At 43.4% G+C, this 496,759-nt stretch overlaps 2 protein-coding genes, 1 long non-coding RNA gene and 1 pseudogene across 13 annotated transcripts; 1 reads left to right on the forward strand and 3 right to left on the reverse strand.

Annotated features, from left to right (window-relative positions):
- Positions 1-65,182: 65,182 nt before the first annotated feature.
- On the reverse strand, positions 65,183-77,006 carry LOC311595786 (large ribosomal subunit protein eL24-like; annotated as a pseudogene). The gene is made up of 2 exons: positions 76,876-77,006; positions 65,183-65,641 (listed from the first exon to the last, which is right to left on the reverse strand). The product of its transcript is annotated as a large ribosomal subunit protein eL24-like (transcript).
- SLC14A2 (solute carrier family 14 member 2) lies at positions 71,412-485,356 on the forward strand. Of its 3 annotated transcripts, XM_084778783.1 has the most exons (22): positions 71,412-71,624; positions 79,405-79,535; positions 317,549-317,602; positions 424,052-424,234; positions 426,105-426,285; positions 427,282-427,471; positions 433,599-433,727; positions 440,359-440,551; positions 447,151-447,298; positions 448,422-448,556; positions 448,909-448,958; positions 449,677-449,851; positions 465,976-466,101; positions 471,924-472,006; positions 472,655-472,814; positions 473,507-473,696; positions 473,984-474,112; positions 475,257-475,449; positions 477,071-477,218; positions 477,806-477,940; positions 481,045-481,094; positions 484,375-485,356. In XM_084778783.1, the coding sequence occupies exons 4-22, from the start codon at positions 424,061-424,063 to the stop codon at positions 484,573-484,575; spliced, it is 2,790 nt and encodes a 929-aa protein (XP_084634909.1). In that variant the 5' UTR covers positions 71,412-71,624; positions 79,405-79,535; positions 317,549-317,602; positions 424,052-424,060; the 3' UTR covers positions 484,576-485,356. The 3 variants fall into 3 exon arrangements, with proteins under 3 accessions (XP_084634909.1, XP_084634910.1, XP_084634911.1); XM_084778784.1 differs by lacking the exon at positions 317,549-317,602; XM_084778785.1 differs by lacking the exons at positions 71,412-71,624; positions 79,405-79,535; positions 317,549-317,602; ... (7 more) ...; positions 448,909-448,958; positions 449,677-449,851 and adding exons at positions 453,287-454,002; positions 454,568-454,682.
- Positions 121,375-171,991, reverse strand: LOC311595831 (uncharacterized protein). 2 transcript variants are annotated; one of them, XM_084778790.1, is made up of 12 exons: positions 171,857-171,991; positions 169,888-169,960; positions 168,967-169,179; positions 165,660-165,805; positions 158,620-158,758; positions 140,493-140,616; positions 139,305-139,459; positions 138,086-138,300; positions 135,882-136,004; positions 130,940-131,009; positions 130,425-130,471; positions 121,375-121,444 (listed from the first exon to the last, which is right to left on the reverse strand). In XM_084778790.1, the coding sequence occupies exons 4-8, from the start codon at positions 165,750-165,752 to the stop codon at positions 138,161-138,163; spliced, it is 651 nt and encodes a 216-aa protein (XP_084634916.1). In that variant the 5' UTR covers positions 165,753-165,805; positions 168,967-169,179; positions 169,888-169,960; positions 171,857-171,991; the 3' UTR covers positions 121,375-121,444; positions 130,425-130,471; positions 130,940-131,009; positions 135,882-136,004; positions 138,086-138,160. The 2 variants fall into 2 exon arrangements, 1 of the variants encoding a protein (XP_084634916.1); XR_014778581.1 differs by lacking the exons at positions 121,375-121,444; positions 130,425-130,471; positions 130,940-131,009; ... (2 more) ...; positions 139,305-139,459; positions 140,493-140,616 and adding an exon at positions 157,227-157,592.
- On the reverse strand, positions 213,485-329,651 carry LOC311595832. 7 transcript variants are annotated; one of them, XR_014778584.1, is made up of 13 exons: positions 329,461-329,651; positions 299,157-299,529; positions 298,766-298,893; positions 291,023-291,100; positions 278,502-278,625; positions 274,783-274,847; positions 265,716-265,832; positions 265,177-265,256; positions 264,880-265,034; positions 256,198-256,300; positions 255,814-256,029; positions 254,715-254,748; positions 252,617-254,321 (listed from the first exon to the last, which is right to left on the reverse strand). It is a non-coding gene; the product is annotated as an uncharacterized lncRNA (long non-coding RNA). The 7 variants fall into 7 exon arrangements; XR_014778583.1 differs by lacking the exons at positions 252,617-254,321; positions 254,715-254,748 and adding an exon at positions 213,485-215,309; XR_014778582.1 differs by lacking the exons at positions 252,617-254,321; positions 254,715-254,748; positions 255,814-256,029; positions 256,198-256,300 and adding an exon at positions 213,485-215,309.
- Positions 485,357-496,759: the final 11,403 nt, after the last annotated feature.

The raw sequence follows: 496,759 nt of genomic DNA on the forward strand, positions 1-496,759 counted from the left end.
TGGTGTCAGGAAGCACGGATTTATATAATATCTTCCTCGTGATGGGGATTCCTGTGTCATTTGCAAACATGGGGCCCTTTAATCTATGCCAAGTGAAAGATTAATAATAATGACGACAACAACAATATATCATCTTCCTCCTTGTTTAGAAAAGCGAGGCGGAAGTGTATACCATTACTTCAAGTGCTCGTGTGTGGGAAACACAAAACCCTTGAGCAATTGTAACTAGGAAACAAGGTTTACCGCCTGCTGCAAACCTCAGGACTGGGCTGCTCCAGTGTACTACTGATGATATAAACCCCAGAGGACTAGTAAAGTCAATTCAGTAATGCTGATAAGATGTGGGGAGTGACCAAGCCAGGCTATCATGGTTAGGAGGCCTGCTCCCCCCAAGGGTCTCAGGCAACAGAACGTGCTAATAGGACATCAGGAAGTGATTCCTAAGAGTGATATGAAGGGCCAGGAAGGGCATTAGTGCCAGGTGCAGCCCCAGTGCCTTCATTTGAACCCGCATTTCCCTCATAGCTAAGGATGTTTCACACCTCCTCAAGTGCTCACTGGCCATTTGTGTTTCTTCTTCTGAGATTGTTTTGCTCACTAACAGCCTACTTTTTTCCATTTTGCTTTCTTAATGTTGAGTACTTTTAGTCATTTTTTAAAATATTCTAGAAACGAATTTTCTGTCAAATGCATACTGGTAAAGGTTTCTCCCATTCTGTTGGCGGCCTCCTCAATGGGCAGTTTCCTTACTGTGTTAACTAATGGCTTTCTTCACTGTACTTGAGCCCTGCTCCACAGAAGGGAAAACAGATGGTACTATAAAGAAGGCGAAAACCCCATGGCTAGGAAGCCACAGGTACTGTGGGAAAGCCTCTTGGTTCTGTTTTGCTAAGTGGTCAAGTTGTCAGGCTCCCCTTTAAATATTTGTGCTTATATCCATAGACCTATACTGTTCTCAGCCTTGGTCAGAGGAGTTTCTTACTGCAGCCAGTAGGGTAGGGGTTAATAAAGAGATTCATAGCTGCTCAAAGTGCTAAGAATAAGCAACTGTGAGAGCTGTGGCTTGGATAGATAGAACATCTATATTATCCTCAATCCCCTGGACTCAGGGGTCATCAGGGCAGGGGTGTGTGCAGGAGCCAGAGCGTGGGAGGGGGTGCTGTGAAAAGCCTGCCTCTGGACATGGCTTGGTCATTACACACATGGAGTCACAGCAGCCATGGTTATACACACATAAAATCTCCACAAGACCAAGAGATGAAAAGCTCCAGGGTGGGGTGTGAATCCTGCTGCCTCTCCCCGAAGCTGAGGAACTGATGGCAGCTAATGGCTGCTGTGGGCGGGAAGGGGGAAGTCATCATTGGTAAGTTGTCCCTGCTCCAGGAGATGACATCATACACACACACACACACACACACACACACACACACACACACACACACACACACAGATAGCACTAGATAGAGTCAGTGGGTTTTTTTTTTCTGAGACATGAAATTGGGAGGGAGCTGGGAGAACCTGGAGGATGGGAGTAGAGGATGTAAATGACCAAGGTACGTTATATACATACATGTGTGAAACTGAAAAAGCCAAGAATTCTAAACCTACACTCATATGAAAGATACCGTGTGAATTGTTGCACATGTTTCAGAACATATGTTATTTTATGAGTTACCATGTTTTGCTAAATTGATAAAAATGAATACACTTTAAAATATTCAAAATATACTTATGGTTTGTATTGCAGGAGATAATGCTTATGATTATATTAATGTCAACAGAATAGTATAGAATAATCAGCAGGGGCTGAGAAAAACTGCTTCTAAACAGTAAACTATTAATAAGCATTTGATGAGCTGAAAATTTTGTTTTTGCTATCCTACCAACGGCAGGTCTAATATCATGCTTGAAGTGTACGATCTAGAATTGGGTGGTGATAGTCCAATTTGATATCTCAAAGCTATCATTCTACATACAACATAGTTATTGGCTGTACAGTATATTAGTTGATATGCCATGGCTCCACTGTCCAGCACTCTGGCTGCCGCTGGAACCATAGACCGTAGATAGTGATTGCTTTGCAGAGTTCATGCTTTCAGATTTGTCTGCTTCCCCTTTGCGGTCACAGTGCTTCTCCTCACACACTCCTTCTGTGAGATACGCTTTTCCCTCAGCTCAGATGCAGTGCGTCCCCCGGATGCTTCTCTTAAGAAAACAATACAAGCAATAAACATCAAACCCCTACTCTGATTAGCCAATGGACAGGACATTCTCCACAGTTATGTGGAGAGTGGGGATTGACTCTGACATGAACTCTGGTGCCCCATATTTGACCACTTCCCCTTGGTAGGGAAGCCTGGTGGCACTCAAAGAAAGAATAAGCAGGCTACCAAGATGAGACTTGATAGCCTTTGACCACATAGTGGGGGAGGAGGTCCCCCTCGGTCATAGACCTAGGGGAGGGGAATAGGGTGAAAACGGGAGGGAGGAGGGACAAGAGGATACAAGTTACAGGATAACAATTGAATTGTAATCTGAATAAATTAATTAAATAAAAGATAAAAATAATTTTAAAAAGTGAAAAGAAAACCTTTCAGTAGACAGATGTGGCCCAGAGATTCCTGTATTTTCAAGTTTTTCATTACAAGTTCAATTTTTAAATAGATCACAGCTATATTGTTGGATGTGTAATCTCTTGGTGTCAAGTAAGTTGAGTTGGTTAATTCTGTTCCTCTGGTCCTCTGCGCCCTTGTTGTTTTCTGTCGGCCTCTGTTGACAGCCGAGTGTGGAGTGGCAAACTCTCCGACTGTAATTGTAGGTTTGCCCATTTCCTTTTAAGCTTTATTGGTGTTTGGTTTTATATATTTGAAGTTGTTTTTAGCTGCGCTTGCCATTAAGATTGTTAAATACTGCTGGTGAATTGGTCCCCTATAATTATGCAATGTTCCTCTTTATCTTTAGTAATGCACTACTCTTCTTAATATTAAAATAGCCTCTTCAGCTGAGAGCTTTTATTTGTATATTATCCGTCGTTCTTTAATACTGCTTTTATTTTTTTGTTTTGGGGATGGATCCCAAGGCCTCGTGCCTGTAAGACAATCTCTACCTGAGCTACGTCTGTAGGCCCTGTCTCCCCAACCCCCATCTCTGCGTCTGTAGTTAAAATGTTTCTCATAGACTGCATGTAGTTGAATATCTAATCTTTGCCTACTGTGTAGGCCATTTGTAGTCAATGCCATTGTTGATATGTTCGATTTTTGACAAATACCTAATTGTTTTCAATTTGTCACATCTGCCTTTGTTAACTTTTTTGCTCTTTTGGGATTAACTGACTCTATGTTACCTATGTTATTGGCTTGCTATTTATTGCTCTTTCTAGATTTACTTCTCAGTAGTTTCTCAGGGATTTGCATTGTACATATTCAACTAATCGAGCCTACGTTCAAATTACCCCACACCACTTCACGTGCAGCACAAGCTCATCACACTTTTACACTCCTGCTCTTCCCCCTCATCATTTGTGCTTTAATTATAATGTTGTGCTATTACTATTTGTCATAAACACAAATGATAACTTTTCCTTTCACAAAAAACTTCAGAGTAGTAAAAATAACAATTAATTTAATATTACATTTATCCGGTTGAATCAATTGATAGCGTTTCCATTTTCCTTTGCTTTTCACTTCTCCCTGAAGATCCATATCATTCTTTGCCATTATTTTCCTTTGGCTAAATTACTATTTTTAGTTACTGTGTAGAACTATTGGTACTGAATTTCCAGGTTTTATTTCTTTGGAAAATGCTTCATTTCAGCTTTTATTGTACAATAAATATGTGTGCATATGCATGTGGAAGACAGAAGATGATAGTGTAAATTCTCCTTAATCACTTCTCCTCTTTATTTTCAGACACAGAACCTCTCACTTACCCTGGAATGCACAGAATTAGGAAGGCTGACTGGCCAGCAAGGTGCAGGGATCCTCTTCACTTTGTCTTTTCAGTCCCAGGATTATAGCTGATTATTATTATGCCTGTATTTTTTTATGAATTCTGGGCATCTTCAGATGGTGATAAGTTAGCTCTCCAGCCCCTATTTCAATTCTATTTTTTAGCCATTTATGATTCCACAAACACACATCTTTAATAGAGCTCTCATTATCCTCTCTTACCTTTTTCCATTATTGCCAACCCCCTTTTGCCCAACAAGTCCTCCTCGTCCTTTCATGTATTCTCTGTTTCTATGTTTGTGCATACATATGTATGTGTCTGTGTGTGCATGTGTGTGTACACATGTGTCCCAATGCATGCTTGCATATATATGTGTGTGTGTATGCACACATATGTTTTGTATTCATGTGTGTGTTTGTATTTGTGCCAATGCATATATATGTGTGTATGTGTATACATGTGTGCATCTGTGCCCCACTGCATGGAAGCATATGTGTGTGCATGCATGAGTGCATGTAGGTGCATTGTGTGTCCTACTGCATGCATGAGCATGGGTTAAGAGCAATTTAGTTAGCCAAGGGCATCATTTTAGTTGCTATACCACGAAGAATTTGTTTCTCACTACCCAAACTACCTAAATCTTCCCAGGATGGGATGGGACATTGTGATTACTCACTCACTACTCATGATAGACTGTTAATGGGTCCAATCTTGTGAGGGTAGGTCCTATGCAGCAAAGAAAAACAACTCCAATTTGTGTTGCCCATATTATCACTGGAGCATGGTTAGTTTTCTTAACTAGTGATTGCTGTGAGAGGGCTCAGCCCATTGTAGGTGAGACCACCCCTGGAGAAGTGGTCCTGGGTTCTATAAGAAAGCAGGGTGAGCAAGCCATGATAATCAAGCCAGTAAGCAGCATCCTCTGGCCTCTGCATCAGCTCCTGCCTCCAGGTTCCTGTTCCTGACCTGTTCCTGTCCTCACTGCTCTTGAAGATGGACAGTTCTATGGAACTGTGCGTTAAATAAACCCTCCCCAGGTTGCTTTTCATCATGGTATTTTGTCACAGGAATAATCAAGACAGGAGTGTTTGGAAATTGTTCTCCAGTGTTGTATGGCTCATATAATTGATAATGCATGGTCCTCTGTCTATCTGTCTTACCTTCCTCCCTCTGTACATAATATCAAAGTGCCGTACTTCCTTTGGGATTTTCTAGTTCAAATTTGATTCTCAACAGTTCAAATATGAATTGTGTAGGATCAGGTAGGTAATTATCATGACTGGAATTATCTGACGACTTTTTGAATTATGACTGTCGTTTTTACTAAGTTTAGAAATCCTGTTATATCATTTACACTGCCTCAAATCTTATTTTGTGTATATATATATATATATACTATTTGATATTGTCCAACAGTTTTGGAGTACACGTCTTCTGATTTTTCCTTTCCAGTTCTTTCTTTCAGTTTGTTTACTTTCTGTTGACATCTATGAGAGTCCTTTTATTTCTCTCCTGGTACTAATTCTTTGTATGTTTCCAATGAAGAATTTTCCCAATTTATTTCATTTTTAGTTCTTTTCAAAATTTTATTTGACCTTACTGTTTCCATTCTTGCATCAGTTCTCCAAAAGATGCTATACATAGTCTACATGGTCTCCACCTCTTCTCCTAAATCCTGTAGCATATCAATCACAGCTGTTTGAATTCCTCCTCTGGGCGTTGAAACATCTAGGTAACATCTGCACCTGGTTTTACTCTCCTGGAAGTGTCATGGTCATTTCTGCTTCATAAGTTATGTTCAAAGATGAGTATCACATGTAAGACAATGGAGACTAAGATAATTAGTATTAAAAAATAGAAAGTAGGGTTGTTGTTTTTCTAATAATGATCTTATCAGTAATGATAGAGGTTTTCCATCAGCTAGTTTGGAGTTATGCTGTGCTTGGCTTCTGTTGTTTTAAAATTTACTCTTGGCTTCAATTCCTCTAGCAATACATAGTACATGACAGGGAAGTGATTTTGTCAAATTAATTATCTTAGCATCTATTTCACCATTAAAATAGGTGTTTTTCTTTGTCCCCTGAACTCAGGAGTCTTTCTCTGAGTGCTTTGCCCTCCTCTACCCATAAACTGGTGTTATTCTAATACATCACTTGGTAGTCTGCATAGACAGGGAAAGTAAGCATTCCTTGTGGTCCTCACTTGGCATGGGCCCTGGTCACACTCACAGCATAGTCTCTGTGAGCCTGCTTCTTTTTGTGGTCAAGGCTATTTACTGTCCTGGGTTTCATAGCCCCTTCTCTTACACAAGGATGATTGTATTTTTCTGTTTTCACCCTCCCACAAGCTGGATTTATGTCTCTACCTGTGCCTAAAATTCAAAGGACAGCATGAATTTCCCCTAACTGTTTAAGCCTCTCATTCTATAGGGCTAAGACAGACAGGCACAGAATCCAGCTAGAACAGTGTACCTTTCCTGTAGACTCTGCTGTTTTCCTCCTCGGGGCCTGAACTCATGGCGGCTCCTTCTATTCTCTCTCTCTTACTTTGTTCCTAGCTTTCTGGTGAATGTACCGCATGAGTCCTATAAAGGGTTGAAAAGCTTTGTGTCTATGGCCCCCTTTATTTCTATCCTCTCATACTACTTTTTAGAAATGATTGTTTTTAAAACCTTTTATAACTACATAGTTTAGTTATGTTCTACCAACGTTTGCTCCAGATGAGCATGCACTTGTATCTCGTCTCCCGTTTCTGCATGCACAGGCTAGTTAGGTATCTCTCCAACCTCAGTTCTCCTTCAGCCTTAATAAAAAATTATGTTTTCAGTACTGTGCACCTCCCTGTGCTCTACAAAGACAATGAATTTGAGTTTCTTGCATTCTAAAAAGAATTCAGATAACTGTTATTATTGCTTAATTTCCCCCAAAGGTTTTTTTTTTTTCATTTCTGTTCCTTGGAGATATTTTCTAGAGCTACCAATATTTATAGACTTGGATGTAGTAAATAGAGTCATTTTATAGTATTTGTGTGGTGTTTATACAACATGAAATCTTTGTGAGGAGAGTTTGCAGTCTGATGTTTACGCTTGTGTGTGGATATATTTGCCTATTTATGCCATGTTTATATTAAGTGTGAGCTAATCACTTCCCTTGAAAATTTATATCAGTTTCCCAAGTTTTAGAGTAAATATATTTACCTCAAATAGTTTACAAGGGTTGGAGAGACATATCAGTAATAAACTGCAATTACTACATACTCATGAGGAGCAGCGCTCAGATCTCTTCATTGCGTGTGCCACGTCAGACTCCCACCCCTGCCTTTAGCCTCAGTTCTAACAAAAGCAGAGAGATGAGAATCACTGTGATTATCAGATTTCTAGCCCTGCGGAGAAAACACAAGTCCCAGCTTCCATGAGGAGAGACCCTGTCTCAAAGAACTTGGTGGAGAATAATAGAGGAAGACACCTGCTTCTCTGGCCCCAGCATGTACATAGTTGAGTATACTTTCCTTACCTACATGTGACTATATACATACACAGAAATAGATGATAGATAGATAGATAGATAGATAGATAGATAGATAGATAGATAAATAGATAAATAGGTAAAGATAGATAGATATAGATAGACAGACAGCTCTTAAAGACAACTAAGTTACATTTCTTTTATTGGGTTCTTCAGAATATTGCTAACAAAATTAACTTTACATCAGTTCTTGTATGGTTTGAGGTTTACTTGATCATTCTGGGAATTAATAGGTGTGGCAAACATATACATCTATGCCCACCCTGCTCCCTCCCTCCCTCCCTCTCTCTCTCTCTCTCTCTCTTTCTCTCTCTCTCTCTCTCTCTCTCTCTCTCATTATTTTCCCTTTATTCTAACTTTTTAAATGAGAAACAATGTTTCTTTTATCTTTTAAATTTTCAATACTGTGGTAACATGAACTCTTGCTGGAACTGCTGAATGGAGTCTGGGGAGCCTCCTCTCTGCTTATCCCAGCACTCTCCCTTTGCTAGCACTCCGTGTCAGGTCATAGCTCAGGTAAACCCAAATTCTTTTCTTTTTTTCTCTTAGGAGAGAAACTGGTATTAGGAACAAGACTCCACAGAGAGACACACACCAATTCATAAAGACATAAAAAGACAGAAACTCTTTAAACCAAAGAATGAATACTCTGTGATTGAAAAAAAAATAATCTCTATATAGGAGATGAGTAAAGAAGAAACCTGTAGTAAGAAAGGGAGACAAGGAAAGAGTCTTCTAGAGTCTCTGTTACTGTCACCCACAAACAGGTAATGGCTGATCTAGAAGGAAATCATTCTTTGGGTAGGCTATCGGTACAAAGCAGTTGAGGATCAGATACAAAAGCTTAATAGGTGGCCTAAGAAACAAAGAGTAGGAGCCTGGGTAGGAGCATCACAATCATGATAAGGACTTTCTGGGAGCTGTAACTGGATGACATGCATCCTACAGAGAAGGCAGCTGTGAATTGGCTGCCTGCAGCCATCCAGTAGTCCTCTGGGCTCCTCGGCAGGCTGGCCACTGACACCTCTGATTCAATAAGCCCAATCCTCATATCCTTCACAGGCCTTCAACAGACAGTACGTGTTGTTCTTATAAAGTTTTGTTTTAAACATCAGAATCTTTCTGTATGTTTCTCCCTAAAGCATGTTAGAGTTCACAGTACATGGAAATCAATAGTTAAGGAAATGAATATCATTATAACATTGAAAATAAGAGACATAAAGAGGGTATATATTCCCCACGGGAAGTCTAATGGTGGAAAGTTTTGCTCCACAGATTCCAGGATTATAAGATTGGCCTTTGAAAAATCATACCATCACTATGTTTCAATTTGTACTGATTCTGATACAAAAGGAGAAATATGTGTCTGAGGACTGTTTACATTTCTTTAAATTGGTAGAATAGTGAGATAGCCCACTCTTTCCCAGAAAAATCCAACCCTAAAGCTCCAGTGAGAACTTAGATTCATGTTGTCCTAGTGTGTGGGTTTGGGAAGTTGAAGATCAGTGGGAATGTCACCTTGTCTATTTAAAAGATTTTTTTCAATCTATAAAGGACTTAAGGAAATAAAAAACCTTTAAAATGATAAATAAAGAAGAAGAAGAATGAGAAAATGGACAAACATCTCCAGTGAGTGGGTTGTAAATTTGGTTATAAAATATAATTTACTCTCCTTTTGAGGGAAAGTCTTATGCATGTCTGTGTATCTTTATTACCTATGGAGAAAGCCTATAAAAACAGCATCGTGGCTATGGCTATGGTTATGGCTAAGGCTATGGCTATGGCTATGCCTATGCCTATGGCTATGCCTATGCCTATTGCTATGGCTATGCCTATGCCTATGCCTATGGCTATGGCTATGGCTATGGCTATGGCTATGCCTATGCCTATGCCTATGCCTATTGCTATGGCTATGGCTATGGCTATGGCTATGGCTATGCCTATGCCTATTGCTATGGCTATGGCTATGGCTATGGCTATGGCTATGCCTATGCCTATGCCTATGCCTATGCCTATTGCTATGGCTATGGCTATGGCTATGCCTATGCCTATTGCTATGGCTATGGCTATGGCTATGGCTATGCCTATGCCTATGCCTATGCCTATGCCTATGCCTATGGCTATGGCTATGGCTATGCCTATGCCTATGCCTATGCCTATGCCTATGCCTATGCCTATTGCTATGGCTATGGCTATGGCTATGGCTATGCCTATGCCTATGCCTATGCCTATGGCCGTGATGCTGGACTGCTTGAAGGGAGTGAGGAGACAGAGCACATCTCAGGGGCTCAGGGAGCTTCCTGTTGTCAGAAAGTCACTCCAACTTTCTGCTGTCCTTATCTATCAAAAGATAGATAGCAATGCTTTCATGCCCCAGTCAGAGAACCTTGCTGGACAGCCTGATAAATTAGCTCAGAGTAATAGTAGGAGATAAATAAATAGTCATCCAAAAGATGGATAAGTGAGGTACCGAATCGTTAATGTAGCAAGTCTACAGACATCTGGAATTAACATTAGTATAAAAAATACTTCATATCTGTGCCATTTCATTTTGAAGCCATAACCACCAATAGAGGCAATGGTGGCTTATGTCCCAGGGCTTGCTAGATTGTAGTTAGGTCTAAGACATGGACAGAAGATACCTTGAAAGAAGAAATGGTGAGAACATTACTTGTTCCTTCTTTTGTACTTGGGATGATGTCATTTCTGTAAAAGGATCTATTCCAGACTGGATATATCAATATCCAAAGTTGATGTGTATCTAATTTTAACTCCAATGGGACAGACATGCATTTTGGGAAGGCAAGACCTTTTGAGGGTTTTCTGTGGGTTAGATCAGAACTGTGTTTCCTGATAATTTTCCTTAGCTAATATGGATGATTTTATTGAATTTTTGCCTGTGGAGAATATAACCTTTCCTTCTCTCCTTCTAAAGGACAAATAGAAAATTTCACTTAAAACTCACTAAGATAACTTACTTGTGAAGACTTTCTGAAGCCATTGTCTGGCTTAGCATCATGTGTGGCTGAAAGGATGTTGAAACACTATTCTTTAATGGCAACTTAGGGGTCCTCAGACCCTTCACACTCCAGGGCACAGTGTTTGAAGGGAGGAGGAAGTACTGGACTCAGCGGTGGGCCAGGAATCCAATCTCAGGCTCCTACTTATTACCCCCACCATCTCAGGCACCTCAGGCATGTGACATGCCAGAAACCTACATTTATTCTTACTTAAAATATAAATCTGTACATGTAGATATATGAAACAATGTTGCTTTTCTTGACTCCATAAACATGCCTGGAGCTTATGTTATTTATCACAGACCTTAACCTTTCAAGACAAGTTATTATTCTTGGAATCTCTGAGGCATGATTCCATGATAATTCTTCATACCTTTTTATACTGCTCTAAAAAAGGGAAGTAGTCATGGGGCAGAAAGAAAAGAATAAAGGGACTTTCCCAAGAAAATCCTCAATACAGGGATGTTACTGTTTGAAAGCTAGTAAAAAGAGCAGGGACCATAGGGAGCCTAGATTTACTCCTGGCAGGGAGCTGCTGCCATTTAATTCCCAGAGTGGTGAGAAGAGGCTGGTAGATTCTCGACGTATTATGGACATGTACATTGCTCAAGACCATCGCAGTTGCAAAGGTCTTTGCAAGGGCATGCAGGAACTTTATTCTGAGAAACACTCTATTACGCCAAGAGGCATCTACGAGACATGAGACTTTTCTGAGCTTAGTATAGGGCACGTGAAGCCGGAGTAGTAAAGGGTAATACAGTCTTACCCCTGGAGCGCACAGTTTACTGGGACTGTGAAATGGAGGTGAAATAATCTTGGAGCCATGATCAGAATGAGAAACAATCCAAGTAGAACAAAGAGTAAAAAGGGTTGGAAAAGCAAGAGCAGCTCCCCCTACTTTTATAAATTTCAGGAAACCATTGAATTTCCTTTAGAATGATTACTTCATCTTTCACACAAAGGTTGCAATATCAAGGTTAAGTGTGGAGTTTGGACTTAGACAAACAGGTCCCTCAGTATGCCTTTCGCAGGTTCGGATGTGCATTTGACTATTTAGAAAAAAGGCATCCATGCCATGCATCCTTGCCGAGCATGTTGCTGGCTTTTGAACAGAGAGATTGGATTGGATAAGAAATCTTAGTGGGCTCCTCTGTACAGAGCCTAACTACAATCTTGTACTGCTCTCACTGATCTGTCCCAGCTTTGACAGTTTTTTGCGTCGCAGTCTTTACAGAGTTACAGAGTTACTTAGTTAGTGCCCTTAACTTCAGCTTTCTTACTCATTAACTGGGACTTTTTATGGTGCTGTTTATTGTGTGGGCAAAGTTCAGTGGCAGACATAAAGTAATAGGCATAGGCTAAGCATTTAATATGATCAGGAACGTTGTCAGGATGATTGAGAAAATGCCCAGATATACTAAATACACAGCATTTTAAGAGAACAAAGGATAAAGCATGATCTTTACAGGCTTGGTATGACTTGGTTAAAAATACTTGTCTCAAGGTGGCCCTTTAGTGTTAAAGGATGGGTGGGTACCTCTCTAGAACAGAGAATTTTGTCTAGAGATCTGCATTAAGATTATCACAATGAGTGAAAGAACAAAAAAAAAATCTTTTGGTTGGAATAGAAACGTTACATTAGAAGAGCCAAGAGGAAAACATGTGTGTTTAGAAGGCTTCAGAAGTTAATATAAATGGAAATAAATAAAAAAAGAGGAATGCCCTGTTAAAAAATTCTTCAGGTGGTAGACTCTGCCATTTAGATTGCACATTCCTAGGCAGGAATACCACCCGATTCCCTTTGAAGCTAGGCTGCCCTCTGCCTTTGAAGATAGCAAATGTTACAGGAAGACACGGCATTCATCTCATCAAGGTGATGCCTCCGAATGGAGCGAAGAGTGGAGAAATCTCTGAGTACTATGCAAGAACCTAATCTATTACTTCTTCAGCATTTTCTGAATCCAAGCGCAGATGGAATGAAACAAAATCTTCCACCTATCCTATAATTTCAACTCGTGGCTCCTTGGTTAAACTTTTTTTCTTTTGTAAGGGCAAAGAAACACAAACACACACACACACACACACACACACACACACACACACACACAGAGCGAGAGAGAGAGAGAGAGAGAGAGAGAGAGAGAGAGAGAGAGAGAGAGAGAGAGAGAAATATGAATGAAGATAATATTTTGAACACCTAAACATTTATAAATTTCTCAGATGAATAGGTGCTTGATATATTTCAATCAAATAAGTCACTGATTTCTAATTTCATATTAATAAATTGTATGTATGATATTAACATATATAGGAAGAACACACATTCTCTAATTAAGCACAGAACCAAATGGCAATGATTTGGTGGAGTAGGGAAAAGAACACTAGACCGTGAGCCAGCATCTGGATTCAGTTACAAGTTCTTCTGGTAACTGTGTATGCTGTTCTGAAGGTGTTGGACTCACAAAGCTGAGACTCTCGGCCACAAAGGAAACATTCCACCTCAGCCAGATGAGATGGCTGCTGTGGCCCTGTTCTCCTTGCTCTGAGTTAGTCTGCCTTTCCTCTCTGGCAGCTTATAAATGTCTGTGTCCCTGGTGTTCTGATGCTATACATCCAAGTGTCTAAGAACATGGTACTTGGTGATCTTCTTTAGGTTCTCAACCCTAGGAACTCATATTCTGGTGATTTTAGTTTGAGGATGTTTTTTCAGGCACAATTTTTTATAAATATTGTCTCTTTCCTTTTTTATTTTTGGCGACTTCTATGTGTGAAATACTAATATTAGATTTAGACTTTCCAGATTTCTTTTTTAATAATTGGCTTATTTGTGTGTGTGTGTGTGTGTGTGTGTGTGTGTGTGTGTGTGTGTGTGTGTGTTTTAACTTCTCTAGATATTCAAAGTAACATGTAGCTTACTAGTTTGCTTTTTAGCTATTCTTAAAAATCATTTTATTTTCTACTTTACCACATGGGATCTTTAAAATATCTGCCGACTCTTGTTTCATAATCTCCTGTTTTCGCTTCATAGCTTCTTGTCAGAAATATGATTTTTCTCAGTTATCTCCTTGAGAATATTTTAGTATATTATCTTGAAAGCTTTTCAAATTACACTCTCATCTCTGCTTACTTTCATGCTGTTAGATTTTCTTAGCTTATTGGTGTTCCTGGTTGAATGTTTATTTTCAGGAGCATTTTTTTTTATATCATATCCCCTTATTCTTTTCTGTTATCTGTGAGAGTATCCCTGTGAGCGTCAAAACTCTGGATGTCTGTCCTCGTTGACAGGGCCCATGTCTCTGTGAATAAAGTGGATTTTACTATCAACTTTGATGAAATCAGGAACTTAAAAACACCCATTTCTAAGACTTGCAGGTTTGAAAATCTGTAAAAATAAAGTCTTTGTTTCTTTAGGTCCGGGAATACATTTTAAGAAAAATTGCTATGTCTAAAATATTCTCTTTGCTCCTTTCTTTAAAAAAAATCAAATTAGTATTTTTGGATAAGATCAGGCACATTCAGGGTGCTATGGCTGTAGACAATGTTCTTAAAGCAACATGTAATATATTATAATAGGTTGCAGGATACTAATCAAGGCAGCTTCTGCTGGTGATTCATGGCAAGGTTTGCTTGAGTCCTTCCCAACAAAGCCAAAGCAGTACTTAATATTTCCATGTGACTAGGAACCACGCTTTCTAAAATGTTTTAATAAGATTTCTATTACTGTGATAAAATGCCATACCTAAAAGCAGCTTGGGGAGGAAACGGTTTACTTGGCCTATGCTTTCACACTGCAGGCATTTTCTTGATTAATGGATGATGTGGGGCAGCACATCCCACTGTGGGTGGTGCCACCCTTGGGCAGTTGGTCCTGGAGTATGTAAAAGCAAACAAGCAAGGCAGAAGAAGCAGGATAGCAAGCAGCACTCCCCCATAGCTTCTGCCTCCAGGTTTCTGCCTTGAGTTCCTGCTTGGCATCCTAGAGTAATAGAATGTGATGTGGAAACACGAGTCGAATAAACCCTTTCCTCGTCAAGTTGCTTTCGTTTATGTTGTTTATTGCAGCAATAGAGACCCAACTAAGGCATACGACAAGTTTATCAAAACGAAACAAAATTACCTCTCTCAGCATCTGTAGCCATATTCCAAATGCTGAACTGTTTGTTATATGTGAGTATTACCACACATTATCATAATTTATGCCACAGGTGCATTATCTAGCTTGGTTGCTTTTGTCATTGATATGATGAATCATCTGACCAAGCAAGTTAAGAAATAAAGAGTTTATTTTTGCTCAGGGTTTGCGATGACACAGTCAGTCACAGCATAGAAGTCTTAGTGAAAGAATTATGACCTCGCTAGTCACACTGAGTCTGAATTCATGCCATTTTATTCAGCAGGAGCCCATAGCCCATGCAATGATGCCACACTCCTTCAGAGAGCTCGTTCTCATTTACTTTGTCTAGAAATGTCCTCATACGCTTTCAGAAGGTTTGTCTCCTAAGTGACTCTAAATCAAATCAAGTTGCCAATGAGAATTAACCATCACAACATTTTCATCATAGCAGAAATTTCTATTGGGTATGACAGAGAGAATATTTCCACATACATACATGAATTTATCTTTATGTGTATATGTAATTACATATAAATTCTGTTTGTTTAATGAGTAATATTGACAAGGATTGCCAATCCAACAATGATTTAGTTCTTGAATATAGTTAGGTTATGTGTGAATACTCAGGTTCCTTAGAAATATTTTTAAATTTCTGGATAGACTATGGGTACTTCATTACTAGAATTCTACTCCTGGTATTCCCAGTGTGGCAGCTGTTTATGCCCCACATCTTCCTGTTCTAATAGAACAGAAAATTAGATTGATAACAGTAATGTAAAAGATTTGTATATTCCATCCCTTGGGAATATTATCAACAATTACTTCTCCTGTTGGTTCTTATCTGAACAAGGAAACATCTCTACAAAGGTGATACATCGTTTTATTGTGGTCATGTTAGCAGAACACAATGTATGCTGTGGCTTAAACAACTTCTAACTTCTGGGTAAAAGTGTAAGAACAAGGTAATCAGTATATCCGCAGGGCTGGCTTTCCCTGAAGCCTCTGTCTTTGCCTTGCAGATGTTCATTTGCGTTCCTCATCTCACATGGGGTTTTCCCAGATAGGTACATCGCTAGTGTTTACTCTGTGTGTTCAAAGCTCTTAGACAGGCAGCATCTAGATGGACAAGACACCATCACAATACTCTCATTTTTATTCAATCACCTCTTTAAATATTATATCTTTAAATTCAGTGTCATCTGGAAGTATTAGAGGCCAGGACTTCCACAAATATGAGGACAACACAGTTGATCCTATAATAAATAATACTTACATGACCAGGCAAAAGTTGACTAAACTATAATATACTGGAATGCTAGTTCTCCTTAGTGAATGTGCCAACCAGTGTTGGTTGTCAACTTGATTACACCTTTAATAAACTAAAAGCCCAAGCAGATGGGCACACCTGTGAAATATTTCCCTGGCTGGATAATTTGAGGCAAGAAAAGCTAACTTCAATCGGAGTCACACCTTCTGTGGTAGTGTACATTAAAGAACATGGGAGAAGGGAGCATTTGCTTGTGCCTGTTTGCCCTCATTCTTGCTGGTAAGTTCATCTGTCCTGCTGCTGAGGCATTTACTTGCATTTAAGCCTCCTTCTACAGGACTGTTATGTAAACTCAAGAGCCACAGCTCTATAGGAACACCCCAAGACTCCAGCACCAGATTGGGGTTAATGAGATACTCAGTCTTTTGGACTGAACAAGTATTAGATCCTTGGTCTTTGCGTTGGGAAACACCCATTGCTAGAGTACCTGGACCACAGCCTCATAGCCTCTTTTATAATTACCCTTTTAATGAATATATTCATTATATAAGCTCTGTTCCTTAGAGACCCTGACAAATACAGTGAACTTAATATTCATTTTAATGAACATAATAATGAACACAATAATGTTTTTCATAAGTACCTGCAAAGTATCTTTAACAAACCCTGTTTCAATGCCATTGCTTTACCAATGCCTACTAAAAGGGTGTGATGTCACTCCTGAACTGACTCTTGAAACAAAACAGTGGGCCTGTGTGTGTGTGTGTGTGTGTGTGTGTGTGTGTGTGTGTGTGTGTGTGTGTGTGTAATGTATACATAGGTATTTCCCTTCATTGCTTTTGCTATTTTTCTCTTTCCTTGAAGAAATTATCTGTTTTCTGCTTTCATATCACAGATGTATAATAGAGAGATGATAGATAAAAAATCAAGATTCTGCATCTGCTAGAAAATATGCAATATTTGTCTCTCTTGCCCCATCTCCTGTTTCCCTCTGTTTTTTCCCATAGACCCTTTATATTTGTAAGCAGTACCCTTCTCTCTCTCTCTCTCTCTCTCTCTCTCTCTCTCTCTCTCTCTCTCTCTCTCTCTCTCACATACACACACACACACACTTATTAATAATTCTTTATCTAAAATGGTTTTCTGTCCAGGGTAAGCAAGTCCTCAATATTTCCTGCCTCACAAATATGTCTGTCAGATACATTGGGCCAGAAGGCTGAAGATGATGCTCCAGTGTTATAGAGAGTGTTGGGCAACTGCTCAGATAGCAAACTGTCTCTGTCACCTTCTCATTTGGGAAGCTGCTAGCCTACACTTCCTGTATACTCAAGTAATTAATTTTATTCCTTCCAAGTCTATGATGGGACTGAAGACCAGATAGTTTAGTTTTATCATTAAGCTTAGCTATTTAAGGGTTAAGATATTTTTAGATATAGAAAGATGTTTTAAGTTGATAATGACAAGATATGATAGCTATTGATTTACACTTAGAATTTTAGACCCACTATGATAGGAAAGATACTTTGTTCAGGGCTGTCAAATACAAATTGCCAAAACACTAAGAATACAACATTTATATAATTTCTAATTGTGTCATTGTTCTTCTTGCTATAGGTAGTTTATTATATATGTGTGTAACAATATGAATGTGTATGTAAAAATAAATATTTAATAAAAACAAAAATAAATAAATAAAATATTTTTCTACTTTCTGCTAAAATTCAAAGCCTCAATCAGTGTAGTAAGACCCACATGATTAACCATGCTGGTTAGATAAACTGTAGCTTACTAAAATTTAACAACAAACTCCTGTAGTTAGGATGAAGTAATAAAAGATGTCATTCTTTTCATTTGAAGCTTGGCGGTGACATTTTAGTACAAAATGTCATAGGCTAGCTGAGTAAGAGAGTGAGGGATCATTCAATTTGAAATGACTTCTTTTTCTCAAGGGAGAAAACTTGGTGTGTTTTTTAATCCACCTGAACTCCCTAGTGTAGTGATTCTCACCTTTCCTAATGCTGCAACCCTTTAATACAGTTCCTCATGTGTGGTGACCTCCAACCATAAAATTATTTTCGTTGCTACTTTATAGTTGTAATTTTCTACTATTATGAATCATACTGTATATATTCTTGGAGATAAAGGTTTGTCAAAGGAGTCATAACCCACAGGTTGAGAAACACTGCCCTGGAGACATTTGTCTGGCTTTATTAATTACATGACCTCAGGAAATAACTGAGAAAAGAACACAAATACCTCTGAATTTCAAGGATTTAATCCCACCCTTTGCTCATGGTAGGTATCCTCCCATGTCTTTACCTTCACTCAACCACTCAGTCTACCAAAATTGGTTCAGTTAGTGAAAGTTCTTACCATATGTTGAAATAAGAAACAAACAAGCAAACAGATGAATGACCACCCTGGCATCACTGCTAAGCCTGGAGGCAGTGGTAACATCTCACAGTACATCTGTACGAATATTCTGGTAAGACATTTGTGTGACTGAGGATAAAACAGACTCATTGGTTTAAGGGCAGCATTTACATTCCACTGATACCAGCATTACAATGCTGTCCTGGGGGCCATTCTGAAGTTCAAGTTTGCTGGTCATGAGTTGAGTCGTTACAGATGTGCAGCTGAGTGGATGGTGCCAACCTCATGGGGAGGTGACTGGAGGATTAGCGATCTTGGATTCTGATTTTAGATGTCCCCATTAATCACAGATGATGGAGCGTTTTACATGAGGATCCTGATACAGCTTCCACTGACACCTCCTTACTTTCTTTAAAAACTTTTTAATTTGAGAGTGTAGAAACAATTTTTTTCTTCCTTTTTTCCCCAGGAGAAAGTGCAAATGTAGTCACCTACTATCACAAATTATGCAGTTGAGTTTCTTGCTTTTGAGGAATTTTCAGTGGTCAGCACATACCGAGTGCAATGGACAAGACTTGCCATAGGAGAACCATCTCCAATATCATGGTATCTTCCCTGCCAGGTAAGAATGTACCTTCTTACATGTCTTTTATGAGTGCTAGGCATGAGCCATTCTGTGCAAAATTGAGGTCATCTCTTCAAATAAACTTTAAAGTCAACTACAAGTTGAGCCATGAAATTTGAAAGTAGTGAGTTAAGGTAAAAAGAATTTGCAGCCAGAAATTCTTGGGCTCAAAATATTACCTTATTTACCCATTTAATCTTATTCAAACCATTTTTACCAGTTTGTTCATCAAAACACTCCCACAGACACGCAGACATACATGGGCATACATACACACACACACACACACACACACACACACACACACACACACACACACACACTTATACAATGTATAGCCCCCGCTAGGTACATTATATACTATGTGTATATAATCACCTCTCCTTTTACTCATCCTTTTCTTTCTTTTTTTCTATAAAAAACATTTAATTATAGAATGGAACATGTAATAGAAGGCAGAGGGCTAAGATAGCAGTAGATTCAGCCAGCAAAAGTTAGAAAATTGGTAGGGTAAAAAAACAGTCTATGATGATCTAAGGATACAAAGTGTGTGTGGGAAATGTTGGTTGCTTCTGGCGTTACTGGATAGCCCTTGAGTGTGATGCTAAAATAACAAACTCCCTTCCTTAGCTAGGTTCCCTCCCAGGTGAGATGTCTTGGTACCTTACCTTTCCATCAGTGACCTTTTCCACACCTCTAACCTTACCTGGAGTTCTTCCTCCATCCCCTCACTTCCCATAAGATCATTAAGCATTGTGTTCCCCTTTTATGATGGGACTGTATGCCTACATGTAAATGAAGTATCCCTGGCACTCCTAGCCCCAGTGAATCAAACACATTCGCCCCAAAACCCCTCCCACTCCCCAAGGTTTATAATGTCCCTGATTCACAAAATAAACTCTCACCCTCTCACTCCATTCCTCCACCATGACCACCTGAGACTTGTCTTTTATTTTGTGGAAGGAAGGGCTCCCCTTCTCTCTGAAAAATTCACTGTGGGACCAGCCAGGCAGCCATAGTTGTCTCAGTTGCCCTAAATCCTGCCCAATCACCCCAAGCTCTGTGCCCTACTGCAGGAGTGCAAAACAGCCATCAGATCTGTGTTTAAGCTGTGACCCAACCAGGCATGGGCCTCAGGCTACATCCCCTGCTATCAGCACTGTGGCTTAATAAACGGCTGTAACACTAAGGTATCATGGAAGGCTTTGGGATTCCTGAGTTTCCACTGCCTTCTGGTACAGGCAATCTTATTACAAAAAAGAACTAAAGTTCTTTTCCACACCCCCAGTGAGTAGTCTTCCCCCACAGACCTTACTTTGGGAGCTCAAGCTGTTCCTGAGGGAAACAGAACTTGAGACTCTAAGGCTCAGACCTCTCTACGAGAGAAGCTTACACTTGTGGTTTGGTGCTCAACAGGGCCCAAGCTTCCCAGGAGAGTACCCCACAAGGCCCAGGCTCCCTGTCCCACATGCAGAATGACAGGGAAGTTTATCTCTCAGTTGGTGCCCAGTCCTCAAAGGGAATTGCAATATCATGGAGGGTGGAAGAAACCAAAAGCAAGGACTCCTGAACTTAAAACTTAAGGTATCTCACTTATCTGAAAACAAAGAACTAAGTTCTCCAAGATCCTTGAAACAATAGAATTTACATTTTTCTAGTAAGCTTTTTGTTGTGGTTGTTGTTGTTGTTGTTGTTGTTGTTAAGGTGACACAAACTAGGGTCATCTGGGGAAGAAGGAGCCTCAGTTGAGAAACTGACGCCATCAGATTGGCCTGTAGGCAAGTCTAGGAGTCCTCTTGATTACTGATTGATACTGGAGACCACCAAGAGCAATGTCATCCTTGACAGAAGGTCCTGGGAGGTATAAGCAAGGTAGCTAAACTTGACCCTGAAGAACAAGCCAGTCAGCAAGTTTCCTCCAGTTGCTCCCTGAATCTGCTACAGCTTAAGTTCCTGCCCTGGCCTCCCTCAAAGACAGTTCATGAGTGGAATGAATACCTCACATGGCAGTGGGGCCAAGCACATCTTCTACTGAGGCCAGACAAGGCAGCCTAGTTAGGAGAAAGGGATCCAAACCTTCTCCAGTTGTTAGGTGACCCACATGAAGACCAAGCCACACATCTGTAACATATGTGTAGGGAACCTCTGCCCCTCCCATACATGCTTTTTGGTTGGTGGTTTAGTCTCTTTGAGGCCCTATGGGCCCAGTTTCATTGATTCTTCCACAATTTGCTAGGCCAAGGTAGGTTGAGATCCACGGGAGGTCTCCACTTCTCTGAGGAGAAAAGAAGGGGGAATGGGAGAAGGGGAAATGTGAGGAAGGGACTAGGAGGAGAGGACAGAGAGAAAGCTGCTATTGGGATGGAAAGTAGTAAGTAAAAAAGTAATTAATGTAAGACAAAAGAATAAGTTAAGTCAAATAAACTCTTCTTCAAGTTGCTTGTGGTCATGGTGTTTAGCATATCAATAGAAAAAAAAACCAGAACATCCAGCGAATAGAACTTGAGATGTTATTCATGTATAATTGTATCAAGGGCCTCTTTTTTTTTTTTTTCTCAAGGTGACTCTATTTGGAGTCTTTCCCTATAACCGTTCTTTACTCAAGCTCATCCCTGCTGATCTTATAAACCAAGCTGAAGTGGATGGCTGCTAACCTCAGGTCCAGATGAATGGGCTTGGAGAGGTTCTCCTTAGGGACAACCCAGAGGACTGAGGTCAGTCTGGAGGGAGCCCAACATAAATGCGAAGACTTCTCCTCACAGATGTGATGCCAGTCCTGACGCCAACATGTCTTCTCTGGGAATCCAGGCAAGTCTTTTGAGCTTTTAAGGCCTTGGATCTCATTCTTGAAACGAGGATAATGAGCATTCTACTCCTGCCTCACAATGATGAGGATTAACAGAGATTACGGGTGATTATAGCTCTGAAAGTGTTGTGTAAAAACAAACACTATTATTATCTCTAGTAATAGTCTCCTCAAGTTCTGCCATAACTGTCCTGGGCTCTTATCCATGGGACACTTCATAATGAGATTTGAGATTTCACTAACCAAATTTCCTTGGATGGCATTCAAATTGGTCCAGAATCATGCATTAGAGAGTGCTAGGATCTGCAATTGCACGTCTTGTTCAACTATCTCTTTTTAGTTTTATTTGTTGTTCTTTTAGGCTTCTAACTTTGTTTCATTTTGTTTTGAGACAGTCTCTAGTAGTCGAGGCTGGCCTTAAACTTGACATATAACTAAGGATGACCTTGACGTTTTGATCTTTTTGTTTTCCTACCAGTCAAAGGCTAGGATTCCAGGATTGTGCTAATGTCTCCAGCCTTGTCTTTTTATATGGGAAGAAAGGAGCTCTACACAAAACAAAACAGTAACACAACACAAACCACCCTAGGCCACTCCTCTGCAAAGTAGAAAAGTTGGTGTATGAGTGAGCCAATTGCCTGTGCACTGTAAATACAAACTCCTACTTCATTTTAAAACTGGTTGTGTGTGTGTGTGTGTGTGTGTGTGTGTGTGTGTCTGTGTGTGTGCATGTGAAGTAGCAGTGCAGGTGTGCACTGTGAGAGTCCTAAGGCCCCTGGAGCTGAAGTTATAGGCAGTTGTGAACCATACAAGTGGAGTGCTGGGAACTGAACTTAAATTCTCTACAAGAGCAGTATATGTTCCTAATCACTGAGGAACTCTCCAGCCCCCTGAATCCTACTTACATTCAGAGGGAGCATGAACTAAACTTACCTCTCTAGTTTATTGTGGCCACAGCTACTGACTGACAATTGCTCCTTTGGAGTTTCAAAATTATTCCCCCTGCCCCCGTAGTATTCAATTGGCTAGCACAATCTTTGTTCACTTAATGGCCACAGTGAGCCTTTTGAAGACCATATCACTCATGCATACACACACACACACACACACACACACACTTACTTAAAGACTTTCATGCTTCTCCATTGCCCTCAATATAAAAGCATTTTTCTTTATATTTATTTATTTATTTATTTTATTACTATTATTCTTTGTTTTTCAAGACAGGGTTCCTCTGTGTAGCCTCGGCTGTCCTGAACTCACTTTGTAGACCAGGTTGGCCTTGAACTACGGAGATCTGCCTGCCTCTGTCTGTCTCCCAGACTGCTGAGATTGCAGGTATGCACCACCACGCCCAGCTAAAAGCAAAATTTCTAAAAGTAGGGAAAGTTCTTCTCCCTTCCTTCCAAGTTTCTTTGTATGGACTCCACCCTGCAGACTTCCAGATCTGCTTATCCGCTGGCCAGCGGCTTTCTGCCTTCACTTTGAGGGTGTTAGTCTCCTTCTGCAGGCCCTCTTCCTCTATTTCTTTACATGGCAAATCCCTTGCAGCCACCCAGCACACAGCTTACCCTCCCTGTTCCTATACCCCTGGTATAGATGCTGCTTCTTTCCAGAAACTTCTTTATTATTATATCATAGGATGCAAGTTGGAAGAGAAATTGGCTTTGGCAAAACTGACCTTTATTTCCAGTCTGTACCAATCTCAGGCATCTACTGTTTAGTGTAATCAGGGGCCGCAGTGCTCCAGGGATGATTTGATGAAGCGGTTGGATTGGAAGAGATAGAAAAAGATATTTAGTTTTTGCCTGTTTGCATGTTGTTTTACAAGACATTTAAATCAGTCAGCTAACTTATGTCATAATTTCCTCCCAATTCCTGGTCACTGCCACCCCTGAGAGTCTCTTGTCTGGTCCTTGACTCTTAATCTCTAAAGTGCCTGCACCATGCATCAGACAGCACTTTGTGCATGGAGGTGTGGGGACATAGGTGACATGCTTGGCTTAGAACATCATAAAGAGAAGCAGATGCTCTGTAGCTTCTATTGTATTCACATGACTCCACTGTCCTCTCACACACTCCTCGATGTCATGGGGCAGTGTGTAGCGTGGTATAGGAACAAGGCTCCAGGTAACTTGGCTCTTTCCAGAAGCATTATTTACGTTTCAGCAAGGGACAACAGCTGTCCTGAGAACAGAATTCACTAACGTTGCCCAGCCCTGAAGGTCTTCCATGTCTATGACATTTAAGCCTACAATATGATATAAATGCCTCAGAAGCAGGTGGATATCAATGCATACATAGTTACTCAGGGCCTCAAAGGCCAACATTCTACTGTGGGTGAAGAGATAACTGATTGCCTTCTGTCACCTCTGTGGTAAAGGAGTCCCATACTGTGGAATACTCCATAGCATTTTGACACTGTACAATTGAGAGGCACATCATTCATTAGTCACATGAGCCCACAGTCCATGACTTGGGAGGAGGGTGCTACATACTGCATAGGTAGCTCCTGCTCCTGGATCTCAGGGGCTGTAGAGACAGGGCTCATACTGAAAGATGAAGAGAGACCCCTGGTTCCCACAGAAGGATGGGTTGGCTTGTGTGTATAAAACAGCGACAGTCTGGAGTGGACATGAAGATCAGACTAAGTACCAGAGGACAGGAAGCCATGCATCTATACCAGTTAACAATAGAGCTACAAAGTAGGTCAGGAGGTAGATTTAGGAAGTTCAGTGAGACTCACAATTAGGTGGGTTTGGCCCTATGAAACTGAAAGATATTCAGACAGCACAGAAAGGCTGGGTTTTTACTATATACACCCATCTCTACTGTGCACACTGCACTGCTTAGTAGAAAATTCTTTAATTCATTAGACCATCCCTCTGGGCTTTCACTAAGATTTTTTTCTCTCTCACACAAATAGCTGGTCATAAAAGAATGCTGTCAAGGAGCCGGTCTGTCCCTTGATGTCCCAGTAGATAAGGGTACCTGACATTAATTTATTTGCCTAATGAATAACATTCGAACGTCTTGGTTTGATAAGTGTGTCACTTACACATTCAGCTCCATAAGACGGGCATCCCTGTAGAAACCGATTGACTCTTGTTGGAATCTAGGATCATGAGCAGTCAGCACTTCAGGGATTAAGGAGCCACACCAATGGGAAGTGGCAACGTCAGAGGTCAGCCTCGCTTACTGAGAAAGGCAAACACTATCACCGGGGCCCCATGCTGAGACTGTGCTTCCCACCATAGTTAATACCACCTTCCAGCTCTTCTAAGTCTCTATCTAGAAATTTCAAGATTTCGCTGGCTTCCAAGAACGCTTGTGTTAAATGTCCTTCCCAACTGCTCGTAAGACTGAAGCGGTTAGCTGGTTTCCCAAACACAATTTATGTTCCGGAGTAGCCTTTTGACCTCTCCCCCAAAATTTCTAACTTAATTAGTGGAACAGGTAGAAATGTGAGAGTCTGTACACTGTCCCCTCAGAGATGTTGCCTCTGCACTAAAATGTGCAAAGGGGGGAGCGGATTTTGTAGCACGGTGCCTGGGAGATACACAGCCTTCCTGCCTTTCATTCTGCCACACTGTGAGGGGAAAGTATGGTTTGTGACTTGTGCATCAAGAGGAAATATCCAGCCAAAATAAACCAGCCTGGATGCCCAGGGAAATTGTCTTTTGCCTCTTCTTGCTTTAGTTCTCATTTGCACAGTAGCTGTGCTCCTATTTTTGTGGAATCATTGTTTCCCCAGGGTGACAACATGCAGCTGACTTCATGTGTGATTCTCTCGCACAGCCAGGGTTGCAAATCCCTGATACCTTTTCCTTATTAAGGGTTGTGCCATATATGCACATCCAAAAAGAAAAAAGGAAAAAATCCCTGTAAGTTTATACCAAGATCTATTTAATACAGAGAAGGGCAAATGAACCCAGAAGGGAGAAAACAAAGGTTACTTAGGGAGCAGGCACAAGAAAACACCAAGCAATGAAGACGCTGCTAGAATATGGAAGTCTAGAGTAAGCCAGTGAGACATTTATTCCAGGTAAACCCTGTTTTCCCTTAGCCCTGTTTCTATGTCCGCGTTCACAGTCATGTATGAGTGAGTGCCTGCCAAAAGCAGTTAGGACTCATGGCTGCGGCGTGGGAAGACTTAGTCCAGGAAGGGTCTAGGGTTGGAGTGGTGCTAAGTAGGGTTTGGCACAGTAAATTCTCTGGTGTAATACAGACTCTAAGAAAAGCACATTAAAATGTATATATATGTATGCACGTGCAAGTCCATCCACCCCACAGAGGTCACTGAGAATCAGATGATTCCATTGGTAAAGGTACATTGCCAGCTGCTGCACCATTGTCACTGAGTTAAAGGTTTGGTTCTGGGAACAAGACTCATGGCACTAGTGCCAACTACGTGATTCAGACATATGTCAAAATGAGAAATTGGGAGAGGCCGAATCGCTCCGTTACCATGCGTGAACACATTCTTATACTCAGGGATGCCAAATGACGGCCATTTTACTTGCATACGAAGCAGTTCCATGTCTTTTTGCTTTTATTGATGGTGCTACCTTGACCACCAGTTCCAGGCTCTGAAGCTGTCCCGCTGCACCTGCTTCACTCACCATCCATCTCGGTAGCATTTCCTGTTCAGTCCTTGGCCCCAGTGTTGTCTTTACTCAGAGGCCTAAAGCCTTTATCTGCAAATCTTTCTTCTTTCTTGAATGAACCCTTCCTTTTCTGTTCAGAATGGTTAAACTATCGGATTGGACCAAGACTTTTTCTTATTGAAGGGGGGTGTGTAGTGCTTTGGTTGATAAATGTCCCCCATAGTCTCTGGGATTTAGATACTTGGTCACAAGTTGTTGCAGTTTGGTGAGGTTTAGGAGGCATGGCCTTGCTGGAGGAAGTACGTCATTGAGGGTGAGCTTTCACAGTGTGAAGATTCCAGGCATTTCCGTTTTGATCTGCTTCTTCCAGTCTGTAGGTTAAGCTGCAAGCTCTCTGGGAGGTGCTGTTTCTTTGGAGTCAACCTCCACTTCTGCATCTTAGGCTCTTTCTACCTCTTCTTCTGCATAGATCCTTGAGCCTTGAGAGAAGGGGTTTGATGAAAATACCCCATTTAGGGGAGAGCTCCAAAGCCTCTCACTCTCTGTCCAGTTGTGGCTCTCTGTACTAATTACCATCCTACTGCAGGAAGAAACAGCTCTGGCGAGAACAGGGCTGATACACACATGATCTCACAGACTGTGACAATCACACAAAACCGGCAAAGTTCATCCCAGACAAAACCCCAGCATGAATTAGGAGAAGTAGACATAAAGTCCCACCCCTAGCCAAGAAACTACTTGTCAATGATAAATTTTGAGAAAGGGAAAATCATTTTCTACAATGCAGTGACACTGGGTATATTAACCACAACCGACCACAGGGTTCATGCCAGGAGTAGCTAGCTAACACAAAACAGACTCCATGGTTTTCATATACTGGTTTTTGTTTGCTTCTGGTCTTGTTTTTTGTTTGTTTTTATTTTTGTTTTGGCTTTTTTTCACAGAGAGAGAGAGAAAGACAGACAGACCGACAGACAGACAGACAGAGACAGAGAGAAAATACGAAGTTGCATGAGTATGGAGGTGGCAAGATCTCGGAGGGTTTGAGGGTGGGAACTAATATTATCAAAATATATTGTGTGAGAAAAAATTTATTTTTTATAAATTTTTGGCTTTTTAAATATTTTATTTTAATTTTATTAATTTATTCAGATTACAAGTCAATTGTTATCCCATCACTTGTATCCTCCCATTCCTCCCTCCATCCCACTTTCACTCTACTTCCCTCCCCTAGGTATAAGACCGAGGGGGACCTCCTCCCCTACTATATGGTCATAGGCTATCAAGTCTCATCTTGGTAGCCTGCTTATTCTTTCTTTGAGTGCCACCAGGCCTCCCCACCAAGGGGACATGGTCAAATATGGAGTACCAGAGTTCATGTCAGAGTCAGTCCCTGCTCTCCACATAACTGTGGAGAATATCCTGTCCATTGGGTAGATCAGAATAGGGGTTCAATGTTTACTACTTGTATTGTCCTTGGCTAGTGCAATAGTTTGAGCAGACACCCTTGGGCCCTGATCCACCCATCACAATGTTCTTCTTGGAGGGTTCTAGGACTCTCTGGATCCTTCTATTTCCCCATTTCCTATATTTCTCTTACCTAGAGTCTCAGTAGGATGTCCTCACATCTATCCCAATCTCCTGGTAACTGAAGACTTTCACGGGACATGCATTTTGGGCTAGTGCCCAATTATAAGTGAGTATATACCATGTGAGTCTTTCTGCTTCTGGGTTAACTCATTCAGTATGATCATTTCCAGTTCCATCCATTTGTTCACAAATTTTAGGATTTTCCTGTTTTTAATAGCTGAGTAGTATCCCATAGTGTAATTGTACCACAGCTTCTTTATCTATTCTTCAACTGAGGGACATCTAGGGTGTTTCCAGGTTCTGGCTATTATGAATAAGGCTGCTATGAACATGGTTGAGCATATGTCCTTGTTGTGTGGTGGAGCATTTTCTGGGTATATTCCAAGGAGTGGAATAGCTGGGTCTTGAGGAAGCAGTATTCCCAGTTTTCTGAGAAAGTGCCAGATAGATTTCCAAAGTAGTTGTACTAGTTTGCATTCCCACCAGCAATGAAGGAGTGTTCCTCCTTTTCCACATCCTCGCCAGAATGGCTAAGATAAAAAATTCGAGTGAGAAAAAATTTAAATGAGAGCTCTCAGTTTGCTGGCATGCTCTGGACCATGATGGTGATAGACTCTTATCCCTCTGGAATCATTCCCAAATAAACGTATACCTCTTTGAGTTTCCTTAGCCATAGGATATTATCACAGCAAAGGAAAATTAGCTAATGCAGATGTCTCCATGTTTTGGTTCATGGAGTCCAATTTTATGGTAGGTGTGTACTATACAAGACTCACAGACATACTGAGAAGGCATTTCCCAGTCAAGGCTTAAAAACTATCAGAAATGGAATGAATGAATGAGTAATTCAGTAAGGATGTTGACTATGCTAGCATTTGACTCTTTTAACTGCTCTACCTCCATGGAAGCCAAAATATCTATGTGAGTATTTTTTTATTTTAATAATGCATGAAATATTGGTTTTAATTAATATACTGAGTGCTCATATTCTGTGACAGGAAGTGTTAAGGGCATCTGTGTCTACCAAGCCATGCTGTCTACAGAATGTAACTATGACTTAGGTCCTTCTGCCTGTATAGGAACAGAATTTAAACAAAAAATGAGTAAAAGTAGGGTTTGAACTTAGGTTTTCTGGTCCAGTAACCCTTGTGTACACATTGCAAGTATGCTATGCTTAGGGTGAGCCGCTGCTCTGGTTTCCTCAGAGCTGATTTATGGTCACTCAGCTGTGTTCTGACATCAGAATGACTGCAACGTGGTTTTGAAGGATATATCTTCTGTCTAGGACTCTCATAAACAACAGAAAATTGTTGGTCCATAGTCCTCAAGTCTACAAGTTTGAGATCAAACATTAAGAAAATATAGTTATCTCTGAGGGATATGAGGGAAACAAAATGATGGATTGTAGAGGGTCATCTGTGATGTGACATTCTCCATCACCCCCTCTCATGAGTGTGTGTGTGTGTGTGTGTGTGTGTGTGTGTGTGTGTGTGTGTGTGACCAAATATCTCCCTTTCATCAGGATACATTTTGTATTGAATTAGTATTTATCTGTGTTAATAAGCTGTCACTATAACAAAACACCTTAGACTATCAACTGAAGAAAGATCTGTTACAGAGGTTTAAAGGGTTGAATTCATAGTAAGTTGACCCAGTGGGTTTTGGCAGCAACGTTATAGTGAGAGAATGGCAGAGAAAGCCTATTTACCTTGTGACTCAGAATAAATACAATAGAACAAGAGGAGAGCCCGGAATCCCAGCATTCCCTTTGAGTGTACAACCCAGTGACCAGAACACCTTCCATGAAGCCACATCTCTTAAGTTTCCATTGCTTCTCAATACTGTCAAATGGAGGGCCAAGCCTTCAACTCGTTATTTGTTGGATCACTTTTAAGTTCAAAATGCAGCAAGCCCAATGGCTTAAACTTAATTTCCCAATCTTCTAAAGTCCTCATTACCAAATTGAGGCATATTATGAAGAGCTAGGAATTTTAACATGAAATCTGAGAGACACAATTCAATTCAAGGGACGCTTTACTACAAAGGGTAACAGCCAATGTCAGGCTATCAGATGAGTCACAGACTCTCCAATTTATTCAGTGTTAGTAACATCCAAATAGCTCGTGAATAAAAAAGTAAACAAAACAATAAATCCCATCATATTTACACTATACAACAGATCAATTGAAATCAGAATGTAAATGATGGGGTCCAAGAACTGGAACATTTATTATGACTTCCTGTGCATCCTGACTTGAATCTGAGATGTCCTCACAAGCTCTTGTTTTCAGTGCTTGGCCCTGAGTTTGTGGCACCATGTGGAAGCCTGTGGAGCCTTCAGGAGATGAGGGCTGGGGAGACAATGATGCAGAAGTAGGTCAAATATGGGAGGCCCTTGAAGGTTGTACCCTTCCTTTGTTCTCACTTTCTCTACTTCCTCTCTGGAGTCACATGAACAAGCCCAAGATGCCAGTACCTGCTTCACAGGTTCCACGGCCGGAGCCACACTGTGGTGCATCTCTGCTTGTGAGGTGCCACAATCCTCATGAAACCATGAACCAACAGAAACCTTCCCTCTTCTCCCTTGTCCTGTTAAGCATCCTGTTCCAGCGAAGAGAAAGGTAACCCAGAGACCAAGTTATTTTAGTAAAGACCTGGAGCTGATAACTCTCTGTCTCATCAGTCTGAGTTAAGAAGGGATAAAACTTCAGTGGAAGGTACAACGGAAGAAGGAGGGAAGGTATTTCAAAATAATCATGGTGGGTTGGGAGTATATCCCCAAGAGGGCAGGGGAAAACTGGTGAGTCATGGTCAAACAGCAAAACAGTTAGTTAAAAAGGAAAAGGCTTGCTAGGAACATCAGCACCTTTTCTAGTCCTGGAAGGAGGGTCTCCGTGACAACAGGAAGCAGGTGACCGATGCTAGAAACAGAGATTTTATGCAGTCAAGTGTTTGTTGGTGGACATCCTACCTTTTTTCTGTTGTCTTTTATATACATAGAGACTCAGCCAGCTTCCATACTAAAATCAGGGAGACAAAAGATGATTGTGTAGGCAAAATGTGAATGTTCCTGCTACCATTATCACCAGATATGTGTTGCTTGAAGTTTCAGATTTTTAAAATAGATACATTAGAGAAAATTTACTTCACAAAATAGTTTTCAGTGGGATCTTCTAAATAGCCCATTTCCCCTGGGCTGCCTGGTTTTATTTGCCAGTGATCGTTTCACACAATTGTTTTCTATAAGCACATCTGGCAAGAATCGTGAACTAAGTCTTAGGAAACAATAGCTCTCTTTTTTTGAGACAACATTTTTTGAGCTTAAACACAATACAATACTGTACCTTTTTATACTTGGTTGTTTCATGTAAAGAAAAGAATCATGCCACAATTTCTACATAGTTAACAAATACATAACATGTGTGATAGTAATTAGAAAATGCTAAGGCTTTTTAACAAGATATATTTAAAGGAAACATTCATTATAGTAAGTTGATTTGAGGTGTCATGATGCCATTGACATTTAGCTTATGGTATTAGATAGAATGGGATAGAAATCCTCTTTTCAATTAATCATTTCAGGTAGGATGCTTAGCTACACGTGTTTTCTCCATCTTAGGAAGGAGAGTCTCTGCCTTCACTCCAGGAGAAAAGAAACAAAGGTCTAAACAGAGAACACCTGCACACAGAGAAGAGTCGGGAAACTAGAGTAGGAACTACAGACGCATCAAAGACCTAGCTACAATATCAAGTAATACCAGCAGCTGGCTTCTTGCACTATGTAGAAGGCAAGTCAGGGCTTTCTTCAGAAGCCCGGTTCACATGGGCACTTGGGCATTTACAAATGGAAAACATAAATCATTCATCAGAGTCTTGGAATCGTAAACAATCAGCAGAATGAAATGAGCTACCACGACTGTACAGAGGTGGGATGCGGACAAAACTGCAGTGCTCTCTGTTTCAGAGGACAGGGCAGTGATGTTGGTGTCCTTAGCAAAAGGTTACCCCTACATCGTATAAGAAGCAGGACTAAGACGTGGTCCATGAATCTCTCCAGAACAGAATTATAGCTAAATACTTGTGTTTAATCTACTTTGTAACAAAATACATAACTTACTAAGAATTAATTTTTAACCATTCAGTCTTGGCTAAATCATTAAGTGTTGTGAACAAACTCTCCCCAATCTGGTCTACATGGAATAGTGGTCCCTAGCTGTCCCAGGCAAGGTGCTATTGAACACACCAGTGAGCGCTAGCATTTCTTAGGAAATGGAGTTGAATGCAGACTCATTTGGGCCTAGCCAATCTGTGGTTTTCACACACAAGACACCCCCCTTCCTGTACCATACAAACACCTCATCACTTCTTTTGGAAATTGTAAACTGAGAGCCAAATAGATATCTGCCGTTCTGCCTTCATCCTTTCTTGCTGCTTGGCAATAGCACGGAGGTGCAGTAGATTCCGGAGCCAGAAGAGATCGTGCGAAAGTGAAGTAGGAACGAAGCAAGGCAGGCCAGCACATACCAGAAGAAGAAAGGGGAAAAAACAAGAGAAATAAGAAAAATGTGTTTGAAAGACAAAGCTGAAAATCCTAAGGTATGTTTGTTAGCAGGTGTGTTCATATACTGACTCATCACTCTTGTTTGAACTTAGCTGGTTTCACCTCATATTTGATGTGTTTCAACAGACATTCCAGAGTTATAGTGGGACTGAGCAACAGCTGAGAATTCCGGTAGCAAACCTGTTGATTTTATGCTTGTCTAGAAATCCTCTAAAACAGAATCTTGAAAGTCAAGGAAAACAAACTGTCAAACTAACTTCCGTTTCTCCAAGCAGGAGGCAATATATGATTTGGAAAGCCTTCTGTGGGTCTGCCCAAGGGTTTCAGAATGTCATACAAACTTATAGAAGGGAATTTGTTATGGCATCTCTGCTTGTATCCATTCTTCTAAGCAGCACCGGATCACATGCTATAATGGTAATGTTTGAAAGTATTACCCTCAAATGAAGATGATAGGACTGAAGACATGCCTCATGGCATTTGACTAGGGGGTTTGTGATTGTCCTCTGTCTCATTTTGAAAACTGCATTTTAAGGTGTTATGCTGAGCCTGTGTGATGGTACGGTGGATAAAAGCACTTGCCACATGAGCCTGGTGATGAGACTTGGATCCCTACAACTGAGGTAAAGGTAGGAGGAGAGAATCGACTCCACAAAGTTCCATGTGTCATGGAACAGGTATACACACAACAATTAATAATAATGGTACAAAATGTGATATGTTACTACATATAGGCACACTGTTCTCAATGTCTTCATAGCCCAGCTCTGATTTGATACTTAAATTTAGTTGGTTTGACCCATTTAGATGTTGATTTCATCTTTCATCCATAGATTGACTTCAAAGTCCAGTCTCACGGCTTGCCACATGTGTTAGATCCTTTTCTGTTGCTACGACACTCTACCCTACCCCCAAAGCAACTTAGAGGAGAAAGGGTTCATATTAGCTTACAGTTCGCAGCAGCAGGAAGTGAAAGTTAGATGATCACGTTTTCACCCCCACCGAGGTAACAGAGGGAGGGAGCCAGGCTATCCAACCCACAGTAAGAAAGGTAAAGCTGGGCAAGGCTGAGATGCCCATGAAACAACTGAGTACAAAGGTGAAGTAGGCAGCGTTAACATGAAGTTGCAGGTCCACAGCAACCTCAGGAAGGCTCCACGCTGGGAAGGTTCCATAACCTTCACAAGCAGTGACATCCGCTGGGGTTCAAGGGTTCTAGTTCATGAGCCTATGAGAACACTTCACACTTAAGCCACAATAGCATGTTCACAGCACAGGCTAGTTCATATATGCTCACAGTCCTGTTCACTCTGTGAGTCTCAAACATCACAGTGGAAACATCTCATAATCGCTGGGAAGAATAAATGAATACAGGATGCCAGCTACAGACTCATCCAAAACACAGTCATTAAATGACACGCTACATCTTCTACACTAGTCGTGACTTCTTTTCCTTCTTTCCAAGGCCTCAAGCCTTGCTACTTTCCTGAGATGATTTGGCTAGAGTCCCAAAAAGGGAAGCATCATCCTGTTGTACTCCGAATTCTTGTTTGGCTTTACAACTCCTCACTTGATGAATTTGGCCAGTACTGGGATCTCAGAGTTTTCTATTAGGGCTCCTAGGAAGATTTTAGGGTCAGTGAAGGAAAACGCAGCTGTCCACATCTGGCCCTTGCCACATTGTGGCCATTACCCAGAGAACACCAACATTTCTTCTTCCTCTTGCTCAACAAAGAGGTTATTGTCTCAACCAGAAGCTTGATGTACTTTATGCTGACAGCATGGGATGTAATGACTTTCAAACATATGGGCAGTTTTGTTTTTACTATAGTTCACATAATTCTGGATGATGTCACAATTCTTGTTACCGTTTATATGCAATCGGCTTAGCATCAAGCCTCAGGGCAGCTCTCAGTGTCAGAGCGTCACCACCAAGCCCACTGAGCAGGCATTCTCTTGACAGCCACTCAGCATAGGCAGGAAGAAGACAAGTCAAGCAGTTGGGACCAACGTTTCATTTTAATAAATGCACACAGCGGGGCACAAGTAAAACATAAGTGACAAACATTTATTGTACTCACATTATGACAAACATCTGGCTACAAACTGGCTTCGTTTTGTGTGATTGCTCTTATCGCTGATTTCATGGATGTGTGGTAGTAATCGTCAAAGAGTGGTTCTTGCCTTGAGAACTCTCCACTGAAAGTTAGAAGGAATCTCTTCTGCCTCAGTTTTCATTCAAGGGTATCCTCGACAACCCAGATACCCACTACAGGCAATCACCTCAGATGCCCTTGTATGTTATCTAGCTTTCCACCGGACATGATGGCATTCGAGAACTCTGACTGGGGAACCATCCTGAAGACATGCATGTGTCATGTTTCGTTTGAACCCTGTTGCTAGGTCATGACTAGCTTGAGCTACTGTGGTCTGTGCTGGCCTCCTTAAGGTGTTCTGCATTATGGTACTAAGTGTGAGCCTAGTTGGTGCATCATTACAGATTCCCCTGCCCTCTCACACCTATCTGAAAGAGCAACCAGTGTATGAACAACTTGATGAAAAGTACACCCATCTTGATGTTCCTGTGGACCTACAATGTCATATTAATACTGAGTACTTCACTTTGTTTGTTGTTTGTTTGTTTGTTTGTTTGTTTGTTTTGAGACAGTTTCTCTGTGTAACATCGCTGGCTGTCCCGGAACTCGCTTTGTAGACTCACAGAGATCTATCTGCTTCTGTCTCCTGAGTGCAGGGATTAAAGGCATGCACCACCACGCCTAGCTGAATACTTCACTTTCATACTCAGATGGTTCATGAGAATGTCAGCCTTCCCCAGCTTCATGTTTCAGTTTCGTACAGCTCTATTTTAAGATACTGTAAAGTGGCAAAAGAAAGTTGCTTTAATCACCACTTTTAAGTTTTGATTTTCTTAATTCCTCCAGAGGAGGAACAGCTAGTACGATTTATAGTAAGAAATGTATATTTAAATACATTAAGAGCTCCTACAGACAGTAGCATTCGAGATTCAGAGTCAAAATATTTGGATTTGAATTTTGACTAGCCACATTCCAGCCTTCTAGTCATGGCCTAGTTGTTTAGCCTTCTGTGCCTCAGTTTCCTCATATATGTGGGATTGACAAGAGGCATGTCTGTCTAGCTATTATAAAGTTTTATGTAGATTAAAGGGAACTCATATTATAAAAGTTTTGCAGTCTGGGGATGTAAGCATCCTGTACGTGACAGCTTTTAATAATAACGTTTGGATGTGCAACATAGTATTTATTTGCATGATTTTGATAAAAGCTATTCACTTTTTGAAATTTTGCCATATTGTGACCTAAGTGCTTGGAATAGAGCCGATCATTTAAAAAAATATGCCCTTTTTTTGATGGAGCCTTCAATCAAGGCATTGCTTGGGAAGGAAGGAGCTCCATTTGTTGGTGCTGCCAATGTCTTATGCATGATGTTGAAATAGCACAAAATTGATAAAATAGCATGCTGCCTCAACGTTAATAATATTTATTGGACATTTTAATTTCTGTATTATATGTGCACAAAGACTGTTTATGGTCTTGGATCATGAAAACAAGTATAATAAAGACACAGGTCATTCCTAGTTCATTTATTGCCGTGCCTGGAGCTACTTAGCATCTGGCATATGGTAGAAGCCATGAGAATGTACACTTCCTAGATACATAATCACTGAAGATAATAGTTTACTCTACTTGTACAAATCCTTGTTGACAGTATTTGGTGGGCCAAGTAATTCTGACACCGAGAACTGTGGATGTCCCATGTCCCCTAGCATGCTTCCTCATCACTGACTGCCCTAACTACTAATGCTGTCAAAGCTGGCCCTCCTCAGACAATGCCTGTGTCCATCTGATTTCCCTAATAGATTTTCAATTCCTCCTCACTGCCTCGTATCTGTTCTAAGGTTAGCCTTCAACGAACCCCTAATCACCTACTCACCTCTGCCTTTTCTACGGGCTAAACCTAGCATGGTGATACTTGCTTCCTGGATCTCTCCTTATCAGCATAGGGCAGATCTCCTTAGGTTTAGTAGCACACATGATTCAGTCCTACTCAAGGCCATATTTTCACCACTATATGTAACCTGTATCCCTGGGTAAATCCATGTATGTGTGCTCCCATTCCCAAAGATACATCTCCACCTGAGCAGTATCCAGAGGGTCAAGGGTAGGCTTGTCTTTTTTACTTATGAAAAGTTCAAACATGGGTTCTGCCTTTTGAGCAACACACCCAACTTATTCTTCCAAACAGAACCATCAGACTATTAGAAGCACTGCTCCAGAGGCTACCCGGTCTTTCTCCCCATAGTCCAGGGAACAGCTAGTTGTCTCTTGGAAGCTTGCCATCAACAACAACACAGTGTAAAAAGGGCTAACAGCAGCTAAAAGCAGCAACCCAAATACTGCCTGGCTTAAAGGAGACAAAAACCCTTCTGTCTATGATGTTGGGAAGGTCCTCATAAAAGAGCACAGCTGAAGGAATATGAAACCGAACAAAGAAACAACTTTAGGGACATGGTGAGCCATGGGTCTGCCACTATGCTGCAGAATTTTTTGAATAGTTCTGGGATCCATCATTTCTTCTCATTTAACGTCAGTCTGTCAGACTAGATTATAATGGTATATTTCACTCTGTAGTGTCACAAACCAGTGACCCTGTGACTAGCTGAGATTTGGAAAGGGGGCGTTAAGTAACTCTGGGGGAAGGCAGAAGAGTAATGTTCAGAGTATGTTCCAGAAACAGTGAGTAACCTATAGACAGAGTTCAACTAAGCAGGAAAAAGAGACTTGCTGTGGGAAGGAGGCTAGAGTAATAGACTTTATTTTTGAGAAAGAATGTGGCTGCTGTCCATGGCCCCCTAGAGGCAGGTTTGCATACCACTGAATATTTATACATGACTAGGGATGAATCACTACTTGGTAAGACTTCAACTATCCTCAGAGCTTGGCTCAATGCCCTTCAATATGGAGATTGTAGATTAAAAGGTGGCTAGCACAAAATTGAAAAGATGAAGAGTCAGCCTTCCTAATGACCTCATAGAACATTTTGATTATCTAAGAATAACTAGATTAACTTATAATTTTCATCATCATTGCTACACTGGTCAGTTACACTGGACTTCAGTGTTCATTTTCATGTTTTCTTCCTCTTTTATGGTGGGTGGAGACAAATATGAAGGGATTATGTTATTTTAGTCACAGCAAAGGCAGATTATACTTTAATTATTGGCATGAAAACACATGGGTTGTAAAAAGAAGCCTAAAAGGAAGCAAGTGACGAAAAGCAACATAGGTCAAGGAAGATGTAAGATGAGTAACATCCCGGCATTCTTCATGGAATTGAAAATCTATTAGGGAAATCAGATGGACACAGGCATTGACAGTCAACAGTAATAATGGAAGAACAAAATAATGGAACAATGACTCAAAGAGAGACTGAGCGATCTGAAGAGTAGAAGGGAAACTATGATGAGAGGTACGGATTTTAGAGTTAAAGATCAAGATATAGCGTCCCCAGTTATATTTGAATTTTAACGAAGTAATAAACATTTTTAGCATAAGTTGTTCTAACTGTTACATAAAAAGATACTTATACTTAAACATTTTTACTTATTTGAAATTAAAATGTAAGTTGATGTCTTGCAACTTATTTGGCAACTCTCATCAGGGGAACTTGACAAAAACATTTTGTCTTTCTCATAAAAAAAATCTTTAGAAAAATATATATCTGTCAATGAGGGTGCGTGATGTTAGAAAGAATGCTGTCGTTTTCAAAGCTAGTAAAGTGGGTAGGCTGTGCTAGAGACATGTGGAAGAGAAAGGTGGTTATGGGGAATTTGCCATTTAATTACACGGAAATTTAAAACCAATGGGTCCAGTGAGCTGTGGGTTGAAGATATGAAAGCTAGGTAGATATGATCTTTATAAAAGTTCATGGGCAATTAATGCTAAAAGAAATATTAACAGTAATCTTGCTCCTCATTTACTGATGAAGAAAGGCAGCTAAAGTCACAGAGGACTTTGATCTGCCAATGCTTGAGCCAGTGTTCTTTCCGCTTCGTTATGCTAGTTAGATTTTTCTAATTTCTCAAACTGGTAATCTCAGACCAGCAATAGCCCAAACCCACAATCTGCTGGGCCCTAGCAGTGAAGGCTACATAGTGAAGTTTTTTTCCAAGTTCTACCACATGTCACTCAAATCGCCTTAAACAACCCTGGAAACCTTCCTCAGTTGTTCAGCTCTCCCTACAACCCAACTTCTTTCATTAGCCCTTGGTGGGGCCAATTGCCACTCATGTCCTAAGGAGTCTAGGGAGGCAGCATTGCTCCTGAGTCTGGTAGTTGTTTTTTTCCACGGACATCAAATCCTCCACATGTAGATTTGTGCCAGAAGATAATCTTCCATGTGTATCAATGCCGTAAGCAGTGACTGGGCTAAGCACGTAAATGGTCTATGATTTCAAAGAGTTATCGTGTTGGTCACTTCACCGCCTCTTAACCTCTGCCTTGTGTTGCTGTCAGAGACTCCCAGTAACCTGGAACTGGGAGTTGGGCTCATGTGACCTCTGGAGGACAGGGCACTCCCACCCAGAGTCAACCGAAACATTCAACCACCATGAGAATAATTTACTGAAAGAACACAGTTATTTGTAAGGGTAATTCAGTGTTTCCCTCTCGTGAGAATGACGCTTCCTAGGTGCAGCATCATTAATGCAGTGAAGTAATGAAGGATATAAAGAGACATACACACACTCAGAAGTCATCAGAAGTGGCTTTTGTTTGAATGTTCATGAATATTGATGGTAAATAGACCTTTTCTGTGGCTATTTCTTATGGATTGTTATTTTCCTTGTCTATGTGTTTGCTGGCTTCCCCTAAAGTCAACACTTACCAGAAGGTTGTGACAAAATCCTTGTTCTCCAACCTTCCAGTCCTAATTCTTCTACAGATTGTCTCAATTTTGATGGAAATTGCTTGATAAAATGTAATAATTCGAATTGTATCATCAACACACACACACACACACACACACACACACACACACACACATACTTACTAAAGATTAATGCTTGTATTTGTTATGCTTACTATTAAGTTGGCTTGGGTCTGCCAATGGCAAATGCTGTTTGCTAATTTAGGATAACAGAGCAAGACAAAGTAATGGATCAATGTCACATTTCTTCTCAGATGGCAAAAGCAAAAGCACTGTATCGCCATCCATAAGGTATTATTGCAGTTAGCTGCCTCTGAGGCCATATGCAACTTGTCTAGAGAGTGTTAAACCCCCAAATTGTGTGCTGACCCAGATATCGCAAGAGGAACATTGAAGCAGTTGACAGTCGAAGCTGGATGACATTTTGAATCTCTCCTCATCTCTGAGGTTTTTCTAACCAGACTAGAGAACCAAAGGAAAACCGAAATCTGGTTACCCAGAAGCAATGAAAACAATGTCAGCAAGGAGGCATTGTACAGGATGTTCAACTACAGTACTTGATTAAATACGGGAGTTGAATGGCAAACCTAGCTTCCAGTTTCCTTTGATCAATATGAAATACCAAGAGCAAAGGATACATCTGAGGGACAGCTGATAAAAAGGAAAAGCAACGCAAGTAGTTGAGGGCCAGTAGGAAAGAGCGGTGAGAAGAGGGAGAGAGAGGGCAAGAAAGTACAGGGAGCTGGATCATCTGTTGTGTGCGCAGGTTTGTAGGGCTGATGGGCTGGAAAAGTGGCCAATGCCTTGCTTCAGTGTCAGGCCTGAAGGTTTGGATCCCACCTGGAGCTCGAAGCTTGACTAGAGGAGCACAAATAACTTTCAGCTCTGTTCTTTTTTTAAAAAAATATATTTTATTAATTTATTCATATTACATCTAAATTGTAATCCCATCCCTTGTATCCTCATGGGCTGGAGAGATGGCTCAGCTGTTAAAGGTGAGGCTCACAACCAGCTCTTTTCTATTAGCCAAGGGCTCCTCCATCTTATGGCAAATGAAACCAAGCCCAAAGTACCTCAACCACTTGTGTCAGGACCCGTCATAGTCAATAAATGGCACAGATGAGACTGGCATCAAGGTCTGCCGGGGTTGTTTTGATTGGACTGTTGCTCCAGTTAATAATAACATTCTGTATCTCATCTTTAAAGCCAGTGTGGTGTGAGTCATTGCCCCATACGAGCATAAGTTAACAGGTCGGGTTTTGCAGGTGAATGTGCTTCTTTCCCACCTCTGAGCAGCCCCAGAACTAGGCTTGTCATTTCTATTTTTAAAGCGCAACGTGGATCAGATGTGTGCACCTAGGGAGTGAGACACTTCCCCGACGTGTCACAGTGGATCTCCTCCACCGTGTCAATGTCTCTATTGAGAGTGACATTCGCTCTACCTTCCCCCTAGCGATGACAGAGTCCTGACTGTTTTCTTTGTCTGCCACCAGGTTTCCAGATGACTGGCAGGTGGTTGTAAGGGCAAATTCCTTCTTGACAATTTTCCCCTGAAATCCTCTTCTTTGCTTTACCATTTTCCTAACTACTATCTTGGGAGTAATTGTTCTGGGGACCACTATAAAAAGGTTGCACGTATTCTCTAATTTGCACATTTCTTTCAGAACTGGGAAAAATGAGGCTCTACATACGTAGAGAGCCTCCCAGAATCACAAGGATTTTTGAAGGCAGAGTTTGAATGTCAGCCATAAATTACATCTTTCCTCTGTTTCTTTCCCTTCTAATAATAGCCCCCTGCACCCTTCTCTACACAGACATGCTACATGAATATTATTAGAAAATTAAGAGAAGAAAACATCCTGACCAAAACAATAAGAACTGACTCCTAAGACAGGGTGTAAAAATTATAGACGTGTGTGTCGGGGGGTGGTATTCATATTTAAAACACCTGAGAAGTTACCCCATATATGAACAGTTAACAGAAAGACAGAAACCGCAAGACCCTTACATGAAAAGATATCTGTGTCCATATATAATAAAAAATAGAAATAAAAATTACATTGCAAAGCCATTTTTTTTAAACATAAGATTGGCAAAATTCCACAAGATCAAAGCATGCCCCGTCGTTAAGGCTGTGGGAAGCAGGCTCTTTTTATACATTACTGGTGGAAATTTAAATGAGTTAAATCCCCATAGAGGGCAATTTATTGGTATCTGTCAAAATTACAAATGCAAATACCCTTTGGCCCAAGAATACCACGTTTAGGAATTTATATCACAGATATATTTGCCCTTGTACAGAGAGGCATACTTATAATGTTGTTTCTTGTTTATAACAGAATGTTGGAATGAAACGAAAAGTCTGTGGGTTAGGGACTGCAAACACATCATTGTGTTTCCATCCAATGAAACTAAATACAGTATTTTTAAAGGGGGGGAGGGCTGTCTGTACATTGATGTTGAAATACTCCTATGATACACTAAGACTTTTTAGAGGAAGGCAGAAAATAGTGCCATAGCAAACTATAATAAACTATTTTTAAAATGTGGGGCAGAGAACAATTTAAAAAATAAAATAGCTCTGAGAGATGCAGGGCAGGCGAATAGAATAGACTATGTTGTGTCATGCTGGTGCTGAGGCCTTGTGGGCTAACTAACAGGTGGGTGGGCGGCGAGTGTGCCTCTTCACTATGCACTGTTTAGCTTTTGTGACTTATGAAAGAGTCATGGTCTACTGAAGAGAAGATCACAGAGGTGAGTCTTTGAATCAACCCCATGGTCACGTGACAGGCCAGTAGGAAACAGACTTGGCCTCAGCAAGTCAAGCCCTAGCTTTTCATAGTGATGGACTACAACAGTGCAGACTATTCCACAGGGTGGACTCATGACTGTGCCATGGGGTTAGTGCCTGGGAAGAGCTGCTGCGAAGTGTTCTGGCAGCAAACTTTAAACAGGGTTCCTGTTTGTTCAGGGACATAAACCATGAGGATGTCTTCTATTTTCTGAGACCTTAGTTGGCAAATGAGCTTTGGTGTCAATAGAACACAATGGCAATAACTTTGGTACCTCTAAGTAAATTTTATTCAAAACAGGAGAAAAGGTAATATAGTTTTGCGTCAGCGAGCAGACCAACGGGGAGCCTGGAGCGATGCTCACACTAGCCATCCGCTTCTCACTGAGTATTCTTCAGCACCAGGTACTGTAAAGGACACTTGTGAAATGAAAATTCATTGAACCTACTACTTGCAATGTGGTAAGCCCAATTTTTAAATCCCAATTTCATAAGGAAAGAAGACATTCACAGAAAATAGGTTCAAATTGCTTTATCTAGTGAAGAGGAAGAGCAGTGATTTGAACCTGAGAGTCCAACTCTAGAACTCACAGAATTCTCTTGGGCACTCTCCCTCCCTCACAAGGATTGCGTCATATAGGGAAACTTCCACAAAGATGGTGTGACTTGTCCAGCCTGCTTCCTCCTTTATCTCCTCCCTATCCCAACTACCACTTCTGTCTGCATCTTTTCACACAAGAAGCCTTCAATAGCAAGCAGCTTGGCAATTCTGGGTCCCAGGATTTCTCTGACAGCGGTGACTGTTGGCAGGCTCATCGCCCTCTTAATTTTCTCTCTATACTGTGAAGCAGCAATGAGTTGCTGGCTGTTTTATCTTACTTACCCAATCAGTACAGGTTTCTTGGAGGTTCAGAACTAAGCCAATTCTCCCTGAAAGTTAACATTTCTAGTACACATATGAGTCTATTTACCAAAGAGCCACAAACTCACTAATTAATTTTGAACTCCGGACCTATCCTTTGGCAGTACCCCTCTGCCATATTACTTGGATATCCATTGCTTCTCTATCTGAAATAGTGACACCACCCCCCAAAATGACATTTTTTTTTCTTTACAAATTTAGTCTTTAAACTTATATCATTAAAAAGCTTCATTGTGCAGCTAGGCTGCATCTTTGGTCCCTCTGTTATGTCACATCATTGTTTTTTCTTGTGTCATAAATCAAATCTAGAGCTTTCTGTGTCTTAGGCAGGCATTCTGCCACTAAACTACATCATCAATCTAACTCTTGTTACTTTTACTTTTATTGTATCCCCATACTACCCAATTGCCTTCCAGTACTATACCAACTGTGCTGATAGGAGGGGCCATCTTCTTTAACACAGGCTACTAGCAGCCACATAATTTCCCTGTGCCCATGATTGACTCTCTAATCATGTTTGCCTCTGCACTCAGGGAGACTCTGACAGAATATGACACAGCTTAAAACTTAATTAGTTATATTTCATTGCTTTTAGAATAAATCCCAATGTGAGTAGTATTTTCTGCCTCCCTACCCCTGAGCTCTGCCCTGCCCCACCCCAGCCTTAGGATCCTTATTTAGAGTGTCACGTTCCGTACTTTCTCCCGCATTTGCCCCACTGGCACATATTTTCTTTTAGACCTAATTCAGCATATGTGCACGTACAGTTTCTCCCACTTCGAGTGTCCCCCACCCTGTTGACTAGCTCCCAGTTACCCTTCAATTATCAGCTTAAACGGCAGAGCCAGAGAAGTCTTCCTTAATCAGTCCTGAGATTGGACTTGTTTCCTTTCTGGAATATATTACCCACCCCATTACTCCTTCTCAAACAGTACCCTGAAATTGACAATTATGTATTTATAGCATTGCGTGCCTTTTACGGAATGAGATCAAATATATTTTGCGAGTGATCTGTCTTCAGTGCTTAGCATAGAGTAGGTATGAAGTTGATAGTTATTGAATGCCTGTCTGCATGAGTGGGTAAATGAAAGAGGATGACCAGAGAACTATTTGTAGATGGAGACAGAGCAAGAACACTGGTAACAAAATAGCTTCTGGTTTTCCATGTGTTTCATCTATTCATCTTTTCACTTTGGAAGCCGGTATACCATATGAAGAAGTACCATATTAGAGACCAAAATTCTTATCATCTGAGTGTGCCAGCCTAGTGTTTAAAACTAAGGGATAGACCCACTCCCAGTAGGACAAACAGAAGTTACAGGGAACAGTGTGGCCCAGCTGTAGGAGACTGGAGGAGTGGGCTCTACTTCTTCAGGAAGATGAGGTTATTTTTGGGATTCACAAACACTTCAACAAATCATTCAAAACAATGGGGAAAAATCACATACCAACTTAATAAAAGCAAGCAGCAATGAGAGACATAAAAACAGATTTGGACTCTTGGTACGAGGCGACAGCATTTCTTCTCTTTAAAAGAGTAGCTGACAGCTGTGTTAGGAAGGACAGTGCTGAGAAGACAGTGGGTGAGGAGAGAGACAGGTGAGACAGCAAACAATTGCAGAAAACACAGAGTCGGGAGCAAAGCACATGTTCCTGATTTCAAAGAACAACAAAGGCATCACACAAGATTAAAGGAGAGATGCAGAGGATGAGCAGGGGAAGTTTCGTCAGAACATGAAGTAAAAGCAAATGCAATTATGATAACAGAGGAAATACACATGCTTAAGAAGGGACCGTGGAACTGTTGGGACCCAAACATGTGCAAGAGCTCACATTCTTCAAAGCCGGTTTTGGTGAGGTGTGTGTTAACACATCTTTAGCGGCAGTGCTTCCTTACTGACAGAGCTTGGTGCAGCCAAGTGCAATGTTTATACCTACCGTACAAAGGAGGAAATCAAGGTACCGAGATGAGAAGTAATTTGCACAAGGCTCTGCAGTTCACACTTAGCCTTGATGTATGCCCTGGCCATTTGACTCCTGGGCTATGTTCCTAATTATGATTAATTTAAAAAAAATGTTTGAGTGGAAGAAAGTGTCTGATCATGTAGACAGAGGGAGTTAATCAGTTTCTTAGTAAAACTGATAATTAGAATAGCACAGATTTACCTCCAGAGAAATCTGCATAGTTGACAGTTGCTAAAGATGTCTGCTTTATCCTCTCAGCTTCTAGTGGATCCAGGGGAGCTGTCTTTTATCTCAACTTCTCTCACCTGAGAGTGATAGGAAGCCTTCTCCAGGATGCTTGAGAATTCCCAGGAAGCCCACTTCCTTCTGAGGCTGTTTGCTTGCCCTGCCTTCCTAGACACCGACTTTTCTACCTTTTGAATCCCTGTGATAAACTCCAGCCCACAGAACCACGGGTGACAATTCAGTGTAAAGCCCATTCCTCCGCATCTTAAGAGGCAGACAGTGAAGAGCTTGAGAGGTTATTATAGAGCCTGTGTGGGCCTGGTGTGACCTTGCTGACTTGTTTTCCCCGCCTCTAACCCAGTTTTTGCTATCTCCCTTCCACCCCTCCCTGACCTCATAGAGACCACGTGAAAAATTCCCCCTCCCCCCCCCGCCCCTGCCACCATAGTAACTTGCATCTGCATCTCATCTTATACTCCAGCAGTTTCCGAATGCATGGTTTTAAAGGGAAGAGCACAGGTTCTTCCTGTAGAAGTATTTTTCAAGAAGTAGTTCACTCTGTTCAATAATTTAGCATCATGTTATATATTATAAAAATAGTTATTTAATCAGGTCTTGCTTAGGCAGCCATATTGGTGCCTAAAGACTTCTTAGATGTGGCTTCTCTGACATTTCGATGAGACACAATCCCACAGCTGACTTACCAATTCCTCTGGTTCTTAAAAAGAGGCCATAGTTGCAGGCAAATGGGTGGAACTGGAAACGATCGTCCTGAATGAGGTAACCCAGACTCAGAAAGACACACATGGTATGTACTATTTATAAGTGGATATTAGCCCAACATAGATGCAGCGAACCTAGACCCTCCCCCTGTTCAGATATAGCCAGTGGACAGCTCATTCTCCACAATTGTGGGGGGAGTAGGGACTGCCTCTGACATGAACTCTGCTGTCCCTGATTTGATCACTTACCTTTGGTAGGGAGGCCCCCTGGGCACACAGAGGAAGGGGAAGCAGACTATTTAGAAGAGACCTAATCGGCTGTGGTCATATGGTCGGGACAGAGGTCCCCTTTTGTTGGAGGTCTAGGGGAGGGGAATAGGGAAGATGGAGGGAGGGTGGGAATGGGAAGATTCTAGAGAGGGGATAATAATCAGGATGTAATCTGAACAAATTATAATAAATTTAAAAATTTTTAAAAGAGCCCATGGATTTAAATGAGAGCAAGGGTGAAGGGAAGACCTGGGAAGGGTTGGAAGGAAGAAAAGGAAGAGGGAAATGAAATTATAATCTCAAAAAAAAATTAAAACCATATTATTTTAAAAACAAAAACATTATCTCATAACAAACTGCAAAGTCCTAAGTTTATGTTCTAAAAGAAACAGCAGTGGCAAAGAGGGCACTGAAGCCACACCAAATCCTGCCCTTAAGGGGATAGAATTAATTCCATTCTTGATTTTGGAAATACCAGTTTAGGCTATGGATAAGCCAACTAAAACGTAGTAAAAATGATTGATATTTCTTTAAAACCTGAAATCTATTCACAAACAAGGCTGAACAGCAACAGTGCCAATGCCAACAGACGGGCTAATACAGAAGTGGGGGGGACCACCCGGGCCCCACCCCTGCACAAAGAGCTCCCCTACTCGTGACTGCTGAGAGAAGGAGAGTTGGCCTCTGCCAGAGATGAGCTCTCTAACTGGTTATCCAATACAGAGTGATCAGTCCTGAAATCATGTACATGCAACAAAAACAGACCCAACCGATTGTATTTACATACAGATGCATACATGTACATATATGTGGCAATACTCCAGAAATGGAGGATGTTAATTTAAGAGTTGGGGGACATGATTGATGGAGAGAGGGTACTTGGGAAGGGCTGAAGGGAAGAAAAGAGGAAAAGTGGTGTAGTTTTATTTTAACAATAAAAGCATTTTAGAAAAAGAAAATAAAACAATATTGTGAAACAATTATACTTTCAAAGTAGTATGTTGTTACATAAAATCGTATGGTGATAAGCGAAGAAATGAGTAGTCTTGAAAAATATACCCAACACTGAAAAGAAAAATAATTTTTAACATCTTCTCTAAGACTCTAGCTGATTTGAAAATGTCACTTCAAATTTTGAAAAGATAAAAAAAAATCCTCATATTTTGTCACAGTATAGAAAAAGATTCTACTTACTAAGAAAATTAATTTAAAAATTACTAAAGGATATAAGAGCTTTTTATGATATGAAGAAACAGAAATCACATAATTTCTTATATTTAAAAAAAAGAATGCATAGCAAACACTGTCAAAGCCTGATTCCTTCTTAAAGACCCCATAAATTCAACGATATATAAAGCAACAACAGAAAACAGAAAACTGTAGCTGTGCATAAGACATGTGAGGACACACGGAGACAGGCACAATGGACTGAAAGCCTGTGATGTGGCTTCACAAAGGAGGAGCATGTCCTGTCTGCACACGTTATAAACGCGACAGCTCTCACCATTGTGATTCTAGAATTATCTGAAAGAATAAAGATATTAGATTGCCAAGAAATGATTTTTTTAAATAAAAATCATGAAAGAATAATTAAAACAGTAGGGTATTGGTGCTAGACTTGACAGATTGGTGACTTAGAACAGTATAAATGGCCAAAAACAGAGACTGGTATAGATTAGAATTATGAACAGTTAGAGTTGGAAATGTAGCTCCTAGGTCCATCTGTTCATAAGCACAGTGATTAGGAGGGACGGCGTTAGGCGGGCTTCCCTCCCATGCATTCACACTGCATTACACTTAGGTGATCACTGGTCTTACCCTTAGTTACACATCTCAGCGTCCACAGGTCCTCATGCAGTGAGGCTTGTGCCTTGTGAAACCATATGTGTTGCATGGAGCCTGTCACAGAAGGCGCCTTCCTCCTTAAAGATTTCTGTGTTAGCTCCAGAGACCTAAGCAGTCAAACTAAACAGCTTTAATCCCCTTGCTCATCCTAACTTACAGGTCGGATGCATCCTGAGCTTGGCTTCTGTGCAGCACAACTTTAACACATACAGCATGCGTGCCTTCAAACCTTCTCCTTAGGATAACTGACAAGGTAACAAATGAGCTTCTTCCGCTGATAATGCTTCTGAAACTCATTCCCTAAATACTTTCTATCGCCTTTCTTCAAAAGTGTGGACTATCATTTACTCAGAAGAATTTACTCAACACCTTCCTTGCATAAACAGCTTTTGTTTAGTAGAAAATATCTGCCTGAATAATTATCAATTTTATGCATATGAGCAAGATATACCATGCGATGAGTATTTCACTTGTCTGTGCTTTATTGTTTTACAATCATTTTAATGGCCTCTACTTTTGTTTCTGCAATTATTTTTACCATTATTGTCCAATTATCACACGCAGTGTTCATATTACTTTAGTAACTTGAATTTTGCAATGAAAATCCGAATCCACACAAAAAGTGAAATGAACTAAAACGATGACAGGTAATCATTAATGCCACCTCTTAATGACAGATAATTGATATATTCTTGTTCTGGAGAATATCTTATCCACAGTTAAGCTCATAAGCAGAAGAGATTATATTAAAATTAAAATCCTCTCAGATCATAGAAAAATAGAAGATGAAGGATTAGCTGGGTTGACTAGAGGACTTAGTTATTCAAAGTGAAGAAACAGTCAAGTCTTCACTGTACACCACACCTCAAAACAAGTCTATGTGTATGAAATATTTTCACTTAAAACACTGAAGCCAGAAAGGAAAAACAGGTATTTATATTTTTCAATTTTTCTTTTTAGATTTATTTTTATATGTACATTCTGCTCACATGCATATGTGTGCACCACATGTGTGTATGATGCACAAGGTCAGAGGTGGCTTCAAGTTGAAAATAAAATCTAACTCGGCATATGAATAATAGTTTGCTCACAAATAAAGAGAATGTCATATCTTCCTTTCAAATTGGGTGCATTTTTGTTGTCATATCCCACCAGCTAGAAGAGCTAGCAGTTTGAGAAATGGAAATGGGAAGAGAATAGACACCACTGTCTTGAGGAGATCAGCACCTTGTGTTTCATCATTGACTTTTTAGCTGTAGACTTACACATGCTCCTCATAAAAGTGAGGACATTTTCTTCCATTCCTCCTGATTCCAGGGCAATGGCCACTGACTTCCATACCAGGGACATTGGAAGTGGATCTATCTGAGGAGGCTCTGGAAACCTGCAGGGAACTACGCTCTGTCAGTGTTGCATGATGTAGTTTTTGCTTTATGGTACAGATCTTTCCTGTTTCAATTGAAGCATGTCACGGGACCAATTTAATGACACGTGTGTACCACCTGGGCGTTCATGACAACCATCCTCATGGGGGTCAGTTTTTGATTCACTATAGAAAGGTAAACAAGCTTTTCTCATTCCCCCCATAAGCAGCTCTTTCCTGAGATACAAACAAGTCTATAGCTACTTGGGGACCAAGGCTGAGATGAAGTCTGACAGGGATGCTTCTGTCAGGTGTGGATGTCTCTTTGTTTCTTTTTCAGTTTTATTTCTGCTTCTGTCAATGTTGCACTCACCCTGTCCTGGATGAATAAGCTGAAATAAACCTTTTCCTCCCCACATTGTTTGGTCGTAGTGCTCATCATAGTAACCAAAAGCAAGCACACGACATAAAAAGTCTGATGAAATCTACAAGAAGCTGCCAGAACTCATAAGAGAACTTCACAAGGTTTTATAATAAAACACTGGCGTAATAAAATCAACAGCATTTCCACATGTAAGCAGCAAATAATTATAACTTTAAAAATAATGCAAAAATAAATAAATAATGTCATTTTAATAGCACCAAAATACATTGTTTAAATCTGACCAAATGTTTGAAATGCACAAACACACACACACACACACACACACACACACACAAACACAAACACACACAACTGTGAGAATACATGCTCTACTAAATAAAGCCATGCATGATTTTCAAGGCAGGAATTTTAGTGTCCAATACAATCTCAATCAAAATGCCATGCTTGTATCTTGACAGGATGCCTCTAAGATCCTTATGGGAGTACAAAGTTTGTAGAATTGAAAAAAAAATGTCCAAGAGGGAAGCACATTCTATTGGGACTCTAGGTGAGAGAAGCATGGGAGAATGGGGAAATAGAAGGATCCAGAGGGTCCTAGAAACCTACAAGAAGAACATTGTGATGGGCAGATCTGAGCCCAGGGGTCCTGCTCAAACTATGGCACCAGCCAAGGACAATACGTGCAGTAAACTTCAAACTCCTACCCAGATCTAGCCAATGGACAGCACATTTTTCACAGTTGAGTGGAGAGTGGGGTCTGACTTTCACATAAACTCTGGTGCCCCATATTTGACCACGTCCCCTTGACAGGGATGTCTAGTGGCACTCAGAGGATGGATAGCAGGCTACCAAGAAGAGACTTGATATCCTATGAGCATATACAGGGGAGGAGGTCCCCCTCAGTCACAATCATAGGGGAGGGAATTAAGGGGGAAATGGGAGTGAGGGAGGAATGGGAGGATACAAGGGATGGGATAACAATTGAGATGTAATATGAGTAAATTAATAAAATATATTTTTAAATGTCCAAAAAACGGAGGACTAATGCCATAATATTTCAGTATTTATTACATATGTGCAGTAACAGGGACAATGTGGTGTTGGTTTGGAATAATCATAAGGTGAGTAGCCTAGGACAGAAGAGCATCTATGTATGGAAAACTGAAGGTGTAAAGATGACTAAATGAGCACAATATTTAAACAACTGCATTTCTGTACACAAGAAAATAAAAAATATCACACTGCCCATCTGTAACTCAGACCATCTATAAAATTTAACTGTAAGTAGACCACAGCTAAATGCAAACCCTAACACTATAAAACAGTCTGAAGAAGAAAACACAGAAGGAAAACTTCAAATACTTATAGCTGTCTAAAGGAGTCCTCTGTCCCTTCATTACAGGAAAATCTAAACAAGCAGAATATTAAAAATGTGTAGCAATGAAAGAACTAAAGTTGCAGGGCAAATTGATACCCACAACTATGAATAAACAGTAGGCAAAAAAAAAAAAAAAACCCACAGCCAAGACCTCTTAACTAAAGCAGACATGATGGTCATAAACTTGTGTGTCTGTTAAACAGTACTTAGGATGAATAGTTGGCCCATCCTTGAGTGTAAATTAGTGTAAGGGTCACAAACTCTTGGGCTGGAGAGATGGTTCAGTAGGTAAAGTGCTTGTGCAAGCATGAAAAGTGGAGTTTGGATCGCCTGCCCCCACACTGTGTTCTGAAACCACAGCATGGAGGATCCAGGTGGCTAGGCCAGGGATGGGAGTTAAAGACAACCAGACCTGGGAGCTTGCTGGTTTGGTAGCAGACTCTCCTTCTGAAAATATGCTGAAATGGTGCTAGTCAAACTAGATAGCTACATGTGAAAGAATAAAACTAGGTCCTTATCTTTTACCCCACACAAGACTCAACTTCAAATCCATCAATGACATCAAAACAAGACCTGATAACCTGGATCTGGCAGAGGAGAAAATAAGAAATACACTTCAACTTATAAGCACGGAGGGAGACTTTCTGAGTAGGGCTCCAGCAGCACAGGCATGAAGACCAATAATTGGAAAGTGGGATCTCATGAAACTGAGAGCTTCTTACAGCAAAGGCTACTATTAGGCTAGTGAAGGGGTCTACAGAAAGGAGAAAGGTATTTATATATGAGATGGGGATAGTGTCTACAGTATACAAAGAACAATGGAAAAAAAAACACTAAACACCAAGATTTTAATAAAAATTGAGGCATAGAATAAAACAGAGTTCTCAAAAGAAGAAATATAAATGACTTGGAAACATTTTTAATGTTCATCCTTACCCATCAGGGCATGCAAATTAAAACTACCTAAAGATTTCATTTTACTTCAGTTAAAATGGGTACATTTTTTTTAAATGACCATAAATGCTGGCCTTGATGTGGGGAGAAGAGAACATTTGTTAATTGTTGGCATGAGCACAAACTGGTGAAGTCACTGTGGAAATCAGTCTGTAGGCTGCCCGTTTATGTTCATTGCTGTTCTATTCACAATATCCAGTAAATGGAAGCAGCCTAGAGGTCCACCAATTGATGACTAGATAATGAAAACCTGGTACATTTACCTAATTGATTATTATTTACTGTTAAAATAGAAGAATAAAAAAATTCTCAGGCTAATGAATGGAGCTGGAAATGATCAGTCTGAGTGAGGTGACCCATGCCTAGAAGTCAAGTGCCACATGTTCTCTCTCGAATGCAGATGCTAGTTTTGAGTCTTAAGAAATATGTGTCTAAATTGGTGTACCCAATAAAGTGAAACATGAATGAGGAGTCATGAGGTTTGTGATTTCAAGGAAAAGGCGACTATAATACAGGAGGTTTGAAGCAGGGGAAAAGAAATAACAGAACAGGAAGGGTTAAATGTGGTGGGAGACAAGAAGACAGGATAGAGGAGGAAAGACAGGGAGGGATAACTAACACTAAAGATATTTTTTATAACCATATGAAAACTGACACCTATAGATGCCTCTATAAGTACACACACACACACACACACACACACACAGAGAGAGAGAGAGAGAGAGAGAGAGAGAGACAGACAGACAGACAGACAGACAGACAGACAGACAGACAGACAGACAGAGACAGACAGACAGAGAGACAGAGACAGAGAGACAGACAGACAGAGACAGAGAGGGACACAGAGAAAGAGAGACACACAGAGAGAGACAGTGTGTGTGTGTGTGTGTGTGTGTGTGTGTGTGTGTGTGTGTGTGTGTGTGTGTCTGGGTTGTTTTTGAGTTTTGTTTTTGAGTTGTTGATCCTCAAACAACGCAAGCTCTTGCCATGGTTCTTGGTTGCTCTCTAGAACTGGATGGTAAGACCTTATTGCTGAGGGCACAAATACTTGGATGATAGGATACAAAGAAATCAAGCTAGTACTGACATGCAAGCTTTATACATACGTGTTAGAGTCTATATGCACTACCGGTGAAGAAAAGTAATCGATATTTTTACCTAGTGATCAACCCTGCAGCCTACAATGGCAATTGACCTGATGCAACAGTGCCATGACTAGCATGGGAACAACTAACTGCTTTCTAATTGGATTAACTCATAAGACAGAACTCACACCTGATACTGTTAACTGGCTGGCTGACTTGGTCATGGGCTCTAGGGAGAAACTAATGTCCTATTAAATGGGCATAGTAGTAAGCTGCCTCCTAAGTTCTTACTTTTGTCCTGAAGATCAGTGCCTCTCTCAACCCTCATCAGAGAAGCTTTTCTGCAGTAGATGGTGATTAATACAGTCTCACAACTGGTCAAGGTGCAGAGAATCAGAGGCTGTGGGGCTCTCAGTTCTACAGGAAACAGAAACACTGCACCTCTTACACTGCATAGTTTTGTATCAACTTGAGCTATTCACATTGGAAGAGGGAATCTCTGCTGAGCTAGCCTGTGGACTGTCTGTAGGGTATTTTCTCAGTTGTCGATTGATGTGGGAGGGACCATTTCGCTGTGGATAGTGCCTTCCTTGGGTAAGTGGTCCTGAATGGTATAAAGAGAGTGGTATGGAAGAATGAGGGGATGGAAGGACCCAGAGGGTTCAGGAGCCCCACAAGGAGACCATCAGCGCCAGCGGATCTGGAGCCGGGAGGGGGGGGGGCGGGGTTGTACAAACTGGACAATGCATTCAGTGAACCTAGACCTCCTGTTCAGATCTAGCCAATCTAGACAACTCATTCTCCACAGTTGTGAGGGGAGCAGGGACTAACTCTGATGCCCCCGATTTGATCACTTCCCCTTGGTGGTGAGGCCTGGTGGGCACACAGAGGAAGGGGAAGCAGGCTATCCAGATGAGACCTGATAGGCTGTGGTTTTATGGTAGGGGAGGAGGTCGTCTTCTGTCAGAGGGAGGAGAATAAGGCAGGAGAGGGAGAGAGGGTGGGAGCAGGAAGGTACAAGTGAGGGGATAACAATCTGGATGTAATCTGAATAAATTATAATAAATTAAAATTAAAAAAAAGAAATCAGGCTAAGCAAGCTCTGGCGGACAATTGAATTAATAGCATTCATTGATGAATTCTGCATCAGCTCCTGCTTCCTAGTTTCTCCGTATTTGAGCTCCTGCCTCAACTGCCTCCAGCAGTAGAATATGTCCTTAGATATTTCACAGTCATGGTGCTTTGTATCAGCAGTAGTAACTCTAAGATAGCCCTGCGCCTAGGGCTCATTACAGAAGAAAAGACAGAAAAAGCCAGAGCCAGGAGGTGTCCTCCCTCTGTGGTTGTGGGGTCTAGAGGGAAACTGTTAGGGCCATCCTACGAAATGGGTGTGTATTGAACTGCCTCTAATGTTCTTAGTTTTATACCTGGAGATAAGTGTATCTCTCAAGCCTCATCAGACAAGAATCTTTATGCAGTAAATGGTGATTAATACAATTACAATATGTTCAGGACATGACAGTCATCATACACATGAATCCATGGTAGCTGCGGCTACATATTAAGACCTGTAAAAGAAAAATCCAGCCAAACTACCAGCACAGTGAGAGAGCAGTTCATATGGCTGCGCCCCTAATTGAGGAGCTTTTGGTGACTGATGCTAATAGAACAGGGAGAGGTCAGTTTTCGACATGGATGTGGGCCCTGAGAGGCTGCCCATGCCCCGGGATATGGCCCTTCACCAATGCACGTACAAGTAGCATTATGTGTATTCTGTGAACTGTAAAGAGGGACGAAAATTATAGGGGTGATATAGGAAGATTGCTTAGTAGGGAATAGGATGTGGATGTTATGAAAATACATTGTATGTATGTATGAAATTCTCAAACAAAAATATGTGAGAGAAGTAATTGAGTCATATTCTGATATCAAACTCTGGCTTCCACAATCATCACCTGTGGGAAAATGCACCTACACACACACACACACACACACACACACACACACACACACACACACACACACGTGTTGAGCAGAGACAGACACAGAAAGTTAGGCAAGAAATAGAAACCAAGAGACAGGCAGAGAGAAGAGAGAGAAATTCTGAGGGCTGACATATGAAAGAATTTTAACATATCTTCAAGGAGACAATTAGGGGCAATAAGTATCTTGAGGATAAATCAACACCACGAGCTAAAACATCATGCAGTATCAAGTCTAGCTCTGCTTTTGCCTGAGACCCCTTACCACGCACAGAATAATAAAATGGATAAAGTATCTGCCACCGACACCAACATAATGGCACTCATAACTAGCATCAAATTAAGCCATTCAACCAATAGAGGTTAACAATAATAGGAGGTTTCCAATAGATCCAAGGAAAAAGATGAATCCACCTGGTGATGCCCGTGCTTAAAATCATTTATGACCTGAAGTGAAGGAAGAATTTCCATATCACTCTCCACCTTCTAATAGCTGTCTTCTTTTCCAAGGTCTACTTATGATTTTTTTGAAAAGTTTTATTCATAACTGGAGGCTTCTATCCCTAAGTGATGTGAGAGTGTATTGTTTTGAGATGAGCTTTAGTTATTATAGTGAACATTACAGTCTGTAAATTATCCTAAAGAGTTGATGAGGCAGATATTATATTTGGCTTTGAGCACTTCTACATAATGACTTAGGAAGTGTGCTGATTGAAGGCATTGCCTCCTTCATCAAAGGAAGCAGGCAAATGCCACAGGCAGTCACATCACCCCAGTGTTCTTTCTCTCATGCATGTGAACCCGCAGAGCCATCTCTATGGATAAGGCAAGACTCTTATCAGCATTCATAGGATGCTTATATATTCTAGGAACATTGGTCTTCACTGCTGGGAAGATACACTATAGAGGATAATGTAAATTAAATAACTGAGTATGGCTCTAGACTAGGGTTCTTTACCAATCTGACATGAGATGTACAGTCAGTGTCCGTGCAGTGCATACAGTTAATGGAGACATAAGTGAGGTAAAATTTAGTAGCTAACTGAATATACTACCCTCTTGTTTTACACCAATTCCACACTCTGCTAGTGCCCACGGGCAAGAATGTATGGAATCTCTGGGTGCCTGTTCAAGGATGATTTCCACTGACTCATTCTGTATACTGATTATGATCAAGTTTATAGCCTGTCGGTTGCCACTGCATAATCTGTATAATTTCCTGTATAGGTAGCCTCTTTACAAACAAAGACCCTCTGGGGTGGAATCTAGCACACTTCTAGTCCTTCCTGCCCTTGATCCTTTATTCCAGATGCATATTTTCATTGGCTGTGAATATTGCCTAACTAGACTAGCATTTTTTCATAATAAGACCCCCTGTAGCCCAATTCCTACCTGACTGAACATCTTCCTTTTCATGCACTCCTAGATTTTACTGTGCCAAAGTTCTGCTACAAACCCAATGAAGTTTCACAGTTAATATCCAACTTATTCTGCCAGACATGCAAACTTCTTTCCTTCTTCAACCAGTCTTGCTTGGGGGAGAGTGTAGGGGTTGCCTACAAGACCTAGAACCAAACCATTTGGACAATTAAGAGTTAGGACACTCCATGGTATCAGAAGTCAAAACAATGTTAAGATTTCTATGATGACTAACACCATTGATCAGCTAGACAGAATCTAGAACCACCATGAGATACCTCTGGTCTCTGGTGAAGGATGCTATAGATTGGGTTACTTAAACTGAAAATACCTACCCTAAATATTGGTAGTAACAGCCCATGGGCTGGGGTACTGGACTGAATAAAAAGGAAGAAGTGAGCTGAGCATGAACATTGACCTTCCCTGCTTCCCTAATGTTGATGCCATCTGGTCAACTGCCTTATACTCCTGCTGCCACCACTTCCCTGTCACCATTACCTCCCTACCTTAGGGTGTTTGTATACAGCAATGAGCAATGTAATTAATACAGCTGAGGATGAGGAATAGGCTACTGACAGTGTGTGAAGAAGGAAATGAAAGTTAAAGAACGTCTGCCTCTTGCTAGATGACCTGTGGCTTAAAAACAAACAAACAAAAAACTCTGTCCTGTCCAAAGCAGTGCAATAGCTTTTCCATGGTCTCCTCTCCTTGGGGCTGAGATTCATGACTTGATTTCAAAGCCAAGCCAACCTACAACTCTGAGGTAGAAATAGTTAAGAATGTTAAATATAACATCCCATGCTTAGACTTCATAGTGAGAAGACTTGAGTTCCAATCTACACTCAAAAGCTATGAGATCTACAGCTTTGAGAGAAAATCTCCCTTACAGACAAGTTTTATTATTTGTTGTCATTGCTGCTGCTCTTGTGAGTTGAATGAGGATAATAAGACAATCTAGTTTATTTATGTCTGTACAGAATAGTGACGGAGACCAGGCACAGAAGTTTGCTGGCTGCATCCTTTTCACATTACCATGCATCGGTAGAGGTTGGCTTTCTTATTGATGGAAAACAAACTTGTCAGCCAAATAAATCAAAACAATCTGAAGAGGAAATTTCCATCAATACAATAAAATGGAGTTATTGTAGAGGCAGGAAGAATTTGGTGTACAGTGATAAAGAGCCTGGGCCTGGGACCACAGTTCCTTCACTGCTTCTATGACGTTGGCCATAGCAGTGGGACTGCTTGCTACATTTTCAGCACCATGTATGCTTCCCCCAGTTGTGTTAAAGATAAAGCAAGCATGTCATATGCTGTAAGTATGGGTGGCTCACTGCAAAGTAGTGGAAGCAGTAACCAATAGAACCACTGGGGCTAGTGAGGAAAGCTGCAGATATGCACTCGGGGTGGGGAAAAAATGAGATAAAGCAAAAACAGCAAAGGATAGGAGCCAAACATGTGTGCACATTTAATCAGACAACTTCACTCCCACTTAAATTGAGATGAGCCTCGTATACTCGAGTTTCCATGGGAGCATCAGTTCCTGGTCCTAGATTCATAAAACCACCAACGGAGTGGTTACCAGCTTGGTTTTTCCCTATGTATACCTGGTGTTTGGGTGCTGAGCTGTGATGTCGAGAATCTGCGTCTGAACACTCGAAGAGGCTTTGTAGGTGAGATAAGAACAATTTGTGATTAGCGCCTTCCCTGTTTCACAGCACTGTCTGCATACAAAGTGGCTTCTGCAATTACACGGGGACCGTGCTGTTGACCCTTCCTCTTTGGTAGGCTAAACATTTTGCTATTTATATGATATTTTCTCTGCAGACTCTCCCTTTTGATTTTGCTTGAAGGAGACAGAAATCAGACTACTGAAGTTTGCAAATCCCTTTTTTGAGGGCAGACAAGTAAATGAATGTTGGCACTTTAATCTGACAGGTCTCAAAGAGGAACATAGATCCAAAAGCTACTTAAGACTCCTGGAGTAGATATTAAAAATAGTTTCCCCGTTCCCAGCCTAGCTGAGTGCGGCAGAATCTCTGCGTGCACCTCACAGTCTGCATTCCTACCAGCTGCCCTGGGTTGTTCACGTATCAGCAATTTGGGTCATTTCTTTTGGATTTTTTGCCACTGATTCAGTGACCAGATTGGCCAGCCAGTACAACTCCTGATTTGTTTTAGAAATGGGTTATGACAATGGCACCAGTTTTACCAGCATCAACATCTCCTGTCCATAGGACAATACTTTTCCACCACCACAACTCAATAAGAATGGAATGCTTCCTTCCCACTTCTATGCTTCAAGGGAGTAAGCCTAGCACAGAGCACCCATAAGTCACATACTTTCTATAGCATATGTGATGTGAAAACACACAAAAAAGTGGGGAGTAATTCTTTCAAAGACTGAGAAATGCAGGACCAGGATTGGAAGGCAGATCTGAATTTTGCTGCTTTTACTATTCCCTGAAGGTTTTGGGGGGGGGGGAAACATTTCCCTTTCTCTAGGAGGGAGTGAGAAGCTCCAAATTGGTGTAAAAATACTAAAGTTTGACCCTTGACCTCCAGTGTCAGCCACTCTGTTGTCTCTGAGCTTTTGAGAGTGCCAAAGACCAGACGTAGATTCCTGAGAATCCAGCACAAGCTGCCTGTTTGTAATCCTGGAACACAGGAGACAGAGTTCAGGATCCTCGTGATCTAGCTACCCGTACTAGCTGAAATAGTGAGTTCCGGGTTCAGAAAGAGACCCTACCTCAATATATACTAGTTTATGGATTCTGGGGAATGGAGGAGAATTATCATTGCTCCATGTTAAGGATATTTTGTATACATATTTGTATGCATGTATGTGTATATGTATGCATGTATGTTCAGTATAGTATATCTATATAATTGAAATTACATCAAGCGTTATTTTTCCCTCCCCACATTCTCCCGCCGATTTCTCCTCTTATCCAATACTTTACTGATCACTCCACCCCTGTTTCCCCTTCCCCGCTTACACAGCATCTGTATTCTAGTGTTCTGCTTCTACCTTCTACCAGTCATCTCTTTCTACTTTGCTGGCTTCTTCAGTTACTCCAAGTTAAACATGCAAACGTTAAGATTCACAGTTAGCATCAACATGAAAAAGAAAGCTTGCAGTGTTTATCTTTTGAAGACTGGATTATCTCAGTGATATACTTTCTAGTTCCATCTTGTTAACTGCAACTTTCATGATTTAATTCTTTTTACGACTGGATAGTGCTTTATTGTGTATAGTTACCACATTCTTGCTCTCTATTTGTCAGTTGATAGAAATCTGGGGTGCTTTTACTTCCTGGCTATTGTGACTAGAGCAGCGATGAACATAGATGAGAAAATGTCTCTGTGGTAGTAAGTGTATAGAATATTGTGCTATAACTGGATCATTACAGTGGAAAATGTTGGTGTCTTAAAAAACCCAGTGATGTTATGTGACTATGATTTTGTTTTAATCCCAGGTGTGGGATGTGGAGTTGCTTCAGTTTGCCCACAGCAGTAGCTGACTATGAGTTTCTTGTGCTCTGAGAGGGTCAGGATCTTTGGCAGCTGCAGATAGTTTAATTCTGCGGACTCTAGAGAGAGAATAAGTGCCAGAGCCCATAGAGAAACAAGAGCATTCTAAAGAAGAAGAAGAGGAAGAGGAGAAGGAGGAGGAGGAGGAGGAGGAGGAGGAGGAGGGGGAGGAACCACCATTATTGCTGGTTTGTCAGTCTACTCAACTGCTGGATATTCTGATGAAGACTGGACTTTCCCCCAAGAAACCCAACCTCCCTACACAGCAGGAAGTAGCCCATAGAAGTCTGCATCCCTTTTCCCTTCTAACCTTCTTTCTCTCCTACCTAGTGTTGTGGGGTTGGAAGAGTTTCGAGTGATATAAGGGTTGTAAGAGAGGCAGAGTCTAAGAATCCAATAAAAATAGGTCAAATAAATACGTTAACAGGTCATATATTAAGTCTGCTCTTAGATTTCCGAGGAATATCCACATTAATTTCCACAGTGGATACAGTTTCCATTCCCATCAATACTATTGCCTTTCCCCCCACATCTTTACCAAAATGTGTTATAATTTTTCCCCGCAAAGTTACCCATTATGGCGGAGATAAGCTGATACCTAAATTATTAAATTTGCATTTTCTTGATCACTTGGGTTGTTGACACTTTTAAAGGTATTTCTCGACTACTTTTATTTCTCCTTTTGAGAACTCTGTTTCTACTAAGTTGTTTATTTTTCTTAATGCTTTGTTTTTAGGGCCTTATGGATATTAATTTTCTATTGGATGTGTATCTGGCAAGGATTTCTTCACAGTTTGTGGGTTTGTATCATTTTTACTCAATTGATTGTTTCCTTTGCTACACAGAAGGTTTTTAGTTTTATGAGGTCCCAGCTGTTGGCACTAATTCGTGAGCAAATGGAGTCGCATTCAGAAAGTCCTTCCTGTGCTTATATCTCATGTGATACTCCCAGGTATTCTCTTAGTAGTTTTGGAGTTTGGGGTTTCACTTTGAATCCTTTGATCGATTTGAAGTTGATTTTTGTACAAGGTGAGAGATAAGACTCTAATTTCATTTTTCTACTTAAGGACATTCAGTTTTCCCAGCACTGCTTATTGAAGATGTTGGCTTTTTTCCAGTATGTATTTTTTCGGCATCTCTGTTGACTATCGGGTGACTGTAATTGTGTGGGTTTAAGTATGGGTCCTTTGTTCTCCTCCATCGGCCTGCATTTCTGATTTTGTACCAGTACTGTGCTATTTTTGCTACTATAGCTCTGTGTATAACTTGAAACCTTGTTTGGTAATCCATCCAGCATTATTCTTTTTACTCAGGATTGCGTTGCCTATCCGGGGTCTGTTATGGTGTCACATGAATTTTGTTATTTGCTTTAATGTCTCTGTGGAGAATGTATAGGGACTTTATTTAGGACTGCTTTGAATCTGTAAGTAGCTTTTAGTAGTATAGTGATTCTCACACTATTAGTTCTTCCAACCCATGAGCACTGGGTTTTTTTTTTTACACATTTTAATATCTCCCCAATTTCTTCACGGATTTAAAGTTTTCACTGTTGCTTCCTTGGTTAGGTTTATTTGTGAGGATTTGAGCAGGTGTCACTGCTGTGTTTTGTTTGTTTTGTTTTGTTCTGTGGGTTTTTTTTTTTTTTTGCTATCATTTCTGTGTTTTCTTTCTTAGCACCTTTAATATATATGTGTGTATACACACACACACACACACACACACACACACACACACACACACACACACATATACAAAGGCTACTGATTTTTTTAAGTTAATTTTGGGTCCTGCCACTTTGCTGGAAGAGTTCATGAGTCTAAAAGTTTTCTGGTGAAATTTATGGGGTCTTCAATGTATAATATCATGTTATCTGATTTCTTCATCATTTGACTTCTGTTACTATTTGTATTCTTTCTATTTTTCTCTTTTTTATTGCTTTAGATAGTTCTTTGGACGCTATATTGAAAATGAGTGAGTATAGTGAACACCCTTGTGTCATTCCTGATTTCTTTTTTGGATTTTCATTTGCATTTATTCCAGAGGAGTTGATCTTCCATTTCCAGAGGCACTTGAATTTGGAAGGTGATGTATACATTATGCCCACCTCACCCACCAATGCCCCCACGCCTGTTCCCTGCTCATCTATTTCCCTCAGACCTTTTTTTCTTTTTCTGGTTTGCTCTCTGTCATTGAGTAGATGGTTTATGGAGTTGTCACCAAGAACATGTGAAATAAAGAATGTGGTTGTCTTGTTTGTAACCACTGACTTCTAGGGTTTGATGGGACCTACTCACAACATTTATACTCAGGAAAAATAATGCCAAAATTCATGTAGTGACTTGGCCAAGACAATCATTCCTGATTTTAATGAGATTACTTAACGTTTTTTCCATTTGAGATGATATTGGCTGTAGCTTTGTCATATATTACTTGTCATGATTATGTTGGGGTAATCTGCCTAGTGCAAATATGCCTAGGACTTTTATTATGAAAGCATGTCTGATTTGTCAAAGGGATTTTCTCCATATATTAGGATGGCCAAATGATGGTTGTGTTTAAGTCTATTTATGTTACTGATTCCATTTATTCACTTCTGTATGTTGAACCATTCCTTTATCTACATGATAATGCAACTTGATGATGGTGGATGTTCTTTGATGTAGATGTGCATTTGGTTTACAAGTTTTTTCCTTGTTTTTCTGCAGAATTTCAGTTGTTCAATCCTTTCTTCACATTTTTAAAATCATAATTTATTCAGATTACATCCCGATTGTTATCACCTCACTTGTATCTTCCCATTCCCACCCTCCCTCCCTCTTTGGCCCTATTCCCCTCCCCTCAACCTCTGACAAAAGGGGACCTCCTCTCCCACCATATGATCACATCCTATCAGGGTCCATCTGGATAGCCTGCTTCCCCTTCCTCTGTGTGCTGCTGGGCCTCCCCACCAAGGGGAAGTGTTTACAAGTATTTAATTGAGAACTTTTGTACCTGTTTTTACCAGTGGTATTGGCCTGTAGTTTTGTTGTTGCTGTGTGTTTATCTGGCTTTGGTATTAGTAATATTGGCTTCATAGAAGGAGTTTGTTACTTATATTTCTATTTTTGGAATAATTTGAGAAGTATTTGTTGTAGTCTGGGCTTGGGCTCTTTTTAATTGGGAGAATTTTTATTGTTTTTTCAGTGTCGTTGTATATTACAGGTATGTTTAATTTGTTGACTTCTTCTTCCCCTAACTTTGGTGGTTCAAATGTATTTAGAAATTCATTTAGGTTTTTCCAACTTAATTGAATATAGGGCTTTAAAGTATTCCCTTATGATTTTCTGAATTTATTTGGTTTCTGTTGCAATGTTTTCCCTGTTCAGCTCTAATTTTATTAATTCAGGCATTCTCTTTCTTTCTTTATTTTTGTTAATTTTGCTAATGTTTTTCAATCTTGTTTATCTTTTCAAAGAACCCACTCTTGTTTTATTGCTTTTTTGTATTATTTTTGGTTGATTATTTTTATTAATTTCTGACCACTTTCTTATTTCTTTCCATGTACTGTCTTATGGATTTTGTTTATTCTTGATTTTATAAACACTTGAGACACATTCTTTTTTTTCTTTTTCTTTTCTTTTCTTTCTTTCTTTCTTTCTTTTTTTTTTTTTTTTTGAGACACATCCTTAAGCTATGTATCTGTACTCTTTCTGATTTTTTAAAATTAGAAACATGGTACTCTAACTTTCCCTCTTCGCACTACTTTCAATTTGTTCAGAGGTGTGGTATGCTGTGTTTTATTGTCATTTGGTTTAGTGATTTTTTTTCCTTCTTGATTTTTTTCTTTGACCCATTCATCATTCAGTAGTATGGTGTTTAAAATCCCTATGTTTGATTCATTTTTAATGATTATTTTCCTACAGTGTGAACTTGATTGAATTGCAACTAGTTACTTAACTTTTCTGTATATTTTGAGATTTGCTTTGTGTCCCAATATGTGGTCTATTTTAGAAAAACTTCCATAGACTGTGAGAAGAATGTGTGTTCTGCGGTGTTTGTGTGAACTATTTTGTAGGTATCTGCTATGTTTCTCTTAATCTGTTTATTTTTTATTTAATGGTCTGGCCATTTGAAAAAGTCAGGTATTAGAATCACTTGTGTTGAGGTTAATCTATGTCTTGAAACCAAGGGTACATTATTTTTATGAAATTATCTGTGCCTAAGAATATATATATATATATATATATATATATATATATATATATATATATATATATAGAGGATTGCAGTGTTTTATTGGTTGATTGTGCCCATGATTAGAAGGGTCATTATTTATCTTTTCTGATTAATTTTTGAAGGTGAAAATATAAAATCTCTGAAGCAACCTAGCTAGCCTGACTAGTTTAAATGATGAGTTTCTAATTCAGCAAGAGACCCTTCCTTGATTATATGAGCTGGAAAGCAATCACTGAAGACGAACAGTGACATCAACCTCCACTTCCACAATACACATCTACACACACATATACTCACACGTATGCAAATAGACATATATACATTCACACATATATATGCAAAAAGACTATGCTGAGGCTGTGTGTATAAATATAATGTATATCATATGCATGTCCTAGGTTACAAGGTAAAATGTTTTCTTTTTGTGAATTACATTTGAAGACTTTTGAAAGTATTGAGATAAAGGTCTTTCACACTGTCAAGCTGTGAGTCTACAAAATGGCAGAAGCAATTATACACTAGTGTAAGGTTTACAGCTAGTGATGAGAGTCACTCAGTTTCTCTACTAAACCAAAATTGACTTTAAAGTTTGTTTGTTTTTGTTTAGGGTTTTTGTTTGTTTGTTTTTAGTTTTGTTTTTGTTTTTTGTGTGTGTTTGTTTTGTTTTGTTTGAGTTAGAAACAGATCTTTATTTTAAACTCTACCAAGTTAACATTTTCCACAAACTCATGGAGCAGCGACATTCACAGGTTTCACTATCTTTTGTTAAGTTGCTGCCTTGGTGGGGGCCTTGGCAGGAGCCATTGCTGTCTTCTTTGATGCCTGCTTAGCCTTTTTGCTTCCGGGGCAGCCCAGATAGCCTGCTTTCGCTGAGCTTTCCTAACTTCCGGCTTCTGATTCCTCTTTAGCCTTGTATTGACAAGAGATGCACCAGTGATGGCCTGCTGGAATTCGACTGCACGGTGGGTTCTTTTCTCTTGAATTTCTCCCGACTGTCCCTTCTTGTGTTTTCTTCTACAGAGGACAGTCCAATTTATCTGCCGAGGATTTCTTTTGGGAAGGAATGTGGACTCGCATTTTGCATTAAGAAACTGGAAAACCTCCCCGTCAATGCCGCCACTGTCAGGGTAGATCTTGTACCCGCCGAAACTGCACAACTCCACCTTCGTGGTGCTAGCTGTTGGCCTGTTGGAGGGAAGATGGCAAAGAGAGAGAAAGGATCTTATGACTTTAAGGTAATATTAAGAAACATTTTAAAGAACAAATTGCTTCAGTTCCTGAAAGGAATGCTGTTGTAAATAATCTGAGTTTACTCCATGATCTAACCCGATTAACCAACTCAGTATCTTTGAAATAGACCCAACCCAGAAGTGTATTCTGCTGTGTTGGCTTACAAAGAGGCAATCGATGCGGAGTTGATTCTCCTGTGCCCTGTATGCCGTCAGCTGCCTTCTCAAGCTGTGCCTCAGAGGAGGGCTGCTCTCCGGGAGCTCCACCGTTTGTGTGGCTGATAGAATGTCCTTGAAATAACTCATAAACCAAGAACCCATTTAAATCAGAGCCCAGTAAATACTACATGCTAGGAGTTCAGAGGCTGCAAAGGTAGGAGAAAGAATGCCTGTAAGATAGATTCGGGCTGGGCTTGGGGTAATCATGAACTGTGAACGGGTTTTTAGATATTGGCAGCAAATAGCACTCCATGCCCAAACAACCTACGTTCCCAGATGGGTATGTGGCATATACCTTTTATCCTCCATCATAAATATATTCTAAAAAACAAAACAAAAAAGGCAGACCGTGACACTGCCACCTGTTCCGTCCAGGCCTTTATTCTGGGAGTGAATCAGAGACGTGAAATTTTCACTGTACTTAAAAATGTGATTGAATCTTAGATTATTGGTTACCGTTCACATCCAGTTACTCTATTTCAGACCCCGTGGTGTGCATCAGTCAGATCAATAGATAGGGAGCTGCACGATCAATAAACCCTCCTCCCTACCCTAACGTTTTAGCCAGTTGCTGAGAACTGGCGTGACCCAGTAAGAGACGCCTATTGATGAAAACTGATAACAAGAAAGTTTCTTAAGCAGGAAAACAAACCGCCAACAAGGAACACATTCAAGGTCAAAATGGGGTCAGAATAAGACTCAGTCTCGCCAGAAGACGTGTTCTGGAATAGGTTGGTGGTTATGTTTGTGACGTTTTTTGCGAGTCCCATTGTGCTGCCTCTTCTTAGCCGTGACTCAGCAAATCCATTTCGGAGGCAGCCTCCAGGCACTTTTCCCTGCTAATGGGTTTCTGATGAAAATGCTGACGCACTCCTAAGTGGCTCTGAGCCTCTCCGCTGCTCTACAGAGATGAGTGCGTCATTTCCCTCCAGAACAATGCGTCTCATTCATTGCTTGAAGTGTGACCATTCATGTTGAAAATGAAATTCCGAAGAGCAGCCCGCTAAGGGAAATTACTCGGGGCTACTCATTTAAAGATCTTCCTATCTTTTGTGGTTCTCAATTAAGGCTCCAAAGAACCTCTCCAGGGTAAAGTGGTGCAACCTAAGCATTGAGAGCCACAGAGAAATGAAAACCAAGGGATTGTAGGAACTTTTCAAAGTCTTCTACCCTGGGGAATGGCTAGCATCGATTGTAACCAGTACACTAAATAGCCTGATGTAATGGAAAGACCCACAGGCTTCACCATCAGAAAGCCTTGGGGCTGATCCACGCCTGTCCTGCAGCGCTTAAGGCACTTTGGGGGGAGGCAGTTTAGACGTGTGTATTAGTAGACAAGGGAGAAATGACGCAGCCCAAACACATTTTGTTAAAGATATAAAGCCAGAAGATATCCAAAGGGAAATGCAACAACTGGCTCTCTGTCATTCTTCATTAATCAGCACGGATAGTTTGCTGTTTGACACCGTTTTAATAAATAATTCAGATGTCAAAAAGTTAAGTTTTTTTGGGACCTTTCGTCTAATGTTGAAACACAATCATGAAATTGGTAAATTTAACTTTCTTAAACTATGTAAAATACTCTACATAGTTGGTAATACATGATATATATATATATATATATATATATATCAGAATAACCTATTTTATATATTTTAAATATTTTATAAATATTTATAATATATTTTTGTAAGTATAAAATTATAATTATATTTTATATATTTAAAAAATTCAATATATATTTATCAAAGGTAGACATAAATTATTATCTTGAAAATTGTTTCCCTGTGTGTAGACTTTTTTCTAACTTTATTTTAGATTTCTCTTCCTGTAACTCAGTCTTACTCCATTAGTAGTCTTTATCTGATTAATATAATGTTCATTTGTCCCTTTCCCTCTTATGCTCATTCGTAAGTTATGCAATTCATTTCTGTCCTTTTAGGAGCTATCTCTGCCTTTTGATACTTCTAGTCATTATTAATTCTCAAACACGAATGCAAGGAAAGCCTTTACTCAGTGCGCTTCACTGCTCTGGAGATGCCCCAACCCTGGCTTTCGTGCTGTTGAGACTTCAAATTTCAATGCTGATGTGTTTTCAAGATAAAAGACAGTTCATTTATTTCCTGATTTATGTAAACACATGTATATTTTTATACACACAATATCTGGTTTCTTGTCAACTTTTTCAGATCCTACCCCTGAATTGTGAATTTTTCTTTATGAGCTATATCCTTTAGGAGTTCCTTTAGCAAAGATCTGAGTGCTAAACTCGATCCTTCAATGGCTAACGATGCTTCATTTTACATTTTCTAAAATGCACTGAAGTCTCTTTTGACAATTATTTTCCTACAGGGCTTTGGATAAGGTCTTTGATTGGTGAAAAGTGAGCTGCCACCATGATTACTGTCCTCTTTGAACAACTGTCTCATCTAGTGGGACTTACTGACTTTTTCTATTGTTGCATCCATGTGTGGACTTATTTTCTTTCTTCTATTGTCTGTGCACATGGTCTCTCATAGAAAACCCCCTGTTGCTTGAATTCTAGGAAATAACAGAATTACCTCTCTTAGCCCTTCTTTCTTATTATGTATGTTTTTTCTTATTATTAAACACATGTTGATTCCCACACATTCTTAACTCTTTTCTAAGTTTCCTATCACTGCATCACTGTTTAACCTGGGGAATTACCTCAGTTCTCTCTACCTTTTGTTTCTTAATGGCTTTGGTTATATCAGGCTAGTATTTAACTTCCTTTTGAATTTCCCACTTTCATCTTTGATATCTTGAAGAATCCAAAGATAAACGGAAAACAAAACAAACAAAAAGAACTTCTTTTCTATCTTCCCCATTATTTTGATTTCCTTCTGTAAGAATTCACTCATCTTTAAATTTTCATTTGTTTTCTATGGAGTTTCTCCTGTACTCCCCTCTTTAAGGACCACTTTGTGATCACTTCATTTTACATCTCCTGGTTGTCTGCATTGACAGAAAATCTTATCTTAGCAATTTAATGGATGTTTCCCTATCTCAGACGTGACAACACCATTTTCAATGTTTGTGCCTACTTACTGTATCCTGAGGTCCAGCTTCATGTGACAACCTTAACACTGATGCTGGACTTTGGCAGGCAAGGAGAATAGTCCTAGCACAGTGAGTAACTCAACTCTATCCATTTGAAAGCACAGCTCAGCCATTTCATTTAGTCTCATACAATTTCATCTCATTAGTACCATGGGGCTTCAGTCTTTGCCCATGCCTGTAGATTTCCTTTGTTTTATTTATATTAAATTTTAATTATTTATTTTAAAACATAAGGTTATTGTAATATTGTGTTTGATAGTGGAGAGTTATTCAATATGAACTCTTCCTCTACAGTGTTGTCTCTTCATTTATCAGACAAGAAAACTAAATCCCAGAAAATAGAACAGTTTGTTCAAAGCACAACCCAATTTATATTAGTGTACATATTATAAAGCAGTTCAGTATTTATTTAATCATTTCTTTATATCATGTGCAACCATGGATCTTCCCACTACTTCATTTTGCTTACCAAGTTGTTCCAACTCTGGCAATTGGGAGCTCTTGATATATCTTTGACATACTTATTTTATATTTATATGCAGGTGTGTGTGTGTGTGTGTGTGTGTGTGTGTGTGTGTGTTTAATTCACTTTTTCTTCCTCCCTTCCTCCCTCCCTTTCTCTCTTTCCCCTTCCCTTCTTTTTCCCCCCTTCCTTTTTGGCTGTGTGAAAGGTTCTTGGCACATTGTATACATTTTCTGTCCCAGACTACAAATCATTAATTTGTCTGAAGAGCCCAGATTTCTTTCAGTAAGTAGATCATTGACTAATAGGAAATGTTGAATTAAGTTCAACATAAGTAGATATTATTTTCCTGATTCTTCCTCATTTGGTGTTCTTCTTTAAATTTGACAAGAGTGCTAAGAATAGATAAAAGGCTTCATGAAATCATAGAATTTCTTTGAAAAGAGAGGTCTTCAAAAGGGCATGTTACCCTTGGAAAAAAAGTAGGAAATGCAGTGAAGGTAACACCATCTTTCTTTGCAGGTTGAGACCACATAATTGTTTTAAAGATGGGCTTACTATTGAACCATCACTTGGGAAATTCATAAGTACATGAGCAAATTAAATTGGAAATATACTAAATTTGTTTATTTTTCTTTTTTACCTCCTACGTATATACTAAATTTAAAGAAATAGACTTCTCTCTAATCAGAGCCAAGGGGAATACCACAGCAACTTTTAATAAGCTACTGTTGCTAGTTTAAACAAAGAACCTAAAATGTTTATTGTTGCAATGTATCTCTCATTATGCACCCAGTCTCCAAAGCCTTGCTTATTTACAAGTCTCCACAACAGATTGGTTGCTGTAGATATAGCAAAAGCCCGAAGGACAGCTTGCTGAACCATTGGGAAAACAATTCCATTTCCAAAGGTAAGGAATAGATATTAAAGTATAAAAGACACTCGATCTTAGGATAAAGTCATAACTGATATAAGGTCTTCAGAATAAAGTCCAAGTTTCAGGTAAATCTAGGGATCAATTATGCGATGTCCAAAGGGAGCAGTGAATACAAGTGGGTCTCAGTGCCTTGCCTGTGCTTACAGCAACTATGTGCATGTCAGTGTTGGGGAATAAAGACTTTTTTGAGATAATGATAATGAAGGTGACATGAAGGTGATGAAGGCAAATGATCATCTAGGCTCCTCAGTTTCAGTTGCTTCAATCCGAGAGTAGCTACAGTTGGCCATTTCACTCCAGGCCTCTCTCAAAGATAAAGGAGTCAGCCACCATCGGAAGGCTTTCTTTGGGCCTTTGAAGATCTATTTTTATTGTTTTTAAGTGTGTGTGTATATGTGTTGTGTGTGTGTGTATTGTGTTGTGTGTGTGTGTTGTATGTGTGCGATGTGAGAGGGGTACAGGTGGGGGGTGTGTGTGTGTCCGTGTGTCCATGTCTGTCTGTGTGTGTGTGTGTGTTGTAAGGTGTGTGTGTATGTGTTGTATGTGTGTGTTGTGTGTACAGGGTGTGTGTGTCTGTGTGTGTTCAGTTTCTTTCATCTTATTTTAATTTCCCACCTGAAACATACAATCAGGTACACTCATGTCCTGACATTCAAGATCTCCAGTGGAGTTTTCCACCCTGGGAGGCCAGGTTGTGAGCTTCCTTATCTCCTATCAATTTGAAGACAAAAAAATGTCTTATGAACATATGATTTGTAAAAATTTAACCTCTCAGTAATGTGTAAAAAGAAGGGTGGAAAGGAGGAAACAATGTGATGCGAAGGGAGGCCAAGCAGAACCAGAGTGGCCACAGGATGCCCAGTCCTCCAATGGCTCAAGCCCAAGGACGGAGATGGGTTGTCTTGCTACCTAATGAGAGGCAAATCCTCCAATGAGAACGCCCTCTGGTCCTCACATATCACTTGGCCACTGAAGGAGAACAAGATGTTGATGAGATTAGTACTTCAAAAGCAGGTCTTCCAGAATGACAAACTCTCTGTAGCACAGAGTGGCTGAAAACGAGAGGAAAGATACAGCTGACCAGGACAGCAGGCATTGGTCTCACTCACTTGCCTTCTAGGCTGGGCTCCTGTTTTGTGACTTGAATACTCAAGGAAGGCTGCAACATCGTATGTCAGGTGGTCTCTGTAATGGCATCAGCTATGCAAAGTCATCTGTGCAAAGCTCAGGGGATATGAGGTGAGGCTTCATTTCCTCTTGATAACGCTTGGAAATCCATCGGTTATGTCTGTTCATGGTGTGGTCATTCGCCTTTAAACTTTTTCGTTTTTTTGCTTTACCCACCGAAGGCAGAATGTGTCACAGTATGTATATTACATTTCTATATAATCATTTCCTTTAATGTAAAGTCTACGCATGCCTTTTGAGAGTGAGCCTTTATAGTATGAGATTATGCAGCTGTTATTTCATGTAGAGTGACTCCTTGGTTTGTCTTCAGGACCCTTTTATTCTCAGCCCAACCCTAATTTATAGAGTTAAAATGGTCATTTAAAATGTAGCCTTGTACAAGAAGATGATCTAATTACTCAGCCTTACCCTATCAACGTAATGAATTACAGAGCTTCCCCCAGAGTATTTCACCTGGGAGGATGCTCATGTCAAATGCTGTAGATGAATTTTCCAGCAGCTAGTGTAGACACCAGAATATTGAGTGTTTAGTGCCATGATCTAAGAGTTATTTTTACACAGCTCAAAGAGCAAGTGTTAATAATTCATATTTCTTTCTCTAGTGCTGGAAATATGCATTATATGGGAGAGGCTTTTATATACATAAACTGTACAATGTGTGATAATGTTATATTTAATATTCATACAAATAATAAGCAAATTGTCATCTAGTTGGGATTACTTCAGAAAAATAATTAACAAATCTAAAGCAAATCCTCAAAGGATTCAAATGAATTTCTGGAACAGGGAAATACCAACTTCTTTGTGTGTGTGTGTGTGTGTGTGTGTGTGTGAGAGAGAGAGAGAGAGAGAGAGAGAGAGAGAGAGAGAGAGAGAGAGGGAAGTCAGTATACCAGTGTGTACACGTACATAGGCAGACCAGAGGACTATGTCAAGTGTATACGCCAGTCATTGTCAACCTTATTGTTTTTGAGGCAGAATCTCACAATGAGCCTGGAGCTCCTGAGTTAGTCAGACGGGCTGGTCAAGTGAGCCCCATGTTCCTTCTGTGCCTACCTTCCCTGCTGTTGAAAATCACCTTTTGTGTGTGTGTGTGTGTGTGTGTGTGTGTGTGTGTGTGTGTGTGTCTGGTGATAAAACTGAAGTCCTCATTCTTGCGTGGTAAATACTTTGCCAGTTGAGGCAGAATCCTATCCTCAAATATCAACTTCTTGAGGCTCCTGTTAGTTAAACAAGGGGACATATTTAAACCTCAATCTGTACCCCTGCCTGGAAATCTATTCCATTTCTGAAGCCTAATTGGATGTCTGTGAGGTGAAAACATTCTTGAATATCTGATTGTATGCTCCGTCTTCACTGCAGTGTAGTTGTTAAGCGGCTGCATGCGGCTTTCTGTGTACTGTAAGCCATGCGACCAGTTTGATTAACAGTTGGACTTTGATCTTTATGGTATCATTGCATGCTGCTGTGTTTAGATTAAGTATAATTTTAGGCTTAAAGGTAAGCAGGGTGATCACGTATTCCTATTTTGGCCTTTTAATAACATTCCCAAGAGTAAAACAGGTCCTGTAAATGTATTATGGTTAAAAAGCTTGTTAAGTTTCATTAACAACCAAAGAAAGTTTATCAGTCATTGCCTTATATTTGGGCTAACTGACAAATGTCAAGGGAAATTTTATTTGGGAAGTAAGCATGATGTGATTTTATTAAAGTCAAGTTCAACCATCTCATTTTCATAAAATTATTGCAGCTTCCAAATTTTAACCTCTACTTGAGATTTAAAACTATAATTTCTAAGGAAGGTACCTACCCAAATGGCTTTCTAACAGTTTCCCTCGCTTTATGCCGCTGTCTATACTAACATTTCATGAAAAGACGTCATGGAACTGGGATGGAATTAGTCAGTGGGAGTGTCTGAGGAGACACAGGCCTTGTGCGGCTGCTTTCCTAGACTTACTCAAAAGCCTACACAGGAAATATATGCATTTAGTCACAGTCCTAGCCATGATTATGCTGGGAAACTAGGTCAGAGTATCCACTCGGTGCTGGGCAGGGAACACATGGAAAGGGCTCTGTCTGTATCCTAGCATCCCAGGTATAGTGATGGCCTGACTGTCCTGCAGCAGCAGCAGCTGTTGGATTGTAAAGAGGTTCAGAGATCAGCATCGGCGTCCCTCTGCTGATGGGTGGTATCCTTCCTCCAGCTGGTTAGAGGTGATTGAGGTATGGTTTGTACAAGTATCGGCATATGAACTTTGAGCCAGTGATCACTAAGATCAGGTTGCACTGTTCTTTTTATCAATTATCTGACAGAGAATCTTTAACGATTTCATGCTGTAAGTTGCAAAACATTTTATTAGAGTCAACTCTAAATTGTCTGGGGATGGAAGGAGGCGAAAGAGCTGGACATCCACATTTGTTGAACAGAGCAATATAATGAGGACTGCTGGGGGTTAAACACAGAAGTAGGGAAAAGGTCAGTGCTGTTGTGGTGCTGATGAGTCTTGATGAAAAAAGCAGATTGAGTAGGTGCAATTCAAAGACATACCGCTCAAGGCTTACACTGCTTGCACGGAGTCTAAAATTCCACCAGTACAGAACCCATTCAGGGGGGTTAGAAACCTCTTGAGCCTTTCTCCTGTTAGTATGGAACAATCCCACGGAAGATGGGATGTTTTAAAGGACACAGGCTTACAGGGAAGACGCATGGCTGGACTTGTTCCGGAATCTATTAGCTTTTATTCAGAAAATAGAGTGAGCATTTCACATGAGCGAATTCCCCTTATTTTTGCAAAGAAAGCTGCTACAGACACCTACACTCAGTACAAGAGAGAGTGCTCAGGCAGTTCTGAGGTACTGAAGGGTTCAGAGGAAGATTTGTGGGTCAGCTCACTGGTCTGAGTTACAGAGAAGGTTTCTCATTAGAGTATGAGTTGACAACATGACTTGGAGAGAATGTTGGGAGGGAGATAGAGGAGCAAAGCGCGTGGTTTCATCTGCACAGGTGACACTGAGGTCTTCAAACTGAAGTGGAGAAGACAGTTGTCCTAGTTGACGTGATGGGGGAGTAGAGTCAAATTCTGGGCCTTCTCTGGGTAGTTGTTGTCAGTGGCTGGAGCACTTGCTTTTCTGAAAACTGCAATCCTAACACACACACACACACACACACACACACACACACACACACACACCACACTCAGAGCCCACAACAGATTTCAAATGGACTTTTGATCTACCCAGGTTAGCCTTAACCTATAAGAGTTTATAAATTTTGTTATTGCCTTTTATTCCAGCTTTAGGGGAATCTATGGACATGTGTTTCTAATTAATATTCATAGAAGTTAATTTAGTATTTCCCTGGGGATATCCCTTTCTCAGAATTACTATCTTTCAAAGAAATATTACATATTAAATGAAAAAATAATTTGAACTGTTGGGATCCTGGCTGAGAGAGCGCTGGGTGAAGGTGTGTGCGTGAAAAAGAACCAAGGACATCTAGACAATATGATTTGTTATCAAGTCAATAAACTACAAACTGTGGGTGTTGGCAAAGCGGAATTATGCTATCCTTTGGAGCCGTTGTGTAATCAGGGTCCTTCTGTGAACTCTAGTGCATTCTGGTCCAGTCAGTCAACAATTCTCATCTCATAGGAAACTTATCATTCTCTAGGCTGTGGATGCCTGGAAAATGTGTTTCAGTCTAAGTGTGCGTAGTAGATACTGTGTTAACTTTATAGTTTATTTTTTGGACCTGGTTGGTAAATAACATGTAAGTAAGTATATTTTACCTACCAGTCTGTGTCTGGAAACAATGAAAAAGCTTTCCAGGCATTCAGCCTCAGTCAAGGAAGAAATGAAACATGCCACTAAGGATTCAGGCAACATTTCCTTATGGGAATATTATAAAACTTATGGAAGAAAAGATAGGAGAGTTGGTGGCAGGCAGAACAGAGAATGAAGGGGTGAGGGAAGGAGGGCAAAACAAGGGAAAATCATAAAAGGGTGAGAAGAAGGTGAAAGAAAAGGCAGGGAAATATGTACAAAAAGGTGTGCGTGTGTGTGTGTGTGTGTGTGTGTGTGTGTGTGTGTGTGTGTGTGTGTGTATGTGCCTGTGTGTATATGTATGTGTGTGTGTGTGTGTGTATTTAGTTGAAAGCCCAAGGTTAAAATCAGCAGCTGAATCTAATATTTTACCAGGTTGCTCCCAGTAACTCAAGAATCAGCCTTCAAACATTAAAAAGAACTCCTTTTCAGGGAAAATATGAGAGTTATAATAATAATAATAATAATAATAATAATAATAATAATAGTAATAATAATAATAATAATAATAGAAATAATAATAATATCATCTATGTATTAAAGTGCCATAAGATGAGTTACCTTATCCATTAATTGCCCACAAGATTCTTGAGGAGAACAAGAAGAAGAGGAGGAGGAGGAGCAGGGGGAGGAGGAGTGGGGGGAGGAGGGGAAGAGGGGGAGGAAGAGGAAGAGAGGAAGAGGCGGGGGGGGGGGAAGCACAGCTCTTTGTGATCTACTGGGCATTCATGGCAATGGCACCATTATTTCCCACACTAACCATATAGTTTACATATTAGACTTCCCATTTTCAGCAGAGGCAACTGTTGCTCAAATAGACTAAATGCCTTCCCTTAAGACCACTCAGATGGAAGCTGTAAAACAGCTATTCTGACTCTAGATTGTCCTTTTTTCTCTACTTCATCTTCATGGAGCCCTCTCAGCTACCTCCAAGGAACTTAACTACTCAGATGAGAAGCTATTTATCTGAAAAGCCAAAACAGAACGAAACAAAAACCCTTAGGCTTGAAGGTCTACATGTGCAATAAAAATCATCTTCAATTACTATGATAAAACGTACACTCCTTTTTCTCTCTAGCAAATGTAAATATTTTAAGTATTTTTGAGGCTGGAGTAGGAAGACAATGAGTTCAGTGATACCTCAGCATATGTAGTGAGATGCCAATCTAAGAAAAAAGACATCAGTGCCACTACTGCATTTTGGACATGAGCATGCCGTGCCAATCATTATCATAGTTGGCAGTGTTCACAGTTAGTTTGACTGTTGGTACCTTTCCTCCCCTGGCAGCTTGCATAGTAGTTTCTGACACCTTGAAAGCTAGCCGTTGGTGAGGAGGCTTCTGGGCCAGCCCTAGCTTGTTTTTTTTCTAACCAATGGGAAGGACTTTTTTTTTTTTTTGAAGAGGGAACTGTCAGCTTTCTGATTAGACTTAAAACCCACTTAATAAGAGGAGCTCATACCTGGTACTGTAAACCTCACCAAGAACCCGCAGCTGGAGAGGTCATATTTCCCTGAGGAGAGCCCCCTAGTACCATCTTGCTGACGTAATACAGTGGCCGGCTGCCTTCTGAATATCCATTCTTGTACCTGTAGATAAGTACAGCTCTCATGACTCATCACAGCTTCTTTTTGCATCAGATGGAGGCCATTACACAGAGCTGCAGCTGAGCAAGGTGCACAGAGCAGTGACTGCGGAGTATCTGTCCTCTAATGGGACACAACTACCGCTGTACGCAAGGCTCAGGGAACATCATGGGAGAGAGGGTGGAAAGACTGTAAGAGCAGGAGGACCATGAGAAATGGTGCAAAGTAGTGTCTTCTAGATATGCCAGAGATGTTATACCCACGAACTCTCAACACTATGGTTGCTTACTCAAGCCCTTCACAATACCACACCAGTCTTAAATCCCAACATGGAAGGAGGTGCGTGCTCTCTCTCTCTTTAGAAAACAAACAGACAAAAACATTTTTTGTGTGTGTGAACTGTCCATTTTTTTCCAAATGCATGATGGACTGTTCTGAAAACAACAGAGAATATTTTCACTTTTCCTCCTTTCCCTTGGTTGTGACCTGTGTGACTGTGGGCTCTCAGGGGAGCTCAGAGAGACACATGAAACAGGTCTTGTTTTGATCCTTCTGGGAAGGAACCTCCCCATCTTCCATTTGGTACTGGGGTACTAGAGTTCACCTTCCTTGCTTTTAAGAGAATCTGTCAACAGTTTAACCAAGATGCTCTCCAGTGGCCAAAGGACAACTAAATGCAGCATCGCTCACCCTCCTCTCCATTTTCAACCCCAAGGTCTCTGCCGGGCACTCAGCTCTCATCACTCTCTTCTCAACCTACAGAAATGCTAACCAACTCAGGTTAAAAAAGAAAACAAAAGAAGGAAAATGAAAGGAAACTTCACACCAAGCCTAAGATGAAGAATAGGGTGAGGTGCACAGTTCAGGGAAAGTTCCTACATTTTTATATGGTTTCAGACACTTCTGAAGCCTCAGACAAAACCTCTGCCACAAAGAAGGGAGCTACAAATTGTCACCATGAGCGTTTGCTCTTCCTACGATTCTCCCCGCATCCGCTTTGCCTCTCTGTCTCACTGCCTGCATCCTCTCCTCCTCCCTCAGTCCCCTCCTCCTCTTCTGCTTTTCCCCCCTTCCTACAGCAATCACAAATACCATTGCTGGCCTTTCATTCATCACTCTCCATTTACCACATATTATGCTAAATTCTCACAATATACATCATTATTTAACATGTCCAACAAAAATGCAATTTACAAAATAGTACACTTTCAGGACAAGAAAAATATTAAAAGGCTGCTGCTCAAAGATTACAGTGTCTTCAATGAGAATAGACCATAGTTGAGTGGGTATCAATTATCTCAATGGAAATGCTTTTTCTACAGTAAAAAGAGGCAACATAAATGGAATTTGTGTTACCTTAGTGCCATTGTAAGAGGAAAACAGTAAATGGCTTCAATTACTTATACATGTAGATTTGATATATAAAGTTTAAAATAAGCTTATTATTTGTTTAAATGACTTTTTGTTAAATTATATATGGAACTCTTGCTTTTTTATTTTTCTATTGTGTTTTTTAATAACTGTCTTGGAGTTCAATGAAGGAAGGTGGGATATTTTATTTACATAACTCATGTATATTTCAGCCCAACATAGAATAGACTTTTTCATATACATTATTTTTGTTTTTATGTAATACACATGCCATATTGTTTGTGTAAACATACTGTAGACCATATTGTCTGGAGTTAATTTGTACACCATAAGAAACTATAGTAAGCCTAAGTGATACATAACGGTGTTCTGGTTTTGAAGTGCAGCACAACTATACTTTGGTCCAGACCTTACAACTTCATAGCTGGGTGACCTTGGCACAGTTCTGTAACCTACATGAATTCCGTCAAGTTTCTTCTTCATTAAACGTGGAGTAATGATACCTGTTTTCCATGGTCATTTTGAAGATGGATTCAAGGAGTAAATGAAACACATAGCATACAATGCGTACTCCCCAGAGGCCGGTCCTCTCTCTCCACCATGCTTTCTATTTTTCATGGTAAAGTGCTCCAGTCTACACATCTGCACTGATACTGACCTGCATGATCTCACATCTGCATATGTGTGCATGCATTCGTATACACTCATATTCACATATGAAACTACACTCATAGAAACACACATTTATGGATTCCAGGTATATCTCCACCGCAGTATCAAGCTTCTCTTCTGCCCGTGTGGAACTTCATATACAGCATCATAAAAGCTAACTGGTTCTTTCTCTCTGCACTGCCTAGGTAACAATACCCTGGAAGCCACAGGTGTGTCCTAGCACCACCTAGTGGGAAATTCCACTTTCTACCCCTGATGCAGAGCGATGGTTCCATCCAATGCTCCTGCTCAGGATTTTTTTGAGCACAGGGTCGGGTGGGCTCCCTTCCATCACCCCAAAGAATGCCCATACTGAATAAGGTGATCTGTGTTTCTATCTAGATCTTTCCAGTTTTCGTACTGAGTGTTTCTGGGTGTGAACGGATCGCATCGAACTCTTCCTGCCTCTACTGACAGACGAGGACAAGGCTTGAAGCACCTCAGTCTACTTCCTCAACCGGACCTGAGTAACTGTGAGTACAAGCAATATTTTTAAGTCTGTGTCTTCAGCTCCCAGAAGGATAATAGTGTGTGTTATAAGAAGGATTTACTAAATCTAAACATAGGAACATTTTACATTTTTCTCTGGAAAATTTTTTTTAATTTTATTTATTTATTATTATGTATACAGTGTTGCGCCTGCCTGCACACCTGTAGGCCGGAAGAGGGGCATCAGATCACATTACAGATGGTTGTGAACCACCATGTGGTTGCTGGGAATTGAACTCAGGACCTTTGGAAGAGCAGACAGCGCTCTTAACCATTGAGCCATAAGAAGGATTTACTAAATCTAAACATAGAAACATTTTACATTTTTCTCTGGAAAAAAATTTTTAATCTTACTTTTAAGGAAAATTTTGACTCATACACAATTCCATAGGCCATTTGTTTCCAGGATATGGGATGACATTGGTGTTCTTTTGATCATGAAGAAAGCAAAATTGATTATAGAAACTGTTCCTATTCCCCTTTGATTAGCTCATGGGATATGATTATTTCCTTTAGAGCATGGTATTTTATGCACCAAAAGAGTAAATAATAGTGGAGGAAAACACAAGCCACTACAGTTATATCTATTTGGACCATTATTGTACAAGTAAGTGTGCTATCACATTCAAAACCAACCCAGAAGGTGACTAAGACATGCAGCCGTGTATGAGGTGAGAAGTGAGTATACTAACCAGTCATCTTGATGAGTTGACCAGAGAGCTAGAAAAAGCTATGCAGAATCACTCACACCGCTACCATTGTTCCAGTGAAATGATCAGACAAACCGATTATCACAGTTAGGCCACTCACGCAACAATGTGGCATAATCTATGTAGAGTAGAAAGTCAGCAGTCTTCATTCTCCTATTAACCTGTCCCAAATGTCCACCCAGGTCCAGAGACATTTGGATTGATCTGATAGATTACTCCACTGTGCCACACAAAACATTGTATATGTAGGCTAGCTCTGTTCCCAATACATGCAATGAAAATGGTAGAGATTTCTGCCTAAAAGCCCCCACAATCCAGGATAAAAGAAAGAGACTAGGTAGATAGCAGATAAATGAAAAATAAATATGAGGTTTATCACTAGAATATATCCATCATAATATTTCAACTACGTACAGAAGCCAAATCTTGTGGAAGAAGACAAAAATTTGGGCCAAACATCATGTCCTACCTTACTCCCTTGTGCACATAAATTAGAAGTATATAAATATACTCAACTCACATAGCAATAACATAACTCACCTGAAAGGGGTAGGTTTGTTTTGGCAAATGTTGAATGTCCAAAGTTTTCCTTCCTGTTTCTTTACTTATGGGGTAAGTCCTGGGCTCCCCGTATATCTTGAGGGACATGTCTGAATGTCAGTCTCTGGCTAGGAGGAACAGTGAAGGCAGAAGGCAAAGCACCATGCTTGAAGCAATTGGTTTACAGAGAGGCTCTTCACCAACGGTACGCATAGTATGTGTTTGTTTCTCTAGGACGGTCTTTCCATTCCTCTGCGTCTTTTGTGATGTTACAGTCTCGAACATTCCCTTCTCCAACTTGGAAATCACTGTGACTATGTCATGTGTCTGTATTGACAATTTCATGTCGTGTAACCCGTCACCGTGCTGGATGTTGGAGTACGGTTGGTTGGGGGCATTGCTGTGTCCTTCACTTGGTGCTCAGGCAGCACTCACATCGATTTCGTACCTTTCATGTTTGTCAGATGATCATTTGCACTTTTCCTGTATTGCATTTATCCAGACTGTATTTCAGATGAATATAGAATATCTTATGATTAACAGCAAACATTTATTGAACATTTCTGGGCTGTGGATCAGGCTTTAGGCTACAAACTAAGGATAATAAGAAGAGTTTAATGTACTTCTCTAACCGCGAGGATTTTATGTCTATTTGACCATGTTTCTTAAACAAACAAAGAACAGTAACAACAACAGATGTGTACCGGTTCCCACCCAGTGAACACCACAAGCAATAGTTTTGCTACTCAGAGAAGAGAGAAATTGGTGAGGTGTTAGGTATAAGAGAGAACTGCAATGGCTTCTTAAGAGAAGTAAAGGCTCTGATTATAGCATCCTGAGAATGAGATGTTTCTGAAGGTCTCATAAAAAGAAACAGCACAATACCTGGTTTAAGATGCAACTGCCTTATTATTTATGGAGTAAGACTAAGAATCAATGTTCAGCTGCTTTCTGTGTGCATCTTACAGTGTTTCACCATGAGCATCTTACACACTGAGGGAGAGCCAGTCTGATAACTATGGCATTAAGATCCTGGGATGCTTTTCAAACTGTATGTCTGTCTTACTTTAGCTAAAGGAAATAAATTTCCTTTATGCTCCCACTTTGAAGGCCCTCATCAGAAAAAATGGCCACTTGATGACTTGTTAAAGCAAGCTATGTTTTAATATATCAGAAGGAAAAGGGAGAACAGAGAGTGACTTTGCTGTGGATGCTGCTCCAGGAGGGGGTAAGAAGTATCCATGTCCAACTGTGGAGAAGATGTTAGTCTACCAAGAGAAATAGCAGTTTATAAGAAGTTCTGGATTTTTTTGTTTTGTTCTGTTTTGTTTGTTTTACTATAAAAGAGATATACCCAGACATTTTTTGAGGATTAAAAAGTTGCCAGTCATGTTGTAGCTCTTACTAGTCCAGACAGACATGTATTTGCCTCAGTTTGTTAGCTGAAAACACTGTAGAAAGACTGTGGAAGGATCATTAATTTTTACAGGACAAAGTCCGGTGGCTTTCCAGTACCAGCTCTGTTTCCTGAATGTCCCTGACTCCCCTTATTATTTTCTTTCTTCTTTTCTTTTGTCCTCTTTTTAGAATCTCTGTGTTATAATTCATTTTAGCTTTGGGGAAATGGAGTCAGGAAAGAAGTGAAACCCTCAGCTTCTTCCTTTCACTTCATATAGGAATTATCAATCATGAAAAGCACAAGATATGCCACAGATCAGTCTTAGTAAAGACAATTTCATCTTTTTTTCATTGTAGAGAAGCTTCTTAGACTTAATTTGGGCAAATATTTAGTGAATTTGAACTATAAAATGTTCTCTCAAGGATAGGCCCTCTTTCACAAGAGGTATCTCTAGGTATTAGAGATTAGACATTAGGGTGGCACTTCTTTTCTAAGAGATTGCTGTAAGGTTGTCATCTCGGGTTATTTCCTTTCCTGTGGTGAGAGATGCACAGGAGAAAATCTGTCCCTTTGGCACATTAAGCACAGAGTTAAATGGCATTCAGTATATTCACATTGCTGTGCCACAGCCACCGCCATCCACCCCTAGAGCTTTTTGGCATTATTAAGTTGCAACCATAACCATGAGAAAATAGTTCCCAGTCTCTACTTCTCTCAGGCTCTGGTAACCACCATTCCACTTTCCACCTCTAACAGGGTGGCTGCTCTAGGTAGTTATAAAGATGGACTCACGTGACAGATTTTATGTCTGGCCTCTTGTGTCCGGTTTAGTTCACTTTGCAAAATGTCTTCAAGTTTGATCCCTGTAGCATGAGTCAGCATTCCCTTCACCTTTGAGGGAATAATATTATTTGTAGCCACACATAACATTTAGCACATCAGGGCTTAGGGCAAGCAAAATGTTGATTACCATGCCATAACATCTATCTATATTCAAAGTTTTAGTATTTTTGGTAACAGGATTCTCTTTATATTGTAAAATATATGATTATTTGATTTAAGAGCTTAAATATTGATGGTGCTGAAAAGAATATGCCAAGCGATTCCAACCAGAAAAAGCATCGTTCAGAGACATTTATTAGTTCTGAGAACAAGTAAAAATAATAGCCTGCATTAAAAAAAAACATTTTTAATATATTTTAACTCTTCTTTTCTTCTAAGTCTTTGAAGTGACTTAGCAATGTCAATTCAATGTCACCAGATCACTAACCTTAAAAGAGGCTCTTCACAAAGGGGCATGGGAGGTCAAAGGAATCTGTGAGTGTTGCTTTCGGTGGCACCCGTCCCAAATTCTCTTAATACACAACCATTTAGAAGTCTCTGGGGAATCTCACTGCTTCAAAGAAGTCTTTATTTTCCAAGGACATCTGAATTCAGAATCATGTTTAGTTGTTATTTTTGTAATACTTTGAAATGTTCATGTTACAACAAGATAAAATGTTTAAGAAGGTGACAAAGATCAGAGCATCTGGGACTGTAAAATCTCAGTTCCCTTTGAGTTGAGCGAAGTGAATTGTGATCCACAGATAAATAAATTTGCCTCAATTTTCCCATTTTCCGGACAAAGGCATTTATACTCACAGTCAGAGAATTCATTTGCTATTTTCTTGAGAATTCTTTAGCTATGCTCAAGTGTTTGTCTACATAAAGAACTCTGAAAAATTGATGCAGTAAATAATTTCAGTATTTGTTGTCTGCTTTTTTTGTGGGAAGCACAGTTATGTTATTTACATAAATTTATTTAAATAAAATGCTGTTTAAATAAAGTTTCTCCTAATCTTTTGCTCTGTGAGGGAAGAAGTACAGGAACACAGTTAAGGCCTTTGTTAGACACATGTTCACTGCAGAATGCTGATTCTTAACTGTGGCTCGCAAGGTAGGAGAACACGAGAGAGATAGGAAGCAGGCAGAAACGTAAAAGAAAATCATCAATGTTAAGGGTAAAACACTCAGACCCAGGGCTGGAGAGATGGCTCAGAGGTTAAGAGCACTGACTGCTCTTCTAGAGGTCCTGAGTTCAATTCCCAGCAACTACATGGTGGCTCACAACCATCTATAATGTGATCTGATGTGCACTGTATACATAATAAGTAAACAAATCTTTTTTTTAAAAAACCACTCAGACCCTTGGAGAAAGATGCATTTCCAAAAGATCAAGGAGCCATAAAAACCAACAACAAGAAAGTGGTCTGTTTTCATATCTTTCTATTTTTCTCTTTGTTTTTAATCTTCATTTCTCCAAATTATCAGAATGTACATTAGTTCACTTTTATGTAAGCAGGTGGTTGTTTTCTACAAGAAAATAGGGTGTATCCAGCAACTAAGTTTTAGGAAGGAGAAAAAAAATTTAATGGAATATAGGGAATGAATAGTAGTGAGTGGATGAAGACCACAGAGGAGGAAAAGCTACCAACAAGTAAAATCAAATATAAGTAGACCTGAAGCCATCCAAGACTTAAGAATGACCTCCAAGGCCTGTGCCTGTAGACAGTGAACATTTGGAATCTTAGCGCAAGCAGCCAAGTTGAATGGTCAGGAAGCTGAGTTTTCTGATGGCCAGGGATTCTAAAAGGAGGGTATAACTCACAACTTAGATGATACTGTCATATGAATAATAGGTGATACTGGTATACTAGATGAAGTAGCTCACAGTAGAGCTAGAAAGAACTTGATCTTGGTAGTGAGTGAGAAGCTCATTTAGAGGTTGAAAAAAATGTCGTTTGGTCCTGTTGGAAGGCAAGTCACCTGTTCTAAGACCAGTGGCCACTTGTAGTGGGTTCGTCCGATAGAAAAATTTATATAAAGCTAACTTTGGGATTTTCTCTTTTTGTTGTTTGTTTGTTGCAATTATAGCTACCCAGACTGTTGTTTCTCAGAGACTGAGTTTCATCATTCCTCAGTCCTTGGTTCCTGGATTCTGTCAAGGGGAAATTTTGCTTAGCAAACAGAATGTTTCAGGTGGAAGTTTAAACTTATCTAATCCAGGTTTGATCTTCGCTCATAAATGAGTCTGTGAGGGAAGATGTTATATCCCTATTGTCACAGCTTTGAGCCTTGAGCATTGAGTTTGCAGACAGGGTGTGAAGCCATTTGGAATATACTCAGCCGCTAAACCTGCTTAGGACATTTGACAACATGTTATTGTGCCCTTTGATTACAATATTTAGAGACCAATATTAAACTAATTATATCAAATAGAATGGAATGTTGAGATCTATATGAATTCTGGGGCTGCATTCAAAGTATTACAGAGGAGCTGGTTTGAACAATAGAAATTTGTCTCCCAAGAATAGACTAGATATTCAGTCAGCTGTTTGCCAGTTTGGTTTTTTTCCTAGGCTTCATTGTTTTGTTTGCAGATGGTGACCTTTGCTCTGTGTCTTCAAATGGCCTTTATTTCTGTGTATATGCATCCTGGGTATCTCTTCTGTATGTAGAAAAATCTTTACTAAAATATCAAGCATATTAGATCAAGACCCACCCTATGGCCTTGTCTGAACTTAGTCACTCTTTTCAAGGTGTGCCTGCCTCAAGCACAGGAATTTTTCAGTAGGCTTGTCTGAGCAAAGTATTTAACTGGTAGAGGTGACACCAGACTGGAAATTTGATGACTCAAATATGGTGAAGATTTCCTTCCTCTAAATGTCAGCTTTGTTCCTTTCCTCATGTGTCCCTGTTTCACAACAACCACCCCTATAGGAGGGAGCCATAGTATTCCAGCAGTCTGACCCCAAATACTTAATACATGATTAAAGAGGATTGCCTAGCAGCCTGAGATGAAAGTTCCCAGAGCTAAGCCTCTGATTCTGCTACTTGGTACAGGTCATCTCCAATGGACCAGCCATCTCCAATGGACCAGCCATCATTTGTACTAGAGCTCTATGATCACAGTTCATTAACTGCTCCCTACCAGATCAGTTAGTTATTACAGCCAAGGGGTCAGGGTCTTATCAATATGTCAGCCCATTTCTAAAATGTGCATGAGGATGCTTGGGTTAGGAGTAAGAGTTTTCCTAAAGGAGCATGCATGCCACTTAAGGGTGATTCAGATATGCAATGTCTCATAAAGGACCAGAAGGAGTCAAGTGAGCAGAAAAGTTCCAGTGTGATGGAATAAATTTGGTGGACACATCAGAATCTTGGGGGATAAGCAAATGGTTCATATGGATAATGACCTTAAAGACAAATCCCAAGAAGGTGAAGGCTAGCCAAGAGAAGTGAAGCATGGGGGAGAAGCATACAATCTTTTATGGGAACTTTAGGAACTGCAGGAATTTTGGCACAGTGGAACAGAATATAAAATTGAGGCCAGAAAGCGTGGATCCTCAGAAAAGGCAGTTATGGAAGCTCGCAGTGGATCTAGAGTGGGCATGTAATTTTGGCTCTTTTCCCAATTAAACAACAAAGCTCAGAATTTCCATCAAGATGAAGATATGAAGGGGGAGAGATGGAAAGCATGATTTGGGTTTGGTTCTCTGAGAAATGTTACAGTTCCCCTGTGTGAAGGAGCCTGGCTGTGACACTGACTACAGTTCTGAGCTGGAAACATCTCCGCTTTGATTCTATTTAGCCACTTAGTTAAGATGAGTGGATTGACACTGGTGAACTTTTAGGACTCTGCCAGGTAGACTGGTTTCTATTTATCTTTCTGCTCAACAAGGATGCGTCCCTAGGACTATCAGCTCCATTAGCCTCTGTACTGACCTGAGATTTGAATCCAAATATTCTTGTTGGCACAGGCTTATGTATGAACAGTTGGATATCAATGTGATGTCACCACGTAGAGAACAACATGTGAGAGGCAGAGACAGTGCTGATGTAAGCCCTCCAAGAAAGGAGCATTGGCACTGTGAGCTTCCACTAGATTGAAAGGATGATTGTGTCTACCATAGGCAGAGACATGGAGGAAGAGTCACATGGAGAAGGAACTTGGGCTCCAACTGGAGGGAGCCTGAGCAAGAAAGCAAAGGTGGAGAGAAAGCCAATATTATCTATCCAAGGCAAAGGCACGAAGGCTTGCAAAGGCTAGCTTCACTTCTGAGACCACTACACACTGGCTTCTTTTAAATATTCTGCATTTTAACCTACTTTTGAGACTTGCTAAGCCTCTTGCTATCAATCAACCTTTTCAGAAAGCTCTAGCCCTGCATGGAAGGTCTCTCCCACTGCCAATGACTACATGTCCCAATGAAACTCCGCACGAGGAAACTGGGGGGGGGGGGGAACTACTGCTTTCTCAATGTTAGACAAAGCCTCTTCCAGGACTAACACTGTTTGGGAAAGCATGTGAGAAGACCATCTCCAGCACTCATCCTCACAGACCACTGTAGCCGGCAGGCCTGCATGCCAGGCACTCCACCCTAAGGCTTTGAATCCTCCCAGTCTCTCTAAGGGGCGAGGCCTGCATTATTATCCCCATTTCTCTAACAATGAGTTAAAATAGGGCTTATGAAGATGGAGTGGTCTACATTAGATCCAGAGATGGGTAGTGAAAGAGTTGGGAATCTGCAGACAATGCACATCCCTATGTGTGTGTGTGACATCACACTGGAGACTCAGGAAAGACAACAGCCCAAGCCGTAAATGTTATCTACAATTACAGTGATTATTCAAAACCTTGGCAAGGTGTGGGGGAGTCTTTCCAATGTTATTCTTACCATTTGTTTGGTAGGCATAGCCTAAATACTGGAAGGTTTTAGAGTAGGATTTTATTGTGGACAAACCACAGTTTCTGTGCTCCTCATCTCCCCATCTGTAAAATGATGCTGTTAAAGGGACTGAGATGAGCATTATACTTTAGAAACATACTAATTCTTAGCAGAGTGCCAGGCAGAGATTAGCCATTGAATGAAAGTTGCTATATTACTTACTTTTTGTTTCTGTCGTGAGCACCTCACCCCTGAGAAACTTCACCCATAAGACAATTTGTCCTGTGGATCTTTCTTCAATATGGTGCACATGTCTGTTTAAGGAACACACATGGAACCCCTTCTTTGATGGATTTGTACAATGTCTTGTCTCTTACCTAGAACAAAAGAAAAATGTTCCTTTTTCTTGTTCTGCATTTTAAATACATTTGGGAAAACTATAATAAGAAAGCCTTATTTCCAGTGATGAATTAAGGAACAGCTGAGGAAGAAATGGCTTCCACCCTCCACCCTTCGCATTGGTTTTCACTGGCAGTACGAGCAGGTATGTTTGTGCCTGTGTTGGTGGAAGCTATATCCCTTGATCCCTTGGCTGGGACTCCATGAGCAGCCTTCACCAGGACTTCTGAGATTGGGACAGAGCTACTCTCTTCCCACTGACAATGGAAGTGAGAGGTCTCCTTTCCCAGCTACCCTAAGAAGACAGCCACCCTTGAAGATCAGAGACCGCTACCTTGGACAGAGCCCTGAAGCCAAGAAGCCCCCTCAGCCCCCGACAAGGCTCAGAGTATTCGGCATTTCAGTTGGTCTCACGGGGGACATGGGACCTTGGTTAACCTCCTGTGGTGAGACGTGTAATGTGAATACAGACTGCTGTTCTGTCCACTTCAGGGAAGCCACTTCAGTCTACTCAGGCACCTTTGACTTTATTCTCACTAATTCCAATCCTTCTTTAAAAATTTCAATAAGAGCATGCTTTCATCTGGTCTCAAGAGACTAATTTGTTTATTTAAAGTAATAATAAAGTTTTAGTATAATCCCTTGTTCCCAAGAAGTAAGGAGACTCTTTGAACAATTTGTTTTTCCCATCCTTGAAGTGTGAGGGAGTCCAAGAGGCAACTGTGGGGGGTCTCGGAGCCCACTGTCATGGCAACAACTGGATTTTCTGGGCTGCCTGGCCAGCAGCCTCTGAAAGCAAAATATTAGAAAATAGACCCAGAGTTTTTGTCTTTCTCTCACTTGGCTACAAGTTTCCCCTTTTCAATAACCAATGGATAAGCTAGAATGAATATTCGCACCCCAGCTCAGAATTTAAAAAGACAGCTGTTGACTCAGCCCACTTAGGGCGTCAGAGTGAAGACTTGTAAGAGGTAGGGTAGACCAGATGGTGGGTAACTACTCTGCACTTTTTTTTCTTCATGGTATGGAGCCAAAGGGTGGCAGGGAGTCTGTAAGAGCTGGGAATGGGAGCATGCTCCAGGAAACAGGGAGTTCAGATATCAGTCTTCAATGGTTGTCAGGGGATAGAAGCACCTCCACTAGGGTAACCAGTTGGACAGGTAGCTGCTGGCCAGTGTCTTAAACAGTTTAAATGAATTATTGCATTTCACACTTATGTGAAGAACACACTCCTATTATTTCCAAATTTTAGATAGATAGGATGAAGTCTACATAAATTAGATAGACAACTTGCCTAGGATTATAGAGCTGGTAAGCAATCATTGGCTGCAGGACACATATGAATCCACTCTGACTCTCAGGCTGGTGTGGGATGATGGGAGTGGCGATATCAATTAAGAATAATTTGATTTCAATTAATTAAGTAGCTAACCCTACTTAAGCAAATGGGTGTTTTCTCTTCTCTCCTAAAAGAGTCCAGAGATGGGATGCACTATATATGCACTTGACAATTCAGTGAAGCAGGAGCAGGGCATCCCTTCACCCTCCCCCGCCCATGCCATCCATCTCCAGAGGGCACATCTGTTTTAAGGGCAGGAAGAAAAGGTTTGATGCCAGCATTTTATGTTGCCTTCTAGCAAGAGGTAAAATGTGTTTCAGAGCCAGCCTACAGATGCAGTTTCATTTGTTAAAAACAAACAAACAAACAAACAAACAAATAAACAAATAAAGGTCATTCACTCCTTCCTGCCACTAGCTGGAAGGGAGACTAAAAAGAGCAAGAATGTATCTCCACATGCTCTACAGTGAAAGGGCAGTTTTCCTCATAGCTAATGTGTGAGATAAGCATTACCTGGTCAGAGAGAAACGGATGAGCCGTATGAGACAAGTATAAAAAGGATATCTTATAATAGACCACCATGGACCAAATACCACATGAAGAAAAGATTATTTATTTCTTACGCTTGGGAAGTCCAAGATGAGAGTAGTAGCATTTGGTCCAATGAGAAGCTTCTTGCACCTTCATATAGCAACAGAAGCAAGGGCTGGAGTCCCATTAGTGAGACACAGCCCCCATGGCTTGATTGCCTCTTAGAGGCTCCACCTTTTTCTTTCTTTCTTCCTTCCTTCCTTCCTTCCTTCCTTCCTTCCTTTCCTTCTTTTTTTTTTTTTTTATCATCCTGAATTTCGGAGGCAACACATTCAAAGCCAACACACTGAATCTTGCCGAGGTCTGGATCCTAGGGCTGTTTGGAGTGGGGTAGGAGCTACAGTAGAAGCCACTTACGCTTGGATCGAACAGGATGTCAGTACCATGCAGAAAGGCACCCTTTCTCTGCACAGGAATCCAGTGCTGATTCCCCACTTCTGTCAGCCATACTTTCTGGCTCCTGTCTTTTAATGAGATGCATATTTTAGTTACTACAGTTTGTTAAATTTCAAAGAATTTTTTTCCATGCCTTAGGGCTGCATTCCATTGCAGGATAGGGGCTTCTAGGCTCATGTATGAGGAGTTTTGTGTTCCATTTAAAATAGATTGTGTCACTTTAAGTAGATAATAGAAAAATTCTTCATCTTCTATTTCCATTTTCTCAATAAGAATGTCTATTCTATAAGACAAAAGAGAATCTGTCATTGATTAAAGGGATTAAGACTAAGAACAATGAAAATGAGGATCATGTTAGTGGCAGAATATGGGGTGATTTATTATTATTACAACATTTTCTTTAAAGTTAAATTGTATTTTGGTCAACAAGAAAAAGGAAAAAATATTTCAGGCCATTGAAAAAGAATATATGACCCAATTACCATGACAGTAACAAGTTTTAATAAATGTAATTATCAGAAATTTTCTCGAGATAGAGCTATTTCCAATAGGCTAGGGATATCTCTATGTGTTGTTGGCTGGACCAAGATATAAGGACTCCCTCTTTTCATAGGCGGGACCCATTTTCTATCAGGTGAACCTTCTGGTTATTGGGTTCCTCTGAATTTTGGATGACATCTAGATCATATGCAGATCTTTTCTACTGAGTCAGGGCACAGGTCTTTAGTACCCTTCTTTAAGAGAGATTTCTTCATCAAGTTTTCTGGGTCTGGCCTCTCTGCCCTCAAAGTGACAGTGGGAAAGATGCATTTCTCTGTTTTGAAAACTAGCAAGAATCAAGTATATCTCTCTGAGAGTTTTCTCTGAAACTTGTTCCTCACATCAGATTGTCTACACTAAACCCTTTGACATAAGCCAATTGGTTACTCTGAGCATAATGGAAGTCCAGAAGTCTGCTGGTGCTGTCCCCCTGGGGAGCCACCCCAATGGATATAGCCTAAGTTCCTGCTCTTGGGGCTGAATGTGCCAAATCTTGGGCTCCACTGCTTTAAATCAAGCACTTCTGTCATGTAGCTCTCTTCGATCACAAAGACCTTTACAAGGCAGCCCAGTCCACCTTTCCAGGGGTCCCCAAGACCTTTTCAAGCACACATGCCCATTGCTGCCATTTGTCACTACCTCTTCTGTAGAAAGCCATTAGAAACTGCTGGCCTTGACTCTTTAGTTCTTTCAGAAGGAGTCGGTTTGATGTGGCTGATGTATCTCTCCTTACTTCTGCAGTATAACCCTGTAGTGTGTTCAGAAAGCAGACAGGGCACACAATTTCAGTGGAAAACATTGATGTGTGTGTGTGTGTGTGTGTGTGTGTGTGTGTGTGTGTGTGTGAGACCCACATGTTTGCTCACTTACTACTTCTAGTCTGCATGTGCAGCACTCTGGTGTGTATGCATAGAAGCCTGGTCCTGCCTTACAGAGAGACTGAAGTCAGAAATTAACAAAGAAACCGTTAACTGAATACTGAGAAAAGAATTAGAGTTGTGGGTGTGAGATTGGTCCCATAAATGAAGGATTTGTTTTATTTTTTTAAGACCTCTCTTTCTGCTTTCAACTTTTCCTTTCCTGATTTGTTGGGTAAGCTAAGTGAGTTTTTCCAGGTATACTTCTGTCTGCCAGGAAGTCTTCTGGCACTTGGAATGCCATTAACTCAAGTTCTGTCTCTCCCTAAGCACAGAGGTGTTCTTGGAACACTGTTCATTCAGCTTCTTCAAATGATCTCAGTCCATTCAATCAAAATCCTACTCAAAGATGAGATGTGCACATTGACTCATGACTTTATTCCAAGTGCTCAGGAAGCTGAAGCAAGGAGATTAGAAGTTCAAGGCCGACCTAGCTTGACCATTGAATTCCAGGCCAATGTAGACTACATGAGACCCTATCTCAAAAATAACCTCTTATCAGCTCAAGGTCAAGGTCAAGCTCTTTCCTAATCCAGGAAGTTGCTACTGAGTTGCTAGGTTGAACACTTCACTCTATGGAGTGAGCATGGTTGGCAGTGTAAGCCTATAACCACACCATTTGAGTTCCAATCATGGATACACATGGGCTTGCTCTGTGTCGTTGGATAAGTTAGTATTCTTGTGCCTGTTTCCTTATCTTTGGGGGTCAATAATAAACTATACCTCAAGCATTCAATGATTTAGTTCGTGTATAGCTTGGAATCAAGTGTAAGTTCTCTTCAAGGCCTTCATCACCAACATCTTTAATATTACATGTCAGCTGATTCTGCTCATAAAACATTAGTCACCAGATCCTCTTGCAGTTTTGTAGGTTTTTTTTTCTTGTTTCTCTTTCCTTGCTTCATGAGGTCTGTGTTAAGGTTCTTTGGCTGCCATAAAATTTATCACAAACTTAGTGGCTTGAACACAAAAAGGTTATTATCTTATAATTCAAACTCTACCATGGGCCTCTCCGTGACATATAGTCAGGGTTTTGGCAGAGTTGTGTCTCTTTCTAGAGACTCCTGGGAGAGTCTGTTATTGTGCTTTCTCTAGCTTCTAAAGGCTGCTTATGTTCCCAGAGATGCCAGCATTGTCCTAGCTAGTCATTCCTTGGCCCCATTCCATGGTCACATACAGGAAATGGTCTACAGCTTTAAGCATTTTGGTTCATTTGTGTCCACATCAATAATTTAATCCAAGAAAATCCTTATCACATGAGACTATGTTGAAGCGTGAGATCACGGTTTCCGAGGTGATCTCTCAGGGGTTCATTAGTCTACCTCTCTGTACAAGGCTCTTGAATGCAGATCTTTCTTCTGCTAACTTTTCTTTGTGAAGCCTAGCATGGAAAAATTTCCCAAAAGGTGTGGGTAAAAGACAAAAGGCTCAAGGAGAATTCCAAAAAAATAATTGTCTTCCCAAAGACGCTTTCTTAACATTATTTATACAAATATTACAATGAGCTGTTATACTTTTGAGTTACTATCACAGAAAGAAAAACAATATTTTTATTCCATTTCAATTATGTTAATTTTTAATAACAGTAACAAAAGAAATATTAACAAGGGTGCCAAGGCCCAGAGTATTTTACAGTATTAGTCTCCTTGAATACTGGTAAATGTAGTGGCAATACTATCCCAGGTCTGCCAAGTAAGGAATCAATGCCTGAGATAACTGAATCACTTCCATAAAGTCACAGTATAACCCAGAGCCAAAAGTTGAAATAATAAAACCCTACTGTCTTGACTCTAAGTATCATCCCATGTTTTCAGCTAGAAAACTCAGACTTTTTGTCTCTCTGTGTCAGCCACTCCTCAAATAATGCCCAAGCCACCGTCTCCCTTCTGTCATTGATATTTACTCTCAGTATGATCATAATACAACTCACATAAGCATATAATCTATACACTCATACTGTGAGAGAGTGGGATCATGTTTGGAGGATGGGATGCATGTTAATTATATAGATTGTAGGTATACATGAAGCACCAGGTAGTTTATCCGAGGCCATCTGTGATACAGGACTTCCCAGTTCCCTGGTCAGTTTTTGCAGGGGTAATGAGAACAATCCTTCAAATAAATAAGTACGTACTTAAAGAGTATTATCAAAGAAATGCAGATTTCTCTAGACAGAAGCAAATGATGAAGCTAGAAGCCTTTCCTATAATGCCTTTAAAACTTGCCCAAAGTATTTAAAATAAGATTTCATTGAGCATCAAAGAATCTCCTTATGGAGTTGGCTTCAAATGTGGCAAACAGGCCACTGGGCGAAATGTCCTCATTTCTGCCACAGACAAAATTCTGCCTAAAAATGGGCAAGTTTAGATATAGGCAGAGTCAACGGCCAAACTCTGCCAAGACAGGGTAAGCAAGTCCTCAATGTTTCCTGCCTTGCAAATATGTCTCTCAGATATACTGGGCCTGAAGGCTGAAGATGATGCTCCAACGTTACAGAGAATGTTGGGTGACTGTTCAGACAGTAAACTGTCTCAGTCGTTTTCCATTTTAGAAGCTGCTAACCTGCACTCTGGGTTCACTCAAGTATTTAAATTTTATCCCTTCTCAAGTCTCTGATGGGTTTGAAGACCAGATAGTTTAATCTTTCAATTAAGCTTAGTAGGTTAGGGGTTAAGATGTTTTTAGATCAAGATAGATGTTTTAAGTTTATAGAGGTGAGATATGATAGATATTAGTCTCCATTCAGAAATTTAGACCCAACAAGATAGGAAAGAGGTTTACTTCAAGTTTGCCAAATACAAATGGCCAAATCACTCTGAATGTAACATTTATGTAATTCCTGATTGTCTTATGGTTCTTCCTGCTGTATGTAATTTATTTTACTCATGTGTAATAATACAAATGTATATGTTAAAAAAGAAACATAATAACAAATTTTTAAAAAAGATTTCATTGAACAGTGAAAACACAAAAACTGATGAGAGTTTGAACAGGTATTGAAACTCAGAAGGGAGCATCACCTAGGTCATGGCTGTAACATGTCTCAACCCATTGTTCTAATTATCTGGTATTCCACAGACCATTGAGAAATGTGGAAAGATTAACCAATTTGGACTCCAGCTTTGAAGATTCATTTGGCAAAGCAGGATACCCCAGGCTAGCACCGTAGGCAACACCCTATGTGATAGAACACTGGAGACTACATTTAAATACATTTTAGATTGTTTCTTTAAGAACTCTGTTATAAGTACAACATAATTGGCTTAGTCACAAGGTTTTTGAAAAGCACCTCCTAGGTAGACTGCTCCAGGCTAGATGTTATGGGAGATGAAACTAAGCTACTTACAGGCCACTTGGGAGACATGCCCAGGAAAGCACAAAGGGCTGCCATGATTCATAGTATAATCAAGTGTCAGGCTATGTGATGAGGCTTCCAGTGCTGATCCAAAAGGAGCCATGAAAGACTGGGCAGCCTAACTTTGGATGCCCTAATTTTTCTTCTCATGAAATGCCTACATGAGATGTTTGCTTTGCTTCTGGTCAAATGTAACCAACAGGAAGCTTTGGCTATGCATAGACATTCATGTCTCAGCCAGTCTCAGAACTATTCCCATGTAGTGCGATTAGCAATATAAGTTAACTGCTTGTTCTGTAGTTTGAATTTATGTAAGAATAGACTGACTCAAGTCAGCAGTCTCTCACCCAGGTCTGTTTCATTTTGACCTCTTTCAAAGAGGAAATATAATATTACCATTACCAATGAACATACAATCATTATCATATTGAAATCAAAACAAGATTGTATAGTTCTAAATGTCCTTCTCTAGGTATCAAGTATTTGGGAATATGGATGGGAGGTAGCTTGATAGAAATTATTAGAAGCAGATGGTAATTTAGCCACAACAGTCAAACATTTTCTTCTTTTCGTACTGTGAGATTATGGGGAGTGTGAGACTTTGTGTTTCTACTCTAAAGAATTTTCTGTTACTTAGACTTATTCTACTGTAGACTTCTGGCATAACCTTGAAGTGAGTTCATGCTAGTAAAGGCACGTAAGCAAAATCTAAGGGCTCATCTTTGTTCAGGGATGCAAAGGGGAGTCCTATATTGTTAGGGATTCCACATGTCAGTCTCTTAAGACCAGAAGCCTCCTAATATAAGATCATATGACTAATGTGTCTTTGTAGAGGGTGGACCTCCCCCACAAATGAAGCCCTTGCTGCATGGATTATGTAATTCTTTGCTCTTGATGGATAAATTGACTTCTCTATTGTTTAGGAGCCAAACGTGGGAAGGGCGAAATGACCATATAGGAACATGGAGGAAAAAACAATCACCAACCCTGCCCTACTTCATAATCTCTTTAGGATTTGTATGAAGAGTGGACAGCCTTTGTTGCTCCAGAGACAAGTGAATCCAAGATGTGACCGGGCAATAAGCTTGACTGGACTCACGGGATGCATAGTGTCCTTTGACTTAAGGGGTTGAATTGCAAATGTCGCTTGGCCTTATTGTCCTCCAAGGGTGCCCATACTTCTTGATTCTTTCCTAAGTGTTCCCTTTCCCACCCAACCTTCCTCCAGAACCACACATGTCTGCCCATGGTCACAATACCTTCATGTAAGAAAACGCAACTGCTCTTAGTTTACAAATACTGGCTTCTTAATTTTCTGGTGCAAGGGGGAATTTTAAACCTACCCAATAGAAAAATGAGAAATTAGCTCATCAGAAGGATTATGATGTAATATTAGACCCTGGAAGCCCACTTGGACCATTCACAGTCTGGACTGACTATGGACCCTGTAAACTACTTCTAAACTTCAGAAGTCCTTTACTCACATGACGCTGTGGTCTGAGGAAATCATTCTGCTTCAAAATGGGAAAAATTAGGCATTTGTCATTCACTTTGGGCCTCTGCCTAGAACTATCAGTTCCTCAAAATCTTACAACTGAAGATACAGTCTAGAGCTGAGAATCTAGGACTTTAGCCACTAAGCGTTATCTCCTAAAATACCTTCAGAGTGCTCTCATTGGAGTGGCAAGGCAGGACAACACCTGCTACTTTAAAGGGTTTGAATAAACGAGGAAGAATGCCATTTATTTCTGACTATGTATAGTTTTTAAAAATTTCTTTTCATTAATTTATTTATTTAACTACTTTACAGCCTGATCGTAGACCCCTCCCTCCTCTCCTCCCAGCCCCCCCCTCCCACCCCTCCCATTCCCCTCCTCCTCAGAGAAGGGGATGGCCTTCCTTCCCACTGAGGCCAGACAAGGCAGCCCAGCTAGAGGAAAGGGAGCCAAAAGCTGGCAACAGAGTTAGAGACATCCCCCTGTTCCAATTATTAGGGTACCCAGATGAAGAACAAGCCATACATCTGATGCTTATATGTAGGGGATCTAGGTCCAGCCCTTGCTTGCTCGCTCTTTGGTTGATGGTTTAGTCTCTGGGTGCCCTCATGGACTCAGGTTAGTTTATTTTGTAGGTCTTGTGGTGTCCTTGACACCTTTAGCTCCCTCTAGCCTTCCTCCCACTCTTCTGCAAAAGTCCCCAGGCTCAGCCTATTGTTTGTCTTCATCTGTTTCTATCAGCTGCTGGATGAAGCATTTCAGAACACAGGCTCCTGTGTTCTGCTAGGCTCCTGTCTGCAAGCATGGCAGAGTATCATTAATAGTGCCAGGGGGTGGCTCTCTCCCATGGCGTGGGTCTCAAATTGAGGCAGTGATTGGTTGGCCATTCCCTCAGGCTCTGCTCTATCTTTATCCCTACACTTCTTTTAGGCAAGACAAATTTTGGGTTGAAGTTTTGGATTTTTTTTTTTAGTTCATGTCATTCTTACATATTTTTTGTTAATTCATTCATATTACATCTAATTGTTATCCCATCCCTTGTATTCTCCCATTCTTCCCTCTCTCCCACTTTTACCCTATTCCCCTCCCCTATGACTGTGACTGAGGGGAACCTCCTCCCCCTGTATATGCTCATAGGGTATCAAGTCTCTACTTGGTAGCCTGCTATCCTTCCTCTGAGTGCCACCGGGCCTCCTTATCCAGGGGACGTGGTCAAATATGAGACACCAGAGTTCATGTGAAAGTCAGTCCCCACTCTTCACTCAACTGTGGAGAATGCCCTCTCCATTGGCTAGATCTGGGTAGGGGTTCGATGTTGCTGCACGTATTATCCTTGCTTGGTGCCATGTTTGAGCAGAACCCCTGGGCCCACCAGGGGTTGAAGTTTTTATGCATGGGTTGGTGTTCCCCTCCCTCCACTGGAAGTCCTACCTGACTAAAGGAGGTGACAACGTCAGCCTCTATATCCCAGGCTGCTATGAGTCTCAGGCTAGGGTCACCTCCACAGACTCTCAGAAGAGGAGCCTCCCCCATCACAGAGATGCCCCCACCTCGATTTCCATTCTTTCTCGCTCAGTCCTTCTCCACCCTGCCTTCCCCACACCCTGATTCCTACCTTCATTCTCATCCCCACATCTTCTCTCACCCGGTTCCTTCTACCCATCTACTTCAGATGTCTACTTTATTTCCCCATGAGCCCTTCTTGTTATTTAGCTTCTTTGGGTCTGTATATTGTAGCATGGTTATCCTGTACTTTACAGCTAAATACATACCATGTGTGTCTTTCTGGGACTGGGTTGCCTAACTCAGGATGATCTTTTCTAGTTCTATCCATTTGCCTGCAAATTGCATGATGTCTTTGTTTTTTAATAGCTGAGTAGCATTCCATTGTGTGAATGTACCACATGTTCTTTATCTATTCTTTGATTGAGGGACATCTGTAGTCTAAAAGCACTCAGATACTTCATTTTGTTATGTTTGCTTACTGAGAAGCTGGTAAGTCTTGTGCAAAGCATTCTGACTTTTAAAAAAACACCGATTTTTGTCTACCTCTCTTGTTTCACATTCAGGAAAACAAATCTTATGAAAATCCATACAGAATTAGATAGACAAGCTAGTAAGAATACCAATTATTTAATTGGGAGAATGACTGGACTGACTATAACATAATGATATTGTCTGGTTTTCATTTTAGCCAATGTATCACTTTAGCATCCTGTCTGTATTTGGAATACAAATCAGAAGACTTCCACCCTGCATCTTCCTTGGGGAAACAATTTTGATCTCTACTGTCTATTGGGGAACTGTATGTGTGCAGAGGTTACTTGTATCTAGAAACTATTTTTTCTAGTAGACCAAATTATGTATGTAGAATTTTTCTATTATTTACCTTTATGTCTTGGTTTTCAAAATTCACATTTTTATCCAGTGCCTCATTTAATTCTCCTAACACCCAACGACATGTAAGAATCAAAGCTAAAGCACATTGCACTATAACAAAATAGATATAAAGTTGAATTTGAAAAACTCAATTATTGACTGATTAAATAGACAAATTAATGAGACTGTCAAGATTTTTATGCATGTATCTAATGTACATTGGGCATGTGTGGTTTTCACATTTTATTCACTGGTTTATTTAGACAGTTTTTCAATGTACCCAGCCTCACATTGGATGTAAGAGCTTTCTCCCTTAGCCTCACAGGAAGCTGGGATTATAGACATGGTCTCTCAGGCCGGGCTTCTCCTTGCAGCTTATTTTGTTTTTTAATTAAAATGTAACTATATTATTTCCTGCCTTCCTTTTTATCCCTCTAACCTCTCCCACATCATTTCCCTCCAATCTTTCTCTCTCAAATTGATGGTCTCTTCTTTGATCATTATTATTTATTTGACTATGTATATACACATGTACTGTGTATATGAGTCTGTATAAATATGCATATATATTAATTACCAAGGTGACTGCTTTGTATAGATAAACAATTTAGGGCACTTGTCACTAGAAGAGATTGATTTCCCTCTCTCATCATGCACTAGTTCCATGTGCTTCTTTGTCTAAGAGTGAGATTTCCCCCTTCTGTGCTAGTATGTCTACTGATGTTGTTATTCTTCATGTTTCGTTTAAGTCGCCATATTGTTGAGGTATCATGGGTGTAGTTTCCCTGATATTTCCATGAGACACAATTTCACAGCAGAGTTCCTGGTCCTCTGGCTCTTATAATCTTTCAGCCCCCTTTTCTAGAATATTCTCTGAGCCTTAGATGCAGCGGTTGCATTGTAGCTGTATCACTGGGGCTAGCCCCACTACAATCTATTAATCTCTGCATTATGGCCATATATGGCTTTCTGTAATGGTCTTTTGCTGCAGAGAGAAGGTTTTTGATGCAGGGTAAGAGCTAGAGTTACCTTTTGTTATAAGTAGTTTTAGAATACAGCTAGGAATTCAGCTAGTTAAGTAAAATGGCAGTAGTGGGTTCTCCTCTAAGATCTCTGACCCCACCTGCCCCAGGAAATTGGGTAAGTTTCTAGTACCAGGCACTATTTCCTTCCTGTTGAGAGGGCCTTAAGTTCAATTAGACAGCTCTTGGTTACTGCCAAGATACGAGTGTCCCTATTGCATCTTTGGGGATATCTTGCCGTGTTAATCATTGTTATGGTTCAGAGGCATTACAGATAGATATGACTATTGATTGTTTCCCTTCTTGTCACTTGTCATAGCATATTCTGGGTCTATTATAACTGGACTTCAGGAAGGAAATTTTAAGATTATAGCCAGTTTAAATTTTCTGTGTCCTGTATCCAAAATATGTGGTGCCTTCAGCGATAGGGACTTATCTTCACCTTCTGTGAGACAAACACAGGCAATGGCAATAGCCTATATTGTTTTGGGAGGGACTTGGACTAACAACTCAAATGAAGGATTCTTATGCCTCATACTGGGGGATTTATTAGAAGCTCATGGCTCTTGGGGGCATCACTGCCAACTTTTCTCCATTACTATTGCTGTGAAGAGACACTATGACCAAGGAAACATTTTTAAAGCACTTAATTGGGGTCTTATTTACAGTTTCTAAGAGTAAATCCATGACTATCATAGAGGGAGTGTCACAGCAGGTAGACAAGAAGAGTGCTGGATCAGTAGCTAAGAGCTTGTATCCTGAACTTCAGGCTGCAGGCTAGTATTTTGTGTCCCTTCACCTTCCCTTATAGCTGTTTTTTTTTTTTTAACTGAGAAATTTGGTCTACTATTTTATTGTGTGGGCAGTATTTTTTAGAACCCTTCAGAAAGGTTCCTAACCCATCAGGGAAGGTCACTTCTCCCAACTAAGCAAAAATAAAGCCTTTACATCCTTTCAACAACTTGAATGACTCCCAGCTGAACAATTGAAGAGTGAATTTCAACGCATGCCAGATTCCCATGGGAGTCAAAGGAACTCAGACTCCAAACACCCTCTTTTATAGGTAATAGCTGGTCTTACTGATGTCTTTTGGAGAAAAATGCTTTTTAAGCTCTGAAACAAATGGTCTGGTCTCAACACTAGGATCCAGGAGAAGTGAATGCAAACCTAAAAATTGTGTTGGTGTGTGTCTGAGTAAGACCACTTATTGCTGTGAGTAGGAAGACACAAGTGAGAAGATTCATGCATTAACTCAACCGGGGACCCCACAATTATGCACATTGGACTACCCTAATTTTCCTTCCTGGAATTTGGAGTGGCTATCAACCAAATGATAGGAGCTCTTGAACAATTAATGAGCCATCTTAAGAGGAAGACACTGGTCCTTCTGCTCATGGGAACACGTGAAGTCTGCAGGAGACTTCTCTGGTTACCCATGGACATGGGGCAATGAAGGTTCTAGAAGGAGAACTTGCAGACTTTTCCCAAGGTCACATGCCTAGATAGAGCCCAGAATACCTCACTTCCTTTCTCAGCATCTCATTCATTCAGGGTCACCACAGCCTGCCCTGTTCAACTCACTGCTAATGGCTCTGCCTTAACCACACTCCCCATTTCTCAAGCCTATGAGTAGAAATGTGACCTTGGAATGGTGGAACATAAATCCTCCTGAGCCTTTCTCTTGCCCGTGCCCTGTCTGTTTCCTACCCAGTTCTTCATATTTTTAGACACAGTTCTCAGAAGCCATTAGATATATCATCTCATGGCCCTTCAGCCAGCCCCACAATGCTGAGAATTCCTGACCTGCTTGTGAGAGTCTGGAGGTAGACAATTCCCCGTCTTGAGACCCGCACTAAGTGGTTGGCACAGAGGCCAGAGTCACCTTAAGTTTCAGCAGAGTGTTCTGAGCCCCTGGGAGACCACTGTCTGGGCTTCTGCAGACCTCCGTGTGGTTAGAAGTATGCATGATAATGGCTGCTTAGTTCTTTTTCTTTAAAGATAGCTTTTTAAATTTGTTCTCTTGGCCTCTCGATGAAATAGCTTCATGAATATTAATGACATCTTTTATTTACTGAGAGTTGCCATTAAGCACTTTGGAATACTAGATTCTACCCAGGGTCTCTGGGAGACAGGCCAATGTCTATAGACTTACTGGATAAATGGGAAACTGAGGAAACAAAAACAGCTCAGTAACTTCCTGAAAGCGACATGTGAAGCCCCTGAGCTACATGTGCTGTCTGACTAGCAGATGGGCCTGGCCTTGATTGGGTAGTACTATACGAGGCTCTGTGAATGTCCATTCATTCTTACAACAGACTTCCATTGAATACTCGCCATGGAAAGCACTGAGTATGGCAGAGAGCAGGGAGGAGGATGAATTCAAGACTCACGGGGCACAAAAGGCACATGGGAAAGAACAGTAAGATCCTGTTAGCCTAAGGGACAGTCACAGTAGAAGAAGCCAGATTTCTGCTGACGAGTCTGGGAGGGGGGTTGCCAGCCCCAAATGCTCGTGCTTTTTTACTTGGTAAGCACACTTCTAGGAGGGCAGCAAATCATTAAAAGTGAATTACAGGTGGGCAACTTGGAAAAATGACGGTTATATAGCATTTGATTGGGGGGAAACTTTTAGATCAGTGATTGTATTTTTTTTAACTATATGTGAGTATTCTTGTAGGTTTGCATATATACACTATGTGTATAGATAAAAAGATCAGAGTAGGTAGAGATAGGTGGATAGATAGATGATAGGTCGGTAGGCTCATATACTTGTATATTAGTCCACAGTTGGTACTTAAAATGATTAGAAGAAGTGGCCTTGTTGAAGGAGGTGTGCCAGCAGGCTGTGAGGTTTCAAGAGTCCATGTATGCTGTACCACCTCCTGCTGACCAGGTTATAGCTCCCAGCTACCTCTTGAGCACCAAACTTGGCATGGATACCTCCATACTCCCCGCCATAATGATAGTAAACTAATCCTCTGAAACTGTAAGCAGACCTCCAATTGAATGCTTTCTTTTATAAAGTTCCTTTGGTCACAGTGTCTCTTCACAGGAACAGAGCACTGACCAAGACAGAATGAGAGGTAAGAAATAGCTAAGGAAATAGAATTCCAGGTAGAATGGGCTTGAAATTGGCAATATGGAGAGAGACAGAAAGCATATTCTTGTTTTTAATTTCACACTGCATTTTAAGATCTTTTATTAACAGTGATTTTTTTTTATATTTTCATACTTTAAAAGTAATTGAAAATAAATACCTGAATTTGTTCCCATCTAAAGGACTTTATAGTCCAGGAGAAAAACAAAGGGACATAAACTATGTTGTCAGAAATAAGTAAATTTTTAAAAATACAAAATTAAATAAGGCCCACAAAGGGTATTTCTATTGAAAAGTTATGTAAAATAAAGAGGCCATGTGGTTAAAGAGGATTCATCAGAAATACAGTAAACATGCACCCATCAGAGATATGGCAAAAGTGTACCCATCAGAAGTATGGGCAAATATACCATCTATTTCTATGGATCCCCAATAGCTAGTGAAGTGTCTCTCTGAGTCCTGGACCTATGTCAGTTAAAAACTACAAACCACTCCTAGACTCCTTGGGTAGGAAAATGTCAAATCAACCCTTTATAGGTTCTAATCTTACTATGTACTACTTACTACTATGTAGCAGGTGTGTAAGAACTGATAAGAGAGCAAGATTTGTGTGACTTGCTTTTCTGAATTCTCACTGTAACATTGAACATTTCCTGGAATAAACCAAGATTTAGTTTGTACAGAACATAAGAGAAACTTACTTTGTACCTTCCGGTTTCTATGTAGACAGAACCTCTGTGGTTGCATACCAGTAGACAGGAGTGCAGACACGGCTGAAATCTGGCTCAAAGTGCTGGCTGGGTTTCTGATGTTGAATAAAAACACACCTATCTGTCTAGGAAAGTACAAGTTCTGAGGTGAGAATCATATCAAAGGAGGAATGGGCCAAGAAGAAGCCTTATGCTAGCTTGCAAGTAGATTGGCTTCAATGGGGGAGGAAATACTTTTGGTAAATATGAAAAGATTATATTTTGATCATTAAAAATGTGGGAAAGGTGTTCTTAGAAGAAAGGACACAGGACTGCTTTGCATCGCGTAGCAGCCTGCACTTCACTAGCGCTCATCTGCTGGGTATTGCTCTGAATACTTACAATCCAGTGACAGGTCTCACGCTTACCCACTTCACAATTGAGGAAACTGAGGCACCAAAAGGTTAGGTCATTGTCCTTTGGTCTCAAAGGAAATGGTAACAGCAGGATGCCAAGCTAGGGAGTCTAGCTCTGGACATGTGCTATTCCCTTCTCAGAACCTTTAGGAACGAGAGACTCAGTAGGCCACAGGTAATGGAGAGAGTGGAGTGCCAGTACTACAGAGCAGGGGAGCACGGGACAGAAATACCCTTGGAATGGCTGAAATCCACAGGAGAGATCCCTGGAAAGGAAGTGGTACAACTTTCTGACAGTGCTTGGGTATTGACTAAAAGCCCAGCCACTTAACCAGAAGGATATAGAAGCCATGAGGTATCCCAGCTTTGAAAGGTGGGGTGTGAATTAAAGCGGAATACAGAAGCAGAAATGGGAGCCTACTTACAGGCAGAAACCCGCCTCCCAGTTGTTTCCAGCTCACCTGTAGTCACGGCTCTAGAGGGCAATGCACAGGAAAGACACAAAAGAGCCATGTCAACAGGGGGGGTTTATCTTGGAACAGCCCCTAGCCACTTCTTGGTCCTACTGACTGACTCATCAGCTTTCAGAAATAGTATCACCCCATTACTCAAGTCAGGGCACCTGCTGCAGCACCCTCTTGCCCCCACCTTGGAAACTAGATACTTAATGGTTTGGCTGGTTTTAAGTGCCTAAGGCAGTGTTTTTTAGAACATTGCAAAACCAAAAGCAACAGGCCCATCACTGGCCTTTCCTCTTCCAGGTCCCAGTGGAGACCATTGAGACAACTTCTGGTCTGTTTGGAAGCTGATGTCACCCAGGAGCCAAGCCCCCATTTGCTATTCTCCTTTTGTAATTTCCCCAGACTTTAAATGGCAGACACTATAGCTAGGCCTCTCTTTGTGGCTTACTTTCATCTTGAAATATTCCTGTGCTACATTCTCTGGTAACGTATGCGCCTCAAACATTGTAAAAAAAATCTGCTGTAAAAGTCAATATAAATGCAATAATGTCACGTCAGTCAAAGGCAGTGGAGCAGCCCTTCTGAGCAAACAATTGGAAAACTAGAGGGAAAACTCAATTGCTTCATGTTGCAAATTGATTAAAGATATGAATCAGAAAATAAAGGGGCTTTTGGAGTTTAAGTTATTACTAACTGCTTTACTTTATGGGGCAATTACTTTGATTCTATCTCAAGTCCAGTCAAGTGACTGCCAGCACACGGTGAGATGGTGCCCTGTCTCTTTCTCATTAGTGTGAACTGCTAAGAGAGAGGCTGTCTGAAGACATGCGTGCATTTCAGCCATGCAGATTCAGTTCTGAAACACCCTACTTAGCAACTGTGAAGAAACAATTGATAGTGCTAACTTCACGTCTGGATCATCCTAAATCACCATCGTCCCACCAGACAAGAGAACCAGTCCTGTCGCCAAAGAACGGGCATGCTCTGTCAGGAATGTGGAGAAGCCTGGGGTGTTGTTCACGTTGGCTATTCACACTACAGCCAAGGTTGGCCTACTGAGCTGTACTCAGATGTCATCCTCGTCTGCTGTCTCAGCATCCAAAAACCCAAAATTAGGTAACGGTTCCTTAGAGCATAAACCTTCTTGTCCTTAACTCCCCGTGCATGTATCATAGGATCAAATGAACCTGAGCTCTGAAAAAGAAAAAAAAAACCTTGGCAGTAATTAATGTGGCCCTTTGGGCCTTGGCATCCAGGAAGCTGGGAGATAAATTTAATATTCAGTAGTAGTAATTACTATGTGCCGGGTTTCTGGCGCAGCATCAGGCCGGGCCCATTCAGTAGGTGCTCAGGGAAGGAGCACAGGCTAAAGAACTGAAGGGTGATGGATAATTGTCGCATGTATTGTTGCTTACTGTGAGTGAGGGCTGGCCAGGGTGCCAAGTGGTTCACAAACGTGGTCGTAATTAACGCTAACAAAGCTTTCTTAGCTATTTCAGAGCCATTTTCCAGATGAGGGCGCATGCTCAGGAAAGCGAGGTGCTTTGCCCGGATGGGAAGCTAGGTCTGTATGACCCCTCAGTGAGCTCGCTCAGCCTCCACCCAAAGAAGTGACCCCATAGACGGGAAGGGAGCAGTGATGTACCGAGATAGGGAAGATGCTTCCCTGTAGCCAAATGAATATAACAGTTATATAATTCCTGATTGTTCTGTGGTTCTTCTTGCTATATGTAGTGTATTTTAAATATGTGTGTAATAATATAAATGCATATGTAATAAAATAATTAATTTAAAACATTAAAAAAAGGGGATTCTCAAAACACTTGAAATTAGGGAGAAAGTTGGAATTCTCTGAAAGTCACTTTTCAAGTATGTGGTACATCAAAACCTTTGTGCAAAACAAAGTTTCCAAGAAAGTTCTTGGTTCTTAATGGATGAGAAGTTTTTGCATCATCTTTAGGGGAAAATGCCTCAGGGAGGAGTTTTGTTTGCAATAAATGCACAGAGCATGTGGGAGCCAATGATACAGTGAGGGCCACAGTATCCAAGAGACTGTGCTGGAGCAGGCACTTCAAGTCACCAGCCTCATGGCACCTGAATCTCATTCTTTAACAATTCTTCAACTCTGATTCCATGATCACCAAGAAGATTTCTTGCTTGGTGGAATTTTGCAGTCTGGGAACAGTCTGGCTGGCAGTTATTACAGCACTTGGGATAGTCTGGTTTCGACCATGTCTCAGAGATGAACTGAAGACCACTCCTGCAAAGTTAACTCATTCTTTGGTGTTAAATAAGACCGGTTCCCAGTTCTACAAGGAAGAAGCTAGATCTTGGACTGCCAGCACTCTCCCGGGTCAGACAGCAAAGCTCAGGGCCCCAGCAAGCCGACACATCCTCAACGCCTGCATTCACATCAACTCAAAAAATAGACAAAGTTCCTCTGTCCTCTCTTATACAAAGACTTCGAGACTTGTGATCACTGCTTGTTTGGCTTTAGATGTGCCTGACAAAAATCTCGGATGTTTTAAATATACAGATTTAGCTATACGAAAAGAAGCCCAAGTCAGAAAGACCATTGGTAGAGACAGAGGGTAAAAGACTCTAAAGCAATCTACTGCAGCCGGGAAAATGAAGGAATAAAGTACAGGCAACTTGTAGTGGAAAGGAACAGGAGCATCAGAAAACCAGCTCGAAATACTTCCTCTAGCATTTTTGCCAGGGGAAGAGTCACAATTACTCATTCATTCCAACCAAGCTAAGAATGAGTTCTATGTTAAACTCTGTTGAGTCTGGCAATGAAAACACAAAGTAGAGACAGCTCTCCTGGTGCCTTCCAGCTGGCTTCTTGCTACTGTTTGACATCTGTCTATTCTGCTTCAGTCGTGTGCATCACAGAATTACAGAAATGTTATTCGGGACAGCCTACACATCTCTATTCAATGCCAGTCTCAGACATCTAAGACTCCCTACCTTGGTCTTTGGATAGACCTTCTTTCTATGGAGAGACCAAGGCCATGGTGACAAGCTGAGGAGAACACATGCTGAGATTCGGGATCTAGAAACTCCTGCATCTCCACAATCACTTTATCTTTGTTCTTTGACAAAAATCATCTCTGTGGTTCTCATTTGTGTGGGTTTTTTTTTTAGACCATTATCTTCACACCTCTTGGCTTTTCCAGAACTCAGAATAGAATAATTTCATCAAGGATGGCCTTGCAGGAGCACAGCCTGTTGGCCATTTGAGACATAAGGATCTTGATGAGTATCTTGTCCTCATGTGTACCCTGACTTGGATTTCCCTTGGCGGCCATGACTGGCTGCCATCTGCCCAAGTAGATAACTGATGAAGGGTAGGTATTTCCAATAAACCTGCCAGTTTGCTCTGTGTGTTTTCAGTATGGAGAGCTGTCATTTGTACACAATTTATTTCATCATTGTTTGAGAAGCTACTCTTTAATTCATTATTTTGTTCACTAACAAACATTCCCACTTATGTATTCATTTCTTTAACCATTTACTGAGTTCTTATAACATTAGCTAAAAATTGGGTGACATTTTCAACCTTTTAGAATTAGTGTGCTTCTTTTAGTAGTGTTTCTTTTTTCTTTCTTTTTTTTTTTTGCCATTTTAGAAGATGCTTTGAAATCACAGTTGTGATCCTTCTAGAGAAGCATACAATTAATTATTAGATGGTGTGTCCTGAACCATGTTTTACGCACAAACTCATGTAAGGAAACAATACCTTCTAATATGACTGTATTCTGGAGCAGTTCTTTCTAGGAGTAGAGTCTTAGTTAAAAAAGATTTGTGACCTTGTAGAAAAAGGAAGAGAAACCAGGAGTGTGCCCATGCATAGAAGCAAAGCCATGTGGGGTTGTGGCATAAAGTCGACCTTCTGCAATCCAAGAAGAAAGGCCTCAGATCAAAACAAACCTGCCAACAACTTGATTTTGAACTTGCTTAAACCTCCAAACATCTGATGTTTTGCTAAAACAACTTAAATGGACTGATACAGATGAAGAGTGAGATCATATAAATGAGCTTAGGTAAGAAGAAGCATAGGGTATCTAAAAAAAAAAAAGTTAGGCAGCACATTGTAAGTATTAGTTTCTTACATCAATTGTCTTAGTCACTGTTCTATCACCGTGAGGAAACATCATGCTGAGGCAACTTCCAAAGAAAAGCGTGTGTTCAAGGGCTTGCTTACCGTTTCAGAGGGTTAGTGCTAGCATGCTGATTTCAGTCATGTTAGGGAGCATGGTGGTGGCAGGCAGGCAGGCATGGCATTGGACAGTAGTTGAGAGGCCACGTCTGATCCACAAGTTGCAGGCAGAGAGAGGTAGAGTAACTAGCATGGGCTTTTGAAACCTTCCGCAAAGGCCAAACCTATTCCATCAAGGCCATGCTCCGAAATCTCCCCAAATAGTTCTGGTAAATGTGGACCAACCATTCAAACATATGCGCCTGAAGGGTGCCACTCATGAAAACCACAATAGTAATATATAGTTTACCATTTTTTTCCATCAGTTTATCTCCTTTTGGATTTTATATTCCCAGTTTAAAGAAGTAATAGCCAAAGCTACAAACTTAATTTTCCAAAGGATAAATACGAGGCTTAGCAAGTTATATGCAGGTTACTCAAAGCTCACTGGAATTAGAGTCATCAAGACACTTCACCACTATTGTGTAATTCTGGCCTTAAAACAAGCAAGACTCTCCGATGATGGGATAGGAAGTCTGGAGTTGTGAGCAACTATATCTCCCATTGTGAAAGAAGCTAGCCCTCAGTGGAAGAGAGTGGATCTGACTCAGACAGAAGTGAAAATGAAAGAGGCAAAGAGGAGTGTGATGGAATTTCAGTTCCTGATTCCAAGTTTCTCTGAAGTGACAGGCCCAGCACCTATGTGCGTATGGTGTCTCTGTGCCTAGACTAGGTCAGGTAGTGTGGATACTTTGGTTTTTTATTTTTATTTCTTATATTCTTGTATCTCCATGAGGCCTTTGAAAGTCTTGAGTCCTTGCAGCAAGGTCCTGATCCATAGGAGAAATGGATGTGAATTTTATTATTTTTTCTCCTTGTGGGGAGTCAGATGACTTGTCCTGACTCACAAAGAGATCACAGCCTTCATAAGATCCCTGGTTGGCAGAAAGTGGGGCTTAAAAAATTGTTTGAACTTGTCCAAACAAAGTCTCAACTTCCCGACAAGCAGTTAGAACTTGGGGTTAGGGGCTGAGGTAGACTTCAGACTGTGTTAATGGCATTCAGAGACACAGGTCTCCAACCAATTGGCATTCAGGAAATGTTTATCAGTTCTGACAGCCACAAGTTCCACCCTGGCCAATTTTAGCTCCAATGACTGGAAATGACTTAGATATTTGAAATTCTGTAAAACACAAGCTAGTTTTGAAATGGAGCCACAGAATTACAATGGTATTCTAGCTTAGCGCTTAGGCAATTGAGGTCAAGATCCTTTGTGTTCTGAATAAGGAAAGCTTCCCTGAAAGGATGGGTGATAAATTTTCAATAAATCTACTAGGTGATGGGAAATGAGAGAATTTTTAAATGATTTATGAACCTGAGTGAAATGATATTTTCATTGCTGTCCACTTCCCATATTTTTCTCCCTTAAACTCCCCTTAGTGTCTTTTTAGGGAAATAAAAGAAGGTGCCTCTAAGTGAACACAGGACATACTATCTGTATATACCTCTCTATTCACATGTGTAAGCATGTGAATGTGCCTGCTTTAGCACCAACAGAGAAAATGCTATCTCACTGAGTATAATTTCTAATATGTTTCCTGTTTTAGAGTCCTTTATAAAATGTATATTTAAATAGATTTTAAATTAAGGAGGGGAAGACACTTTGATTCATCGATTCCTTTGTTTCCTCACTAATTCACAGTTGCATTGCATCCTTAGTTTTCATCTGGCTATGCAACAGGTGAGACATGCCCACATCTATGCTTAACATGGTTGAGCACCCACTTTGAGGTTCTTATATTTGCCTTCTCAGTATAAGAGTTTTTATGTTTTCTTCTCAAAGCTCCTTGAAGCAAATATTAAAATACTCCTTTGAAAGAGGATATAACTGGTCTCAGGTGGCATAACTAACTTGAGTCGCAATAAGTGTGCAGCCACTCAAAGACTAGCTAGCCTTTCTAATGTTTGCCTCTCGTTTTATCCAATGAAGAGTCTCTCTCCCTCCAATTGCAATACTCAGGAACAATGACTTTCATAAACAGCCTAGAAGATAATGGACTCATTCTGTGAATCTGAGTCATTGGTTAAAGAATAGCAGACCTAATAGACACTATGGAGAGAGAGAGAAAAAAAAAGACATCCTCATCAAAGCTAGATCACAAATTTACTTTAAAAGAAGATGAAATGTAAATGCATGTGAAAATTCATACAATATAATTAATCAGCACACACTAATGATATGAGTTGATTGTAGAAACTATAAGGAAACAAATGGCCACAAGAGAGTGAGCATTTAAAGAAGTACTGCATAGTATCCACTCAAAGTATCTGTCCCAGGTATCTGAGGCTTAGACTATGTTTCCTTGACCAATATTACATGATCACGTAGATGCCTGAGAGCATGTCTTTCATGAGTTATTTTATATTGTGACCTTGCATTTATCCCATGGACACTTAAATTCTTGATGTCTTTTTTTTTTCTTCAAAAGGAGCTCTGGCAAAGTTTTATTAAAGGAAAACTTTCCTGTTTACTTTTCACCAGTCTGTTCTGGCATGCTTCTAATAATATCAGAATCCCTTGGGTCAATGATAGCCAGTGTGCATGCTCTGTAGTATTTTCCACACCCTGTGCCCAATTCAATATTGTTTCCCCTATAGTGGGACACCAGTTTTAGCCAACATGGCGCAGTATTCTATTTCAGATTTCCTCAAAGCTAGGTAGTTGTTGGCAAGGATAACCAGTTTCACTTTGCTTTGTCTGACCATATTTCTCCCACTTTATAAACTTTCCCCATTCTTTTCTACTGTTCCTTCACTATTTCCTTCTGTCTAACTTTCCCTGGGACTCTTGGTTCTTCTCTTGCTCGAGTTTTCTCATTCTTGACTGTGCTCGTATCCTCTATTTTCTCTCTTCTAATATCTTTTTTTTAACAACAAATATAAATTTAACTCATATTGAAAACAAAAACGGCAAAATAGATTTATATTGTACTTGCAAATTCTGTTGTACCCCTGTGTGCAAAAAGGAGTAACATCTTATTCCTCATGCTTCCAAGAACACACTGGGACAAATAGAGCTATAATAGAGCCAGAATGGCGATCACCCCACATGGTGATGGCCTATGCTTGAGAAGAAGCCCAAGAAGTAAGATGTACTGACCCTTTCTTTGTCCATTTGCCACAGAGGAACCCTGATCTACAACTGAAAATTCTGGTTACTTGTGTTTATTTTGGCCCCAATAAATTTTGGATCAGGAAAAAAAAGTGTTCCCTGAATTGACTCAGGTCTACTTGCCTGAACTGAAAATCCGTTATGAATATAACTGGAAGCTTTGAAAATGAGATGCTTCAGTATAGTTAACTGGGGAGATCCATGGGACTCACAGAAATGTTATCCACAACTCTTCTAAAAGTGATGCTAGTAAGCTGCTGAGGTGGTTTCCTATGAATCCCCAGGAGAATCATTGTCATTTAGTTCAGATTTGTATTGCTTTTCTGTCCCTCTCTCTGTCTCCATGGATACCTTTCTTCTGACCCCCTTCACCTATGTAGCTCATTTTAAAAAGTCTCATTATAGGTTTCTGTGTTCACTCTGATTTAGAACCACCATCCTTAGTGTAAAAATTTTAATCATAGCACCTAGATCATAGAAGGGGTTTAATATGTTTATGGAAAATAAATAAATAAACAAAATCAAAGTTGGTTAATGTGATGAAAGCATCTAGAAGAGAAATAGAAATTTTAGATTAAGGTCTGGCCTTTCTGGAAACTAACCAGCAACTCAAATAAAAATGCTTAACCTTTTAGGACTTCAGGTTCTTGTCTATAAACAGATGATGAAGAAGGCAGGTAGACCAGATGACCTTTTTAACTGTCTTGGATTGCTACTACTAGGAAGAAGTGTTTCTGGATATAAAAAAAGAAACGTAAAACACTGGTCTGAAATGGCATGGAGAAAATTCATGATTCATAGGCAGTTACAGAGGAATCTTGTTTAAAGAGATTTTTCTACCATTCTGGAGGAAGCCAAGCTATATTCCTGGTCAGAAAGAACTATTCCCTTTAAAGTACATTCTGATTTGCTGGCTGGGTTGTTTATTCCTTCCATGGGGTCATTACAACAAAGCCCATATCCTGAGTGATTTAAACAATGTGTAGTCAAGCCTTCAATTTTGGAGGCTCTAAGTCTAAGGCTAAAATACAGGCAAAATTAGTTCATTTCAAAGCCTATATCCTTGCGTTTGTCTTCTTCTGGTATTTTCCAATGGTTTTTTTCTCAGTGTGTATGTTTTAATCATATCTACTTATAAGAACATAAGTCAGATCAGACAAGGCCCTACCTTAATGACTTTTAGTTGGCTTCCTTTTTTAAGACCTTGTCCCAAAATATGGTCACATTTGGAGGAAGTAGGGCCTCAGTGTATGAATTTTGGAGAGACACAATTTAGGCCACAACATATAGAGAACAGAGTCTAGTCTATGAAAAAAATAGCTCCGGTTAATGAATATGGCAATCTTTCCTGATCTGGAGGTATCAGAAACAGAGAGCCATTAGCTCATAGAACATTAAATTTATGATGCCAGACGTACATTATTTCTTCACCCCTATGTTTGAATAGACCAGTATGTCTTACGGGACTCCACTTCTGATAAACCTACTTTTATTAGAAAGGCCTTGGCACCTATTATGTTGAAGATGTGTTAAGTTCCATGCCAACTTTTACCTCATAACTTTTACGTCTGTGCCTCTACAACAGAATGACCAGCTTGTTTTATTCACAAAAATTCCCCAAACTATTGTTATCATATAACAATGTGGGATTTATTTTTACCTACGATTGGGAGTATAAAGATGAGAATGAAAACACAAAATTTTGAGGGGACACGCACCTTAGAAATTGACTATTTTTATGTTCTCCAGATTTTTCATTTCATCATCAATAATTTCTTATGAGATGTATTTTTCAAAACTTTCAACTTGGAATTTGCCAAATTTTGGCAATGAAAACATAAAAGGGCTGTGGAGATGACTCAGCAACTGGTTGTTGTATAAACATGAGGACTTGCATTCTGATTTCTAGCACCCATATTTTTTAAAAGTGGGTGTAGTGGCATATGCCTGTAACCTCAGATCTAAGAAACAGACAGGAATAGCCTGCAGGACGCTCTGTCAACCAGTGTATCCACTTGGTGAGCTCCAGGCTCAGTGAGAAACTGTGCACAACAATAGATGAAGACCCTTGAAATGGACCTCTGATTTCTACAAATACACACACAGAGAGAGAGAGAGAGAGAGAGAGAGAGAGAGAGAGAGAGAGAGAGAGAGAGAGGGAGAGAGGGAGGGAGGGAGGGAGGGAGGGAGGGAGGGAGGGGGAGAGGGACAGGGACAGGGACAGGGACAGGGAGAGAGGGGGGGCCATGAACCACACACACACACACATACACAGAAAATGCAAACAACAGAAATTTGGCAAGATAGAATCCAGATGAAAAAGAACCATTGAGTTTTTGGCTATGACAAACAAGAGTAAAGGGGGAAAACTTTCTTGCATATCTTGCCACATTCTGACAAGAAGTTCAGCATGGGCCAGGAGTATCACCAGAGACATGTTTATGACCCTTACTACTGTTCCAACATGAGAAATTTTAGGCTTTCCGTAAAGCTTGTTTGGGAACTACTGTAGTCAAGGTTAAATGTCATTACTTCAGGGTTTGTGTCAGTGCTAGCACATTTAAACACTACTGATGACATGGGGTTCTTTTAACAGATAAAAGATGTCAGTGAAGATGGGCCAAAGGACTTAGAAAGCATGATTAAGCTAAAATAAACAAAATTCATAAAACTGCATATACCCTCCATTATGCATTAAACTCTCCATTCAAAAGTCTCTACAGACATATGAACACAGTTACTCCAAAAGCACGTGCCTTGGGTAGTGAAGAATGAATCTGTTAAACCAAAGCAACAAAGGCTGAGTTCTTTCCCCTTACAGTTTTTTCTTTTTCTACTTCTAATTCTGTTTCATTTACATGTATAGACTCTATCCTGAACCTGGAATCTACTGAAAGATTTGTTGTTGAAAATGGATTGTTAAGCACTACATCCCAAGTGTTTGATTCCACAGGTCAGAGTGGAGCCTGTGACTGCAAAGTGCTTCGGTGTCCATAGGATAGACTGTTGTTGCTGCTGGTGGTGGTGGTGGTGGCAGTGACACATTTTGTAGACCTTTGCTCTGCTAGAGTCTGATCAACCCAATATCCCAGTTGAAAGGCATAAAAGAGTGAGTTTGTACAGAGAGGAGCAGCACAGTGGGCCTAAAGAGAAACTACACCACTTTTGCATAATAACTCTTAAAATGATTGCTTTTCTGCATTGTGCTGGCTGCTTTGAAAGCAGATACTCAACATAGCTTTAAAAGTCAAATGGAAGAAGAAGAAGAAGAAGAAGAAGAAGAAGAAGAAGAAGAAGAAGAAGAAGAAGAGGAGGAGGAGGAGGAGGAGGAGGAGGAGGAGGAGGAGGAGGAGGAGGAGGAAGGGGAAGAGGAAGAGGAGGAAGAAGAAGAAGAAGGAGAAGGAGGAGAAGGAGAAGAAGAAGGAGGAGAAGGGGAAGAAGAAGAAAGTTACTTTGAAAGCACACGGCCCAGGTACTTTACAGTTTGATGAGCATTCATGCTTTTCCTCCACCACAGCTGTTATGAGGATAATTAAGGATTAAATTTTTATTTAATCATTTTCAGATATGAATACACTTTCCTTTTCCCCCATCACCACCCTAAGCCATTTGAAGGCAGAATTGAATCTCAGGCTCTGAGCATTATCTTTTGAGAACAAATAGATTTATTTCAATTCTGTAAATTCATTAAAATGATTTAAGAAATATTTCATTTAATTCCTATTTCCTAAATTAAAATTTCATGGTGCATTAGGGTTTTTATATCATAAAGTTCTTTTCATGTACCTTAATAGCGAGGAAATTCTATTCCTTGACTGAAAACAAATCTGAAGAAAAAATGTGTCTTATTTGAATCTAAGACTTGTTGGAGATTTGTGCAAGTAGGTACTCTGGGAGAATCAAGAAGTCTGAAACTGTGTCAAAGAATGGTAGGAGGGGCTCTGGGGGTCATTTAGTCCCACAGCATTTAAAATGAGGAAACCCAAGGTCCTAAAAAGTAAAAATGGTTGGGTCTCAGATTACACAGCCAGACAATGTACTTCCTAGAAATACATCCCAGGCTGTCTCCTCTATAATCCAGACAATCTTTCCAGCTGGCCATGCTACCTCTTTAAAGAACCACCAGAGCACAGTGCTGTTAGCTGGGGACAATGGCACGCCCTTGTTCTGGTTTTGACTCAAAAATCTCAAGACCCTGGGGAGAGGTACAAGACCATAGAACCCGCTAAAAAGCATCCTGAAGACAGAACCTGGGCTCCTGTCACTCATATAACATCTCCTGCTCTGAGGCGTGGGTCTAACATGTTAGAGACCACATCATATTCTAATAAAATGAGCTGGGATACTTAACATGAAAGGGGAGAGGGGACAAAAGCAGAAATACAAACCATAGACCTAACTGCGTAACTTGGCAAAGGGCATCCTTCTTTGTACTGTGAAACAAGGACCTTAAATTTTGATGTTTTTAAGGCCTGAAGATAGCTGAATGAATTTTTGCCCTTTCTTCAGTAAGTAATCAAATTCCTTTTGGGAGTCATACCCCATTCCCAGAATTCCCCATGAAAAAAAGGGCAGGGAGTAACAGGGTCTCTAGAATGCTTCTTCCTTTCTATGGCTGCCCCCAAAGAGGCTGGCATTTCTGCCAGGCTTGAGCCTAGCCCTGCCAAACCAAAGGGAAGGGCTTCCAGTGCTTTCTGGAGTGGGCCTGGGCGGCTGCCCAGATTGATTCCAGCTGTTCTGTGGCTGTCTAGCCAAGCCTCCTGCATTTACAGTGTGCTCTGAAGGGCCTGAGGCACCTCATCTCTACTCTACTCTGTGTCTTGTGATAGCCATCTTGCCCATCTTCTTTTACCACTGTTTTTTTTTTTCACATACTCCATTTTTCCTCATTTTTCCACTCTAGTCTGTCCATGTCCTTCTACTCCCTCCCCTCTTCCTTCTTTCCTTCTTTCCTTCTTTCCTTCCTTCCTTTTTTGAGATAAAATCTCATGTAGCCCAAGCTGGCTTCTACCTTTCTAAATAGCCGAGGCTGGCCTCAAGCCAGTGATCCTTAGACGGACACCCAAGTGCTGGGACCAGGGATGTGAGCCACTCCATCCAGCACATTCTCCTCCACATTTTCAGTCGCCCCTGTGGACCCATCAAATGTTACTCCCACTCTAGCTAACAGTCCACTGGTTTCTCTACCCAGCCCTAGATCACACCAGAGTAAACTCTTCATCCTTGCTTCTCCATCTTGCACAGATGCAAGCCAGATTGAGCAAGCTTGTACTCAATAGCTTGGTCTTTTGTGGCCACAGAGGAAGAAGGCATCCGTGCGTATTTAGCAGTTCTGTCGGGGCTTCATTGTCCAGCCTTCAAGAGCAGCTCCTTAATTTGCTGGCGAATCGCAGACAAATAGTCAATTTGCTCTCGAAGTGTCCTGAGTTCAGCCTTCTGTGAGCTGCACCTCTGGCCACAGCTTTGGAAAGCAATCGCCTGTCATCTCGAATGTTAGAGTAAACAGTGGTCTGCTCAGCATCACATGTTTATTTTCCACACTGGCATTTGCTAGGTCACGTGGTGGCCATTTAATTTCCAGGACTGACATTCCACAGGTCTGGGATTTCATTCCTCCGGGAGTAGTTCAAATACTTGTGGTTTTAACTCAGAGGGAAAAATATATATGTATGTATTTTTAAAAGAAACGCGTACGCAAGCAGCCCAGCACAGCATCACTGGCAGGTCTCAGTGATTTGGTCCTCAGCTCTTTGCTTCCAAGTACCTGCTGACACAGGGTTTCGGGGAGTGGGGTAAGCCCAGACAAGCTTCCCTGGGGGCTTACCAGACTAGGTTCTTTGAATTGGCCTCACTGTTTTGTGCTTGGACAATCTTTTTACTTATCCATCACTGAAGAGCTAAAAGATGCTTCTGTCCTTGGGAACAAGGCACCCTGTGTTCAGGGAGTCTCTCTCTCTCTCAGAGCCCTGAACTTTTGTGTAAAGAAACCGATACTACCTTTTATCTAAGATTCCCAATTTTGATTTCAAAAAAATGGGTGAGAGGAAAGAAATTTCTTTTTGAAAAGATTGGATCATTCGTGCATCCCTGAGAATTGAAAAGAAAGAAAGGAATCATTAGATAAATGATGACTTCTAAGTACGAATGAGGCCAACCCGAAGCCAAATGATAAGGGAAAAATTAATATTACCCTGTATCACATCCATTCCAACTATCTCTCCCCTGCTACCTCTTTGAATTCCAGTGAAGCTTCTTATGATCCTCCAAATGCCTAGAGAATTTCCCATGTGGCCCATAGGTCCCAATAGTGTCTCTTTCCATCTTGCCGTGGCCTCTGAAGCCCTTATAAGTCTGATGTCACCTACCTCTTTGTTATCTCCTGAACGAGGTCAACTCAGTAACATAGAATCGTGTAGAAATTTCATTTTAACAAAGGCCAAGTTACCAATTATAGAACTATCATTAAGACCAACCCTGTTGAGTCCAACAGGAAACTTTCTATTGCCAGTTGATGACTGAAATAAGAACCTGCTGGCTAGGAGCCTCCCCTGAGATCCCGTTCCTCTGACTGTCTGGGGGCACAAGAGGAAAAAGGTTAAATTACAGGTCTATGGTGAATTGGGGTATTGCAATGTAGTCCTGGAAAGGCCCTGAAAGGTCAACTAAACATTGTATATACAACTGAGGTCTCTCAAAGCCCGAGGCCCAAAGAGATCACTTCAGTATGTCAGAGCCATAGGATGGCTATATAGAATCTTTCCCCTGCACTGGTTTTGTTGCTGTGCCCTGAACACATTCTAATGTGTTTTCAGTTACATTTGTTGGCATCCTTAGAGGATCAGGCACTTTTGCCTTGTTTCCGCACCCCTCCACCAGTGTCCCTCTGGAGGGCCCAACTTAGGAAGCAGTGACAGCATAGTCACAGCACATATTTACACTGGCTATTCATGGTGACATGTTCTCAGCAAGGTGGAAGATGGACAGAGATGACCACCACATATACCAACCCTAATTTATAAGGTAATAATTTATTATGAAATTAACTTTCCCAAAGATAACAGGGGCTAAGGAGTTTTAGAAAAATTTACACATTACATGACAAGTTATTTGGGAAATTATTCCTAACTTTTGCATTTGTTGGTGGGAGACACATTTTCTAATTCATTCCTTGTAATATTTGTGTCTTTATATGGACTTTATACTACAATCAATTCCCCCCCTGCCTCCCCTCCCCCCCCACCCCCCCACACCCCCCTGGTCTCTCTCTCTCAAATTGCAGATCAAATATCGGCTGGTGAAAAAGTCAATATTTCTGTCCATTTTAATCTATGGAATAAAGAAGTAATTATCAAATAAAATATGCAAATTGTTTGATAAGCATGACAAATCACTTGCAACATGGTTAATATCATTTGCAGTTGACTCTTTTATTATAATATAGCCAATGAGCTGAAAGTAATTATAACTTAGAGATTTTCTTTGCTCTTTTTATCTCACAGAACAAAATTTTCCAAATGTGCTCTGTGGAGGTCTATAGTCACTGACATTACTTAGGTACTAGATCCTACATTAGGTATATTTAAATAAACTAAGTTGATTAAATTCAAAGTGATCAAATTTTTCTCACATGTTTTAATACATGTTTCATTTAGGGTTTCTATTGCTATGATAAAAATAGCATAACCAAAAAGAAAAAAAGAAACTAGCACATCACAATCAGTCTATCACTGAAGAGAGTCAGGTCAGGGACTCAAGGCAGGAACCTGAGGGCAGAAGCTGAAGCAGAGGCCATGGACATCCCTGTTTATCAGCTTTCTCCTCAGAGTTTGTTAGCATGCTTTCTGTATACCGTCCAGAGCCACCAGCTCAGAGGGAGATCCACCACCAATGACCTGGGTCACCTCATATCAAGCCTCAGTCAGGAAAATGCCTTACAGACTTTCCTGCCTGCCAATCATGGGGAGGCATATTCTCAGATAAGATTCCTTCTTCCCAAATGACCTTATCTTGTGCCAAGTGGACAAACACTAGCCAGTGTAATACTCATTAAATTTTTACATGTCAAGTGTAGAAATCATCACCAAACCACAGGCTCTCCTCTAAGAGAACCACGTGGGCCTTGTGTGCTTGCAAAGGCCACTGTAACCACTACTCTTAGCACTTGGTTCCTACTGAGCACCCATTTCTTCCTCATCAGTATCCAGGGAGGCAGGTGCCAGGGCATGGAATAGCATCAATAACCTACTCAAGATCTCTACCCCTTCCAATAAGGAACTGTAATCTGAGCAGTGCCATCTGACCCTCCAGTTTGAGCCTGCCTCTCTTACAGTGTGCTCATCCGCGTGTCTCTGTTCTGTGGTAAGAGATTGACAGTGGTAGAGCACAGCATGAACGGCCTGAGTCTGCTAAACCAGGAGCACCTCAGGATACACTTTTTATAATCAGCCTCTGCCACGGTGTCACTGAGGGAGCATTAGGGCCTCGGTACTTGAGTCTGTGAAATCAAGCTCTCTGTCACAGCACCCAGTTTAGCTCCAGATCTCATCCACAGTCTCAGGGTTCAGCTGTATGTGTCCAGACAAGTTGTTTATACTTTGTCTTCTCAACTGCCTTTTAAGCTTTTTGTTGTTTAGGGGCCTTATCTTATGTTTTTCCATGACACCGTCAATGTAAATCATATTGACAACTGAATTAAATGCCCTTGTTAATAGCCATACTTGTATTGGTTACTATAGAATCCATTTTTGAGAAGTGTCATTGACTTCACCATCTGCAGGTCATAAATACTTCAGTAACTACTGAACCCTTTGACCCCCCCCTGACATACACAGAAGGGCACGGTCACCCTGATCATTCCCAAAGGTCATTAGTGATGTCACTTGATCAAGTTCAGAGTACTGGTGAAAACTGGAGGAGTTGAGACTTGACATGTGTTCTTCACAGCCAAACCTGTAGTTTCTCTCAGCTGGTTTGGTCTCACATCATCACAAAGAAGTGGGAGATCGCAGAAGCAGCTGCTGCTTTTGAGATGCGCTCCTTCCACACCCATGCTCTTGCGTTACATTTCTCAGTTGTAGAGGGCAGTGTAGAAGGCAGTGGTTTTGGTTTTGGTAGAAGCAAAGCAAAAAAAAAAAGAAAAAGAAAAAGAAAAAAAGAAAAAAAAAGAAAGAAAGAAAGAAAGAAGGAAAGAAATTAGAAGTTTGTAGGACTTCTACGTGGCCAATTTACCTTTTCTTCTGACCTCAGAGGGCAAAAAAGGACCTGTATCATTCTGGGACAAGTTTTAAGGCCAAAGCACTAAAGGTCCTTGGATTTCTGAGTTATTTGCAGTACTGCATTTTAGAAGCAATAGAGAAGGTTGTAATATGTTGGGGAAAACGACACTTTGGGCTGCAGGAACAGGCCTGGGATAATTTCCCACAATACAATCAGCTGCTGTTTGCAGAAGTGCACGTAGTTTTTGGTGTGACTCAAATCTATAGAGCTGCATTTTTATACAAATGGTATGAAAGGAATGGCCATAGAAAGAACGGGAGACTTGTGGTTCCAGTGTGACTGCCTTAGGTCTGGTCAGAAATAATTTACAAGTATGTAAGTAGAAGAAACACAATGGAAAGGAAAGGTGAAGAGTACAGATAAGAGTGATTCATAAATTGAAAGATGCTATTTTTTCTTCTTCTATGGACTAATGCGTTCAGCAAAGAAACAAATTCATCCTCAAGGGCACCAAAGGAGTACTGCGTTTTAGATACTGAAAATGGAAACACCAGGAACAATATGGCCAAAGTGCTAAGTAGAGAGCTTAATCTTTTATTCGTTTTAAAAATTTCCAAGCATTGAAGCTGGAGTTGGCTCTGAAAATGTTTTCTTAGAAGTATGAACTGGACAACATTAAGAAGTAATCGGGATAAGTGGGAAGCATGATTTTATGCCCCTTCCCCTCTCCCCCCTACCCCCTAACCCCCCCAACCCCCCAACCCCCGCAAGAGGAAAAAGAAGGGCAAAGTGCAAACACTGAGCGCAGACTCACTCCACATCCATATGCGATGTGGATAAAGCAGGCTTGGTGAGGGGTGATGGGAGGGCGGGGCCTGGTAAAGCTAATGATTTCTATAACAAACTGGTCGCATTTGGGAAGAACAGTTCTAGCATTAAGGACTCTTCTATTTTCTAAGTTTCTCTAAATATACATAGATGACAAGTTGCCCTGAAGCAAAATTGTGAAGTGGAAGAGCAATGGCTTTAGGGCCTTATGAACCTGTCAATCACCACACGCACAGAGTTTCTCGTTAAATGTAGCTTACTGGGGAAGGCGGGAACACAGGGCACGTGTTGCCTGCCCTCAAGCCGCCTACAGTTCAGTCAGAAAGGCTCAGGATGGTCTGCCCAGCAAGGTGAAATTGCATTCTAAATAGTGCTTTAAAACCACAAGAAAAGTTGTTAATGTCAACAGCAACTACTCGGCAACATTTAGCATGTTGCAAGGCAACTTTTAAAATCTTTGCCAATATTACTTTGTTTCACTCTTAAAAACAACCCTGTTAGATAGTCTTTGTAATTACCCTATTTTCTCATAACTTAAAAAAATTTCAACATAGCAAGTAAGTGGCTACTTCAGAGTGAGAAGCATAAAATATTAACACAGGGCCTGAGTTCTGAAACAGTGCGTGTGCTGGCTCTTGTCAAGCACTTCTGTGTGTAACAGAGGGTAAATGACTCAGACAATAAATGCCATGGGATTCCGACTCTCTGCTGTGGCCCGGGGTCTAAGGTCCTTTGAGCCTAACTGGAGCACTATGGAAATGAGGAAAGCAGGTCATTTTTTATGCCCATTTCTACAATAGTAATTGCTGCTCATCTTTCCACCAAATATAATCTAATGAAGTCTGATCTGAAATTAAGGTCTCTTTACTGCAAGTCAGAACTCCCAACGCTGGGAGTGTAGGGCATAAGAACGTGTCGTCCACAAGCACAGCCCTGCCTGAGTGTAGTCCCATCCACAGCATACCCAGGAGTGCATCGTCCACAAGCACAGCCCTGGCCTGAGTGTAGTCCCATCCACAGCATACCCAGGAGTGCATCGTCCACAAGCACAGCCCTGCCTGAGTGTAGTCCCATCCACAGCATACCCAGGAGTGCATCGTCCACAAACACAGCCTGGCCTGAGTGTAGTCCCATCCACAGCATACCCAGGACTGTGTCGTCCACAAGCACAGCCCTGGCCTGTGTGTAGTCCCATTCCACAGCATACCCAAGACATCTGTTACAAGATGAGCAGCAAAGGCAAGCCCAGGCTGAGCCAGCAAGTGACTGAAGAGTAACTGACCCTGGAGGCTGACGTGTGTATGTGTGTGTATGTGTGTTTGTGTGTCTGTGTGTGTGTATGTGTATGTGTGTGTGTGTGTCTGTGTATGTGTGTGTGTGTCTGTGTGTGTGTGTCTGTGTGTGTGTCTGTGTGTGTGTCTGTGTGTGTATGTGTGTGTCTGTGTGTCTGTGCGTGTACAATGTGTCTGTACAGTGTGTGCTAATTAAAAAAACAATTTTAATTCAATACAATATACTCCCCTTCCCCAAATCCTCCAGATCCTCCCCACTTGCCTACCCACCCAGCTGCATGTCCTTTCTTTCTCTCTTAAAAAAAAAAAAACAAACAGGCAAACTAAACCAAACAAACAAACCAGAATTTATTTTAAAAGAAAAAAAGAAAAAGAAACTCCACAAGAAACATGCACGCTTGTGTGCATGCGTGCACAACACACACACACACACACACACACACACACACCTTAAAAACACAAAACCAGAAACCCTAATAAATAAGCAAAAGACTAGAAAAACAAAAATGTCCCAAAAAAGCAATACAAGACAGAACATCTACAGAAAGACTGTTGAATTCATTTTGGGTTAACCGTTTCTTCATGGTGATTTTTAAACGTTTTGTTGTGAAATAATTTTAAACTTATTGATATATTGCAAATCAGCTGAGAAAAAAAATCCCAGATAAATTTCCCCACAGTTCCCTCCTGTTGCATAGTGTGCAATCATAGCACATATGTCAAAAATAGAGATGGACAATGGCACAGTGTTAGCCATTGTAACTTTATTTATACCTCACCAGGTTTTATCCATCAATAGCTCAATTTCTATTCTAGAGTTGAACCCAGGATCCTAAACTGTGCTGAGTTCCTGCTGCTGCTAGGTTTGCTCCAATCTGTGACAGCCCCCCACCCTTCGCTTGGCTTTCTTGACCTGAGCACTTCGGAAGAATATCGTACATTAATTTTGTATGATGTTGTACTAGTTTCTTAGCCACTGTTTGGTTTGGTGTTTTCTCATGTTGTGCATTTTTGGGAAGAGATTTACAGAGGAGGTCATGTTTTTCTCATTGAATCAGAACAGCAATTCAAGGTGCTGTCTGATGTTGCCAGTTTTAGGGACGTAACAATTATAAAAACAAATGGAAATCCTTGCAACTTTGGCTTATATGTGCTCCTTAGCAGAGACAGGTGATAAGTACAATACAAACACATAGTAGGCTAACGTGGATAGGTGAAATTGATCACACAAGAAAGTCAAAGAGCAGTTTCCTTCAGCAGGCCACTTCTACACACTTACAGAAGGGCTGGAGACCACCACCACAGCTGTCCACCCTGAAGAACATACTAGAACCTCTCTTCTAGACTCTTTCTGCTTTGGTGAGCTCATGAGACTTGTGCTGGGAACAAGCTTAGAGAAAGTAGCTAGATGCCGTACATACTGAAGCATGAAATACAGATTTTTAAATTTGTAACATTTCAAACATACTTGAGCAGAAGAATCTTTTACAGTTATGTTGGTCCTACTTTCTTTATATTGTTCTGTGCCCCTCAAATGGTGGAAAGCTTACTAAAATGTAGAAATCACCTTTGAGTAAGTGGTTTTCCATGTGTACCAAACACCCTTGATAGTCACACTGCATATCTATATGCACAAGATATGCACATACTAACGTTGTTACAATCTAGGATCCATAACTTTGAGGCTATGGCTATCAGGGTGAATTCTGAGCTAAGTAAGTTCCTGAATGTCAAAGAGGAGAAATATAGTCCATGATTTTAAAACAAAACATGCCACACTAACATGTAATTTCATAACCTGTGAGAACATTGCCTTTTGAATTAAGGAGAGACTGAAGTTGGGGCAATGGCCAGGACTCCACAATTGTGACACCAACTTGAAGAATAAGCAGGCCAATGTGTACACTGAATGTGAGCACTGTCACGGTCACTGAGAGATGTGTCAGTCCCATTAGTGACTGTGGTCTACTCATTGACAAGTATTTAGCGTTCTGCCAAAAATTCTCACTGTTCAGTTCACAAAATCCTAACAGCATGAAGTCAATCCTATCTTGTTAGGCGACTCGTCAGGCACGGAGTTGGTGTGTTATGGGTCTGCTCACATTGGATCTTGTTGTGTTCTGCTCTTCCCTAAGTCCAGACTCTTTTCTCTATACTCAGTCTCATTTCTTAACCCCATGGTGCTGAGCTCTCATTCTTCCCTTGGTAGCCTCACTACCCTCTTTCTGTCCCTGGAGACACGAAGATTCCAGTGTTCTGTTCCATTGGGCAGCCATCCCTTTCAGACATATGGTTTCCATCACTGGGAAGGGTGCAACGTGAGCTAGCCTATCATACTGTAATGTTGCGACCATTATTGTACACCTACTACGTGCCATTGTAGGCACAGTAACAGAACCATGAAATAAAAATTACAATGTCAAAAGGTATTAGATCTGCTGCTTCCAAGATTGGTTTGGTCTTGTGACTTTCTTCCCCATTGTTGACTTAATTTGGAGGGCGCTGGTGGATAGGAGGAGTGCATTCATGATTAGGGATGAGGATGAGAATTAGATAGATGGAGCTTGTGGGTCAACCACAGCGATAATGTAGAGAAGGAAGGGACTAGGAGTCACAACTTGAGAAATGTCGAAACGAAACTTTGGAAGGCATTTTGAACTACACCCATATAAGTCAAGCACTGGGGGATCCTCCTAAGACCAAAAAGACTTAGACTGTGAAGGTGTTTCTCAATATCTGTGTAGAAACCTGACCCTTCGCAGTGTTCAAAACCAGACTAAACACAACTCTCCAGAGATAAACTGTAGAGAACAATCTGGCACGAGCAAAGGAATGGGCCTGTTTTATGTCCTTCCAGAGCAAGTCATAAAAATGTACATAATCAGGGATTTTTGTTTTCCAAGTCCTTGTAGTCAAGTAGCACAGTGCCCACATGTGTCACGTGACTGTAGACATCTTGCACTCCTCTCTGTCAGCGTCATGTTTCTTGGTCCCAGCTAATCTCCACTTAAGTAGAATCTCCAGGGAAGGAGGCACTTTATAACATCACCTTCTATAAATGCCACAGTAGCTGGAACGAAGTTGAAATTTTCCAAGTGCTCAATAAGTATGTATTGGTAAACTCTGGGTTTGTTTATTACAAATGCCTGTCTAAGCAGTCTTCTAGATACTCCTTAGACTTGTATGTACACAAAATGGGTTGGTAGAAAACTTGAGATATCACTAGTGCTCACTGGCAGATAAAAAGAAGGTTTAAGTATATGAGACCTGCTTCCAGAAGAGTCTAAATAAGACCCTTTTTAAATGACAATCCTTAGTAAATTAGTGAGAATGAGTTTAACCCAGCTGCCAGGGTCGTGTATTTTCCACTACCAGGGCTCTCCTCTTCCAAAAGGATGAATCTCAGATGTATTGAAAAGGATCCTGTAACAGTTCCCAACTGATACCTGAATGTCACTCCTCTGTCGTGAGACTTTTTTTAAATACAGTAATATTTCACAATAAGCTTTTATCTGTCACTTATACATGAGTGAAGGTATTCCCTAAATCATTCCTTATATGGGAAGGAGTGGGAGACCGTGATTTGAAGATGGAAAGGGTGTGTCAGAATGGCAATGCACACATGGCCTAGCTTCGCTGTCCTTTTCACAAGCCAACATATTCTCATCACAACCTCCCAAGGCCACCGGAGCACTGTGTGTTAGCCCTTATGGAACCTGTCTTTGAGTGAAGATGAAGACACAAGGTGGTCAGGCCTGCCATCTTTTTATGGGATAACCTTGAAACATCCAGAATAGATAGATAAGGGAAACTCACAAGGCCTTCTCTGGGGAGCTATTGGCAGTTGATGGCTGTGTGGGAGGGAAAGTCAGTTTTCTTCAGGAGTGTGCCATCTGGTAGGTTGTCCACGCTCCAACAAATAGCCACATTTCCAGTCACATATGGGCAGTACTAAGTGGGCACGGTAAAGAGTAAAAGAAAGAAAGATGAGGGCATAAAGTTGCCAAGGAGATGTAAGGGCTCTGGAAGGAGTAAGAGGCAAGAACTGAGAGGTGGATATGATCAAAATGCATCATATACATATATAAAATCCTCAAACAATAAATAAGCTTAAAAATAGTTGTAGGATTATCACATTTTTAACCAATTGTGTAGTTAATGTATTTACAGTTTTCTGATAAAAAAAGAATGTGTCTTCTTTAAACTTACTTCAAAGTAAATGTGATAGATAAAAAACTTTAAACATAGATAAATACATAATATATAGGCCACTGATGAGCATTAAGAAGAAAATTAAAACAGGTTAAATCGGAGAGGCTAAAAATGATGTGTGCTGCTTTCTAGCAACATGGACAACACATAGCTCTTTGTACGGCCATTTTTTTTTTGAGCATATTATCATGTAGCTATCAAAAGGCAAGGCTTTCTAGACAAGTGTAGCAACAAGGTATGACCAGGCAGGTGGAGCAGATCATCTATAGAGTTTTAGGTCATATAAGGATGTGTCACAGTGGGCATTCTTCGTATGTTCCTCCCTTCAGCAAGTTCACTATGTAGATCAATTGTTATGGCAATAAAGTCTGGACATAAGCCCCAAGTGTTCCTTACAGCCAGGTGGCTCTCATAATAGATCCATGCACAGAGTGTAGAGGCCCCAAATAGGAAAGCATGTGACAGCTGAGAAATGATTGTTGATATTTCTAGGCAGGCAAAGAGATGGAGAGCAAGTATAGTGAAATAACCATGCAAGGAAAGATCAGTAAGGCAGAGTACAGTGTGTTCAAAACACAGGTGGTAACTGACAGAGAAAACTCATGGTTCCTTTTTAAGATGCTATGTTTAACAACTATGCATGAGACTTTTCCTAACTACGGTAACATTGAGTTATATTTTGCAATCCCATTTGTAACAAACTTAAAATGAATTCTATTCCTAGTATAAATTAGTGCCATCTGGGTATTATCATTAATGTCATTTTATTGATCTGCCGTTTTTTATGTTATACTGAAGCACAGGACTAGTGTGGGGGCAAACAACCACCCTAAGGCTTGATGTCTAGATGTGACTTCCCCATCCCTTATGGCTGCAGTGATTAATATAACTTTGCTCTTAATTGTTTGTCCAGTCTGGTATACTTGCATGCAGTTTCTCCTTGCTAACATCTGCATTCTCAGGACTTTCAGGCTTGTCTTCATCGTTCTCTCTCATTGGTTTAAAACTTCCCTAAAATGGGCTGATGAGATGGATCATCAGGTGAAAACACTTGCCCCGAGCTTGATGACCTGAGTTTGACCCCCAAGTCAAACCAGTGGAGAGAACTGACTCCTGAACGTTGTCCTCTGACCTCAACACATGCTCCCCAAATAAATAATGAATATAAAAATGTAATAAAAATTTAAAGCTTCCCTAAAAGGAGAGAGCAGCACGGACGCACCATTCTTCTTAGCCTCCCACTAGAGCCATCCAGTCATCTCAGGAAGAAAGGGCTCCCTGGCTCACTTTTCCAGAAGACTGATAGCTCCCACTTGCACTTGAATTTCCTTGCTGGATTAGAAATAAATAATATATATCATCTTATGACTTCCAGCACTTCCATTTATAACTCGTACAATCTTGGACAAATGACCATACTTTATGGACCTAAGAAACCAAGAATTTAACAATACATCCTAAATTCAGATATGTTAAGATATAAAAGAACAAAAAGCCAATATCAATTGTAAAATGCCATCAATTTTGAAACAGACACATCTGCTCTAGAATGTTGAAATATTAAAAGTATTTAGTTTGGAATCTATAAAACACATAGTTTCTCCCGCCCCAAGCCTTAGTTCCTACCTATTAGAGTGGTTTGATGGTAAATAGGAAAACATAAATAATACAAATATGATTTATACAAGACACCCAAAATATAAAGAAATAGAGACATTTCCATGTTTCATATTCTCTTTTCTTTAAAAAAAAAAAGTCTCTTTACGGCCTTCTATACATGTTTAAAATTTATTTCAACGGTTCTCAATCTTCCTAATGCTGTGACCCTTTTATAAAGTTTCTCATGTTGTAGTGACCCCAATCATAAAATTATTTCCATTGCTACTTTATAACTGTAGCTTTGCTACTGTTATGAATTGTAAGGTAAATATCAGATATGCAGAAGGATATCTTAAATGTGACCCTTCTGAAAAGGTCATTTGAACCCTCCATGGGGTCATGACCTGCAGGTTGAGAATCATTGTTTGTATGACCATTAACTGATCCATAATCTTCCAACAAATGCAATCCAGTCTCACCCAGCCTTTTGTCTCCAAGCCCACCGGGTCCCCATCCAGGAAGCCTCAATCTATAAGGTCACACATCTGGTCAGGGCGTTCCCTCGAACCCTTTAATTTTTAATAGCTATTGTGATTCTGTAGTTTAGTGAATAAATAGTAATTTACAAAGTACATTTTCCAGGAGTAGTCAGTGGATACCCAGGGCCATTGAGCAGAATTGATGAGCTCTTTGTTGAATGTGTAGAGCAATTGCTGGTATTTGTTCATTGTTTCGTTGTTGAGCTTGGTGGAAATGAAATGAGATGTGCTGTGCTCATTAAGTTTCACATTTATATCACCAGTGCATTTGAGGTCAGATAATCTTCCGTTGTGGACTTGCCTGTGCACTGCATGATACTCAGTGGCACTCTGTTTTCTGCCTACTTGGTGCTCACCTACCTATTCCGCATGTGTTAGTGCTTCTAATGTTGCCTTGGCAAAACACCCTGAAATAAAACATCGTATAAGAGAAAAGATTTATTTTGGGTCATAGTTCAAGGGTCCAGTTGTGGTTAGGAAGTCATGGTGGCAAAGATTTGACATGGCTTGTCACATTACATCCACATTAAGAAAGCAGACAGTGATAAATACTGATGCTCAGATCTCCTTCTCTTTTTATTCTGCCAAGGGTCCCAGTCTATGAGATAGACAAGACAATGCTATTCATAGGCACCACCATACCCTACCTAAATCATCCCTCCCAGGCATGCCCAAAGGCCTGTCCCCTAGGGGACTCTCAGTTTGACAATCAAAATAAGCCATCAGACTCCCCAAACACATCAAATGTCCCCAGGGTGGCCAAAGTTGCTAGAGTTGAAAACCCTCCATATACTGTCTGTACCTCAGGGGCAGGGACTCCAAGTATGATCCTTGTCAGGCACCTGACTTAGGCAAGAAATAACACATTGACTTACTTGCCTCCCAGGTTCACTGTGATCAGCAACAGGGTCAGAGATTACGAAGTAGAGTGCATCATTATCCTTCCTGTTAAGAGACAGTGAGATGCTCCATTTACCTTACTGCAGCAGGATTGCTGTGTGCCCTTTGCCATTGTGCACTCGCTATATGGGATGGAACCTTTTATTCTACATCATACTGCCATACATTTTTACATAGGTGCCCATTTTATAGACAGAAAAGAAATACAGAGGCTTATGCTAACTGATTCCACTAAGCCTAGGCTCCATTAGTATTTTGCCAAAGTAGGAGCCCCATATGCATTAAAGACATTTAACAGCAACTCTGGTCTCTATATCAAATTTTTTCCTGATTCCACATCCAAAAAAAAGGGTGGGGGCGGCTCCAGACATTGCTAAATGTAACCTGATTAAGAACCAAGGATGCTGATGTAACATGCTGCTTGCTTCCTGCTCACGCCAGGAAACATGTTCAGGAGCATGGGGCTCTTGAGAGCAGAGGAAAGAGGTAAAGGGGGATTTCCAGACAGCACTGCTGCTGTGGCTGTACTGGATCACTGCCTGGGGGGTCCCCAAATTCTGAATGACAGGAATCATAAGAGCAAGAACCAAAACTGCAGCCCCCCCAGAGAGGCTAGACATAGTGGGGTGAGGGGCCTTGGCACAGACAGTGGTGTCAAACAGATGAGTGGTCTTCCAATGTTCAGGAGCGTGTACATGTGCTAAGGAGCCACAGTTAGTGTGGGAGGGGAGCACCGATACACAGCATTGGGAATGGCATGTCCACTCCCACACTAGGGTCTCCGGCTGCAAAGGCTTCCGTTAATGGCATTTTTGTACCCCCATCCCAGACACCACTATCCTTTCTGGGTGACATTCTCCAATCTTGAAACACAAGCACCCCCTTTCTATATGATGGCTTTCAGTTGAGCTCTTCTGCCCCACAACCCTCCTGGGAGGTGTTTGTCCCCGGTTTTCCTCCCCAGAACACCCAGCCAGCCTGCTATGCCACAGACAGCAAAGAGAAGTCAAGCTCAGGGAAATAGTGCTTATCCTGCACGGCCTGGATGTTTGGCCTCTGCCTCTTCCCACTGTTTAACAGTTCCCCAGGAGGAGAACCTGGTAAATGCAGCTCTTCCCCCACACCTCACCCAGCCACAGCCAGCAAGCCAGCATCCCATACCACAGCGCCTACATCACTTCTGCCCCACCCCTCCACTCCGAGAAGAGTTCCTCTCAGGCTTGTCAGTCTTTCACAGTGCTCTCCAGACTCCTTGCATCCTGCTTCCTGCACTCTCAGTGGCAAGCCCACCATCTAGCATTGCCTCGGCTCTGCCTGAACATCAGTCTAAGCAGTCATTCTGTGTCTGTCAAAATACTGACAGCACTTCTCCCCGCTCCGAGAGCATCAGATCCCATCTGTATCACAAACAGTCTTCCAGGTTTATTTTGCCTATCACTTCTCAACACTTGCTATTTAAATTCCAAATCACTGTTCCGGGGTTTTTTTCCCCAGTGTCCCTGCTATTCTTGGAGTTTACTCGCTGCATCTTCCACTCAGACACCTTATTAGTATGCTGCTAGTATCATGTATGCACACACATGCATCCCATGCATACGTATGTACATGCATAAACATTAGTGTTTCAGGGCAAACCATCACTGTCATATATATCAGACAAAACTATCATTGGTCTGCAAGTTACAGAAACAATGATATACTTAAGCTCATTCGTGTTTTCCGAGACCGTTCAAGTAGCTAGAAGCAAAGAAGGAAAATAAGACACGGAATAAATTTAGACTTTTTTGTTTGTTTCTTCAAGCCTTTACAATCAAAATTTAATCGTGCAATTCTGTTAGTTGAAACAAGAGAAAGGATGTCCCTAATCTCTCTCTTCTCTTCGATGCTGGGGCGAGGACTTTAACACTATTTCTTGGAAAACAAAACATGCTTGTAACTTTATTAGTAGACACAGGGCCACTTGGTGCTTAGGAAGATGAAGCAATCCTTCCTGTGACAGGTGCAGGACTCCCTTACAGAAGGTGAAAACCATCTGCTAATGTTTGACTTCTAAGTCAAACAATGCTGACATGCAGCCGAGCATAAGTAAACCAAGAGGCAGAGATCAGAGGTCACGTGTTCATCGGAGCTACAAGGGCTTGGCTCTGGGTTGCCTCTCCTCCCCGCTTGATGGCTACTTCTTTTCCATGCAGCCAATGTCCAAACTTGTCTTAAATCTCCCTTCTCCCTAATCTGTTCCTGGAGCCCTGAATCTCTGTAATTTTCATGACATTGTAGCTCCTCTCCCTGTGTCAGGGAGGACCTTTGGGTCAAGAGGTCACCACCACTGGTCTAATGCAGACTGAATGACCTCCTTATGCTTGGATCCAGATTCAGCAGAAAAGCCACCTTAAAGCTTTCAGTTGGTGCTTTTTTTGGAATAGCATTTGAGGAATCCACTATGAGCACAGGAAGACTCAGCAGCTGGGGAGATTCTGTGTTCCAAGAGGTAGTTGGCCAATACGTTGTGTCTTTGAGTTGTTTTCTGCATCCAAAGTTATTCCAAGCTAGATCAAAGCTCTAATCTGTTCTGGACTCAGCTATTAGAGTACCACACCAACACTGGGACAATACTAACCAATCGATTAAATTCCTTTCTCTCTCATGAAGGTATACATGTGTGTGTGTGTGTGTGTGTGTGTGTGTGTGTGTGTGTGTGTGTGTGTGTGTACATATATGTATACACATATACATATATATCAGTACTTAGAAGGACATTTGACAACATATATCTTAGCAAAACAATATTAGTAGGATTCTTTTCTGAACGAAGGACATCCTCAGCCTTTCACCAGATTTAAAGAACTATATATGAGTTCTTTCCTGTGAATTGGGCCTCAGATATACTCAGAAAGCAGCCGGTTACCTTCATGACAGATATGCTATTATTACACCACAGCGTGTATATTTCCAAGCAGATTAATGTTCATCCTCCCAGTATTCACAACTAGGTAGATTGTTGATGGAATATTTTCCTACATAGAAACTTCTGGCTCAATAAGAACTACATAATAGGGAGAAAATTTGCACTTGGAGAACATTATGGAAGAGGGGATGAGAAGAAGGTGATACCAAGAGGATGAGGAGATGCACAAAAAAAATCTTCTGCACATGAGATGACCATTCCACTTATGACCTCAATACAGCTGTGCTTATGTACACACTGCCTGCACAAGACTGAGGCTGTCAATATTTTTTCATGGATAGGAGAGTAGATAATGGGTTTTATACCTGCTTTTGGGACATTTGGCAGTTAATGATTGCTAGGGTAGGGAGTGCTACTTTTTCAGTGATGTAGCCACTAAGAAGTTGTCCATGACCCAGTAAATAACTTCCCAACCATACTGACACAAGCACCTCTAGTTAAACTCAATGAATCCCATACAAAAAGAAGAGATGAATGTAGGAGTGCAGTTTGCCAAGAAGATAGATAGTTTCAGGTGGTCAGATGGTTCTGAGGGATGGGTAGTTTAAAAGGCTATAGTTTAAAATTGATTTTAAAAATTATAAAATAGATGTAGGGTTTAAAGATGAGCACTTATGGAAAATCACTAAATAAAAAACAAAAAGTATGGTTACATCTCAGAGCCCCTGCACCATTCTCCGTCCCACCATCTCAAGTAGCACTAATCGTTAGTGTGCTAGTTTGGATAGGAATAGCTCCCACAGGCTCAAAGATGCGGATGCTTGGCCACTAGGGAGTGGTGTTACTTGACAGGGATTAGGAGGTGTGGCCTTGTTGGAGGAAGTGTGTCACAGAGGGTAGGCTTACAGTTTTCAGAAGCTAAAGCCATGGCTAGAGGCACTCATTCTTCCTGCTACCTGCCAATCCAGATGTGGAAATCTCAGCTCTTTCTCCAGCACCATGTCTGCCTGCCTGCCACCATGCTTCCTGCCATGACTGTTACTGACTAAAGCTCTGAAGTAAAAGCTAGCCCAATTAAATGTTTTTCTTTATAAGAATTGCCATGGCTGTGGGTGGGGTCTCTTCACAGCAATAGGCACCCTAACTAAGACAATTGCGCACATTGTATAGATCTGGCTGGTGAACTTGATGGCCTATTGAAACTTGTATAAACCCAAACACTCAGACATTAGGTCTACCTGTGCTAAGGAAAATCTTCATCTAATTCTGAGATCACAGAAGGGAAGTTTCTGAACACTTCTGGTCTCATTCTCAATAATAAGGCTAGAAACTTTAAGTATTAATAAGTCATCATCCAACATCATACAAAAGAAACCAACGAATCATTACTATGTGTTCTGAATCTATGCTACTTCATCAAATATGTTCAATAGTTTCAAATGTTATTAACATTGCTGTATATAGTACTGTCTTTCCAATATTTTGATAATTTGTGCCTAGCAGATTTCAGTTGTATTTTTAAATTCATCTTTCAGTTATAAATTCAGCAAACATTTTTGGATACTTTCATTTTGTGAGGTCTCCTTTGTAGAGGTGTTCTCTCAGATGATTTCTTGTCTGACCTGAAGAATATTGTTTCCTCCTAAGGCCTAAGAAGCCACATGGAGCTTTTAAAGATGCACTGTCTACCCTAGAGGCACTAGGCCCCATAACTATCAAGTATTTAAGCCATCTAAGTCCTGGACTCACTTTGTAGAACAGGCTGACCTCAAACTCACAATATTCTACCTGCTACTGCCTCACCTCTGGCATATGTGACCATGCCTTTACTAACCTTTGTAAACATTAATGACACATCGAAATGATAATATTTTGGATATGATGGATGAAATAAATATATTATTACATTTGTCAAACTCTTCATGTTAAGTGCACTTATGATAACATTTAAAAGAGCAGATGTGCTCATATATCATAGCTTACATTATATTTGCCATTGGACAATGTATTACCAAATTTTCTGCTGCTGAAATGAAGTACTGAATACAGATGAATTCATCAAGAAATAGGTTTCCTTAGGTCACAGTTGTAGAGGTTCAGGGTAGGGCTATCAACAGCTCAGCTCTGATAAAGACCTAAATGGGGACAGAATCCAAGGATGTGACCAAACAGGAAAGCAGAGATCACGTTCAGGCTTTATAAAAACTTCCACTCAAGAACTAACTCATGAGACCATCAAAACTATCTCAGTCTTTTCTGAGGCGATGCCTCTAACGGTCTGAGGGCCACCAACTGTCCCCACCTTGTAGTATAGTCACACTGTGAGGAACAAACCTACAACACCTAAGCCCTTGGAGAAATGAACTCAAACCAAAGCACATAGCTTTGTATGAGAGGAGCAAAGGAAGCAGGTCACAATCTGGCATTATAGTGTCCTACATGCTGGAGTACAGTGCAGGTGTTTCAGCCTTCTCCAGGACCTGTTATCATCTTACGTCTTTGCTCTGTATCAGAATGGGGCTGACTCTTAAAAGATTATTTCCCAGGTTACCATGACACCTGGATTGGGCCACATTTGGCCAATAGGAGGTATCACTGGAAGATTAGAGGGCAGGAAGAAAAGGGAAGCCATTGTGCTGTTCCCTCTTAGCTCATTAGGAGGAGAAAAGCTGGTAACAGAGCTGAATGCTGCTTTTCCAATCAGGGGTTGTTTGCCAGCTGCTCTTCTGCTCTGTAGGCTGGACAGATCTCCCTGTTGACAATAGGGAACTGGGGCCAGAACTTTATGGATGACATTTCCCAGAGCCTAAGTCTGTCAAGATGTTTTTGTGGGAGGTGCGTGGGCTGCCGCATCCCTTGAAGTAGCAGTTATCTGCACTGGTTCCCCATTAGCGTCTTTAGGAGCCTTGAAAACTGTCAGTGTCTAAGACCAGCTCCCATCTAGTTGGTCTGACTTGGAACCTGGACAATGATATCTTTAAAAAGACCCCCTGCAAGTATAGCTCCACACATTGGCACCTTCTGTCTTAGTGATTCCCTAGTTATATCAAGGAGCTAGCTGCCAATCTGCACATAGATTTCCATGAATTTTTTAGCTGGCTAAGTGCTTGTCTAAGATTTATTTTTTTTTACCAAATTTTCTAGAAAAAATCCTCCAGTTCTCTCTTGGGGGCATCCGTGCGCCTCTGTTACCATAGTGCACAGTTAGCTGAGCCCTCCTCACCCATGGCTCAGCATCTGCATCTCTGCTCTACATGAACCTTAGTGGGCACTTAAGAGATGCTTGGATTTAGAAATATGTTGATTTTACATGTGACGGCTGCCTACTGAAGCCTCCTCATCTGTCTGTTCATTATGCCTACATGTGTCTAAAGCTCCAACTGCACCATAACCCTTCTGTTTACTAAAACAGCGTGTTTCAGGTCTTAGACTCAATAGGTTTTTTTTTTTTTTGGTGAGATTTAACAAATTATTGTGCTCTCATTTTATAGAAGACTGGGGGAGGAGGCTCTAGGTTCCGGCTCGTGCTTTCATTCACCTCACACCTAACTGCTTCCTCAAGGAAGCTAGAGACTGGAGGAATTTCCTTTAGGTTGTCATGGTTTTAATGCATCCATAACCCCTTTCGTGTGTGTGTGTGTGTGTGTGTGTGTGTGTGTGTGTGTGTGTGTGTGTTAGGGTCTACAATGTGAAAATGCTCACAGATATGGGAATCGTGAATGTTGCAGGCATTCTAGCACTATGACTTTTCAAATGGGAACTGGTAAAACCAGGTGACAGGTTTCTCTTCCTCTCTTACACGGGCCACCCAGCCCCAGTGTGAAAGCAGGATCACAACTTAATACATCATTCTTCCCAGCAGCTACCTGAGTATACTCACTTCCCGGTGGAAAAAAATGGACCAGGCTTGGTCATTAAATGTCACTTCTCCTATGGAAAGTCATTAGAACACTGTCTCATTTAAAATATGCCAACCCAACCTCACAGAGGCAAAAACAAAACAAGAAAACAAAAAACATCACCACTATCAACAAAATCTTTTCACCAATACCCACTGGAAAGTGGTGTGTGTGTTTCTACAGGTTGCCCATGTCTATGCTGTCAGGGTGAAGTCTAACTGCTCAGAAAAGGTCGCTGTTTTCTTGTAGGTGGAAGAATTACCTGCTAACATAAGTTAAAAGAGGGAGAGTATGGCAAATGTTTTAGGAGAACTTACAGCAACTTGCATAAACAACATATTGATTGTCACTGTGTCACTACAGACAAACCATTGGGCTGATTCTCTTTGGATTTAGTGTCTAGGCCCATGTGATGAGCAGTATGCCATCTTGCCATAGGAAGAGGGGCCATTAGAATAAGAGCATTCACAGTGACAGCAAAGGAGGTGGCCCGAGTCCTTGTTATCTGTGGCTGAACTCTCAAATTTTGACTCTAGGATTAAAGGAAGAAAGCTAGTGTTAGTAAGTGGCCATGGGGACCCAAGAGATTTGACTTAATTCTGCCTTGTGTAGTCTCTGTTCCATTCACTAGTCACAGAACTTCACGTTTCCTGGTTCTGTGGTCCTCTGGTTTCTCATCCATACTTCCTCCTTACCACCTGGGCATGACTGACTCTACTGAACCATTGGGTCATCCGCCTTCTCCTCCCCCAAGTGCTCTACTACTATGACACAAGACACTGCGGGTAAAACATTGTGTTTTCCACCTACCCCAGAGCTACACTAATACGGCTTGTCCTGGCCATTCTTGATTCCAGGAACTATTGAAAACCCCTCCGGGCTGTCTCCTGCCATCTTGGTTCTCAGGCTCACCCAGGCTCCAGAGCAAACTCTGTTTCCCCACTGTGCAATGGCTTTGACCCAGCCGTGCCATGTCTGTGTGCTTTTCCTTCCACTCTCTAGATAGCCTAAGAGAGTAGCCACCTGGCCTTCAGAAATATTTCCACTCATGGACAGAATTTTTGTCTCTCATAACTTTTCTCAGATTAAATCATTACTGTCAAAGTCAGAGGCAAGACCTGAAGAAGCTGAGCAGCTCACCACGGAGCCAGATGAGCTTACATACACTGAGGCATAGAAACACAAAACCCAAGGGTACTGCCTCCCTGGCTAACAAAATTGAAAGAACCAATGAGTTCGTGATAAATACTTTTGACAAGCTGCAGCTACCAAGAACTCATCTGCAGCTGATTGCCCCTCCTCCCAGCAACTTTTAGAAGTTTACTTTGCACTATTTTAAGCCCTCACTGTTAGGAGAAAGTCAAACTGAATTTCTCATGAGTTTTCTCAGAGGCTTTGTGTAACTGCGATGTCAGAGCACTAGCTGGAAGCCAGCTCACTGCTGAGGCTGGCTGAGGTACACTGTGAGAAACAGCAAGAGTTGGGGGTGGGGGTGGGGGTGCTACAGGTAATGCTGAGGAAATCCTTTGCTTTCACCTTGTGTAGTGAAAAGAATATCAGCTGAGATCTTAAGGGATGCAGGTTCTAGTCCCAGTCTGCTGCTGACTGGCAATGAGACGACCAACTCAGGTACATGGCTGTGAAGAGCTTGAAACGTGGCAGATTCCAAGTGAGGTGCAGATTTCAAAGGCCTGACATAAGAATTTAAAATATCACACTAGCAATGTCCATATTGACACGTGCTGCAATAATAGTATGCAATTGTTAATATATTGAGTTACATAAGATATTAGCCCAATTAGATATCTTTTTTATTTTTAAATGTTTTTATTTTATTAATTTATCCAGATTACAACTCAATTGTTATCCCATCACTTGTATCCTCCCATTCCTCCCTCCCTCCCACTTTCACTCTATTCCCCTCCCCTAGGTCTATGACCAAAGGGGACCTCCTCCCCCACTATATGGTCATAGGCTATCAAGTCTCATCTTGGTAGCCTGCTTATTATTTCTTTGAGAGCCATCAGGCCTCCCCACCAAGAGGAGGTGGTCAAATATGGGGGCACCAGAGTTCATATCTAAGTCAGTCCATGCTCTCCATATAATTGTGGAGAATGTCCTGTCTATTGGCTAGATCAGAGTAAGGGTTCAATGTTTACTACTTGTATTGTCCTTGGATAGTGCAGTAGTTTGAGCAGATGCCCCGGGACCCCGATCCATTCATCATGATGTTCTTGTAGGTTTCTAGAACCCTCTGGGTCCTTCTATTACCCATCTCCTATATTTGTCTTACTTAGAGTCCTAGTGGGATGTCCTCACATCTATCCCAATATCCTGGTAAGTGAAGACTTTCATGGGACATGCCTTTTGGGCTAGTGCCCAATTATAAGTGAATATATACCATGTGAGTCTTTCTGCTTCTGGGTTAACTCACTCAGTATGACCATTTCTAGTTCCATCTATTAGTATTCCATGATGTAAATGTACCACAGTTTCGTTATCCATTCTTCAACTGAGGGACATTTAGGTTGTTTCCAGGTTCTGGCTATTATGAATAAGGCTGCTATGAACATGGTTGAGCATATGTCCTTGTTGTGTGGAGGAGCATCATCTGGGTATATTCCAAGGAGTGGGATAGCTGGGTCTTGAGGAAGCCCTATTCCTAGTTTTCTGAGATAGCACCATATAGATTTTCAAAGTGGTTGTAATAGTTTGCATTCCCACCAGCAATAAAGGAGTGGTCCTCTTTCTCCACATCCTTGCCAGCATGTAGTGTCAGTTGAATTATTGATCTTAGCCATTCTGATGGGTATAAGATGGAATCTCAGAGTCACTTTGATTTGAATTTCTGTAAGGCAGGAGACACTGTCAACAGAACAAAGTGACAGCCTACAGACTGGGAAAAGATCTTCACCAACTCTACATCTGACAGAGGGCTAATATCCAAAATATATAAAGAACTCAAGAAATTAAACACCACCAAACCAAATAACCCAATTGAGAAATGGGGCTCAGAACTAAACAGAGAATTCTCAACAGAGGAATATCGAATGGCTGAGAAACACTTAAAGAAATACTCAATGTCTGTAGTCACCAATTAGATATCTTAAATTAATAAATCATTACTAGTTATTAGTATAATTAATTAATGATATTATATATTATGAATTTAATCTATGTGTTTTTCTTTGTTAATGTGTCCCTCTCAAAATTTAGAGCTTTGCATGTAATTTGCATTATATTTCTTTGGGACAGCACTGTCACTGGAAACTCACAGAGCCTCACGCACAGATCTGGAAAACTAGGTGCTTCAGACACCATCTCAGGAAGCAGTACTTTCCTACATGTGCGACCTATTCAGAAACTGACTTTACCCTTGGATATTTTTAAAGGGTTTCTGCTGCCATCAATGAATTTTAAAAACAAAAGTGAGAAAGAGGTGGGGCATGGTGGGCCTGGGGCCATGGCTCACCTGTCATCGGCTTGCTGTCTAAGCATGAAGACATGGTGTGATCCCAGTATCCGTGCAAAGAGCTGAGTATGGTGGTGTGAGCCACCTGCATGTATGAGTCCCAACTCCAACTGAGAGACCCGGTTTCAGAAACAGGAAGGATAGCTACATGTAGAACAACATCCAAGGTGGACATCTGGCCACTGTGTATATGCACACATGTACACACACACACACACACACACACACACACACACACACACACACACCTGTTACTATTGAGAAATGAAAGGAGATGAGGGTAAGATATGATAGTGTAATGAAGTAAACATGATCACATTATGTTATATGTATGTATGAAGATGTCATAATGAAACCCAATATTTTATACTACTAATTGTGCCAATGGAACATATGATTGTTAAACAGGAGAATACTGAGCCGGTGATATTTCTCGGTGGGATTTATAGCCTAGGCTGACTTAAAGCCTGACCCTCAGAACCCACATATTGGAAAGAGAGAACCAACTCTCTCATTCATGCCTTGGTGCTTAAGATGCACCCATACACACAAACAAACCAAAAAAAAAAAAATGTAATAAAAAAATAAAAAGGGAACTCAGAGCATCTGACATAAGGGTCCTGTGTTGGCATTCATATGTTACACAGACACAAGAAAGACAACTCCGTTAGTTCCTCAAGCAGCTAAGATGAAGGCATGCAACGTGAAGACACAAACCAATTACCAATCATATGAAATCGTGTGACATTAATTGCCAGGTTAATCTTCCTCACGTTTTAGCATGCACAAAGCATTACCAGAACATTCTTTGGGATGCTCTCCCAATTCATAAAAACAGAAACAAAGATGAAACTGCCCTTTTATTCCTCCCATAAATAATCACACAATTGTAGGCCTGACAGGTGAGCATGGATGAGGTAGCACCATTATTGGTGACACAGCATTCCTTCCGGGCCATTAGCTTTCCCTCTGAGCATAATTCCCTCTGCCTTGTCTCCAGCAATATTTGGAAACTTTAGCTGGTGATACACATTGCTCTTGTTAAGCCATTTTTTCCTAACCCTCAAATAGGAGCAGCTAGAGAACATGAGAGCAGCTCTGTAGGCAGTGGGGTATTGTGTTGGAAAATATTATCAGCCCAAGGCAGTAAAGGAAATAGGTGCCAGACTCTCCACAGAGAGAAGAAAAGGGTGCTCGAACCCCTGTGGACTCGGGGCTGTCTGGGCTGTCTTTACACACTTACTACCGCCCTGTCCCAGAACAAATGCTCTATAAGGCAATATGCTCATCACCTCTCCAGCTTACGTAGGAGCTGCAATGACAGAACAATTGAACTGCCATTGTGCTAGTCTCACTTCTTGAAAGAACAACAAAAACAAAAACAAAAAACCTTTTGGAGGAAAACCACAAACTGGCCCAAATTCCTTCTCTCCTTTGTAGCTCTCCTTCTCAATAATTCAGGAAATAACATCTCAGAGGCCCTCCTCTTGGCCTATGTGATGTTTTTAAATCCTTCTAAATGGCTAAGAAGGTAATGCTTTTCAGTCATTTTCTGCGCGCAGCCCTCCCTTTCCTGGCAGAGACAGTGTACGCAGTCTATTAGAGCATTTTTTCCTTCATATAATGGCACCAATTAAATTACCTTGCAGCCCGACCTTAATCTGGCAGGAATGATTATTCCATGAAACAGTTAGAGCTCTAATTGACATGAAGTGCCTGCAAAATATGTCTTTTGCAGCAACCCCTGTCAAAGTCACATTGATATGCTAATCCCTATAGCTGGCAGAATCACTTCATAAAGAGAGACATTGAAAATTGAATTATTTCAATTTCAGTACCTAGGAATCTAGTGATCTGTCTGTATATGTAACTAAGTAGGTGCAATACTTTATATGGGTAAACAGCTGTACTAAGGTGTTGCCATGGTAACTGCTTGACTCATGGCAGTTGTGTTAGTGATGAAGTCATTAGCAGTGTGAAATGTACTTTGAGGTTGTCAAGTGTAACACTCCAGGAATATTTCATCAGTATTAGTGGAGCCTTTTCATTTACATAATTTAGGCTTTCACACATGATCTCATTATGGTGCAAGAAAGGGGTGGATTGTGGGGCAATTGTACCTGGCCTGGATGAATCTCCATTATGTCATTCAATTATTATTCTTTCTCTTTAAATAGAGTTTCCCAAATAAGTCTTATGGGAAATTGATAACTTCACTGGAACAATGATGTTGAAACCCTGCTATTGTGGGACAGGCCAGACTGGCCATATGGTGCCCACAGTTAGAATCCCATGTAGATGAGAACCAGGGCTCTTTAGATGTACCAGGTGCCTCGTCAATCTTGTAAGTTAGGAAAAAGAACTCTGAGGTCAGACATTCACTCAAGGAAGTGCTACTTTTCTGTGCATCTCCACTGGGTCCACAGTGGTGATCTGCTGTCCATGACTTTCAGGACCAATGACAAGCTGTGTTGCTTTCCTGCCTCACCCACTTCAACATGATTCAACTTCCACTGTGCACTCAAGATTCAGTTCTGTTCATAGGGTATCAAGGCCTCCCCATCCAGGGGATGTGGTCAAATATGGGGCACCAGAGTTCGTGTGAAAGTCAGTCCCCACTCTCCACTTAACTGTGGAGAACGTCCTGTCCATTGGCTAGATCTGGGTAGAGGTTCAAAGTTTACTGCAGGTATTGTCCTTGGCTGGTGCCATAGTTTGAGCAGGGCCCATGGGTCCAGATCTGCCTGTCATAATGTTCTTCTTGTAGCTTTCTAAGACCCTCTGGATCCTTCTATTTCCCCATTCTCCCATACTTCTCTCACCTAGAGTCCCAATAGGAAGTCTTCCCCTCTGTCCTACTTTCCTGGTAAGTGAGGAGGTCACCCTCAGTCACAGTCATAGGGGAGGGGAGTAGGGGGAAAATGAGAGGGAGGGAGGAATGGGAGGATACAAGGGATGGGATAACAATTGAGATGTAATATGAATAAATTAATAAAAAATATTTTTAAAAAAAGAAAAAAAAAAGATTCAGTTCTGAGTGGTGCCTGGCTGTTTCACAAAACCAAAGCACCCTGAGCCAGAGCAGGAGGTGGAGATAGAAAATTGCTGGAGCAGGCTGGCTGGCCAGCTGAGCTGGAACCAACAGCTCTGTGAACCAAAGACCCTGTCAGAACACAGTGGGAGGACTCTGCTGACAACTTGGGCTCCTGCACACGTGTGCACCCATACATATGTGAACCCAAATTTGTACACATGAGCCACAACACACACACACACACACACACACACACACACACACACACACACACACACTCACACATATCAAAAGTAAATTAAAGGAGAATGCTAAAGCTGTTTAGGCAGCAAATGCTACAGAGGAAACTGACACTTTCCACATTTGACCTGCTGTGCACTTAAAGTGCACTCGGGTGAGTCACATCTCAGTGTTTATCTATTTTCTCTTCATTCGTTCATTCATTCATTCACGTGTTCACTTACATATGTGTACATATATCCTGCCTGTGACTCAGAGGAGGCAGGAAGATTAGAAGAGCCAGCAAGACAGTGGCTGTCTACCTCAAAACAGTATTTGTGGGACATGATGGCGTTGCATTATATACATGCATAAAGTTCTCAAACAAAAAAAAAATAATCAAACCAATTTGTTTAACTTTATGTTCCCAAGTTTGTTGGTCACAGCTCTCTCACTTCAACCACTATTGTTTTAACCAAACTTTTTTTTTAGCATGTATCAAATTTAGTTTAGGAGACTCAGTTCATTTTAAGGTTGATAATATTTGGTAACATACATGTTTGCTTTAAACATTTTGAAAGCATAGTATATTCTCTAGATAAGGTGAGTTCTAAATGAAGCATCATATTTATCACTTCATTCACGTATTTATTTGTAAACATATATTGGTTACTTGTAGAGGGCAGGTAGTATGTTGTGAGGCCAGAAGGAAAGTAACTAATAGGAAAACTCACTCTCACAGAGCAGTGTGGCGAGAAAAGATGGAATTGTGTCCCCAGGCTAGACAATACTTGTGACACAGTGAAATCCCCTTTCATGCTTCTATGGACCAATGGAAGACTGTATTATATGTACACATAATGTGTGTGCATCTGTGTGTATGTATGCGAATAATGGATTTTTTTAAAACTTGTTTTGCATTATCCATTCACTGTGTATCCCCTTAAAATGTAATCAACACACATTTTTTTGAAGTATACTTTGCAGCAACAGTGGAACATCTGTGAAAATGCAGCTGCTCACAGCCCTCCAAGTCCCATTGCTCTACACTTGCAGTCCTGGGGTGGCTGTACCACAGTGAACATTATTTGGGATGACCATACAGTGACCTAAGATTACTGGCTCTGGGCTCCCCATCCTCTGTAGCTTCCTGTGTCTGAAAGGGAGAACTAAGCATCTGTTACATTTTCCTAGATGTGTTTCCTTAGAAAAGGTCAGGGCATAGCCAGCTCAGGATAAAAATCAGCACATTTCTCGGAAGTAATCCCAATCCTCTCCATCAGTCCTTCCAGCGAGGCATGTCATGTTCTGACCATTTTTGCAGCCTTATCTATCCACAGCCTGCCTTTTCGCCTTGATAACTGATTTCTGCACCATTAATCGTGTTGGCTGTGGAAACTATCTGAGGGACCACAGAAGTAGGCAAAAAGACTAGACATACACTTTTCCACTTTGCTGTCTCTTATCCAAGAAACACTTTGTTGGATCCTGTTTCTCAGCTATTCAACCATGGGCTATTGAGTTAACTTCTAAATCAACTATCTGCAGAATGGAAGTAACAGCTATACTGGACTGCTATTATAAAACACAAATAAGACAATAGAAAACACTACACAGTGATCCAATGGGAAGGAGATACTCAGAATATTCTTAGTTATTGTTTCTCAACTGTTTTTGTCAGAATAGGTTTAGAATTACTTTGTTAAGACTTGTTTTCTATTTGGGCTAAACAAGGCTCAATGAATATCAGATATGTTGTTCAGTAAATGTCTGATAACTACCAGTGGGTTTCTGGGCTTTGTACACGGCTCTCAGAGGAAGGGAAGGTAAATAAACGAGCAGTGTCGCCTCTAAAAGGATGCACTATAGAATAAGGAACACCAGAGTTCAGCCCTGTGCTATTTCTCGGTGTGGGGGTAAGATGGACATAAACCTAGGGCAAAATGGTTTTTGCCTTCCAAGGGTCCTTTAATTTTGCTTTGCATCTGAATCGTCAACTAAGTAGTAAGATACATTGAGTTCTAACTGGATTCCAACTTGACAGTCTCATTTGAAGCTGACAGGGTTGCATCTGCTACTCTAGAGTAAGCTGGATGTTTCTGAACTAGGGTCTTGGGCCCCTGAAGATAATATAAACTGCATGTTGGATCAGGCAACCAATCTTTCTGGAATTTTCAGTGAGATCTGTCAATGATAGGAGTCCTTATATCATTCTTTTTGGCATATCAGAGCAGTTCCCTAGGCCCATTGACAACAGCGTAGTCCTCAGCCTTAGTTGACAACTGAAGCAGTGGGGTTGTTTTTGAGGTATCATGACATCCACTTCTCTATTTAGTGAGAACTATAAATCAACTAATTTTCTGATGTATTTCTCCCAGGACAGCAGTCATGAAAGTGCCAGTCTCTGCTGACTGAGATGTTGTTCTCCATTTCAAATATCCTATTGTGTTTTCATGTTCCCTGTTTACTTTGCGCCCCTTCGCCGGCTTCTTTTTGGGGTCTCGTCAGAGATTTTGTTGCTGAGTTAGGAAGCCAGATGTGAGGCCTTCTATTATTCTGCTTCTTATTTTAATTTAAAGTTTCATGCTCCCCTGCGGACGGAAGTAATAAAGACACAATGGTGGAAGAAGGAAGGAACATGAGAAGATGAAGAGGAATCTACTTCATCGGAGAATGGGAGACGGATGCGGCGTATAAACAATCAACAGCGGGATCACGCGTGGCATTTGATGGTCCATTAACACAGCGATGCCCTATTAGACAACTGTACTTCTTAAAGGTGCAACAAGCATCGGAGCACAGCATAAAACTGTGATTCCTTTCAATATGACGTCTGATTCAGTGCAATCATCATCTTTTATGTATTAATTACAGCTTGGTTTTGTAATTAGAATGAAAGGAAGAGCTGACATCCTATCAGGCCAGATTTGATTAGCAATTCTGAGGCAGGATTCTTATCTGGGCTGATGTTTTGAATGTCACATCCTCTAAGGACAAATGTAGATGAAAGTGATTTTCAGTTACTGTGAGCAGGCTGTACGGCAGGCCTAGCTGCTCCAGATGAGAAGTGTCCCATAGAGGTGGATGCAGCAGGAATCCAGAAAGGCCCATGTTCAACATCTACTCCACCCCCTGCTAATTGGGGAGCGAGGACAAGTCAAGGGACTTTCCTGGGCACCAATTACTTTATCTTTTAAAATTAATGTAAAAACGACCACTTGACATATAGGATTTTATGGAGACTCTCGTGGGATGATGTTCATAAAAGCACATGGTATAAACTTTGCCCAGCGAGTGTTACTGTCAGTCCCTAATGACCAGAGGCATTGTTCCCTGTTGGATTAATAGATCCACTCTGATTCTAGGCAGTGTCCAAATGAGGCGTTTGTAAGCATAGAAGGCACCCGACTCATAAGACAGGTCATGTGGCCTAGGTGCATCACTCTGAAGGGGAAACTTTACAGCCTCGATGAGGAGACAGGTTAAATGCGATGAGCCATTCATTCAGAAGGTCAAAAAAAAAAAAAGTTCACCACAGTGGCAAAGAAGATGCTTAAGCCCCCATGTCTATGTCTCCATTTTAAAAGTACAGGAAAAAGTCCCTCAGAGACAAATTTGCTTAGGGTATGAAAAGCTGTAATCACAATCCAGAACCTTCTGAAGATTCACTTTGAACAAGGCACCAGGCTCCTCTTCCTAACGTCATGCTATGGACAGCAGTGGAGGGGTAACCTAAGATTTAGGAAGGCGCGTTCCCACCTGTCCAACAGTGATAGATACATCCCTGTCCTTTGTAGAGTGATGTCGGGAAAGTGAGGCCTCCAGAGCATAGAGGGGAGGGGAAGGCAGTGTCTACTTCGTTAAAATGGTTTTCTTCTTCCATTTTTTTCCCAAGATGCAAACATAGCCAGGAAGCATGCAAAACACCAGGAACCTGGGCTTCCCTTATCAAAGGCCAATGCCAGTGTAAACAAACAAACAAACGAACAAACAAAAACTGATGGGCCTGTTTGCTCTGTCTTGATTTGATTATTTCAAAGTGGAATTTGTTTTTCCTGAGGCCCATTTAACCCACCTTCTGTTTCCCAGCTCCTGCTTATTTTGTCTTTCCCTTGTTTAAATTAGTAAACCTTATCAAAGACCATCTGTCTATTGGATTTCAGCAGAGGTTAAGTTACATTAGACTGTAATTAATGTTTGAGTACATATTGACACCAATTTAATTATGAAAACTGAAAGTTAAATAAAACTACTCAGTTTAATCTCTCCTGAAATCAGCCTCCTGTGTGGCATTCTGGTTGAGAAGGAATGGGGGGGGGCGGGGTTCTCTAACCTAATTCAGTGGTAGGAAGAAGAGATCTTAAGTCCCCCAAAGACCATGGTTCATTCCTCGCTTTTCAATATGATACTTTCTTATTCTCAAGGAAGAAACCACCATGAGTAGTTTTCTGTTTTCATAGCCATGAGATCAGAATACCTAACAAAGTCCAACCTGAGCCTTCTTTCTAGCCAAAAGGTAGCTTTCTTGTACACATTAGATTCCTTGACACATTAGGGATTTTCTCAAAAGAGATACAGCATTCAGCTGTAGTCTGGAATAGGGGATATTTACCAACTTAACCCCAAAATTTCTCAGTTCGTTATGCAGAGGATAATGAGGTTATATTTGAACACTGCAGTAGCTGTGGATAAGGCCACGCCACCACACCATGTAAGAACCTTCCCCCTTGTCCTTAGCAGGCACCAGCAACTGAACATGGGCAGGTTTCTGATGTTTCTCGTAAAGCAGGGAGCTAGGAAACAAGGTTCCGCATTCCAGGGTTGCTTTAGGCTTTGTTGGACCCAGGCTGTTGTTATTTGATTTAGATTAGATGGCAAGAAAAACCAAAGTTACAGCACACACATGCATTGCACAGAGGGGTAGGGAGAGAGGAGGGGGCAGTTCTTACCTTAACATGTAGCTATTAAAAACCCACAGACCTTTCCACACTCCCCTCCACACTCCCCTTTGTCTTCCGGTCTGGCCCACCAGAGCCAGTTGTGAATTGCTGCATCTTGATTTGTCTTGTAAAGTATGGCCCCAGGCAGAGCTGATGCCTGTGGCTGGAATGGAGATGGACAGAAAGATGGCTTCCTAGTTCTATATTCGTTTTACCTGCTTGGTCGGTACTAGATGCGTGGACTCACCTTATGCATTTTTGGCAACAAGAAAAGTCTCTTTGATATTCCTATGAGTGGTGTGTCTTTGAAGTCAGGCCAAGGTTTGGCCAAGGACCGTTTCATAAGAGAAGCCTAGGAAGTGAAAAAAAACGTTGCTGAGCCCCTCACCTCTGTTGTCTGCATACACACAGGATGGAGCCCTTTCTAAGGGACTGCAGTTTCCTGTGCACTGTGTGCATCTTATCTCCGTGCAGTGTTTTCCTAGGACCATCAAGCTAGGGCTTGTGGTGTCTGCTCAGTAGCTATGGGCAGTAAGGCTCAGTGGAGTTAAGCTGCGTTCCTACATTGTGACTTGTGCATCTGTGGGCTCTCTACCACTCTCATAGTATGCTAGGAGCAAGATCACATTTCATTATTGCTTTGATTTTCATTTCCCTCATTGCTAATGGTACTGAGGACTTTTTATTTATTGAAGGGCCATTTCTACTAGAAGTGTCTGTTCAGATCACTTGCCCAAGTTTTGGTTGGTTGCTCAGTAGGTTCACTGCCAGATTTGGAGCCCCACACATATTGCAAATATTCATTTTTTGCCACATGAAGATTCAGAAGCATTTCTCTTTTACTGTGTTGGCTGTCTCTTTGCTCTTTTGCTTATTTCTTCTGCTGTGATGAAAACTTTTAAATCTGATGTGGTCTCATTTGTTTATTCTTTACTCTGTTCCTTGTGCAAAAAAAAAATTCATTATCTATATAAATGCCCTGAAGTATTTCATTTGCATTTTCTCCTAGTAATTGAATAGTTTTAGGTCCATGGAGTCAAGTTTCAACCTTCTGCACATGGAAATTCAGCACAATTTGTAGAAGAGGTTCTCTTTTTCCCAACATTTGCTTTTGCCTTTTCGGTTGAAAACTCAGTTAGCTATAGATAAATGGTGTCTGTAGCGGTTTGAGTGAGAATCCCATGGGCTCATATATTTGAATACTTGGTTCACAGTTGGTGGAACTGTTTGGGAAGGATTAGAAAGGTGGCCTTGTTGGAGGAGCTGTGTCACTAGAAGTGGGCTATGAAGTTTCAAAAGCCTACACCATTCGCACTTAGCCCTCTTTCTCCGTGCCCCATGTTTGTGGGTCAGATGTAAGTGCTAAGCTACTGCTGCAGTGCAGCCTGGTCTGCCTGCTGCCAGGCTTCTCACCATAAGCACTTGAATTAAATGCTATATTTAATTAGTTACCTTGCTCATGGTGTCTCTTCACAGCAGTAGAACTGTAACTAAACAATTTCTTACTTGGATCTCTGGCCTGTCTTTTAGGTCTCTATGTCTGTGTTTTATACAAGTGTCATGCTAGTTTTTCACCACAACTCTGTCACATCTTGAAATTGCATATTGTGATGCTCCAGCTTTGTTCTTTTCCTTCAAAATCACTTTGATTATTTGGGTCTTTTGTGACTTCATATAAATTTTAGGTTAATTTTTCTTCAATTCTATAAAGAATGCATTGGCATAGTGATATGAATTTCATGGAATATGCAAACCAAGGAGCAGTATAGATGCACTAGCAATATTTTTATAACCAATTAACATGAATTTATTTCATGATTTTTCTCTCCTACTTCTTTGTTTGCTATCTTGTAAATTTTACTGTAGATATTTTTAAATGTTTTATTTGAAAGAGATGATTTGGAAGGCACAACCCACACATACTCATAATCACCCCACAGTGTTGCTGTCTAAATGCAAAATGAAAACTTCCATCTTGACCCATGACTTGGTTTGAAAAGAGGGTTGATCAAAATCTAGAGAGATAATGGTATACCAAGGTAGACATCAAAGAATTTTAGAAGTGCTGGGTAGGTTGAAGAATGAGAAGGCAGCGACCCTGGTTATTTGGGAGACAAGATGAAAGCTAAATAGAGTGTGCATTAAGAAGAGTCTAATGTCCACAGTTATCTCTTAAGTTCCCAGAGACTAATAAATTACTTAATATTGTCATTACTTTCAAGTTGGATTTGTCCATCAAAGGTGATAGAGGTTCTGGAGCTCAGCGCCTACCCTCGTAGGAATCTCTACCTGACTGTAGAATAGAATCTTCTACTTGATTTTCCTTTCAATGACCAAGCACACTGCTTCCTGTGGTTCATGCTTCTTTTGAATGGATTCCACCATTATGGGATGGACACACACACACACACACACACACACACACACACACACACACACACACACCTTCTCCTTCTCTCCATTCTCAAACTTCTCCTGGCAACTTAATATCTCTTTCGTGCCCTGCCTGGCCCATCACTTGTCACACAGCCACCAGACCTGCATTCTGCCTAAGCCACCAGCCTATGGCTTCTTATTATACTAATTGCTGTCTGTACCAAAGATTATTTTTTTCTCCCTGCCAGATTCTTCTCAGCCTTATTATTGTTCTGAAGCCATAAAACTGAAAACTGCATTTTTATGACTCCAAATGACCTTCAGAATTCCAGACTCCTACTTGACTATAATATTTTGGATCATTAATTTCAGAGAAGATATTCTGATGTATAATTTTATTAAGTTTCTGAGGATTTTAATACTGTGTTTCTAAATATGATGAACTTCCCTCCACCAAATTTTAATTAGGGAGCATATTAAATCCTCAATTAATGCTTGCAGTAATGCATTTTTAATATCCAATAACATTTGATCAGGATACTTCCAGAGGGAGGGGATGGCATTATAGCTTCTTGGTTCTCTCTCTGACCAATAGAATAGCCCTGTCTTCCCTTTGCCATTCTGAGCTATCGGTCAGGAAGACAGTTTCACTCTGATGATTAGCTTTCCTCTAGAGTGAGAGGCCATTGTTCTGCCTCTGAGTGGTGTATGGAAGAGGGAGAGAATGAATTTTCTGAGCAAACCAGGCCTGGGCACAAGAAAAACTTTAAAATATATATGCTTTGACAGTACCACTTCCCTTCTAGAATCCATTTCCCCATGCACAAGAGTAACACACACAGTGCAGACATATGCATACTTTTCCCCACAATACTCCAAGTACTATGTGCTTTAGTCTAAGGAAGCTATCAGCCTCTGTCACAGATTACGGACTCTGTCCTTGTAGTGAAAAAGCAACGGAGAGAGTAGTCAAATGAGCAATAGTGACTGTATTCCAATAAAACTTTATTCATGAATCCTGAAATTTTTAATTCATATATTTTTTAATGTTACAAAACACTACTCCTCATCATAAAATTCACTAGATATTGTAGTGCATGTCTAGGGTAATGCATCCCAACGTTTGGGAAGCAAAGGTAGGAAGATAACAAGTGCAAGGCTAGCTTCAGCTACGTAGTAAGGTCCTGTCTTTAAAAGTCAAGAGCTGTTGATGTAGCTCCATATTAGGGTATTTACCTAGCATGTGCTAGCACTATGGTCCATCTTCAGTGCTGAAAAACATGCAGATCCCCCAGGGCCAGATGGATTCAGGGAAGAATTTACTACATCATCAAAGCAGAACCTACGTTTACACTTCTTATTCAAGCATTCTTCTTTGACTTTTTATTTTTGAGATTATAATATTCTTTTTTAGTGTTTTTATTATTTTTTTATTTTTTACATATACATTTATATTATTACACTTATGTACAATGAACTACCTACATCAAGAAGAACCATTCTTAACTCATGATTTTAGAAAAGCACTAATCTTTCAGTCCCATGTATATTAGTCACTTTTATTTTCTGCTGTGATAAAACACTGTGACTCAGGCAACCTACAGAAGAAAAAGTTTATTTGTGTTTATGGAGAGAGAGGAGAGAAGAGGGAGAGGACGGGAGACAGAGAGAGAGAGAGGGGGGGGGGAGGGAGACAGAGAGAGACAGAGACAGAGACACACAGAGAGAGACACACAGAGAGAGACAGAGAGGGAGAGAGAAAGAGGGAGAGAGAGAGAATAACAAAAGTCTTGACCCTCACATTTTCCCTCCAGTGACATACTTCCTCCAACAATGACACACTCCTACACCTCTCCAAACAGCACCACCTGTTGGGCACCAATGGCTCAAATGCCTGAGAAACCTAGGCTCTCACTCCATCCCTTTCACTAGGTCGCCAAGCAGAAAGCCCGCATTGATTTGGAGAGCAGTTCCTTCTGTCGAAAAATGAAAGTTCAGTTGAATGACAGCTGAGTCCTTGTTCTAAGAATTTCATCCCCATTTGTAACTTAATCAAGAGTTTTGTTTTGTTTTCTGGAGTCCACAAGGACCATATGGTCCTGCTTCTCTCTTTCCTCTTAAAACAACACCTTTACTTCCCCCTTCAGATGAGTAATCAAAAGAAAAAGAACACACATCCAGACCACCTCAGGAGTGCTGGTGGACCATTCTCCATAGCATGGAAGATAAGGGCTCCATCCATTGTAAGCTTGGCTACAATAAGGAATAACTCTTTTCTCTTTGGAATATCTTAATCTTCGTGCAGAAAACTTAGCTCAGGAGAGCAGATCGCAGAAGCAAAGTGAATAGATTATGGAAACAAGTGATAAGTAATGGGACGCAGAGCATGTCTCTTTGTCCAAAGTAGATATTTGGGAATGGAGGAAAAGGAGAACGGAGAGCTGGCTTGTCAGAAAAGCAGAGCATGTGTATGCACACATGTGTGCACATGCTGTGTGTGTGTTTGTGTGTGTGTGTGTGTGTGTGTGTGTGTGTGTGTGTGTGTGTGTGTTAATGGTGGAATGCAGTAAGAATGTGATCCTCAGTCAACAATGTGTGCATGGTCACTGAAAGAAAATCAAATGGTACAAGTGTTTACCACCCTACCAAGGAGACAACGCTTGCTTTTCACCAAAGAGGAGGAAATCTGTCCAGCACCATTTGAGTTCTCTGCTTCTTTCATAAAGTGGTGTCCCTCTAGCACTCTTGGCAAAGACTTGCCCTTGCAATGGAGACAAAGTTGCCATATCCTGATAAGCTAAGAAGAGTTGTTGAAAACCTGTAACACTGTGGAAAACCTAGAGAAATTAAGCCTTGGTAAGGATGAGGCAACACTCATTAAGGACTTACTATATGCTATGTGTTGAGCTGTATGCTTCTTTGTATGTGTGTGTGTGTGTTTGCATTAGGTGCACATGTGTGTAATTACTCTTTTACACATAGAACCCTCATTTTGCAGATGAACAGGAAGTGACTTATAGACCCTAAGTAACCTGTCCAAGATTCCCACCTACTAATTGTCAGGACTGGGATTTGAACCCAAAACATCCGACTCTACAGCACTATCAGTTTTAGATCACCATACTTTGGATTAATAAACCCTGAAATCTGGAAGGAAACAAAATGTACTTGAGAGAGTGCCTGCACCACTGCATCATGGAGGCCATGGTACTGCCCCGCCCCGCCCCCTTTCTCTTTGCTCTGTGAGAAGCTGTTTCTCCAGTCATATGCTCTTCTCTCCTCATTCACAATTTCCTGGGAGGATGGCTCCCACATCCTGAAATCTAAGAGGTGGTTTTCCTAAGAGCTGTTGGCTCTGCCTCCCTTCAGTCTTCTCAGGTTGCCTCGCCATCCCGTGCAGTATGATTTCATCCAGATGGCCAAATAATAACTTCATTATAAAAATAATTGGTTAACTAAAGCTAATATTTATGGTTCCTAACTTGAGATTTTTCTTTCTCCCTGTTCTGAACAGAACAAAAAACACAACACTGAAATGCCGCTGCAGCCATCTGTGTCCCCTGTCTGTTCTTCGTGTCACTTGAGTGCCTTTGTTATTTTGGTATTTCCATAATGGAGACAGCACAAGGATTGTTCCAGAACGTGTCGAAACTCCTGAGCGGGAACTCGCTCTTCGGAAAGACCCACAGGCCATCACACCTCCCTCTCTTCTCTAGGGTCATATTTCCAAAAGTGCTGACCAGTGGGCTTGGCCTAAGGTCTAGAGCAGGGCTTCTCAACCTTCCTAGAGCTGTGACCCTTCAGTGCATTTCCTCATGTTGTAATAACCCCAATCATAAAGTTATTTCATTGTTTCTTTATAACTAAACTTTCCTTCTACTATGGATTGTAACGTAAATATCTGATATGCCAGACGTCTGATATGCAACCCGGAAAAGGACCATGACCCATGGGTTGAGAACAGAACAGCTGATTTAGAGATTCCGCACACTGGCTGGGAGGTTCATTTGTCACGAAGGTCTTAACCCCCTCCGGATGCTCCTGAGTTCTTTCCCATATTGTTCCTCTAGAACCACATTGTATAAGGTGCTTAGATGTTGCAAACTCTTAAGGTCATGTTTACAGAAGCTTCATTATTTCATAGTGAGCAGTTCTTTCAAAGGCTCCTTATATATGAGACTCTGTTTCCTATCTTTCACCTTCTCATTAACTCCTGGGTTCTCCTTTAAAGTGACAACCAGCAAGGTTATCAATCTTCTCAGCCATCCTAGGAGTCTATGAATGGCATGACTTTGCAATAATTGTCATTGTATACATGAGGACACTGATACTAAAGTGGAAGAAATAATTTGAAAGCAATCTTTGCCTCCTCATGCCCCGCCCTCTCATTACATCATCCTGGCTGGCCTGGAATTTTCTATATGGACCAAGTGCACCTGTGGATGTTAGAGAACAGCCTTTGGTTGTTGCACCTTGCCTTTGCACCGCTTTCTGAAATAGTCTCATTACAGTTGCGTATTCCAGCCAGCTGACCCACACGTTCCTGGAGCTTGTCTTGTCTCAACTTCCTATACGTGCATTGGTGATGTAAAATCCTGTGTGTGCTACTGCTGGCCCCAGCTTGGCTTTCACTTGGGAAACTGAAGCTCAGCTCATCAGGCTTACGCTATAGCGGAGTCCCAAACAGTACCCTATTTGACTTTAGATGAACATTTAGTCCCTTTCTCAAAACGGCCATTGCGATAATTCTTCTGCAAGATAATTCTTCTGCAAGCATTGCATTACTATCCTTGAGCTCCCAGTTCTCTGTGGTTTGCCCAGAAGTAGAACCTTTAGGTGGCAAAGCATGAGCATTTCCAGCTCTGAGGGAGTTTGCTGCATCCTTCTGCTCATGGTGATGATGCCTAATAGCAATGGATAAGGACTTGTAGACCTGCCTCGCCAGCTTGATAAGCATGGTCATTGTTGCCTTGAAGAAACAAGCCACAGCATAAACCAGAGTGCAGTTAGAGTCTTCCCCACTGCTGAAGGCCACATTCCCTGTCTCCTAAGCATTGACTTGTGAGAAATGCCGTCTTAGTTGCAGTGAGCTACTCACGGGAGATGCATCCGAGTTTGTTAATCCTAGAGGAGAGACAAGTGAAGAGGGTTTATAATTTAGATGTGGGCTTTTTTCGGGGCTGTAATTCATATGTGCACCATCTCTGTCTACATTACAATGAGACATGCTTCTGTTAGAGTGAGTGTATTCCATACCCTCAAGGTGCCTGCCATTGGATGGTAATGAGGAGGGCGTAGCATATGAGGACCACCCACAATAGCCCAGAAAGACACAGGATCTGGCTTGGGGGGATTTCAAGTAAAAAGTCAACCCAAGTTTTAAAATGTGTTCAGAGCTGTGTCTGACTAGCCTGGGAGTAAAAAGAAGACAGGTGACATGAGCAAGATTGTGAACACTTGCTTGCCAGGTAGGCTCAGATATATATTGAAAGCCAAAGTGTATCAGCTAGATGTTAATGCAGGGGGGAAAAAAACCACTAGAGGCTATTGGGAGTCAGCAGGCCAGATGACAACAGACCAAGAGGACATGAAGAAAGCATTGGCATTTCCTGTGGCATTTCTTGTTGACTTAAGGAGACCCAGAGCATTGGCAGCTAATCAGATCCAGAGGTGAAACCTGCAGGTGGGACCCGTGCATGCTCTGTTCTTTGTGTCCAGCTCCAGACAATGGAAAGTGCTGAAGTAGCAGAGCTAAGCCTCCTTCCCAGCTTCAGACTTGATACCTTTAGTGAAGAGATAGAAAAAGGCATTCCGGGCTTCATATAAACAAGACCTATATAACAAGATAGAGCAAGCATACGCTAGGGAGTCTGTGGTTGGGAGTATCAAGACCAAAAGCTAAGGAGTTTGGGATGCTGAGCCAGGTGGCTGCCTCTCTTCCAGTGACAGCAACAGCACACCTGGGCAGCACTACTATATCCTCTAAGCACTCTCAACCTCAGCTATGTGTCTTATTTAACCCTCTTGGTTGCCCTGGGAGATAGGTATATGTTTACCCTTACTCCACAGATAATTTAAGAGACAGCCACAATGATCCAGTGGCGAAGCCAAACTTTGGCCAGATGGTTTCCAAGTCTGGCCCCACAACCATCACATTCCACTTCCACTCTAGGATCTAGGGATTCCCAAGTAGAGGTGAGTTCTAAACTGACGGCTCTAAAAACTGCCAAAATGTTTGGTGATGTCACTGGTCATTCAGATCTGATGCATTAGAAATATTTAAAAAGTCTGAATATGTGCTGCATTGTGTTAGCTACTGAGAAGACTAAGGCTGGACAAAATAATGAGACCCTAGCTCAAAAAATGTAACTAAGACTGCCTTACAGAATTCTGACATTCATACCTACTCCTTGTTGTCAGCTCTTGAACTACTGATGAGCTATCTCCTAGGGAAGGACACAGCCAATGTAGTGTGTGTAGGGTGAATCTGGCACTTTTGTGACTTAGCAGGGCTGAAGAAAGCCAGGAACACTGGGGCGGGGGTGGGGGGAGGGGTAGAGAATGGCGGGTTCTACCTTAGGCAATAATGTAGGGCAATGGAAGGGGAGCTGAGTCTGAACAGAGGATAGGTGAAATTAGCCACGGATCCCGGGTCCATCCCAACAAAAGCAGGTGCCCACAAGTCACAAGGCTGAGCACGTGAGGGTCTTGTAACCCTCTCTTGCTCTCCATGAAGTGTGGAGTCAACAAGCCCAACTGAGATGATCTTTTGTAGGCAGGCGCAGATGAATATCCCAAGATGGTAGTTACCTGGCTCACTGGATAGACCTGTACGGAAGACCACCAGCATGCTCATGGTGGGGGCCTCCGGTTTGAATTCTTGTTTGGTCTCTGACAAGCTGTGTGGCTCTAGGCAAATTGCTTCACCTTTCTGTGTTTTGATTTGTTTCTAAAATGAAAAATAAGAATAGACTTTCTCTCATGGAATGATGAATTATATTTATAACAATCTCTTCTCCCTGATGAACAAGACATACTCCTCCTATTTTTATTGATAGGAAAGAAAAATTTGGTATGTGAGCATTATGAGACACAATAAGATTTTGAAAATTTTTTCATCTCACATAGAAAGCTAATATCTCTGATCCTCCTCCAGGCTACCTTCAGTATAGAAAAAACCAAAATGACAACAACAACAACAAAGAAAAACAGAATGAAAAAAAAAACCCCTCTGCTTTTTCCAAATGACAGCAGATTGATTTTCAATGAAGATGATGCTAATTGCTGGGTATTGACCCAAGATGAATTTCTCTTTGATGAACCACACGCTGCTTTTCTGAAAACCTAGCCAGATCATCTAAATTCCAGGAAGTGTGGGGTAATGCAGCAAATTGGGGGAAAATGTGTATCAGAAAAATTATTGCTACAAAAATATTTTCAGTAAGTTTGTTCCCTTCGTAAACAGCGCGAATGGAACGCCTGAGCAATCAGCAGAGAGCCCGATCTTCGCTGTGAGCTAATTGCCCGTCTGGTTAGTGCAGAATTTAATTTGTGCTATTGTGCAGGCAAGGCTGAGAGCGTGAAATAAACAATGTGTGTTAATTTCACGTTTTCCAATCTACTTAGCCAAAGAGAGAGCATGGGCTCCTCTCAGGCCTCAGCCCCGCCCCCTCCCCAAGTTTCTCCTCCTGGATCTAGCAGAGCAGGAGTTGAATGTGTGCTGATTCAGGTGTCTGTCGGCTAGTTGTTCTCAACCGACGGCTCAGCATAGCAAGTGGCCTGTACAGCAGTGCTGACTGCCCGGTGCCTGAGGCCATTCTCTCAACAGCAGACACCTGCTGGGGCCATGCTTTCCTCTCCCAAGTTCCATGACACTTTGGTTTCTTACGCAGTAGCTTTCCCTAGGGTAAATGGGGAACTAACTGGCTCTCATAGACATTGAAGGTGTTCTTTGTGTAAGGGGTGTGTGCGGAAGACAGAGACGCAACGCTCCCTTCTAGGAAGAACTTTGAGAAAGATTAGGTCGTCTCCTTTCTCTCCCCATGTTGGGAATCCAAGGAGCCAGAACGAGCAGAGGTTTTTATAGTCTTCCTTGGGCTGGATGGCCAGAAAACCCCAAGAGTCAACCACTTAGAGTCACAAAGGCGATCAGCAGTTTGACTAGGCCTTGACCTAAAGACCTCACTCCCCGGTGGCCCTAATGTCTTTTCAATAGCTAACTTGTCAGCAGAAACCCCGAATCAGACTGTCTGCATTCAAATACTGGGTTTAGGGAGGGAAGATTTTGCAAGCTACTCACTCTTCTCACTGCCTGCATCTGCACCTGTAAAACGGAATAAACGGCATAGCCCAAAGACTTCTGTGTTAACACAAATAAAGTACTCAGACTACACCTGGAATGTGTAACATTAGCTGCTATTAGCATCATTATTAGGGAAGTCTAAATTTCTAATTTATTCTTATCATATAAATGTGTGTGTGTGTGTGTGTGTGTGTGTGTGTGTGTGTGTGTTGGGGGAGGATTCCTGTTTCTCAATAAAGGGGATATTCACTTTTTTTTGACAGTCCTATATTATTGCAAAGCTGGAAAGAAAATTTCCTAAGGTTCTCTTTTACTTGAAGAAAAAAAAAAGCGTATCTAAAGTTGTTGATGCTTATCCTCGCAGTAACAGGTTTGCCAGTTTCCCCTGTGAGCAGCTCCTCGGACCTGACTCCTGGTGCATCTTGAAAGTATGCAGAGGAAGGGAGCAAGGTTGACTCAGACAGCACGGGGGTGGGGGGTGGGGGGGGGAAGCCAGGTAAAGAACCCAGTGAAAGAAAGCTTTCAGCCCTTTGAGCATGGGAATGAATGGAATTTGGTTTTCAGAGATCAGGTGTGTTCACTGTAGTGCAGTCTAAGACGGCATTTTGGCGGGGGTGGGGGGGGGGGAGACAAAATGGGTCATATTAAGATTGCATGCCTGTCATAATATTTTATGCTGACCCAGGGGAACTGTTCTGTGAGTACTTATGGGACATCGGTTGGTACTAGGTAGGCTCTGGGTAAGGTTCCAGAACAAATATGGAAAGATATTCCTGTCCCCAGAGAAGCCATAATCTCCCTAAGCAGAGACTGTACCCATTAACAATCAGCTTGTCATTGAAGTGTCATCCTGCAGTTTGGAATGCCTTGTGTTAGCATCCTTATGTTGCAGACCAGGATGCTCAAGGGTTAAGAAGGATTCAGGGATTTTCCCAAGACCACGTAGCTGGATGTGCTCTCATCTCCCGGTTTGGGAGTCTCTTCTCTCTACTATATGATCTACCCATGAAATAAGGGGTATCACTCCTGATAAGCTGAGCTCATCCACTCTTGGCAATGACACGGAAAAAGAAACATTTTCTGAGGTATTAACTAGGTGGGGACCTATACACTGTAGATGGAAGAACAAAAGAGCTTCTACACTATTGCAGTGTCTTTTTGAAGCTTGGAATCTAGGAAAAGTAATAGTTCTACCAACAAAGTACCTATCACATATAAAAGTTATCAAATGGAGTCCAGAGATGAGTGAGACTCATGCCTTCTGGTCCACCACAAGCTCAAGGAGAAACCGTATGAATGACCATGGGGGAGGTTGGGCTGGGGCTAAGCATGCAATAATAGAAGTGAGTAAAAGATGAGGCATAAACACATTCCTGACTTTTAACAGTGCCTTAGAACACAGGGCACATGTAGACACTGTATCATAAAATCAGCTGTTAACTACTGAGCATCTAGCATGTTTTAGGCATGTCACCAATACCGTAGACATCAATAAAGAGCTCAGTCTCTCTAGCTCATGAGGGACTTAGATCTTAAGCAAGTAAATTTACAATTGGCTGTATAATTTACAGTGTAAAACATTCAGGAGGAGAAAAAAAATTCCATATGCTACGAGAAGAGAATAACAGAGGTACCAAGCCCCTTCCAAAGTGTCATTACAACTGAGATTTGAGAGATGAGTAGGAGCTAGCAAAATGTTACAGAAAGAGGTAAGATTTCTGGTCAGGGCCCCCAAGCAGGAAGAAAATGGGGATTTAGAGAAAGACACACCTAGCCAAGGCAGCCAGCTGGATGCTTCCAACATTTCCTGTTAGGGGAGGTGGGGGGGTTCTGGAGCCCCTGTGACCCACCCTCTGAATGCCCTGGGCTGAGCAGATGGCTCCCCTTCTGCCTCCACCCCTGGTTTATTGTTAATGACGTTATTCTCAGCTGCAGTGTGAGCTCCGTCTCTTGCTTTGCCCATTTTCTCCCTTTGATCATGGTGGGGGCTCCTGGACCACAGGGGCCATACGGCTCTGGTTCATCTCCTTGTCTAAGCCCCAGGTCCACTGTGGCTTTCATTTGAATCTTCTCCTCCCCAGCCTCCAAGGGAGCTAGGACCTGGGAAAGACTCTAAATTGTATACATTATTTCCTTTTTGATTAGGTGAATAAGTAACTTGATTGAGAGGCATCTCTTTAGAGGGCGCTGCTGGCAGACTTCCAGGAATGGGAGGCAGCTGGTTCTGAACACAGGAGGGGACAGCAACAAAGGCCCCAGGGACAGACACGTGGCTGGGAGGCTTGGGATCCAGCCAGGCCGACTGTGGGGAACAGTGGCCAGAAGCACTGGGGGAAGGGTCTTTTCCCTTTTCCTGTGTGTGAGCAGGGAGGCTCTGGTCAGCGATGCTTTCTTAGCACTGCATCTGAAGGGGTCCGTCCCAGCTCTTGTCCTCCCAGCCAGACAAGCTTCCTCTGGAAGAAGAGGACCTGTGCTTAGGGAAACTGAGCAGTGTCGCAGGGCCATGTTAGGGTGTGTCAGGGATAGTTCCCCACATGCAGTAGCTGTCATTTTTAGGAAAGGCATTTGAAAATAGCTCCACCTGTCATGCATTTGTTGCTCTTTAATCCAGACTCCTCTTCCTCACCCCAGATGTAATATGTGAACCTTAGCATGCATTTTTGTTTTGCATTTTACTAACCAGGAGCTACACCTCTGACCAGTAGCACAGCTGGCCACAGTGGCTTCCGTCCCTTCTCAGGTAGACTCTGGCAATAATGACCCATGATCCTATCTAGCAGGGAACAGTCTCAGTGTCTGCAGAAATGACACCGAGGGATCGGAAATGATTCACATACAAGGACCACACCAAACCTCTAACACTGAGAATCTTTACTCTGAGGACAGATGGGGTAAGCTCTTTGCTGGCCCTTAGTGTAGAAGTCAAGATTTAAGGCATCGGAATAGGCCTTTCAGTAAACAGCCCTTTCGCTTTTTTTCTTGCTGGCTACTGATCTGCAACTAAAAAGCTATTCCTTTGAGTTAAATTATGATAAATGATTTTTAGGGTTACAACATCTCTAAGATGGGAATATTTTAATCCAACTTGTCATTAACCCTTTGTTTGAGTAGCAACTGGCTCATGACTACCCTTTGGGAATAGTCTGTCAGCGTCAAGGGAATGAAGACAAGATAGATTAAGACACGAAACAAACTGATGTCATTTATGTGGCACATTCTGATCCCAGGAGAGCCCCGAAGCTATCGCATATGGGCTTCCTATTATAGTTTCACTTCCTTGAAGTCCTGATCTAACAACTTCCTGTACCTCAACAGGAAGTTGGGGGACTGAAACTATGCTTGGGAAGTTCCACCATGAGAGCCTCTGAGAGAATTTCTTTTGAGTATCTGGACTTGCAGGGTAGAAGGAAGCTTAACTCAGTCCTTTAATAGCTCTGGTGAGCTGCGTTTGGATCTCCTATTCCCTAGGCAGCAGAAGGTGTGCCTTGGTCCTCCTTGGGTGTGGTCATCACTCAGCACTCAGCAGCTTGCTTGCTTCTAAGAAATCTTCACTGTATATTAGGAAAGGCAGAATGCAGAGGCAGATTCTCAGCCACACTGAGTTCAAAGAGATGAAGACAGAAGGAGCAAAGAGTCTAAGTTAAAAATGTATACAGAGGCTGCAGAGATATTCTTCATTTCTGTCAAAGCAGCTTCCATGCCAGAGAAGACTTCTCACACATCAGAGGACTGCCTACCTGAGACTCTGAGCACTAGTCTCTCCCTGTGTCCCAGCTCTTGTTTGTGAGCTCTACTGTAGTCCTCTCCTTGTGCATGGACCTCGTGCTTCAAGGTTCAACCCTAAGATGATCTCCTGTGATGAAATAAAATCTATGGCACCGAAAGAGCCAAGATCACGTCCCTCTTGTGTAGAGGAATTTTAATGCAGCAGCATGGCTGCTCTAGCAAGGGATCACATGCAAAGACCTTTTAGGTCTATGTGGTCTGGCTGGAATACAGACACACACCTTTAATCCCTCTAGCTAAAATACAGACTCACCCTTAGTATACACCTTTAATCCCAAACAATGACGTCTAACTGAAGGGCAGACAAAATGATGAATCAGAAAAAGATTTGACAGAATGAGTCAGAGATATTTTATGCCCAACTCTCATGAGAACAGACAGGAAGGAGGGGCTACTTAAGAGCAGTGCAGAGAGAGTTAAGTTCAGTTTGGTGAAGTTCAATTGAATGCAATTGAGTTCAGAGTTCATGCAGCTCCGTTGATTTCTGTTCATGCAGTCAGTGCGGTCAGTACAGCTCAGTTCAAGGAATTCAGAGGCAGATTTTACAGACAGTGAGAAGGTGAAAGAAGCCAATTTGAATTGGTCAGCTTGGAGAGGAGTTTGACCCAGAATAACTGAGTTGAACCAGCCACCCAGAGTTCAGAAAGAACTAGAAAGAGTGTTCTTATTCAGCAATAAGTCTCGGAGGCTGAAAACATCCTAGGCCTAGATTAGCAGACAGAGGCTGGAAGCTGAAGCCTTCAAGGTCCAGGGCTTGCAAAAGATTAGATTATACAGAGGCCAGAAGCTTTCAGTCCAAGGCCTAGGGATAGTTCTATAAGAACACTCTGGACTCAGCCTAAGCCATGGACTCATAAAGCTTGGGTTTGGCTCTCATCTCCTCTACTCATCTGAGGAAATAAAAACAACTGTTATACTCTTGTCCATCAACCTGATGCCTAGCATATAGCTGGCATCTAGGAAGTCCCCTGTAAGTACTCTTGAGGAAGTGAGCAAGTCATCTAGCTTCTGAAGACCAATCCTTGCCTGCATAGACTTTCCCTGCTCTCTCACTGTGGTACAGCAAACATCCTCAGTGCTGTCCCTCTCATACAACCCTTAATCTGCAGGTCCCATAGATCCTGGTGGCATTCATACTGTGCTCATGTCACGGTACTGGGGTAATCATTGCAGATCCATTATCAAGAAGTATAACTGGTTTTATAGCAGTATTCGGTTTTCTCCTTTGCTGTAGTACAAACCGTATCAGCAGTATCAGCAACTAACGAGGCTTTTCCTAGTAGGCATAGGGGTAAAATGCACACTGTACTGTAGGACACAGAGTCAGGTGGCCAAACTCTTCACTAAATGTGCATGACACCTCAGGCAGATTCACTGACGGTATCTTAGTGCTCTGGTTTTATAATTATGGCAAAAAATATTTAAATTGCTCTGACAAGTACAGACTTTTGAATGTTTGCAAAGCATCATATGTTTTATCTTGTTTCTTGGCACTGCAGCATAATTAGTGTAGTGAAATCACTCTCAAGGACTCTAAACTGGATGATGTGTGATCCTTGGCATTTCCAAGAGGCTCGAGTTCAAAGCTTTGTACCCTTTGACCTCTGTGCAGGATGGCTTCTTAAAGGTGGCTAAAGATGTTCATGTACCATAATCAGATGAATCATAAAACACAAAGTCATTCACATGGGATGATAGGAAAAGAGAATGCGAAGGGACTCACTCATGCTTTCAAAACATGACTGCCTGGGGGGACACTCACGGTGGTCCATGTTTGTGCTGTGTTGTGTTGACAGGAGTGACTTCTTTGTTCCCCCAAGTAACAGACCAGGGCTGCTGATTGCAGGCACTTCATCCGGCTGACTTTGCCATGTGAGCTGGAGTCTCTAGTACAAGGGCCTTTGCATTCTGGAAGGAATTACAGGAGGGTAAAGGCTGCACTTTTAGTTAAATCCTAATGAAGAAACGCAGCTCAAGGTCTTTTGGCTGCCATATTACATGGATTTTCATCATGAAATATGACATGAAGGCCTGTTTATTATACTACTTTTGAAATATGACACTCACAGAGTTATAGCAACTAGTCCAGGGAATCAAAAAAAAAAAATCATTAGCCAAGATACATGGCTACATCACTCACTCCATGCTGCCTCCCCATCGGAAAGAGCCTTTGAACTTTGATGATGACAGCATCTGCATACATGTTGCATCACCACTTTCGTGGGCTTGAATTGAGTGGAAAGCATATGATTTCATATGGAAAGAATTCTGGGCAAGAAGACAGTGAACCAAGGTTCTAATTGCAGCCCTTGTGAGAGAATTGCTTCCACATTCTGGCCTGCTTCCTAATGTTTACTTCAGAGATTTCATTGGGGAAAGCTCTATTTGGTCCAAGGACCAACTATATCTAAATCACCTGGGTCTATGCCTACATAGGCATATCCTTGGACTTCCTGAAGACGTTTTGAATGAGAGTATGAGGGCATGGGCCAAAGAAACCACCACAAGAAACAAACTTATCAGGTGACAGCTGTATGTATTAGAGTGCAACAGCTACAAATGCAGGACAAGGCCAACTGCTGACCTGCCACACAGAGATACTATCTACTGTCTTCCAATGTTATGAATATAATTACTGAGAAGCACACAAGGAGCAACAACTAGGAACAGAATCTCATCCCCTGTGTCTTTCCCAGTCTGTAAAGAAAGAGGACGTGTTTTAGTTTATTCTGTTGAGAACTGTAGTTGAAAACTCGTCCTGAAGTTCCCATGGGGCTGTTTTAGAACCAGAAGTCCCTGATGGTGGAGAGAGAAGAAAGAAAGCCTCTTAGCCTCTTGCTCCTAGAAGAGAGAGGGAAAGAACGAGGGAGGGAGGGAGGGAGGGAGGGGGGGGAGAGAGAGAGAGAGAGAGAGAGAGAGAGAGAGAGAGAGAGAGAGAGAGAGAGAGAGAGAGACTGACTATAAACAGCAGGCCTAGAATTATCCACCAGCATTGCTCTATTATAGAGAAGAGCTGACACAGCAGAATCAGGGGGGATGCTGTGTGTCTGCCGTGCGCTAATCACAGAGGCAGGCAGGCTAAATGCAAAGAGAACATTTGCACAAACAGCACCTGTACTGAGCAGTCATGTGCTATTTTTAGTGCTTCTGTAAAGAGCAAAGGGACGTTTAGAAAGTCTCCCAGGGGGTGAAGTTGGTAGGAAAATGGGGATGTGTGCATCCAGGCCATGGGTGTGGCTCTACTGCCCTATCCACGGAGCCCTTTATTTGGGATTTGGTTTGGGGTTGGTTGAAGATGGAGTGCTAACAAAGAGGTGCAGGAACTGGGCACTAAACAAAGTTGTTCTTATCAGTCAGTGATGTGTTTGATTCCAGGACACATATTTAAAAGTTTACAGGATTTTGATTGTAGAAAACAGAAGTACAGTTTGTTCTTCGGGGCTTATTCTTGAGGGCTTAAAGTAGAAACAAATGACAAATGTTTTTATTTTGTTTATTCTCCCCAGATGCTATGCATAATGTCCTAGTTGGGAATGTCACCATTACATTCATGGATACAGTAAATCATATAAGTTAGTGTTGGATTTACGTTGCTATGTTAGAATGGCTGGAGCCTAGGGTTTTGAGGCCTTGATGAGTTTGGAAATAATACTGACTGATGACATCAAACCTGAGTTTCAAGAAAAGAATAATAGTGAATAATATCTGAAGTCTTCAGGAAAATTCCTAATGTAGGTCCATAGACAAGCTGCTAAAGGCATTGTCTCTTCATGCATCCAGAAATGTGTGTGTGTGTGTGTCTGTGTGTGTGTGTGTGTGTGTGTGTGTGTGTGTGTGTGTTCTGCAGCATGCAGACACCTGGAGTTGCAACATAATCAATTTTATAAATGTTACAATTTGATCTTTCAGGTAGTTCATAACACATCAGGCCATTTTCTGATCTATGCACCCCTCTTTAACCACTAGTCTTCTTCTTCTCCTTCTTCTCCTTCTTCTCCTTCTCCTCCTCCTCCTCCTTCTTCTTCTTCCTCTTGCTCCTGCTCCTCCTCTTCATCCTCATCCTCATCTTCCTCCTCACAAGGAGTTTTGGGTTTGATTGTAATGGCATATCTAGACTACCCCACATAAGCAAAGGAGCACTCCCCAAGCCTACTGTTCACATTTCCACAGCTGTCTCCAGACAATTGGTGTAGAGCCTGCTCTTATGACTTCCAGGTTACCATACTGTATCAAAGAACCCATGGCTTTTAGAATCAGAAGAGTCTTAAGTTATCCAGTATTAACCTGTTACTCTCTCCATGCATGTGTTTTAAAGTAGAAATCACAAGAACCTTCTCTAAAGTTGTTTTGACACAAGAAATCAGGCCACATAGAGGAATGCCAAGATGAAATAATTTTCTTTGTGTCCAGCTTACAAACAAAACAAAACTAAATTTTAATTTTAAGTGGTTCTCAAGTGTGTGGTTCAAAATTTATGGCCATCACAAGGATATTTTCATAGTTAACAAAATGTGTTGCAACCTAGCTCAGAGTTTTGTTTCATAAATACTATATATGTTCATTAAGGCATTCCACACCACACAGACACCGTAAGACTCGTAGAACAATAACTCAGTTATTGTAAATAACTGAAATTATAGAATTTGTCTTCAAGGATGCCTACTTTCTCTCCCAGTGCCTTCTTCCATACCCGTTTGTTCACCAGATTTCTCCTCTGTGTCAAAAACCATCCCTTAGGGTCTTGATCTCAGCCAGCTGCCATTTTCTCTCTTAAAATGTTTGCCCATAACAATTTGGTAAGCTTGGTGAGGACAAGGAAAAGACCTGAGAGAATGGAGATTTAATCACTATGGCCTAAATCCAGCTACTTTGACCTCTCTCTGTCTGACCGTTGTGGCTCTCTCAATTTTGGCTTTCTATTGGCTTAACTCCTAGAAAAATTTCATTTATGTGGATCTAAGCAGTCAAATATTATTAACTTAAGAAGGGTTAACTTAGCAGCATCAAAACGATGTGCTGGGGCTGGACGATGCATTACGGCATCTAGTGCTTTCTACGCAGCTACCCACCTTAATTAAAGGTCTTGTCTCGAAGGGCTTGTTTGCCTAGGCAAGTTCCAAACACCAGGGTGTAGCTTGACCCTTCTTCTCTACTGCAGACAGCAAAATGCACCGTGCCGTTGAAGCCTTGGTACTAGTAGACACTGAGATGCAATGGCCATTTCTTTCTTTCCGTTGCTCCTTCAGAGATGGGTGTCCTCCTAAGCGCTCTGCGTTAAACTCCTTGCAAGGGAAATTCAAAGTTTAAAGGCAGTGGGTAAAGGGCAAGTGAGAAAATCTGAGCACAGTGCAATTTGAAAACACAAAAGATGTTATATTTAGCAGATTAGCTGGTGTGCTTCTGTTGCAAAGGGAGGCATCCTTCTGAAACTGGATGCCCCTACAAACATCTGAGCTGGCCAACAATACCCAGGGGATCCACATAGATCCACGTAGGACGTAGGATCCCAGCAGGGGAACCATTATGCTGGGCCCAGGGTGCTCCTTCTCTTTTAAAGCCACAGCTCAGGAAAAGATAGAGAGTCCTTGGTGCAAAGCCAGCTCTGACCTACGGCTTTCCAGTCCTTTCACTCGTCTCTGCCTGAGGTCTCCAGCAATTATTTGAAGCAACGACTGCATTTTGAATTTGATCATTCTTTATTCCTTCCCTAAGGACTCTGAAAGTGACCAAAATGAGAGGTTAGGAAACCTGGCACCTTTTTACTCCATCCTGGCCCCAGTTCATCATGGCACACCCTGCCAGCTTGTGAAGGGCACCAGTCAGCTCCCCTACCCTGAGGCCGTTATCCCAAGAAATTCCAGAAAATCCTGGAACAAAGACTGGCAGAAAACATAATTCCCTTTCTAGACTGAACATCATAGAGATTAGCCAGGAAAGGTTGTGGAATTTGTTTTTGAAATGCTGCTAATATGTTACCTCCTGACCCTCACCTCCATGACTTCCTTCTTCCATCCACTTCCACCAAACCGCTTCACACAGCATCTTTACAATCCGAAGTGTGACCTTTAGATTGAGACGTTCTCTGTTGCAATGTGTTGGAATATGTTTCAACATGGTAACTTGAGATCTATTTACTAAACTGTTTGGCACATTCAGCATGTCCCGGGGGAATTGTTGGCAGGACCTGCCGTGTGTTTTTCACTCCTCCCTGATGCATTACCAGACATAAGGTCATCTCAGTCTAGCAGAGATGGGTGCTGCACAGGCCTTATTACCTCGCAGCAAGGCAGCCAGATGAGGCCGTGGGATGTTTTTCTCTTCATCATTCAAGCTTGAAAAGAAAGTGTCAGCCTCCACTTGCTCTTGAAACAATGAAAATTTAGGTGACAGCACTCTCATTAGCTTGGTGGAAATGAAGGAGCCTAGGTAGGGATATCCTCCCACCCCGCCCCCGCCCCCGCCCCACGGTTCTTTGCAGCACACTAACAACTCTACCCCCATGTCAAGCTAGTAGCCATGGCACAGCATAGGTCTCAGCCTTCAGGAAGCGGGGGGGGGGGGGGGGGGGCAGCAGCGGGGGGGACATGCTTCTTTAGGAGGAGATTTCTGTAGCACAAAGATTCTGAGCTGAGAAAACGGGTACATTTGAGCTGTACCTTGGCTCCTCTCTGCTAGAAATGGGTACACAAATACAGTTCCTTTATGATCTAAAAGTGTTCATAAGATCAGCAAGCAAGGGTTTCATTAGACTAGTAAATACTCTCCCCAGGAGAAATCCATGCAAAAGCATGAAGTGTATGTCCTATGCCTTAGACTTGCATTGCATTTTCTAATCTAGAAAAGCTCACTAAATATTTGATGAGCCAAAATGGGTAACACACAGAGTTAAGGGAGACAAAATGATCGCTTACATTTGTATAACAATCTATTCTCTATGGTGTGCACATACATTGTTTTCTCATTCGATCCTGTAGCAACCATGTTTAACTATCAAGGTCAGTATCTAGTCTCTGAGGATTTTGGTGTTTTGTTTGTTTTGTTTTATTTTTTCACAAGGCAGTCAATATCAAATAATATTGACGGATTTATTAAATAATTACCTATAAACACCATGCCTTTTATTGAAAACACATCATTGCATGTTAAAATTTCAGAAAAATTAGTGATTCAAATGAGTGTTGTGGTCTCTACTTTTTTATAAGAGCTTACAAACAGTAGGGACGAAAAAGTCACCTAAGCTGCAATTCTGGTGAGCAGAGGCTGAGAGGGGCTGTGCAGCGCCTCATGAAGGGAGCTCATTTTGAAACTTAGGGGCCCAGCGACCCGCCAATTCCTTGCTACACTTTGTATCTTATCACATGTATACAATATTCGATTCAGCAATTAATGTTTTGAACGTGGCTCAAATACATTTGTAGAAAATGTTGAGGGTAATTTAGTATATATCTGCACTGTTCTAGGCTGAATCTGATATTTTAGCTGGGTGGGGCTGACCAGAGCCGCGTACAATGGCTGGGCCAATCGGGCCCCAAAGCCTCATGATATGTAGGGGTCTTCTTTCACACTTTCTAGCCATTTTTTTTCCTTAATAGAAGAAACTGTCAAGATTGTGCCATTGAATTTTAATCCATATTTTGTTTCCTTTTAGTCAGAAGCAAAGATAATGATTAAAGGTATTGTGTCCAAAACATGCCTAATGGGATGTGCTCTGGCTACTTCTACTCAAATATAGGCTTCTCCCAGTCTCAAGATTTGGCTCAGATGCTCAACAGTGACACCCTATTTCTTGTGTAAATGTCTTCTTCTCTGTTGTTTGTTCAGGGTACTGGGATTGAACCTATGGCCTTGAATATTGTGAACATATGCTCTGTTAAATCAGGGTTCTCTAGAGGAACAGACTGATAGGACACACACACATTATATATAATGTAACTACATATTATAATTAAATTGGCTTACATTGGAATAGTAGCAGCAGCTGTCTGCCTCACAGCAGAGAGGTTGAGAACCTCATAGTCACTCAGTCCATGAGGCTACAGGCGTTGGTAATCCCAATCTGCACTAAAAGCTCGCAGGTTCCCAGGGAGCCACTGGTCCTTAGTGATGCAAGCCTGGAAGCAATAGTTCTAATGTCAGGTGGCAATCAGCAGCAGCAACAAGAGGGCAAAAGCACTAACAAGAGATGGGGTGGGGTCAGGGAGTGAGACCTGAGCCAGCCTCCTTCTCTGCCCTCCTTACCTGTGATACTCCCAGAAGATGCCACAATGAGGACTGATCCTTAAGTGAGGCTCCTTTCTAAGGTGATTCTAATCTGTAGCAAGTTGACATTAAAGTTAACCGTTATATAAGCTAACACCACACTCTATCCCAAGCCCTCTACTTTTTATTTTGAGATATGGTTTCAACTATTTTCCTTGGCTAACCTGAAACTTTCTCTATAGCTACTGTTGGACTGAAACAGGTGACCCTTCTGCTTCACAAGCAACTAGAGCTACATACCTGGGCCATCAAGCCCAAAGAATACCCCTTTGATTCTTTTCCAAACTAAATAAGTATTTCACTACATTTGGACTCATATCAATGTCCTTATGTGTGGGCAGATTCTGTGAAAAAAAGACAGATCTCTGTCCCTTCAAGAACCAAACTCTTTCCTGTAATTTTTTTCTGACCCTTTCCTATTTACAGAAAAGGAGGGTCCATCTAATTATTCAGAGGCAATTTCCTTCATAGAGTCCGACTGCACCAATGAGAAGAGTCACTTGTGAGAAATAGAGCTCTTGTTTATGGATATCCTGTTCATTGGTGCCTAAAGCGCAAGCTCTATTAAGAAACAAAGGCAACTGCCAGGCATGGTGGTGCACACGCCTTTAATCTCAGCACTTGGGAGGCAGAGGCAGGAATATGTCTGTGAGTTCAAGGCCAGCCTGGTCTACAAAGCGAGTCCAGGACAGCCAAGATAACACAGAGAAACCCTGTCTCAACACCCCTCCCCCCAATATATATATGAAAGAAAAGCAGAGACCTTTCCCAGAAACTCCCAATCCTGAGTGTGCATTAGACCAGCAGACATGGGACTGGTTCCAGAAACTTCCTACTACCAGCTTCTGGCCAGGGCACAGGGAGCTTTATGAAAACCTCATATCTGAATGAACTTGCCAGTTTGGACTTCAGTGAAGAATCTTGCATGGGAATGAGAGTAGGAACAGAAACCTGGAACACGTAGCCAGCAAGTGCTTGAAATAGTGTGGCTTTTCCTTTCTCTTAGTATAGTCTGATCTTTTGATCCAGTGCCACCCGTGTTTAATGGACTTGGTAGACATTCAGTCTCTAAGAGATAGAATGTAGGGTTGCTCATTTCTCTTCTTAATAGAACAGATTCTATCTAACATGTCCTTGATTTGAGTATGGCTCAACACCACAGTTTTCTATTATAAGCTATTTGACCTACTTGGTGGCAGCCATAATGTGATTAATGCATTTCTCTACTTCCAAAGAATGTCCACTTGGCTTTACTTTTTAATTTTATTTTATCTAAAATCCAGCCCAGATTTTTCAATTGGGATAAAATATACATAGTAAAATTTGACTATTTTATGGCCATAAGTCAGTGACAATAAATTAATTCACTTGTTGTACAACCATTCCCAATTCCTGCTGCTAGAATTTTTGTTTTGTTTTACCAAACATTCCTTCTCTGCTGCCCACTGGCGAACTCTATTATAGTTTCTGCTTCCATGAATTGGACTCTTTTAGATGCACAAAGTAAGTAAAATTATACAACGTTTGTTTTTTTGTGTCTAGCATAAGGTTCATTGGCATTTGCCTGTTTATGTCATAGCCTAGGCATCTCTGTCATGTCACTGTTTGCATGGGACGTTGTGGTACAGAGTGATGGGAGGAAATGATGGGAATTTACAAGGAATATCTGCGTGTGGAAACTATGGGCTATTAGAAGGCCTACAGTTTTTCAGAACTACAGCCTGGACAAGACTACACATGTTTACATGCTGAGGACAGTGTTGAAGTCGGACAGCCGCGGCCACTGAAACTGTCTTGGCGATGAAAAACAAACAAAAAACAAAGAGGGAAAGGCAAAGGTGTAGCTCCACTAGATGCCCTCTTTTCTGATACAAAGGTCATCCAACTCTTTGTTTCCTACCCCTATTTTTCCCTTCTTCCCAGGAATGACAGGTTGGTCCTTTATCCCTGCTTTCTCTGTGGAAACATCCGCCTTTGCTTCCTGGTGGTGTCTGTCTCCCTAGCAGGAAGTCTGTGTGCCCATGGAGAACAGCCTAGGGGGAGCAGCTGGTGGCCTGTGTGAGATGTCTGTGTCATCTCCCAGCCTGTGTAAGTCTGCTGTCCTGCTATTGCTAAACATCAGCCACAGGGCCAGAGGCAAGAGTGATGGAGGAAGGCATGAAAAGGCAGCAGAGATGAAAGCAACACACTCAGCTTGAGCTGCCCCAAGGTTGTGGCCTGCTGCAGCTGCTTTTAGGCTAAGATGGGGAAACTGGGCACTGAAGTTTGCAAAAACCCCAGTGCCTCCTACAGGGACCAAGTCAAATTCCTGAGTAGGTATTTGGGCATCATGAAGTTGGAAGCATAACAAAAGCATTAAACCTGTGACAGGGCTGCTTTAAATCCCAAAAGAACTCCTAACTTGTGGATTTCATGTTACATAAGAACACTTAACACTATGGATGGGAGCTACTAAGAATTGGTGGAAAATTGGGGGAGGGGCCAAATGGTTTTTATGGAAAGCAAAGGAATTATGAAAAGCACATGGCAAGCCTTGTTATTTTTTCTTGTAATATGTTCCAAACCCAAACAAACTCAAAAAAGTACATGCGCAAACCTTAAACCATTTTGCAAATCCCACCCTAGATTTCACATTTCTCCAGTGAGGCTCACATTCCTTTATTCAGATTCCAAAAGTAGAGATAATTTGTTCCAGATGTTTCCGAAGTCGACCAGCAGAAGGACTTAATGATTTTTCCAGAGCTAGAGAAGCTGTGAAATCCTCCGCACTCTAATGGAGCATTCAGAGTGAAAGGAAAAGGAGCCGAGAGGCAGAGGCGAGAGGGAGAAAGGTTGATGATCTATTTGTTTATGTTGTTGCAGGGATGGCTCCTGGACAAGGTCTGGGAAGGCATGTGGATTGCCAATGCCTTGTTTCCTTTGGCAAGATGGCATTTATTTTGCTATGAAGCACGTTGCGATGAAAAAAAAATGGCCATACAATTACACATGTTGCAAGACTGTGAGGAAGCTTATTTCAAAGAGGCTTAACCTGGGCTCCCTAGGAAATGACGAGTGGTATGAGCAATCAGCTGATGCGCCCAAGCCTCTGTCATACGCCCCTCCTCCCTCACCAATTTTCATGTAGTCATCAATTTATGTATTAACATTCCCCCTGAAAGGATAGGCTTCTGCATCACAGTGATGTTTCCACTAAGAAGAATGTGTGGGCTCTGGGTGCCAGAGCTGAACAATGACAACATGGGTAGCTTCTAGCGATGGACAAATTTCACGGAACTGACTGGAAAGGGTCTTAAATTTTTTTTTCAAATTATTGTGTTTGACTCCTCCCAGACTGAGATGTTTGCCATATGTGGTGTGTGTGTGTGTGTGTGTGTGTGTGTGTGTGTGTGTGTGTGTGTGTGTGTGTTCACTCTGAGATATGACTGTAGCTCTAGAAGATCTTCTTCTTCTTCTTCTTCTTCTTCTTCTTCTTCTTCTTCTTCTTCTTCTTCTTCTTCTTCTTCTTCGTAACTCCCACAGTACTTGATCTACAATAAATGTTTATTTAGGAGGAAAAAACATAGAATGGGACATGCAATTTTCCTTAGCTTATTAAAATTTCATGCTGCTCTTTAAAAAAGCAAATTCAACTACAGAATAGTCCCTTAAAATCAAAATCACAAGACATATTGTTCCTGATTATTGTAACCTACAATACATGTTAGTAATGCCATTACTAACATTACAATGTTCATCATTAATTAAAGTTATACTATGAGTTGTATATAGTGCCAAGTGACAATTTGACGCAATCCTTGAGACACGTGAGAAGAGGGAATTTGGTGTGTGCCTATGCCTTAAGGCATTTTTAATTGCTAATTTTTAAGACGGGGCCTGTCCCACTATAGGCAGTGTCATCTCTAGGCAAGTAAGCCTTGGCTATATAAGAAAGATGGCAGAGCAACCCAGGGGAAGCAAGCCAACAAGCAGCATTCCTCTGTGGTCTCTACTTCCATTCCTCCCTTGGCTTCTTTGATGGTGGACAGTAGCCTGTGAGCCAAATAAACCTTTTTCCTCCCCCAACTTGCTTTGGGTCAGTATTTTTATCACAACGACAGGGAAAAAAGTAGATCAACCATATATAATGTTTCCTAATCTTGAAAGCAATTCTGCAAAGAGAAAAGTATGATTGCATTCTACAAATGAGGAAACTGAGGTTCAAAGAACTGTCACTTTGGATTTCAAGGACCAAATGTGAACCAGAGCAGCTCAGCTTATGGGTCCTGGTGTCTGAGCTGAGATTATTAATCATGTGGGCTGGCGCCATTTTGTTCAGCCATGCCAGGGAGACAAGTACAAGATACCGACTCTGCATCAAGACAGATTTTGGTTTTGGACTTAACTATATTGCTAAGCCTTATCCTCTGAACTTGGAATTAAGCAATTGGTCACAGGCAAAAGAGTACATGTAATACAATACTAGTTTGGGGGCTCAAAACATGTGGCCTCCTGACTAGAGGTTGGGAAAATGTGTCTGTGTATGTGTGAGAGAGGATGCTGCATGATTGCCAACATCTATGTAGGCATGTATATAGACGTTTTAGACATGATCTAAGCCATTGAATAGTGGGGAGTGATCTGCTATGAATAAGGTAGGATGCTCATCCTCCCTAAACAGGATGTAGAAACACAGTATAGTCCTCATGAATGAGCACACTTAAACCCTTTTCAACCCCTTCACACCAATAATCGAGTCTTTAACTATCCCAGCAATAACCCCAATTGTCACCCACCTTCCCATTCTGAAGGCCTTTCCCTTGCCAGCTTCTTGTGGTGAAAAAAGAGGGAACTGGCTTTGAAATGAGATCCTGGGCCAAGTCTGTCATTGCCCCTTAGTTGACAGAAAAGCTCTCCGCAATCCTCTCTTTCTGAAGATAAACACTTATCTCAATCTCTGCCTTGCTGACCTCCTGTCACTATCTTGAGGACACAATTACACACACCACAAACCCACAAACATAAAGTGTTCCATGCATTGCAAGAAGTATACGGTCAGAAGAAATTATGGCACATCATAAATCCCAGAGAGCATGAGGAAATGCATAATGTGCTGGCCAGTTTTATGTCAACTTGACACACACTAGAGTCATTTGAAAAGAGGAGCCTCAATTGAGGTTCAATTGAACCTCAATCCCTACCAAATTGGCCTGTAGGCAAGCCACTGGTGCATTTTCTTGATGGGTGATTGATGTGGAAGAGCCCAGATCACTGTGGGTGGTGTGCCACCCTGGGCTGGTGGTCCTAGATGGTATTTTAAAAAGCAGGCTGAGCATGGAGAGCAAGCCAGTAAGTAGCACTCCTTCATGGTCTGTCCATCAGTCCTTGTCATTCTTTAGTTCTTGCTGGATGAGGGGCTACAAGCTGTAAGATGAAATAAATCCTCTCTTCCAGCCACTGCATTTGGTCATGGTGTTTTATCACAGGAATTGGAAAGTAGTAAAGACATATAAGTAAAATTACTTGTAAATATTTCCATATCCAAAACGGCATTAAACCTGTATGATATAGCCTTATCAAACATAACTCATTAACTTAACAGCCAGACCAAATAAGATAAAAGAAAGAGCCAGATGAAGTTTCTTCTCCTCACTGGCCTTTCCCTTCTTTAGTGACATCAGAATTCATAGTTTTTCAGGTCACTTTTAGGTCTTTTTAAATTTTCATACAAGTACATATGGTGTACTTTAAGTACGTACTTAAAAGTGTGTTGGCCTTCCACCATCCTGCTCTCTCTTCTCACCATTCTCCATCCCTGTTTGTCCCTTGGTTCCCTGGACAGTTCCACATCTATTTTCCCATCATATATGTTTACATGACTTTATGCAGCTCTATAAAATCTAGGAGCAAGAAGCAAAAAACAAAACAAAACAAAACAGTATAGCGCTCTTTCTGAGGCTCACTTGACAGACTTCACCAAATTTTCTCCAGTTGCATCCTTTTCAAGCAAGCAACTTAATTTTTCTTTCATGTTGAAACAAATATGTTTTGTATATGCATCATATTTTTACATTCATTGCTCTGTTGTGAGGTGCTTCTGTTGGTTTAATACTTAGCTAGGATGAAGAGTCCTGCAATAAACATTGATGTAGAAGTATCTATACTTCTTAGAATACATTTGATAAATGCCCAGGAGTGCTATAGCTTGGTCATGTGGGAGATTTATTTATTTTTATTGTCTAAGAAACCTCCACATTGGCCTCCATATTAGCTGGACTAGTTTATATTTACACCAGTAGTGTACAGATTTCTCTTCTGTACACGTTAATGACAGAGGCTGCCCCCCTCTTTTTCTCCTCCCTTCTCATCTCCTCTTCTACTTCCTTTGTATACCCTCCTTCCTTTCCACAAATCTTTTTCACATTTCTATCTATTCATTCTGTTGTAGAATCCACTAACATGAGTCGGGCCATCTGTGTCACTGTAGATTTGGGGCTGATCATTGGAGCATCATAGGCTCAGCAGAGGGCACAGGACTAGACAGTAACAGCCCCTCTCTCGGAGTCTTCTAATAGCCAGTAGTTCAGCGGCAACAGTGGGAACCCAATGAGCTCATCCTCACCCCCTTGACTGTTGATAGGGCTGTTCTTGCTCTGCCTGCAGTGAAAAGAACTCTCTCAAAATGGTTTTAATTTGCATTTCTCTGGCAGATAGTATCATAGTTTCATTCTTGTTGATGTGATAAAAATATGCCAATCTAAGAAAGACTGTTTTTGTTTGGCTCGAATTCCAGGCTATAGTCCATCATTGTGGGCAAGTCTAGGCAGCAGAGACTTGAAGCCATTAGCCACATTACATCCATAACAAGAGCAGTAAACAGTGAACTAATGCATTCATGCTTGTGCTCAGCTGGTTCTCCCTTTCTCATTAGGTCCAAAGTCCATCCCATGTAATGGCGCCACCCACATTCACAGTGGGTCTTCCTACCTCAATCAAATCAAAGAAAAATTTTCACAATCAGGTAGACAGGCCAACCTGCTTCAAACAGTTCCTCGTTGATCCTACCTCCATTGCATCCAGCCAGTAGTCAAAACTCATCCTCACAACTAGTGAAAATGAAGTTTTTCATATCTTTATTGGTCATTTGCACTTAATATTCTGTGTACTGTCTGCTTAGTTCATTATCCCATTATTGGTTGAGTTGTTCTATTTGTTATTGTTTAGTTTTTTGAGTTCTTTGTGTATTCTAATATTAATCCTCTATCAGCTATGTAGCTAGCCAAAAGTCTGTCCCATTTTGTAGGCTTCCTTCACCCAGTTGACTGTTTCCTTTTCTGTGAAGAAGCTTTCTAATTGCATGAGGTCTCACTTGCAGTTATTGGCTTGTTGGCCTTGTCCTGAGACACTAGAGACCTATTCAGAAAGTCCTTGCTTAGGCTTAGATCTTGGAAAGGTGGGTTGTTTGTTTGCTTGTTTGTTTTTTATTTTATTTTTTCTTCTAACAGTTTCAGAGTTTTGTGGCTTACACTATGGTCTTTGATTGATTTTTTAGTTTGTTTTTGTGCAAGGTAGGAGATAAAGAGCTAACTTCAAAATGTAGATCTCCAGTTCTCCCAGCACATTTGCTAAAGTGGCTACCTTTCCTCCAGTATGTATTTTTGACACCTTTGTCACTAATCAAGCAGTTATAGCTACTTTAGTTTATACCAGGTCCTCTACTCTCATCCATTCATCTAATTTCTATTTTGTGCCTGTATCATGTTATCTTTGTTACAACAGCTCTGTAATATAATTTGGAATAAGGCAAGATGACACTTCAGCATTTCTCTTTTTGGTTAGGATAGCTTTAGCTTTTCAGAGCCTTTTGTTTTTCAGTATGAATCATAGGATTGTTTTCTCTAGCTCTGTGAAGAACATCATTGGAATTCAATGGGGATTGCATTGAATCTGTAGATCACTTTTGATAATATAGCATTAGTTCTGCCTACCCATGAGCATGGAAAATGTTCAGATGTCTTCTTCGGTTTGTTCAGCATCTTACAGTTTTCCCTGTAGGGGTTTTTCACTTCCTTAGGCTTATCGATTAACACTTTTTGAAACTATTGGGAATGTTACTTACAAAGTCATTTTAAAAGCTCAGAAAATTGTAACAAGTGAGGACATAACTTGGCGTCTTTTTAAACTTTTTCTCTCTAGAGTGTTTTATTCTTCAATATTTTACATATACAAAAACACTAGGTGAGATACCTCCACACCTTTCATCCTGAATGATCCTCAGCACACTTGCATTCATGTTTCATCTGTTTCCCTCCATCAGAACCATAAAATGTTTTTGTTATTGTGTTCTGCAATATTTTTAACATATCTGCAAATGTGAAGTGATGGTTTCCAGTAGTTAGGGCTCAGGCCAAGTTTGGACCCAAACTGCAGACAGTGAATGAGACTGTGAACAAGCATCACCTTTCACCGTAAGTGGTAACCTTGTGCCTGGGAAGGATTTCATCATCTGCAGGGATAGATTCTGGTACCTTTGATATCAATATGCTTTCTCCCCATCTGCCAGAAGTTAAGAGCTTCTGAAATGTTCAAATCAATTGATATGGTAGATGTGTCTCTTTTCATCTGATAGATTTCTCTTTGGCCATTAATTCTGTCTTTCAAATATAGAATACATGCTCAGTAATGACCAAGGACCTAGAAGAGTAAGTAGAACCTTCCTTAAACATCGAGCTCCTGCTCAGATCTCCCCATGGACAGGATATTCTCCACAGTTGTGTGGAGAGTGGAGACTGACTCTGACATGAACTCTGGTGCCCCATATTTGACCACCTCCCCTTGGTGGGTAAGGCCTGATGACACTCAAAGAAAGAATAAGCAGGCTACCAAGATGAGACCTGATAGCCTCTGACCATATAGTGGGGGAGGAGGTCCCCCTAGGTCATACACCTAGGGGTAGGGAAAATAGGATGAAAGCAGGAGGGATGGAGGAATGGGAGGATACAAGTGATGGGAAAACAATTGAGTTGTAATCTGGAATAAATTAATTTTCCCCTTTATTTGTTTATTTTACATCCCAATCACAACCCAACTCCCTCCTTTCCTTCCAGTCCCATCACCCTCCCATCCACTTCCTCTGTAACCCACCCTCCTGCTCCGATACCCTGGCACATCAAGTCCTAACAGTAATAGGTGCCTCCTCTTTCATGGAGGCAATACAAGGCAGACCTGCTAGGGTAATGGGATCCAGAGGGAGGCAAGAGAGTCCATCAGACACAACCCCAATCCAGTTGTTAGGGGACCCACTTGAGGACCAAGAAGCCCATCATATGTGCAGGAGGTCTATGACTAGTCCCTGCATGTTCTTTGGTTGGTAATCTCTATGAGTCCCCATGGGCCCAGGTTAGTTGGCTATGTAGTGTCCTTGACCACTCCCCATCCCCCTCAGACCTTCCCCTAACTCTTCCACAAGACTCCCTGAGTTCCATTTAATGTTTGGCTACGGGTCTCTGTATCTGTTTCCATTGTCTGCTGGATGAAGCCTCTCAGATGATATTTATGCTAGGTTCCTGTCTCTAAGGATATCAGAATACCATTAATAGCATCAGGAGTTGGGCCTTTCCCATGGAGTGGGTCTCAAGTTGGGCCAGTCATTGATTGGTCATTCCCTCAATCTCTGTTCCATTATTTTTATCCCTACACATATTGTAGGCAGGACAAATTTTGGGTCAAGAGTTTTGTGGTTGCGTTTGTGTGTTCCTCCCTCCACTGGAAGTCTTGCCTGCCTACAGGATGTAGCCATTTTAGCCTCAGTATTCCCCTGCTGCTAGGAGTTTCAGCTAGGGTCACCCCTATATCTTCCCAGAAACCTCCCCATCCCTGGTCTTCAGCTTGTCCTAGAGATGCCCCAACACCAATTTCCCTTCTCTTTCCCAGCTCCCTTACCCCAATCCATGCTATTCCCACACCTGATTCCTCCCCGGCCCCAACCCTGTTTTCCTCTCTCACCCAGTTCCCTCTATCCCTCCACTTCCAATATCTACTTTATTTCCCATTCTTAGTGGGATTAAAACATCCTCCCTTGCATACAAGATGTTGGAAAGGAGAAAATAAGAAAAATAACCCTAGAATCTAAACTTAAAGAAACAAGTAATTCAAAAGGATACAGAGGCTTGCAAGGTTGACTCAACACCTTCACTTGCACTCTGAATTGCCCTCTTTGTCAGAGGAAAAATTTCAAGCATCATGACTCTTAAACTAAATGCATAGCTTATGGCAGAACACAAGTATTGGCATGTCTTTGGATACCTCCATTTTGCATGAGGATATCAGCAGACCAACATAATGGCCCCAGGGCTGCACACTGCAACCTGCACACCACAAATTTCTCAGCTGTGATTCTTAAGACTCAAGCCACCATTGAGAGCCAATGCAGGCTGTCCAACCATGAGTCAGAGCCTTTCAGTTTCAAAATTCTTTCCTCAAGTATTCATAAAAATGCAGCTGGGGTGAATGGGCCGAAACCTCCTGAGCCTCAGAGGGTCTGGCAATTTATCATTCAACAAAGCTTTCCTCCAACTCAATTCAGCTGTTTTCTTTTTGGTCGTAATAGAGTGTTTAGGGCAGCTTGTGGTTTCAGGTTATCTCCTTCCTCTGCCAAATTATACTCCCAAATGCATCAATATCTTCCGGGGAATCATAGCCATTGACAGAAGAAATTATTGGCCTTTCAGAGAATCACACAGAGTGGGCTAAAATGGAGAGATATACAGGCAAAACCATTTATGGTTGGTGGCTACATAACGCAACAAAGTCCGTAATTGTCTCCAAGACTATGTCTGTTGGTCTCAAGGCAGTAGGAGGAAGCAGTACAGCAACAGGGCACACTGCAAGAAGGGAGGGAAATGTATTTATTTCTATAGACCATTCCTTGAAATGCAAAGATTACTGTAGTGCCAGTTATTTCATAATGACAATGTAACTTGTGTCTTATAGCACATATAAAAAGTAACAAAAAATATGATCTAGAATTTGTCTTGAGGGCAAGTATGGAGTCAGTAAATTACGTTCGCTTCATATGTGAATCTTCATTGAAGGTTCAAGGAATGTGATCCTGCACTAGATGTTTGAAGTTCTTGCCAGCAGGTAAAGGAGCTTATGCCGCCCACAACATACAAGCACTTAACATGCCTCATCAAAGGGGGATAGCAGAGGAGCACGTGACTGACTGTGCACAGTCTGGCCAAAAGGATCTGGTGTCTGTTCATTAATTCAATAAGTGTTCATTGGGTACCAGGCACAGAGCTACATCTTAAAACTACCCAACACCTACAGTTGTTAATGATCAGATTGTTTCTGGTATTGACTCGGCTTGATCATATACTAAGAAATGTATGCAGTTTACTGCACCTAGTGGTAGACACTGCAAAGATACTTAAGGGTTCTAACACTACTATCATTTTCATCATTACAAACACTCACAACTTAAGGTAAAGAGACTGTTTCTAGTTAACAAGATATCCTGTTTGTTAAGGTCTGCCTTGATTTTCTGTCTGAGGTCTGGTCCCCAGTGAGTTGTTTGTTCTGGGACTTGGATGTCTTCAGTGACACAGCACTAATATAAAAATGGAATCTCTGTTATTGCCTTTTATTGTCACTGTGAGTCTGAGTACTGGCAATCCTCGGGACCATTGCATTTTATTTTTCCTATTAAATGAGAATTTTTCATTCCTCTTCTGTCGAGGTCATTGAGGCTACAAGCTAATATTGCTGGTGGCAAAGGAGAGATCTGGAATGGTGGAAAGTGGTACTTAATGGTGCCTCGCTCTGCATATGTGAGCACTGCCCCACGGCTTACTCTTGTTTCCTTAACTTCTGGCAACCTCTGGAATGTTAGTACTGGCTTTCGTATTCCCATAATTCCATCTGAAGAATGAAAATAAGAAATAAAGTCTATGGAGTTTAGTCATCAGATCACTAAGTGTATTTCCTTCCTCGAATCTCTTCTGATCATCATCGCTTGCCTGTTTTAGATGACCCCTCACAATTAGAATACTTTGTCTTGATCTCTCTTTTCTTTTATACAGAAATGATTAAAGACAAATCCAAATCAACAAATGAAATGTAGTCAGCACCTCTACATGCTGGTGGCAGAGTTAGTTCTCAGTAACTATAGCTCACTTTGTCAACCTGGGCCTCTTCCCACCATAAAGCTGTGACCACACCCCTACCTGCTCACTGAAGGGTCTCGGAAGGGGCCTAGTCCTTACCAACCCTAGTCTACTTCTCTTCCCATTAGGTGCTCTCCTTCTGACCTTGTACATAAGGACTTCCACAAAACTCTAAGCCAGTTAATATAGTTTATAAAGAGTTGTAGGCATTTAAGTAGACTTCTAGAGGTATAATTAATATAAAATCAAGTTATTCAGGAAGCTGGGACAGAAGAATTGTAAGTTTAAGACCAGCCTGGGTAACTTAGTGAAACTTGGTTTCAAAATTGAAAAATGACAGTAGACACAGCATTGAGAAATTGCCAGGCATGTGTAAAGTTCTAGGTCCAACCCTCAGTGTGGCAAAAACAAATATTTTTAAGAGGGAACAAAAAACACTTATTTAAAATATGATGTGCACGTTTTGGCAAACACATCCATCCCTCTGACCCTCACTACATCAAAAACATTGAATATGTTTACCTGTTCCAAATGTTGCATGTGCCCCGTGGTGGTCCCCCTTTTCCCGTTCTCACTCTTGCCAGCCACGAACTGTGCCACATAATACCTGTCTACTCCCAGTCATGCAGACAGTTTTGAACTAGTAGAGTTCTATGCAAAAAGGATCACACAATATGGTTCCTCTTTCCTATATTTTCTTCTTTTCTTCCTAGTTTTTGTTTTTGTTTTTGTTTTATCTTAGCATCGTTATTTGGAGATTTTTTTTCTAAGTTATGTATATAAATAAAATGTCCTTCCGAGTGACACCACATTGGAGATAAAGTCACGACCACAAAAGGGACAGTAGACAAACTCTACCACCGTCAGAAAGAAGGATGCAAAGCGACTCCCCATTTCGCCTCCTGTCACTTATTTAAATCAGCAGAGTTGCTGTCAATAAAATAAAATTTTTAAAATGCCCCATAATCAAGAGAAGACCAACCTGTGAAGATTTCTCTCTCTCTCTCTCTCTCTCTCTCTCTCTCTCTCTCTCTCTCTCTCTCTCTCTCGGTTTGTTTGTTTGTTTGTTTGTTTGCTTAGTGGCTTTATTCACTCAGTTTCCACCTCCCAGGCAGGTGGCCTGGCAGCCACTCCATTATTGTTCTGCCAGGCTTTTTTCTCTTTTTAAGAGGACATGGAATGCAGACATTTCTTCCAAGCTAGCTAGAACTGACTTGGATTTGGAGCCCACAGAAGGTACCCTCAGCCCCCTGGAGAACTTGTCTGGGCCCATGATTCTCTCCCAAGAGTTCTGAGTACCTGAGGTTTTGCTATGCCATACATTTGGGATTGCCTGGCATGTCCAGGAGGGGAGGAGCCTTCCTGTCACTCCCTGGATAAACAGCTCCTCTCAGAGGAAGGTGCTAAAGTCTTGCCAGAACAGGTAGATGGAGCTCTGGGCTTTCATAGCATCTTTGCAAGCTTAACGGGCGATAATGAGGAGAAAACGGCTTAATCTGTGTTTTGGCTTCCTTCTTGCCAAACTGGTTGGAATGAGGGAGGCTGTAACTTTGGAAAATCTAGTCGTAAAATAGGTTTTTAACATGGCTGGGTTTTGGCAGAGGTAAAGAGACCCTAAAGGAGCAAGTGTCTGCCAGCATCCATTTTGAAAACACACCAACTAATTAGAAAAGCAGGGACAGCAACGGAGATAAACACACACCACCTGGACAGAACACTTTTGTATTACCTTTTGCTTAAGAAAAACAGATTTTAAAGAAGTGAATCCAAAGGAAACAAAAAGATATTTGAACTGGGAAAATATCCTCTGGGCAGCAGCCTAGGAGACTATAAAAGGTGAGGGAGCTAGCTGGAAGAAAGGAGTTTTCCAGGGCAAGCAGCAGGGACCCTTATTAACATCAGCCTGTCATGGTTAATAATCCTGTGCTGGGCAGGAGGCTGGGCCGCGTAATCTCCAAGGGCCCTTTCTCACTCTGAGATTCCAAGATGCTGATATTTATAGCTCAATATTCAGAACCTATAAATTGACTGCTCTCCAAAGGTGTGCCTTATAATGTCTCTTTTATTTTACCGGTTTTTCCCTCCGGATCTTGCCTCCTTCCCTCTCTTACCTCCTTGCCAACAGAGCGGGAAGAGTACATTCATGGACTGCCGAGTAACATCTGGAGGATGCGTGTTGGCCTCCAGCCCTAGACAGATGTTCTGGGACTGTTCCTTTGGCCCCATATTTCAGACGGAAATGTAACAATGAGTGTCTATGATGGCTCCCAGTATCCTCACCAGCACATGTAAATCCACTGCCTGGAATCCGGCATCCTTCATCGGCTGGCCTCTGCTTGCTATGTACACTCCAAATGTACAGATGCTCAAGGGTGAGGTCCCTAAGTCTGTGGACTGGCTGCCAAGCACTGACTGAGCCAGGTATAAAGGGGCTCCAAGGAAACTGGACGGCATCTCTACATCAAGAAATGTATGGCTCAGGTTTTTTTTTTAATTTATATTATGAAAGTATACTTTTAAGGAGGAAAACAACAAACCACCTTTAGAGGTGGAACTACATAATAGGATGCAGGCCAGTAGGAGTTCAGAGCTGTAATCCTAAAGAGCAAGAGGGATCAGGAGGACCGTCGGCTGTGGGCGGCACTTGAACCGGGCTGTGAAGGATGGCGCTGAACGGAGAAGAGTGACTCAGGAAGCAGTGTGGAAAAGGGGAGGAGACACGACAGGGGAGATGGAATTGTTTGCAAACTGACCCATGCCGATTATTTAGTTATTTTTGGTAGGTCCAAAGTCAGAGGAAGAGAAGTTGATGGATTTGGTTTCCAAATTATAACTTGCCACGTGGCCAGCCTTCCATCGCTTGGTGCACACACCCTTCGTTGTCAGGCAGGAATGAGGAAAACAGCAAAAAACGGGAGAAGTAACAAGAGTGCTGCCCCACAGCCTTGAAGGAAAATATGCAAATGCAAATGCAGCAGTGGTCTTGTGGCAAAATGTGAGAAATCATAGGGCAAGATGCTGGACCCTCTCAGGCTAACCCTAAGGACATCGCTCTGAGGCAAATAGAAAATTCATCTCATGAGATTCTTAAAGCTTGATTTCACCATCTGTACTGTACTGCAACCCAGTCCATACGTGATGTTAGAAAATAAAATTATTACCTTCATCACCACCGTACTATCTACTGCAGAATTTCCTCCCAAACATAGGCTCATAAGGATGAGTATAAAAGGGCCAGGTCATCCCTTAAACCGAGTAGACAGCATGATTGTTTTTTTTTTCAATATAGTGCTTCAGTGTCCCTCACATTATTGATTCACTGAACATACATGAATTAATTTTCTATAACTTTTCAGGCACTGTTGGGTACTGTGGGTCAACTGTAAAGGAAAAAAATAGTAGAAGATAAAATGCACTTGTTGCTGCTGATGTTTCCTTTTGTGAATTCTGTATCTGTGAACTTTTCTACCCGGTAGAATGCACTGGCAATCCATTTTCAGACAGTGAATTCCCGGATTTTCAGATTTCCAGGGGTGGCCTAACAAACGGGCACCAGCTAGTGTTGCCTATTGGAAACAAGAAGTTTCCACATGTTCTACTTGGTGATACATCTTTATTTTTACATGCATTTTGTTGATGAATTCGTTCTGTAAAATGACCTTATGTAGAAGTCAAACTGTTATCTAACACTTTTAAGGCATAAAAGCTATTTTTGTCTTCCAAAGAAAATAGCTATAATGTTGCCTTCATTCAGGCTGGAAATCTACTGCTTTTGCTATGAGTTCAAGGTTAATGAATTAACAGTATATACTCAATAATGTGTTTAAACTGAAACATACAGAAAGCAATGTTCTTTATCGATTAGTTAATGACAACATGACCAGAGGCTTAAAGAAAACCAACCATATATTTCTCTTGCAAGCAATGGCTCCTTGTTCACTGATTTAGACTCTGTGGCAGTGTTATGGAGCAAAGCTGCTATGAACAAGGAGACTCAACTATGCTAACTGAAGTAACTGTAAAAACCAAATGTAGCTGTGCAGTGTAGCTGCTGCTACGAGATTAGGGCAAGTGTATGTGCTTTTATTGAGCAAAGAAGACCTGGGAGTATTGTGGGAATAGAGGAAATGTTGTGGGTGCAGAAATAGCAGGAAGACTCCTCAGACATGAGAGATTAGTGTGCGCAGCTGTATGGACAGTGACAAGGATTACAGTCTTATGTCAGGGTCAGAGCTGCGAACAGGGACCGGTCTGTCCAAGACCTGCAGACTTGTAACTGTGATAGCGTGGACAGGTCAGAACTGAATTATGTCAAGTCATTTGGGCTGAAATGTAAAGAGTACACTTGAGAGAAGCAGAGTGGGTGCTGGGAGCCCTAGAAAAGGTGAGTGCTAGTGTTCTACAGAAAAAATGATGCATACTGACACCAGAATCTGCCTGGATAAAGGAGGGAGACACAATAACCAAAGAGCTACAAAGGAGGCAGACTGGCAGGGTTCCGTAGTGAGTGGTACTTGAGGAAGCAATCATGGACTGGACCTCATCCCAGTCACCCAGAACTCTTTGAAACCCAAGCTTTGTTTCTGGGGAGCAACTAAGACTTCTAAGTCATCTTCTGGATGTGAAATAGTTCCGGAGCGAGAAACTTCAGGCCTTCTGACTTATGATCTTTGAGCCAGGCTCTGTGTCAGTCTTTCCTTGTCACTTAAGTCACAAGCCTAGGGTCCTTGTCCTTCCTGTCCTCTAAAACCTGAGGAACTGCTGCATCAGGAAGAACTGGGCATGGTGTGGGGGAGGGTGAAGGTGTGGGGTGCACATAGAAAACAGAACCCAGATCCCAAGCCAGTCAGAGCCTCCAGTCAGAGCCTCCAGTCAGAGCCTGGCTTTACTCTTCCTTCCCAAGTTGATGCTCTTAGCTACTTACTTCAGGTGAAAACCTTTGGCTCACTGTGGTTTTCCTAAGTCCTGACCCAGCAGCTGCCTTCACCCTCCGGCTCACTTCATATCAGCCCCTCTCAGGCTCTGAGAATCCACATTTGAAATAAACTACAGAGGAGGTAAGGGCTTTTTGTTTGGGGCGCGTTTAATGTGTTGGCTTGGGTTGCCTACAGGTAATGATGCTAGGGATCACCATGCAGCTGGGATGGAGGTGGCCGCTGATTGGAAGGCTCTGGAATAAGACCCATTCCTCCTTGCCTTTTTAGCATACCTATCTCCTGTGACCCTGCAGCGATGCTGTGATGCCCAGAGAACAGAGCAGGCAATATGATTCAGCATCTCTGCCATCCAATTAAAATGTTTTACTATCTCTCCTTTTTATCTCACTTTTGTAATTGGATTCCTACTTTCTCAATTTTCATGGAGGAAAAGAGGAGGGGGGATGGTGGTGTGTATCTGATAAAATTTTAAATGGTATGATTTAATTTCTGCTAAAGGAATTCTCTCCTGCCTTTAGGAGGTCTTTGAAAGGGTCTTAAGTCCCTGACCCAGTCCTATTGTGTCCCTGTGGTTCTTTCTGAATAATCAAAGGGTCTTAGGAATAGCAGGCATAATTGGATCATAAAAACTGAAGTCCCCAAATGCATGAAGGATCCAGAAGGGACAATTTGCACGATAATGACAAGGCTAGGTTTTGTGTGACAGCAATATAATATCTGATTCTAAGAGACCTTAGGCACCTTAAAACTCTGTAGCCCCAGGGTGGGGCTACCCTTTCCCAAGTAAGCAAACTTTCATGGTGAAATTTGCATTGAGAAAAGCTATGGCTTACTGGCCCAGCATAAACTGTAATACTTGACTTTTTGTTTTACGATGAAAAGGGTCAAATATGTGAAAGTCCTTTGAAAAATTCTCTAGCCAAAATGTGTCACAAACATTGACATGACTATATTATCTTACTGTCTCCAGTCTCTAATATTTAATAGATCATTTGTTAAGTAAATGTATACATACATAACAATTCACTGGGAGATTATTCCTATACATTGCAACATCTATTGTCCAATTTTTTGCTTTAATTGAACACTAAATGTTCAATTAGTATTTCCTAGAGTTCAAAAGGACCCAGAAGCTATGGTCTCCATCTCACAAGACAACCTCATGACCTTAAGTCCCCACATACTTCTAGATAGTTGGCTGTTAATTCAAGACTATGTAAGGTAGTGAAATTCAATAGTTTACTAAAACCAATGAGCAGAACTCAGGAAAGAACTTTTCAAATAGAATTCATTGTAGAAAATACAGTGAACAACCATGCTGAGTGCATGCGATGAGGCCTACAGTAATCTGGGCAGTAGTTGTTTTTACATGCAAAGGAAAAAGACAAACTCCCAATATGTGTCAAAAGAAAAAAGCCAGCAAGTAATTTGCTGTGTGACAAACCAAGAATGAGAAATAGAGAAATTTGTGTGAGCAAAGCAAACAGATGCAATATAAATAGTTCCAAAAACCAGTCCATTCACAGTGGGTAGCATTGGTTCTTGGCATTACTCATTCATTTTAGAATATTGCTAAAAATTATAAAAATATATTCAACAAGTGTCAGGCAAACAGAGATTTTCCATAAGGTAGGGTCCTTTAAGGATGATGTGAGAGAGTCCATCAGACATGCTGTAGGGAAGTAAACCTGCTAGGCTCACAGTGTCCTATTAAAGCCACCCTGCAGAGCCTCAGCTCAGCCCAACTTCCTTGCTTACTGCCCTGTTGTTTACAGTTCTCATGCAAACCTTTCTTGGCTGCCATTTATTCTGGACCTAACTTATTAACTTGTACCATGTTACCAATTGGTTCGTTTACACTGCTCTGCAACTCTATTGTAGTTTGCCCAATTTCCTTTAATAGACCTGCGAACTATTTCCTTATATACAGTATGCTCTGAATAATATGCATGTTCTTTTGACCTTTCTGAGTGTTATTACGGGGAAAATATTTATAGGAAGAATTGCAGAATAGAGACTGTGCATCTTCAACTTTACTAGAAAGTGACAAGACTCTTCAAAGTGAGAGAAGGAACAATTTATATTCCCATTAATAGTAAATGAGAGTAGTGATCACTCTGTGCCCTTGCCGATGCTTGAAATTGCCAAAGTTTGCAACTTTACTAATATCATGGATCAAAAACTGTATCTAGCTATAATTTAATTTTCATTTTCCTGATAACACCCTTTGACTTCTAGTCACACCTTTATTTGTGATTTGTATTTCCTCTTCTGTGAATTCTCTATTCAAATAAATTTATCATTATTGAAAACTTCTATTTACCTTAATTCATGATACCATTTTCTTTGGGAAAATATTTTTTCTTTCCATGAAGGGTTCTTTAATCTATCCGACATTAATTCATGTCAATGGTATAATTTAGAGATTCAATATCTGCTGTTTTCTACTATCTCAACACCAAGAGTGAAATAATCCATTTTTCCCCTATAAATCTGTAAGGCCATTTTGTTAAGATTCCAGAACAGATAGGATTGACTTTGACTCCCTGTCATATTTTCTGTATATTTTTGCATCCTCTGCTAACTGTGGTTTTGTGATGGCTTTCAATAGAGAAGTTGTATCAATCAGGTTATGTTACTGCAACAAGACACCTGAGACAATTAGCTTATAAGGTTTATTTGGCTCATGCTTCTAGAGTTCCAAGAGCAAGTGGACATATTTCCAGAGTTTCTAATCAAAGTGCCAGGTAGCAGTGCTTGAGAGTGTATGGTAGAACAAACTGCTGTCCTCATCACGGAGGCACAAACAGCTGGAAGAGGTGGGATCCTACAATTCATTTTAAAGGCTCACTGTTGGGAATCTGCCATAGACTCTGTTTCCTAAGGATTCCACCGTTTCCCAATAGACTTTTCAAGACTTTATCACCTAGGTCTTATCACTTGGAGAATTTGCCAGTGATTGGCAAGGCTTTGATGTGCTTCAGGCTCCCCCTGACATCCTAGGCTAGTGATGAACCTATCATTGATGACTCAGGATGAAGAGTACAATCCAGAAGCTGACATCAGGAGTATTCCTCCATTGTTCTCCAGCTTACATATTGAGGCAAGGTCTCTCATTTAAACCCACGGCTCACGAGTACCAGTCATCTAATGAGCCAGACTGCTTAAAGCATCTGTTTTCTCTGATTTCTCAGGGCTGGAATTAAAGGCAGGGCACAGCACTGACCCATTATGTTCTCCCTAGAGAACCAGACCCAGGACATCATGTATAGCCCAGATTCTGTTGCTTAAGAAAGTCTACTGGTAGTTGTCTTTCTCCAGCTCCATGTTTGATTGGCTGGCCACATTCCACCCTCCTCCTGTGAAGCAAATAGATGTCAATGGGCCTCCTAGGCAGTGGACCAACACATCCACTCCAGAACACAGAAAGGTCAGGCAAACCCAGGCAGCAACAAGTGTCTACAGATTAGAGTGGGCATTTCAAGTCTGCCACATGGGGAAGTAAATCCAGTGACCATGGGAAACATGCAAAAATAAAATCCATGTTGGTCACAGAGCTCTTATCTCCTGGTTATTTCCCCAGATGGTTCTCTTTCAATTCCATGGTGTTGTAACCTCTAGATTATAAACACTTAAAAGGCAGAAAATAGAACAGTGAAGAAGATTAAGAGAAATAAGTGGACATGGCTTAGCTAAAGTAAATGCCAATGGAATTCAAAGCCAGTTCTAGGTAGGTTATGTGACCAGGTAACTAATAAAAGGCAACCTCTAAATCATTAATAGTGGGAAACAAAGACTACTTAAAATCATAGAAAATGTCATCAAATGAATTAATAGTAGCAAATTTTTACCGAGCAAACATTATGTGCCTAACCCAATTTACTTACAAATACACACAACGTTAAGACATAACAAATATGCTATTGTAGGTTATTACAGTGCTCCGCCTAAAACAAAACTACAGGGACAAAACAGAGTCTGGGGAGGAAGACTGACAAATATTAAGATTTTGGGAAAGGGAGAATTTCCTATGACCTAAGATGACCAAGGAGCCAAAGAAGTCTCTAAGACATTAATTTAGAGTATTTTCTCTGAAGAAATAAACGTCACCCTAAACCAAGCTGAATGAAGCCCCAGAAGTCACAGTAGGTCTCTGTGTCTCATCAAGCAGTTATTTCTGACTTCGCTGATCCCCGAGCACACTTGCATGACTTACATAGGCATGATTACCAAACAAACACACACTCAGCTCAAGGTCACAAGGACAAATGTTCATTTGGTGAAAAGATTCCTGGGAAGAGGACCATTCCATCTTTCCATGGGAGCACTAGGACAGCCCACATGCCTGAGTGTTAGGCGCCTCCACTCAGTACCCAGCATCTGTGCACCAATCAATACTGTAAGCACGAGGAGTGCGTGGCTGCAATGGCTTATGTGATGGATCACACATTAGGTACCTAATTGATGTGGCTTCTCGGGATGTGGTAATGTGGCTGACACACACCACTCTCTTATTACTAGGCTTAATGGTTCATCTTTTGATTTCTGCCTCACTCTCAGCACACTGTTATTTAAATAAGACCCTATTAGGAGATTTATTTATTACAAGAAAGAGATTTATCCTGGAAAAACACATCTACTGAAACACAGCAGCTCGCATTTCAGAGGCACCATAATAAAGAAGACAATGGCGATATTTTTACTGTTCCGATCAATACAATTATAGGATGGGAGAAAGCAAAAAGCAAAATATAAATTTCACACTCAGCGACCTAGTAATTTGTCAGTCATTTTCTGTATTAAACCTATTGTGTCCTCTGGGATCAGGGCAGAGGTACCAGAGAAATCTCCAGGCTCTCGGCCTGGTCATGCTCTTGAGTCCACACAGTATTCCCTGTCCTTCTCTCTGCCTCTTGATCTTTTCTGCTGTGTTTAATTGGCTGTGCTCCTGTGCTATTCTGATGATAAACTTCTTTGGTCATTTATTCTGATTCCAATTGTTCAAGCATGATCTTTTTTCCTCCTAGCTAAATGTGCATTAACTGGAAGAATGGGGCTACTATGGGAATATTGAAAGACTTGATGCTGGTCAGTTTAACTTTAACACCACTTAAGAAATAAAAAGAGGAAATCCCATCCTTCTTGTAGGCCAAACTGTTCCCTTTAACCCATGCTGGTCCTTTTATACCCCACTAATCCACCCTAAATTCTGCAGATACCTGCCATATTTTCAGGTAACTACTGAGTTTTACTACTACATAGAAAAGGAAAAAGAGAATTTTTCCACCCAGAAGTCTGGAATCTATAAAAAGGAAATGATACAGATGTGAAACAGAGAAGCAGGAATGACACTTGGGGTTAAAATGGCTAGAGGTGAGAAAGGAATGCAGTAGAGTGAGTGGACATACTGCCAGAATTTGGAGAACCTGAGTAGGAGCAAACATAGGAACACAAAAGAGAAGAAAGCAATCCAGTCTACCGAACACAGTCATCTGTCAACAAGGTGTTATCCACAAGGAATCTGTGGACATGCGTGGGCTATGTAGGGAAACTGCATCATTGAAGGGTACTGAGAGAGAGGGAAGGGGGGAGGGAGGGAGGGAGGGAGGGAGGGGGGAGAGAGAGAGAGAGAGAGAGAGAGAGAGAGAGAGAGAGAGAGAAAACCAGTGCTAAATTTTTAGAGACGACACAGGGAATGGGTTTTACAGAAAACCACACACAGGCAATGTGTCATATACTTCACCCTTTTCCTGGTAGAGAGAAAGCGGCTGACGGCTTGTTCATACATGCACACACCAAAGAGGAAGAAGAGTCACAAAGGAGCCTGTAGACCAAACCAGCGTCCATGCTTCTATTTTCTCATTTCCTCTCATTCTTTTCTTCTAACTTTCACTATGATTTATTGGGAGCACGGCCCTGGAAATAAGGAGCTGTGAAGACAGGCATGGTCTCTCTCTTACAAGATTTAGTCTCAGGCCGGGTGTGATGGCGCACGCCTTTAATCCCAGCACTCGGGAGGCAGAGGCAGGAGGATCACTGTGAGTTCAAGGCCAGCCTGGTCTACAGAGGGAGTCCAGGACAGGCAAGGCTACACAGAGAAACCCTGTCTCAAAAAAAAAAAAAAGATTTAGTCTCTATTGAAGAAGACGAACAATGGTCAACTAATTTATAAATACATATTTAGGAATAATATCAAAAGCAAAAAATAGAGTTAAAGAAATGTATTGGAACACCACCCAGATGGCTGTGTGAGCTGGCCAGCATGGGTTATAGACTGAGACTTTGTCTCAAACCACCACAAAGAATAACTCCTGATCCAGGTGGTAGAGAAAGAACAGGCTGCCACAAGCAAGTTGGTCTGAGATGTAAGGTTAGGAAATGATGACAAGGTGAACAGTGGCAATACAGAGTCAATAGAGGAGAGGGAAAGTATCGAGTAATATTTGAAGAAAAAGAAACCAATGTGCAAAAGCAGGAAGAATGCTGACAGAGGCAAGAAAATGAAGGGAAATTCTAGGACGTATGTCCCTGATGATGAAACAAGCTGAACCAAACACATGGCTATGATCAGTGATATGGGAAAAAAAAATAAGGATAAACTGACAAATTTGGGAGTCTGGGAGCTTGTGTATATTGGAATCCTAATTCTGTGCATTTCCTTTAAAAGATGGAAAGATTGATATTTGCCTTGTAGGTCAACTATATCACAGAAAATATGAATTACTTGTCCGTGTACGCTAGCATAGCACAGTTCTCCTGCAATCCCAGGCAGAGCTTCAACAGTAAGATTGCATCATCTCTTAATGATCAAGCAATGAATTATCCCTAGTGACTTACGCCATGTATGAGTTTCCTTTATTCCCCTTCCTTTTTTTGTCTCTATGTCTCTGTCTCTGCCCCCCTGTCTCTCTCTCTCTGTCTCTCTGTCTCTGTCTCTCTGTCTATCTGTCTGTCTGTCTGTCTGTCTCTCTCTCTCTCTCTCTCTCTCTCTCTCTCTCTCTCTCTGTGTGTGTGTGTGTGTGTGTGTGTGTGTGTGTGTGTGTGTGTGTGCTCGTATGTGTGTGGTTGTATGTAATCCACATCTTTGGAGAAAGGATATCTTACTAGCTAACAGCTTGCCAGGTGAGTTAGGCTGGCTTGCCAGCAAGCCCCAACAATCTCCTTATTCTTGCTTCCCCAGCTATGGAATTATAAGAGTACACCCCCATGCCTGGTGTATGTTTGACAAAGGGATGGGTCTTAGATGCCCATAATACAAGTCAAGCACTGTACCAATTGAGCCACCTTCCCAGCCCTCTAGAACAGTAAAGGATTGGATGAAGAGAATACACTTAGGTACAGAAGAATCGTGAGACTGAGGACCAATACAGTGAATGTATATGTGAAAACCTAGGTGTGCCAGGGGTGCGTAAAGGCTCTGACTAGGCGTTCTTTTAACCTTGCAATACTAAACATAGGTCTCTGGATTGTCCAGTTCTTTATGACTCATGACTCATGACTGCCTTAAGCTTGATTTACTCTGAAGTCTTACAGATTCTATTAAGTAGATAGACTAAATGAGTTACTAGTGGAGTCTTCATTTCTGAGATTAAAAGATTTTTTAAAGATGATCAAGGAAATGGCAGAGATGATAGGAAGTATTTGTGCCTTTTTCTATTATAAGAAGTAAAACTCTTAATTTCCTATATAAAATACTGAAGGTAGCTCAGACAACTTTAGAGAAGGGCTAAAGCTGAGGTAAGCTTTAAAACAAATGACTAATTGTTCTTGTTAGCATCAATACTGAATAAATATGAAGACAAATTATCCATGCTTTAGCCAATAGAAGTTGCTGGTTCAACCTTATCTAAACTATTGATGTTTCCTGAATAACCAGTACAACTTGTTTGCATTCTATTTACTGAATCAATAGGTTTCACGGGGCCTCTGTGAATCAATCACCAAAGCCTCTAAACATTGGGGGCAGGCTGATTTGTAAGGAACCTTGAAAACTGCTAGAGTCTGGATGCCTTGGCTTCTGGGTTATTGCTGGTACAAATCTGCGTGTGACTCATTCCTCACTCATCATTTCAAGCCATTTCGAATGGTATTGAGCATGAGACTGACACTATGTGGTAGGGGAAGTATGTCACGGATGGTCTGACTTACAGAGCCATATAATATAGATTATTAGCACAGACAAATACATAGGCACATTCTCGGATCTCAGCAGGGAGCTCTGAGCACTATCTGATGGAGCCAGTAGCTTTTCACATGGTTAAATGGTAAAGGTAAGATTGTCAATATTTTCACAAGCTCTCTGCTGTAGAAAGACCATTCCCATGGAAGTGGCCAAAGGGGTTAAGATAAAGAAGGCAGAAACATTGTTAGAACTTCGTGCCCCGACCCCACACTGTCCACATGCCCTACTAGATCCTTTTACTGCTCCACGGAGTCACTCAACCTCCAAATTATCCCTGGCTTCCCTCTGTTGGAATCCTGAAGGGCTCTCAGCTGTGTGCAATCAGAAAGACTGTGAGACTCTCATTGAGTGCATCAGTGATGGGCAAGTGAGTCCATGGTGCTTCTGAAGCATGATAGCACAAATAGAATGTGCCCTGGGGAAATTGAGGAATGATAACATCACGGAAGACACGCTGATTTCTGTGACGGAGTTCAGAAAGACACTCATGTATTTTCATTTTAATCTCTCTGAGCCTTGTTGGGTTTTGAATGACAATGGCTCCAGTAGTCCTGGGCATTTGAATACTTGATTCCCAGTTTGTGGTATTGTTTAAGCAGTATTAGAGGGTGTGGCCTCACCTGAGGAAGTATGTCACTGAGGTTTCAGATGCCATGCACCCTTCTCAGTTCATCCTTTCCCAGCTTCCTTCTTGTGCTTGAAACGTGAGTTCTCAACTTGCTACTCCCGATGACATGCTTGCCCGATGTCACAGTTCCCAGCCAGGATGATGAGGAACTGTTATTTCTCTGGACCCATAAGCCCAAATAAGCCTTTCCTTCTATAAGTTGCCTTGGTCATAGTATTTTATCACAGATAATAAAATCAACATTAATTAAAAGTAACTAAGTCCAAAGGTTCCAGTCTACAAAAGGAAGATAAGCATGCCAGACTCTCAAAGGAGGCAATGTGTGGTAGGCAGAAGGCTTGGTATGTAGTAGGTATTCAAAGGAGGACAACTTTTATGATGGTGATAATGACTCTAATTCTACACACATATAAGAGGCCACCTTTCCCTGGCTTCCAGAGGAGTTTGGAAAAGGAAGGAATTTGGGGTTAGAAACATGAAAAACGTAATCCACGCTTGTACATAAGGCACCAGACAGAATATCTGAGTAAACCATGAATGTTATTATGGAAGTTCTTCCACTCCAGCTCAGAGTACAGGGTAGGCTTACCAACAATCCTGATTATGTTCGGTTGTTGAAAAGCAATCATGGTAGGCTTACAACCCCAGGAACCAAGAGTCAAAAAGACTCAAAGGCGTCATTTCCAGCCAAACTGCAGAAGAGGAGCTCTTGGAGGAATCCAGGAAAACCAGAGGCAAAGAAAAGACCGGGAGGAGGAAGCCAAGAGAAACCTAGGATACAAGTTTAGTAGCGACCCAGGATTATTTCTGAACACATGAAGGGTTTGTGACAAATTTGATGGGGGTTTGATGAAGACTATGTGAACATGCCATATTCCAAGCACCGTACCCAGCCAAGTCTCCATTGAGTGTGCTGTGACCTTCGGTTCCACAAGCCCCAAGTATGGACACTAGGGAGTCCTAAACCCATCCTTACCGTTTTCTAAGTCTCAATTTCTAAGCCTGCACAGTAAGATTGATACTGGTGGATTTTCAGACTTGCATTGGCACTAAATGAGATCTAGAACTCCATGGGCACAGTGCATTTTCTATGGATGGTGCTTTAATCACTGAGGTTTTTATATTCTCAATGCTCATCAGTGGTTACAAAGCAAATCCCACTGAAAAGAACTTTGTATTAACAGAATTTCCTTAAGGTATGGTCCTAGTTAGAGACACCATGGAAGAAACCTGTCACATCAGCATGTACAATGACAAATTGAAATAAGAGGATGGAGGTCAGAAAGAGTAAACGTGTGTGAGTCCTCAAATCAGGGAACAGAAAGCTAGATCTCTGTAAGGTTTTACCAAAAGGAAATAAACTAGTAAAAATACAGCCCAAAGCCTAGGTAGGGGATGGTATAATGAGCTACGAACCCACTTAGCTGTTACTAGAATTAGCCATGGAACTTTCACAAAAGTATTGACCTACTGAGTGAAAACCAGTGGCTAGTGTCTGGAGAAAATGTCTTTGAAAGCTCTGCAGCTGTGTGTGGTGGTGCATGCTTCTTAGTATCAGCATGGAAGGGACAGAGGCTGGCAAATTATTATGCCTCCCAGGCCAGCCTAATCTACATACTGAGTTCCAAGCCAGCCAGGCTAATATAGAATGACCATTTCTCCATCCTTAGCAGAGTCCCTAACCATCTTGCTACTGTTGGCTTTTTGATTTTGGTTTTTTTGTCTTCTGTTTTTAATCTCAGAAAGGAGAAAATCTTTAGTAACTCGTTTAGTCTGTCCTATAATGAATCTTAGAACATTAGATGAAAAATGCCCACTCAGACGGAGCCTTCGTGTGTGCTAGCCACACTCAGGCCCATCCAGGACTATGCAGTTCTCTCAGTGGTTGACATATGGAGTGAGCAGCCAACCAGGTCTAGAGAACAGAAATCTATACCAGGTACAAGAAGACATCTGCCCTGTAGGATGAAGAGGTGGGGAGCGTGGGCAATTACCAGGACCATAGTGCGGACACAGAGAAGAGAGTGGAGATGGAGGAGCAGGCTGTGGATTCTGTGTCTTTTTTAATTAGGCTGAGAAGAATGAAGAGTACAAAGGCACATAGAAAGCCAAAAACACATGGCTGAGGAATGATGCTGAGACAAGCAGGTGGATCCTCTCACACTCCGCCCCGTGGCCTCCTAACACACCACTTGGGATGTATATGATTTTTTTTCTATGCTATCAGGAAAGGTTAAGGAAACAGAGGATGCAGGAAGATGTGTGATAGAATTCAAAGTAAGCTGAGAGGAAAGGAAGACTGTTCCAGAGAGTGTACACCTGGACCCTCTCTACAGCTATTGTGGAGGGTGAAGAAAAGCACACGGCCTCTATGAGGGGGCACTCTTCTTCTCAGACATGTCTAGAGAGAGTCACAGATGGGGCTGCCTTGGAGAAAATGCAGCTGTCGGGCACTGACGAGACGCGAGGGTCCTGCCACCAGTTAGGAAAGTCCGTAAAAAGCCCTCAACTCTTTGGTTTTTACTAACCATAAATGAAGAGAAAAAAAATCCTTGGAGACATAGCAAAATTCCTGAATCAACACAGATGAGCAGGTAGATGCCATGTAACTCCCCAGGCAAGGCAGTTGGCTATGCATGCCTTTCCTTTAAGGAAAAAAAAAATACATATTTAAAAGGAAGAGACAGAGAGGTAGAGGTTGTGCAGTCTGTCCTGTCTCTGTGGAAGTGCCAAAGGAGGGTTTCACTTGAAAAAGCTCTAAAAATTTGCTGGACGTTCTGAGTTGCAGGGAATGTTAGTGTTTGGCACAGAAGCAACAGTGCTTCCCTGCTCAGATCCTAACTGTCAAGTGTATCGATTCTTCTAGCATGTAAGCTCTCTAATGGGTTTATGTGGCCAGTGATTAATGTCACTTAGACATCAGCTTTGTCATCTTGTGACAGACAGTGTCTTACTACATGTATGCTATTGGGGCTTTCTATGAAGGGCTACACCCATTACCATTCCCTGGCCCTGTAGGCCAGAGTGATTGGCTGTTCTTTCTGGTAGCAGTTTCTTCATGGGCTCAGATAAAACTCGGCAGAGTGGGAAAAACCACAGATATCTCCAGAGCCCAACAGATCACCAGAGAAACATAATTAAACTCTGTGCCATAAAGTTGACTTGGATCATATCACACTCATAACTAAATGTATAATGTTTGACCAATATGGTACAGCACAGGGAAAAGAATGTGGGCGTCTAACATTTCTAAGTGCATGGCCGCAGACACGCTAATACATACCTGCACAATGAAAACAAAGGGTTCCACCTAGCACCTAGAGTTTGGGGAACAACTCTGAATGAAATCCTGTCACTTTTTCCTGTGTCTGGAATACACTGGGTGTCGGTTCTACCCTCATAACCGGGGTGGGGTTCACTGCTGCTTTCAGCCTCATTTCCAGGCAGCTGTTTGTGTGTCTCTAAAGCCTGGAAATCTTCTGCTTGTGTGTGGCTGACTCTGTAGAGCTATTTGAGCTGAAAGAAAGCGTCTGGCAGTTAAACAGGTCAGACACGGTGTTCCAGACACGCACTGAAGGAGAGTCATTTTGTAGAACTACCATGACAAGGAGCTGAGAAGACGAACTGAGAAGAAAATGCGAGTCAGATAGAAGGGATGAGACCAACTCACACTTCTAGCACTTTTTCCCAAAGTGGTTCCCAGACCTATAGTCTCCTCTCACCCCCTTCTCCTTTCCCCAGTCTTCTGAACATCCGTTAACATCCACCTCTTACAGGAGCAGGTACCTGTGGGGCAGGAGACCTCGGAGTCTGTCTTCCTTGGACGGGCTGCCGCAGCTCCCTCAGCGACCTGGGCTCTCCAGGGTGCACCTTTGATCAGGTGTTTTTCTCCAGGTGTGTGCCAAAGGAGAGATCATGAAAAATCAACACCAATCAGGGCAGTCTCCTTGGAAGCTGAAATTATCTCTCTGGCAGCTCAGAGCAGGTGCAAGGCTATTTTGGGCCAGCAATCACTGCGTGCAGGGGAGGATGCATCGCTTCTGCGTTGCCTCTGCTCTCCAGTGCGGCAGCAGCCTAGAAAGCATCAGTTACTGAGAGATGCCTCCAAATTGTGATAATCTTCTCCAGCATAACAGAGCTGTACCTGACAGGGTCTGTGCGGACCTGGCTGAGCGCTTCTTTCAAACTGGTAAAATGATAGGGACCCAGCTTCCTGATCCAAAGGAGAGCTTCTCTCACAGAGCAAGTTCATATTTCTTAGGCCCCTGTGATTCTAAACTCTGTGTAGCCTGGGTTCTCCAACCCAGACCCCGCAACCCCTCAAAGAGGTGGTTTGGTTCAATAAATGGAATTTGGCACTGGCCTTGGCCCAAACTCCTGTTCTTCTTTTAACAAGAAAAGTTCTTCCATGTGGCCTCTTTAGTTCTGAAAGTGAGGAACGCATCCTTACGTCATGACCTATGCATGTCTCTCTCTTTCTCAGCTCCCTGCCACTGTCACAGTCACAGAAACCAGCACAGTGATATCACTGTGGGGTCTTTGCTGTTGGCAATGACTATTCAATGTCCTGTGTATATCTCTCTGAAAACAATGATCTGTGCTTGACTTTTCACACCTCTCCTGTAACTAGGAATAGCCAAGGCACTTAAGTACCATTAATTTTGCCCTTCATCTTAGTTCTAAAGCTTTTACAAAGCCCAGTCTGTCTCTTTCCAACCTTAAAGCCTGCTCTAGCTGCCCAAACCAAATGCTAGTTACCTGTAGAGGTAGCAACACCCTGTTTGCTAAAGTCTCTGTAAACTCATCTTGTCCCTCCGCAGCCTGTTCCTGGAGATGAGCCATGCCCGATCCATGTGCCCCTCCTGGCTAATGGGAAAACTGGGATCTCAGTATGTGTTCTGTTTGCCTAAAGGCTCTTCAGCTGGTGGTCTGGTTTCCAAGGAAAGAAAATACTTGCATTGTAAATGGAGTTATTAAAATAGGTACCCACCATTCTTGCCTTTGAGAAACCAACAATCTAAAAATACATCACAGAGGGAAAGGACGTTTGAAAAGAACAGAGTTAGATGCTGTATAAAAATAGCACTCTAACCGGGAGAGGAGATTTTGTAGTGTCACATATTGACAGCTTATTGAAAGCAGTCTCTTCTCCTTTTTCCCCTCCTTCATATGCCTGATTCCTCCACTTCTTTGCCCTAATTACTCCTTCCTTTCCAAAACTTAAATCTGCAAAAAATTGAAATTGAAGATCAGCATTTATATCCAGTGCTCATTCCTGTCCCTGAAAGGACAGGGTAGCACATCGTGTCATTTCCATTAGACCACCCACCTGGAGGCTCTGTCTGCATCCTCTAAGACCTGAGCCTAGATAGTGATCTGGGTCTTTTGCCTAATGGAGTCGCCTGTATTGTGGTCATTGTGTGGTTTCCATCCCTTATTAAAGGATAAGCCCCTTAATAGTGGAGGCTGCATTGCATTTTCCTCCTGATGGCCAAAGGACACAGTGGCTATAAAAGAACAGACTTTTACTAACAAAGTGAGCAAACTGTTATTTTATCTCTAGGCTTGCCTGCCCATGGACACATTGATATTAATGACTGCTCAGAGTCCCTCTCTCTGAGAAAGGATTCTTAGAGAATTAGGAAGAAGGTGTGTGTGTGTGTGTGTGTGTGTGTGTGTGTGTAATTGAATAGGGTCTATGACAAAGCCCTAATTTAAAACACACACACACACACACACACACACACACACACACACACACACGCACACGCACACAGAGACATACATAGGTTTGGCAGGAATTGCTTTGCTACATGGAGAGGCCTCGGAGAAACACATAAGGTCCCCAGAGCCCCAGGCTCAGAGCCACAGGGAGCACATAGCCCCAGCAGCCCACTAAGCTATTTTGTACATTAGGATTCTATGTATGGTATTACTTGCAAAAAAGTCTTCTGAGAAATATATATATATATGAAACTATTGGATTATAACAAAATGTACTACATGCTAGTCCATGGAATAAAATGGTATCACCTTGTGTCACTTTTCCCCTGTAGATCTCCCCTTGAGATGTGCTTGATTATGCATCACTGGGGAAACCTGAGCTGAGCTATGGCGAGAGATGCCCTTTTCTACTGGGCCTCGGAAGGAAGCCCCCTGAGGCTTTAGTGCCTGAGGCACCACCCCGCTCCCTTTCAACCTTGTCAGTATCTTCATTACTACAACTAAACACCTGAATGGGATGGATGATCGGGTGATCAGAGGCCTTAGCATGGATACCAGCTCCCTGGTCCTGAAGGGCAAGAAATCAACTATGGATTACAAACAGACAAGGCAATGGCCCAAGTATGTGACATGAGTGTAGGGACTTGATCTCTATGAAGGCTTTTCAAATTGGGGGCATCAGACACTTCCAGGGGGGAACCAGGCTGTGTCCCCAGCAGAGAGAGCTTTCTTCTTCCTGGAGGGCAGGTTATCACCCCCTGCCTCCTCACTGTTCTGCTACAGTGCTTCTGGTGGCTTCAAAAGACAGTGGCCTTGAACGCCAATCCAAGTCACCAACCCCCTTCCTGCTCCAGAGCACCTGCCTTAGGTATAGGCTTGGTGGGGCTATTATGCCACGCTTGGAGCAGAGCTGCCATGGGGATGGGAGCAGACTGTGGGACACCAGCTTAATGGAGTCTATCCAGACAGGGTCTGTTCTGCCCGCTCACGTCCATCCCTGTCTGCCCTCGCCTGCCCTCCCCTGCCCTCCTACCCCCACCAAATCAAGAATGTTGTATTTCTCAAACCCCATTTCACAGCTATATTGTTTTATACATCCCCTCCAAAAATACCTTGAATAGTCTCTTTTTATCACTCCCATTTTTCTGAAAACTCCAGCTGCTCCTCTGAAACCATCCAAATCTAATTAACCGCAGAAGCTGGAGTTGGGGAGAGTGGCTCCCTTTCGGGCCCTTAGCATACCCATTCAGGCCTTCTTTCAATATGGGCACAAAACCAGGAATTTCTAATAATTGTATCTATGGGCCTGGAAGGGGGAGAGAAAGAAAAAGCAAAAGAAAGGAAGAAAGCTGCTAATAAGTGGGTCTGTGAAAGGAAGGGGGTCAGCCTCTCGCATGAACTTGGCAGCCTGGCCCCGAGGAACTTGGAGACAATGCCACGGGGATCTAAAAGCTTAGCCTCCTGACTCAAATCTGGTGAGAACGCACCCAGGCTGTGAATAGAGATCAGAGTCTCGGCTCTAAATTGTCCCAGCTCAGACCCATTGAAATGTCTTCTCACAGAATTGAAAGAAGAGAGGGCCGGGAAGTTTTGCTGAATAGCAATGAGACTGCGGCTGAAAGTGCAAGATGGAGAAACCCACATTTGATTCCTGAATGACATAGAGTAAAACAAAAGGAACAAGTTGGGCCTTTGCCAAGTGGCCCTGATGGGAAAGGGCTGTGCTCCTCTGCCACTCACCAGAGCACAATCTACCTGGATGAACACCACTGCCGGGAAACCACCTGCTCGGCCCTCTCAGATCTCCTTTAGCTGGTGTGGGGTGTGGCCAGGCCAGGGACCTCAAGATGCTCTCTCCTCTGTCTGATTTCATAGCCAGGGGGCGCCCTCCTTTCCCCAGAATTATCATCCAGTCTCCCCAAACATTCTGCCCAAAGAGGCCACGTACAAATAACTAAGCATGGCCGTGGCTTCATTGTCTTTGGCATCACTGTAGCAGCTTAGGCTTCCTTTTGACTCACACTTTCAGAGGCCACATCCATAGACCTTGGCTCCACCGATCCTGGGAACACTACCACCATGGCAGGGTAGAGAGCAGAAGAGTCCTGCGCAGTAGCAGACTGCGCAGCAGGGAGAAACAAGAACAGGAGGGCAAAATACTCGCCAAACCTGCCCCACGCCCAGTGGGGTGTGGAAGCTTGCTTCTCCATGAGATCACACTTCTTGAACTTTCTAGAATCTCCCACAGTAGCACCACCAGCTGGAGACAAACCATTTAACACACAAGCCTGTAGGGGGCATTTCATATCCACACTGGAAAGCCCATTTTTTTTTCCCAGACCTGTTTAAATGCAAGCAACCCTACTGAGCCCCTTGATCTGACTCCATGCTTCTGTGTCCCTGGAAACCACACTCTCAGGGATCAACTTCCATCTGCAAGAATGTCTGTGGTCTTCCCATAAAGAAAAACTCAGGGTTCTAATTACAACACAGATTAGGAAACACATTGTGTCTCAAATACTGCTGCACCCAGCCAGAATAGTGTGCTTCCTTGTTTTTGAATGGTGGGTTGTACTAAGCTGTCCTTGCAGGAAGCGGGAAAGGTTCCTTCTGTGAACAGGGATATAGTCACAAGGGCTCACAAGTAAGTTTTTTACTGCACAGCACCTAGCTAATAAACCTTTCATTCACTGGTCACCCCTTTTCTCTTAGTGGTGATACTCTACAATGAAGGCCGCCCCCACTCTCCCCCCCCCACCCCTGTGTATGCGGAGTAACAAATGGAAAGAGAGATTCACAAGCCCTTGGGGCCACATAACCTTCTTCAGATTATGTCACCAGAAAAACAAGTCAAACAAGCGACAGATACGGGGACCTCTCTCGCCGTTGCTTCCCCTGTTTTGTGTGGCCGCCACCATGGCAGAGTGGACTTCTTCAACCCTCTAGGTCTTAATCCACTCCCAGCTTTACGTAATTAGCATTGGCAATTTTGACTGCAGGCTCCACTTTTGCCTTCTTCCAGCTCAGTGACTTTGTCAGGCCATCGCATGATGTTCATCTTCTGGTCTTGCCTAGGAAATTCTTACTCTAGAGGAAGTTCTTTCTCTATATATCTTACAGAACATTATGAATCCAATGGGTCCTGCACGTTATCTTTGCGTGTAACACCACCACGCATTTAATAATTTGTTGAATGCTTACTGTTTTCTAGGAACTGTAATGGTCACTAGCAACATGAAAATAGACAAAACAGGCAGGCATGGGTCCCACTTTTATGGAGTTTGAAGGACACAAGAATAAGACAAAACAAAGCCCAATGTGACTTCTTCATCTTAGGATGTTTCTTTGCTTAGATTTTTTTTTTTTTTGCTTAGATATTAAGATGTGATTCAGTATCAGGCCTGAGCTTTGGTGTTCTTCCCCTATGCCATGTTAGTGACATTTTTTTGCGGAGGAAAACCTGTCTTGGTCAGTTATAACCACACACCGAAGCTACAAGGCCTGAGTTCAAATCACAGTTCTGTATTCCAGCCTATAACAAGCAGTGTATGTGTTAACTGTTACTGTTGGATGTTGTTGCTTGAAATTGCTGTTCCGGACATGAGGATGAACCCTCTTCTGCATGCTAAGCACACAAGTTTTTCAAGTTTCAAGTAGCCTGTTCAGAGTTGCAGCTGGGATGGATGATCCCAGAAGCAGAAAAGTCATATGCACCTAAGCAAGGCACCAGCATCACAAAGGGGAGACATGCTTGGTGGTAAGGAAAATAAATTCCACCAGCACTGACAGGATAAGCACCACCACAGCCCTTCTTTTCTAAAATCTGTACCATGAAGCCTCATGTATCCTTGAGCAGGAATAGTCGCCTGTTTTCAGGTGTCTGAACAAGTACCTTAGCTTCTTCGGCCAGGGTCCTTCAGCCTCCTCAGCTCACTAGACATGGCTGTGGAAAGACTAGTGACAACCTGAGACTCCTCCCTTTGTATCCAGACTCTATCAGGTAAAGAAGCTACATCGGGGTATTTATGGACCCATTGGCACTAAGGGAGCAATGCTGAGGACCTTCATGATGCTGCCTTCACCTGCATCAAACAGTTTGAAATAAGCAAGGCGGAGCCTCAGCAAACTGTGTTTAACAGCTCTCTGTCACTTTCTCCATCTCTTTTCTCAATCTTTCCTCTTCCTTCGGTGCCTTCTCCTAACCCACACTTCCCTCCGGATGATCAGGAAACCAGCCTGGCTAGTCTGGTAGGCAGCGCTGTCCTGAACCTTTCTCCTTCTTCACCTCTGCACTGTCTTGGTGCATGTCCCTCACTGCAGAGGGATTGGACTCTGCTGGCAGTGGTCTCATGCATATGGATGTGGAAGTCCTCAGGACCGCTAACAGAGTCAGTCTGCTTCATTAGAGTAGCCTGTGCCCTTCAAAACAAGATGAAGTTTCTACATAAAGGCAGCATCTCAGGACAAGAGGCAAACCTGTGGGAGAGCAATTTAAGGAAAAGGCCTAGTATGGCTTGGTACTTTTTCAAATCACACCCCATTATAGACCCAGCACAAATGCATGTTCCATGTAGTATGTGATACAAATAGCCAATTGTCCAGCTATGTGTTAACAAAGGTATAGAGTAGACTGGAAACTTTTTGCGTTTTGTATTTTGGATCAATAGTTCTCATGCATTAAATTTTGTAAGTTATCCTCTCCATTTTACAGTCATGAAAACAGCAAGCCAGAAAGGGCAAATAATTTGACCAAAGACTCACAGAAAAATGAAAATATGTGTTTGTCAAAGAAATATAGCAACCTGTGAGTTTGGGGAAACCACCACAATTACATGTATATAAGACACAACAAATTTTTCTCATAGATAACAGGAACAATGGATTCCGTTTCTGGATTCTCAGGCACTAGCTGAGAATCTTTTGCGAATGCAAAGAATTATCATTTTCTCATTTGAAGTAACACGTTGACCAAATCAATGAGCAAGTGTGCTGGAATGCCATCAATCTGTGACTTCAGTGTTGTAGTGACACTCTGCCATTGTAAAGACCACTTTCTCCCAGTGGTATGTTGGATTTGGCTCACACCAAGTTCAGTATCTACCTGCATCTTTCTTCAGTTCCAACTTGAGTTACCAGAAGTTCAGACCTCAAAATCAGCTACAAGGCAAATTTTTTTGCGCAATGGAAATGAGCAAATGTTATAGATTGTTGTCATTGAGCCAACTTGCCAGCATCCTTCCTTCCTTACAGGGGCTCCCTTTAGCCTGCTATCAGAGGCTACCTGGCTCAACTTACTTTGAGTTTCCAAGTTCAGGGGTTGTAATCAGAACAAACTTCCAGCTCTTTATCCACAGAGAGAGACACTGAAGGCTTACAGCTCTTTTTGATGAATCAAACACACATCTTGAGCTTCTGGGCACCACCCGAGAAACAAAGCATCCTGGTGGCTGTGATCTTTTCTGTCCCTTCACTGCTCTGTACATGGCTGTCCCTCATTCCTACTGTGGGGGTTCAGGAGATGACAGAGCCTGTGAGCAGATGTGAGTCGGGAGACAGGGAGAGACTCATTCCGATGTTCTTTTTTTTTTTCCTTTACCTAGAGACATTTTGCAGGTCTTAAAATCAGTGCTCCCGGACAGCACTAAGGGAATGCATTTCCTTTGAAGGCACATTCTGCCCTGTTGTTGAGTTCTATGGTATTAGCATATATGGAAGCAGGAGTTGAGGAGGAAATGTGGGAGAGAAAACAGACACTTAAAATAACTGCTGTGTCCTTATATACCTGCAGTAAGAGAGCTTGTTCCTTGGATCCGTCTTTGGCCTTTTACTGGGTACAAAGAGTGGGAGCTGAGATGTGGGCAGTTGATGTTTCTTTTATGACTGGACGTAAGGAGCGAACCCTAGACTATTTTGTGCCGCATTAGGCATGTGACTTTTCATTGTCATTTCCCTTGTTAAGTGTTTGGGAAGTCAGATTTATTATCTCGGCTTAAGAATCCCGAAACCTCACAAGCATCAAACTTAGAAGAAGGGTTTCGTCTGACGGCTTAGTGCAGGAAAAGGCAGGCAGCTCAGGCTCAGATGAAGACTACTCAGTTTCCAGCTTTCTCTTTACTGTCTACCTAACCACACTCCTTTGGGGGACTAGCAATAAGGGTCTCTTCTGTCCTTCTTGGGAAAGTCATTGCCAAACTAATTCGCATATGTGATTTAATATGCTGCCCAACTGAGACACATTGACATTTTAAAAAATGTTGTTAGAAAAATTTATGTCTGAATCCAAAGGGGGAAAATGGCCTATTTACTGTTTCAATCGCAAAGACCCAGCACGAGGACGCTATCTAAGGGTGGGTTGACTGAAAGGTAAAATTCAAAGAGTATAAGGAAAATAAGCTTTATATGTAAATGTTTTATGCTAGGGACATTTTCCTATAGTGTTATTTAAACCTTTATAGTAGTAGAAAGGCAAAAAGGTGAGAAAGGAATATCTGTATATAATATATATAATATATGATATACACATAAATAATATGAGTATATATATGAATATGTATATGTGTGTGTGTGTGTGTGTGTGTGTGTGTGTGTGTGTACTCAACCCAGATTGTACTTTACATAGCAACAGTGGGAAGCCAAGCAGACTTAAAGTCTTGTGAAGCTCACAGGCCAGTGCATAGCCTCTAAAATGTCTGCAGTCAAAACTTCACAGCGATTCCACAGTCCTCTCTACTATGTTGTAACTATTTCCCAGAGAGATAAGAAATGGAGAAAATATGATTAAAAGATTTTCTCTCCTGAAAGTGCTCCCAGATCGGACCAAAAGTCATGATGAAACTCCATACAGAGAGAGGCTGCACTATTTCAGCTCAAGGCAAAACCCCAAGAGATAGACCTGGCACACCTGCACCACTTTCCCTGCCCCTCCCGAGTTTTCTTTCACCATATCACACGTGGCCTTACTATGCCCTACAAGAAGGAAAAGCAGTTTTCTTAAGGAGACTGAGTATGTAAGCTAACCAACCTTGCAGGGAAGCTAGGGCCTGCTGTGTTTACCGCCTTCAGAAGCCTCTTCCCAAAGCCCCCGTCATCAGTCTCAGGATCCCCGGAAACCCCAGAGAGAGTCTGTAGCAGGAAAGACTGAGGCAGGCCTTGGAAAGCAGGGCTGGCAAGGCAGCAAAGGCAGCTAAGGCAGGCAACTCTATCATCTGCTCCGTGGGAGACGAGGCTGGTGAGCTCAGCGTCCTGTTTTCGCCTAACAGATGCAAGAAAAGGAGCCAGAGAAGGTCAGCGATAAATGCAGCCCCCGCTCTGTTCTGCATATGCAAATGGACCTGGATAAAGAAAGACTCAAAATGTGCCCGCGTTCACTCAACCTTTTCGAGTCAGACTCAGGTCCCAGATACGGCCATGAGACTAGACACGGAGGGAAAGGTTTGTGAACAGTAGGGCTTATGATCAGGGGCATCCCCAAAAAGTGTACATCAAGATCGACTTATCAGTCAGTGGAAGGAAAGAAAGCAGTATAATGAGAAATCACTCAGAGAACGGAGGGAAGAAGGTCAGAAGGCAAATACCGGGGAGGGAGGAGAGAAAGGAAGGCCAGCACACGGACATCAGAGACTACTGCAATTGGAAACAATCCAAGGCCTCATCATGGCTGACATCACTGCACATAATCACAAATTCCTTTCAGTTATGTGGGAAAAGTCTCTGCATTGTCAGTCCAGATGCCCCCGTGAAGAAATAGCATGAATTGAATCTCAGGGAAACGTCAGCGTGGGAGCGGGTCTGATACCCAGTACTTGGTGAGGGAAGATAGGCCAGAGAGATAGGAAGGGTAAGAGACACCCCGGAAGTACGCTCTGCCCCCTGCTTTGTGGATGCAGACACATTCAATATTAGTCAAAATGCTGAAATTCTGTAACAATAAAATGCCTCTTGTATCTGTCTCCACAGAAGAATTCAAGTCACCATTCACACACAATTCCTATAGCGCTCTCCTTCCCACCCAAGGGCACTGCCTTCCACCCCCCAAATCTCATGACATTTCATATCCTGCCTCCCCCACAGGGTACCAGCTACAATTAGTAGACCATGAAGACTCATTTCACCCAGAGAATACATAGCCATGTATACATTAAAGTAATTCACAACAATAACTCAAACTGCTAATATTTTTTAAGCATTGAGCCCTAACACTCAGCTAAACTCACATGGTTCTTGTACTGTATCTTGGGTGAAAACACAGTGACATTGTTTAATCTTCTGCCACAGGAAATGAATTGGTGTTCAGCTGCTTAAAAAAAATGCACCTAAAACCATGAAAAAGTACAAAAAAATTTAAAAGACAGAAAAATAATTTTAAGTGTTCGACCCCACCCTGCCCCTAGTGTCTGAGCACTTTCTTTCTAAAATTAAATATTTTTTTATTTTTAATCCATCGTTTTGAGCCCTTGCCTGCATGTATGTATGGACACCATGTGTGCGCCTGGTTCCTATGGAGGTAGGAAGAGAATATATCCCTTGGAACCAAGGTTATGGAGAGTAGTGCGCTGCCATGCAAGCGCTGGGGAGCCAAACCCAGGTCTTCTGCAAGAGTAGCAAATGCTCTTAACCAGTACACTATTTTGCCAGCCTCATCCCCATTATTTTTTCCTCTTTTAATTTTTATTTAAAGCATTTTATTAATTATGTGAGAATCTTATATGGTATTTTTTTTTATCATATTCATCCCCAGTTCCCTCCTAAGGCTTCCAAGCCCCGCCCTCCTACTCTTCTCCACATCTAAACTTGTTCTAGTAACTTACTGAGTCCAAAGTGTGGTCACCATATATTCATGGATATGGGCCATCCACTGGAGTGTGGTAGACCTACTCAGGTCACACCCTTAAAAACTGTCTCTCTATCCCCAAGATCTGATCAGTAGTTATCAATAGTCTCTCAGCTAGACACACACACACACACACACACACACACACACACACACACACACACACGCACACACGCACACACAGAGGCAACAATAGCTACTGTGTTTTCTTAATGAGAGCCATTATCTCTGGGACGATATGCAATCGCAAAATAGTTTTGATTTTTTTATTCTTTTAAGAACCATACATACATTTTATTAGTCTATTTTTATTGAACTGTTTGTTTTCCTAATGTTTAAATTTTTGAACTCATTGTATATTCTAGGAATTATTTATCTGTTAGATGAATAGCTAGCAAAGGTTTTTTCCATTTCTGTAGATTTTTCTTTTCAGGCGATCAACCATTTCCCGTGCTGTACCGAAGCTTTTAAATTTCATGATGTTTTATTTGTTAATTGTTCTCCTTGTTTCCTAAGTGACTAAAGACCTATTCAGAAAGTCTTCCGTACTGAGGCTATATCTTAAGGTGTTTTGCCTAATTTTCTTTTAATAGTTTCAGAGTTTCAGGACGTACATTAAGTCTCTGATACACTTCAAGTTGAGTTCTGTGTTGGATAAAAGTCTAGTTTCCTTCTTTTACATATAGAGACTCAATGTTCCCAGCAGCCTGAAACTGGTACACACACACACACACACACACACACACACACACACACACACACACAGATTGACAAGACAGAATTGGGGAGTCAGGTATGAACCCATGCACTTCTGTTACCTGACTTTTGACAAAGACACCAAAAAATAGACATTGGAGTGTGTCTTCTTTATTTTACTCTTTTACACTAAATATTTGGCAACTAGTATTTAGTTGAAATGTTCTAGCCACATCTGAAATGTTTAATAGTCTCATGTAACAAGATCGGCAGAAGACCTCTAGAGCAAATTTCTGAAACCGGTACATTATCTTCTAAACCCTGCTTTATTCAAATATTAACTAACTAGATAACTCCTGCCGAAGAACGTCTTCGTAATGCTTGCTCCCATGGCATGGTGCCCAGCTCTGATCATACAGGAAGCATGCAGTCATCCACGAAGACTGTTTGATTGACAACTTCTTGCCCATCCTAAAAGGGAAGGTATTCTTCCCCTCATCTCTTCCCACGTCCATCTTCTTAAGCCCAGGGTCTCAGTGTTGGATGTGACATCATATTGGGAGTTGCCAAGTTTTTGTCTCCTTCAAGAACCTATGATTTTATCCATTTTATATCAGCTGCAGTTTGCACCCAGAAACTCTGTCGTCTTCCTCTCCTTCTTCACAACAAGCAGTTCCTACAACCATGCCTCATTTCCCCTCTTAAAGACTCACTAATCACCTCCATGCTCCCTCTGGAGCCAACTTCAGACTCTTCTCAGATTTAAAGGCTTAAGTGGAACACCAGTGCCTGATAGAGAACACTGGGGACACTGTGTCAGACGCTCCCATTTCAACATGCCTCTAGAACTCGGACTTGTGTTTATAAATGGCCCTGAGAAAAATGGCCTTCGGTCAAAGTATGAAGTGTCTAAGGAGGAGTACAGTGGAGTGGGTAAAGTGCTCAGGCTCTGGGACCTGACAGCCATGATGGAACACCAGATCAGTAAGGGAATGCTGTGTAAATTCTCAGTGCTTCTGTAGTTGTGAGGGGAAATGAGACAAATCCAAGTAAATGTCTTTTAAAAAGTGCTTCTGCGTAGAGCCAGTGAGTGGCAGGACGGCACTGAAGCTGGGGTGTTTGAATTGTGATCTTCACTATAAGTTAGAACCAGAGAAAATACTGAGGCTAAAAAGCTGCAGACTCACGGTAGTTTTTACCTTACAACAAGATGATTTCTTTTTCTTGCGTGAGGCATCTGATCATGCCAACCTCAAAACTTTTTGATTGCTGTTCTCCTGTCATCGTAACCCTGGCATCCTCCTCCTCCTCCACGTTCCCATAATCTCAGCTGACCTTCCCCTGCCTCCTGAAGAACCTGAGTTCAGGCCTTTGCAGAGAACTCCATCAAGATGGCCTGAATGAGGGTCTTGTCTGCGTGTTGCCCAAAGTCACACTCGTGCAGTCTGCAAATAAACAATCTCTCTCCCGGGAGAAAGAACAAATAATTCATAATTGGCAATCTGCATAATGAGTAACACATCTATGCAAATATAACATTTGCAATAATCTGTTAATATCTCAGCCATGGTGCCTGTGGTCCACCACTTCCCATGCTGAGGGGCCAGAGCCAAACATTTTTTTTATTCCTCTTGAGGTGAGAAGAGAGAATGAAGAGCTGCAGTTTTCTTGGGGCTTTAATTAGCAATCTGGAGACCACTAGAGTTGGAAGGGCTTTCAAGGGCTCTTAAAACCTTCCTCCCATCCCCCAAAGTCTTCCCTGAGGAAGGAAGGAGTCAGAAATGCAGGGAGGACCCCTGAGATTATTCACTGTGAGAGGCAAACCCAAGGTCAAACATCAGCAACAAACTCTGAGCCCCGACTCCTCTCCGAGGTGGCAGAATTGTCTCTCCTGCTTCTGGAGCTGCTGCTGCTGCTGCGGTAAAGCATCCTTTCAAGTGGAATCGTCTCTGGTGGCCTCTCCCTTGCATCCATGTTCTGATCTGGACCTCTGATACTGAGAACCAAATCCTAGGACAAAAGGGAAAGCAGATTCAAGCCCAAAGCATCTGGTTCCAAACAGCATGGTCATGCTAATCTAAAGCTGCAAGGTTGTGAGATCTCTCCTCTGAAAGCATTACACACACACACACACACACACACACACACACACACACACACACACACACAGACACCCAAATTAAGAGATTCAGACTTACCAAGCAACCACTGTTACTGCTGAACTGTCAGCACCAAGGGAGTCTAGGACAGGATCTATACTAGCCCGTAGGTGCACTTCGCCCTCATTCCTTTCTCTCAGGCAGAGCCTAAGCAACCTTTCCGCTTCCATCATGCTATTCCCTTTCTCTAAAAGGCAAAAAAAGTAGCCTCATCATCACCCAAACATCTAGCGAGCATCAGCTCTTGTCCGTGTATTTGTAAACCAGGAGAGAGTAGGAAACTATTGCTAAAACAGAGCACACAGTTTTTCAGTCGAGTAGTTAACCATTGCACAAGCTTGAAAAGCAGGAGGATGGACTTGGATGGTTGGGGCCATACTCTGAAGTGGACGTTTATAAGGCACACATATGTCTTCGATCTTTAAGGGCAAAGAGACCTTCCTCACTGACATTTTTCTGGATATGAGCTGGCATCTGAGTCATGTGAGCTTCTGCCTTAATGGAGCATCTGCTTCCGCCCCACCCTGCACACACCACCATTTGCAGTGTGCTGGTTGCTCCCACCCCACCCTGTACACACCACCATTTGCATTGTGCTGTTTGCATTTTGTCAAGCTGTTTACATCTCTCTTGAAGTTTAGGTTGTGAATATTTCTGTCTTTTTGAGGTCCTGAGATCCTTGTAGTGTCTGCCCCCCCCCCCCCCGATAAATGCTTTTCAAGTGTTTGGCAAAAGACAGAATTAGCAAATTAAGTCTCAAATCTCTCGTGACTTCAATTTCTGTACTCAAACTTTCTCAAATTAATACTCTGACTCTGATAGACTACTAACGATTGTCTATGTGCTCAGGTTCAACTACAGCTTGCTGAGAGTTAAAGAACATAACGGGTCTAGGGAGCCCTGGTTGTTAGAGGCAGAGGAGGTCAGAAGGAGAGGGAGCACGGCTAGCTGGGGCATTGTAAGAGTGCTCTCGAGGTAGAACGCTGACATGGACTCTGGTGCCCACTCACTCATCCCTTTCCCCTGGAGGGACAGCCAGGCCAGGCCACAGAGGAAGAGGATGCAGGCAGTCCAGATGAGACCTGATAGGCTGAGGTCAGATGATAGGGGAGGAGGGCTCCCCCTTTTTTGAAGACTAGGGGAAAGGGGGGAGGGGTGATGCGACCAGAAGGAGACAAAGGAAGGAGCTATAATCAGGATGAAAAGTGACTAAATTAATTCTTTTTAATTTTAAAAAAGAAATAATAAAAAAAGCGAAGCAAAAAAAAATGCTCTCAATGGTGATGGGATAAGAGGGTGACTAGGGGTCTCGGGGTGACTGTGTACCAAAGCACAACTTCAGGCCTAGAGCAATAATAACCTGCTCAAGGTGGACGGGGACACATAAGCTCTGGCTTCTTCATTTCTGAGTGTTGATAAAAGACAAGACAACAAGATTTGCTTCTTTGCTCTAGTTCACACTTTCAGCCTCCTCCCACTTCCAAACCCAGATTCCTGTCTCTCCTGCCTTCGTGAAGTGTGGTGTCAGCCTCCTCTCCTCTCAAATATGCCTAGCTTGCTTTAAGGACATGGGGTTCTAGGATCAAACTCTTGTTTTACCAAACTGATGCATCCCTGTTCTCATATAACGTTGACTTCTACCCACATGACTTGTAAATCCCCGGTTACAAGTTCATCTCTAACCTTAAGTTTGATGTACTAGTTTTCAGCTGCAACTACATAGTCTCTCAGCCTGGAATCCTAGCGGCACCTAAGAACCAGTATCTAAACAGCAGCCCTTCCGATTTCCTCTCCTCCTGGCTTGCTCCCATCCCCTTCACATTTACTTGTCCCTAGCTGTCCTCTACCACATTTAGTCCAAAGCTTAAGCCTCATGGATTCTCCTCCCTCACATAACATCAAAGCCATCCATGCCACTTGGCTACCCTGTCATAGTCTCTACTTCCTGGGCACCTGGCTTGTTGCTGTCATTCCCACTAGTCTGCAAAAAACACCTTTTTATGTGATGGCTGAGAATATTCATCTTCTCTGGTGAAACCTTTCATCAGTTCCAATTCCCTCTCAATTTCCCACCATTTCTTGTAACTGCTTACTCGGCCTCCCAATTGCAGGCATCTCTGCTATGTCTTGAAGGCACCTTACATACGCTAGTTTCTGTGGCCTGCTTATGTGTCCTCCTAGAAGACCCCACACCTCACATTCGCTATAAAACGGTACACAGCCTCCAAAATGTCCATGAAATTGCATTTTCATCTTGAGTTCTGAAGCAAGCACAATCTCCATCTCCATATTTGTCCCCTAAGGCACTTGGAGATTTTACTTTGAATGTGGTTATTTATCTGTAAGTTCCAAAGTAGACTTTAGGTTCCTAAGGCTGGGGGCTAGGTCTCATCCATGTCTGAATTCTCTGGAGTATTTAGTATAGTGCCTTAAAAGTTCCTATTAAGAAATGAACTGAATTGAGCTGAATTGAATTACTGGAAAGTGATCTGAATACAGCTTCTTTTATTCCCGGTCTCTAGAGTAAAATGCTTAGAGAGCCACTTCTTGAGAAGAACCTATGCCCTATTATAGAACTGTTAACACTTCAAATTGGACTTGAATGGTCACCTTCTACCTCTTGTGAAAACTGACTTCAAAGTCTTCTAGAAATAATTTGTGCAACTCTAAGATAACATGCTAAAAGGCAAGTAATCCTGCAGACAGTATTGCTACTGGCTATAAATTGTCCTGAATTCTAAATTATTTATTTCTCTATATGCCATAGTATTAGTGAACTGGTGTGTTAATGATGCTTGTGACAAGTTTAAAAATAGATTATAATACAGCGCCTACTGTCAGCTTTAAGACACTGCTGGAATTCTATGAGGAGACAGTCTATATCTGCTTTATTCCCCAATTTTTTCACAGAGCCTCAAACACATACACTGTGTGTTTCATATACACATTCATCAAATGGATCTGGGAAGATATGCTACCTGTTTGGAATGGTGATTAAAATAAAACTCAAAAAAGCTAATCATCGATTAAAAAAAAAAACTGAAAAATGGCCATACCTTACACCTCCTTGAATTGTTCACACTATGGTTTCCTTGACCCAGAGCCTAACTCAGCACCTGAAAGAGCCGAGGTGAGCACGTTAGAGACAAAGCTTCCTCCGGTGTCAAGAGGCATGGGTTTCCACCTGGATCTATTCTCCAGTGTTTTCCTTAAAATGTCCTCCTCCAGGTTATACGTAAGTTCTCTTGGGAATGGAAGCTTTCTGCCGTCTACGCAGTTGGGCAGTTCTCCACGTTAAAAAGACAGTTCCTATATTGAGCCAAAAGTTGGCTCCTTATAAATTCCACCCACTGGTCTTAATTCTCTCTCCAAAGCAGAGTAGTGAGCGTCTATTTTCTCTGCTGTGTGATGGCCTTTCCTATGTCTGAAAGCAGCTCTCACAGTTCCAACATGTGGGGTTAGTCTCCAAGCCAGCTGCCCACACACCGATGCTGTGGAGAGGTTCTCAGATCCAGGTACACACCGATGCTCTGATGGTGCCTACCACCTTACGCTCCAGCCCTGTCTTTTGTGGAGATAGGAGGTTAGTCTTGATTCCTCAAGCATGAGTAGCCTGGAGAGAGAAAGGCCAACTCGTTGCTAATGACATGACTGTGGAAATCTCATTTAACCTGTTCAGAGCTGCTCATGATTTCAAACCAAAGACGAGGTAGAACACAACAATAGTTTACCTACTTGTGTTTTACCACCTATCCTAGTTTGATTCCTCTTGCTGTGATAAAACATTTAACCAAAAGCAACTTAGGGAAGCAAGGAGCTTGTTTTTGTTTTTGTTTTTGTCTCACAAGTCACAGTCCACCATGAGGGGAAACTAAGGCAGGAGCCTGGAGACAGGACCTGAGGCAGAGACCACATAGTAACACCAATTACTGGCTTGCTCCCAGACTTACTTTTCACTACCTTTCTTATACAGCAAAGGCCCACTTGCCTAGGAGTGGCACCACCCACACACAGTAGGTTTGGCCCTTCTAAATCAATTAACAATCAAGAACATGCTCCTACAGACATTCCCACAAGCCAATTCTATTGAATAAATTCTTCAATAAAGTCCCTCTTTTCAGCTACGACAAGTTGAAAACAAAACTAGGGCAATACCCTTTGTAGCGAAGGATACACACATCACAGGAGCCATAAGGCATCTCAGTGTGAAGATGTTAGAGAAAAATTACACCATATGGGTCCTACCACCACCCCAAAATAATTGGCTATTATTTTAAAAGTAGATACAAATATATGATGAGTTCAAAAACACCATATTTATAGTGAAAATAAAGTATACCTGTAAATATGTATGGTAAAGACATAGAAGTCAATTTTATTCAAAAGAGAGAAAGATTTTGATATGTTGTGGGTGATGCATTGACCTTGTTGCCTAAGTTTAGATGAATAATAGCAAAGTAAACTTGCTGTCTCACTTTGTCATGCTCTTAGAATAATCTTAGCTGAGGTTGCAATTCTTTAAAAAAAAAAAAAAAGGAAGTGCACAAAGCAACGGGTCTCACACACATGATGCGTATGCTTTGCTGTAATTGGCACCAGCCCCTTCGTGAACTCGGCCTCTTCTGGCTTGTTACCTATCTTCCAATAAATAACCTCTTCTGCTTTCACATCTACTCTCTTACCCTCTCTTTTTGTACCTTCCTTTAAAAATCTCTTCCCTCTTGGGTTTTCTTTCTAGTTTGGACACACACACACACACACACACACACACACACACACACACACATCTGGAATCTGAAGATGAAAGAAACCTGGAAACACTTGTTTTGCTAAGTCTGGGTTGTTTCTCTTAGCGCAATGACTAACAGTTCCATCAATTTTCTCAGTTGTCATGACTTCACTTTTTCTTTATGGCTGCATAGCATCTTGATGTGTACCTGTACTGTGTTTTCATTATCTGTTCATCTGTTGACAGGTCTAGACTGACTGAGTCCCCTCGCTATGGAGATAGTGTAACAGTGAACATGGATTCACCAGTATCTCCATTGTATGTTGATGAGAGTCATTTGGGTGCATATCCAACAGTTGCATAGTTGGCTCATGTGCTAGTTCCATTTTCAGTTTTTTAAAGGAACCTCTGTGCTAATTTCTATAGTAGCCATGTGCACCTGTTTCTCCACATCCTTATTAGTGTTTGCTCTTCTATGTTGTTGCCTTGTTTGTTTCTGATGATAGTCATTCTCACTGGAAAGAGATGGGATCTCTTTGTATTTCTCTGCTGACTAAGATTGTTGAGTACTTTTTCAGTAGCTGTTGGCCATTGTTGGTCTTCTTAGCAAATTGCCTATTCAGTTCATTAGCACATTTATTGATTGCATATTCCGATTTGGGGTTTGTTTTTTTTGTTTGTTTGTTTTGTTTGTTGTTGTCATTTTTCATGCTTGGTTTTGCAGGTCTTTCCAAATTTTAATCCCCTATCTCTTGGCAAGCTGTAAACTGTCCCTTCTCTCTGGTCATTTCCTTCCTCATGCGGAATCTTTTCATTTTACATAATCCCTTTGAACTTTAGTTGTACACTAGGGCTTTTGTCAATTTTGTTTTGTTTTCAAATAGCCAACTCTTTTGATTGATTCTATGTATTGTTCTGGTTTCAGTTTCATTAATTTCAGCCCACTGCTTTGAAATTTGGCTTGTTTGCATTTTTCTAAGACCTTCAAGCATATCATGAGGTTATTTATTTGGAGTATTTTCAAATTTTAAAATTATTAATTTGTATTTGCTATTATAGTATGTGTGTATGTATATAATGAGGGTTTATATGCATTATGTTCAAGTGAAGGTCAGAGGACAGTTTTGAATAGTTGAGTCACTCCTACCTTTATGTGAGTCCTGGGAAGCAAGCCAATTGAGGTTTTTAACCCGGAAATCTAGTCTGTACCTCTTTTTTGGTAAGTTGTGGGCATCTATATTTAGGGTTATTGTTGAGGCATAGTTACTAATTCATATCATTTTGTTGGCTTCTTTTGGGGGATGGGTTAGTTTGATTGTTCTTTGTTCCTTTCTTTCTCACTTATTAGTAGTAAAAGATTGGTGATGTGCTGTGATAGTCAGGCTGCATCATCACACCCCCTGGCTCATCTCGTCCTCTCATGAATCTATTCTTTCCTCTGTCCTCACAATTGATTATTGTCTTTCTTCCTCCTCTGTATATCTTTAAATATCTTCTGCAGTAACAGCATGATGGTCATGAACCTTTTTACATTGAGTTTGTCTTGAAATTTCCTTATTTCTATGTCAATTAAAGAATGTGATTTTTCTGGTGCAGCAATCATGTTTGAATGTTTCGTGGTTTCGTTAGGTCTGGGCATTCTCATCTATTGACTAGAGTCTTTGTGCCACTAGATCTGTCTCAGCTTTTTTTCTATCCTATGGGTCTTCTTGGGTCTGACTTCTGGATGGTATCCCATAATTCATGGATGATATGCTTGTGCTCATATTTTTTCCCAGTTTGTTGGTGTTTGGGATGTGGTACTTCATTGCCCCTTTCCTACACTGCTGATGTCTATTGGTGATGGTTTTCTACCATGTTTTTCATGCACTGAATTTTTCACTCACAGAATTTCTATTCCAATTCCAATAGCTTTGCAAAATCTGTTTAGTTGCTGAGTTTTCTTACATGTGCTGGCTTTTCCACTCATGTTGCTGATTTACTCATTAATTTTGTGGATTTTCCTCCCTCTGTGTTTCTAGCTTTCTTCTCCAGTGACTTGAATTCTTCACCTCACAGTTTACATAGTTCACTATCTTTTGAGTCCATTAGTTGAGAAGCTATGATCATCTGGATGAGTTCTGTGCCTTGCTTTTTTGGGAGGGGGCGTCTTGGGTTTCTCTATTGCAGTGTACAACTGCTAGTTTAAATATCTACTCTGGCTTTATCAGGGGATCTTCTTATTGAGCAGCCTGTCCTTGAGAGGAGAAAAAAATAGATTTCTGGCAGTTTCTGCCTCCTCTTCTCCTTCCACCAGAGAGCTGCCTACCTGAAGCCGTGTCTGCCTTGTTAGTGTGTCAATACCTTTTTCTCTACACTTCTCAGATACCCCTTTTACTCACTTTGTGGATTTCTTGCTCAATTTCCATCATGGGTTTCAAGAATCAAACTCAGATTTTCAGGCTTGTCAACAATTATCTTTACCTTCTGAGCCATTTTGTCAGCCAATCTAGTAGTTTCTAAGGTTGGCTGTGCTCAAGAGAGAGGCAATGTGGATGGGTTGAGAGAGCTACTGGATGGCAACAGCTTCTGGTTTTCACTGTCATTTTCACACATTATTTCTTAACTACCCTCAAGTATCCCATCCATACAACAGTAATAACAATGTTTCACCTGTCATCAGGAATCAAAGTAGGCAGCATTTGTTAAGATATTTTGTCAGCTCCAAAGTTGCTTGATAAATGTGAAATTTCTTAACTACCTTTACTATCTGGGATTTAGCCTTTAGGTTTTCCAGATCTCTCCTGAGCATTGTTTAGATGCCATCCTACTGAAAAGAAATCTTACCTGTAGTTTCATAGGGTAAGTCAGGGATCGGCTCTTAAACGCTTCCAATGGAGCTGCCAGTACTCTGCCCGTGACACTCGTGGAATTATCTCTCCCACCAGCGGCACAGGTCTCACTTGGGAAATCCTGACAGGACTGTATCAGTCTCCTAGTATAATGCAGCTATATCGTGATGATTAATAGATAGTATAGCTGCTTTTAGTTAAAATGGTATTGGATGCTAGGCCTGGACATCATTAAGCATTTCCTTGACTAAACCTCTGATTTTATAGTTTAAAAATTAAGGATCATAAAGGGGGTAGACCTGCTGAAGTTATTTCTTGCCATCTCTTGACCACAGTCAAACTGAGTAGGTGACAAATACAAGACTGGCTCTGACATATTCCTTTTGTTCTAGATTCTGAACTAATGACATAAAGGCTTTTACATGTTAGCATCTTATTATATTCTTCTCCTTTGTGTCTTAGATATAGCTCTCAGTGACCCAATTATATGAAATATATGCCCTTCATGAGACAGACTGACTGGAGACAAAATTTAAACTCATTGCAAGTAACATTTGAAAATAGCATTGCTAGAAGCAGAAGATATGAAGAAAAATAAAAATAAATTTGATTTAAAGGAACTTGATTTTTATTTAAAAAAAAACTATAGCTTATGGCAAAATTTATTGAGAGTTCATAGGATGTAGGATAATGGTATGTTATTCTACCTGAAGGTACAGACAGAGACTACCCAGAAAAATCAGCATTTATACCAGTATTAATCTATATGATTGAGGTGGCCTACAATATACCTTACCATTCAGCCTCCTAGCTTCTCCACAGTATTTAACTCGAACTTGAGGATCTGGAAGTTTCCTACCAGGGATTATATTAATCATATTCCCCATCATAAGAATAACTTTAATCCAATTATCATTAGTGTCTGAAATTTTTGTATTTTAGGCCAACACTTTTAAGAAATATGAAAACATTAGGTACTTGGTAGGCACTTCTTAAATACTTCTAATTAATAAACCAACACCAATATCTTCACATTTTTTTATTGTAGTGGATGCTGAAGATTGAAACAAGAGCCTTGCACCTAGAAGGCAAGCATTCTATTGCCAAGGAGCATTAACTAGCCCTCAGATATCTCTTTTAATATTTTGGGCAACTTTTATAAATAATATATAGATATCCATTGCATGTGGCTCACAATTTGTAATTCTTGGACATATATTTTTTTCACTTTTGGAGGATATGAAAAAGAGAAGCCTTTGGACAAAATTGTACTTTGAACTGTGAATGCTGCTCTTACCCCAGGGTGGCAATGCGGACTGCAGCATTCTCTGGAGACGCTGGGCAACAGCAAGCTAGATCCCCATCAGCCATATAGTCATAAAAGCTCCCCACCAACTGTGTAATAACAAGAGTAAATAGCCAGCACTCCATAGCACTATGTGGACAAAGTTTGGGCATATGAATACTTGATAAGTTGCATGACATTTTATTGACTGCTGCCTGTGGTTTCTTCTGAAATTTTCAGTATTTCAAGTTTCACATTAAGAGTTTTGATCTTTGTAACTGATTTTTATTCAGGTGATAGATACAGTCCTAATTTCCTTCTTTGGCATCTATATTTCCCAAGACAAAGATGGTGTGGTCCCTGCAATATGTATTGTCGGCATTTTTATTAAATGTGGGATGGCTGTAATGATGTGTACTCAGAATCCACCCATTTGTTCCATTCATCTACATGTCTGTTTTGTGCCAGTACCATGCTATTTTTATTACTAAAGCTTTGTAATATACCTTGAAATAGTACATGAAATCTTCATCATTGTTATTTTGCTCAGGATTGCTGTGGGCATCCAGAATTTTTACTACTTCCACATTAATTTTAGGATTTTATTTTCTATCTCTATGAAAAAATATATTTTGGAAGGATGATCATTTTCACCCTACTAATTTATCAATTCATGAGAGCTTAGGTGGTCTTCCCATCTGTCTGGAGTCTTATTCAATTTCTTTATTCAGGGGTTTACATTTTTCACTGCAGAAGTTTATTTCTCTCTGCCTCTATCTCTCCCTATTTTTTCTTCCTGTATTCATACACATACACACACATATATACATATATATGTATATATAATACAAAACCTTAATATATGCATTAGGGCATTGTAAATGGGAGTGTTTCCTTGATCTCTTTTTCAGCATGCTTGTCATTGGAATACACAAGAGATACTTATCTTTAAGCTGAATTTGTATCCCATAACTTTCCCAAAGTGTTGATCATTTCTAAAAGTGTTCTGGTGAAATGTTTAGCATCTCTTATGTATAATATCATATCACCTGCAAATTGGTATAATTGGACTTCCTCTTTTCCATTTTTTTATTCCTTTAATTTCTTTATCCTGTCTTATTTCTATAGCTAGTGATTTAAATACTGTATTGAAAAGGAATCAGGACAGTGAACATCTATGTCTTACTATTGATTTTAATGAGATTGCTTCAAGTTTTTCTCCATTTAAGATGATGTTAGCAGTGTATTTGTCATATACAACATTTATTAAGTTGAGGTATGTTTCTTCCAGTCCTACTCTCTATAAGACTTATTTTGAATGTCATCAAAGGTCTCTTCTGGACATATATTGAGAGGATCATGTGATTTTTTTTCTAAGTCCATATTTGGGATTGATTTGTTGATTGAAAGATTGATTGATTGATTGATTGATGTTGAACCATTCTATGTCTCTGGAATAAAGACAACTTGATCATGGTAAACTATCTTTTTGATATATGCCTATATTTGGTTTGCAAGTATTTTATTGAAGAGTTTTGCATTTATGTTCATAAGAGATATTGACCTGTAGTCTTGTTTTTTGTTGTGTTTTTAGCCTGATTTTGGAATGAATAATACTAGCTTCCTAGAAGGAGTTTGTAGGTGCTTCTTTTCTTTCTATATCTAGATATCTTCACTGAAGAAAGTTGAGTAGAACTCTGCTGTGGAGGTGGGAAATTTTTAGTCAGAAGTATTTTTGTTACCATTTTGATCTTATTTGTTGTATTTGTTTAAATTTATCTTTTCTTAGTTTAACTTTGATCATTTAGATAAATTTAGAACGAGTTTCCTGTAGACAACAAAAAGGTGGATTTTGCTTTTTACTCCACTGAATTTAGCAGGATCTTTTGATTGGGGGAGTAAAGCCTATTCAAATTTAAATTTATTGTTGAAATGTATGTGCTAATTGCTGTAATTATTGGTTGGTTGGTTGGTTGGTTGGTTGGTTGGTTGATTTTTCTGTTTGTGATTTATTCATTGCTGTTTTATGTTTCCGAAATTCTAACTTGGTGTAGGTGTAGCCTGTTAGCTAGGTTTATTCCTCTCTTTAGTCTGAAATACCATCTTTGGTGTTCTCTGCAGGCATGGTTTGAGCATGAGTTATTTTAGCATATATATACTACAGCAGACAGTTTTGCTGGGTAAAGAAGGAAGTCTTGCATGTGTGCTCTTTTAGAACTTGGGGAGTGCACTGTTCCAGGATCTTCTGGCTTTTAAAGTTCCCATTGAGAAATTAACAGTCATTCTGATGAGTTTTCCTTTATAGGTGGCCTGTGACTTTTGTGTTGCAGCTTTCAATACCTTTTCTTTGGTCTCTATATTTAGTGCTTTAATTATAATATGCTAGTGGGAATACATTTTTGACTCCTATCTATTTGGTGTTCTGTGTTTCTTATATCAGTATCCTTATATCTTTCATTAACATGAGGAAGTTTTCTTATGTGAGTTCATTAAGATTTATTCTATTCCATTGACATGGGATTATTCCCCTTCATCCTTATAATTCATAGATTTGGTCTTTTCATGGATTTCCAAAGTTCCTACATATTCCAAGTGTGCCTGTCAGTGTGTGTGTGTGTCATAATTTTCATTCATGAAATTGCTTGGGGAAAGTTTAAGGAAGTCACCTGGTGCATTTTCCAGCTGGGCCTAGAGGTGGAAAGGCTGTAAGGGTCAAGGTGCCAGGCAGTCTCTTTGAAATAGTACATGAATGTGGCTCCTACATGGGCCTAGACCTGGGCCTGGAGGGCAGTTCAGGTAATGAGTCAAGAAAGTTCCCTGATACAACTCCCACCAGTACCTAGAGAAGCAATATGGATGGGCAGTGTGGGGTCAGATTCAGCAAGATGGTATGTGATGTGACTCCTAAGTGAGCTGGGCCTAGAAGGGTAGCATGGATGGATTGGATGAGGGTTGAGTAAGTCTAAGCAAGAAAAACAGATAATGAAGCTGCTGCCCGGGCGTAAGCCTGGAGTGCTCAGCTGGAGGAAGGGCATTTGTGATATAAGGTGAGGGTCCTGGATCTGACTCAGCAAAGGGATATGCTGATATGGTTCCTACTTAGGCCTGGACCTCAGAAGGGGGCATACTAGTGTGTGCTCATGAGACTGAGTCATACTAAGAGAGCTTGCAGATGTAGCTCCAGTCTAGTCATGAATGAATGGTGAGGAGGTAAGGGTATTGGGTCCAACTATATTAAATGTCTTATCAACTTATGGAATTTTCAGTTCTCAATGGATTTATTAAGACTTAACTACATCACAAATAAAGGTATATGTGTATCTATGACTACAGCAGCTAGGAGTATTATTATACAGCAAGAGATAAGTTTACATTAGAACTGCAAATAGCCTTCAGGACCATCAGTCCAGTGATGGTCAAGTGTTTTAAAAACTAGTAAAAAAATATATATTTAGTCAAACAAGGCATCACACAACACTTATAACTCCAACATTTAAAAGGATAAAGTAGAAAAATTGCAAGCTTAAGGCCAGTATTGGCTACAAAGTGAGACCCTACCCCCAAAACAGAATAGAACAGAACAAAAGCACCCTCCTCAAGAAATTTATCTTGGGGATAACTTTTGGTTGATACTGATCTCTCAAATGCAGAGTTGAAAAGACCCTTGTACACATGTCAATAGGAAAGAATGCAGTGATTTAGTAGCAGAATAAGCTATTTAGCATACATGAGTGGAGACTTCTTGACTTCATTTGCGTTGCCTTCCATGACTGAAAAGCAAGTTAGAAATTAAAGAAAGTGATTTACTCAACTTAATACAAAACTAGGCCCGCTGTGCAAGTCTCCTGACTCAGAGATATTGCTTCTCCCATAATCCTACATAATTCCTTTCCTCCTACAGCAGTGATTCTCAACCTTCCTAATGCTGCAGTCCTTTAATACAATTTCTCATGTGTGGTGACCTCCAAGCATGAAAAAAATTTGTTGCTCCCTCGTAACTGTAATTTTGCTACTGTTATGAATCATAATGTAAATATATGATATGCAGGATTTCTGACGTTTAACCCCAGCTAAAGGGCTGTTCAACAGGCAAAGGGTTGCAACCATTGTCCTAGAGCATCTATGCATCCTATGTGTATAATATAGGTGAGAAAACACAATGAAAAATGTTTGTCATCTTAGTTAGCTTCAGATGTCAACTTGACACAATCTGAAATCACATAAGGTGGTCTTAATTGAGGGATACTCAGCTCAGGTTGGTCTGTAGTCATGTCTTTAAGGGATTATATTGATTGATGACTGATATATGAGGGCTCAGCCCACTCAAGGTGGCATGATCCCTAAGCAGGTGGACCTGGGATGCACGTGAGCACTAGCTGAGCATGAACCAGAAAGCAAGCCAGTGAGCGAGCTGGGAAGCAGCCTTCCTCCATGGTTTATGTTTCAGGTTCCTGCCTTGCGTTCTTGCCCTGATTGTCTCCATAGTGGCCTATGACAGGAAAGCAGAAGATGAAATAAACCCTTTCTTCCCCTAAGTTGCTTTTTACCATGCTGTTTTTCACACTAGAAGAGAGTTACAATAGTGGCCACACGAAACTCCTCAGCGAGAGGCATCTCAAAACTCCATCCAACTCAGAGTCTCACAGAGGTGGAAAGTTGAAATTGGCATAAAGGTGATCACACCCAGAGTGATCACCCAATCCAGGGGGAAATCTTACTTATAGTTTCTTTGATGATGCTAAACAAAATGTTGATATAGAAAATATTTGTCATAGACCTAGGGGAGGGGAATAGGGTGAAAGTGGGAGGGAGGGAGGAATGGGAGGATACAAGGGATGGGATAACCATTGAGATGTACTCTGAATAAATTAATTTAAAAAATAAGTATTACAACTAAAAAAGACTAAAAAGAAAATATTTGTATTCTTTTTTTCCTTTTTTTTTATTAATTTATTCTTGTTACATCTCAATGGTTATCCCATCCCTTGTATCCTCCCATTCGTCCCTCCCTCCCATTTTCCCCTTATTCCCTTCCCCTATGACTGTTCCTGAGGGGGATTACCTCCCCCTGTATATGCTCATAGGGTATCAAGTCTCTTCTTGTTAATATTTGTATTCTTAAACGCTCACATGTCTGGTACTGAGCATCCTGGGGCTCCTCTCGCTAGCCTGGTGTCCTCTCTTATGATCTGAATCCAGTTTAGATTTTCCATCCAGACCTAATTTTCCTACACACTGTTACATGCTAAACCGTCATCCCAGTTGGATGTTACACAAATGTAACTTGAAAAATAGACTTGGGTGGCTGCCCTGGACTCTTCTTGCCCAGACAGGCTTCTTTGTCTCCTTCTCATCTGAACCCGTCGATTCCCCTCACTTTTCCTCCTGCAGCCTCTAAGGAAACCTTGACAGTAACAAGAGGTGAGACAGTGAATGGGGTTAATCTGGAGTTCATTTGCAAGAATGGTCTCAGAGGGGCCAATACCAAGGGGAAATCCCTAGAGGATGAACAGATTTAACAACCCAGAAAGGTCCCTACTTTAAGCACACAGAGAAGAGAATTGCTTGTTGGCATACTACCTGGGGAAGTTAAGATAAGGAGAAAACTGCACTAGTTTGAAAATAAGATACCCGAGAAGAGAAATCTTTGTATTTTCTCTTAAGCCACTAGACCATATGAGAAACACACAGGTCATCCTCTGCTGGCTGCCCCATGCTGGCTACACTTCCAGTAGTTGAGGATTTCACCTTCACAATGAAGAACATCTTGATATCTCAGAAAACATGGACAGGGCCAGCCTGGGAGGAATGTGTATGTGTGGGGCAGTGTGTGTGTGTGTGTGTGTGTGTGTGTGTGTGTGTGTGTGTGTGTGTGTGTGTCTCGCAGAGGAGTGTCTCATGAGCAAATTCTCTTCCTGTAAGGTGAGTGGATCACAACTTTGAACTTTGCACTCTAACGGGCTTCCTGGAAGTTTGCATGTTCTTCGGTAGAAATCACCCTATTAACTCCACAGGCAAATGTTGCCTACTTCCCTGGAGCTTTAGAAGATGTCCCAAAGCCATTGCCAGCCTGTCTCTTTGAATAAAGAAAAGAAATTCTGAGGCCGCTCTAAGGCACAGCTGCCCTCTGCTGGATGCTATGTCACCAACTGCCCAAACAAGGTGCTGCCTCTCTCACTCTGGCCCCTGACCCTCCCGCTGCCTTGCAGCTGCCCTGTGTTACCCCTAACAGATCTGTCTTGCAAATGGAGACACACACACACACACACACACACACACACACAAAAATGAAGACTCAGAGGGTGTGTTCATGTGCAAGTGCTGCTGAGATCTAGGACTGTGACTGCCAACCCAAATGACCAGTGGCCCACAGTTAGTTGAAAATGCCACAAGGATCTTCTGGTGCTACTGATGTGAAGTTTGCACAAGTCCCACACATGGTGGGCCCTACAAGCAGAGATGTACCGCTTCTCCTGCCTTTTAGTATTGATGAGCTAAACTGCATCAGCTAAACGGGGATAGTCAAATGACAGGAGAACATCGGGGTATTGTAATTGTCCTCCTCAGAGATGAAAAGGGGAGCTGAAACACATCTGCATGCTGAGATCCGCTCTGAGGCTGTAAGTGGGCCAAGGCAACCTGTAACCACGAAGTGGGGCTAATTTACTGCTCTAATCACCAGCGTGCAATCTGAAGCCAGACATTATCTTAAAGCACACGCCAGTTCCAGGTGCTGCGCAGCAAATGTTTGATTAGCGCTACCAAATTCCACGTGGCTTGATAAGCTTTGGAGGGGCAGGAATCCCGGGCTGCAGAGGGATGGAGCGGGGCTGACGCTAACATCGAGATATTTGCTTTTGGCTTGCAGCATTCTGAGACACTCAGCCCAGCCTCTCTTCAACATACAAATAAAGGGACGCAGTAGGGGTGGCTTAAAAGATGAGGGCTAGAAGGTTGTTTGCAGAGAGGCCCAGAAACAAAATAGATGAAGAGTTAGGGTTCGAAAAACCTATACAATATCTACTCAGCATGTGTCACATGCTGGGTGTTTTATGTAGCGAATTGTCACATAACAAGGCCCAGTTGCCATCATTGTACCCACATTTTTAAAGTAAGAGAGCAGTTTAAGTGACTCATTAAAGATATCTCACCTGAAATTCCAGAGCCGTGATTTGAAGCTAGGACTGACTTGAAATCCTTGAAAGTCCATGGCTCTGAAAGACTAGAGGGTTAAAAAAAATGACAACATATTGATTAGGACCAGTTAGAGGTTACACAGAAAAGTAAGTGGGTAAACACGTGTCAGTTCAGTTGGTGGCATTACAAGATGAAATAAAATAGGCTATGGGTAGCCAAGAACTTTAGTTCACCACTGCCAATTCCCTTGGGCAAAGCAGAAAACAGAAAGCTTTCCTCAGGGGGTGGGGTGCTTAGGGTCTCTGTGAAGGAAAGGAGTTTGTTCAAGGTAAGCCATGAGGAAATGTGGGGGTTCAGAGCTGAAAGCCGCATGTGATGGGCAAGAATGATTCTGATCAGCATGGAAACGCTCATTCTCCAGGGCTGGAGGTGAAAGTGATGCTGCTGAGTTATTCTGGGCTAAATGAGGAGGCCCCGGTGAAGAGCAACATCTGCCTGGCTGGAGTTGATTCAAAAAACACAGCTGGAAACTACTTGTGGCTGGCTTTTAAAACCCAAAGTGAAGGGTCAAATGTCTCATGGAAATTTCATATCCTAAACCCACAGATAGAAGGGAGAGAGCATTAAAACTGGCTGGGGGCAGAATGCGGAGTGGTGGCATGCTCGGGTTTTTGTGACTTCTAAAGTCGGAACTCTGTTTTCTGAAATTTTCTTTAGCATTCAAAGACCCCAGGAGGGTTTGGGAGGAAAAACCAGAGCCAACCACGAGTTCCAGTCTGAAGGCCCATGGTGCCCCCTAATGGGCCCAGGCATCCCCTCTGTCCCTTACCACTCCATTGTGACTAAACTCACAGAATTCCTTCCTGAAGTCTTGCTCCATGCTCTAAGCAGTGGGAAGATTCCACTCGTAGAGAAACCGAATGCTGCTAATATGTAACCCCAAACTCTCCCCCAAGTCTACAGTTTCCAGTACACCAGCTCTCAGAAACACAGCAAGCACTGGGGAGGGTAGAAGCACTGGAGTCTGTGGGGGGTGCAGGGGGTGCGGCGGGGGGCTGGATTTGACCTGGCAATGACATCAACTGGCTAAGACTTTAAACAGGTTACTTTACCTGTTTAAATGGAGATGATGAAAAGGCTAAGCTCCCGGGTAATAATTCATTCAACCCTGTTGGCATATGTTCAAGCCTGTGATGAGCATTCAGTAGCAACTTATTGTTTTGTGGAATAATGGTGTGACTCAGTCAGAATTAGTCTGCATAAACATCCCATGAGTATCAACTCTCCACCTGGACTTGAGCTCAAAATGTTTCTGGATGCTATCATCTGAAGTACTATTTCCCTCCACTAAGCCCACCCTACTTGATAGCTTGCATTGGACCTAACCTGATACCCTATACATGGGAGCCATCGGTTGAGTCTTTGTCATGGCCACCACTAATGGAGTAGCCACAGACTCATACTTTCCTGGGAACTGTGCCAAAAGAAAACAGGTCTGGGGGGATTCACACAAGCATGTCAGTGTCTTATCCTGAAAGTAACACACGTGACTCTGGCCTCCACTTAGTAGCTAGAACCAGTCACCTGCCCTGCAACACAGAGAAGGAGCAAATGCTCCCCCCACCCCTGTGAAATCTACTGTTTCACGCTTTCCAAAGAGAGGAGGTAGGAGACATCGGTGAGGACCACTGAGAACCACCACCCCCTGGAAAGCAAGATCAGTCTCTAATAATACTTCACACCGGACCCACAATATCTCATACACTATAGGCATGCCATGTTTCTGACTGTCACAGCTCTGCGATGAGGAAAGGCTTACTTTGCCTCATATTTTTGGATATCCAGCCCATGGGCATTTGATTCCCTTTTTCTAGGCACATTGAGAGCAAAATACTATGTTGGTGAGTATGCATAACAGAGGAGGCGGTTAACCTCAAAGCAGGCAAGAAACAGAGAGACAAAGAAACTGGGGACCAGTGGAACCTTCAAAGGCATGAAACCAGTGACCTGTTTTCTCTAACTAAAACTTACCTCCCTAACAGTTCCAGAATCTTCTTCCTAGAACTGCAATATGACCCAACTATGCCACTCTTGGGTACTTACTTGAAGACCTCTAACAACGAGCAACAGAGATCCTCTCACACCCATATTTACAGTTGCACCAGTCTCAATATCCAGGAAACGGAACCAGTCTAGATGCCCCTCAAGAAATAGACGGATAAAGAAGATGTGGCACATACACACATTGGAAATTTATGCAGCTGTAAGGAAAAATGAAATGCTTTCAGGAAAATGAACGCAACTGGAAATCATTATGTTAGGCAAAATAGGCAAGACTCAGCAAAACAAAGACCGTGTGCTTTTTTTAATATGCAGAACTAGATTTAAAATTATATGTGTCTTAACATTACACATGTATGTATATGCGTGTGTGTGTTTATGTGTGTTTCTAGGTCACAAAACTAGAAAGGTAGTCACGAGACAGAACAAATACATCTGAGGAGGGTGGGAAATTGTAAGGAATAATGGAACGCATATAATAGTAAGTAGGAGGTGGAATAACTGGGGGAAAAGGCAACCAGCTGGTGAGGGAGGGGGTGGCTCAGGGCAGTGAGGGAGGGGAACACATGAGGACAAAGTATAGTAACACATATGTATGAACATACCATGATGAAACTCATTACTTTGTATGCTAATCTTAAAAATTAATTTTAAAAAAGTGTTCAGAGCCTCTCAAAATGGTGCGACCAGCTGGGGACCAAGTGTTCAGCACATGAGGCTGTGGAAGGCATTTTATATTCAAGCTACAAGATCCACAGTGGGAAACTCTGAGTGAACAACAATTATGTTATCTTTCCCAATCAAAATCCATGCCTATTTTTAGATTTTTTTTTTTTTTTAAATCTCTTAAGTCTGATGGGTGGAAATTTCAGGTAGTCTGGGCATGTCAGAAGTCGAGATATGGGACAGGACTTTGTTTCCCACCTATCGCCACTGTGCATTTTTAAATACAGAAAACTGCATGAACGTTCTACACTCAGTAATTGAGAGCATCAGACACTAAGAATCAGGATGATTTGCCGCAAGAAACCAACTCACACATGAAATATCTCCGGGGTGGGAGGTGCATGGTACAGGGCACATTTGATCCTTAGGGGGATGAAGTGAATGGTGGAATCAATCACAGTTGAGGTCAGGGAAGGAAATCATTCTTAACCTGGCTTGTTTTAGGGAAATTAGGTGTGTATTCATTCTAAGATAGGGAGTGTCTCCCACCATAACCCAAGTTGGCCTTGAACTCACTGTCTTAGTGAGGTTTCTATTGCTGTGATTAAAACAAACAAACAAAAAAAACAACAAGAAAAACAAAAATCAAACAAACAAACAAACAAACAAAACATGACGAAAGAAACTTGGGGGAGAAAGGATTTGTTTTAGCTTACACTTCCATGTCACAGACCATTATCAAAGGAGTCAGGGCAGGTGCTGATGTACAGGCCATGGAGGAGTGCTGCTTAAGGGCTCGCTCTTTACGGCTTGATAAGCCTGATTCCCTACAGCAGCCATGACCACCAGCCCAGGGTTTGCACTGCGGACAGTGATCTGAGCCCTCCTACATTAGTCATCAGTCAGAAGATGCACCGTAGGCGCCCACAGGCCAGTCGTGCAGGGACATTGTCTTCCCCTCTTCCAGAATGGCTCTATCTTGTGTCAAGTTAACATAAAAACTAGCCAGCACACTGTGTATCCCAGGCTGACCTCCATTTGGAAGCAGCCCTCCTAGCTCAGTGTCCCAAGTTCTAGGATTCTAGTAATCTACCACTATTCCTAGTTTTGACCTGATCTTTAAGGGCAGTGTGCAATTGAAAGTCTCAGATAAATAAGAAAATCCCTAGATAATCAATAGCTCACCTTGTTCCTATCCTAAGAAACACACCAGCCTAAAATGACCCTTAGGACTGGAGAACAGTTTTACCCTCATATTCTTTGTAGCAAGAGTTACAACTATTAGGAGAAATTGTGCCACCGGGTTTGAAAGTACTCTCTGTTTCTTCCTGGCAGCTAGGCTAGTGGGCCAACTCTTGCTTCGAGTTGAAAATGTTTATTATATATTGAGATGAAGATAATCTAAACCTTCATTTCTACCATTCTATCTTATATTCTCCCAAGAGAACAGTTTAGAATATGAATTCTCCACCATACTTCTCATTGGAGAAGCCTACTACCCAGACCTGGCACTTGCGTGGAAAATAGAAATCATAGCCTCATCCAGAAGCTCTGTAGACGTTGAGAGGGCAACTGAAGGCTGCAGAAGCACATAAGTAAATGTTTGCGGGTAGTAGGCTGGGAACCCAAAGGGGATTCCTGTGCATCCAGATGTGGGATAGCTCCTTAAAGAAGGCATGCTGATGTGTTGGAAGCATCTAATGATGATTTTCAAAATACCAAATATTGAGTCAAAGAAGAAAGAAGTACACAACTAAACTCTTAGTATATAAATGTGCACAAATGAATAAAGTTAGTAATTAAAGATAAGAATTAGAGTTAATCCTTTGAGAGACTAAACCCTTTCATTTAAAGTTGTTTCTGACCTTTTAACTTTTAATTTACAATAATTTCATTTCTAAATAAGGTACTATGTAATATTTTAATATACATTATGAATCCAATCAAGGAAATTAATATCCATCACTTTAAGTGATTATTATTTCTTATACTATTATGAACTATACAATGCATTATTATTAACTATAGTCATCTTGTTGCACAATAGAACACACTCATGTCAAACTATAGCTCTGCCATTGTTTCCACTAACTCACCTCAGCTTCTGAGTCTATTCTCAACTTCCATAGTTTTGGCATCTTTAGAATCTAAATACCAGCACATAAATGAAATTGTGGTTTTTAGTTCCCTGTGCCTAGCTTATTTCACTCAGAATGATGTCTTCTAAATTTTCCATGTCATTGCAAATGATATAGATGAAATATATTTTTAAGACTGACCAGTATTCCATTGTTTGTAAATATCACATTTTTAAAAATCTACCTGCCTTTTGACGGATGCTTTGGTTATTTCTATAGCCTGGCTATTGTGACTGATTCACAGTGAACTTGTGAGAATAGGTGTCTTTTGATCTGCTGACCTCAAATCCTTTAAGTGTGTAAAAAGTAGTGGTTTTGTAGGATAACATGTTAATTCTATTTATAATATTTTGGGAAAGCGCCATGCTGTTTTTCAAATACTAATTTGCAGAAAATTGCGGTGTGTGTGTGTGTGTGATTTGCAGAAAATTGCGGTGTGTGTGTGTGTGTGTGTGTGTGTGTGTGTGTGTTTGTGTGTGTGTAATGGTTTCTCAGGGGAGGAAAAGTAGCTTTCTTTGATACTGCCGCTCTTGCCACCTCAACCACATTCCGGTGGATGGTCCCATACACGGAAGTATACAGAGAGCACAAACGGTAATAAATGGCTTATTAAGCTTTTTTGAAGTTGGCAAAGTTAGAGGAGGTGAGGGAGGTTTATCAAGGATCCCACAGAGGAAAGTAATCAACCTAAAACTACGTGCTACAATCATCTCTCTGAGCATTCATTAGGCTGGCTGTGGATGCTCAGAGATTAACGGAGGGAGTGGAGTGTGTATGCTGGCTGCAAGATTGGCTTGCAACATGTTTTCTTGACTAGATTTGGTGATTGGTTTGACACTTTATACACTCTCTTGCTCTTAAATGTTGGCTGCAGATTTCAAGTCCATGACTGTGCTCCACATGTGTCATAGCTCCTTCTCTTCCCAAAAGTCACAGTCAGCTGGTGACCACATTACACCTTTCTGAAGTTATCATCTCATCCATTATCAAATTCTATTCCTCATACTCAAGTATTTCTGCAATATCAAATCCATTTTTTAGAATACAGAGCTTAGTTCTTTCAGTCTTGAATCAACTTAAACCAGAATTATATCTTTTTTGGATTGAGTAAATGGATAAACACTGAAAAATTATAGTGTTTTAGGATTTTGCTGTAGGAAGTTTTAAAATGGTTATTTAATTGAAGAGTGAAAAGGTGATTTATTGTTGAAGGTGTTTTTTTATACATACCAGAAGGTAGGACAGGCTTAGGCTAAATAAGAAAACAAATAATGTTTGACTTATCAACTTAATGATTTTCTCTCTCCTTTTCCTCTCCTGTTTCTTGAGCCTAGTGTTCTATCCACACCTCTATTCTAAACTATCTTCAAGTCACATTCATATCCACTCTAAGGAGCAAAAGTATTGCATATTATTAGGTAATCTATGTACTTTGTAAAAAAAAAACCTTCTTATTTTGACAGATGCCCAAACCTTAAGCAAAAAGATAATTATAGCATGCACATTCCATGTCCCTTCTCTTCCTTTAAGCTTACTCTGCTCTGGAAACCATAGAACTCTATTGTTTAACTTCTCATTCACTTTTGGGAAAGGAAGTTAAGAACAGGCCCTGGAACTGTAGAAAACAAATACTCACTTATTTACTGCTTATCTTTATTACGTATTAGCCTACACACAAAGCTGCAAACAAGGTAGATTTGATATGGTTACCGGGAGAACAACCAGATCCTGGGACAGACATTGCCATGGCCAGGTAGGATTAACAGGAGACCTCTGTCTGTCCTGCGTCTTCAGTTCCAACACCCTAGCCTGCCAGTGGCCTTCTTAAAATACCCTGTGAACAACTGCATGCAGTATTTAATCATGGCCTCAATACAGACATGAATGGGACAATCAAGGTAACTAAGTGATCAGGCACCTGTTAAGCATCCCGGTGGGAGAAGTGCTCCATCTCAGTGGGGGCAGTGCTCCATTGTACTGTTCCCAGTGCTGTCTTCCTCACCTTGTCACTAAATTCATTCATTCATTCATTCATTCATTCATTCATTCATTCATTCATCATTAGACAAATATTCATGGAATGACCACTAAATGCCACTGACTGTCCCAGTAGTATAAAGAGAGACAAAACTGGTTGGAACCTGCATTTTATTATTTGAAAGAAATAAAGAGAACAAATGCAGGAATAAACTAGGAAACACACCAATGGTTAAAGAAAGAAGTGAGGAGGTGATTTAGCTTAGGTGGTCAAATCTGAGAGATGCAAAGAAAATGCTAACGGTTTCTACCTGCCATTGACAGGCCGCTGGGTCAGGATTATGATAACTGGGTGCTGGGTATTGCAGTGCCCCTTTTATGGAGAAACAGAGCAGTGTTCAGAAAAGTTAACTATCTTGTTCTAGGTCACAGAACCCTAGCTGAGGGTCCTAACCACTTTACTGAGTCACTTTCTTGGAACAGGCAAAGTGAATGACAAACCACCCAGGGCCAAGTGTAGACTCATCACCAACGACTATCTACTGTCCCCACCCCAGCGCAAACACCTGAAGCTCCCACCTGTGCTTGCCTGGCTTTGCACTTCTTATCTGTTTGCTTCTCTATGCACACTATGCTTGCTGCTAATTTTGCTGCCTGGGCCCACGTTGCATTTATGTCAATGAAAGCCTTAGTGCTGGACAGAAGAGAATGATAATCAACATGCATGATGTTGACCCCCAAATTTGCCAAGATGCCGGGTCACACATAATATGTCTATTTAAGATGAGGCTGGGGTAGAAGAACATAACTTTCAATGCCTCAAGCCAGAGGGCTCTGTGCCGTAAGAGGCATATACAATGTTTAGGTAACGAATTCTGTTGTCCAAAACACTAAAACAAGGCTTCACTTGTGGAAGGGATGGCACGCTTATGTCTGAACCTGACTTTTCTGCACACATTTTTATGCCTGTGGATATAGCTTGTCAAACTCCCCTTGAAACAGAAAAGGATCATAAACTCCAATCTTTGAAGTCTTGGGGTTACACTTGTTTCCTTGTATGAGCACAGTTGTTTTCTAGTGGTGTGGATCAGTCCGTTGTGCTGCTTAAAGTGGCCAAACACATTCAGTCCTCTAGTAAGTAGATGGATACTTCCTTCTCAGAGGCTCTAAGATTTTTTTTCTACCAAGACCCTTGGCTGAAAACTCCCACCTTCCCATTGTCTTCTATATGGTTTACATAAATATTTGTTTATTTTCTATTGTTATTATTTATAATTTTGTACTTAGCAGAGACAATATTCAGTTTCATTATGGAATTTTTAAAACATAATTTGTTTTTGATGATTCTCCGCTTCCAATCTCTGCTGGAAGTTACCATCTCCTCTTTTGCCCACTCCTGGAATATTCTGAACAACAACAACAAATCTGAGAGCCACCAAATCTAGAACTGGAAAGGATATATAGCCACAGTTATTGAAGCTAGTGTGCTGCCTGACGGGAACTGTCACCTAAAACATTTCTGACAGCCAATCCAAGGGCTTTATTTTTCTGCCTCCATAAAAAGATGCACTGATCAGCATTGGCAAGAAAGCTGCTTCTATTGATAAACAGCAATCAGTTCTTGCAAACTCTTTCTTCTGTGAAATTACACCCTGACCTTTACATTTTCCATTTATTAGTGTGGTCTTACATAAAGAATTAGCAAGGAGTAAAAATTATGCCTTTTCTGTTTTGGAAGGCTTTCAAGTATTTAGAGACCTATGGCCCTTTTCTCCAAATCTCTGTGGTTGGATAAGACCTCTGAACGACAGGTCCTGTAGGACATGGTTTCCAGATCGCCTCCCACTCTTGATCTTCTCATGGTATCCATGTCAACAGCAGCTGTCCATGCTCTTCCAGTGTTGCATTCATTGTGATCAAACCGATGGCAGGGACTTCATCACTGTCTGAAATTGTGCTGCTGACTACAAGACTAAAGGGATTATGAGGAATTGACAAACATATCTCAAACTAAAGCATGAAATCTTTCATTCCAAAGAAAGAAAGAACGAAATCGTTCCTAATGTTTCTTCCACTTAACTTCCAGCAAATAACTTCATCTGCATTTTGGTTGTCCATTCCTCTCTTTCTCCTGAGTTCAGACACTAATGTTGATGGCTATAAAAATGTCCATTGCTTCTTTACACCTTTCTTCTGTACTGAGGACCCTGTGTCTTTCAGTAACTATTGTGCCCTTACAATCCTTTCGGCGATCATTTAATCAAAGTATTGATAAATTGTAGTGGGTATAAACATATTTTTGTTTTGATCCCAAATGTGGGATGGGGAACAGACTTGTAAGAGAGCAGGTAATGTGTATCCACTTAGAAGTAGAACCACTTCCTGGTGGGGCTTGGGTTTTGACAGCTGAAAAACATCCTAGTACAGACTCTGAGAGGATATTATATATATGAGCCCACAGCAGGAGGCGGGGGCTTTGTGGGACTTGGTATTGTTTGGTTGTTCATGGCTCCACTTCAAGACACTCCTAGAGAGAACCACTCCAGCGAAGCCTCGAAGGGTTCTGAGTTCCGCCTGCTGCTCCAGGTTCCAGCAGCAACTTTGGAGGAATTATTAGTCTGCTGATATCCTGATGACTACGCCAGGGGAAATCGCTCCGAGGAACTGAATTCAACAAGGTCTTCTTTTCCTGTCCCCCCAAATCTCCTTTCTCTTCTATCTAGGATAGGTGGGTTGGAAGGGAGATATAAGTATTTAAAGAACCCCAAATAAAGTAGGTTTGGAAAAGCCTACAATAAACGAAACTTCTGATCATGTCTAGTCCTGTGGCTCTCCAATAGCACCTTTCCCTGGCATATGGTAAGAAGCTGACACCGATAATTGCCATCTAAGTAAATCAAGTAACTCCTAGATTACATCACTTTTATATTAACCCTAACACGGGAGATTAGAAAAATAGTGCTTGTTTTATTTGTTTCCAGGGGCTACTTCATGAAATATTTTTTCTTAATTTTCACAAAGGTAGATCTTTAATCACAGAAATTATTTTGTGTAGAGAACACTGAGACTCAGAGATTAAATGTGCAGACAAGGCCCACATTGCTTAAGGAGGGAGAATCAGCACTCAAAAGATATTCTTTCTAAGACCAAAGCCTTTGCCTCTTCAGCAATCTCTTTCATCTCTGAATACCTAGCTGATACAAGGGTGGATGCTAATTTCCTACCTAGATCAGTGAAAGCTAAGTTTCTAAAGGGAAGACAAAATACCCATGCCACTTCCAAGTATTAAATCAAATATCAAACTTCTCATATTGCATCACAGATTAATGAAAAAAAGTTTTAGTACAAGACAGTAGTAATTTCCAAGAATTAATAACAGGAATTCAAAGTAAAATTTTCTCAAAAGTGTTCACAGCATATTCATAATAGATAAATAGAAAAGTGCCCATTGATAAATTAACTGATAAATGAAATTTACTATTTATCTGCTAAAAGGAATTACATTCTGGCACATGCTGTAACACAACTCCTGAATTGATGATTTTATTATATTCCATGCTGTATCAGCCCAAGCAGGCTCCCACACTCCAGACTCTAAGGGGAAACTTTGGGGCACAAGCAACTGGGCCTGTGTCCAGGGCATTGTAAAGGTCTGTGTGAAGGCAGGTTTGTAGCCTGAGTCCCAGCTCTCAAAACTGTGAGCTGCTAAACCTGCAGGAAAGCCGGGGGCTGAGCCACAAAGCCAACACTACACTTTTCAGCGAGGCAGGCTTTGGAGTTTCCTTCCAGTTCTGAATGCCTTCCCGGAGTCTCATAAATATCTCAGACGTGGGAGACCCAGCTGGAGTCCATTGACAAGAAGGCCATGTGGGTGAAATGCCACTTCCTTGGCTTCCACTCTTGCTGGCACAGAGGAACTTGGGAAGTTTCCTGGTGGTAGCTAATTTTTCTGTTTTCTTTTCCTAACATTATTCTGTTTGGTGGAGTTGGGCTGGGAGGAGAGAAAGAGTGTGTATGTTAGGACTTGTTTCTGCCATTTGCAGATTGTTCCTCTGTTTGCCACCACCCACACACTCCCCACCACACAGGAATATGACTGGAAAGACTTCATTCAAAGTTAAAATGCTTCTGCTTGTGCTACTCTTATTTTGGAGGGGTTTGCAAATTAGGGTTGGTACCAAGAGCCAAGTGACAGACCCATGCTATACATCATCAGAGTTGGCTACAGACCCAAGGTCCCCAGACCTGAGGCAATGGACTCCCTGGTCTCCATTCATATGCATGTCACAGGCAGCTGTAATATGTATTGCAAAGGGCTCTCCCCTAACAATCATTAAAGAAAAGCTCAGAGTAAGACATTAATTTAATTTAAAGCAAATTCATATTTACAGAAGCATTAGAACAGAACTATGACATATCATATACTTTTTACCCAGAAACCCCAGTCAAGTTACATCACATGTTCCAGTGATGTTTGCTACAGCAAATGGGACCAGACTAGAATCATGAATTGTACCCTAGGTGTCACAGTCCAAATTTCACAACATCAGAAACCATATTTCTGCCTCTTCATTAGCTTCTTGTTCTTGCTTGAGCATTTCCTCAGCTGCAAGACAATCATTTTATAGAATGCCCTTTAACTAGTGTGGGTCCAACCATTTCTTATGGTTAGACTCAGTGTATGCTTTTTATTTCTATGTTTATTTACAGAGAGAAAGGGAACACATACATGTGGTGCCATATATATAGATGACAGAGAACAACTTTGTGGGCTGTTCCCCTCCTTCCAACTTTTTGTGGAGTCAGTGTCTCCTTTATTTCTGTCTCTGGGCTGAATAAGTGAAGTTCCAGCCTATTTTCCTATTTCCCATTTCCTGGTATGAATGCTGGGGCTGGGATTACAGAAGGGGGCCATGTGTATTGGTGTTAATTTAACCTTGATCATGTGCTGAAGGGACTCTCTAGGGCAAAATTGGTTTTTTTTTCCCTATATACATGATATTCTTTAAGATTTTTCATTATCTCATTGTCCTCTGCACATTTTAATATCTATTGGCGTCCCCTCCTGAATTACTTCTTATCACAATAGTTGCCAAATGATTTACCATTTAGTGGTTGGAACCCTGCTGGAAGGAAGGAAGAACTCTCTTCCCCTCTGCTGTGATAGATTTGTTTGTTTGTGTGAGGGCTGGTGTGTAAGTATTTGATTTGTTCAATGACTTGCAATCTATCCCTATGACTAGTTGTTTTGATGCTTAGATTTGTCCCACATTTAGGTAGCTGAGGCCCCTTCCAGCTAGATCCTGCTAGGTCTTTTTCATCTACCTCTATCATTCTCTGAAAATTTTGTTTGAGGTGTATTTCCTGCCTCACTACTGTAGTTAGCCGTTTACCCAGAGTTCCTTAGAATTTTTTTTTTAGTGGAGAGTGACATTTAGGGACTAAAGTCTTGATGGAAGATGTGCTCAGACCTACTCAGGTGTTGGTGTCCTGAAGCCCTCCCAGTTGTCACAGTTTACTATCTGCCTTCTTTGGGCCTTTACTCAAATATCACCTTCATGAACATATCCATTTGTATACTCTATTTAAAATTATAACCCCAGCACAATCATCATCCCCAACCCATTCCTCTTCTTTGCTTTAATCCTTACTATTACTTATTATGATAAAATATAATAAAAATGTATTAATTATTTACTTTACTATGACCACCCCATAAACAAAATAAAATGCCATAGGCTTCTTGGGCACAGACTCTATTTTAGGTGATCAAAACAGATGCAAATCTTTGTTCTCATTGATGAGTGTTAAAGATACGTAGCAATGACTCAAAGCAAATCCATGAAGGATACGGCAGGAGGCTCATGCTGAGGTCTCGGGAGGGGCGGTGGGAATAATGGCAGAGCATTGCAGCTCAGCCAGCAGACTTGGTGCATCGCACAAGAACACGCCTCCACCGTGGTGTGAGATATAAAAGTGACTTATCTCTTATGTTTTTCAAACATCACACCGGTTACTGAAAGAAGTAATTGTGTGAAGCAAGAACTCTGGCAGGAATTCTCATTCCTTTTATCGACACTATTAGTTGTTATGGTGGCCCAGGGGAGAGCTGATGGCTTAGGTCATTGACAGGAGAGGTAATGGTAGATTCTGGAACCATAGGTGACAGGTTTCTTAAGACTACTAGTGATACAGCAAGGAAGAGGGAAGTGTCAGGAATGATCAGCAGTTGATAGTGTGAAAGACAGGGAATATAATCCAGACCTATCTAGTGGCAAAGCCTTTCACCTTCACTGCTGTTGTATCCTGGGGTCTCCAGAAACAGAAAATCAAGCTTAAGATGTAAATGTTTGAATAGATGAAAATTAAAATGATAAGATTTCTATGCTTTCCTAAAATCTAGTCATATTTTCCCTCTTACCAGGGACTCAAATTCCTCTCTGTCCAAATAAGTGACGATGCAGAAAGAAGCCTCGGGTCACAACAGAGATCCTAGCGAAGCAGCTCCCGAGAAAGGCTGTGGCTAGGGGACTGGCATCTCAGCTTTCCACCCAGCACTCCCCCTTCCTTTCCTCCCACAAAAATGTTTCTTTTTGTAATTGTCTATAAAAGATTATTGTCTGCATTTTATTTAATTATTCTGTATGAAGTAATTATGAGAGAATAATCAGTGAGTTCGCCGATAATAGATGTTCATAAAGAACACAAAAGACGCTAACAAAGGCAGAGCCAGCCCCTCATCTCTGTCATTATTAGTTCCTCTACCTCTTTAATTTTCATACATTTTTATTGTTTGCCTGAAATTAATCGTCCGTTTCTTTCCCCAATCAGGTTTATTGCAAGTGGGCCCCTTCTAGATAACTATGCTATTTGTGTGTTTATCTGGCAAACAGCCCAATAGATCTTGTCAACAGTAAAATATCTATCAGAGAGAATGGAAGGGAAAACGGGACCAGTGCATCTCAGCAGTCCTATGGCTCTTGGGGGATTCAGCCCGCCCCACTGTCCCACCCCTGCCTGCCACCCTGTGTTACATCCTTGAGAAATCTGAACTGTTCAGAAGTTTTCCCAGATTCTTGGTAGCAAAGAGGCTTCTGGTGTGAATCTGATGGTGAAGCTGTGACACCATTCAGCCAACCCCAGCTGAAGTCCAGCTTTACCCTTCCCATGCAGGTGAAAGGTCCTTCTACCTGTAACTCTTGATTTAAAAAATAAAAATAAAAAAGGCCTCTGGACGAGTAACATCAGAATTCTCTAACAGGACGTGTTACCTAGCTCAAGATACCTTAAGAAAATAGGTCAGATAACATGGCTCTAATACTAGGAAATTTTCTTCACATACTTCTGGAGGCTGGAAGCCCAAGTTGACTGCCAATGGTGACTGCTGATAAAGCCTGTTTTCTGAGTTGACATATGGCTGCATTCTTACTGTGTCTTCATGGCTGTTCCTCCATGGAAAGGTAAAGAATGATCTCTGGTGTGTGGCCCTCTCCTCACAGAGAAACCAGTCCTGATGAGAGAACAACTTTTTTTTTTTACCTCATTTGCCTGTTAATACATCTCTTAATTTTCTGTCTCCCATACAATCACACTGAGCGTTAAGGCATTGACACAGACACTTTGGAAGAACACAGTGGATTCCATAATACATCACAGGATGATGTTGAGTTTTCAGTATGAAACTTCCCTTACAAGCTCATTACTAGAGGTCTCCAAACAGTCATTACTTTTGGGAGGTGCTGGAAATTTTGGGAACTGGACCCAGATGGAGGAAGTAGATCTCTTGGATATGTGTTCATGAGGGCTATATGTTGACCCTGGCCCTTGGTCTTTTTTAATCCCAGATGCCATGAAGTGAGCAGCTGTGCCTGGCTGTATTTCCCTTCCACAATGTTTCTGCCTTGTAACAAACAAAAGTAGTGAGGGGCCAGCTGACTATGGGCTAAAAACATGAGCTAAAATAAACCCTAACTTAACCTATTTGTCTTCAGTATTTATCAGAGTGACCAAAAACTGAATAATAAATGTTAAAATCTAATTCTATGATTAAAACCTCATTAGAAAAAAATTAAGTTAGCAACAGTAATAATTTTTGGGGGGAAGCAATGGTGGTCAGGGGTGTTTCTTCAGTCTGAGCTCTCTGTATGCCCGCCCAGTCTACCCTCTAGCAAGATAACTGTGTCAAGTGCAGACAGGGCAATGGAGCAGAAAGAAGTAAAAAGTGCACACTCACCTGCTCTCTGGGCAAGACCGTGTTGTAGCTGCTTTTTTTTATATCTCCAGTGGCAAAACCAGGTTCTGGCATAAAGCAACCAACAAATCAGAGACTCCTCAGTGATTGAATGCATGCATGGATGAGTCTGAATAGGGTTTAACTGTCGCACTTTCCCCAGCAACTCCCGAATACCTGGAAGGCAAAGGCCAAGTGTGGTTGTCTATACTCACCTCTGTAGCCCCAGTGTCTCCTCTCTCTCCCTCTCTCTCTCTCTCTCTCTCTCTCTCTCTCTCTCTCTCTCTCTCTCTCTCTCTCTCCTTCTATGACCCTGTTTATGTTAAACATTTTTTTTAACTTCCTATGTATCCCTTGCTCATCCTGTTCCATCTGTCTGGAGAGGAGAAACTTTATCTGGCTGAGTTCAGGTGTCACAACTCCCTTCCGTCCTCCAAGATTTGAGATACTCCCATTTCCTGGGTCCCTGTTGATTTCTTGCTGAAATCTAACTCCCAGCGATACAAGGATCCATTAACTTGATGCCTAAAAAGTCCTATCTACTATTCTGACTGTCTAGAATAACACCCAGTCCAACAAATATTAAAGAGCCTAATTATTATGTTATAATGTTTGTAGTTACACTAGGAATGCTGCATTTCTAATCCATGAGTCAAAAGCTAGTTCAGAAACACTAAAAGAAGAAAGTTCACGCTCTTGAGAGCTTTGAGAATTTGAATGACTCCTGATTTTTCACCTGTCTGCTCATCATTGGGGAAGTATTCCATTATTGTCTCACTCTTGTTGCTATGGAAACTCTGAAGGTCAATGTGGATGTGGGGCACTGAATCATAAATTGATCATGTATCCTGAGAAATCTGATGATATATTCCTAAGCCATATGTCCGTGATTTCTGGTGGCACAGTGTCTCCATGTGAGACCCCAATGTTTCTGTGATGTTTCTCTATGTGTCTAGTGATCATCCAGCTGGTAATTTGGATGGCTGGCATAAAGCTGGCATAAAGGAAGGAAACCTAAGACTAGAGTTTCCATCTGTCTGTCTATTTAGTGCCATTGATATGTACATGTGTTTAGAGCTGACCACTTGGGATTCATCCCTGTAGAAACCTGACTCACTCAAGCTCTCTCAGCAGCCATTGATTGTCTGAAACTCTTCATGTGGGGATGGTGCCTTGGGAAACTTGCCCCATCAGTGTTGCCATGTCTATGGGTGTGGTCATTATGTAGGTCTTGTTTCCACAATCCTGTTGTTGAGATTTCATGGGTACAGTTTTTCTGTCATATCTAGAAGACACTAGCTAAGCTGGCATCCTGGTCCTCGGGCTCTTAAAAATCTTTCCACCCCCTCTTCCATCCGGTTGTTGAAGCCTTGGGTGTAAGGGTTGTCTTACAGATGTGTCCACTGGGGATGAGATCCCCATTGTCATGTATTCTCTGCATTTTGACCAGTTGTGGATCTCTATAGTAGCCTTAGTCTGTTGGAAGAAGAGGAAGAAGAAAGAAGAAGAAGGAAGAGGAGGAGGAGGGAAGGAGAAGGAAAAGAAGAAGAAGATTCTGTTGTGAGAGGAGAAAGCTATACTTAGCATCAGGTTTAAGTAGGATAACTATTTATAAAATAGCAGTAATAGGTTCTCCTTTTAGGTCTGTGACCTTTCCCGATATAGGTAGTTTGCTAAATTTAGTGCCAGGCCTGAATTCTCCCTATTAAGCTTTAGATCTAATTGTTGGTTGGTTACAGCTGTTGGTTACTCCCAAGATACAAGTGCCACTATTGCACCATTGGGGACATCTTCCCAGACTAACCACTGTTGTGACTGACTCTTAGGCTTTAGTTTGAATGAGGCTTTAGTGTTGGGTAGGACTATTGATTGCTTTTCTTTCTTAGCAGTTTACATAACACCATCCAATATTATAATAGCTAGTCTTCAGGAAAGAGGCTTCCCATGATTCCTCCAAGATCTGTGTTCAAAGTGTGTGGTATCTTCAGAAAAGGTTCTTACATTCTTGGAGGTGACCAAGGGCAACAGAAACATGCTACTTTGTTTTGGCGGGAGGTCTCATAGACCTATCTAACCAACATCTTAAAAGGTTGTTACCCTTACCTGGCACTGTGGTTTTTATTAGATCATGTGTGCCTATTGGTACAGATATCCTTAGCATTGTAATTGGTTTAAAGCTGACCTTTTCTCCTCACACTACTCTGTTCCCTTATGTCCTAAACTAGGCCTTCCAAAGAAAATTCCTAGGATATTAGGCTTTTTTTTTTTTTTTTTTTTTTTTTTTTTTTTTTTGGAGACACGGCCTTTGTGCTTATTTGAATGAGAATGACCCCATAGGATCATGTGTTTGAATTTTTGAAAGATGGTACTGAGGGATGGGTGTTTTCTGTGACTATGATGTTTTGTGGAAGAATACAGAAGGCTTTGGAACTTGAGCAAGGTTTCCTGGACCATCTTAGTAGCAGCTTGGAAGACAGTAGTGCAAAGAGCAATGTGGACTATGCTGGCCCAGCTCAAGAGGATTCAGAAGAGAACAGTATTAGCAAGTGGGTTAGAAATCATTCTTTTGATATTTTGGCAAAGAATGTGGCTGTCTTTTGCCCTTGTCCTGAGAATACGCCTGAAGCTAAATTGAAGAGTTTTGGACAAACTTACTGGCAGAAGAAAGTTCAAGACAGCGTGATGCTGACTCTAGTACTTGGCTTTTAGTAATCACTGCTATGCAGAGCTACCATGAAAGGGAACACCAAGGACAAAAGGAATATAAAACTATACAGTTTGAAGAGAAAAAGGCCACCAGGAAATTTAGCGTTAGAATCATGGAGTGTGCTGACATAGGTAAGGAGAAGCATGATGCAATGTGAAATAGAGGGAACGGGACCTTCAAGGAGAGACCCCTCACCCCACTAATCTTGCAACTTGTGAAAGGAAAAGAAAGGCCTGAAGAATTTCCTGGCTCTAGAAAGCATCAACAAATCAAAGCAAATATACGTCAAAAGAGGGGGGCCAGGTGCCATCCCAAGCAGGTGGTCAAACTTGGTAGACTGGCCACATGGGTCTGGCCTTAGAGTCATAAAAGATACAAGAGGAGTTCAGGTGTTATGGATCTTCCTCCACAGTTAAGGAGAAATGCTGACACCAGGCATGCGGCAGGGGAATCCCTGCATGAACGCCTGGAATAGCCATTGTATGAAGCTGTAATTTTGTGATTTCAAGTGAAGCTTGAAACGGTGGGGACCCAAAGATGTTAGACATGGCAGATCCATAGAATACCTGCCAAGGGGAGCTGCACACAGGGAGTGGAACCAGCCCAAGAAAGAGAAGTGTGTTGCAGCCAGCCAAGCTGGAAGGATAGGCCATCTAAGCCCTTTGACATCAGGCATTTGGAATTTGCCCTGCTGGGTTTTGGTGCTGCTTTTGTCCAGTATTTTCTCACTATGCCCTCCCTTCTCTCTTTTGGAATGGTAATGTGTATTCTGTGCCATTGTATGTTGGAAGTATGTAATTTTCTTTTTGCTTTTGGTTGTACAAGGTGGGTTGCAGTTGAGAGATTGTCTTGAGTCTCAGAAGAGACTTTGGACTTTGAACCTATGTTGAGACTATGGAAGACTAGGGGGACTTTTGCCATTGGACAAAATAAACTTTGCACTATGACATGGCCATGAACCTATAAGGGACCAGTGAGCGGACTGTAGGGTTTCAAATGGAAATATCAACAGGTTCCTAAGTTCAAAACTCTAGGTCATCAGTTGAAGAAACCTCTCTGAAATGGTTAGGGGGTGTGGCCTTTTGGGAGGAGATATGACCCTGGAGTGAGCTTTTTGGTTTCAGATGCCCATGCCACTTCCAGTTAGCTCTCTCTGCCTTGTGCTTGTTATAAATCAGGGTGTAAGCTCTCGGCAGCTGCTCCAATGCCATGCCTGCCTGCTTGCCTGCCTGCTGTGGTGTTCCCTGCCACAACAGTGATGGACTCTACCTCTCAGGAGCCAAAATCCACTCTGTAGACCAGGCTGTCCTCACACTCACAAAGATCCACATGCCTCTGCTTCCCAAATGCTAGGGCTAAAGGCGTGCGCCATCACACCTGTTTTAAGGCAAGTTTAAGAGGGAAAACACTTAGGAGCCAAGTACTAATGGTTTGTTCCTCTTAGCCCAAGCCTTTTCTCACAAAGGCCAAGTATCCACCATACTCAACCCCTGGATACAAAGGAAGACATTGAACCTCGCTTAGGACAATGACAGTGGTTATTTGTCTGATCAACCTTTAAGACCATGAGATGTTTCTTGTTTTCAGGACATGATCCTAGCTCTGATGTGCCGTGCCTCACTCTCCTGATGCCTCAACCAACACAGGGCATGCATCTGGGTGACCTTCTAAAGAAGTGACTACCAGCTTGAGTCTAAGGGCCTGGTTGGGGAACCCCTGACATAGATGTGAGTCTTACCAGTTTTACTAACATAATGAACAACTGTCACTATGAACTTCCTCACACTGCTTGTTTAATTATTACTTAAGTCGGTGGAAATGAACCTGCCTTTCTCTGCGCTCAGACACAAATGCTTCACTCACCACTGTTAACATCACAGCTAAGGAAATCAAGCCAGCGTATGTTGTCAGCCACCACTACTGAGATCATTTTTCTTTCTCTCTGGGGTAATTCTAGGAAAGGAAAGCATTCAAAATATTATATTTGCCATCCCCATGCACATTCATGTCATGTGGCACCTACAATTAATGAGGTGCTTGTGAGGATATGAGTCATTACAGCAAAGCATTTAATTCCATTCTTCTCCAACACACTGATTTAATCCACCTTGAGTAAAGCTGGAGCCGTAACACACCTTTGCTGAATGGAGCACCATGAGATAACACGGTGTGTCCGAGTGACAGCAATTTTGCACATGTACATAGCAGCTTCCAGCCTCCGATCTCCAAGAGTTGATTTTCACACAGTAATTGATGGCACCTCTAAGTGTTACATTAAACATTTAATTGAACAGTTAAATGTGGATTAATGAGGCCATTAATTAATACAGCAGGGAAGGCTGCAATTCTTATCTGTAGACCACAGAGACTATTTCCTCATGCCATGTATTTGAAACTCTATCGTGCAAATTCAAAATTGTAAGCCTGTTGGAAATGGGGCAAAAAGTAAAAGAGCATAGTAAATAGAAATAGTATCCAGCTGGCAGGAATTCCAGAATTTCAAGACATACGTTCAAGGCCAGGCTGTGAACTACTGTGTGACTTTGCACAAATCACTTTACCTCTCTGACCTTAATTCCCTTATCTGAAAACAAAATCCAGTTGGCATAAATGGTGAATGGGTGAATAATAATAGAACAAGAGAGATTAAATGGGGTGGAAGGATAGAAGGGAAGGATAGAAGAGGGAGTGTGAAGGGACAACTCTCACTACAGACCCTTGAGAAAGCTATGTGGAGACCTACTACTATAAAAGCTTATATATAGTTTAAATAGAGCTGCCCTATAATAGGGTGGACAGTGCCTCTCCTAGAACCATGATCTATCAAATCGAAAACCCAAAGCCAAAAGAGAGTTACATTTTTTGGAGTTGTTGGTCACTGGACTCACAAAGACCTTCCCAAACACTAAAGGCTACTGTCATTTCTTTGAATCCTATTCATAACTTAATAGTAAGACCCTATTGCTAAGGATACTGCATTCTTGCAAAATGGAACATGGAGAAATCATACTAGTATCAATTTCATCCTAACTATTAGTTTTATAGTGCTGGAAGGTGCTATATATGGTAAGTAAATATCAATTTTATACACCTGTGAGTCCTTCAAGTTACAATAACAACTTGCCTCCTAAGATAGTCCCCTAGTGCAATACTGGTGTGAGTGTTAAGGGAGTAACCAACCACCTTCTACAGTGGAGTTAAAGCCCACTTTACACGATGGAACTTATTCCTGACACCATTGACAGAGTCAAGAACCAACGGGTAGGTAAGGAGGCAGGCCCTAGAGAAGAATCTGCTACTATTATTCTGCTAAACGAACATAATATTGAACCAATCCTAATTACTTATAAGTTATATTTGTAGATTACTACATCTCAGAGACTCACGGTGGATCAATACATAGAAAATAAGAGAGAGTAGAGTGCTCATCTCTAAATAAGACACCTGTACCAAGGCTGAGGGCTCATCATAGGAGTTATTGAAAAGAGCTGGGAGCAGTGGATGGCTATAGAGAAACAGTGTTTTCCAAACACAATAGGATAGTTGCACCTATGAACAATGGCTGTGAAAGCATCCACAACAACTGCCAAAAATCAAGACCGACAAAATCCAAGTATAGAAAGGGTAGGCAGCCATGAAGTCCTAGCCCTAGATGAGGGGCTATTGGTAATTGTTAGTTGCTGAGAGAAGAAAGGAGAGTCAGATTTCCTCATCGATGTGGCCACCATAAGCTACCGGTAACCCATTAAATGGCCTCATCTCCATACACATACTGGCCATGCTAAGTGGACTCAAGGTGTTGTTTAAAAAGAGAAAGAACAAGAAAGATAAAAGAGAATATGAAATTTGGAAGGAATGGTGGTGAGGCAATAGGGGAGAGATTGGAGGTGAAGAATTAAGGGGTGGACTTGATAAAAGCACATTGTATACATGTATACATTACAGAACAATGAAAGAAGGATATGTTTTTTTAAGGTGAGATAATTATCCTTAAGAGTTCTTTTGTTTAAACAGGGTGAGGAGCCTATGAATTTAATCGATGGATTCTGAAAGTGACCCAGTTACTTAAGTTATCCATGTTTCTGGTCCTTCCTGCTCACTGAGCTCTTGTCTTGAAACTCCCACTCTAGTAAAGTCCAGTGAGAATACATACAAGAACACTGGACAGGAGTTCACAAGTGCCACCACCCACTTCCCTGCCTGAAGGGACATTCTAGAAGTCAACAGATTCATTCAATTCTCTAGCCCCTCCTTAAAATGTACACACGCTCATCTGCTACAAAAAGCTGTGGTGAGGTTAAATGACACATCTCACAGGAGAGCAGAAAAGATGTGCTGCATGTGTGAGCCTCTGTCCTCCCCATTGTTGCTGTAGCCTGGGCCTGGTGACACGTGGCTCTTGGAGCCCTGCCTTGTCTAGGACTATTCAATTGTTTCTGCTTCCTATCATTGATCTTCTGTCTACGTTGGTCCTAATTCTGGAGGTTTGGCTTCTGCAAAATATCCCCCAAGCTTTTCGGTACTCGTCATTCTTCATTACTCAACTACATGAAACCCTTTTTTCCCCATTAATTAATTAATTAATTTAATTTACATCCTCGTAAGAAACTCCCCTCCCTCCTTTCCTCCCGGTCCCTCCATCTCACCTCACCTCCTCTCCCCCTGTACTCCCTCCCATAGGTATCAGCCCACCTTGGCATAGCAAGTAGGATTGCATGCCTCTTTTGTTGAGGTTAGGCAGGGCTGTCTGTTAGGAGAAAGGGATACAAAGGCAGGCAAAAGAGTCAGAGGCAGCCCTTGCCCTGCTGTTAGAAGTCCCACATGAGGAACAAGCTGTACATTTATTACATATATTAGAGGGCACTGGGGCTAGACCCATCCCATGGATGCTCTCTGGTTGGTGGTTCAGTCTCTGTGAGCCCCTATGGGCCCAGGTTAGTTGATTTTGTACGTTTTCTTCTGGTGTTATTGACCTCTCTAGCTTTTTTCAATCCTTCTTCCTCCTCCTCTTCCATGGTATTCTTGAGGTCTGCCTAATGTTTGGATGTGGGTCTCTGCATCTGTTTTCATGAGCTGTTGGGTGAACCCACTCAAATAACTGTCTACAATAATAACAGAATATTAATAATAGTGTTGCGCGCTCTCTCTCTCTCCCTCTCTCTCTCCCCCTCCCTCCCTCCCTCCCTCCCTCCCTCCCCCCCCTCTCTCTCTCAGCATGCAACTCAAGTTAGGCCAGTCATTGATTGGCTAGCTGAAGGTTTTGTGTGTGGGTTGCTGTACCCGTCTCTCCACTGGAAGTCCTGCCTGGCTACAGGAAGTGGACTCCTCAGGCTCCATACCCCCAGCTGCTCGTAGTCTCAGCTAGGGCCACTATCATAGACCCCCAGGAGCCTCCTCTGCCCCAGAGACTCCCCCCATCACCACCACCAATTTATGAAACCCTTTTTAGATTCAAACTGAAAAGCTTCAAAGGGAACTTACTGCCACTCACCTACCTCAAGCCTTTAGGATCTTGAGACTCCTCCTTAGCTAAACAAAAAAGCAAAGAGTTAGGTAAAAAGCCTGCTAGTCCTTGTATTCTTCCAGAATATTCTAGGGAAGTTATTGAACTTTAAGATGCTGATGATGTCACTGGGCTGATTGTTCTAATTCTATGAAAAAAAAAAAAAAAGCAGGCTGAGAAAGCCATGCATAGCAAGCCAGTAAGCAACACCCTCCATGGCCTCTGCATCAGCTCCTCCCTCCAGGGTTCCTGCCCTGTTGCCATTCCTGTAGATGACAACTACAGTGTGGAAGTTGAGCCAAATAAACCCTTCCCTCCACAGCTTGATTTTTGGTCATTTGTTTCATCATACCAATAGGAACCCTGACTAAGGCAGGTACCATCCGAAAGAACAAAGATGTCTTCGAATAGAATCACATAGCAAACAAATACTTAATTAAAGTTAATTATTAAATGATTGAAAATACCATAATAACCAGAAGCTTATAGTGATGTAACTGTGTATTTCCCATAAGAACATTCGCTCAATATTCACTGATTCAGCATCTTCAGTAACATTAGAAATATAACTACTATGAATGATGGGTGTTGAATATGTATAGATGTGTGTAGTGAAGTATTAGACACTGACTATACATACATTTTAATTTGCAAATTTATCCATCGTTTCTCTCTTTAGCCTGTTAATCTCACCAGGAGTTGCTAATTTAAATGAGTGTTCCAGTTCTTATTAAGACAAATGAAAGTGAGTCAGCTCTTTCTTAGGATGTATAGGAGTCTGTCTTCAAATCCAAACATTTTTATGTTATAAACTTTAAGGAAATGGTGGAACAGAACCACAGTGATGAAGAGTTAATTGTTCATTTTGTGAATATAAGCCAAGTACAGCTCTTCCCTAAAGCAGGGTAATTCAGTTCTCCACCCATCACCTCGGTTGTGTCAGATCTTACTCAGGAGAATGCTGAAGGCAGCTCAGCCTAGATTAGAAAGCATCACTGAATCACCCCAAATGCCATGTTCCAATGGAGAGGAGGAGTGCTTGCACTTTGGCCCTGGTGGGAATAGGTAGTACAAGGGTCTATAATACTTACTGTGGAGACCACTAGAGCAGGTAGGTGCATGGATCACAGTGAATTAGTGCATCTCTGGCTGGCCAGCTTCCCAAAGATTCTTTTTCTGGAGACACCCTCTTCTCACTAAAATAAGTAATCCCAACAGAGGTCTAGGTCTTTGTAAAGGCCTCCTTCTTCCATCCATCCTCAGCCTTACTTGTTCGGTATCTATCTTCCCAATGAGATGACACACATCTGAAGGTAGGGAACAAATGCTGGTTTTTTACTGTTGTATCCACCGCTCCTTTAAACTTTGCCTAACATAAGATATTGAACGCTGGACTGAGAACTTCAGAGAAGTGACAAGATCTCTTCCTAGTGAGGACTTGGCTAGGAGATGAACAATGTTCAACAATTTTGTACCTTTTTTTTCATAGGTAACAATATTTTATCCTGGAATATCAGTGTTCATTCCATAGGCACGTTTATTCATCCAATAATAGCTTTTCATTGCTAGCTTCTTGACCTAATAATGAGTAAATTAGCAGTAAATAGACTTGAAAGAACAATAAACAGGAACAGTGCAGGTTTTCATTTGTAACCTAACTGTAGCCTCTGGAACAGTCAGCTTATCCTTTGCATCCGATTCAGCATGGAGACTGACAGTTGGATCGGGGAGAATGGTCGCGGATCTCCTTTTCTCACCTTTTCCTTCCATAGCTTAGCTTGGAGCTCAGTCCCAAATCCCGTTTCCAGAAAGTTATTTGATTCTAATCAGTGGCCTTGTCCTTGGCCTGAAAACTTTATGTTAGTCATATTGCCATCACCAACAAATGCCTGTGGAAGTCAACTTAAAGGAAGGAAAGGTTACATTGTCTCATGGTTCATGGTTATTTATGGTCCTTTGGCCTCATTGCTTTGGGCCAATGGAAGAGAGGACATGATGGCAAGATGTAGCAAGGTTGCTCACTTTCTAGCAGTCAGAAAGCAGAGTATAGAGGTCATCAGGGGTAAAATATACTCTTCAAAGGCATACCCTCCACTGACCTCCTTCTTCAACTAGGCTCCATTTCCTAAAGTCTCCACCACCAATGTATCTATCCATGGATGAGGATAAAACTCTTACACTCTAACTACCTCCAAAGTATCCAGCTCCTGACACGGATGCATTCAGGACCATGACCCCAACACATGAGCTTTGGAGGAGTGTTGTCACATCCAGACTGTAAGAGATCCCTTTCTCTGTATGTAAGCAGGCATAGCCAAGAATAAGGTAGTAGTCAGATTCTGTAGTGCTTCCTCCACTTCCCTTCTGAGATGCTTGTTGTGGGGGTCTCACCTTCAATGCTCACGAAGCAGGAAGGGAGTGCGAGTATGTTGGGCTGCTCAGGAGGAACTGGTGCAAACTGTCTGAAGGGCTCAGCAGCTCTTCACATCCGCACATGACACTAAGACCAGGGTTGCAAGGCCTTATTTTCAAGAGAAGACATATGTCTGATTTATCACAGTTTTTCCATACATCCTGCTTTTAGAGAATCAGAAAACATTCTCAGACTGTGAGGGGTTTTTGTTGTTTTTCTGAAATACTTTTTTGCCCATCTTAGGGAGGAGACAAAGAGAAATAGAACCTCTGCCCATCTGAAAGCCCAGGGGTAGAGTCAATGTCTAGCATACAAAGACTACTTACCAGCAGTAGCTATCTGATGTCCCCCAGCCCTCCTCAAGAGTCCAAGCACCAAGAGGTTTTGCTAATCAATTTGTTAGGGAGATTCTCCTTTGTTTAGTAGCATGAAACAGAACTATCCCTGCCCCCACCCCTAGAAAGCCTTTTCTTTTGTGAACAGAGCCTCTCTGCTGAGCTAGTTGAGTTGTAGAATGGCTTGGGCAGCTGTGTGGCAATGTGGTAAAAAGGCTGATGAAGATGATTCCGTCACAGTCAGGCTAGAATGAAAACTAGCAGCTTGGGCAGCAGTGCTAACCCAGCGCTCTAAGCTCCCTCCCACTTTATGTCCCCTCAACTGAACTCAGGCAGACAGCAGTCTCTGAATTTTGGAAAACACTTTGCTTAGACCTAAGGAAGAGCAGTCAGAGTGATAAGGTTAAACCATGTGCTTAGCTCATTCTCTAAGCTGTGGTTCTCTTATCTTTCAATAAGACAATGGTAGTTTTCACTTCTTGTGTGTTTTGTAAAAAGCAACTGGGATCACAGAGCAAAATTTATATATTGAAAGGAGTGCGATGGGTTTTTTGTTTTTGTTTTTGTTTTGGTTTTGGTTTTGGTTTTTTTGGCAGAATCTAGAATGCAAGAAGATCATGCACAGGCCTATATGCGAAGAACAGAGGCCTATGCCTGGCACACAGCATGGTATTGATTTCCTTATTACCAATAAGAGTGTGAATATTTTAAAGTATTATTCATATTGATAATTTGCTTCAAATGGGATGAGTTACCCATGGAAAAGTAGAATTATCATTATACATGGAAATGACATTATCCAACTAACAGTGTATGAGTATGGGGCTTCAGCTCTGGCACTCAGCATGTACCTCCGAAAAACCAGTCCCATAACCCACTGTGAGGTGCTCCGTTGGAATGTGGCCTTAGTTTAAAATGAAGCAACAATACATACAGAATTTTCCAGTATTTTTAGAATTCTAAAGTAATGACTGGTGTAAGGGTAAAGGATACCGCTATTGAGTATGCCCAACAATTACAAAGAAATAGAACTCCTTTTTCATCAGTCTCTTTCCTTTCCTTCCTATATATCCATGTGTATAGTGGCACTTGTATCAGAACGTTCTGACATGTTAACAATCCAGTTTTTAGAAGTCTGTCGCAGAAGTACATGTTCTGTATCAATTACTATATGTCGATTTATCAAGGACACCATGGGCCTTCCCACCTACCAGGCACTGTGAAAGGCAGTGAGGATACAACATGTAGAAAACCGAGTCCATACATTTAAGGATCTCCTCATCTCCAAGTCAGGGTTATCTTTACAAGGTCCCAGCCTCCTTTGGTCCTTTCAGAGATCCTGCCGTCCCAACTACCTGTTGCATTAGCTTCCAGCCTCAAGGCTGATCGCATTTGTAGTAACATATTCTTCAAATCATAGGAGTGTGCTTTTTAAAGGAGATGATCTGTCTTAAACAAACATGCCTATCCAAAGACTTTCAAATCTTCTCAAAAAGGCAAACAGAACAATTTTTAATACAAATTGCTGGCCCTGAAATGATCCAGGAAAGCTTCTGTCAAGTGACTCTTGAGTAGGACACTCCTTGGCTGGAGAAGTTTTGAAGAGGCCCTGTTTCTTGCAGGCTGGTGAAGAAATGTATGCTTTGGGACATAATTAAACCTAGGTGTCAGGGGTTGGCTTCCCTGATCATTTTCTCCAGTTGTAGAAAACTGAACACTTCTAGCACTGCCCAAACTAACATGTTGTTTCTACACTCTTCATGATGTGATCATAAAGAGGAATCTGCCCATCAGAGTTCCCTGACTGAGCCATGCCTACCATTAGATGACGTAAGTCAGAGATGAGTCTTAATTCAAACTAGACTCTCATCCTGTTACAGTCCCAGCCATTCTGGGTAGCAGCAGCAGCAGCAGCCAGTGGCTCTCACGTTGCCAAGTGTTAAAGAAATGCCACTTCAAAGAGTTCAACTCTTCCCTCAATTTTTATTTAGAAAACTGATAATGGTTGAAATAAACCACAGGGAGTCAAAGATCCAGGTGGCCAGGGAGCCTAAAGCCAAGATGAGGAAAGCCTTGCTACCTGCTGGTTTAATAGGCTGCCCTTGTTTCTAATGGGGCTTGAGTGGAGCTGAAATCGAGGCAAAGAGACCATATCAGAGCGATCTTCACACTGAACCACCTGACACTGGGTCTGTGGGGGATATTTCATCATTGTCTGTTTGACCTTTGGACCCTTAGACTTACAGCCCATCATTTCTGGGAAGCAGCAACTGAAAAAGCCATTTGTTCCCATCCAATGTACCTGTCCTGATGTGCTGTCAACAGCTGTTTGCATTGCTAACTGGGCCAAGGGAAAACAATTGATGCCGGCAAACTCGGATTTCTAACCACCTCTTTTATTTTTGTCACTCCTGGTGCTAATGATGACCTATATTCTCTACCATAATGATTATCTTAAAAGTCTTTTTGGCTTTGAGGAGCGCATTTGAGTCCTAAGTGCCTGTATTGTGAAAGAATATAATATGGAGAGGTCTATTATCTTAGAATTCATTCGCCTCTTTATTTTTTTTTTCAGGCAGTGCTGTAAATTAAACCGCTTGAGCTGGCTTTGTAGGTTTCTTTTTTCTTTCTTTCTTTCGGGGTTTTTTTTTTTGCATACACAGCAAGGATAACTGCACCTCAGATTTATGAGCATTGTGAATAGGTTGCCATAGCAACCACTCTGGCTGCTCTACACCAAATAACCTTGTCATGTGAGCGTTTATCACAGGAACATCAAGGACTGGATTGCACTGTACGCTCTTTGGCTAAACAGCGGGATTTTTCTGAATAATAATTGGTCATGGCCTTTTATTCCACCAGTCAGAGTTAATCATCCTCGGAATCTGAAATTAACCATAATGCATTCAAGGCGCAGAGTGCAGCCATTCAAAAATTCCTCTTTGGGGGAAGGAAACTTCCCAGTGATCTTTGCTCTTTGTTGTATATGATCATTCAGTTATTGTTATTGACATTGTTGTTGGGAAGACTTAATGAGGGAAAGATGAGGATTTGAGAATGGCACACAGAACTCATTAACGTGATATAAGTAAAGTGAACATTTTAACTAGCCTATTATTTATTAGAAATAAAAGATATTTTTAACTGCCATCAAAACCAGCAGGCTCTTCTCCGCTCAAATTACCCTTATAGAACAGTTGATCATTTGTATCCTTTGGATGGATTTGGTTAATTTATTTTCCATAGATTGTGTTTTAAAACACACCTAGGACTCTCAATGTGTCTGATATATCATCTCAGAAATAAAAATGAGTGGTTCTGACAGATTAGCAAGGAGCTGGTGAGTGCTTGGCCTGCTCAGCATGTGAGTGCATACATGTGTTCATGATACTTCTGTGTGTGTTCACAAGCCCACAGAATGGACCCTAGACAGAAAATGATTGTACCACGTGAACAAAGCTGCCTCTCCATCACAGGCCACTATGGTAGAGCTGGGGGTGAGCAGGATAAAGTTTTGTCAGAATCATACTCATTAGTTGAGATATTTTTTGATCTGGAAAGAATATCCTGTTAAAATATTACTAAGGATGGTGCCGAGCATCAGCCAAGTCATCAAATCCTCATCTGACCTTCTCAATGACTTTCTCCATCTCTTCTCCTTGCGATGTTCTGACCCCAAAGTCTCATTCCTTACATAATGCCTTCCCCTATCATTATTGTTGGTAACAATCACCATGCCCTAAGTGTTACCTATTCAAATATAGTTACATAAGAAAGACGTAGTAACCCCTGACTCTGCAGTGGGGAATATTAGCAATCTGTAAGCAGTATTTCTCAAAGGACTGATTAAAAGAGGGGAGGGCACTTTTAAAACACTCATGGGGTCCTATCTTCTAAGTCGCCACCAACTCCACGTTCCTCCAAAGACTCTATTTTATGAGAAAGACCTAGAGTCAGTTTAATCAAGTAAGGCTAAATTATCAGATTCAGAGGTGAAAATATAACAATGTAGGAAGATTCTAGCTAGATGCGAGTATCCAGGACCGTGGCACCATCCATGTTGTGTCACAATCCAGCTCGTACCTTTTTTTTTTTTCTATTGTAGTTTCCATTTGAAATGCATGTGTGCAGAGGGCAAGCAGGAAACTGGCTTGTAGAAAAGCAAGAACACTGAGCAAGAGTGGAAGCACATTCATTTACTACCCGTTCATTCCACTTGAACTTCCTGTACATGCCAAGAACACTGCCAGGCTCCAGGAGGAAACAGCCATTAAGGAGATTAGCCCGCCTCCTCCTCTGGCCACTCCCTACCTTGGCAGAAAGAGAACATGCCTGCCCTTCTGTGCTGGCATATCTTCATGGGCTTTTAGCAGAACCCCAGGACTGACTCTGAAGTGGGGTTTCTTGAACCAGGGTTCTTCAAAGCACGCCTTGCTGCTGTCAGAATGTGCAAGTGAGGCTTAGAGCAGGCAGTACGTGTGGGATATAGTGGCGTACACCTACAATCCCAGCACGCTGGGAGCTAAAACAGGAAGATCCTGTGTTTGAGGCCAGCATGGGGTTCAAAGCGAGGCCCTATCTCAACAAAACAAAACAAAACAAAACAAAAGTAAGAGTGAATAGAAAGGTAAGCTGCCTCTTTCGGGTGTACATTCACTGTGCCTTACTCTTTTTTTAAATACATTTATTTATTTATTTGGGTTTTGTACCTCTTAGTTTTACTGATATTTTCTAAAAACAAAACAATTTTACATGTACATACATTTTTGTATTCTAATGCATCCTTTATTTCACTGTCTACATTCTTTGTACATGGCATTATGTTAGATAAGGACAAGTGTAAATTAAGTGTTTTGTCTCCCACAGCCCCAGAGCCTTTTCCCTTTCTCACTGCTCTTCCTCAGTGCTAACACTCCAGATTCTATTTCTGGTTATCCAGATCTGTACAACAAAACAGTCCAAAGCGTAATGGATGAAAGTAATGATGATAATATGTCATACGGTGTCTATCGTAAACACAAGAGCAGCTGGACAGGGCTCTGCTGGCTTGGTATCTCTTATGGGATCTTGGTGAGGCTTTTTTCAGGGCTCCTGTCACCTGAGGATTTGACTGGAGCTAGTAGGTACACTCCCAGGGAGGCTCGCCTCCATGGCTGGTAAGGAGGTGCAGTGCCGGCTGTGGATAGAACACACTGTTGAGCAGTGACCTTTCAACATGGTACTGAGTGTCTTCACAGCACTACGGCCGCCTTCCTCCAGTACGAGTTACTGATGGGAGGAAACAGCAGCCTTCTCACCATCGCTTCATAGTGTTCGCTGGTTCCCTGTTTCAGTGAGAGGCGGGAGTATACAACGTGGGGACCCTGGGATGCACTAGACCAGTTTTTCAGCATGTGGGTGCCATGGAATTATCGTGCAGACCATCCCTTTCTGTTTCTGCACAAAAACTAGAAATGTTTTATCTTCATGGTGGTACTCAGTGAAGAATTCCTTTAGTTTCATGGAATGTAGAATGACGGCTGATAATGAACAGTGATGGTCAAATTATTTTAAACACGCATAAAAATGGCAAACTGTTCTTTAATGCAAATTTGTAATTGCATATTTATATGCCAATCTTTTGATGTAAAATCAGTGTCATTTTAAAAATATGGGTCTTTTACACCATCATTTCCCTCAGCCATTTCCAGAAGACATCATTTACATTGTCTACTTTTGGATTCTTTACAGTAAATCAAGAGCCTAAAAATGTACGTTCTGAACTATCTAGCTAAGGAATACATCAAGACTTTTACAGTTTCTAGTTAAGCTGTTGGAGTTGTCACACATATTCAATTCAACATCAGTTCTTTTTTATCAACTTTTCATTTAACGACTCTTTCCAGAGTAATCAACTTAATTTTATAGAAACAGTAGCCCTCTTTGCATTTGTATATTACAGTTTTGCATAATATTTAAATATATTACATAAATTATAACTAAAACCAGCATAAAATGTTTGGGAACAAACAACAATTGATTCTTGAAAAACACAAGTGTGTTTCCTAGAGAGGAGTGGGCTGGCCCCAAATGTTCTTCACAATATCTTAAAGATGATGGACATACTTTGTTAAATGATAATACTATAATACAAAGTGATGGTCAATATTTTTACCTAATTTATATTTCCTTTAAAATGTGAGTTAAGATGATTGCAGTTTGTATTCCATTCCGAAAACAAAAAACAAGAAACCCTCAAGTACCTACACTGGTTGTGCAACTGATCTGACAATGACAAACTACGAATGAAACCACAGTGTCTTCCCAAAAAAAGGAAGGAAGGAAGGAAGGAAGGAAGTGAGGGAGGGAGGGAGGGAGGAAAGAAGGAAGGGAGGGAGAAAGGGGAGGAGAGAGACAGACAGAGGGCAGGGCTTAACAAAGACCTCAGAGAGCGGAAGAGTTGGTTATGTTTGTTCCCCCACTTTTGGATGATGAAGTGAATCACATTCTAACCCAATGCTCAGTTAAAGTGCTCAGGCTGCATTTTTCATGGCAACACCACTCTCACAGGCCAGGTAGATATCCTGTAAGAACACACACAGACGCTGGGTTTGTGTGGGCTGTAAGATGGCTAGTACGATGCGCTTTACACCACAAAAGTGAGAATGAATAGGGAAACAAAAAGATCCGTGAACTAAGAATACATGGAAAAGAAAATGTGCTGCCAGGAAGAGCAAGCCAGGGAGGCTGAGCAGTTTGAGTTCATGACGGGAGCAGAGTGCCATGGCAGGTTTCTGACTAAGGGTGCTTGAGAGCGATCAACGCAGCTACAGAACACTGGGTACACTCAAACGGGAGGAACCTGGAGGCAGGGCAGGTGTACAGGAGTTGTTGTAGTGGTTTGGAATTAAGATGTGGGAGGGTCCTGACAAATGTAGACTCAGTCAATGTCAGGATTTTGCACATATAACAAGACTAGATATAGGAGTTCTCTACTTTCCCCACAAAAAAGGAGAAGGTGAGAGGAGAAAAGGCAAGGTTATGAACAAAGAATGTGAGGTAAAAACTGTAGGGTCCTCGTTCCCTTTTGGGGTCCTGATTCTTTCTTCCCTTGATCTCCATTTAGCTAAAAGATCTGAGAGAATCCAGCCCACTTTTTACTTTGCCATCACTTTTGGTTCCTCGTGGCTTCCTGTTCTCTCGTTTCTGCATTTTCTTTCCTCCCTCTTCTAACTTTTTATTCTTGTCCCATTACTTTTATTAAGAGTGGGAAGTCCTCCATGAGGACTCACACCATCATACCACATGTTGTTTAACTGTCTTTATTACTTCCCCACTTGGAAAAATTGTAAATGATGGGGTTTCCATCTATCCTCGTTCTCCATGTGTCTTGAGGAAAAGATGACAGTTACCAATAGCTCATCACTTACCTTCCACTCAGGCTTACGTTAGATCCCAGCAGCATCCTCATAGGGACCCAGACGTCCCATGATCCCATAATGTTTTATGAACAGTTTTATAGTCCAGACGTTGCGTTATCATGTCCTTCCTAAGGGTGGTTATGTGGCTTGTCAGGAAACAGAAGCTGAAAGACAGGATAATTTGTGACAACTTGTCAGTTGGTTTATGCCCTTGCCCTAGTGATAACGCTTTGCTCAGGGGGGTGTCTGTGTGGAATGCCTCTGAGGTAGGGCACGGTGAGCATTAATGTTTTTAAATTCTCTTACCCTAATGACAGGAGGTGAGCATTCTAGTTGGACAATTCCTTCATGAACATGTAAGTTACTGGATGCCTTTAGTGAAGAGACTGAAGCCAAGAAATGCGATGTAAGCAAATGGGATACATGTGCAAATATCATCTCATTGCTGGAAACCAATCAAAAATTCTTCTCTAATGTGTGTGTGTGTGTGTGTGTGTGTGTGTGTGTGTGTGTGTGTTTGTATCACAAATATGGCAACCAGCATATCAAATATCCTAAACAGAGACAAAAATACCCACAGGAGAAAATAAATTGGCAGAAGTGATTGGCATGCCTTCCTCTCATCACCTGTGCTGGGGTCCAGGTGCCCTGCTTTTCACTGACCTCTCCAGGCCACATCATTTCACTCAAAGCTTATTGATGAGTCCACTAGCATTTCCCCCCCACACACACTTCCCGCCCTCCATTCTTCATTCATCTCTGTTTTTGTTTTCTATAAGAGAAAACTAGCTGGAGCTGAAAGAAAACCACTTTGCCCATTGACTCTTAAGACATGCTAATCACACCTCAGGACAGCCTTCTTCTGAAAGATCCGCTGAGATGGGTACGAAGAGGGAAGACCAACATTTCACATAACAAAGCCAATTATGAGTCCTATCTGAAGTCACAGAAGGTGGGGTTTCCTGTAATAAAATGGGATTGAAAAGTACAACTTTTAAAAGGCCTAATGTAAAGCATGTTTTAAAAAAGAAAAGAAAAGAAAACAGACCTCTGAACTTGGACATGGAATCTGATTCTTACTTTGCTACCAGATTGGCCTTGTAGGCCTCCATACTCTGATATGGAAGGGAGCTGGTTTTGTGAGCTCAGAGACCATATTCAGCCCTAACATTCTGAGGTCCTATGGAGATTTTTGCATTTAAGGGACTGTGCGCAGTGACTGCAGGAAACATGGGAGCGAGAGCAATGTTTAGGAGAAGTTAATGGGAAACACACGGTGCAGATGATTAGAAGCAGGAAGGGAGGGAGCGGGGTCAGGCCCAGGGGCCGCCTCTGCAGCCCTCGCTTCTCCAGGGATTAACTTTCCAAAACCCACAACTGAGCGCAGGCACAGAACGCTGGACACCCATAACTTACATTTTCATTGCTCTTCGGAGAGGAGCAATTTATAATCATCTCTGTTGACTTTCAAATGCTCCCCTGAAATAAACAGATTCCGCTGTTGTGTTTACAAATGAGGTAACTGACGTCCTGGGGAGCTAAGAGACTTCCTGAGATTTATTGCTTTTGAGCTGAGTTGGACAAGACCCAAAGTTTACTAGGTTCTAGTCAAAGGTCTATTTCAACCCAGTTTGCCATAGCAACCACTTGTATTTCTAGGGAGCTTTGAATTTTTTTTAACGTGTTCAGAGACCACTACTAGGTTTTATCTGGTAGTATCCCTGTCAATTGAGAATGCTAAGGACTAGTTAGTCTATCATAAGGAAACTGAGGCCTGGGGGAACTAAGCAATTTCCCCTGAGTTTCCTTTAAAATCAGCAACTCTCGCTGAGTACTCATAACACCCAAGAATATACGATACCCAATGGCAAAGTCAAATTTTATCTCAGAATGTCTTAACATGTATCCAGTTTCTTTTAATAACTGGATACAAGATAAGATATCACAAGAGCAGAGGTTGCTGACTCTGATATTGTCTGTCAAACATCTGCCCTGAGAGAGAATATGGCTGTTCAATTGAGATTCTATCTCCCCCTAAAGACACAAGAAACACACTTACTGAAAATACTATAAGCATCTTGTACCATGTCAGCTCCTGGAGTTTGATCCCTCTGCCAAGACTCGAGGACACTACTAAGTTGTTGTGTTTTCTGGTTTGCAGACATTGCTTTAACCTTCTATAGCTCATCCAAGCAATGCTGGGTCTCTTCTCTTTTAGTCTTTTTTTGTAAGTGACTAGATAGGTCTTGTGTATTAAAGGAAGAGGTAAATTCCATTTGTCTGAAAACTTGTGCTAGTTCTCACCACAGAAATGTCTTTCTTGTGTCAGTCAGGTAAAAACAATGGACAATGAAATGAATGGCATGCCCTTAGTATGGGTAAATTACTCTTATCTAAATGCCCTAGGCTGTGTTTTATTTACTTTAAGTATTTTTTTCAAATTATAATATAATCACATCATTCCCCCTCCCTTTCCTTCCTCCAGCCCCCACCCTCCATACCCTTCCTTGCTCTCTTTCAAAATCATGGCCTCTTTTTTACATTAATTGTTGTTGTTTTTATACCATTAGCTATTCAAGATTTAAAAGAAATATTGAGCTTCACCTCCTCCCCTGGTAAATGCATACAGTGAACACCATTCTAGGTCTTAGAAGACAGGAGGTTGAAGATTGCATTGAGGGTTTTATGTCATAAATGCAGAGTGATTCGGGATGAACAGGTCCACTGAATTCTCAAAATGTCTTTGTAAGATTATTCTGTGGAATTTTTGTTGTTATGCAAGGACCAGAATACAACCATGTAACCATCTCATTCTACTCAAACACTACTCCTTTATAGATAGATGATAGGTGATATGACTGATGATAGATAAATAATAGATAGAAAAATAGATAGATAGAGAGATAGATAGATAGGCAGACAGACAGACAGACAGAGAGCCCTTGTAAAAACTCGGCATTTTCTAAGGAGGCAGAACACTGTGCCAGGTCGCTGGTTCGGCCCCAAGGAACTGACATTGTTATTCATGTATGTGAGAGAAAGTACCTTCTTTGTAAATTTGGGACCACCCATCACAGCAGCAGAAAATCCAGTCTTCTGTTACACATCCTTGGGGAATGACTGCATCACAACTGTCTCTGTTACTTAAGGTGCCAAATACATTCATCTTTTTCTTCAACTCAGAGCTGGTGAGGTATTTGCATTGGCAGAGCTTAGGCAGTGGGTCATTTTTCGAAGGTAATAGTGGCCAAGTCATTGCAGCATACTTGCTGAGAGTAGAAATAGTAAGAAACCAGACACCCTCCCTCTTTCACTGGATGAATGTGAGAGTGACTCTTTCATTTGTCTCATCCAACCCCTGATCTGACATTCACTTAATCTTTTCTTCATGGGCAAGTCTGTTGCCTTCTCTTGCTAGTGCTTTTGGGGAGGAAAAGGCATGGGAACCCAGAGACCTGGTTCTCACCTTGGCTCTGTGCCCATCCCACCCCACCTCCATTCCTGTCACGGACCACACCACTTGCACACCTGCCTATCACTTACTGCCAGACAGTGGGTTCAGCTGGTGGCGGTTTCCTTTAAGACCACCCTGAAGCAGCCACCAACACTCATGCTTTCGGGTGGAAATTATTAGCAACGAAGGGACTGATGTCCATGGTACCTGATGTGAAGGCAGAAAAGTGCCAAAGTCCTACCTGGAAGGTCTGTATACCTAGTGCAATCTCATCACATCCACGGATTTGTATGTAACCAGAATAGACCCTTAAGTCTCTGCATTTTATAACCCTGAGTTGAAAATAGTGACTCTAAGAACTCTTACTCAGTTTCTTCCACGACTCCTGTGAGAATTATGTAGGATTAGAAATACGACCATATTTTAGAGGCCAATGATGTAGAGAAGCATGTTGTCATCAGAACCTCACTGGGCATCTTGCCAAAAAGACAGAACAGACCCAAGACATGGTACTTGGTTCCAGTTTGACCACCATCTCTATGATCTCATATAAGCCACAGGTCTTACAGTGCCCTCCTCTGTCACATGGGCGTGAAAATAGCCTTCCTACCTTCCCTGCAGAGTGCTACGAAGATATAAGACAGTATGCATGGAAAAACATTAACAAGTGTATAACAAAAGAGATCACAATTTTAGCAAGTCTATCTGGACTGAAAACCATTGGTTCCTTGTAAGAAAATCATCCTCCAAACAGGAAGTCCCAAGAGGAGAGCCCAGACACAAATTACCTAGCCTCTGCATCTGCATTACTCTGGAAGTTGTGTTGTTCAAAACTTGAAGCTCTGGCTTGGGAATTGAGGGTAGAAGCTAGGTATTTATAGGGGGGGAAAACCTCACAGCACAGTGAGTCCCTGGGGATGGCATATATTTTAGCAGTATTATATCCAACACAAATAAAACATCTTTCAAGGGCATAGTGTCACTCTTCCGATTGTTGTATAGAAGGGGTCCATGTTTAAGAAACTGTAAAATGGCTACCACCAGCCATAACTTTAAAATAAAAAATGTGAATGAAAGATGTACACAATATGGGAAGTGTGAAGGAGAGATGGCGCTGGGGGGAACATAAAGCAATAGCTACACTAACAGCAAGCACTGCGGATGCTCCAGAGAGGGGAGATCCTGAACGGTGGGGCTTATCAAAGCCCCCAGCACATCCTCCCTCCTGCTGGGGTCCTGAAACACAAGTAGCAATTGGAAAGGCAGAAAGTGGGGAGCTGTGCCGTGATGGTGCAGTAGGTCTGGATTGGGAGGTAAGTGGAAAGGGAGAGCATTTTTAATGACAAAATGAACCAGATCCTGAGAGTGCACTCAGAAATGATGCCTCCCGGTCCCAGGACTGACAGGGAGACTGGACGTGGACTCCTACCCACTAAGCAGGAGGCTATCTGAGATTAATACCAGCTGGCAAAAGACAAAAAAAAAATCTGTTTTCTCCAGTGGAGTCTCACTGGGTATGTTAACCACACATCAGGGCAGGCTCCAGGCCCAGAAGTAGTTGGGCAACACAAAATAAACCCAATGGTAGTTTTGTAGAGTTCTTGTCTCGTTTACTTTGTTTGGGCATTTTTTTTGTCTTATTGGTCTTTTGCTTGCTTTGATTTCTGTTTTTGAGGGTTTCAGATGTGTGCATGCTTGCACACATGTGTATATGTGTTTCTTGGGGAGGGAGTTGTTTTGGTTTGTCTTTAAATAGAGAAAACATAACATAGGATGAGTAGGAGGATCTAGGGAGAATTTGGGGGAAGGGAAAACATGATCAAAATATGCAGTATAAAATGTTTTTCAATTAAAAAAAAAGAAGAGACCCCTTTCCATATGCCACCCTACGTCAAAAAGAGAAAGCTAAATAGAACTTATTTGGGTTCAGTTTAATAAATGCAGGATACATAGAAAGCCACTTCAGCAACTCTGGATAAGCAAAGAGTAGTTTTTAATGAACATCCATCCTTTGCTCTATATCCCTGGAAAAAACTGGGAATCCCTGCTCCCATGGGAATAAAGCCCATACGTACTTTCAACACTTCCTGAAAGCCACTCCTCCCGAGTGCCTATGTACACAGGAGGACCAAGAAGCCAACTGTATGCTACTAAAGGCAAAGTTCACAATGGTCAAATCCGTTAATGAAAGGATAAGATGGAGAGAAAGAAAGTCAAAGTATTGATGCTGAGTTTTGTGATTGTTGTCTTCAAGAGCCATTCACAGCACAGCCCTAATGAAAACTATAAAGCAACATGTGCTACATGTCCTAATTTTTATATAAAGGAAAATACTTCCTGCACCAACAGATTCTGTTGCATGCTTGAAGACTGAGTCCATCAAAGCAAGAGTGTGGAATGCACACACTCCTAGAGAAAGACCCAGGACTGTGGCTGATGGAGGTGAGGCAGAGACTCGGCCTGTGCAAGACCACTGGAGAGGTGGGCACTCTCTGAGAGGAAGTAGGCTTGCTAGCTGGGCTTGAAGCATCCCCTTGTGGTTCCAGAGTTCCACTGAGAAGACCCAAAGAGGGGAAGGAAGCCTGTCCACCCATCACTCAATCCCTCCTGGTCAGGGCTGTATGGTCAAGGTTCACAGTTGGCAGCTGCTGAGGCTCCACTGAGAGGCAGACAGGATGCTCTGTCTCAACGTTCTTTGAATAGAATTAACCAGTATTTTAAAAATTCTTATTACACTTATTTATCTCTGTCTTGTATGTGTACTTGTGTGACACAGAGCACATGTGGCAGTCAGAGGACAACATGCAGGAGTCAGGTCTCAGCTGCCACCATGTGGATCCTAGAGGTCATCAAACTCAGGTCTTCAGGCTTGGGAGCAAGGAACTGTACCTGTGGCACCAGCTTTCTGTCCCATAATCATGTTTTATTTTTAAATACATATCATTGACACAAATAGGGTCTACCCTTTGACTATGGTCCTAAAGGAAAGAACACAGGGGTGCTTGTATTTGATTCTCCAAGCCAAGCTAACACCAAGGCACCTAGGATCTCACTCTGATGCCTGTGGATCACTGATTTTGGATCACAGCAACTGGAGACAATGCCATTGTATCTGAGTCCAGTAAGGAGCTGTGCTGGAGAAACATAGGGAACCTTCAGCTAAATGGATCAGAGGCGCTGACTTAAAGAGAAGCAAGTTGCTTCAGCTCACTTATATTTTCAAGCTTTAAGGAACCTTGATGATCTGGCTCACTTCCCTGCCTGGGTGTTCCCCATCCAGGTGTTACCTTCAGCCTCTCTTCTCAGGACACTTGCACGTTAAGCAACCTATGTTTAGGGTGAACTTTCTCTGAAACTCTGTGTCTCTCCAAATATTCGATCACTAAAACATCGTTGTAGCTTTGGAACATCCTAGGGCCTTTTAGTATAAACACAGCTCAAGTATTGTTTTTTTAAGATGAGGCCGGTCAAATTTGAAAGTTAGGAAAAAAACCTTCCCTCAAATGACGTGCATGGCTAGTAACAGAGCTTGAACAAAAGGCAAGCTTTCAAATTACCAGCCCAGTCTTCTTTCTATGGGTTCACTTTAGTAACTGTATGGGTCGGATGTACAATATGAGGGGTTCAAGAAGTTCACAAGGCTTGGTCTCCATGAAGTTGACTACAGTTCAGGTGGAATGAGCAGAGAACACAGAGGAGAGGGAGAGGACCATGGTGACTACTCAAGTGGGACTCATTAGTGATCCCGGAGCATGGAAAGATGGCTGCGAGCTGCCAAATCCAGACTGGCCTCCTCTGTGAGTGGGGACCACAATAACAGGAGGACAGAAGGAAGAGAAGCTCCAGGAAGCAGGTGGGAATAGGGCAAAATCCAGACCCAGGAGCTAACAGAGGTTCAGGCCTTCCGGGAGAAGGAGGGAGTCAGCTGCCTGCCCACAGTGAGCCCGTGGAGCTAAAAGGTGGAAGACGCCCAGGGAGACCATTTAGCCCTTGTCCAGTATGAGCCTGTGTCTACTGACACTTAGCTGGTGTGAAGACCCCTTTGGAAGGAGGAAAGGGGAAGAAGTGATCACGGAGGGAACGCAGAACCAGACCTGACATGAGAAATATTTAGAGAACGGTACAGAAGCAAAGCGTGTAGGAAATCTGACACAATTTAGCTAGATCATTTGTAAGCAATCATAGAACATTTTCTTTTATTGGTAATTGGACTAAGTTTGTGCTGATTCAGTGGAAGGACTATCTCTCTATACTGTGTTCCTTTGTGCTGAAATTTGATAGTAACCATCAGAATCTTCCCAGGGGAAGTCAGTATATCTTGAAAGAGTCCAATTCCCAACAACCACATGATAGCTCACGACCATCTAGAATGTGATCTGATGCCCTCTTCTGGCCTGCATGTGTACATGCAAACAGGGCACTGTACACATAAAAAATAAATCTAAAAAAAATTAAAAGAATATTATATAAAGAAAACTATAACATATGTTTAGCAGGAGATTGAGTATGGAGTGTGTGTGTATGTGTGTGTGTGTGTGTGTGTGTGTGTGTGTGTGTGTGATCTGATTAATAAACGAACCCTCACTTCTTACTAACTACTTTCATGACCATAGATGAGTAAGCCTTTCTATACCTTACTTTAGTTTCTTCACACTGGACTAAAGATAGTAGGACTTACCCTGCTTAATTATGAAAAGAAGTAAATAAATAAAAACATCTCACAAGGTGTCTAGCATAAAGTTTGCACCCAATAATGTTAGTCTTTTTTTCTATTGATAATCACCTATCAAAAGTGGAACTTTGGAAGAAACTTAGCCTGAAAAGACAACATGGTTGGAAACTGTCTTATTGCGATTATTGACAAGAACAAAGTTCTTCAAATTGCAAAAGTGCAATAGTGTGGATGCTATGTGCTGTAGGCAGAGAATTTTAAATGCTGCACAAAACAATGTGTATAGTCCAGAACTGATGGCCCTCTGTTGTCATCCACCACTCAGTATCAAGAAGTGTGCTTTACAAGCATCCAAGGTAATCACTGTGAGAGAATCAATCCATCTTCTAAAGCAAAGGTGGTGGAAAGTGTCATGTTGGAGAAAGAAAGAAACAAATGGTCTGACTGGAACCTGTGGCCCTTTGGAGGGTCCTTGCCTTCCAACAGTCACTTCCTTGAAGTGGCCTGACAATAGATAACAATACGATGCCACCGACCACTGAGCACACACGACCCTGATTTATGCAGTCAAATAAGAAGTGCAAAGCTTCCCTGTCAGCACCATCCACTCAGCAAGACAATGCCCCTTTTGAATATTTGTTCTTCCTTGCTATTTGTTTTTATTCTAAGCAGCCATTAACCTCCTACTAGTCTCCATTTTTTATAATAAAAATAGCCGTGTTAGGAAGGATAACAACACTCTCAATGTGGCATTCCCTGCACAGTGTTCTGCATGGCAATGAAGGGACAGAAAGGACAAGACACTCCTGTGCAAAACAATAAGGCCACAGGGGCAGCGGGCAACAGGTAACTGTTTGGGTGAAGCTTTGAGTATAGCTTTTGAAATTCTGTCATTATGAAACTATCCTTCTAAGTCCATAGCTAGAAGGGAAAAGGTAATTAACAAGTATTATGAAATACTCAGTCCCTAATCTGACTCCTGACTATAGTACACAAAGCCCTGCAAGCCAGGGAGTTCACAGGGGCACATCCTAACCCAGCGGGTCAGGACATCATCCCTCAGAGAGAACAGCCCTTGTGACCTAGAGGAAGCCATGCCCTAGAGAGTCCCAACACTGTCTTCTCTGCCATACCCTGCCTTCCAGCCCTGAAGTTTCATCCTGAATGTAAAAAGCTGAGCGGCGGAGGTTAGAGGTGAACAGCAGAACTGTACAGAGGGATGAAATCACACCACACAACAGATCCACTTAAGAGGTTTAATAGGGAGATACAGGAACTGTCTCTAGAGACATATGTGGAGAGAGAGAGAGAGAGAGAGAGAGAGAGAGAGAGAGAGAGAGAGAGAGAGAGAGGGTAGAGAAGAGGTAAAAAGTGATAGAAAGCCACGTGGAGGGTCTGTTTTTTTATATGGCCCTGGGCAGGGCCATGCCCCGCTGGCGGGTAAGCAGTGACATCCCAGGTAGGCGGACTGTCGCAGAATCCTAACAGTTAGAATGTGGGGATCACTGTACATCTGAACTCTTGTCCAGGAGGATGGATTTTATGAGAGTCCAAAGCTCTCGTGTTAGCAGCGGACTTGCTAGCCAGTCCCTCTGCTTTCCCGGCCGGTCTTGCCCTTCCCCATCCGCCCCTACACTCCGAGGCAGGCTCTATCAGCTCAGCTCATCCCGATTCTCTCAAACTGTCAGCTGCCATGAGTCATATTCTTCTTAAGATGCCTCAAACAGACAAAGTGCTGGCCCCCATATTTAGTCACAAAGGGTAGCAGATGAGAACCTTCACTCACCCACACCTCAGTTCCCATGTGTGCAGCCTTTGCTGTGGTGCCATGAAGTTCATGTGAAAACATGCCTACAAAGAGATTAAGGGGGTGACTGTAAAGCAGAGCAGATAACAGGCGATTTGTGTATCAATATGCTCACACCACCAATGCTGTTGCCATACAGAAGTATTTGCTTTTCCTTGAATATGATCTCAACTTGCCTACATCCGCAGTTTTATCTCCCCGTTTTCTTATCTTCTTTTTCTATGAGGAATATCAAATCCTTTGTCCTTTTTAAGAACTGTCTTAAAGATGTTCAACCTTCTCTAACTCTCTGGACAAGTTTGCACGCTATCTCTAGCTCGGGGACTCAGGGCTCCTTTCTCTACGTGCATACTGTTTTCAAAACACTCATACCTGTTACAGAATTCAAAAGACTCTATAAGGCAGGGAATATGCAGGCCTTAGACACTCATATAAAAACAATTTATGATTTTTTTGTCGCATTATCTTAAAGTCTCCTAAACTGCATTTAGAGCTTCAAAGGGAGTTAACAGGATTCAAAACAAAAGTGGTGTGGATGCGGTTAAAATTCACAAGGCATGTAACCCCCTAAATAACAACAAGACCAAGGAGATATATATATCTTGGCATTGAGGGATGGCCTCTCAGATTCATGTGCTCGTTCCTCCATTTGATTAACTTCATTTCATACTTATTGTAATACACAATTATTTTAAAATGAGAATGGCAATGTTCAGGGGGCATCAAGGATGACTATAATTTAGAGAAGGAAAGAAAAGATGGTTGCTCTTCCTATAAGACAGGGAAAATAAATACCAGGGGGAGACGAGGATCAGTTTAGCTGATTTCTCAGCCTTAAGTTCATCCTATGATCACAAACTTTACTCATGGCCTCTACACCTTCCCCAGCCTTGAGGTAGTCTTTTGCTAACACAACGTTCGCCTTGGCTCTTTGAGACCTTCTTCTTATGATTGGGGTACCACTTCTTACAGTTGGGGTACCACTTCCTCAACCACATTTCTTCCATATCTGAATCAACTGTGAGCCCCATAACCAGAACATTCCCTCTTGACTTTGTAAACCATCTCCTATGACTGTCGTTCCGAAGCACGACCCTCAAGGGCAGACATAGTACCTTCCCTTCCTGCACTTGACCCCACATAGAGAGTCCTAAGGAAGTATTTATTCCCAGACTGATGAGGCGAGAGTCTCTCACATCAGCAGAGGGAATTCCCCATGCTTTAGAGAGAACTTTCAGTCTGTCAACGCAGATGTCAACAGAAACAAACAAACAAACAAACAAAAAACCGAAAAAATGAAAGAGAAAAACACTGTTAACATGCCAAGGAAAAAGTTCCAAGACCAATTTTATACCACATGAATTCTGAAAGGCTGGCAGTTTAACTTAACTGGCAATTTGAAGAGGTTTGTTATTGGCAATATTTCATACAATCTTAAACTATGTTGGTCCATTCAACTGTTTTGCACATGTAGATAGGACTAGAAGAAACCTGGGACTTATTGGATAGCACCAACTGCAAGAAAAATCCAAGATGCATGGAGGTCCTTGGAAGCACTGCCTTAACAGGCTTACTAACCAGCAGCCCGAGAGGCAATCTATTTTATTAAGAGATTGAAAAATAGTTTTTAAAAAACCAGCATGTGACGATTCCAATCAGAAGTAGATGGGAACTTTTTAAACTGCAATTGGTTTCTAAAGAATGGGCAAGATAAGAATTGATAGAGGTGAATAGCTATCAAAGCGTGGGGTGGAAAAAAAAGAAGCAAATTGCCACCTACTTGAAGTGAATAGCTCTTGTAATGTAATGGGTTTTAAACTTTAGAATCATTTGGTGCTATGACATACATAACAGTGGAAGTCAGGACTGAGAGTGTTTATTGGTTTTCCCCCCACTGGAAGATTGCCTGTTTGGTGTTTGAATAATAATCTCCATATAAAAATATGGTAATGTAATTATGCTAACTAGTATTTTCTATAATTCAAGACTCTGTTTATAATAATATATCATATTTTACAGTCAGATAGGAATCCATTTGTCCCCTCCACCTGGGCCGTAGAAAAACGAAAGAAGCTTTAATCGACAGTTTTCTATAATCTGGTTCTCTTTGGATTTAGAATTTTCTAGAAGGTAACACAATAAATCTTACCCAAAATGTATTCATTTACCACATGCGGCCACATGCAGGTGAAGCTGATTCTTCACAATTTTCACAATTTTGCTGGCGAGTTTGCTTTAACGAAACTCACAGATGAAAAAATACACTAGAGTGAGGACATTAGATAAAACTTAATGGCAAAAGAACGAGGTGGGAGTGTTTAAAAGCTTTGGAGAAAACAAATAGATCAGTTACATACATTTATACCCAGGGTATTGTTGATTTTATATGTGAAAAACAAGTACAAGCCTGCTAATGTTCTAATATAGTATATGTCAAAAAGGCAACTTAAGTCATGGGTGACCTACAGTCGACTGAGCTCCCCTTTAGAGTAGAAGCTTATAGAAACAATTTTGGCACAATGAATCTGTTTCTACTTCAGTGTAAAGAACAAAGGGATGGCGGTGCTCCTGGCATCGTCCACCTCAAGTATTGCCCTTGGACTGGGACACGACCCCAGAACTGATCGGCAGAGTCACAACAGCCCGTAAAGGGGTGCCTAGTTTCTTGTTCCAGTGTTCTGCAACACCCGTCTTATGGATTGTAACCATGATTATTAAAACGGAGGTACAACAGCCACATTCGGAGTAAAGAAGTAAACACGTTGAGAGTTTTGTTGGAAATCAAACTGGATTCTGTGGCCAAATTTAACCTTAGCATCATGAGGTTAAAACAATGTATGCTGCCGGGCATAGTGGCGCACTCGGGAGGCAGAGGCAGGTGGATCTCTGTGAGTTCGAGGCCAGCCTGGTTTACAAAGTGAGTCTAGGCCAGACAGATAAACCCTGTCTCCAAAAAACCAAAGACAAAAAAAAATTAAAAATAAAAATAAATTAAAAAGTAATGTATGCTTTGTTCTCAAATTTTTAAAAGCTCAAAAATAAATATTTGTCTTATTAGACAGAGATATGGATAAATATAAATCCTCATACTGGGTTTACTAAACGTTTCTAGTCAGAGTGCGTGACAGGCAAGATATGGCTTCAATAGTTGCTCAGAGCTCCCCAGAGGGGCTTCCAGAGACCCAAGGCAGCCTGAGTAGTAACACCGTGCTCAGAGGGACAAAGACTATTTATTGCCCTCACCGAACATAACACACGTGAAGTTCTGTATTAAGCTGGGGATGGGGAGGAAATATGTTTTAATTTTTAAAAGTTGATAAGCTGGAGTGAAATGTCCCAGAAGGTGAATGGCTGAAAGAAACAAAGCTGTTCATACTGACAAAAAGCAGTCTGTTTTCAAAGACAATTTGGCATCAGGCAAATGAGAAAATAGGCTTATTTGGGGCGAATCTAGAAATATCTTTAGTTCCAGCCACACTGTGATCTGTAGGCCACCTTCTTCGTCCTCTGATGTCCCCCTCCCTCCTCCACCAAGCCCTGAGACTCTCTTAGAAATGGCAATATACCCTGTGCATGGATCAACAACCGCCCCCAAATAGACAACACGCTTCCAGACAGTCCCTGCTCTCCTACACCAATGTGGCTCACTCTCCCAACCATGTTTTCCTTCTTCCCATGGGAGCCTCTAAAATAATTACCTGGCCAAGAGAAGCGTGGTGAGGTTTACTCTCGCAGCCCCTGGTTATCTTTCTATTTTTGTTCTATCGCAGTGACAGGTGATTTGAGGCGATGATAAATCCATGCATTTAAAGTCTTGATTGCCTGAATAAATAGATTGGATGGCTTCAGTAATTGGGTAATTAAAGTAAAATGGAGGTGCCAGTGGGGCCAGAAACTGAAGATATGTGGTTGGCTATTTCATCTTGGAAGAACCAAGCCCAGTCCTACAGTAGGAGCAAAAGTACATGTTCACAGAAGAGGGCAGAGGGCATGAGGGACGTGATTTCATAGAACTGAGAAGCAAAGGGAAAGAAAAGAAACACTTCCATTTCGTTGTCTCCCAAAAGCTAAGAATTCCAAGGTGGGCTAGGGAGGAGACCAGCGGGACTGATCCTTTTCTAAAGAAATGCTTTTTACTGAGCCAGCCTTCTATTCAATTCACACACACACACACACACACACACACACACACACACACACATACACACACACACATGTGCTCACATACATGCTCACACACACGCTCACACACATGCTCACACTCACTCACTCACAAACATGCTCACACACACTCACACACATGCTCACACACACACTCACACACACAAACACACACACACACTCACATCTGCTCCCCCTGTCAATTTTTCTGTTGTTCATATTGCTCACCAATCACAAGCCCTGAAGATTGTAATGAGATTTCCAGGTCTCTAAAAAGTCATTCTAGAGGGACAAAGACCCTGCTGTGATCTCTAGAACTTAGGGGAGCAATGCAGAATAAGACTAGGGTGCAAGCACATCTGTGTCTTTGGATCATAAAAAACCCACCTCATGGCACCCTAGGCTCGACACTAAAGCTGAGCCACTCTCTCTTTCTCCTGTCCCTTTTCAGACAAGATATTTTTGTGAAATTGTTTTTATTAAGAATATATGGATAAGTCCACATAAAATTGTCTTGGAATCTTCAACAAAGCCTCCATTCAGAACACAATCATGGAAAGAGCCAAAAGTCCCCGATTAGATACTCCTAAGCACCCTTTATCATAAAATTATTTTCTGCCTTTTTTTCTATAATGACCATTTTGCTTTCCAACTTCTGTCCTTTTAGTTTATATATTTTCTTTTTAAATTAAACAGTTTACTCAGATTATTATCTGAATAATTGTTATCGCAATTTTTTATCCCCTCACTTGTATCTTCCCGTTCCTCCTCCCTCTGTCTTTCACCCTATTCCCCACCCCTAGGCCTGTGACAGAAGGGAACCTCTTCCCCCCCCCCCCCATATGATCACAGCCTATCAGGTCTTATCCTGGTAGCCTGCTTACCCTTCCTTTGGGACTCCAGATGAGAGAGGTATAGGAGAATGGGGAAATGGAAGGACCCTGGAACCCTACAAGAAGACCATCAAGGCTGGCAGATCTGGACCCAGGGGAATCTGCTCAAACTGCTGTACCATCCAAGGACTGTGCACGCAGTAAACCTAGACCCCCTATTAAGATCTAGCCAATGGACAGCACATTCTCCACAGTTGTGTGGAGAGCGAGGACTGACTCTGACATGAACTATGGTGCCCCCTATTTGACCACTTCCCTTCCCTTTGGTGGGGAGGCCAGACAAGATCTTTTCAAGCACCAGGTGTGCCAGCCATGACGGGAGCCCTCAGGGTGGGGTTCTCACCCCAGTCAAGCCTCTTATCTTGAGCATGTCTACCTCATGCCCCGCCCCCATCCCTTACCACCTGTGGCATGTGGCTCTTGTCTTGTGACCTCTATGTCAGATTCACTGGAGGGTAGTAAGCGTCTGCCACACAAAGGGAACCTGGCCACCAGCTCCCAATATGAGTAGCAATCTAGGAAGCTGCTCTCATCACATGGATGCTCACTGTACCAAACACTTTGCTGAGCACTTCATTAACATCTTTGTTCTCAGGGTCACCCATTATTTCCCGTTTTATTGATGAGTAAATTAAGCCTTGAAGAAGATGCTAAACTCTGTGGTAGATAGCGTCTCCCAGGAGGTGGATTAGCACACTCAGATCAAAGCATATGCTTGGTGTATAGATGATGCTCTCTTGCCCTCTAAGGGGCTAGGAAACTTGACTTATAAACACCCTCACTTCTCTAGCTTTTTTCTGTTGTCATATAGACAAGAAAACATTAATGGGACGCTGACTGTGCTAGGAGCAGAAACCACAGTGGTAAAGAGAAGGACCTTACATGCAAGAACATTGAGATAAGAGTGAAGTCCCTCTTCCAAATGCAAAGTACAGTGAGTTCTTTGCATAAAATGTGCCCAACAAATATTTGTTGAATTTTATTAAATAGAATTAATGAGTTAAGCATCCAAAAATCATCCCTCTGAATGCAGGCAGGAAGAGTCAACCTCTCCCTGCAATTGTAGCCACAATGTTGCCTGAAAATTACACAAAACAAAGTAGTGGTGTGTGTGTGTGTGTGTGTGTGTGTGTGTGTGTGTGTGTGTGTGTGTGTGTGTTCATGTTCATATGTGTGAGAAAAAGAGAGTAAGAGTGAGTAGATGAAATATTTCTGTCAGAATCTGGTTGTTTAATGCGATTTTTAAAATAGCCAGAGTACCTATTTAAAGTAAATCTCTCTTTATGGGGAAGCTAAATAATACCACCACTACACCAAGAAGCTGTTAGTGAATTCTGAGACAGAAAACTGGGAGTCAAAGTATGACAGTGATATGGTGGGTAGTGAGTGGGAAGACCCATGCTGAGACCAAGAAGATCACAATCCAGAGTTAACAAAAGTGCTGGCTAAGGATTCATTGGGGAGCTGTAGAGAGCTCTACACATGGGGTCACTGTCTCCCATGCCAGGCGTTGGATGCTTTCTGTACAATATCATCTTTGGCTTCCCCAGTGACCCAATGTAATCCTAGTAGCCACTGAGATCTACCTTTGAAAGGGAAGATGAACCTAGCACTGACAAGGGACAGGCGACCTGGTCTACTTATCAGATTTTAGCATAGCATCCTCTTGAGTAGAATATAGTATTTGTTTCCCCACAAAGTGTCCAGTGAAGAAACAATACTAATTCTGTCCATATTTTCTGGAATGTTGTTTGTTTTTGTTTTTTCCCTTTGAAAAGGAGGATTTAATTTTCAATCAGAGTCCACCATGTGCACAAGAAAATGGTGGGTGCTGAAGGTTCGGGGATGAGGCACAATCCTCACCCTGGTTTTTCTGTGATGTTTAGAGCCCAGTGAAGAGAAGATGCCAAAGCCGTGGTGATACATCACTGCTAAGTCATTATAAACTGGCCTCTGCTATTCTGTACTAAGGAAAAACACATTAAAGAAATTTGCTTAAACATGACAGATCTGGAAAGAGGGATGGACCATGTTAGCATAAATTAGTACATGTTGGAAGTGAGAGGAGCCCAAAGAATCACAATGTGAGCATGCCCAGAAGGACAGACAGGCTGCTTACCATTGTCACCTGGAGGCTCTGCTTCAAGCTGTCCCCTGAGCTGGTCGGTCACTGGGGACTTCCAGCTCTGCTCTCTTGAACAAGACCACACTTACATGAGAGCTGTGTGCTTTTAGTAGGCCAGGTCCCACGCCCAGGCTGGATTAGTTGAGTGGCTCCCTTTCCGTGAATTGTTCTGGCGTGATTTAACCCCAGTCATAATGTCACGGTTCACAGAAAGTTAAAAAAGTGACCTTTGCAAGTTGATAAAATCATAAACTTGGTTGCTGGCTTTTCCAGCAGGGTATGAATATCAGCCTTCTAAAAGCAGCTCAGCACCAGGTTGTTTCTGTGCAAACACTGCCTTAAATAAATTTTATTCAGAAGTTCTTTCTCTTCTTTATGCCTACTGGCATCTAGAAACATTGCTGTGTGACTTTCGCCAGCACAAAATGTCCCCTAACATTCTACTCACCACCCACTCCCAGCCACAGTGAAGACCTTCTGTGGGTACCCACTCTAAGACCACACAGCAGGGAGGTTGGTAGCCTGGCTTTTCTTCTGTGCTTCATCCGCTGAACTGGCCCAGTTTTGTTTTTTATTTTTGTTTTGTTTTTTGTTTTTTTGTTTGTTTGTTTTGTTGGTTTGTTTTGGTTTTGGGGTTTTTTTTGGGGGGGGTTGGTTTTGTTTTTTGTTTTGTTTGTTTGTTTGTTTGTTTGTTTGTTTTTGAGAATCAGTTTGGTCCTCAGAGCATCAGGCATTTAAGTAAGCACTGAGTCCAGTAAGCCTGGCCTACGAATGGCAGGCCTATCAGAGGACAGGGTCTGAAGAACACAGCCTTCTATTGCCGGCGGGATTCTAAGAATGCAACACAATTTACAGGAGTCCCAGCGCAGTCTCTTGCTAAATATGTGACATTTTGGCAATTTAGGCTCTCGAGACCTCAACTTTATCACCTGTAAACTTGGTAACAGAAATCACATGAAAGACAAAAAGCTTATGACACCAAGGACCCAGGAACATGGCGCCGTGAAGTCAAACAGTTGTTTCTATTGTCACTTATGTCATATATGATAGGCTCCTAGAAATTGAGAGCAGTGAACAGTTCGAGCCTGTGGGTTTCAGGCTGGCTTCCAGGCCGAGGACTTAGATGCTAATTCCTGCTCTCTCTGAGACCACCAAGAAGTGAATAAAGAGCTTCCTGTCCAGGGACCATCATGCCGGCCTTACCGGAACCATCTTACTTCTGACATATTGTTGATGGCCCTATGATCAAATAGCCGACCAAAGCAAATTAAGGGAGGAAGGTTTATTTTGACTCACACTATCACAGGGATTTCAGTCCATCATGGCAGTGGCACACCAGGGAGAGGGGCTTATACCTAGCCGTGCCAGTCGAAGCAAGAGGCAGGCAGTAACCTGAGAAAGCAAGACAGTCGAAGCCAATATGACTTCCAGTAACTCTCCCGTAAGTGACTATTTCCACCAACGAACCCCACCTGCTGTAGGTCCCACCCACAGCCTTCAAAGTAACACCACAAGTAGGAGACCAAGCAGTCAAAACAAAGCTAGTGAAGGGCATTTAAGATTTAAACCCAGCTTCGGGTACTAACCTACTTAGAAGCTCCTAGTCTCTCAAGGTTTTGCCTGAGCTCTGTGGTTGGCTCCTATCCTTCTGCCAGCTCCTGACTGGACTGCCCAGGCTGGTGGACAGTCGTGGGAGTTTCTTTTCTGTTAACTATGACAAACATGGTCACCGAAAGTAACTTGGGGAGAAAAGGATTCATTTCATCTTACACTTCTGGGTCACAGTCCATCACTGAGGAACTTCGAGGCAGGAGCTCAGACAAGAATAAGCAGGCTACCAAGATGAGCCTTGCTTGATAGCCTATGACCATATAGTGGGGGAGGAGGGCCCCCTCGGCCTTAGACCTAGGGGAGGGGAATAGGGTGAAAGCAGAAGGGAGGGAGGAATGGGAGGATACCAGTGATGGGATAGCAATTGAGTTGTAATCTGAATAAATTAATTAAATAATAATAATCAAAGAATTTGAGTTAGATTCCATGATAGAATGCAGCTTGCTGTCTCGCTCACGCAAGCTCATGCCTAGCTTTCTCTTTTTTCAAATATTTTTATTTCATTGAAAATTCCATACGTTTATCCAATGTATCTTGAACATATCCATCCAGCAATGGTTTAGGAATGGAATGAAATTCAGACTGATGGCTATTTGGGAGTCAGGTGCCGGGGTGTGGGGTTCCTCTTTTCTATACCCAGTCAAAACTCAGACGCAGGAATGCCATAGTCCCTGAAGCTTGACTACCATGGATCCTGACTTCAGAATAAGTGGTGGGAAATTATCCTAATGATGACAGGAAGCACGGGAGAAATCTGTCTGCCTGGCATAGAAAATCCAAAATTAAGCCGGGCATGGTGGCGCACGCCTTTAATCCCAGCACTGGGGAGGTAGAGGCAGGCAATCGCTGTGAATTCAAGGCCAGCCTGGTCTACAAAGTGAGTCCAGGACAGCCAGGCTACACAGAGAAACCCTGCCTCCGAAAAAAGGAAAAAAGAAAATCCAAATTCAAAACACACACACACACACACACACACACACACACACACACCAGCATCTTGGTGCCCTTGGTGCCTCAAATGTTTAGGTCTTCCCTGATCTAAGCAAATAACATACAGTAAGACAATTGAAGTAGGAAACTTCACTTTTCCTAGTTGCCCTTGTCACCTGATTTGATTCAGTTAACTGTCTAAAGAGAAACATGGCAGAAAACAAGGAAAGATGTTGGGTACGGAGCTAGCGTTGAGAGTGACCCGGATGGTCAGCTGCCTGGCCCAGACTGGCAGTGATGTGTACTGCGCCTGGATTATCATGGAGAAAAACAGGCCTTTCCCATCTTTTACCAGCACAGTGACCCAGGACTATTTACCTCTCCCAGCTGTGTAGCCTGGGGGCACGATGCTTTTCCTCTCTCAACCTCAGCTTCCTGTAACAAAACAGGGTAATATAGTTCAAAGGCTTCCTGTTTGCATGCTAGAGCTCCTGCAGCCAATGGGCTGCTCACCACCAGTTGATTGTCCCAAAGTTCTAGAGCCCAGAAGCGTGAGATGAAGACTTTAGCTAGGGAAGATCCTTCTGAGCGTGTGATGGAGAATCTGCTCCAGGATTTGTCTCCCTGGTTTCTGGTGTTTTCTGGCCATTGCTGATGTGTAGCGTCATCAGACACTTCTTTGTCTCACGTGCTGCTCTCTTTTTGTGCCTGTTAATATGTCGAAATTTTACCACCATATTAAAACATCAGCCAGGTTAGGGGTCCCCCTACACGCCAATTTGGTCATATCTTACTCAGTTCTGCAATGGCCTCATTTGCAATGAGGTCACAGTGTGCTATACTGCAAGTTAGGAGCTCAACATAGAAGTTGAGAGAAGACACAATGGAACAGGCACATTGTAAAATAGTAAATAAATAAATAACTAATAAATAAAAAGAGCTGCAGCTTTAACTAGGCCTTGACCCTGCACTAGGCATGGTGGCCAGAGGTCACTGCCTGTGCTGTTTGTCTCTCTCCATGTCTGTCTTTGCAGTACGGGAAGGCAGCGTACCCTGAACAGTGTGACTGAACAGGAGATCAGCATGATGACGCTGGAGTGCCAGCTCTGTTTTATTTTCCCTAATGGCTGTAATCAGGAATCACTCCCTCGTCTCTACAGGATTGGAAGCCAGTGGCGAGGCTCACAGGTGTTTGAGAATCTGTGCATCTTGTTAAGACTTCTCTTCCGTCGCTTTCAGAAAACTGAAAGTGCAGAGCTTGCTGATGGGATCTCCGTCAGCCCCAGAGTAACTGGATTGCTGTTGTCAGCTCAGCTAATAGCCCGTTGGTTCTGTTTCTCCTCTGCAGTGTTTTTTTTTTTTAACTACATAGTCAGTGCCTAGTGTCAGTGTCGCGCTGTCACTGAGAAATGCACACGAGTCACTCAGTGAATGCATAGAACAGCACGGGAGCGCAGGAGTGGTGGCACAGGAAGCCGGAGGTTTGTGATGGTCGAGACAAGCTCAGCCCTTCATTGGCATAGTTGTTGATAGAAGGCAAGAGATATTTAAGCTGCTGATTCACTAGAGATAAAATATCTGTGCTAGAATCCTGCATCTTCCCCTTGCTTGTTATGTTAACCTTCCTTAAGTTGCTCAACTTCTGAGGGGCTGCTTTTTTTTTCCTTTTTTATCTTTAAAGTGGGCATACACAATAACAGCAATCTAACTCAAAGTGATGATAGAAAAATGGAATGAGAAATGTACAAACATTAATGCTAGCTAGTAGCCCACATGCTTATTTAGAAGACGACAGAGCTGGCATTTTGAGTGCATCAACAGTAGGAGAGGTGGTTGCCTTTATGTCATGATTTCAAAATCACCTCACTGATCTGCAGTGCACCTTAAAATTTTTATGGATCAAGTTACCTTTAGCTAAAGAAAATGTACAGAAAAGCCCCACTGGTGGCATGAAAAGAGGAACATACTGATCTTTCACTACTAACTCTTTCTCAAGCTTCAACCAAATGGAGAAATAGAATAGTATGAAAAGCCCTGGCTTTGGGCGTGAGTGTGTAGGAGGACGTGGCTACTTGCAAGCCAAGAAAACGGTCCTCTCTGGGTCCTAGTGCCACTCTTCCAGTGTTCACATCTATGAGATATAAACATTTTTTGATGTTTTGTTACAGCAGTTAGAGTTAATGCATACATGAAAGGCAATCCTCAGTTTCACAACAATAATTGAAGCAGTAAGAGCATTACTGAAATGTTTGATCTCGCTGGGTGATTACTTGAAGGATGCAGACCACAGCTATGTAGCTATATAAGAATCAGAGTGGCGCCTACTGGTCCATACTCAGGTAAATGCTTAGAATCAACAGAGATTAAGGAAGTCAAGAAGGGGGGGGGGGAGAGAGAGAGAGAGAGAGAGAGAGAGAGAGAGAGAGAAGAAGAAGAAGAAGAAGAAGAAGAAGAAGAAGAAGAAGGAGAAGGAGAAGAAGAAGAAGAAGAAGAAGAAGAAGAAGAAGAAGAAGAAGAAGAAGAAGAAGAAGAAGAAGGAAAGAAAGAAAGAAAGAAAAAGAAGAGGGGAGGAGAGGAGAGGGAGGGGAGGGGAGGGGAGGGGAGGGGAAGGGAGGGGAGGGGAGGGAGTCCCTAAAGCAGAGCATGGTGGCCAATGCCTGGAATCCCAGCAATCAGGAGGCTGAGGCAAGAATATTGTGAGTTGGAAGCCAGCCTGAATTATATAGCAAGACTCTATTGAAAGAAAAGGTAGAAGTGAAGGGAGGAAGAGAAGAAGGAAAAGTAGCCACAAACCAGGTCTCAGGGAGCTGAGTAAGATGGGTGGGAAACGGCTTGCTCACTTGCCATCCTGGATTTCTGGTTTCCTTCCTCCACTCTCATCATAGTCTTCCTCCCTCAACCGCAATTTGTCCCAAAAGGAGCTGAAGAGAAAGAATTTTTCTCCTCCAAAAATCTGGTCTGGTTTTGTTCATTTCCCCTTGCGTTCACACTTTGGCATGCTGGAAAGCCTTGTTCCCCAACACAGCTCCTAAGATCAGTCATTCACCTTGCGAGGTGCCCAATGCTGAGAAACAAGTGCTGGGCCAAATGCAAACCATCTTTTGCCACTTGGACCTTGCCTGGCATCTCTGTCCCATGATAAAGATCAGTTACCACAATGTCTGGGGATGTTGACTTTCTCCTTGGGGAAGAGAATGGAAGCCAGAGAAAAGTGGAGAACGAAACATCTGCAGAACACCTCCAGACGGAATCATATCTGGTCTGCAGCAGAGAAAGGAGTTAAGCAAAAATTTTCTTCACATATCTGATTGAGATCATTTTATGGCTCTGATCTCGAGGGAAATGAGCAGTTTGCACATTTACTGTTTCCTATCAGCAGACCATCTGTAGACAGCACCTTTCACAAAAAGCTTATACATAAACTGGTCACTTTATCATTGTAATATATTTGGAAAATCAAAAACCAGCTGTTATAGAGCTATAAACTGGAGACTTTATTGCATATTGTTTGTCATTACTTTAGTATTTGGAGATTCGTAATGCACAGACTTTGAGATCTATCTGTATTGCCAAGGAGGCCAAAGTTTATTTCCCTAATAATATGCAAATGGAGCCTTTATACCAGATAATGAATAATCACTTTAGATTAAAGGCTGAATTTTCTTTTAGTGGTACTAGCAGTGCAGCTTTTTGAATGCAGTTAATAATTAATTTAAAGAATTACCACTTCAGTGAGCCCTGCTTACATTATTTATTAAGTGTAATTAAAGTATTTATTAGTCAAGTAATAAATGAGGGACAACCCCCAGCACCTTAACGGTATTGTAGAAGAATCACAGACTATGTTTATCCAAACAGCAAGACCGAGTGTGGTTCAAGTATGCTAATAGATTATGGTGATCATTTGAGGTGTTATCAGTGTACCTCACCCATGAGTGTGTGTGTGTGTGTGTGTGTGTGTGTGTGTGTGTGTGTCTGTGTGTGTGTGTGTGTGAGAGAGAGAGAGAGAGAGAGAGAGAGAGAGAGAGAGAGAGAGAGAGAGAGAGAGAGAGAGATTCAGCCATGAGTGTGTGTCTGGCCTTCATCCCTGTATGTGTGTGTGTGTGTGTGTGTGTGTGTGTGTGTGTGTGTGTGTGTGTGTGTTTCAGCCATGAGCGTGTGTCTGGCCTTCAGCTATGAGTGTGTGTCTGGCATTCATCCTTGGATGTGTGTCTGACATCCCCACTTGCTTCTGCAGCTTAGTTCATTCTAGAGGAAACAGTTTTGGGTTTTTCCCCCACTGTAGATTTGGGTTTATTCATTTAGAAGCAAAACAAGAGGAGTTTCTAGGTTCTAGCTAACGTCCTTGCCAGTCTTTTACGATGTCTGCAGCTCAAAATGGTAGGACCAACAGCAGACTGGAGGAAGCACTAACCATAATTAAGATGGCTATGTAATTCACTGTTTGGAGATGATTTTAAGAACAACACAGTTTTTTCCTAAATATTATGTGTAAACTCCAAGTCGACCAGGTTGACTCCCCAAAAGTTAGCATGGTCTTCAGTCATCTACCTAGATTGCTTTCTGCAATAAGTGATGTAAAATAATACAAGAAAGAAAAAGCTAAGAGAATCTACCTCTGACTGCTATAAACACCTATGATTTTAAATAAAACCTAAACCTTTGTCTTCAGTTTTGGAAAACTACTCTGTTCAACCCCAACAGGAGACAAGCTGCTCCTCCCTCGCCCACCCACCTCTCTTGGTTGATGCCTCCCTGGCTGGTTTGCAGCATCTTCATTCAGAGATTTATTTTTAACACTGTTCCTATGAAGAGGCAGCAAAAAAAGAAAAAAGAAAAAAAAAGAGACAGGCTTTTATTTGAAGATTTTTAGTTTTTCCAACATTCCCTGATGCTTTGTTAAACTAGTAATAACAATAATTTCTAAATAGATTTATAGCTCTATACGAGGTCTTATCTTACAGCCTGAGGTCACCGGCCAAAACTCAGCTGATGAACCGGGTGATTTGCGTCCATAGAGACAGATGCAACAGGCAGGTGCCATCCCAGGGGTCACCCAGGTCAGGTAGGAATCATGTGAGACTGGGATTAGCTGAGTCAGTGTGCAAGGCCTCAAGGTTGGTTCTAGTCACCCAGCAGTACTGCACTGGCCTGAATGTCATGCTCTATCTTTTCCTCTTTCCTCTTATCTGGAAGGGTCCTTCATCCTATGCCCTTCAGACAAACAAAGGTAACATCTACTAAAGGAGACCCCGGCTGAGAGGCTTTCTAAAGCTTACAGCTGGTTAGGGACACCTGTACCTCAGCCAATCCCACTTATTCATCAGTGCGAGGCCCCTGCCATGCCCTTTCTCCATCCTGGAAGCCTTCCCTGACAGCTTCTCTTACCATTCCCTCATAAACCCTACGCCTCATCTTGCCCCTTACCACCCTGGGGAAAGCCCAGAAGCCTCACACTGTCGTGGGGAGGAGGGTGACATGTCATTTTCCTACATTCCTCCAGAACTGAGAGCTCAGTCGGGCCTCGGCAGGGCCAGGAAAAACAAGCCAAGCCTCAGTCACATTTGCTTTCTTTCTTCTGTCTCTCTGAAGGCTTCACCCACTTGCCAGAATCCCATGCAAAGGGTGTGGTCGCATATCAGGAGAGACTATATTAAAAAGGAAAGGCATTCAAATGGATCAAAGCTAAAAGGCCTGACTGGCATTTGGGAAAAAGAAACCCAAACATTCAAACATGTATTGGTAACAGGCAATACTGCTGCCTAGACCAAACTTGTGGGCTTGTAAATTGATTTGTCTTTAGGCCCCTTTCCAGAGCTGTTTCTAGGCGACCGACAGGTTGGCCGTATATCATGTGCACCGTGGCCTCGCGCTGAGGCAGCCTCCTCCTGACCTCTTAATCAAGCCAAGAGCTGGGGGATGGGGAGGGCGGGGGGCGGCACTGAGAAGAGATACACGATCACTTACAGCAGTACCCAGCTGGCATCAGTCCCACAAACCATCTGCCTGTCTCGCTGTGGTCAGACTGTCTGCTAATGCCTCCTCCTCCTCTTATGAGCCACCGATGTAGCTCTCCAGCCTTTTTTAGAAGGTAGAAAATAAATCGTGTTGTTGGATGTGCTCTGCTTGGCTGAAGCTGTGAATCACAGAGGAGGAAGTCAATCCAAGGTAGTCGACGGCATCTCCTCTGCTCGGTGGGAGGCATCCAAATTGCTGATCTAGTCTCATTTGATCTTCGCTGTTTTATTCCCCTATAAATTTGGCACGGCCTTGTTAGGAAATATCTTGCCGTTAAGCATTTTCCCATTGTTTTGTGCTGCCACGGGGAATGGCCCTTTGCTTTAGTTGTAACCCAGGGTCAACGTTTCTTCTTGGCCTTGTCAGAAGGTAATGAGTCTGAAGACGCTACCCTGTGCCAGTTGTATCCAGCTGATACAACAGACACGGGCTAAGGATAGCAGTGGTTTGACATGATTCCCCTTGACTTGTCACTACTTACCCAAGTCGGTAATAGATCACACAACCAGATGAACTTGAGGTGGGACCCTTGGCCATCAGCATCGGTCCACTCAATAGCCTGTGGGAGATAGCATCATGGTTTCTGAAGAGAGAACAGACAATCCCTATATCTGGACTTCGGTGCTCTGACAGTCCCATTCATCATCCCAAAATCAAGTCAGTGTGAACTATATCGCCTATATTGGTTTGAGTTTCCACCCAGAAGACCTTGAGATAAAGATTTGAAGGCAAACCATTTAGTCCAACGCCAAGGAAGCATTAGGAAGAACACAGGGGGCGGGGAAGAAGAGCATTTGAAGGCAGCTGCCACTGTGGGTCACCAAGTCTTGGAAAAAACAGTACCCAAGGCTATGGCTTGGCCTGAGAGCACCTGCTACAAAGGAAATGGTGGTCTAGAGAACTAACTAGCTGAATATACACTTTCTACACTCTTGATTCAGCCAAGAGAGAACAGTAAAAACTAGAAGAAAATAATACTATGGTTAAACACTGAACAGCACCTCAGGAAAAGAAAAAATTATTCAGTCATTCCAAAAACCTTAGAATTAAGTTAGAATTTAGCCCGGCACATAGCTCCTGCCTATAATTCCAGCATGTCAAGGTAGCAGTTAGTAGGAGGAATGGTGTGAATTTATGTCCTGCACAGGCTTGTGAAGTGAGTTCCTGCACAGCCTGGGATTCAGAGGAAGACCCTGTGTGTCTAATCAATTGATTAATTGGAATTTGAGGGATGGGTAGGATTTGGATTGGAGAAAAGAGAAAGAAAGATAATGGGATAAAGTTTATTTATCCTCAAAGTTGGATGTTAAATTCAGATTAATAAATTATTAAGTTGAAGCCAACGAATTCTTTCCCTCTTATAAATGTTCACATTCCATAATCTTAAAAACAGTTTATCCACATATACAATCATTATTTCTCCCAGAACCATTTTCTGTTAACTTTCTTTGCATTTTATTTACATGGTCAAAGAAATTTAAATCAAATTATATATAAATTCCTTTCTCATCTGTAAATTTTGTGATCATGGGTCACAAGCACATCATGCAAGGGACCGATTACTTTGAAGGATCATTTTTCTGGCTGTATGGATCACTGCCCCATGGGTTGCCTGTCCTTCCATTCTGCGTGCCACAGTGAAGAGTGACACTTTAGGACTCACAGCTAAAATAGGGACTGCAGCTGAGATGTCTGCTAAGCCTCTGTATAAGGAGTTTCCTTGTCAAAATTTTGATTTGACACTGAATTGGGGACAAAACAGTGAAGGAGTTTAACCAAGCCCAGCTCTTCAACTTAACAACTTCATAACTTTAAGAAACTTGATCCCTACTGACCTCAGTTTACTCATGTCTGAGATGGAGTTCAAAACCATCCATGTCAGAGTAGATTTGGAGATTAAACTTAAAAGGAATGGAGCCTATAAAACATGTATGTAAGTCGGGGCTTAAGACCCTAACAATCTAAGCCAAATGATTTTTTTTCTATTTTTATTCATTTCAGTTTAGTAGGTAAGATAATGGGTTTTGCCTTAGTACCAAGTGCATTTTAAACCAGTACAGTAGGCCGGGCAGTCACCCAGCTATACAGGATGGTTTCAATACTTCCCATCACCAGGTTTTAACACTATGCACTAAATTCCTTGCTGCTGGATAAAAGAGAATTCAGTATTTCTGCTTGGGTACTTTACATTTTAGGTGCAGGACAATAATATCTACATTTGAGGTGCAGGACAATAAGTGCCACCAAAGGAAGTTAACCTTCAGATTAAAACCTTGGAGATTAGGGTGGAAAGAGTGACACTTAGAATTTGTTCCTCTCCTGATCATTCATGCTTTTCTCCAACATAATAGAATACAACAACACTGTTTCTTTGTGAATATTTCTTCCCTGAAATTTTTTTCGGTGGTGCTAACAGTAGGTCATAAGTCAAGGCCCTGAGTGCTAAGATTCTGGTAATACAAGGCCCAAGTCAGACTTGTGAAAAAAATGTTTATCAAGCTGTGTGTGAGAGCTGGTTGGCATCCAGAGTGGTGTCTGGAGAGTCCTTCTAGAAGCATCGAGATCATCAGAGATTAACATTCAACTTGGAACAAAGGACCTTTCTTCTTTGTGGCCGCTACATCATTGCTCATACAGCAACATGACCCAAAGAGGCCGTGGTTGTACCCCTCAGTCCTGGATACCTTACATAGCAAAGGGGGAAGCTATGCAAGCTCACTAAGATAAATGTGTGACTAGAGCCTCCCAGGGCTGAGCTCACACTGGACCTGAGCAAGACGTCTTCCTTTCTGCTTGAGAATTCAGACTGACGTACTCAGCAACGTCTGTCTAGGAAGCTGCCTTCCACTGTTAGTGCCTCACTACCTGTCCCAGAGCGCCCTTTCACCCTGCTTTCTTCCAGTGGGTGGGAATCAGGAAGATGTACACACAGAGATGGGGGGTTGGGTGCCTCTTGATTGTTAGCACCGCTCACTCTCAGGGTCACTCAACCATGGCACAAAATTGACTTGACCTCAATAGTTGTATTTGTGCTTAGTGTGATGGTACAGAGTAGTGATCCCATCATACAGGAGGTGGAATTAATAAAGCAAAACAAAACTCATAAGGACAACTTGGGCTATACAAAGAGAGACCTTTAAAAAGCCAGAAGTTGAGGCTTTATCTACATGGTGCAGGATTTTAAAGGCCCTTGGCTTCATTTCCAGCACCCAGAAGAGAAAAAGACAAAAGCTAGGTACTAAAAATATATCAGATTTCAATGCAATATTTTCCTCTTTATTTATTTATTCACCTTACATGTACATTATAGACCCCTCCCTCCTCTCTTCTCAGTCTCACCCTCCTATCCTCTTCCTCCATTTTCCCCTCTTCTTCCTCTCAGAGAAGGGAGTCTCTCTCCCCAGGTACCATCCTGCCCTGCATCAGGACTAAGTGCCTTGTTTTTCAATGAAGCCGGACATGACTTCCCAGCTAGGGGAAAGTGATTCAATAGTGAGCAACTGTGTCCATGTTAGTGACAGCTGCTGTTCCAGTTGCTAAGGAACACACATGAAGACTGAGCTATCCATATGCTCCACAAGTGTAGGGGGCACATAGATGCAGTCCATGCATGCACTTAGGTTGGTGGTTGAGTCTCTGTGATCTCCCATGGGCCTAGGTTAGTTGTCTCTGCTGGTCTTCTTACAGAGCTCTTGTCCCCTTGGGGCCCTCTATCCTTCCCCCAAGTCTTGCACGAGATTCCCACCCAGATCTCCATCTAATGTCTGGCTGTGTGTCTCAGCATCCATTTGGATCTGCTGCTGAGTGGAGCTTCTCAGAGGACAGTTAGCGGGAATATGGAGACTGGAGTGGCCACCCACTATAGCTAGACGGGACTTCAATGGAAGGAGGGGAACACCAACCCACCCACAAAAAGGTTGACCCCAAATTCAAACTGCCTACAAGATGAGCAGGGATAAAGAGGTAGCAGCCCCACCCCATGGGAGAGAGCCAACCCCTGTCACTATTGGTGATACTTTGCTGCAGACATACTTGCAGACATGAGCCTAACTGTCCTCAACGCAATATTCTTTTTAAAAATGCAGTGTCACAAATTGACAATTCACTGATAGAGCGCTTGCCTTGTATGTGAGACATAGTCCCCGGTCCTGTCTCTAGCACCAAAGAAGAAAAGTCAAACAAAAATTCCTAATGAAGAAAATAGCCAAATGTAGAATAAAATCAAAGTGCACCCCACTACCTTCCCACACCAGACAGGGGCAAAGGGGCAGCAAGAAAATGTCTTTGTCTTTCAACAAAATTCTGATGTTTTCTTTCATTTTCAATTTTTGCATTAATTTTCTTGTCTTGAAATATTGCATTAAGTTATGGCTTATTTCAGCAGTGCATCACAGTGCATGCCTAAAGTCACAACATTCAAAACCCCCAAAATAAGCTGTACTTATTTCTGCAGTCAAAGACACTTACGACAGAACGGGCCAACTAAATCAACCCAGTCTTCAACTCCTTTTCTTACAGAAGAATCCAAATATACATAAAAGTGGATAATTGAGGGAACTATTCGGGACTATCATTCATTCTTTCTTTAGCTTATGGTTTGTTGCTGTTGCTGTTGCTGTTGTTGTTTTGTTTTGTTTTGATGGTAAAGATTGAGTTAAGGGCCTATCACACACTAACTGTATATATACATGCAACCACTAATCTACACTCCCAGTCATTAGCGTAAGGAGTGTTCATTGGACATCTATACTGCCTCCATCTGGATGTTAGGAATAGATAAATAACAAAAAGACACTGCTCTTGTGGAAGGTATATGCTGATCTGACAATGCAGGTAATGAGCAATTATACATATACATAGCTATACAAGGATAAGAAAGGGCTGAGGGGAAAAAAACGAAGTAGGGTACGGGGAAAGCAATGGAGTGACATGTTTGGCTGTTTCATTTTATTTTGTCTGTGGCTTTTGTTTCTAAATAAGATAGTCACAAATGGATTCTCAAGCATACAGCTTTAAGAACATGTAAATCATGCACAGAATAGAGAAAGTCATGATGACAGGGGTGGTGCAACTGGCCTAGGCTGGGCTCTTCCACCTAAGCACAACTATCATATTGGGCTGGGTAATCCTGGGGAAGAAAGGCTAAACTGGGCTTCAGCAGCTCCTTGGTCTCTACGTTCTCCGTCAAATAGAACTGTCTTGCCAAGTGTGACACAAAAAGAAATATCCCCAGGGATTACTATATGTCCTACATTGAAGGTGAGTAAGACTGTCGCTGTTTCAGAATCACAAGGCTGAAGAGGAAGTACAAAGGCCCCAAGTAAGTCAACCTTCCCACAGCTCAGAAAAAGCTATCTGCCACCGTCCAGGCCAGCCAGGCCTTTGCACAAGATTACGGTTGGTGCCGCCACTGCCTGTCCTTGGGTTCATGTCACCTGGGCTTGGGGGGTCTTACTTCATACATGGAAGTGAAAGCTCATGCCTTCTCCATATCCTGGAGGCTGTGAGCAGCTCCCAACTGTGGCCACCTGTCTGTGTGCTCCTCCTGTCTACTCCTCCACGGTAGATTCACTCTCTCCCCAGGCTCTAGAGAGCTATGGGGCAGCCCTATGAGCTATGTCCCCTATGAGTTACCCTCTGAAGGTACTGAAGGACAGACATGAGGCCTTCTCAAAAGGACAGCATGTGATGGAAGTCCTTTCCCCACTCAGCCTTGAAAAGGAGTAGCTCTCTTTATTTCTTTGTCTCTCCCAAGAGACTTTTTTTTTTAATGACCTTTTTGGAGTGTCTTATTTTCTGGGCAAAAAGCCAAGTGATATGCTTTCTTCCCAGCTGCAGGCCGGCTGCAGATTTTCAAAGCTGAGGTAAAGCTAGCTTCTGCAGTAAATCAAGGTGGGCAATGGGGTAGCAGGAGCACAGGAGATGCCTTACCATCCAACAGAGCTGTGCCCAGAGAGCCAAAGCACTTGTGGAGGATCTGCAGGACCCAGGAAATGAAGGGAATAGGAGACCTCGGGGCTGCCAGGTGTTTCCCCCAATTAGGGAGCATGCATGAATACAAATTTCAAAAAAAAAATCAATTCCACTCTGAGTAAAAGCCCATCTAGCATGGGACCTGCAATAGATGGAGGGGAGTTTTTAAATTTTTAATCTCATTGAGTCTCAGATTCAGCTATCAAATTAGATTCAGTTTTATTTAAGACTGGATCAATAGAGTACAATAAATACCAGTTGTCCCTTTTCAGTCAGACTGATGGGCAAAGCCACCGAAAAGCCCACTAAATAGCCTGGACATGCAGCATCCTTTGCTTGAGACGTGTCCTTGGTGGTGGGCTTAGAGAGGAAACACATTGTGGGCTCTGGAGAGTCAACTTCATGTCTATGCCAAAAAGAAACGAAAGACCCCAAACCGAGCCTGCCTCCCTTCTGAGCTACACTGATGACAGCTCCAATAGCAGGGAAGGGTTCTCGAAGTTGGCTAGGCTTGTTTTAACCTTTCTGGCTCAACTTCACAAACTATCAACAGTTCTATAATCCAGGCCAGTAGAAAGGCTCAGTGGGTAAAGATGTCTGCAGCCAAGCCTGATGATATGAGTTCAAGTCACAGAGCCTACATGGTAGAAAGAGAGAACTGGCTCTCAGTAGTTGCACTCTGACCTCCACAAGCGTGCCACAGCATGTGCAGACACAGAGAGAGAGAGAGAGAGAGAGAGAGAGAGAGAGAGAGAGAGAGAGAGGGAGGGAGAGAGAGGGAGAGAGAGGGAGAGAGAGAAAGAGAGAGAGAGAAGGGGGAGGGAGGGAGGGAGGGAGGGAGGGAGAGGGAGGGAGAGAGAGGGGGGAACATATCTATAAACATTTTTTAAAGTGGTTCTAAAAATCTTATGTCAGAGAAAGTCATTGGAAGACAGGGTCCAAAACGTGGTGATTAGACCATGCAACTGAAAGAACACAGAAGAGTCCCAGGTTATGTGCAGGCTTGGGAGCTGAGCCGCCTGGGTTCTGGCTTCACTACTTATCATCAGTGTGATGTTTACCTCACTGTGTACCTGTTCTGTGGTGATGAATGGAAATAGTGAGAGCAGATACCCTAAAGGCGTAGGAGGAGAAGGGCTCTCCTGGATTCAGACACCAGCCAACAGGAAACTGAGTACCAAGAATCAGAAGCCAGAAGCCCTGAGAGAGGTGGCAGGGAAGCAGTGAGCACAGTAGGACCCAATGGGAAACAGTGGGGAGAGAAATTCTGATGCCACATTGGAATCTCGCTTTAGTGGTAAGAGTACAGGAGATAGCTTGGGCTGAGGGCTGAAAGCTTTATGCCTGAAGGAAGACTAATATATAAGAAATACCTGCTGGGTATGCACCCTTGCCTGATACTGGTCACCCTGCAGCTCCAACAACAAGCCCAAGAAAAAGCTGAGCAACACAAAAGAGCTTTCTGGAAAAGTTTGCCACAATGGGCACTAATGCAAAGGCATCTCTTAAGCCGCAGCTCTGTCATTAGTCTTCATTTGCTGTCATGGGGTCAAGGACCAGCAATTTGTCTTCCATGAAAATGTTCTTCTCGGAACATTAGTAGAAGGAAATTGGCATCAAAGCAAAACTCTGAGTGGTCCGGCAGCGTCTGAGGAGGGACCCTACATAAAGGGGTAAAGCCCTTCCCTGCACGCATGGAGACCCCACAGCCCCACATCCCTCCTCCCACTAGCTAAAGAGCTTTCTTCCTGAAACAGTGCTTGAAATGATGAGCTAGTGATGCATTAGATTGCATAGGCACATTTGCTGACCCATCAGCCATTGCTACCTCCATGAGTTTGGGCATGGCATGGAATACACCAAATGCAAGGACATCATTTACAGCAGACGTGTAACAAAGAGGGTCCAACTCAAGGGTGCTGTTGGTAACTTGGACCCTTTTGGAGCCCGCCAATGCCCTGGGAGACCTCAGCTTATTTGGCCTTGCTTCCAGTGCTCTGGGGAGCTATAAAAGCCCTGTCTCCCAGTCCCCTCCTCTTCCTGTTCACCCTTTTGGCATCTTCCATGTTGTTCCCTAGGGAAGCAATTGCAATGCATCATAGCCTGCTCTGTCTTCCTTCCTCTGGCCTCGAGCACGTGTCCCTACTGTGTCCGCTGGCCCTCACCTATGCCACAGAGGGTGTTTGGACAGACAGCATATGGAGGGCAAGGCTGTGCCTATTACATTCTGTTCTGGAGCCCTGCCACGTACCTGGTGACAGGCTTCTCGGAAAACATTCACCGGAGCCAAGCCTTGCTAGAGTCAGAAGATAGATGCTCTCACGCTGACACTTCTCATGTGTGTGACTTTGATCAAGACTCTGAGAGACACTCCCATTCCTGTAAATCCAGAAATGTATACGGAAGTTATGGTTGAGCACCCCCAGAGAAAGCTAAACAGGAAGAACTTGGTCAAGACCTGGAGGTCTGTTCCACCAGAGGCAGTTCGTCCCTCTAGTCCTTGGTCATGTTCCCCCAAGCGTCTGAGCCCTCACAATGTCCCCCTGAGAACCCCTATCAAGGGTTATTCAGCCCAACAATAAAGACTGCACTACATGAAGAAATGCCAGCAGAATTCCATATGTGTATTTTACAGTTGTTACATTATTTCATGTGCACGGGTGTTATCATGGCGTGTGTCTCTCTGCACCGTATGCATGGCTGGTGCTCACAGAGTCAGAAGGGGGCATCAGAGCCTCTGAGACTGGAGTTGCAGACAGCTGTGATCCTCTACGCAGATCCTGGGACCCAAACCCAGGCCCTCCGCAAGAGCAGCAAGGGCTCTTAACTGCTGAGCCATCTCTCCAGCCCGAATGCCTCTCTTGTGTTTCATTCACTTCAGGCCCGCTTTGTAAAACCTCCTTCTTCTGTTCCCATAACGGACGCCGGGAGGTCACAGTGCCTCTTGACAGCTAAACAGATGGGCAGAGCTCAGTCGTGGTGTCTAGCAGTTTTTTTTTATTGTGTTGGGAGAACCTGCAGGGAGGAAAGAATTACTGTCATTGCTTCTCACTGGCGGCGGTTGGACCAGGTAAAGCTGACCTCAAATACTAGGTCAGCTCCAGGAACCTCCTAGGTTGAGCGATTCACTAGTGAGAACTGCATTTGTCTTTCTTCCTCCCCTGCTAGGAGCATCATTCTGAGCAATCCTTGAGTAACATCAGACAGACTAATTGATCTCTTTCTATTAGAGTCTCATCTAATTTATAGGCCAAAGTCCTGGAATGTGTTCTCAAAATCTGCTAGGAAGCCTCATGTAAATTTTTGAAATCAAAACATCAAGAATAAATTTGGCTTTTGGAAATCAGGATCCCACTACAAACTGAAGTGTGTAGCCAGAGCCACCCCACAGGCATAACCATCAATACCTGGTGATGTGGCGTGAGGCCACCCCACAGGCATAACCATCAATACCTGGTGATGTGGCGTGAGGCCGCCCTGCAGGCATAACCATCAATACCTGGTGATGTGGCCTGAGGCCGCCCTGCAGGCATAACCATCAATGCCTGGGTGATGTGGTGTGAGGCCGCCCTGCAGGCATAACCATCAATACCTGGGTGATGTGGCGTGAGGCCGCCCTGCAGGCATAACCATCAATGCCTGGGTGATGTGGCGTGAGGCCGCCCTGCAGGCATAACCATCAATACCTGGGTGATGTGGCGTGAGGCCGCCCTGCAGGCATAACCATCAATACCTGGGTGATGTGGCATGAGGCCGCCCTACAGGCATAACCATCAATACCTGGGTGATGTGGCGTGAGGCCGCCCTGCAGGCATAACCATCAATACCTGGGTGATGTGGCGTGAGGCCACCCTACAGGCATAACCATCAATACCTGGTGATGTGGCGTGAGGCCACCCTGCAGGCATAACCATCAATACCTGGGTGATGTGGCGTGAGGCCACCCTACAGGCATAACCATCAATACCTGGGTGATGTGGCGTGAGGCCGCCCTGCAGGCATAACCATCAATACCTGGGTGATGTGGCGTGAGGCCGCCCTACAGGCATAACCATCAATACCTGGGTGATGTGGCGTGAGGCCGCCCTGCAGGCATAACCATCAATACCTGGGTGATGTGGCGTGAGGCCGCCCTGCAGGCATAACCATCAATACCTGGTGATGTGGCGTGAGGCCGCCCCGCAGGCATAACCATCAATACCTGGTGATGTGGCGTGAGGCCGCCCCGCAGGCATAACCATCAATACCTGGTGATGTGGCATGAGGCCGCCCCGCAGGCATAACCATCAATACCTGGTGATGTGGCATGAGGCCGTCCTGCAGGCATAACCATCAATACCTGGGTGATGTGGCGTGAGGCCGCCCTGCAGGCATAACCATCAATACCTGGTGATGTGGCATGAGGCCGCCCCGCAGGCATAACCATCAATACCTGGTGATGTGGCATGAGGCCACCCTGCAGGCATAACCATCAATACCTGGGTGATGTGGCGTGAGGCCGCCCTGCAGGCATAACCATCAATACCTGGTGATGTGGCGTGAGGCCGCCCTGCAGGCATAACCATCAATACCTGGTGATGTGGCATGAGGCCGCCCCGCAGGCATAACCATCAATACCTGGTGATGTGGCGTGAGGCCGCCCCGCAGGCATAACCATCAATACCTGGGTGATGTGGCGTGAGGCCGCCCTACAGGCATAACCATCAATACCTGGGTGATGTGGCGTGAGGCCGTCCTGCAGGCATAACCATCAATACCTGGTGATGTGGCGTGAGGCCGCCCTGCAGGCATAACCATCAATACCTGGTGATGTGGCGTGAGGCCGCCCTGCAGGCATAACCATCAATACCTGGTGATGTGGCGTGAGGCCGTCCTGCAGGCATAACCATCAATACCTGGTGATGTGGTGTGAGGCCGCCCCGCAGGCATAACCATCAATACCTGGTGATGTGGTGTGAGGCCGTCCTGCAGGCATAACCATCAATACCTGGTGATGTGGCGTGAGGCCGTCCTGCAGGCATAACCATCAATACCTGGTGATGTGGCGTGAGGCCGCCCCGCAGGCATAACCATCAATACCTGGTGATGTGGCGTGAGGCCGCCCCGCAGGCATAACCATCAATACCTGGGTGATGTGGCGTGAGGCCGCCCCACAGGCATAACCATCAATACCTGGTGATGTGGCGTGAGGCCACCCTGCAGGCATAACCATCAATACCTGGTGATGTGGTGTGAGGCCACCCTACAGGGATAACCATCAATACCTGGTGATGTGGCGTGAGGCGCTACCAAGGGTTTCGAGTTCTACTGGACTTATTTTTCTCCCAACTGCCTAAAGTTACACTGCTGGAGAGAAACCACACTTTTGGGTTAAAGAGAATTGCTTCTCATCAACTTCACAATCACCATCAATTACTACTGGACTGGTTTCTTCCTGAATAAGTCTCAGGTGAGATGCAGCTCAGACCCCTGAGGTGGGAATTAAGAAGGGGAGACAGGACAGGTGAAACCCAGAGGCCAAAGTGGAAGGTTTAGAAAAGAGCTCCGTGTTTCTCTAGCTGTCAGTCTTCCTGCAAAAAGCCTGCCCCTTAAAAGTCCGCAGAAAACATCAAATATCATTAAAAGAGCGCCAAACCCCCGCACAAAACAAATCAATGTTTCTGTTTTTCATGTCTGTAGAAAACATTTCTTTTTCCCACTTCAGCAGTTCCAGACAGAGGACAAATATTTCCACACTTCTCCATAAATCTGGAGTCAGTTGAGCTATAAGAGAATTTCTTCTTCGACGTCCTCCATAACGGCACAGGAAGGGGAAATAAAACGTCAGTACCAAAGGCATTGACTTTAAGAGCTGGTTGAAGGGCTGGAGCCAAGCTCTGGTTTCCGTGGAGAGATCAGGGGCCAGAGTTCTGCATTCCAAGCAGGAAAGAGATTTGTATACCACCTTGCAGGCCCATAAATCCCCCCCCCCCCACTTTAGGACCCCTTCGTATGGCTGCCAAGCAAGAAGTATATATTGTCCACTAGAGCCTGAAGGCTCCAGGATATACGATTTGAAATGTTGCCAACACAGAATGTACTTGGGAGACCGTTCTGCCTCAGCGACTGTTCCAGATAATTGAAATGTAGCCTTTTAAGTACCAGGACAAATCTGAAGTTTTAATTATTTAGTAGGAAAGCGTCTCCTCTCCTACTAAAAACACACTTAAAGTGTAGAGCCCTCGAGAGGATTGTGGTGGAAAAGGCTTTGGCAGCAGGTAGACTGATATTTGAATCCCAGTTCCACCCCTAAAATGTGAGTCAGCTGGCAGCACTCTTATTTTTCTTTTGTCTTGTTGTTTTAACATCTTCACACTTTAATTTCATCAAGATTGAAAGCAGAGAGAGAGAGAGAGAGAGAGAGAGAGAGAGAGAGAGAGAGAGAGAGAGAGAGAGCTCATGACTCATTGGCAGATTTTTGTAAAATATGAATGAAGTCCTCGGCAAACTGCTTGTCACCTGCATCCACTCAAGACATTGTGTCTGCTGCTCTCAGCCATAATAATCCCTCTGCTTTTAAAACCTGCTGAACATGCTCTCCTCCTGGTCTCCCTTGTGCAGATGATTTGATAAATGTCTGTTTTTATAATATGCCCTGATACAGCATGCCTTTGGGGGCTCAAAAAGTGTAAAATCAGGGCCACCCCCCAAATAGAGTCCCATCTGCTGTCACTCATGGGCTGGCTCTGCTACCCACCCACCCTCCGCCCCAGCTATGAAACCTCACTGTATAACACCCTGTCCCTTCGCTACCTCTTATCTGAATTCCTTATGAATAGGATAAATGAAGATGTAGCTAGGCAGCCTGCTGAGGAGCAGGCGTGGACTGTGTGGCCTTGTTTTCTCAAATTCAAGGGAACAGCTTCACTGCCTCTTGGGGTGATCTTGAGCATTAAGAGAGAAGACTTAGGGGAAGCCAAAAACTCGATTTTGAGTTCATCATGGGTGCTCAGGAAATGGTAGCTATTGTTATTGACTAAGAACCACAGAGAAAAGCCTAAGACCATACAATTGCGTCTTTACCTTTGGTCCAGCAGTGAAGCTGATTTGGTTATACTCAGGTTTGTAAGGTTGTCTGTAGTTCCCAATCATCTCTTGTTTTTTCCACACTTCCTTTTTTAGTTAAAGTTTTCCCAGTGTTTGGGAAGGCAGCAGAACCGCGGTGTGCCGAAGTAAATAACCAATGGACTGTTGTAAGCTAGGCAGAGAGCTCTGTGGCCACGAGGGTCTCCAAGTAATAGGCTGTAAGACGTAGCATTGCATAAGCAGAAAATTTGAGCTAACCTTCCATGTAGTGAGCCCAGTGCACACAGAAGGCCCTGGGCAAAGACTCCCTGCCCATAATGAGACACCCAAAGGAAGGGCTTCGAATTTTCAATATTTATGGAAAGATTCTCCATCCTCAGAACACCTGAAAAGGCTCGAGTCAGCACCAAAGGTGCTGCTGGGATGCTTCGCAGTGTTGGGTGGCTGATTTAAAGGGCATTTTATTAAATAAATGAGATGCCTGAACTCCCACAGCTAGTAGCTAGGTGATCTGGACATACTCATTTATATTCCTGGAAGCTCCTTCTCTTCCTTGTTAAAGGATCGTGACTCCACGGTAGCTAGCAAGCAGGGTACGTTGGGATATGAGTCCAGTAGGCACACCAAGAACTTAAACCCCAGGCCAGTCGGCTACCAGCTACCTGGCTATCTTAGGGGAACTTGGCCTTTCTAGACTTCAACTATCTCAGTTCCTACATGGTGGCAGGGGTTGGGGGGCAGTAAACAGCCACCACAAACCCCTCTTCTGCTCCAACAGAGAGAGGAGAGGAGGGTGGAAGGCTAGAAGTACGGGTCAGCTTACAGAATTTAATTACTCGCCATTCTGCAAAGCTATGGTGACCTCCACACCTGGAATCGAGCATGGAATCAACCTCTAAAGAAGTCTTATGATTTGACCACGTCCCCTTGATGGGGAGGCCTGGTGGCACTCAGAGGAAGGATAGCAGGCTACCAAGAAGAGACTTGATACCCTATGAGCTTATACAGGGGAATGAGGTCCCCCTCAGTCACAGTTGTAGGGGAAGGGAGTAAGGGGAAAATGGGAGGGAGGGAGGAATGGGAGGATACAAGGGATAGGATAACAATTAAGATGTAATATGAATAAATTAATAAAATATATTTTTAAAAGGAAAAAAAGTCTTATAGACAAATCCCCTAGACTATTTCAAGTAAGGTACAAAAATCAACCTTCTAAGAAATCAATTAAAAACTAGAATATATGGCAAATGTCAAGGTGGGTGTGGGGAGTGCCATGCTGTGTGTAATTTCTGGGCCTTTGTTGCTCTTTATTCACCTCTGGGAAGTGCTGGAAAATCTGGAGGGTCGTGTGCAAAATCTGCCCGATGTCAATTCCACTTGCAGAGCAGTCCATCTTCTCTGGAGTGTGTGTGACCTTTGCAGGTTGTCACATCCTGGGCATGGCACCAAGTGATCCTCCGCAGGGGCTGGCATGGAGGAGCAGACCCTGAGCCGCAGGGCGGTGCAAGCAGCAGTTTCCGGGCCCTGTGCCAACCTCCAGATAATTGCCAGCAGCAGGAGAGAGGTGGTTGAGGTTGGCGGAGCCTGTCTCTGACAGATAGATTGCCCCCTCCTCACCCAAAGCGGCATCATGGCAGTGAGAATGGGGGTGGCGGGCAGGGGTGGGGGTGGGGGAGTCGAAATGTACTCAGGGAGGGGGAAAGAGAAGAGAGAGAGCAGCTGGGAACAGCTGAGTGTCAGAGTGAGGGACAAATAAAAACAGACAATGGACAGATAGCTAGGGAAATGGTAGAAAGACAAAGGCACTCACACCGGAGCCAGCTCAAGAGAACAGAAACACACAACACACAGAGATAAGCTGAGAGAGCCCAGAGCCTGGCAAATGCCAAAACAAAAAGGAAGGGGGAAGGCAGTACAACCTTTGTCATAAGCAGGATCCTATGCGTGGATTTGAGGGCTCAGCAAAAAGGCAGAACTTCCGTTATCAACCACAAACAGGGGCAAAGGGGAAAAAAATTCAATGAAAGCCCCAAACCCGTGGCGCTACATCAAGGGGAGGGGGGTTGCTCAGCCAGAAGGGGCTGTTGCATGAAAACAGCAGACCTGTTAGCACCATGGGTAATATTTACATACATGGTGCCCCATGTTTCAGGTACAGAGCTCAGCATATACACATATTTTCAGCTATCCACCTGCAAGGTCTTCACTGGCAGTTGCATTTCATCTCTCTAATACTCAGAGCGAGGCAGTAAGCAGGCGTGGCCAGAAGTGCAAGGCAAGGCTTTCCCTCCTCTTGCTAAGCACCCAAACCAAGCCTGGCATCTTTCCTAATTCTCCTTCCCTTTTTCCCCCTCAGTTCTTTTCTTCTCCCCTTGCTCCCTCCATCCCTCCATCTACCCATTTCCCTTACTTCTTTCCTTAGAGCCTGTCTTAAAACCACAAGGCCTGCCTGGAATACTGAGCTCCCAGGCTTGGCCAGCTGGACACTCGTGGGTCAGGAAACACTTTCCTACTGCTACAGCCTTTCCTATGTGGTAAATGGCAACTGTAAAAGGGAGCTACTGACTGTATGCCCAGCTTAAAAGTATCTGGACAGATGAAAGGACCCGCAAGGGGGCAGATGCGGAGGAGCCATATTGCTAAATACAAGGTGGAGATTGCTGTCAAGTTGTAAATATTAGAGACTTCTGCTGGGTGGGAAACAGAAAGAATAATGTCTTCCTGGCTTGCCAAATGCCACAAACATGCTAACAATAGTAACTAATAGTTATTATTGAGCACTTTATGTGCTGGGAGCTAAGCATACATAACTTTGTCAGCCATATGCCTATAAGAGGTCTGTAGTAATAGTCCCATCTGAAAGATGAGTCTTCCGTCTGGATTCTCTGTGCCATTCCAGTCAGATAAAAGCTGGCTGACTCATACCAATTTATTCAAGTCGTATATGCACTGGACAGCTACTACACAGGAGACTTCCTAGGTCTAGTAGGAAGAAAGACGCAGTAATGGATAGAAGAGAAAGGGGAAGATGAGAGACAAAGAAAATCAGATAAATAGCTGTATCTATGAAGCCTGAGGCTCACCAGGGAATGGCTGACACATGTACAGTTTGTGCTTATACATGAAGGCTGAAGACTTCTCAGAAGGCTCAACAGATAATTAAGATCCTTTTTGAATGAGAAGGACAGGGCATGTGGTCCTTCTGAGCTGAGCTGGGAGGCATGAGTTCAAACCAAGGGACTGTGAAATGCAGAGTCCACAATGGACTGAATAGCCATGCCAATAAATGTAGAAATAGGCTTCCTCGGATTATCTTATCTCCTGGTACACACCAGGAGCCTATCCTAGCCTGGGGAATTTGGTTTATGGGGTTTAAGTGATACCAAGGGTTAAGCTCAGAGTCTCTCAAATTCCAGGCATGCATCCCCCCACCACTGAGCACCATCCTTACCCTTTATTTACTTTTTTTTTTTAACTCTTAGATAGTGCCTGAGTTGACGAGGCTTTCCGCCATTCCATGCTTTCCCTGCCTCTGTCTTCCTACGACCTTGGAGCGGTTACAGGTGTGTGGCATCACATCGGCCAGAGAGGCTCTTTGAATATGTAGAAGTGTGGGGGGGGGCGGGGGGGCTAAGCAAGACAATCAGATGGAGATTGAGTCAAAAAAGAAACCAAGGGTTCAGTGGGCAAAGACTAGAAGGTCTGAGTAGAAAATATGGCCCGGTTCCCTACACAGCTCTGTCCGCATTCACTGATTTTTTTTTTCTCCTTAGCAAACATTTATGACATGCCCATTGCGTCCCTGACCTCAGCTAGACACACATCAGTGCACAAAGCAGGCAGAGCCCCTACTCTTGTGAGATTCTAACTCATGTAAGGACGTACACGTGTTCTGCCTCGCCTAGTGATGATGGGACAGAATCCATGTGGGTGGGATTGTCAGGGTTCTTAGCAGGCAGGAACCCACCTGTGAGGTGTCCACAGCGCAGCTGTAGATGCCTGACCTTGAGCTATTAGGAGGAAATGCAAGGTCAGCTGGGACTTGGGATGGGAAAAGTCACGGCCAAGAAGAGAATCTGTTAGCCAGGCCTGTCTTGGTTGCAATTAGCAAAGCCCTCTGGCTTAGGCATTAAACGGTGGTCTGTAGGCTCTGTGGGCAAGCTCCTTAAAGCCAAGGAGTAAAGGCTGCTAAGTAGAGCTGGAGGTCTTGATGGTACCCATCCCTCAAGTCTGGTCATCACTGAGAATTTGGTTTCAGTCCCTATGGCCTCATACCCTGATATCTAGGTTCCTCTGTCCAGTTCCATCTGAAGCTATGAAATAACTAACCTTTAATCACATGCTCACCAGTTGAGCCACTGCAGGTGAGTTCTATGCTAGACGAGGCTACCTGTTACATGGTCCCTCCCAGTTAGCGGGAAGGGAGGGAGATAAACAGTAGAAATCCACTATTGAAATAGACAATTAAAGAGTCACTTCATCTAAGGGACTATTGTATTGAGGGCTTCCCCCAAAATACAGGATATAAAGTTGCTGTTATTCAGAGTGGGGCAGAAATGTTACTCCCCACTGCACCACTCACTACTGCACACAAATTACAAAGTGAGTCCACTGAACAGTTAGGGCGAGAGGTGGCTTTCTGTGACTAGCTCCTCCCAGAGGGAGAAGAAAGTTAGACCCTTCTGAAGATACAGTAGCATCAGTATCACAAAAGCAGGTGCCAGTGAGTGCCAGGACTTACCAGAGCTGTGTCACTGGAGCGTCTGCTTGCCTTTGCAAAACATCAAGATGAGGCTGTCGCCCCTCTGCCGCCAACCTCCACCTCCCACTCCCAGCAGGAATGGGGGGGGGGCTGTCAGGAGCAGTGCCTTCGGTTGGAGGCTCCTCATTAGCTGGGAAGGGCGGCCCTGCAGGAAACCAGCACCGAGGAACAAGAACAATTTGAAAGGATGCAGGAGGCTTTAAGCCAGAATGGTTCTCCAGGGGGGTGGCAGGGCTAAGTGGAAATGCAGGCAAAGGGAACCAAAGGGGGGCATGAACGAGTGAGGCCACCATTCAGCAAAGAAAATGAATGCTTACCATCAGGGAAGGGGGCAACCTCTTCAGCAGGGAGGAGAAATCAAAACAAAATGAAGAGAAATTTGAGCAAAAAAAAAAAAATCAATGCTTTAAAAACATATATTCATGCTTCAGAGAAAAGTTCTTCAAACTCTGAGACGGTCACAGTTTGCTCTGATATAAGGAAGAAGCAGGTGGGTAGGGGGTGTGCCAGTGTCGGGCTACGTGGTCTTAGACTCTGGACTGTGTTTCCCCATTTGTAAAATGTCTTGAGAATCCTCACGTTGTATGTAGCAGAGTATGGTGTAAGAATTTGCTGAAATGACGGAAGGGGGGAGACTTGAAAATATTAAGCAGCGAGTACGTATTTAATTAGGGTAGGTGGATAATTAGAACATGGCAGTTAGAAATTGGGTCACTCTAACCAAGCAAAGAAGGGGGCAGGGATGGAGGCTATTTAAGGCTGAGGATTCAGGTGAGCTAGCATCCTGCTAAATGCCAAGGACCAAAGTAATGGCCTGTCTGTGTTTAAAAAGCAAGCATGATTGGGAAGAAGCTCCTACATCCTGCAGTCCCCTTCAAGATGTCAAGTGTGATGTAGAAAGATCATGAGATAAAAAACTAAAGGCATCTTGTCTGTCTAGTAAAATAAAGCAAAGTAATACAATTTCCTCTATGAATAAAAAGAGAAATGCAGCTTGAGGGACCAATAATACCACAGAGCTCAAAGTAAGACCCGAGCGCAGGTGGACTTGCTCCTATTGCATTCTATAGGTGGGTGGGTGGGGGGGGCGGGGAGAAAGAGATCAGAAAAGCCATAGAGGTGGTATGGGGCATGGTGTGCATGGAGAGACGGTCAGTGTGGATGAAATATTGTAAGACTGAAGTAACAAACGTTTTTAGAAACGTCAGGCTGCAGAAATCTTCAATATTAAATGAAGAATTGGTTGCAAAGAAAAAGGAAGCCTTTGGGGGACCTTGAAATAAAGGGGGTGGCTAGGCCAACAGGTAGGTAGATAGAGGGACAGACCCTTGCATAGACAGGAAAGGTGAGACTATGGCAAGACACTTAGAGAAAAGGAACGTGAGGTATAGGAAGGAGAATCAGGTGGCTGCAGAGAAAATAGAGAATAATGGAGTTTATATATGAATTTATAGACATAAAGCTAAACATTTCCCTCATTCTAATACTGCCATGGGCTTTTATTGGGGTAGTGGATAAATGCATACATTTAAGAGAAAACTTCACATCTTCTGTTTTGGTATGCCACTTCCAAGTGTATTGTATGTCCATTAAGTTGTATAGTCTTTGGGCCGGGTTAATTTTTGTGTATGATATCTTTGTTTATTTACAATATTTTCTATAATAAACTAAAAAAAAAAAAGGATGAATGGCGAGCAAGGTGGATGACTTGGTGAAGGTGCTTGTTATGCAACTCTGGCAACCTAAATCCCATCCCTGGAGCCCATGAGAGAGCCGACTCCAGTTCCCTCCCACCCCCACGCCCCCAACACACACTGTGGCATGCCCGCCTTCACCTGCATCGCCTACTTACAGAGTGACTTATTTATTTCGAGAAAAAATAATGGGGAAGTGCTAGCAGGCCATGGTACCTACTTGCCTACAGAGACTCAGTTGATGCCATCGTAACGAACCATAGTTTGCAAGGCTGTGTGTGCTAATTGTGTCCTGTGCCTGGTGGGGGTTGGAAACAGAGGTGACTGGAAAGCTAGGTGGGTTCGGATCATTTAGATACATGGACTTACCCAGCAGGTGTGTCGAGCAAGAGGATGAAGAGAGAAGGGACTGTCAGATTTTCTTACAGTTGTTTGTGCAAATACAGGGACTTGAAAACTACAGATAGTCCTCTAGTGAACTTCAGAAACATCCTTACAGGGACTTGAAAACTACAGATAGTCCTCTAGTGAACTTCAGAAACATCTTTTAGTTTCTCTGAACCTTCTATTATCCACGTACTGTTCTTTCTGTTTGTATGTGTCGCCCCTTAGCGTCATAAGCTTTGCTGCCTTACTTTTGATGCACAAGCATTCATAACGCTCAATGTCACTGTGAGTCATAACAGAGTTTCGTGCCCTGAACTCAGCTGTGTCTCCTGTGCCTGTTTTCTGCCTTCTCTGCCCTCACACCTGAATTCTGTTAGAGTGTTAAAATGGTGTAGCAGTTCATTAATATTTTCCTGGTTTCCTCTAACTGTCATTTCTACAACATTTTGGCCTCTATTCAGCATTGAATTCATTAAGCTCTCACTCCGGGTCTTTCAGTTTTCTGAAAGACTAGTTTCTCCAGTCCTTTTGATCCCAGCACTCAAGAAGGTAGAGGCCGGTGCATCACTGAGAGTTCAAGGCCAGCCTGATCTACAAAGTGAGTCCAAGACAGCCACAGCTACCCAGAGAAACCCTGTCTCAAAAAACAAAAACACAAAAACCCTAGTAGTTTCTCTTCCATCAGTGGCTGAAGTTTGGCCTTTAACACACTCAAGACAAGGTTTAGGCAGGACCATCCTTCCAGGTCTCAGTGCTAGGCTGAACTTGTACTTGAGCAACAGTTTGAACCGAGATAATCTTTGTTCTTGCCTAATTCTCAATGATGAGGTTTGGTAAGCATCATATGACTGTGCAGAGTTTAGCATGGTTCACTTTACTCTGTGTTGAAATTGGCCTTTTGAGTGGCTAACACCTTTGCCTTCAGGGTTGATAGGCCTGCATAAATATTTCCTAACACAGTTTGTGATTTGTGATCTCTTTCTCTTTGCTTTGTGTGCTATGAAGATGTCACTGTTTCGGGGGATGAGTGCTGGGAGTTGTTTTGTTATTGTATTTTTTATTTTTATTTAAGTTATTCAGATTGCATCTCAATTGTTGTCCCCTCAGTTGTATCTCCCCATTGCCCCTCCCTCTCTCTTTCATCCTATTCCCCTCCCCTAGGTCTGTGACAGAAGGGGACCTTGTCTGCCACTGTAAGATCACAGCCTATCAGGTCTCATCCTGGTAGCCTGCTTACTCTTCTTCCTCTAAGTGTTACCAGGTCTCCCCACCAAGGGGAAGTGGTCAAATAGGGGGCACCAGAGTTCATGTCAGGGTCAGTCCCTGCTCTCTACACAACTGTGGAGAACATGATGTTCATTGGCTAGATCTGGATAGGGGGTCTAGGTTTACTGCATGCATTGTCCTTGGTTGGTACAGTAGTTTGAGCTGACCTGCCTGGGGTCCAGATCCGCCAGCCTTAATGGTCTTCTTGTAGGTTTCAAGGACCCTCTGGATCCTTCTATTTCCCCATTCTCCCATACCTCTCTTACCTCTTCCCAATAGGAAGTCCCATCATCTATTCTTTCAAACACATTCTTTTCTGTTTTTGCCTCATGCCTCTTCTCAAGCCCTGCGTTGATGCATCTGCACAGACCTATTGTATTTATCTTCTACACATCTGTCTGCCTTTCATCCTTTTAAACCATGTGCTGAGACACTCTATATTCTTATGCCTGGTTGGCATTTTGTGGCCTAAAATGGGTCTCAATTTGGAGGTGATTTTGCTTGTTTTTCCTTTATTTCTTCCCTGAGCTCACTTGCTTATTTGTGTTCTCTCTCTCTCTCTCTCTCTCTCTCTCTCTCTCTCTCTCTCTCTCTCTCTCTCTCTCTCTCTCTCCCTCCCTCCCTCCCTCCCTCCCTCCCTTCCTTCTCTCTTCCCCTCCTTCCCCTCCCTTTCCCACTCATCCCTCACCCTCACCCTCTCCCTTCCTCCCCCCCCTCTGCTTATTCTTGTCTCTAAGTTGTTTGGACACTTCTTCCCAGATTTCTTATTTTATTTAAACAATTTTTTAAAGTTTGTTATATTATGTTTGTTGGTTCTATGGTAATTTTCTTGGCATACATGGTTTCCTTTTCCTTGATGGCAACATGATTTGGTGTGTGTTCTTTGTCTACTTTTTTCTCTGGTTATCAATTATTCTATTAGAATATCTTTGTAATGTTATTCTGATGTTTTCTTTCTAATTCCAACTAATAGTTGACTGAGACAACTCTTTTTTAACTATCTGTTTTGCAGCAGTTTTGGGAGAGAAGGGACCCCATGATGGTACCCAGCATAGTCTGACATGTTTGCAATGATGCTACCTGTCACATGTAAGGTTCTGACTGTATTCGTGTGTGCAGGTTAATTTCACCTCCAAGAAAAGAAGATATTGATGTTTACAAGACTGACTAATCTGGGCCTTTTCGTCTCTGACCTTGGCCAATAGGCATGCTTAGATGTTGCATCTACTCTTTGTCTGGTTTATTTGAACTCCCAATCCCCACCTCTTAACAAAGTCCAGGACTGTCTTTGCAGACTGCCATTCACTTTAGATCAATTGTTTCCCCCCCCCCCATCCCCAAAGACTTGGTTGCCTTGCCTCTTTCACAATCTCTGGGCTCTGCCAACTTTGCTTAAGATCTACCTGCTATAGTTGCAGATGTATTCCTGCTTTTGGCAGACCTTCCTCAGCAAAGGTGGACTCTGTGTGTCTGTTTCGCATTTTCCTTGGTGTTTTGAAATGAATTCAAAGAAACTGGACAGGGCTACCTGAACACAGCTGTCCTAAAAGTAGATGTTCCTTGTACACATGTGTGTATTCTCCAACTGTCCACCCCTGAGTCTCCAGCACCTAAGGCTGTATCTGGGAAAGAGGTCATGGTCTGGGACTATTAGTTAAACCAAATGAAGATACGCAGAAGCAGGCAAACAGTTCTTAGATGTAAGAGCAGAGACAAGACTGCTTTAAAGGACTTTCTTTAAAGGAACATTAACAAAGACTGCCCTCAGATTCCTATGGGATGGTAACGAGGCACACTTCTCAGGGCCTCCTCGTAGCTCAGACATTTCCAATCTACTTTACCCATCTTTGTTATATCTTCTTTGCATCCTGCTCTTCCTGGGCTAAATAAGTGTATCTGATACCCAGGAACCTATAGGATCCATGGATTCTGTAGGAGCACTTTGTGTACTAGGTTTTGTAAAGCCCTAATCTAATCTCTAGCCTCTGTTTATGCATATGTTTTCAATTTGTTTCCGCTTGGATTACTTCTGAAATTGGCAAGGCCCCTTTCCTCTTTGGTGTACATTTTTTAGAAAACTAAGGGCAAAAACAATCCTTTGTACCCCAATTTTAGTAAATAATGGTGTTAAGCATTCATGGCCCCCTGCAGCCATGCCCCACTGGTGCCCAGAACTGTACAGATGTAGACATTAAGAAAGGATTATGCAACAAAGGGAATACTAAAAGAATATGACAACTTATTTCATCCCTTGTGAATTTGGAGGGTGGTCCTTAGGTCCTTAGGTTTAGGGATGGGGGGATTGAATAACCTCCCCTAGAAAAGAGTATCTTTAGTCAGTACATATCAGAGTCCAGGATTCTCTTTGGTTTTCTTTTTCTAAAAGAGTGGGCCTTTGACTAAAGAATTTATCCCAGCTTAATTCCCCGAGTGCAGGAAGCATCTCAGATGGCTCTCATGGCTTCCATGAAAGGAAAGCAGTAGATATCTAAAAGGTAGATTTTTGGCTTCTGGCTTGCCTTGAGTCTTATTCAGAATATTCAGCTATCTAATCCCACACTGCGTTGGTCCTTTTGGAAATCACCCATGGATGAGCTCCTTCCTCTATCTCTCTCTGCTCTCCGTCTCCCTCTTTGTCCTTTGCTTTGAATCACTCAGAATCCCTCAAGTTGCTCAAACTCATACACCTCTTACTTCAACAAGTGTCCACACTAAGGTGAGCAGCATCAGAGGAGAGAGAATGCCAGGCAGATGCACGCATTGCCTACAGAAGCATGGCGGCCAGCTGCCTCCGCCCACACTTGCAGTCATCCGTCTTCCTTCTCACAGACGCAGATGGATAGTACCCTCCTAGTTCATATCACCAAACAGCTTTCTCTCCCCTACCTGAAAATCTGTGCCTACCCTCACTCTTACCTCCACCCTAGGAACTTAAATGCATTCTTCCAAGTCACCCTGGTTTACTGGGAACAGTGCCAGTTAACATCTGGGTACTCACTTGCCCTAGAAATGAGTTCTTAATGGCAAGTTGTGTGACATATTGAAAAACTAATGCTTAAAGTTTAAAATGCAACACAAGTAAGAATGGTGTTAATTAGAAGCAATGTCCTTATTTTCTTCCCTCCTTTGTTGGAAAATACTGGCTCATGAAAATGGAGCACACAGAGACCTGGAATCCAAGTCCCCACACAGCCTGCAGAAGGGAAGGAATGGGCCTGGGGGGAGGGGAGGGAGGAAGGTTGTGAGATCAGTGCAGCTGCCAGCATGGTTCCCAAGATTAGGAAAAGGAGGCAGGACTCCAAGCTCAGAAGCAAGGGTTTCAGAGTAATGCAACCCCCAGGCCAGGGAAGATGACACTTAACAAAAGTCTGGGCATTCTGTGTGGCTCTTTCACCTCCTTTTCTATGGCTGTAATATGCCAGCAACCTCCCTCTGTTATTTCATTTATGGCAAGGACTCCGGGTCTTGCATCTGGTTATAATGGTGATCTATGTATGCCATCTACAGTGGACATGGCTAATGATCCTATTTTATTTCTTAATTAAGAATTTGAAAGTATCACAAATTACTGCAATTAACACACATTTTCTTCCTCATTTATTTACTTATTTAGATCCTAAAATTGCACCCTTAGCTTCAACCAACCACAGGATTTGGAATCTGTTAAAATATATAGCATTCATTAAAATATGCATTTGTCCCCAACAATGAGTCATTGCAGTTCAGAAATGATGGTTATCTATGTACAGGAAGTACTTCCAAAAGGATAGCTGTTAAATTCAGCCCATACAGCTTCGTACCATAAAATCTGAATTTATTGATAATCTCTTAGGTGACTGAAATAGGCTAAATATTTTCCCTTTTTTCATATTAAGGTTTTTTAATTCTTTTATTTATTTTTATTCACTTTACATCCTGGTCACAGCCCCATCTCTCCTCTCATCCCCATCCCACACTACCTCCCTCTCCCCCTCTCCCCTTCCTCAAAAAGGGGGAGCCATCCTTCCCATCTACCCCAGCTCATCAAGTCACATCAGGACAGTGCATGTCCTCTTCCCCTATGGCCTAGCAAGGCGGTCCCACCAGGGCTGGGAGTGATAAAAAGATCAGAGTCCATGTCAGAGACAGCACCCGCGCCCCTTTCTAGAGGACCCCCATGAAGCCTGAGCTGCCCACTGCCTACACCTGTGTAGGAGGCCTAGGTCCACTCCATGCATGGTTCTTGGTTGGTGCTTCAGTCTCAGCAAGCCCCTCTGGGCCCTGAATAGTTGGTTCTGTTGGTCTTCTTGTGGAACTCCTGTCACCTGCATGTCCTTTTCTTCCCTTGCCTGCCCCCTGCCACTTTTTCATAAGACTCCCTATGCATAGCCCAGTGCTTGGCTGTGAGACTCAGCATCTGTTTCAACCCTCTCAAAGGACAACTCTGCTGGGCTCCTTTCTGCCAGCATAGCAGAATATTGTCAATAGTGTCCAATCCAAAACTCACCCTGTCTATAAGATGTGCAGAGATAAAGATAGAACAGAGATTGAGGGAATTCCCAACCAATGCCTGGCCCTACCCAGGGCCCATCCCATGGGAGAGAGGCTGAATATTTTCGATGGAACATGATGCAGCATTTGCTTCACGTTCAGTGTGGTTGCTCTCCCTTTCAAAGCTCTTGGAAACTGTGAGCATCACCACACTGTCAGAACATTAGTGTCCACTGAAGCTGAGTGAGTTCAGGGTGGTTAAATTCCTCAGGCTGTTTCAAAACAATACTGTTTTGAATACTGGTTCGAATCAAAATAAGTAGTAATTTTCAAAAATCAAGCTGATTTTTTTTCATTCTTGTGGGGTTATTTATTTATTTTTTATTTATTAACTGACTTATATGGAGACACAGTTTAAGGAGAGATGGTTGGAAATAACCCAGAACTACATTTTAGCTATGTTACAATGCTATTTATTGCAGCCTTCTTTATATTAGGAAAAGGAATAAAAGAGACAAACTGTGCTACAATATAACACTGGGTGAGTTGTAATACAGCTGAAATAATAGACATCCACTAAACACTATGTACCGTATACTATGTGTGGCTAAATTGCCAGAAAAAGCATTAGCTTAGAACAACAAAAATACTAGTTCACAGTTTAGCAGGTCAGAGATATGAACAGAGCTTCCCTGGGCACTCTGATATGTGTCTCTCACAAAACTGCAGTGCAGGTGTTTTCTGGAACCATAGTTGTCTCATTGCCAAACTAGGAGAGGATGCTCTTTCAAGCTTAGCTAGAGTGGCTTTTGCTGGGATTCACTTATTCATGGACTGTGGATCGGGAGTCTCCCCCAGTTGCCTGCTATGTGAACATTTCTGTAGGGCAGTTCATGAAATGGTTTCATTGCCACAGGCAAGCCAGACAGCAAGGGAAGATGAGCCACATGGAAGACAGAGTTGTTTATGTCACTTCATCTCAACCTCAACACTTTGTTCTATCCTATTGTTCAGAATTCAGCAAGGCTCATCTCAAAGTCAAGAGTGGACGGTAACCATTGAAAGCGATCATGACGCTGTCTGCCAGCTGAATTCTATTGTCAAAAGTTATTTATAATATCACATTGAATTGAAAAACTAGCAGTACAAAGCTATGGGTACAGTGGGACTCCCTGTTCAAACTAAAGGCAATATATCCACGTATACATAAAGATACTTTAAAAAATCTAAATGTTCCATGAATTAACAGTATTTTATGAATAGATCCTGCTTTTACATCTTAGTGTTGTTTTCTATATAAAATTATTGTTCATAATTTTCAAAGGTATAAATAATTTTTTACAAAGCAGTTTAGGTGTCCAAATGTTTCTAACCACTAATATCTTTTCAGGGTTACTTCTTACCACTTGAAGTCATCTAAAGAGTTCACAGGACCGAGGAAACTGTGAGTATATGCTAGAATCTGCCGCTGAGGTTTTGGCGTCTAAACCAGCTGTTGTAACTAGTAATAGTATCATGGAGAGTTAAAACTGTTTTTCCCTTTCTGGGATCACTGGAGCTACTTGGGAGCTAAGACTGACCTGAAAGCGGTGGGTCCTACAGACTGACCTGAAAGCGGTGGGTCCTACAGACTGACCTGAAAGAGGCGGGTCCTGTGAGAGTGTTTCCTGCCTCATGCTAGAGTCTTTTCCACTCAATTTTTGTTTCTTACAGATATGAGCTAGCATAATCATATCACCATCACCTCCGAAAAAAATCCTAAAGGGAGAGTTTCTATTATATGTCAAAAATAAATAAATGGATATGCCACTGCAGAGCAAATCACAAAACTGGAAAAGGAGAGGGATGAGTGAGACAGAGGATGAGGCACTAACAATCTCTATACTTCATCAGCTTTTGGGTCTCAGGGGAGCCTACATTGGGAGACTTCTAGCCATTAGATTTGTGGTTCTTAGGAGTCTGCAATACAAAAAAATCTTGTTTTAACTTTCAGTAACAAATATATAGAACAATGGATTATTTACCTATCTTAATATTTTAAGAAGACAGAAAGAAAAGAAAAGAAAAGAAAGAAAGAAAGAAACGTAAAGAAAAGAATGCCAAAAGCATTCTGTAGCAGATCAGCACAGAGGATAATCACTAATCTCACTGTGCTATTGCCATTATTATTTTATGATTAACTCAGGCCAATTAGCTAAATGGCAGCTATAGTGATTACCTCTACTAGGGGGCTAAGAGAGCAAAATGAAGCTTTGTGTCATCCCCTTATAGTGTTCTGCCTTTCCTGACAAAATTCAGGCTAGGAACGTGTTTTTATGATACTGTACATGGTAGCTGAGGGCTGGTAATATGGGTCTGTGGCTAAATTCACTTCCTGTAAAAGCCTAGTGACCTGAGTCTGATATTCCTAAAACTACAGTGAAAACAAAGAACTGACTCCTAAATGTTTTCCTCTGGCCTCTGACCTCTAACTTCTGACCTCCACACATATACCATGACATGTCCTTACACACACATATGCACACATGCACACACACAAACATACACACACACAAGTAACAGCAGCAGCAACAACAACAATAATAATAAACATCTTAAGTAATGACAGACTTCATTTTTTCCACAGTCATGACATGATATGTTCAGCCTCTCCCCTAGTTTTGGTATCTATGGTTTTCATGAATTCATCTCAGAAGTAAAATTTAAAAATTGTAAATTCCTTAGTAAAAAGCAAAAAGACAAAATCTTGTGGTCACTATGCTTGGAATCGATGTCAGCATATAAGGAGCTTTATTGTGTGCGACCCAAATTTTTGAAATTTTATAAATGAGAAAGTGAAGATGCAGGCAGGTGAGGGGCATGTCCAAGGTCATAAGAAAGAGCAGGTGTTAAGATGATCCTTGAAGGGCTACACTGGTTTCCTATTACTGTTGTAATAAGCTACCATGAACTTAGAGATTTAAAGCAACCTCATAGTGTGTACTTCAGAAGTCTCATACAGATCTCACTGGCTAAAAACAAGATATTTGCAAGACTGGCTTCCATTTTAGAACCTCTGAGAACAGTCCATTTATTTTCTCTTTTCAGCTTTTAGGGACTGCCTATGTTCCTTGGCTTGTGACTTCTTCCTCCATCTCTTAATCTGATAACGTTGCCTTTTTCTTGACCACTCTCTACTCTTATTTCCAACTGCAACCAGAAGCAGTTTTCTGATTTTAAAGCCTTACATGACTGGACTGAAGCTAAGGTTTTAATCCTTTTGACACCTAAGACATGGCATGCACAGGTTGATGGGGGTGCAGACATGCACATCTTTGATTGGGGGACCTAGCACTATTTTGTCTATCATAGGAAGACAACAAAATCCATGGTAAGTCAGTAGTGTGTTGGCTAAGAAAGAAGTATTTGTGGGCACCTTTTGCAGGCTGGGGTCCTCTGGGATCAGACTCTGGGATGGAAGCTTCTAGGTGAAAGATGTGTACCCCCAGCTTTTGCAGGGCGTAGGAAGGTGAGCAGGCAGAAATGCTCAGAAGGAGGAGGGGCCTTCAGATGTGTCACAAAGCCTCCACTCATGCCAGAGAGATCTCTGAAGTGGAATTGTCAAGTTCTGTTGTTATTATTAGGGGTCTTTAAATTCCTTTTGCCTCTGATTGCTCTGACCACATCAAACACTCACAAGATGTGGTCTGTCCTGTTGAAGAAGAATATAGGAATCTGTGCTCTTCTGAGAGCAATGTCCAACTGCTAGGGCAATGTGTCCTTTATTCAAGCAGAGGGATCCAAGCAAGCTGAACCCATAAAACCCGTTCCTAGGCTTCATGTTTTTGTGTGGAAGGAAGAAAAAAAAAGAAGCTGGCTGTAGTCTATTTGGAATAAAACAGTTGGAAGAAAGCACAGAGTGGTCCTCGAAGTAAAGCTTAGAAATCAGTAGGAAAAGGGTCCTGTATCTCATCTATGTTTTAAGGTTAGACAAGGCAAGGCTTGGAAGAAGAGTATGCTTTTACTAATAGTGCATGAAAAGTCAAGCAAGAGTGGGCAAGGACAATGTAGGGATAGAAGAAGATCAATGGTGTTGGCCACATTATTAAAAACACAGATGATGAATTACTGGACCAAGATCCAAAGCTAAGTCAGAAATCCCGGGCTCTGTCTACAACAGAGAAGTGGCTATTGGCACAGTCAGGGTAGGCAGCTGTGATGGGAACTTAGGGACCCAACAACTTCTCAATTGAGTTGAAAGCAAGGTCAGCCAGGGAAGTGGGTGGAGCACTGATGAGAAATCCTGTTTCAATAGAACTAAAGGCAAGAACTTAATTACCAAGGAAAGTACATTTTGTATTATTAATAAATTAAGGATCAGGCTATGGTGTTGTATCATCTGGCCATGAATGTCATTTGGCCCAAGTCCAAGGCTGATCCTGGCACAGGAGTGAGAGATGCAAGGGTCAGAAAGAAGTAGGGCAGAGCCATATGCTCACTCCAAGGGAGGCACTCTCACATTATCTCAGGGCCGACCTCAGTGCTCATTTTAACTTAATGGAGGCTGCATTCAGCAATGAGGGACAAAGACTGATTTGTTTCTGCCCTTGCACCCACAAGGTTCTCACTCCCTCAGGTCAGTGCTGAGCCCAGCATCTGCATACAGGTGGTTCTGCTTATTTGTCCAGACAAACCCCGTGGACCACTCGTCCACCTCCACTCTTCCACATATCCAGACCACAAAGTCAGGAAGTGATATTTACCAAAGAGACTTCCAGAGGCCAGAGAGATGGCTCAGTGGATAAAAGTGCCTGCCACTCAAACCTGATGACCTAAGTTCAGAGGCTCCATGAAACCTGATGCACATCAGTCATCCCAGAGGGCGGCAGAACCACCTGGAAGCTCACAGACCAGCTAGCCTTCAGTGAAGCAGAAGATGCAAGAGAGACCTTGCCTGAAAGGAAAGTGGGAAGTGAGACCTGATTTCTGAAAGTTGTTCCCTAACTTCCTCGTGTGCCGTGGCACATATGTTCCCACATTCACATATACATCACACACACACACACACACACACACACACACACACACACACACACACACAGAGCACCATATACACATTTTAAAAGGAAGGAAGGGAGAGAGAGACAGAGAGAGAAAGGAACTTTAAGCTAGGTACCACAGCTGTACATGTGCCTGCAACTCCAACACTCAGGAGCCAGAGATAGGTGGATTATTAATTCAAAGTCAGCCTGATTTATCCAGTGTAATCCTATCTCAAAAACAACTATTCATCATCATCATTATTATTATTATTTATCATTATTTTTATTCATTTAAAGATAGAATTTCTAATCTTCTAAAACAATGTGTAGACATTACACTGGGCCAACCACGCATGCTTACAAAATGAGTTAGATTTTTCCACATGCCTTGATTCAAATGACACAGGTAAAGCAGAGCATTGCACACATGCCTGTCTGGTCGGACTTGTTCTTTTGAGCTCATAAAAGCACTCGCACACCTTCGGCTCGCTGGATCAGCTCAGCAAGCAGGTCAGGCAGGCATAGAGCAGTTAAAATAATACCCAAGGCAGTCATGTGATCCGCCCAAGACCAGATAGGCATTCGACAGTACAGTCAGGGCTGGCACCTAGACTTTGTGGCAAGTTGCTTCTGGAATGGACGGGGTAGTAGAGAGTTCTGCAGAGTGGCAGGAAGGAGCCACTTATTAAAAGAATAAGCAACATGCACATGGAAGTTAAAAGAGTCGATAACAAAGACTTTTGGTATAGCATACAAGGAAGAGGGGCTCAGGTCTCAGGCATTGAAATGGATGGTGTAGGGTACAACAGAGGCGGAGGATACAGAGACCATTGGATAGAACTAGAAGGCCCAGGAAGATAATGATGCATGCATGTTTAGAAAGTTAGCACACATGGTGATTACAAATAAGCGGGAAAGGCATGAGGTATTTGATCCACAATGTCCCCCCCCCAAAAAAGCATCTTTAAATATTGGAATGTTAACATTAGAATTTTCAAACATAAAAATGATAAATACTGTAATTAAATTCCAGGAAGATAAAAGGCTATGAGCTTCAAAAACTTTTTTAAAGTATTATAATAAAATTCAGGAAAGGATTTTTATACCAGGTTATCAGGGAAGAATTTCTTAATATTCAAAACAAGCACAAAAGGAAAGGACAGCTTGGGTGATGCTGCAACTTCAGTTTTCTGCAGGGCCAGAGACAGCATGCACAGCAGTAAGGCCAGGCAGTGAGCTTAGAGGTGCCGCATGAAAAAATGCCCAGCTTTGCTGTCTGTCACTGAAATCCCAACTAAAGCAAAGTAGTGCCATTTTACTCCTATCTCATTATCAAAAATCCAAAGGTTTGACAATGCCAAAAAGGTATCATCACCCTAAGAGACTTTAAATTGTTTTTAACATCTCTTAGAAGTAAAGAGCTGCATGCCCTAGCACAACTAAGTTTATGATACAACATCTACTCTAGATCTTGTGATATGTAAAATTATATTTATTGAGACATCTTAGTAATATCAAAAGCTGAGGCAACCTGAATGTTCATTATCAGGACAATGAAGAAACAATGGGTACCACAGAAATGAACATTAGTAAGTTGTTACATACATGTGTAGAAACAAAATTCTTAAAAATCTAAACTGAGTTTTAAAATATAGAACTCCATGAAGGTGGAGAGAGGTAGGCCATTGGTAGAGCCCTTGCCTAACATGTATAAGGTCCTAGATTTCATCTTCATCACAGAAAAACGTAAAGAAAGAAAGAAAGAAAGAAAGAAAGAAAATAGATGATAAATAGACAGATAACAAAGCATCTTAATATACTTTACACGCATCACAGTGAACAATGTCACTGAAAACATTTCAGAAATGCATAGTGATAGCATTAAAAACACAAAATAATGCAAACAAGTTCATAAGAATATTTTTCAGAAACAAAGTAAAAATAGACTCATGGAGAATAGGCAAATAATTCAATTATATGGGTAGTGTTTTTGTTTAATTAAAAGTAAAAACAATTTCAGCATTACATGTTTAATATAGTGAATGATTCTGGAAGTAGGAAAGGAAAGAAAAAGTTAGAGACCACCAGCCTCTTTCCCGTAGGAGAAATGAAGAGGCAACAAGGAGCAAGAACCTGCCAGGCGACAGGACAGACCGCTTGGGAAATTATTTATGGCTTCGGACTTAGATGGGTTTGACTGCGAAACACATTCAGTGGAAAGCACACCTTTTGCTTGTTCTCTGTGTTGGTGATGCACTGTGTGGTGCTCTCCTACAGTGCTAGGAACAAGCTGTTGGCACCACCGTAGCCACTGGAAACAACCATGCTGTACTCATTACGGAGCTACAATGTTCAGTCAGTTAGATGTGGTAACTACGTCTTCCATCTTACAGTATTTTCTGTTCATCACAACACAACCCCAATCATTCATGGCAGAGCATTTATACTGCAAAACATGATTTTAACTAAAGTCAGGGATCAATATCCCTGGAGATAGTGTGTTGGGAGAGAGGGACCAGCGGGATGCCTGTATGGGTTTTAATCCCATGGAGGACACTGTGTTGTGATTTGACCTGGTTCCACTCCCCAGTGTGTGGGCTAGAGATGATAATGACAGCCCTGCTACCTCATACAGCTAGCATTAGTACCAAATGAGATGATAAATGTGGAAGGACTTTGCAGCCCAGCAAGACTGGGGGAGCTGCCATTTCTCATCCTCTTCTTTGTCCCTTTCCAAGTGCATTAACTGAGCACCATGCATCCAACAGAGTAAGGCTGTGCTCACAAGAGTCCCACAGTGCCCAGTGATGGAGCTTCCCTACCAAATAGCTCTAGAATCAAATTAGACTCCAGTGAGTTCATCATGGATAATGTAATTATAAGCAGCAGCAAATAAACTGATAGTACTTGGCTACTTGTTTTGTTTTTTGTTTTGGTTTGGTTTTTGGTTTGGTTGGTTGGTTGGTTTTTTGTTTTGTTTTGTTTTGGGTTTTGGTTGTTTTCTTTTGTTTGGTTTGGTTCTTTGTTGTTTTGGTGTTGTTGTTTCGTTTTGTGTTTTGAGGAGGCAGGGAGAGAAAGAATGCATTGTGTGAGAAAGATTATCCTCCGTGGAAACAACAACACCACCCCAGTCACTTGGCCTATATTCAAATTCACCTCAAGGAGAACTGGTAATTTCTCTGACGTGCTGGGTATCTATTAAATGCTTTATAGCCCGGAGTCCCAGCTTCGCCCTGTGGCCTCCATTTTACTAGCTTCCAGAAGCAGAATATGGAGACTGTGCTTTTCTTTCCTCTCGTTTCATTTGTGTGGGTGTGCCATATGTGTGTACATGTTTCTGTGTGGACGTGGGTATATATGAGTGTGTAGGCATGTAGAGGTTAGAAATCAACCTGGCATGTCATTTCTCGGGTACCATCCACCTTGCTTTCTAAGGCAAGGTCTCTCACAGAGCTGGAGCTTGCTGAATCAGTTAGGTTGTCTGGTCAGCAAAACCCCGTTAGCCTTGGCACGATGATTCTAAGCCACATATCCACGCCCGGCTCTTCAGGCAGGTGCTTGACACCAAAGCCATGTGCTCCTGATCGAATGGTACATGCTTTACCAAGTAATTGCTCCTGCCCCACTGAGCACCCTCTGTTCCCAGACACTTCTCTGCCTAGCTGAGGAGGACAGGAGAGAACCAAAGGAGAGAGACTAGCAGGAAGAGTCAGGTGGACCCACTCTGGTTTTTTGGTTTGGTTTGGTTTGGTTTGGTTTTTGCCAGGTTCTACCTTGTTGCTGTGAGAAGGAAGGAATCAGCTTCTTTATGACAAGGAGATGTGGAGAGAGGAGGGGAGGAGGGAGAGGAAGGGAGAAGATAGAGAGGGGAGGGGAGGGGGAAAGGAGAGGGGGAGGGGAGGGGAGGGGGGAGGAGGAGAAGAGGAGAAAGGAGAGGAGAGGAGGGGAGGGGAGAGGAGGGGAGGGAAGGAGAGAGGAAAGGAGAGAGGAGAGGAGAGGAGAGAAGCACAAGCGTGAGGTGAGAAGTCTTGGGTTTCTGGTGCAAAGGAAGGACAGTAAGGAAATAGGAAAGAAGATAACATTTATTTAAGCAAGAAAATTACCTATAATTTTTCAGTCAACACACCCAATAATACTCTCTATATGTGTTTATGAGTTCATTTGCCTGAGAATTAGAGAAGATAAAATGTCTCCAAGATCACAAAGAGACTAAGGAACAAAGGACTTAAAGTTCAGGTGATCTCCATTCGGGTAACATGGCTCATCAAAGATGTCAGAGGCAACTCCAGGTGTTGGGCCCAACAAAAGACAAAGTGGCTATGCCCTTCTCTGACCATAAGCATGTCTGTAACGAATTTTTTAGATTGTTGTGGTACTTTAGCTAAGCAAGAAAACTCAAACTAAGACATAAGCCTCACAACTGCCAGCTTTCTGAACTAACTATAACCTTAAAACATAAATAAATATCATATAATATGATCTCTCCAGAAAATATGCACATTTCTGTATAGCTAAAATCCTTTCAGTGGAAGTGTCTATGTTGTAGACATTGCCATGTAGGGAGAATGGCACTGTCTATCCACAAGGCTTCAGGAGAAGAACATGTCTCTAGAAAAAGACAGATAAGCAGGAGTTTCTGGGGTCCTGGAACACAGGGTAAGGATGGAGGAGGATCTGGGACATAGCTGAGATCTGTTCAGGGCTGTGAAATGTCTTCCTAGTCTGGAGTAATCCTAGATTCCTTGGTGCAACTGTATCTTTCTAGATGTGTCAAGTGTTTCCTTCCTTTGGGAAAGTAAGAACAAGTCTTGGGGGGAAACACAATGTGTCTTGCCTAAAGCATGGCCATTATGAGGAATGTCCCATACCTATTGATTTCACCCATCCCCAGACTCCCCAGCCCCTCCCTGTTTAACCCTTTCCATCTCCAGCCTCCCACCACTCTTCCTACATGTTCTCTATGTTCTACTAGTTCCCTGTTCCCTTCATGTCACCTTCACTTGCTAAACATAAAACAATTTTAAGCTAGAATGTGCATACTAGAGAGAAACATAGCAATCGTCTATCAGGGCCTATTACTTCACTTGGTATGATTTTTCTAGTTCTTTCCACTCACGTGCAAATTTCATTGTTATTTCTCTTTACAGCTAAGTAATCCATTGTGTATATGCACCACATTTTTCTTTGGAGGCGAGGGCTGCGTTCTCTCTTCTATTCTAGGGTTTTTGTCTGGCCTGAGCTTGTACAGGTTTTGGGCATGGATCACAATGTCTGTGAGTTCATATGTGCATCTGCTCGGTTGTGTGTAAAGACACTGGAGTCATCCACCATCTCAGGCTATTACGTCTTTCTGCCTCCTCTTCTACATAGATCTCTGGGCTGTGAGGGAGGGATCATCCCATTTCTTCAAGGTCTCTTATTCTCCACATTGTTCAGTTTGTAGGATTCTGTGTTAATTACCATCTACTCAAAGAAGAAGCTTCTCTGATGAGGGTTGAGCATATAGTGACCTGCAAAGTTCATATTTCTCTTTTGAATTCTTTTTAATAGAACTCCAGGTCTATTCCATTTCCCACCTATTGTGAATAGAGCAGCAGTAAATTTCTGCATCAGGGTAGCATCCTTTGGGTACATACCCTGGAGTGGTACAGCTGGGTCACATGCCAGTTCTATTTCTCGATCCTTGAGAAACATCCAGACTGAGTTCCAACGTGAGTGCATTAGGTTACACTCCCATGGGCAGTGTAGATGGGTTCCTATTTCACACATCCAAGTCAGCATTTGTTGACATTTGTATTTGTGATGATGGTTGTTCTGACAGGGGTGAGATGGAATTCTAAAGTAGTTTTAATCTACATTTTCCTGATGGTTGAGAAAGTTGAAGTGTTTCCTAGCCATTTCTTATTTCTTCTTTTAAAATGTTCTTCACAAGACATAGAAAAACAGCCCAAAATTTTATGTGGAGGCACAGATAGACAAAGAAATTCTGAACCGAAAGGATATTGTGGGGCTATCACCAACCACACACCATTTAAAATTATAGATCCATAATAAAAAAAAATAGCATTGTGCTGGCACAAAAACAGATGCCTAGATCCGTGGAATAGAATTAAGGACCCAGATATAAATCCATACAACTATAGTTACCTGTATTTTTCCCCAGAACTCCAAAACTATACCTTGAACAAAAGATAACATCTTTAACAAATGGTGCTGGAATAAATGGTTCCAAACATGTAGAAAGAATAAAGTAGGTCCCTGTCACTCACCCTTCACAAAACTTAGCTACAAATGGAGTAAGGACCTCAATATAAGATGGACAAAGTAGGGAGTGTACTTCAACTTACAGGTATAGGCAAGGACTTTCCACAGGAAATAAACAAGAGTCAACACACGGATCTCATGAAACTAAAAAGCTTCTGTACAACAAAAAGGAAATTGTGAATCAAGAAATAGGAAGCCCGCGGAATGAGAGGAAATCTTTGCCAGTTATTTACCCAACACAAGGTTAAGATCTAGAATATATAAAGGGCTCAAGACACTAACCAAGATAATGTCTTACAGTGTAGCCCTGGCCAGCCTGGAGCTCACTACATAGACCAGGCTGATCCTGCTGCCTCTGCCTCCCAAGTGCTGGAATTACAAGCATAGGCCACCTTAATCATTTGGGTTTTCTGCAGCACCTAGAAGACAACAGAGCTCCATGAACGCAAGAAGCCTTCACGCCATGACTTCCCATAGTTAATTTCCTCCACAGTGAACTTCAGTGATAGAGGGCAGACACCAGAGGGCCCTTTAGACAAATTCCTACCACCCCTGGAGGTTCAGATTCGGGAGGTAGAAATGGGGCAGCAATATCCCTTTGGGGAAACTGCCCAGTTACTTCTAATGCAGATGATCGGGGAGGGGGGACCTAAAATCCTGCAAGACAAGGTCTGTGAGTCCCCTCTTCATACCACAGAGCCCAGGAGGGGCATCTGGCATACTGCACATGTTTTCTTGAACTGAGCAGGTCAGCAGAGCCATCAGATATACCTCATTTGCCTTGGAACAGTTCCACAGCTACACTGTGTGCTGCTGAGAAGGGTCACTGCATCCCCCATGCATCATAAAAATGAGCAAGGCTGTTGAATCACGGTGACTACAGTGATTAAACTGAAAGATGCCCAGATGTATTTTTTAGCGTTCCTTAAGCAAAGGCTCAGCTCTGACCTCTGCCATCCTTTCCGTTAGAGAGATTATGTTGCTTCCAGGAGCATTGCAATGGAGTCCAGCTAGTCATCTGAGTGGCATGCGCCATTCACTTGCTGTGTAGATGAGCCCGCAGAGGCTTAAAGAACCTCCCTGCCACTCCCGTCCAGACTAAAGCCTATGCACTTTCTCATCAGGGCATCTTCCACAGTACAGATTCTAAGGACTGGTGTTGTTTAGGTTTATTTCAAAAGAACGATGCTTAAAACTCCATTCTCTGTTTAAATATTTCTACTACAAACTCCAGGGAAATTTATTGTACAGAGATGGAATCATTTAAAAGATGCCTAGATAGCTCCTTCCACAAACCTAACCCATGGAAAATCTTCCTCGGAGTCCCTATGAACTCAAAGAAGGAAACAAAGTTAGAGTTCATTAAGTACATAGTTACTGTTGAGTGTGCAAGGCCTCGTGGATGGAGCAGGAGGGTGGTGTGTTTGTGACTGCCACTTATGCCTTTAGTAAACTGGGACCCTGCCTCAGTTCTAGGATTTTACTAGGAAACTGGCTTTGTAGATCTAAGGAGGGGACTACAGTGGGTTTCAGAGGAGAAGCTCTGTCATGCCCTCCATATTACTCTTGTTGACCAAACTGGACCCGGACTCTGTCCTTCCTCAGACTTGTCCTCAGTGAGCACAGGGTCTTCCCAGCCACAGCAGTCAGTATAAGCCAAGTCTTAGTTCTTCTGTGGCCTCCCTTGCTGTCCCATCCTCTCTGTTGGGGCCTATTTGGATTATAACATGCTGTCATGCTGTTTTTCATGCATCTTCAGACATTCCAGCATCCCTGTCAAACTTTGGACTCGTAAGTATACTTTCAGGTCTACTCTCCTCTGCTTTTGAAAAACTTTATACAGAGTACCATGTGCTCTTTGTGGGCAACCCCAGCTAAAATTCTAATGACAAAGGAAGCAACACCCATTGGTAGTGGGTCTCAGTGCCGCTGGCTGTGCCCCGTCTCTCTCACCCACCTGTGCTGATGGATGAAAGCGCATTCTCCAACAGCCAATATTCATAGGCAGTTTACTGACCTGCTTCAACATTATGGGTCTTGCGGAGTCAGGCTAATGTTCCTCACTGGAACTGATGGTCACTAGTCCTTAGCTGTCCCCCATCACTTTGCTGTGGTGGCATGTGTTCACAGGTTGGCCAGGCAGCCTCAGAAGCACAGAGCACAGGAGGAGGAAGTCTTTGTTTTTAATCTCCTGGAATGTTTCGATAGTTCCAGCCGTGGTTACAGTTTATGACTGTGGGGAGTTTCTGCTTGTTTGTTTTCTTTTGAAAGATTCAATCTAGATTCCAGCAAACTTCCCAGCAAACAGTACTTTGAGGCAGCTGTGGAAGGGAGGGCTGTTCCTTCCCTGTCATATGTCCTTAAAATAACACAACAGGGAGAGGCAAGCTCTTAGGGTCCCCTTGAGCCACCAACAATAGCATAATGAATTGGTTAATCATAAAGAGTCACCCCTGAGTTCCAAGCACTATGGTAATGAATTGCCAACGAGCCATTTGCCAGACTGAAGCCATATGGTAAGGGATGGGACCCTGGCACATTGTAGCCATACTTGTGGGTTTGTCTGGGTAATTGTTCCCGTCCAGAACCTTCCCAGTGCTATGGCTGCTAATTAACGTCCTGGTTAAGCTTCTGTTGTCAAAACTAATCATGTGTTTGTTTTCTGCAGCTAAGCCTTTCTCTTATCTGGTTAGTAATAGTGACCAGGAAGAAATGAAAACGTGTTTTGAACTCACATAAAAATATCTGACTCTCACCCAGTGGGCACCCAAACCTAGTAACACTGGCCTGTGGTAACAATTCAATCCAGGGGCTTATTAAAGCCAACAAATTATCACTTACAGAAACACAGATGAGGATCTAGTTCATTAATTTCCCTGTTGCTCTTCCTTTCTGTGGATATTACTCTAGTTAGAGCTTTAGCTATACTATGGATTTTATTATAACAGTGGTGATAATAAAAATAATTAGGAGAAGAAGGAGATTCATTTATTAGAGCACGGCACTCTTTCAACGGTATACTCCCCATAGATTTGATGAGGAAGTGAGATTTAGGAGGAATGATTCCTTTCACTCATTGGCCCATTTCCTTCCTCTTTCATGTGTAGTTACCTAGGGGAACTAGAAAGAATTTGAAAAACACAAATGAATAAACAAAAAAGCTACCTTAGGAGGAAGGGAAAACGAAGAACTCCTATTTGTAAATAACAAAGCAGATATTAACGAAAGAGTTGTGCAAGGGCTCTGTGCATGCTGGGGAAGGGGGAGGAAATGGCTTTGTATACAGTTCTCTCAGCCCCTGGTAGTTTCCTATCCAAGCTCCCCTCATCACCAAGGGAGACGGTACATCTCCCTTTATCCTGCACCCACCTCCCTACTACTGCACACTCAAGCCCTCTGACAGCAGAGTTCCCACAAACTGATTTTCTTTTTGTGACACGGTTGAGCGACATGGGGAAACTGAGGCTAGGAAGTCTACAAAATAGTGTTCCCTGGTTCTCTTGTCTCCTATCAAACCCAGTGAGAATGAGCACCCTATTTCACAATTTTCTGTTTTCTCCCTGCATCCACATAGTGCACCCCAGAAACAGTCAATGTGTTAATTGCAAGGTTGGGCAGTGTCTTCCGTGGTATCTGGGACGTGGTATAATACAAACAGATTTCCATATGTGGTCCCTTCCAGTAGTCGTCGGCCCCCGGAGCACCCACACTATGTGAGAACTTGGCTTCTTCAGGAGAAGCTGACATTTTAATTGGGAGCATCTGTCGCCTTCTCTGTTATTTTTGGCCAGTTTGGGTTTATTTGTATGAGCCCATGTTTGTGTACAGGCCTGCCTACATGTTTCATAGGGCTTAGCGTTGCCGTTCCTCTCGTTTTTGTCTCAAGTAGCTAACTGGGACACGCCACAAGCCATTAGCCTTCACCTCTTTCAGATCAACGTAGATTTCTCTCAGAAATATTGGCATGGGAAGGGCCAAGCTGAGAACAGAAGATCATCTTCTAAAAAAAAAATGTATGTTTGGGGTGGGAGGGTCCACCTCTTGATGTTTCCTAAAAACATCCTTAGCCCTGCCCAGGAGCTCTAACTCTACAACATTTCTAGCTTTAGGACATTTGTCATAGTCCTAGGAAACTCTTTGCACTTTGGGAATATCTTTGAAAAGTCCCTAAGAGATCCCTGTGTTGAGGGTTCAGTCTGCAGCACAGCCTTGGGGAAGTGAGTCAGTGTTGAGGGCTACATCCTCATGGGTGGATTAATCTTTTAATGGATATGATGCAGCAAAGAGCAAGAGGCAGGGCTTAGTTGTACGAAGTCAGTCACTGTAGGTATGCTGTCAAAGGACATATTTTGTTCCCCTCCCCCTCTTCTTCTCCCTGTTTCCACGAAGTGGTTAGAAAATATATCATCTGGCAGTATTTTCTGCCTCAGTTTAGGCCCAAATCAATGGGTGCAGCTGCCTTTGAACTGATAGCTATGATACCATGAACCATGATAAAGCTTTCCTCTATATGTTGATTTTTTTCCAGATATTTGTTATAGTGACAGACAGGAAAACTGATTAATATGGAAACTAAAATACCTTCACTGAGCTAGGTTGACATGGTGATAAAATGCTAAAGATGAAGGTGAGATGACCTGATGACCTAACTTTCCCTCGGGTCTGTTATATAGTTATGTCCTCTTGCAAAGAACACTTAAGCATTGGCATTATCTATTTTACTTAAGAAAAGGAACTCATCACTATACAAGACCTCAAACCCAACTGTCTAATATTGGAAATCAATGGGATGGAATGATCAGTGACTGTAATGTCAGGGAAGGTACCACAGTAGGGCTAGTCTCTGGGTCCAATGGACTCCAAACCTGTAATGTCAAAGTCTAATACATTAAGTGAGCAAGAGAGGCATAGGTCAGAAGGAACAGATGTACAAAGGTTAGGCGAATGGGTCACCATGAGGAAATAATTTGGGCTGAAGCAGAGATAGCCTTAGGATCGCCATAAGTCTGTGTGGTTCATCCCAACATGGAAAGAAGCGCCTTGCTCTGTGGAAACGATTAGGATTCCTCCTCACTCACACATACATTAAACATACATTAAAGAGTCACCCAGGAGTGGCCTGAGTCCCAAAGAGTCATGAGAGAACAGCTTTTGCCTTCAGTGAACACACAATCTGACAGTGAGGGCAGACCACTAAGCAAGAAACTGTGTTTAGAATCATAGGTATTTTAGTCAAAAAAGCATACAGCTGAAGCCCTAGCTCAGCTTAGGGGATTGGTACACATTCCCAAAAGACACCTCATAGGAATAAAAGTTGACCTGTTGACAAAGATACTGACAGCTTCTTTGTAGCTCTCCTTCATTTATGAGTAAAATAAAAGAGCAGAAAATTCAAGAGGAATAAGAAGGATCAGTGAGAAAGGGTAAGAAAAATAATCAGCTAGAAAAATATAGCAGTCTGAAGCCATCTGGCACAGGGACAAATGTCCCCGCATAAGTTAAGAGCCTTCCAGGGGCACTCCAAACCCGTAATGACAGCTTATAATACATTAAGTGTGCCAGATTTTCTCAAAGAGAATAAAGACTAGAATATTAAAACCCTACTAGCCAGTACAATCAAGAAATGCATCCTGGATCTCTGGAAGATGCCTAGGTAGATAGATGCTCTGCTCTTAGCTGGAGCTGAGCACCCCACTCCTCCTATGTTGACTTGTTTATGGGCCAAGATTTATTTGTGTACTTGGCGTGACCTCCCTTTCTGTTGGCTAGGCTTCATCAACAGTCCAGAGTTGCTCAGAAGCAAGCTCCTCTTCTCTTCCGTGCATGTCAGCCTGCTCATGGATGCCCACTTCCTGTATAAATTGTCATGATCTATTGATTGGGTCCCTGCAGCCTCTAGCATTCCTCCATTCATATAGACCCCTAAAATCTGCCTAAGGATGGTGGCCCAGCAACTCAATAACATTTTATTAAAAGTCTTCCAGGTTTTAGATTCCATGCTCACATAAAAATGTTTGTTCTCAAAGATTTTACCATCTGACTGGGGAAATGAGGCATAAATATGTAAAAATGAAAAAAAATCACAAACTGTCAAGATATTTGGAAATTAAAGGACTTTTGAGTTGAATTAATGGTTGACAATATCAACATCCTCCTGATCCTTGCTTTTGTATCTCCTCAGGCAAAATACTGGGACCAAGAATCCACATTCTTGGCCTCAGGAAACATATATGGGCCAACTCTTACTAGGAGCCACCTCTTGCTCTTGCCATCCTTTGGAAAAGTCCAAGAAGAACTTTTAAAATGATGCCTCTATATTGCCTTGTCCAGTCCAACCCAGCTCACCTGTCCTGACAATTTCCATTACACACTTCTTTGTGAACACAAAATCAAAGAGTAGACAACTCAACTACTTTGTACAAGCTTCCTTGTCTGTGTTTTTATCTCCACTTTTCCCTTCCCAGTTTCTCTATCTTTCTATTGCCTACATATGTTCAATTATTCTTTTCAGAGAAATCCATTGCTCTGGTCACAGCAAGCTTTGTTCTAGATTATTAGTATGATAGAGATCAATATTAAAAGAAGAGATGACATTTACAAGAACACTAAAATAAGGTCATAATGTTTCAAGTTTGGGAAGGGACAGAGTGGGAAAGTTATTTTGATAGAATGGGAAAGGTAAAACCAGGTGAAATAAGTCCTGTGGTGGCAGCAAGGTGCTGCTCTGGGGGTGACTTATGTGCACCCCACGGTCCCTCCCACTCTTTCCCATGGATTGTTCTCGTTGAAAGTGCCGAAGCTCCGGGGAAGGCCCATCACTATGAGCTCCTTTGGCAGAAGAGTCTGACCTGCACTCACACCCAGTTTCTCTTAATGCAGGGTTTTATGAGCTGTGGGCTGGACCCTGCTGCATGGGGGAAAGAGTGAAACTCTTTCTACTTTCTAACTAGAGGGGACCTTGGAAAGGATCCCATTGCATCTCTGCTAAACGCAGGCAAACTGAAGCATGAAAAAAGACATTTTTCAAACTCCACTAGTTAGAGGCAGGCTTGAGGCCAGACCATTTCTCCCTCACCTCCTGCTTTGTTTGCTTTCTGTTTGTTTGAGAAAGACCATGAGTAAAAGCAACTTGAGGAGAAAAGGATTTATTTGGCTTCCGTGTCCTAATAAAAGTCCATCATAAAAAATAAATTAAATAAATAAAAAATAAATTTTAAAAAGTCCATCATGAAGAGAAGTCAGGTCGGGAACTTAAGGCAGGAACCTAGAAGCAGGAACAGAGGTCACGGAGGAATGCTGCTTACTAGCTTGTTCTCAATGACTTGCATAATCTGCTTTCTTATTCCACACAGGACCATCAATATGCCCAATGCTGATTGTCCACAGTGGCATAGCCATATATATGTATATGTATATATCAAATGTCTCAAGATCATGTAGTCTGGAGAATTTGAATCTTGATCCCTATAGTTCACACACACACACACACACACACACACACTTCTCAGCATAAGACTGGAGGAAAGAAGGAGCGTAGAGCTGAGGAACAAGCTCCCCACTGGCAGCTTTCTTCAGGTGATGGCCACTGGCAAAGGGAGGAAGCTTCCCCAAACTCAAATCTGCCACCAATGGGTCATGGGTGGAAACTGCTGCACCTGTGCAGTGTGGCGTTCTGTTTGCCTGTGCTCCAGCTATAGGAGTATTTGATCAGGTCTGCCATGCCAACAAGAAAGGCTGAAATACTCAGAGTCCTTCTCAGAATAGCGAGTTAAACCCTTACAGTTAGGGAAGGAAATTACTTAAAGAAGTGGCAATTGACTGGCTTGCTCCTGTCCCACTTGCAACAGAACAGCATCTCCAGCTGACATTTGCAAAGGCCATGTCCTTCACTTTGCATTGAGGACACCTCACCAGCAAAGTGTAGAGTGGGCTGAACTGCTAGTGGTAGATGCACACACACACACACACACACACACACACACACACACACACACACACACACGTACTCCAAGTGCTGTGGTTTGCTGTAAGACTTCTTCTTTTCCTTCCTAATTCAATAGAATCTTCCCCAGGGCAGAGGCCTTGGAGGTAGCCACCCACGCCGTAGGATTTTTCACCAAGAAGAAAGGTTCCCATTCTGAGCTCCTTATTAACTGCCCTTTTGTTGTGCCCTGGGTCACTCTATGTCAGTCGTCTTACTGTTCTTCCTAGCCTTCTGGATGGGATGCTACCTAGACCAGACATTTGGGCATTGATTTACCCTTGGTATTCGTTTCTAGCCACAGTCGCACTTTGTTATATCTAGTCCTTCGTTATTATTTAGCTGTTTACTGTGTGAAAACATTTTTCTCTCCAGAGGATGAATCATCGTCTGGGTCAGTGAATCTCTGAAAGTCTAAAAGGAATATAGTAGCTTAACTATTCCTTCTCAGCCTCTCTCATATTCTCAGAAGCAAACCTTCCCTAGAAGGTCTTTCTCAGCAAGTGGCCTCCTCAAATGTCCACCTCATGGGAACTCTTTTAAGACAACCCTAGCCCCACTTCATACACCAAAGCAGAATTACTTACCCTTTTGCCTGGGGAAAAATCCCTTGGCCCTTTGTGCTCACCTTTGCTATTAGCTAATACAGAAGGATTTCTTATAAATATCTCTTCCATTGGAAGAAGAATACAGATTCTGGAGGCAAGATAATATCATACAAGGTTCAGCCGAGTCACTTTGGTTCGCAGAGCACCACAGCAGGGAAATGTCCACAGGGTGAACAACACCTCAAGTGTCAAGACACTGAGTCATCACTCTGCTAATGGCAAGAGCCCTCACAGCAAGAGGCAGGGATGAAAACAAACTCCTGCCTATTCAGGAGGGATCCCACAAAGACTTCACAGAAACAGGATAAAGTTTGAGGCTTGATTTAAAACCCAAAAGGAGAATGAGGAAGTTGGACAATGTTGAGCTGAAACAGGAGCCCAGATACATGAGCAAGTGCACAAGTCAGAGGACAGAGAGATGCTTGGTACTGTACGCCAACATCCAGAGAAAATCCTATGTGGAAGATTGATGTCCTATCCAGCTCCTGACAGCTGATGGAAGTTAAGTTTCGAGATGAGTTCTTGTATTCACTGAGCAGGACTCAGGAAGCGAGAGTGAGTGAGATGAGCGTGGAAGGGGCGTAGACAAGGAAGCAAAGGCTGATGAGTTGCCCAGACCAGGAAAGGAGGTGCTTTCTCAACTTTTGCTGCCAGACTCAGCAAACTACCTTACACAAAAAGTCAAGAGAGATTTCCTGGGGTGCATCTTCAAAGAGAAAGGTGTTTCCATATACCTTTCCATCATGCTAGCAGGTACCCCAGCTTTCCTGGTGAGGCCCTGTTTACAGGAACCCTTTGTCCAGTGCCACAGAAAAGTGCAATTCCCCTCCTGCACTGTTTCTCATTACCAAGAAAAATGACAGCTTGATGGTCTTCCAGCAAGAGAGAACAATCTATTTCATTTGGAAGTTTGGTAATTGATCAGGGCAATAGATTTTCTTCAGGGCAGCCTCTCTGGGAGAGTCTGGCTAGGGCACAAGATTTACATACATCAGCCTCATTCTGCCTTGCAAGTTTGTCTTAGAGGATGAGATCATGAAGCCATTAGTGGAGCAGTGGGGGCAGAGGGGGGCAGAGGAGGGTGGGAAGGCAGCGTGGAATTCCCAGACATCATTTCTCAATAAAGGCCATGGCTTGTCCAGAATGATTCCAAGTACTTTTCAGTTGGTAACTTTTTAAGTAAACGTTGTGTGTTCCCAAATTAGAGAGGTATCCATGATGTCTGCATTAGTCTGTGGCTATACTGCAACCTCAGTAAAGTGGCATTCAGAGAGTTTATACTATGTGGCTACTATAGAGGTTATCAGGGTTGGCATTTACCAAACACTTGCTGTCTTTAAATACCATTTAGGGTGTACATTGCCTTCAATGTAAATATAAATTATAATGTTTTCTTCCTTGGCAGAAATTTCATTTTAGCTCTGTCACTAATTCTGTGATAAAGAAATTTCTAGCATTGTTGGATATTGATAAGATGTGAGCGAGACACGTTATCAGAGGCAAAGATGCTCACACTGTATTAATAGCTCGTTGTGACAAAGCTATTCCATGGTGTCATGATACTTCCTGTGGATATGGTACCACCTCTAAATTAGAGTCAGTAGTGTATCTGAGTACTATAACAGTTTGACTTTAAGACAAAACATGGCTATTGAACGGCAAGAGTGTTTGGTATTGCCAACATGCATTAAAAATGGATGAGTGAACTATACCTGTGTTTCCTGGCTTCAGACAAGTAAGCATTTTCAATCAGAGTCAAGACTGTGACCTTACAAATGGTGGGGACACAAAGACATCTCTGTGGAGGAAACGAGATGCTCATCTGGTCTGTGCTGTTCTTATCAGCACTACTCAGACTAAATGATAGAAATCTCCCCCTTGACCAGCCGAAGACAATTCCTTTTCCAGAGGGACTCAACAGATTACAGGATGCTATCTCCACGCTACCCCGTCCCCTACTGCTCTGCCTGCAGGGACAGAGTCTGTTACCTCCCAAGCCCTCCTGAGGCAACCATTCCTCTCCTCTTACCTCATCGTTCCACAGCCCCAAGTTTCATCTCTGGAACTAAACATTTGTCCTTAATCAGATTAATAGAATCAGCCGGCAGTAGGAAACAAATGTTTTCTCCAAAGATGATATCATAGAGGTAGAAACTTGCTATAACCAACTATAAGATGGACTTTTAGAGAGTGGGATATTACTTTCTCACATACTCTGGTGCCTCACCTTTGACCATGTCCCCTGGATGGGAAGACCTGGTGGCACTCAGAGGAAGGACAGCAGGTTACCAAGAAGAGACTTGATACCCTATGAGCATATACAGGGGGAGGTAATCCCCCTCAGGAACAGTCATAGGGGAGGGGAATAAGGGGAAATTGGGAGGGAGTGAAGAATGGGAGGATACAAGGGATGGGATAACCATTGAGATGTAACAAGAATAAATTAATAAAGGAGGGGGAAAAAAGATGGACTTTTAAAGAATGTGCTTTATTAGAAAACTGCACATGTCCAGGGTGAATGCGCTAGGATCACTTGTGTACAGTGTGACAATGGGAAGTGTAGCGATCCTTCAGAGTGCTGACTAAGCATTTGTGGCTTGTTTGTTTGTTGTTATTGTTGTTGTTGTTGTTGGAGAAAAGACTCTGTTGCACCCAGTACACGGTTGTGTTGATGCTAGAGTTGAAGAGAAGAAAAAATCAAACTCATCAACAATGCATTGATCACCCCATTTCTCTGACATTTCCATTCCTGTCTTCCTGAACACTCCATCTCTTCCTCCTCTTTATTTCAACTGGAGGTCAGGCAGTATCATAAGAGGAAGTGTCACTTGGCTGACTTGGAAGACCTTGTTCCCTCCCAAATTTGCTATTAAAATGAGTGTATCGACCTCTCCAGTTACTTTATCCTCTAACGCTCGGCTTCCTCATATGTAAGATGAAGAATCTGAACAGATTAACAGTTCTTCAGTTAGTAATTGAGTAACCCCAGGAACCAGCATGGGGCCGGGGAACAATAATACAGAAGACGCTAATTCCTCATCTGTCTACATGACACAGGCGATAACACAGTCGCTCATTTTTAAAGAATAAGCACTTTTTTCTGCCTAAAAGGACAATGTCAGAAATTCACTAGACCAGTTGATTTCAGGGGCCCCGCTCTAGAGTTAGAGTTTCTTATCTCTACTCTACTTTAGAGTTTCTATCATGTGAAGGGTCTCACACTCCATGCAGGAACATAAGCACAAAGAAGTATAGGAGGCCTCGGCTCCAAGGAACTTGCTCCGCTCTAAGATTAGCCAAAGGGAAGTCGGTGTTTGGGGGCACCAGCAAACTCAGTGCTCTCTGGGTCTCTGGGTCAAGAGAATCCAGAAAACATTGCAATAAGTAAGGGAAGCTCACAGGGAGGCAGGGCTCAAACAAAGGCGATGAGTGGGACCTAAAAGGTAGTGAGGGAGACTGCAGTACAGGCAGGGGACTGTTCCTTCTCTCTGATAGTAGCATCCATGAGCTGCCTACAACAGAGAGGGAAAAGATGCTCTTCTGCAGAATGGGCCCTAGGCCCAGATCTGTTTGGTGAGTTTTTATACTGAGGATGGAGCTTTTCCTACAAAAAAAGGCATCTGAGTCTGGTTAGCTCGGGGAAGGGCTGCTTGAGTCAGCAACAGGGCAGACAGAATGCTCTTCCAAAGCAACTTCTCATGAGACTTGGCCCCGGCTGATAAGGCTGGCTGGAATTCCAAGACATTCCAGTATCAGCATGGAGGACAGGCCCTTACCCCAGCCAGACTGACTTCAACCTCTCCTCGCCCCACCCCACCCCACCCCACCCCCGCATCCCCCCCCCCCAACAAATAATTGCTTCTCAGGTCTCCAAGGCAGGCCCTGCTGTGTGTAACCCGTGGAAGTGACACTGTTTTCCGATGGGAATTAAAGGGTCTGCAGTGGCCAGCAGGCCTTCTCAGCAGGAGGGTTTCTTACTCGTTTGACTGTGGCATTAAATTTCAGGCTAGCATTACATAAACATGCACGCTGCCAGCCAACTTGTAGAATTCGCTCCCTTTGACAGACCTTATCATGGTCAGGGCCAGCCTCACCCAGAGGTTCTCCAGTTTTTGGCTGGGAGTTGTAAATCCTGAGGCTCCTTACTTTTTCTTTCTTCTCTCAGAACTTTCTTGCCTTTTGACTGACGCCTAAAATTCTACCTTTGAGATTTGGGCATTCTACTGGAAACTGCAATTTCTCTTTTTCCCTGAGAAATATATTAGCTAAATGCAGAGAGGTATTTAAAAAAAAACTGCTCTACCAATTTCAGAGAACAATTAGGAAACTCACATCGTGCCCAAAAGCGCAGTGCTGTAAGACAGGTATGCTTTTGTGTTGCGGCTCTCATAGAAGACTGTGAAGCTGTAATGTCCAAATCAGTAACACAGCTGAGCATTGGCATCTTACCTCCAAAATAAAAATAGTAATGATGAGCGCGACATCAAAGTTCATCTGCACTCGGTTTCCTCTTAGAGAATGAGAAACAGGGAGTCTGGCATCCTCCTCGCTGCCACCCATCAATACAAAGCCCGAGGCTACACAAGAACTTCTGAAACTCCCAGAAACTGTTGGTTTCACTTCACATTCAGGGTCCCCATCTCCCTGTGCTCCGTGCCTGATCTTTCTTTCAGGTTTATCAAATATTATGACTTTCAAAGGCAATTGATAATCCTTTCTAACATCAGTCCATCCATTATTTGCGTGGTCCCAGAGTTAAACTCCAGTGTGATTCCCCCCATGGCAGCACCTGTGTTCACTAATGCAGTCACTCATTCACTCTAATACTCACCTGGCAAAGACAATCTGGACACTGGCAGAAAGAATCAAAACTGACAGATCTGCAAGTAAAATGGCAAGTCTCAACTGCCACAGAGACTCTGCCTTTCACCGGGCTCTCCCTGCTGGAATCTGGACCCAGCCACTGATAATATCCTGGCTAGTTTAATGTCAACTTACTATCGTTTTAGAAAAACTATACCTCAGCTAAGAAAATGCCCCAAGCACATCAGCATGTGGGAAAGCCTACAGGACATTTTCCTGATTAACGCTTGATGCAGGAGTTGCCACTCCTGGGCCGGTGATCCTGGGTTCTACAAGAGAGCAGACTGAACAAGCCAAGAAGAGCAAGCTACTAGGCAGCACTCTTCCATGGCCTCTGCATCTGCTCCTCCCTCCAGACTTCTGACCTGAGTTCCCTCAGTGATGGGCAGTTACCTGAAAAAGCAAGATGAAATAAAGCCTGTCCTCCCCAAGTTGTGTTATGTGACGGTGTTTTATCTCTGCAACCAAAACCCAAAGACAGATGGTCAAGGATTAAAGTAGTGTGGCCTGGGTTCACTCTTGCTTTCTGTCTTCACAAGAATATAGATTGTCTAGGTGAGAAGCTTGAATTTTTTCTAGCTCTTTCCTCATTAAAAAAAAAAACAGCAAGAGAATCCATGGATTTTTTAACATCTCTTGAGCAAAGTGTCCCTTAGTTCCTCCCTAGAGAGTAAAGGCAAGGGCGGCCACACTGGTTAGCACAGGTGTCAGGGAAAACAAGATGTGGCCACCGTGCTTCTGGCAAACAGAGAGTGTTTTCTGGCAGAGGGCCAGCCTGGTGGCATGCAAGAAATATAATACACAATCTAAATGCAAGCATTTGGGTCCTGTTTGGGGAATCAATTAACAATAAGCATATACATCCATTTACAGAATAGCGGTGTGCTGGAGTATACCCACATTGTAATTGGAAGCTAAAATAATACCAGGAGGAATAATCATTAAAAATATCTTCTCCAAAAAGCCAAGAATAATATTAAGAAAATAAAATAAAAGATGTCGTCCATCTGCAGACTTGTGTCCTCGGGGAAGCGCTGAAGCACACACTAACAAGCAACTGGATCCATGTATAAATGAACTGAAGTCCGCAAAGGCAACAGAAGGCGAGATGAGGTGTGCGTTGAAAAAAATCTCCTCTGTAGATTAGCTATGCTGGAATCTAGCACAGTTCCATTTGATCGCTTCTTGTAGGAGACAGGATGCTCCAAGGCTGGGCATGACCCTCAAGGGAAATTATTCTTTATCTGCCCAGTCACGGAGTCTCCGGGGCTAGTTCTAAACCTAGATCATCCTCTCTCACTTCCACATCCCCAATGCCTATGCGTGAGCCCAAATACACACACACACACACACACACACACACACACACACCTACCTCACCTGTTCGCCTCTCAGGGCAATCAACACATGTAATCTACTGGTTGCTGGTAGCTGAAGAATGGCCCTGGCAAAAACAAACACACACACAAAACACCTAATTGGAATAAGGGAATAGAGGGACACAAAAAGAAAGAGAGCTTGCAAACCACAGCCTGAATACTTGGCCATCATAAAGGTGCTGAGGCAAATATCTTCTGGCTGATGCCTCTAAGAAACCGAGATAATGGCTCAGAGAAATGACATCCATACTGTAACTATTGGATCTGCTGTCCTCAGAGACCTGTGATCTGGAAGCACTTCAGTGATAAGATCTCTTGGGACTCCATGAAAAAGTGAGGTCTCTCCATGACACTGGGACCAGGTGGGCATCCTGAGCAGGCTAGTGTCACCAGGCAGCTTGGAAAAGCACCAAGCATCTTAGCCACCTCATCTGGGTGCTTGCAGGCCTTCTCATACATGCATAGGAAGGAAGTGGCAGCTCCTGCTGTTCTCACATTCTGGGAGCTACACCTATGGTGTTGGTTCGAGGTCCTCAGGCCAGTAAGCACTGTGTTTTACATACCACTTGCTTTAGTTTATAAGTTGTAGGAGCCATGTTTGGTATGTGCTGGAAGAGTTAAAGGACGCTTTGGCCACAGTCTCCTCATCCACACAGGTGATCATGGTGTTGCACAAGCAAAGCTCATCACCATACGCACACTGAAATCCTAGCAGGAGTAAATCTCAGACTTGACTCTCAAAAATGCTCCTCAATAATAAGGTTGGTGGGCAGGGGAAGTGAGATTGGCTTAGTAGGCAAAGATGCTTGCCGTGGAACTCACATTGTGGAAAGAGAGAACCAACTCCTAAAAGTTGTCCTACAGTAGCCACACACAGCCGTGCCACATGCATGTGTACACACATACACACACAAGCAAATAAATGAATGTTATTTTTAGATGTGAGCATAGTCTTGGAATACAGACCAGTAGTAGTTTGCTTCACATGTATGAGATCCTACCTAGGTGTGATATTTAGCACCACTATCTGAGTGTTGAACTAATTATATAATTCAGTGGCAGACTGTTTGCTTAGCATGAGCAAGGCCCTGGGGTCAATCCATAGGACTGCAGTAGTAATAGTGATGTACACGTATGCTCTAAGCATGGTTGTTGGCAACTCAGCTGCTGAAGAACTGGTGGCCAAGCAGGAAGCACAGCGAACACTAGAATAGGCTTACTAGCCAACCTCGGGGGAACCTTTATCTGTGCGCCAGGCCCTACTTCCCAGAGGTTTTATAATCTCCCGAAACAACATCATGAGTCCAGACCACAGGCGAGCCTGCCAGTTACTCACATACATCCCATTTACAGGGGACAGCAGTGCAGACACCAGACAGCCCAGAGATCCAGGCGTGAGAAACAGGCACAGGCATCACCAACGGCAAGGGAAACACCGAGGAACACAAGTCCCACCATTTGTGCCTTTTCCTGTAATAGCAATAATCATGATAACAACAGTTTATGTTTGTACTGGGCTTTGCCAGACAGAAAGCCTTTTCCCTTATCTTTTCACAATTACCTACAGATTAGGCAAATTGTTCCCTCTAGGTCTACAGAATAGGAAATGGATGTTCCCAGAGGTTAAGTAACTGGCCCCAGGTCACACAGCTGGATGCGTGAAAGCACATATTTTCTGATGTTGAAATTTCATGCTTTTTCCAGGACATCACACTGCTTCATGGCCCATACCTCTCCCTAATAGAAATTCCCAGGGGGAAAAAATCTTTATAAAGAGCTAACAAATTTCACAGACAGAAATTTTGTTGCATAAATTTTAAATTAAAAAAAAAACAGAAAGATGCGATTTTTTAAACACACTTAACCAATTGTTGAAAATTATGCTTCAGAATAGTGCGGTGTAAAAGCATCATTTCTGAAAGGCCATGCTCACGACAAGGCCATGATGCATGCTCTTCACCTCCCGTAACCCTAGGTTTCTCTCATATAACGTCAATCATCGTGTATAGTGTGCTGATCTTTTTAAGGGAGTTGTTGAGAGTTCATATGTCTGGCTCAAATGAGCTTTAAAATCCCTCACATTTCCTAAAGCAGCAATTTGCAAATTTTAATGTGCATCAGAATGTAATGAGTGTGTCAGAAAAAGGCATTTCTACAGAAACAGACCCTTTGAGGGTTAGCCTGTCAAACCTGTCCTCGTACCACGCAGCCGGGTGATTTGAGAGAGCCAAGCTAAGGGAGGTAAGAGAGGCATGGTTGGTTGGTAAGCATGTATTCAGACCATCCAGTGGCAGAAAGCATCCAGCCTAAATAAGCATCACTCCCCTTGAGCGCTGTCTGCTGTGAGGACGGCTTTGCGTGGAGGGCCAAGTATCCCTGGAAGGCAGAAAGACACAGTTTTAATCCCGCTCTGGTCCTTTACCGCCTGAGCAACGGGATACACTTTTTACCTTTCTGACCAAAGGCCTACCTGCGTTCTTGTACTCGGCCTGTTACCCTGTCGCACTGTATCAGAGGGGGCAGCAACTCCTCTCACAGGTTACTGAGTCTAAACAGGAGGGTAGATACCAGAGCGCCTTAAGAAATATACAGAACCATAGGAACACTAGTGGCATGGGGTTCTTGATCTCATGTATTGTGAAAAACAAGCTTTGTTACCCAACACAGCTCGGCACATAAACGCCAGTGAGAAAATGTCCAGCTGTTAGTGATAAACTCACGAAGGTAGCCCCGGAAGGTTTTCCCTCGTCACTGAAGTCAGGGGTGAGTTCTAACCCTGTCACTTTCAGAGCAGCAGCTTCCCAGAACCATCCTTCAGCCTCTTGTCCTGCTGGAGATCAGCCCTGAGCTCAGGACGGGAACAGGCGGACATAACTCACTACCCGGAATGGAAATGCCACGAAGCCCATTTAATTCTGCACTGACAGTTCCCGGGAAACAGGCCTAGTTCTCCATCGACTTCTAAAATAAGCCGGCGGTGTTGGTAATCGGACTTTCTTCAGGAAATTCCATTCATGTACTCATTCATTCATTGCAGACCACAAATATTTATTGATTTTCACAGTGTGTTTGTTGCTGCTGTTGTTTGCCATGTGAAAATTTCTGTTTGCTTGCTCAGCCTTCTTTCCTGGGGCTCTCACCTGATATCCCAATTTTCCACTGGTATGTGGGTCATAAGAAAATCATCTTATTCGACAGCTATACCCCCTTGCTGTGGGCAGTGGAAGGCACAGGACGTTGTGTTGAACATGCCTGGTTTAGACAGGCTGGGATTAATTTCAGTGCATATCTTGGCATACATATAACTAAACAGACAGACAGTCTATTCAAAGTTCAGATCTGTAGCAGTCCAAGTATTTACCGGTACTCCGGAGATGGTCTATGTACATGGTCTCAGCTGTGTACCTCCCTGGTCATGGAGGCCTTGACTTAGAAGATGCTAAGGATTCTAGCTCATCTTTAATTTGAGAAGGGTTGGGGAATTCCAAGGCCTCTCATCAATATCTGCTGCTACTCTGAATCTGTAAACCCCACACTAGACACTGTGAAAGCATGTATGAACAGCGTCAGAGCAGGCCCCTCAGGGCAGAAGCAGTCAGAACCCTGGCTGGTCATCACAGTCCATTTCCTTCAAGGCCCTGTCTTAGAAACCTGGCTCAGATGACGCATTCTGACTGTTACCTGTCACCCTGAGTCTGCCACTGCCCTGCTGAGTGCTAGCTCTCCCAGGCCTCCCCTGGCTGTAATTCCAGTTTTCCCAGAATACCTAGGTCTCTGCCCATATTGTCCAAGAATTTACCCAACATGAGGCTCCTTGTGTACACTTTATCACTTAACCCTTACATCTTTCCTATGAACGTTTTGCTAACTTCTCTTCACAGGTGGAAAATGCCAACAGTTACTTTCTTAAGTATACATAGTTTGTATGAGTGGAGCTGGAATTGAACCTTAGGACTAGTTATGAAACAGGCTGATTTGAGCGCAATGGGTGGCATCCAATACCTATCCACCGCTACCATTTAAGGATCAGTGGTAACATGTATTAAGTGCTCAGGATAGGGTACTTAGTAACTGCCCATTAATGATCCATATTATACTACTTAGTCATAGAATGTGGACTTTGACTCTTAACAAGACCGTCTTCCCCTGAATCTTGGGCAGAGTGTTTTAGTTACCTAGTACCTTCAAGACCCACCAGAGTCTGGCTGGAACCAAGGTAGGTTTCCTCAGGGAAGCTCAGAGCAGCCTAACTCCCCCACAGTAGGCAGGTTCCTCATGTATCCCACTACATGCATATGGAGACTGCCAGATAGCAGATATGTTTGTACACACATTCTCAGCTCTGAGCTCATCTACAGTTATAGATGAAAGATGCCTTGATGGGAAGGACATGTGCCAGGAACAAACATCCACAGGGACAGACTTAAGTCTGACAAGCCCTTTCAGATCCCACAGACCTTCTCTAGTGTTATCCTTCCCGTGTGTGAAATGGGTAGCAAACACCATGTCCCACCAGTGTGTGACACTCCTGACTCTGTGACCCAAAATAAAGCTTGTAATGAGCACAGCCTTCCTTACACCAGTCACTCCGCAGGCCATCCGCAGCAGTGGCACCTGCTCTGGGCCCAGCTGCCGAAGCGCTGAACAGCAGTTACGTGGCAAAGGGGTTCATCCAGCTCCAACAGGCCTGCCCCAGAAGCACCTGGTCCTGGATGCCTGCCCATTTATGAAGCTTTAGAGAGGCATTTAAGGCTTCCAGGCCCTGACCCAGTTATGACAAGAGCAAGCAGCAGGTCCAGTAGGCCAGGAGAGGCCAGTGGCTCCTGGCAGCCCCCACTGAAGGGAATATTTGTCCTATTCCCACAGTCCCTGAGGCAGAGGTACCCATCCAACTAACCTCCTTAGTTCACACTACAAGAAGCCAAAGGCATGCCCTACCCAGAGTATTTAGAATGACTCCGTTTCTTAGATGGCCACTTCGAGGATGGGCTGGATAATCCTGGGCTTCTTTACCATACGTTCTGTCTCACCTCCTGAAAAGGTCCTGGGAACACCCAGACTAGTTCCAGAAATCCACTTGGACATGGCTGGCTCCCAGCACCCTGCCTGCCCCTGGATGTTTCTTCACATGCTTCTCGCCTCTGCAGACTTGTAGCTCTCCTCCCAACTCCATCCACTAGGCTTTATTATCAAATCCCTTCCCTTTCTTTGTTGTTCTCCGAAAGCCCTCCTGCCCTGTGACTCCCAGCTCACCCTCTTCCTCCCCTTCTGCCCGCCTGCCTCTGAGCATAATACCTGGCCATTTGAGGGATGTCTGCTTAATGTGAACTTTCTGCTTACTGGTAAATATTGAGTGAATGAATCTAGAACACTCAGAAGAGAGAGAACAAGTCTTAGGTCTTGTATTTGCTCTTACAAAACAGCATTGTATCCACTCTATTCCACTGTGTTCCTCACCTTGCCTGCTCCAAATTTTTAAGCCACAGGTTAAAACATCAACCAGCTTCTAACATTAGGGTAATCTTTCCTGTGTTCCAAAGAGCTATTATAGTTATTATCCCATTCAAGAGTTCAGTGCACCAGGAAAATAAATCAAGGCGTGTTACAATCCTAGCTTCGGCCACTCAGCAAAGCTTAGAGCTTCAGCAAGCTCCTTAACCTTGTTGAGTTCAGAATAGAACTGACAGATAAAAGAGAAGCAGTATATCTTTATAAATACTATTACCAAGTGCCTACCCGAGTGATGGATGCTCAAGAGTTGCTGTTCTTCTTCCTGCTGACCTCTACACCTCCCCGGGAATCACAACGTAGGTATCACTGTTACTAACTAACAAGTCAATAATACCAAGACCACAGAACTAGTGAACACCATGCCCAGAGATGTGGCATTATGGAATTTTGTTTAATCACAAAACTAAGCAAATGAAGCAAGGACTGCATAGGACCCACAGTGGCATTCGTGCCTTGGCCTCCTCACCTAGGAATGGTGAAGTGGAATGAGCCTAAAGCTCATAGTTACGCTGCTATTGATAAAGTCCACGTTTCTTGAACAATGTCCTTTCTTCTAGTGCTTCCAAAATCCTCAGAGATGTACAGCTTAGATACTTCTTGGCTTCACTTCCCTTTGTCATGGGCTAATAAGCCCTATGACTTGCACTGAATATGTGCCAAAGCCCTTGGCCCCAACACAAAAAAGCTCTTATTAAATTACGGTGCTAAAATTATGCTTGTATCACCCGTGATGATTCTAAAGTGCTCTGAAATGCAACTGACCTGTCTGTCATGCACTCTGCTTAGCGTCTTGTAGATCTGCTTGAGAATTACTTTCACATATTTAGATTATGCTTCTGACTGTGATGCTGGATTTTTCATTGGTTTCCTAGATGGGCTCTGACCCACAAATACACTAAACAAACAACTCTCCTTTTACTGTTGTACAAATTAAAGCTTATGGGAAATGTGCAATTTCTTGGCAGCCATTTTGTTTCTGGATATTTGCTAAGAGACAGTGGAATTCAAGGTATACCACAGAATTGTTTCACACTGTGAAAACAGATGTCATCCAAATCCATGCTCAAGTTCAAGGAGCAGAAGTAAAAATACAGGGAAAAATGTAAATACTAATTGTTCTACAAAAGTATCATTGCACTAAAAAAGAAAATGGAGGGTATTTGTAGAGTACTTCTCCTTAGGAGGACCAGGTTCAGAAGGGGAACTCCCATTGGAGCCAAAAGGACGTGGGTTAGGCAAGGGAGGATCTTCAGCATAGTGTAGTGCTGCCTGTACAACTATTCTCTTCCCAACAGTGACCCCTCATGGTTCACAGCCACTCCCATCCAGCTAAAAGGGAAAAATAGTTTCCTTGCCAGTGTAACCCTAGAGAATTGTCTGTGTGTAACATAGTCACAAGTCATTGTCAAGATGACTCTGAAAAATATTAATCGTTAATTCCCATACCTAACCGAGGGTGAGCTCTTCTGAGAAAGTTAACCAATAGGATGGCTACCAGGAATCGCAGGCAGGGAGTAAAGGCTGGCTGTGCCTAGCACTTGGGGACACAGAACAAAGGCTCATAGACTATCTGAGTCAAGTAGCTTATAAGTTTTCTTAGGAAGATAAAGAAATTAACTAAAAAACTCAAGAAATAGGAAGCGTTAGGGCCATGCTAGTGTTCAGGTAAGAAATGACATTGGCATGAACCTGAGAGGTCAATGGGGGGTGGGGGGGTCACAGAGGGTCTAGTATTAAAGAACCGAGCCATAAAGAAAGGGAGCCTGGGAGAGTGCCTAACATGACTTAGACAAAAAACCCATGCAGAGATGGAGGCAAGTAAATAAGGACAGAGAAGATGGACAAAATTGCAAAGACTTCCAGAAGCAGCTGCAATAGCAGAGTTACAACTCAAGGCCAGTTTTGACTATGAGTTCTAAGCTATCCTGCGTGACATAGTGAGATCCTGTGCTAGAGAAACACAAAGAGCAATAAGAGGAAGATTGAAAAGAAGCTAAAAGACAAGCAAAGGGGGTATGGATTTTCACCTTCTGAATGCTCATAATAGTCTGAACCCAGGCTTTAAAAACAAGGAAGGACGTGCTAAGAAATTCATCACTGGACCAGGCATGGTAACCCATGCCTTTACTCCCAGAACTCATGAAGCAGAGGCGGGAGGGTCTCTGTGAGTTCAAGGCCAATCTAGTCTACAGAGCAAATTCCAGAGCAGCCAGAACTGTATAATGAGGCCTTGTCCCCTCCCACCCAAAATAAAGAAATTTACCATGGCCCTCCACAAATGAAACAAACTCAATTAAAACAGAAGAAAGTAAGTAGGAAGTAGAGTTTTGGAAATCAGAATAGATGCAGGATAACTCACAGTGGAAAGTGACAACCATGAAATATCTTTGATACGAGGACCTTAGGATTAATCAGGCTTCCCCGGGCTTGCTTATGTATGTTTGGGAAGATTGAGATGCATCTCAGGAATTCTTCTAACAGTACTCTTTATGTGCAGAAGGCATAAGAATATTCTATATTTACGCAGCAAGGTTGCAACTGAAAGCTACCAGTATGCTCATGAGATCACTTTGTAGCTTCAAATTTGATTTTGCAAATCAACTCTGGTGAAAAAGACTTACCAACCCCTGACATCTTAGGATTCTACCCGCCACCTTACCTGTACAGTGGACATCAGAGCAGCTGCAGTCCACTCTCAGGAGCTCTCACTGCTCAGAACTGTAAATCACGAATAGTTACATTCTACATTGGGTTAGTTCATGGATTAATCATTCAGGCAAGGAATCCATCTTTTTACCCTTAACACACACACACACACACACACACACACACACACACACACACACACATACACACACATACATACACACACATACATACACACACATACACACACACCACATACACACACACATACACACACACACACATACACACACACACACACACACACACACACACACACACACACCACATACAGTTCAGCTTAAACCAGAACCACGGGAGACATTGGAGCAAGCCCTAATAATTTCACTCAAAGTACTCAAAGCCTCAAGACCCATTGTATTAACTGAGTAATAAACAAGCAGATAAATTTGTTCCAGAATGCATCTAAGGGTGGCTGTTCCCATTCTTTCCCTGCCCAGTGTGCTCTTTAGTATCTTCCTATTCCTCCCTCACACTGGAATTACAAGCATGTATGAAGGGGATGTGCCAGGCTTTTTACTTAGATACTAGGGACTCAAGCTCACACCAGTGGTCTTGGCCACTGAGCCATCTCCCCAGGCCCTGGTCTTAACTGTCTCTTTCCATCTACAAATTTTGGGTTTGACTTGTTCTTGTCGTCCCAAAGCCCTAAGGGAAGTCATTAAGCTATTTGTTTCAGAGTTTTCTGATTTTTCAATATAGTTATTTCTAGCTATAAACTTGCCTCTTGGGACTGCTTTCATTATAACTCACATGTTTGGGTATGTTGTATTTTTATTTCATTCAACCCTATGGTTTTTTAAATTTCTTCCTTGAGTCCTTCAGTGATCTGTTCTTTATCCACTAATATAGACTGATGGTATTTCAACCAATAAGCTGAGGTGAACATGACATTAACAATTCCAGGTCTAATCTAGAATTTTCCACTTTTTCTTCTTTCTAGATAATCCAGCCACTATGCTGTATTTAAAAATAAAATTAAATAAATAAATAAATGCATAGGTTAGATTTTAGAATTTTAAGATATCATGTGGAGAAAGAAGCTACCTAGGATAATATCTGTACACTGAATGTGTAGAAAAGCCTTCCTATGCTATTCGGCCCGGCCATCTGCTAAATGTAGCTAAGGTACTCCAGGAAGAACCTTCCATCTAAGAGCCCTGATCAAACTCCTGACATAAGAAAATGAGAGATACTAAATCATTGCTTGCAAGACAGCAATAGTAGCTAACACAAATCCTAAAGTAGGAAAATCAACACAGAAGAGCTAGAAGGTGGAAACAAGAGGGTCTTGAATATGTGGCCAGCTTAGGCTACATAGCATGATACTGTCTCCAAGAAATTAAAAAGGAAAACAAGCATCTCCCTCTGGTCCACTTTCTTGTTGACTGGTTCTACAAACCTACTATGATAACTTGGATTGTTTAATGAAATGATAAGTTTTATATTTATTTGATTTCCTCCTTATAAAGACCACTCTATATTTCAGGCCCATATTGGATCACCAATAAACATGAGTAGCTCCCTAACTTTAGCCCAGATTCCATCCTCAGCTTGTTTCTCTCTCCTTTTCCCCTCGCCTCATCTTCATTCTGGTTACATTGAAACCTAAGACCTAAGGGTGATTGGAGTCAACTGTCCAATAAGAAAAGCAGTTTTAACTTACTATAAAAGAGCAAAGTGCTAGAGGGCAGGGTGAAATGACCCCCTCACAGGTCCTCTTCAGCAAGGCATTCTCTCTCTGAAGGTCTTTATGTGGGGCCTGTCTTGTGTCTGATGGTTTCAAGAGATGCCTGGAATGAACTTCTCTATTTTCTTCTAATTTCTCCCAATAGACATAAAGCCTGACCAGAACCCCACAGAATCCCCAGGCTTCAAAGCAAGCCTCAAAGATAGTTCTCCCGATTGTTTGCTATAAGAAGTTGACATTGATCCATCACCATTCTCTAAGAAGGAGTCTAGCCTGCCTACTTAGTTGAGTTCTTGAAGATCTTACTCAACAGTTCATGAGAAAGCATGATACTACACATAAGTGAAATCTTTGGGAATCAAACATCACAATCCTTCAAACAGTCCTCCTTTTCATTCATTAATCAAATATTTGTTGCGCATCTGTTGTGACCAGGCACTTGCCAGATACTCTGGATATAAATAAAGAATGGGAATCACACCGAGAAATCTACCAAAACATAAATCAAAGCTCTTGTGTTCAAATGAATCTCATCATTTAAAAACAATTGTGGGTAATTTTTCTGATAGATTATTTTCTCCTTACTTTCTTACAAGACAAATTGTGAGGTCTTGTTGCAGCTTTTTAGCTATAGTGTATAATTAAAGAGTATATAAACTGTCACAGATGATTGAGTTACTAAGACCACTTAATGTTCTATGTCCCTGTATTGTTGCTTTCATGTCAGGTCAGTTATTGGCCAATTATTCTCATCCTTAAATTCTGTGGACTGTATCACAGGGTGTCCTTGTAGGCCCTAATCAGAAGAAAACTATAACCTGAAAGCATTAGCCCATTACAAAAGCTCCATTTGCTGGATTTCTTAAGATATATTGCATTCTGACTGAGTAGATTAGTTGGTTAACAGCACCCAATGTTTGTCCCAAGTCTGTAATTCGTGTCTCGCTTCCCATGTAGCACAATGTGCAGCACTTCATGAACAAGTGGCTGCACAGCTCTTCTTGCTTCTGCGACGGGTTTTGAGGATCTTTCCAAAATGCCAAAGTCTCATTGGCTCTTCTTCTCAGTTTAGTCCAGTGAACATTTCTGGGCCTTTTTTTTTTTTCTGATGAAAGATTTTGTTAGCACTGAGAAAGATTACATAATGTCTATTGTCAGCGCAGGGATAGATTAAGTACTTCAATTAGTTTTTAGTTTTCCAGCTTGAACCAAATGTGACAAACAGACAAGGGTTTCGTTGAGAGTATAATTTGTTTCCACCCATCTTCTGGCTTGAAATACACACAGTGGAAATGAGAGTTGAGAGATTAGGAATTATTGGACGCCCATAGCACAGAGAGTCTGTTCCTTGGTGCTATCCATGGAGTATTCTCCCAGAATAGGCCTCCTGTGAAATATATCTCTCCATCATAATTTTTGGATGAAAAATCCAAGCAGAACAAGATTAAGTAATTTCCCTGGATTGTTACAACCAAAGAATGCCAGGACTGTAATTTGAACCCACCGTGGGTCCATATCAGAGTGGTTTTGCAAAGGCCTCTGGGTATGTTTTTGCTTGGCTTAAGCAAAAAGCCCTACTGTCAGCATTATAGTCTGGGTGTGAAATGCCTCCTACTAGATCATCTACGTGAACACTTGCTCCCCAGCTGGTGGGGCTGTCTGGGGAGATGTGGAACCATTAGGAGGCAGGGCCTGGCTGGAGAAAAGAGGTCCCTGGGGCAGAGACTTATGGGTAATAGCTCTGTCCTGGGCCACCTGGTGTTCTTCTGGTTCCTAATCCACAGAGATGTAATGAAGATCTCAGTATCCCCACCCCCAGCATCCATGCCTCCCCTGTCACGATGGACTCTAGCCTCCCAAATCACAAACCAAAATAAATGGATCTTCCCTTTGATAGGGTGGGGAGGGTGTCCCAGCAGTGAGAAGAGTAGCTAGTGTGGCCAGAAATGCTGGGTAGAGGCAATGTGAAAGTATCCATTTTTCTTTAATCTTTTGGGGTCCCCTTTTCAGCCTGGGCCTCGATTCCTTCCGTTGTAAAATAGTAAAACAAAACCCCTACTTAAAACGGTCCTCATCCACTAATATGAACATCTTTTCTCTGCATTGGAAAATGGGCAAACCTAGATCTGGCTTTTTGTTGTTTGTTTGTTTGTTTGTTTGTTTGTCCTTTGATGACACCTAATCAGAGAGGCAGCAGAGCTATTAGTGAGTCGAGAACCATGGGTAGCATAGACGGTCCACCTCCCTAAGCCAAGAAAATGCATGTTGATCCTTCTGATGTGGAGTTTAAGCAGAGAGATGCTAAGAACACTGAGCTTTCTCTTCTTAAGCTCTCTAGGAGGGTGTCTTGGGGGAAGTGGGCCCTACTGTGTTAGCTGTGAGAGAAGAAACACCCACCAAAAGCACCGGGTGGTCTGCAAATCCTAAGGCAAGGCTCTGATCTTAAGAAAGAAGCATGAAATTATATCATAGTATATCATGATGGTATGTTACGTTCCTAGGATTGAACTAGCAAAGGACGACATATTTATTCTTTTACAGTGTGGAAGCTAAACTCCCAAGTCAACATCGTGACAGGATTAATAGTAAAATTAATATTCCTGCTGTTGTTCCAAGCAGTCACCGAGTTCCTTTGGTAATAGTGACAAATCCTTGATGTTCTTTACTTACAGACTTTAAACTCTGCGTGCAGCTTCTCGTGATCTTCATGTGTGACTCTGCCCTCTTAAGAGGACACCAGACACATGGCATTAATAGTCCCCTCTTCTCCTGGAGGATCTACTCTACTTCATTATGTCCATGACAGTCCTGTTTCTAAATAAGCCACTTTCTAGGGTGTGAGGATTTGAGACATCGCCTTTGACAGAGTAAGAGAAGCAGGAAGCAGCAGGGGACTGTCATCAAAACTCCAGACAAGTAAAAATACCTGGATTTGCTCGGTGCTGAGTGTAATGAAACAGACATTTCCTGGGGCTCATCTCAGCAGGGCCTGCCACTGGAGGCCAAGCAGACACACGGGCCTTCAAGGAGCGTGTGGTCTAGTTCAGAGAGGAGCTGGCCTGCAGCCCAGCACAGCTCAGCCTTGTGCAAGCACTCTGCAGGCGATCCCTGCTCTCTCCGGTCTCAGCATCCTCCTTCCTTCTTTCTGTCCTTTCCCCAACACCATCCACTGACCACCATCATGTTCCAGCCACGTGTTTCCAGGTATTCGGTTCTAGATGCCGGAGATGCAGAGCCAAGCAATAGGCCAAGCCGGCGGCGAAGTCGTTCTGCTCGCACAGAGCCGCTTACACTCCAGCACGCATGCGCAGTAAGCATAAGCGAAGCGTAAGTCACTTAAGACTTTAGAAACTCTGATTCCTATGTGCAGAGTGGCAAGTGAGAACAAAGTACTGAGCTCAGAAGGCTCAGCAGGGGAATCAGTCTACAAACCCCCAACCCTTTAAGTGTTTGTGTGTGTTTTGCCGAAATATGTTTATGTGTGCCTGGTGACCATGGAGGTCACAAGAGGGTATCAGATACCCAAGAACTAGAGTCCTAGGTGATGGTTGGGAGCTATCACATAGGTGCTGGGAACGGAACCCAGGTCCTCTGCAAGGGCAGCAAGTGCTCTTTCCACTGAGCCATCTCTCCAGTCCCAGTCTGCACATATTAACAAGACTGCCAATGCTCACCTCACACAGAGCCTGTGAAAGATACAGGCTCTGAACCCTAAGACGCAGAGGGCAATGAGGGTTGTCACAGTAGAATCACGTTGTCCATTTTCTTAAAGCTGGGTGACAATAAAAGATCACAAAAGACCTTTCTCCCCAATTTATTTCCTCCTAATCTTTTTTCTTTTCCTTTCGCCTTTTTACTTTCCCTCTCCTCTTTCCTTGCATATGAAGTTGCCGATGACCTCTTATGCATCAAGTCAGTAGAAAGCCACCATGTCCAGAAAAGATATGTGCCCAGGCCTTGCTTATGAGGAACCCATGGAGGTAGTAAATCAGAAAAAAATAGAAAAAGAATCAGCCCTGCCCCATAATGCTCCAGTAACTAAATATAGACAGTACTTGGGGAACACAGAGAAGGGGCCTATATGTAGAAAGTTAGGGAGCTTTCATTTGCCTGTGGAGTGTGAGCCACAGAGAAGCAACTGTGAGGGCTCCAAGAGGTTTCTGGGCATGGGGCAGACAAGGATGGGGGTCCTGTTTTACTTGTACAGAAGGTAAACATGCAAACGTAGCATGCTGTCCCAGGCCTGGTTCCTGCCTGCGAGACTGTTTTATCTATCTCCTTGCTTCTAGAAGTGCCCTTCCCAAGATGGCAGATGCAGTGCTGTCACAGCTTGAGCCTTGGCAGGTCGGGCTGCAGGAATTTGTCAAGTTCATGTGCTCTGTGTACCTCTGGGTAGGCGGGAATTGCAAAGGCGCGGTCTTGGAGCTGAAGATAAGAACAAATCCAGACTGAGCCTGCATCCCCACAGCAGCTAACCCTGCTGGAGCCCTGCCAGACAGCCCCATCGATCCCAGACCTTGCAAGAAAGCCTCTGAAATACTGCTGCCTCTTCACGGGCCTGTTCCCCTTGCCCCCATGGTGTCATTTCCAAATCCATTACATTCCAATGGCTTTGGGATCTTTTAATTACATGTGACGAAACCTTGCCGATGCTGGGATTAGACAGCCTGTGTTGACGATTTATAGGCCTCAGCATTCACACAAGCAAGGTAATAAATAACATGAAATGGCCCCTTCCGTATTAAAAACTTCAGAGCTACCCACTAAGCCATGACAGAAAGGAGGGAAAAATGAAAGGGATAAAAAAAAATTAATCAGTAATGCCTGTGTCTCACATGTTTAAAATACTGTATGTGAAACAGGGGATGTCAAAAATACGGGGTGCTGAGCAATAGGCAACTCATAAAATTTTATATCTGCTGTGAGTATTTCCAACTATATAATGAGGCCTTTCCTTTCTTTTCTTTTCTTTTCTTTCTTTCTTTCTTTTTTTTTTTTTAATCCTGGCACCTCATGCCTGATGAGGTGACTGAGGGGGCAGGTGAGATGGCACACCAGCAGGGTGGCTTTTCCAGGTTTAATAACAGAATGAGGACTGCAGGGTGGCAAGCTTACATCTCACTGCTCCACGTTCAGATGGCCCTTGTAGCTCCTGACCTGCGTGGTTCCCATTTGTAGACAATTGCCACTGCCTCTTTCCATTCTGCTCTCTAACCAGACCCCCTTTGCCATCAGTCATATTTTCCTACCCTCCAGTACCCAATACTCAGGGTCTCCATTGTGCTCACACATTGCATAAACACATTAGGGACGGCAATGTCTCTTTGGGGAGTTAGCAAGTCTTAGCAAACTTGCCTGCCCTGCCCGAGAGCCTGTGACGCCTAGTTCCGGGATAGCAACTCTCCAGAGCCTCCCCCTGCCCCTAAGAAGCTAAGGCTTAGGGAGTCAATGGAGCTTGATTCAAGAGGCAAGAAATATCTTGGGGTGAGAAGTTTTGGGAAGGGAGGGAGGAGCTGAAGGAGGGGGAGAAGTGTCTCATCTCTGAGTTAGAGGGAATATGAACGCAGAATGCCTGAAGCTCATGGCCTCTTCCCAACAAGGCACCACAAACGAGCATCTGAGCATCTCTAGGTCCAAGGCCATGAGTCTTCAGTCCTTAGGAGTCTTTAGTTTCTGGCCAGTGTTCTCCCACTGCCATGATTGTGTGTGTGTGTGTGTGTGTGTGTGTGTGTGTGTGTGTGTGTGTGTGTGTGTACGTGTGTGTTCATATTTCCTGCCATTACCAGACCCTATCAACCCATTCTACTGCTTCATTCCTTTAGGCAAATAGTCACCAAGAATTACTCACCAACACCCAGCCATCCTAGAGACAGCTCTCATGGAACCAGGTACCCACACTCACCCATTCTCCAACCTCCAAGAGCATGGCTTACACACATCAACCTATGTTAAAGGCTTCTTAGGTTAAAGACAAGGACCCGCCCTTGCCTAACAGGGAGCTGGAGGAAGATAGCCTTTCCAATAGAGTCTAAGCCAAAGCGTTCCTACTGGAAAAAGTTTAGATTAGTTGGAACCTGAAAGTTGGCCAAATTATAACTAAGTAGCTGTAGTTGTAGGTCTGAATGAATGAATGATTTGAGAGGCAAGCCTAGTGTGATTTGAGGATTATATGACAATTGAGTAAGGGTGAGATGACCCAGATTTTCAGGGGTAGGGGACACTAGCCTGGAGCAGAGACAGATGAGAGCAAGTGCATCATGGCACTGTCTATTTCTGCCTATAACTAGGATTACATGAGCCCCTGTCTCCATGTGAGCAGGAATCATGAATAGCCCCTTATTGGTATATTCCTGGTGCATGAAGCAGGATCCTATAAAAGTAAGCACGTAAGTGATGAATATATTCATAGTGTTAGAAGGCAGACACCTCAACCTGACAGTAGGCTAACTTCTTTGGCAGACATTACAAAAAGCATCCATCCTAGGGGTTTGTGAGATGAAAGAGAAAAGTTTGGCTTCTTTTTTTTTTAACTTTTACTTTTAAATTCCCTAGGCATCAACAATCAAAAAGCCTAGCTTAGATTTTCAGCTCACTTGCCTGAAATAGCCTGCAGGGCTATTGCAAAGGTACATTTCTCGGCTCAGTAATAACTTTCTGATCTCTTTGGGCTTGGAATTCTCAGAGGGCGCAGCTGAGAACTATGGTGAGTGGCGTTGGAAGTCCCAGCAGAACCCAGGTCAAATGGTCAGGACTGTGTGCTTACCACCGAGGGCTGCAGCCCCCAGAAAGATGGGCAGGAGGAAACACAACGTCAGGACAACTCAGTGATGCCAGCCCAGATGTGTTCAAGGGTGGTTTGCAAGAGAACAGAGGGCGTGGGAGGTTCAAGTGAGTGTGTGGATGGTGGTGTGTAGCAAAGGGCTTGGGGATGGGGGGGAGGTTAGGTACACTGAGTGAAATTTTCACTTACAATATTTCCAGCTTGTGGTAGCCTTACTGAGGCATAACTATGCTTTAAGCTGGGAAACATCTGCATTGTAACCGCCCTGTCTGTTATCCCTGGGGCATTTATAATTGCCTCCTACTATTTGATAAACAAAGATGAACATCTTCAAAGCTAATTTTTGCTACATTCAAGATAACATTCTTTCCTGAACTCCTAGAAGAATTGCTGAGGCACAGACTACCTAAGCTTAAAAGGCTTTCCAAACTGATTCTGCTTCACTCAAGACTCCTGAAGACACAACAAACTGACATATGAGTAATGCTGAGCAGGATGCCGGAACTGAAACAAACTTAGCTGCATAGGAGCGGATCACATTGACCTTTTCATTTGTCTGATGTTATCTAACTCAGGCCCTGGAAGTAGCAGCCAACGTCACCACAGGAGCAGTCTCCCTACAGATCAAGAGCATTGGCAATTGTTATATAAAATTTTTATCTGCAGGACTGGAGAGATTTAACAGTATTTGCGAGTGCTGCTTTTACAGAGAACCCGGAATTGGTTCTCACCACATAGGTTGAATAGATTTCTGCCACCTGCAATTCCTGCTCCAGGGGATCTGATGCCTCCTTCTGGCCTCTGTGGACAGTGCACACGTGCAGCATATACACATATACACATAGTTAAAAGTAATAAAAAGACATACTTTAGAACTCGTATCTAAGCTCTAAAATGTCAGCATTTAGCAGCCAAGGGATTGGCCTCTCATGCCAGAATGACTTCAAATCCACCAGTGACCGTTGAGCCGTTGTGCCTCCATTTCCTCATATATATGAAATCAGAATAATAGTAGAACCTGCCCCTATGAAGTTGTATTGAAGAAGAACTTAAATTATTTGCACAAACACTGTGCACTATGCCTAGAGAATACTAAACTTTCAGTGAAACTATTGTTTTTACTTGTTTGCCTGGTTGCTTTTAGACATCTCCAAAGCAAGATTCACTTGGATTTTCATCCCATGTTATGACCTAGCTGTTCTGGCCAATAGTTGAAAGCATAGAGAAGACCTATTAGATCCATAGTTCCTGGACCCCTTTGAGTCAACCCAAGTAAGGGAGCATTTTAAACCCCTTTCTCATCAGTGTGTTGATCAGGTCCAAGGCTTTTCTTTGTCCTTGGTAAGGATAGTACCAACCAACCGGCACTCATGAAACCAGGAATGGCACTAGTACCTAACGTAAGGGAAAATATATTATTGATTTTGGCTTAAGGGGCATCATTGTATTTAGAAATCCCTTACTTTGGATATCACAGAAGCAAAGCCCTACTTTTATAACATGTTCCTTCTGAGGGAATTTACTCAAGAATGTTTAAAGTGTGCCACTCTGTTCCTGAGATGCTCGGGTCCCTCCTATAGCAGTCCTGCCCTGACTTCTAGGTCATCAAAGCCAACGGAGCAATGATTTACACAAGAAACCCACTCTAGAATAGGCTAAACCAGACGAAGCAGTACCCAGGAGCCCTATGAAGGCCTGAACTTCGCAACTTGTTATATTGGTATCTTAAGAGCCACTTGCATGGAGAGCATCTCTCATTTTATCATCTTAAAGACATTATGAGCTCAACTTAAAGCTAAGTAAACAGAGTCACAGAGACTCGGTGAGCGCAAGATGACCAGATTATCACCAGATGGTCTCCAAGGGGCAGGGCAGGGACTCTAATACAGCCTGCCCAAGCTAAGAACTCCATTATTTATCACTATGAAGAGTTTCTGTTATGAAATGAAAATGCAGTGTGTGCTGATCTGACCCAGGAAGAAGATCCTGAGGGCACAGGCCACACTAAAGATGATTCTTGACCAAGGAACCACATAGCAGACCTCTGGTCTCTCATTTGGTGAGCTTTTAAATCCGTGATACATGGAGCCAGGATGTGGCACTGCAGTGAGGGGACAGATCTGAATGGCAGGCTGGGACACTTGCAGCAAGTGCTATGAAGGTGGTGAGCATCTGTATTGAGGATGGAAAGGCCCTGGAGGCTGGCACTCGGGGACCAATCCTGTTGTTGCTCATTGTTCGAATCTCCACCCCGTTCCTCCTGCACTGCCAGTTTCCCTGGTTTCACCCCAGGATTTTAGATTCAGCCTGCTGCTTGGATAGAAATCGCGTGGTCCAAAGGCAAGAAGCGCAAGCACAGTGGGCTCCCTTACCATTCTCTAGAGTGGGATAAAGTAGGAATTTGGCTATCCGTCCGTTGACACTCCACCCCCAAGGGACACTGAAAAACCAACAAATTCCAAGCGCCCCAAAGAAAAGCAAAGTCAACTAGGATCACGAATCCTGTGGCAACTGACCACCTGAGCTACAAGCATGGCGAGGCCAGAGCTGGCCAACCTGCGAAAAGCATTTGGGGATGAAGGAAAGAGCAGATGCCACCTCAAATTCTAGAAGCCACCTCTGTGAGCCCCAGGCACTGCCTCCCCCGGATAGGAGACAACTTGCTGCAGAGGCGCTTGTAAACACAAGAAGGAAAGGAAGGGAGGCATAGAAAAACCATTCCACCTTGCAGCTTGCCGTCTATGGCCCAATAGAGTGTGGGTGATTCATTATACCCAATGAGCAGTGTCACCTCATGTGAAGACAAAACCACCAGCGGAGATGATGTGAGTTGCTATGGGAGACCAAGGGAGCGCCCCCTACCCAAGGTTGATACTGATGAGGGAGTCTTTAAGGGAGGAAGGAGCTGCTGGCTCTTCTGGCTTTGATGCTTCAAGGCTCTTGAACTGCTGCTGTTGTTGTAGTTCAGCGTCTAACCAGGCAGTGAAGGAGGTGGGTGCAGCCGTACTTTCTGTATATTTCAGAGGGCACGACTGAGGCCCAAAAGAATTCAACTTCCAAAGTCCCAGTGATAGAGATGGATTTGTTTCCTGGTTTCCCAAAGTTATTGATATCTTCTTGGAATGTTATCCTTTTTTTTTTAAAAGTAGCCTATGGAATAACAACAGCGGAGTTGGTGCACATATAACTTAGCTAAGACAATAAGGTCATCCGAGGGATATCAACTACACCAAGCTGTTGAAAGATGAAAATGGGTACAACTTAAGGTTAATCAAGGAAGTTCTACTTTACATACAGAGAGACAAATGCATTAGCCTCATTATGAAGGAAAAGTTCAGACAAGTCAGCAAGGTGAGCAATAACTAAAGGTTCCTGAGATAGACTCTGTTGCTCCACTGTTCAGAGATCCCTGCTCTAGCCACCTGCCTTTCCAGGACACCCTCTCAGCACTCAGCACTGTTCCTGTGCCTCAGCCACTCAGAGCCACCATGTCTGCTCTCTGAGTACACCAAGTTCTTCCAGCTCCCAAGCCCTGGTGACTCCTCTTTATAAGGGCAGAAGTTCAAATGCCCATTTTTTCAATATAATATTGATTTAAATTCCATATTTAATTATTCCCTTGAAATCAATGTAATCCTCATATTTCCCCCATTCTTCTCCTCCACCGTGAGCTTTTTCAGAGTGGGAGGATTACATATCTATCCCTGCATTCCTAGCATGTGCCAGCATGCCTAGCACCTACTAGTATGCTTGGATGTTCAATAACCATTCCTATCTTACAGTCATTTACCGAGCAGTCCTTTGGCTGTGCATTATATAGGTAATGGGGTCGAGGAGCCTGCCCCTATAGTACAGTGCTCTCGGAGACACTTAGCAAAGCAGAGCAAGCACATTGACTATGTTGGTTTCCTAAGATCTCATTGTGTTATTGAGTCCAAGCATGAGCTCCTTAGTGCAGGACCTTCACAGAAAAGAGGGAGTTAAGGCAGCACAAGACCCTCAACACTCTGACCTAGGGTCTAGAGGACCTAAAGACAAATAAGGGAAGCCCCAGATGCTACCTGGCAACACCGCTTACTCTTCTATGAAGATGTCAAAGAAGGGAAAGCCAGAGTAATAGGAAAGACTTTATGGTAGGAGAGGGAGCCAAGAGCTGGGACTGACTGGATTATATTTGCATCTATTAAACAAAGGCATCCCTAATGTGCCTAGTTCTGCAGCAACTTAATGTGACAGGGTGTGTTGGCACCCATGGGGAACCTGCCCCTTCTCTGAGGAGAAGGAAAGGGGGAGAACGGGGAAGGCACATGCAGGGGAAACTGGAAGGAGAGGAGGGGGCTGAAATCAGGATGTAAAGTGAACAAATAAATAACTTTAAAAGGCATCCCTAAGATAAAGAGGAACCATGGGACTAAAACCAATAATTAATATAGCTTGGACCAAACAATGCATGGCCCTAAATCCATCCTTATAAGTTCTGTCCTAGTCAGAGACAACACAAAGAAATGATCCTTTCACTTGTCCCGAGATTCTAATTTTTTAATATCAAGAATTAAAACAAAAATAAAAGAGACTGAAATGGATTTTAAGCACAGTGGATAACTGGGCAGTATACTGGCAGGTGACTGCTGCAGCTACACATGGGGAAAAATAACTTCTATCCCCAGTATCCAGGGCGGAAGATGGGGCCTTGAAGTTTGGAGTTACCAGTAAGAACCTGGATAAGCTAACCAATCTAAGCTTGTACTCCCCAATAAGAAACTTCTGGGGCAAGAACAGAACAGAAACATTTAAGAGGCTTCCTTCTAACCTGAGCTGTCTTGGGGCTGGGTTTTGGTTTCAGCCCAACCTGAGCGGTGCATTCCTGGTGTTTCTTGCTATACACTGGCATAGAAAGGAAATGAGATGAAAGAAGTGGGGGTTGTTAATACACATGGGTTTGAAGAGCTTTTCCACTCAGTTACCATATATGGTTCAACAAAGACTTTCCATGTTTAATCCCAAGTAGAAAGCGCAAGGTGAAGAAAGGCCGACTTAAAGCCACAGGCTTCAGTTCACCCCAGGCGGGAAGGGAACCACACAGTCTGCAGACGGAGCGCATTTCTTATATTCCAAACAACATGACTCTCCTTCCCCCCTAAAGCCAGCCTTGCACCCCAGCTATAACATGCTCAATAACAGTTTGTGGGATGTAAAAACACCATGCTAGGATTCCCATGTGAGAAACAATAGAAGGAAAGAGCATTTGTACCGCAAGATGATTCAAACTAAGCCACCGTGCGTGAGGAGAAAATACATACAAAGCCGAAAGCTGTATGCCACCCTAGGATAAGTCAGGGGTGGTTTAGAGGTGAGGAAAGTTACAATGCCCCACTCCTCAGAGGTGCACAAGGGCTGAGACTTGTGTGGGGTACAAGCATTTGCAAGGTATAATTGCCCACCCCTTCAGCATCCACGCCGCCTCCCGTGCAATGTAAAACAATGTGTCATAGCCCAGTACAGCCAAAGCAGTAATTTACAAGAGTCAGCAACTCTGCAGGGCAGGTAAGCCATATTTCAAAAGGGGAAGGGGAGTTGGGGGAAGAAGTGAGAGACAGCCAATCAATTTCCAAAGATCCTGCTTCCCTGCCACTCTGCTGACCTTTCGGGCAAGACCTAATGCCAATTAGCTCAGTTATAAAGTCCATAGTTCTTGTGGGGAAGGCGGTGTGTAGCACATGATCATTTTACAACGGTTGTCCTAATTTGCAGTCCCCAAACATGGACTCCTGGGGCTGCCAGGTGGGGGTGGGGGGATTTGTTTGGCAAGCGACAGGAGCAGCTGGAAGGGATCACAGAGCACAATTACTGTCTGCGCGCAGCCACATCTGGAAAACAGCTCCATGCTGGCTTTAAAACAGCATTAATGAAGAATGGAACTTTGTGCTAGGAATGACTGGGTGGGGAGGAATGGGGGGGGAGGTAAAGGGCTGCCCTTCTGCCCAGCATAGCAGGCATGGAAAGACTGTAGAGAAAGCAGCAGGCAGCATATAAGACTGAGTCCAGGGAGAAGTGGGTGTTGACAAGAGCAGGCTACAGAGGCTCTGTTACTGTAGGGGCATGTCTCTAAGCCCCTTCATGTCTGCCATCTTGAAACCTAAGCATCATGCTGCTCTTTTTTTCTTTTTTCTTTTTTCTTTCTTTTCTTTTTTTTTTTTTTTTAGACAGGGTTTCTCTGTGTAGCTTGGCTATTCTAGACTTGCTTTGTAGACCAGGCTGGCCTCGAACTCACAGCAATTCGCCTGCCTCTGCCTCCCGAGTGCTGGGATTAAAGGCGTGCACCACCACACCCAGCCCCAGAGATGCTCTTCTACACGTTAGGTTAAGCTGGCATTTGTCCGTTATGTGAGATATTTGTGGTATCTGGAAGTTTCCAAACTAAAAGAATATACGCCAACAGTACCTAAACTCTCCAAGTCAGCATTCAGTCCCTTGGGGGAAGGGCACCTTCCCCTTAGATGGATTTGAAAGTGCAGATATGCATATTGCTTTTAGGACACTGGGCAAGCAGAAGATGCTCAGTAAATGAGTGTTGACTACACCAAGTTGAATTAGCTGAATGAGCCATTTGTGACTAGGACCTAATTAATGAATTAACTCCCATCTTTGATTTCTCAGCTACAAAGACTGCTTCAGGCCAGAAAGACTCAACTTTAAGTGCAAGTACAGAAGGTAGTTGGTCCTTCTAAGGAGGAATTGAGATGCCATTGGGGAAAAGGGGGTATTCGTAGTTGGGAAGCTAACGGTCAGTAGTATAATATATTTTCATATTTTGGAATGTTCACGGTCTGTCTTTGACTCCCCTAATGCATTCTATGGAGAGAGGAGATGAAGGGAATGCGATGAAGCATAAAGTGATCAGAATCAAAACGGCTCTTAATCCTCATCTCACCAGGATTCTGGGCATTTCTGGGTCTGCAGAGGAAGGAAGGGGATTTATCTTGTCATGGGTTGAGAAGAACCGTGAAGCTATGTGTGATGGTGCACACCTTTAATTCCAGGAATCAGGAGGCAGAGGCAGGTGGATCTCTGTGAGTTTGAGGCCAGCCTGATCTTCATAATGACGTCTAGGACAGCCAGGCGTAAATGATAAAGAGACTGTGTCTCAAAAAACAAAGAACAAAAAGGAAGGAGAGAGGGAGGGAGGGAGGGAGGAAGGAAGGAAAGAAGGAAAGAAGGAAGGAAAGAAGGGAAGAAGGAAAGGTAAGCTATGAGTTTAAAACCTTTGGTTCCAGTATCTTCCATTTGCCATTTCCTTACTTCAGATAAGCCACTTGGGTCCCCAAAAGCTAGGTACCTTAAAGGGACATCCAGGACAAGTTTCAGAGGAAACAATGATGCAGGCAAATAGACCGTCTTCACTCTCTTGCCCTTGTGTCTGACTCTGACGGCCCAACACCACCTCCTAGCCATTTACTAGGAGTCTGAAGGCTTAGTCCATTCAGACCGCTACAAAAAAAATTACCATAAGATGGGTGTCTTACAAACAAAATGAATTTATTTCTGTCAGTCCTAGAGGCTAAAAGTCTGAGACCAGGGTGGGAGCATGGCGGGGTTCTAGGAAGGGCCCTGGGACATACAATTCCATATTTCTCTCCTTGAATCCTTAAGTAGAGTCCCTATTATAAAGACACTTGACCTCATTCATCACTCATGATTTAATTAATCACTTCCTTAAATCCTCATCTCCTAAAGCAGTGGTTCTCAGTCTGTGGGTCACGACCCCTTTGGGATCAACCAACCTTCTATAAGGGTCAAGTATCAGATATCCTGCATCTCAGATATTTACATAAAATTCATAGTAGTAGAAACATTACAATTATGCGGTAGCAGTGAAAATAATTTTCTGGTTGGGGGTCACCACAACAGTGAGGGGCTGTAGTAAAGGCTGAGAACAACTGTTATGCTTTGGAGATGGAGATTTCAAGATATCAGCTTGAGGAGATACACCATTCAGACTGCTGAACCCCTATTATGACAAATTTTGTAGACCAGACCATAGAAATTCACCCCCACACGTGAGGCAGAAATTCTGCCATTAGTCTCCCTGGCAGCATTAAGATACTTGGAGCAGACAGCAGAAACTAAGCCCTTTACCCAGACTTCCGTTGACAATTGGCCTTAAGCACCCTACCAGAGAAGTGATCAGGAACAATTAATATTTCTGTGTGAAAGTAAGCAGGTAAAGACACTTAAGTCACGGGAACAAATGAGGTAGTGCATGTTAATGTAATCTCCCAGCTGCCTGGAGTTCTACACGATAGTGTCTATGTGTGCACCAATGACCTTGCATTCACCCTGTATATAGCTAAATCCAAATGCTGGTTAAGTATCCACTCCCAGACTGATGTGGACAGCTGTTTCTGAAATGGAAAACCAATAGGAGGTCACATTGAGACTTCCTGCTCTGGAAACACATCATTCTTACCTTGCTGTTGTCTGTAATAAGTGTAAAACTTTATATGTACAAGATGCCTTTAGGAGATCATCCCCGGGTGGTCTAGAGTCTGAATTCAAAGTGGCGTCTCTCAAACCTGGTTTAACCAAGTTGCTTCCACAGCAGATCGCAACATCAGGGCACATACATGCAAGAACGCAGGTCAGATAGCAACGCAAGCAGAGCCTCTGCTTGTTAAACAGCCTTCAAGGCTTGAGAAAACTGTCTTTAAGTGCTGTGCTATTGTTTACCTTAATATTTTTATTTTGATTGACACAGTAATTGTACATGTTTATGAGCACAATGTGTGGAATGTGAATACAAGTACATCATGTGCAATAAATAATCAGATCAAGGTAACTGGCCTGCCCATTCTCTCCGACATTTATGGTTTCTTTGTGTTGGGAACATTCAAAACCTTCTCTATTAGCTACTTTGAAATGTATAATTAATTGGGGTCGCCATGCTCCTCTGATTGTGCCATGTAACATTGTTCCTCCGCTTGACCTCACAGAAGTCTTCAGATTATACTGTTCACCAGAGGTGCCCCTCACTTGGTGACAGCTCACTACATACATGGCTGACTACTGCGGCCATGGCCATTCTATACCCTTCATCTTTCTCACCCTCGCCACCTCCTCCATGTTTTATATCCTTTTCCCTATTAGTTCCTGCAGCCCGTTCCCTGTAGCGTCCATCCCATGACCTGGATGCTCTCTAGTTTCCAAAGTCTCTCTTTGAAAAGATGCCTAGCATACACAAACCAGTGTCTAAGTGGCATTTGTGTTCCTGGGAATCTGGTCACATGGCAGGCTCAGAATTTATAGCTGTATACTCTTGAGTTTTCGGGGGGAAAAAGTGCATTTGGGAATAGCCTTAAACAGTTGGGCCTGGGACACATCCCGCTAACACCTCACCAAAATGTCTCCCCACCCCACGTCTTTCAGGATCCCCATTCCTGCCTTCTCTGAGTCAAGTTAGAGCCATAAGAAGTTTTTCCCCTCCGGACATGCCAGAGTCCTCAGGTTAGGGAACTGAGATCTTTGGAAGGCAGCTCCTAGCAGAACTTCTTCTGTGATGGTGACCCATTCTGTCCTGATTCTTGCAGAGGTTGTGGCAATCACTTCTTACTGTTAAATTACTCCTGCCTAAAGACTATTCAAAGCCCTAGGGAGAGAGCCCTCCTAGGTTGGCAGGTGTTAGGACTCCCTCCAACCCCTGACCTAGTTACCCTTTGCCTGAGGACTTTGACATTTCCATGAAAGGCATAGGTATAAGCCAACCTGACTGTCCAGCCGCAGTGTGGGCATTCGCAGATACTCAGGAACTACCTCCTATGGAAACGCTCCTGACTTCCCTTGAGTCTTCCACATTGTCTTCCAAGAACTTCTCAAGTCAGTCCAGTTCCTAGCCCCTCCTCTTTCCATCTTCCCACGAGTTCTGTATTCTCTTCCTTCGCGTCACTTGCTTAATTACTTTTCTCCAGCATTCTTGGCTCTTGGTTTGACAGCTTCCCCTTCATCTTCCACTTCAAATCCTACATGCCCTCCAAGTTTCATGTCACATGCCACTTCCTCTGTATTCCCCTGAGCCCACCTGGAGATGACCTGCCCTCTCCGACAGCCATCATCCCCTTCTGAGTTTATTCTGTGAAGCTGATGTGTCTCACCTATGCTAGCCGCTTACTGTGGAGCTATGACAAAATTCCTGACGGCCACACCTTAGGGCATAAAGGATTGCTTGAGTTCATGGTTTCAAGGGGCTCGTCGCATCGCGGCAGGGAAGGCAAGTGGAAGCAGCTCAAGCGGTAATGGTGGAATCGCGGGGCAACAGCTGTCCATATCACAGCAGATCCTGAAACAGAGAGCAAGGCAGGAATGAGAAGCGGGTAGAAACTTCAAAGGTCCACTCGGAGGGACTTACTTCCACCAGCTAGTCGCCATTTGCCACTTTCCAAACTTTCGTAAAACAGTGCCACCTGCTGGACAAAATGAAAACCTGTGGGAGACATGTCCGGTTCAAACCCTAAGACCACCCTATTGGACCCACAGGCCATTAAGTAGTAGGCACTGTGCAGAAATGGTAGAAGTGAGAAAAGAATGGCTCACATGACAAAAGCCTCGTGAAAGATTTCTGTGGGGTGTGAGTTTGTGTCCCAGGGACAGAAGTAGCATGGAGTAGAAAAGGCAGAGTGTCAAAGAAACCACAAAAGCGCCATCCCCACAGAAGAAAGGTAACAGAGATGACTCTGGTTCCCCTGGGGTGGGAGAAAGTAGGGAAATGAGCACTGAAGCTGGTGTTGATCACCTGTTAATGCCTGTACTTGGGAAGTGTGAAAAGTTGTAATTTCCACACGTACCATTTGACCCGAGATATCAAGAGCTATATGCCACTGGATCACTAAGGACTCTTCCCAACCAATCAATGAATGTTTAAATTGGAGGACACAAGGAATTGCAGGCTAAACACAATGTGCCCCTTTGAGGAGTGGCTTGAAGTACTGAAAATAAAAAGGATGAGGCAATTGGACAGTTACGATGTAAGGCAAGGGATGCTTAAGATCAGCTAAAGGATAGAGGCATGGAACACTTGGAGATGTTCGAAATGGCAGCCCAAGGAACAAAAGACGTAGCTGAAGTTCAACCCTTTAATCCCATGAGAAGGAGAGATTTGATGATAGGATAGCATTGGCCGGAAAGAGAGGAACAAGATGTCGTAAGATAGATTGTCAAATGCAGATGGGTTTGTACAAGACAGCCAGAGAGGAAGAAAACACCAGAAAGGCCATCTGGACAGTGGGGAACTCAGTGTCCAAATAGATTGCCCAGACTTCTCCTCCCAGGGCAGCGGGTGTTAGGTGCTCAAGCAGATAGGGCCCTGCGATGCAAAAGTGTGCCGTCCTTGCACTCTCACAAAGCGCTTCCATCTTGGATTTGTTTCAGTCTTCTTAGACTGCTGTTTTTAATCATCTTGTCACTTTCTAAGCATGCAGTTTGTGTTTTCTGTGTGTGATCTAGCTAAACCAGAAGACACTAGATTACTAACAACAGAGGGACCGCTGTGTTCCCCGTATCCTCTTTGGTGTAGACTCAAGTTTGAGCTGCATTCGTTGGGCCAGAAGCCAAAAGACTTCCACTAGCTGCAAGCAATGAGTTTCATCCCAAGGGCTCTCCTCTGGGAAAGAGGAGGTTTGACGTCTAGCCTTGAGATGGTAAAGATCTGCTACACTACGGTCCTTGGGTGGAAATCCCGAGTATGAGGCCAATGCCTTTGCCTAAAGCCTGTCTCTGCACACACAGCCTTACCTTGTACTTCTGGACCCATAGTTAAACTTTGTCTCTTCCCCAGGGAGCTCATTCCTTCATCTATTCACTTGCTTGTTCGCTCATCTAGAGCGGCCCATTTATCTGGCATCAGCTGTGCCAAGCACAGAGTTTAAGTGTGTTTAGAGATGCTCAGTGGTTAGTGAGCGCTCTCACATGTTTTATTCATCAATCTAGCAAAGCTGCATGATTCCCTCTCTAAAAACACAAAATCTGGGTCTCAGGGAGACTCGATGGCTTTGCTCAAGCCAAAATCTCAGTAACTGACCGTTGCTACCACAGATGAAGGTCCCTATCACTACCCACTAAGGTTTCCTTTCCATCCTGAACAGCTTTGCTAAAATGTACTTTCTACCCAAAAACCTCAGGGATTTGGCCTGGTTGTGCCTGAAGTCCCCAGCCCTAGGCTCTGGTTCTCCTTGCAGAACCTTCTGCCCTAGACAAGACTGAACATTAGTATGCTGACTCTAGATGTCTCTGCCTCTGAAATAAACACCCCCATGCATTCTGTAGACTCTTATTTAGGGAGGGATGAAAAGTGGGAACAAGTGCAGGGAGTCCTAAGTTTTTAAGGAATGTTAAACAATACAACCTGGAGCTCCCTTTGACCTCTCTGAAATGAGGATGAAGCCATGCCCCCCCGCAGCAGCTCTCAGGGCCTCAGTGCCCTCCCCCTTCCTCTCTGGGATCACATCGATGATTCCATTCCCCTTATTGAAAGTACTCTGTGCCCGAAGCAAGTCCACCATCTTCTTTACCCTTCCCCGCCTCCCCGTTGGCGAACACTGAGCTCCTCTTCTCACATTTTCATAACGGAAAGCCGTGTGCCCATTTCTCAAGGCTCACGGCTCCTTCCTCCAATACGGAGAAATCTCAATACTCTCCGAGCCTCCTCAAATGTACAGTGTAAGCTACTGTCGGATGAAGAGCATCCATGGAGCAATGTGACCAAGATCCATAGAAGAGGGAGCTTACAGTCTGGAGTAGAAGAAGCCTATTACAGAGCTGTATGGTAAAAGATCTCTGAGGCAGTGCCCAAATAGCCTGCATGTGATTAAAGTAAGATGAAGGTCGTTAAGGGAAGAAATCCACAAGGGTGTAAGCTTTCCTGGGAAAGCATCCTAAGAGCTTCAAGGGAAAATGGAACAGTTAAGAACACAGTCTTCGGTGACTGGCACAGAGGACCTTCTGGTGGGCAGAACAATCTCCCTAGGCAGGAATCTGCGATGTCTGGTCTTCCTAAAGCATCTGGCTGTGATGAACTTGGATCTTCTCTCCAGTTTCCAAAGTTGAACGCAGCCCTACGTGCACAATGGTGTCCATGTGGCCTCAGGCACCCCGCCCGGGTGGTATTTTTCCATTACCCTGGGAAGCAAAGTTCAGTCACTTGTTGATAGCAATGTGACCATTCAAGGAGAAAACAATTAGAGATGCTGAGCCCTGGCCCTGGCGAGGAGGGAGGGAGAGGGGGGAAAAAGCCTCCCCGGGGGGAAAAGGGCCGAGTGGGAAACATCCAAGAGGGTAATTGGTAAATATTATTGTTTCATTCCCTGTGCCGGCTCTGCCCTGGTCTCTCTGCAAGTGGCACATTTAAATCACAGTCCGACTTGGGCAGATTTAATTGAGTCGGCACTGAAAAAGAAATTATCCCTGTGCTATTAATTTTTATAGTTCCTCGGGGCTTTTAAAAAAGTGTTTGGATTTTCGAGGTCTTTGAAAATGAAAACATTAAATTTTATTAAAAGGAAATGTAGTGGGGTTTGGCAGGGACCTGCCAGGCCCTGACAAGATGGTTCTTGGCAAGGTGTGGGTCCTCTCTCAGGTAGTGTGACAAAAGTTTTGTCCCTGAGAGACTAAGAGGCAGATAGGTCTCCAGGGATCTGTGGTGTTCCCAGAAGCATATCCTCTACCAGCTCCTGGTGGGTGCCTGGTGACAGCTATACAGACTGGGTCCTCATGTCCCAAGCCCCTGCTGATACCCACAGGCCAACAAGCAGTTAGAGAGGAGGCCTTCTCAGCAGAGGCTGAACAAACATAAGATTCAATTTGTAGGGCCTGAAGCTCCTGTGTTGCGGGGAACTTACTTGAAGAAAAATATAATTCAAAATTGCAAATACTAAATTATGTCAGAAAGTGAAATTTTAATGAGAAAGAGAAAAGTCACAACAAGCTGCACATTTGAAAAGCTGACAAATTCCTCAGGCACCACAAACTTTAGAATAATTGGCACACATCTGTAATACTTTTCTTCCTACAATTTTTTGTCAGCAAGCACTTTGATCATCTCTTTAAAAGACTGTAATCTTTTCAATATTATTTTTAAACAGAGAGTATGAAGATAATTCAGTCTCTCATCTAACAAGTTGATCAAAATTTGGTACTTCATTATTCATGGTTTGGAAAAATCTCTTTCAGCCTCACAATTCGTCACTGGTAATGCCATGTGAGTTTTCAGGACTGCTATTAACTTGCAAAACCCTCTGTCAAGTATCTTTCACATATAAGCTCTGAGAATCCAGGGCACTTTAACTTTTCTTTTATAGCAACAAATATAAAATGCTCTTTGAGTTTATGAAACTTCCTAACCAGATTGTCATTGATGTCCCTGTCTTAGTGGCATAGAATGAGTTTTATGGTATCTCTGTCAATGTCGGTGTTTCCTGTCAAATCAGCAAGATGTTTAAACACTGGAATTCTGGTAAAGTCTGTGTCAGTAGTTCCCATCAGAAGAGAAACAAGATGAACAGCACAGTTATAATTATATTACTTTGCATGATCGAATATATTTTTGACAAGAGAGAACTTGTATGTTGATGGGGTGGTGATGACAATCACCTGCTTGTGGCTTTATGTACAAGATGACGGGAGGACTTGCCCACAATGCTGGGCGCTGTAGGACACACACACACACACACACACACACACACACACACACACACTTGGGCCTCCCATCATTTCATTCCCCTTAGACTCAACACAGTGAGCTTCAGGTATGTTCTTGAACACTGAAATTTGACAACTGGTGACAGTAAATTGCAGACAGAGGAAAAAAATATACCCCCAAATTCAGCAGCTGCTTAACAGTTTCTAAAATGCCATTTCAGTGCCACCCAATATGAAGAAAGTAGGATGGGTAGCAAAATCAGAAGTGACAGTGACAATGGTGTTAATCGACTATGGCCAAAAGGCCTCACCAAATAACATGAAATCTTGATGACCATCTGAACACATTGTGCTAATTCATTTCTATGCACTTACAATGATCTGGAGGAAAAGCCCTTGAACAGAGGCTATCTGGGAATTGACTGTATTTGAAGACAAAATATCTCCAAACTCGTGACAAGGGACAGGGGAACTGAAGTGGGATGTGGTGTAGAGCAGCCTTGAAGTTCAGAGAGAGTGTGATCAGAGCTGGATGCGAAGGACCAGGAGGCGGAGCTGGAATGTGCGTGACCCAGACTGCTGAGGAAGAGCATACTTGTGTGCAGGTGTATGTTTGTGCATGCGCAGGTTCATTCATGTGTGTGGCATATTACGTATACAAGCATATAGCCCTGCACAAGTGTGCATACTTATGTCATGTGCACGTGTGCATATGTATGTGTCATGTGCACACATGCATATGTATATGTTGTGTGCATACATATATGTCGTGTGCACATGTGCATGTATAGGGGAGAGGATTAGGGGATCAGTATGAAGTTTGCAATAGAAATAGCCAAGTGTAACAGTGGGCATCGGGCTAACAAAGAAACAGGACACTGAAGGCGAGAAAGGTGAGGCAGTTTGCCCAATATCTCCCATTTGGTCAGTGACAGAGCTCAAGCACGCCCTAGGCCAGGGGTTCTCCACCTGTGAGCCATGACTTTCACAGGGGTTGTGTATCAGATATTTGCATTATGATTCATGACAGTAGAAAAATTATAGTTATGAAGTAGCAATAGAAATAATTTTACGGTTGGGGGCCACCACAACATGAGGAACTGTATTAAAGGAATATAGTTAGGAAGGTTGGGAACCACTGGTCTAGCTCCTCTGACAGCATGCTGACACACACACCACATGCATCAGTTTCTAACTACAGACGGCTTCCGGTTGCCCTCCAGGGCTGTATCAACATACCCTGACCACTTGTCCCCACACAGAGCCAATGAACCCGAGGAACAATCTCTCTCTTCCTTCAGAAAGGCCACTCAGCTCCACCAGCTATGACTTCTTCCTGGACCTTTTATCCTGACCCCTTAGCGCCATCTCAGTCTCCATTAAATGGCACAAAGTCCTAGAAAATCAGGTGGGGAGATAAGTGAAGAAAAACCTATCGTTTGCTTCAATGGCCATCTGAATTGTGCTTCCGCATAGAAATTGAGAATTGTTTGAGCCATGTCCTAAGAACACTAAATGATTTGTCCTTGCTTGGGTAAGGAAACATGTACACTACCTGTCCATATCTTTTTTTTTTTTTTTTTTTTTTTTTTTTTTTACCTGTCCATATCTTAAAACAAAAACTAAACGATAGTAAAAATAGATGTCCTATACTTGGGCACTCGTCAGTCCAAACTCTGAGCTGTCATTCTTCGGCTCAGACCTATCCCATTGACAAGCCAACTAAATCTTCTTGGCGTTATGGAGTTCAACGTAGCCAGGAGCATCAAAGTGAGGGGCACAGATTCAGGAAGTCCCGAAGAAAGACGGTGTAGCGCCTTCCAAGGAGGAAAACGGGATAATTCTCCAATATGCATAGAACCCTAGCCAGAGTCCCCCAATAGACACTCATTTAAAGACCCTCAAAATTGGAAATTATTAACTGCTTTCTCTCTCCCTGTGGTTTCTCCAACATACACATACACAGGAACATAAACACACATGCATACTCGTGTCCTTGTCACTGCTGTCCCAACCATGTCTGCTTCTCCCAGCCATCTTGCTTCCTTGTCACTGTCCCTCCTCCAACACCTAGACTTCAGCCAGCTGGTTCCTGATCTCTACATGGACCTTCTGCATTTACAACTTTTTTCAGTACTTGCAACTCGTTTTCTGCATTTGCAACTCTTTTTAGCGTTTTAGAAGATTTGGGGGGTGGGGAGAGTATACGTTCACTAACAGATAACTTTAGGCCAGTGAAGGCAGAGGGCACTTCCAGCTTTGCTCAGGCTTATGGGATGCTCTGGTGAAGACTGGACGGTAAGGCCCTGTGTGTGTATCTGTGTGTACACACGTGCATACATGAGTGTGTGTGTGTGTACATGTGTGTGCACACATGCGCACATGCATGTGCGGTGATTCATTGGAGCAACAGTTAGAGAAGATCCAGAAGCATGACCCTCCCTCTGTCTCATCTTACAGCTGCACATGTCAACACACATCCTGCATGCCTGTGAGTGTGCGTGTTCAGCTCACAGGAGACCAAAGGCCAGCAAAACATCCCACAACGAGGGCACCAGCACTGAATCTTCCTTCTCCCTAACTCTTTACAGACAAAGAGAGACCCACTTGCTCCTCAGAAAAATAAGGGCGAAGCCTCCTCCCAGGCTGAACTCATAAACCTCTAGCCTGTGGGAAGAGGGCCCACCCTTCCAAGTGCAGATAGACAGACACTGGCCCAGACACAGAGTGTGGAAACTTCCACTGCCCTGCCTCTGACCTCTCTACCTCCCAGCTTTTTGAATCTTAAAGGGACTCCGGCTGCTAGAGGACAAGCCAGCTAGGCAGCTCAGATCTGTTTGCTGATTTCAAGCTGTTGTCCTTGGATAGAGGGATGTGTCTCCGTTTTCTTTAATATCTAGGGATGCCTGAAACTTTGGGAAAGAGTCAGAGTGCCCCTCAAGCTCAGACACCAGGGGTTATTTTTGTTCTATTTCTGAAGAAGCTGGTGTGTGTCCAAGGATCACAGCACCCTGAGGAGCGTGTGGGGGACAGCTACTCCTGGTCATTAGACCCCTACCTTGAGTAAGCTGCCTGCCTGACCTCCTGGTCTCCACTTTTGCTGACCACTTCACTGGAGAACTTTGGCGCTCAAAGTCACTGACAGCAATAAGGGGCACGTGTTGTTGATGTTTTCCTTAAGCTTTAAAACTTGCTTAAAAGGCCAGCACAGTTTGGTCAAAAACAGATCTGCCAGGGGAAGAGTGTAAATGAATTGAGAAGGGCAATCTGGTTGCTCACAGACTCAGGGCCTGGCTCAGAGGAGGTGTTACTGGCTTCACCTGGCTGGGCCTGATCATTCTTGGATTCTACCACAACCCCTACAGACAAGTCACCTAGATGGTGGGCTGTCCTGAGGCCAGCAGTGGGAGTGCCCACTGTCCAGTCCTGAGCATCAGATATGGTTGTGCTCATTCAACAAAGCAACATCAGCACCCGGTGCTCGGTGAGCTTCCTGTGTATCTTACACATCGATTCTGCGTGTCCACAGCCACTGTCACGGTTCGCTTGGTCTACTTAACAAGTGTCAGGTCCTGTGGCCTGGGGACTGTGCTGACGGTCGGTTGCTTTAAAGACACTGCCACGTGCCACTGCCTTGTGGCCAGGGGTCTGTCCGCACAGCATGGCCTCCACCAGAGAAGCAGGAGACCAGGGTTGTCTGACCTTCGGGGAGTGTGTCTGTCTGCTTAGAAAAGTATAGAATCCACTTTCTGCTTAGGCCTGGAATGGAGCATTTCCTGCTTAAGTGTTTCCAACCATTGAAGTGAACAGGATAACAGTAGTTTCAGCTGAGGAGGTGGATCCTGAGTTAACCTGAGTTAAACCCTCTGAACCCAAGTGAAGGCCAGGTACAGTAGGGCTTACATACACACACACACACACACACACACACACACACACACACACACACACCTATTGTGCCATGCCTAAGCTGAAATGTCTAATTGATGAGACAGAACCTCCTGAAATCACTAATGTTTCTCTTTAGCCCCTTATTAACTGGCGTTCCCGAATGATAATATAAACCACAGTAGACATCGGTGCAAGCAGGAGCTGAGACTTGGTATTTAGAATCCGCAGCAGTATCCAACCTCTCTGATGGAGGCAGAGATGGAAGCAGGTAGACCTGTGGACAGTCACATTCTAGATACTGGGCAGCTGGTGCTAAATGCTTGATGTGATAATAGCAGAGGTACCTGTTGTAAGTAGCGTGGTTTGAAAACACGATAGGAAACTGTAGGAGGAAGTGCCTCATTTCTCTTTTTTCCCTAAATGTTGCTGTTGGTAACAGCCTGAGTTGCTTTTTAGACATTGGGCTGGTTAAGAGGGCATCAGGCAATTGAGCCCCTCCCCATCACACTGCATCAGGCAGTTAAGCCCCCTCCCCATCACACTGCATCAGGCAGTTAAGTCCCTCCCCATCACACTGCATCAGGCAGTTAAGCCCCCTCCCCATCACACTGCATCAGGCAGTTAAGTCCCCTCCCCATCACACTGCATCAGGCAGTTAAGCCCCCTCCCCATCACACTGCATCAGGCAGTTAAGCCCCCTCCCCATCACACTGCATCAGGCAGTTAAGCCCCCTCCCCATCACACTGCATCAGGCAGTTAAGCCCCCTCCCCATCACACTGCATCAGGCAGTTAAGCCCCCTCCCCATCACACTGCATCAGGCAGTTAAGCCCCCTCCCCATCATACTGCATCAGGCAGTTAAGCCCCCTCCCCATCACACTGCATCAGGCAGTTAAGTCCCCTCCTCATCACACTGCATCAGGCAGTTAAGTCCCCTCCCCATCACACTGCATCAGGCAGTTAAGCCCCCTCCCCATCACACTGCATCAGGCAGTTAAGCCCCCTCCCCATCACACTGCATCAGGCAGTTAAGTCCCCTCCCCATCACACTGCATCAGGCAGTTAAGCCCCCTCCCCATCACACTGCATCAGGCAGTTAAGTCCCCTCCCCATCACACTGCATCAGGCAGTTAAGCCCCCTCCCCATCACACTGCATCAGACAGTTAAGCCCCCTCCCCATCACACTGCATCAGGCAGTTGAGTCCCCTCCCCATCACACTGCATCAGGCAGTTAAGCCCCCTCCCCATCACACTGCATCAGGCAGTTAAGCCCCCTCCCCATCACACTGCATCAGGCATTTAAGCCCCCTCCCCATCACACTGCATCAGGCAGTTAAGCCCCCTCCCCATCACACTGCATCAGGCAGTTAAGCCCCCTCCCCATCACACTGCATCAGGCAGTTAAGTCCCCTCCCCATCACACTGCATCAGGCAGTTAAGCCCCCTCCCCATCACACTGCATCAGGCAGTTGAGTCCCCTCCCCATCACACTGCATCAGGCAGTTAAGCCCCCTCCCCATCACACTGCATCAGGCAGTTAAGCCCCTTCCCCATCACACTGCATCAGGCAGTTAAGTCCCCTCCCCATCACACTGCATCAGGCAGTTAAGTCCCCTCCCCATCACACTGCATCAGACAGTTAAGTCCCCTCCCCATCACACTGCATCAGACAGTTGAGGCTATCCCTACCACTACATCTCAGCATTCAGCTTCAATATTCCTCTTATATTTTTTTTTCCACTCCAGTCTGAGAAAACACAGTGCCCTCATTCTCTCTGAACCCTCCCCTGCACCATCCATCCTCTATTGTTCTCTATTTGAAATAAAGCTCAACTCTTAACCTTGGACCGACCCCTCTACTCTGCTCTGACTGATTCATTAATACACTGATTCTATGATTCTTATGGCTTTAGTGTCCACTAGGAACTTCCTCCTTAGGAAATAAGAGTAAAGATTTAGGATCTGCTGCTATTAAAAGGCAACCTGATGTGAATTTACTTCAGACTTCCTATCTCATCCCTGGCCACTGATTACATCTCAGAGCAATGTATCTGGAAAATCAATATTCTATGAAATAGAGATTTCAAGGGGAAAGCTCTTCCTGACTGGCTGCATACGGATAATTAGGTGAGCACTAGTGACCATGGATCTGATTTACTGTGAAGTGCTGATGCTTTTATGGAAAAAGTATTTGACTTATTAAATGATTTAACTACCAAGAGTGTAGGCACACACCCATATGGCTCCAAGTGACAATGAGAGACCGTCCTGGCATAGATAGGCAGGCATCCTTGGGACCTTTATTGACTATTCCTGACCAATGCTTTTACCTCAAATTAGACACAATCCTCACCAGTCTTCGGTTTGCCATCTATGTACCTCTACTCAGCCAGAAAAAGCCTTTAAAATTGAAAGGTTCCTAAACTTGTTGGCATTGTACTTTTCTATGCTAAATTATAGAGTTGCCAAAAATGAAGAAAGAATTGGCACTATATCAATTTGTTCCCAATAAACAGGAAAAGAACATAGTTGGCCTTTAGTGAGTGTGTGCCACTGAGGAGGAGCAGCTGCTAAGGGGATGATGGTGCAAGGTTGGCCTTTGGCAAAAAGGAAGTAGAGAAAGATGGCAGCCCTCTACCCAACCCCAGCCCATCCCTTAAGAGCTCTGTGGCATTCAGCCTGCCACTTAGCTATTTGCATTCTAAAATCCATGACATATTACATGGATTACCTCAAAGATCCAGGTAGCAGATTCCTCAGATCTCACTTTGAACTAAAACTCTCCTTGGACTATATGCTTCTTGCTTGACCCAAACAGTAGATCTTAAAATACTCTAAGTCCATCTGTACCTACATGTGCTGAAATACTAGGGTCAAAGGATGACATGGGAGTAAGAGCATTTTAAAGAAAGCATATTTTGCAGGCACAGCGGTCACCATATAATGCATATACAATATAACATATACAGTGCATATATATAGAAATGCAGTAATTAACTTTTCTTACTGCTCTGACCAATTAACTGAGGGAAGGGGAACCTAAGGGAGCAAGAGCTTACTTTGGCTCACAGGCTCAGAGGTTTCAGTCCTTGGTGGGTTGGCCCCATGCACTTTAGCAGGACTTTATGATAATCCAAGTGTGTGGTAGAAGAGCTTTTCACATCATGGCCAGCAGGAAGTGAAAAGAATACTGACATTGGTGTTCTCCTTTTATTATATTCTGGGCATCCACTAGCCTATGGAATGGTGCTACCAACATTCAGAATGGTCTTTCTCCCATTATTTACTCCTTTCTGGAAACAACTTCACAGAGACCAAAAGGAGCCCTTTTTTAATATCCTGGGTGCTTCTAAGGTTAATTCTCACTGTCCATGCATGGAAGTATAAGCCCTAAAAATCATAGCATTCTTGACATGTGCAAAATGTTAAAATCCTCCAACAGCCACACTATGGATGGACCATGATATTTGATCTTTATAGTACTGTTGTTCTCAATTCTCTCCAATGGAACTACTTGCCTTGGGCAGTTCAACACACAGAGAAGGCCAGGCGTGGGCTGTGCACTATACCAGCAACAGCATTTAATACTCACCAAACCAGGAAAACACATGTAGGAAAAGTGTTGCTGAATTGTCTTTGTTTTGGTGTCAAACACAGATGGATTATGGGGTTTATTGTGTCTCTGCTCCCTAGGCTAGAGGTGACATTAGACTAGGGCCTTTTGCTCTTGTTCTGTATTCAATCACAAGTACCTAGAGTGGAGGCATGCACACAGTAGGTACTCAGTAAAACTGTGATGGGTGGATAGAGGGATGGATGGATGGATGGATGGATGGATGGATAGATGGATGGGTTTTTAAGAGTTTGAGGAAATAAACCATCATTAAAGGCATGCCATTTTAGATGTGTCACTCTTCTATAACATCAAGGCACTTCCTAAGAATTTATACATCCCACTTTCCCCAGGATAAAGCAAGCTAGAGGTGAATAAATAACACACTCAATGATACATAACCCACAGGAACAGAAACCAGACAGAGCACATGTCAATATTAACAAGCCCTTATTTGATAAATTCTGTGTGCTGAGCATTTTGTTGGTTCCATTTTTAAACACAATCAAGATACGAGGGACTCTATCCAGCTGGCTTTGTTCCATCAGCTCTGCTCTTTCCTCTGGAAGGCTGACCCCACCCAGGCTGTGTTTGGAGTCCTTCCCTCCAGAAATGATGCCACAAAGCCCTCCAATTTTCCTTTAGGCTCTGGCAACAAGCCTGCTGTCCTTTTGTAAATCCGAGGATTTACTGGTAGCTGCTTTGGGGCTGCAGAGTAGAATATAAAAAATAAAATAAAAAATAAACAAGTGACGGCTATGAAATTCTAAGAAATCAGACAATGTTTTTGTAGCTCTGGTCCTCATTTGCAGTTCTTGATTCCTCAGTAGGCATCAGGTCTTCAGACATTGCTCAGAGGGTCTTTGCACTACTCCACTGCTAGACTCACACTATGCTTCCTTCTCTGGGTCCATATTTTTTTCACGTTCCAATGGAGATTAGTTATGTCTGCCGGGCTCCTCAACCTGTCAAGATCATGCCAGTCTGTTCTGTTAGCTGAAGAGCCACCAAAAGTCAGAGACAACTGTTGTCTGACACAACAGAAGTGTTTCCCAAATCAACGGGGCATAGTATGTGCCTGCACCTTATCTTACATACACAGTGATGCCTGCTGGAACCCCAGGGAAGTGAATCCCAGCTCTGGTTGCACATCACATCATCACACATAGGGAAGCCTTTACAATTAACCATGTATGCACCCCTGAACCAATTAAATCAAAATCTGTGAGGTAGAATCTGGATGTGGGATGTTGGGTATTTTTTGTTAAGCCTCTAGTGACCCTCACATATAGCTGCGATGAAGAACAAAGACCATGATGGGTGCTCCCATCACTCCGGGGCACCTGAAAGTTTCTGCTTGGACTAACCTCTAAAACTATTAGGCATTAGTTAACACCTGTACATTTAGAATGGCTGCACTGTGCCAGCCAAGTGATTCTTAAGGTAGATTTCCCCTTTTTTAAATTAATTAATATATTTATTCACTCTACATCCTGATCATAGCCCCTTCCCTCCTCTCCTCCAAGTCCCACCTTGCTTCCCTCTTTCCCCATCTCCTATTCCTTAGGAAAGGAGAGCCCCCCACCCACCCAGCCACCCACTTCCGCCAGCTCATCAAGCCGCATCAGGACTGAGTGCATTGTCTTCCCCTGTGGCCTGGAAAGGCAGTCCTGTCAGGGGAGGGGATCAAAAAGTAGGCAACCGAGTCCATGTCAGAGACAGTTCCCCACTTCCCCCCACTCTCCTTACTAGAGTACCCACATGAAGCCCAAGCTGCTGTGTAGAGGGAGTTGGTCCAGTCTACGCATGGTCCATGGTTGGTGCTTCAGTCTCTGTAAGCCTTTCGGGGCTCTGATTAGTCGGCTCTGTTGGTCTTGTGGAGCTCCTGTCACTTCCAGGTCCTTCTATCCTTCCCCTCACTTTTCCACAACACTCCCTACCCTTTGCCCAATGTTTGGCTATGAGTCCCTGAATCGGTTTGGATCTGCTGCTGGGTGTAGCCTCTCAGAGGACAGCTATGCTAGACTGTGAGTATAGCAGGGTATCATTAAGAGTATCAGGGGTTGGCTCTCTCCCATGGGGTGGGTCTCAGCTTGCGCCAGGCATTGGTTGGATATTGCTTCATTCTCTGCTCTATCTTTATCCATGCACATCGTGTAGGCAGGGGAAATTTGGGGTTGGAGGTTTTGTACATAGGTTCATGTTCCCCTCCCTTCACTAGGAGTCCTGTCTAGTTAGAGTGTGTCCTCTTCAGTCTCCTTTCCATATTATACCATAAGAGTGGCTAAGATAAAAAAACTCAAGTGACAGTACATGCTGGCAAGGATATAAAGAAAGGGGAACACTCCTCCTTTGTTGGTGGGAGTGCAAACTTGTATAACTACTTTGGAAATCAATTTGGTGCTTTCTCGGGAAATTAAGAATAACTCTACCTTAAGTTCCAGACACACCACTCCTGGATATACACCCAAAAGATGCTCTACCATACAACAAGGACACTTGCTCAACTACGTCCATAACAGCTTTATTTGTAATAGCCAGAATCTGGAAGCAATCTAGATGTCCCTCAACCAAAGAATGGATAAAGAAATTGTGGTGCATTTACACAATGGAGTACTACTCAGCTATTAAAAACAAGGAAATTATGAAATTTTTAGGCAAATGGATGGAACTAGAAAAGATCATCCTGAGTGAGGTAACCCACAGCCAGAAAGACGCATGTTGTATGTACTCACTTATAAGTGGATTTTAGCTATGTAGTACAGGATAAACATACTACAATTCACAGATCCAAAGAAGCTAAGGAACAAGGAGGATCCAAGGGAGGGTGTTTGAATATCACAGAAGGGGAAATAGAATAGACAGCAGAAATGGTTGAAGAGAAAGAACAAGGTAGGAGAGGGGATGCAGAGATAAATGAGGGTGGACACCAGACCTGGGGTAAGTAGGGGAGGGAGGACAGAGGCCTGCAGAGAGAAGAGAAACCGTGGGTGGAGGCATCTCTGGGACAAGCTGGAGACCTAGGACAGGCTAGGCTTCTAGAAGGATGTGGGGGAGGGGGTGATTCAAGGTAGATTTTCAAGGATTCAGATGTCCTTTGTCTTATTCCTGAAAGCTTGAGGTGAGATACTTCGAGACAGGAAGTAACTATCTCCTGGTGCTAGAGATATCCAAGATATGACCACTGATCTTTGTACCAGTATTCTGTCTCAGCGTTTTCAGATTCCTTTGCCCACCGTCATGCTGTTCAACACACACACACACACACACACACACACACACACACACACACACACACACGCACATACTCACACTCCTAATACTTGCTCTACTCACTGTCCCCACTGTGTACTCTCATTTTACTCTGAATATGCAAACTCAGAACTCATCTGCTAGAACTGGCCCTGAAACCGCCTAGGCCATCATCCATAGCCTGTTTTTAAGTTCCAGTTCAAGAGCTGTCTGCGGAATGCTACCTCCCATGTGTGGCTACCATGGCTCTTGAAGTTCTTTCCTCTTCAGGAAGTGCCCATTGTCTGTAGCATTTATTCAAACACTTCAGTTATATCTTGTAGGCAAACAGATGTGCCTCCCAATACCTACATATGGTAGAAATCAAGATGTTATGATTGTGCAATTTAGTGTAAAATCCTGAGAGCGTAGGCTGCTTTGGTTCTGGTTGGTTACAAGAAAATTCTGTAAGGGTGCACAAACGATGAATTATCTGGTGTTTAGAATAATATTGTAATATTTTAGAATAATATTGTAATTAATGATACATTTTTCACAAGTTTAAAAAAATTCTAAAAGCAAAATCATTGTCCCTAAAGACACTACCCTAGAATGTGTGTGATGACACTAAGACCCAGATAGAGTCCCACAGCCAAAGACAAAAGTCAGGGTCTTCCCTAATGCTATGACCCTTTAACACAGTTCCTCATGCTGTGGTGACCCCCAGCCATAAAATTATTTTCATTGCTACTTCATAACCATAATTTTGCACTGTTATGAATTGTAATGTAAATATCTGTGTTTTCTGATGGTCTTAGGTGGCCCCTGTGAAAGGATCATTTGACATTCCCCCCAAAGGAATCGTGACCCACCAGTTGAGAACCACTTCTCTACAGAGAGCTCAATGGGGTTTTTTTGGGGTTTTTTTGTTTTTGTTTTGTTTTTTGTTTTGTTTTGTTTTGTTTTGTTTTTTTGACAAACAGAATGGTTCTTAGATCTAAGCATACATCAGAATCACCTGAAAGGCTTGTTCAAGTGGCTCTGATGTGGGTTATGATACTTGCACTTCTAAGAAGCTTCCGGAAGTTGCTGATGTTGCTGCCATGGGGACCCTCTCTTTGAGGACCACTACTCTAATGCAAGCTGTTTCCTAAAGAAAGAGCAATGGGAACAGAAATTTTGTCTTCTCTAAGAAAAGCAAACCACATGTCATATGGAAATAATAAGAAATGAGAAATAACTGAATCTATTCGTTTCAACAAAAGTTGTCTAGAAGAGTAATTTGTTATAAATTACAAATAAATCTTGTAATATAAAAATCATTCTTTGTAAGAATTCAGTCCAAAATATCAATATGCTCAGAACATTTAAATAAACTTAGGCATGATAGATACATAATAGATTACCAATAAGCCAATGGGATGATAAAGAGTGGCAGAAAAAGACTGAAAACCAGACCATCCATGTTCTTTGAAACTCCTTTTATTGTGGATCACGGCTAGCAACAAATCAGTCTATGCCTCCATCAATCTGCCTATCACTGAGTCAGGAGGCACTCACTGCATATCAACTTTATATCACTAAACTCGCTGATGGCTGATGAATAGAAAAGAGAGGCAGCCCCACAGGGAACCTGTTCCTGAGAAATATATATATATATAATTTTAGAGGCAAAATTTACAACTGGGAAAATATGGAGACTGGGGTTGAGATTTTTTTTTTTTTTTAGAAATCTAGTGATAATAGTGTTGTATCAAATCCAAATTGGAAAATAAAGATTGGGGTAAGCTGAAGTGGGGGGGGGGGGAAGTCTTCCTGTCTCTAACCAGGACTTAGTATATGTCAGAGGGTCAGTTACTAGTGAATGAAGAACATCAGATTTTAAAGGTTTAAAATAAACCAAAACTTTTCAAAATGGGCGTGACTGGGAAGGATAGAAAGGAGAGGAAGTGGCATTCAAACAAAATGTCAAGAGTGAACCATGACAAAAGAACCTTGTCACCCACATGCACACTTTTTCATGTGTATAAGTGCATCTGCTGTGTATGTACATGTTTTCAGTGTGTGTGTGTGCATGCATGCATGCATGTGTGCATGTGTGTATGTTGCTGTTCTAAGGGAACACAAAGTAGAAAAGCATGGAGTTGTGCTAAAGGAATTGGCATCATCACATAGAAAGTTCATGGAGGAGAGGGTAGTAATGAAAGGTGGGTGTATTAGTCAGGGTTCTCTAGGGTAACAGAACTTATAAAATGTATGTGGGTGTGGGTTATATGCACTCATCTATAAGGCAGATTTATTTAAAAAAGACTTACAGACTACAGTCTAGCTAATCCAACAATGGCTGGCTGCGAACCACAAAGTCCAAGAATCCAGTACTTGCTCAGTCCATAAAGTTCGATGTCTTAATGGGTCTTCAGCATATGCTGGAATTCTCCTCTCCCCCACCCAAAATAATGGGCTCTAATGCCAGTGAAGGAATGGAATTGCTAGCAAGGTCAAAGCAAGCAAGCAAAGAGCAAAAGCTTCCTTCTTCCATGTCCTTACATAGCCTTCTAGCAGAAAGTGTATCCCAGATTAAAGGCATGTGTCTTTGTAACTCATAGATTCAGATTAGAGCTGTATCTATCTACTTCAAATTAGGAAAAAGAAATCTCTCTCAGATGTGTTCTCCCCTTGGAGTTTTTATTTCCAGATGTAGTCAAGTTGACAACCAAGAAAATGCATCACAGTGGATTAAAACCATAGGTTGAACCCAGTATGTTCCATATGTCTTCAGGGCTCTTCCCAGAGAATAATCACAGCCCCTCTTCTAAACATAGGAGATTGAGGAAGAGAATTAGGATTAGAAGCAATACCAAAGCACAAAGCATCCCACCTTCAAGGAAAGGGACGGAGAAAGGCAGAGCTCACTGCAAGCTGTCACCTAGAGACCAACACATTTTCCTAGACCCTTCTATGACATTTTCAGACCCAGGGCACCAGTACAGTACATGCAGTTACAAACCAAGGCAACTATAAGATATAGTGTGCTTGCTCCCTAAAAGCAAATCCAATTTTTCATTTTCCATTTTTTTATCATCCTCAACACTCTAGCTGGATCTCTCCCCTCCTTTCCCCGGCCCCGCCCTCTCTCTCCCTCCCTCTCCCCTCCACCCTCTCCCTCTCCTCTCTCCTTGGCTCCAGCTCACATTTTACCTGACATACATACATGTGACTATTACAGGTCTCATGTGTCTATGTCCCTCCACATCTCCTGTAAACAGCCATCACTTGACCACCACTTGAGTCTTGGAATATGAACAAAGCCAGTATGGTCTTCCCAAGAAGGATAAACAAAGTAGGGAGCCCACAGACCATTAAAATGGTTCTGTAGCCATCTGCTTAGGGAATCACTTATCTTTGGGTACTCCCGGCAAGGTTAAGATAAAAGGACTGTGGTCTCCAAGTGAACCCCTCTTCTTAGCCTCCCTGACTTCCAGGGTGTTGGGAAAGCATGGCAGGAGTGGAATCAAAGCAGAGACTCTGGGTCAGGAATGAACTTCTCCCTGGATGAAGGATGAGTCAGCCCTAAGCCACAGTGACTCAGGATGCTACTACCAAAACCCAGTGGCAGCCAGACCCTCACTCCACACCCCTTCTCTTCTTGCCACAGAGGAAATCTCTCCCTGCTAGCTGCAGAAGGAAGGGTCACTAAATCAAAATGCCAGTCGGGTTCTTCGGACACACCCTTTGATGGAGAGCTCAGTCTGTGGGATCCCCGCCAAACCAGCATCCTGCGGGGGGTTCACCTGCAAAGATTTCATCCATCCTCCCCTGGCTCCCTCCCGACTTGGCCACAGATGGGGAGCCTCCTCGGAAACTCATCTCCTCGCTTCCTTTTTAATCTCCATGTGAGCACTTGTGCCCTCCTTTGAGGGAGCCAAGGTAATTCTAAGGAACACCTCATTTTGCTTTCATTTTGCACTGGCCTGGCCTCCTCATAAATCAACGCTAAGGCAGAACCTGAGAGAACTAGGCTAATCAAGACTTCAATCTCAAGAAATGTTTAAATATAAATCAAAAGAGTGGAAGGCTCTCCAGATCCTCAATTTTCTTTGAAAGCCAAGTTTGTCTTGTTTTCTTTCTTTTTTTTTTTTCCTCCCTCCTTCAATTTTTTTTTCTGATTGGCCATGCTGAGCTCTGAAACCCATCATAGTGCCCTTAGAAATATTTCCAAATAGTTTTAGATGTTTTCTTTTAGGCACTGTACCAAGCGACACAAGAGAGCTATTACTAGTGCATTGAGTGGGGCGTTGGGGCAGGCTACAGCAACTTCCTAGAACTGGAGGGGTTTTATTTTAAGCACAAACAGTGATTTGGCATCAAACGAATGGGAACAGAATCATCAAAATTTTGACTTTGATTGCCTCTCCTGCTTTAGATACGTAAGGCTGTGTAACCAACTATTCAAACTTAGTGTTTAAAAAAAAAACAATAGTTCTTTATTTCAATTGTCTCTGATGGTTCCAAGGGTTGATTGGCAGTTCTTGCTTGAAATTTTCAGTTGCAATCCAAGGGTAGCTGAAGCAGGAATGGGGATCTTCTTGAAAGCTTTCTAATAGATCTGGCACCCGGCTGAAAGGCTGAATCAGTGGCATTCTTTCACTATCCCTCTCCTTCCGCTGTGCTTTCCCTGTGCATCCCTGTAGCACAGCAGACTTCACACACACTGTTTTAAAACACAGGGTACATTATTCAGGGCCGACTCACTAGTGATCTTCAGGGAACCAGAGGACAATTGCCACTGCCAGAATTTGTTATGCTCACAAGTAACAAGTGGAGGTGGTACACCACAATGTGGGAAGCCAGGTAAGGTAGCAACAGCATCAGAACCAGAGAAGGAAGTGTTTGGGGTGTGACTCGCCCTTTATTGTATTTATCTAGAAATGTATACAGGCTAGTGATTGGCTTAGTTTGGGTAATTACATCTGGCTCCCCAACACGGAGGCTAGCTCAAGTTAGCTGATACATCATACAGTCCCGGGGTGCCAGGGGCAGGTGGGTAGAGTGGCCATGTGTGTGAGAGATCCATAAAGGAGATGGTCATGGGTATGCATCTGTGGTTGATTGGTTGGCTTACATGAAAGGCACTCTCACCAGGGCAGTTATTTATTACTTCTAGGGATAGCTAGCCCAACATCAGCATGGGCTCAGATGTCAAAGCATCAGGACCCAGAAAATAATACACATGGCCAATCTACATGGCATTTGAGCCCCAAGAGTTTCTCAAAGCTGCAGGGGAGGCAAGAGAAGCCACCTTGCCTTTCATGAGCTAGCCTCTAAGTCACCCAGGATCCAAGCAAGTCACTGAGACCAGCCAGAGGAGGTCAACATGGTTGCATCTCTTGGCAGAAATGTGCCAAAGAATCAATGAACATATTTTAAATCTGCCAGCATCCATCCCATAATAATCTCCCTAGAACACATGAGATGACTAATGTGTGCCTCCCCCCGTCCCTTCTACAATCAGAAGCCACACATCCAGCTGCCCACCTGTTAGCATCCACATTCTCCAGGCCAAGGTGCTACACAAGATGCTTGAGTGATAACGGTCTCTAGATGTCTTTTAAAGTGACAAAGGCGCAGAGTACCAAAGTTGTGTATTTCCGTAAGATATAGGGATGAGTCCACAGTGAAGTTCACCGTTAGTTAACATCCACAGGTCAGACTCTCACACTCTATCCAATGCCAGGGATGATATAAAAATGGAAGGAAGTAGATGTGCTCTCCAAGACACATACTCATGGAGGTAAAAAGTTATGAAATAATTAATGGAGGATGGTAGAACAACTTGTGTCCACTTTCATGATTAACTCACTCCATAACTGGACTAGAAGGCTTTTAATCCTCATGGTTCAAAATGAAATAAAAAACATTCCTTCTTTCCCCTGGGTCCTAGCCTTCCTCTACCTGAAAGACTCTCCTGTCTCCTTAATCAGTCAAAAATCCTGCCCTGTTTAGGGTTCTATTTTCTTTCTAACACCTTTTCTGATGACAGAAGGAAAACCGGAGGCACAGAGATCTTATGTAACTTGTTTGTGGCCACAAACCTAGAGAGGGGCAAAGCCAAGATTTCACTGAAATAAAAGAAGAAAGACAGTCAGACAGACAGACAGACAGACAGACAGACAGACAAACCTATTAGTAAGCACCTATAAAGGAAGACATGCCATGGAGACAGAGAGCTATAGGGAGCAGCCACACAGATGCAGATATCTGAGAACATAATATAAAGGCTGGGGGGGCAGGGGGAAGGCTAAGAGCAGAAGCCACATTCAAACATGGTGACAGAGGACAAGACTATAATTGAACGGGGGAACACTGCCCAAGGACCAATTTTTAGGCTCAAAGAACCAAGCATATTTGCAAGCTAGTGGGGAGTGACCACTAAAGGAAGAAGAACAGTAGAAGGGAGAGAACAGCCAGGCAAAGCCAGGGTGGCACGGAGTCCAGGAGCCCTGCGACTCTACAGGGCATGGGGAAAAGCAGAGGCCTTGGGGACAGACACCATCTTCTAGTATAACGGCAGAGAACCAGAAATGCCTGAGTCTTGAGGGGAAAAAAAACAAGTGCTGCCTCACTCTTGTAGCATACTAAGCTTGAACAGCCCTCGTGTCTGCACCCCTTTTCCCAGCACTTGCTGAGGTTCCTGAGCCCCAAGCCTTCTGGCCAGCTCTCCTTAGGAACTGCTTTTCTACCTAAGACCTGCTCCCTTCCTCTGTATCCTCCAACTCAAGGAGGACATCAAGTCAACTGTTCTGCCACCTGCAGCCCCTCAAGTCTTTGAAATCAGCTGGCACCATATCTAACCAGATCTGAAGCTTTTTTTTTAACTAACAATGTTCAGTTCCAAATAGATCTGTGGCTAATGTTTCTGATAATGCTTCTGTGAGAGCAACAGCTTATGTGGAGCGCTGCTGTGGCAGTGGCCTGTCAGCACATGCCCACTCGGGGTATGAGGGTGAGACTTGTCAAAGCCACCTCGAGTCAGCATCCTTACTCTTCAACTCTTGTTATCTTACCCATTTGTGTTGTTAAGGTCTCTATGAAGGAGTAAAGGCAGGAGCTGTCTCGTCCCCTGGGCAGTTGTCAAAGGGCAACCTCCCCTTGTCCATTCACTAAGGCAACAGACACCTCATTTCACATGCAGGATCCTTGCTGCTTCTTTTTTTTTTTTTTTTTAACTCGGTTCTATATGTTGAAAAGATCCTTCTGAATGTTAGATTGTGAGTATTTTTCAAGACACCCAAGTAGGAGAAGACTGGCAATCATTGCATGGTGCAGATGACCCACACGCTGTCTTGGACTAAGCTGTGGCCTCTTGCCCTGATTGTGGCCCAATACAGCATAAGCTTGTCCATTTCCTGAGGCACTGCTCTACCTTAGAACAGCAAGGTCTCTTTCTTCCCTTAGCAAGTTTGCCAGAAACCTCTGGCTATTGCTGTATGCAAGCCAAATGGGGCTCAACAGACCACTGGCTCTGAGGCACAGGCAGAACCTGAAGTGGGAGCCTTGTGTCACAAGAAGCAAAGTAAATAAAATGCCAACTGCAACTCTGAACCTCTGCTGGCTAGTTTTATGTCAGCTTGACAAAATCCCTCCATAACCTGGAGCTATAAGCAAGCCTGTGGGGCATTTTCTTAATTGTTGATTGATGGGGGAAGGCCCAGCACATTGTGGGTGATGCCATCCCTGGACTGGTGGTCCTGGGTTCTGTAAGAAAGCAGGCTGAGCAAGCCATGGGGAGCAAACCAGTAAGCAGCACCCCTCCATGGCCTCTGCATCGGCTCCTACCTCTGGGTTCCCGTCCTGTCTGAGTTCCTGTCCTGACTTCCTTCAGTGATGAGCAGTGATATGGAAGTGTGAGCCAAATGAACCATTTCCTCCCTGAGTTTCTTTGGTCATGGTGTTTCATCACAATAGAAACGCCAAGACAGCACCCTTCTTTATAACAAAATGCATATAGATGAGAGTGATGTTATTAGGAAAAGAATCTGTATTCTGATTTTGCTTTTTAATTATGTTTTCACAATCCAAGGACCTTAATGTTCCTGGTTGCACATGGCTTATAGCCTAGCAAGACACAACTGCTTTGGCCAATGTACCAACAATGAGGGCAGGCAGCACTCCCATGCAGGACGCTCCAAGAGCGCATGGTGGTAAAGTCTTTCACCTAGCCCTCCGGTTCCGTCTTCTATGTGTATTTTCTCATGGATCTGAAGAGAGGTCCCTGGAGACAAGAATTATGTCCTCATCTTCCGGTAAATTCTGTGTCCACACTCAGCCGATCAATGAGCAAAAGGCCACAGAAGCCTCAGCCTCCACTCTAGGTATTAATACCTGTCCCCATGAAGCTGGTGAACTGGAAGGGATTTTGGGAAGGCATGTGAATTCCTCTCTGATTTCCCAAGTAAAGAGACCAACTTCTCAGTAGAGGTGAAGGGACTGGCCCAGAGCCGCACAGCTAGGAAACCCAGGTGATTGCAGTCACGGTGAGAAGTGTATAAAGAAGTCCGCACTCCTCACCATATTGCTAGAGAAATAACTCCTTCATCCCGTTGCCATCCCTGTATCTACTCCAGATGTAGGTCCCAATAGTTTTATTATCCCTGCTTCAAACCAAAACAAGCAAAGCCAACATTTTGACTATGTTGAATGAAAGGTACGGGAAATGATGGAAATTTTAAATTGGTCCTTTCTTACTCTTGAAGAGGGATAAGATGGGCTGGTTGTAATAGTGGAAAGAAAGATTTGCCTTTAAAAATAAACAAAACAAAAAAAAACACTTTTTAAATTTCTTCTGTGTTGCCTGCGAGGCCACTGGGACCAACAATGAGAATCTGTCTCCACAGCAGTGTGAGCTTTCTAGTGTTTAAAACTCTCTGAAAAGGAAAGAGCCCTGGGCCTGGCAGGGGACCTGTGGGCTCCTGGTCCACAGGAGGACCTGGGCCCAGGCTGGATGTTGGCAATCAAGGACAGGCAGAAGACTGCGGCACTTTGGGAGCAGCTGGGTTGGGTGGTCTCTGAGTTTCCTCCCAAGTCTGAAATTCAGCAGTTCTATGCACAGAGAATGTGGCATTGGGTTCGCTCGCTGTGAAGGCAAAATGGGTTTCTCCCACCCACTTGGCATCCTCTCTCTCCAGTGAGGTCATCCCAAATGATCGCATCCGAAATGGTTTCCATCCTAAGCATGGGATTAGAAGTGGTCTCAAGTCTGGAGCCTGGGACTTTTCCTGGACCTATAAAAGATGCCCTCTCTTGTGAGCTTAGCCACACAGTTCAGCTGTCAGGGAGCTGCCCCAAAATGCCTCTTAACGTGATCTCAGAGGAAAGCTGACAACAATGAACCCGAAACTTTGGCTAAGGCAATTTTGTATCATCCCGTTCTGGGGACTGAGGATATTTTTTTAAAGCCCTATAACCCTAAACCATAATTCTTTTACAGCAAAGGGGGAGACAGGACAGTCGAGCGTGGTTTGGGGTGAAAGAATTGTGGAAGCGAGGTTGAAGGGAGAGCAGGCCTGGCCTGGTTGTGGTCTGCCCTTCTTGTTCCGAGTTGGTAGGAGGGGAGTGTGAAATGTGAAGTTTGATGACTGAAAAAAAAAAAAGCAAAGCAAAAGGGGGGAGGGCGTGGAGAGAGAGAGAGAGAAAAAGCACCAACCTCTCAAACCTGCAGTTTTCTGATACACAGAAGGGAAACCCAAACGGCACTCATTATGGCGCATATTTATGGCAGATCATAACGTTAAATTACAGCTCCGTAGCCTCGGCCAGGACTGCAGAGCTCTTCCCATGTGCTTCCAATTAAGTGTGTTTGAAGTCGCTCTGGATATTTATTTGTAGAGGATTTACTGCACAGAACGATTAAAGTTTGTTCTTGTTAGGAGTTTGGGGCTAGTTTGGGGGTGGGTGAGAGGGAAAGGCAGGGAGATTAGCCAGAGAGAGGAAGGGGCTGTGAGAGAACCCCCCCAAAATGAATATATGTATATGTTTTAAAACACACAGGAACACACACAAGGGCTCTTTGTTTTGAGCATGGTGAGGGGCCAATATCCCTGACTGTGATTTTGTTTATAGGAAATCCTTTCTAATGCACGTTTAGTGTTTCCATATGGAATTCTCATAGGACTCCTCCCTTCCCTGCCCCCCCCCCCCCGCCCCTGCACATACCCTCTTCCACCTCCCCCACCCCTGTTTTGTTTTCTATGGTGTGGTGTGGTGTGGTGTGTGTGTGTGTGTGTGTGTGTGTGTGTGTGTGTGTGTGTGTGTGTTTTAATTTGGATAAGGCAAGAGAATAGGGACTGTACATTCCAAAGATTCATAGTCATTCCGGATCAAATTCAATGGATTTTGGCAAGAGTTGAAAAACCCAGATGCAGGGCTTCAGCCTCCCGCTGAGCCGCCTCCAGCTGCGAGTGTCTGGTATAGGCACTTTGTAAAATCATGAAAAACCTATTAAATTCGTGAAATACGATACACTGTCGTTTCAGACTAACTTTCCATTGAACTGTCCATGAAGGGAGAATTTGGTTAGCTTGCTGAAGAAGGGGGAGGTGGTGAGGCCGGCCTGGGAAGGAGGTAGAGATGAGGTGCTTGCTGTGAGGGGAGTTTAATCTGGGGGGTTCTGAAGAGGTTGCAGATTTCTATGTCTGGGCCTGAGAGCACAGACCAGAGTGGCCAGGCTTCCTCAGAGTCGACTCTTCCCTGAAAACCAGGGTGGTCACCAGGATTCCACCCCAGGTTGGTAAGCATCCTACTGCAACTGAGAGGATTGCTTTTGGGACCCAGGAGACTCCAGCAATCCTTGGCAGACACGTGGGCTCCACTTCTTCTTCCCCTTGTTTTACAGCTAAGGGATCAAGGGAGTGGCAGGCCCCAGGGGTAGCGGTGGTGGGGGGGGCTGTCCAAGGTCCAGCAAATTGAAAACCCAGGGCTTCTGCATCCTAATTTAGTTCTTCCACCAAAACATCACTTCCCTGGATAAACCAGATGGAGGCCTTCTCTGAGGGCTTTGCCTCAGCTCAGAGCTGCTGACAGCCTTGGTTTTTGCACTAATTCACAGGCCCAGACTTACCTCACCACCACACCAGCTATGAAACAGCCCTTCCTAAAGAAGCTGGGCACACTTGCTCATTTCCTATTGAGCTATAATTCATATCATAAAGCTATTACATGTTGATTTTCAAACAGAACGGAGTGAATAGTTCCCAGAGGAGAACTGGGTTTGCTTTCTGGGAACTACCACAGGACTTAGGCAATTGTGGACACGGGGCGGGGGGGGGGGGGGGGGCAGGGAGGCTGGGGGGGGGGGGAACTCACTTTGAAGGAAAGCAAATGTGGTGCCTCCTCTATATCCTGGTACCCTATAGATCTAAGATCCAAGCCCCTGGGATGCAAGGTTATATATACATACCATGACCCACTTGTCACCCATATAGTGTTCCCTGAAATAGGAATGTCACACAGCCTTAAAGTGGCAACATCTCTGATCCAGCTGCCAGGGGTGGTCTCATGCATGAAACGCGATCAGAATAAAAGCTGACACCAAATGAGTACCTTAACAATGTGTTAAGTCCCTGCCCTGTGGCCAGACATGAGTTAAAACAGTTCATACTACAAACAACGCTATGAAGTGGGAATAGTCTTACCCCCAGTTTGCAAATATGAAAACTGAGGCAAGTGGTCTGAGGTCTCATGCCCTGCTAACGTCACAGAGCTAACGTAACCGCCCGAACCGCTCTTTGAACCCCACTCAGTGAGCTTGAGTCTGAATTCCCAAACTACCCACCATCTTCACTGCCTCTGCTCCCACCTCCAGCCCTAGTGCACCATATCACCCAAGTCCTCATCTTTCTGCTTCTTATGCTTGGGGTGTCTCGTTTTGTTTTCTATTGCGTCCTTCCCTTTTTGATACATAGACCCTCCTGTGAGTGCTAATAAAATAGCCTAACCCAAAGCTTCTCCAATTGTGGGGTGGCAAGGGTATGCATCCCCCAGAAGTCCTGCTGGACTTCTGTGGAGGAGCTTGAGTGTATGCCATGCTAACAAGCTCTGGGAACTGTTACTGAGCCCTGGTGCAACCTAGAGAGGCAAGGCGTTATCTCTGGGTGGCTCCCAACACAATATGCCATGAGTCCTGGGTGTCTGCAGTGAAGACACCTGTAGAAGTCGGCTGGGAGAACCAAGTCCACGCAGTCAGTGTCACAGCTATGGCTGAGGTTAACCTGACTGCCACCCACCATAGATCTGCTATGTTTTTAAACTGCAAATATCAGGCACTGGGAGAAATTTTTTTAAAAAATGGTGCAGTCTTTGAGGATGTTAGAATCCCCTTGATATTAATCTTTGCTGCAGCAGAAAACATCCAGACGACGTGGGAACAAAGAGTCCAATATCTACGCATACTTGGCAGGCACGGTAATTAATAAACAGCATCGAGGGGTCAAGAACAGTCAGCACCAAAGGTCTCTCTTAAATCCTGGAGGGACAGTTGCTGACCAAGAGGAGCTGGCTTGTTCATGGCATTTCCACCCTCTCCCCTGTCAACGTGTGCAAACATGTAACCTCTCTGGTCCCGTTTATTTGACAGTAAAACAAGATTTTGAGATGATTTTTCAACCTCTCTCCCTTTCTCCTACCCTGAATTATGAGTACCTGAAGACCTCTGCAATAAATAAAATGCAACCAATTCCCTGAATGTCTAAATAGTTGTTGCCAATGTCACATCAGGATAGTAGATGAAGACCGTTTCTATTCCAGCTACAGGTTGAGTGCCACAAAACCACAGCATCCACCCGAGCTTACATCCCCTCACAAGACTGTACGTTGGGGAGCCGATCTCGGTGGGGCAGTTCCCGCAAATGCCAACAGAGACCTGAGGCTTGAAGGTGGGAGTCCCAGCCCCCAGGTTCTGCTTCCTAGCCAAAACACAGCACAGCGTATTCCTACTGGCTCTGAAGGCCAAAAGAAACAGGCAACTGTGAGTAAGAAGGGGCCGCACTTGACCCCTGCCCAGCTCTGTCTGGCTGATCTGCCAGAAGGATGCAGAGCGCTCTGCTCTAACAAGGGCCAGCTTAGCGCAGTGGACAGTTCAAGTCCAACATAGTTGGACTGGGGCCTCGCTCTCCCATATGTGAGCTATGTATGCTCAACCTCTGTGGCTTTCAGCACGTCTGTGGGTGGTATCCCTTGTATGGGTCGCCACTGAGCACAAGAGTAATTACACACAGCTGTTCCTTGGACTTTTCAGTGATGACGTTTGCTCTCTCCCCTGCTTGCATCCAATTGGATCCTTAGAATCTGTATTATCAAACAACAAAAGATCTATGGTGTGTGTGTGTGTGTGTGTGTGTGTGTGTGTGTGTGTGTGTGTGTGTATGTATGTATGTATGTATGTATGTATGTATGTATGTACGTATGTATGTGTCTGGATGTGCCTCGCCAAGTGCTCTCCATGAGTTTGGAATACCGCTGGAGGCAGTGGAACTTGGCTCAGCCATGTAGAGCAGGATTTATCTTGCCCCCGGGACTCCTGCGCTGGATCTGCATTGATGGAGACAGGAGCAGATAGAGCAGGCTCTTCATTCTGCACAGCGAAGGTCTACTTCAAACCCTTGATTGGGAGCAGAGAGATGTCGGAACCCAAAGGGCAGGGCAACCGCCAGAGTAAGAATTCCCAGTGAGTTATTAAACCCAAAGGGATTTTCCCCAGGACTTGGTCAAGAGAATGGATGGGTAACTTATAAAGTGAGAGCTGGATATGGGTTGTTTGGTTCTGGCTTCTCCGAGAAGCAAGAGTGAATCCTCGCCATCAAACACACACAGGTTTGCACACACTTTGGCACACAGAAACCTTTCCATCCCCAAACAGACGTCTCTTGCTGCCTGTTCCTCCACAAGTTTCCTGACACAGAAGTAGCCGAAAGTGATGTGGCCACATGAACTCAGGAGGCCTGGTCAGGCAGGGGCTGGGTTTGGATCCTGTCCCACTTGCTATGTAATCAAGGTTCAACACAAAGCAAAGAACCCATAGGAAAGACCTATATTAGGGGGTTTCCTGGAAGGACCTGGTTTGTGCTATGGTGGACTAACAAGGCAAGTGTGGAGTCCACTAGCAGCTCACTGGGGAGGGTGGCTGCACAGCTGGATGCAGGCTGAACTGCTGTCCACAAGCAGAGCTCTCTTTTCTCAGGAAAGCTTCAGTGCTACCCTCAAAACCTTTCAGGTAAGCCAATCAGGTCCATCTTCCATCACCACGAATACTTTTCCTTTCTTGAAGCCAGATAACCTAGGATCTGCCACAGGCAAGCTACCTTCCGACCAACACCAAAGTTACCAATTCATCATAGAACGGGGGGATCTATATTCCACCAAGATGATGCATAAAATCACCACTTGAGCTGTTTGCCACCTAGGACCAGCCAAGGAACTGGAGCTGATCGTCACACGGATTTTCAGTATCCCCCATTAAAGTGACCCTAGTGCTCCCTGTATACCAACCCTTTATAAACCTCAAATAGGTCTCCAGGAAAAGTTGAAAGCACGGCACCTTACTGTTAATTAGCACTTTTCAGCTGAATGGTAGGCAAAGCCTCCACCTTGGCCGTCCCACCTCCAAAGCCACATGGCCAAGAAAGGCTTTCTAAGCTTAAGCTACAAGTCTTGATGAGTGCCTTCTGCTCCAGGGACTGCCCACCTGCTTCCAAATAAATCTCATGCTCTTCAGAACAGCCAGCGGCCGCCTTCTCCCTCCACCCACCTTCACCCCTTTGCTGCAGCCACCTTCTGCTTCTAGGGTTTGGTAACTGGCCACACAGGCTCAGTCCTTAGCATTGAAGTTTATATTGTTCTAAACGTTGCTCCTGCCCCTTCCTCCCACTGAGGACAGGCTCAGAACCCCCACCCCAGCCTCTGTGTGTGACAACCTGCCTGCTATGCACCCCCTTCCAATAGATGAGCATCACTTCTTATGCCTCCATGCATCCCCTGCCTTGTATCCATGAGTTCCATAGACTCATGGACAGAATGTTTGTAGAGAATATATCCCAGCATCCCCCGTTCCTTCCAAGCTCTTCGAACATCTCCCTTCTTGCTTCTTCCCATAGTGCTGTTTGAAATGTATTAAGGAGAGTGATTCTGTCTTTCCCCCTTTCTTTTTTCTGTCTGTTCGAGGACTAGTGTCAGCAGTAACCGTGCCGTGATAATTTGTGATAGATGAGGTGTGTCTGTGGGAGCAGAAAAGGTCCAGGTTGGCTAACACTGAGATGTGATGCGGGCCAGGGCAGCAGTTGGTACCCTGAGAAGGATGAAGTATGTGAGTCACCCTGAAGTCATGGGAGCCTCTGCAACTGTTTGCAGGGGAGGGTTTGACCCAGGTATATCTTAGAAATGAACACTTCCCAAAGGCAGCAAGATCATGAGATAGGACATTGAGTTGTTTCAGGGCGGTGTCAACAATGCTGCAAGGGACCCCCAGATTTTCAGTCTGCTGTGAAGATGGAAAGCCCGCTTATTGGGACAAGTGTTCAGATGTTTTAAATGGGATGGTAGTCATGACCTTTTCCCTGCTAATTCTGCAACTATTACTTAATCGTGTCACTTGATGTAGGCCCTGAGGTATCTGGGGTATCTGGACTGGCCTGCCTCTTCTTTCAACCTGATCCCTCAGGAGACTCCCTGGTCTTAGGGAAGGATCTTCCACTTCCTAGCTGGGTAAGTTTCTTTTCCCCCTCATGTACCATACCCAAACGAACCAGCATCTCCTACCATCTTGCTCTCCAATGACGTCATCATCCTTCTGAGGTGACTGAGATGCTGTGCCTCCTTCTCGCCAGTGGCATGTGATAGGGTGTCAGGCAGTAGCAAATTCTCTAAAGGAGTAGAAGGGAGAAGGCTTGAAAGTTGGGGAGAAGATAGTGACTTTCTGGGGCGATGCCATGGGACTCACCAGCTGTAGGCATGGGATTCTAAGCAGAGAGAATAGCTGTAAAGCCTCAAGTCATCAAAAGTGACAGAGGGAGGAGTGATATCAGAAAACTGACCTGGAGGTGGGCAATAAAATCTAGTAACTCTGGATTCCCGTCTAGATTGTGCTGTGCATAGTAGAAAGGAAATCCCTGGAGAGGTTTTAAAGCTGGGGAGAGATTTGAGCTGCACAGTCAATGGACCAGGCCTCTTGCTGGGTAGACAGCAGAGGGAAGGCAGGCTCCAGAAAAAAAAGGAAGAGACTGCTCTAGAGGCCACTCCTACATCTAGGAGAAAGGGACAGGGTCTGAAACAACTCAGCTCCAAAGAAGGATGATGACATCATTGGAGAGCAAGATGGTAGGAGACCCTGGTTCGTTTGGGTATGGTACATGATGGGGGAAAGAAACTTACCAACTAGGAAGTGGAGGATCCTTTCCTAAGACCAGGGAGTCTCCTGAGAGATTAGGTTGAAAGAAGAGGCAGGCCAGTCCAGATCCCCAGTCAGATGTGTGTCATCTACCTTGTATGTAACTACATGGAACTCTCTGTGAATGGGCCACCCACACATGTATGCCTCATACTCAGCTAACCCCTGTGGTCCACCACTGAGACCCAGAGCATCACCACAGCATCACATCAGGAGCCAGACACAGTGGCACATGCCTATAATCCCAGAACTCAAAAGATTGAGGCAAGAGGAAGATTTTGAGTTTAAGACCAGTAAGACTTTCTTTAAAAGGAGGAATTTTTTTTTAATGAGATGAGCAAGCCAGCAGAGCCGTCACATTTAGTGTGTATTTGCCAATATAGATTATCTACTGGACTCTTTTCTCATCCATCTTAACAGACAGAGGTCCCTGTTCCCTATTTGAAATGGTCTTTTAAGAAAGACCTGTGCTAACTTAACTCAGAGACTCTTATCCATTGCGCCTTCTCTAGGGGCAGCCTACACCCTTAGGTGACCTGTATCATCAGGCCTACACTATGACTTGTGAGGGATTCCAAGCATTTTCCTTTTTTTGGTCTCTTACTCCATAAAAAAAATATTAAAAATTATGTTTTATGACTGCCTTGGTATCAAGACAAATATAACATGATTTGGATTATATGCATTTTTCTTCCAGTTTTAAAAAGAAATTGAGGCATCTTCATGGGCCCCTAGAAGTGCTATGGGCTCCAGATGCAACACGTGCCCCTGAGGGCTAAGTAGGGCCTAAATAAGTGAAAGAAGGGACTGCGCTGGATTAGCATATGCATAAAGAGGACTGGGGCTGTCCTGACTTTCCAGTCATTGTTCTGAGACCTCTGCACAGCCTCCACCCCAAGCCACTGACATCCTCAGCTGCCTCCCAGCAGGCACTCTCTAGCATCCCCCCCTAAAACACATAGACCCCCCCTTACTTCATTTTTCAACTTCCCCTCCAAGGGAAGACTTTCCCCCACTTATCAAATTAAACTTATTTTCCTCTCTTGGATCCTTTCCCCTCATCAAATCATGGGATGGTGTGCAGAGCCACTGGCTTCCAAACAGCAGCCATAAAGCCATAATGAGCGGGGAGACACCAACGTGAAAATGACAGAAAGTCATAAACATTCGAATAAATATATAAATATAAACAAGTCTATAAATGAAACCCTGGAGGTATTTTCAACACATAATGTAGCGTTTATATCTCTTACTTGGCACAGCAGATCTTTCAAAGGAAATTCATTTAATTCTATTGCTCACACCCGAACCCATCCAGGAAGAATCACTAATAACCGGCACGATTACTGCCTCTCCCCTTAGAGGGTTCATTTCAGAAGCTTGTTCTTGAATTCATAATCAGGCTGGCAATGAAGTGGATAGCACAGTGGGCATGGCTGTGGGACAATTGGGTTCAGTCACATGTCAAATACAGGCCTCACCCAAACTCCTCTGAACAGTGAAGTAGTGGTTTCTTCTCCATTCCGTGATGGAGCAGAAAGAGGCTGAGCATGGCTGAGGAAGACAGAGGATAATCCTGGGTTTGATGAACTGAGGGGTATGCTTCCACAGACCATGGGGCAGCTCTCTTTTTGTATAGTTGGGGAAGCAGGCCAGGCAACTGTGGCTCTAGCAGCAACTTACATCCTGTGTGGTAATTTCAAAGGACTTTATCATCTAATCCCCAAGACATTTCATGAAGTAGACACAAGGACAGCTACAGAATTCTCATTCTCTATGTCTGTCAGTCCATCTGTCTGTCTGTCTATCTCTCCACCAACCCTTCTTCCTTTACTCACTCTGCCATGGTAGTCTTACTTGCTAGTCAATGCTGCGTGTCTGGAGCACAGAAACGCATCCCCTCACAGCCTTCCAGGACTCCACTCTCTAACTCACTGCATCTGCAAGGAGGCCAATGTCTACAAGGCTTTCCTCCCCACCAGTCACCTGATGGATGCACCATAGTCACCTGGGAGCAGAGGGCATGAGGTGTGCCTTCCACCTCTACCTCACAGAACACAATACACAGTGCGACTCGATGATGCTCTGGGAGCAAACACTGGACTAAAATGCTACAGGGTCCATGTGTACCATCTTAGCTCTCCCTGGTGCCTATGCACACTTTTGCATGGAGGAGACCAGCCATCTGGATGGGAAACAAAAAAACAGAGAGGGGACTGGGTCCTGCGGACCAGAGTCAGAGGAGTCATAGAGAACTAGTAATAGCAGATGAGGCAGAACCGCGGATTCAATGACTCAACGTTCTACATAAATTCAAGATATTTGAATAATTGGAAATTTTGAATGCCTTTGAGTTGATGGCATGCAGATAGGGCTGTATGCAATCATACTGGCTGCATGTCCACAGAGCTGACCTTACATCACTTTCTTTACCATCTTCCTTTGGCAAATGTGAGAACACAGCCCCTGCAGTCTGCCCAAGATATAGGTTGAGACAGGGGGAAAGTACCATCAGTCACCAGAGCCTTCCCTCAGGATGACTAGTATCGTGCTGCAAAGCCCTGTGCCAAAGTCAAACCATAGCCTGCCAGCTACGTACCATCATGCTGATCCAGCCACTGTTGGTCACCTTTGGCAAGTCACTTGACCCCTCAGAGCTTTAGCTCCACCTGCCATGTGGAGGAGCTGTGGGTAAAAAAAAAAAAAAAAAAAAAAAAAAAAAAAAAAAAAAAAACTCCCCACCCAGAACTCAGACCTATCAGATATCTTCCCTGGGGATTTCCCACCAGTCTCTAAGAAGCTGGCCCTGGCCTTGGCCCTGACTGTCTAAAGGACAGTGTACACACTGCTGTAGACTTGTCACCACACAGTAAGAGAGGAAGTGTTTGGACGAGTTTACCACTTGAATACCTTGGAGCTGTATTTTCCTCATCTGCGTGTTAGCACCTTGATTTCACTGTCCTGATTTTGGCAGGTTTGTTTTCGCTCTGTCTGTCTAACAACCTTGCTTTCTCCATAAGTGACCCAGAGGTGGCCCGTGTTCTCCCTAAGCGAAGACTTGCTGCATGAGTGTCACTTGGGAATACCCTGCACCAGGTCTTTTCTCAAACCGATGCTTCATATTGGCCACTTAGCAGACACTACCCTAAGGTCTAACCTTGGACCATAGGATGGGGTGGCCCGTAACCTGTAAGGTTTTCCTGTGAGGCACACTCTCTTGAGCAATAGGGAGCGTTTCCACTGCTTTCATGCAAGAAGCAAGAAGCTTTGGCGGGACTGACCAAAAGAGCTATGCAGTCAGAGCCACTGGTGCCAACCCTTGCTTTAGCTCTCATGACTTGGGGGCTGGGAGGACAGTGTGTACAGCTCTTCATGATGCCCAGGCATCTTCTTCTTCCTGGACCCCAGGGTCTGCTCTAGGTAATGCAGTTCACCAGATCAAGCCAAAAGGATCAAAAGGCCCTTCAGCTCTTAAGTGTCCGCCAAGGAAATTTATTTCCTGAAATACCAAAAGGCGTTTACAGATGCAGCGTGTGGAACTGTGGGCAGCGCTCAGGCCAGAGCCTAGAACAAAGAGGGTTGACTGATGCCAGACTTTAGCAAAACTGTGATCTTAATTGGACAGGGTGAGCAGAGGTACTTGTCCTTTGGTCCATTGTATCAGCATGGAGATGGAGTGTTGCGGGCAAGGGAGTGGCACTATATATCCTAGAGAAGACAGAGAAAGAGGAAAGGGAATTAGAGACAGAGCGAAGACTAGAGAGAACTGAAAAGCCCTTTGCCTCCTGCATGGCCTTACCCCAAGCATGAGGCTAGTGTTGAGTCAGTGGTGTGATGTGAAAACTACAGTCACCCCGACTCACCCCGCTGTACTGTTTACCGATCCCCACTTCCTGAGAGACTTAAAACAGGGAACCATGGGGTCAATCAACGATCAGAAGAGAGAAACAAACAAAAAACAAATTCATTCAGGTTGTTTCAAAGAGCTCTCTTTCCACGTGGGCCTAACTGCCAAAAGACCTGTGTTTCCTCACAGTAAAGCATTCCATTTGCTTCTGCAGAGCCAAACTTTGTTGGCACTCCCTGCTCACAGCCCTGAGCGTTTTAACTAAACTCATTCAAAGCCCCAATCGGTTTACTCAATTGGTGTCCTATCAAATGCCGATCAGCACCGCCAGCCAAAGCCGATTAGACACCTGGTCTTTCGAGGTAGATAACTTGTTATTTCCGAAAACAAAAATACAAAATCAAGATTAAAAATAACCCTTCCGCTTAGTGAGCAAGTGACTGATAAATTCTATCCAAAGAGTACATTGTGTCAAACAGCTTTGATTCTTTTCTTTCCTGGACCTACTGAAGCTATCATCTGCTGGGAGAGGTGGCGCCGAGCCGAGCCATTGGGTCTGCTTGCTAGGGAAGCAAGGAAGTGAAAAGCAGCAGTGAGTCATCAAAGCACTACCTGGGAGCTAGCAGTGGTGCAGTACTCTTCAATTCCAGCCCTCAGAAAACAAAGGCTGGTGGGGGAGGGGGAAGGTATCATGAGTTCAAGGCCAACCTGCCCTACATAATGAGGCCCCGCCTATAAGGAAAATAATTGTCAGCATGCCCACTGCTCAATCATCCACAATAACAGTAAAAGCTGGCATCTTGTGACATGTATGACAGGAACCTCCAATCATGGCCATTTTGTGCTTTGAAAAGCATTTGTTTCTTCTATTCTTTCATCCTTCTCCTCACCTTCCAGGACCCTAATGCTGACCCAGAGCTCTGCCAGGGGATCGTTTAATAGGCAGTTACATTAAACTACCATGAGCTTGATTTGCTCTCTCCAGGAGGCATGCTTTTTTAAGAGAACAGAGGCCCTGTGAGATCGCTCAGCAGGTGGCGATGCCTGCCACCCAGCCTGACCACCTGAGCTCAGTCCCTGGGGCCCACAAGGCAGGAGAACCAAAGAAACCTGCCCTCTGAGTTCCACATGAGGGCTGCAGCACAGACTTGCTAGAGCACATACTCACACTCAAACACGCGTGAATAAATGAACAGTGTAGTTAAAACGTTTGAACTCAAAAGAGGATAGATTCCGGAAGGAGGTCTACCTTTTCCCAGCAGTGGACCACTGGTGGTACAACGTCACGTGTCATACAACTGTCTGGAGAGTATTGGCAACAGGCAGGTGTGGTTTTGATTGGAGCTGGAAAAGTCATCTCACTTAGAGAAGCAGAAAAATATTCACTCTATTTATATGAGATTAAGTGGCCCACTCTTGTACTGTTACACTGGCTAGATTTCTCTACTGGTTCCAGACATTCCTAAATCAGGAATAAGCCGAGTATTTATTACCTAGTCACTTGCCACCTACAATTCACTTTTCCAATTTTCTTCTGTTGCCTATACCATGACACTCCGTCAATCCCTATGGTTTATTGACTGAGTTCTGATGTCTAGGAAAAACAGATTACTTAAAGAGTGACTGGTGCAAAAGGGCATTTCTTCCTGGGTTCTACATGATGAAATGGTGTGTGATCCAACTGTTCCTAACGTCAGGAGGCCATTCACCATCTTAGATTGCAGGTTGCCATGACCTGTCCTCTCCACGGCACACTTTCGTATGGCTCATGACACTTACTGTTCCTGTCATGCTGACTAAATATCTGACAATGAATATACAGATTAAATCTTTTAATTCACTTAGCAGCCAATATACTCTAAGTAATAAAGCCTGCTTCTTTAAGGCCCATTGAAGATGTACTGCATGGAAACAACCTTTCTATATAAATGAATCAGGTGCTTCTATAACCAAGGAGCCCATATTCTTATTTACACCAAAAGATCCATGTTGGGTCTAGGGAAAGTCCTAAGTCCAAGACCGAAGGCTGTACTTGGCTCTGTTGTCTAATTCTGTGTAATTCTACCAGAAAAAAAAAAAAGCTTTTGGGCGGGAACCACAATATGTTTGATTGGATGCAATTATACCAGCCAATAAAAGTATCGGGGCATAATACAGAGGTGAGGGCCATCTTTTATAATAAGCACTTGTTAAAGAACACTTCATATTTTTTCATATGTTTGGGGAAATATAATGTTCACTGTAGCTTTACTTCATCAGATGGCTTGAGACAAGCCCGTAATCGAAACTGAGTAAAAAAAAGGACCCCACAAATTTACTGCAAGAAAATTTGGGCTTGCATTTGTCTTCTTAGAATACTACTGACTGTCCACTTTTGGTAAATCCTTCTGCACCACGAGACTCCCACATTTCCCCAGAGTGGTAATCGCACAATATAGGGTTATTAGCCAATAGAAAGCATTTACCCAGGCAGTTTGATCTGGCTCCAGAGAGTGCACAAGCTCCCACCATCCTCTTAACTTTACAGTGCTGCTCCTGACACATGATAGACAAGAACCATAAATGACAGACGACTGTCTTAGAGATGCTCCGAGCCAGGACGCCTTCTATGAAATGCTAGTAAGGCTTGGTTTATTTCTTACTGTTGACATAAAGATAACACTAAACAAGCTACTGGCTTATGTATCTGTCGGCATAAATGCTCTGACGCGGGCCCTCTGTGAGGAATGCAGGGAGTACTGCTGAGGAAGCCCAGACTTCACACTCTGCTCAGGAGGTTTGACATCCTAGAGCTCCCGGGAAGCATTGAAGAGTCTAAAAGGAGAGATTATATGACCTGACATGTATTTTCTCGAGATTATTCCAGGTGTCCTGAGACTGAATAGCCGAGGATATGCAGATACCAGAAGTTTCAACAGCATAAATGGCCGTTGTCTGAGTTACAGTTGCAGCATCTAAGCTGGAGTGAAACAGGCAGATCCGTGGAGTATTACATTTGTTAGTTAAACCTTCCCAAGGTCATGCTGCTAATAGGGAGCAGGGCTAAATATAGATCCCGTGCCTCCGCACCCCTCATGCAGTGATTTGTCTTCTGGTTTGCTGTGTCAAAGAACACCTGGTCCCTCTGGTTTGCCTTCCCCCCCAGGGAGGTAAGATCAAGAAGTGAGCAGAGGACAGCAGCTTGAGGCCTCCAGTGGGGGGGAGGGGGGCAGAAATGAAGGACGGCAATGGGAAAGGGAATGACTCTGTCTTTCCAGATGCATCCATCTTTGCACAGTGTGTCTGGGGGCTCCATGGCAATCTACCTTTCTCTGCATTGAGATAACTTGTTTCCCAGAGACAACAAATGGAGATTCAAGTTGTTGGTTTTTTTGTTTTTTTTTTTTTAATTCAAGTCTGGGTCTTAATAAAAACCATAACCCATTCGGCTGGAGAGCGGGAAGAGAAAAAATAGTGCCAGGCTCATCTATCATTCCCACTTGAGGTCTCTCACCTGTCCTGAGATGCTTGAAATCCATGTTCCTTTAGCCTACTGGGGGGGAGGAGGGCGTTTTCCCCACCAAACGCCGTTCTAATTATCCCTTCCCCCATTGCCCTCACAAAACACATTCTGGTTCCCTCCTCACAGCCTATCAGTAGGATTCAACAGAGGAAACAGAAGCCACTGTAGGTATCATAAGCAGAAATGGATTCTGGATATTTAAGGGCTTGGAAATTTTGAAATAGGGTTGCAGGAAGCCACCGCTGATTAACTGTACTTAAATTCCAGCCAATGGTTTAGAGGACTAGAAAGTCAGAGTCATTTACTCTCAACCCCAGAGATGTGATGACTGTGTGCTGAGATGCAGGGAAAGTTCATGTATCCTCAGACTCCACGTCACAGGAAAAGAGATGGGAGACAGGAAGAAGCCTTCTGCTTCGCCGCCACTGCCTATGGTTTGCCTGAGGATCTAGATTCAGGGCTGGAGAGATGCTCAGCCGTTAAGAGCACTTGCTGCAGAGAGGACCAGAATTTGGTCCCCAGCACACATATCAGTGGGCACCAAGACCTGTAACTCAGCTCCAGAGAATCCAGTGCTCTCTTATGGCCTCTGAAGGTGTACACATGTGCGCGCGCGCACACACACACACACACACCACACACATTGTTACATACCAATATTGATAAAGCCCGATTTTATTCTTAAAAGCTACCTAAAGAACTTTAGAGACCCAATCCCAGAATAGTACAGTACATACTAAAAGGAGGACTTAGTGAGCCAAAGAATATTTCTACCACACGAATTTCCCATACAATGCGTTCATTTTATCTCATGACCACAGCTCTAACTACCATTAAGTACCCAAACAGCAGGGAACATGACTTTACATTTTTCAGCTGCGAACCTTGCAGATGGAAGGCCTTTGCTAAGGATGGACAAACAATTAAATGACAAAGCACATTGTTTTCAATTTTGTCTTAATTTTCTCTCTGATTTTGTCATGAATTTAAATATGCCTTATACATTTAACCTATTTGAAGTCATTGTATGATATTATTACTTGGCAACGTCCCCAAAGGGGAGCTGTGAGGTGGGTGTACACATACAGCCCTTAATTAGCAAGTTGACTGTGTATTCCAAACTAATCACAAGAAAATGGGGCTTCTCCTCCCAAATGCTGTCTCTACATTATGAGATTCAACCATTAAGCAATTAACTTCAAAACTGAGAAGACAACAGATTTTCTTACAGAATCTGTCATCTTATTTTATCCTATGCCATCCTCATAATGTCTCCAGTGAGCCAAAGCTTTTTATACTATTTTCTAGTAATAGTAGTAGTAATCAATGATATTGAATAATAATTGATTACTGAATAATTAATAAATTAATATTATTACTAATCAAGAAGATAATGTAAGTGACCATATCTACCTCATAGTAAGTGCTCAATGAATACTAGCACTTCCTTCTTCCCTCAACAGCCCTCCTTTTTTGGGTTTTGTTTTGTTTTGTTTTGTTTTTTTGTTTTTTTTTTTTGTTTTTTGGTTTTTGTTTTTGGTTGTTTTTCAAGACAGGGTTTCTCTGTATAGTCCTGGATGTCCTGGACTGACTTTATAGACCAGGCTGGCCTTGAACTCACAGAGATCCACCTGCCTCTGCCTCCCTGAGTGCTGGGATTACAGCGTGCACCACCGTGCCTGGCTCAAATTCTTTCTAGCATTAAAAAGTAGACATATCTGAGTTCCTGCTAAGAGGTCCTCCAATGAAGGGGTAATAGTAGCTTTTCTATTATCTTTGCATGTGACAGATTGCTCACTCTTGACAGCTTAAAGCAGTAAAAACTCATCTTCTCACTATGTTTGGATGAAAATGACAAGGGCACTAAGGCTTAAGATGCTCCAGTGAAACTTCAGTAAAGATGCTAGCCAAGGATGCTAACTTCTGACCCTGAGAGGGTCACTGTCAAAGTGGCTCCTGCAGGACTGGTGAGGTGGGGCTGGCCCCAGTAAGAGACCTTTATGAGGAACACCATGAGATTCTTGAGCGTAAGGATGACCTGGAAGCATCTCTGCCAAATCTGGTGAACCAAATGCAATGCTAAAGTAGATGTGTCTTTCATAATCTCCCGTTCTGAAATCAGAGCAAGAGAGCAGCCCATCCTTTCCATGGTGGTCTGCTAGCTACAGAGCTCGACTGTATGAGCACAAGGAGGCCAGTAGCAGTGAAGGCCACCTTTCTGGCTGGTTATCTCATCTAAAAGCAGCCTAAACTGGCTCTTCCAGGTATGCTATGGAAGGACTTTTGAGTAAAAAGGTGACTATGCTCTTTAAATATAAAAATTGGAATAACAAGTTCTTTCTGCTTTTCTCTGTTTTCCCTGTTTCTCTGTCTTTATCTGGTGATAAAGACTACAGATACCACTCTAAAGAAATAGAAACGCCTCTCAAGTTTTGCACTTCTTTAGCTTTATGATAATTTATATTTCTTTGGATAAATTAATGTCAAATTAAATATAATAATTCATATATCTCACATGGCTTATATAAAGTCTAGTTGTAGCAGTAGACACAGGAAGATCAAGTGCTCAAAGTCATCTTTGGCTAATTCAAGCAAATACGAGGCCTGACAGGCTACCTTGTCTCAAAAATAAAATTAAACTAAAATAGTTCATAAGACATGATCCTATGTCTGAAAAACTATTTTTTTTTCTGTCCACTTCTCATGCTGCTTGGGCTATGAACAGAGAGCTGTCTGCAAGGACACTCTCTGGTGTTCATGGTGACCAATTCTGAATTCAGCAAGCAGTAATGAGTTTTTGTTCTATTCGTTTACTCTCAAGTATGAGCAGGAGAGCAAGAATGTGGTTCCTTGGTAGGCTGCATTGCCATCTTACTTTCTGTGAACATCCCTTAGAATGGCTGCATCTTCAAGCCACAAGTGTCAGCAGACATGTCATAGGTATGCCATGGGTGCAAGGCTTTGAGTGACTGAAGCCAAAGATAGCAGATTGACATCTAATTGGATTGCTTGTCTCTGCATCTCTACGATCCCTGTACTTACTCCTGTCTGGAGGTGGAGCACTCACAGAGGAATGTCACTGATCAGTGAACCCTCCCCTCCACACCCCTGGGGGAATTTCAGCTCTCATTAGTTCAGAGTCAACTGCCTCAGCCTTGAGTGTGAAGGGATTAACAACATCACCAGCTTGACAATAGACTCAACCCACAGGAGGAAACACCCTAAGAGAAGGATGTGCCCATCAGAAGTGTAAAATATAAAGAAATAAGTAGGACAAAAGAGCCTTTAGTACCCAATCGAAAGTTCTATTAAAAGCTAATCTTAGGGCAATAGTATTAAACATCATTTTAGGACGTACATCTTCATGACCGTCTTTCACTCGTCCATACTTCTTTGCAGTTTCTGGTTGTCATGGTTACTCTTGCCAAGCTGATTGCATTGAGTAGCACCTAGGAGATTAATGAAGCACACCTCCACTGTGTCTGTGAGGACATTTCCAGGGACCATCATCAGATCTTGAGGACTCTTTCCTAAAGAATGGTGTTATCCACTGATGGGTTCGAATTCTGAATAGTCCATTGGGAGGGTATGGAACTGTGGAAAGTGGGGTCTGGTTGGAGGATGTAAGCTGCAAGGAGCTTGTCCTCAGGAGCCATGCTTTCCCTGGCCCTTCCCACTCTGTTTCTGTCTTCCATGCCGTGACGCTTACTACCCCTTTCCTGTCACAGTGCACTAAAGCCTTGGAAGGTGTGAGCAAAATACATCCTTCCTGCTTCGTATTGTTCCTGTCACATAATTTGTCATCATGACACAAATCCTGACAACACATTCATTCTGCAGCTTGAATGGGTCAATCTTTTGTTTCACAGATGAAACCTACACATTGCAGTGTTTAGCCTCCCTGTGTTCTGGCAAGTAAATACTAGTGACATAACTTAATATGTCTTTCTACCTTTATCTCCTACCCACCTCCATCTACCTGTGGGGAACATTGCAGCAGGGGTGATTTTTTTTCCTTGCTCATTTTTTTAATTCCTTGTGATTGGCTCCTTTAATAGATGTTCAGTAAACACTTGAATGACTAGTATCCAACACAGGATTTATTATGGAGAAATCAGTGCTTTGAAAAGATTAGCCTTTCTAAATATTTATTCTAGCAAATCCTCTCACTAAATCTCTGTAGTTGGAGTTGTTAGAGCTGGTGACCAATCCCAGGAAAGGGTGAGAGGAGCGCGGCAGGAGAGGACACTTGTTGACAGTTGCTATACACCAGACAGTATCCTGGGTCCACCACATACTTCCTTATGAGGCAGTTTTCAACATCCCTGCCTCACAGATCCAGAGGGATCTGTGCCCAGCGTGGCCCCATAGTAAGTGGTACGGCTGAGTTTGGCTGTACTCCTGGTCCCATGCTCTTTTTATGCCTCTACTATGGCTATCCCAGTGGGCTTTGCTCAACAGAACTCATCGTCCTTTTTGAAAACATGTGCTCAAATATTTTTAACCCTCAAGTGTGTAACTCCACCTTTTCATAGTCATTGACATTCAAATATAGACAAAGCATCAGTCATGTTTGAGATGCTAGAAGACAAACACATTGGCAAATGCCTTTAGAGACCTCCAGAAGCTAAATGGCCCTTAATACAAAACCACCAAGCCCAACCCTAAGCAGCTTCTTAGAGAATCTGAAGGAAGCTGACTTTGGTAATCTGGTTAGGGTTAAAAGAGAAGGAACTGCATTAAAACTGAGACTGTGAGGTCCTCAGCTCCATTCCTAGTCTTTGCTTCCTCCTTGGCTAAACTGGTCCAGTTATGTCTATTTTCCTGGTTTTCCAGTAGCCACAGGGCAGTGCGAGCAGGACTCACCTGTTCCTCTGTCCTTTGCAGTTGGTAGAACAAGGGGCAGAAGAGAAAAGGCAACAGCCTGGGAAGCCTCAGCTTGAAGGCCGCTGCCCTTTAGAGCAGGATGCAAGGCTTAGGGACGGTCAACTGTGTTCCAGTGCATCCCGCCTCATCCCAGCTCCCTTTCTTCTCCGCGCATCCTCCAGCTGCAGCATCCCTACTTCTCCTCTGCAGCACCTCTCCGCTGCCTTTTCTCTCCTGTCCCATCCCTCCCTCCTCATCCCTCACCTTCTCTCATCCGTACATCTCACCTCTTTCTGCTCCAGGGCTTTCTCCCTTCTCCCCTTGATATTGCACAAACTCTGGTTTACTACTAATGTCTTGACTGATGTCCTCCATCTAAATTCCTCTGTTGTTCCATTGTTATAAACTGAACTTTATAACACTATTCCATAAAATCACTGTGCCAGTTAGCTTTTTATCAACTTGACACAAACTGTGCCATCGTGGAAGAAAGCACGTCAGCTGAAAACAAAAATGTCTCCCTATGGTGGGTCTGTAGGCAAGTTGGAAGGTACATTTTCTTGATTAATGATTGATGCATGAGGGGCCCGTTCCACTGTAGATGGTGTACCCCCTGGGCATGTGGTCCTAGCCATGAGAAAGCAGGCAGACTGAGCAAGCCAATAAGCATCATGCAGCCAAGGTCTCTGCTTCTGTTCCTGCCTCCAGGTTCCAGCCCTAAGTTCCTGCCATGACTTCCTTCATAATGGACTGTAGCTAGTAAGCCAAATAATTCCTTTCTTCACCAAGTTGTCTTTAGTCAGTGTTTTACCTCAACACTAGAAACATCACTAAGATAGTCAAGAATTTTGATTCACCTCCACTGAGGTCCAGAGGGTTATGCATCTGTCTTCCTCGGGGCTAAAAATACCAAGAAACCATCTGTCTCCCCTCCGCAGTTGCATCTGCTTTGCAGAGCAAAGGAAGAGCCATTATGGAATATGTGAATTACTGAGGGAGTCCCATTTCCATAAGCTACATACTTTATTTCTGAGATTGCACGCCACCTGCAGCTAGCTTCCTCAGGAGCTTGCTGTTGGTATGACCCTGAGAAGGCTCTGGAGGAGAGCACAATTTGCCTTCCTCGGGCCATGACACATGCTGAAAATGCTGGGGTGTTGTCACTTTGTTTCATCCGGAATCAGAAGACGTAAATAGTCTTTACAGTCATGAACTGAGTTTTTGTTGTGTTTTGGTCTTGTTGCTAAATGAAATCTGGTTTTGCTTATTTTCCGAATGATTTGGCCACTAAGCATAAATTCTGGAATCCATGAAGATTGCTTCCATGCCTCTCTCTCTTCATCCCACTTCCTGTTGTTTGGCGTTCCCTACGCCTCAGTGGCAGCAATCCCAGGTTACACCTCAACACCTGTGTGAAGGAGCTGAGCGATCACGTGACTCCTTCACTCACAGATCCCGCTTCTGAGATAGGGCTGAGAGGCTGCCTTTCTACCCTCCCTGGTGAAGCTGGTATTTGCCACTCACCTGGAGTGGGCAGGCAGCAAAATGTTTACAGTCTGAACAAAGAAAGACTTTAGTCAAACTCTTGGCTTGATTGCACATTAGCATTGCCTGTGGTGCTTTTAAGCCCCACCCCCACCTCCCATCCCCCCCAGTGCTCTATGTGGAAAGAACCATTCAGTCAAGACCTCTAGAGGAGAGGACCTGATCATAATATTTTCTTAAAGATGTCATGTTGATCAATATTGAGGATTTGTGCTCTGAGGGCTTGAAATAAGGAGCTGTCACATCTAACCAGTGAGCTTCAGTTCTCCTTGATTGGCCAGCAAAAAACAGTTGGGAAGGGCAGGCTCTGTAAACTTCTGTACTTCTATCACTCGCTATATTGCAGGCTGGCCAGGTGTGGCTAGGCACAGTCGGCGTCTTTCCCTGGAGGTATAATTTTCCCTATCATGGACTCCTCAACACCTTCAGGTCACTGTCAGAGCCAAAACCTCTCCTACCAGTCCGTCACCTACTGTGCTTGCTACCAAGGCAGTCTAAGTGGATGATTCGAGATCATCATCATAGAAAATGCCACCTGAAGCCAATTTTGAAGAACTGTAGGTTCTGTGGGGGAAATTCATTGCCTAGAAGGACTCCTGCCGATGTCATGTCTTGCTGAGACACGCTGTACAAAGGCAAGGAGGAGGCACAACCCCCGGATGCTCAGCTAACTTAATCAAGCCCTGGTGCTCCTGCTGGTACCTAAGAGAAACCTAAGATTTAACACCAGACCATTGACTGCCTCCCTCAGCTTACCTAATGGGACTCTAGTGCCGTCCTGCAAGAGGGGCCCTCGGTACTCGTGACTTTGATGCTCTCTGAATCAGAGGGTCCTGGAATGGCACCTGATGAGCTATATCCAAAGTTCCACCCACCCAGGGCCAGCCCTTCCTTCTCACCCACATAGGCCTTGCTTTTTTAAAAAACAAACATCTATTCAGAAGAAAGGATCGATGGGATTTTGTTGGTTGGTTTTAAAGTAAAGATGGCACCTTTTTGTGATAGACTTTTCCTAGGGAAGACGGCACACAGTCTACTCACCCCAGAAAGGAAACCCATGACAGATCAAGTAATGATTTTGACAAAGTTCAATGTAATGAACCAATTTTTTTAATTGGTGTTACTAAGAGGAGTGTGGGTGAGGAGTTACTTATAAGCAAGGAGGACTCAAAAGCAGCTCTGTCACTGAAAATCCCACTCCAACACGATGGCTCATGAAAGCTGCGCCTGGAGCACTCTAACAGAGTTCGCAGGCAGCTCAACCATCTAAGAAAACTCTGCTATCTGCAGTCTGGCCACTCAGGATCTGCTCCCCAGCAGTCATTTGCTGCTCTTTATCTTGCTGTGGAGTGGCCCTCCAGACCCCTGCGGGTTTTTATTCTGCCAGACATGAGACCCTTCAATTACCTCCAGACTCCAGGAAGCTCCCCCTCCCTCCTCAAGGGGGCGTTGCAGTTGGAAAGAGAATGTCATATAAGTACTTAAGAATGAACAAAGACCTTGGGTCAAGTACAGAAAGACCAAGTCCCTGCCTGGGTGAGGAAAGGGTCATGTGCCTGCATGTAGCAAGCAAAGGCCTCATTGTATGAGAAAGAGACATGTGCTCTTACATGGAATCCAAGGTCATAAGCTTCAAGTACACAAAATTGAGCTCTAGGGAGCATCAGAGACCCTTCAGCCCATAGTGTGTCAAGGAGCGAAATCTTCAGAGAAAGGTCCAGGATCCACAGCAAAGGAGTTGATGATGCCACTGTAGAAAGAGCTCAGGTTTGAGCATGAGGGTACCGGCTCAGTTCAGGTCCTGGGTCAACTTCCTATGTGACTTCAGGCTAGTACTCTCATTTCTTTAGGCCAGTCAAAAGAGTGAAGCAGTATCTCTCCCTCTCTCTCTCCCGCCACCATCACCCCCACCCCTGCTATAGCAGCAATAGGTGATGACTGAAGACACAATGCCCATGACAGTCCAAAACACTCCAGTATTTGGAGTCACAATTTACAGTCTCCAGTGATTATTTTATTAATTCACTAATTCATTCATTCAGTAAAAAATATTTGTTAAGTACCTACTAGGTAAACAATACTGTTCCATAAGGCAACTGTCCTTAATGGCTTCCTATTTGTCCATAAGAGATGACATATAAGCAGCAATGGCAGAGATAACCCCATGAGATAGGCACTGTTTTTGTCTCTGTCTCATAGGTAAAAATGACCAAACAGAGGCAGAGAGGAGATAGGGACCTTTCCCAAGATTCGAACCAGTAAGTCTGGCTCTATGCAACCTCGATTCAATAACATTAAGATTAACTACCCAAATCCACCAGGCACACACACACACACACACACAGAGAGAGAGAGAGAGAGAGAGAGAGAGAGAGAGAGGGAGGGAGAGAGAGAGAGAGAGAGAGAGACGGGGTGTTCTTTCAAATATACCCTAAGCACCACCACCCAGGCCAGAAGAGAGTTAGGAGTGCCTGTGGGAATTCAGAAGGGAAATGTGGCAGTGAAGAGCTAGATCATAGGGCAGAGGTTCAGGAGCTAACAGAGAGCCATGCACATCAAAGTGAAGCTGAGCTGGGCCTGAGATGGCCTGATGCAGAGAACATGTGCTAATACAGGGAGGCATACATGGAGAAAAACCTGATGATTTAGTAATTGCCTCTGATGGGGTGCAGTGAGGCATGGGTGTGATATATAGAAAGAATACTGAGGGGCCACCCCACATTAAAAGTATCAGCTGAGAAGGGTATGGCCACCCCTTGCAAACGCGTTTTCAATCTCATTAATATCTCAGGAGAAGCATCAAGGGAAGGGGTCAATTCTTACTCCCAGGGTTACAACCAGAGTTCCCCTGCCACCTACAGTACCCCAGCCAGGACCTGCAGAAGAACCCAAAAGATACAGCACAGGCCTACTGGTCAGCAGCTGTTTCTAGGTCCAGACAGTCTGCAGCTGGCCAGAAAGGCTATGTTACGTCTGACCCTGTCCCTCCCAACCTGGACCTCTGGCTAGAGAGTCAGTGCAGATAAGCTTTGGTGGGCTGGAGCTGCCAAGAAAAACTCAGAGCATCCCTCATAAATGATAGAACCGAGCCAGCCTCTTACACAACTCACTCTGAGAAAGGTACAGCTCACCCTGGCCCAGTTACTAAACTGTTCGCTCACTCTACCTGCCTGGTGCTCTCCCTGCCTAGTGACTGACCAAAGTTACAGGGGTCCCCAAGGGTCTGGAGCCTTGTCTAGTGAACCGAACCCAAGGAAAACCCAGAGGGCTGCCCCCAGAAAAAAAGAAAGCTTAGGATCAATCAAGCCTCAACTTCTCTCTAAGTAGAAATGGTTCATGTGTTGACATGATAAACAAAACTTGAACCAGAAAGGGTGAAAACATTGGGGGGGGGCAGGGTGGGAGGCTGTGTTAGCCTCATAAATCTGAGGGCTTCCACTAATTGGGCCTGGTCACATTAAAAACAATCAGCCTCCTGGGACCTGTGGACTATCAGCCAATAGGAGTAAAAGTGCTAGAAAATGGACGGCAACAGGCACCCCTGCCCTTGGATCCTAAGACTGAAAAACAGTATGGAGCTCTTCCAGGCATCGATTGCAGAACGAGTCAATTCAACACATCACCTGCTAATCACTCTTTCCTCTCCAGAGCTACCTCAGAACTGTGTGAATGAGCCGTGTGAGACTCAGCCTGTAACTACATTTAAACCTAAGAGACCATGGTGGGGAGAGCACTTTGACAGGACACTAACCCTCCAGCGCCAGGCCCAGTGCCACTCAGGGCAGCAAGAGCAGGCTGGGTGGAAACTAGCCTTTCCCCTTTGGCCATGGGTATGTTTTTGTAGTTCTGTAAGGAATAAACACAATCTTTTAGAGAAAATAGCCAAAATAAGACTTCAAAATTTGAGCAATGGGTCAGGGATCACATTTTCTTGACATTAGAAAGAGACCCAGGGTCTCCGTCTTCATCTTTGATGGTGACACCCTCCCCATGTGACACTGGGGAATTCCTGGCACAATTTAGATTTTTTTTTTCAGACCTTTTGATCTGGAGTATGATTCTCTTACTTGTCCATGGATCAAAGACCTAACATGAACACGGGATCTCTGTGCCCCTGGCACGGGAAAAGCAAGCAGACCAGGCTTACCCTGTATGGCCACGCACACCCCTCGGTGCCTACTACTCACTGCCTTTCCTCACCATTCAAGCTCAGCTCTTCTTAGACAGGCCTGGGGACCTTTCAACTTAAGGGGAGGCTATGAGTCACAGTAGGTACCCAATAAAAAGGGCTCTTGCAAAGAGAGTGGAGAACCCTGTCTGTTTGGGAAGCTGGGCTTTATTGTGCCATGTGGGGCTGATCCAAATAGCCTTTCTGTCGGTACTTCTGAGGGAGAAGAGAAGGTGAGGGGCAGCCAAGGAGAGAGAGAACACGCCAAACAGATCATTATGTGTTCTTGGAAGCCAGTTTAATGGACTGGCTCAAAGCAGGGCTGGGAACAGACTCTAAGGCCCTCAGTCAGGACGTGGCTGGGGCACAGTTCCACATTCAGTTCTACCCAGCGGCGACGCCTTATGGAAACTTTTGAAAGACTCTTTGAGATTCAGAAACACAAATATCACGTGTTTTCTCTCGGATGCAGAATCTAGATTTAAACATATCTATGAAAGTAGAAGGGAGACTATGCTGAAACAGTAGAAAAGAAAAACAAAATATCACATTTTTCTTCATGTGGAACCTTAGAACCTCGTGTGTGTGTGTGTGTGTGTGTGTGTGTGTGTGTGTGTGTGTATGTGTGTGTGTGTGTGTGTGTGTGGTGTATGTGTGTGTGTGTGTAACAGGAAAGGAGAAGGTGAACTATTTGGGGGGCAGGATGGGAACCAGCAAGGAGTGGGGGGGGGCAGAGGTAGGGGAGAATATTGGGGTTGAGAAAATATGAGCAAAATATCATGATACATATGTATGGAAATGTTATAATGAAACCAATTATTTCATATGCTACAAGTGTAAAACAAAAGAGGGAGGAGGGAAGGAGAGGGACAGTGATTCTGTTTTAGATCAGATTTCTTTCCCTTGCTCTGATTGTGCTAACCATCCTTCTCTTCAATTTGGACGCGCTAGAAGGAAAATTAAAAGCACAGGCTGCCTACTGTGTGCCAGCAACTAAGTCAGCACTTTTATTGTCCCAGGAATCCTAGATTGCCCTTTGAAGAGGGCAACGTGGCGGCCTGCACACTATAAGTGGCTAGAGCATTTTCCAAGCACAGGGACTTTCTCTTTACAAGGCCATTTCTGCCACTCGTCTCACCACCGCCCTCGAGCCAAAACTGCCCATGTTTTAACAGGATAAACATTCCCATGGCAGAGGAACGCTGTGTTCCCTAGAGGAGACACAAGCACATCGTTCCTACGGAGGCCATGTGGGCTTATGAAGCTGATTGCTGGACTGAGGGCCTGGACTGGCGCCTAGGGTTCAGCAGCAGCTCTGGGGCCTCAGCTAGGCCCCCACAAGGCCATGGGAGCTAGAGCTAATCTTGACATCGCAGCAAACTTCCAGTGCTGCGTGGCTCTGCTTTCTGTAGACACCGCGGCTCAAGGTGAGATGTCTCTGGCAAATACAGATGGCACTGTAGCCGCCTGCAAAAACATTGTTATCTGCTTCTCTGTGGCTTGGTTTTCTAGGAGAAAGTTGCATGTATACAGCAGGGTCTTGGGCAGAGAAGAAAGTGGCTTTTTGGCGAGTACTTCCCTTACATAAAATCTATCAAGATGCATATAATCACTTTTATTGGCAAGATTTTCTTCTTGCTTGGTTGATATACAAAATGATCAATATATATCTTGTAGTTGATAATGACATAGGGTCAATAAAATATAATATTTTTAAAACTTATCATCATCATCATCATCATCATCATCATCATCATTCAACAAGACCATTAGTGGATTTTGCATGGGTCCTTCCAGAACATCTTCAGTCCACCCAGATGCATGGATGCCTGTCATGTCTGGTATCCTTGCTATTGTTTCAGTTGAAATGTTTACCAAGGGCTCAGAGATGCTGTATCACCTTTGGGCCACTAGAGGGGGAGAGAGCATTGGGGGACAGATCCACAGTGTCCTTGTGCTCTGACTTCTGCTTTCTCAGAAACCTTTCAGTAAGTCCCTCCAGCAGTATGTCCATCCCTCACTGGAATCCCACCTGCAGAGTCAGATTAGGGAGAGGAGGACCCCATTCCAGATGGACAATGCCATCAACGCAGGCTGAATGTTGTTTTTGTAGAGCCACATAAAACTCAGCTCTAGTTTAATGAGCTGATCTTAGGAGCACAAACAGGTACTAGTCGTGGCGAGGGCTATGGCCGCAATGCCGAGCTGGGGGTGGACACCCTCTTCTCCCAAGATCTACAAAGATTCCTGGGGAAACGTGTCCATTTTTCCTGTCATTTGGACCCGTACTTAAAGCCCCTTCCTCTTTCCTTGCCTCCTGCCCGTTTTCCTTCTGTTCCTCTTTATATTTAGTGTTAATTATCAAGTATGTACTATGTGCCAAGAGCTGTGCCAGGAGCCAGAGACAGTGAGGGACATGAGGAGAATGGACCACTGTCCTTATGAGTCTTGGGTTCTGGGAAATGTAGTCAAAATCCACAAATCAGCTATAACGAAAAATATTGGGCCACAGCAATATTTGTTTCTACATAATCCTTGTAGTTCACAGAAGTCTCCAAATGGCTTAAGAGAGTGGTCATGTACCAGCTGTGTATTTTCATGAGGCAGAGACCCCTTGTCATTGCTGGCGGTTGTTTCCAATCCAAGGTGGGTCTGAGAAGGCTTCTCAAACAAGGTAACTGGAACAAACCCCACCAACTAAAGAGCAAAGGACAGACAGACCTTCCAAATCACAGGCCTGCGCTTGCAGTGCCACTTCCATAGAAGAAGCTCAACACTATCCACTGACCAACAGCAGTCCTGTGTAGAGCCCAGAGCCATGGGTCAGAGAAGCTTGAGACCAGCTAAGTCATGTGGGAATTTGTGATAGACCCTTGCTTGCATGTTAAAGATGTGAGTTTTGATCTGAAGTCGTCTGATTTTTGTTTTGTTTTGTTTTGTTTTGTTTTGTTTGTGAGGGAGGAGGTTAGTAAGGTTGGTGGCTGGGGTTTGTTATTTTAGACAGTCTCAGGCTGGCCTGGTCCTGGTAACATAACCCAAGCTCAAGGTTGCAGAACTCCTCCTGCATCAGCCTCCGATGTGCTGGGACCGGAAGGGCACACCACCATGCCCAGCTTCGTTGAGGGTTTTAAGGATAGAACCATTTTTTACTGGGTTGGCACATTCTCATGAAACTGCCCTATAGAGCGTGGCTTGAAGTATCAAGAGGAAAACCAGACATGTCCAGATGGTAATGAGCAGAGAAGAGGCAAGAGAGGGTGACAGCAAGCTGACAGTGACTGTGAACGTAAGGATGTTTGGTGAGGGCGGACAGAATCACTAGGGTTGGAGAGTGACAGAAGAGGGACCAATAAGGCTGACTCTGGTTTTTTCTGCGGATGGCTTAAAATGAGAAATCTTTCAGTGGGGGCTCCTTTGAAGGAAACTAGGATTTGGAAAAGGCAGGGTTTCACTACACCAGCATGAAAGAGGGAGAGAGAAACAAGAGGATCAAAGGGATAAATGGCAAGCCATGACACCTAACTTGGTCACAAAGGAAAGGGATGCCAGCTGGCTGGTAGATTCAGTGGGTCAAAGGTCTCCAGGAAGTTGAAGAGCTGGGTCCTAAGGAGCCACGTGGGCAAGTGAATTGAAAGCATAAGAGGCGGACACCGGAAGAGAGATCTGACTTTTGACAGTTCACATATCAAAATTTCCAAATCCATGCTTTGACTGTGGTGAATGGTGACCGGTGACGAGAAAGAGGAAAAGTATTGCTAGAGGCGAGGAACCAGAGAACAAGCTACGGGCGTTGAACTAGTGTCTGGAGGAAGACGCCCGGTTGGAGCACCGGAAGCCTTTGCTGAGGCAGAGACTTGGAAGTCAGTAGGAGCAGTGAGTAGCTGGAGAGAGGGAGGGGGTCAGGGTGAGTCACAGGGAACACAGCTTCTGTGCACGCAAAGGGAGAGGTGGTCTGAAAGCAGCAGAAGAGGGCAAGAATTCCTGTTGGTGGAATAAGGAAAAGAAATAAGCAAGGAAGTGGTGCTGGTGCAAGGGCAGACAGATCTCGATCCCCTCCAGAAGGGACTTGTGCAATCCTAGAGCAGCACCGACAATAGTGAACATAAGGGATGGCACCTAGCACGCATGGTAGGGATCTGCGGTCCGTGTCCTAGGGAAGGCTTCCTACGACTCAGAAGAGGCAACCCAGGGCAAAGGGGGAAAGGCTCAGTACGACTTGATACTGAGAGGTGACTGTGTGCGGGTTCAAATCCACTCCCGGAACACAGAGAAGTAACTAAAGTCATACATAAAGTGGGGGGGGGTGCAAAGAAGAGCTGAAATAATTGAATGGGAAAGAGATGAGTACTATTGTGAGAGGCAGCGAAATGGAAGAAGAAACTGGGGGCTCCAGCAAAACACGTTCCTGGAGCAAGCCACAGTGCAAGCCTTGCCTTGTAGTGAAGAAGAAAGGAGGCCCACGTGGACGGTAAAGGACCCACATCCTGATTATACACAGCTTTCAGTAGATCATCCCAGGCCTTTGTGCCTCTGCGACACACTGAGGAGGAACAAGAAGAAAGAGACACGAATAGTCACAGGGGACACAGGAGAAAGAAGGGCATTAGAGACCAAGTAAAGCAACATGGTTTCCCTAGCAACACAGAAAGTGCTGGGTTCTGTGTGCATTTGCCAAGGTAAAAATAAATTTTCAACCTACTACCACATGGAGATAGCACAATGGACCACGTGAATGGTAGAGGGAAAACACGCAAATGATAAAAACGCAAGAGACTTTGCCTAGATGGTCAGGCAAATCTTTTAACACAGAAAGAGACATTGTTCTGGGCATGGAAAATTGGAATATTTTAAAGGTAGCACTGTTGTGGATGTAGGACTAGCCTCAGGATGCTCAGGCAACACTGGCTATAGGCACATGAAGTCCTGCCTCTGTCTGGGGACATAGGTCAGTTGGCAGACTGTTTCCCTAGCATGCCCAAAACACTGGATCATGTTCCTGTCACCTCAGAACTCAAAGGGTAGAAACAGAAAGAGTAGAAGTCCAAGGTCATGCTTGGCCAAGTTCAAGGCCAGCCTGGTGACATGAGAGTCTGTCTCAAGCAGTGACATAAATGGAATATACATATGTGTATGCATATGATATAAATGTATGATGTGTGTGTATATGTGTATATAATATACACACCGTTACATCACTGCTTGCCCCTCCAGGTCAGAGGCCATGCCTCCTCATGTGTCTGTCTAACCTTAGCCGAGTCCTTCGTGCCCATTCTCAGGCATCTGTTCTTTCCCCTTCTCTCTTACCAGCCATGACAGATGAGTGACCATCCACTGAAGGAGATGTCTGACAGCAACAGCAGCCCTCTCTTACCAGAGCCTCTTTCCAGCAGATATAAGCTCTATGAGTCAGAGCTAAGCAGCCCTACCTGGCCTTCCAGCTCCCAGGACACGCACCCAGCCCTTCCCCTGCTGGAAATGCCTGAAGAGAAGGTGAGCACTTGGCCCCACTAGGATTGCCCCTAAGTGGGGCGTCAGAGGCCAAGAGGGTGAGAGATGGTTTGAGCTTTGGTACATTTCCATATGAATTTTAGGATCACATTTTCCATTTCTACAGAAAAAAAAAAGATGACTTGGGCTTTGATCGGGAATTATATTAAATCTGTAGATAAATTTGGGAAACATCGCCATTGTAATAAGACTAAGTTTTCCAATCCATGAACATGGGATATCTTTCCGTTTATTTTTACCTTTTTCTTCTCTCAGTGATGTGTTGTAGTTTTCAGTGAGTAACATTTACACATATTTTGTTAAATTCATCCACAAATATGTTCTACTTATCGGTGCTCTCATGAATAAAACTGTTTTCTTAATTTTAATTTTAGATTTTTTTAATGGTGGGGCATAAAAATAAATGTGATTTGACCTTCTATTCTGTAACTTTGCTAAACTTATTCAAACCTCTAATAAGAACTTTGCAGATGCCTTAAGATATATAAATGGACATGCTGTGGGCAAATAGAGATACAATCTGTAGTTAACTTTTTTCTTTACAATCTATTGTTTTTTAGTCCCTTTCCTTGCCTGTTTGTTTGTGCTAGAACACAATGTTGAGTAGTCATGGCAAGAACAGACTTCCTTGTCTTGGGTTTGATGTTCGAGAAAGGGATTTATAATCTTCCACCATTACATTTAGCACCGCTCATGGGTCTTTAGTAGATGTTCTTTATCAAGCTTAGGAATTCTCCATCTGTTCCTAGCTTGTTGAAAACCAGGAACATTTCAAATGTTCAGCAGCCACCTGCCTTATGAGCTATCATCGTGAAAAAAGCACAGCTTTAAAGAAAGAAGTCTTGGCCAAGGGGTCCAACGATGAACAGATGAGGAGCAGACAAACTGGGATGAGGGAAACAGTCCATCATTACATTTACTAACTTCCAATGGACTTTATCATTTGCCTTAATTACAAATAATACATGCAGTGATTCATACTCATATTGGTAGTACCTGAGGTTTCCATCCAAGTTGTCATGACCAGATTTCTCAGGACTTAGGCTTTGGCGTGAAGAGCTGAAAGTAAGAAGTTTGCTGGGGTGTGCTTGGAGGCAACTCATAAAGATGAGGAAGGGCAGCAGGACCCACCAAAAGGAGAAACTGAGCTATGCAACAGTCGTAATTATAGGCTGTGCTTGATCTCCTGGTGGGCTTTGGGTCTTAGATAGCCTTACAGAACCATCCTGAGTTGGAGTGAGGAGGTCCCATATACCCACCCATCACTGGTTTTAAATTTCATTGCCAGTAGATAGATGTTTATCTATGAACCACAATTATTTTAAATACTATATTCACTGCACTTCAGTATAATTTTCTTTTTCACTTACTTATTTTGTTTTATACATTTACAAATGTTTTTTTAAGGAAAGAAGTCTGTGGGCATCGTTAAGCTGCTGAGAGGAATCCATGTCACAAAGCATTAAGAAAACCTACTGTGCAGAACCTTTACTAGTCTTGTGAAACTCAGGCTTGCATGGGGGGCAGCTTGAGACAAGAGGCGCCAGTCTCATCTTTTATTTCACTGTCCCATAACTCTGCCCAAAATTCTGACAGTGCTCTCTATTCCCAAATGTCCCTACTCTCAAAAGGACAAACCATTTGAAGCCAAGCTTGATAGCACATGCTTATAGTCCCAGCACTCAGACAGAAGACAGAGTGGGGGAGGATGCTTAGCACAAGGCAGCTTACCTGACCTAGGCAGAGAGTTCAAGGTCAGCCTGGGCTACAAGTGAGGCCCTGTCTCAAAGAAAGAACAATAATACGTGAAAGGCATATTATTTGATTTTTTTCTCCTGTCTTTTCCATGAAGGATCTCCGATCATCTGATGAAGACAGCCACATAGTGAAGATTGAAAAACCCAATGAAAGGGGTAAAAGGAGAGAAAGTGAGGTGTCCCGCAGGGCTTCTGCAGGCCGGGGAGGCTTCAGTCTCTTCCAAGCTGTGGGCTATCTCACTGGTGACATGAAGGAATGCAAAAACTGGCTGAAAGGTAAGCAAGTGTCCAGGAAAGAGCAGGGAGGCGGGCCAGAGGAAACCTTTGCTCCAGCATAGACAATGAGGCTGCCCCCTCACTCTCTCATGGCAAGAATTGATTGACACAGTAAAGGGAAATCGATTGACCCCAGGTGGGCATGTACCCAATTAGCCTGTCATTCCTTTTTATAATTAATGCAGTTTGTTAATTTTTAGTCCTTTGCCATTCATTCCTGTGTGGAATCAATAGAGGGCAAATTAGTAACATAATAAATAAGCGTCATGGTCTTTCCTCCACTTGTTCCACAGCCATTTATTATGCCTATTCTGGGCCAAGGAAAGCTCAGCATCACCCTCTCCAAGCTCCAGAGTTCTCTTCTGTTAACCTCTTTCTGAACGTTAATGCCTTAGCAAACACCACACTCTCCCCATCAGTCCCTACCTGCCCCCCACCAGCATGGTTGTCCTGGAAACCAAACCAGAGGAGGCAGAACGTATGTCCTCTCTCCTACACCTGGCTTCTTCTAGGCCCCAATTTAATAATGATTTTCACAGCTGGGCTCTAACAATTTCTTTTCCAACATATTTTCTCGAAGCTACTTTCTTCGCTGCTCAGATACCAGCCCTCAACTGAGTCACACAGCTCTACACAAAGCGAGGGTTTACCTCCCTCCGCACCTCTTCCCTTGGACCAATAAATTTCCCATGGAATGCTCCTGGGGCTCCTTGCCAACCAAGCCAGTGGCTGGAACTGCTTTAAATTGGTCTCAGCATGGTCCCTCAGTCTGTATGGCAAAAACTACCACCCGCTGTAGACCAATTGCTGGGCCACTTAGAGCCTTGGGCTGGATGCCAACACCCACTCCCAACCCCTTCGCTCTCCCACCCCAGGCCAGGCTGAAGGAAGAGAAATACCCTGGCTGGGGCATCCCTGTGCACCTCAGTTTCTGCACCAACCAGTGCTCGAATGCAGAAGGTGTACCCTGCTGACGGCTGTGTCTGTCTCTTGCAGATAAGCCCCTGGTCCTCCAGTTCATAGACTGGGTCCTGCGGGGAGCAGCTCAGGTGATGTTTGTCAACAACCCCCTTAGTGGGCTCCTCATCTTCATAGGACTCCTGATCCAGAACCCATGGTGGACAATTGCTGGGACACTGGGGACAGTGGTCTCAACCTTAGCTGCCCTTGCCTTAAGCCAGGACAGGTAAGTGGTCTGTATGGGCTTATTGCATGGCATGTTTGATTTAGTAGTCAGCCAACCTTAGCCTAGCAGCCACCTAAATGCTCTGTCTTAGTTACTTCTCTATTACTGAGGTAAAACACCATGACCAGAAGCAACTTAGAGAGGAGAGGGTTTATTTACAGCCCATCATCTAAGGGAAATCAAGGCAGGAACCTGGAAGCAGGAGCTGAAGCAGAAGCCATGGACGAGCACGGCTTACTGGCCTGTTCTCATGGCTTTTCAGCCTGATTTCTTATACCATCCAGGACCACATGCCTGGCTGGCAGTGCCTGCAGTGAGATGAGCCCTCCAGGCCTGCCTACAGTCCAATGTGATGAGGGTTTTCCCAAGAATGCTTCCTCCTTCTCAGGAAAGTGTAGTTTGCATAAAGTTGACCAAAAATAAATAGATAGATATAGAGAGAGATAGAGAGATAGATAAAAGATAGATAGATAGATAGATAGATAGATAGATAATAGATAGATATAGAGATAGATAGATAATAGATGATTGATAGATAGATAGATAGATAGATAGATAATAGATAGATAGATAGATAGATAGATAGATAGATAGATAGATAGATAGATAGACAGACTGATAGATCACCTGGACAGCCCCTCTCATGTCAACTTTGGTCAATAAAGATTGCTGCACTAGCTCACAATGGCTAGTGAGCGGCATCATGTTGAGTTTAGCTATGGAGCCTCCTGGAAATACGCCTTCTGAAGAAGACACAAAAGAATGCTTAAGCAGTTGTCTCTCAGAGAGGTTACAAACTGCATTTAGGGAGCAAGATTAATAAGCAGGAACAAGATAGCATATCATGGAGAGTTCACTGAAGCCTGGCATCTCTGAGTATTAGGAAGAGCAGAGATGCACATTTTGTATGGGGGATGGGAGGGTAAAGGGGGGATGATATGGGAGGGGCATCAAGGATTTGGAAAAAACGGAAGCAATAAGAGGAAAGCGCCACAGAGGCAGGCATGGAGGTGGCCTGGCTGATGGGAAATCAAATAACACTAATGAATAGCATTTTGTAGAACTTGACTCTCTTCAGACTTTCTTATATGTTACTCCAATGTTCCTCGAACTGTCCTGATGTTCAGAACCACCTGGGGCGTGACTTGAGAAATACAGTTCAGTCCCAACTTCTTCCCTCTCACCTGTAAATAGTCTCATTCATTGGATCTGGGGAAAGAAAAAAAAACTGGCAACATCTAAAAATTGCAAACACTTTCATTGAGTGTTTGATATATGCTAAGCACATTTTTATTACATTTAGATCTATTTTTTGAAAGCATGTGGTTCATTTTCTTCCAGGTTAGGTATGCAAATAGTGGGACGCCCTGGTATGGCCAGTTTGACAAAGCCCTCTCTCTGTAAGGAGTGTGCAGCCAAGACACAGAACAGTCTGCACAGAGGAAACCCTCACGTGCCGGCGCACATCACAACAGCGCCAGAGCTTCTGGTGACAGTCATGGTGGCCACATCTCCCTGCCTCTCTTCACCCTCTCTTGCCTTTGCTAGAATATGCCTGGAAACTGTTACGTATCACAAATAACGTGACCATGAGCCTTTTGTGCTCATTTGCTGTTTTGGGAAGAGACTTTTAGGTCTCCCAGGAACAACTTCTTATGGTTTAAGAAATTTGAAGAATAAATACTAGATTATCCCATATCTTAAACTTTTCAATTTGGGGACTGCAGATCGTGAATCTTCAGTAACACATTTTAATTAAACTACTCAATAAAATACAACTGATTAGAGTAATTTATATAGAGTAGAGGTAAATAGTATATGAAATTTTGGTTATGTTTGTGGTAGGAGAACTAGATCATACTATAATATATATAATATATGTAATATATATATATATATATATATATATATATATATATATTACAGTGGGCTTCTCGAGAACAATTCTTACCAGTATGCCTGGCTGTTTGTGACTCTCAACATCACACCCAGACTCAGCTAATGGATGAAACAGAGTCTGTATTTTATATTGAGGGTCAAAGGAAGAGCAGTCAAAGGTGCCCACCTAAGTTACTATGCATGGGTGACAGGACACAGACTTGGCCACACCATAAAGTTCCCTTAGGCTCAAGGCCATGCTGCTGTTGTCATTACAGCTGCACAGTGTGGCCCTAGACTTAAGATGGCGGCCAGAACAGCAGTGACCAGAGTGCATTGAGCCTGTCATGCTTCCTCTAGGCCCAGCTAGCGTCCCGTAACCCACTGAGGCAAGTGCATCAGTCAGCTGTCTCCAGCATTGCTCTTTCTTCCCGGTATCTCCTTGGCCATGGTCAGCCTTGTATCAGTCCATCTGGAAGGTTTCTCTCTCTCAGTGGAGAGTATCATTAGAATCTTGAGTCTGTGGGTTTCTTTCAATAACTGTAGTCATTTTACAATATTAATTCTGCCAATCTATAAGTGTGGGGGGAATTTTTCCCTCTTCTATTGTCTTCAATTTCTTTCTCTAATGTTTCAAAGACTTTGCTATGGAAGCCATCACCTCCTTGGTCAGTTTTCTTACTAGGTAGTTTTTAAGTTATTGTGAATGAGACTGTCCCACAGTTTCTTTCTTCATAAATTTGTCCTTGGTGTATAGAAAAGCTACTGAATTGTGCCTGTTGGTTTTTTGATCTTACAACTTTAATGGAAGTATTTATCAGACCTGTGAGTTTCCTGGTATACTCTACAGGGTAGTGTCATAAGTATAGGGTTATGTCATTTTCAAATGGAGACCACTTACTTCTTCCTTTCCTATTTGTATGCTTTGTATTTCTTTTCTTAAATTGCTCTAGTTGAGACTTAGAACACTATATTGAGTGAAATTGGAAAGAGCAGACAATAGCCGCTCGTTCCAAATTTTTAGGAAAGCTTTCAGTTTTTCCCATTTTGTATAATGAGGCCATAGTTTTGATGCAAGTAGTCTCTATTGTGTCAAGGTTTGTTTTTCTATCTCTAGATTCTACAAAGCATTTATCATGAAGAGATGTTGTATTTTTTTTCAAAGTCCTTTCCTGCAGCTATTAAAATTATAATGACTTCTAACCTAATTCTATTACCTTTACTTATTTACATATGTTGAACTCTCCTTACATAGCTACAGTGAAACCAAATTAGCCATAGTGTGTGCTCTTCTTAAGGTGTTTTGGATTCAGTTTGCAGTACTTTATTGGGGGTTTTTATACACGTGCTTATTATGGGTAATGGTCAGAGTGTTGTTGTTGTTGTTGTTGTTGTTGTTATTGTTATTGTTATTGTTGTAGCATTATCTAGTTTTGGAATACAGGCAATGCTGGCTTTGTTATTTTATGAAACCTTTGTTATTTTATGAAACATTTTGAGGAACACTGGTGTTAGATCATTTAATTAGATAGATAACTCAGTAACAAATCTTTCTGGGTCTGTTACCTTAGTCAGTATAACCTTTTCCAGTTTCAACCATTTGCTTGCAAATTTCATAATTTCATTTTTTCTTAACAGCTGAACAATATGTCACTATGTAAATGCACCACACTTTCATTTCCTCCACTGATCAGTTGGTGGACATCCAGGCTGTTACTACTTCCTAGCAGTTGTGAATAAAGCAGCAGTGTATGTGGATATAGCGTCTTCTGTGTGTATTTCCATAAGTGGCAGAGCTAGGTCATACGGCAGATCTACTTGGAATGTCTTCTCGATGCTTGTGGTTTTAGTTCTTTGTATAGACTAGATATTACTCTTCTATCAGACGTACAACTGGAAAAGGTTTTCTTCCACTCTGTGGGCTTTCTCTTCATTAGACTGTTTCTTTTTCAGAAGGTCTACAATCATGAGGCCCACTTGTCAGTATTTTTCCTAAATCTATTGAAAAGATTTTTTTTCATACAACATGTTCTGATTACAGTTTCCCTTCCCCTATTCCTCCCCTCCCATCTGGATCCACAGGCATGTAAGGAATAATAATACATTGCAATACCGATATGATACAATATGCAATATCATACAGATACAATAAGATAAAGCAAATAAATGGAATAGAACAAACGACTAAACAAGAAAAAGAGCCAAAGAAAAAGCACAACAAATGCAAGTATAGACTCAGACAGAGGGGGGAGGTATCTCATTGTTTATACTAATTCCTAAGGAAAAAGTCTTATTCAGAAATGCTCCACCCAGGTCTGGACTTTTCTCAGGTAACTCTCTTTATTGCTGTCCCAATCTCAACTCTTGTTATGGATATGTGTCAGTTTTTATGTCCTCTTGAATTAATTTTAGTATGTTTTATGTATAGGGATGTGTTCATTTCCAAATATTCTAGATTTTTTTGAATATAAGTCTTTAAAATATTCTCACTGCCAATTCAAGAATTTATACTTCAGTCTCCAGTATTTGTGTAGTTTCTTTTTTTAAGATTTATTTTATTTCTAAGTGTGTGTGTGTGTGTGTGTGTGTGTGTGTCTGTGTGTGTGTGTGTGTGTGTGTGTGTGTGTGTGTGTGTGTGTGTGTTTGTATACGCCTGAGTTCAGGTGCCTTCAGAGACCGGAGATATTGGATCCCAGAGAGTTAGAGTTACAGGTGGTTGTAAGCCACACCGTGTGTGTGCTGGGATCAAACTGGGGTCCTGTGGAAGAAGACTATATGCTCTTAGCCACTCAGTCATCTTTCCACCCCCAGTGTATAATTTCTGTGCTTTCCTTCTGTTGATTTATTTAGTTCTACTGCTATCTGATAAAATGCAAGAAGTTACTTCTATTTTTTTTATATGTCTTATGACTTAATTTGTGACTTAGGAATTTTCATAGGCTGGTGAGTGTTTTATATCTGTTGTATGATGAGGTGTGTTTCTTTGGAAATTAAAAATAATATTTTCAAAGATAATAAAGTAACACTACTATGAAATGTATAGTAAAGGGGGGAGTGACACAGAGAAGGTAAAAAAGAAGAAAAATAAGTTTAAAATGAGGTGTTTGAGTGACTTCTGTCTAGTTCCTTGAAAATTAGAGGCTGTTGTGTATGTGCAGGGTGTAGAAGATCCAGCGCTCTTTCCTTTCCTGTGATCTGTACTGATGCTGAGCCTGTGTGGTACAAATGTTGTCGAATGACTGCTGAATCTGTCCTCACTTTAGAGTTTCCCTTGTTTGTGTACCTCTGCTAGCCAAAACTAGGTTTGTAGTCCATGGATTACACATACTTTTCTCACCCTCCCGACGGTCCCCAGTTCATAGCCCCTGGGGTAGCTGATGTTCTACCTAGAGGGGGTGTCTCCATGTAGGCTGAACATTGGAAGCAACTGCAGCCTTAGTATCTGTAGAAGCAGATCTACCTTTTTACCTTTAAACGCCACCAAGAGTCGGTCATCTTGCTAGAGAGGTGAGACTGTAGAGTGCAAACAGTGTGCTGGAACGTCAGAATGCCTGGACTCTACTCTGTGGCAGTAAGCCACACAGCAGCCAGGTGGCAAGCTGCCAGCCTGAGACCCAAAGTCCAGAATTATTCTCATTCAATGCGGTCTGCTCCCACACAGCATGGTTGAAGGACCCCTGTCCCTAACCACTTCTCTGCCCTCAGGGACAGTCCTGTTGGCTATCTTTTTGGCTTGTTATTGTCACCCTCCGCCCCCTACACAACTGTCTCCTAGGGCTGGGGCTGGGACAGATTCTGTCCTAACATATGATTTCTTCTGTCTGTGGCAACCCTGCCCCTCAGGGAACTCTGTTGTAAACAATAGGTTCCCTCTAAAAATGGCAGCCAGCACAGGCCCCTGAGGCAGGAAAAATAAGGTCTCTATTGCGTACTCAATCCTGCCAGAGAGGTTGTTGTCAGCAAGAACCACAACTTAACCTCAGCTATCCTTTTTTTTTTTATTTATTTATGAAGCATTTCCTCACTTTCCCTTTGGATATATTTATTTTTCTACCTGGGCTGACACTTTTCTTTTACTGGGCCAGGTGGCCTCTAGTCCACCATCTCACCTGGGAGTCTCACTTTTCATCTATTATGAAAGGAATCATCTAAATTACACAGGTTCTAGAGTTCTGAGAGGTAAGAGTTCAAAGTTCAGCATGTTCAGCTACCAAATGCTAATGCAGATTCCACTTCTACCCCAACCCAGGTCAGCCATCGCCTCTGGTCTCCATGGCTACAATGGGATGCTGGTGGGACTGCTGATTGTTGTGTTCTCAGAGAAGTTAGACTACTACTGGTGGCTTCTGTTTCCTGTGACCTTCACATCCATGGCCTGGTGAGGTTCCTCCCTGTTTCTGCTCACAGAGACGCTCACTGAGTAGGGATGGGGCATGCCTACTTGTGTGTCCCAGTGTCTCCATAAATAGATGATTTTTGTCTAGCAAGATGCCATGAAAGCCCATAAGTTCATGACCTCAGAAGCAATACAGTGGGGGTAAGTGGAGATATGGATTACCAATGACCTTTCACAGCAGTTTTTTTTAACCACATGTTTTATTGAGTGGTTAATCTTCCTTCATAAATAATAAAGGCTGATGTTTATTAAATAGTCTGTAAGTACCAGGCACAGTGCTAAGTGAGGTGAGGTTATATTTGTTCCCAGTTTGCAGAAGAGAAGACTAAGGCAATGAGAGGGTAAGTTACTCATTCCTGGTCGTACATTCAGCTTTTGAGGCTGACTTTCTGAACCTAGAATCTGCACTACTAAACTCCAGGCTACGTGGGAATTATCCATTGTGCGGCCTAACGAAGTCTTCAGATCTGGAAACACAGGTGTGATAGAATCAGAGGCTTTCTTGGACCAGGAGGCCTGTATGCAAAGCACAGAGTCTTTGAATTAGAGCTTTCAACTGAGAGCTTCCTCAAGAAGGGAGAAGAGTTAGGGACAAGTATTTGTTGAATACAGAGTGCGCTTAGCTATTCACACATGCGATCTTCATTTAGTTTGAATTTGAAGCAGGTCAGTAAAGTGTCCAAATGGCCCAATAGTATGCCTACTGTTGTATGAACCTGTGTCCCCAAGTTTTCACATCACACATCTACGCCACCCTGCTCTCATCTCCTCTCAGACACAGTAAGTTATTCCTGTCCTCAGCAATAAATCAGACATAGTGATTTATTTTTAACGTCTCCAAGAAGTAAATGTCTTTCTTAGGTTTCAAAGTCTGGAGTTACTAAAACCAGTTAGTTCAATTTAGCTTAAGTACTGTTTCATTGCTTTTTAGTGGTGCTTGCAAATAAATTACTGCATTAAGCATTCTGGGCAATTTGTTTTTTTGGTTTTTTTTTTTTTCTTCTTCTTCTTGGGGTTTCTATCTTCCTTGATGCATTGGGACAAAAAACCAAAATGGTCATTTCTGTGGGGAATTTTCTTAATGCTCACCACATGTACCCCAGTGAGGAGCAGAACTCATCCTCATTAGAATGCGTTTGTTTTATAACTACATAGATTCAGCCCCTCAACACAGCCACTCTGCCATATGGCACCAGGTGGTAGTTCAGACTTCAGTGTCCCCAACCCCCATTTCTCAAGTTAAAAGGCAAAAACCACTGACTCCTGCTCTGGGTGGAATTTTGTACCACCTTCTACTGGTGCATTCATTATTCTGTTCACACAGCCCTTGAAACTCAGTCCATTTAGCCTGGGTATTAAACTGCTATTTTCAAAATTCATCCAGTAGACGAAGTCCTAGAGCCTGAGACTATTTGCTGAGCACAGGGACGGTTGGTAAACATGGAAGAGGAGGAACCAGTATTCTCTGGGGTTTATATTTTTCTCTACTTGCTAGTTAAAAAAAATAAGTTTACATCTTATACACTAGTGAATAAGAGTTCTTTCAAGATGTGTTTACTGCTTTGAGAAAAGTGGGAGTGACTCCAAACATGGACCATCATCAGGAAAAGACACATTGCAGATGGGAAACTTGAGTTGTCACTTATAGGACAGGAAGGCATATGCTACCTCAAGTCCTGGGTGAAGGATGTCACAGAGAGAAGACTCCTAATGGAAAATGGGATGTGTCCAAGAAATAGAGGCAAGACCAAAGAGGCTGAGACCCTAGGAGTGATGGAGATGTGGCAGGAGGTGAGAGCAGAGTAGATGAGGTGGGTCCCTAGCACTATATGCACTCAATAAATATTCTGATTTTTATTACATGTGTAGTTAAAATGGAACACAGTTGGAAGGTTTGGATAGGAGCAATGATATAAACTCAAAACTAAATACAGTTCACTGCCTACAAAGAGGAGAATGATGGATTTAGACGGAGCAAGACTGGTTGCAGAATCATAATAAGGATTAACTAAAAAAAAAATCCACAGAGACAGGGTGCCTGAACAAGAGTGAGATCCATGAACGTCCCCAGAAGACACTGAGTTTGGGGTTTATTTAAGGGGGACGAAGGGAAGACGACTTTCTGAGAAGCTGGTGATAAGCGAGAGGGGAACATTCAGTACCCACTGCGCTTTGCTTGCGTCTACGCAGCAGTGTAAGAGCAAAACACGGAGACCGCAGCAAACAAAACCTCTTTCTACACACAGCTTGTTAGACTCCCAAGCAGAGGTGCTAAGGTGGCAACCGGATGAAGAAATCTAGATGCCAATGATGGAGTCAAATTCAAAAGGGAAATGAATATAAGTGTTTCATCTAGGGGACCCAAAGAGGAAGGCTGGAGAGAGAGAGAGAGGATCCGACTCAGAAAGGAGTACTCGCCCAGTAACTGGCAGGAAGACGGAATGCCATGAGAGGGAACTTGAGAAGGAGCTAGCAGGGAGTCGGCTAAGAAAGTTCAGTGTTGTGGTAGCCCACACAGAACGCGTTTCCATACAGTGACAGATTCCAACTTTAAATTAAGAGGAAAGGAGTGACTGTGAACTCGCCAAGTGAGATGGCAAGATGGCAAGGTGGCAAGAGCCATTTCTGTGATGTAATTGAGAACACATACCTGACTGGATGGGCTTCAAGAATGACAGGAGCAGAGCTATTGGGATGACAGAGCACCAGCCCCTCTGTGGAGTGCTGCGGTGAAACTGCAGACACAGGAAAGGAGCAGGTGCTGAGTTAAACAGAGAAAGGATTTCAAAGCAGACATTACTTGAGTGTACCATGGCCTGACAAGAACAGCCTGGAGGGCATGCAGGGATGGTTTAATACACGGAAATCCATCAATGTAATCCACCATATAAACAAACTGAAAATAAAAAAACCACATGATCATCTCCTTAGATACAGAGAAAGCATTTGATAAAATCCAACACCCATTCACGTTTAAAGTTTTGGAGAGATCAGGAATACAATGCCCATACCGCAACATAATAAAAGCTATATACAGCAAGCCAATAGCTAAAAGCAAATTAAATGGTGAGGTACTTAAGAAAATTCCTCTAAAATCAGGAACAAGGCAAGGCTGCCCACTCTCTCCATATCTTTTCAATATAGTACCGGAAGTTTTAGCCAGAGCAATAAGACAACAAAAGGATATCAATGGTATCCAAATGGGAAAGGAGGAAGTCAAATTATCCCTATTTGCAGATGATATGATAGTGCACATTAGTGACCCCCAAAATTCCACCAAGAGAACTCCTACAGCTGATAAACACCTTCAGCAAATTGGCTGGATACAAAATTAACTCAAAAAAGTCATTAGCCTTCCTATATACAAATGACAATCATGCAGAGGAAGAAATTAGGAAAACTACACCCTTCATGTTAGCCACAAGCAATATAAAATATTTAGGAGTTACTCTAACCAAGCAAGGACTTGTTTGAAAAAAAATTTCAAAACTCTGAAGAAAGAGATTGAAGATGACATGAGAAGATGGAATGTTCTTCCTTGCTTGTGGATCGGGAGAATTAACATAGTAAAAATGGCCATCTTACCAAAAGCAATTTACAGATTCAATACAATTCCTATCAAAATACCTACACAATTTTTTAAAGACATTGAGAGTTCAATTCTCATCTTCATATGGAAAAAGAAAAAACCCAGAATAGCTAAAACAGTCTTGTATGATAAAAGATCCTCTGGAGGACTCTCCGTACCTGATCTCAAGCTTTACTATAAAGCAACAATAATTAAAACAGCATGGTACTGGCACAGCAATAGGCTGGTTGATCAGTGGAATTGAATCGAAGACCCAGATATGAATCCATACACATATGGTCACTTGATTTTTGACAAAGAAGCCAAATCTATTCAATGGAAAAACCATAGCATCTTCAACAAATGGTGCTGATCTCATTGGATATCTATGTGTTAAAAAATGCAATTGGACCCATATTTTTCACCATGTACAAAACTCAAATCCAAGTGGATCAAAGATCTTAACATAAAACCAGAGACACTAAGTCAGATAGAAGAAAAAGTGGGGAAGAGCCTGGAACACGTTGGCACAGGAGACAACTTCCTAAACAGAACACCAACAGCCCAGGCCTTAAGGTCAATAATTAATGAATGGGACCTCATGAGGCTGAGAAGCTTCTGTAAGGCAGGAGACACTGTCAAGAGAACAAAGCGACAGCCTACAGACTGGGAAAAGATCTTCACCAACCCTACATCTGACAAAAGTCTAATATCCAAAATATATAAAGAACTCAAGAAATTAAATACCACCAAACCAAATAACCCAGTTGAGAAATGGGGCTCAGAACTAAACAGGAAATTCTCAACAGAGGAATATCGAATGGCTGAGAAACACTTAAAGAAATGTTCAATCTCTTTAGTCAACAGGGAAATGCAAATCAAAACAACTCTGAGATTCCATCTTACACCCATCAATCAGAATGACTAAGATCAAAAATTCAAGTGACACCACATACTGGCGAGGATGTGGAGAGAGAGGAACACTCCTTCATTGCTAGTGGGAATGCAAACTAGTACAGCTACTTTGGAAATCTATCTGGCGCTATCTCAGAAAACTGGGAATAGGGCTTCCTCAAGACCCAGCTATTCCACTCCTTGGAATATACCCAGAAGATGCTCCAGCACACAAGAACATTTGCTCAACCATGTTCATAGCAGCCTTATTCATAATAGCCAGAACCTGGAAATAGCCTAAGTGTCCCTCAGTAGAAGAATAGATAAAGAAACTGTGGTACATTTACACTATGGAATACTACTCAGCTATTAAAAACAAGGAATTCCAGAAATTTGTGGACAAATGGATTGAACTAGAAATTATCATAATGAGTGAGTTAACCCAGAAGCAGAAAGAGTCAAATGGTATATACTCACTTATATCTGGACACTAGCACAAGGGATATGTCCCATGCAAGTCTTCACTTACCAGGAAAGTGGGACAGAGGGGAGGACATCCTATTGGGTCTCTAGGTGAGAGAAGCATGGGAGAATGGGGAAATAGAAGCATCCAGAGGGTCCTAGAAACCTACAAGAAGAACATTATGATGGGCAGATCTGGGCCCAGGGGTCCTGCTCAAACTATGGCACCAGCCAAGGACAATACATGCAGTAAACTTCGAACCCCTATGCAGATCTAGCCAATGGACAGGACATTCTCCACAGTTGAGTGGAGAGTGGGGTCTGACTTTCACATGAACTCTGGTGCCCCATATTTGACCATGTCCCCTGCATGGGGATGCCTGGTGACACTCAGAGGAAGGGTAGCAGGCTACCAAGAAGAGACTTGATACCCTATGACCATATGCAGGGGGAGGAGGTCCCCCTTAGTCACAGTCATAGGGGAGGGGAGTAAGGGGAAAATGGGAGGGAGGGAGGAATGGGAGGATACAAGGGATGGGATAACAATTGAGATGTAATATGAATAAATTAATAAAATATATTTTAAAGAAAAAAAAGAACAGCCTGGAGAACAAAGAGACCTATGCTACAGAGAGTAATGTAAGAGTAAAGCCCTTGAGAAAGATCCAAAGCAAAGAACAAGCCAAGAGTTTAATCTGATGAAAGAGCGGGGACACTTTCATCAAATGTGGGAGGCAGAGAGGCAGTGTGGGAACAAAGCTGGCGGGGTGTGTGTTTTTATGGCCTAGAAAATGAAACATTTCTCATCCCATCACTTTTTTATGAAGCAAATAAAACCTTGTGGTTAACCCAGACAGAAAGAAGGGATGCAGGCAGTAAGAATTCAAAGAGAAAAGCAAACATGAACTAGCGTTCCATGCGTTAGAGTGAATCCAGGCAGGCCTGAATACCCCTGTGAGATCCGTGGCCACTAATTAAAGACAGGCTGTGCAACCAGGTCATGGAGTTTTCTGTCTTGTCCAGCTACCTCCGAGGATGAGAGATGTGTGGAGTATCTCGAGTGGCTAGTCCCGTGCAGGGAAAACTGAAGCTACAAGAACTGTATTTCTAAATTATTAGTTATTTAACAGTATTCACTTGGCCTCTAAGTTATAACAGACTGGATTTGCATTCATCTCTGTGTCCAAAATCCATTCTCTTCCCCAAGAGTAGACCAGAGACCAAGAAGACAGTGTGCACAAACAACTTAAGATTTTGTTTTATCTAAAATCCCCAGAGTGACTCCCAAAAAGTCCAATCTTGTCTAAAGCCTACATGTTGTAGTGTCATCTGTATAGAAGGTTGGACCCTTAAAATGCTGCCACAGCCCCAGGCAACAGCTGGTACACATCTGGATTAGCCAAGGGCAATAATGACATTTTACAAGGATCATGTTTTGCTCGGTTTTCTCAGTTGAAGGAACAAAGGAGTGTTCAAATTATTTCGTAAGGTATTCCATTCAAATTATTGTGTTTTCGATTTGCTTTCTCAAACTGAAAACCTGGCTTTCTATTCTAGATCAGTAGCCACTGGAATCCCTAGGGAAGCACAAAGCCCAGGGATGGTAGATGTTCTAACAGCCAGAGATAAAGACAGAGTCATCTTAAGGATACTCACAGTGACTAACGCTCTACTCTCTTCTTTCTACAGCCCAGTTATTTCTAGCGCTCTGAGTAGCATCTTCAGCAAGTGGGACTTGCCTGTCTTCACACTGCCCTTCAACATCGCCTTAACCCTGTACCTGGCAGCTATGGGACACTACAACCTCTTCTTCCCCACAACGCTTATCGAGCCTGTATCTTCAGCTCCCAATATCACCTGGACAGAGATTGAAATGCCTCTGGTAAGTTATACACAATGGCAAGACTCTACTGTGGACCCTTCAGCTTACCCACTTATGGATTAGCCAGGTTCTGTCCTTCAAGAGAAACCAGATGAGGCTGGTCATGGCAGTACGCACTTTAATTCCAGCATTCCGAGGAGACAGATGCATGTGGAGGTTGAGGCCAGCCTGGTCTACATAGGGATCTCCAGGCCAGCCAGGGCTACATAATGAGAATCTGTCTCAACTTTGAAAAAGAGACCAGATGATAACTTCAGCATAGACCAGAAGGGCTTGAAGCCACATCTATACAGTCAATAAATCTCCACTGGACATCTATCACATTCTTGTAACTTTCAGCTGCCTGAAAGAAGCCAATCATGAAACCTACATTCTGCACAAGAAAAGAGACAACCTGCAGAGAACACTAACGTGTGAAGCTGACTGTGCAAGGTAGCTCAGTTGAATGAAAAGCATTAGATGAGACAGATAATATGATAAGGCAGTAAGAGACTAACAAATGCTTTAAAATAGTATTAAATTAGGTATTATCTAAAAAAGACAGGGCAGATTTTTTTTCACATATTCTCTGTATCAGTGGTTCTCAAACAAAGGTAAGTTTACTCCTTGGAAACTTTAGTCAATGTCTGGAAATATTTTTTTATTGTCAAGTATGACTAGTGATAAAGATACAGCTCAGAATGCATGCCTAGAAAATATGATGTCCTGAGTTCAGTCCCCAGCACCGTATAAACCAAGGGTAGAGGCACGTGACTATAATCTGATACATGGAAGATGGAGAAAATATGACCAGGTCATCCTTGCCTACATATCAACTTCGAGGCCAGCCTGGGATACATGTCTACAGACAGAGGAAGGAAGATAGAAAGGGGAAAAGAAGGAGAGAGGGGAGGGAGGGGAGGGAGGGAAGAAGAGAGGGGGGCGGGAGAGCGCTTGAGAATAAGTGCTGGCCCAGTGAGATGGCTTAGCAGGTAAAAAGATTTGCCATGCATGTCTGATCATCTGAGTTCAACCCTCAGAATGCATGCTGGGAAGAAATAGCCAACTCTCACGGCTTTCCTCTGCCCTCCACACTTGTGCTGTGACACACACATGCCTACACTCATACCTGCCATGCACATGCACACACATACACATGCACATGGGAACAATAGAATAGAGGGAATAATCCAGGGACTCTGTTAAATACCCTACAGTGCATAGAACCATTCCCTTCCCTGAGCAAAGAATTCTGTAACTGGGATGCCAGTAGAGCCTAGAACCCGCTCACAAGTGTGCATGTTCATTTCCTCTCCTCGCCTCTAGGCATTAAGGATATAGAGCCATAATGAAACTCTACCGTAAGACTCTCAAAGTATACAGAATTATAAAAATCTTCGCCTTGTTAACAAATGTAGAAATAGCTACCACCTAGTACTTTAGTCTCATGTACAATACTTTGGTGTTGTATAAACGCAAGCTGCTTATGTTTCACACTATCCTGCACCCTTATTATATTAACTAATTTCACCCTGTGGGTACCACCAGTATTCCCAATGTCCAATGAGGAAACTAGGTGCAGAAACAGTTGTCCAAGGACAACCTGCAGCTAGCACTTAGCACCAGGCCGGTGTTGCGAAATCCTAACTTTGAACCACCAGCCCATCCTCCTAGACAGGATGTGTGCCTCAGCCTGGGACAATAATAGTATGCTGACACTCACTGCTTTTCAGAAGAGTCCACCTATGGCCAGGTCTCTTCCATCACAGGCGTGCTCTACGTGGTCACTGGCAATCCCTCTCCTTATGTTCACACCTCACTTCTAGCTCTGCTCCCTCGAGTACCTAGGACTTGCCTCTGTCAGTCTTTGCAGTATTTGAAAACAACCCAAGTCCTCAGCTGTAAACAGGTTTGGCTTATGGGTCCTCACTGCCTAGCCACAGCTGCTGTGTGTACCTAAGGTGCAGTGTGGTTTTCTCGGCTCCACTATCCCCAGGGTCTTCCAAGGACAACCACACTCTAAACCTGAGCCTATCCAAAAAGAAGTACTTCCTGTGGGTCAAATAGTGTGAGAGATTTTTGAAGTCGTTGGAATTTTGAGTTTATAAACACTTAGATGATTGACAAGCCATCCTTAGCCATAACGGGTTGTTGTTGTTGTTGTTGTTTTCATAAATACTTTTCCAAAGAGAAAGTGCCTCCTCTTGCCTTAAAACAGAAGGTTTTTTTTTCTTTTACGTTTTGTCTTGTTCTGGAGCTAAGCACAGAGTGGGATTAGAAGCAGGGTTGAGAGCTAGACCCAAGAAGTTGGAAAGATCAAAACTCTGCCTTTACAGAAAGGCCTGGCTCCAATAGAAAAGAAAGAAAGAAAGAAAGAAAGAAAGAAAGAAAGAAAGAAAGAAAGAAAGGAAGGAAGGAAGAAAGGAAGAAAGAAAAGAAGAAAGGAAGGAAAAGGATCAGAAAGACAAGCTAAACCTCAGTGTCAAAGGTCAACTACTATCTGATGGGCAAACGGGACAGATGCCATGCCTACTGTCAGTCACAGCCACATTGCGGCACAACCTAAGAGAGAGGATCACCAGGGCCTCAGAGTACATGCAAGGGCAGGTGCCTCAGTGCTGTGGTGGCCACTGTGATATAGGTCACAGGGAAAAAGATGCCCGGCTTTACACAGAAAATGCTGGCCACCAGTCTGGGTACCTTGAAGTCCAAGCTTACCCTCTCACCTGCCCAGAAACCCACTACTCTTGACAACCTGTACATTCTGTCTACCTACACCACCCGAATCTGAGTCTGGAAGAGTCAATTCCAGTTTACTTTTACTCTGAAAGATTAGGGTGGACGGGCCTCCTCTTTGCGTAAGCAGCCTGTGAGTACCTGAGAATTACAAGGAGGCAGGTGCTCTGGAAATTTCCACTGTCCACTTGACTGCCCTTTTCCTCAGGTGTGTGCCGTAGCCTGGGGGCGGCATGGAGCAGCAGCAGTGCACAGTCACAGGATAAAATATGAATTGCCTGCAGGTGGAAGAGCTTCATTCCAAATGCAGGCTCTATCCCAGGGACACTGTCCCCAAATTCCTCTCATTCCTGGCTGCTTGGGAAACTTGTGTTTCCAGGTGGAAAAGTAGAAGTTGGACTCAGCACTCCACGTTCCTCAGATGTCATTGAACATCTGCTGAGACTTCCTGCCCACGTCTTCTGGGTCCTTAATCATAAGACTGGGTCCTGGGCCCTGGGCCCCCCCACTGCCATTCCTTCCATAAGCTTGTAATGGAGTTCAGTTATTAAAGGCCACCCACTGGGAAACAAGAGATTCCAACGTTTGAAGGTTCTCTGGGAGTCAAACACCACTCCCAAAAGAAACCAGGTGTGTTCTAAAAATCAAATTCTATTGATAAACACGAAGTTCTGAAAAGGACAAAGTGATTGGCTCCCAACAGCTAAAGTGGCTGATCTATGAGTCCGGTAGACACCAAACTGTTGCATGTAATATTCACTTGCAGAGTGTGCAGGGAAGCACACTGTTGTCATCAAATACCCTGTGGAGAAGCCAGACTGGGTTTGTTGTTTAAAGCTCCCCAGGGGTTCCGATGAACACAAACTCTGAGGATCACAAATCAATTGATAGTTATTAAACATGTGTTTATATTCACCCACAAAGGGTGTCTCTTAGAGTCACACAGCCTGCTAATACAGAAAAGAACATTTTTCTAAATTGCAGTTTTTTATTTATCTTTCTTCCTTTCCTTTTTCCATTTTTGAATATAGATTTTTTTCCCCTCACATAAAAATCTTGATTATGCTTTCCTCCCCCTACTCCTCCCAGTCCCTCCAGCCTCCCTTCCTGTCCAGATGCATTCTGTTTCTGTCTCTCACTAGAAAACAAACAAACAAACCCCACCTTCTAGGGGGATAAATATATAAGATAAAACGGAAATTAAAACATCGTTCACACACTCAAGATTCCCAAAGAAACACTAAAGCGGAAGCCGTAGTATCCATACGGAGGACCTGGTGCAGACCTAGGCCTGCCTGGTGCGCGCTGCCTCAGTCTCTGCGAGCTCCTATGAGCTTTGTTCATGTTGATTTAGAGAGCCATGTTCTCCTGGTGTCCTCCATCCTCTCTGGCTCATACAGGCTTTTCTGCCTCCTCTTCTGCAGGGTTCCTTGAGCCTTGGTGAGGTGGGGGAGTGGATTTGATGGAGACAACCCATTTAGGGCTTAGTGTCCCAAGTTCTCCCACTCTCTGAACAATGTCTGGCTGTGGGTCTTTGTATTTGTTCCCATTTGCCGGCGGAAAAAGCCATTTCTGGTGGTGGCTGGCAAGGCTATGAGTATGGCAGAATGTCACTAGGAGTCATTTGATTGTTACATTTTGTTTTGTTTTTTAGAACAATAGTATTTGGTTTTCCCCTAGGTCCCTGGGATAATCTAGTGTCATGTTCTTGTCACCCAAGCAGTGTCAGGTATGGGTTTCATCTCATGGAGTGGGCCATAAGTCCAATCAAATATTGGTTGGCTGCTCCCACAAGCTCTGTGGCCCCATTGCCCTAGCATATTTTGCCGGCAGGACACCATTGTAGATAAAGGCTTTGTGGCTTGCTTGGTGTTTACGTTCCTCTCTTAGCAGTGTGCCGAGTTCCCTCCTGCACCAGAGACACTAGAGCGTAAGGGTGACGGCTCTGTGTGACACCAGCTCCGCTTCTCCATGCATGCTCAACAGTTTGTGTGGGTGTTGCCTTCAGCAATGGGGCCTCATTGTCAGTTTGTGAAGAGCAGCCTGTGGACTTGGCAACAGCGTGGGCTCTTTGGGGATTCCCATGGGACCCCCTTTGACAAACAGTTCAATTAGATGTCACCCAATCCCCGTACTGGAAGCTTCACTTGGTGACAAGAAATGGCCAATTGGGGCTCTTCCTCCCCCCATTATTTGACGACTTCATTTAGTTACATTATATATAAGCTTCTACTGTACTAGGCTTCCGTGCGACCCCCCTAACAGCCCTTAATTTTACCTGTCTCGTTATTCTCTCCCTCTTCCTTCCCCCTCCCAACTTGATCCTCCAGTTCCATCACCCTCCCACCCATCCATAACTAGTATAGTTCCCTTCTCTATGGAGACCTGTCTGTTCCCCAGTCCTTCACTATCTATGCCTTACTTCTGTGGTTTGATGGTTTATAGCTTGGTTATTGACTTCACAGCCAATATGCACATATAAGTGAATACATACAATATTTGTCTTTCTGGGTCTGGGATACCTCAGTCAAGATGATTTTTTTTTCTAGTTCCCACACATTTACCTGTGTGGGAATTCCATGACTTCAGTTTATAATAGCCGCATAATAATAAATTGTGTAAATGTGCTATATTTTCTTTATCCGTTCTTCTGCTGAAGGACATCTAGGCTGTTTCCAATTTCCAGCTATTATGAATAGAACAGCAATGAGCACGGTTGAGCAAGGGTCTCTGTGCAGGATGAAGCCTCCCTTGGGTATAGCTGCATCTTGAGGTAGATTGATTGTCATGTTCCTGCAGAACCACCACACTGATTTCCAGGGTGACTACACAAGTTTATAATTTCGTCAGCCTAGTGCATGAGTGTCCCCCTTACCTTACTCTATGTCTTCACCAGCATGAGCTGTCACTGGAATTGTTTAGGCTTATTTGTCGTATACGTCTTAGTGTTTTGCCTGCATGTATGTATACATACCACAAGTGTGTCTACTGCCTGTGGTGTTCAGAAGAGGGTACTGGATCCCATGGACTAAAAGTTATAAGTGATTGTGAGCCACCATCTGGGTGCTGGAAACCAAACCCAGGTCCTCTGCAAGAGCGACAAATGCTCTTAACTGCTGAGCCATCTTTCCAGCACCCTAGGACTGTAGAATTTTTCCAAGATATTAGTTTCATTGATCATTTGAGAATGTCACATCATGCACCCCATCACACTTACTTCCTGGTTTTCCCAGATCTGCCCCCTTTGTGACCTCAACCCCACCCCCAAGAAGAAGAAGAAACACAACTCCGATTTATGTTGCCCGATTTGGATTATAGAATTTTAAAGCTAGAGGGCCATTAGCTAGGCCGAGCTCCCTCAACGAGGACAAATCAACAGTGTCTCGGTGCAAAGACAGGAAGAGCAGCAAAGGCTCTTTGCTGGAGTCAGTGTCAGAGGCTCTACACTGACAGTCACATATAATATCATCTGAAAACAGCCTGGGATATTTACAGTGTTCCTAGAACATGCCTAGGATTTCCAGAAGTCTGTAGGAAATACCTCAGTGCCTTATACCCCAGTGGCAATTTAGGAAGGAGGTGCATTCTGGCCCCCTCAAAGTTTCTCCTCTCAAAATAAAAGCCATGTGTTCCCCAGAAGCACACATGTCCAGTGCAGTGTTAGGGGCTCCACCTGACTGCATGCTGGATGCTGGATGCCTCATAGGTGGTGGAGTGAGAAACTGTTTGTTCCAGCTTGTGCCTCCCCTGTTCTCTCTCACGCCGGAGGGCACAGCCATCTGTCTGTTCCCCTTCATTACCCACTGGCCTGATCTTGGCCACGATGCCTGGATTTTACATTATCTGCCCTCATCCCGGTGACCTGCATTCTGTTGACTTTGCAGCTGTTACAGACCATCCCTGTTGGGGTCGGCCAGGTCTACGGCTGTGACAACCCCTGGACAGGTGGCGTGATCCTGGTGGCTCTGTTCGTCTCCTCACCACTCATCTGCTTGCATGCAGCCATAGGGTCAATCATGGGGCTGCTAGCAGGTAAGACGGGATCCCACGTCTGTAGGGTGAGCTTTAGGATTTTTTTCCCCTCATCCCATCTCTCCTCAGCATAGAGGAAACCATTCCAGACTTGTCTTCACTAGAGTTTTAAACACTGTCAGGGGGAGGAAAAACTATTTTTCCCTTCCTTGAGCCGCCTCCAAAGAGAGCAGATTGAAGTAACCAAACACGTGGAGAAATGCAAGGGCCCTTAGTATGGAGCCCAGCAGTTGGGGGGGGGGTGGAGGAGGGGAGCAGTGATGGCCCAAGCTGGGGTACATGTGGTCCAGCACTTGAAAGTTTTAAGCAAGCTAAAAGGAAAGGTTTCCTAAAATTGGATTGGCATTTCTCAAGTGTAATTTCATATTCCTACACATATGTATATGTATGTACACACATTTATATATGGATATGCTCTTTCCCACAATAGAATCAGAAAATAGGGTAGGAGACCCTGGGAGTAAGAGACTATTTTAGAATTATTTTAATGTTTTACAAAGACTTTTGGAAACAGAACTTTCAAAAAAAAGTTGTAATTGGAAATAATGTTAAATTCATCAAAACCTCATAACAATAATGCAAGAGGCACTAATTCTTTACCCACATTTACCTACTGCTCACACCTGCCCCTGAGGCTCTGACACTCCTCTCTCCATAGCCATCTGTGTCTGAACTTAGTTTTTTATCAAGCCTCTAAAATAGGATTGAAATGGCTAACCACGCAGCTGCTTGGGCTAAAGGAAGGGACTGGTGTCCTTTCCTAAGCTGGTCCTTATCCCAGATGTCACACAACACAGACACACATACACACACACACACACACACACAGACACACACACACACACACACACACACACACACTCACTCACACACACAGACACACACACACACACACACACACACACACACACACACACACACATACACACACACACACACACACACCACTGGGGTGAATCCAGGACTTTCTCACTGTTTGATTTCCTATGATCACATGATATTTATAGAGGCCCCTCTGATAAGCAGAGCTGGAGGTGTGTGGTGAATGACAGGACACAGGCCACCTTGAGGCCTTTCTTCTGTGGTCCAAAATTACCCAGAAATACCATACCTTCTTCCATAGCCCTGACTGTGGCCACGCCCTTTGAGACAATCTACATGGGCCTTTGGAGCTACAACTGTGTCCTCTCCTGTATCGCCATCGGAGGCATGTTCTACGCACTCACCTGGCAGACACACCTGCTGGCGCTCGTCTGTGGTAGGTTTTTAAGAAAGTGACAACCAAGCCCCTCTGGCTGGCCTTCTATTAGTTATATGTCTGTTCTAATTTGTTACCAAAATTGATGGAGACAAAAGGAGAAGCAACTATCAACTCTATGAAAAGCCGTGATGAATAATAGAATATGTAAACTTTAACCTCTGGCCTCAGAGACTGCATAGTCGGGGGAGAAAACCCCCGAGAAGTAAAGAATAGCCTCTGGCAAATGCTGGTGTTAGACACCAAGACTGTGGGAAAGCTGGCTCTGGGTCTTGGCTCCTGTTTCTCTAGGACAGTGGCTGAAGAAGGCAGGCTCTGGGAAGCTGACCCTACTGGTTTTGTTCCTCCACAGCCCTGTTCTGTGCATACATGGGAGCGGCCCTCTCCAATATGATGGCAGTGGTAAGTCTGGACTATCTGAACACTATCCTACGGTCTTCCTCCTCATCAGAGCGTTCAGGCACCTGGGGACTTATAGAAGAAGATGAGGGGATGGCATAAGGGAAATAGAATTCAATGTGTGTGCCAAGATTTGTCCATGATTCAGCCAAAGAATTTTGGACATGTAGTTCTAGGAGCTCTGTGTGTGTGTGTGTGTGTGTGTGTGTGTGTGTGTGTGTGTGTGTGTGTGTGTGTGTCTGTGTCTGTGTCTGTGTCTGTGTATGTCTGTGTGTGTATGTTGAAAGACAGCAGTGGGGACCAGGAACTGACAGAGGGCACTTTGGGGCCCGGAACAAGAACCAGTCAGGCCCAGATCATTAAGAGATGCTGAGTGAGCCAGGCACGGTGGCACACACCTTTAATCCCAGCACTCAGGGAAGCAGAGACAGGCGGATCACTGTGAGTTCAAAGCCAGCCTGTTCTACAAAGCAAGCCCAGGACAGCCAAGGCTACACAGAGAAACCCTGTCTCAAACAAAAACAAAACAGCAACAAAAAGCAAAGGTTCGGGGTGTACCCAAAGAGAACAACACCTCAATTTCCTTGACCAGCTCCTCTGACACTCTGAGTTCAGGAATGCTAACACCTCCACCGGGCAGAGGCAGGCCTCCCCACCCTCAATTGTTCCTGGCCCGTTGCAGGAACCTGGAAACCTTCTTCCATCTCGTTTCAATTTGCAGGTTGGCGTGCCACCAGGCACCTGGCCCTTCTGCCTCTCCACCCTCACCTTCCTTCTCATCACAAGCAACAACCCTGGCATCTACAAGCTCCCGCTCAGCAAAGTCACCTACCCAGAGGCCAACCGCGTCTACTTCCTGACGATGAAAAGCAGTGAAGGAGAGAAGCCCCCCAACGGTGACTACTAACCCAGCTCTGAGCAGAAATGCTCCTCTTGCCTGCGCCCCTGGGGTCCCGACGCTGGGCCAGGCCTCTCGGCACATATTTTCTTTGCCTCTCCTTGGCATCTGTATCAGATCAAACACACCTGTGCCTCCCTAACCCTGAAGCTGATTCGAGCCCTCTGCCCAGATCTTTATAACTGCCCGTTGCTCGGCATTAAAGGAAGCTGGTGTGTCCTTGCTGAAATTGGAAGTGAGGAGTCTGATTTACATGTCGCTGGCATAAAACAAAAGCGTTAGTCTTTTGAGGAGAGGGTTAAGAATATAGTAATAGATGCTATAAAATTGATCTTGCTAAGTGGCTCCCAGACAGATACAGAGCAGGGACAAATGAGGACATAAAGTAAAGTCACCCTGGTTTAGAGCTACGGGGTGGGCACAAGGAGCTTTCCTCAGAAGAGGGCTTTTGCAGTCACAAAAAAAAAAAAAAAAAAGCCAAGAAGTGAGAAACTGGAGCCCTAAAAATATTGATAAGAAATCTTGAACTTGCAAATGTTCCCTTCCACTGGCAATCAAACTGCTTTTTCCAGCCCTCAGCATAAAGGCCTATTTCTCCATTATGTAAAAGCAAATGCCTAAAAGCTGGCCATAACATGCTGCGTCCTTCCAAAGCTCCTCTCCCAGTCTGAGACACTAACGCCTTGATAGCCGTTCCCTCTTGCCCAACACGGAATGCAGAGCGCACTGGTGCTTTCCTAGCCCAGGTGTTTGGGACTGTATCATCTTAATAACACGCCTATTCCTTTTGCAAGGAACCATACTCAACCCCACCTCCCGCTCTGTGCGCGTGCTTGTCCCTTTGAGTTCACCGTTAACACCGAACACTGACTTCTGAACGTCTTCACTCGTTTTTGTTCATTGTCCTGTCTTGCAGACTGTGTGCTCGTCTATGTGTCACTTATTTAGAACCCTTCCTTACAAACTCTTCTTCAAAGAAGACCTGGAAGAATACCAGTGACACGTCTTCCAACCCTTCACATGGCCACAAAGTCTTGTCCCTGCCAAGTGAATGGCAATTCATCTGGTCGTGGTGTCCCCAGTGGTCCGTAAATGTTCTCTCTTCATTTCCTATTTCTATTACAAGTGAGAAACATGATTCGTTTTTGTTTTTATAAGTAACTTTCCTTTCTAGGTGTTTATAACATTGAGCCTAGTGTGCGTTCCCTTAATCTGCCTTTCCAGGCCTAAGTGCAAGGCTTTCCTTCCACTCGGAGATTGGCGCCATCATTGATGTGATCATCCCTTTTCTTCCCCCCTTCTTCCTCTGACTCTGGCTTCTCTTGGGGAACCCCCCTCAGGCCCCCATGTCCTCTATTCCAAGTTGCTTGCCTTCCCCTTCACAGTTTTCACCATTTAGCTTTTGGCTTTGCTTTGAGGTACTTCTTCCCCTTCAACCAACAGCCATGGGTTCTTCCCTGCAACTCAGCAGATGCCTTGGATTTGGGGGTATAGAAATCATAGTTTGGGTTCTATAAAAACCCTTGGGGTGGGGCTGCAATCGAATCACCATGTGTGCTCATAACCCTTTGTGTCATTTTCCTCTTGCCTTCAAAAGCCATGTGACCCCAACTTCAACCCATCCCCCCATTCCATCCCATGTGGCCTCTCATGTTGGTGACCACATAGTAGTATCTCCCAACACTCGGAGCCTGAGAATTCTGCCTCGTGGCCTGACCATATTTGCTCATTCACCCAGAAGATTCTTTTATACAGAACTATTAATATGTTACTCAACCCCAGGCCTGACAATAAACCAGGAGAGAATCAGATCTGACCCTGCCTTCAAGGAATTTATTTTATGGGGGTTTGCCTGGCCAGCTGAATAGTCTCACCTGCCTCAGACAAGGATGCTGGCCACACACCCTGAGCGCATTTACGTTCACAACCCCAGCTTTCATACCGAGTCAGTTACCTGGTTGAGTTGGCCTTCTGTTTAGGAATTGTCTCAGGCATGACTGTAAGGACTCCAGGAAATTTTCTCAGCCTCTTCTCCTCCTGTTTTCTGTGTTTCCCCTAAGCTGCCCAAGTGCTTCCAGCCATCCCTTTGGTTTAAGGTTTGGAACCTGTTAAAATATAAACAGCCCTGAGCTGGTAATGGCGTAAGCATGGTTGGTCACTCGCATCTTAGATGGCAGGCATCATTTCAGAGAATAGCTTTGATTTTAAGAGGAAGAGAGTACCAAGAAACACAAGACTGAACCTGTCTGTGGTGGAAAGGGCATGCTGAGATGAGGCCAGGCAGGGCGAGGGAGGCTGGAGCATCCTTATCCTGCTGAGATGAGGCCAGGCAGGGCAAGGGAGGCTGGAGCATCCTTATCCTGCTGAGATGAGGCCAGGCAGGTCAAGGGAGGCTGGAGCATCCTTATCCTGCTGAGATGAGGCCAGGCAGGGCAAGGGAGGCTGGAGCATCCTTATCCTGCTGAGATGAGGCCAAGCAGGGCAAGGGAGGCTGGAGCATCCTTATCCTGCTGAGATGAGGCCAGGCAGGGCAAGGGAGGCTGGAGCATCCTTATCCTGCTGAGATGAGGCCAGGCAGGTCAAGGGAGGCTGGAGCATCCTTATCCTGCTGAGATGAGGCCAGGCAGGGCAAGGGAAGCTGGAGCATCCTTATCCTGATGGAAATGATGGGTTATGCCTTGGAAAGAAAAATGGATGGAGCCTTAGCTGACTGCCGTGGGTGGCTCAGAAGCACAGCACACAGGTGACAGACAGCTGAGTGAGTCAGTGAAGAGAGTCTCTGTAGCAACCGCCTAAGCAGTGGTGTCTGCTTAAACTCAGTTTCCCACTCTGGCAACGCAGAAGCAACTGGAGACCCGTTGGGACACTTTGTTACCAGGCAACCCCTTGCAACATCCCTCACCATGGGCAAGCATCTGTGATGGAGCTGAGAGCCTAGATAGCAAGGGGAAAAGAAACAGGGAGGCTTAGGTATGGTTAGCAGCCTGTCATGGGTCCCGAAAGAGCCTAAGCATGGAATTGGTCTGCTCTCTACCAGCTCCCAACCTATCCCTGGAATGTTGGGGCACCTGAGCTCCTCCCTCCCCTCTTGTTTGCTTTTCATCCTCCTTGATCAAGATCCTTCTTCGGGAGTCCCAAACACCTGGTGTAGGAAGGGAACCTTTGACGTCAGCAGGAGAGTGTGTCTACTCAGGTGGAGCTAATGTCCTTGGTGTGAGGTATTGGCCTGATCCTGGGGAGGATGCCACCTTCCACCCCCAAATGTATGCTGGGGGCAGTATGTGAGTGTGGGGTTGATGACCCATCATACTCTTAAAGCCAAACAAAACATGTTTTGACAGCCCCACCCCCACCCCCACAAGTCAGCCCACCAGACCCATGGCTTCATGGGACTTGAGAGAGCCAGCCTCCCTAATATATAGACGTCAGGGTGCATTTTGGCCTCCACGGTTAGATCATGCCCTTCTTAATCTGAGAGGACCCTGGTGAGCCACCAGGAGACCCTGGCCAATAAGAGTTAGGGGGAAAGGTATGAGAATTTCCACAGAAAGCTCACATTTAGTATTAGGCTGTGCCAAAAACTTCCACTGAGACACTGATGGCAAGCGCTGGTCCCCAGCCTGTGCCCGGCCTGTTGGGGAATTAAGTGCAGTTATTGAGGTTGGAAGGCAAATTGGCCCCCCAAGGAGACAAAGACAAATCCTGGTGCTAGAATTCTAACGAGAAGGGTAACGCCTGGGAAACAAGAAGGAAGCAACTGGACCAGGGCTGCCCTTTAAGGAGAGCCGCTCGATTCAGCTGGTGGGGGAGACCATGGCAGCTGGAACACATCTTACCCAGAGCACTTAGGAAGTATCTTTCTTTAGTTGAGGGGGCCAGAGTGCAGGAGGGCTGCAGAAAGGCATTTTTCTGTATTCCTCCTCCACTGGCCGACCTGTGCCAGGCATGGGTTCAGGGGTACAAACTAGTGGACTTACAGAAAGTTGTCAAGAGGAAGGGCTGGAAGGTGCAGGGCAGTGAGGAGGTTCGGGTGTAGGAGACGTCAGAGCCCCTGGAGCTGAGGACCAAAGACACTGGCAAGAAGCTTCTCCTCAAAGCTGATGGCCTAGAGTTCTCCAGCCCTATCTAGGAATCAAAAGAAGAGCCCAGGTAAGAGATGCTGGGGCAGAAGTGAGCCAGGTAGATGCCAACCTACATGGCCACCTGTCCTTTCAGAAGGAAACTCTACTTTCGTCCATTGAATTGTATCTGGGGAAGGCAGTCATGAGATGGGAAACCTATTAAGAATTCTGGCACACACACACACACACACGCACACCAAAAAACTCTAGATCTTGGAAGCTTAAAGCCAAAAAGGCTCTTAAATATTTACAGCTCAAACCTCTTGTTTTATAGATGAAGAAACCACGGCTAATCCAGAGACTTGCCCAAGTGCTAAGTGAGCACTGGCCAATGTTCAGGTGTACAAATCGGCAACCTGAGCTGGCCTGTCTTACTCGGCTTGTGATAGAACCAGAGAGACAAATCAGCCCGCAGGTCCCCTTCCCCCTTTTCCTGACGACTGCGTGAGGCGTGTGCTTTTTTTCATCCTTTCCACAAGCCTTCAGACTATATAGCTCTGACATCATAGAGTCTCGAGGGAGGCACTTTGAAGAAGTGAGCCTCTGGGATGAAATGTCTGCCTGATGAGATAAAGTCAAATACCTCCCTCCAGGAAGTCTCCACCTGCTGTTTCCAGAGCCCGCTTACCTTCTCCAGGCTTGGCCCATCTCTTTGTGTCCTGTTCCCTGTTGTAGACATGCCAACAGAGCTGTGTCATCCTAGTCCAGGTATGTCTGCACATCCCAGCTCCTCAACACCCTGTTTTCTTGCTGCCCTCATATTTACTAACTTCGATAGCATACACTTATTCCATATAGATACAAAATGCAGGCGTTTCTAGATGACACACCATATGGGGCAATATTCCAGGATATTGAGGCTGTATGACTAGCACATAAACAGCCTTACAAAATATGTGATCTGTCCCAAGACCAAAGAATAGGGGTAAAAATATTATCAGACAAGAATTGAGATAAGTGTGTGTGTGTGTGTGTGTGTGTGTGTGTGTGTGTGTGTGTGTGTAGATGCAAATATATAGATGTGGAGAGCTAAAGTTGGCATTGGGTGACAATCATTCTATATTTATGAAGGCAGGGTCTCTCAATAAAGCCAGAAATCAATTTCAGCCAGTCTGGTTAGCCAGCTTGCCCTAGTCCCCTGTCCCTGCCTTGTAACTTGGTTACAGTTGAAGACACAAGAAGGACACAGTAGGGTCAGGTTCAAACAATGTCAAATGGCCTTTTATCCTGTGGGATGGTTACAGGAGGGACTCAGTCTCCCAAGTTAATGTGAGGAGGTGATTGTGCTTGAAGCAATACTTGTTCCGGGTCTTGGCAACAGCCTTGATTGTCTTTCTTAGTGACATTAGCACAATAGTCATGAGCTTCTGGATCTGTTATGAGGGCTGTTGAGAGGAGGAGCCTGCCATAAATGTTAGATGTGCCCTTTTGACTGTTCCAGAAGACTGAGGGTACCAGGCTACGCAAAAGTAATACTTAATTGTGTGAGCCTCACTCATTCCCTAAGTGATATTGAAAATGAAAGTCAAGCCAGACTGCAAGGACCAAGGGAACGCAGAAAGGAAATGCTGAGTTCTATGGTTAGGTATCTCAAGGACTCTTTCTGGTTTTGAGGAGTCCTCCATCCACCTAGTTAAGGGATGCACTAGAGCTTCTATATATTTTAGTCTCTTGCGTGAGGAAGGTTGTCAGTGAAATCTGTTTGCCAGTCTACCAGCATAGTTCCCCTCCTCTGGACAGGCTAGAAAAGGAGATGAAGTCTCACAGCTCCCCCGGGATTGTCCTGACAAGTGGGGTAAACTTTGGCAATAGACTATGTGAAGAATGCCTGTGCCTGTGAAGGAGGCCCGATTAGAACTTGGAGAGCTTTATCCCTCAGCTGTGTAGTCTGACGAAGATTGTTAAAGTCTTAGGAGGATTGAGGGAGCAACAGCTTATTTTGTAGGCTCTGTAACCATCCCTCTGGAGTGGCTGTAAAGCCCTTATCTAAAGCCTGTTGAGTCTCTTAAGGTGAAAGGTGGGAGGAAGAGATGCTGAGACCCAAGGCAGGCTTGAGTGGAGGCTGAGCTTCCTGATTGGCTTGTTGATCAGCTCAGCTTTCACCCAGAGAAGCATCAGCGTGGTCTTTTGGTGGACTCTTCAACACCGTATACATAATGGCCATCTGTGTTGGAGGCCAGATAGCTGCTAGTAGGCCCAAAACTTGAGGGGCTTGTTTAATAGAGTATTATCATGTGCGAAGATGTCTCTTTCTTTCTGGATAGCTGCATGGGTGTGGATCCCATGGAAGGGCAGGCCAAATCTGTACCCTAAATACTATCAGGGTCTTTAAGAACTCTGTGGCAAGAATGGATGCTAGTGGCCACCCAGGAACAGAAATATTCCATACTTTGAAATAACTTGTTGGGTGGTATAGAAGACACTGATAGCGACTACAGGGGAGGCATTTAAAGCTCCAGATGATTCTGGACCATCACAGGACAAGGGCTCAGTGTTAAGTAGACGGTCGTAGAGTCTTTAGAATCTCAGAAACTCAGCAGGTTAGCAAGAAGAGACTTGATACCCTATGAACATATACAGGGGGAGGTAATCCCCCTCAGGAACAGTCATAGGGGAGGGGAATAAGGGGAAAATGGGAGGGAGGGAAGAATGGGAGGATACAAGGGATGGGATAACCATTGAGATGTAACAAGAATAAATTAATAAAGGAGAAAAAAATGAAAAAAAAAAGAATCTCAGAAACTTAAAAGAACCTGAAATGTATGCTTAATAGCTCTATCCAGGGAAGGAATGGGGCAGCTGGGTAGGATCATAAGGAATGAGTGAATGATATTTGTTTATCATACAAGTTAAAGGGATGTAAACAAGCCGGTTGGGCTTTGCTGTCGTACCAGTAAGTCAGATAGGGGACTGGAAAGTCAAACTGGGGACCATAGTCAGGGCTGAAAAGTTAGCACCAGCATCAGAGAGGAATGTGACTTTTCTCTGTGCCACATATAGGGTTATTCAAGGACCCTCCACGGACCTAGAGAATACAGGAGCTTCTGCAGCCTAAGAGTTGTATACTCCTCAACAGGAGGGTGGGTCTCCTCCCTTGTTGGGTTTCTCATGGTGAAGGAACAGAGTAGGCAGCATTTGTCCTTCTTTGAGGTTTGATCCCTCAATTTGCTTTCAATAGGCCTCTACTTTTCAGACTGAACATGGTCTTGGGTGAGACCTATAGCATGGTAGCCTTAGGCACTCTCAGATGAAATGTCCTGGCCAGCCACAACAAGACCAAAGAGTCCTTTGACCTGAGATTAGATCAGTTTCTTTAGACTAGGTCAGGTTGCTAAGAGATGGACCCTAAGTTTCCCTGAGATGGGAGCAGGGGAGGCTGTGCCTCTTATCCCATTCTTCTAGTTTGGCCTCTTTAGGCCAAAGGTGTCCTCTCAATTATTAAAGAACTTCAGGCCACGTATGTCTAATACATAGAGGATGAAGTCTGCAAGCCCTGGTCTATTTGAAAGCTTTCAACTCATACTTGGAGAGTCTTAGCTTACAAACCACAGCCAGGGTAGCTTGGCCCTCTGGACTCTCGGGATCAGGATTAGATTACTTTCACACGAGTTTTGGTTATTCTAAACTGAAAAGGAGCAGGGCACTCAGAAGCCCTGCGTTGTTTCCCATAGCTTATGGTTAACTGTTGTAGTTGTGGCCTTTTTCAGGATGCCTTTCTGGGGCAGCGGGTAAGAGCACTTGCTGTGCAAGCAAGAGGCCGAGAGCCTATGTAAAAGTCAGTGAGCTTGTGCATGCAAGTGACCCCAGTATTTGATGGGAGGCAGGAACATAAATGGAGCTTGCTAGCCAACCGACCTGCCCTTCACACACACACACACACACACACACACACACACACACACACACACACACACAGAGCCTTTTTCATCTTTTTCAATAGAGAAATAATGATACATTTCACTCAGTCCTTCTCTTTTATTCCCCACACCAGTTGCCCAACTTGGCCAGTGGGATTCTGTGCTAGAGACAAAATAGAGGACCTTTCCTCATACATCATCACGTGATCAGGATGATGTAGATAACCCTGCTAGGTTACTCAGAGGCCACAGTCAGCCTTCGGATTCTCCAGTGAAGGTAAAGGGGTCCTGGCTAAATGGTCCTGGTGTGGCTTATATTTGGGAAAAGTCAGACATGGAGAGGGAGTATATACCCAGAGGTGCCTGAGTTCCATTAGCCACCTCAGCGAGAAGGCTGCTTTCCAAGTGAAAGGCTTGCATTTGACTGCTCTCTGAGTTCCCCACACTAAGTTCCTGGGGGAATATGAGCACAATTGCACCGAGTGCTACTGAAGAAAGTTCAGCGGGTGAAAAAAAGAGGGAACAGAAAGGAGAGCAGAGGTCAGAGAGGGATGACAGAAGCCGTTGTTAAGCAGAGGTGTGGCTGGAGGCAGCAGACAAGCCAGAGGCTGAGCTAGCTAATGTAAGAAAGCCTGGCGGTCCGCGAGCCTATCAGAGCAGGAAGTCTGGCAGGGAAGGAAAAGTGCAGAGGCATGCCTCATCATCATGGGCCACACGTGTCTGCTCCCTCCTGCTCTGTGGTGGTGAGTGGCCGATGTGAAACAGAGTGAGAGGAGAAAGGAATGAAGGAGTCTTCACAGTATGTGTGGACTCGAGCCAGACAAGCTACAGCTGTCCCCATATCGCATGTTGAGAGTGAGGGGGCGTCCCAGAAGGAAGAAAAGTAGCCCTTCACCCTTGAAGAGTGAATCAAATGAAGTTCTTAGTTCATGCCCTAGTGGGTGACGGCAATCTAAAGTCTCAGCCCAGAAGCCTTTGGGTCTCACTGGAGAATAGCCCCAGACAGAGATTCCCAGGAACCCACTGGCCACTCTGCAGACCACCATAAGCCTCGGAGTGAAGAGAAGCCTAAAGGTGAGGGAAGAGCTCCCCGCTGAGCCCCCCACAGTACTCTACCAGGAAAGGGAAGCCCAAGGCTCAGAGGTGAAAGTGTTTACCAAACCAGAACCTACGGAAAAGTCTTCATAAAGATTACACACTAGACAGCAATGCAGCAGGCAAGCTCCGAGAGACAGAATTGCTCCCCTCAGGGACAATGGGGCACTTTAATAGCAGTTAAGAGACTTTATTTGGCCTTTCCTCATGGGTCATTTGTCTCGAGAGTCATAAGTGAGGAGATAAGAGGTGGGCAGATCATTATCTTGTTAGGCAGTAAAGTTTATAACCCCATTTTTCCTTTCTGAAACTGGCTGTTTATGGAGAAGCTCCAATAATCATTAGGGGATCGGTTGTAATTGTTTACATAAAATATCACAAGTCCACCGGGTCTGGCTTCAGGTAGGCAGAATCATATTATTAGACAGTAGAGGACTTTGATTTTTTTTTTCCTGCCCTTTATTTTGGGGCTTTTTGATCTCTGTGCTAGGGGAAAAAGGCACTCTGCGGAGCTTAGACATAGCTATCTGTGGCCTCTGCCTCCTGTCAACACTACACCTTGATCTTTCCCTTCTCTCAAATGTGTAGGAAACCCACATACATCCTTCCATAATGTTAGAAAGAAAAACAATTTTACCCTCCAGGGCCAACTCTGACTTAATTGGTATTAGATGTTTGGGCCATTCTATTAAGGATGTTGAGGGTATAGCTAAACTTACTGGGAAAGGTCTGCAATCAATTAGCAGTGCCGGCCGTAGATAGGAGGGGAAAGAGGGAGTGTGGAAGTGCTGCGGGAGAGAAGAACCTACAACAGTGACCCAGGACAATTTGTTTCCAATGGTGATGTTTATCTTCGTAACTTTTTGTCATTCTTTGTGATAGAAGAAATAATTTATGCTTTCCTTTACAAAGTCACACGCCCATTGATTTCCTGTGAAAACCTCCAGTTATCTATAAAAACACCTGCACTGCAGCAACAAAACTCAAAGCATGGTGTCAATGCCTGGCTTCATAACTGACCCCTATGTGGCCTAGGTTAGACCCTTCTCTCTGGGCCTCAGTTTCTTCTTTACCAATGCCTAGACTCAAAGGCCACTTGGTTATGGAAGAATCAGTCACTCCAAGAAGTTTGGTTGGGTTAGAAAACATTTACCAAATATATTCCACATGTGTCACAACTATGGATATAAAATTCTACTATGAGCTGGGGTGGCGTGTAGTTATGAGCTCAGGGCACAAAAGGCTAAAGAAATAGGACTGTAAATTTAGGGCCAGCCTGAGCTACATTAAAAACCCTGCCATAGCCTAAACTACAAAAGGCATAAGCTATTGTATTCTGTGACAATACAATGACAACTCAGAGAATGGGTGGATCCACGTGGCCAAATAAGCCAAGGGCGGCTTCATGGACGGTGTAGGACAGAGCCCAGAGAGAGAGGGGTGAACAGAGCTTAGACACGGAGGTGGAGGAAGCAGTGAGCAGCAGTGACAAGCTAGTATGCCGTGGCAGAATGTGTGTTAGAAGAGGAAAAAAATGAGCCTAGATAACAAAGCTCGCCCTGTTATAAGGCACCGAGAAAGCAAGATGGAGGAGCTGCGGCAGTGTGGGCCTGTGCAGATTATTGAGTATGACAGTGAAAATTACAATATGGTTTTGTAGCTGGGATACAGAGGGATTGAGAGAGGACAGGTCCAACTTAGGAACGCTGGCCGGGCTGGCACACAGCTCTACGGGGAAGACAGGGCAGTGTCATTTTGAAGGAAAATGAGCTGAGAATTACCTAAGTTAGAGTTGGCCTTTTGACTCTCTGATCTCATTTGTGAGATTGTCATAAGATTTCATGAGTTTAAATGAGATATCAACTCATTTATAGTTACTGATGTCTTCCCTGTGGCGTGAGACGAAAGGATCAAAAGAAATCATAATGTAGGTGAGTCCATTGGCTAGCTAATGAGCTGTGAGCAGGGAGGGAGGGAGGGAGAGAGAGAGAGAGAGAGAGAGAGAGAGAGAGAGAGAGAGAGAGAGAGAGAGAGAGAGAGAGTGTTTTCAAAGCATCAATTATTAATATGAGTCTCACGTATCTCATGGTTACAAAGAACCATACCCCACAATCCTAGAAATGGACCATTGGCTGATGTAGGAAGAGGCTGGCATCCCCAGTAATAAAGTGTTCTCATGAACCAATCTCTCTATCCAAGCTGCCTCTCCATCCACTGCCCAGGCAGAAAAATTAGGAAGACTTAGGAAGGTATCTTCGTGAGAAAAGGGAAGAACCATTAGAAGAGTAATGGATTTCAAAGACCTTAAGCAGACCACACATTGTGAAGCAGGGTGGAAGTCAGAGAGCAAAAATAAAACACCTATAAGATGCAAGGATCAGGAAACCAGACATTAACCACAGAACACAATACAGAACCAGTGCCCACTCTTGGCTCTGCTAACACTTTGGCCATGAACAAGTCACCCCATTCCTCCAAGCTGAAATTCCCAACCTGAAAAATGAAATGTCCAGGCTAAAAAAAACCTCAAATTTCTAATTTTTCTTCTCTAATTCTAACAGGCCTCAATATGTATGGAATAATCTTTGAAAACATTAACTTTAGTTTGTACAGCTTTAAAGAAAAGAGCCACCAGCTCTACCACCTGTAGATATCTACCCAGTGACTCCAAGTCACCAGCCACATTATAGCAATGTTCACACATCATTGTTAAAGCCCTGCTTGCAATAGCAATAGTATCAACAGAGGAATGAATAAAGAAAATGTGAGATATATATGTTTATCATATAGACATAATATCATATATACATTTATATACATATACATTATATCTATATACACTATATCATATACACTTATTATATATGCATTATATCACATGTGCATTGTATCATATATACATTATATCATATATGTTTATCACATACACATTATATCATATATACATTTTGTCATAATTAAAAATAAAGTTGTGTTTATAGAAAATAGATGAAACTGTATATAATCATACTAAGAAAATTACATCTGCTCTCATTTGTTCCTAGGTTTTATAGATCCACAAAAATCATATGTGTACAGATGATGACATGAAAATAAAAAAGAAACCATCTAGAAAAACAAAGTGGATTAATGGAAAGTGGGGCAAGAAGGAAAAGGGTAGTGGGGTATGGGGGAAATGTTCAAAATATATTATATGCCTGAAAATGACCTTGCATAACCAGTATAATTTTTTTAATTAAGATAAAAAGGAGGTGGAGAGTTGGGACAACAATAAGAGTGCTTTCTGTTCTCCCAGAGAACGTAAGTCTGGTTCCCTGCACTCCTGTGAGGCGACTCTCAACTGGTCTTAACTCCAGCTGCAGGTTACCTAGCACCCTCCTCTAGCACACAAACACAAAGGTAGCAAACACTCACTATACAGAAAAATAACTTTAAAAAGAAAAGAAGAAAGCCTCAGAAGCCTCCCCTGCCCAACACATTCCCTCTCTCTCTCTCTCTCTCTCTCTCTCTCTCTCTCTCTCTCTCTCACACACACACACACACACACACACACACACACACACACACACGGGAGAGGCTATGACTCTGACAATGAAGAGTCATAGCAAAATGCTCAACATAGGAAAGCATCTGCCTAAATTATAATGAAAGCAGAACCAGTAGTAGACAAACACAAATTGTTTATGATAGGGTACTCCACTATGGCACTGTGTCTGGGGAACTGCGGGTGGTGGACTGGGTGTGTCATGAGAGCCAGGGAGCTGAGAATAACGAGTGGTTCACAATGGTGAGTTTCCCGTGTTCCACACGATGGACGTTGTGAGCCTCAGTCGGCAGCATCACTCCACCTCCAGGAGAAAGTAAGACTGGCTCAGACCTGAGGAAGGCAGCTTGTGGGGGTACGCAGGCATGGCCTCCATAGGCTGATTTTTACAGGCATGGGCCATGGTGGCCTAGCTAGGGAAGGGTAGGTACAGAATCGCGCTGTTCCCCGAGGAGAATGAACCATCCTGCCTGGAGCCAAGGAGGCCAGTGCATCAGAGGGCAATGAGTCCTCCTCGAGGCCATGTCTGCTGTGTGAACAGCTGTGCTTTCCTCCAGAGTGCTTCCTAGGCGTCATCTGATTTTGTTATAATACAGGAAAGAAGTGGAAGATAGAAGCAAGATGTCTGTCACCCACTGCTTACAGGTCAGGTTGAGAAGGTCAGCCTACAGGGGCTGTATATTTCTTTCTGGAAGAATTACATCCTGCAATTAAGGAAAGTGTTCATTGAGGTTCACACGATCTGCAAAATGCCAAGCAGAAAGTGACAGCCTCCATGTCCCAATGTACCTGCCCCTTCTCTGCTGCACGATGGCACGTCTTGTTCCTTCAGCGTCGGACGCATGCGCTTGTGGTCCTCTTGAAGCTTCCTTCCTCCGCTCACGGGGTTCTGAAAACGCTTCCCAGGGGCCACAAGCAATTTGTTCTCGCTTTTGCTCGAAGCGTTTTCAAGTCTTTGGAAGTTGGTTTCATTTTCAGACTTCTCTGTGGCATCTCTCTTCCCACCTCTCCCAACCCTTGGCCGTCGCAGCTGAGGGCCGAGGGCTACAGGATGCCCCTTCAGTTTCACGCATGCGAGGAGAAGCACTTAGTACTTTTGCTTTGCTGTGATGGGGCCGTCGACTCTATTACATGCAGTAATAGGTGGCCCTGTCCCACTTGCCTGGACCTGAACCAGTGTGGAATCTTTACAAAAAGGAGCTCGGGTCATCCTAGGCTCAAGAGCCCAGTCTCGCTAGGCACCCCTCAGCTACCCATCCCCCAACCCCTCTCAACATCTACCTCTGTTTCTCCAGCTAGCTGTTTAGAAAAGAAAAAAGAAAACTGAGCATCCTAATAAAAACTTTCCTTTTCATACTGCTGGTCCCAGGTTAATGTTCCCTTGGCTCATTAGACAGATGCACCCTCTTTGTGAATATGAAGTTAGCGTGTGCAGCATTTGCTGTGAGCTCTGATATGCAGGACCAGGTCCAAGCTAAAGGGAAAGTCCTTTTCTTGTACCCAGAAGGCTTGCGCTGTACAGTACAGTATAGCAACGAGAGGAAAGAACAGTGAATTGGGAATCAAGAGGCGTGAAATAGTCCCTGGCTTTCCTGTGACCGATGAGCTGTCTTGGTGAGTTGATCTTTCTAGACAAGAGAGGTGGTATGACCTTGATGTTCTTTCCCATCTACCTTGCAGTTTATGAGGTCATCATAACCCTCCGCCAAAGGAAGGGCTGTGGTATCAGCACCGCTCCATGGAGAAGCAGCTCCAATAGTGATGCTCTTCTGGCTGGATAAACGTGCAGTGTGGGTACACCTTGCTTTGTCAAGTGGTGAAAGACATACCCCTTCATTCTCATACTGCGTGTCCTCAGAGGAGTCCCAGGGCAAGCTAACGCCCCAGGAATCTCTGCAGCACAGAGCTAACGGGCACATCTCAGCCACGGAGGTTACGGATGAAGGGCTGAGCTGGCGGGCACCACGGCTCTATGTTCCCTTCCATCGGGAGGGCATAGACAAGACTTTCTGCGTCGCTCACACACATCCCACAGCTCCTGTTCTAGTCTGAGCTTTGTTAACATTGTCACTGCGTGAGCAGCGATGTGATCTAAATCTGTATTTTCAAACTTTCATGTTCACACAAATCAGCAGAGGAACTTGTTAAAATGCAGATTTTTAAGTGAGTGGTTTTGAGGTGACACCTGGAAGTCTGTGTTCCTAGCAAGCTCTCTTGCGAAATCCATGGAACTGGTCCACACTCCAAACTGTACATAGCAAAGACATGGACTAAAGAATTGGAAGCCAAAATGCTCATGGCTTACCATGTAAGATGCTACAGAACTCATTCCAAGCCTTGGTTCCCAGCTTTTGACAGTAACAACGCCCACTCTGTCCATTTTGAAATAGTTCTAAACAGCATAAAGTATACGATGTTACAAAGAGGACGGTCCACTATTGCGGCCGGCCACTGCATTGTCCCCACTCTGACTGCACCACACCCAAGTAGAGCAGGTCTAATCTGTGTACCCCAAGACTACCAAAGCCTTCTGCCACCAGAGCCTGTGCTTTCATAAGCAGCCCTAGCAATTCAATCCTGTCTGTGCTCAAGCTACACCATGAGAAGTCTTGCTCCTAATACAAGAATACTCTCCCCCATAATCTGGCAACTGAAGACAGTGTGGTACAGTAAAGGGTCTCTTACAGCCAGTAACGTGTTCCAGATGCTTGGCCCCTCCTATAACGGGACTTACAGATCTTTAATATGCAGATGACTCAAGTAGGAGATTATATTGAAGTACAGATTCTGGTTCTACCAGTCTGAGGTAAAGCCCAGAATTATGATTTTTGTTTTGTTTTGTTTTTTGAGACAGGGTCTCTCTGCGTAGCCTTGGATGTCCTGGATTTGCTTTGTAGACCAAGCTGGCCTTGAACTCATAGCAATCTGCCTGCCTCTGCCTCCTGAGTACTGGGATTAAAGGCATGCGCCACCATGCCTGGCAGAATTATGAATTTCTAACAAACCCCTACCTGAAGCTAGCACTGCTCCAAGGGCCAGACTGAGTAGCAAGAATCTATGTCAGTGATTCTCAGCCTCAAACTGCACACTGCAGCCTTCTTTTGCCTTTCTAACTGGTCTGGGGTGGGGAGGTCTCAGACATTTGTTGAAGCAGCCAGGTAATATAGTATGCCACCAACTTTGGAACTCTGATGCACAGTCTGAGTCACTGACTGAACCTCACTCCCTCTAGTGTGGTTAAATGGTTCTAAGCTAAGCTTGGTCTGTCCAGCTCTTGGCCAGGTATAATTCAGGTTTCGGTGAAGGAAGAAAGTGGACGTTGTAAGGGAGGAACAGGACCACTGGGCATTTTGTATAAAGATTAATGAAGTTTCCCTTCAAGCACTGAGCTGCACCACTCGCTTCTCTCCGGCTTCTGGGTGTTAGTCTTCTTGGCTCCGCAGCTTGGCTGTCACAGATGTGAACCAGGTAGGATGCTGACTTGTCTCTTCTTGCCTCTGACTAGGTGGCAGTGGAGAGCAGTCACAGGCAGCAAACCAGTGGAAGGCAGAGGAGGGCTCTGAGACTGTGCTCCCCAGGCGTAGGAGTGTGTTCCATATCGAGTGGTCATCCATCCGGAGGAGGAGCAAAGGTGTGTACATTCTCTCTGTCTCTCACTCAGGCTCCACTTCCTATCTCAGAGCAGACAGCTGTGGCACCAGCTACACAGTAGCAGTACCCGCTACACAGTGGCAGTACCCACTACACAGTGGCAGTACCTGCTACACAGTGGCAGTACCCATTACACAGTGGCAGTACCCATTACACAGTGGCAGTACCCTCTACACAGTAGCAGTACCCTCTACACAGTAGCAGTACCCGCTACACAGTGGTGGTACCCACTACACAGTGGCAGTACCCGCTACACAGTAGCAGTACCCTCTACACAGTATCAGGACCCGCTACACAGTGGTGGTACCCACTACACAGTGGCGGTACCCTCTACACAGTAGCAGTACCCGCTACACAGTGGCTATACTGATTACGCAGTGGCAGTGCCTGCTACACAGTGGCAGTACCCTCTACACAGTAGCAGTACCCTCTACACAGTAGCAGTACCCCCTACACAGTGGCAGTACCCATTACACAGTGGTCCTTTTAATACATGGCCACTGGCCAGAGCCACAGGTTTCCCATCTTGCCTGATGGGAAATCATCTAGAACAAGCAATGGGCTTCTGTAGGGCTCCAGAATGACCTGCAAGCCGTTTCCAAGGATTTACATTTAACCTCTCAGGAATACAACCTGGGCCAGCAGTGGGTCTTTCAGAGCTCCTCATGAGAATTTACCACGAATTTATAAAACACTGGTCATTCCACACATGATGCGACTGCCTCTAACCTCAGCACTCAGGAGGCTGAGGCAGAAGGACAGCCAGATGGGCTATATTTGGAAACCTCTCAAAACAAAGAATCAAAGATCCACCTGTTCAGATGGCTGATGGAAAGTCTCCATCAGTGGAGTGACAGTGACAGTGGTGAGAGTGTCAACATGGAGGAGAAGGGTAGAGAGAGGTGCTCCCCGGCCAAGTCCTCCTCAGAAGGCAGCCAGAGCTGAGCAGAGGAGGACCCTGGTCAGCTGAGGGGTGGAGAAGCTTCGAGACAGACAGGATGGAGCTCAGTCTAATCCCACCACAGACCCCAGAGAGGAATGCACTGCTACTCGGCTGGCTGGCCTGTCACTGCAAGGGACAGATCTGACCCCTGGGTTAGCGCCCCTCACGTCACACACCTCCCAGAAGCTGCCTCAGTGCCTGGCCATCTTGCTGTACTTTAGTCTCATCCATTCACACCCCAAATTAGCCAAGTTAGAGCCAGCGCCTAGTGTGGTCAGGGGAAAGGACAGTGCAGGTCTTTGAGGGGTGTCCTGCATGTGGGGGAGCAGGGGAGTGCAGCCCACGCAGAGAGGCCTGGCATGGGGAAGTCCGTGGGAATAGCTGAAAACTGTCAGGCTATCCTAGACAGAAGCAGAGGGTCACATGGTGACTCAGAGTGGAGGTCACACATACAAGCCTCAAGTTTAGAGGCTTCCTCTGTTTCCTCTTTCTGAAGCTTCCAAAATTCCCTCGTTTCCCTTAAGTCAGTGGCTCTCAACCTTCCTAAGGCCACAGCCCTTTAATACAGGTCCTCATGCTGTGATGACCCCAAGCATAATGTCGTTTTCTTTGCCATTCCATAACTGTAATTTTGCTATTGTTGTGAAACACAATGCAAATATGTGTGCTTGCTGATAGTGTTAGGCGACCCCTATGAAAGGGTCTTTTCAGCCCCAAATGGGTCGCGACTCACACTTGAGAACTTGAGCACTTGAGAGCGCTGAGGTGCTTCCAGCCACGCCGGTGTTTGTAGCCCCTGATTCTTCACAAGTGGGAACAGGGTGCCTTTGGTACGTCCCTTCTCCTGCTTAGAAACCCTGAACACACACAGAAATGCCAAAGGGAACACCAGACTGCAAACAGAAGGGTGAGCCCAGCCTGCGATTCTCACACTTGACCATAGGAGGGCACCAGAGTACCAATTCCAACGCCTTGACTGAAAAAGATCATCTTTTATTTTATTTTTTTATTTTTTTAATGTTTTTTATTAATTTATTCATATTACATCTCAGTTGTTAGCCCATCCCTTGTATCTTCCCATTCCTCCCTTCCTCCCATTTTCCCCTTACTCCCCTCCCCTATGTCTGTGACTGAGGGGGACCTCCTCCCCCTGTATATGCTCATAGGGTATCAAGTCTCTCCTTGGTGACCTATTATCCTTCCTCTGAGTGTCACCAGGCATCTCCATCCAAGGGACATGTTCAAATATGGGGCACCAGAGTTTGTGTGAAAGTCAGATCTCCTTCTCCACTCAACAGTGGAGAATGTCCTGTCCATCAGCTAGTCTGGGTAGGGGTTCGAGGTTTACTGCCTATATTTTCCTTGGCTGTTGCCATAGTTTGCGGAGGACCCCAGGGCCCAGACTCGCCTGTAGTTTTTCAGGACCCGCTGGATCCTTCTATTTCCTCTTTCTCCCAGGCTTCTCACACCTATCTTTTAAAATGAGTCAGCCATCGGTTAGTCTGGGTAGGGGTTCGATGGACAGGACATTCTCCACCGTTAAGATCTGACTTTCACACAAACTCTGCTGCCCCATAGTTGACCATGTCCCTTGGATGGGGACGCCTGGTGGCACTCAGAGGAAGGATAATAGGTCACCAAGAAGAGACTCGATACCCTATGAGCATATACAGGGGGAGGAGGTCCCCCTCAGTCACAGACATAGGGGAGGGGAGTAGGGGGGGGGAAGCGGGAGGGAGGGAGGAATGGGAAAATACAAGAGATGGGCTAACAACTGAGATATAATATGAATAAAAAAAATCTTTAAAAAATAAAATTTAAAAAAAATGAGTCAGCCTAATACTGAAAAATGTTTAGAGTCATATTACAAGAGTTTGATAGGATTAAAAGGGCACACGGGCATTTCAAAAGCTATTTCAAGTGTCTACATGGATATCATCTGTCCTGGTCCAACTATTAAAATGACAAAAATTTTTTAATTAAAGAATTTTTCTTGTTTTCTGAATTTAATTAGTGTTTCTTGCCCAAGCATGGTGAGAGGTTAGTAACTAGACCAAAAAGTATGCATGACCACCATTAGGTTAAAAATAAATATCATCCCAGCCAGGCATGACACACTCATCTTTAGCCCCAGCACTAGGGAGGCAGAAGCAGATGGATCTCTACGAGTTCAAGGCCAACTTGGTCTTCATAGCAACTTCAGGCCAGCCAACGCTATATAGTGATACCTTCTCTCAAAAAAAGAAAAAGAAAGAAGAAAAAAAGAAAAAAAGAACAGGAAAAAAATAAAAACAAATACCATAATCAAAACAGAGAAGGGGAGAGTGAGAGGGAAGAGAATAATTTGAAATCTTCTGCCTGAGAAAATCATTGCCAAATTCAACCCAGATCCCAAGGAGCTCAGGTTGCCCATGACTTTATGACAACCAGCAAAGGGCTCCAACATCCCCATTCCTTTCTTTTCAAAACTATTTTTTTTCATTTTTTAAAATTAAGTTGATTTATTCACTTTACATCCTGAATGCTACCCCTTCCCTCCACCCCTCTCTTCCCCCCCCCCCTGCTTCCTTTCTCCTTAGTAAAAAGGAGCCCCGCCCCCAACTCTCCCTGGCGCATCAAGTCACATCAGGACTAAAAGCATCCTCTTCCACTGAGGCCAGGCAAGGCAGCCCAGTTTGGGGAAAGTGATGCAAAAGCAGGCAACAGAATCCCTGTGAGCAGCAGGCCCTGTTCTTACTTCCTAGGGATTACACATGTGTCAGGGGCCTAGGTCCAGTCCACGCATGCTCTTTGGTTGGTGCTTCAGCCTCTGTAAGCCTCCACGATCTAGGTTAGTTGACTCTGTTGGTCTTCTTATGGAGTAGTTGTCCCCTCTGAGTCCCTCTGTCCTTTCCCCTACTTTTCCACAAGGCTCCCCAAGCTTTGCCTGATGTTTGGCTGTGAGTCTCAGCATCCGTTTTGATGCTCACTGTTGGGTGGAGCCTCTCAGAGGACAGTTATGCCAGGCCCCTGTCCGCAGCATAGAAGAGCACCATTAATAGTGTCGGGGGTTGGATCTCTTTTATGGGGTGGGTCTCAGATTGGACTAGGCGTTAGACATTCTGTTATTAGCCGTATAGTACAGGGTAACCTACAATCCACGGATCCAAAGAAGCTAAGTAACCAGGAAGACCCAAGGGAGGATGCTTGAATCCCACTCAAAAGAGGAAATAGAATAGACAGCAGACGTGAGCGAAGTGAGGGCACTGGCTGGGAGAGGATGTGGATGGGGGGACATTGGTGGAGGCAGCTGTGGGGAGTGTGGGGGTGGGGGATGAGAGAGCTGGGAGAGAGAAGGGAAGCCGAGGGGGGCGCATCTCTAGGACAAGCTGGAGGCCTGAGACAGGGTGGGCTCCCTGGAGGATATGGGGGTGACTCTAGCTGAGACTCCTAGCACCTGGATATGGGGGTGACTCTAGCTGAGACTCTTAGCACCAGGATATGGGGGTGACTCTAGCTGAGACTCCTAGCACCAGGAGTCATAAAGACTGAAGCGGCTACCTCCTAGCCAGGCGGGATTTCCAGTGGAGGGAAGGGAACACCAGCTCACCCACAAAACCTTTGACCCAAAATTTACCATCCCTACAAGATGTGCAGGGATAAAGATGGAGCAGAGATTGAAAGTGTTTTTATTTGGTCTGGAAAGGTGCTTCAGATATTACGGTGCTCTTGCAGAGGTCCCAGGTTTGATTCTCAGCTCACACATGGCAGCTCACAACCATCTATAACTTTGGTTCCAGGGAACCTAATTCCTTCTTCTGACCACTGTAGACACCAGGCATGTATGCAGTGCACATACATATTTGCAAGCAAAACACTCACACATAAAATAAAATAAATATTTTTAAAATATTTTTATTAACTCCTTGAGAATTTCATAATGCATTTTGATCATCTTCCTCCACCCCCACCCCGAATTCTTTCCCTAACTTCTCACAGATCCGCTCACCACTTACATCCCTGAAATTCATGTCTTCTTTTTCCATTTTCTTTATAGAGCCCATCAGGTCCAATTTGTGCTGCCCTACGCTCCAGGTTGCACTGCCATCCACTGGAGTGAAGCTGGCTTACCAGGGGCTATGCTCTTTAAAACAAAACAAAACAAAAAACTTGCTGTCTTGCTCCCAGAAGTTCTCATCTGCCTATAACTCCCCAGTTAGCGGGGGGGGGGGGGGGGTCCCTACCCCTCTGTTCTAGAATGTTCATGGGCCTGGTTCTGTGCAAACAACCACAGCTGCTATTAGGTTACAACAGTCTTGCCATATCCACAAGGCACTGTTTTCCTCCTATCCTCCCCCAATAGCTTTTACAATATTTCTGCCCCTTCATCCTCAGTAGTGCCCAACCCTTGGAGGGATAGTGTGAGGTACAGATGTGGCGGGCCCCTCCTCTGATACTTATTCTCTGCATTAGCCACTGTCCACTCCACACTCAGTCCCTTTTTGTGAGCCTACAAGCCTCCACGTGACACAGAAAAGCCACTGTCACTGTAAGCTACTATTTCTTCATCTAAAATACAGAGGTCAAGCTGAATTGGGGCATCCTGATTAAAAGCCACTGGGGTCTCTGAACCTCCTATAGTCCTTCATGCTCTATTTACATGAAGATGTACATTTTCCATGAACAGAGGCCCCCAAATGGGTCTTGACCTGTAAAGGAAAAGAAGCGCTCTAATCTGTAAGTGTCCATGGTCTTATGCTTCCTCCATGAATAGAAGACACCAAGCAGTCTAACCCAAGTCTATTGAGAAATGGCTGCCAAAGTACCAAAGTACAGGTGTGTCTGATCTGATGGTTCTCTCACTTTCCCTCCAACTCCAGTGTTTGGAAAAAGTGAACACCAAGAGAGACAAACCAAAGAGCCACTTCCCTGCCCATACCGGAAACCCACCGTGGAACTGTTTGTGAGTACGGCACCCCAGACCAGAGATAGCACCCTGCAGCCCAGAGCCCACAGAAGATTGAGGAGATGTGACCCATCGAGGCAGCTCTGCTTTAGGCAGACATCTTTTGAGTTCGTCAGAACTCAATGTAGCCACGTGGATAAAAATGTCTATTTTTCACAGTCGGCTTTGTGAGCTGTCTCACCATTTCATTAGGATTATTTATCATCAGTTTGCAGTTAGGAAATAAGATTGCACCTGTTTTGGTTTTGTTTGTTTGTTTTTTAAGAAAAATCTTTGTATATTTGATTTCATACCTCTGGGTTTAAAACTCAGATTGCTAGGGGAAAAATAACTACTTTTAGAAAGAATGTATGGCATCATCTTTTTTTAAAGAAAATCTCGTCGTCTGGGGCTGAGTCTTCACTCTACCATTGGGCTCGGACCCTTGCAGCAAGAGGCTCAGGCCTGAGTCCTCAGCCACAGACCCTCGCTGAGGTTTGCGTCAAACAAAAGAACCTGAAGAAACAGGCAGGTGGTTAGATAACAGCTCAGCAAAATCTCAAACGGAAACCTAAGCTTGGTTCCTCCAAAGCGACTTGAAATGTCACCTGGTGTGAAACCTGTGACAATATGGACGATTCTTACCTATTTCTGGCCCCTGGGCAGGACCTGGACACCATGGAGGAAAGCTCTGAGATAAAGGTGGAGGCTAACGCGGCCAGGACGTCCTGGATTCAGAGCTCCATGGCCGCTGGCGGGAAGAGAGTCAGCAAAGCGCTCAGCTACATCACAGGAGAGATGAAGGAATGCGGAGAGGGGCTTAAAGGTACACTCTGGGGCATCATCCCCTGACTCGGGCCCCAAAGCGGTCACCGCCCTCACCCCCTGGGATCATGCTGCTGCGGGCCTTCTCTGTAGACCACGCCAAGATCTCATTCTGGGGATGCTCGGAGAAGGCACTCTTGCCACTGAAGCAGAGAGTCTCCTGGGATGCAAACACCAGTATTTGTGGCTGTACTGTAAGAATGGATTCGTATTTGAGGCCTTGTTTCTTGGTGGAAAAGTTCAGCTGACCCAGGTGTACCATCCAAATATTGCAGACAAGCTCTGGGATTCTGCATCCAGCAGTCAAGGCACATGTCTGCTGGGTGGCTTAGGGGAGTTGTGTCTATGGGGCCAGCGCATTCTTTCTAGCAATCTCTCCACATTGCTTGTCTCATAGGTTTCATGCCCTCTGAGCAGCAAGAGAATTTTCTGGAAAGTTTATGCCACTGTCACAGGAAGCAGAATTAGGTTCTTGGTAGGCACATGACCCCCACCATGGGAAAAGCAGCCTAGAGACTAGTGGAGGCTGCGACGGGCTAGCAATGGCTGCCAAGTGCTCTGAGCAATCCAATGTGGCCCCTAGTTCTTTCTTTAGCCTCTGTCCTCTGGAGACTCTCACTCCAACTGCCACCTGAGACCTGGGCCAGCCCTGGCCTTCTCTGAGTCTGAGCATGTGCTGGCCTGTCATTTCAGACAAGTCTCCAGTGTTCCAGTTTCTCGACTGGGTGCTCCGAGGCATGTCCCAGGTGATGTTCGTGAACAACCCTCTCAGCGGCACCCTCATCGTCCTTGGCCTCTTCGTGCAGAATCCCTGGTGGGCCATCTCGGGTTGCCTGGGCACTGTTGTATCCACCTTGACTGCTCTCATCCTGAGCCAGGACAGGTAAGTCCCCAGGGCCCAGCAGTCTAGCGTAAGGCCAGGTGACCACTCCCTAGGATGGCCATAGCTTTCCTCCTACTCTCACCCTTGCCCCAAACTTCTCAAAACAGTAGCACGGGTCACTAATGCTGCCCTTCTTTGAGTAGTGAATTGCAAACAGGATGCCTTTTCTCCCTACTCCCAAAAGTGTAGCCTGCTTGAAGATGGGTTGTCAGGCCCCAACGTAGAAAATTATGACTCTGGAAACAATTTAAAAATCCCACTCCACCAGCAAATCTTTGTGCCCCCAGGTCAGCCGTCGCGGCAGGACTCCATGGCTACAATGGGGTGCTTGTGGGGCTCCTGATGGCCGTGTTCTCAGACAAGGGCAACTACTACTGGTGGCTCCTGCTCCCCGTTATCGTAATGTCCATGACTTGGTGAGTTTACTTCTAAAATCCTCTCGCATACACGCACTCAGGTGCGTCAGCCAGACGGTGACCTCCCCTATTACTCGCCACCTCATTTTCTGAGGAAACGTCTTTCCCCGAACCTGACCACTGTTTCGGCAAGGCTAGCTGGCTGGTGAGATCCAGAGTTTTGCCTGCCTCAGCCTGCAGCACTGGGGTTACAGACACAAGCTGCCATGCTCAGCTTTTTATACGGTGCTGGGGATTCAGACTCAGTCCTTGTGTTTACACAGCAAGTACTTTATCCACGGAGCTACCTGCCCATCCTAACTAACATCCTTCTTCAATTAACGCTGTTCTTTGTTGGTATAATTTATTCACATTACATCCTGATTTTAACCTCCTCTCTCATCTCCCCCCCATTCCCACCCTCCCTCCCACTCCCCTCTTATCTCCCTCCCCTAGTCCTCTACCCTTTGACTGCCACTTTACTTCCATTTTGAAAGGTTTGTTTGACATGAATACCAGAAACACCCACTACAGGCAATTACTAAGGAACTGAGAACGCCCATCCAGGTCATCCGAGTGCGGTACCTCACCAGCTGCAATCCATTCTTTAAGGCTTTAAAGGGTTTCTGGTCTTGCCTCACACCAGAGTACAGCCGCATAAGCTCAGAGCTGCAGAGTCCGCCAGTGTCTGGAAACCTCATCCTTCCTGCTCCACCGAGATTGTCTCTGTCCCTTAGACTGCTGGCCAGACTGAGACAGTCTCTCAGGGTAGACTGAAGGCCAGCCATGCGGCAGAGACCTTCAAGTACCAGGTTTCCCCCTCACTTCTAGAAAGCGAAGGGTAATCTGTCCATGAAGTCAGACTCCTCAGCTACTCAGAGTATATTAATGACTCTAATTCCTTCCCTTTCTTCTCCACAACTTTTCTCACTCCTCCTGCCTAGGGGATGGATAGAGTTCTATGATGCTTCAAGGACACCCCAAGGCAGTCCCTCTGAGGTTGACTAGGAACCTACCCAGTCTCTGTGCCCTGCTCAAGAAAGAGCCAAGGAAAGGCAGACACCAAGCTGATTTTCTCTGGGAAAGGCAGGGTTCTTTGCTGCCGTGTGGTCTAGTTCCAAGGCAAGCAATGCCTGACCGGTACCTCCCATGCTTCCTCCACCAGCCCCATCCTCTCCAGTGCCCTGAGCACCGTCTTCGGCAAGTGGGACCTCCCAGTCTTCACGCTGCCCTTCAACATTGCCGTGACCCTGTACCTGGCAGCCACGGGCCACTACAATCTCTTCTTCCCCACGACGCTGCTGCAGCCCCCAGCCGCCACACCCAACATCACCTGGTCAGATGTCCAAGTGCCGCTGGTAGGTGTCACGAAAGAAGGAAGGACAGCGTGTGTACTAATTCAGCGCCAAACTGAATTTAACTGATTTTGCACATCAGAAACATAAGCGAACGATGGTTATTCACAATTTCACAGTACGAAGTGTTCTACATACTTATCCTGTGAGGTACTGTCCTTACCTCTTCAGAACTAAAAGTTCTGTTTCTGGTCCCACCCTCTGATCACACAGAGGAAGCAACCAAAGCCCAGTTAAAAGACCCTTCCCAGGTTCCACAGTGAATTAACGGAGAGCGAAGTCAAGGCTAGAACTCCGACCCCCTGATAAGAGGCCTGGGCTCTTTGCTGCTTTCCTTGGTTTGAAAGCCTTTTTGATGCTTAAGCCCAGATTTAAGATACATATACCATCGATGTGCTTCATTCCTCACACTGCATAACTAAAGTATCGCACCCCGCTTCTACCCACTGCCTTGAGAAGTCACCGTAGCTATTGCATTCTCTCTGGGAGCCTTGCTTGCTCTTTGAAGCACAGGTTTTTCTCCATTAAGAAACAGAGGTAGCAGAGATGCTCATCTTTTTTAAGTATTTTGTGCATAATACTGACCTCTGCAAGCCTGCCACGATGGTGAATAAGAGGCAGTATTAAAGGCATTGAACTGCATGGGAAAACGGGGCCATCAGGCTTCTTCTCTAAGTAGGAACTTTTTTCCCTTAGTAGCCTTCTTACTTTTCACTGCATTAAAGGACTTCTGTTCCACTCTGTAGCTCAACCTGTAACTTCATTATCGGTTATTTGTTGCCATTGGGCTTGTTAAAGGAACTTACAGAAATAACGATGCCCAGTGCCTCTCAGCACTCCATGGTGGTGCTGACAGAGCCCACAAATCCACTGAGAGGTAGAGTTATTCAGAAAAGGCAGTGGTTCTGTCAGGCTTACCGTGGCCAGTGTGTGTGTGTGTGTGTGTGTGTGTGTGTGTGTGTGTGTGTGTGTGTCTGTCTGTCTGTCTGTCTGTCTGTGTCTGTGTGTGTGTCTGTCTGTGTGTGTCTGTCTGCGTGTGTGTGTCTGCGTGTGTGTCTGTGTGTGTCTCCGTGTTGGTGATTGACTCTCAGAAGGTTTACCACTGATGGTGTTTTCCCTGCCCCTATCTTTTGGCAGCAAAATTGCTCTGCTCAGTGTTCTGTGAAGAGATAATATTAGAAAGCAAGAGCTACTACCCATCGTCCTCTCAGTTAAAAATGTTATATTTCAGACTCTTATAGAAATGAAAACATTTTAATAATCCTATACAAATAGTTTAGACCATCATCACCACTACCCCCTAAAGATTAAAAAAAAAAAATTCAGCAGTCATTCTTGAAGAAATAGCTTTCTGGGCTATGATAAGGACTCGTGCGTTGAGTCTTCCAATCAAACTTATATTTTGCGTTTCAAGAAAATGTGCAATGGGTGTCAGAAAGAGGGTCTAGAGAGCCCCACAATATTGAGTGGCCACTGAGGAGGCTCCCCAGAGGGAGCAACTAGTGGGATGAAACAGCCGTGTGGCATTGCCTGTGTAGATACCCTGTCCAAAAAAAGGTGTTAGGGAGGGGCTTTGAGCTGACTGTCTATGTCCATAACTGCACGTGACCCTGTCGTTCGACAGCTTCTGAGAGCCATCCCGGTTGGAGTCGGCCAAGTGTACGGCTGCGACAACCCCTGGACTGGAGGCATCTTCCTCGTTGCTCTGTTCATCTCTTCGCCTCTCATTTGCTTGCATGCTGCCATTGGATCCACCATAGGGATGTTAGCAGGTCTGTGTCGCCGCTTTTAATGTCGTCCTCTTTAGTGAGATGCAGGGGTGTTAGCGCCCGGGGCCAGCTTCGGAGGAAACTGATGACCTTCTAATATCGCACCTGCAGATTCCTGGAAACTCTCTCTTCCCCTCCTGCCTGTTTTTTCTGCATTTTCGGTGCTGGTGTCCTCATGTTCCTCTAAGTAAAAGCTGTCCTCAAGAAAGACTGTAATGTCAGACATTTTACCCTCAGTTTAAATGTCGAATCTGGGAAAGCTCCTCTGTCCAAAAATATTCAAAATATTCTCAGTGACAAGAGAGAGGGCTCTGGTCACAGCTGAGGCTTTTTATGTGTGCAGCCAAGAGAGCAGATTCCCCGCACTGACTCCAAGGGTCTTTTCAACTCATAGCGGCTTAGCCACCAGCATTCTTAGGGTCCTGAACAGTTATTTTCTTTAGATAAATTGCCACTGAATAAACTTGAAGTTCCATTTTGTGAAACCCTGCCTGTGAGGGTGGCTGATTCTGGGTTGAGGACTGGGGTGTGTTTCAGGAAGGCAGATAAGCCCTGTGAGACACTCAACGCCTCTGCTTTCCTCCCCTCAGCGCTCAGCATTGCCACGCCATTCGACTCCATCTACTTCGGCCTGTGTGGCTTCAACAGCACTCTCGCCTGCATCGCCATCGGCGGCATGTTCTACGTCATTACCTGGCAGACCCACCTGCTCGCCATTGCCTGCGGTAGGTACCACTCATAGAATCTCCTCCTGACCGCAGAGAAGGCCTGTGTAGATCTCTGCAGAGAAAGCTACTCACCACACTCTGCTACTCCCCCAAAGATAAAGGCAATTGTCTGCTTCATAAAAGCTTTTGGCTGACGCCGTCCCTTTGTGTCTTCAACTATTTTCATTGCACGCATGATGATTGGCCACTTGGAGGCAGGTATTTTCAGATGGGATTTTTTGTTGTTTCTCAGAGGTTGTCTCCTGGAAGTGCTGCTCTCCTGGCTGCTGATGGAGAGCAGCTTTCCATTGTTAACACTAATGTGTGGAACTGGGCAGCACACACTCTGCACAGTGACCAGAGCTAAACACCAAGCATTGACTAACACCTTGAGCTGAGCCCTCTTGCATATCTGTTCAGCATCACAGAGAGTTTCCAATGGCTGTTATACCTCCAAAGATTTATATATCCCCAACCTGATATAATCTCCATTCTCTTTTATCCTTTCTTATTCTATGAAGGAAAACAAAATAAAACTCTTTTTTTTTAATATTTTTTTAAAATATTTTTAAAAGATTCTCTATTTCAGTACAGCCATGGATGCTGAAATGTTACCAAATGAGGTTCTAAAAAAAAAATAAGTTTACAATAAAAAAATCCAGAATATTGTTTCTAATACAGAGATGCTTCCTGACCCATAGAAAGTCATGTGTGTTTCTTTAAGGTAGTTTGAAGAGGCATTTCTGTTTTCATTTTATGACCACTGCTGCAAGGATAGGGAGAATGTGTTCTAACCTAGATGAGAAGGGTAAAGCCGAAGGGTTTTTTTTTCTATCTCCTTAAAAATTATTTTCTGCTACACAAAAAATATCAATATAGGTTGTCATACTATGGTTACTTAAATTATAATTGCCATGCCAACCAAATAAAGGTGACCATTCACATAGTACTTAGCTAAAGGGCAAAATCATCTTATTCTGTCCCCCAAAGTCTGTGTTATTATTCTTTGCAAGGGGCGTGCCAAAGGACAGGGCTAGGACAGGGAGATAGAGGTGAGGCAGCTCAGGTGGTACCCAAGGCCAGGTCAGACAGGCGATGACTGACAAATCACAGGTGCCTCCCTCGCCATCACCAGTGCCAACCTTGTCAAAGAGGTTAAGTTGCTCTGTGTCATATGTGACCCAGTGGTTCTCAGCCAGGGATTTTTAGCAGTGTCTGATGGCATCTTGTCTGAGGTAGTGTTAAATACCCCATAGTGCACAGGACAGACCTGACCCACAGCAGATTGTCATTGGTACCACAGCAGCAAAACACGGCACATGGTTTCCCAGTTGCTCCCCCACTGCGTCCTGCAGTGGTGGGTACTGTTCCTGTGCCCATTTCACAGACAGGAAACTAAAGCTGAGATGACAGAACCAATTGCCCTTTAAAAAACGTGCTTCTTTCATGGCATCCATTCTTTCCCACGGCCACTTCTCCAACATCGAGTGAAAGGCCCAGAGAACGAAAGCCTTTTCCCACAAGCACGCAGGCAGTGGTGGGTCGGATGGACAAGGTGGCAGACTCCTTCCACCACAGTCCACGCCACACCCTCCCCACACTCCTGGCAGACGATGCCTTTGGATCCTTCTCTTTCGTGTTTTGTTCAACCTCCGTCCTGCTCTGCAGTTCCTTGACCACACACAATGCTTTTTGGGTTCAGGTTTGATTAAAAATAAAATACCAGTGGGGTCGAGGGAGTGTAGGAATGAATCCCTTGGCTGTGGAGCCCAGGGATGAGGAGGCAGTTGGTTAGGGGTGGGCTCAGGAGGGGCCACTCTCTGCACCTCTGCTCATCACAAGCCTGGAGCTGCCCTGGGGATCATACATCTCCCCTATATTCTGGGGTGTCTGGGGTACATGGGTTGGCCCTTCTACTCTCCTCTTTCTAACTTCGTGAAAAGCTCCTGAAAAGCTCCGCAGTGGTCAAGGGTTCACCCTGAGAGACAGATGCTCGGGGCTCTGCCACTATCCGACACGGGCCTAGGCAGTCACCTCAGGTCTGCGTTTGACACACACGGTGCTCACTGTTGCCAAGGTGGGCTTCACCAATGAGTGGCTGGTGCAAGAACAGTACCTGTCATCTCAAAGAGCCTGGGAGGTGCCATCCTGGTTACCTGGAGTCAAGGAAAAGGTGTCAGGGACTCCAAGTCCTCCAGGAGCAGTGGGCTGCCAGGTGGGAGTCAGGAAACCGTTACCTGCTTCAGGCTCTTGTGTCAAATCATGTATTCCTTAGCCTCTTCTGTTCCACCATCCCAGATCCCTACCTCAAAACAAGGGACTTTGACTCTTAGCCATGGGAAGCACTGTTATTATTTAATCTGGCTGGAACGGTTTGGGTTTTGTTTGTTTGTTTGTTTGTTTCATTGTTAGATTTTTTTGTCATGTGTTGTTGTTGTTGTTGCTGTTGTTGTTGTTGTTGTTTTGGGGGTGTGTGAGAGAGAGCGAGGGGGAGGGAGGGAAGGAGGAAGGGAAAGAGGAGGGGTGGGAGAGAGGGAGGGCAATTGGGACAGTCTCTTTTGAGAATGGGCCCAAAAGCAAAGCCCAATTATGCTGGCTCATTTTATTGCCTTCCATTTCCTCCCAGCGCTTGGTTCTTCCCAGGAGTCAACTTGTTCATGGCCTTCCCTGCACAGCTTAAAACACAAAGCCGTAGGCAGCTCTGGCCTCCCCCAAGCTTACAGGATGCTGTTTCTCCCCTAGAAGCCCATGCCATGCTAATAGTTCCTGATGGGATATTCCAGCAGGGAATTCCGAGGCTCACTTGCTTTCGCTTTATTGTAAATTTTTCATTTATGGTTGATGCTATTAAATGTTCCTTTACTGGAAAACATGGTGGTGGGACCCAAGAGAACTGTCACAGCTAAATGCTGGACCTTTTTAACAAAGTTCATCTGCTCTCTTAGCTGCGCTGGCATTTTCATGGAATTTAACACTTTTAAAGCTGCAAGGCAATGGGAACGGGACTCAGTTCGGGTGAGAGATACCATTGAGACATAAAATTAATGAACAGGGAATACGGAGGTGAAGCTGAGCTGCTATTGCATCTTTACTGAGCTATTTGTGATCCATCCTTTTTCTAGCACTGTTCGCAGCCTACCTGGGTGCCGCCCTGGCCAACATGCTGTCCGTGGTAAGTCGCGTGAGCTAAAAACCACATTCCCCTCTCCACTTCCCAAATGCTGCACCAAACCCCTCAGCCCTTTGGCTCACATCCTGCTACCCTCCTTAACAAGAACAGGGTCTCAAAAGCTTATATATCAACTTGGGGTCGATCAACTCCATCCCCAGTAGCCAGTAGAGCACTTTGAAGAGCAAATCTTTCCAATATAACTCCATTCCAGTCTGCCATCCTACAGAGCTAGTGTCAAATCTTTATTATTTCACTTGTGTACATAGGGAAAATTATCTGCCTGCCTGGCTCATGGACAGTGTATTTACTTCTCCATGCCTGAGGAACTAGCATGGTTCATGGAAAGGGTCCTTGGCAATGGCTTCAGGGAACACAGAGCTGTGACCTGGTCATCCAAAAACAATCCTAAGCTCGGGAGTTTATGGGCATACATAGTCTCAGAGCCTCCTCTTTGCTTTGAGCCCAGTTTAGGGTGGTGTGCAAAGTGGGAGCTGCCACTTGGCTCCTGCAGGCCCAGCATGGAGTGAGTGCACCAGGCTCACCTAACAAAGCAACCCATCCTACCCTGCCTATGGTAAGAGTACAAGAGAAACTTCCCATAGACAGGGTCTCCTCAACTTGAGGTCATGATCTATATACCCCAAGAAGTCAAGCTTGGCCACCCACTTTCTTGAGAAGTGAATTTAAAAACAGCCAAATGAACAGTGAAAAAGCAAGAAAAAGGAAATGTGTTCAGCGTGGCACATGTTGGGGAGAGGGAGAAAGAGATCCAGTGGCCGCCCTTCAAGTCCACCTTCTGAAGGTCCTCAAGTGAGATGAAAATTGAGAGAGGGGGCTGGGTGTACACATCTAAGCCGTTCTGGGTGAGGTATGGTCCTTCCCGCTACCAACCCGCCATTGTCTGGACTTCAGTCTTACCTGCGGAGACGATCTCACAAGCTGTAAACCTCTCTCCTGAAAACAAGACGACACCCCCATCCCCAGCCTGGCATCTATTCCAGCATGAGATTCTTGGGGAGTCATTCGTTTCTTGAGGTCCATTCCTTCAATATCCTAAAAGACTGGGAGACACAGGTGTCTCTTTAGACTATATTCGGTTCTGCCAGGCTGGTTACCCAAGCAGAAAAAAAAGTCACAGATGCACTTGCACTTCTGGAGATGGTAGATATTCCAAACAACACCTGGCTAGAATCATCCATCACCTGTAGCGAAAGAAAGAAAGGGCGGGGTTTAGCAGCAGAAGCCAGATTAGCCTTCCTGATACCATCCTATCTCTCTGTGGACTGAGTCTCTCTGACGCTTCCACCACGTACTGCATGTGCCTTCACTGTAAATGCCTGACACACAACGTTTGTGACACCGTTAGTGCTCAGTAATCCTTATTCAGCTCAGCCTAGATGCTGAGCCAGATCGGGGCCCTTCCACATTCATATCTTATTCTTAGAGTTTTACAAGAGGGCAAAAAAAAAAAGAAAGGAAGAAGGAGATAATGAGAGAATGAAAGCCTGAAGGCATGGGCACACACACACAGGGGATGCTAGAACTGGGGTGAGGGAGCCTCAGAAACACTGAGTGGAGACAAGAAGCTAGATATGACCTCTTGTGGGCCCATCCACCTCAGCCTTCCAACATCAGTTCTGGCACCAGCACTCTGTAAGCATGCCAGGTGCCTGCCTGCCTCGGGCAGGGCTCTAGGGGAGGTGCAGGAAGCCTTGGTCCCCAGATCTCGGTGTGCACAGAGCTGCATGGTCTTCCCGGGTGCTGGGAGATTATAGACTGCTATTCCATGCAGACATTCTTCCCAACAAACAAATAAAAAGTTGACTTGTTACGCTTATGATGATTAAGGATACTAAAAAAAAAAAAAAAGTCTAAAAGACTGGCTATCGACTTACCCAGAAGTTTCCAACTTCATCGAGGGGCACGGTATAAAAAGCATTAAACTACATTTATAAAACCAGCCGATGCCTCCTCAGAAAAGCCCTGTGAGCCGTATTCTTGGCCTTTGCAACCAGCATATATGCATGCAAGTCCTGGCCTTCAGCAGCGCTGCTATCAGCTTGATAATAATGGCTGTGCCCTGAGGACCGTTTACTGGGTACTTGGCATGCGCCAAGCACCAGCTCCCTGAGTAGGTAGCAATACACTGTTGAGGGAAAAGGTCTCAGAAAGATTAAAAAACTATAATAAGGTAATCAGAGCTGAGATCTGTCTACCATGGGGCTTCAATGGATGCTTCCCAAAACACTTTATTGCATCTTATTAGAGCTTCGGGAAGACTGGTTGAGTGGAATCCATCACTCGTAGCTAAGCCTTACAGCCTCTAGTCTGGTGGTTCCAAGTCTTGCTAACTGTGTGGTCTTTGGACTTGCACGTGACCAGCAGCATTTCCCCCACGGCACCACCTGAGGCTTCTGTGGACTAGAGTAAAATGTGTGGGGGATGGAAAGACAGTTTGATCTGCCTCATAATTGAATGTGTAGGCTCTTTGTAAGCCTTTCATTCCCTCAGCTAACTCAGCTGAAGACTGGGGAAAGTATCTAACGCTGCAGAGTGCCTCAGGGAATCCAAGCCAGGTCAACGTGATGAGGAACGAAATGGGAAGGTGGGAGAACCCTTCAGACGAGAGGTGCTAACCTTCACCTCCCTCTGCAAGGACAAGCCTGCCACTCCTCCGCCTTTCTGCACGTCTGCTCCTTTCCTGTGTCTCTGTAAAAGGGTTCTGCACCACAGTTGCTAAATGCCACCTACAACCACTTGGTTCTCTAGTCCTTTCAGGTCAGGAGCCCTGTGGACACCATCTCTGTGTCTTTCAGTTCACATTCTCAAAAGAGGGGTTCCAGTGGCTCGTGTCATGTGCCTGGTGTGAATCAGGTCCCTATCTTTAGCCCAATCAACTACCGCCATGTCGTTAGCTACAAAATGGCTGCCAAATGCATTCTTTCAAAAGACTGAAGGGGGAAATGGAATGCCCATAGCTCCTGGACCTGGAAGTATAGACTGGCTCTGTTCCCCAAGACAAAACAAGTCTTGTACATCAAAATATATTGACAGCTATTAAGGATTTAGTGGCTGTATTTTGGAAGGCATGTGCTTACCTGTCACAGTATACACTGACAGCCTCATTTCGTTTATATTGGCTGTCAGACACATATTACCCTCACCAATGAGTCCTTCCCCTAAGCAGGGCTGCAGGCAACTGATACAGGCTAGTTGAACAAGCATTCACATCTGGTGTAACAAGTTTCTCTCACCTCCTCTCCCCACCCCACCCCCCCAGTTTGGATTACCACCCTGCACCTGGCCCTTCTGCCTCTCAGCGCTCACCTTCCTTCTCCTCACAACCAACAACCCTGCCATCTACAAGCTGCCGCTCAGCAAAGTCACCTACCCAGAGGCCAACCGCGTCTACTTCCTGTCCCAGGAGAAGAACAGAAGAGCATCAACAATTACAAAGTACCAGGCCTACGACGTCTCCTAAGCTGCTCTCTCTAAAGCATGTCACGTACCGCAGCCTACGGCACGTGGTCTGCACCCCAGGCTGATGCCACTTCACCTCCCTTCTGTCTGATATGTATGTGGTCACTAGTTGGGACCCTCGGTAAGATGCACAGGACTCATCAAAGCCACGTTAGTTTAGGCTAAATATCCACAGATGGCTCTTTGGGAATTCTCTTTTGGGGGAACTTGCCAGTCACTCCTTTCAGTTATTTGGTGAGGTAAAGCTCGATGCCAAGAAACACTTGTTGCCTGCAAGGTGAGAGGGCCTGGTCCCGACCCTGCTCTTCCACTAATGAGCTCCAACTGTCTCTGGCCAGTCCTCTCACTCCATCCCCAACTCAGCCTGTTTCTTGTTGCCAGGGGTTTCTTTACGACGACGAGGAGGGGCTCCAAAGTCCTTCTAGCTCTGAAATGTTTATTCTTTTCCATCTCCCATAAGCTAACCAGCTCAGCATGACCAGCAAGCAATTTGCCCTGGGTCAAGTTACTTATGGGAGGGTTCCCAGAGGACAGAGAAGAAAGTATTAGTGTCCTCTGGAAGTTTATTCTTAGACATGGAAGATGCTCTCCAGACTTGGGACTAAACACCTGCATTCACTGAAAATGCCAGTGCACCTTCTGCTCACCATAGGAATATTTGCAGAAATGTCACAAGGTAAAACTTGATCTTTTCCAACATTGAAATCATAGAGTCAACAAACACCTTTGCTTGTGTAATATTCAAAATCATACTCTCATTAAACTTGCAATTTGAAAATTGGTATCTGGGTTTTCTTAAAACAAGGCTTACCTGCACACTCATGCAAAGTGCAGCAGAGAGGTTTTCACACCCGAGCCCGTGTCTGGAAAGAGGAACGGCAGGTAAGAATGATCAGAAAAGAAGCTGGCTTTCTTGTGGAGAGTTATGCGGAAATGGCCATTCGCAGTGCTTCCTGTGGTGTTGGTACAGATTAACCTCACATTACCTTTCAGCCTTGTGCACCAAGATCACTAAACCAGCCCTTCGTGAATGGCCAGCCACTTGGTACTTAGTTACTCTGAGTGTGTCTCCTCCTGTGCTCCTAAGATACAGTCATCTTTCATAGAAAGCCACTTAGCCCAGCATCCCAGCCCCTTTCCAGAGGAGAATGAACCTCTTGTAATAATACTGAAACCTCAACACACACTTCCAGTTCAGCATGGTGAGGTGCTGAGACAACACGGGAGTCTGGGGCTGGAGAGATGGCTCAGTGCTTGCTGCACAGACAGTGTTGGAGGGCCCGAGCTTAGAGTCCTGAGCACACACGTAAAAAGCCAGGCATGATGGCAGGCACCTGCAACCCTAGCCTGGGGAGGCAGAGACAGGCAGATTCCTAGACCTGGAAATCCAGCTAGTCTTGCCAAACTGATGAGCTACTGATTCAGTGTAGAATGAACTTTGACCTCTGACCTCCACGTGCGTGCACACACATGAACATACACTTCCATAGCATGGGGAGGGGGAGAGGCGAAAGCAAGAAAACAGACTTATAAACGCAGGTTTAAGGAAGAACCATATTTTATCAAAATCCATTTTTTAAAAAAATCTAGGCTCTCCATTTACAGTTCATTTCTCCATATGCCATCGACCCCCCCCCCCCACCACCCAGCCCAAGAGCACTGAGATGTGTATTTCTCTTCCAGATCCCATCCAACCCTTTATGACTTTTCCAGGAAAATGGAGCACTCCTCCAAGCAAGCAGAAAAGTCCTCCACATAGGAAAAGGAAGTGACTCACACTCCAGAGCTACCTCTGCGTTTGTGGTCACACCTTGAGGCCAAGAAGGTCCTAGGCTGTGTTTTACTAGCCGAGGAATTATGGTTCTCTAAGGATCAGGCAGTTGGGAATTTCTCCCAAAGGCTGTTTATGCTCGAAGCTTACTCAGCTGCCCTTCAACCACCACGCGATGACATCTGACCATTAAAGAATGGGTCCTTGTGTATTTCCACCTAAGCTTTATAGTCTGGTTTTATTAAGAGTCGGAACCCTTGCATGCATATACGCCATTTTGGTTGCTGACCACTAATAAAATCCTTCAGCTGTTCTGAGTACTTCACTAGGCTCCCCTGTAAAGCAAGCTGAGTTGGCCCAGAATCCCAAGCAAGGTGGAAACAGATGGGGTGAAAGAATGTCTGTGAAAATATACGATGTCTACGAGATCCCAAGGTGGACCGTCAAGTCTCGCACTCCAATTAAGCACCAGAAGTAAAGAGCTGCAGCCAGCTTCCCAACTCCTGAGAGAGAGCTGTGCAAGTGAGCAGCCCCTCCCCAAGCCACTCAGCGACATCATCCCAATCACTCAAAAGCAGCCCTACTGGAAGTTTTATACCGTCAGTAATGGCAGGCCTGGGCAAACACAAAAACAACACCGTTTTGTAAGCACACGGGCAGACAAAGCAGCGTATTATAATACGGGAGGTATGTAACACAGTAAGGTATAAAAACAAAAAATACACACACTTTCATTCATTCACAAAAAAGCCCTTGCATGAACAATGACGCTGATTTACCCAAGGCTGAGGCACATGATTAATTCAACTCTCTCAGGGGGGAGAAATTGCTCGGGGCAGACACTGTCCTTTTGCTGTTTGTCTCTTTCATTCCTTAAACTACTCTGCTGACGTCATGCCACGGCTCTGTGTCGTCACTGACAGCTGCCTGACACAAATCTCCACTCCCTTGCCTTTGGCAGGACAGTTTACCTGTCCTGGGTAGAATTTGAACCCTGTTTTACACACAACAAGCAAGTATGTGCACACACAAGACTTTCCAGCAGCCCAGCCCACCCATTCTCACCTTGAGAACTGACTGCGCAGATCCTCCATCCTAACGCATATGCATGGCACTCAGTAAACAACAGTCCGTACCATCCAGCTCCAAGCTCGTCACCAATTCATGAGCAACAACTGTGAGCCCTGGACAGGCTTCCACAACCATCCTCTCCTGAGAGATTCCCCACTGCGGGTGTCGCTCAGTGGTCGGGCAAGAGCTTCCCTTAAAGATCCCCCATGCCTTGGACCCCTAAGTTATATGACAGTCACGTGAGACAGGCAGATGATATTTTGGGGCCAATCGGAGTCCAATGTGTGTCGGAGTTGGTTTGGAATTGCACACTTAACAGAGATGACTTTGCTGCCTCCCAGGATTAGATGTGGAGGTGGTGGCAGAGGTGAGAATGGACATTTCTGTTTCGTTCTCAGTCACAGACACTGTGGATCAAGAGCCACACTATGAGAAGCTTATGTGCATTCACAAATGAGACACTGCCTCCAATAAGCCTTCTCCCTTTTGGTTGCACACTGCGATGCATGGGCTGCAATTTGCTGAGCACAAAAGAATTATCTCTGGAGGATCCTAAACATATAGGTCCTGAGCCTCAGCCCCAAAGATGAGCATTCAGCAGCTCCAGATGGAATCAAGAATCTGAACTTTCCCATAAACTCTTGAATAGTATGAGTTGTGCTGTAGCAAGTCCCACCTTTGAGATCAATATGTAAGCTTATCAGGTGGATGAGCATCATCTGGTTCAGATGCACAAGCCTGTTCTGGGCCAAGCAAGTCAGCAGCAGGCATGGTCACAGGCATGGACACAGACGTGAACACAGACATGGTCACAGACATGGACACAGACATGGACACAGGCATGGACACAGGCATGGACACAGGCATGAACAAAGCCATGGACACAGGCATGGACACAGGCATGGACACAGGCGTGGACACAGGCATGGACACAGACATGGACACAGGCATGGACACAGGCATGGACACAGGCATGGACACAGACGTGGGCACAGGCATGGACACAGGCATGGACACAGACATGGACACAGGCATGGACACAGGCATGGACACAGACGTGGGCACAGGCATGGACACAGACATGGACACAGGCATGGACACAGATGTGGGCACAGGCATGGACACAGACATGGGCACAGGCATGGACACAGACATGGACACAGGCATGGACACAGTCGTGGGCACAGGCATGGACACAGGCATGGACACAGGCATGGACACAGACGTGGGCACAGGCATGGACACAGACATGGACACAGGCATGGACACAGGCATGGACACAGATGTGGGCACAGGCATGGACACAGGCATGGACACAGGCAAGGACACAGCCATGAACACAGGCATGGACACAGACATGGACACAGTCATGGACACAGATATGGACACAGGCGTGGACACAGGCATGGACACAGACGTGGGCACAGGCATGGACACAGGCATGGACACAGGCCTGGACACAGGCATGGACACAGGCATGGACACAGACATGGACACAGGCATGAACACAGGCATGGACACAGACACGGACACAGGCGTGGACACAGGCAAGAACACATACATGGACACAGGCATGGACACAGACACGGACACAGGCGTGGACACAGGCAAGAACACATACATGGACACAGACACGGACACAGGTGTGGACACAGGCATGGACACAGGCATGGACACAGACATGGACACAGACACGGACACAGGCATGGACACAGGCAAGAACACATACATGGACACAGACACGGACACAGGCGTGGACACAGGCAAGAACACATACATGGACACAGACACGGACACAGGCGTGGACACAGGCATGGACACAGGCATGGACACAGACATGGACACAGACACGGACACAGGCATGGACACAGGCAAGAACACATACATGGACACAGGCATGGACACAGGCATGGACACAGACATGGACACAGACACGGACACAGGCATGGACACAGGCATGGACACAAGCATGGACACAGGCATGGACACAGACATGGACACAGGCATGGACACAGACATGGACAAGGCAAGGACACAGACATGGACAAGGCATGGACACAGACATGGACACAGACATGGACACAGACACGGACACAGGCATGGACACAGGCATGGACACAGATGTGGGCACAGGCATGGACACAGGCATGGACACAGGCATGAACACAGGCATGGACACAGACTGGACACAGTCATGGACACAGATATGGACACAGGCGTGGACACAGGCATGGACACAGGCGTGGACACAGGCATGGACACAGACATGGACACAGGCAAGAACACATACATGGACACAGGCATGAACACAGACATGGACACAGACACGGACACAGGCATGGACACAGGCGTGGACACAGGCATGGACACAGACATGGACACAGGCAAGAACACATACATGGACACAGGCATGGACACAGACATGGACACAGACACGGACACAGGCATGGACACAAGCATGGACACAGGCATGGACACAGGCATGGACACAGACATGGACAAGGCATGGACACAGACATGGACACAGGCATGGACACAGGCATGAACACAGACATGGACACAGACATGGACACAGGCATGGACACAAGCATGGACACAGGCATGGACACAGACATGGACACAGGCAAGAACACATACATGGACACAGGCATGGACACAGACATGGACATAGACACGGACACAGGCATGGACACAGACATGGACACAGGCATGGACACAGACATGGACACAGGCATGGACACAGACATGGACACAGGCATGGACACAGACATGGACACAGGCATGAACACAGACATGAACACAGACACGGACACAGACACGGAGACAGACATGGACACAGACACGGACACAGGCATGTACACAGACACAGACACAGGCATGGACACAGACATGGACACAGACACGGACACAGACATGGACACAGACACAGACACAGGCATGGACACAGGCATGGACACAGGCATGGACACAGACATGGACACAGGCATGGTCACAGGCATGGACACAGGCATGGACACAGACGTGGGCACAGGCATGGACACAGACATGGACACAGGCATGGACACAGGCATGGACACAGATGTGGGCACAGGCATGGACACAGGCATGGACACAGGCAAGGACACAGCCATGAACACAGGCATGGACACAGACATGGACACAGTCATGGACACAGATATGGACACAGGCGTGGACACAGGCATGGACACAGGCATGGACACAGACATGGACACAGGCATGAACACAGGCATGGACACAGACACGGACACAGGCGTGGACACAGGCAAGAACACATACATGGACACAGGCATGGACACAGACACGGACACAGGTGTGGACACAGGCAAGAACACATACATGGACACAGACACGGACACAGGCGTGGACACAGGCATGGACACAGGCATGGACACAGACATGGACACAGACACGGACACAGGCATGGACACAGGCAAGAACACATACATGGACACAGGCATGGACACAGGCATGGACACAGACATGGACACAGACACGGACACAGGCATGGACACAGGCATGGACACAAGCATGGACACAGGCATGGACACAGACATGGACACAGGCATGGACACAGACATGGACAAGGCAAGGACACAGACATGGACAAGGCATGGACACAGACATGGACACAGACATGGACACAGACACGGACACAGGCATGGACACAGGCATGGACACAGATGTGGGCACAGGCATGGACACAGGCATGAACACAGGCATGGACACAGACATGGACACAGTCATGGACACAGATATGGACACAGACATGGACACAGGCATGGAAACAGACGTGGGCACAGGCATGGACACAGGCATGGACACAGACGTGGGCACAGGCATGGACACAGGCATGGACACAGGCGTGGACACAGGCATGGACACAGGCATGGACACAGACATGGACAAGGCATGGACACAGACATGGACACAGGCATGGACACAGGCATGAACACAGACATGGACACAGGCATGGACACAGACATGGACACGGCATGGACACAGACATGGACAAGGCATGGACACAGACATGGACACAGGCATGGACACAGACATGGACACAGACATGGACACAGGCATGGACACAGGCGTGGACACAGACGTGGGCACAGGCATGGACACAGACATGGACACAGGCATGGACACAGGCATGGACACAGATGTGGGCACAGGCATGGACACAGGCATGGACACAGGCATGGACACAGGCATGAACACAGGCATGGACACAGACATGGACACAGTCATGGACACAGATATGGACACAGGCAAGAACACATACATGGACACAGGCATGGACACAGGCATGGACACAGACACTGACACAGGCATGGACACAAGCATGGACATAGGCATGGACACAGGCATGGACACAGACATGGACACAGGCATGGACACAGGCATGGACACAGACATGGACACAGGCATGAACACAGACATGAACACAGACACGGACACAGACACGGACACAGACATGGACACAGACACGGACACAGGCATGGACACAGGCATGGACACAGATGTGGGCACAGGCATGGACACAGACATGGAAACAGACATGAACACAGACATGGACACAGACATGGACACAGACACGGACACAGGCATGGACACAGACATGGACACAGGCATGGACACAGACATGGACACAGGCATGGACACATACATGGACACAGGCATGGACACAGACATGGACACAGACACGGACACAGGCATGGACACAGACATGGACACAGGCATGGACACAGACATGGACACAGGCATGAACACAGACATGGACACAGGCATGGACACAGACATAGACACAGGCATGAACACAGACATGAACACAAACACGGACACAGACACGGACACAGACATGGACACAGACACAGACACAGGCATGGACACAGGCATGGACACAGATGTGGGCACAGGCATGGACACTAATATGGACACAGGCGTGGACACAGGCATGGACACAGACGTGGGCACAGGCATGGACACAGACATGGACACAGGCATGGACACAGTCATGGACACAGATATGGACACAGGCGTGGACACAGGCATGGACACAGACATGGACAAGGCATGGACACAGGCATTGACACAGACATGGACACAGGCAAGAACACATACATGGACACAGGCATGGACACAGACATGGACACAGACACGGACACAGGCATGGACACAGGCATGGACACAGATGTGGGCTCAGGCATGGACACAGGCATGGACACAGGCATGGACACAGATGTGGGCACAGGTATGGACACAGGCATGGACACAGGCATGGACACAGGCATGAACACAGGCATGGACACAGACATGGACACAGTCATAGACACAGATATGGACACAGGCGTGGACACAGGCATGGACACAGGCGTGGACACAGGCATGGACACAGACATGGACACAGGCAAGAACACATACATGGACACAGGCATGAACACAGACATGGACACAGACACGGACACAGGCATGGACACAGGTGTGGACACAGGCATGGACACAGGCATGGACACAGACATGGACACAGGCAAGAACACATACATGGACACAGGCATGGACACAGACATGGACACAGACACGGACACAGGCATGGACACAAGCATGGACACAGGCATGGACACAGGCATGGACACAGATATGGACAAGGCATGGACACAGACATGGACACAGGCATGGACACAGGCATGAACACAGACATGGACACAGACATGGACACAGGCATGGACACAAGCATGGACACAGGTATGGACACAGACATGGACACAGGCAAGAACACATACATGGACACAGACATGGACACAGACACGGACACAGGCATGGACACAGACATGGACACAGTCATGGACACAGACATGGACACAGGCATGAACACAGACATGAACACAAACACGGACACAGACACGGACACAGACATGGACACAGACACAGACACAGGCATGGACACAGGCATTGACACAGATGTGGGCACAGGCATGGACACAGGCATGGACACAGGCATGAACACAGGCATGGACACAGACATGGACACAGTCATGGACACAGATATGGACACAGGCATGGACACAGGCATGGACACAGACGTGGGCACAGGCATGGACACAGGCATGGACACAGGCCTGGACACAGTCATGGACACAGATATGGACACAGGCGTGGACACAGGCATGGACACAGGCGTGGACACAGGCATGGACACAGGCATGGACACAGACATGGACACAGGCAAGAACACATACATGGACACAGGCATGGACACAGACATGGACACAGACACGGACACAGGCATGGACACAGGCATGGACACAGATGTGGGCTCAGGCATGGACACAGGCATGGACACAGATGTGGGCACAGGCATGGACACAGGCATGGACACAGGCATGGACACAGGCATGAACACAGGCATGGACACAGACTGGACACAGTCATGGACACAGATATGGACACAGGCGTGGACACAGGCATGGACACAGGCGTGGACACAGGCATGGACACAGACATGGACACAGGCAAGAACACATACATGGACACAGGCATGAACACAGACATGGACACAGACACGGACACAGGCATGGACACAGGCGTGGACACAGGCATGGACACAGACATGGACACAGGCAAGAACACATACATGGACACAGGCATGGACACAGACATGGACACAGACACGGACACAGGCATGGACACAAGCATGGACACAGGCATGGACACAGGCATGGACACAGACATGGACAAGGCATGGACACAGACATGGACACAGGCATGGACACAGGCATGAACACAGACATGGACACAGACATGGACACAGGCATGGACACAAGCATGGACACAGGCATGGACACAGACATGGACACAGGCAAGAACACATACATGGACACAGGCATGGACACAGACATGGACATAGACACGGACACAGGCATGGACACAGACATGGACACAGGCATGGACACAGACATGGACACAGGCATGGACACAGACATGGACACAGGCATGGACACAGACATGGACACAGGCATGAACACAGACATGAACACAGACACGGACACAGACACGGAGACAGACATGGACACAGACACGGACACAGGCATGGACACAGACACAGACACAGACACAGGCATGGACACAGACATGGACACAGACACGGACACAGACATGGACACAGACACAGACACAGGCATGGACACAGGCATGGACACAGGCATGGACACAGACATGGACACAGGCATGGTCACAGGCATGGACACAGGCAAGAACACAGACATGGACACAGGCATGGACACAGACATGGACACAGGCATGGACACAGGCATGGACACAGGCATGGACACAGACATGGACACAGGCATGGACACAGGCATGGACACAGGCAAGAACACAGACATGGACACAGGCATGGACACAGACATGGACACAGGCATGGACACAGACATGGACACAGGCATGGACACAGACATGGACACAGGCATGGACACAGGCATGGACACAGGCATGGACACAGGCATGGACACAGATGTGTTTCTTTCTTCTTTTTCTGAGCTACCGTTTTATTGAAAATAAGTACTCCTTTCATACTCTACTCCCAACCACAGTGTTCCCTATGTTCACATCTCCCACTTCCTCCCTTCCCCTCTCCCCCAGATCCACTACTCCACCTCTGTTTCCTCTTCAGAAAAGAGCAGACCTCCAAGAGAGGACAGCAAACTAGGACAAAGCAAAATAAAATATAACAAGAGAAAAGCCAAGGCAATTGAAAAGGAGGAAAGGAGCCCCAAGAGCAGACAGAGAAAAGCCAAGGCAATTGAAAAGGAGGAAAGGAGCCCCAAGAGCAGGCAAAAGATTCAGAGATACATCCGCTCCCACTGTTAGGAGTCCCACGAAAACATCAAGGCATCAGGCATAACTTGTGTCCCAGGGTGTGTTCCATTGTGCACCCAGGCTTGAAAACACCTGTAGGTTCTGTACCCTGGGCTCTAATCTGCTTCTAAAAGAGGCTCTCCTGGAGACTGGTAAGCCCTCAGTCCCCATCCTCAGGGCACACAGTGAGGAACACTGGGTACCCACCTGCAGGAGGAAGTGAGAAACTCCCAAAATGAAGTCTCTGTCTCAGTAGTAATGGGAGGCTAGCTCTGCACTCTAACAGAAACCAACGAAAAATGAAACCACCAAACGGAAGCACCCTGCTCAAGAAACCAAACAAAGAAGCAAAGTTTTGCATTGGCCCCAGAAGCCTGCTGAGTGTGCCCGGTGAACCTAAAGGAAAAGTACTACAGCGGGGTAGTCAGCTGCCCCTCTGACCACACTGCAGGGGCGCCGGAGGCCATGGCAGCCACTGAGATGCAGCAGGTGCACCTGTGAACAGGTAGGATGGAGGGTTGTCCCAAGGGTACAGCTAGAAGACACGGGGCGGGCGGGGCGGGCGGGGCGGGCGGGGGAGGGGGGGAGCGTTGCTGAGGAGGTGGTGACAACAGCTCCTATAGGAAAAGCAGTTACTAAAGGAAAAAGAGCTCGCCCCATGGAGACAAGCAAACAGAAAGTGGTATCATTTGAGGTAAGAAGGAAAAAATATGGAGAAAAGCAAAATATAGGAGACAGGAGAAAGAACAAATGCCTCTGGGCTGGCAGTACCAGAAGAAGAAAGGAGTGGGGGAGGGGACATATTGTTGTTATGATGTAAGAGTGAGCAGGTTCCAGTCCCCTGAGAGCTGCCTGGTTCTCAGAGCACCAGCAGAGATGAGGGTGGCTTTGGATTCCTTCCCCAGCACTTAACTTCTGGAGGGGTCTGTCCAAACCATAAAGCACAGTGCTGCAGACACGGTCTGTCATGCTTAGATTGGCCTGAGCAGGTGCAGAAAGGGATGTCAAGGGACAAGGAGGCAGGCTGCTCTTGTGGAGAACATGTGAAACTCCTGGTGTTCAGGTCCCAGCGGGGCCCCATCAGATCTCTAGGGTGTGCCCAGGGTGAGGGGTTTTCAAAGCTCCCAGAGTGTGCCCATGTGCAGTCAAGGTTACTACACGCCCTTAGAAGTTGAGGAGGAGCCTCTGTGTTATCAATTGGGGGCGGGGTTTGGAGTCCTCAACTGGGAGGAGCCCAGCCAGCTTGACTTTTTTTTATTGAAAATATTTCTTCAAGACTCGATAATCTTAGAGCATACATAGAGGGAAGAAGTCTCCCTCAATCACAGACATAGGGGAGGGGAGAAGGGGGGAAGTGGGAGGGAGGGAGGAATGGGAGGAAACAGGGGAAGGCTAACAATCAAGATGTAATATGAATAAATTAATTTAAAAAAAAAAAGAAAATATTTCTTCATACAATGTATTCTGTTCA

The sequence above is a fragment of the Acomys minous genome, assembly GCF_964271855.1.
Source record: "Acomys minous genome assembly, chromosome: 4".
NCBI classification, from domain to species: Eukaryota; Metazoa; Chordata; class Mammalia; order Rodentia; family Muridae; genus Acomys; species Acomys minous.

What these genes read in the sequence shown, in the direction of transcription:
- LOC311595831 (XM_084778790.1), bottom strand. Translation starts at nt 165,752, where the DNA reads ATGAAGTGCCTGCAATCAGCAGCCCTGGTCTGTTACTTGGGGGAACAA. An exon ending in CAGCACAAACATGGACCACC is followed by an intron (nt 158,759 to 165,659) that starts GTGAGTGTCCCC and finishes TTTTCATTTTAG; the next exon opens with AAACAAATCAAAACACAGAA. An exon ending in GGACCACTCCTTTATTGCTG is followed by an intron (nt 139,460 to 140,492) that starts GTGGGAATGCAA and finishes TTCTTATGTCAG; the next exon opens with GCCTTTGAAATCTGCACCTC.
- SLC14A2 (XM_084778783.1), top strand. Translation starts at nt 424,061, where the DNA reads ATGAGTGACCATCCACTGAAGGAGATGTCTGACAGCAACAGCAGCCCT. An exon ending in ATGCAAAAACTGGCTGAAAG is followed by an intron (nt 426,286 to 427,281) that starts GTAAGCAAGTGT and finishes TGTCTCTTGCAG; the next exon opens with ATAAGCCCCTGGTCCTCCAG. An exon ending in AGGAGAGAAGCCCCCCAACG is followed by an intron (nt 449,852 to 465,975) that starts GTGACTACTAAC and finishes GCCTCTGACTAG; the next exon opens with GTGGCAGTGGAGAGCAGTCA.